At 36.1% G+C, this 576,716-nt stretch overlaps 6 protein-coding genes, 6 non-coding genes and 1 pseudogene across 14 annotated transcripts; 3 read left to right on the top strand and 10 right to left on the bottom strand.

The window, feature by feature from the left end:
• Positions 1 to 34,259: 34,259 nt before the first annotated feature.
• On the bottom strand, positions 34,260 to 34,333 carry Trnar-ucu (transfer RNA arginine (anticodon UCU)). The gene has a single exon. It is a non-coding gene; the product is annotated as a tRNA-Arg (tRNA).
• An 11,450-nt stretch (positions 34,334 to 45,783) lies between these two features.
• On the bottom strand, positions 45,784 to 45,857 carry Trnar-ucu (transfer RNA arginine (anticodon UCU)). The gene has a single exon. It is a non-coding gene; the product is annotated as a tRNA-Arg (tRNA).
• A 21,784-nt stretch (positions 45,858 to 67,641) lies between these two features.
• On the bottom strand, positions 67,642 to 67,740 carry LOC129249630 (U6 spliceosomal RNA; annotated as a pseudogene).
• Positions 67,741 to 74,678: 6,938 nt separating this feature from the next.
• Positions 74,679 to 318,492, top strand: LOC129248830 (uncharacterized). Its single transcript, XM_054888441.1, has 11 exons — positions 74,679 to 75,112; positions 127,071 to 127,137; positions 149,234 to 149,347; positions 169,698 to 169,894; positions 172,929 to 173,049; positions 180,270 to 180,407; positions 190,474 to 190,605; positions 210,061 to 210,204; positions 248,923 to 249,223; positions 249,581 to 249,731; positions 318,312 to 318,492. Exons 1-11 carry the CDS (start codon positions 74,679 to 74,681, stop codon positions 318,490 to 318,492), a joined length of 1,980 nt encoding a protein of 659 aa, XP_054744416.1.
• Positions 277,925 to 277,998, bottom strand: Trnar-ucu (transfer RNA arginine (anticodon UCU)). The gene has a single exon. It is a non-coding gene; the product is annotated as a tRNA-Arg (tRNA).
• Positions 318,493 to 346,037: 27,545 nt separating the features above from the next.
• On the bottom strand, positions 346,038 to 424,656 carry LOC129248831 (putative gustatory receptor 22a). Its single transcript, XM_054888443.1, has 3 exons — positions 423,730 to 424,656; positions 423,520 to 423,660; positions 346,038 to 346,166 (listed from the first exon to the last, which is right to left on the bottom strand). Exons 1-3 carry the CDS (start codon positions 424,654 to 424,656, stop codon positions 346,038 to 346,040), a joined length of 1,197 nt encoding a protein of 398 aa, XP_054744418.1.
• Positions 424,657 to 492,652: 67,996 nt separating this feature from the next.
• On the bottom strand, positions 492,653 to 495,047 carry LOC129247101 (U-Kazal-Dg21.2-like). The gene is made up of 3 exons (XM_054886028.1): positions 494,816 to 495,047; positions 494,559 to 494,735; positions 492,653 to 492,690 (listed from the first exon to the last, which is right to left on the bottom strand). The coding sequence occupies exons 1-3, from the start codon at positions 495,045 to 495,047 to the stop codon at positions 492,653 to 492,655; spliced, it is 447 nt and encodes a 148-aa protein (XP_054742003.1).
• A 6,538-nt stretch (positions 495,048 to 501,585) lies between these two features.
• Trnas-aga (transfer RNA serine (anticodon AGA)) lies at positions 501,586 to 501,667 on the bottom strand. The gene has a single exon. It is a non-coding gene; the product is annotated as a tRNA-Ser (tRNA).
• A 776-nt stretch (positions 501,668 to 502,443) lies between these two features.
• On the bottom strand, positions 502,444 to 502,525 carry Trnas-aga (transfer RNA serine (anticodon AGA)). The gene has a single exon. It is a non-coding gene; the product is annotated as a tRNA-Ser (tRNA).
• A 2,437-nt stretch (positions 502,526 to 504,962) lies between these two features.
• LOC129246990 (abhydrolase domain-containing protein 2) lies at positions 504,963 to 541,757 on the bottom strand. 2 transcript variants are annotated; one of them, XM_054885803.1, is made up of 7 exons: positions 541,617 to 541,757; positions 540,561 to 540,874; positions 515,073 to 515,242; positions 514,816 to 514,983; positions 513,962 to 514,148; positions 513,488 to 513,837; positions 504,963 to 509,502 (listed from the first exon to the last, which is right to left on the bottom strand). In XM_054885803.1, the coding sequence occupies exons 2-7, from the start codon at positions 540,851 to 540,853 to the stop codon at positions 509,321 to 509,323; spliced, it is 1,350 nt and encodes a 449-aa protein (XP_054741778.1). In that variant the 5' UTR covers positions 540,854 to 540,874; positions 541,617 to 541,757; the 3' UTR covers positions 504,963 to 509,320. The 2 variants fall into 2 exon arrangements, with proteins under 2 accessions (XP_054741778.1, XP_054741779.1); XM_054885804.1 differs by having other exon boundaries at positions 541,005 to 541,757.
• Trnas-aga (transfer RNA serine (anticodon AGA)) lies at positions 509,593 to 509,674 on the bottom strand. Its single transcript has one exon. It is a non-coding gene; the product is annotated as a tRNA-Ser (tRNA).
• Positions 541,758 to 543,998: 2,241 nt separating the features above from the next.
• On the top strand, positions 543,999 to 545,011 carry LOC129246991 (TBP-related factor). Of its 2 annotated transcripts, none has more exons than XM_054885806.1 (3): positions 543,999 to 544,109; positions 544,173 to 544,264; positions 544,333 to 545,011. In XM_054885806.1, exons 1-3 carry the CDS (start codon positions 544,050 to 544,052, stop codon positions 544,850 to 544,852), a joined length of 672 nt encoding a protein of 223 aa, XP_054741781.1. In that variant the 5' UTR covers positions 543,999 to 544,049; the 3' UTR covers positions 544,853 to 545,011. The 2 variants fall into 2 exon arrangements, with proteins under 2 accessions (XP_054741781.1, XP_054741782.1); XM_054885807.1 differs by having other exon boundaries at positions 544,007 to 544,109; positions 544,176 to 544,264.
• Positions 545,012 to 545,359: 348 nt separating this feature from the next.
• On the top strand, positions 545,360 to 566,015 carry LOC129247166 (protein MON2 homolog). Its single transcript, XM_054886150.1, has 22 exons — positions 545,360 to 545,676; positions 546,124 to 546,255; positions 546,396 to 546,821; positions 546,896 to 547,021; positions 547,083 to 547,283; positions 547,344 to 547,578; positions 547,642 to 547,783; positions 547,849 to 547,975; positions 548,036 to 548,342; positions 548,415 to 548,716; positions 548,785 to 548,979; positions 549,047 to 549,435; positions 549,502 to 549,664; positions 549,726 to 550,151; positions 550,212 to 550,433; positions 550,498 to 550,652; positions 550,733 to 550,895; positions 550,951 to 551,235; positions 551,299 to 551,483; positions 551,562 to 552,050; positions 564,840 to 564,922; positions 564,996 to 566,015. Exons 1-22 carry the CDS (start codon positions 545,554 to 545,556, stop codon positions 565,199 to 565,201), a joined length of 5,082 nt encoding a protein of 1,693 aa, XP_054742125.1. The 5' UTR covers positions 545,360 to 545,553; the 3' UTR covers positions 565,202 to 566,015.
• The last annotated feature ends 10,701 nt before the right edge of the window (positions 566,016 to 576,716 follow it).

Genomic DNA, 576,716 nt, shown 5'->3' on the forward strand with positions numbered 1-576,716 from the left:
GCACGGGACATCGAGAAATTGAAGAACGTCAGAGTCGTTATTGTTACTGCTGTTAAAGGCTGTGAAAGTTTTTTCTAGATGCTTTGCAAAAGCATCAGCTTTGCTCTGCACCATCTATCATTGCAATCTTTAATAGGTACACTTCTCTTCTTTGGGTGTTTTAGATAGCGCTTCTTTAGATTGGTGTGGAGTAAAAAGTTTACAATTAAAATTTACCATATAAAACCAATAAAAATCCCTACCTGGATGAGAATTTGCAATTTCGCAAAAATATTCATCCAGTTTTGTTTTTGTATAGAAATTATCCTGAAATTGTTTTAAAAAGTAACATGGCTTTTTAGCTATACTAAAATTATAACGCTTGAATTAGAGATGGCAGATGGTCTAAGCAATTAGTCGATGGTAATTTTCCTAAGTAAGAAAAAATTATAAAAATACGTGGCTAAAACAAAAAACCTGACCATTTAATTTTTTTTATTTATTATAATTCGTTCTCAACATGAGCGCCTTTATTTTTTTCTGATATAAATTGTCACTCGTTTCCTTAAATAACTTTTCACGGCGTGTTTTCCTCGAGACTGCCTCATTTTGTTTGTTTTCTTCCAAAAATTCGAGCAAATTGTTCCCTACAAAAAAAAGAAAATTAAAAAAAACTAAAAATAAATTTATCCCTAAAAATATAACCAAAATTACCAAATTAATCCGAAGTGACCTAGATATTGATGCCCTTAAGTATCTTGGACGTAGAATATTACATTAGGTCAATAAATATATATGATTCCAGGTGGTGCAAAATGAATCATCAAATTTTATTATAATAAATAAATAAAACAAAGTATAAATTTGTTAGTAAAAAACAAAACAAAAATATCTTGAGTGATGAAGAGATGATTTGCAAGTGTCAAATATGATTGAAGCAACACACTTTACAAAAATTATAAGTCTTCCCAGAGCGCGATTAGTTTTGCTCTACCTTTTATATAATCGTCCAGTTAAGCGTGGAATAACCTTTGAACGAATTTAAGTCTGGGTCCTTTCTGTAACATTAAACAGACTGCCATGGGCCCGTTAAAGATTGAGTCGACTGGTTCGGCAGAAGTCGTAAAAATATCAATGTCAATCAATAAGCGAAATAAAATACAACTGAAAATATGCTAACTGTCCGTGGCTTGCAATATCGGCTTAAGTTAACAATTTTTTCTTTACCAGATGTCAATTATGGGCAAATTGACGATATGCGGTTTCAACAAGGTGACGTAACATGCCGTCCAATCAACAAAATAATCGATTTATTGCAAACCAAATTTCCTTTAAGAATACTTTTACGATATAAAAGCAGTAGCAATTTGGCTGCAAAGATCGCTCAACTAAAAGCTTTGGAGTACTCCCTATAGAATCATGGCAAAAATAGAGCTTATATAATAGAATCAGCGACGTTTGAAACATTGTAAATGAATACTTGTCGCAAAATTGCCAACATAGAGTCTGAGTTATATCCAAATCCCATCAAAAATACCCCAAGAAAAAAATTAAGAATCAAGAATCTGTAAGTGGCAACGTTGTGGGACATTTGAGAAGTATCAACATATGTAAATTGTAAAATATATTCCACACATGTCAATCAAAAGGCAAAAATTTAGTTGAAATTTTTCAATTTGGAGCATAGAGCGTCAACAAGTCCTTTTCGCCAACGAACACGGTTTTGTGCTTGCGATCTCAGTTCGTTTCGCGATAATCCAAGAAATCAAGCTTCTGTTGAGCGCCGCCAGGTGGTACGTGGTCTGCCAATTCTTCTAACAGTTTGTGTAAATAAATTCCCGCTTAGCGCTTGTTTAGAGACATTGTCGTAATTTTTCCTTATCGTATGGCCAATCCATTGCAACTTCATTTTTTTTATGCCTGACGCTACGTCGACCTAGTTAGCTTGCGCCAACAACTCGGCGTTTGTTATTTTCAAAGGCAGCGATTTATGAACGTTTGCAGTCACTTCGCAGTTACTTTGCAGGTGGCGCAACCATATAATACAACTAATTTGGCGTTCGAGTTGAAGGTACGCAGCTTGGTGTGAAAGCCGAAAGATGATTTAGCTCTGCTAATTCTATATTCCACATCCACCGCAGAACTGCCATCCGCGGTAACCAACTTTTTTTGAATGTCTTTTGTCGGCAATTTGAGGTCACACAGCTTGTATGCGAGCAACTCTTATCTAAAGCACTAAAAAATTCAATTACCTACCAATTTTTGCCACGTAAATACCTATGAAAGAAAGAGTAAAAAGTATTGCATAACTTAAGGAGCTTTTATGTTCTTTTTATGCGAATTTGGTTTGAGAGGGCTCCAACTGTAATTTTCCGAGGAAAAATTTTCTTGAACATTTTAGCCCTCTAGCGATGTCAAAAATACATTGTTCTTCAAGTTTTTCCAAAAAAAGATAGAATTACCCCATTTTGAGGAGACAACGAGTTAAAATATTTTACAACATGCATCCAAACTAAGTATTTCGCTCTTATTTTTCTACGTTTTTCGAAAAATGCATAGGTGCATAATTTAAAAATTAGTTAGACGATGGAAAAATATTGATCTAAAAATGCGAAATGGTTTGGAGGTTTTCTTATAAGGCTTCGACATTGTCATACCAAGTATTTTCATCTGAGCCCTTAAACTGCTGTTGTACTATGTAATCCCTTCCGATTCGATATATGCGGTTAATTTGAATTTGAAAAACAAACTTGAATGTCAAAGACCCTGTTCAATTTTTTAAATCGCTAACATGGCATTGGCTTTCATTAATTTTGAAATTTGTTGTATTCTTTAAAGTTCTACTTTCTTTTATTTTTTATTATATTTTTTTTTTTGTTTTTTTGTTTTGTGCATATATTTGTTTTCCATGCCACTTGGGACTTGCGCAACTTTCTCTGAAGTATCATCAGAATTAACTTTCACTAAATCACATTTTACATCCAGAGGCGCTTTAAGTGAATTCCATAGCTTCTGCTGTCTCAATCCGCTTAAGCTGTTTGACATGCGTAAGCTTCTAAATATTGCTTTCGCAAGAGTAAATGTTAAAGCTTATCATGTCAAAATAAATTAATATTAGCAGATACAGAAATGAAAAATATCAGCAGCGAAAAGATTAAAACAAAATATTCGAGTCCATGTGGGTAAGCGAAAGCAAATAATGCGTAGAAATTGAGAAGCGCCCACAAAAAATTGCACTCAGTTCAATTCACTTAAGTGGCGTATAGCTTCTTGTACTCGCGTGTGTACGAGGGCTACCTTTTTCCATTGAGTTACTTTGTTGGTAGTTATGTCTAAAAAAATAAAATATAGAATTGGCAGAACAGGGGTGTACGGTGGTAAGTATTTGGTCTAGTTCTTTCCATATTTGTTATGCATTGATTTAATTTTTATTTTATTAAGTAAGTAAATTAGTGATCAATTATCAAGTGTCTGCTGGTATTTCGTTATTTCGGGAATAAAATACACTATTCACTACATAGTATTTTAAATCCAATATCGGGCAGTAGGCCAAGTAAAGGGCCGTGTAAATGGATCAATTAAAAAAATGTTGGTTCTTTGTGAAAGCAGTAAAAGAGAACTATATTATAAGCAAACACTGAGAGAATTTTCCTATTGATATAATTGTACAGACTATTTAGGTAGGAAATGAAGTTGGAACTAAAACTGCGCAGAGCCAAACATTTTAATTTAAAGCGCAAGTTGAGAAATATGTATATTACAAAGATACTTAATGTACGCAACAACTATCAAAACTTTTTAGAAATAGTTGGGTGCACCAAAGACTAGCGAGAATCCTATTATATGTATAAAGTTTCGACCTAAAACTAGAGGCGAAAAGTGTAAAATACCCTTTGGAAAGTCAAATTCTTCACGTGTAAAACAACTGAATTTAATGATGTCTTAAGCTCTCAAATCACAATTTTGTTGAATGTTGATATTTTTACTATTATTATTGTATTAAGAGGGGATGAAACCCTGCGACTTCATAGATATATTAAGCACCTCATTAATTGACCACATTTCTTTGACCCCAAATTCCTGAATCAGTTTTAGTGTTTGCCTTGTTCTTTTACGGGAAACGTTTCCGAACCGTGTTATCTCTCGATCACAATTGGTCACCAAGATCTTTTGATTTTTTTCTTTGCAGCTTCGTGAATGAGAAGGTCTACGCCAACAGCACAGGATCCATTCAAAGCCTCAAAGATGGAATTCGTGAGGCTATCGAGGACATAGGGCAGCCACTTTCCAATTCGGTTATGGAAAATTTCATGAAAAGGATATTATCCTGTAAGCGTGGTCATTTCTCTGATGTTATTTTCCACTATTAACGGTATACCTTCCTCTTTAAAATGAAATAAACATCCGATCATTTATAGTATATTAAAAAATAGCATTTTTCTCTGCATATCAAAATAACGCCTCTGTTTGGAAAACCCTTTATCTTTACCCAAGTGTTTGTCCTGGGCACGATGTTAACACAAGCTTAGCAATTTCATATTCCAAGTTGCTTCTAGACGGCAACGAGCGTCTTCAGTAACCACGCTGTCGGCCACTTCATCAGCTACATTTGCCGTCACGTGATTTGGTATTTTGACCGCAGTGTTGGCGTTGGCTGGATTGTTATCCTTGTAGGCTTGAATATAATAAAAAGAATACTAAAAACAAATTTAAAAATATTTAATAATTTTGAGACTTATCCAATATTGAAAATTTTGGTATAGAGTTTTTCAAAGTGAAAAAAACTTAGTTGTTTTAAATTTTCTTATATATTTTTTATTTTTTAACCAAACAACTTTTTAAGTCTAACGAGGCTCTGCAAGAACATTGAAAGATAAAGATTTCGAAAACAGTGTTTCATCTTTCAAAAAGTGCAATGAGTCCTTCAAAGGCATTAAAGGAAAAAAATTCAAAGTTATTTTGCACTTATTATTTTAAAAATTTTTGAAGTTTTCTTAACATTCTTTATTCATATGACACCCATATGTACATAGTTTACATATATAATTTTATGGATTTATAGTATAATAATTAAAAAAAATGTCTACACAAGAGGCTTGTGATAAGATATTTTACAATGTGTCTCTCAAAAGAGATTTGAGTACATTTGATGTCGATACCGTCAAATTAGTAAATTTTAAAATACAAATAAATTCCATTTACACCGATAACAATGTCAGCCGCGAAATCCAATGTAGAATCTCTCTTTCCAACAAGTGCTACTTTGGACTAAGTAGCCAATTGAGTAGCAAATACCTCTCTCGATTACGAAACTAATAATTTATAAGTCTCTCAACACATTCGTCCTAGCGTATTGTACAGAATCTTAGACGATGACAATATCCGATGATGCGTTCCTTTGAGTGTTTAAGAGAAAAATTCTGCGGAAGATATTTGTGCCTTTGCATGTTGGCAACGGCGAATATCGCAAGCCTTACGACGGCATAGACATAACGCAGCGAATGAAGATCCAACGGCTACGTTGGCTGGGTCATGTCCGAATGGATACAAACGTTCTGGCTCTGAAAGTATTCGATGCGGTACCAGCTGGTGGTACCAGAGGAAGAAGCTTCTTGCGTTCGAAAGAATAAATGGAGAAGGACTTGGCTTCATTTGGGGCGTCCAATTGGCACCGGTTAGCACGAGAATAAAACGACTGGTGCGCTTTGTTAAACTTATCGCGCCAACCAAGAAGAAAAAGAAGTTTTGTAGTTGTGTTTCTGGTAAGTTATCCCTAAGGCATGAAATGAAAATATCTAAAACCGAGTCTGCCAACTATTTAAAAAGGTTAAGGTTAAGTCACTATGTAGAATCATAAATTCAAGGTTGATAACAATGTTTACGATAAGCCTGGCAGAGGATTGACTAAAGCATCTTCAAAAAGTTATGACAGAGCTATTAAAACTGTATTCGTAAAAAATCCCGCCCTAGAAACTTAAGCACACTTCAAAAACCACTTTTGGCAGAAACGCATATTCGAAAATGATTAGTATGTATGTGCAAATGAAAATTTGGATCGTGATTAGACCAAGGTTGTGTTCACAAGCAAATCGTCTATCGTTGTTCGGAATTCCTGGTTTTTACTTCATTTTTTATTTATTCGACGAGCTGTTGTCGGATGCTGAGAGACGCATAAAACTGGCTTTCGGAAACTCCGGATGCAAATCTAATTCAGAATGTGTAGGCTCTTGTGAAAAAGAATTTGCAGCGACCGTTTTCTAGATTGTGCTGAAAAATTTAACGAAAAGTGTTCAAGACGATGTCCAGCCATTATAGATATCAAAGGGAGTGGATGGTAAAAGAATGAATATATATATACATATACATAATTTCCTATGGTTCCGTGAGGGAACAAATGGCCACTTCAAAGTTGCGGTTTTATGGATAGTATAGGGCTTAAGACTAGCAGGTTATCAGCCTACTTTTTCGATTCTGGTGCCGAGGTCTCGACTAAACCCCCTAGACTTACTGCCAAAATTTTTGGCTTGTTGTAACAGCATTTCCTCTGTCATAGATGGCAAAGTTCTATCACCTTTTTTTGGTAGTCAGAACCTCATCCAATTTAAACAGGGGGTACCACGTGGAAGTGAGATTGAGAGTTGGGAGGGATAGTCGCGTACTCGCGTCACCAAGCCATTTGCCCACTTTGGGTGTTATTGTGTGGATGAAAAAGTTGGATGGAAAAATTAAAACTTTTATAAACAAAGTTAGAGAATTACAGGCGAATCTATTTATGTGAACCACACTTTAATTTTATCGCTCTTACTGATGTAAGTAAAAAAATGGAATCCATAAAAACTTAAAAGCTTTATAAAACTATTGAACTTGAAAAAAAAAACTTAGTTCGGGGAGATATTATTCCGTCGCACCGCAGGTTTAAGTTCGGCACAGACATATTTTCGGAACAATTAAAAAAGATATATTTTCACAAAAGTTTAAAAAGTTGTTCTATTCGGTTAGAAAAAAGTTGGAAAATTTAATGAAAATGCCTAAACGAACAACTATTAAATCGTGACAGTCGTCTATTCCTGAATTTATGCCATTTTTTTTCTTAGACTCACAATACTGATATCAACCCTCGTATTTGCATGAGTATGCATTCAGCATTACGCATCACATGTGAATCGTTTGACTCCATTTCCTCCCTCAATTCCACGTGATAGTGAAATTTGAAGCTTGTACGCCTGCTGTGGTATTATCTTGCCGCTGGGTAAGCAAAAAATGCTTACAATGGTAAAAAAGTAAGCGAAACATGAAATTTTAGCAATTTAGCTATTGTTTTGGTAGTAGCGAAGTTTTTGGTTATTTTTTTTATTTTGCTTCTCTTTTCTACATCGCCTGCCATTGGCAAGTTGACATGCCTGGAAATCGGCCAGAGGGTTTCGTTTGTTGAGGTTTAATCTCGCAATATAGTGGGTTTGTGTGTGTGTGAGTGTGTGAATATTTATACGGATATGTTTGTTTGCACACTTCTGCGTTTATAAGTGATTTTTCGCGATGATTGTGTGTACTCCCGTTATATACTCGAATCGATGTGTTGCTAGATGAATGAATTTATTTGCATGTAAATGTGAATGCCACTGGAGCAATAAATGTAAGCGCAAATATTTGCATGTGACCCGCAAGGAAATGTAAAAGCTAATTAAAGAATTTAATTAGAAATTTTAATTCAATTTTAATTTTTGGAATTCGGTTTAATAGATTAGACGTTACAAATGAATAAGTTGATTCTCGGTGCTATTTTAGGGCTGCTGATTTGAAGAACAGTTGTCACTATTTATCGTTATTTGGTATCTTAGTGTAAAAAGTACAAGTCGTACAAGTAAAAGTCGGCGTCGTCGTGAGAGCATGGTCATCATCCCCTAATCCCAAGTCCCCTTCTTCCCCCCTTCTCCTTTCCACTGTATGGCATCACAACGGACGAATTTTGAATATTTATTCAAGTGGGGCCCAGGCAAGGGCAACCATTTAACCTAACTTAATCAGGTTGCTGTATCGTTGACATAGCCGCTTTAGCTCCAGTTGGATTGCCAAGATCACGATGAAGGTTGCTTTATCTTATATTGTATGCCACTTTTACTATGCTCCGCAGGATTTCGTTTTGCAGACGTTGGGTAGAGGTTATGTACTTTTGACTAAGTGAGGTTAGGTTGAACTTGGCTGTTTCCGTAGATCGCACAGAGACCAGAAATTGATTACACAGTTACACTAAGTGTTTGTATGGAACGTTTAAAAACTTCATATGTTATCTTTAATACACAGTGCGCTGCTATATTTTAAGTAGGCTAGTAATTTTTTGATCTGTTACGCTTTCTAAATGATGCAGAGCCTAAGCAGTTTATTCGAGCTTTGCTGAATGCAGGGCAGTGGCAGCGAAGGTGCGCCACAGTTCCACTCGCGTTGGCTTCGTTAAATATTGTGCATGTATCGCTCTGCACTAGCTTCTGTTTGGTCGCGTACGATGAGTCTGTGTCTCGTTAATATCCCTACTAAAAGTTTACGCTCTTTTCTGGGAAGATATGAAATATAAAATCTAGACCTGATATTCTGCCTGCGTAGCATTATTTTCGCGATCCTGTTTCTCATCTTGAGCTTGCTTCTTGAATCATTCCTATAACTATACCCAGTTGTTGTTTGCAGAGGGGAGGTTGCATAGCGGCCGTGCTATGCTGCAGGAAGATTTGTGCCTGCTTTGGCTAGTATATTCATTTCCATGTTTCCTTCAATCGCCTTGTATCCTGCAACCCAGTAGATGGTGACTCGTTTCTCAGTTCCCAGTTCATCCATCCTTTTACGGCATTGTCGCTTTGATGGCTGCCTAGTTGTCAGTGTAGAAGTTTATTTGAATGTTCGGAGAAGTGTTCTTTATAGCTAAGTCTGCAGCTTACTCTAGCGCATCTGCGCAATTGCGTACCGTAAGTCCAAGCCCATTCAAGTAATGATACCTCATTTCGAAGGCGCGAATTATACGTAAGCGAAGTAATTAGCCACGTTGTTACAGTTTAGTTATTTTCTAAAAACAAACTTTTTAAGCAGCCCAAAGTATTTTATTCGGTCAATCATAGTTTAATCAAATCGTGAGCTATTGACCCGAAGCTTGGATAAAAAGCTATGAGAATTGCAACATCTTCGAATTGAACTACTCAGTGGTCTATTAGGCGTTTCTCGACGGAAAAATATTTTCAGTGGTTTGAAATGATTTGCAGTTAATTTGATGTATTCTATCGAGTAAACGTTGCAGTGAAAATATTTTCTTTTATTTATTTTTTTTTTAATTACTGATAACTCACAATTTCTTTCGCTTTACCTGAATATAGCTGAAATAGACAAAAATTGCTGTTATTATTTACTTATTTTCGTATTCAAAATGTAGGGTTGATCAATAGGCAGAGACAGAGGGAGATCTAAAATCAGAAGTATTTGAAAAGTGTCAAACACTTCCTCAAAAAAAAAGTCAAACAATTCAGAAAAAAAATTCTTCGAATTAGTAAGAAAACAACTCACATTTTTAACCTTAGAAGGTTTAAATTATGTTCTGCCTGGATGGATCGTAGATCTGAATCTACTATAAATCAATAGCATTTTGAGGAAAGTGGCGACTACCAAAAAGCCGACGTGAGTACCAATCGATGTGCTTCAGTTCCCATATTAAGTATCCGAAAGCAGTAAGCCCAAACAACCTACTCAAAAGCATTCTTGTGGACAGCTCTGTTCTACGGTTTCTTATAAATAAGGGACAACTCTTTATAAACTGGTAGCTAGACCAGTAAATATGAAAAAAATTCAAATTTATTGAGTTTAGTTACCCCTTGAGTTAGCTGTATAGGTTACTTTTTTAGGATCCCGTTTGCTAGCACATTTGGTAACCCATTTGCTAACCCATTTGGTAACCCGTTTAGCAACCCATTTAGTAACCTATTTGGTATTCAGCTGATAGCTCGTTTGAGATTCAATTTATGGTGCTGCAGTTTCTACGAAAAAATGTTGTTCTTCCACAGCATACAAGTTGTTCAATGCCACTCTCAACTTTGTAGTAAAACATACTCTTTGCCTATAAGGTTTTTATTAATACATATTTCACAATATTAAAGTTTTAAGTAGTCATCTGATTTTCGGAGCAACCAATTTCTTTGACAAAGCTTCACAAACGAAAAAAATTGCCTACTTTGTCTTCGTTTTGTATGAGTTTTTAGAATCAAACATAGAATGTTCTCGCCGGATTACTCTTATTTTAAAATCAAACACGAAAAAAGTAGAGGGCAATGAAAAGGCAAAATTGTTTGCGCGAAACAAAATTTATTCTTTTAGTTATAATTTATCATTAATTATTTAACATTCATCATTCAGTTACGTGTTTTATTAGAGATTCATATATGGTGGCGCAAAACTAATCACCCTTTCAGAAAATTTATAATTTTTGCCCATGTCGTCGTACGTCAAACCTACTCGACACTGGTGAACTCGATAGTTGCGCGTATAAACGGACTTATAATGAAGGGCGTAAAGATCAAAATACAGATTTTCAGAACTGAAAAAATTTTTTTTTTATTTGTAATATATATAATAAAAATATATAATTTTATAAAAAAGCAAATTGGATAATTACTTTTGCGCCACTATGTATCTGTGTCATTATATTTTTCTTAGTTTAGAAATCATATAATCTGGATAATATTCCAGCATGTGTTCTGAAAAGTGTGAAAAGTGGTGTTGAATTTTTACATGCGCCGTTAAGGAAATTCTTCGGCATATCTCTAGACCAGGGAACAGGTATAGCCTTTTTAAGATATTTAGCCGAGCTTTTACCCAAGTTTGTGGTGTACATCTTAATGTTGTCCTATAAAAGATAGCTTCTTTTACTTTTAAGTCAACTCCGAAAGATTTTCGAAAAATCTGAATCTGAATGCACCCGAAGGCTTGGATTTGCCTACAGAAGGGCAATCGCTAATAAAATTAAAAGTCAGTGCTTGAAAATTTTCGCATTGAGCAGTAAATCTGAGAAAATGCGAATAGTAGTCCGGCGTGCTCTTACATCAGCTTGCTTTTATTAAGCACTCACTGCTAGAAGTTTAGCCTGGTTAGTTAATCCTTCGCACAGCATCTCTGTGAAGTTTTAAGACTACCAGTCAATTCAAAATTGGAGCCATTGAGTTGTTTAGAAGAGCACGTGATACTGAAAAGAAGGAGGGTGTTAGATTTAGCGTATGGAAGAAGGCGCTCGGTGGTATATTTATTTTATATCGAGTTTTTTGATTGCAATGCAGCATAAGACCGCTGGCAAAATGTCACCAGCGGCACCATTTCGGCGCGGTAAGTCAAGGCATAAGCATTGCTAAGCCAAGCCTGTATTTAACAAAAACCAACCATGTACTGGTTGTTTCATTCAACTTTTTCCTACTGAGCTTCCACACACTTATGTAGCTACACACACATACACAAACATTTCATTTCACCTAATCCGCCTCAAGTGTACTTTTATGCTACTTGTAACAATTGTTATTCTTTTAAGTCCCTTCCCACGCCTCCTTCATCCAACACTGATTATTGCGGTGCTCCTTGGCGGAATGATTTTTCCATAATTTTTTTTCTCATCTCATTTTGAGCACCGCAATGATAATAATCAGCTTGTTGCGTAACACGCTTACAGTTAATCGAGAATTTTATATGTATGCAATGCCAAAATTATGCCAATCACCATAGAGACTTTCATTAAATGCGCCAAAAGCATATCAACAATAATGAAAAATGTAGCATTGATAAAAAAACGACAACAACAATGAGCCAAAAAACGTAATCCATAACCGAAAAGCAATCAAAAACCAAAACCATTGAAACAAATAAAGAAAAATCTGATGAAAAAGATGTACACACATATATATGTTTACGTATATGTAAGCAGCAACATACAACATATTTGTTATGCATTAAACTGGAATTCGTCAGTAGCACAAAAAATCATTCTACGTATTTTTCGTATTGAAGTCGATAAAAAATATCACTCATACGAAACGACTGCCAAAATTCTGATATTTCCATTGTATTGATTTCGCTTGGCAGCAATGTTTATTGGCTCGATTTTTCTTTACCTTACACACAACTGCACAAGCTTACAGTTATTGGGTTAGCAACATTTTGCCACCAACTTGGCTTTCCTTTTCATATTTATATTTTTCGATTTTGCAAATACTTTTCCTGTCTGACACATAAATTTGTAGCTATAACTGATATAAGGGGCTGAAATTTATTATCAGTTGAGTTACCTACTAGAATTCATTTTACACACATTTTTTGTGTTTTGATTTGTGATTCAGGGATTCTGTTGATTCTTTTTCGATTTCTTCTCCCGGCTGTTGATTATCCCAGGTAAATAAGTACATCAGTATGCACTCGAATATATGTATGTGCATATTTTATGAGATTTTCAGTTGATTTTTTTATACTTAAGTGGGTTTCACTTGCATTTTCTCAGAGTTTATTTTCTTCGAAACAAGAAAGATTAGCGGATGTATTTACTTCCGAATAATAGAATTTGTTCAAGTTTAAAAAATAGTCACTCGTCTCTGCAATAACCTCCTCGTTTGAATGAAATCCTTTTACAGCCAGCCATTTCTTCAAATTGGGGAACAAGTAGAAGTCCGAGGGATCCTAGTACGCCTAGTATGGAGAATGGGGAAGATATGAAATTTATTGGAACCCTATTTCCATTAAATTTGAGACCACAACTGCTGAGGCGTGAGCTGGTGCGTTGTTGTGATGGAAAAGGAAAATCACTCGACTTCCTCGATTCAAACGAATGTCGATCTGGCTGAAACGTGGTGTGTGTTCTTCCAAGAGATGCTGCTAACTACACTTAACCTCAATACCCATTAGTGGTATCATCTCTCTGGCTTTGCATGGCCCTTTTCAAAAGACCTTTCAAAAAGTGGGAGTTCTACAGAGGTATAAATTTTGTTTAAATAGATTACAAAAAATCAATCAAATAGCCAATAATTCAATATTAATAGCTTACAAATTTTGTGTAATGGAATACGTCAATAATTTCGAGCAGGTAACAATTTTCGATTCCCCCTTTAGTATCATTAAAAAATTTTACACTTTTTCGCCCATAACCAGGCTTATCTCTTTGTCTGTAGGAGTAGTAGCAATGAGGAACATTTTCTTTGAACATTTTTTATTGGCAGAAAAAACACTTGACCCCTCAATAAATGACCTATATACAAGGTGGTGCAAAACTAACCACCTTACCGGAAGATTTATATCACTTTTGACACTTGTGAACTAGACAGCAGCATTAAACAAACAAAGAAGCAATGGTGCACGTAAAGGTCAAAGTAATTTCCATCACTCAAAATAATTTTTTTGCTTTTTATTCGAAGATATTTTTTTTTTTAAAGTTATTCAAATCCCAAATTCGATTATTAATTTTGCGCCACCTTAAATAAAAAGTTAAATGATTGGATTCATGGCAAAGTATTCTGTGAGGAGCTTCCCATCAGATTCCAGTTCATGCTACCGAACCAATGCAGGGTGTTTCAAGCGGTGGTAGCCGCAATCGAAATATCAACTAATTAGCTGCACACCTCTATAATAATTGGGAATTAAATATTTGTTTATCCTGGGATGGATGATGGCTTATCCTTTCGATCGCATCCGAATTCTTTAATATTAGGCTCAACTGCACTTGGCCACAGGGTCATTGAAGGAAACTGCTGAGCAGGGGACCTGTGAAGATGTTTTCCCACGAAATTGAAATACCTTTGGTCTGCTTCTGAAAAGGTGGGCCTCGCGTGATGTCAGCAAATGCTGGGAAAGCTCACAAACTTGTAAGGTAGTGAGATCCATCAGGCTAAGTTTGAATGGAGGTGCTCGAGGTAGCTTCGAAGGTTGACTTTACCGGACATTATCCCTGAGGCATGCATGCTGTGAGATTCGCCATTACTTCGATTTTTTACCTCACTAACTGTCTAGAGGAAGAGGTATATTCATCTCGGTACTTTCTCTAGCGGGTCTAAGATTAAGGCATCACGGCTCTCATTTCTTTGCTCCACGTGCAGATAAAGTAGGCCTAAATATGAGTCAACTGACGAATGTCACCAGTAGCGTGCAGGTTTTAACGCAAACGTAATTCAGTCATCGTTCTGTCGTAATTCTTAGTCCTTTGAAACTATATTTTAGGTTTAAAAAATTAAACCAATGAGAAAATGTAAAGAAATTATATGGAAAATTATGTTTTATAATATTTTAAAATGGCCACTGCATAGAAATTTCACCAAAGAATGTAAAACGATTTGAAGCTTTACAATATGGGTACGAGGGGTGCAATTTATTTGGCAGGATTTGGCAACCCTGGTGTTGCAATCTGGCAACTGACAGCTGTATCGCAAAGTTTGACATTTTTTGGCTTTACGTACTCAGAACGTTTTGAAATACCAGCGCTATTTGTGTTGTTTACAGTAACTTAAAAGATTCATCTCGGTCCAAAAATGGAATTAAATCGTGAACATTTTCGTGCGATTATTTTTTACAACTTTCGACGTGGATTAACTCTGCAACATTGCATGGATGAACTTAATTCATTTCTGGCGATGAAGCTCCATCAAGGACCAGTGATTATCGATGGTATGGTGAATTCAATCGTGGTCGTAGTTCACTCCAAGACGATTTTCGTGAAGGTCGTCCAAAATCAGTTGATGTTCCGAAAACCATTGATGCTGTGCGCGAACTGATATTGCAAGATCGTCATGTGACCTATCGTGAGATTGAGACAATCTTAGGCATTAGTGGGACCAGCATACATTCAATATTGCATAAACATTTGACTGTCAAAAAAATTTGTTCGCTCAAGAAGAGGCTCGTGTCGATTGGTCGAAGGAAATGCTCAAAAAATACGATCGCGGGGCTTCGAAACACGTCTATGACATCGTGACAAGTGGTGAATCATGGATTTACGCGTATGAGCCCGAAAGTAAACAGCAGTCGACTGTATGGGTGTTTCAAGATGAGCCAAATCCAACAAAAGTTGTTCGCGCACGAAGCACTTCCAAGCAAATGGTCGCCTGTTTTTTCGGAAAAACTGGACATGTCGCAACCGTACCACTAGAACAACGCAGAACAGTAAATTCTGAGTGGTACACAACCATTTGTTTGCCAGTTGTCTTCCAAGAAATTAGGAAAACCAATCGCCAAAGACGGATCACTCTTCACCAGGACAATGCGAGCTCTCACACATCGGCTCAAACAACTGCATTTTTGATCACCCAAAACATCGAATTAATGGATCATCCGCCGTATTGTCCTGACTTGGCACCGAATGAGTTCTTTTTATTCCCCTACGTAAAAAACAAACTGAGTAAAATTTTTTTTTGTTCTCTAATCCCGAAATATAAAAGGCAAACCTCGTACACGTCTTTCAATTACTGCGCCTCCAAAAAGGCGCCTCCAGACAATGAGTTTCTTAATAATTTTTTTTTGCGAAAAACTGAGAGTATTTATTATATTAAAATAAATTACGTATTAATATTCATGCTTAAGTGAATACACATCTTTTATTTAATTAAAAAATTAAAAATGGCGGCGCTGCAGCTGCTCAAAGATGGCTGTGGAATGTACGGCCTCTTGTAATCAACTCAAATCAACCAGACCAAAAATTGGGACCTACAGTTTCAAGCCGACTCCGAACGGCAGATATTTTTATGAGGAGCTTTTTCATGGCAGAAATACACTCGGAGGTTTGCCATTGCCTGCCGAGGGGCGACCGCTATTAGAAAAATGTTTTTTTTTATTAATTTTGCTTTCACCGAGATTCGAACAAACTACCTCTCTGTGAATTCCGAATGGTAATCACGCACCAACCCATTCGGCTACGGCGGCCGGCGACTTTCTATTAAGCTTAAAAAATTTAAAGATATTCGCTTGGTTGTAAATGAATTTTTAAAGTAAAAAAAAAAGAGAAAAATTTAAAAGTGCTGGAGGAGCTGCCCCCCTTACGTGGTGCTGTAATTCTGCTTTAAGACTTAAATTAAAGTACACGTTAAGCTATATGTTAATAATTGGATAATCCATGCTTAAAGATTGAAAATGGATTTTGCTAGACTTTAAAATGAGTTCTAGTTCTACCGCTCGATTTGTCGGCACTATTTATGTACTTGTACACGTTTGTATACAGCTGTGTATACAGCAATGGTGTCCCTGACGAGAGCGCTAATTGTCTTGCCAATTCCCACTAGGGCAATTCATGCCACAACCAAAACAAGCATAAACTCATAAATATAAATCATTCCTTCACTTGAGTCCTATTATTTGAACCCCGCACCCACACACACACACACATACATATTTGTATGTGAAGTGTCGCACAAAACTCAAGTCGTGAAAGAGAGAGTTTTTGCTGGATGTGCCTGACAGGCGTAAGTATTTTTTTACTTTCTTCAACCACAACCACCGATTTTTCATAAGGGAAATTGTATTTAGTTTTTCCTCCTTCTTCTTTTTTCTTCCCTCAATTTTAATTTTCAACGTCGCCGCGGAGCTGCATTTGCTGCTACTGAAAAACTTGTTTACCCCAAAACAAATCGAATATTGGATGTGTCTCGTGAATTCAATGCGTGTGCTATCATCAGCATACACTTATAAGTATGTATGTAGGTGTAATCCATTTGCACGTACTTATATATGGGTATGTTGAATTGTGCCAGGGCACAGATGAGTTGACTTGCCTTTGTGATTTATTCAAATTTATGAATACGCGCGTGCTCATTACGCTGACGTAGTATATCCTTGAAAGTTAATGGTGTGTGTAAAATGCGTGCGTGAGTACTGAAGGTAGGGCGCCAGGAAAGCGTTCGGCGCAATGTGGGGTGTTTTGACAATATAAGAATTTTTTTAACTTCCAAATTTATGCTTTCAATACGAGTTGTATTGAATGCCGATGTTATCAATGGCTTTATCTGTTTTTTCGTTTGATTTTGTCCATCGTCAAGTAGAGTACTTCCGAGCGGCTATTCCACCTACACCAGCATTGAAAGCTGTCAAAAACATTGTCATCTGCGATGGGCTGCGCTATTGTTTATCACTCAGCATTGTCCGCTGAATAGATTATTTTCATGTTGCCGGCTGCTTTCAAAGAATAACAAAAGTGTTACTCCTCTATTTCAATAGCCTTTTGTGTTCACGGGATAAGGGCATGAAAGAGTAATAAAATAAAAACACTACTTTTGATGAATAAAAGTTGTTTGAAATTTCCGAAATATTTGGTAGGAAGGAATCTATCTTTGGGCACTTAGAAAATATAATTTATGAGGCTTTTCATGAAGAGCGCTCGAACTATCTAGCTAAGCAAAAAATAAAAATAAAAATAATAAAATAGAAATTTTAGGTGATAATGCCGCAGTTCATTATGAGTGGAATAGAGTTTCGATCAAATGAGCGTCGCACCTCCACTATAGATTGCACACTCTAGTGGACCCTTTTGGATAAAAGCCACTAACAATGAGCGCAGCTTCTACCGCATTTTCGGAAAAATACCGCCCTTAAATCTTCGCGTAAGCCGTGACCACTTCGGCGTGTATATATACTTTGTGCAGCCCCAGTATATCTTCTGCTCAAATATGAACGAGACGTTATCTATAAAATGGTCCGCGGATGACATATGGCAAAAATAAATTTTTTGTTTTTTGGTAGGACTGTTATAAGCTTACATGGCAAATTTCAGCGTGATATGTCACATAGTTTGTTTTCTGTACTACTGTAAACAAGTCAAGCTCGAGTGTGTTCTTCGAATTCTCTTTTATGACTTCAATTGTCTCAAAATGTTTTCCACGGAGCGGCAACTTGAGCTTGGGAAACAGGAAAAAGTCACATGGAGCCATATCAGGCGAATACGGTGCTTGCGGAACGATATTAACATTATTTTTGTTCAAATAATCGCGAACAAGACGTGATATGTGAGCTGGTGCATTATCGTGATGCAAGAACCATGACTTGTTGTCCCACAATTCCTTCCTTTTAAGACGAATGTTCTCGCGCAAACGCTTTAAAACGTCTAAATAATATTCAGCGTTAACCGATCGGCCTTGCGGGAGGAACTCCGAGTGCAACACACCTTCGTAATCGAAAAAAAAAACAGTCAGCATAACCTTAATTTTTGAGCGACTTTGGCGTGGTTTTTTGGGTTGATATACGGCCCTCTTTGAACGATTTGTACCACTGGAAAACACGTGCACGTGATAGAGCAGAGTCCCCATAGGTTGTCTGCAACATTTTTGAGGCGTCTGAAGCCGAAATTTTGTTGGAATAACAAAATTTCAAACAAATTCTTTGTTCAACTTGAATTTCCATCGTTAAATTCGAAGAACACACTCGAGCTTGACTTGTTTACAGTAGCACAGAAAACAAACTATGTCACATATCACGCTGAAATTTGCCATGTAAGCTTATAACAGTCCTACCAAAAAAAAATTTATTTTTGACATATGTCATCCGCGGACCGTTTTATTGATAACGTCTCGTTCATATTTGAGTAGAAGTTATTTTCGTCGCTTTAAAAACAGAAATTTTGTCTCTTTACGAAGCTAAGCCCTTAATCTATAAATCCCATCATAAGCATTATTTTTTTCCCACACACAGTATTCAAAATGTTAAGCGAACGTAGGTTTGATTTTGATAAAAAATTTAAAAAAATTTCAGCGCGTTGTTGAGCTACCCAGTCGGGGGTAAAGAACCTAAGTAAGACATTCCGAATATTTCATTTGTGTTATATGAAGAAATGGCCGTCGATGCACTGTCCGGCTGTCACCAGAGCTTGATGGCACTTTTTTGGGTCGGATGTATTACAGATGGGCGAACTACATTCTCTTTCTCTCGACAAACTGCTAAGATTCATAAACAAATCTAAGAAGTTTGCTGAAAAGTAAGAAATCTCCATCCCACCTGTTCCTTCTTATCACTATAAATTATATTCTATTGGCCTTAAAATCAATGAACAAGAATGGCTGCGTATTTGGAAAAATTTCTGACTATCCACAATTCCATTCGAAAGGACGTACTAAACAAAGAACAAGAACCGATTTTCATAAAATGAAGCCTGTTTATTAAATCAAACTAAGTTCCATAAAAAAATGACTAGTCGTTTTGTAAATAAGCATATTTGAACAGACAAACAGACTGGCATGGCTTTGTTTTTGAGAACCCAAGTCTATCTCCTTATACGAGTATATGTATAAAGGCAAATCGAATTTAATTTCTCGAAACCTCTACTGGATAAACCTTCGTCAAAACTAGAAACTGCCCACACAAATTGTAACAGCAGGCACGATCTGATATTTTATAGAATTTTACCGCCTGTACTTCATTATGCGTTTGCCCCATATTATTAAGGTGCCATGGCTTAGAATGTTTCACGCCTACTATGTATGTGTTTAGAACCGGAGGCAATCGAATGGCGTATAAACCCATTCGGCTATGATCGCCGCCCACAAACACCTCGTTAGACAATGGCAAGCCGCCGAGTGTATTTTTACAAAGAAAATGCTCCTCATAGAAATCGAACTGCCTTTCGGAGGTAGCATAAAAAAGCAGGTCCCTCCATTTGTAGGGCATATAAATTGGCACAAAAAGTTGCAAACTGGAGCAGTAGCTCGGCTAACTGCCCAACAATGTATGTACCAATACTATATTACATAGACAGGTTGGCTTTTAAGTTATTTCTTTTAGAAAAGGGAAAAAATTAACAAAATTCTTTTTTTTTCGATACTGTATTAGTTTATTCGAAAGAGCAACATTTGCATTTGTTTTTGTCGAAAAACTATGTTATGTACTCTGGTCAACAGCAGCCTGGATTTTTCATAATTGTTTGAAATACATAAGTGGATTGCGTTAGACTATGCGCTTACGCAAATTTTTCTTCATTCAGCCAATGATGCTCTGCATATCTACTCATTTTCTCTAAGAGTGGTTTTTCTCTCTCGGCTCGTTTGCCTTATTTCGCATTACCTTTTTTCTGAATATAGCCACGTGTTTTATAAACCATCTCTTCAGAACAACGCAAATACTCCCAGATGATTTTAAGCTCTGAGTAAGTTGTACTGCGCCTCATAGCACCAGAGCACATTCGCCATTGTTTATAACCAAATTCTTGTTTTTTTTGTTTGTCTCAGCTTACAAAGGGTACTTTTTAGCTGAATGAGAACTATCGATATTAATAACTATGGTTGGACAGTTGAATTTGTGGACATTTCTGTTCAGTAAGATTCCAACTTGAGGGACTTTACTTTGAAAAATTGACGTCATACGTCAATCGTATAAGCTAGATCGCAGTCAAATCAACGAATGCAGGCAGATCGTAACTTATTTTCGATTCACAATAGATTTCAAGTTCCACAATGATTTTGTTCATATTTTTAGGTCACAATGACTTGAAACTGTCAAAACTGTTGTCAAATTTAATAACTACTACTAAAATATGACCATGGATCCGCCTTTGTTTTTTAATATGGGTTATAATGAAAGTGATGGAGATAGAGATGAAAAAATAGTGAGGAGGCGGCTAAGAGAGAAGACACTCCTTTGACACTCAGAAACACAGCGTAAATATTTAAATGTTTAGTTATTCAAACTCTTTTACAAACTTTCCCTTGCAGATTCCTGAATTGGCCAAATAACATGAGACCAAATAAAATATTCCTTACTGAATTTTTCTCGAAATTGGAAATACATATGCACATACATGTACAATAGGGCGGGTCGATTTAAAAATCGCTCATTGCTCTGTGAAAATCGTATTCTTGGGATCAAAATAAGAAAGTTTGCCGAAGGAACCATACCTCTTAAACGAATTCTAATGTCCCCAATTTCAAAATATCACCATTTTGGCCTTTACATGAAAAAATCAGCTAAATTTTCTCTTAAGAAATTTATTTAGTCAGAACATATGTAAAGGAAAAAGTTAAAGTGAGTTATAGAAAAGAAACTAAAAAGTTCTACCCAAATTGGGGGACATCAGAATTCGTTTTAGAGGTATGGTTCCTTCGGCAAAGTTTCTTATTTTGATCCCTAGAATATGATTTTCACAGAGCAATGGGCGATTTTTTTGCCTCCCCACAAATCCACACGGCCTAATGTACAATCTTGTAAATATTTTTTAAGTGAACTGGAAAGCCTTTATACGATAGTCCAATTCATTTTTATTTATTTCTCTCGCATACTTCATTATGGCCACTTGTTACATTTATCACATAAAAATGTTTTGTCAGTCATAAGTACTCCAATTCTAAAGAATACAAAAGGACATAGCATAAAATCCAAAACAAATTATAAAATCAAAAATTCTTCACCGAATACTTAAACCCAAAATTCAAAATTGCAGGTACTTATTTCCCCAATTTATCGCTCAAAGCTTCTAATTGCTGGCTTTGTTGGCCATATACTGCACCATGACATCTTTTTGGATTGGGTTGATTTTAATAAAATTCGCCTTTTAATAAATTTATTACAAAAACCATATCTAATTATATATTTTTACAACTTTGGTTAAATTCGATCGGTTACGTTGACATACGACTATGTGATGGTATGAAATATGCACTTTTGAGTGACGAGTGGTGCGTTCGGTTATGTGATGATTCGACCCCTGTTCGCGAAGTTCATAGAGCAAAGTGTTGAAGAAGACGCGGAAATGTCGACTTGTCGTTTTTCTCAACCTGTTGGCGTTTTTTCTTCGACTACGTGGAACATTTTACCTAAGGATCTTGACTTATGTGCCTATAAAATACAGCTCGTGCAAGAATTGGGGACAATGACCATCGCTTGCATCGCATTTTTACTAACTGGACTCAATTAGTGTTCTCTATGGTCCATAGCATATGGCGCTTTAAACATTCTAAAAGCAGTAACATGAATTTGGTAAGGGATATTTTTTCTTATGTGCTGATGTATTATATTATAACTCATCTCCTCTACATACTCCTTATTCACGAATTTGCCTTCTCATATTAATTCTATTCATTAAAATACCTAAAAAGTTTAGACAATGCAACTGTGAAGCGAATTTTTCCAAAGTTCTAACCGTTCTTTTGAGTTCTCAGTTTTTCTGAGTTCTTCTGAGTTACATAATTTTATTGCCCATTAATTTTTTTTTTTTTTGAGAATTGAGGTTTGCCCTTTATATAGTACGAGTATAAGTAGTATAAAAAAAATGTGTAAAGTAATTTTTTCTTCAAAGTTCCAACCGGAAATGATAATCACGGTTTGCGCACAGTGATCATAGCTGACTGATTACTGGAAATGGGATAGTCTGCTTTTAGGAGCAACCTGTTTACCGTGTGATCGATTAATTTAGCGTAAACTCCAAAGTGATGCTCTCTGAACTGTGTACCATCATTACAGAATAGAGTCCAACACGCGACACTCACATTTGTACAGGAAGTTTAATCAAAGCCAAAATCAGCAGACAACCAAGCGAAATGTGTCGAAATAAATTGAAATGTGTCAGACACGCACCTGATTGCCCAAATGGGTAAATACATATGTATGTGTTTATATATTTGTGTGAAATTAGCTGTGTACTGAAAATATGTGCTTGTGCCCAATGTGGCATTGTGTACACAACCAGGAGACATGGCTAAAAGCTACACCACAACCGTCTGCGTATCTGGCATGTGTGGACTTTCGCTCGCATCATTGATATTTATCTGTGTCATACAGCCACACAAATGTAAATTTATGCATACCCGCTTATATGCCTACATATATTGGCAGCTCACAAATATTGGCGGCTATACGTCATGGCGTCGCCTTGTGATTTCGATTAAGTGACAAGGTTACGCTGTTAGCTCCCGGCGGAGCTGTGGGGCGTATGCCGAAACTGAATTTATTGACAGGTGTGTGTTTTTGTATATACGCATGTTTGTATGTGTACGGGTGTGTGTATATTGTGGGCGCCTCTTCAATCATGTGCCCAATGCTGAGGCGCAAAGCATTCTACATGTGGAACCTATGTCTGTTTGTATGTGTGTGCAATACATTATCTCCCGCTGCACGGCAAACTGGCAGCCACAATTTCAGTTCTGTAATTTTGTTCGCTTTCAGCGGCGCAGGTATTGTTATGACACGCAGCATTACTGTTATTGTTATTGTTATTATGGCCTGTTCCTGCACACGTTACAGTTACTCTGGCTTGTATTGATATTGCTGTTGTTATTGTTTTCGTTGTTGTTGTTTCTTTTGACTGTATTGCTTTTATGACTTATTGTTCTGCTGTTGAATTATACGATCGTATGTCTGTGTGGGTGTGTGTGCGCGTGTGAGTTTTGTATAATCCTTTGTAATTTTTCAGGGTCTCTACTCATATTTGTGGAAAGCACTTTGATTAAGATGGAAAATGTCATGGGCCCTATATCTATTGCTGGTTTGGGTTTGTTTGTTTATTTTTCGATAGCACGGCGTAAAATAATCATTTGAGCGCAGTACTTTTCCCTTGATTATTCTCTTTTCGGCATTTTAGATACAAATGTTCATACGGGAAGATAGATTTGTTTGTGTTTCTGTTTCAATGAACATGAAAAGTCAATTGACACACTTTTTAAACGAAAATACACGTGTGGTATTGTGATATTGCGGCTGTTATTGAAATTGGAATATTTGCTGGTGGTGTGGTTGAAAAGCCTGTTTTTGCAAAATTCTATAGGTTTTTTTTCTTTGATTACCTTGAATTTTTTTAATATTTGAATCAATCTGAATTCCCTTAACCTTTTCATGCTTATTTTTTTATTATGCGAGTACAAAGATTTTCTTGTCGTCAAACAAACAGTTGGCACCCTCGCGTATGGGCACCCACGTCACTGTGGGGAGTTATGATTTTTGAAGTATGAAGAAGATTCGATTATATAATAATCAGCTTTAATATCGATAATAATGCCATCTTTGAAATCCAACAAAGTATCTCTCTTGCCAGCAAGTGCTACCTTGAACTAAGTAGGCAACTGAGTAGTAAAATCCTCTCTCAACGAACAAAACAAACTCTAAATAAGTCTCTCATTATTCCCGTCCTATCTTATGTTGCAGCTGCTTGGACGATGAGAACATGCGATGACTCGTCCCTTAGAGTGTTTTGGAAAAATATAAAAAATGCAAATAAAAATGCAATGGAGAAAAAGAAGGCCTGCTCTGCGTTGGAAATAACAGATAGAGAAAGAATTGGCGCAGTCGTGAGACGCGCTTTCTTAAGCTCGACTAAAATCACATAAGCGTCAATCAAGAAGAGAAAATATAACCCGTAATGACTGGTGTCAGGAAAACAGTTGTTGGTGCTTGCAACTTTGGAATTTTCTTCCCCAAAATTTAATATCTATAATCTATCATTTAAATGAGATCTTCAGAGATCTAAGACAGATAATATTAATATTAGAATGAAGTTAGTCCTGCTTTCGGTCTAAATGAATATCTTTAATTTAATAAAGGTAATTAAATTCACTAAAAAATAAATAAAACAATAAGAAAATTACAATGTTTTTAAATTGACAAAGGACTTGAGTTAAAAAGCTAATTAAGTCAAATAATTATCGTTGTACTATTTGCACAAACGGGTTAGGAGAAAAAGTTTACATAAGAAGCAACAAAAAGTATATAATTTTTATTAGGTAAGAAGAGAGTAGACAAATATTAATAACTCAAATGTAGAAATTGAAAGCATTTTGCCATTTTATATCAAATTGCTGCGTCATACATAACTTACAGAAATGGTAAAAAGGCCGTGTAATAAGAAGTGCGTAATTAAAAAAGAAAAGTATGGAGCTAGAAATAATCAGCGTGAACGAAAACAAATAATAAACATCTAGAAACGGGGAAAAGCTATTCGCATGGCGCGAAACAGTACAGTGGGTTACCAAATTATTAGGGACAGCACATTTTTTGCTTATTTTCTTTCTTTCGATGCACTTGGCTAATTTCGTTTCATTAACTTTGTAATAATTAATTGTATTTATGGGTTTTTAGATCTTCTAGCATGGGTAAGGTATGTGACGTTTTTCTTAGGAAAAAATATGAAATAAAAACACTTCTCCAACACACCACTCACTCCCAAAAGAATATAGTAGAAACTTCTGGTGTTTCTAAATCAGTAGTTAATAGAATAAAAATAAATTTGGGCAAAAACATGCCTCTATCGCCTAAGAGAAAAGGCAACAGCGAAAGAAAACGTAAGATCACGCCACGTTCAGACAGAAAAATTCGACACATATGGTTGGAGAATCGAAAAAAGCGCTAGTTTGTTAACTCAGCTGGCTTAGGTGTTTAGTTATCCGTTTCCAAAAGAACTGTGCAGCGCAGATTGCGAGAGGAAGGCTTGATAGGACATCGTCCAGTGAAGAAACCTCGCCTGACTGAAGCCATGAAGAGGAAATGACTAGCCTGGGCTCGGGAACACCGCCAAATGACTGTTTAAGATTGGAATAAGGTATGTTTGCCTACTAACAATTGATAAACATTAATTTCGATATTATTTCTAAATATTATTAAATTTTTTTAGGTGTGTTTCTCAGATGAATCTACTTTTGAAATTCTATGCGACAAAAGTGGCTTAGTGAGAAGGCAACTAGGGGAGAAATACGACCCTGACTGCATCGTGGAGAAAGTTAAACATCCCATCAAAATAATGGTGCGGTCAGTTAACCTCTACATGGTTCAGGGGACAATGGAACAAGACTAATATAAAGAAGTACTTCAGAATCCATTACTACCGACGCTGAGGGAATGGTTCCAGTGAAGGCTTCATGTTTATGCACATTTCGGGGCCGTGTCATAAAGCCAGAAGTGTTACCAAGTTCTTGAAAGACCATAACATTCCAGTCTTACCTTGGCCGGGAAATTCTCCTGATATGAGTCTCATAGAAAATCTTTGGGGGATCACCAAAGCTGAGATTGCCAAAGAAATGATAACTACCTAGGTAAGACTGACAGAAAAGCGGATAGAGGTTTGACATCATAACCCTAAAATAAAAAAAGTGCCAAACATGGCCAGGTGCTTAGAAGCCCTTATTGAGGCTAAGGGAAATGTTACAAAATATTGACTCGTAAGAAGTAACATTTCCCCCAATATATTAAATTTTTTTTACTATAGTTAACGGTATTTTTACTATTTATTATAATTTTCTAAGATGTTGTTCTTATCATATTAAATGTAATGTAATTTAATTAATTAAAACATCCGTGTTTAATTTAATAATTTTAGCCAAATACTCAACAAATATATTTTTTGTGACTGTCCCTAATAATTTGGCCACCCACTGTGCAAAGGGCCTCCGTGAAATAAAAGATGTATGGGACCAATGGGCTAGGTTAAGTCGATTTTTAAAGCGTTCGGGGAGTTTTAAGTTATCTAAACCGAAGCCACGTCCAAATTTTATCGCTGAGCACAAAATGAGACGGAAAATCTTCTCTCGTTGTAATATAGGTCGTCTTGGAGTCTGGTAGTTCAAAATAAATGAAGCAACTTTTCAAAAATGTATAAGATTTCCAAATTTTACCACTTTTGTTTAAGGCAAGATGAGGGAAAATCCTGATCAGAAGAAGTTTAACTTAGACGAGCCAGATGGGCTTATTAAATATCGGCGAGATTTTCAAAAAGAAATTTTGCTGATGGATCTCCGATGGTTTAGGGAGTTGTGAGTACACTTCGAAAGCTCAATGAAAGCGCATGAGTTCTGAAGAATGCATAGGCTTACTTTCAGATAAATTGCCACCATTTCTCAATGCGCTTTCTGGCGAAAACTTTGCTCTCCAGCAAAATAATGCAGCCTGTCATTCAACTCATCGCTCTTTTATTTGGTTTACTGAACAATGTATCGCCCTGAGTGGTCATAAAATTTTCCAGATCTTAATATCATCTAGTTTGTGGAGCAAATAAGCAGTATTTTACAAAGGATGAATTGAAAGGTGCCTTTCTTCATTCATGGGACTTCCTTTACCCGCACTGCCGAACAGAATCTTTGAAGCTATTGAAAAAAAAATAGAAATACCACACATTACTAGGGAGAGAATTTATAAACGAATTTTCAAAGAATCCCCAAAGTACGTTTATAATTTTGCAACATTTATCTTTGTCTTATCTCTTCTCGCTTAATACAAATGATATTATTTTTATTGCTCTTATATGAACTTGTCCAAACAGTGCATATAAAAATATTTTCCCTAAAACACAATAAAAAATATAAGTATAATAACTGTCCATTTATAATAATGCAACAGTACAGTACAGTAGGAATCGATAAAATTTATATTTCTACAACGTGAGTTGTGACCCACTAATGACAGCTAACGGACAGCATTACGCACTCTTTCGTTCACCTAATCTATGTTTAAGGTTATAAAACACAACAAATTCGTTTATATTAAACTCCTCACATAAAATCTTCGCTAATTCATCATCTAATTTTCCCACATAAAATTGCACATTTATAATTAATTTTTTTGTTTGTTTTTGTCTAGACCACAAAATGTTTCTTAATTCAATACTGGCCCGCCGCCTTTGGGGTACCGCAAACAATTCAACCTGATTAAGCACAAAATTACCAATTACCGCCAAACAATAAGTACGCAGATGAGGATGAAAGCCTCAAACTAATCGTACCATTAGTACAGATGTGAAGCTGCTGATACATTTGAGTGGTCCAATCTGCTTGGCACCCGAAGGCTAATGGACGCACACAAATAAATTGTGCGTAAAGATTGATAAACACATGCATACATACATAAGTGCAAACACATACATAATTATTGAGAAATTGCACCAGCGACACTCCTATGCAAGCTCACTCAAATGTGTGAAAGTAGAGGTGAGTCCAGGAGAGCAGAATAGTACAGGGTTGTGTAGAGGAGCACGGCACCGTACTAACAATATTATGGCAATAATACATTAGCATATTGCAAGTAGCTTACATGTATAGAATACATACAGACTTACCTATAATATAGCGCAGGAAGCAAGCCATTCATTACCATATCCCATGCCCGGACTCTCGCAGACTTTCTTTTCCTTTTGTGTTTCATTCATGTTTGCTAATTTCTGCTTACGACGGTCTCATTTGTTCGTTTGTGCTTATGATGAAATTAATTAATTGCATACTCATTACACAGAGGAGCGAATTTCCATGTGCCTCATAAGCAGTGTGACTCAAGCAAATGGCAATAAAGCAATTCATGAACATACATATGCAACAAATTACACGCAGCTGTAGTAGCTTAATGGATTATACTCATAAGTGAATGCCCCACGTATGTATGGAACAAGCACTAAGTATTCCACAGCTGCTTTGTGTGCGCTGATGACTGTTTCAAGGTGCTGATTTGTGTGATTTTTTAACTAATTACTTACTCGAACAAAAAATACCTGAATTTTCCATATCATTTTAAAGGACTAACACACAGCAGAGTATTTCTATTCATTCCTGTTTTTCATATATTTATTTATTTTATTTTCTTTTTTGGGAAAGAAAATTCAACTTTTTCCCACTTGAAAATTAATAGTAGGCGCGCGCTAAAAGTTCACAGTCGAGCTTAACGCAGTTGTAAAGTTTGCAGCAGAATTTAATCGCCATTTTACTACTCAATGGCCAACAAATCAATTTGAAATTGAAAGCCATAAAAGTTTATTTGCACTCACTGAGAAATAACACGAAAAAGTATTGAACTCGTCTAAGTGGTCATGGCTGTATTTTATAGTTTTCCAGCTGCAGTTGTAGCTGGGGCTGTGGGTGTGGGTGTTGCTACTGCTGTTGTGTTACATGGCGTAAAGGTCAAGCCACTCGCACCGAATCGGCGTATTTGTGAGAAAGTTTTGCTATTTTATGTTCTCGAACTGGCGTCCACTCTTTGTGTGTGTGTGTGCATGTGGCTGTATGGGTGCATGTTCATGTAATTGACACAATTGGCGTGTATTTACTCATTTTCCTTGCTGAAATATGTATCACTTTTATGGTATTTTTTTGCGTTGTAGGTATGCACGTTGTTGCATTGAAAATTTAAAATTGATTTGTTAGGAGAGGAATAATTCAAGAGTTTTTTAAATCGTTGATTGTCTGTTAACTGCGAAGAGAATTTAATTTGAATTTTACTGGTTTAGGCACAATTTGCAGAAACTTTCTTTCTTTTCTATTTATATACCAGTGGCGCAAAATTATTCACCCTATCGAAAGACTTATGAATTTTGCAAATGCAGTCGTACACTAATTATATTGGACACTTGTTAATTAGATAGATTCTTTCTGAAAACGGAACTAAATGAAGAACTAGTTCTGGAAACCCTGTCGATACGGGTCACTCAACTTCATACAAAACTGCCAAAATTGTGCTAAGGATTTGGAATACATAAACAGAAATACAGAACCGCAAACTGTATTTTATCACTGCCTAGGGAAGACTGCAAAATATTGGTTGGATACTGACGGGTAGGGTGGAGTACTGAGTGCTAGGTGTACTTGGCAGCACCTACTTTGCTACCGCCCAGCTATCTGCAGGACTCGACAAATGTGCCTAGGATCAACATATTTTTCATCCTTGAAGAATATTGCTGGCAAAAGATTGCTATTGTTGTAAACAACTCGTGAAGGCTTGCGAGACCTTTTTACAAATCCGCCAGCACTACCTAATCTACTTGGACAGACAAGCGTAAAAGCGCGTAAAAACTGCGTAAAGATATAAATAAAAATCTGCGTCACTTAAAATAATTTTTCTTTTATATACTAAAAAAGTCATTCCGAAACAAAATTGGATGATAAGTTTTGCGCCACCTTATATATATATTATACATATTTACTGGCCTAATGTAATCTATACTATAAAGGCGAATGTCTGTACGTTGTCCGCGCATCACTACGAAACGACAACACCAAATGACGTAAACATTTTTATACATTCATATTTTCACCCAATGAAGGTTATAGGCATGTTTTTATATTGGAACTCCCTTCCCACAGCCCCCAGGCCGCGCCACCACTCGAATATTTGCTTAAATTTAATCTAAAAAATCTTAGTTTTTCCTATTTCCCACTATTTATAGCACACTCTAGACTTTATAATCCACATAAGCTGTTCAACTATGACCCAAATGCAAAGTTCAAAAACAGAGATAGAAAATTAATAAAAATAATTTTACTTGATATTTTTCTGATTGATTGTTTTGGATGCCGGGTATTGTAATATTATGGTTATTAATAAAAAATTATTTTATATGAAATTATTGTTTGTAATTCTTTTATATACATATCCTAAATCCCTCAAAACTACTCCTACGCGAGCGGGGCCGCGGGCTAAAGCTAGTATTCTATAGATGTAAGTCAGAGATACTTAAGAACGTTCGTATTTAGATCACTTCTGATTAATTTGGTTATATGACATGTTGTCCAAAACCTTTTTTTTAGTGATCAATCTATTTTTAGTTTTTTATTTCTTTTTTTTTATAAAGAACAATTTGCTCAAATTATTTGAACGAAATAAAAAAAATGAAGCAGTATCTGACAACATCGTGAAAAGTCGTTGAAGGAAACGAATGACAATTTGTATCAGGAATAAAGGCGCTAATGTTGAGAACGAATTATAGCGAATAAAAGGGTTTAAATGGTCAAGTTTTTTATTTTTGTCACTTATTTCTACAATGTCTTCCTTCTTAGGAAACTTTACCATCGACTAATTGAGCCCGCAATCTGCCGATGGGTTACTTCTTTAAGGGGGTCTTCTGGTCTCCAGCGAAAAAAAAATCAATTTTTTTTTGCATAATTTTGTTGTATGTGTATGCGAGAATGCGCCACAGAAAGGATTTTTTTGAAAATCGCATTTTTTCACATTTTTCTGGGCACCGAAGTGTACCCTCCTCCGGCCGTTTTCATCATAAACTTTATCTTTAAACGCGTTTCCCCGAAAATCGTGTTTTTTAAGCATTTTGGTCACACTTTTCATAGTAGTTATACTCCGATTTCAATGGTTTTGGTCTTAAAAGGTTCGGAAAACTTACCGCTAAGTTTCCCCGTGTACGATTTTAGAAATTTTTTTTCATTCCATTTTATAACCTTTTAAAGTTCAAAAAATGAGCAAAAAAAATTTTTTTTGCAAATTGTTGCATAACTTTTGAAAAAAATTAAAAAAAAAAAAATCTGTCACTGGAAAACTTAACCAGGGCAACTCTGAAGACAACGCATATCTAATTTTTGCTTTCTGATTACCCAGGTGGAAAAACCGTGACCAAAATGGAGACCTGTTTCGTTTGGAGGTGGACGTCTTCAGCGCCATTTCAAGGTCGCGGGTGTTAATTTTTTTCAAAGTCAAAACCATTTTTTAAAAGCCAAGACATGTACCTTTAAAATAAAAAAAAAATTTTTTTTAAATATTCACAGGATTTGTCACAATCAATCCCCAAAAAACCCTTCATTTCAGGGCCTCGAGACCAGAAGACCCCCTTAATTCAAGTGTTACAATTTTTAGAAAACTAAAAAGACATTTTAGTTTTTAAAACCATTTGCAGAATAGCGTAAGCAATTTTTTTGTAATGGTGTGAAGGAAAAAACACTTAAATAAAAATCAGAAAAAATGCATGAATGTGGCATTAATAATATTTCTTTATAAAAAAAGCGCTATTATAAGTATCCCTGGCACAATAAGCAAATCAAGAAATTAAAAAATCTTAAAAGTAAATACCTCAAGAAATTTAAAGCAACCAGTAAACAGTTATTTTTTGTAAAATACAGGCATTTTCAAGAAATTTAAGCTCTTGGATAATCTGCTTTTCAAAAACTATATACTTAGTACTGAGCGGAACATTAAAGCTAATCCAAACTCATTTTGGAATTTTTTTAAATCAAAAAGTCGAGTTCTAGTATACCTGTACATAATAATTGGCAAGTACACCTGCCGATGTAGCTAACTTATTTGCAGACTTCTTTATGTCTAATTATACGAAATATCTTCAGCTCTAAATTTTGCCAATCTGCACATCTTATCTGATGACATTTACAGGGGAATGGTTCCTCTCAAACCGTCGTCACATACAGTTGCTGATGGTCTTTCAGCTATTTTGTTTAGGAATTGTCCAGCACTGGCAGTTTCTCTAGAGATTATTTTTAATAAATGATTGCAAGTTTACAATCATCTCACCTTTTTTTCAAAGTGGAAAAAAAAAATTTGTTCGTAATTATAGGTCGATTTCCAAGCTATCAATCATCTCTAAACTGTTTGAATGCATTGTAAAGGACAAAATTTATTTTGTTGCTAAATCTTGAATTAACCCCAACCAACCATTCTACAGCTACTGATCTTACTGGTTTTAGCGTATTTTGTATGTCATCATTTTCTAAAGGACTAAAGGGGATTGCGTTTATACTGACTTCTCCAAGACATTTGACAAAGTTTCGCACGACATTTCTTCAATGACTTAAGTCATATTTGACGGACAAAGGGTGTGAGGTAAAAATCGATGGAGTATTATCGAATCACTTTGTTGCTACTTCAGGTATCCCATAAGGGAGCATCTTAGGGCCACTTCTTTTTGTCGTTTTTATCAGTGACATAAGCAAAAGTTTTACTTTTTCTAATTGCTTGCTCTTAGCGGATTACTTAAAAATTGTCTCTTCTGTTAAGGACTCAGTGGATGCTCAGAAGCTCCAACTCAACTGGAACAACCTACATCGTTGATGCGAAATTTCGCGTCCGTCCTTAAATATTAAAAAATGTTTTCATTTAACATTTTCGTGGCATTAGTGCGTATTTAGCACACCCTACACCATTTCTAATAATGTACTACAATGTGTAACAAAGTTTAAGGATCTTGAAGTATTATTCGAACAGAAATTTTCCTTCAGTGGCCACATTCATTTTATTCTTTCAAAATCGTATTCGGCCGTCGCATTACATATGAACCAAACTATATACTTCTATTCTATATACCTATAAACTGCTGTTTATGGGTCCTGTTCGTTCTCTCTTAGAGTACGGCGTTATTATTTGGAAACACTACGGCCAACTTTCGATTACCAGTGTTCAAAATTTTTTTCTTAAGCAGGCATTACATTTCATATGATTTGAGTCGCCTGTTCCATCCTTTAATTCTTAGCTAAAGCTAATTAATCTATAATCGCTTGAGAAGAGAAGGACAGCCCTTTCACTTTCGTTTATTTTCAGTGTTGTTAATGGCATTGTTGACTGTCCAGTTCTACTTGAGCGGATAAACTTCAATGTTGCCAAAAAGGTCTTCGTAATTTTTACTCTTTTTATGGGGTAAACTTAAAAAAATTAAATTTGCGAGTAATGCAACTGCGAGACTATAATTCATTGCCTAATACCAGTCTGCTTGATTTTTCTTTATTCAGATCTACTTTGGTATAAAATTTAAATTTAAATTGCAATAAAATTAATATATTTATTATAAATTTTGGAAATAGTTAATACGAGGGCGGCTCAATAAGTTAGTGACCTTTTTGTATTTCTGACCTCTTCACTGAAAAAAAATACTGCTCCTGTCAACAGGCATCTGTCAGTTGACTCCTGACAGACTACCCAGTAATTCACAGTCGACCACAAACGCAATCGTGTAACAACTTCACAGCATGGTTTGGCGTTGCTGCGTCATTTGGACCCATCACCACACACCAGAGACCAAACAACAGTCGAAACAGTGGGTTTCTAAAGGTGAAATCGGCTTAATAAGCACACGAAATTCAGTTTTTTCCATTTTCTCCACAAATTACTCGTACTGGGTAGTCTGATAAAGGTAGCTGTAAAACACAAACTAACTGACGCAGCACGTTCAAATTTTGACAGGAGACGCCTGTTGACAGGAGCAGTATTTCTTTTTCAGTAAAGAAGTCAGAAATACAAAAAGTCACGGACTTATTGACCCACCCTCGTATGTATAACATATTCAACGGCAACGGTATTAAATATTAAATATTAAATTTTTTTTCCTATTCCTTGTTTTAACATTAAAAAAATCGTAACCATAGGCAAAGCTGATAAATAAATCTTAACCACATGAAAAGCATCTCTAAAATTTTTAATAAAATATGAAGCTCCTAACTTTCTTTCCACTTATGCAGCGTGACTCCTCAGCAACACCAGTGCAAAAAATGAAATTTCTTAAATTTTAATAGAAGTGATTTCACTTTGTCTTGGCGTGGATCTGAGCGATATCTTTAATATTATTGTAATTGGTTTAAATGCATCTTCTCCTAAAATAAATGAGTTTAAAAATATACACTTTGTGTATATGAGCCCTTGCGGGGATCGAACCCGCGACCTTTGGATTAGAAGTCCAATGTGCTATCCACTGCACCAAAGGGCCAGTTAGAAAGAGTCAGAAGTTAACAAAATAATTTTTAAAAAAATTTTGACTGTCGAAACCAGTTTCTTACATTTTTTAAGGGCTTACAAATTTTACAGCTGTTTTAAAAGTAAACAAAGTGCAAACAACTTCGAGTAGCTGCATACGCATCAATGCCTTTGGAAGATCAATATTGATTACACAGATGTTTTCATTTCATGCTGGGGTAAGCGCATAATTACATACATGCATACATCTGTGGTTGCAAGCAATAACGGCGTTAATTCGGATATCGTGCTACCGAAACAAAAACTATTTTTTGTTGTACATAAGCCAATACCTTAACTCAATATGTTTAAATGCATAACTTCTTCAAAGGATATTTCAACTAAATATATAATTTTATCAATTAACAAATAATAAATATTGTGCTCAGATGTTCTGAGAAATATTAATAGAATTCCAAGCAAAACAGCAGCACGAACACCCAAACCTGCCACCACAGAACTTGAATTCTCCCACTTCTAAAGTAAGGATATGTGTGGCCTTGAATTTTCCTGTTTCAAAATTCTTCCGTGCACATTGATTTTCTTTCAACAAACGGCAACAGAGAGCTTTGACGTATTTTTCCTTGTTGATCAAACCATTAGGAATATATAGGTTGAAGCATCCATACCTCAAACATTAACCTAAACTCAGTCTCCTTGGACTTGCTTTTGCGTGCACTGCCCATGGAATTGCTTATTCTTCAGATGGTACACGCATTTTCTTGCATTTTGTGTAAGTTTAAGCGTACTGATAAAGTCCCCAGACACGATGGAATCTATAGCAAGTTTTTCTCAGTTTTTGAGGAATCCGTGCTTTTTTAACGCCGGACACAGAAGAGTCTGCGAAGCTGCGATTCGGAAATTTCTTCATCAATGCTCGTTGCGAATTCGCGAATTCCCACCTTGATGCAAACCTAACTTGTTTTCAATGTTTATGAAATTCCGCGTTTCTAGTGATCCATTATTATCGGTAGTCCTCCTGAATGCAGATATTGATTCACTTATCACGTTTCATTGCACTTTGCTATTGTCTGTTATGTACGGGTCCAATTTATTTCTTTTAACGATCTCTTTTTGAGAAGCAAAAAAATTTGGGGCAAGAGATTGGTCTATTATCAACTCAATAACAACAGAACTTACTAAAATTCCCTTCTGGCACAAAAATGTCTATGACTATTGATTTTCGATACATAAAGGGTTTTTCAATAAGAGGTGTTACATGAATTCAAATAACGCTTACAGGACAATATCCTTTCCATGAAATTTTCCATAACTGAATTGGAAAGTGGCTGCCCTATGTCCTCGATAGCCTCACGAATTCCATCTTTGAGGCTTTGAATCGACCCTGGGCTGTTGGCGTAGATCTTCTCTTTCACGTGGTTCCAAAGAAAAAAATCTCGAGATCTTGGTGGCTCTTGGAGAGATAACACGGTCCGGGAACGTTTTCCGTCAATGATTTTGTTGCTTGTGTGGCACGTAGCACCGTCGTGTTCAAAATAAACCTTGTCCAGATCAATACCTTCCAATTCCGGCCAATCGTTAATCATCTCTTGATAGCGCAATCCATCCACCGTAACTGTTGATCCAGCTTCATTTTCGAAAAAGGAAGGTTCAATGACTCCGCCGGACCATAAACCGCACCAAACAGTCACACGTTGAGGATAGAGAGGCTTTTCATCAATAAATCTTGGATTTTCTAAGCCCCAGATGCAAGGTGGAAATGGGCCTCATCACTCAAGATGATTTTTCGATGGAATGCCGGATCATTTTCATGCATTTCAGCGACCCAATCATCAAAGACACGACGTTGTTGATGATCAGCCGGCTTGAGTTCTTGTGTTAACTGGATTTTATAAGCCGTAAGACCTAAATATTTATGCAAAATACGGTGTAATGGCGTTTGTGGAATGCCTAATTCCAAAGAACGACGAGGAATGGACAAACCTGAGTTTTCTTCAAGACGTTCGGCTACAGCAGCAATATTTTCGGCTTTTCTTGAGCGATGTGCACGGGTTTCATTCTCCTTGTCCCAACAACTCGAATTTTTTCACCAATTTCTGTATTGCGATCCGACAAGGTGCTTCACGATCCCCCAAAAATGTTAGAGTTCTACGAACCGCCTCTGCCAAATTGTCACCATTTTTATAGTGAATTTTAATAATTTCAAGGCATTGTTTAAGCGTGTATCTTTCCATTTTTATTAACGGCGTAGTTTCTACTTGTGAAATATCAAAAAATGACAGTTTCAGAAGTGACAACTACCGAAATAGTGGGCTATTAAAATAACACCTGTTATTGGAAAACCCTTTACATATCCATAAACGCGAGGAAGGAGGAAGGTGGGCACACTGATAGCATTTGTCCCATGGTATTGAGATATCAATGGTATAGAGATCAATATGTATATAGTTTGGATGGAAAAAATCCTATTTTTATTTACTTAAGAATTCTTATTTCTATTTAATTCCAACGATCTCAAAAGAAATGAATCTGATACGAGTTTTTTTAACTTCAAAAATTATTTATTAAAAAATCAAAAGTAAAAGCAAGAAATGCTGCTTTTCATAGTATACTGTACCGCATTAGCCTCCAATTTGTGCCTTTTGGGTTATGCGAAATTTTTCCAAAAACTTTTTTATTTGTGAATAGATATATTTCATTGAGAGGTATTTCATAGCCAGGACTTATCTTTTTTCGAATAGGTAGTAAGTAATAGTTACAAGAAAACATGTACACTTGCTATAGACAACAAATAACAAAATAATCTAATAAAAATTAGATACACTCTTGGAATCTGGCATCGGTACCCCTTGCCAATCGTCGCTAGAGAGTTTCTCTGCGTTTGTTTCATAGACTTTATTTTCACATTACTCCCACAGAAAAAAGTCCATAGGGCTAAAGCAGGCGACCTGAGTGATCAGGATAAGTCAATGAAACAGCTTATCAGTTTGTAAGGGAAGAAATCGTGGAGTATCGGCATTGGTCTTTATAGCCGTGTGTGGCGCGGCGTCATTTTGCTGAAACCATATGTGTGTACTGAAAGTCTCTCATTATTGGCAGAAAATAATCATTCAGCGTGCGGCGATAAGAGACACCGTTCACAAAATTTGCCTGCCTCCCACGATTTTCAAAAAATATGGTTCAATTACTCCACTGCCTTGCAATGCACACCCGACCGTTCAACCAATCATTGGGACTGCGAAGTGGCTTGAAGATGTTGGTTGTTTTAATAGTGGGTTCTTTCACTTAGGTGAACAATAATGACAATTTTGCTTATTTACACTTCCACTTAAATAAAAATGGGTTTCATCACTACGAAAGATAGTGTTTACCGTACGAAATTACTGCAATATTTTCTTCGATGTTAGCCATGGAACTTATTGCCGAAACCTTCGCACGCATGAACGAATCAGTTGACCTTAGAACACGCTTTGATTTCGAACGCACGTTGTTGACCCGTTCACTGCGACACTCTGAATATACAACCCTATTCTGTCACCGCACACCCTGACCCTATGCCACAATACCCGAACTTCCTCTCCACTCCCTGCTTTTCATGCAGCGGATGGATTTTTTTTGTGTGCAGCTAAATAACTTTGGACTTCGATGCTCAGCCAGTTCTTGCCTTTTTCGCAGAAAGGCGAAACTAAAATTATCTGCGTTATGCAGATTACATCATTCGTGAAGGTTGGGCGAAAAGAGGTCAATTGGTGGGTTTATTATATAAGGAAAAAAACGAAAAATTGTCTCCCGAAGGTCTTGTAGCCAGTGCCACTAGTCTTTTATTTACATAATAAGTATGTACTGTATAAATAAATGAAAAAAAGAAACTAAATAAATACAAATCAAAAACCATAAAAAAAATAATAATAAAACTATCTCGGCCGCCGTAGCCGAATGGGTTGGTGTGTGATCCCCATTCGGAATTCACAGAGAGGTCGTTGGTTCGAATCTCGGTGAAAGCAAAATTAATAAAAACATTTTTCTAATAGCGGTCGCCCCTCGGCAGGCAATGGCAAACCTCCGAGTGTATTCCTGCCATGAAAAAGCTCCTCATAAAAATATCTGCCGTTCGGAGTCGGCTTGAAACGGTAGATCCCTCCATTTGTGGAACAACAGCAAGACGCACACCACAAATAGGAGGAGGAGCTCGGCCAAACACCTAACAGAAGTGCATGCGCTACAGGTCTTAAACTTTTGGCAAGACTGTATTAAACGCTCATTTGAGTGGCTTTTGAAATTCATAAATTTCACAAATTCTCGATTTTCTGCCCAAACTTTTATGTACATAATTTTGCATTTAATTCCAAATATTTAGTAGCGCAAATTTTTGACAAATTTCATCAAAACTTTTCCACACAGACAAATGGTCCAACATTACAAATGAATGTAAATGTAAATATCCATTTTTGGACTGATGGAAATCTCAGAAAACTACAAACAAATAAAAGCGTACGAAAAGTACCCACAAAACATTATGAACGCCACTTCGCTTTTTCTGCCAAAATTGAATAATGCAAATATTATCGATCATAAACTGTGACTACATCAACACTTTAGACGTACGCATGACAACAACAATAAGAGCAGCAAAGGCAAACCACCAAAGTGCGAATAAATGTTATGCGAAAATGGACACGCAAGTGAATTTATGAAGCACTTAACGGAGTTTACAACAAATTTTCATATTTGCACAATATTTCCATATCTGTATTGGGACTTTCATATTATGACAGAAAAATCAAAAATTTCCATATTATTTGTTGTTTACATGGTACTTACCAGTATTACGCCCCGAACATATGTGCGTTAAATCTTATTAAAATAAACAGTAAGAATTTCACAAATTGAATTCAGAATATCCCTAAGAGTGCCAAAAATTGTTGTTGTTGTTTGTTTGGTGATTTCTGAGTAACTGATTTTCAATTCAATTCAAATATATTGGTAATCAGTGCTGCTTATCGCCGTATAGTTGAGCCATCAACGCTACTTGTATATGTACATAGGTACATACATACATACATGCACACACACCAGCATACGTACGCTTGAACAACTGCCAGCCAACTCGTGGTAACGCCCTCGATGAGCCTGTGTGCCAGAAATTTCCACCCACAGACTTTGTGGCTACACATTGAGTGAAATAACTTTTGCCTGCTGTGCTTTCCGATGCGGGCAGTTGATGTTATCAATGCTGAATATTTGTTGGTTATGGCAACGAGGCGACTAACTTGACAATTTACATCTTCGCATTTTTAAGTAAAATTCATTTTGTTCTTTCGTGCTAGGTCAGTCAAAAGTTTTCAGTTTGCGTGTGTGTGTGTGTGTGGATGTGGGGTTGAGCTGGTGATTGTGAAGAGAGCCAGCCCTCATATCGTTGACCAACTTATGCAGATTAGCATCGGTGGCAGCAATTGACTTTAGAAAAAGGCAACTACCATCGAATTAGCCGCTAACTTAGACAAAAAAGGGAGGAAGTTTCGTTATTGCCCAGCTGGAAATTAATGCACCGGAAATCTGTAATTTAGAAGAGATCAAAACTGGTTGAAGTGGTAGAATTTTAAATAATTTGGCTTTGGAATTTTTTCGGCAGCTGAACGATTCTTCATGTGCAGATCTCGACGCTTAACAAACTGTTGTCTTTCCTGGTCCGCACTTAAATTTCCCATACGCCATTATTTCATGGCATTTGGGCGGCAGGAGTACAATTGTTGGAATTATTACTATACGATTTTAAATCGAATTTATAATACTTCATCTCCAACCTTCACTTTGGTAGGCTCCTTCATGGAGAAAAATAATTTCAATTACACTGTGCAAGAGCCTTAAAAAGACAGAAATACGGTATAAAATTAATGAAAGAGGAAGAGCTGAAATATTTTAGATCACCTTCAGAATTTAATTGCAGCAATGATTATGCTGATAAGAGACCGGAAATGTAATGATCAAAATCCAATTCAGCTTGCCTCACCAAATCCAATTAAAAATTAATTTAACCCAATCAGTTGTCTCAAAAAGTTTGAACACGTAAATGACTATAAAAACAGAAAAATAAGTATTACTTATTTTTATATTTTTTCTGAATTCCTTGCGCTTTATAGAATATAAGGTCAATGAGGAGCGGGAAAATGTTGTTTATTAAGTTTTGAGGTTCGATAAGGAAAACACAATTTTATGATTTGAAATACACTTTATTATTCTGTATAGTTCCCTGAACATCAATACACTTGCCCAAATGAGATTCCAATTTATGAGAATTTGGAAAGCCTACAAAACACGCTTCCACAGATGTTATGATCTCATCATTTGATGTTAAACGCTTTCCACGCATGCATTTTTTAGGCCTAGAAACAGATGGAAGTCGAAAGGCGCCAAATCAGGTGAATACGATGGATGCTCATAGAATTCGAACTTTAATTCATAAAATTTAGCCATTGCCAAAATGCTCTTGTTGCGCTTCGCATTGCCCTGATGAAAAATATTTTTTTCTATCGTTTTTCACGAATTTTTACCCTTCAGTTGGTCCAAAAGGTTTCAATAATATTTGGAATTTTTTGTTTTGTAAGCTTACAAGTAATTCACAAACAAAATTCCTTTCGCATTCCAACTAATGCTTGCACTTCCTAGGCCGATTTCTGGACACGAACTCGTTTCGGAGCCAAAGAACCAGGTTCACACCACTCTTTAGTCTCGTTTTTTGATACAGGATCATGCTGATAGACCCAATTCTCATGCACACTGATGAATTGGTGTGCAAAATTCTTTTCATCTTTTCGAGAATGCTTTAGATGCTGCTGAAAAAGTCGCACTTGAATGTGTTTTTGTTTCATTGTTAGCAAATGCTGTCCCCTTTGTGATTTCAGAGATTTCTGAAACCCAATACTTCAGTCAAAATATTACTTGCACTGCCCAATAAGATGCTTAGGTTTTCTACTTAATCTCTTTCAGTCACTCAACGATTTTCCTGTATTTTTCTACGGTTTCTGGTGTTGTTGCTGTTTTTGTACGTGCTTGACGTGGATTGTCTTCACGGCCTATACCTCCGCGTTTAGATTTAGCACCCCTTTTTCAGATTGGTTTCATTTCGACTTCAGCCAAAAAAAAACAACACCGATTTTAGGCTGAACATTTCTTTAAATTTTTTTGTTTTTTTAGTTTTTTTATAATAACATTTTTTTGAAAACTGGTACTTCACTTTGTCTTTTACAATATTAAAAAATTATTTTTATTTTGCTTTATAGCGTCATTTCGTGCTCTTTAAATACAAAAGTGATATCAAAAATTAATTCTTCGTACCAAGAAATATACAAGTAAAAATTTAAATTATAAAGGGTGGTTAAGTTTTAAGGGCCGGTGTTGATTTTGAATAAAATACAATTTTTTTAAAGAAATTATTGCCATTCCTCTTTATTATGATAATATTGGTATGGCTCAAAAACGTATAGAACAAAATATCGGCCAAATGGCCGCCGCGGCCTCGGCGGCACATCTCCATCGGATGGTCCAAATTTTCGATGACGCTGAGGCATAATTGAGGATCTATGCCGTTAATGTGCCGAATCATCTCATCCTTTAGCTCTTGAATTGTTACTGGCTTATGGACGTACACCTTTTCTTTCAAATAACCCCAAAGAAAGAAGTCCAACGGTGTCAAATCGCATGATCTTGGCGGCCAATTGACATCGCCGCGACGTGAGATTATTCGGTCATCACATTTTTCGCGCAAAAGAGCCATCGTTTCGTTAGCTGTGTGACAAGTGGCACCGTCCTGTTGAAACCAAATATGGTCCACATCCATATCTTCCAATTCGGGCCATAAAAATTTCGATATCATCTCACGATAGCGAACACTATTCACAGTAACTGCCTGACCGGCCTCATTTTGGAAAAAATACGGCCCAATGATGCCGCTGGCCCATGAACCGCACCAAACAGTCACTCTTTATGGGTGCATTTGTTTTTCGACAATCATTATTGGATTATCCTTCGCCCAAATGCGGCAATTCTGCTCATTGACGAATCCAGGTGAGGTGAGGTGAAAATGTGCCTCATCACTGAAGATGATTTTCTTCGAAAATTGGTCATTCACTGTTGCCATTTCCTGCCACCATTCTGACCATTGACGACGCTTGAAATAGTCAAGAGGCCTTAGTTCTTGAGTCAATTGCACCTTGTAAGCGTATAAATGCAAGTCTTTATAAATAATGTTCATCACCGACGAGCGTGAGAGGTGCAACTGTTGGGCACGACGACGAGCTGAGGTGGACGGCTCTTCAACCACACTATCGCGAACAGCAGCAATATTTTCTGCAGAACGAGCTGTACGAGCATGCACTGGTGTTTTCAAATCTCCTACAGACCCGGTTTGCTCAAACTTTTGCACAATTTTTCCGATTGTAAGCATATTTGGACGATTAAATTGACCGAAAAAATCACGAAGTGCGCGATATGCATTTTGATTTGAACGCCCGTTTTCATAATAAGCCTGAATAACTTTAAGGGGGGGGTAGGGTCACAGAATCGAAATTTTGTTTCTTCACTCATCTTATAGTAAATCATTTCAAGAATGTTGTGTCAAAATTTTAAGTGGATCGGAGCAGAACTCTCAAAGTTATAGCCTTTGTAGGCACTCTACCTCGAATGCGGAGCATAGATAATTTTTCAGAGTCATTTTTTCAAACGCGTTTTTCCCGAAACGACTTCTTAAAAGTCGGTGCCAATCACAACTCCGAAACTATTCAACCGATTCTTTTCAAATTTGGCACACGTTTTATAAATCAAAAATACCTCCCCCCCCCACACTGTTTTTTTTATTTTTTTTTTTTAAGGTTGTTTTTCACTTACAAATATGGCGAAATTTTTCGCCAAAAATGCTCGTTTTACGTTTTTTTGCCACCAAAACTACAAAAATGAAAAAAAAAAAATTTTATTCATGTGGGGGGGAGCATTACGTCATACTTTAACTGAAAAATTCGACTTTTTTGGTTTCAGATGATTCTACGACGATTGCCGATTGGCACCGCAGAGCACCTCTCGAAAAACATATCTCCAAAAAAACTCTGTCATAGGCTTATTTGTCAATATTTTATTATTAATATTTTTTAAAAACTTATTGAAAAGATGTACAATAACATGCAACTGATTTTATTAAAGTATCTTAAGCCATATTTCTGTAAAAAATTCAAAAAAAAGTGTTTTTTTTTAGCGCTAAACCCTACCACCCCCTTAACGCGTTGCTTGATTGTGTGTCATTCTATGATTCAAATTGAGTTAATCTGTGATTGAAAAATGTTGAATAAAATCCAAAAATAAACTTGACGTTTAGGTCTAGTTGACATTCAACATCGGCCCTTGAAATTTAACCACCCTTTAGAAGATAATATTCATAATTCTTTCGTCAATAATAATCTTCATATTAATTAAATATAGCCTGTTTTCAAATTTGGGGGCTTGAAAATCGCTTGAGAGCTATGCTCTGGGGTGCGCTTTTCGTCAGAATTTAATGTATGTAGAGTTCGAATCTGCTAGGAACGATGTCAAAAAAATTGATCTGCCTTTTACTTTTTAACCTACCTGTACATTTTAGAATGCTTTACATTGTTTTTGTTTTCCTTTGAGACTATTTTGTTTTAAGTGTTCCAGTGAGATTTTAGAAGCATTCGGATACGAGATTGGGATGCATCAATGTCCATACAAAAAAAAATCGCTAATGTTTTTCCAATAGGACTATAAAATGTATTAATATATATTTTAAGTCATCCACCGATATATTTCGCAAAAATATTGTATTAAGATCTACTTGACCTAGACCGATTTAAAAAACTCCAAAATTGATAAAGTGTTTAAACATTTTTATGCAGACATTTTAAGCGTAAACGTTCCTTATATATTATGGAATTTTTCGGAAAAAATATTAAAAAAAATTAATTTTATCTATAAAAACTCGATATTAATAGGTATTACAAATCTTAAATTTTTTCCGAAATATATTGGCGCAAGTCTTAAAATAAATAATTTTATTAGATTTTATAATTCCGGTGGAAAAAACACAACTTTCGTTGATGAGGCACCTTAATCTACAAATATAAATGCAATTTTGACTTTTTCTAGCAGACAACTAAAAGAAAACTTTCCTGCTTGAAAGCCGTCGGCAATGTATATAATTTCACCAGAGTAGTTTTAAACACGTGTCATATGCACCCGTTGTAGTAATAAAACTAAATTGCTCTGGATGCCTCATCATTCTGGGATAACTGGAAACGAGTTTGCTGTCCATACTGCAAGTTATTATGAAGCAGCACCGTCCTACCAGTTTGCGTATTTAGATAAAAAAAGATCTAAAGAAACACATACAGCCCCATACATGTTCAAAACGGGGCATAGAGTGGCGCAGTTTCATTCACAAGTATACAAGCATCAACCCAGATCGGTCCTAGGTACATAGTATGCTGGTCACTAATCAACAATTTTTACCCGCTTAAGACTGGTCACACTAACATAACACATCAGCATTAACTCCCTGGAGGTTCGTCTGCATACTGTCCCTTCTGCTCAACGAATGTTTAATGTTAGAAAGATTAAATCTAAAATATTTTGGCTCTGTGATCCCAGCCGCTACTCTAAAATCTGTAAGGGTACCCGGTGGTCTAGAGCACGAAAATTTTACCAATTTTCACGATTTTTTTTTTGCCATTAAAAATTTAAAAAACGATTTTTCAACTTTTTGGGCTTATTAGTACATTTATTGAGTATACAAAAAAATTTTTTTTTACTTTTGAAATAATATTTATTATTATAAAAATGCCGCTGAAGATGACCCTCTCGAAAAATCGAACCCGGACGGCGTAGAGGATTTCGAGACTTCTACTCATCTGAAACACAAAATTTAAGAAGATTCTTAATCAGAAAGAGTGCAGTCATGGTCGGAACTAGAACAAATCGAAAAAATGAAAAATTTACAAAATGGCGCACTTTTGAAAAAAAAGTTCGTAAAATCGGGGTTTTTTCACTAGTTTTTTAGTTAAAAAAATAGGAAATTATTAAATAAAATTATGATTCTAGCTCCGACGATAGCGATACATGTTGTGAACGACATATCCAAATTTCAAGTGATTCGGTTGAATAGTTTTTTTGTTTTCATACAGGGTCGCGCGAACCGCTCTCTACCTAGTTAATGGGCTGTAGAAGCTATAGTATTGGGAATTTCCGCATGAAAAGCTATTATACTTTCGAAATATCAAAAAACAAAAAATCAATTTTTTGAAATTTCTAGACCAGCGGTTCCCCTTAACATTAAATTAGAGAATCGATGGCCTCAGCTGCTTGTACTGTATTAGAGACATTAAGTGTATTTCCTACTATGTTTATTAAATATTAATAATAATAATAATGTCTGTAAAAAGAGAAAAAAATTTTAACATCATTTGAGCCCTTGCGGGGATCGAACCCGCGACCTTTGGATTAGAAGTCCAATGTGCTATCCACTGCACCAAAGGGCCAGTTAAAGTATTTTGGAAATGATAAAAATACAATGTATGTAATTATATAAGAAGAAGAAAAAGAGGAAGACATACGAGTATATTAAAAATTCGGCCTTCAAAAGATATGGTTGCTTTAATGATTCTTTCTCGAACACTCAGCGCAAATGCAATTGTTCAAATAATGCCGTTGCACTTCTGTGTATGTATGTGGTTCTAAGTTTTGTTCATAGACCACTTATATTTGTTTCTTCAGGTATGGGAAAACATACAGTTCCATGATGAGAACGAATATTCAGCATGCAGCTGTTACTACAATATCATAAATTTCTTTTTTTTTCGTGCAGAAATGCATTCTGAAATTCTTCACTATGAGTCGAGTGATGACTGATTGCTGAGGCAAACAGAAGCCTGATCTTTTAATTTGTACAACGATCTCATAGAACTTAACTTATCGCAAGTCAAATATCGTTAGACTTTTCAACAGCCGCATATATGAGAAAAAACGTGTTCCATGCAAATTATTCTGTGCAAATTTAAGAGCCAAGCTCAGTTCTTTTATTACAATCAAACTAAGTAGTTCTGAATTACTTTAGTGCCAGTAGCTCAAGTAGTTCGCTTCTATTTCTTTCGATGCCAGCAACTAATTTTTAGTGTATGCCTCAGCATGACATCAGTTCACTCACTGCCCAACCTCAACAAAAATTAGTGTTACTCAGGTTAAACATGCGACGCATCCTACCTTTCTGACTTAACCAGGGCGCGCTGCATTTCGGAGAAGAATGAAGCGTAAATATAGTTTTTTGTTATTTAATTTAGACTGCTGTTTTATTTATTTCTTAATGTTAGGTGAAAAATGCAATAAAAAAGGCATTTTTAATGTGCACCAAACTGTAAGTAAACACATTTCATAAACATTCACTGTATATTTATTCAATTAAATTTTTTGTATTTTTATTGTATTTTTTATTCTTTCCGTTTCTTTGACACACCACACATTTTCTGTATTTATTTTGCAATCTTCCCTTTTTCGTTATTCTCGTGGATGCGCCCCTGAATCACTTGGCGCATCCGGCCTAATGGTTTGGCTACTTTGAAATGAAGATTTAGTCAATGCTGATTGCGATGGTTCATTCCTGGCCACTATCGTTTTCTTCGGAAGCCACTATCGTTTTCTCCGGAAGCCAACCATAACAAACTTGAATGTCGATATGTCGATATGTCGATATTATAAGGGTACATAGCCATTGGTCAGGGATTATTTTTTCGTTTGAAGCTATATGTTAGATAGCAGCTCTACATCTTGGCCATCCATTTGTGGAACAACATCAAGACGCACGCCATAAATAGGAGGAGGAGCTAATTTTTCCGCTCATTTCCATAAAAATATCAAATGCCCACTAATTGTGTAGAAAGGATAAAATTGTTTAGATACCCTGATTGAGAGTAACGTGAAACTATGAAAAGTGATAGAAATCCGAAAAAATAAAAGTCATGAAGATTGAATTTGGAAAAATTGCATATATTCAGCAAAACATAAAATTCTAAAATAATAAATAATTTTCCTTCAATTATAAACGACAAAATTGGTAGTGCAATCAAAGAACTAGTAAGTATCAATGTTAACCGGTTAATGGACTAGTTCGTAATGCAGTGGTTTGACGACATCAACAATTGTATTCAGCTGATCTTTAGTACAAGTATCCTTAACATTTCACGTGATTTTATTTGCGAAATAATATTTGTTTTACATACTCTTTTAATAGGCTAAGCCAGTAAGCACTAATGCTCGTGCACGCCTACTTATCAGTAAACGATGCGTAAAATTTATTGGTCGCAGTACGAATGGGTTCAATGTATAATTATTTCTTCTTTATACCTTAGACATTTGAATTAAGTAGAAAAGATTACAGTTAACTTAGTACAAATTGGGTTGAACATAGCACGAGGTGGGTTCAATAAGTACCCGTGTTAGAAATGAAGACACCAGTTTTTTCAAAAACTTTATTTTTTATTTTTAGGTGCCTTTTTATTAGAAAGATACCCTTCTCCCAACGCTCCGGCCATTTTTTTAACTCCTCCAAAAAATAAGATTTGTCGAACTCTGTCCCGAATACGCATCGGTTTCGGCAATTACTTCCTCGTTTGAACTAAATTTTTTTTGCCGCGATTATCCTTCAATTTTTTTATGAAAGGGGTCCAATAACCCACCGTAGTATTGTTCAGTGATCGTTCTTTCTTTTCTAAAAAAGTAAATGAGTATGGCGCCATTCGTATCGTAAAAAATCGTCAAAAAAAAAACCGTTCCAGCCGATGGGACTGTCTTCGCCTTCTTTGGGGCAGATTCACCGGGAGAAATCCATTGTTTTGATTTTTGTTCTATGGCTATATAATCTTAACCAAACATTGCAAAGTACATGCTCGTATTATTAAAAGTGAATCTTTAAACAAATGTACTCGTATTAATAATTGTAGCATACCTCTAAGCGTAAATGGGCCACTGGTATAAACGAATCAAATGTAAGCATTCAAGTTAGCCATATATGGCAAAAGCATCGAGCAAGTCATGGTCAGAACCATAACGCGCTTAGGGAATCTTCCTATTATTATTATAAAAGGTTATTTGTTTAATGAGACATGAAAAGATCTAATGTCAAGACATGTAGCCTTCTCAAACCATTTTTTTTACCAGGAGGTGTGGATCTATAACTCCGCTTTCCAGGTAATTTAGACTACATCGTGCCACTACTGGACACTCGCAAAGAAATTGTTTTGTTGGTTCCTGTGCCTCTTTACAGAGTCTACAAGAATCAATTTCTGCAACACCTATCTTTTTCATGTGGTAATTCAGCTCACAATGTCTTGTTAATAGATCAGTGTAAAGTTGTATGTCATTGCTGCTGAGGATTGCTTCTACCGTTATACGTTCTGAATCAATGAGTATTTTCCCATTCGCGCTCACCACATGCCCGTTTTGGCTCTCAAGTACTCGATTAAGCCTCGTTGTAAGCCGACCCTTTGGCTGTAGGCGTAGTGGAGTAAGTAGAAATAAGAGATAAGTGAAAGTAGAGATAAGTGTACATTTTTAGTAATCTTCTTTTCTTGATCACTCTTGTTCCTATTTGCTACATTACTTTCCATTCTGGTTTCCCTTTCACTTCCAAACATATTTCCAATAGGGTACTTTCTAGAATATTTGAAACTATTTACTGAACACTTAAACATAGAATTCAATGCCTTCAGTTTAATGGTTGTTTTCAATTCAAAAATGGAACATTTGGAAATTTCGAATTTCTTTTCATTGCTTGTACTAGCGCTCTAAATCCACACTTGTCTTTGTTTGTCTAATTAATCGGACCGTGTTTTGATTTTGCCAATTCATGCAGCAACACATGTTTACTTAAGCACGTCCCATTGTACAGTCATCCAACCACACTGCGCACACATCTTATATCTCAAATTTCCAATTTTCTTTTGCAGCGTACATGATTCGTTAGTGTGTCTTGTCCTCGCCGCTGGCGGAAACAATAAATCTATTTTTTCATCTTCGTTTATTTGCTGCTTATTCCATCACTGCTGTTGTTGCAACTCCACCCACACTCATTTAACCGCCTTTTCACACTTCCGGTTTTGCTACTTGCTCCTTTTTTAGTTTTATATTTTTATCATTATTATTTTTTTTCGAGTCAGTTGCGATGATATTTTCGATTACGTATTACTGCTGTTTCTCGTTGTGTTTTTGGTGTCATTTAAGCTGCCCCCGGCATACTGTGCGGTCGTTTCATACACTTGTTATTCGATATGTTTCATGTTAGTGCATGTGTGTGAGTGTGTGTGTGCATGTTTGTGTGGGCGCTTGGGTCAGCACGCGTGTGAGTTACTCGATGCCAATAATGATTATGTCAATAATATTCGTTGTTCAATGGCAACGAACAACAAATTGTGGAGTGGAAAGGGTGGGGTGGAAAATTTACCCACCAAGAGATTATGCCGTTTTGATTAGATATTGTCTGTCTTGTTTTAGTGCTTGTTTTGTCATTTCTTTGGCCCATCTGTGCCTTTAACTGCCTTGATGCTTTCTTGGCTTTAGTGAGCTTTTCAATTTTTTTGCTTCCACATTTCTCATTCCAGGCGTTCCTGTACATTTAACTTGATGACGTCTTTCATCTCATTTCCTCTCCATTATTTCACTATTATGAATATATTGCGAGTTATTCACAGCTCTTTTCACTTGCTCTTGAGTATGTATACAAACATAAATATCGGGTGTTTTTTTTTCAGCTGCATGAGAACTATTGATATCGATGACTCTGGTTTGACAGCTGAGAATGTCAAACTTTGTAGACATTTCAGTGAGGCTTGTCAAGTCACCGTGAAACGTTTAACGCCAGATCAACGCTTCCAAATTGTCGAAATTTACTTTGAAAAAAAAAAAAAATCTGTTCGCGAAGTTCATAAAGCGAAGGGTTAAAGTAGACGCCGAAAGGTCGACTCATCGTCGTTCTTGACTTATAAAACATATATTAAAAGTTTCCAAGCTCTTAAAAAAACACCCGATACGTTAATACATAAATCTGAGCCCGCTGATAATTTATTGATTATTTATTACTTTGTTTTTTTTTTCTTTAAACACACGCATATTTTAATATAAAAGCCGGCGCAAAATTAATTACCCCATCGAAAGATTTATAATTTTTGCAAATAGCGTTGTATGTCATTCATATTTGACTCACCAAACAGATGTAGTATACAAGCAGACGATTGAACGAAGATTTCCGTCACTCAAAATAATTTTTGTTTTTTTTTTGGATGACTAATACAGCCAGGCGCAATAGTTTGAGACCACCAGAATTTACGTAAAAAAATATCAGATTCAACTTACCAGAATTTAAATATATTTTATTTAAATTTTTTCTAAATAGTTCTAAAATTTAAACATAACTCATAATCTGTCTGACCGTTTAGGCTTAACATAAGGCTCATGAAGGGCAGCCGCCGAAGCTCCTGGAAAACTGTGGAGGACCACTTACTGGTGTTGACTACTTCTTCCAGTATCGATAATCTAGCAGCCGGAAACAGTTACACCTGCAGTACTCTACCTAATAAAGCGGACTCTCGCTTTCATCCGATGAATGTTAGAAGTCTTGCCTTCAAAATCCGTCCCCGGGCACAACTCTTCTCATCGAATATTATTGCCCCTACAGACTTCGACTGTCTAGCCTAGACAGTCAAGATTGTGTAAGAGGGTGCGGGTCCGAATTCCCACTACCACCTGACATGTTTTAGCATTCTTGGCAGTGTTTGTAGTGGTTGATTTCGCATTGGATCCCTACTCGAAGCCGCTATCCAAGTGCTGTTACGTGTTGTTGTCGCTTGATGTCCCTAAATGATCTTTGCCCCAATAGGAAAACCATGCGAGGTTCGACACATGCCCCTATGAAACATGCGTTTAGAGCTAGGCCGACTACAGAAACGGGAGTCATCTCAACCGTACCCACACCGCCAACCCAATGACGATGGGTTTGGAGTGTACTCTGAGGCCTGCTAGGGTTTTAACGGGACGAGTGCAGTCACCAGCTTTTCCTGTTGAGTTTCACTACTACACACTCAGGTGGCAGAATACCACAACCACCAACTATCAAACTACATTGTTGTTACCTTTAAAGTTTGAGGACCTTTCAAGGACACAAACTATTGAAAGCTTGTTAAATATTTGATTCCCAGCGCTTTTCCGACAGAGCATACCTTAGACCAAGCGAGAATCTTAAGTGAACTCAGTTATGTCAAAGATATTGACCTCCCATTTGTTGGAGCGGCATTGAAGAGCTTGATCCTTAGTCATACACAAACTCATGGATCCTACTAAAAAGTGCGTAGCTGGTAAGAATATAATTATATTCCATAATTAATTCCATAGCCATTCAGATATTTAAATTTTACTTGGACTCTACATGGACGGACGCCCTATGGTCGTCGGATGGTCTACAAGCATATATAGTTAAATAAATGTTTCTCTTTATTCAGATAATTTGGATACTTATAACCCTCCTTGATATCGAAGGTGCTTTTAACAATATTCATCCCACGGCAATATCTCTGAATCAGGCAAATGTTTTTACATAGAGTGTGAAGAGCCGTCAGCAGAGGCACCCCTCAAGGCGGCGTACTGTCTCCTGGGTTCTGACAATGAACAAATTGTTGAAGAGCCTTGAATAAAGGAGAACATGCATTGCTGCTTATGCAGATGATGTTGATTTAGCCGTAAGGGGAAAATTTCGGAACAAACTCTGTGAATCTATGCAGAGCTTATTAAGTGAGGTAGACAGGACTTGTATAATGTACTAAGAAATATAATTAAACGAAATATGATCCCCGACATTGAGTGGAATAATCTTGGCGTTCAGCGAAAGTACTCGCTACCCAGGCATCAAGCCTGGATAAATAGAAATAGAGAAGATAGATAGGTAAATTGGAGTTTAATTATGGAAGACAGAGTGAGGAAACCCCCAACAGCACTTTACTCATACAAGAAAACCATTGGGTTAACTTGGAGTTTATCTCCGAAAATTGTACGCCGGTTATACTCAGCAGTGGTAAGACCGATTGCACTATACGGAATTTTAGTACTATATAGTGACCGGTAGTTGATAAAATATTATTGTGAATAGATTGGTTCATATTTAAAGAGCAGCAAGCTTATGTTTAAGTGGAGCCCTCGGAACCATACCCACAGAAGCACTACACGTAATTTTATACTTAATGTCAATTGACTTATATGGTTATATGGTAAGCAACTAGCTGCCAAGTCAGTATTGAGGGTCAGGGAACTTGCCCTCCTAAAAACATTTAATAAAAGTCATTCGATAAATTTTTGTAACAGTGTAGGGCTTTAGTTCAATAATGTGGTAAAGAACCATAATAATAAGAAGACTGGGACAGTGGTACGGTAGTTGATGAAAACAGAATAAGTGTATTTACCAATGGATCTAAGCTTTATGAAAAGGTTGGTGGAGGAGTGTACTCTGAAAAGCTAAGCATCAGTGCATCCTTTCTCTTGACTAATCACAGTTGTGACTATCAGACAGAAGTTATTGCCATAAGAGACGGCTTATTTCTTTTAAATAAGATACACCTTACTAAAAGGGAAGTATACTTATATATCTACTCGAATAATTAGGCAGTTCTGAAGTCGTTAGAGTCAGTGGAGAACTCGTCAAAAACGGTAGTTGAATATCACAAATTATTATTAACCGAGGTATCGCAATATTTTAAAATATATGTACCTGATCTGGATGTCAGGCCATAGAGATATAGAAGATAATTGCGAAGCAGATGAGCTTGGAAGGAAAAATAACCTCACTAAACACTCACCCAAATAATGTACTAATACCTATTCCCTTAGCTACGTGCAAACTATGTTGCTAATGCCCGGTTAGGGTACATTTGGCCATGGAAAACGCTCAAAATCGCTAATGAATCTTAGAAGACAGAGTATGAGAAATACGATGAGGGCCCTAACAGGACATTGTCTAATTGGAAAGCACGCAAATAGAGAGCGGGTATTATGTAATGAATTTTCTCGAAGCTGTGAAGATATAGAAGTACTTTGTGACAACAGATTTCGATGACATGTACGAGTTTTTCTGCAATTAGTGTCGAGATTGAAGCTACACTAAAACTCATATCACATATCGCACGGGAATTCTTTCATGTTTAATTCGTCCTAATGAAGAATTAATGTCAACGTCAAAGGCGAAAAAAAGAATAGTTTTCGTTTTCCATAAATGTTGCATGCCACAAACAAATGCGAACAATTCAGTTGCAGAGAAAAGAGCAAACACACTCAGAAGGAAAACATTTTATTTCACGTGCCACTAAATCTTGTACTGTTGGCACACTTTCTGCGCGTACCCACACAGACATAACACACACGTGCACAAAAAAAAGATGTAGAGACTTGCGTGCTTAATACTCGCATATACCCTGCAGGAAATTACTTTAGCATCGAATTGGTTCACTTTGATGGAGTTTATAACCATTTTTAGATTTCGCGTTTGTAGTACCGAATTCTTCTTCTCTTTTAATTATTTTCTGTAGCGGTGACCGAGAAGGTCAATTGCCTATCACTGCAGTATTTTTTCAATAGCCCAGAAAAGAAAATAAAAATTGAAAAAATTATTACATATATTATAATTATAATTATATAAAATTATACATATTTTAATTTACTTAAATATTTGTTTTTTTTTTTTTTTTTTTTGTTAGATCCGTAAGTGAACCCTTTTTCTAAAATGTTTGTTTTTCAATAAAAAAATGAATTAAATTTACCAATGTACATATGTTGTGCAAGGAATACCGAAGAAGTTCTTCAATGTGGTTGAATGGCCTTTATGGCTCGTTCTGAATGAGTTTTTTGCCCTTAATCTATGAGCTGATTTGGCAGATACTTTCTTACCGAATAGTCCGATTGGTAGTAATTTTAGCAAAATATTTAGGTGTAGGTCTACGGTTCAAAGTATAGGGTATTTAAGTTCTTCTTTTACTTTTTCGTAATTTTTAAAACTAATGCATATAATTCAAATAAAAATTTACAAAGAGAAAAGTCTACGAAGTCTTAAATACTTGTTTGTCCGTTGCTCTAAGTTGAGTTGCTATACCTAATCGACTTTGAAGGGTTTTTTAAAGCTTTTTATTTTTGAAGTTCATATACAGCACAACTCAACATTGACAACTCAACGATTGATCAATCGTTTTAAATATTTGCAACGTACCTCTTAAAATCATTCACCCAACACAACTAGGTTACGGTGGTTACACCCAAGGATGATTTATTATTAGGTTTGGCCATCAGTTATGGCCATTTCACGTCTTCACACACTCACCCGATACGTCCTTGTTCAGACGGAGACTGCGTGTATTTTTCGTACATCACCAATACAACCTCAGTTTTTTCATAAGCAAACCGTCAGTCAATCAGCTGATTTTTTGTATAATAGTTCGCTGAGAGCCGGTTAACGGCTACACCTTTCAAATCCTTTCATTATAGTTGGCACTCTTCATGAGAAGGTAATGGGCACACTTAGATCTGAAAACCCATTATGAACTGTAGGGGCACAAGTCTTCGCTCTAACTGTCGACGTTTTAAAATCCTTTTGTTGCCGAGTTGAAGGCTATCAGGCATCCAAACAAGTAACAGTTTAGACAGCGATGTGGCCTTCTGGCACGATTCGAGCAACAGCGAAGCTGGTGTTCAATACTCTTCACCTCTTTCTCGTCCCCCGAGCTGTGACAGCACTCATTAGAGCACCACTCTGTATAATTCCTGTGAGTTCCCATTAGGCAATGCCCGGTGATGATACCATCTTCTGCAGCAATGGGTGGCCGGTTGAGTGTGAGGAAGTATTTGGTTCTCTTCTCATTCGTTCTAGGTCAGGCCTGTCTATTTGGCTTAAATATGGGCTCCATGGCCCATCTAATGTTTAATTCATCAACTTTCCCTGGACAGCTTTCTTTTTAGTAAACATCGGGTTTTTTGCTTCCAAGTGCACCGAAAAATTAAAAATTCGCAAAAAAAGATATTCTGATAAACCTTGATAAACATCTTTCCTAACGATTCATTTTTTCAGTTGATTATGCAGACCACAAAACAACTTTATTCCGAGACGAGACCGGAGCTTTACTGTCGCTCGCTTAATTTTCAATAATTTGGAATGAAAATTTAAAAAATGTTGCTTAAATATTGCATTATTATGCAGCAATATTATTATTATTATGCGCTGGTTGGGGGCGCAAAGTGCTGATACAAGTAAATTCTATTGGGGTCAATTTGCAGCTTTTGACTTTTTCTGCGGCCAAGTAAGCGAGTCGTCAGATGTCTTTAAGACTTCGTCTCCATGTGCCTTTCAGCCGTTATTTTCGGAGAGAGCCTTGCGGATTCTACTCTATTGACATTCTGCTGATCTCAGTCACAGGTTCACGAATTGTATGGCCTATCCATTTCCGATTTTGTTCGCGTATTTCCATCTCAACCGGACTTTGTTCGCTTCGAGCAAGGAGCTCGTCATTAGAAACCTTATTATCTGGTCACCGTAAGTGTAGTATAGCTATTAAAGCGCAGTTTATAAAAGTTTGGAGCTCTTTTTTGTTGCTGAAATCGCTTCGGACCACGTCACCTAGCCCTATAGCAGTACATTATGCAGAAATGGGATAAATAAACTAGTACTATTTATATCACCAAAAAAATGCTTAAAACAAACCACTTTTTCATTAATTACCTTACTCTCGCCCTAAAATTAAAAAGTGACACAATAACTTCGATTTCTTGAGGTCGACAAACCACACTTCCCGACTGTATGGGCGAAATATGGACTCCCTGGTCAATGTATCAATGTTGCACCAATTCGTGTTAGATTCTTCCTGCAGGGTATGACTGCTTATTGTATCATGTCATTGGGTCAGCGTTGATATAAGCATACATCACGCTGACTACCTGGCAGACGCGTGTTGCACGAATCATTAAAAATGCATTAAGTATGCCCACACACAGACAACTAAACAAAAGCAAACAAACAAAACAAATGCGAAATGCGAAATGAGAACAAAACAATTTGAAAGCGCTAGAATTTAGGTATGCACGTAACGAAAGCGATCCATGGCAGCCTGTGCGTGTGTGCGATAGCATGCCATTTCTCCTACAACTATGTTGACAATAAAACTTACGCAAACAACTCCTGACCCAGAATTCAACAGAATGCAACCATTGAGGCAGTCCACCAGCGAATGAACGGATGAGCGCGGAAGGCCATTTTTTCTATACGCTCCTTTTTGCAATTGGCATTCATCATACGCTAAGTACTACGACTGAGCATGTGGGCCAACATGACCGTTGCCTTGTTGTGCAAATATTTCTGTACGTTTGCGAATATTAAGCGCTTTGGATAATCCATTTCGACGGATCAGTGTAGCGTACTTGCAATCATAGAGCTCGCAGACTCCAACGAGTCAGGCTGTGTAGTGCGTAAAGCCAGACTACTTTAGACATTTGTTGTTGGAAGATATTTTTTGTTTGTACATTGTGTTTAACCAACAACTACTAACTAACTATGAACGCCCCAGCTCTAGCTCAAGTAGAGTACGTGCATGTGTGTTTGTGTTCACGATTATATGTAGAAGCAAAAGTGCTACGCAAAGGCTTCATCGCTTGTCCACTGTCACTCATTCGAATTGCTCGCATTGTCCGCACTCACGCAACCAGAGCGCTATATCAAATTCGTTTTCATCAGCTTCACTCTCTTCACTTGCTTGTTCACTTCATTCGAAATCTTCCGCTCGCATTCCCACCACTTCAGCCGGTTAGCCTGTCAGAATATGCATGACATTTGCCTTGCAAAAACTCGCTCCCTGCAACAACATTGCATATCGTCTTTCCCGCTGCTGTTTATTTATTTGCATTTTGTATGATGTTTCTCTGTTTTTTTTCTTCTTCTTTGCGTTTTATACAATATTTTGCATTTTATTTTCCTTTTTTTCACTTGCATTCCTGGCAAATGTCATTCATTCATGGTTTAATCGCAACAAAGCATACAGTCACTAATACAGTCACAACCGTACTACTTCTCTACCACTTACTGTGTTATATATACATACATACATTGGTATGCTCGTGTATGCTCGTGTATGTACGCACTTGAGGCCATACATTTTTATGACTTTTCACAGTCGACAGAGTGAGGTTGCGCTTCGGGAGATATTTGGGAAAAGTTAAACAGAAATACACAAAGAGACAGAATGGCAAATAATTTGCGCAACGAGCTCATGAAAATGTTTGCAGGCACATATGCGATGTTGTAAAACACCGTTCACTTGTACTTATACATATCCAGTCTTAGAGCAATAATTTTGTTGTTCATTAGTCACCTAATAATCAGTAAAGTATTCTACTGCCAATCAAAATTCTCTTCACTTCATCAATTTAACTTTTTAAACCTTCGAGCCCAGCAGTGCAAGACGTTTTTTGTACGATTCCAATTTTAATAGCATAATTTAGTAGCTACTGTATATTTATTGCTCTTTATCATTATTATTTTTTTTTTTTTTGATTTATCTTTATACTCTCCATGGTAACCCTGGCTATCTATCTATCTATCTACATATCTTTCGGCAGGTAGTAGCTTCGAGGGCCACTGTACACATTTAGTGAAATGAAAAGTTTTTTTCAATAGCAGTCGCCCATTTCAAGCAATGTCAAGCCTCTAGGTGTATTTTTGCTTTTCCCAGAAACCGGCCACTGCCATTCGGAGACAACATAAATCTGTAGGTGTCTTCATTGATAAGACGAAATTAAGACAAATAACCCAAAGGAAGCTCGATCAAGCAGATGATAAAAGATGCACGCGCCAATTCTAAAATAACAAGATTCTGACAATTGCTTATACCGAAGCAGTCCTGGAGAATAACATTGGGTCGGAGAAAAATTTCATAGTGTTTTTTATATTTTCTTGTATTTTACAACGATTTATTTGCTGTTTTGCAAAGGGTAAGGATTCATTCAATAGAACCCTTTCTGCTCTACAAAACTATGTTAATTGTATTTTTGAATTATTTAATTTTTTATTAGTTTTGACGCCTTGAAATGGCGTCCGCTTCCTCTGCTACCACCAGCTGGTACCGCATCGAATACTTTTAAAGCCGGAGAGTTTCTATGCATGCTGCCTAATTCACAAGTGTCAAATATGATCGACTTGTGACACCATTTGCAAAAATTATAAATTTTCTAATAGGGTGATTACTTTTGCGCCACCATGTATTTGTAAACAATAGCTGCCCATAGATTTGTTTGATAACGTGGAACATTACGGGGAAGGGGTGAGCTGTGAATTGTCAAGCTACTAGGTGTTCAATAAGTTTTGAAGTTCGATAAGAAAAATGCAATTTAATGGTTTTAAATACAGTTTATTATTCCGTATAGTCTTCCTGAACTTCACCGCACTTGTTCCAATGATATTCCAATTTATGAATTCCAACCCTTAAGTGAGAACTTTGAAGGGCTGCGAAATACGCTTCCACAGCTGTTATGACTTCACCATTTGATGAAAAACGCTTTCGTCGCTTGAATTTTTTAGATCTGGCAGCAAATGAAAGTCGCCAGGGGCCAAATCTTGAGAATACGGTGGATGCTCCAACAATTCGAGCCATTGTCAAAATGATTTTATGATACTGCGCATTTTCGTGAGGAGAAAATTTTTATTTTGCAAATTGGGTACCTGTTGAGGAACTTTTTCCTTCAGTTGGTGTAAAAGGCTACAATAATATTTAGAATTTTAGGATTTGCAAGTAATCCAAAATCAAAATTTCTTTCGCATCAAAAAATCTGATGCTGCACCTTCTCGGCCGATGTTTGGACTCGAGCTCGTTTCGGAGCCCTCAATAGCCTCTTGTTTTGATTTAAGTTCATGGTGATAGAGCCATATCTCACTTTATCCTCTCGAAAAAAAATGTTGATGAGAAAGTCGCATTAGAATGTGTTTTCGTTCAATTTTTAGCGAATGCGGCAGATTGTAAAACTTCACATAGCGTCACATAAAGAATGTAGGCTAGTAGCTCTTATCGAGCCCAAAGCTCATTGAACAACCTTGTATTATTCAATTTCCAGCAGGTTTCGAAAAATATGTTATCGCCGAATGTAATTTTTTACTTTCATAAAAGCCATTAAAAAGCATTTGATTATTTTTATCTCACTGTTGCCGCAATTGGGTTTGCTGAAAACCCTGTGTAGTCACACATTTTCTATTCCATAACACATAATTTTCTACCTTTCTCACAACAAATAAAAGTTATTTCAAATTAAGCGGAAAAAATTCCCACATAATGCCTTCTATCATCTGCACGCACAACGGTTTTTGATACTTACTACAAACAAGCATTAGCCATAATTCCCCAAAAATAGAGTTAAGCATGCCAACCCACACACTTATCGTTTACGTGCACACACACACACATGCATTCAAAAGTTAAAAAGGGTCACAGCAGTGAAAGAGAAAGTGTCAACTTAACTGACAGGCGCACAACAAAATTGACACTTTGCATAAGTACACTGCTTTCGTAGCAACAGCAAAAAAAAAAACGAACAACAAAAAAACATTGATGTTAATGCCATTTTAAACGCCTAAGTAAACCGAAACTCAAAGCGAAAGCCAAGGGTTATCTAGCCTCGTTGCTGACAACTCAAAGTAACCGGCTTAAGGACAGTCAATCCTTTTTTTATCACTATAGGCACATTGGCAGGAGCTAAGAGGAAGCTGCTTGAGGCGAAAATTTTAAAATGGAAAATATTGCCAAGTACGCGCAAAAAGTTATACAAAATATGAATCCCATGAAGGGGCAAAAAGGATATGGAAGCAGAAAAATTATTTTCCTGGCTTGTGTGTTTTTTGTTTTGTTTGTTGTTAGTAATCGAACAAGTTGTAGTTTCAGCGAACTTTCGCGTAATATAGGGAAATTGAAAAAGTTACAAATATTAGGCGTCGCGTTGCGTGGCGAGCGAATTGAACAAAAAGTAAAAAAGCGCATTCGAAATAAACGAATATCCAATACGTTTTTATTAAGTAAGTAAAGCCACGCGTAAGCGAAAAATTGCTACTGAGCTTGTGGCTTATATAAGAATCTTGTTTTTATGCATACATATGTATGTATGTATGTGCGCATATTTGCGGAATTTGTGCAACTCATGCAAAATACTGAATGAGTAAGGACCATTAAAGATTGTTAAAAAAGTACCGTAAATTGAGCAGCGAAAAGTAGTACCTGTCTATTTTGAGGGAAAGGGTTATAAATACTAGTAACAAAGGAATATAACGGGTTAAAATGTACCACAAAAATATTTGCCATGTAGTTATGCCATAAGTCTCTTAATACACTAAAACTCAAAACTCAAATTGAACGCCAGTAATAAGTCAAATCGGAAAACGTGTACGGTATCTTATACTTCATCATCATCAACTCCTTTTGCCTCGGAATGGAAAAAAGTCTCTGCTATTTCAGTTGTATAAGTATTCTTATAAAAAAAATTCTGCACCTCCAAATCCGACGTGCATGCTGTCGCAACAGAATAAACGCCTTTTTAAGCCACTCTCCCCGAAGCGGACGCTGCGAACTTCGGGAGACCTTTAAATTGCATATGTCAAAGTAGTCCTCCTTCGAAACTTCCCTCTCGTTAGTACTGACCATGGGTCCTACCAGGATTGGATACCTCGTCTTCAGCTATGGTTGCTCAGGTTAACAGGGTGCTCCATGTGAAGGTCAGAGTAGGAATTGAGGTTATAGAATGCTGATAGCTGCTTCCTCAGATTTCTAAATCCTCTTACACCCCTTAACTTATATTTATGAGCGTTCCCTGCTCTGCTTTGTTGGTCATTTTTAATTTTGTAATCTTTTTTTTATATCTCCCGTGTTTTTGTACGACATGGCCCTGTATGGCAAAATTGTGAAGATAGGACCAAAACATTTTTTTAAATTCACTCGAATACTTCCTCGTTCGCAGATCGCATGACAGTGGTATTTTCAGCTTCGTCAAATCCAAAATAAACATCAAAACGGTTGAGGGTTGCTCAGAAACTAATATATTCTACTTTCACCCTGCATTCTAGCAAAAAAAATGCTGCAGCTACGATTTTTCGTCTAACCCGCTTGGCACTCAACCTTCGCAATTGTGGTAAGTTTGAAAATAGACCGATAGTTAGACACATCATTTTTGTTGGCATCTTTGAAAACTATTATTATAAATGCTTTCTTTCATTCCTCACGAAAAGTACTACTTAGCAAAGTTCTGTGACCTTCGGCTCTAAGCAAATTAATTTGAAGGAATCAGCTGATTTGGTGATGTAATAAAGGTTATGACAGCGACTTGTTTACGACTGAGGTCGGAGAAAACTGAGGTTGTGTTGGTGATATAAGAAAAAATCAACACAACTACCGCTTATGTTACTTCTTTGCTGTCTGAACAGCGACTGATTGGATGAGCGTAAGAAAACGTGTGAAATAAGCGAAAACGTGTGAAACACTCGGAGGTTTGCAATTGTCTGCCGAATGGCAAGAGCTATTAAAAAGTACTCTTTCTATCATTTTGGTGTTTCAAAATTTACAAATCAGACCTGTTACCACGAACTTTTAGTACTCACCCGGTACTTATTTGACAGAATGTACTGAATGCTCTGCATACGACATACAGGCAAACACAAAACGGAAATGGGAAATTTCTTACTAGCAAAATGCCAATAGAAGATGCGTGTACGGGGTGTGGGAAGACATTTTTTGTTTTGCGAAACTACACACCCTTCTTTCTCTATAGTGATTTAGACTTATTTCGAGAAAAGCCCAAGTGGATTTAAGTTAGCAAATAAACATATGAATAAATATGTTAATGTATAGGGGCTGAGTGTATACAGGTTTATAAGTACATGCATTAGAATGGAACGTTTTTTGTTCACCTTACTGATAAATGATAAAGCTAATATCAATTGGGTCTGCGTTCGAGTTCAAGTACTTAAAATACATATACTCGCATATCATATATAGGTTCGTTCAACTCATATCTGGAGCATAGAACGTCAACTACTCCTCTTCGCCAACGAACGTGTTAAGGGCTAGCTAAACCAGTTCTTTCCGCGTTGGATCAAGAGATTCCATTTCTGCATCTGTATAGCGTCGCCAGGTGGTAGTCGATCTGCCAATTCCTGCACCGGCTTGCTGAAAAGGATTCCAACGCAGGGCCTGTTTAGCAACGTTGTCGTCGCTCTTTCTCAGCATGAGGCCGATCCACTGCCATTTCCTTTGCCGTATTTCGGTTGCTGCATTCACCAAATACATATGTACATAATAAAAATTTCATGTAATACAAATCTACTCCAACTTTACCATATACTCGCATTTGCTATAATTCTAACGAAACCGTAACATTTTTGGGCGAAGCAGTCGCCAGTGAACACAAGGTGAAGAGAATTGTTTGCTTTTTTGGCATGACTTCTTTCACTTTTATAGTATTTAGTTAGTTCAAACATTTTAAAAATATTCTCTATGAATTCGCAGGAATTTGTGTTTGCTTTCATTAATATAAATTTAAATATTTTTGATCAAATATAATCAAAAAATTCGAGCATATTTTCGCATTATATTGGAGCTGACATAAATACAAGGTGGCGCAAAAATAATCATCCAATTTTGTTTTTAAATAACTTTTATAAGACAACGCAAAAAAATCCTTAAAAATCCTTATTTGAATCTTTACGTGCTTCATTGCTTGGGTGTTTGTGTACTGCAGTTGCTTAGTTCACAATTGTCAAATATGACTGACGTACGACGCCATTTGCAAAAATTACAAATCTTCCGATAGTGTGATTAATTTTTTGCCACCTTGTATAATTTGAATTTTTCGATGGAAATGAAATAAAAGCCATTTAGTTCGATTCTTTTCCTTATTTTGAAGTAATTTTCGAAATTCCCCACTTGAAGATGTCTTCTGCATGTCTTAGTAAAAAAAGCTCACCAACTCAGCCTCCTGAGGCTAGATTTGTTTGCTAAGAAAACTCCGCAATTGCTTTAAAAAGTGAGAGAGCCGCTTTGTGCCAGATGAGAGCGTATAATCCCACCTCATAGCTCTATAAACTTCTGGCGCATCGTTAAAGATGTGCGAGGTCTGCCATTATGTTAGTGAATCACAACATCTTTCCTATTTAACAATTCCAGCCATTTCTATTCAACCGGTGAATTGTTGGTCTAAATTGTGTTGATTCATTTAATTGTTTATTTACTTATTCATTTACTTATTTACTCTATGAATAAAAAGTCTATTACGGACGAATTACAAAGCAAAGAATATTGCCTATGACCGGTCCTTTGGGTCATCTCACCGGATTCAACTACTACATTTTTCGGCTGTTGTTCTCGAATGTGAAATTTGTTTCATTCTTAGTAACCATTGGATACAAAACTGAATTGACTTTACTAACGTTTTAGCAAAAAAAAAACGCAGGCATTAATTTGGCCCAAAAAGTTATTGTGCTTAAATTCGTGTATCACCCGTACGAAGGCATGCATCTTGAACCCAGCATCATGCAACGAATAATATGTGTCGAATTTTCTCTTTTTTATGTTTATTTTGGAACAACCCTCACCAAACACAAAACTATCAGAGAACTTTTTCCAAACTTCTAAATGGCTTTATAGTATAACCCGTGAGATATGGCTCACTAAATACATCTAACGGAAAAAAATCAGAATTTCTTCCCTCACATCATTTATTCACATCATTTATATCAAGAATGATACAAGGTGGCACAAAATGAGTCACCAAATATTGTTTTTACTAAATAAAAAAAAATTATTTTGAGTGATGTAAATTTTTATTTTGAGCTTTACTCACCCCATTGCTTGTCTATTTGTATACTGCAGCTCTCTAGTTCACAAATATCAAATATGAGTTATCAATTAATTAAATATTATTATTTCGTAGTTACTATTTAAGGGAGTAACGATGCATACTTGAAATTGTACTAAATAGATATTTAGAAAACGTAATTGGAGACACCTATTGGTAGAGAATTGTCGAAACTATTCCATATTGCCATTAACCATTAGGAAAAATAGAAAGCACACCAGGTTTTATAAGATCTTTGAGGAGCGAAATTTAAGTGATGAAAATTCTTGTGCTTAAATTTTCCAAGTTTTCAACACCGTGATATATAATTTATGAAGAATTCCTCAGAAGGTTCTATTTCTTCTTTTTATTTGTTATGCTACATAAAAAGACCTTTTCTATTGCTCAAATCTACCCGCCCTAATACTTATAGGCATGTAGTCACAAAAACATTCAAGACAAAAATTCTCATAATTTAGCAATTCGTCCATTTAATTTATATACTGCATTCAATAACAAGTCAATTTAACTTATCTAGCCATTGATGAGCTCCTGCATGCCTCAATGGCTGAGCTTGTGCGTGGTAACACCACACGCAAGGGCCTAATTTTATACACGAGCCAGATTTCATACGAGATGCGTGAGATTTTTCTACTGAGCTTCATTTCTTGCCATGAAATTGTTCCCCAGAGAATAATATTCGAAGTTTTAATGCCTGCGTGATTTATGGGCGAGGCCTAATTAAGCACAAAGGTATTTGCTTCGCAAGCGTATGTATGTATATGAGTAGAAATTGCGGAAGCAATAATTCACTCCGATCTGTGATGCTATGATGATGAGGTTAAAGAATGAACTAGTTTAAAAAAAAAAAATTATGAAAATAATCAAAACTGATCAAAATATCGTGTGCTTACTATTTTGACCACTTGTATATAAATATGTGCGACGGCCGCCATAACCGAATTGATTAGTGCATGAAAACTAAGTGACAGAATATACAGTAAGGATAATAGCGGTCACCCTACGGCAGGAAATAGGAAACCTCCGAGTGTATTTCTGCCATATAAAAGGCATACAACTTTAAGCCCCGTGGAAAAATATCAAGGCGCACGGCGCAATTAGGAGGAGGAGCTGGGCCAAACATCTAATAAAGGCCGTAAGCACAAAGAATTTACAGTGGCAGTCAAAATAGTAGCAGCGCGACCAATTGCCAAGTGTTGGTTATTTATTTATTTTTAATTCATTTTATTTTTATTTTTTTACCTCAAAATTTGAGACTTTTTTAACAACATTCAACAAATTTCTATTGAAATAGTATAGTTTTTTGCAGCGAATTTTAAATAAAAATTGTTTTGTTGACGGCATTGAGCATTTTTCATATTCCGTTTATTTCAAATATATAGTTTTTACAAACCACTTAGAGCTAATAAGAACTTAAGTTAAATTAAGGGGGAAGTCTACTGTGAATTTTTCAAAAAATCGATTTTTTTTTATTAGCTTAAAAAATACTTTGAACCCTCTTAAATAAGGTACAATATGTGTTACAGCTGGCTAAATTTTTCTTCGTTGAAATTTCGACCTTTTCTCGAAGCGCTCCAAAGCGCGTACCTGCGGCACATTCCTTCCTTTAAACGCATTTTTCTCGAAACTAAGTTTTTGTATACGGTGTACACGATATCTCGAGTTCTGATAAATGAATCAGCTTAAAAATTTAATTATATATTCTCTGTAATAGTGTCTCTCGTCTGACATAGGATTTTTTTGATATCGTTATTTGTTAAATTGTTATAAACATCAATTTTAGGCAAAAAAAAAGGAAAAAAATTTCAAGAATTTTTTTTCAACGCCAAAATTTTTTATCGACATAATCCTACGTCAGACGAGAGTCAATACTATGTATATGATAACAATATTTTGTTTTTTTGTTTTAGATCACCGAAACGTAAGATTTCATGTACACCGTTTAGGCACCTAAGAAAAGCGGACCTGCGCTTGCAGAAGTGCCACAGCGGCCATTTTGAATATTTTGACTTAAATTTTTTTTTTCAAAAACTTAAATATGTAATAAAGATAAGAGTTTAAATAGATTTTATGTACGAGCAATATTTTGTTAGAAATAAAATCCGGAAAATAAGCCTGTTTTTTCCCTTGTCACCGTAGACTTCCCCCTTAATTAATAAAAAAAAGAGTTGCGAGAATTATAAAATTTAATCTCTAAACCGAAAAGTCAAGCGGAACGTAGCTCGATCTCATTGAATTATCTTAGAGCGCCAGCAAGAAGAGCTTATAAAAAGAATTTTAAGAACTCGTTATGTAGAAGGAAATGCATAGCACCGTCAACAAAAACAAAATTTGTCACAAATCAACACGAGTTCTGAGCGACTTTAAACTTGCCGAATATTAAACATTTTGTTTTTTTTTTTTTAATTTTTACACATAGTTTTACTAGAAGTTTGAAATTTGTTGAATTTTTTGATATTGTTGATATTTTTATAAAAAAAAAATATAAAAAGGAAATAAATAGTCAAAACTTTTCGTTCCTATTATATTATATACTTATATAATAATATTAGCTCCTTGATGGTAACATATCGCTACACTTTGGATGCAATAACTGCCCACATCTTCTGTTCCATCTATTGATTTATAGTTGATGCTGACATCCTTTGCTAACTATTTGACCGACATCTGCTCTCATTTTCCCGTAATTTCATTTTTTATTAATACAGTACCGTCTATACTTGCAATTTTGAATAAATATGCTGTATAAATATTTATTTTAAATATCGGGTGTTTTTGCAGTTGCATGAGAACTATGGTTTGATAGCTGATAATGGCAAACTGTGCTGACATTTCTGTTCTGTAGGGTTTGGCAAGTCATCATGAATCGTTTAACACCAGAGCAATGCTTTTTAACAGTGGAAATTTACTTTGAACGAAATATATCTGTTCGCTTAGTTCATAAAGCACTTCATCCATTTTACAGCCAATACAATCGGACTAGTGAGCAAACAATTCGCGCAGTTATTGATCATTTGCGCACTAGTTTTACTCTTCGCAATTCAATACCATCAAGAAGATAAAGAAATATGCGTACTTAAGAGAATATCGCTGCTGTAGCGCGAAGTGTTGTCGAAATGTCGATTCGTCGTTGTTCCCAACTTGTTGACCTTTGTTATTTGTGAACGGAAAATGTAGTCACAAATTTAACTAATCAAATGGATCATGTAACTCGTAGACAACAAAGTAAATGCCATGAAATTATCTACCAGATTAAAAAACTTCATTACAATAATATTTCTGTTTTGGTTTTTCATTTTAAGTTCATAGACGAATGAATATTTGACTTAATATCCAGTACAAGCGATTGGATATTTCTGTGTAGTCAATCGGTGCAAAAGTTTCGATATCACGATTTCGATATCATACTTGCACTGGGGCCATGCTAATCTTCTCTGGAGCGTTCTAATTTTCGTAAATATGCTGCTGAAGCAAAAATTTGTACGATGCTTCTTCATGGCATAAACGCACGCGGTAATTTGTCATTTCCTTTGTTCAGAGCTTTTTTGTGGGAGCAGAGGTGACTGCTTTTAAAAATAAACCACATCTGCCTATCACTTGACCTTTCATGTTCACAATAGGCATTGAACCAGGAACAAACTGTAGTCACGCACAAAGATGCTCGGCTAATGCGGGCACATATCACATTTTATAAATCTAAGCCTTAGTAAAAAAGGCCAACAAACGCTTTGCTTTGCTGCTTACTACTCATCTGACTTTCACCATTTATGCCCTTAACTGCACACATCACTGCCAACGTAGCTTTAACTCATTTCAAATGCGTTGTTCGTAAACTTAATTTAAAAGCTATGACAGAAATCACTTCAACACACAAATTGCCTTACTGACTTGCCAACTGCCAGCTTAACTGCTGTCCACAACATCCTTCAATTCCTTAAACTTCGCAGCCAATTGCCAGTCGGTTCTGACTGTTGAATGCGGTTACTTTGTGGCTGTCGACCGCAACTACTTATGTGCATATGAAATTTATTACGGCATAATACACAACTGATTGTGTGTGTATGTGTTTATGTGTGCTTTAAATATTTATTTGCTGGTATGTAGGCATGTGTGAATGTGTGGCCATAAGCTCAGAATTTACAATCGGGCTGGCAAGTAAAAGCACTTATAGATTTTCAACCTTATGTTTTAGTATCCCTTTCTCAACCTATTTACGAGTATGTGCCATAGCCGTAGCCAGAGGGACGCTCGGTCTAAAAGGAGCAGACATTTCAAAATTTTCGATTGACACACTTTTATAGCCTACTACATAACTAGTGAACGGCTGGAAGTGTAGTTTTTGCACATTTGACGGAGAGAAAGTCTTTCACAGTGAGAGTAGGCTTTGATTCAACATTTTTATGGAGTTGCTGTAATGAGCGATGGATTGAGTGGCAGATGACGCAGTTGTTGATGTAGATACATTTAAAATGAAAATTTACGTACAGCCATTGATTCACTGCCTTGATCTTGTCATTCTGGAAGTCGTGAAAATAATTCGCTCTACCTCATCGACTTTACTTTTCATCAACTAAGCCAATTAAAATGTGTCTCTTCTTCCTCGATTGGCGCAGGAGGTTAGGTTATAATGGTTGCCCAGAGAGTGGGCTCACTAGGACTTATAAATAAAGTTCATCTTTTGTGATACCATTGTCAGGGAAACTAGGTAAAGGAAACCGATAGGACGAAAGGAGAGGGCCGAGAGGGTGGTGGAAAGAAGGAGAGGTTGAATATTTGTGTATTACAATTGGTGACTGATTGCGGTTGTGCAGCTTTATGCTGCTGATGAAGTTCATCAAATTTTTGATATCAAGGCCTGCTATATCACCAGGCGTAGGAAAGAAGTAAGAACCACGAATCATAGTCCCGCAAGAGCCATGCAGTTGACGCAAAAAGGACTCGAAGTGGCGCAGTAACTGTGCCAATCCTTCCCTACTACATCTTAGTAATAAAAAGATACATTTTTTTTCTTTCACCACCACCACCAGCTGCTTCCCAGTGGAATAAAAAAAAAATAATAATAATTGGCGCGTACACTTCTGTTAGGTGTTTGGCCGAGCTCCTCCTCCTATTTGTGGTGTGCGTCTTGATGTTGTTCCACAAATGGAGTTACCTACAGTTTCAAGCCGACTTCGAACGGCAGATATTTTTATGAGGAGCTTTTTCATGGCAGAAATACACTCGGAGATTTGCCATTACCTGCCGAGGGGCGACCGCTATTAGAAAAATGTTTTTATTAATTTTGCTTTCACCGAGATTCGAACCAACGACGTCTCTGTGAATTCCGAATGGTAATCACGCACCAATCCATTCGGCTACGGCGGCTGCCGTATGGAATACTTTTGGATATTTTAAATCTTCAATTACAGAAGCCGACATAAGTTTTGAATCAATATCCACACGACACTTTTCCGAAGGTTTTTAAAATACTGATTATAAATTTAATCTCAGATTCTAGACTTAAAGTGCAAAAAGATGACTTTTAATTACAAATATTTGAGGCTATGTTGCATCATGAGTTGCATACCGTCGTTTCCCATTTTAATTGGTAAAGAAGCAAGTTTGAGCGCTTTAAGATTGAAAGGCATCTCCGATCTAAAAGGTGAGGATATCAAAACATATTTAAAGATCTGAGAAGGCATACTCCTATTCTTTATAGGTATAATTTAATATATATAATCAGCGAAACACAGTCTCCTCTAGAACTTCCAAGTTCTTATTATAAAACTTACGGCCAGGAGAAATAAATATATCATCTTCAAAACTGACTCCCAGATACGGTTTACTGACGGGTTGAAATTAGAAGATGGATGGATCAGGGGTGGCAGAAATACATGCCATCGAAATATAATATGTGTGTGGGAATGTATCCGTTTGAAATGACTATATGCTTTCAGATAGTCAGGTGGCCTTGAAAGGCCTTCCATTAACTGTAATAACCTCAAAAATGGTAAGTGACTGCCTGACTGGAAAAAATTTCATTAAAAATAATTGCTATATTTTGATGATCCGATTTTTATCATCACGGCCGCGGAAGCCCAACGGGCTTGTAGGTAACTACCATTCGGTAGTGCCCGCGTTCGAAACGCCTACCATTAAATGTCAAATAAGGAAACAGTTTTTGTTAAAAGCGTTGCTCTTTGGTAGGCAATGGGAAACCTCCGAGTGTATTTCTGTCAAGAAAAGAAAGTGTAGGTCCCTCCATTTGTGGAAAAACCTAACAACGCAACCCACATATTGAAGGAGGAGCTTGGCCAAATACCAGAAAAGCGGATGTAAGCGCCAATTATATAAGTTAAGAACCTCCGATGAATGGGCCAGCCGCCTAAAAGAAAACAAATCTTAATAAGGATCCACTCTTAAACTGTATTTATAATTTTAATCTTAAACCTAATTGTGCTTTCCGGCAGCCCGTCCCGAACTCGACTACCTGATCGCTGTGGCCGTTGCTTACTTGCCACCTTCGTTAGCCGGCAGGGGCGCAGTTCTCGCATAACCGGTTTATAACCTGTTGTCTGAGACAGGCTTTGACCTTGATTTCTACGCATGTATTATAGAATGCAGTTGGTAATGTCTCTCATTTCAGAATGTGGTGAAGTTAAATGTGTCCCCTTACACCAGTGGTCGCCAACCTTTTCAGTGTGTTGAGCTACTTTCAAGATTTTGAAATAAACAGCGAGCTACTTGTACAAGCCAACATAAATTAAATAATACACAGTTATATTCGACATACAATACATGTATTTATTTTACTAATATACGGTCTATATATAATAAACTTATGACTTATAGTGCTTATACAAATGCATAACTACATCCAGGTTCACACCTATCAATCGTAACAAAATTTTTTGCACTCATAATGGCAAATCAAAAGCGACTTAAAAAAACAACAAAACAGTAATAGTACATTATTATATAAATAAAATATGGGCAAATAAAAAGAGCATATTTAATGAGAAGGTTGACATTCTGACTCATCGATAATTTTTTTAATATTTGCAGTATAATTTGATACAGTCATTCGAATACAGTTATCCAAATGTATATCTGTAAGCCGATTGCGGTGTTTATTTTTAATAAATTTCATATTGGAAAAAGAAGATTCACACAAATAAGTTGAACTGAATAACGCTTTCACTTTCAACGCAACACGACATAAAACTGAATACTTATCTTTACTTACTAAAGTCCATATACATTTTGTATTTGAACCTAAAGATTTTAAAGTCAAGTCACTTTGAAAGGCAATCAGTTCCATTTCTGTCACAGCAATGTCTTTGCCAAAGTTGTTCATAACACAAGTTGCAAACTGTTGTATATCAATGTCCATGAAGGGTGAAACAACAAATTGCGTCTCTAAAGCAATTTTGCTGAAATCCTTGAAACGATTTTTGAAGTTTTCCTTCAAGTTAGAAACTATTTCCATATGATATTTACTGTCATAGGGCTCTAATAGATTTTTGGATATCTTTTCGGAAAGAATAGGAAAATGCTTAGTATCGCGGTTTTTTGGGTTTTGTTCCCAAAATTCAAGTTTTGTAGTAAATGCATTTATATCAGAAATCATTTCCGCTAATTCTTTATCCCTGGCTTGAAGCTGCAAGTTAAGCTCATTTAATTTCTCTGTAATGTCCACAAGAAAACCAAAATCTCTGAGCCAAGTCGAATTTTCCAGTTCAGGAATCGGTTCATCGCGTTCTTTGAAAAATTGGAGTAATGCAGGCAGGACATCATTGAAACATTTGAGCACTCGTCCTCTGTTTAACCATCGCACTTCAGAGTGAAGAAGTAGCTCTCCGTATTGACAGTCAATTTCATCAGCCAAGGTTTTAAATAATCTTCTTTGTAACGCTTGAGCTCTAATCTTGTTCACAATTTTCACCACCAGTTTCATAACGTTGTTCAAGTTTAGAAAATTTCCACATAATGCTTGCTGATGTATAATACAGTGGTAACTAAGAAATTGTGGAAAACTTTCATCCTTATGACATAGCGCCACGAGCCCCTTATCACAACCCACCATAGCTGGAGCACCGTCAGTTGTCAAGCCTACCATTTTTCATATTGGAATTTTCTCAGAAGAGATGAGATTTTTTAAATGAGAAAACAGCTCTAGCCCAGTAGTATGGCCTTTGAGTGGAATAAACTTCAAAAGATCTTCTTTAATTGTAAAATCACTAAAAGCCATCCTGACAAATATGGCCATCTGTGCGGTGTCAACTACATCTGTTGATTCATCCAGTTGCAGTGAAAAATAAATACAGTTATCTAAGTCACTTCTTAACTGTAAAAAAATATCATTACTCATTACTTCTACTCGCCTCATCACTGTATTAGCAGAAAGTTGCATAGATTTTATAGCAGACACTATTTCGTTTTTATTTCTAAAGTTGGCGAATAAAGAATCTTCAGCTTCCAAAAATGCTTGTTTTATGATTTCCCCGTCTTCATAAGGTTTTTTCTTTTGTGCAATTATCTGGGAAACACGATAAGATGCTTCAGTTGCAGCCTTATTTTTGTCGATTGTTTTCAAAAATATTGACTGTTGTCCAATTAACTGGATTTTTAAATGTTTCAGTTTTTCTTTTCTGGTGGCAGAATTTAACGGGAATGCCTTCTCAAAATTCGAATGTACAGTTTTATGATGCCTCTCAATATTTCCTTTTTTAGGAACTGACACAGATGTATTACATAACAAACAACCACTTTTGCCTTTAACTTTTGTGAAGAAGTATTGTTCTTCCCATTCCGAATGGAAATGGTATGTCTTCGCCTTCTTAGTACTGCTTGCCACAATGTTTCGAACTCTAACCCAACCGCTGCACGCAGAACGTTGATAATGCCATTCAGTATTAAACTGAGCGCAATGTCGATGTGCATTGCGTATATATAAAGCCAAAAAATTCTCGAACACGCTAATCGGTTCCAGCCGATCCTAGAAGGGAGACGCGACTTCGCGTCGTGTTTGTCGGCGCGAAATCGCTTACCGCAGTGTTGCCGCTGTTTATCTATTTATTATGAAAATTTCTGAAATTTGCTAACACTGGTATGATTTTCAGACTTTTGGATTTTTTGCAACGTGAGCAGCGCGAGCTACCAGAATTGCCTTTGCGAGCTACCGGTAGCTCGCGATCGACGGGTTGGCGACCACTGCCTTACACTATGCGATGAAACTAGAAGGTGCTGACACTGCGACACGTGTAACAGGCAACCGTCGCAGCAAATGTGACTGGGGCGTGGTAACTTATGTATGTATATATGAAATATAATATAATGTTATTTTTATAGGCAATAGAATTTTTTGAAGACATTTCTAATACAAAAATGGATTATTTAATAAATAAAAAAAATAGTCTGCTCCTTCAAAAACTCAGTCAACTCAATTATGGCTACGACTGTGATGCACCCCAACCCATTTTCATGTATTCAAATATACACACACTTACATATATACATCCATGAGAAGACAAGCATCACGTGCGGTTGTTGTATTTACACAGTTTATTTTAAATATTCATGCTGCAAAGGATTAAAGCCTTCCACTGATTCTGGCAGTTTTGACTTGTTGATTGCCATGGCCTGCTTGCTGTGTACGTGAATTGATTGACTAAATATTTACTTCTTGAAGCTTTAAAATATTTTCATTCTGGAGCAGTTAAATTCATTTATTTTTCTTCTAATCTTTTTTTGTTATTCTTTGTTTGGTCTCTTTTTGAGTTTGTCACTTAGGAAAAAATGAAATTAGAGCTACTTTTTAACAAGTCATATGGCAACTAAATTAAAGGCATAAGTGTATTATATATTGCACATATGTATGTATGTATTTATGTGTGTACAAGAGAGGTAAATTTGCATAAAATATAATGAAATTTTCTCTTTTTCTACAGGTGATTTCAAATTCATGTCAGTGGAAAAAGTTTCATGAAATGAAGGCGTAAACTGCAAAAATGCAAGTAAAAGAACCGGCAATCAACAAAAACAAAAAGAAAAAAACATTTGCTGCACAAATTAATATCCCAGTACTAATAAATCAAATTTAAATTTATTATAATTAAGCGACAATAGTGACAAAATGTTTAGTCAAAACGAAAAAGCTTTAGTGCAACGCAATTAATTGAAAGCAAAAAAGGTCAATAAAAAATCCATGTAAATATTTATATAAATTCAATTAATAATTCAGCAAAGAAATTTTAATAAATTTTTAAACCTTATGTAAATAATAAATCTGTGGCAACTAGCCAAACATGGCCCCACACCAGTGTACCCAACCATTTTGCCATTTACCCCGCACATGTCGCACGCCATCAATATTCCGCCAGTAAACACAAATGTCCGGCCAACGCGTCCGGACCTCAATCCAAACGTGACACATGGCTATGTACTATTATGCTAGTAAAATATCGGCAATCGCTTGTGGAACACGTTGCAGACAAACAGTTTTACAGAAATCGCGCGGACAACGTGATCGCGATAAATACGTCTCGGCGGACGATGACAGCAATGCTCGTGGCTGTGGTGACGGTGCTAATGGTGCGGATGAAGAAGACGATGCTGCTGGTGGTGGTGGTGGTGTTGGGGGTTTTGGTGGCCGTAGTGGTATCGGCATCGAGGGCGGCACGGATATGGCCATATATACGACAGCCGCCGAAAGTGCGTTGGCCGAGGCTATGGCGTCGGCGGCGACGACTGGCGACGGAGTGCGTCATCGCCGCAGACACAGCGAACAATTGGATGCGTACGATTTGGAGTTGGGGTTTCAGAAGCTCGAGGTGAGTGTGAGAAATGAAAAAAAACCACGGAAATGGTAATTTATTAATAATGAAGTGTTACTCTTGCAGCAGAAAATTAAATATGTTAAAAACAACAAATACAACAAAAAACACATATAACAATAATATTATATATAGAATTTTTTTTCTTTTTCTTGGAAACTTAAAAATCTAAAATTTATTGAAGCAATTTTAAATAAGAATGTACTTAAATGGGCTAGATATAATTTCTAAAGCAACTTCTTACAGCGTATTTTTTCTATAAATTCCTCGATAAAAAATTGTAATGCAGGATGATTCTTTTACAAATAAAACACAACAAATATTGTCGAAATTGTATACAATATATGTATTTTTATATCATCATGAGACACAATATCGTTAAATTCCATATCAAAAATTTCCATCACTTCTTTGCATAATTCGAGCTGTTTATTATTTATGACGCGTATGCTTGCGTTCTTCAGCTCTAAAACCATCTCGAGCTTATTTGGTTCAATCACACTCTTCAAGTAGTTTCAGAAGAAAAAGTTCAGTGTACTGAAATCAGATGATCCCTGCAACCATTTCATCTCCTCGTTTCCTAGAACTTCGTTCGGAAGAGGAGCATTGTTTTATGCGGTCTGAGGCAAGTAGAAGTGTTCTGTTGAAATCACATATTGTCATTGTATATAGTATGTCATGCTGCCTTATTCAGGTTATAAAAAGTTTATACCACGTCACCGTTCATCGTGCCGTCCATTACATTACCATTACACTACATCATCATGTTAAAAGAGATACGGTCCGAGGACTACGCGAGCCCTAAAACTTCATCAAATAGTAACTTGTGGTGGCTGCATAGTTCTCTCTTGATGGCCGGTGGATTTTCAGTACGCCAAATGTGGCAGTTTTGCTTGTGAATGTACCCGTTTAGGCGAAAATCTTGAAGGTTTTTTTGCAGAAGAACTACTTCATAAATCGTTTAAATTACTTTTATGAGTTTACAAACTCTGTAGTACCAATAGTCTAAAAAAGAATAAAAAGAAATTAACATATCACAAAATATTTTCTGCGAAAGATCTGCTTTTGTTGATTTGGGTTTGGAAAGGCAGGCATATAAATCTCTTTTCGCCTCCAGGCAGAAAAATTTTCTTTTTGTTCTGTAGATTTTTCATGACAGAAATGTGTTGGGAGAGAAAAAATACATCCCTTTACATTATATATATATATATGTATACTAGGGCGGGTCGATTTAAAAATCGCTCACTGCTCTGTGAAAATCGTATTCTAGGGATCAAAATAAGAAACCTTGCCGATGGAACCATACCAATTTAAAAATATCACCATTTTTGGGCTTTACATGAAAAAATCAGCTAAATGGCTATGTTTTTTCTTTATTTTTATTTGTTTATAGAAATATTTATTACTTATTTATAATAATATCTATTTTTTCTCTTAAGAAATGTATTTAGTCAGAACATATGTAAATGAAAAAATTAATTTAAGTGAGTTATAGAAAAGAAACTAAAAAGTTCGACCCAAATTGGGGGACATCAGAATTCGTTTTACAGGTATGGTTCCTTCGGCAAAGTTTCTTATTTTGATCCCTATAATAGGATTTTCACAGAGCAATGGGCGATTTGTTTACCTCCCTACAAATCGACCCGGCCTAATATATATACTTTCATATATATTTTTTCGTCGTTCCTAGTTGACACAAGACCTCAACAAAAAATTTAAAATCAGATTAATTCAAAGCTAGGACTTTCACCTTGGGGGCAAGAGCGGTCTGCTTGTAGCGCCATGTTTCAAATAGCTACCTTCACGTGTTGGATGGTCTGCCGCATCTGCAACTTCCTTGTGGGTGTCAGTCTAGAACTTCAGTAGAGATGTTTCTATTGGATTTCCGTAAAATATGGTCAATCCATTTCAGGTATTTGTTTTGTCATAACTCAGAGATTGTGTCCTACGAAGACTGCGTTTGATAAGAACTTGTAGGCAGTGTATGTCACACATAGACCTGTTCCAATCTCGTATCCGTATGAGACACACCCTGTCCAACCTACCTACTACACGGCCATTCGATATCCAGCTACACATTGAAGACATTCCCGGGATAACAAAATTCTTGTACTTCTTCGATATTAGTATCGCATATTCGCTATGGTGGAGTTTTTGTGGTATTGGTGCACATCATCTTTGTTTTGGCTAAGTTAATTTTTAGACATGCCTGAGCTGTGAATGCCCCTACCGCCTCCAACTTAGATTGTATATGTGTGTGTTTGTGCGCAAACAGACCAATATCGTCCGCATAGTGGAGGTATTCAAGAATTCCGCCCAAGCCCCAGAACATTTTTTTCTTCAGCGGAAACTTGCTGCATTGTTATGTCCAGGACCAAGTTAAAAAAGCGCGGAGCAGCATACATCCTTGCCTTACTCCTGTGTGCAATTTGATATCGCTACTTAAGGTGTTTTGATAACTCACTCGAAAGTGGGCGTCCATGTACAGTTCTTTTACTAGATTGATGATTTTATCAGCTACACTTTTACAAATAAAGCCTTTCCATATACTTAGTTGTTGCCAACAAACTCTAAGTGCGAGAATTTAACCTTTTAATGGATCGTCAAATACTAAAAACAGAAAGGATCGAACAAAGTATACAATAATTATAAAAGTTTTTTGATAAGCTGCCTTCAAATGGTGAGCAAAAATAGTGAACAAATTGATTGTATTAAATTTGAATGCAAATTTTGTTGTGGGATCACTGGCAACTTACAAAAGTATATTTAATGTATCCAAAATGGTAGATTTAAGGACTCTAAAAATGAGAAATTTGTATATAAAATTTAATTTCTATTTGAAATTGCTTTTTTTTTGTGAGCCTTATAAAAAAATTATTATTTTTATTTTTAATTTTATGAATTTTATTAAAAAACAAATTTTATTCATTTATAAAAAATATATAGGGACAGGAAAGTGTATCCGCGATTATTTAATAAAAACGTAAATCTATGGAATTTATTTACAAAATTGAGAAGACTTTTTATACAACGTGCAAGCGGTTCATTACTTAAATTGAAAAATTGGGACCTACAGTTTTGAGCCAGCTTCGAAGGGTAGGTATCTTTCACGAGGAGCTTTTTCATGGCAGAAATACACTCGGAGGATCAGAATTGCTTGCCGAGGAGCGACCGCAATAAAACAACTTTCCTATCACTTGCTGTTTCGTGCCCGGAGATTCGAACCTACGCATTCCCGAATAATGGGCATGCAGCAATGCATTTGGCTTCGGTGGCTGCCCTTATAAACATTACCGATGAAATTTTCTTGGCATTTGTAATGCAAGCTTTTCAAAGAGTTTTGGTATAAGAGATGTAATATAATAACAAAAAATTTAATTATGAAACGCTCTAGATGAGTACAAAGATAAATTCGCTCCAGCAGAGGCAATCTACAACACCTTCAATAATATCAAAGATGAAAACAAAGAAATTCAAGATACTGTAGAGATTTCAAAATGATGAGAAGGCATCTAGAATACATTGAGGGTGTAGGATCAGGAAAACTAAGGGAACGTAGAGCAAAACTATTGAAAACTTTTTGGATACGTTCAATTCGAGTTATATGACAGGCACTATAAGGTATCTAGATGAGAGATGCGTTGGACACACCAAGTGAAGCCAAGTCTTTCTCCACCTGATCTTTCCAACGCAGAGGAGACCTTCCTCTTCCTCTGCTACCACCAGCTGGTACCGCATCGAATACTTTCAAAGCCGGAGCGTTTGTTTCCATTCGGACGACATGACCCAGCCAACGTAGCCACTGGATCTTTATTCGCTGTGCTATGTCTATGTCGTCGTAAAGCTCATACAGCTCATCGTTCCATCACCTGCGATATTCACCGTTGCCAACGTGCAAAGGATCCAAAGGTTCTTACGCAGAATCTTTCTCTCAAACACTCCAGGCTTCGTTTCATCGGATGTTGTCATTGTTGTTGTTTTAACAGTAATGGTAGCCCCGTCAGTGTAGGGCATATCACCGATTGTCTTCGTCTAGCTCACCTAGGGGTAGGCCTAGGAAACATGCTGTTTCGACAGGTTGGGTCCAGAGGGAGAGGGTGTTAGATGAGTCGGTTTTAGAGGGCATGTGAAGAGGTGGTTAGTGTCGTCCGGGGTACCTTTACATGCCGTAGGAGTTTAACCTGCTACAGTATCCAGAACGTAGTTGGGGAAGCTGGAGCTCTTCATCTGCAATAGGTGGTGGTTGGACTCCGATTACGGTATTCACAGGACAGGAGTTCATGAAGGTGGTGGCGGTCTCCCGGTGTATGTCGTTTATTGACTGTCTAAATACTCTCCGGTCCAGTAGATTGCGGTCAATTTTGTCCTGGATTTCGTCAGCTTAGTCTAAAAGGTGTCTCCTGACGTGCCTGGGAGGCGGCTCAGGCTCAAGCAGGTGTTTGTGATGCTCCACTACTGGGAGCATTTGTGCTCGTTGTGTAGGTGTTGAATGGGGGACATCAGAAGGCAACCGGTCGCTGTCCGAATGGCAGTATTTTGACATGTCTGTAGTTTTATCCACTGCGTGTCACTAGTTCCAGGCGACCAGACAGGCGCAGCATAGTTCAGAACCGGCCGACCAATTGCCTTAAATGTTGAAAGCAACAGTTCTTTGTCTTTGCCCCAAGTGCTGCCGGCAAGCGATTTGAGGACCTTGTTGCGATTCTGGACTTTACTGGCAATTGTGGTTGCATGCGCAGAGAAGGAAAGCAAGCTGTCAAAGGTTACACCCAAAATTATGGGGTTGTTTACCGTCTGAATTGGTGGGTCGTCAACTTTTACCTTAAGGGACAGCTTGACCTCCTTCGTCTAGCTGGTAAAGAGGGTCGCCGTGGACTTGGTGGGGTGTTGTCATCGTCCAAGCATCTGCACCATATGTTAGGACGGGCATGATGAGAGCCTTGTAAAGTGTTAGTTTTGTTCGTCGAGAGAGGATTTTACTGCTCAGTTACCTACTTAGTCCAAAGTAGCACTTGTTGACAAGAGAGATTCTACGTTGGATTTCAAAGTAGACATTGTTTTCGGTGTTAATCCTGGTTCCTAAATACACGAAGTCTTTTACAACCTCGAAATTATAACTGTCAACAGTGACGTGGGTGCCGATAGGCGAGTGCGCCGACTGTTTGTTTGAAGACAGGAGATACTTCGTTTTGTCCTCGTTCACCACCAGACCAGACTACTAGTAAAAGTTATATGAATATGGATGTTGCAAAAGGTTACCTTGGCAACCCCTTCCGCATTTTCTCACCTCTCTGTTTCTCTCTCATTCGCCAATCAACGTTTACTAAATAGCAGCAAATGAAGTTATTTTATATTTAGCTGTTGATGAAAGCGCATGGACGGTGCAGAAAACAAAGTTTTTCTGACTCCTTTACTTATTGGTTACGAAATCGAGCTTAGAAAACAGATTTTAACTGCGCGTCACACTGCCGTCGTCAGCAATGGATGTCAAACGAAAGAGGATGTATCCAGCTATTAAATAAAGATTTTGTTTAATTTTCGCAAGTACAAAATTTGATGAATTACTTTGAGAAAACATACATATTAAAGGTAACTATATGTAGTACACCACACCTCAATTCAGGAATAGTTCAACATTTCTCCTATGAAGTAAAGTATACGCAGTGGATACCTCTGTTTAGGTTTGCACTTATGAAATTTCAAAGTCCTCTGAAAACTTGAATTGACGAAAAACTGAGTACGCAGCGTTACAACGTAAAATCTATGTATTCACGTGCACATGAAATTTCTCCTGGATAGCAAAATAAAGTGATTTTTATCGCATGCTGATATAAACGATGATAAAAAAATAATACACTCAGATTTGATCAAGTAGTGCTTTTATTTGTACGTGGGTGCTATAAATCCGCCATACATATTAAAAGGCAGTATTTGTAGCCGCCGTAGCCGAATGGGTTGGTGCTTGATTACCTTTCGGAATTCACAGAGAGAACGTTGGTTCGAATCTCGGTGAAACCAAAATTAATAAAAACATTTTTCTAATAGCGATCGCCCCTCGGCAGGCAATGGCAAATCTGCGAGTGTATTTCTGCCATGAAAAAGCTCCTCATAAAAATGTCTGCCGTTCGGAGTCGGCTTGAAACTGTAGGAGGAGGAGCTCGGCCAAACACCCAAAAAGGGTGTACGCGCCAATTATATATATATATATATTTGCTAAGAGGCTAAGAAAAGTGTATCTATTATTATTTATTTATATCTTTTTTGACTACTAGTTTTTTCATATATTTTTATTAATACGAACGCTCTTTCAGGAATATTAAGCAATGCTACAATGGAAATTATGTATCCATTACACTTCCGTATTCATATTACGTATCCATAGTAGACCACCTCTGTTAGTGAAAAATTAGCCATAAAAGGGCAGCAAAGAAATTGTGCAGTTGAGTTTTGCTCCGCAATGAGAAGTAGTGAGAGATAATTGAGGAAAAAACGCCGATGCACGTGCGATTTCAAAATTCACCGCTGATTTTTTTTTAATTTCCCGAGCCTGTATTGAAAAAATATTTTTGGTAAAATTTCAATGTTGGTACAGCAGGGCTGTAGGCGGCTGCTTGGACTGATGACGGGCCACTTTCTGTGGGCGAAGCGCATGGAAAAGGTAGGCATCTCAGATAGTGCACTCTGCCCAGCATGAGGATGATGAGAGCGTGGAACACTTTTTGTGCGTCTGCCCGGCCTTCGTTCCAATCAAGGTTGAGGTCTTTGGCACCACAAGATTTACTCACATTTCTTTGAAGGTCAGGTAGATTTGAAGAAAATGAAAAGAGGAATCCGAGTGCAGTACAGTGGACTTAATGGTGTCTGAGTGCTGTACTTGCTTGCCTGTCCCGACAAAAAAAGAAAAAAAGTTGCCGTAAAATTTTTCCTTTCGACTTGTTTAAGGCACTTAAATTGAATTTGGAACTTTAATATGGTATTATGGCAAGTATTTTTGTAGCACATTTTAATCTGTTACATCCCTCTGTTAGGGGCATTTTTTGCTCTTTTCCCCTAAAGAGACCAGAAACACCTCTCTATTGAGTAGTTAGAGGATTAAAATATTCCACACAAATTTTTCTTGTTGCTTTTAACATAGAACTGGTAAACACGTCAAATATATAAAAGTTAAGAATCCCACAGTTTCCTATGCCGATCTACCATAAGGATGTGAAATAGGTTGCAGACTTCAAAGCCATTGTCGGAATTTTGTTATTTTGAAAAAGTCTGATTTAGTAGTACAGTGTATTTGGAACCATTAAAATTATAAGTAGCACTATAATTCTTTTAAAATATTCCTTAAAATCCAACATATCAACAAAGTTTTAAATAGTCACAGGCGAGGAACTGCAAGTCAGTCAAGCTTTAGGTAAAACGGAAATTATAATTTCACCTCCTGCTTTCGTACGCAAAACTTGTTACAATACAAACAATTTAAAAACTCTATTCAAAAGCGTCCTATCAATATTGACTTAAAATATCAAAAACTATTTCCACATACTTTCAGGCGCATATACCCATACATATTCCTTTAAGTTCATTATAAAAATTCCTCCTGAGTTTAAGTTTGCATTAGAGAGCACATACGAATATGTACATAAATGTGTTTGTTTGCTAAAGTAGTTATTGGTGTATCTGACATAGAACAGCCACCTGCAGTCGACGCCGGCATGAGTTCTTGAGCTGTATATGATTTTATGTACTCACTCATTGCCACAAAGTTGCTTTGCCAGCTGTGTAAATACCGACAAAACTTTTGCATACATTTTCATGCATATTCAAGTAAGCATACATACATGTGTTGTTGTCAAAGTGCAACAACATTAACAGCAAACAAATTTGAAAATATATATCACATATATACGTACATACATTAACAAATTTTAAAAGTTGCTCAAGCACTCTCGAACTCATTTCGTATGCTCTGGTAGGTGGGTACATTAGAATAACCATTTTTACATTTTTAACCGTCTGCGCGTACAAGCACACACATTTTTGTGTACCCTTGTAAAAGCACACTAGTATGAACTTACATATGTACATAAACATTTCTGCATATGATGAATGAATTTAATGGATATTAAGTCGTAAGTTGTTTACTCATCAGCCGTTCATACGTTTCCACCTTGATCGAATTTGCTAAGAGTTTTTCAAAAGCAGACAAATAAGAAATTATATTTACATACAAAGTTTCAGAACTCATAAGGTCGTATGAGCATGTCAAATGCCAACAAACATATTTATTTATATACTAATGTGTGTATGTATGTATGTAGTAAAATTTAGCCGTACGAGATATTTCATTTACGATATGAAGCAGACGGTAATAAGAATTCTTGAAAATATCTTACTCCAACAAAGGCTACAAGCTTTCGAAGGTGGAAAACTTTACCATCACACCTACCAAAATTACCAGATATATGTCTGATATATGTCGACTAGTCGGCAAGAAAGTCCATAATCTTTAGATTTCTGGCCAATATAGATCAGAGAATCATATAAAGAGGTTGACGCAAATTTGTCAGACTTGCCATGGCAAATATTGAATTATTTTCCGACAAGTCTGACGAATATGTATTTCCCAGAATTCGAAAATTTGTCTAAAGAGTATCTGAACCCATATACTTCCATCCACTTGTTTCACTGTCAATTAAGTAAAACTTCACAATATAAATTCTTTCTTTTGACTTTATTAATCCTGAAAATTTTCATATAGGTCAGGGCGCAAAATTAATCATCCTACATTTATAATTTTTGAAGATTTATAATTTTTGCAAATGGCGTCGTACCTTAATTATATTTGAGGAGCGCTTAACATAAATCACTCAAAATTATTTTTGTTATTTAGTAAAAAACTTATTCAAGAGCAAGATTAAATGACTAATTTTGTGCCGACTTGTTTTTGTAAAAATAACTTAATTTTATTTATTTTGTACATATCTCAAAAACATTTAATTTTAATAAAAAATTAATCGTGAATACTATAAAGTTAGTTAATTTTGTGGCACCTTGTATTTGCAAAAAAAAAAACAGATTTACGTTGTAAATATCTTGAAATCGTTTAATTTTGATAGAAAATTAATTGCGCCACCTTGTATATACAAATAATTTTTTTTTTTTGGTATGTAAATATCGTGAAAATATTTAATTAATCATTTATAAATGAATAATTTCGTGCCACCATGTATTTGCAAACAACAAACAGTTTTTGTAGACTTTGTAAATATTTTGAAAACGTTTAATTTTAAAGAAAAAATAATCGTGAAAACCAAAATTATTAATTTCGCGCCACCTTGTATTTACAATAAAATAAAAAGTTGTTTTGCTTTGTAAATATCTCGCAAGAAACCAAATTAATGTCGTTACCACGGTCGGTTCTACGTACGGGAACGACCCGGACTTATACCCGGCCAAGGGCTGTTACACCCGCAACATTCCCCATACCTTCTACTCAAATATGAACGAGACGGTATCTATAAAACGGTCCGCGGATGACATATGGCAAAAATAAATTTTTTGTTTTTTGGTAGGACTGTTATAAGCTGGCATGAAAAATTTCAGCATGATATGTGACATAGTTTGTTTTCTGTGCTACTGTAAACAACTCAAGCTCGAGTGTGTTTTTCGAATTCTCTTTTATGACTTCAATTGTCTCAAAATGTTTTCCACGGAGCGGCAACTTGAGCTTGGGAAACAGGAAAAAGTCACATGGAGCCATATCAGGCGAATACGGTGCTTGCGGAACGATATTAAATAAAAATAGGTGTCTGAAATAAAAACTTAAAACAGCAATTTTTGTTTGTCCTTAAGTGAAAAAAGTATTTTATTTTCCAGCATAAATAACATCTATTGGACAATATGAAACTTAAATATTTGAGGAGGCTTTCTTTGAAATACATACTTCTCCAATTTTTTTCTTTTTTATTTGTTTGCTCAAGAAAATATCACTCAACAGCAGAAAATCCAAAGAGCAATTGTTTTTCACAGTCAAAACCAGGAATTATTTTTGCCTTTCAGTGAGTGTTTGAATATTTCTCTTAAGAATTTTGTCATTTTAAAAACCTTTGAAAGCGGTTTCAGATATTTATGAGCTCTGGCTCAAAGTCATGTAAATGTGATAGAAGTACATCGATGACTTCAGCCTACCTATCCATTTGGCAAATTTTTAATATTTAATATTTTTATATGGACCGCAAAATGGGTCAGAGGGTGATTGGTGTAAATAGTACGATTTTCTGCGAAATAAAAAAATTAAAAATAGATAAAATAATAATTTTTTCAAATAACTTTGAAATTGTTGCACTGGTTAAAACAAGTTTTGAAATTGCGTTTAGAAAGAAAATTGCGCTTGAAGTCGGTTTATTTCACGAAATAGCCGCAGGAGAGTCCAAGTGTTAAGAGGAGTGTTAATTTACGTTGGACATTCGCATGCAGAAATATAATAATTGGTTGCTAAATTGGCTAACCGGGAAAACCAAGCACTCTATGTAAACGCTCCACTTTACATCTAGTCTTTATTTGACCATGCATACCAGTCCCTGATGCAACTTCTCTGTTAATTTAGGTTATATGCATTTCTGTAATGTTAAGTGGAAATCATGATGTTAGTTTATCTGGTTTCATTGAATAGAGACCTGCTTACTTTTTCTTAGCACGAGTGATCCACCAATTACACCCATAGATGCCCTATTATCTCTCACTTCGTTTCATTTCGGAACAAAAGACAACTACTAATTTAATTAAATTTTTTTTTGTTCTTTTAAGAATACGAAGCAGGCTACTGCTAACTTTTCACTAACACAGATCTCCTACTATGGATACAGAGCTTATAAAATTCAAAGTTTAGTTGAAATTAAAAACTTCCCCGAAACCAATTTTCCAAGCACATTCAGTCGAAATAAATTTAAAATTCATTCATTTAATGGCCAAAAGTGTATGGCAAGAAGTGTTTTATTTACACAACCTTTGCATTTTACGATTTCAAGTGCACACACGCATACAAGCAAGCATGTGTGAGTTAAATTATTAATAAAAACATTCTTGACGTAATTGGCACTTAACATAACAAAATCCCTTTTTTCACTTGCAAAAGGTGAGCATTGTATGCATGCATGCATGGGTGATGTGTAAATAATTTTTGTTTTTGTTAATGTGATTTCTCGTCTCTTGATGTACTTCAATCAGCTTTACTACGTTTTGTTAGAAAGTATTATGGGAATTTACTCATAAGAGACTGCCCTAATTGGGGTAAATCTTATTACTTTAAATGAATAATTCATTTATACATATTTATATATTTACACTTGTGCTCACATATTCAAGTACTTCATACTTTTACAATATCCGCAATATTTTTCATATCAAATCTTTTTCTCAATTTTTTTATAAAAATGTAGTTCGTACTCCAAAAATAAACCACGTAAATCAAAAACTAAAATTTTGTGCAAAATTCACAAACATTAAACCAATTTCCACAAAATGTTCACGAAAATTTTAAACTTATCGTTCAGAATCTTTAGACTATTTTTAAGTGTGGGTTGCATTATTTTTTGAATTTTTTTTGGTTTTTTGCATACGATGTTGAGAAGCTTCCGCCATACAAAGCCTCACTTTTGGAAGTCTCTTATCGTATAAGGAAGCAAATGCTTAACATGCAAAATCAAAAAAAAAAAAAAACAAATGGTCTTTACTCTACGCACTCTGTGCGCGACTTAAAATTTGAGCATTATTATGCAAGGTGGCGCAAAATTAATCGATCTATCGTAAGATTTGTAATTTTTGCAAATGGCGTCATTCGTCACTGATATTTAGCTTTTGTGAACCTGCTGCTCCAGTATACAACCAGACAGATGAACTTTTTCACCAAACAGACAAGCAGTGGAACGCGTAAAAGTGAATGATTTCCATCACTCAAAATCATTGCTTTTATTTAATAAAAAGTTCTTCAAACAAAAAATTGGATGAATAATTCTGCGCCACGTTTTATTAAAATTCAATGGCTATAGAATTGATCACCCAATTTATTGTTCCTTGATGAAAATTTGTCGAATTTTTATATTGTAAATCTTATTTTTATACTTGGGTTAATATGGTGCTTGTTAAAAAATTAACTACACTTTAAAAACAAAAAAAAAAAAACAAATATTGAAATTAAAATCATCCCGCAGGTAAAATCCGCCAAACAGTCGATTCATGAACGCCTACTTGTTAGGAACGTCGAGATATCGATGTTGAAGGTTGTTCAGCAACACTTTGCGCTATAGCGGCAATATTCTAAATAGAGCGTCGAGTTTCCTCTCCTCGACAAAATCAATTTCTTTACCAATGCAATAAAAAGAAGGTAAATTTTAAAATTTCGTGGGCTGCGTACATTTGACATTCGGTTATTAATTTTTTTTATGTTGGAACAACCATTTTTAGTTTGTTTGTGAGATGCATCTTTTGCGTGTCCAATGATTTTCTGCTATCGAAAAAAATGCTATCGGACAACCGATGAAAAGGTTGAAAAAGTGAAGAAAATTGCTATGGGGAATCATCGAATCACAATTTGAGAAGTTGCTGAGGATGTCAGCATATCGGTTGACTCATGCCATGCAAACTTTTCGGAATTTTTGGGCATGAAACATGTTGCAGCGAACTTCGTTCCAAAATTTCTGAATTTTGATCAAAAACAACGTCGCATGAGCATCACTCAGGAAGTGTTGAATGACCTCAACGATGACCCAGATTTGCTTAAAAGGGTCAAAACCTGCCAATCATGCGTTTACTCTTAAGGTTATGACATCGAAACCAAAGCCCAATCGTCCCAATGGAAGAGTCCAGGAGAGCCAAGACCAAATAAAGCACACCAAGTTCGATCAAATGTCAAGATTTTACCCACTGTTTTCTTCAATGCGTGAAGCAATACAAAAACAACGCCCATAATTGTGGGAAAAAAATCATGGCTTTTGCATCATGATAATGCACCTGCTCAGTCATCTTTTCTTGTGAGAGGTTATTTGGCCAAAAACAACACCGTTACCATGCCTCAGTCACCGTATTCACCAGATTTGGCCCCCTGCTACTTTTTCCTGTTACCAAGATTGAAGAGACCCATCAAAAGATGGCGCTTTGCAACGTTTAAGGGACGTTACAAAAAGTGCCCATCAGAACTGCTTCGAGGATTGGAAAAAACGCTGACACAAGTGTATTATATCTGAGAGGAACTACTTCGAAGGAAATAAAATAGATATTGGTGAATAAATAGATATTTTTTGAGAAAAGTAAAAATTAACCTTATTTTTTTAACACACCTCGTATATCGTTCGCCTCATAAAATTAGATAAGTGAAAAGCGACGTGAAAATGGCTCCAAATTTGGGAAAACTTTTAGAACGAAATTAAAATTATGCGAAAAGTGGAAAACGAAATATTCCGAATGGAAATGAATCTTGTGAAATGGCTGCGTACTATTCCTTTTCGCCAATTCTGCCTACTTCCAACGTCTGTTTGAATCCGGTCAGTTGTTGGCACTAAAGGTCATAGTGCATGGTTCCTTGCTAGTCTCATCAAGTACGTAGCAAACTTTCTGTGCCGTTAATCTTGTCTCAGCTTTTGGAGAAATGATATTGAAAAAGGAATCTTTACGTTGAAATTTATTTCAATGCAAACAAAATTCCAGATTTTTAACTGAACTGTAACTGAAAAGTTGAGCTCAAGTACATATTAGTAATAGGGCACTGAAAAGATGGTAGCAGTAAAGCAAAAACAATAGGAGCATTGTAGTTTATATTTGCTTTTGTTCCTTAGAATTTTAAAATCCACAAAACAAGAAAGCCTATTTAAAGCAATTTAAACAAAATTTGACAATTGAGTGACTCAAATGTATAAAAACTAATCAAATCACTTGCTCTTCTGCTACTACCTGTTCTATGTGCCTAGATACATTTTTTTGCGTACTTTATTTTATTTACACGTTTTCTCCGTATTAGCATTCAGTAATGGGCACCTGACCGCTATCAAAAATTTCTACAGCAATGCACAAATTGAGTTCATTAACTTCTGTTTCTGATGGAATGACGTACCAAACAATTTTTGCTGCCATGGAAATTAATGAATTAATAATTTATTTTAAATTCCCATCGCCCTTTTAATGCTCACCGCAGATTCGTTGTGAAATTGAGAGCTGGTCACTGCGCCAACCCTTCCGTGATTTGATGTTTTGGGTCATCGTTCGGTTGTAAGACACAAAGTAGCTGCATTTCTTTTTCTTTACACGCAAATTAGAGTATGAATTATTTATGTATTTAGTCAAAGGGACAATAAACTCTTACTTACTGTGGAGCAAATACGCTTAAGGACTAGTTAAAATACTCGCATTATAGATTATGAACTATTGAACATAGTAGAGAAGAACGAAGGTTAAGGTACAAGGTGGGGTAAAATTAAACACCTTTTTTAAATAAGTTTTTTATTAAATAAACTTTAACAAAAAAAGAAAATATAAGCATGGTTTTTAGGGATGGAAAATAAAATCCAAGTACAATAAAAATTATAATTTATTCCAGTTTTGTTAAAATATATTGTATATAATAAAAAAATATTTACTTAAAACTTTTTAAAAAAAATTTTTAAAATTACCCCTGTGCAGAGGCAATTAAAACTACACCTACGGCAGCACTTGAAAGAAAACCTACCACCGATCGACGTTGCGGCAAATGGTCTAGCAGCTAGATCTGCCGCAAGGCTTAACGTGGATTTACCTGTAAAATATTCGGACATAGCTGAATAGGTATGAGTTATCGGACCAATACGGACTATATGACTCCGAAATACAATTTGGTGAAGAGATTTCGAATCACAATAGAAGAAGAGGGGTGGAAAAGAGGTATGAAACCTAGCCCCAATATGCTTAATATATTTACTGAAGGCTGGAAAATGATGGACGGAGTAGGTGCAATGATTTATTGCGCAGAGCTAGACATCAAGCGGCCAACTAAGCTCTCTGAATAATATATTCGAACATGAAGACGACCCATGCTGTGTGCAAATGACGTTACTGAAGATGCAGAACAATGTTTGCCTTGTCTGTCCGCAGTTTGAAACCGAAAGGGACAATAATCAACAGTCCGCAGTTATTAGTTAGTAGTCAACAGCTAACAGGCAGTAGTCCTTAGTCTATTCCTTAGAGCCAATAGCCTGTAGTTAATAGACAATAAACAAACGTGAGTAGAAGTAGATAGTAATCAATAATCAATAGTCTTCAATCAGCAGTTAGTCGTCAATAGTCAATATTCATTAGTCAATAGTCAATAGTCAATAGTCAACAGTCAACAGTCAATAGTCAATAGTCAATAGTCAATAGTCAACAGTCAATAGTCAATAGTCAATAGTCAATAGTCAATAGTCAATAGTCAATAGTCCATAATCAATAACCAATAATCAATAGTCAATAATCAATAGGCAAGAGTCAATAGGCAATAGTCATTAGTCAAAGAAAAAGCTGCAGTAGCTTCAATAGCACTAGCAAATAATATTTATCTATGGATAAGTTCGTGCGGTTTTACAACAGATGGCGTAACTTGATTATTATTCCATCGATCCACATTTCCAAACATTCATTGGAGAGCTACTGTCGTAAGGCACAAACGTCAGTATAAGTTTTTTATTTGAAGCGTAAACAACAATATTTTTACCACACTTGAAAATGTCGAGTTTCGTGCCAAATAATGTGTTTTTGCGGGGAATTCTTTAATATGAAGAAAAAAGCAGCCGAAAGTCATCGTATCTTGGTGGAAGTTTATGGTGAGCATGCTCTAGCTGAGCGAACGTGCCAGAAGTGGTTTGCACGCTTTAAAAGTGGTGATTTTGGCCGCGCCGCCAAAGTTCATGGATACCGAATTGGAGGAATTGCTCGATCAAGATCCGGCTCAAACGCAAGAAGAGGTTGCAAAAACTTTGGGAGTTGATCAATCAACCATTTCCAAACGTTTAAAAGCCATGGGAATGATCCGAAATTCAAATTTCGAAAAAAAACCGCACGAACTTATTCATAGACCTTTGAGGAATTCCAACATAAATATATACCTTGACAGTCAAGAGCAATAAACTCATATGAAATTTCATCTAAAAACGTTCTTAGGGCCAGGGAAGCCATAGAGAGGCTAGCCGCAGACAGAAGGCTGTACATCTATTGGGTACCCGGACTTAAGGGCATTGCAGGAAACAATATTGTAGATGAGATTGCCACGAGCGCAGTTTACATGACATTTCAAGAAGAAATCGACGAAAATTATATGTGAACAGAATGCAGATAAATACGCCAGATTAGTACTAGCTCTGTCTAGAAAAGAAAGCAGAACTATCGTAGGTGTACTGACAAGCCAAAATTTGATAGCAGCATATGTACGCATACAAGATGTATCTTAGAGTTTGGGCTTCAGAGTTTACTTAGTTCCGCAAAAGAGGCAGGCTTATTACAAGAAGCCTACTACAATATTACTTATATACTACTGAAGCAAAAATATCTGTCTTAAATTTGGTAACATTATGTTAACTATTTTAATAATTTAATTTTCCGAACGATAACAACCACACTTTATCGTAATAAAATCATAATTACCACTTTTTAATGCTTTGTAACTACTTTTGACGCCAGGAGGCATAAATTCAAGCGCTTTCCTTAATGTGAAATATGCCGTTGTTTTCTTTGAATTCGCACTATTTATCTTTGCATACTCTAAAGCTTTCAACAGCTGCAACACTTTTCAATACAGTTGATTACCAACACCAGACAAATTCTTTCTAATAAATAGTGACAATATCAGCATTGTGTGAATACTTTTGATTATGGGTGCTATGTAAATCTATTCAGCTATGTTAACTGCTTACAAACGATTGGTTTAAGACAAAAAAAATGGAAATAGCTGTGGAATAATCTTATTTAATACTCACAGCAAAAACATTAACATAAGTAATTTAACGAAAAAACCCAGAAAGAATCCTTCTTAAGCCACCTGGCAATAATTTAATAAAAAATATTGGTTTTTTGCACACATTTACTTCCTTGATGATAACGGCTAGTTTGTACTATGTATATTTAATGTGTTAAAAAAGATTTTAGCAACAAATAAAAGGCTCCGAAAAATACTACATTAATCAAAGCATTTTTCACGCTTTTACGCTGACATTTTGACGCTCATTAATTCATTAAATGCACGATAATTAAAAGGCCAGTAATAAATTTAATTTACATTCTTCGCCACAGTGCATTCCGATTAATATAGAACAAAAAAACATTCACGCGCACTCATACATATGCGACAAATGCCAAGTGATATTAATTGTACGCTTGCAGCATATTTTTAGGCGTATTCGCCAACACAGTCACAATGCATACCTCTGTGGTTGTTTTTACTTTAGCTTTCTGCTACAATTTGTTTTATTTAATGCATGCCAATTTATATAAAATACGTAATTCAAAGTTTTTTTTTCTACCGTTGCCTAATTAAATGGGACGTAAAATGGGAAATAAAAATTAGGGTACAGCAGTCGCAACAATAGGGGTCATAGAGAAGCGAATTTACTTAATCTATGTGTATACGGTAGAAATTACCGGTAGAAATATACTCAAATATATGCCTCATTTCTCACCTCAAAAAAATTATACGGTAGAACCACTTGCAGGTATTCCCTAGAAGTTACCGCAAATTCTTTTTCATCAACTCTATAAACAGTATTTAGTATTAATACTCAAGCTGCTTTCAATAACTCTTACCATTAAAGAGCTTAAAAAATATATTGAAAGTGTTTCCGCCCTCGTAAAAGAGGTGTACCTGCTGATACTAGTTTTGTGCTCCCTCTAGTAATATACTGGTGATTTGAAGGTGTATATGTGAGGCCTCAATCGCAGTAGTTGACATTCGTTTGAAGCATAAAGATACTTTTTTATCTGACGTCCAAAATGTTTACGTTCATCCCGAAGAAACAGCATTTGCTGAAACGTGTCGTATATTGATCACTAATTACCGTAATCACGGTCCATCGAATATGACTTGTAAAGAGTGGTTTCGACGCTTTGAAAGTGGAGATTTCGACGTGAATGATGAAGTGATAAAAAATTCGAAGATACTGAACTACAACAGTTATTGGACAAAGACGCATGTCGAACCCTTGATGATATGTCTAAAGAGTTGTATGTTGATATCGAGAGACGTTTGGTGACATGAGAGATGTTTCTTGGACGGCGGAAAAGAAAAGGTTTTCTGCATCGCTTAGTCACAGGCCATGAAAAATGGATCTATGATGATAACCGAAGCATCGAATTACCGTCTCTTAAGCGGAGGTCTTTTTTGAGCGGACAAAATTTGATTTTGTTGGGTTTCAGTAAGGATAGCAAATCTTTTTTGGTAGTAGTTACATTCAAGGTTAAAGTAAGTACAACTTTCTATTATGTAGACTTTCGCTTGAAGTGTATTGGTATTTTTGCCCAGCGCTTCCGAGAACCTTTTCCCAGAACAAAGCTTCCAAATTGTGGAAATATACTTTGAAATATTTTTTCCCAAAAATTAATCAGTTAAACATCGATGACATTTGAGTCGAAAAAGACGATGCAACTTGTCATACAGCGCGCATCACAATCGATGTATTGCAATGTCCAAGCCATCATTGACGCCAGTCGGCTAGATTTATTGGATATTTGACTGCTCGAATCGATCATGTAACTTATTCGCCACGGCGGAGATATGCCGAGTATCAAATTCAAAAAATTAATTCCATGAAATTTTCTACCAGATTATAATAAAAAATCATCACTACACCAATATTTCTGTCTTGTGTTATCATTTTAAATGATCCAGCTCTAAAAAACCAAAACACCCGACATATAGTTATAATAGGGGCTTACTTTTTTCTTACTTTTTTGTTTTTTGTACCTTTAAACTTAATTGAACACTCACTGAGCTTTTTTATAAAAGATAAGCTTACATTTATGGGATACTGATTAATAGACTTTTCGAGTATCGTATGACCTCGAAGATGAATGCCACTTTATAGAAAAGTGCGGCAAGCGGCGAGTCAATTAAAAGGTTTTTTAATAAGAGGTGTAATTTTGCTATTCAAAGAAAAATTAAATTTTTTAATATAAATGATCGGATGTTTATTTCGTTATAAAGAGGAAAGTATGCCGTTAATAGTGGAAAATAACATCAGGCAAATGACCACCACGACCACACTTACAGGACAATATCCTTTTCATGAAATTTTCCATAACCGAATTGCAAAGTGTCTGCTTTATGTCCTCGATAGCCTCACGAATTCCATCTTTGAGGTCTTGAATCGACCTTGAACTGTTGGCGTAGACCTTCTCTTTCACGTGGTCTCAAAGAACAAAGTCATAAGGTGTTAAATCACAAGATCTCGGTGGCCAATTGTGTTCATCTCTTCGAGAGATAACAGGGTCCGGAAACTTTTCCCGTAAAAGATCAATGGTTTCGTTGCTTGTGTGGCACGTAGCGCCGTCTTGTTGAAAATAAACGTTGTCCAGATCAATACCATCCAATTTCGGCCATAAAAAATCGGAAATCATCTCTCGATACCGCAATTCATTCACCTGTAACACCTGTTATTGGAAAACCCTTTAAAATAATATATCGGTCTTCAAATGGCAAAGTATTGACAAAAATTACATAAAAATTTAAAATCCTTTCAGTGGCGGTCGCTTTATATCTGAACAAGGTCAGGTTTATATTCACTTTAACAGCATTCACCAAAAATTTATGGGTAGGTTTCACTACCGATAAAACAAAAACAACAAGAAAAAATTTATTTTGGCGTGTTGTTTTTTGTAGTGTGAAATATTATTTTCACAATACTGAGCACAAGACCGGAATTTATATATTTATTTGGATGGCCGGTATTTCAACATCAATCTGGATTCATATTCAGCATCTTAGGGCTAAGCCTGGCCGATTCGAGATAGTCTTAGTAAACGCATTTAAATATTTCATTCTATCGAAGCTTTCCTTCGACACGCCCCATACTACATTATATATATGTGCTACGTACAATGTCACCTCTTGGACACCTCTATTAGCCGAGCACCTCCCTTGAGCGGACATTTTTTTCTATACCAAATCTTATGATCGGAAGAAGTTACCCTCGTTTGAGTGGATGCCACCCTTGGGCGAATAAAACACCCAATGACGGTAAGTGTTCGCCCAAAGCAGGTTCCACTGCTCATATAGTACATGACTGGCGCTGACGCCCTCTGTGTCTTTGGTCGAGCTCTTGCTCCAATTTGTGGTAAGCGACTTGATGCCTGGATTCTGTGGAAGGGCGTACTTTTGGTTTTTCTTATGAGAAACTTTGTCATTGAAAAAATGCACGCGGAGGTTTACCAATGCTTGCTGAGGGACGACTGCTATTCGAACAAAAAAACGTTTTCTATCATTTTGCTATTTTATGTCCGGGATCTCGAACGTTGGCACTTCTAAATGGTAGTCAGGCACCATCCGGCACGCCCCTTTTGGTACCGTGGTCGGTATTTTGCACAAATCTCGCGTAGGCTGCATGGGAGAATCTCTTTTATGACTCTCTACTAAGTCTCCAATGAGGTGTTGGCCTAAATCTCATGCTTTTTCTCTACTTTTCTCCGCATATCGTGTACCCCGAACTTAAGAATGGAAGGTGCACGTGTGTGTGTTATATTTTTGTATGCGCGCTGAAGGTTAGCATGTTTTTAGGCCGGCAGGACTTAAAAAAATTGCGTCTGTTTGTAAGAATGTGTGTATGTGTAAGTAAGCTGAGCAAATGAAAACATATTAAATAAAAAAAATGTTATTGTAAAAAGTTTAATGCGTTTACACATCTGTACTGTTGTTTCTTGCTCTGAACATTACTTTTGTAGTTGTTCTTGTTGTTGCATGCACATATAATAATGCCGACGAAATGCAATAAAACACTTAAATGACTTTTTAATGGCTAAAATGTAATTATTGACATGCACTTAATTATATTTAATTGAAATTGTGGCTTTTTCGCCACTCGTTGTGGAACAGTCAGCTACAATAACAACAACAACAACAGCGCCAAAGCACCGGCACTCGTACAGCAGGAAAATTTGCTTTTGCCACATAGTTGTTGGTGTTGCACATATTGCCATGACCCAGAGCGTTAATGTGACAATGTTTGCTGATGTCCTTGCCAAAGGCACTTATTGACGTTTTAAACGATGTTGGGTTATGTGTGTGTATGCGTGTATGCATAAGCAAGTGTATGTATGTAAATATAAAAACATGACTGCTTGCCCATGTTTATAAAAATGCGTGTACTTCATGCAGATATGCAATGAGTGTATTTTACCGCCAGCTATGGAGCTACTAGCCATGGCTCTCCATCCAATAGTGAGTGACACAAGGTTGAATACATGAACTTAACAAAACAAAAGACAAAAAGCGGTATGCCAACAGAAGTCGTTATGTATGCAATATTCGTTTGTTTTTGTTAAGCATCCCAGAAAACAAAGTGAAAGGAAGATAAGCGAAAACAAGAGGCAACAACGAGTCAGAAGCCTGATGAAGCTCGAATGCGAAAGTAGCATTTTTTGACACACATACTTGTATATGTATATACGCCTAGGTAAGAAAGGAGAAGTAAAGATGAATATATACATATTTACACACATGCACGTATACATATGTATATACACATATACATACACACATATATGCACATGTGTATGCACAGCAAATAACTTTACTTCACTTCTTTGCGCTTTAAAGAGAAAAGCAATAAATACTTATTTTCAATAGCAGTTTGTAGCGTAAATATGCACTTACATATACACACACACAAACTCCACTTGCAATACTATTTAGGCTAAATCAACAAAACTGTTGAATCGAAATAACCACTGCAGACGCACTGTTGAAACAATGAGAGAACTAATTTCGTAACCATGACCAGCTAAAAGGATATATATATACAGGGTGCTTCACGTCCGAGTCACTCTTTCAGCAGAGTTTTTCGTTTTGGCTGTTGTCATAGCACGTCGGTGGCTTTTTGAATTAAAAAATATAAATAAAATAATTAAAAATAAGTGCAGCCCGATTCTGCTCAAACAAACTCTATTCCCTTTCCTCCTATAGTAAATTCAAAAATATTATAATTTTTTTACTTTTTCCATTCCTCTTATCACAAATGAATTTAGCAAAAACAGAAATTGTGTTTTGGAGAAGAAATTAGCTCTCACTAAGGTTGCAGACAGAGTGGCTTGCGTTACGTGAAAGCTGGCGAGTGTTCATAGTGAAATACGCACGATATTTTTTTTATTTATTATTAACATTGCAACGGTAACATTCAATACGAATTTTGCCTCTCTCTTTCTATCTCAGCAGGAATAGAGTAATGAATTCCCATTAAACAACTTTGACACTATACAGATGGCTCTAAAATGGATTGTGGTGTTGGAGATGGTATATATTCTCATAGGCTTAAAATAATATAAATAAATAATTGGCGCGTACACTTCTGTTAGGTGTTTGGCCGAGCTCCTCCTCCTATTTGTGGTGTGCGCCTTGATGTTGTTCCCCAAATGGAGGGACCTACAATTTCAAGCCGACTCCGAACGGCAGATATTTTTATGAGGAGCTTTTTCATGGCAGAAATACACTTGGAGGTTTGCCATTGCCTGCCGAGGGACGACCGCTATTAGAAAAATGTTTTTATTAATTTTGGTTTCACCGAGATTCCAACCAATGTTCTCTCTGTGAATTTCGAATGGTAGTCACGCACCTACCCATTCGGCTACGGCGGCCGCCGTAGACTTAGAACTGAAAAATCTGTGCGTCTCCTTAATACCAACAGTGCCTTTCAGGCGTAAGTATTAGCAATTGGAGAAGCTTGTAGTAAAGCTTACTAATAAAAAGATTTCAATTTTAAGGACAATATCGCTATTATTTCGGGTAACCAAGCCTCGCCCGGCTGGATTCGGCTAAAACAACCTCTAAACTGATGGACCAAAATAGTAACCTTGAGTGAAAGCCATAACTTTACCTTAATTTAGGTCCCCTACATCGGAACAAGAGAGGGGTCTACCATGAATAACGTTCTTGTAGGATCGGTATTCACACTATTAGGCGCAGTCAAGAATGCAATTTCCTCAAAATACTCTCGAATCGCAAATCGTAGATGCAGAGGCCAGACGACATGCAAAATTAGCAAAACGTAATGGCATACCTACAACCTCAAACAAACTTCAATATTGATAAACATGAAATGACGGGGCGCCTGGACGCCTGGAGACACACGGCAGTCATAACTAGCTTTTGGTCTGTGATTGAACAAGCAGCCAAAATGGGCATTCGTCACAACCTATTACAGTTGTAAACAACCAGAAAAAAAGGAAACGGTTTTCTATTTTCTCTGCAAATGCCCTGCCCTATGGAAGGAGAGAATGTCAAACCTTGGCAAACCACTGCTCGATAGTCTCGAACAACTATCTGGCTTATATGTGAAGAATCTAATAAGGTTCCTAAGACTAAATAAAGTCATGCAAATAATTTTATAAGTGTTCTGCAGAATAGCAGAGATGTTCACTCCAGGAGATTATGGGGCTTTAAGTATTGCCTTCCAATTGCTTAGGTCGGACTGTACCGAAGCTTTGCTGTTGATAGCCTGCTAAAGTCAATACATAAAGGGTGAGCCATGTAAAATTTGCTTTTTGAATCGGCTATAAAAAGAAACTATTCAGTATTTTTTCAAACTTTTTTTTATTTTGAATATTGAACATTGTCATTTATGAATGAAAAATAAAATCGTTCAAATGACTGCCACGACTGGCTTTACAGTAGGCCATTCGATCAACCCAATTTTTAAGCACATTTTCGATTGTTTGGGCTCCAATTTCATGAATGGCAACTTCGATTTCGTGTTTTAAAGCATCAATCGTATCTGGATGGTTCGCATAGCATTTGTCCTCAACGGCTCCGAGGCGGTCAATTGATATCGGAATTTCGGCTGATTATTCGGTTTTCAAAAACGGTAACCAAAAGTTCGAGTGTAACTTTGGCAGTGTGACAAGCTGCACCGTCCTGTTGAAACCAAATGTCGTCCATGTCATCCTCTTCAATTTTTGGAAACAAAAACTCGTTGAGCATGTCAAGGTAACGCTCGCCATTTACTGTAACCGCGGCTCCTCGCTCATTTTCGAAAAAAAATGGCCCGATGATGACGCCAGACCAAAAACCGCACCAAACAGTGACTCGTTGTGGATGCATTTGCTTCTCTACAGCAACGTGTGGATTTTCTGAGCCCCAAATCCGACAATTTTGCTTATTGACGTAGCCACCGATGTGGAAATCAGAAAAGAAGAAGAAGACTCACCACTTTGGAAATAGGTTTTCAATATTTCCCAATCTTGTTCAAGCATATAGCGACCCATTTCGTAAATGCCCAATTAAGCAAATTATGAACACATTTGACATGTCATTTGTGTTACCATTCTCAAAAAAATAGGTGGTTCAAAAAGCAAACGCTATATGGCCCACCCTATAAGTGATTTAGCATACTTTTGTATTGTGGCGGCGAATGATTCGAGCACAAGATCGATGTTCAAGGCCGTTTTAGCTTATATACCCATGAGCATTTACTGCGCACTTTAATACTTTGTCGAATATTGATAACTTGGACGATTTCCCATTATATTTGATTTCAAGTTCTTCTCTATTTTCTCTTTATGTGTTCATTCCACTTAAGCTTAGCATCTCGAGTCAAACCTAAGTATTTCATTCATACTTCGTCACTTCATACTTCATACTAAGTACTTCATTTGGAATACACTTAGATACAATTCGAGATATCTTATTTTATTATAAGAGAAATTTATATGTACTGATTTTGATTCGTTAAACTTAATTCGCTATGATTTTGTCCACGCCAGAATATCATTTAGAGCGCATTGAAGTTATGTATTAGCCTCGGTTTCCGTGTTACCAACAGAAATTTTGCTGTATCATGGGCAAATGTTACAGTAACGTAGCGTTTTGACTGGTAAATCACATGTAAAAAGTATGTACAAAATGAGTAACAACACACCCCGCTGAGGAAATTGACATTGAAACTTGAAAAAGTCCAGCACCGAGAGTTTTGATAACCACTAAAATATTCAGGCTAGAAAGTCCATTTTATTTGAAGCTCTGGAAATTAAAATGCTGAAAATTAAAATGCTAAGAAAGAAAGAGATAGGATAGATTGATTGGTCTGATAAGTGCTGGGTATATCCGCCAGACCACATCAAGTTACAGACCCCAGATCTTATCAAAGGCTCTACGTAATTGTTGTGCCTCCCAAGTCAGTTTCTTATCCAAGACTACTCCTAGATATTTAGTTTTCTCAGAGAGACTGAGTGTCACATTAAGTGCTGTAATTTTATAAAAAGCCTTCTTAGGGATTTATCCGATGTTAGAGCACAGATATCGTCCTCATATGCTTGGACATGAAATCTGAATTCCTGCATCAACATTAGCAGAGAGTCTGAAACGAACCACCCCAACAGGGGAGAAAGAACAATCCCTTGGGGACAACCTTGCTTGGCGCTGACGGTAATTAGTTCATCACTGTTCCCACCAGCGGTTAGAAGCCTCTCAAAGAGCATGAAATGTATCCATTTTACATTTTCCGTTCGGCAGAGAAACATATTGAGTCAAAAGTGGCATTATCAAAAGCTCCCTCAATGTCCACAAACACACCCATTGTGTACTCGTCAGCTTCCAGCTTCCCCTGAGGAGCTTCAGCTTCTATTTATTTCAGCTAACTCTACTCATCATTTTGTTTGAGCCGGAAGAATCTATCTGACAGATATGACTTTTCTTTAAAAACATATTTTATAATTCGAGTTAAGCTGTGTGTTTCGACTATTGTTGAGTACTTCTCTCGAAAACCGAATTGATTTAAGCGATTTATTAGAAACTTTTCCTTTAGTTTTGAAATCGTTGGAAGGAGAGATACTCAGCGGTATGATGAAACGTCGATTGCTAGTTTTCCTGGCTTGTTGAACATAATTACCTTAGCGATTCTCCAATAGATAGAGGCCTATTTTTTTATTTTAAACGACGCGCTTATTCGTTTAATTTGAGCCAGATTGGGCATTGTACTTATATAAAGGGAGCTGCTTCAATATTTTGCTAGTTATAGGATCATATCCGAGATGTCGTAGCAGTTTAAATTGAATCATCTTCGGATGAGCAATTGTTTCTAAATTAAAACTTTTTTTAAAGGTAAAACTAAAGAAAAAACCAAATTACGAAATAAATTTGTCTAGAGAATTCTACCACTTTATGAAAAGTTACGGAAGACGAAAGGAAATTTTTTCGAATATTCAAGAATGTCAATTAATATATTTGGTTACATTTTGCCAAAAATTTAGTTATTTAGGAAAAACAATGGAAAAATTTTAATTAAACTCCATTCATGACTGCTGAAAGGTCATTTGTGACATATTTATCCACCAAATTTGGGATAGCTGGCGTAGGGAGAAGATGTGTAACACTTTAAATCACATAAACTCACAATCCAAACATAAAGAAAAGTAACTCTCCTATGCGACCCCTGGGCACCTAATAGAAAATGAGAAAATGATTTTTTCATCAAAGATAATTTATTTTAATTAAATAAATTGGCATTAATATATTTTTCAAAAGTTTATTTCAAAGATGCAAATATTCAAATGAAGTGTAAGCAATTTTTCTTCTTTTTCTTCTTTATTATAGGATTAAATCCTCTTCAAGAATGTTTGTACAAGAGATACAATTTATTTGGATTATATTGTACGTAAAAAAATTATTTAGTTATCGATAGATCTGGATGTCAACCACTCAGTTCAGCGTTTGTGAGGTCGTCCGGGTGGCGTCGTAGTCATCGGCTTTCCAGTCATTACTGATTTAGCTGACCTATTGGCGGACATGCGTAGCACGTGATTTTTCCATTCCCTTCTTCGTCTCGGCTTCACTAACAATGTCTTGCATGTCGCATGTCCCTCTAATCTCTTGGTTTGTATGTCTTGTGACTGATCGCAATGTTGGTGGTCTCAACCTAAGTCAATGCTTGTTGTGTTGCAGTTGTAACTGCTCGGGTTTCAATGGCATAGGTGAGTTCTGGTCGAGCGCGTGGTTTATAAATTTGGACTTTGTCTTTAAAGATCACATGATTATTTTGCTATGTTATGTGGCGCAAGTTTCCAGAGATTCGTGCTGCTTTGTTCATGTGGTGGTTTATTTCAGTTGTTAGTTTTTTCGGTGATGTAATTATGGTACCCAAGTAGCAGAATTCCATAACCTGTTCGATACTCTTCCCATATACTGCAAGCCTACACCTGAGCGGCTGTGTAGATGTTGCCATGTTCTTTGTCTTGGCGACCGATATCTGCATACTAAATGCAGAAGCAGCTTTCTCGAAGGCATACAATATCCGCTGAAGGTCGTCTTTGTTGTCCGACATTATAACTGTTTCGTCGGCGTCGCACATTATCTTGACTTCGTTTCCCAGCTTTTTCCATCCACTTGCCCGTGTAGATTTTTCGACAGATATTATCTCGTCCATTATCAGATTGAATAAGATAGAACTTAAGGTGTCATTTTGTCTTATCCCTGTTGCCACTGGTAGTGGAATTGCTATTTCATTACTATTCTTGACGGAAGTGGTATTTTCGATGTTGAGATTTCTAATTACTGCCAGAAAATTATTTCCAATATCGAGAAATTTAATTACATCTTTAAGCAAAATGTTGTCAAATGCTTTTATCAGGTCGATAAAACATAAAAAACCTGTTTTTTATTGTACATTCAATAGCCTTTTCGGCGAGTTGGGTCAAAGTAAAAGCAACTGGCTACAACAAACGATTCGTCTTTGAAAACAGTACCGCACAGTTTTAAGCTGACCGCTTGTGCAACATCTTCATCTTCATCTTCGCTTACACTGTAACCTTTCATATATTTACTGCTGCACTGTTTTTCGGCTTAGTCTTCATCTTCATCTTCGTTCTTGTTATTGTTGTTGTTGTTGTTGTAGCAGCACATACATTCGCCTACATGTACGTGGAGTGCTGCAGGAGTGACAGTATTTGTCCGATTATAAATCCAGTCCGTTCCGATAGCGTAGAACCGAATGTCGTGGGAACATCTTTATATTTATCTTCATTTTTGGCCTCCCTTCTGGCTGCAACCTCAGGCACAAAACACGTCCTTCCATAAAAGCATATTCTTCAATATCTTTACTCCCATTTGTTTCTTAAAAACCTGACGTGGTGAAAGCTTTTCGGCCTCAGAGTCGTGTTTAGTGCACAAGAAAACATCGTCAACCAGTCTCCGATCAAAAAAAAAATAAAAGAAGAGAATCTCATAGAATGCGTAAAGGTCAACATAAATATTTCTACCAATCAAAATATTTTTTTTTTTTTGGTAATATTTGTAGTTTAGTGCCTTGAATTTAATATGAGGTCCTATGTTCCACCTAGTAACAGCGGGGAGAAAAATATCCATTTGTACTTATATAAAACCAAATCAAACCTGTAAGGCCCTGTATACTTATATTACATATAGAAATATATATTTAGTGACTGCATATAAAATGCGCACTTGCATGTACCAACAAACAAACACATCGCACATCCATCATCAAATAGCAGCTCTAATGCCAGTTGAATAATTTAGATTGCAGAAAGCAATTTTGTTGTTGTTTATTTGTGCCCATTTGATTAAAAGTGAAATGTAACCCAATATTGATTTTGGTGTGCGTAAAAATAAAATAATTCAAAAAATTGTAGAAAATTTTACAATGTCCGCCACTAAGTAAAGCTATGCGATGACGGTTGCTCCCTCTAACGGGCTTAGTCACTATTAACTTCTGCGATGGAGTTTTGAGGAAACTATTTTTATTATGTAATAAAAACAGCAGTAAGAAAAGCACTTCCTTCACAAAGATCGGTGATGAAAGCTGTCGAGCCCAGAGATGTAGAAAATTTAGCAATTTATAGAGACTTCCTTCATTAGTAAAAGTCGAGGGCAGTGCAGAGTTGCGCGTATACCCCAAACTTATTTCCTTTTATCAAATCGAGGAAACCCGGTTCAAATTTACCATAATTTTTGTTTTAAGGCAAATACTTTTGCGGTTTTTCTTAGAGCAAAGTTTATATGGGATTCGGATATTGATCTAAGGTGTTCAGGTTTTTTTTCCTTTGGTATATTATCCGTTGACGTTCAGGAAGTGATTGCACCTCTGAAACCCTCATCCATAACCGATGTTGATATTTTATCACCAGTCTTACTCAAAAACTGTTTCTCGCTTACAAAGCCATTAACGTTAATTTTCAATAAGTTGCTCACGGCTGGACTATTTCTACAAGATTGGAAAAAGGCTAATTGTACATATCCACTATTTAAAATTGGGAATAAGAATGACGTCACAAACTGCTCACTTATAAGCCCGAATCTATATAATTTGTTAGTAGAAGACCTACGGTGTCCAACCTTGCGATTTTTTCTGAGGACTATATCGATAGCTGTAACGCTGGCTGTCAAGTAGATGCCTTCTATAGGGTTTTTCAATTGGCGCGGGTCGATTTTGGCGCCCTGTGGCAGCCATTTTGTTTTGGTGACATCTGTGAAATCTTTTGTTTATTATTCAGTTGTTTATGCCAAATGATCATGGCAAGTTACACGATTGAACAGCACGTTCAAATGATAAAACTTTATTATCAAAATGAGTGTTCATTAACGCAAACCTTGCGCACATTGCGCCCATTTTTCGGTAGACGTGGTGGCCCTTCCAATTTCTTATGACCCATATTGAACCATATGGACCTAGACGACATGTGGTTCCAGAAGGACGGCGCTACGTGCCACACAGCAAAGGCCATTTTATTCCATTTTAACATCTACCCGCCCTTATTGAAAAACCCTTTATAAGTACACTGACCTTTGATAGGGTCTGTCATAAAATACTGATAAGCAAATAGCTTATTTAGGATTCCATTCTAACCTCCTAAATAGGGCATCATTATATTTATCGGGTAGGACCTGCTAAGTTGCACTAGAAAAGCCAAGTTGCAATTCTTTCCAAGTATTTTCTGGTGTTCCTCATTGTAGTATCCTCGGCACACTTATCTTTGTAATATTTATTTATGATATAAGTGCATGTTTTCTCTTATCGAAGTGTCGTATTTATGCTAATGATCTTAAAATTTACTAATTAAAATGTTGCAGATTCAGTTTTACTGCAATCTGATAGAGAGAGATTTTATTCTTGATGCGAGAAAATATATTTCGCCTATAATATTTCGGTATCTAAACAAAAAACATTTACAGATCTAAGTGTATTTCTAATCGACTATAACCTCACATTCAGTAGGCACATCGAATTCTTCATTATGAATCCATAGGCTATGTTCGCCTTTATCTGGCATAATGGTGTACATTTCTAAGATCCGTCTACCCTTTGGACGTTATATACAGCAATTGTTATGGCCCATTTAGATTATACGGATTTTGCCTAGCGGCCCTTCCAAGCACCTTACATTTTGAGCGCTACAAGAATTGTATCTAGTACTCATAATTTGGATTATTTGTGTCAATAAAATGTGTCAAAAGCACTGAAAGATGGAGTAAAGTTGAAGCTTCCAATGGCACATAGGTACTTCACATAACATTTAATGTATTATTGAGTTGTTTAAATAATTCGTAACTTTGGCTAAGAACGGACCGAAACTTATTCCCATAATTCACACTACAACAAAAGCTATGTAACCCAAAGTTTCAAATTTTGTGCGAGATTTAAAAAAATCTAACAAAATTTCATGCATTTTCTTCCATAGAGCCAATGCACACAATTGTTTATATGGAGGGAATGCAGACTACTGCCAGCAAAAACAAATAAAAGCTACAAAATTAAAGCGATTTTTGAACCATTTAATATTTTTACAATATTTACAATTAGAAGACTATTATAAAATTTAGTAGGCTACAAAACTGCTTATCCAGAATTTTTCTCATTTTGATTAAATTCTGACTAAAAGCTTTGAAGTTTTGATGGAAATTTTTTGGAGTTTTTCAAATTTGTGCAAGATGTAAAACTTTGAGTCATATGGTTCCTTTTTTATTTTTATAGTATTAACTAAATTTTTATAAGAAAAATTCAAAAGTTAAATATGTTGCAATATTTTACGCTGCTGCAATTGTGCACACAGGTGTATGCAATTTATAAAGCGCTATTGTTTTAAACAAGGCGGCCCAAAATCAATCGTATTTCGCACTTGTGATCTGGACAACTGCGATAAACAACAGGTAAGCGCACTCAAAATTTCCATCACCCAAAATCAATTTGTTTTTTATTAAAAAAGTTATTTTGATAGAAAATTAGTTGATTATTTTTGCGCCATCTTGTAATATCAAGCAAAAAAATATTAAATTAGAGTACTAAATTCTTTTACGTTGTCCTTTATTTCCGTCAGTTTCTACATTCATTGCATTTCCTTTCTCAAAATCATCTGCAACCTTCACTTCGCCTGAGAGGAAAAGTGGCATTCAAATTAAAATAATTTCATGCACATCAATGCATAATTGGGCTCTTAAGTGGTTAAATGTTGTTTATTGGCAGCAATTCGCATTATGCACCATTTTCTTGCTTTTTCCACTTACCATTTTTCGTGGGACGAAATCGAAGATGCTCAAAATTGCAGTTTTCCATGACAGAAAAGAGGCACGTGGCACATTAATTGGCATTTTTAATTTTCATCTGTCATTTCCAATTTTCTCGTTATTTCATTTGACAAGAGACTCACAAATAATTTCATTTCAAACCAATGGAAACAAAAAAAGGAAAAAACTGCTGACAAGTATAATGTCTACAAAATGCGGATCGAATCAATTTATGCTCTCCATGCTCATGTGTCCAAAAAACCGAAGGGCGTTGTTTGGGGTATGAACGCAGAGTAGAAGTGAGTGAGCAGATTTCCATTCGAGGTTACATTTGTGTGATGTGCCTTTTAATTGTACGAACCGTTTGTTTGACTTGATGGGAAGTGCAGTTTCTTTTTTCTTTTGTAATTTTTTTTTGTTCTTGTTTTGAATACTCGATGACTTTCTGATTGTGTTGATTGCGTGGGCTGCCTAATTGGAAGGAGTTGTAAATGCGTTGCCAGAGCGTTTATTACTTTGTGGTAAGGTAGTTAACAGTGGTTGGTCATATGCATACCTATATATGTACGTACACACAATATATGTATATAGGGAAATGTGTTTGAAGGAGTTAATATGGAGAGGAAGTAAATACCATGTGTTTCTCAACGACTTTGTACATAAGCCAACCTGTAGTGAGTGGCGCATAAAAATTTATTGGTGAGGCGCCAACTACCTATGCATTTCTCAAAGTCTACTGATTCATACAGTTTATGAGCTGGTGCAGCTTTTTATGTAATTTTTGACATTTGTCTAGTATTCAGATGCACAGTTTTACAGGAAAGAATAGCACACTAAAATTATTGAAAGTGGCGCGGCTCGACGAAGGCGGAAATGAGGTATTTGAATAAGACTCGGAATGAACTTAGAGCCCTTGCGCAAAACCGTATTCGATGTCAAAGAGGGGTTGTTGACGCCCTATACTCCAACTAGTAGTCAGAGGATAGGATTCTCTAGAATAGGGTATTATATATTATGAAAATGGTCGATCTTTAAGAACAACGTATCGCAAAGTTCGTGGTTTTTTTGTGGAAATAATTGACCTAATGAGTCAACAATACAAATATTGGTTAAAAGTTTCAGCAAACTGATCTGTCAAAAGTAAAAAATGAGTGAGGGACCAGAATGGGGTTTTGTGAAAAGTAAAGTCTACTTGTGTGTGAAGGAGTCAACAGTGATATCAGAACTTGAGCATAACGTTCGAATCAGGATTGCTGAACGAGATAATGTGAGAGCGAGTCCTTTAAAAATTTGTATTCTCGTATGACAGCCTATTGACGTGCTCATGGTGGATATTTATTTTTGTGTTCGCACAGTAATATAATGGTGATTTGAAAGGGTTTATGTGAAGTATCGATCGCAGTAGTTGACATTCGTTCTCATTCACTCTCAAGAGTGGAATGTTGACAGATATACCGTCGGTAAACGCTTTCACGCAATGGGAATGGCCCAGAAAACTGCAAATAACTGGGCGTCACATCAATGGGAGGAGAGGGATATCGAGAGAAGTTTGGTGAGGCGTGAGATGCTTCTTTAACAGAAAAAAAGGAAACAAAACGGTTATGATAACCCTAAGCCTCGAAAAAATTGCAGCCTGCCAGGTGAACCAGGTCCATCACCAGCGAAAAAAAATATTCATGCTTCATGGGTTATTTTGTGCATCTGGTGAGATCAGAAGGGGGTCATCAATTATGAACTCCTTAAACCATCTGAAACCATCACTGGTGATCACTGGCGATCTGCACCGGCTGCAGCTAATTCGTTTGAATCGAACTCTCAAAGAAAACCGGCCTGAATGGAACGGTAGACATGACAAACTGATTTTGCTGCATAACACGCCAGACCACACATTGCTAAATCGGTGTGGAATTTCTAGAATTATTCTGTATATGCAGCTTTCTAGCCTACTGAATTTTAGTTGAATGCACGTTTAAAGTGACTACAAAATATTGTCGATGTTTGGCTTTTTTATCTTATTGATGGTGCTAGGATTTTTTTCCAAATAAAAAATCGAGCAATCACTTTGCATGGGAGAAAAAGCGTTGGATTTTTTTTGCGTTTTCTTAAATTATAATATAATATTGTGTGAAAATTGGAAGTGAATCCGACAAATACTTTTTCTCAAAACTAAGTTTTTTGAACTGGTGACCACTGTAACTTAAAAAACGCTTAATTTCGACTGGTTTTGAAAAACATACAAAACTCGTGCCTGATCGACAAATTTTTTTTTTTAAATTGCGATTTATTTTAAACAGTTAATTATCGGTTTTTTTCTCAAAAATATTATGTATTAATAAAACTAATTTCCATTGACCGATTGGTTTTAGATGAGTCCCTACGGGCTTGTGATAATCACTGGGCTTCTGACTACCCCTAACCCTTAAAAAGTTAACCAGGAAAATGTAAAGAATTTTATGTAGTAATAGCCCATCAGAGAGTTATGCAGTGTTGCCAACACTTTGCTCTTCGCAAAAAATTTAGTACTTTTATGCCCAAAATCCAAACATTTTTCAGTTTGATGTTTGTTTCATTCTTTAATTTGAAGCTACCAAAATTATAAGCTAAAATCAAAACAAACTAAATCTGAGAAGATTTAGTGATATTGAAGATTTGTTGATTGTAATAAAATTTCATGTTTTCAAAGTGCGAATCTCATTTTTTGCTTCTTTGAAGGTTATGCAAGAATTTTGTATCTACTTCTGTCAACTTTTCTTAACATTGAAAAGCTTTTTCATAAATTTGAAAAAAGCCCTTGAGTTTACTGAATGCGAATTAAATCCATAGAGGTGTATTCATAGAAAAAGTAAACAAAAAAATATCAGATAACACTGAAGAAACCATAATGAAGTTTTTGAAAAAGGAGTACCTTTTTTTGTTACATGACATCAACTATAGCAAAAACGTGTTTTTTGGCACTTTTTTTAAGAAATTCTTTTAGCATTAGTTTTAAATACAAGGATAGATTTTTAAGACTGTGTTTCTTCAATACAGTCTATTGTACGTAACCATAACAAATTTATTTAAAAAAACGCTCAGTAAAGCCAATTTGTCAAGGAACTCTATAAAATATGTTTTTTTTTTTAAATGGGCATTTTAGTGCAATTGCCAGAGAGAGACTTGATTACTCGAAGAAGAAGAGCAAAAATAATACACGAACCAACACCAAACATAATCGCAATTGCCAACAATGTGACCAGATGATAAAAAAATAAAACTAAATAGAACTGAGTGAATTATTGAACTAATTAAAAAATTAATATTTTACATAATTATGAACATCACATTTTAATTAGAAGAGGTTAGAAATATCCCAGGATGGAAGAACTAAAACTCCGCAGTTAGAGAACAGAAAAATGCTAAATCAAGTTACGAAAATGGTTATCTGGCAACAGTGATCACCAATTGGATTAGTGTGACGTCACGAAAATCAGCTGATATTATCAAATTTGCTGAGAGCAAAGAAACGGCACGTCATTATACTCTCCATCGTGGTAGCGATTCATATTTATTTTATTTTTCTAATTTCAATTTTTTAAACGTTTATGCTTTCATTATGCTAATATAAACAGCAGAAGAAAAAGGTTATCAAAACATTTTTCTTTTTACTTTTCGGCAAGACAAATATAGTAAAATAAAGTCCTTTAAAAAGATAAATTAATAACAAAATGAAAAACTGGGTATGTAGAATTACTCAATAAAATCATATAAAATTGTTTTGGGAATAATAAAAAAAAACAATTTATTTATGTAATAAACTTAGCATCTACATATGGAGGAGCCTACAGTTTTAAGCCAACTCCGTACTGCAGATGAAAGTTTTAGAGAAGCTTTTCGATGGCAGAAATACACTCGAGGTTGGTGTTTTATGCCGCGACAATTAAACTTGCGCAGTCCCAAATGGTAGTCAAGAACCAACCCATTCGGCTAAAGCGGCCGTTTAAGATAACCACTTTAAAAAGAGACAAAATTTCATACATGCAAATTATTGAATTTATTTTATAGAATCAAAAATTTAAAAATGCGTTTGAAAATGTATTGTGTGGTGCTCATAAACCCACGTCTCGTCTCAATTGAATGTTTGATGAATAATGGGTCGGATGCAGACATGAAAATCTTGTATTTGCCCATATCAGCGCGGCCACTTTTTGCATGGAATTCAGATACTTTGAGACCAACTTTGCAGAGACACGGCGCAAACACAAATCATTAACTACAATATTCTGAATGGATCCATAAGAAAAATTTAAGGCCTGTGCCAGCCTTTGAAAGTTAATTTTCGGTTAGAGATTAACTTTTCTTTCACTTTATTGATATTTTCATTAGTTCTCGATATCGATGGCTTGACACCACGTTCGTCATCTCATAATCTCATAATCTTCACTGAAGCGTTCATGATACTCTTAAATGGCTGTTATCTTCAGATTCAGATTATCATTACCGAAACAGTTTCCAACCTTTCTAAAGTTGTCGCTCAATTGAATCCATTTTTAATGCAAAATTTAGTACAACTGCGAGAGTTGCAAATTCAAATCCATTTTTAAAACTATAAAAATCAAAAATACAGGCAGAGGTATATTTACTCAAGACGGCATAACTTTTACAAACGTAAAGCGATGACGACACAATTTTGGTGGGAATTTGCATTACAGAAGTGGCAACCTAACAAAAAAAAAAAAAAACAAAACACTGAATTCAAATTAGTAGACTTAGAGTATCACCTGGCAGTTGTTCCGGGAACTTTTTGATCAAGGTGATATTTGATATTTTTGAGCTACTTACTCTCCCAGAGACTCGACTATACTTCCTGAAATATTATTTTAATACAACATAATTTACTTTACTGCCTTAATACCGACCATAAGTGCTGGAACTTGAATCTCGGGGAATTCACTTGTCAAATAAATATCATTAATTTTCTTCCCAAGAATTTCTGGGACATCGAATTCTTTGGCATACTTGTATGTACGTCAGGCAAAACGCAAATAAAAAAGAGCGAACGCCCAGTGAAAAAAATCAGTCAAATCCGTTACGTCAACGTTTATCTGTGTCATTTGCGTTTGACTTACTGCTTGACAGTTACACTATGCATATTTACGATTCGCCTTTAAAATCCATTTGCCTACCAGCTTTTGACACAAATCCCAAGTATTAGTCTTTCGAGTGGGTCGGTCGACTAAGCAGCAGCTAAAGTGTGCAGCTGCACGCAAAGCAGAAAAACTGCAACACATACGCCACTATCACAACTCATGATACATATACACACACACATTCTTACGCATACTTACAGTGCATGCTTACATGCGGGCATACGTGCATTTGTCTCACAAATTTATTTTATTCATTTCATGATTACCATTAATTTCAATTTGTCAAAGTGTCAGAAACGCTCGCGTACACGCATGCAACTTTGATGTTCGCATAAAGTATTTATATGACATTGCCTGCACGAGTACATGCATATGTGGCGCAATGTCGCTCATACGCAGTGTATGCCATGTGCAGGCAACAGTGGCACGGATAAACCTGATATGAAGAAAACAATCGCAGCCATAGACGAAACTGTGATAAAGTAAATACAAATGTGCGGGGGTTTGTGTGTGTGTGTGCGGGCTTATGGAGCCTCAGTAGACTTTGTGACTTGAGCAGCATTAAGCATTCTTCTCACATATGCAGCTTTGCTATCAAGCACACATTTACACTACCATGCATTATTACACACTACCAAGTATCTTTGAAGTATAGTATCTATTTGTGGGTGTATTGCGAATACGTATGCATGTACTCTATCGCTTTTAAATAGCTACACTTACATTGTCAGGTTTTTTTGTTTATCTTCTTGACAAGACGTTTCCGCGTCATCTGATCAGTTAGAGGAACTCAACTTGTCGGTGCTGCATAGTTTTCCCTTCTGCACAAGCACATACAAACTACTGTGTTTTATTTAAAACTTTATGCTTTGTGCATACACATTAGGGTCGGTCGGTGAATTTTTTTACGCCACCACTCCTAGCAGATTCAAATTCAACATTATTTTCTAAAGAAATAAACCCATTAGCGCATTGCCGTAAAGTAAGTGCCAAGCCTCCCAAAATTTAAAAGTAGTTATTATTACGAAATACGAAGTTAATGTGCCGACTAATATTAAATAAAGTATTATGAATGTTATTATTTTTGAATACAAATACGTGTACGTGGGAATTTTTTCGACGCAAAATTTTTTTTTAATATTTTGTTTCGTTTTTTATTTTTATTTGGAGAGCTCCAAGAAAGCGCTACAACGCAAACTATTGTAGTTGCGTAATGTCGTAAAAGGGAAAGTGACAGACGTAAATTTGTTTATATATAAATCGAAGTAGATCTTGCCAAATAGCAAAAACAATTAAATTTTACGATATTTAAAAATTTTTAACATTTTTTCTTATGATTATTTATTTTTACAGTTAACTTATTTACATTCATTTTGAGTTTTACAGTCACTTACATATTTGCAATCACTTTCTATTTACTTTCAAAACTAACTTTTCTTATTAATACAAGATATCTTCTTTAAAAATTAGGAAGGCTGTGAAAAAGTCGCTCTATACAAATTTACCCGCCCTAATAAACATACACACAAGGTGGCGCAAAAATAATTTCCAATTTTGTTTCTGAATATCTTTTTGACTAAATAAAAAAATCATTTTGAGTAATGGAAAAAGAAGGTTACAGGATTGCCAAAATTATTTATCTTCCACAAACTTTAACAAAAAACTATTTATTTCGGATTATTCCGTTCTTGGTGATAGGAGAGAGTTTTGATTCGCTCGGGCTTTTGTTCGCGGGATTTAGGATTATTCCGTTTTTGGTGATAGGAGAGAGTTTTGATTCGCTCGGGCTTTTGTTCGCGGGACTTAGGATTACTCCGTTCTTGGTGATAGGAGAGAGTTTTGATTCGCTCGGGCTTTTGTTCGCGGGATTTAGGATTACACCGTTCTTGGTGATAGGAGAGAGTTTTGATTCGCTCGGGCTTTTGTTCGCGGATTACTCCGTCGAATGATGCAAACGGGCTAAGCGCTCCATTGCTTTTTGTTTGTTGTTGTGGCTGTTGTTGCTATTGTTGTCGTTATTGTTAATCTTGTTGTTGTCATTGCTGTTATTGCTGTTATTTTTTGTTAATATTGTTGTTGTTGATGTGGCTGCTGTTGGTGCATTTGCCGTTGTTGTTATTTTTGTTGTGACTGTTGTTATTGTTGTTCTTATTGTTATTATTTTTCTTCGTGTTGCTGGTGTTATTGTTATTGTTATTATTATTGTTGTTGTAGCAGTTTATCTGAGTATTTGTCAATTGTAGCTGTGTAGTTCGCAGGTGTTAAATATAATATGATTGGCGTACGACGCAACTTGCAAAAATTATAAAACATTAGGCAGCGTGATTAATTTTGCGCCACCCTGCATATATGTACTTATATATACAATGTATCCATACAATAAATATCGGCACTCTTTTTCGACCAGAGCTATGAAATATTTTATATTTTAGGACTATCGCCACAATACTTCAGAAAAATATTAAAATTAAATTAGTAGGACCGATTTGAAAATACCTCCAAAAATCTCATTATTTTAATTCCATTGATACAATTTCATAAATATTTTTAAGCGGTTCTATTGAGATCGAACCCTTCTATACTATCAGGGAACATTAAAAAAAATATTTTTAAAATCTAATTCATAAAATTCTCGATTTTTTGAGTTTCAGCAGAAATCTTAGTATTTTTCAGAATTATTATGCCGAAGTATTAAAATAAAATAAATTTTATATTTCCGGTACATAAAGTAATACTCCACTCAAACTCAGATGATCCACTAACCCTCTAACATTTTCTCAGCTACCTTCTGAAACCCTTCCGATGCTGTATAGTTATGTATCTACATAATTACTCTGGAATAAGATGCGATAAGCCGAAGGCCCTGACAAGCAGTGATTATTTCGTAAAAGTAGTAGCAATTAAAAATTGTTACTCTTTAAAATAAATTAATAAAAGAATAATTCTAGTAGAAAAGCACAACTTTCTGGGTGAGACACCCTAATGTGCATATACCTACATATATTTTATATATAAACAGTACAAATAGTTTTCTTTTGCGCTCGCTGCTTCCGCCATAACAATTTTGAGAAATAGCAGGCATTTGTCTCAATGCAGTAAATTATTCGTGACACGCCAGCACACAATCACACGGCGCCACAAGCAGACACTAAAAACAATGTACTCACCTACAAAGCTCTGCTATCTCTCAAGCAACAGCACAGACTGTCATGCAAAATATGCGCTCGATCAATTTGTCAAACATTTTCTTCGCTCCCACACAACCACTTTGGTATTTTTTTTCTTTACTTCTCACTCATACCAACAGGCCTTTAATTTAGTTATAGGGCTCAAGCAATATGTAAAAGCAGCAAAACGAAAAACAAAAAACATAAAACAAAAAATAACAACATAAGCAAACTCAACACAAATGTCTGTAACGCTTTGCTCAATACTCGATTTCCTCTTTCCCCACCCAATTCTGTTTCAATCCGCTCTTCCTCATCAATTTGACATGCTCAGCCTGTCATGCAAATTATATTTTAGTTTTCGTGCACGCTTTTCGAACGTGACTTTGCCACTTTTATTGACTACAGCCGAAACTATTCTCTGGAGCGAAGGTTTTTCCGCATATACAATTTCCCTTTTTGTAATTGCCATGGCGAAATTTTTGCACGTAGCGGGAAATCCATGTTTGATTTATACTAAAAATCTACAGAATTCTATGAAATAATTTCGCAAATATTCCGAATTGAGCATTTTTATAAACGCGTTACTGCTCTTGGATTTTGCAGCATTGCTCACATAACGGTTTTTTTGTAACAGTCGTATGGCACTGACCATTTCTTGTTTTTGTTTTTTTTTTTTGTTCTTTCTTTTAGCATTAAACGAAGAACTCAATTCTGCACGGAATAGCCGCCAGGCATTTCTTCCTAAGTTAAGTTGGCGATTGTTCTTCCCTATCACACCTCTATCCTCACTGATAATTTTTAGCACTTGGAATGCTTAATTATTCCGAAGCCACGTTTGATATTCACTTATGCTTTTCAAAGAGTAACTGATTGGGATAATTATATATATCTATTCGTGCGTCTATCTGGTCATCTACTTATCCACATTATGCTAACCCAGGTCAAAATCTTATATATCACCAAAGCTAACCACAAATATTAATATAGTTTGGAGAAAAGAAAGAAATCCATTATTTTTGCTTAAAATTGTTGTGCAAATGGTTCAAAACTATTAACTATAACATCAAAAATGCTTGAGCAGAATCCACGAAATCAAAGTTACATGTCTTTAGCTGTTACAAAATAATTTTTTTAACGTGAAATGCCACCTTGTCAACGAGCATAAACCATAAATTGTTCGATCGATACTTTACGAGATATCGATCACTACAGCCATCTACCGGGAATATAATGGATTTCTTTTCCCCCATATTAATAGTACGCTTCATTTAAGTTAAGCAAGTACTGAAAATGTCCCAAGCCATTAAGCAATCAGGCTCACTTTACGGTCGTTTTCAAAAATATGGAGCTAATGCAAAATTATACGACTTCGAAATATGGCCACCTTACACTTAAAACTAACTTATTACTCTCCACCCATGTGGGATTTGATTCATTATATATGTCTGTGTGTATAGCTAAACCTAGTAAAATTCAGTGCCGAATTTCCTTTGTTTTTATGAAAGGACTTTTGAGATACAAACATTAGCTCGTAGATGGTCTGAGCTACGCCCTTTTGAAAAAAAAAATGTATTGAACCTACTTATATGTCAAAAATGTTGTTATGTACCACGATTGGATATTACGCAAGATGGCGCAAAATTATGGAAGATTTATAATTTTGCAAATGGCGTCGTCGCCAATCATATTGACACTTGTAAGCTAAACAGTGTAAGTGTACAAATAGTCAGATGAACTGTTACAACAATAATAACAACGACAATAAGAACAACAACAATAATATTAAAAATAACACGAACAACAATAAAAACAACAACAACGACAATAAGAACAGCAACAACAATAATGATAACAATAATAAGAATAACAACAATAACAACAATAACACCAACAACCTTAAGAATAACTACAACAAGAACAGCACCAATAAGAATAATAACAGAAGCAACCATATCAACAACAAAAACGGCCACAAAAGCAACAACAAGAACGCCAACAACAACAAACAAAAAAGCAATGGAGCGCTTAGCCCGTTTGCATCATTCGACGGAGTAATCCGCGAACAAAAGCCCGAGCGAATCAAAACTCTCTCTTATCACCAAGAACGGAATAATCTGTAACAAATTATTTTTTGCTAAAGTTTGACGAAAATAAATAATTTTGGTAATCCCGTGATATTGTTCTGCCGTCAGTCAAAATCTTTTTTTATTTTTATTTAGTAAAAACGGATGATTAATTTTGCGCCATCAAATTTATATGGAGTGACTTTTTCAAAGATTCCTAAATTTTGGAAGGAGACATCTTTAATTAATAAGTAGATAGAGAAGTAGCTATGGTTATGAAGATACAAATCAGAAAAAAATAATCCAATACTCCAATCGGAAGGAAATTTTTCCAGTATCGCAGCTCTTCGTGCTGTGTTGCATGGTTGCACTTGCATCTACCACAGCACACTAGTGCCTTTTAGAAAACAACACTCAAAATATATTCCTTTCTCAGCACTGTCGAGGTCTAATGCCACCTCTACTCATATCCCTAAATTGTTTCTGGTTTTACTTCAATGCCTTTGTTTATAAGAGAAGTTGTGTTTCAATTCGCCCTGTCAATGGCAAACACTTAAATTACTCAACGAAGTTTAGATGCACACCAGCCCTGCCCTAACGTGTGAAATGTTAGTACAAAAAGTATCAAAGGTTGGGCAGTAAATACTGCCACCTACCATTTAAGCACTTCATTACGAGCTGTATTGTTTTTTATTCAGCTTCGAAAACCATTTTCAACCCGAATCCCTCAACATACAGCTTTTAAAATGATATTTTTAATCCGAGGTCCTAAATATGCTTCCAAATCCTTTTATAGATTTACAGCCATGCATGCAACAAAAAACTTAAAAAATACATAAATATTTTCTTCAATATAAATGCGCTTGCCTAAATATGATATGCTGCCAAATCCCCTCGAAATGCTATTTGCGGCTTCGCATTTCCTTATTGGATTTGCAAGCCCCACATATCGTTTTTTATGTGTGCACCAATTAAAAAAAGATAGGTAATACATATATGTATGTACATTAGGGTGGGTCAGTTTGCTCATAAAAAATATATGCGACTTTGTTTCAACAACTAAAGTATCATACCCTACTGACAATGCTGGTTAAAAGTACCCATGGTATTAAAGCTCTAAAATGAAATCGAGCCTCCATAAAAGTTTATATCTCATTTAACTGTCGATAACGCCATATAAAATGTTAGCATATATATCTTAAGGAATGCCGAAGCATGAGGGTAAAATAATAATAGGAAAAATTTTAAACTTTTGTAAAATTTTTCATTTTCAATAGCTTTTTAAGGGGGCAGATACCTGTAAAATTTCGAAAAAAATTTTTTTTTTTCATAAAATATTAATATAATCCTTTAACATTATGTCAAAAAAATTTTACAACGTAAATTAAGTATTACTTATATTATATTATATCATAGATTGTCAACCGTGACGACTCTATTCTTTGCGTTCGAGCCCTGGGAGAGGTATAGTTATGTATTCAAACTTTAGACCCGTTTTTCTCAAAACTATATTTTTCGAATTGGCGTACACGATAACTCGAAATGTTAACGACCGGTCGCCCTGAAATTTTGCACACATCATTTTTATGATATTACTTCCCATGTGAATTTACAATTTCGAAAAAATAAGTTTTTCGAAGCAAAAATGGTATGAAAATTCGCCCCAAAATTCATTTTTTTTAAGCATTTTATTCCGCGATTTTTTTTCAATTTGTTTTTAATTCATATAGAAATTATGACATTAATGAACAAAAAAATTTTTGGTTTTTTGTATTCAGGTCACTGACGCCGATGCTACAATGCCCGCCGATTGAGAAGCTCCGCTGCGACCATCCTGGAAGAATTGAGTGTACATCCGCCATTTTAAATGATTAAAATAAAAAAAAAATGTTATGTTACAATATTTTAATGTATAGGTAAATAAACAATATGCCAATTTTGAAAAAAATACATTGACTTCTTCATTTTAAATAATTTTAATGAAAACCAGGGAAAATATGGCCGTTTACATGTATCCGTCCCCTTAAATGGCGGTTTTGTGTACCAGTGTGTATATATTAGATTATATATAGACAATTGCTTTCAATTCTGTTTCCAAAGAGGTATAAATTATTGAAATCAACTGATGCTCGGAGAAGGCATTTAGTAATTTGATTTCATCATAAGAAAATTTTCTAGAAAATATGGGACAAAAATGGAGTACCATTTTAAATTGAGTGTGTCTTAACAGAGTAAAATAGCTCAATCACTCGTTCGTTGTTCAGATGGCAGCGAAGCAAGACACCGTCGGCATGACCCCAGTTATGTCAGTCTATCAGCTGATTCAAATTTAAAATTCACTATAAGCCGGATATCGCTTTTATCTTGCCCACATTTTTGAAATCTTTTCGCCATGACATAACTGATTCAAATGTATCTAAACAAAAGTTTCCACAAAATTCTACCAAAAGTCTCTCAAAAAATCAGAAGCCTAAACGCGAGAAATGAGTCAAAACGGAAAATCTGTTTAAGGGTTAATTTCTTTAGAGATAAAAAATACCCATCTATGTATTTAGGAGATTCTCCTTCTTGATTGCGGCGATAACCACTTACGCGATTTTGGTCGTGTTTAACTTTCTCGTACTAATCGGCGCTAGTTGGATACTTCAAGTGAAGCCAAGTTATTATACAAGCAGGAGAGGTTTTCCTCTGCTACCACCAGCTGGTAAAACGCAACCCTCGTACTACATGCGTTGTTGTGTCTTTTAGGTTTTAATGAGCTACCGTTTATATATATTTATTTGATCCTTTTATTCCTGTGTGCGCCTCCCTTGATTTCATGCAAAAGTTCGTCAATTGTATCAGGTTCTGGGTTTTATTCTTACTAGTTGAGGTTGCAATAATATTGAGTTTAAGACGGTTTAAGGTTATTGGCCTACCGCACCCGAGTCTGAGTGCTGAGGCTGCCAGCTGCGTCCCCGGACAGGCTTTACCTCAGTATTTCCTCTGTGCGTTTGTAGGTTGTTTAATTTAGTCTCGGTCAACATAACCGCGTTTATCTTGGAAGGATGCAACGTGTGCAGGTGAAGCTGACAGTTTGAAAGTAGTGGTTGTATTTTAACGCATTTCTTTCCCATTACCGCCCCTACCACTTGGCGATCTATATAAAGCAATAAAAATTTCGAAAATAAGCGGGCAACGGCCCTTTACTTTCACATTGGCAAAAGTGTTGGATCAATGTAAACTGTAGATTGCAACTAATGATATGCTCTCTAGCGGAGGGCGTTGAGCAAAATAATTATCAAGAATGAAGTTTTGCTACGCAAAACCCACATTCAGATATATATTTTAATTCAGATATACATTTTAATTAAGAAAAAAATAAAAATCTACCTATAGCCAGTAGGATATTTTGCTTGCCGAAACAAAGTAGAAAAATCATTTGACGCGCTCTAATGTACATGCGCAAATATTACAAGCAAATACATATTTCCATTTTTTTGCTTTGATCGAGCTCAAATTTCAATAAAAACATTCAAACACTCATATATGTACATACATATGTATGTATTATATATAAATTCTCCGAAAATCCATACTTTGCGGTTATAAATACTAAATTATTGCAATAAAATTTCAGTTTTCCTTTTTTATGCATAAGAACTCATTGAATTGGCGGCAATTTGACACAATATGACGCTATTTACTTTTTGCATAGATACGCAAATGCTTTCTCCACACTCATACATGCATATGCACATATTTATAAGTGTTATTGGTGATTAATAAAAAACAAAAATTACCCTTTTGGTGCTCTATACGATTTAGCAGTGAAAAATTTTACTAACCTTATTGGACATCGATGCTCCGTCGGTTGTGATAGCCGAAATGGCTTACTCGTACCCTAAAACAAACATCTGAGAACATTTTTGTCACACAACTTAACAACAAGCAGAATATAATGCAATGAACAAAGAACACACCTAAATCTCTCATCCTTCCCACCCTATAACAATATCGGAAGAAACAACTTATGAAGTGCTTGGGGAAAGGTCTTTAGAATGTTGAAATCATCAAATCATTTCATTTATCAACGGAAGCCGGAAGCCGGATGCCTAGAGTTTGCAATTTGAGTTTTGGAGAGAGAAAAAGGTTAGACAGTGCAATATGAGGTGAAGTCGTTTAAAGGATTTTTTTAAGTAATCAAGTCCCGGAACTTTGTTTGCAGAAGTTTGCGCAAGATTAAGCATCCAATTTTGTTTTTGAATAACTTTTTTACTAAATAAAAAATAAATGATTTTGACTGATGGAAATCTTTATTCTGACCTTTACGTGCTGCATTCCTTCTTTGTTTGCATCTACAGCTGTCTAGTTTATAAGTGTCAAATATTAGTTTGGGAAAAAAGAAGTCCATTATTTTCTCGGTAAATGGATGTAGTAATCGATATCTCGTAAAGCATCGATCGAACAATTTAAAGTTTATGCTCGTTGACAAGGTGAGATTTCGCACAAAAACAATTATTTTCTTGTTTTTCTTTGATAAAGACTAAAATGCAAACCAGGCTACTGAAATTCAGGCATTCCGTTAAGGCATTTTTGATTTTTAAGTTGAACATCGCACAGAAAGGCCCGTCGTCGAAAATGTCGATAAAATCACAGAAATAATCGAAGTTGCCCGCACATTCGCAGTCGTAGCATGGCCCAGGAGCTGGATTCAAAAAGGAACTCGAGTGAGTGCCACACCAATTAACACCAAAACCCATGATGGATCGAACTTCCGTCTACGTAGCCATGACCAAACGGAATGAAATCCACCCATACCCTAAACGAATGGTGAAGAGAAAACGGTCAAATACGACAATATTGTGCGAAAACGATCGTGTTCAATCCTGACCTGACTAACAGCTAACTATACTATGTGGGACTTAAAGGAATCATTTATTATGAGTGGTTTCCGTACGGCTAAACACTACATTCAGATCACTACTGTCAACAACTGACAACTAATGACTCGCGAAAACCCTGGAATTTTGGTTGGGAAGTTTTAATGCATCCACCAAACAGTCCGAACCTGGCATCAAGCGATTACCACCTTTCTGTCTCATTACAAAACTTTCTGGGGGATACGAAACTAGCCTGAAGAGAAGATTGTGAAAATCGATTACTTGATTTTTCGCCAATAATAATCAAGCCTTCTATGAAAGAGACATTATGAAGCTATCTTTAAAAGGGCAACAAATTACACAACAACGGCGAATATTGGACCCAATTCGGACAATCCGAAACACCTTAAATAAAGTTTTGAATTTTTAAAATTATAAGTATTCCGATGGGGTGATTAATTTTGTGCCACCTTTTATAAGATACAAGGTAGTTGTAATACAAGAAAAATGAGACATCTTCCATAATATATATCAAGCCTCATTTTGCATTTCTAATTAGAATCAGTGCATTCCATATACGAGTACAATAGAAAGATTATTTCTAAAGGCGGTAAAATAAAATTTTAATAACTATAATTTATGTATTTCATAAATGACGCTTACACCCATTGTTTGGAGTATGTCCGAGCTCCTTTTCCAATTTTTGAGGTGTGCGTCTTGATGTTTTTTTTTCACAAATGGGAAGACCTTCAGTTTTATTCCGCCTCCGGACTGCAGATGTTTTTTCATAAGGAGCTTTTCATAGCAGAAATACATTCAAAGATTGGCCATGGTCTATCAAATAATAAAATTAATATTTCCAAAAAAATAACAATAATAATAACAATAATTTCAGGTTTGGTTGAAAGGGCTAAAATGTCTTACACATAATCAAAATTGCTATCGCAGTAGTTGTATATTCGACTTGCGTGGACTAAAAATACTGCTCTATGTTTGGAAATGTCGCGTTCAATATTTTTCATCACAAGATTTTTATATCAACACTTGCGTACTTCGTATCTCTTAGCGTACATATCTTCTTCTTCCGTCCGCTTTTTTGATTCCCAGAAGTTTGTCCTTTCTAAAGACATTAACTATCTCGATTCTTATGCCAACATTTTAATTCTCATTCAGAAACTTTGATATATTCTTTACCTACTGGCACTGGCACTTAAAGATAATCCATTTGCTTTTTTTATTCAATTTTAATAACTTACGGTAAAACATTTAGTCTATGCATTGCACAAATTTAACATGTAAATTACAAGTTTGAATTTATTTTAGGCTGAAACTAAGATTAATATAGATAAATATAAAAAAATTGTGCAGAGTAAAGCATAAGAACGGATATAAGGATTAGCAGAGATGGAGGAATAAAGAGAGAGAGAAGTGTGTAGGTTAATAAACAAAAACAATATGCAATCACTTCCCGATGTAATCTTTTTAGTAGAAATTGGTTTCCTTACCAGCCTAATACACTAACAAGGAACGGATTTCGTTAGTATTTTATATTTTGTGCCAGCAATGTTATTTGATGTGTGCGGGAAGATTTAATTAAAATAAGTTTTCATAAAAGGTTTGCGATATCTAATAATTTTAAAAAGAAATACAATAATTCTCTCAGTTTTCACAATTGAAAGCAAGAATGTTTTTAGTGTGTGGCGAAATGTGATCAAACTTTAGTTCATAATTAATTTATTTTTAGATTCATAACTTGGCTAAAAATATACCAATTTAAGGTAGAAAATTTAGGTAAAGAGAACAGCTTTCAATAATTTAAATTTTTTACTGCTTGGTAGATAGTAACAAGTATGCTCGTTAAACTTTGATTAGTTCTAAAAGAAGGTTGTCTATTTGCTCTACGTAATACAAATTCATCAAATTTGTATCTATAGTACAAGTCTTTGTTATTATCATTATCAAAATATAGCTCATTCTCCCCCATAACTCAATCCCATATTTGGTACAAATTAAAAAAAAATTTTTTGAAACATTTCGGGTATGCAATTATATATAATATATAATTGGTGCCTACACTTCTGTTGGGTGTTTGGTCGTGCTCCTCCTCCTATTTGTGGTGTGCGGCTTGATGTTATTCCACAAATGGAGGGACCTACAGTTTCAAGCCGACTCCGAACGGCAGCTATTTTTATTTCCACCGAGATTTGAACTTAGGGGGCGTCCATAAATTACGTGAGGTGTTTTTTTTTAATTTTCTGACCCTCCCTCCCCCCTGGTGAGATGTCGTGAGATTTTATTCAACCCCCTCCCCCATCCCGCAATCTCACGTGAGATTTTTCAAAATGTGTGTTTCTTATGTAAACGCGTTGGATTGTTATTGTAAAAAGAAAAAAAATGCTTCGTGCTTTTATTTACGACTAGTTAAGACTAGTAATCAATATTGCTGAGAGTTATAAGTGTAATAAAAATTTAACAATCGTAACTACTGCAATTAAAAAAAGAATATCTACTCTAATTCAGTCCATGGAGAATCATGTGCGGTTTCAAGAGAGACTATTGGGACCAACATGTCCATAAGATTTTAAGTAAAATCATCTGCTCCTTCAACTTCGTTCTGATCTAGCCACTCTAAGGCGTTGACGCTTGCGCACAGTAACTCATTAGCTCGTCTTGTGACAATCTGTGAGGGTCGCACTTTGCGGAACATACGCGCTTGCTTAGCTGGTGCAATGTGAGCTGCTCGCCTGTGCTCTGCAGCTCTTGTGATAGATGCGAAGTAAATACCGCATGTACTGCAGCATATTTTCTCTAAATCATCATGTATACTTGGGCAATAGAGATCATAAGGCGTGCTGATAAAGGCATTCAACGGTTGAATCGGTAGGCGTATTAGAAATGGAGCAAATGACTTTCCGTCATGTTCTTTAAAGTCCGAAATTATCAAACGTCAATCAACCTGAGTGACAGGGTATGGAGGTGGCAGAAAACGGTCGTGAAGAATCATATGCAGATCCGTGTGTCCGTGTGTCGCTGCCACTCAGCTCGTACTCTCTTGTTCATCGAGCCGCGCGTTCGGCTGATAGTGGCGCGAAAACAAACGACGGGCTACACTGTACAGTAAATTCAGATTAAATTGAGCTATTTGGTATAAAACAAATATGGTGGTTTGACAGTAGTAATGTATAACGTCGAAGTATGAATGAAATTATTTTCTTTCGAACGAATTAGTGAATGATCTTAATCATACTACGATTACGCTTAAGATTAAATCTTAAGCATGTACAATCTGGATAATGGACCAAAATAGTATAATTTTTTTTTTGTTTCAATCAGAAAAAAAATTGCGTGATATTTGCCGAGACCCCCCCTCTCTCCAACGTAAGATTAGATGAGATTTGACTCGACCCCCTCCCCCATAAAAACATCTCACGTAATTTATGGACGCCCCCTTACGTTCTCTCTGAATTCAGAATGGTAGTCACGCACCAACCCATTCGGCTACGGCGGCCGTCAGTTTTATAGCCCTTTGAATTTCAGCTCAACAAAGTGAAATCTTGAAATGGCTCCCAAATTGCATTGATTTTTCACAATCTTTTTTTTTTGTGCTGACGCTGCAGGGTGTTTTCTTTTTTAGAAAAAATGTCGATCATTCGTTATATGGAGAAAATGCATAATGGTGCTGGCCTTGATGCAGCAGAGCAGGTAGAGACAGCTCTCGGTGGTTGTTTAGCGCCTTATAAAAGGACGGAGAGAGTGGTATACATCACTATTTTATCATCCCTTTGAGTTACTCCCTTATATTTGCTACCAGTCTGCATAGAAGGGGTACAGTTTTATGATAATAATAAATAGAAATGCCCAGATCTAATTACCTTAGTTTCGTTACTCTTCAAAGAGGCCTGGTTGAGCGTAATCGAGTCACGTATTGAGACTTATTATTTGTCAAATAAACTTTCTATTTAATTTCAGTTCTTAAGTTTTTGTTATGTAATGCTGTAAATCTAATCAGTAAGATTGTTACCATTGACTTGAATAAAGAAATTAAGAAATAAAAATAAATATATAATAATAATAATGAATTAAAAGCAATAACATTTGCACTTGCATCAGCCAAAAGTCCGAACCTCTTCTCCAACTTCTGATATACATACGCCTTTTTGTTGCATAAGGAGCCGCAAAATTAATCATACACTTGTTTTTAATATTTTTTTTTACTATTTTCTTACTGAATAATTATTTTGACCTTCTTGCAATTTATTGCCTGTCTGTTTATATACTGCAGCTGTATAATTTTCAAGTGCCATATAATTAACGTACGACGTCATTTGCAAATATTATGCATTATTCCATAGATGATCAATATTGCGCCACTAAAAATGAAAAGTATTCAAATTTTTGCAGACTTCAAGTAGCAGACAGTTTTTTTAGAGATGCAGAAAAGCACACGGAAAGGCTAACCGTTGCCTGCCGATCAGTGACTGCTACTATATAAAACTTTTTAATGCTTAATATCCACAATAGGGATTTCACACAGGGCCTACTAGGTCAAGCTGGCCACAACAAACTTTGAATGTTGACAGCTCGATCGCATAGATTTTAGTTGTGCAATAATCCAATGTCATGTGATGAGCAACTGGCAACGTCAGTGTCATGTAGTTGCATACATACACATACAAATTCGTTTATTTCGATTTTTATGCCACTTCTATTGAATTATTATTATTATTTTTTTTTTTTTTAATATACATATTTGCTAAAGTAAGGGATGGCTACAATTTATGGCTCCTACAATTTGCAATTGCTACAGCGCTTACACAAATATATATAACCATTCTACAGGCTACATATATTTATTACACTTCCCAATATTTTATGTATATTTGTATTTGTGTATATTTATTTATTTATGTTTCTATGTTATTTCCTTTATCAGTTTTCATTTTAATTTGCATTTATTTATTTCACACATTGTAAATATATACATGTTTTATTTGTTTTGCAGGTTTCATTGGCAAAATCAACAAAAACCACATTCACCGGTTATGGCATCGGCAGCGCCAATATGGACAGTGACATTGTACAATATGACATACCGAAAAATTCATATAAGCGTGCAAATTCGGATATCAATTACGAGGTGAGTGTATGAGTATTCAGATTTGCAGCAATTAAAATTGAGCTTACACACATACAATATATGTATATATGTATTTACAAATTATACCCAACAAATAGTTACATTCGAAGCGCTATAAATTTATCGGTACACAATAAGCTTAGATATGCAGGAATAAGATATCAGAAATGCTAATCAAGATATAATATAAAATCATCTGATATATAATATAACTGTATAAGCAGCCTTGATTTACATCATCAGTAATTTTCAATTTTTTTAAATTTCTTTCATACGATGCAAAACTACTCATCCAATTTTTTTTGTTTTTTTATAAGTTGCCTACTAAATAAAAAACGATTTCGAGTGAAGTAAATCTTTATTTTGACCTTTTCGCATTCCACTGCGTGTATGTTTATTGTTGTAGCAGTTCATCTTACTAGTTGCACACTTGAGCTGTGTAGTTCACAAGTGCCACATAGGAGTAACGTACGACTTTGTTTTCAAAAATTATATACTGTAGGCAAAAAGTAAGGTGAATTTGGTTGTAAAATGAAAAATCTTTTCTTATTCTTGTAATTTAATTTCATCCCCTTCAAAATAATCCCCTCTCGATGAAATACACTTATGCCAACGATTTTTCCAATCCCCGAAACATGCCATATAGTCCATTTCCGGTATAGCCATCAGCACCTTCTTCGATTCAGCTTTTACTATCTCCTCAATCGACTCGAAACGCGTTCCCCGGAGTGGTCTCTTGAGTTTTGGGAATAGCCAGAAGTCACACGAAGCCAAATCAGGCGAATACGGTGGTTGCGGAAAGATATGCGTGGAATTTTTGACGAAATGGTCACGAAGAACGAGTGCAGTGTGAGACGGTGCATTATCGTGATGCAAAAACCAAGAGTTCTTGGCCCATAATTCTGGACGTTTTAGACGAATAGCTTCTCGTAAACGACGTATGACACTCAAATAATATTCCTTATTAACAGTTTGGCCAGGTGGAAGGAATTCATAGTGCACCACACCACGAAAATCGAAAAAAACTGTCATCATGATCTTTATTTTTGAACGACTTTGCCGTGCTCTTTTCGGTCTGGCCTCGCCTTTAGCACGATATTCGCTTGATTGGTCGGTTATTTCAGGGTCGTAAGCATAAATCCAAGTCTCATCTCCCGTAATGATGCATTTGAGCTTGTCCTGATAGTCTGAAAGCATTGTTTCACACACATCAACGCGACAACTTTTTTCCAAGAAATTGAAAGTTTTCGGTACCAAACGAGATTTGACTTTTCGTAGGTTTTCACAGATCCTTCTGATATTCCGATCATATCAGTAAGGTCTTTAACAGTCAATCGACGATTTTTGAGCACTAACTCCTTCACTTTATTGACATGTTGATCATCTGTTGACGTCGATGGTCGTCCGGAGTGCTCCAAGTCATCAACCCTCTTTGAAGTCTTTGTACCACTTATAAACATTTTTCTGCGACATGGTCGAATCACCAAATGCCTTCTGCAACATGCTAAACGTTTCCGCAGCCGAAATTTCATTCCGCAAACTAAATTTGATGGCACTTCTCTGCTCAATCAAATCAGACATTATAAAAATCGAAAAATGCACTCTTGGTCGTTTGGTAAACACAAGCGTAAATATATTACTGATAATGACATTCGCATGAAAGTTGGTCCAGATATTATTAACAGTGCTGCTAACTCACGAAAAAAAACTCACGAAGTGACAGTCGTATCTTCCGATAGGGTGGTTAATTGTGCGCCACACAATAAAGACTTTACCTTTATACCTACAATAAAAAAAACTTTTTTCCAATTTATTGAGGTTTCATATATGAACACTTTTTGAACATATTTTTTAAATATTATGTATTTCAACTTTTAATATCATATAAACCCTCGCTTCATTAAACACTTCCTGTGCAAAAGCACTTAATTTCTCGGGGTTCCCACTTCTGCGATTATCCAAGTATTCCTACACGATTAGTGTCCTTCGAAGAAATGGCTTGATATAATTAAAGGTCGGTATAGTTTTAGTACATGAATGTATAGGATTGGGATATTTGCATCCTTTGGTATAATAAATGGCAGAGTTTTTGTAGCAGAGTGAATTCGCCCTGCACCTTTTCTTTGCTTTTGGAATTTTTTCCGTGTCTCAAAGAAGCTAAGCACAATTTTAAAACAAGTATGTATAGTATATATATTTATATTTTTCTTCTTCAAAGTAATGAATGAATCCTCTTCGAATTTTTTTAGATTAAGGTGGAATTTTTGTTTTATCGTTTATACTGGCTCTAGGTGGCGCAAAATTAATCACCCTATCGGAATATTTATAAGTTTTGCAAAAAGCATCGTAGGTCAATCCTACAGGGTGGGGCCATATAGCGTTTGCTTTTTGAACCACCTATTTTTTTGAGAATGGTAACACAAATGACTTGTCAAATGTGTTCATAATTTACTTAAAGGTTTGACATTTACGAAATGGGACGCTATACGCTTGAACAAAATTGGGAAATATTGAAAACCTATTTCCAAAGTGGTGAGTCTTCTTCTTCTTCCGCGGTTACAGTAAATGGCGAGCGTTACCGTGATATGTTCAACGAGTTTTTGTTTCCAAAAATTGAAGAGGATGACATGGACGACATTTGGTTTCAACAGGACGGTGCAACTTGTCACACTGCCAAAGTTACACTCGAACTTTTGGCTACCGTTTTTGAATTCCGATATCAATTGGCCGCCTCGGAGCTGTGATTTAAGCCCGTTGGACTATTTTTTGTGGGGAGCCGTTAAGGACAAATGCTATGCGAACCATCCAGAGACGATTGATGCTTTAAAACACGAAATCGAAGTTGTCATTCATGAAATTGGAGCCCAAACAATAGAAATTATGCTTAAAAAACGCCAGTCGTGGCAGTCATTTGAACGATATTATTTTTCATTCATAAATGACAATGTTCAGTATTCAAAATAAAAAAAAAAGTTTGAAAAAATATTGATTAGTTTTTTTTTATAGCCGATTCAAAAAGCAAATTTTACATGGCCCACCCTATATTTGACGCTGCCTAGTTCAGCTACAGTACACAAACAGGCAAGTATTGGAACGCATAAAGTTTGGAGGAAAGATTTCCATCACTGAAATTTATTTTTTGTTATTTAGTAAAAAAGTTCTTCAAAAACAAACTAAAACCAAATAGTTTATTTCATTTCGCACCACTTTTTACATGTGGAAAGCTAAAAAGTGCACCAACTTCGGAAAAAGCGTTAAAAATTGGTTTGCTGATTCGATTATTATTTGGTATAAATTAATTCGAAAGTGGTTTACTTTGAAGGCGATGTAACAAATTTCAATAAATAATGCGGTATTTTTTTACAGAATGTGGTATGCAAATTATTAAACCTAGGAAAAAATTAAGGAATAATGTTGTAGCGACGCGGAAAGGCAATACAATTTGGGAACTGATGTGCAATATATTTTTTGTTTCTGTAATTCTTTTGGTGTTTCTTTTCTGCTTCATTTTTTGCTGGGGAATATGTTCTTATACTAAACATTGTGAATTTTTTTTCAGAACAGATTTTATCAACTTCAATACGAAATATCGAACATGTAACCCTGATAGGACCATAAAAGTCAAACAACAAATTTATTAAAGCCAATTAAGAGTCGTGTGCCAATGCGTTAGTTAGTTGTACTTGAAGCACTTAAAAGTACGTTCACATATGCAGTAATTATCAATAAAGCCACAAAAATTAATCTACCTATTCACATACGGCCGATTAGCTCCAAAATTGACAATCACCTGTCACGACTGTTTTGAAAGGTGTTTCTTCATAGAAACTGGTTTGGTGCAATATTTTAATGTTTTTAGTTTGTTTAATTATTATTAGCAATAAGAAAAAAATGAAAAGAGAAGTTAATTTAAGTGCGTAATTTGCGGCTAGTAAAAGCAGTTGGAGGAAAACCGCAGCAATACGCAAATACGCAAATACGAAATTCGATATTATGTTTTATAATAAGCAATACCAGGCTCAAAGAGTCTATAAATACACGCTTTTTTCTGTAATATGAATACATAATTATTAATATCTAACAAAAATTGTATTTGTGCCTCTTTTCTTTACCGGCATCCATTTTATTCAGATTTTACTTTTACGATCCTCCTTACATACGTAATAGTAATTGTCGATAACACAGATAATACAGGGTTGTAAAGAAAAAGCATCTTTACAATCTAAGATTTTTTTATAATCTTCTCAGATTTCGGGAGCCAAATTTTGTATGAGTAATCTCGCTTTTTAATTACAGATTGGGAGTTAAGCTCGAAAAAGTAAATAGTCTAGTTATATATGAACCAATTAAATATAAGAGACGCATTTGGCTCCAACTCAGAGGCATTTGTAGTAAGAATCTAGGCTCATGTCAGCCACAAAACAGATCTTAAAAGGATTTATAATGAGCTATAAGCCCTCCTGTAGTGGAGACTTTCTTTATTATATTTATTATATTATTTTCTAACTCTAATTGATCGAAATTGAAAGAAGTCTTCGAAATTAATCCCAAATGCTTAGAACTAATGAATTTTTGTGAGCTTCTTTTTGGAATATTTTTTGGTTCCTTTAGATGATTTACTGGAGTCATTTAAGAGTATGATTTGAGTGTTGCTTGGTTCTTTTACGACGGCTTATTGGACCCTCTTTTTGAATAGAATAAAAATGCTTCCGCTAACGATTGAATTTTAATTGATTCATAATTTATTAAAAAATGTGGTACAAAAATATAAATACATATGCATTTATGAGCAAAGATAGTTGGCAACATTCAAATAGAAAACATTTCGACACCAAGAGTTGAGCGAATCCGATATATTAAGTAACGATTGTTGAAATCTGGGTGCAAATATTGAAATGGTTCATTGATAGTAATGTGTGAACATTTAAAAAAATACAAGAATGCTGTGGATCAATTATGAAGAAGGAAAAGCAGCGGCCGCCGTAACCGCGACGACCATTAGGAATTCCCAGAGAGAACGTCGGTTCGAATCTCGGTGAAAACACCAAAATTAAGAAAAACATTTTTCTAATAGCGGTCGCCCCTCGGCAGGCAATGGCAAACCTCCGAGTGTATTTCTGCCATGAAAAAGCTCCTCATAAAAAATATCTGCCGTTCGGAGTCGGCTTGAAACTGTAGGTCCCTCCATTTATGGAACAACATCAAGACGCACACCACAAATAAGAAGAGGAGCGCGGCCAAACATCGAAAAAGGGTGTACGCGCCAAAAACAAAAAAAAAAAAAGCTGCAGAATGTTGGACTACCGGTTATTTTGTCTCTAAACGACACAATATTGTTTTCATTATTATTTTTTTTTTATTTGAAGTCTTCCTAATTATGCCTCAAGCTAATCTCAATTATTTGAAAAGAAACTCACATGATACCATTTTTATAATTAATGATGCCTTTAAAAGCCGATATTCAAATTTAATGTCGCATATTTTTTCGGCCCATTTTAATCTATTATATCGCATTATTGGCTTTTTTTCTTTCCATTTCGTCGCTCAATGTATTAATTCAGTACCATTAGACATAAAGCAAAGAATGCTCAATAAAACTCTTCAAATGGTCTTAAAATATTTTTTTATACGCACAAGGCGCCGAAAATCTTCGAAGGAAGGCACAGTTTCTGCATACTACAAAACCATACTCCAAAAAGGCTTCTTTAACGGGAACTCCTTTCAAATCTTAATTTCTAAATGCTCTAAACAAGGCAGCCACGGATGTAAGTTGCATTCATTACCCACCCTCGAACGTACTCATACTGCAAGTAAACGCTGCGAATTAGTTACAATTCTCCGATGACTTATTTCTTACCCTAAATGACTGCTGGGTATTTGCTGTATTTATGTAACCATGCGTGGGTCATGTGTTTGCATTGAATGCATATATTTACCTGAAATTGTTGAAAATTTTAAATTGTTGAGGTTTGAATTAAATATTTGCGTTCTAGTCAACTTGAATTGAAATTTAATTTTGAGTTTGATTTAATATTGAGTGCAATCAATAAATCACATTAGGGTTATTTTGCTTGGAAATTTTCAATTAGGAATTGCTAAATTATAAATGTTTAAAAGCAAAAAGAGAAATACTTAAACACATTTAATGTTAGCCCTGCAAATAAAACACCAATTTGGGAGGATTTGTATATTTTTTTTTTTTTTGCTATCGATTTTATTCGCAACGACACTGCAAACGTAGAAAATACATATATTTTATGATCGCGCAACTTTTAACAAAGTTATACTAACTAGGCTGTGGTGAAGACCTAGACAATATTCCATTAATTTTATAAGTATATTTTTTGTATCTTTTTACAGGTATTTGTTATAGACAGTTTTCGATAGGTCTGCCAAAATGGTAAAAAGTGGGCCCACATTAATTATGCTATCACCATTTAAATTATATATTATATTTTCTAAAAATTATCTATTTCGATCTTTGAAATCATATGAGCCTTGGCTTCATTAAACCATTTCTGTGCAAATGCTGGACTAACTTCTGCGATGATCTGAATAGTCCTGCAGCATTGGTCTTGTTGGAAGGGATGACTTGATTTGGCAAAAGATTGGAATGGTTTAAGGTCATTAAAGCATATGATTAGAAAAACTTTTCTTCTTCTGGGTAAGCACAATAGGCCATTGGCAACAGAGCGAATGTTTTAAAGCAGCCTAGCCTATGAATAGTCTAGATATATTAACAGTAAATTTTTGAAATATCTTGCTTACGAAAAAGTTTGAAATTTCGAAAAATACAACTACTAAATTTTTTTAGTAAAATACTATCGAAAACCCCCCTTCACCCTTCCATGCTGAGAGAAATTGTGAATACCATATGCAGTTAAACTTTAAAGTCAGTTAATCAAAATTTGCTCGAGTTATAAATTTAGCCGAATTAAAGAATTTAGTTTCGAGAAAAACACGTTATTCCATAGTTATAATATTATAAAATTTAAAATAGGCAAATACCACTTTTCGCACCTTAACACTTTTCACCTGTCTTCTAAGCAGTAAAGGCACCTTTTGAAAATATATTCAGTGTCTGACCTTCGAGTTATATGGGGAATATTTAGCAAAATTAAAACTTAAAAGAAGTGAACAAAAATTCTCCCTCAATTTTAAAATTTTTGAAAAACTCTTGAGATCAGCTCTGTTTCGCATTCCATGCGTTATTATGTTTTCTCGAAATAGCTTTCATCGCAATTTTATTGTATATTAATTATAGTACTGAAGGAATTTGATTCATTTGAGAAAATTCATCTGTTTGAATGAAATGGATAACAAACCTTCAATCCCTTCAATGACATCTTAATGCCACACTTTTGTTTTTAAATGTTCTGCCTTAAGAGCTACAGTAGAAGCAATTGCAACTACATAGCAGTCCGAAAGAGAAAATTGGACTAGATCCAGAGCTGACGTTATTTGTCCATGTACTGCGGAGGGAAAGATGCGATACAACACAGCGATTGAGTGGAATCCTCAACGAAAGCGCAAGCGAGTAAGATCAGCGAACACCTGGAGAAGAATGCTGTTATCAGAATCCCAAGTTGAAAGAAAAAACAGACGCAACGCAAGAAATTCGTTGTGATCCTACACACCAACTTGGAACTCTAGAAATTGATGAATATTAATGAAAAATGACACTTTGATGAAAAAGTGTAACTTCTTCAAACCAACATGGTTTTGCAATAGTTTAAGTCTACCGTTTTCGAACTGGGAGCATTGTATTGAATCATTTTTGTCTGGACTTCAAGTAGATTGCATATACAAGGCCTTTGACATGGTAGAATAGAATAGAATTCTTTTGTGTAAATTCTGCTCGCTTAGCTTTCATACGGTTTTCCTGCAATAGTAAACAACTTTTCTAAGTGAAAGGAGGGTGAATCTTCTGCCCTCTTCATTGCTACTTCTGGGGTACCTCAAGATAGTATTTTCGGCCGCCTAATTTTTGCCTTATTTATAAATGTTATTAGCAGTTGCCTTTCACTTTCCACACACCTATTATATGCAAACAATTTGAAAATTTCTGCCACACTAAGGAACTCAGAGGATGTGTTTAAGCTTCAGACTGATCTCAATGAACTTGATTCTTGGTGCGCATATTCATGTTTCTCTTTAAACTAAAAAAAAAATCTTTTCAAGTAACTTGCTCTAAATCACGTAACGTTATATAGTCTATAGATAGATAGATAGATACTCATCACAGTACCTCATCCAAGCCCAGTTCCCTTATTAAACTCAGGATAGAGCTGAGTTGGATTGAGCATATCTGCTTTTCCTCTAGCTGCAATTGGCCAAGATACCAATCTGTGTGATGTCCCAATCTGTGAATGAGATCAAAGACTTTAGAAGGATTTTTATACAAATTTTTCTTTCTCAAGTCATATGAATTTTAATGTTTTCAAATTCAATATCGATCGTATGTTTTGTTAGATGGAACACCATAGATTAAACTTCTCAGATCCTTACACAACTGAATTACTGTCGATTCTACACCTTCCTTTAATTTAATTTTAGGTAACACTAGCGTACCCTCGCCCGCTTCGCTAGACGATAAATTCAATGATTTGCTGAAAGAGAATAAAATTAATACGAAACAAAGCAAATTCTTTGATACAATTTCATTCGAACTTTATTGTAACACTTTTTGGTAGACAACGTTTTTGGTTTTTTCATCTTTCGCGTGAATAGTGACGATGGTTTGCCAACTCGTGAGCAAGCTACATACAATTGTCCATGAGAAAAAATTGGGTATTCTAAATTAATACTGCACATTTGTAGAGACTGTCCTTGCGCCTTATTATTTGTCATAGCGAAGGCAAGGCGAATAGGGAACTGCAAACGTTTGAAATCGAATGGTAAATCCGCCGGAATCAGTGGAATTCAGGGTATCAAAATGTCTTCTCCTTTGTACTTCCCTTTCAAAATTGTTGCTTCGATAACGTTACCCATTAGCTTCTTCACAGCGAGTCTGGTACCGTTGCAAAGTCGGGGCACATTACTATTGCGCAGCATAATAATCTGTGCTCCAATTTTTAATCGTAAATTATGAGGTGGTAAGCCTGGCAAATCGAGTGAGTTTAAGAATTCAGTTGGATAATTTACGACCTCATCTTGATCAGTAATAGTGTCCATTGACTTATACGCAACTATGTCACCAGGTATTTGATCTAAAATAGCTGAATTTATATCATTGACGTCCTCATTTTTCCCAGCTAAAATTGCTCTTTCGCTGAGTCAATCATGGTTTTTGTAATGTTGAACTATGTTTGGAAATACACTCTGTATCAATGCCTCTTTAGACTGTGCAAAAGTGCAGAAATTGTTAGGCAATGTTATCATTCCTGTTGTTTTTGAAAAAAGGTTTATTTTTTTTTTGGTTAAAAAGTGTTTTTTGAAGTTTTGAAAAACACTTCGCTCTAACAAATTTCTTCTCGGTTAATTGCTGAAATTTAAATATTTTGAAAAAACTATTTTTTTTTAATTTAACGTTTTTGAGAAAATTTTGTTCTTGAAAAAATTTCATACTTTTGTAAAAGTTTAAATTGATTTGTTAAAAAAGATTTTTTTCCGCTTTGAAAAACACCCCCTCGAAAAAATGTATTCTCTATTAATAGTGGAATATGAAATGCTTTGAAAACACCTTTTTTTTTAATTTTCTTTTGAAAAAATTTGATACCCTTGAAAAAGTTTTATTTTATTTTATTTGTTTAAAATTTTTGAAATTTTTTTTTTGTAATTTTAGAAAAACACCTTTTCGAAGAAATTTCTTTTATCTTTTTGAGGAAAATTTGGTTTTGAAAAAATTTCTTGCTTTCGAAATTTTTTTATTTTACTTTATTTCTTCAAAATTTTTGAAAACAATTTTTTTATAATTTTCGAAAAACACCCCTTTGAAAAAATGTTTTCTATGTGTCATAGTGGTATTCCATTAACTTTTAGGATTATAGTCAAATACTTACAAATATCTACGCTTTCACAAATAGCTGGTGGTTGGTTGGTTAGAGTGGTGATTCATCCAGAATCCAACTAGCGCTTCCGCACCATTTTGTTGCCACATCCTCGTTACCAAATTGTTTAACAGTTATTTACGGCATGACTATATCCAGTCTGTGCGGTTTAAGAACCTTATTAGGTTGTTGACATCTAAGCCAGACAGTTGTTCGAGACTCTCGAACAGCGGTTTGCCCAGGGTTAACATTCTGTCCTTCCATAGGGCAGGGCATTCACAGAGGAAATGGAAGATTGTTTCCTTTTTCTGCGGTTGTTTACAACTGTGACAGTATGTGTTGTGAGGGATGCCCATTTTGGCGGCTTGTTCTCCGATGGACCAGAAGCCAGTTATGACTGCCGTAAGTCTGCAGGTGTCCCGTCGTTTCATGTTTATTAATGTCAACGATTGCTTGAGGTTGTAGGTGGGCCATAACGTTCTGCTGATTTTGCATTTCGTCTGGTCTTTCCATCTACAATCTGCAATTCGAAGGTATTTTAGGGAAATTGCGTTCTTGACCGCACCTAGTGGAGTGAATACTGGTACTGCAAGAGCGCTATTCATGGCAGATCCCCCTCTTGCCAGTTCATCAGCTTTTTCGTTACCTTCTATGTTCCGGTGTCCCGGGACCCAAATCAAGGTTACTCTATGGTTTTCACTCAGGTTGGTGAGGCTATTCCTACTTTGCTCCACCACTTTAGAGGTTGTTCTAGTCGCGTCCAGCGCCTGGATTGCGGCTTGGCTATCCGAAAGAATAGCGATATTGCCCTTAAAAGAAAAATCTGCGATTAGTAACCTACAGGCTTCCCCAATTGCTAGTACTTCCGCTTGGAAGACGCTGCTGGTATTAGGGAGACGCACAGATTTTTCAATTCCAAGTTCATGAGAATATATACCAGCTCCGACACCACAATCCATTTTACTGCCATCTGTATAGACTGTGGTATCGAAGTTGTTTAGAGAGAATCCCTTCTTCCATTCTTTTTTAGATGGAAAGAGTGTGGCAAAATTCCTGTTGAACGTTACCATCGGGACGATGTAGTCAGTCCTCTCCGAGGTTAACTGAGTTTGTCGCAGTAATAGACTAGCGTGACCATAAGTTTTTCCTTTCCAGCGACCCGCCTCATTTAACCTAAATGCACTTATGGTTGCCGTCTTCTTTATGTGTAGGTCTATTGGAATAACGTGTGTCAGTGCATTGAGAGCCTCTCTAGGACATGATCTGATTGCACCGACCGTTATTGCACAGGCTGATCTTTGTATTCTGCCGAGTAATTTGGTATTGTACTCTCTCCCTAGAGCTTTCCACCAAACTACCGAACCACAAATAGCACCAATAAACAAATTTCCTCAAAACCAAAAAATTTACTTTTTTTCTAAAAAATTCTAAACAAACAACGTAATAAATTTAGAATTTTGTGTTCACGAAAAAACAGTATTGTTTTTATTGTATTAACTGAAAACCAAAATGTTGCAAAAAATCAAAACAAAACTAAATTATTTTTTTGTGTTCATTTGGTCCATATGTTCCATAAAAAGTTGATATGGTAAATAATATGCAGGGTCTGATACACGCAAATTTCCATTGACCATTATAGTGACAAAATTATCGATCACCAATTCCAACAGGATTTCAAAATCAGAGTTGGAATGAGTTGTTGTGTAGTGTACTTCTGAAAAAATGAGAAATAAACAAAATAAATCTAAAAATTCAAATTCTAACTTTATCTTGTGTATGTTCTTATTACCTTTGAATTTTTCCAATGAAGCACCATTCATTTTAAATTTTCCAAGAATTTTTTTTATCATTTCGCGTTTCTTTCCTTTTTCATTCGATTCCAACATTTGTTCATAGCCGAAAACATCGTTTGCAAACGCATTCATTTCCATATAGAATTGGTCAAAGAAAGCATTGCTCAATTGAATTGAAACATTATTTTCATAAATACTTAGGACCTTAACTAATGCACCTTGGTACATACCTAACGCAGATATTCATCGCGACCTTGACATCGATACTATTGATGAAACAATACAAAGCGCTAGCAGAAGACACATAAATATTCTATTAAGGCATACAAATCCTATGATGAGAAGACTACCAAATAAAGAAAAATCTACCCAAAGTCGGCTTAACCGTCAAACACCAACAGATCTTGCAAAATCCTTGTAATCAATTGTCAACTAATCGTATATATCATTGTTTGTTAACCACTTGTTTTTAAATAATATGTATATATTTCTTCTAAATGAGCTTGGGGGCATTGGCCCTTCAATATCACTCTCATTCCATCTTTTTGTAAATCAAATTACTTATTGTCTAACGACAGGTGTAATATTTTATGGAAGAAATAAAAAAAAAAAAAAAAAAAAAATTTCATTCGAATCATTTGAAATTTCTGTATACAATACATTTCTGTATCACAATACAAATACAAAAAATTCAAAAAAAGTTGTACACATAAAATTACACATAAAATGAATGTCGATTCGAAACTTACTTTAATCTAACAATCGAGCAAGTTTTGTTTTGGACAATATTTTGATTTTTTTCTTTTTTTTATATGAAGAAAATATTTAAAAGAAATTTTTTTTTGCTAAAAACCTTCCCCTAGTGGATCCCTATAATATGAAAAAAGAACGAATAAAATTGGCCTCGTATCGGCCCAAAAAAATGCGGACAAACGAACATCATTTCATTTATATATATATAGATTGATTATTTTTTTGTCTTGCCACGCTTTAACTTTCTTATGCTGGCGAGAAAATTTAATCAAATTTGGAATTCCATTTCGTTCAATTTTTTAACTATTTTGTAAAAATAATTCTCTTCTTTGTTAATGTATCTCTAATATATTTATGAATTTATTGATCAAGCTGTATTTTAGTCTTAGCTCATTTTACTCAATAATTGAAACAGTTTGTATTAGCACTGAAAACCTTTTGTGTTTTTGAATAAAAATAAATAAGTAAATAATATATAAAAAATCTAAATAAATAAATAAAGGCATGAATATTTTCAATGTCACATTTCTATGATCACAACAATTTTAAAGTGGTGTACAAATTTGGTAATTTAATGTTTAAAAACTCTGCTTTATGACCTTACAACTTCCTAACATGATTTAAAATCGATTTCTGAAACAAATAAACAGAGCGTAGTTTTACTAGTGGGATTCTATTCATAAGTTCTGCCTTAGGTGTAAATTTATTTAGAACATCAAAAAAACAAAATAACATAACGACAATGGAAAACTCATGCGCGTAAATAGATATATTATTAATAGCTTTTCACATAATGAAATGAAAACTGCTTTAAGCCACATTATTTGGACGAAGCAATGAAATTTTCTGTTTGTAAAACCAAATGTTAGCGGTAAACCAGTGAGTGCGAACTGAGAGCATTTAATTGGCACTTGAAAATTATGCCACATGAAAGTGGTTGCAAAATATTAGAAACATTACATATTTTTGCAAAATATTGTATCATACATTAAAAGATAATAAAAGAGCATAATTTTTTAACCTCAGTAAAGTTAAGTATATTTTGAACAAATTTACAAAAATTTCAATTAATTCTCAACTCTTATGCACTAGTCGTAATTACCTTGGGAATATGCAAGCCATTTTAAATTTATGAATGCCTGCATATACGGTGGTTAGTATGTACGAGTATGTATATTTTATTTATTTATTTGTATTTTTTTTGCCATGCGACTATTCTCCAAACAAAAATTTAACTAGCGAAACGAATGAGAGCGGAAAAATACCCACTTTTGTCGATTTGACGCCGTTCCCAATAACTCAGCATACGGAGTATACTCGTCCACTTGAAGATAATAGTAGTTCGTCACTTAGCAGTTATCATAGGCTTTGTTGTGTTCGTTCATTCATCCCTCATTTGCTTACTGTCAAAATTAAATATTTATTATTATTATTACTATAAATGGTTTTTGAAAAGTGATACCTCGATGACAGCAGTGAATAAATCCTGCACCTTTTCATGTCATCTTTGACACTTGTCAAGTAGGCAGATTTACGATTTTACACGATAGAACAACGCATTAAAATTATTGATACTTATTATGAAAAGGGTCAATATTTAAGACCAACAAAACGCATTTTTTGCTGGACATAATCGTGCGAATGAGTCAACATTTCAAAAGTATGTCAAAAAACTTCAACAAACTAGTTATGTTGAGGATGGAAAAGGACTGGCAGACGAAAAACTGGGCGTTCTGTTGAGAATATTGCTGCTGTAGCGCATTGATATCTCGACGTTCTTAACAATTAGACAACCATGAATCGACTGTTTGGCGGATTTTGCCTATAGACGTGCTCATGGTGGACATTTAAATGATGTCATTCTTCTTCTAATTATTAGGAGCTGCATTTTGAATCAAAATAGTGAGACCTGAAAAAATTTTAATATTTAAATGGTTTTTATTTCTGTCAGGTCTTGTCCATGTCTGTTCAAAAGACGCTGGCTAGAGCCCGCAAGTCCGCTTGCGTATAAAATGAATTAGTATGTATTTCGTACTTGTAATTTTTAATTAAAATGTTCTCAATTATATTATTGTACTTAATTCAGCTGTACTATTATTTATCATTTTCGTCATAAGAACTAAGTGGCAACGCTATACACAAGTGACAACGCTATACACGCCATTGAAAAATATTATTGGATCAGAATTATCTTCACCTTTATACATGTTTTGACGGTTAATATATTTTTTGGTAAGCAGATAAATTGCAAAAAAAATCAGGTGGCAACGCTAACAAAAAAATTGTGTTTGAAATCTTTTCTGTTACCTAGTTATATTTTTTAAAAAATTGCTTTTACTTAAATACAAATAGATGGCAACACCTTGCTAAAGTTAATGCGATAGAGACAGATTCGATAAATTTTCTAAATGTGTAAAAAATGTTAAAATTCATGAAGTAGTTTTTGAGAAATTCGATTTCGATGAACTTTTCTATACATAGATATTTACTTATATTTGTAGAGACACTGCTTTACAGCAAAAATTAGTTTACTATCCAATTCCTGTAAACTGAAATTTCCTCTTAGCATTGTATACTTCCCATAGGCCACAGGTTTCTAAAAAAATGTGTGAATCATTTCAAATTTATTTTTTTTTTTTGTTAGAAAATAACAAATAAAAAGTAAATTTTTTACTCTATCTTAAAGCCTGTTCCTTTAGGAAAAAATCTAGTTAATATCGAAGAAAATCCATGGGTAAATAAGAAACCTGTAAATGATCAAATGAAAAAAAAGAAATACAGGATTAACATTAAAATAGCAGTGGTCATGTAAGTAACGCATTTTGACCAAATTTATAAAAAAAATTAAATAAAAACTGCATTGACAAAATTCGCATTCACAAAGTTATAACTAACATTTAGTTGAATTCTCGAATCTTGCACAACAGCGGGGCATTGACGCCACGAATTGCTCACATCGCTCTTTCAAAATCTTCAGCAATGCATTTCTAACTATTTCCCAAAGTTGTTGATTATTTCTCGGCATTAGCATTGTGTACAGCTCTTCCCCCACAGATTTTCTATAGGATTGAGTTCGGGGGACTGAGTTGACCATTCCATAACCTCAATTTTATTTGCGCGAAACCAATCTGTGGCATTCCGACTCATGTGTTTAGGATCGTTATCCTGCTGGTAAACTCATTGGCATTTCCTTTCTGCAACATGGCATCATAACATTCTGCATTATTTCCTCATAAATATTGGTGTCCATTATGACATCAATTCCGTGTATGGGGCCTGCGTCATAATATGAAAAACATCCGCATATCATTATTTTTGAGCCTTCATGTTTAGTGCTTTTTAAAGTGTAGCTGATTTTCGGAGCCAGGTAAACGTATAACATATTGTCGCCATGCAAAACTATTTTATCATTTTATTTCATCCCATAAAATATTATGCCACATGTCAGCAGTCCAGCTAGCATGTTTTCCTTCAAATTCCATGTTTTTGTGCCAGCAGTAACTTTTTTCGTGGGCTGCGAGCTATTAATCCAGCTTCACGTAGTCTTCTATGTGCAGTTATATCCCAAACATTTAAGTTCACCTCATTTTTTAATTTGTATGTCTGACTTGATGGAATTTCCTTTCGACCACAGTACAATTCTGCAATCGTCTTGCAGGGAAGTTTTTCGTTTTCCTCCCCTTTTTCCCGGGTTTTCGACAAACAACATGGAAGTATTTTTTTTTTTATTTTATAAAGGTTTACATAACAATAAAATTATTATACAAACTAAAAGTAGTGCAGCGCTAGCATCGGAGGCTTTCGACAAACAACATGGAAGTATATTTTGTATTTCTCTGTAAAATTGTCCATCTGCTCTCAATTTCAAAATCTGCGTTCGTTGTTCTGTGATTTGCTCAACCAACTATATTGAAAACATAAGAAATATGTAGTTACATAACCACTCACTAAAATTAAAAAAAAAACTATATAATAATGATCCGTTCCTTTTGACGGTAACTTTATTAATTAATTCAAATATTGCACAATTCTTACAACTAAGTTAACAAGGAAGAGCTTTAAAACTAATGGTGGGAGAGAGTGCAAAATGTTGTTGTTGTTACGAAAGAAGAGATTGGTTTAGATAATGTTAAAGATCAGTTAATAAGGGAGCAAATTAAGAAACGTGAAGAAGAGATGTGAGAATATAAGTACGAGAGGTAAGGAGAGAATGAGTAAATAAGTGTGTGTTGTTGGTAGTGGGAGCATTAGTACGTAACTATATTAATAATAAAACACGTGCTTTTGTACTACCACAGCGAATTTCGGAATCAGCAAGCGATTCTGCGAGTACATAGAAAATAGATAATGACTTGCGGAGGATAAAAACAAATTAAATTTGTGAGCCAGTGCAATTATTTCAATTTGGGAGGCGGAAGATTTTTTCTTGTGTTTTAGTAATGCCGACTGGTACCTATCTGAGGGGGCTATGTACGCATTGAAGACACTGGGTCACCCACGTTTGGTGCATGACTCGAAAATTAACCGAATATCTATTGGAATTATATTTTACGAGGAGGCTGACTTCTAGCGCCGTAATTTTATGAATCAGCAAAATTGTGGTATCTGAATTGAAAACAATCAACGCGAGGCTCTCAAGTCCCTCGTAATCCTCATGACTCCATTATGTTCCAAAAAATGCACCTCTCGGTAGAGTTTGTATGTAAGAGGCTAGATTGAATGATATGTAACTAAACAAAATTAAAGATGTAAACAAATTATTCACGCGTTGCTGGTAGCATACGTGGCCTAGAGAACATGGAACAGAATATGACATTCCAAGATATGCATATTTCGATTGATTTCTTAGTTCATTTTGTTTCGACTACTTCTGTCGACTATTTTTCAAGAGCTTATGTGCTGTTAAAGAAAGCGTGATTGACGACTTGGAGGCCAACGTTCGGCGTTTTATTAGAGAACAATGCCGCTAGGGCTGGAAAAATCTCTAGGAAATAGGACCAAATGGTTTGTCTTCATACGACGCAGTCTACGTAGCCATACACTCAAAATTATTTACAAACACTAACTGCCATAAAACTCGTGAGCTGATTAAACCAAGACTTTGATAATTTTATTAATCATTTCGTAACCAATTTAACACTTATTGGAAACTGTCGAAATTTAGATGCATTTAGTACTATTTCGAAAGTATTGAAAAAAAAATGGTACCATGGACCCTTTCTAAAGTATAGCCATCTTAGATTCAATTGTTATTTATTTTTTAAGTAGAAGCATGGCCCGCGAGTTAGGCATGGCTGTAAGTCCACTAGAAGCCAACCAGTTCGGCAAGAGTAAAATTTCCTGTAGGGTAACCACAATGAAGGAATGGTGAACATGTAGGTATACTATAAGACGCAACTACTGTTATTCCACTTGCTTCATCCGCAGTATACTTGCAAAGAATCACAAATTCCAAATCAAGTTCAAATTCACTAACAACATTGCAAAGTTCTAACAAAAAATTCGCTGTTTTGATTTATTTTTATTTTTTGTTTTGTTTTGTAAAATCACTCAAAACCACAGCGCTCTGTCTACATAGTTGTTCTCATTTACGTGTTGCTGCCAACGTCGACTTTTGGTAGTTACTTAAAGAAATCACCAGCAGCAAAAGATCGTCATACCCTATTTGACAGCACAAACTGTCGGCAGGCATAGACGCATGCAGTATTTGGACAAAAATGAGAAGAAAAACTGTGCGGAGGAGCGAGGTGATTCTCTAAAGTTGAAATAGCAGCTACTTCATGTTCTCGCACGTGCAACACATACCAGTTACAAAATTTTCACAAATATCAGCAGGCACATATGTTTTACTTTGTATGTACATATGTAATGTATTAGGGTGGTTCTGTGCGAATATATAAAAAATTGATTAAATCTGAAGTAGTTCTGAGGAAACAGTTAAGTCGAGAAGATCACGTGATCCGAATGAATACAAATATTGTAGCCCTTCGCTACGCGACCCACTGGTAATGACAGATGAAAAGAAGGAACTTCTTCTTCTTGATCGACACGATAACCGCTTACGCGATGGCGGACGAGCTTAACAAAGCGCGCCAGTCGTTTATCTCACCTGCTCCATCTCTATCTGGCAATTTCCAACGCAAAAGTGGCTTTCTTTTTCCTTTATCGGGTATCGTATCGAATCATCAGAGCTTTAGCCTTTATATCCATTCAAGCAAAATGGCCTTATCAGCGGATCCACTGAATATTTATTTCCTGCACTATGTCTATGCCACCATAAAGCTCATACAGCTCATAGCTCCTTCGACTGCGATATGCGTCGTCGGCAACTTGCAAAGGTCAAAAAATCTTCTGTAGAATCTTTCTATCAATCACTACGTGGATGCCTCTCAGATTTCGTCATCGTATAAGCTTCTGTGCCATGCCATAGGATGGCCATGATGAGAGACTGATAAAGTGAAAGAACTGCCTGGCATTAGAGAAAGCAAAGAAAAGGCAGAAGATGAAAAACTTGGCGTTTTTAATTAGCATCAGTTTATCGAGATAGAAAAGGCTTCGATGTCCGATGTGATGACAAAATCAATTACTCATTGGCGCGTACATCCTGGGTATTTGGCCAAGCTCCTCCTCCTATTTTTGGTGTGCGTCTTGATGTTATTTTTTTATGAGGAGCCTTTTCATGTCAGAAATACACTCGGAGGTTTGCCATTGCCTGCCGAGGGGCGGCAGCTATTAGAAAAAACGTTTTCTTCATTTTTGGTCTTTCACCGAGATTCGAACCTAAGGTCTCTCTGAATTCCGAATCGTAGTCACACACCAATCCATCCGGCTACGGCGGCCGCCATCCATAAGTTGAGATTAATTGATGTACCACACTTTCTTTCGTTGTTCCAAAAAACAGCTTCAAAAATTAAATTTTTCAAAATGTAATGATAACGCAGAGAAGATGTTTATTATTATTTTATATTTATATTTATTATTAGTTTATTTTTAATTTTGATCATTTATATAATAATAATTTGTTGAACTTCAGGAAAGATAATTTTTAATTTTGTTCCATGACGTACAGCACCGGTGAAATTAAAGTAAAGATTTTAATAAAAGTTTGGTAAAAACAAATTCTAGTGTAATATAATAAAGTTTTGAGTTTCACCAAAAATCACGTTATGTGCGATTTCTTATTATTAATCGTTCAGATATTTAACATAAGCATAAAGAATCAAATAACTACTACAAAACTTTCCCTTTTTTATCGCTGTTCGCATAAATAAAGTATGAATTGAACTTTTGCATGTAGACACATTTCTAGTGATATGGAATTATGAAAGTGTTGCCTATCCACCTAATGACAAACGGACGTCACGCTAGCTAATAAAAGGTTCCCCATTTCAGTGTCTAGTCTGGTTTTCCTCCAAGATTGAATAAAAAAATTGAACCATTAACGACACTTGCTCAGATTTAACTGTTACACTCGCTCTGGAATGCCCGTTTCCATAGGTGGTGCACGACTATCTCATACTGTTCTGTAAGGACATTCATATATCACACAGAGCTTCTGTGAATAATGTACATACAATCACCGTTATTGACTTGTGTATACTCTAAGTAATATTTTTCAATAATTAATATTGCTGAAGAAAGGTAAGCTCGCCCATACGGGTTGCCCATATTCGACGGACCCGACGGATTTCGATTACTCTTTGGGCCCATTCCAATCGACGAGGCTTGTCCGCAAGCAAAAAATTTGCGCCAATTGAATCTTATACGGGAATAAACGCAAATCAATGCGGATAATTTGTTGTAAAGTGGTCCCAGCAATGCCCAACTGCTGGGAACGGCGATTTGGGATGTCCTTGGCGACGCCTTGGTCGGTTTTGATTTGGCCTCTTTGGATTAGAAAGAGCATCACCAGTCGAAAACCTTTCGTACAAACGTTTAATGGTGTTCTTAGAAGGCGCACTTTTCACATTATTTAATTTTTTATACGCACGTTGAGTTTTCACAATTGACTTCTTTTGTTGAATGTAAATTTCAACAATTTGGGAGCGCTCGCGTGGCATGTACTGTTCCATGGTAAAAATCTGCTTGGACTGACGCTTCCAACGCAGTATGTCATTAAGCGATCTGACGTCTCTGTCAAAAGATACAGGGTTGCCAGATGGGTCCGTCGAATATTGGCAACCCTGTATACCAGTAAAGTCAATTCTAATCCAAGTACAAACCTCGGACCTTCACGTAGTTAGATCCTAACTGATGACTCTATAACAGACTCTTGTTTAGGAACTTCATAATAGGTCAGAGCAAATGTGGATAAGTAACATTTTCTTTTGAAGAGGTAGGCCTCACCCTTCTTAACTAAAGTGTACGCAATCCTTAACGCCATAAACAATACCATGGAAAACCAGTGCTGAAGTTCTGAAGCTGATGGCTGAAAGCGGTCAGTTTCCGAACATTGAGTTATCTGACGAGAAAAGTTTTCAAATGGAGCAAATCGTAAACTCTTTTTCTTCTTAGAGATGAGATGATGCAAAATTATTTGTGCGTGTAAATGCTTTCAGAAGATTTAATGAAGCTTTTAGAAAAAATACGTTGAAAGGCGAATGTATGAGCCCTCCAATAACAATCCCCCTACACCAAATAATTCATAAATTGGGAAGTTTTAAAAATTAAAAGTTATCAATACACTGGTTGCTATGGAGCTTGCGTGCTTTTCTTCGCATGCTTCGGCCATTTTTCAAGTTATGGTTAAAAAATGTTAAGAATAAAAGTCATAGGGTGGCACTCTGAAAGCATCACAGCTATCTGAGCCAAGTGTAACTTTATTGAATAGAAAGCGCCGGTCTCGACACGTGCGAATAACTTAGCCTGAGAGATGTCTGCAAAGTACGTAAGAAAAAAATGCTTGCTCATGCACATTCGGCATGTCCTGTTGCACCGATATCTAATGAAAACATCAGTAGCTTCTCATGCTGCAGTAATTTGGAAAGTTAACTGAAGGTTAATGTGTGTGGAAGATCGAGTCAAATAAGCAACAGCCATTCGTTAAATGCATCTTCGAATCAATAGTGAATAAATTCCAAGTTAAACTATAGTAATTTTAATAGATCTTTCTTTTTTTTAAGTTTGAATATTTTTACAATACTTATCTTTAGTAAGATCTCGAATTATAATTTATTTCATTTTTTAATCTTCCTCTTAAACCTTAAAGCGATCCATCCTAATGTGCACTCATGCGCGTCTAAGACGCTTTTACATTAAATGAAATTTTAGTTCATTGCTTTGAGAAGCAGAATTTTGCAAAATGTTGAAAGCTCATTCTGGTCTCTAACAATAACTAGCATGCGCTTGCATGCATACATAGCGACATACACACACACATGCTTTTTCGCTTTATTAAATTTTTATTGAGTTGCAAAGTAAATTTGATTTTCTTAAATTTCTTCAAATATTTTGCTGAGTTACGTTTCTGAGTGCTGCCTTAAATTTCAAAATTTAAATTGAATTCAAAATGGAAATTGTGCATTCACTTAATATTTCTTGCTTTTTTTTGTCTACTTGCAGAGCTCCGTGCTTGGATCCGGTGGTATTATGTATATAAACGGTAGAATAGTTTCTGGACCTTTAGAATCTCTGATAGAGGTTTTAGTGCCGAAAAATCGCATAGATTTCGATAAGGTAAGTAAAATGAAATATTTTTAAAATGAATTTTATTGTATGCAGGTATAAATTTCCTTCCTTTTTAAGAAAAATTATTCATATAAAATAACTTTAGTGATAATGCATCGCTTTGGTATAGTATTTATATTATTTAAATATTTATTTTTTCTCCGCAATCTACATTCAGAAGCTCCCTCTCGTACTTTCTCGATAACCATTGAGCTTAGAATCTCATTATATGCTATTTGCCTGAATGATTAGCGTTAGCGCTACTATATTTTCATTTGCATATTCCTTCCGTAATAACTTGACTTACATCAAATAGCTTAACTGTGGCGAACGCTTTGGCGAGATCTACGAAACTCAAATACACCGGTTTGTTAAATTCAATTGCTTTCTCAACAATTTATCTTATAATAAAATGACATCTTTTTAGAGCGATTTGGGCAAACCCCTTATTGTTCCTCGTTTATTACTTCTTCAGATATTTCGGTCGCAATAATTTTAGTGCACATATTCGTGAAACTCTGGACATGATTGACGCTTGGTGCTGTGCAAATGGGTTATCGGCAAACCTTACAGACATTGGTATTGTCCTCTTTACCAGAAGGAGGAAGCTGGATGGACTCGTTCTGCCTAAGCTAAAAGGATTTACAATCCAGCTATCCACAGAAATCTATGTAATATCTTGGAGTAATCTTCGATGGCAAACTCCTTTGGAAGTCACATGTTGAAACAAAGACATCCAAAGCTCTGACAGCCTTGTGGCAGTGCAAAGGTGTCTTTGAGAAAAAGTGGGGTACTTCTCCTAGCAAGATCCTATGGCTCTACACGGCTATGATAAGACCTATTATCACCTATGTATCAGTGGTCTGGATGAGTAGATTCTTTCTCGTGGAAGTCAGGAGGACCTTATCGAGACTACAACGCACTGTGGCCAGTAGAGGCCTTGAAGGCCATATGCAGGCTGAAGTAAAGTACATAGCAGGCATGGACTTCTATCCAATGATCTTCAAGGGGCATGACTCCATGCCATCAAGAATCGTACTTGAGAAGAGATACAGTGTGGGGCTGCCAGAGGCTCAATAGTGGTGAATCTTTGAAAATGAGGCCGGCAAACACTGTTTTCGCATTTCTACAGATGGCTCCAGGACCGAGCACGGTTCTGGCTCTGGTGTCTACGTGGAATCCAGCGAGACAAATATACACTTTGCTGTTGGAATTCACGCATCTGTGATGCCCGCGGAGGTGTATGCTGTTCAAGAAGTGATGAACTTTGCTGTGGAAAACAGAGGGAGAAGCAAACGAGTATGTGTCTTCAGCGACAGCAAAGCTACGCTCATCGCCTTTGACAGCCCTCAAACACCTTCAAGGGTAGTTGAGTCCTATAAATCCAGGCTGAACTATGTCGCTAGACATAATATCCTGATGCTAACATGGGTCCCGGGACACGTGGGTATGTCTAACTCTTTAGCTGGGATGAGCTCTGAAGCTAACTTTTTTGCCCCGAAGCCCGTTCGGTCACTCCCTTCTGAAGCCTTCAAAGCCACTGTTAGCAAACTGGTTACTTCAACCCACAAGCTTGACAGGCTGAGAGAGGCTGCAGATGGAAGAAACTGATATTACCAGTCATGTCTGACTGACTGTCGCAAATTCTCTTGTCATTAAGCAGAAAGGATTGTAGGTAGCTGGTTGAACTGATGATGGGCCCCTTCCTAAGAGCGAAGCACATGGAAAAGGTAGGCATCTCAGACAATGCACTCTACCCAGCATGTGGAGAGGAGTATGAGACGGCGGTCTACTTCTGTGTGTCTGCTCGGCTTTCGCTCGAGTCAGGCTTGAGGTCTTTGGCACTGATGCGTTAAGAAGTGACATAAGATCTATTCAGATTTCTTCGGAGGTCGAGTAGATTTAGAGAAAATTAAAAAGGGAACCTGAGTGCAGTACAATGGACTTAAAGGTGTCTGAGTGCTGTACTTGCTAGTCTGTTCCAACAAAAAAGAGAGTATCTTCGACACTAATCCCAGAAGGCTGATACATCTATAGTTGTCGGTCTTTTTTTGTCTCCCTTTTTAAAGACTGGAATTGTTGTGCTAAGCTTGAATTGAGCCGGTATTTTTTGGTGTTGAACTACTTTCATGAAGAGCTTATGTACTTATGGTTCGACATAAAAGACGAGCTGCTATACTTAATTATTTCGTTTACAATTTCATCAGTTCTGGAAGATTTTCTATTTTTAAGCTTGATTGTAACTGACTTGACTTCTTTTGATGTGGACCAAGATATGCTTGTGTGTCAGATGGTATTACTTCAAGCGACATTGGTGTGGTGAAAACCCGATGATCTTGGGCCAAAAGCTCAATGAAATAGGAAACCCATGTGTATATTTGCATGGTTGTTATATAACACTGTGCGACAGTGATATTATACTTTTATGGAGACCTAGTACAACTTGTAGGTATAGTAAAACTAAGAAAAATGGTATAGGAGAAATTTCCAATACACCCCCAAAATCTCGTTTTATGACCATAAAACCGTTTTTCAGTAGGTTGATGTGAAGAATCACTCCTTCTAAATATTAGTAGAAGGTAGGTTGATGTGAAGAATCACTTCTTCTAAATATTACGTATCTATAATAACGCATCAAAACACGTCCTTATTCCCATTTAGCGTAAGTTATACCTACATACCAAATTAGTAAAAAAAAAAAAATATCTTAAAACCCACACACCTCTATTAATTTTAATTCAACTGCAGTCAAATATAGCTCATTCGACGCAAAATTAAATTTACTATAACAGTAGTGTACTAAAAAAATCCTCAATATCGGATAATATCGTAAAAATTATGTCAAAGTTGAAAAAATAAAAAAATTCCAAATACTTCCGCCTACAGTCTCGTCAGTTGCCATTTCAGAAAAATTGTCAACACACTGTCAAAAAGACTTGTTTTTGTTCTTTCGAACTAAAAATACAAATTTGAAATCGGATGGAAATTGGCGAAGTTAGGAGTGATTCTTCAAATAAACCTACTGAGAAACGGTTTTATGGTCATAAAATGAAATTTTGGGGGTGTATTGGAAATTTCTCCTATACCATTTTGTTTAGTTTTTCTATAGCCACAAGTTGTGCTAGGTCTCCATAAAAGTATATTTAATTTTTTTTTTTTGTCACACAGTGTAATATTATTTAACTCGTTGGTTGGTTTTTTTCTGCTTCATATGCTATTCCAAACCTTTTTCTGGGAGCCATAAAGATCATACTTCATTTGGGCCAAACATTTTCTTTTGTTTTTCCTAGCAAAGAGTTAATTTTGTTCCTAGTTTCTATGTAGCAATTGTATGCTGTAGCAATCGTATACCTTTCGTAATGAAATGAATCACAAAATGATACCCCAAGGCATTTGAGGTCGGTAGCAAATCACCCTGTATGCTGTTTGCACGCCATTTTCTAACAAAAAACCTGCTTGAGCTCTGGTGAAGATTTTCATCGAATCCACTTGGCACCCAATGTGATAATACAGTAAATATTAATAGACTTTCATATGTATGTATATACGGAACTAATAACCTGCTTGCTGACCCTTTCCATGCCAAAGGGTATCCACTACGACGACTAGCAACCGCAACATGAAATTAATCAGTGAAAATTTTAATTGAAAACGCAAACAAAGACATGACATATGTCATGGAAAAGATAAATAAATTCAGATAAGCAATAACTACAAAAAATACGAAAACAAAAAAAGCAAAGTTCTTGCATTTACGTGTATATGAGTGAACAACAAAGAAATAAACATAATAATATTAATAGTTACATATTGAAGTATTTTAGTAAAAAAATGTATGTGTGTGAGTATGCATGTCCCACATACATGCATATAAATTAAATTTGTTTTATTGAACCTGTGTTTATGCACCGTCGGAAATCCAAAGGGAGGTGCTGTGAGCACACACACACGCAGCTATTGATGTGGCAATGTGGGTTTATCCAACCGCACAACGGCAAACAAGCGCGTGAAGCGGGAATATAGTATTCCGCCGCCATGGAAAGCGGATGTAATTGCATTTCTATGTTTTGCCTGTAAACCCGAAAACCAATAACATTACAATCAATACCAACACTCTGACAAAGCGCACAAATACACTCCAACACACCGACAAATGTTTCATTGCAAATGCATTGTTGGATGCTGATAATATCAGCAGCAGTTGGCAAAAAGTATGCGCACGTTTCTTTTTTAGAATGAAACTACGATGTATACTCGCATATAATGTGTAGTGTGCATGTATGTGTGTGTATATGTGGGGGCTCGTTTTTCTGCTGCGCTCAGCATCGATAATTCAAACGCAAACTTCACGCTGTGCATTGAAGCAGTTTTTACTCGCTTTGGCTATTGATTTCTTTCAATTCATTTATTCTTCATTCATTCAATCGAGCAATCAGGCAATTGAATATTGTAGTGAAAAATAAAACCTTTTTATTAATATTCCACTCAGAAACAATGATGAAAAACAACTTTTATTAACATGTATCTATGCATAGATTGTTTGCTTTAACCCTTAGAGGCATAAAGAAGTGACAGTATATATGGGTCAAAATTTCTTAAAAACGTTTTTTTTTTTAATTGGCAAATCCTTAGTAATATGTAAGAAGTATTTGTGGATGAAAACATTTCCAAATTCTGGCACACACAAATCCTTGTGTATGAGTTTTCCAAATACAGTATTTCTACGGTATTAAAAAATAAATAAATTAATAAATAGCGCTCACATCCTTTTTGGGTGATTGGTCGCGCTCCTACTCCTCTTTGTGGTGTGAGTCTTGATGTTTTTCACAAATGGAATGACCTACAGGTTTAAATCGACTCCGATAAACAAATGGTTTATATGAGGTATTTTTAATAGCAAAACCGTACTGGGAGATTTGCCATTGCCTGTCGAGGGGCGATTGCTATTAGAAGCAACTTTTTCTGTAATTTTGCATTTTCATGTACGGAGGCTCAAACCTACACACTTGCGAATGATAGTCACTTGGAATGGTAATCCCTTATGTGACAAAAATTTTTTTTTTTCTACTTTCGAAATACCCTCTACATTTTTATTAATTTTAACTAACCTTTGAAGCTCTGTCGGCACCGGTTGCAATTATGCTATAAGGATGAAATTGAAATATTTGAGCTTCTTATAAAATATACAATTTCATCTTTCCAGCACAGTGCCGACGGAGCTTCTAAGGTTAGTAAAAATTGTGTTTTGTCCTGATATTTCGGTCTGCTATAAAATCACTATAAATGCAATAAATTACGCGAATAAAAGTGACAATTAAATGGGATAAACATTAGTATTTGATTAAGAGCATAAAGTAATAACACAAAGTCAGAGAAACTTCTTTTTAGAGTAGGTGTTTACAGTCCGGATAAAATTTTCCATGTTCCCGAACACAGAGCAGCAAGAACTGTTCTTGTTCTTCTTCAGCCGTGATAACTCCGTTAAAATTAATTTAATTGATTGTCCGGGAGACCATAGCTTAAATTTTTCCCCTGTGTCTCCTCCCGAACATATTACGTACAGCTCGACCAATTTGCGGTAGTCATCTCTTACAAAACCTTTGTCTAAATCAGCCTTATAAAATATTAACAAAGCTTGAATGTCTGTCTCGGCGACTCGTTCTTTTATGAAATTAAGAGATGGTTCAGTGTTACTAGAATCAATTTTTTTCCAATTTTCCCTGAACTTTTTGAACATTGGAATAGCTGAGCTGCTAATAATTTACTTAAGCTTGGTTTCAAAGACATCTTTTAGGACGAATTCATAAACATGATGAGGACAGGCGAAAAGCAGCAAGTTTTGGCACTCTTTTCTATCGTCAATCGAAGCAATAACTGGCAAGCGTTCTTCTTTTAAACTTCGTACATCCAACCCGGGTAATAGTTTTTCATGTAAAAACAGCAAAAAACACATGTAGCTACAAGTCACAGCGCAGTACTCATGCAACTTGTATGGACAAGTTTAAATCGCAAATTGGCACGGCTATCGTTTATAAATCGAGCTAATATTTTTATCTAGAGCATATAGGTTTATTACGAAACGTTTAAGAAGATATGCGTAAAAATATTGAACTTGAAATTTAAGTATCACCCTAGTAGTCACGCACTAACCCACTTGGCTACGGCGGCCAACATTCTGTGACATTATGGTAGATTTAATTATATTAATTAAGACTGACTATCAGAGAAAAGGAAATATGTAACTGCAATGAAGATCTCTAGCCGATAGACATTAAAAAATTTGCGCTTATTCGATCTCTGGAGATACAAAAATTTCTCCGCATGTGGTCGTAGAACTATGTACTGATATGTCATAAGAGCTAGAAGTCATCAGAAACACTCTCGTTATGCATTTTTTTAAGAAGGTTTAAATGAAAATGTCAGAAACACCTGAAAGGCGCCGTCCCACCAAGGGTAAGTGGGGTACGGTCCCACTAATACTACAACAATCCTCCCACCTCGGCTAAATTCTACCCTAGGACCACAAAAGTATAACATTCGGGTAGAGCCGCGTTTATATGCGAAGACAAAACAGGTACCTGCGTCCAGGTGCTGCATGTTTATGAAGGCTATACGCCGTCAATAGTTCTAATAGTTCCAAAGTAAAAGAGCCATTGGAAAGGTTGCAATAGTGTTATATTAACCCACTACCGTCTTGTCTTCTGTGCGATATTGTAGTGAGTGTTTCACTCAAAACCCAGTGCTTTGCGTCGTAAACCTCCGCCTTCACTGTTATTACTGCTGTAATGGTTGCTGTATCGTCTTGTGTTTCCAATCATTATGACAGAGTCGCGTCATGATTTTATCTACGAACAATTGAGATGTCTCCCACATACTGCTGGTTGCGCACATAGCTCGTTCTTCCCTGAAGCGGTGGCAATGAAAAATCACGAATTTTGCGCTTTCGTCAGTATTCGGGCAATTTGGACAGAAAGAGATGCCTACCAGTTTAAAACGGTAACGTCTTCGCTGAAGAACTACGAAAGATGTTAGTCGGTGTCTCCTTGCTTTCTTCCTAACAACTCACCAAAACGTGGTATGAGTTTGTTATTCCAACGCACGTTTTTTGACTGGCCCTACCGCTGCTGCCACCGGCCAACTGTCAGCAATCGCTCATCTGCTGTTTGTTCTGGTATGGGCCAAGTTTCTTGCACGTTATAAAGCATGTGGGTGACTTCATAAAGGTGCTGCCTAAAGAAACATGGAGTCAGCAACCGATCACAATAGTCACCTGCGATTACCTTGGGCTCTATTTATGTTACGGAAGAGTTCCGACGGAGCACAATTGACAGAAAGCGTCTTGAAACTTGCACCTATTAAATGCTGCCTGAAAGTTTTGTCTGCTGCCTGAGTTTTGTGTCAACCGATGGTCGAAAGTGGTCAATTTCCGAACATTGTGTTTTCTGGCGAGAAAAATTTTCAAATTGAGCAATTTTTTAACTCTCAAAACGATAGGGAACGAGAAAGAAAATTTGAGTCATCGATTGGCCACCAGGAGGTAGCACCCGCCACAGGTAATGGTTTGGGCCGCTGTAAACGCAGGTGGCCACTTTACAATCATTTTCACCGAGCCTGGCGTCAAGGTAAATTCGAAATATTATCGGTAAAGTATTAAGGAGGTTGCTTTGAAGCCGTGGGCAGATAAACATTTCGGTGACAGACCATGGACGTTTCAATAACGTTTCGGCACCATCTCGCAAAACTCGAGTGAACCAAGAATGGTTGAAAAACAACGTTCCAAACTTCATAACGTCCACACAAAGGCTCTCAAATTCACTAGACGCGAATCCGAAGAATTATTCTCTTTGGGCCATTTTAGAGAGCAAGATCTGAACTAAAGGATCCAGTCTCGAGGCGCTGAAAAAAGCAAAAGTAAACTTATTCTCAATTTTGTTTTATTTTCACACATTTTTTACTTTGAATTTAATACAAATAATTTTCCAAACAAAATTTATTGCCTTTTTAATTGGTTACACTTGGAAGCCGGACCTTGTAATAATGCAGAAAGCTGTGTTATCAGCAAACCTGAAATATAAAAAAAAATTAGTTAGGAAATGATTGATATTTCTAAAACTTAACTGATCTTTGAGCAACAGCTAAGATTTCTTGGAAAAAATTACATTTTTAGTGAAAATTTATGGGAACGATATTTTTTATATTGCAAATAATCAAGATACAAAGAATTTATTCGATTTCTTTAACAACAGCGAGAGGTATTAACACCCGTCGGGCAATGTGAAAATAGAAAATCGCGTCAGGGAGCACCTAAGATAGAACATTTTGTGTTTTTTTTCTAAAATTGGTCGCTACTCGCAAGCCAATGCCAAAGCTCTGAGTGTATTTCTGTTATGAGAAATTTGTCACTAAAATCATCTGTCGCTGAAATCTTTTTTTCTGTAGAAAGAAAATTTTGAAAATTTGGAGCTACTATGCAGGGAAACTTATCTTCTAAGAAACCAAAACAAAAAGAAAATTGTGAAAGTTCATTTGTGATTAAAAATTCGAATGAAAGGCTTTTAAGAGCCCTTTTGTATTGGAAAGAAAAGTATGAAAATTAATTTCCTATACAAAATTCATAAGAATGGTAGCTAAGATTTTTTTCAAGAACCAAAATTTTGAAAACGCATTTCTAATTTAGATATGCAAGGAGAACTTTTCTTCAAAAAAAGAAAGAAATTCATTTACAATTCAAAATTCTTTTGAATGGTTTTTAAGACCTTTTCGCGATAGGAGAGAAATTCTCAAAATTCATTTCTAATCCAGAATTCATATAAAAGCTTTTCTGCCCATTTTTCCCAGTACATAGAAAATTCTGAAAATTCAATTCAATTTAAATTTTCAATTCTAAAAGTGTTTAAGACACTTCCTCCAATAGAAACAAATTATTTTTAATTCACTTTCGCATTAAATTCAGTGATGATGATCGCTTCTGATGCAGTAGATTTGCATATAAATACATAAAATGGTCGCTTTCATATTGATTTCTTCTAGATCCACTGGAATTTTGAATAGGCTGGATCCAGTCAAAGTCATTATACACCAAATTTCTATTGAATACACTGAGCAACATGCATTATCATCCAAAGCTAAACTATGCAAAAATATTCTGAATAGTTCGAGTAATATTTTTCTCAAAAACTAAAAACAAAATTTTGGATTTTTCATAGAAGATGCCATACGACAGAAACCATAATCGAACACAATTCAAGCCTTAAACGCTCACTCCCCACATCAATAGTTTTAGTGCTATAACCAGACATCAGGGAAATTTACCACATTAGAAAAAAAAAACCGAAAAATTCTAAATAAAATTTGTTTCTTAAGCAAATTAAATTAATTATAACAAAAAATCTAATTTTCTAAAAAAATTTACAAAAAAATTAACAATATTAATAAAACAATTATTTTGTTTTTTGTTCTCTTAGAAAAGATATTTTTCTAAAGACAATTTTTTTTTCTAAAACCAAAATATTTTCTAATTTTTAAATAAAATTTTTTTTATTTAAAAAGTATATTTTTATCACAAAAAACCTTTGATAATAATAAAAGCGATACAATAACAACAAAAATTACTAAAAAATGTGTTACTACAAAACATTAAATTACGATTAATAAAAATGTATAACTTCAATTATTTTGGTAAAAAAATTGTTTCCCAAAAATATAAACAAAAAAATATTTTTCTTAGAAAATGTTTTATGAAAATATAATTTTTTTAAAACAATTTTTTTAAGTTTTCTGAAGAAATATTTTTCTTAAAACAATATAGTTTTTAAAACAAAATTTTTTTCTTTGCTTAAATAAAGTCAGTTTTTTGACACACAAAAAACTTTAAAAGCACGAATAACGGAGTTCATGATTTTGAAAATTTTATAACTGCACGATTTTACTTTATATGAATTCATTTTTTTATAAATTTTATCCGATTCTCATAAATTGCTACTTAGTCAGACATATCAAAATAAGTGCAGTAAATTTTACACCGCCAGTTTTGTCTTTTAATTTATAGCCTATCTTTCATAAATAAATAAATGAACTCTGACTAAAAAGTTAGGAAAAAAACTCCTGAATGAATTGTAAAGTACTAAAAATGCAGTCAATAGTTTTGTTGACTTTGGTGAATATTATTTGCATTAATACCCTGTTGGCCACCTAAGTGTTAAATACTACTGACACACATCCAGCCATAGCCAATTTCAATGCGCACAATTGCTTTCGAACAACACTCTTGATGATAGCGATATGCGAAAATTGTTGCTGTTATTATTGTTTTTTTTTTTAGCTTTTTGCTGAGAGCATTCAGAGTACGAGTGGCTATATAAATAAATTAAAATTCTGCATTAATTAATGGCTAAAGGTTAGTTGGAAACTATTAGCCTCAGAAAATTGCCATGAGCGATGCTGCTCTGCATATGTTTTATTGGTTTTTGCTTTTTTATCTTTTTCTTGATAATAAAATAAAATTACGCTGCAATTTAACAAAATCATTTGCTTATTGTTGTATGATTTTCTTTTTAAATTATTGTATTTGTTTTTTTTTTTTTTTGTTTAATTTAAACGTGGCTTTGTTTGAAAGCACTAAGGATTTCAGTTGGTTTGAAATTAATTTGATTAAAAATCCATTTATTTGAATTATAAATTGAGCCACTAATGATTTGAAAATAATAATTAAAATTCATTTTATCAGTAACCGAGTTTACATATATTCTGAATCAGTATTAATAACGAGCTTTGATGAATGTATTATCTGAAATGAAAATATTTAAATTTCAATTACGAATAGTGGGAATTCATAAATTAGAGCTGTTTTCTCATTTAATAAAAAAAATTAGCTTTGCTAATCGAGACGATAAACTAAAGGGTTTTCCAATAACAGATGTTATTTTGAATAGCCCGCTATTTCGGTAGATGTCACTTTTGAAGCTGTCATTTTTTGATATTTCACAAGTACAAATGGAACTATATACGCTTAAACAACGCATTGAAATTATAAAAATTCACTACAAAAGAGGTGAAAATTTGGCAGAGACGGTTCGTAAAACTCGAACATTTTTGGGTAATCGTGAAGCCGAAAATATTGCTGTTGTAGCCAAAAGTGTTGAAGAAAACCCAGGTTCGTCCAGTCCTCGTCGTTCTTTGGAATTAGGCATTCCACAAACGTCATTACACATATTTTGCATAAATATTTGGGTCTTACGGCTTATAAAGTTCAGTTAACACATGAACTCAAGCCGGCCGATCATCAACAACGTCGTGTCTTTGCTGATTGGGTCGTTGAAATGCATGAAAATGATTCGGAATTCCATCGAAAAATCATCTTGAGTGATGAGGTCCATTTCCACCTCGGTGGCTTCGTCAACAAGAAAAATTTTCGGATCTGGGGCTCAGAAAATCCAAGAGTTATTGTTGAAAAGCCTCTCTATCCTCAACATGTGACTGTTTGGTGCGGATTATGGTCCGGCGGAGTTATTGGACCTTACTTTTTCGAAAATGAAGCTGGGGTAACAGTTATGGTGAATGGATTGCGTTATGGAGAGATGATTTACGATTTTTTATGGCCGGAATTGAAAGGTATTCATCTGGACAACGTTTATTTTCAACAAGACGGAGCTACGTGCCACACAAGAAACGAAACCATTGATGGAATATCAAAATAACACTTCTTATTGGAAAACCCTTTATATCTATGGTAATTTTTAAGTGTACATTAAATTTTTTCCTTTTCTCCTTTTCTCTTTATTCTTCGCTCTTTCTCACTCACTTGTCTTCTCTCTACTCACTTCCCGTTCGTCCGTCTATCCTTCTCTCTCTATCTCTATACTTCACTCCTCTTTCGTTTCTCCCTCCCTGCCCCACGATGAAATATTTGACAATTCCGATTCTATGCCAAATCTGGAGTAAAATGCATTTTTTTGTTCGACTATGTTATTCTCAAGACAAGTAATAGGGCGAGCAAAATCAGCTGCCCTTTATTTACACCGTAAAATAAAAATTTTAGAGCGCTCATCTAGTGATCTTTCGAACGAAAGATAAGCAATCTTTTGGGAGAGTGAAACTGTGTTTATACTCATAGGCACGATAAAGTCAGCTGTGGTGTTAAATTTTAGTTGAGAAAGCTGCTCCCATAATTCTTTTCACTAACCGATTCAGGGTTAACTAAGAAGAGAAATTTCTTACAACAATGGTTACGATAACACAGGTCAACAACGTTTTGTTCTAGGAAAGTGTAGGGTCATTTTCGAAGTAATTTTTTGCGTAGAATCCGAATCCGGTGTTTAAATTGCTCTATCACGTCATGATTTTGAGATATCCTAACCTAAAAGTGCAAAAAAGGCTGTTTTTGCCCATTTTTGAGGTTATGTAGCTACGCAGATTTTGCTCCTCATAAAAAAGTAGACATGGTATTTAAAGTATTTTAAAGTATCTCTTTTAAATGCCGTTGAGTTTGCTTAAATATCTTTATTTTTCACTGAGATATCGCATTTTGAAGTTTCTATGTTTGTGAATTTTTCGATATTCGAAAATCCATTGATATAAATAACATGAGACGTGATACGGTCGATTACATAGTCGCACAAAAAAAATAAAAAAAACTTCAAAATGCGATATCTCAGTGAAAAATTAGGATATTTGAGCAAACTCAACGGCATTTAAAAAAGGAAGACTTATAATTTAAAATACCATGTCTACTTTTTTATGAAGAGCAAAATCTTCGTAACTACATAACCTCAAAAATGGGCAAAAACAGCGTTTTTTGCACTTTTAGGTTAGGATATCTCAAAGTCCTGACGTGATAGAGCAATTTAAACCCCGGATTCGGATTCTACGCAAAAAATTACTTCGGAAATGATACTACACTTTTATAGAACATTCCGAACCCATTTTTTTGCAGACCTGTGTAATTAGAAAAAAACGTTTTGATTATACGAAAAAGGAATTTCACAATATTCCTCATGAAAGTTTTGTGCATACACCATACAGCCTTATGTGTAAGGGTATTGTCGGTTCCCCTTTAACAACTTCAGATGTAAACTTAAGAAACGCCAGTTGTCAGATTTTATTCATTGGTCCTTTTTGCCAAATACTCTTGATGGATGTTCTTATTTGCATTTTGAAAAAATTGGTTTTTGTTCTTACATTGGGCCGAAAATAGTGACTTTTCTTCAACCAATAATAATTTATGCTGAATTAAATTACTATATATAATGAGTTTTGCATAATTGCAGATTGCATAATTTTACATTTGCTCAAAACAGGCCTCTAATCGATTGGTGTAAAGAAATGTTGAAGAAATTGAGAAGCGGTGATTCAAAGCACATCTACGATCAATTGACAGTATGAGTGTTTCGAGACGAGATTAATCCAACAAATGTTGTTCGAGGAAGAAACATCTCAAAGCAAATCGTCACCTGCTTTTTCGTAAAATATGTCGCAACTATAACACTAGCGAAACTTAAAATAGTCAATTGTGAGTGATAAAAAACCATTTTTTTGCAAAAAATTTTCGCAGGATTAAGGAAAACTAATCGCCGAAGACGAATCACCCTTCATAAAGCGAGGCCTCACGTATCGGCTCATACGAAAGAGTTTTTGGGACTCAAATGATGTTCTGGTGGCCACTAGATGCTTCGTGTCCGTAGCTAGCGAGGCTATTTCATACTATACGCCGCACAGTGCGGCCGATTCCCGAAAAGCTGGCCAAAACTCAAAAACTTAAGTAATTGATTTTAAATTTCTTACTCGGGGGTTGTCGGGGTCGCTGATTACGAATTTGATCTTAAAATTTTGAAAATCCACCCCCTTCCACCCCTATTGGCCACCCCCTCACGTGAAATGGCGTATATTCTAGAACATAATCAAGATGCATGTTAAATGATATGTTTTCAGGATCGCTGATTACGAATTTGATCTTAAAATTTTGAAAATCCACCCCCTTCCACCCCTATTGGCCACTCCCTCACGTGAAATAGCGTATATTCAAGAACATAATCAAGATGCATGTAAATTTATATGTTTTCGGGGTCGCAAGGTAGCAAGTGGTAGCAGCTGAATCTTGTTTTATTTAGTAACCATTACTTTTTTGAGTAACCTTTAATAGGTTTCAAAGCAGCATATGACGGCGTTGTATTACTATACAGTTTGAAAACTCAAATTTTATAAAAAAAAATTGCAAAAAATGTATCAACGTATTGCTGCAGCTAAAAATTTTGTATCGAGGTATTGATATGTACTAAAGATTTCTCGTATTTTACTAACCTTCCGAAGATGATTCCATTTGGTTTTGTTCAATTTACTCCATTACAAAATCTTTCAAATGTGTGCAACTTTCACTATTCATCGACAGTAATACGATGCTCAAACGAAGGCCACGTTGCGACTGAAAATACAGAGGATACTTAGGGTATAGGACGTTGCTATGAACGGTTTTCACTACTCAAGGCATTACTGTAGCCAACCCAAAGACAAAAAAATTCTATCTAGAAACTTTTTTTTCGACTTTTGGCCAGCTTTTTGGGAATCGGCCGCACTGTGCGCCGCCTTTAACTTGCGGTGGTTTATTAATTTGCTGTGCTTTAATTTTATAATAACTTGTAAGCTCACAATTACTAATTCTTAGACTCATCTCGATTCAAAAACATTTTCACTTCATTAAAATAATTCTGCCATAAAAAGTGACGGGTCAACATAAATTGAAATCAGAAATTCGATACTGGGTTATGTAATTCTCTCTTACATTTTATGCAAATAAGTTGTGTGCAATTAGAACTCCGTGCCATTGCGGAGAAAATTAATTAGTTAACAGTCATTTTTTTTTTGCTTTAGCCCAATAAACTCGTCCAATTACTTCATTCGATGGAAACAAAACAGCTGAGCGCATAACTTCAGTTCATTGAGAAGCGCGCCGGAATTGGAAGAAAATATTAAATTTGGATTAATTAAAAGTTTAATTGTTATTGTTACAATACAACTTTCGTTTGTGCATTTAGGCTAAGAGAAATAAGAGAAGCGCTGGAAGAGTCTCTACAATAATAAAGAAGAAGAAAGAATGAAAAGAATAACTTTACAACATTTTCATCATTTTGCATTTTACTCAAAGTGTATTTAGTAACCAACGAACCTTTCGGCAGTCATTTGGCATTTGCCATTTGCCATTTGCCTAATTAGAAATGACCGCCCACAAAAGAGCGGTAACAAGAAAAACCGAAACAGAAACCAGAACCAAATTTCGCAAATGTATAACTGCCAAAGTTGTGAGAAGGAAGTGAGAATATGTAGGAGAAGTTTCCTTATAAAAAAAGTGCTGACACTAGCTAGATCGACATACATACGCATTTACAGAAGCGCACAAAATTACTCATACAGTTTGGTTTTTTTGGAAATTCACTTATAAATTTCAGCTGATAAATATTTCACTGATGCCATATTTGTACAAAAGTTTGGATGCAAAAACAGATATACAAAAACAAGAGGAAATTTACTGAAAAGTAGGCATACATTAAAAACGTTTCATATTTATTTATGTGTAATGTATTCGGTGAAACCAAAATTAATGAAAACAATTTTCTAATAGCGGTCGCCCTTCGGCAGGCAATGGCAAACCTCCGAGTGTATTTCTGCCATGAAAAAGCTCCTCATAAAAAAATATCTGCCGTTCGGAGTCGGCTTGAAACTGTAGGTCCCTCCATTTGTGGAACAACATCAAAACGCACACCACAAAAAGGAGGAGGAGCTCGGCCAAACATCCAAAAAAGGGTGTACGCGCCAATTAATGTATACAATAGCCACTTGAGACTAAGTCAGGTTAGGTTGTAGCGGTTGTCCATTATGGGAGACAATCAGGCTCACAGTGCATTGTGATGCCGCGTATGGAGCTTGTGCTTATCTCTTCTAAAACCAGTGGTTGCCGTTGAGAAACATTAGAAGGTCCCTGATTTCCAATGTGCCGCATCTTCCAGTTCATTTCAAAATTTCAAAATTTTCTACCGAGAATGGGAAATCTGTGTCTGCATAGAGAATAACAGTGGCACAGATGGTGCGAGATCATCTCTTCCTCATTGCATTCTGCATAAGTCACTGGTCTGCACGCCCATCTTCTGGCTTAAGTTAGATGAAGTTAGGTGACCCACTCTCGGAAAGAGGAAATAAAAAGTCAAAACAAGTTGCCATAATTGATTATAATCGGAGTATACAGGTATTGACGACCAAAAGATGTCTTACTACTCAACCCCACGAAAGTGAGGCCGATGGTAAATAAAATTATTTTTCCTTATCCTAGAGGTGTCAATCTGGAACGCATGTCGATTGTATAATTTTGTGAACAAGAAGAAAAAACATTTAATTACAATTTCGTGAAGATATTCTACATATTGAAGCACAGCCGTCCATGAACTAGCGATCACCCAAAGCGAATACTCATTTTCCAAAGAATTTAGCTAAAAAGTTAAGATGACGTGTATTTTCTCACAAAAAGAAAATATTGGAAACTTTTTTTTGACTTGCGACGGTTGCCAAAATAAAGGAGAAGCAATTGATTTATGTAACGATTAATGTTTCAGAGATTATCACACCCAAAATAAGCTGTAAATTCATTAAGACATCAAATTTTGTAAGTTTTGAATTTTTGAATAAAACTGAGTTATACAAACCCACACAGCTTGCTTGCCATATAAATGTGAGCTTGGTCTGTACCAAAAAATGTGTATTTATACTATAGACCAGCGAAACAAATATGTGACAGTATAAAAAAATTGACGTCTGCCGTAGCCGGATGGGTTGGGGAGTGACTACCATTCGGGAGTGTATAGGTTTGAATCTCCGTTCCTAAACATCAAATAACAGAAAAATAATTTTCTAATAGCGGCCGCCCCTCAGCAGGCAGTGACAAACCTGCGAGCGTATTTCTGCCACAAAAAAGCTCCTCATAAAAACCATTTGCCATTCGAAGTTGGCTTAAAACTTTAGGTCCCTCCATTTGCGGAACAACAACAAGACTCAGACCACAAATAGGAAAAGGAGCACGACCAAACATCCATAAGAAGTGTATGCGCCAATTATTTATATTTTCTTTTTATTATAAAAAGAGCTTTTATAATATCTTTAAGTTGAAAAAACACACAGTGTCAAGCAAAACCCATATAACTAGACAAAATTCCAGCTGGTCTGTATAACATATTTCTTAAATCCCCTTGGTAGTGAACGTGTTAAGGTCGCAGTATTTTTCGTACCCAAACACGCCGGTGGTGCTTTTTTTTAATTATTTGCTACAATATGTGAGTCATGCTGTAGTGACTTAACACATGGGCTGAAAAGTCCCGGTCCTAACAAACGAAACACGTTTTTTTTTTTTGTTAAAATTAGCTTTATTCCAGCTCCGCTCTAAAATTTCACTGCCACTTTTGTAGGACGATTTATCTTCTGCTTCAAAATAGGTCTCAGTTTCAAACATAACTTCTTCATTTGAGCAAAATTTCTTACGGGCAAGTATTTTTTTAGGCCTGCTCAGAGCCATTAGTCGCTGGGAGGCAAATATGGCTAATACGATGAATGTGGAAGCAATTTGTAGTTCAAATCATCTAGTTTCGCCATTGTTTTGATTGATATGTGACACGCTGCATTGTCTTGACGAAACAAACTTTTTTTCTTTGTCAAATGCGGACATTTGCAATTTCGGTCTTCATATGCTCCAATAACGCCATACAATATTTACTGTTGATGGTATTCACTTCTCAAGATAGTCGATGAATATTATCTTTCTAGTCAATTGTTGTGGTTTCGCGCCCTTTGGACGAGGTTCACCAGCTGCTGTCCATTCAGATGACGATTGTTTTGATTCCGGAGCGCCGTGATGGATCAATGTTTTATCTATTGTCACATATCGACGCTACTTAAGTGATTACGTTTAGTCAAACACTGCTCATCATCAACACATTTATATTTCAAACGCTCATGACTTCTTTTGATACCTCTACGATGTCAGCTAACTCACGCAACTTCACTTTTCGATAATTCAAAACGATTTTGTGACTTTTTTTTACGTTTTCTGGTGGTATCGCCTAATTTCGACCTCCACTGCATTGTGCATCATCGGTGTCTCTATGACCACATTTGAAGCCAGCAAACCATCATTTAATTGTTGTTTCTGATGGAGCGGAGTCCCCATAACACTTTGCAAGCCATTGCTCCGCTTGAAGGGTATTTTTCCCGTCAAAAAGCAATGCAAAATTAAAATTGCGATTCTTTTTGATCCGTTGTTTTAAAAATAACAAAAGTAGCGTCACTCTTAACACAATAACTCTCGAATGAATGAATAGAAAATCATGAAACTTTAACAGCTGTTTTTTTAAGTTGGTATTAGCTCAAAAAGAGGTGAATGAAATAAAACTAGTGCCATCTATATACTAAGACCGTGACTTTTCAGCTCAGGTGCTAACAATATTTGTACATCGCAGCAAGAAAACGACTCGGCTTAGTATAGTTCCACAGCTTCATTGCAAAATCTAAATGCACTTACTTCAAGTAACACATTGTTAGTTCTAAGGCAAGTCTAATATATTAAGGGGATCGCTAAAGCGGAAGCTATCAATGCATCTATCAGTGAATCAAAAAGGGATTTTGTATTTACTTTTGCACATTTGTTACTTTACTAATACAACAATTTAACTTTTTTTTAAATTTGTAGACTCCACATTGACTTTAGAGATGTGCTTTAGTAGAACTTTTTCCTCTTAACTTTATTTAGAATCCAAATCTACTAGGGAGGAACTTGAAAACAAAATGAACCCTCCCTAATATATTTACATACCATCTTTCAATTCCCTTTTCGATGACATTAATTACAAAGATTAATTGAATGAGAAACTGTCCATTGTGCGAAGAATTTTGTCCACCTCTGTATGTTGCTAATGTTGAGCGATGAATAAATTCCCCAACCTTAAATTGCAATTATCGCAAAATACTTTGCCAGCAACAGAGGAGCAAAAAAAAGCTTTCTAGCAAAGTGGTTAAATATAAAATGGTACAAAAAACGTGGGAAATATATTTTTTGCTATATATGAAATTTTTTGCGCAATGCTGATTACACGCTAGCTGCAGGCGTAGCAGTAAGCAGACTTCAGCATTTTATACATACATATTTACATAATTCCCCGCCAAAGCCAACGAATGTTTGACGTTTAGTCGAACGCCGATGTTGTGCAACGTGTAATTAGTAATTCATTTCAAATGCTGAAATCGCATGAATAATTCAAAAGCTGCGTTGGAAAAGGTCCAATATGTATATGTATGTAAACTAGTTAGTACATACATATGTACAGCATTGCAGGCATACTGAAACCAAGACGTATGGGGGGAAATTTAAAAAGTAAATATGTAATTCAGAAAATTGCGAAAATGCATTGGTGTTGTGCGGTGTATGTGTGTATGTCCACATGCATATATATTTTTTTTTTTTTTTTTTTTTTGTTTTGGTGTCAGCCCACTAACATTTGTAGGTCATTTTTTAGCCAAAACGTGAAATGGCAAAATTCACTTTCCGTTGATTTTTGTTATTTGATTTTTTTTTTCTTTCGAAAAAACTCTTCACACTTTGCAAGCCATAATTTTCTCCCCGCTTTCGGCTAATTTAGTAGTGTTGCCAAATGCTTGGTTGCAATGCCTACAAGTGTCTACGCTTATCAACATATAAAAAGCAGTAAAAGCGTATGCGAGCACGGGCGCATACAAGCATACAAAATTGGCACTCGGTTCAAAAGCATATTTGGCACCCTAGTGTTAATATATGGTATGTATGTATGTAAATATGTCTTATTAGGTCGACGTGAGCCCCGACCTGCCCTGCCCTGCCCTGCCTGCCTAACCAGCGAGCACAGCGTGTTGAAATAATTAATTTCGCCTTGCAAACAAATCCGCTTGGATTAGCGTTTGCACTGCCAACCTAACAAATAAGCAACCAATAAAGAAACCAGCAGCACAGCAGCCGGCCTACTGTCAAGCGCAGCCAAAGACAAACGGCCCAACAGTAGGTTGTGTGAGCGGAAAAAATAAATTAAGACTATTTAACGCTTTAAGCCATTTAAGTATTTCCACTTGTAATTGCACAGCCTGGCGGCAAGCAAACGACCACGTTGTGTCACACATACACTTACACTCAACCGCAATGGAGCCGTGCCAACTTGACCTAGTCCTCTGCTAGTGAATGCTTCTTATATTGTATCGCCAAACAACTAAATAAATACTAACGCTGTCTATACCATATTGTTGATTGTTTCACTTTATTATTATTCTTATTCTTCTTCTGCTTCTCGTTTTTGTTTCATTGCAGGAATTTATTTTCTCATTTTTATTATCGTCACGTTTATTTTTACGACCCCATGAGCTGCTTGGCAAACTATTATCCTCGGTACCTGATAGCGAATCGTTAGAATCATTAGTCGCAGTATTGGCCGAATGGACACAAAAGTTCCCCTACGACTATCGCGATGAGCGTATGATGGGCCATGTTAAACATATCGTTGCCAGGTAGGTGCTACAAATTACTTAATCTACTTATAAACACACCCATACATGGTAATACACATATAGATATATAAGGATAGTCAGCGTAATTAATTGCAGTATACTGCAAAAGGTAATAATCACTTGAACTGTCTGGTATCGATACCTTAAATTTTAATTCAGCAGCAAATACTAGGTGGTTTAATAAGTTTCGCTGTTCAATAAGAGAGAACGGTGCTACTAGCCCCAATGTTTTTTGGTAGGTTGGTACACTCTTCATATGAATGCATGTGAAGTTTCATTTCAATTTGTCAAATCGTTGTTTGTTCACAAGTTATTTAGTTTCGACCTACCACAGTATTTTCTGCGATGGAAAAAGTCAAGTATCGTGGAGTGTTAAGTTTTTTATTTTTGAAAGGTTTAAAAACAAAGGAAATTTTTGAACGAATGTTGAAAGTGTGTAATGACTTTTCGCCATTAATTAATATAGCAGAAATATAGGTTACTGGATTTAAACGTGCTCGTTCAAGCCTTGAAGACGATCCACGCCAAGGACAGGACGAAAACAGCAACAACAAAAGAAATCCAAGAAAAAACACAGGATATCTTTTTGAAACTCGGCCAGGAACTAAAATAGATTTAATAGAAGCCCTAGGCATCTCATTGAGCAGTGCAAGCAATATTTTGTCTGAAATGTGGGGCTTCAGTAAGTTGTGTGCAAAATAGGTGCCACAATCGAACAAAAACAAATTCGAACGCGACTTTCTCAGCAGCATTTGAGGCGTTTTCGAAACAATAAAGTGGATTTTGTGGGTCGATTCATCGCTATAGATGAGGCCATGATCCTAAATCAAAACCAGTGGCTAAAAAGTGGGTGAACCTGGTTCTACAGCCCCGAAACAAGTTCGTGTCCAAAAATCGGCCAAGAAGGAGTTTACATCAGTCATTTGGGATGCGAAAGGAATTTTTTGTGCGTTGATTACTTGCAACGTAAAACAATAAGTTCTGAATATTACTGTAACCTTGTAATGCACCACAAGAGCATTTCGGCAATGGCGAAAATCCATGAATTAAAGTTCGAATTGTTGAAGCCCCGTCGTATTCACTAGAGTTGGCCCCTAGCGACTTCCATCTCTTTCCAGATCTAAAAAATGCATGAGTGGAAAACGCTTTTTATCAAATGGTGAGGTCATAACAGCTGTGGAAGCATATACATAGGTTCCGAAGCTAAGTTTGTGAAATTGAAAGCTAGACAGTTTAGGCTGAGATTACATGACCAATTATAGTTATTAGAGGATCTTCAGCAGAAACTGGAAATTGAAACGAAAAACTTATGATGCTACTTGTGACAATCACAGACACATATACGCTGGCCCATTTTACCAGAGACACTTTCTCTCTTGTCACGCGAGGACTTCAGATTAACCCGAAATTTATCATTGCTGATCAACCGCTTCTCCAAAAGCTTCTCATAGCCTATGAAGCTCAGTCAAGCCTTGCTTTGGAGTGTCCAATCGAACCGAAGCCAATTGGGGTCTGACATAGCGTGAACAGTCGGCTACCTCAAGGCTCCCAGTAACATATCCTATAGAACCATTGGTGCAGTACTAATAATATGGTAACAAAACTCCTTCTACATTCTCTTTCCCGTGACAAGGTGCTTAGATTCATAAAAAATCTGAGAAGTTTTCAGGGAGTAACGAGTTCCCACGCCAGCTGTATCTGCCCATTCTTTAAATACTACCTCTTGGCCTTAAATATAGGCACAATATAATTGGTACTTACACCGTTTTTGGGAGTTTAGCCGAGCTCCTCCTGTTATTTGTGGTATGCGTCTTGATGTTCATCCAACAAATGGAGGGGCCAACGGTTTTAAGTCGCCCCCGAACCACAAAGGGATTTTTGTGAGGGGCTTTTCCACGACAGAACTACTCTCGGAGATTATTACAAATACATTTTTATGTTATTAGGTGTTTTGTATTTGTTTGGGTTTCGAAGCTGTGCATTTGCCAATCATAGTCACGCACCAAAGCACTCAGCGAGGGCGGCCTTAAATGCAATGGGCAATATGTGTTATCTGGATACTTGGAACAAAGTATAAGTATAAGTATAAGTATAAGTATAAGTATAAGTATAAGTATAAGTATAAGTATAAGTATAAGTATAAGTATAAGTATAAGTATAAGTATAAGTATAAGTATAAGTATAAGTATAAGTATAAGTATAAGTATAAGTATAAGTATAAGTATAAGTATAAGTATAAGTATAAGTATAAGTATAAGTATAAGTATAAGTATAAGTATAAGTATAAGTATAAGTATAAGTATAAGTATAAGTATAAGTATAAGTATAAGTATAAGTATAAGTATAAGTATAAGTATAAGTATAAGTATAAGTATAAGTATAAGTATAAGTATAAGTATAAGTATAAGTATAAGTATAAGTATAAGTATAAGTATAAGTATAAGTATAAGTATAAGTATAAGTATAAGTATAAGTATAAGTATAAGTATAAGTATAAGTATAAGTATAAGTATAAGTATAAGTATAAGTATAAGTATAAGTATAAGTATTAGTATAAGTATAAGTATAAGTATAAGTATAAGTATAAGTATAAGTATAAGTATAAGTATAAGTATAAGTATAAGTATAAGTATAAGTATAAGTATAAGTATAAGTATAAGTATAAGTATAAGTATAAGTATAAGTATAAGTATAAGTATAAGTATAAGTATAAGTATAAGTATAAGTATAAGTATAAGTATAAGTATAAGTATAAGTATAAGTATAAGTATAAGTATAAGTATAAGTATAAGTATAAGTATAAGTATAAGTATAAGTATAAGTAAATAATAAATAAGTATACATCTACAATGCAGTTTCTACATCTATTCCGTTTTAAATTCTGTCAAACTAAATGTTAGCTTCCAATCCATGGATATTTACAGAAAATGCAAGAAATACACATCTATATTTATTTGAATTTGCCCCAACTAAGCTTATTAAAAATATCCTGATGTATGTTTATGTATGCCCCGTATGTTTTCTTCCAACATAGATGTTCCAATACAAATCTAGAAGGTGTAGTTTCCGAAATACTGAGTGCCTTGTTGAAACAATTGACTGATTTGGAGAGACACGAAGAAGATCTACGTGCTTGTCAAAGCACAAATGAGAAGGTAATTTAACTGCGGTTTCTCATATACTTGTATATTTGTACGCTATATATTTACATATGTATGTATGTTCGTTATATTTATTTGTATGCTTATTGGCATTAGAATGGCTCAAGAATTTCAAATATCTATTTGGCTTTAGAATTACCCTAGAGATATTTTAGCACGTCAGCAATTCTCATAAGACTTTTGAAAAATTGTATAAATGTATATTTATGCAAAAACGGAAAGAACACTCTGAGGCAATTAGCAACATTGCTCTTAGAAGTGAAACTACCTTTGAAGTTGGCAACACAACAACCAGTAGTTTGGCGGTCGCCAAGTATGCAATCAAGAAGCTGAAGCTGTGATTTGCGTGACTGTGGCAACTGACAAAGAATAACCATGCTCAACGCCATCTAGAAAATTCTAGCCACGATCACACAATGCAGAATCCAATATATCGAACGCTCCTTAAGCTGGATTTCGCCGTCACCGAAGCTGTGTTGACCAAGCCAACACCATTCGCATCATTGTAGAACAATCAGTTGTGTGGCGCTCCCCGCTTTAATTGCTGTTCGTCGACTTAAAGAAAGTATTCAACACAATCGAACGAGACTCAATATGGCTGGCGTTGAGCAGAAAGGGAGTTCCCACTAAGATAATCCGCCTCATCGAATCATTGACCACTAACACAGGCATAAAACAAGGTTGTCTCCTGTCGCACCTTCTCTTCGCTATCGTGCTAGTTGACGCCATGAGCAAATTTACCTTGCACAAAAGAATCGTCTTATGGAGTTTCACCATACATCTTGCGAATTCGTCGATGACATCTGCTCCTCTCTCACAAAATCACCGGCATGCAAGCGTAGGCAGACAGACTAGTCACGCTAAAATGCACTGTCAGACTGGAAGTCAATATCACCAAGACCAAAGCTATGAGAGTCATTACAATAAAGCAAGACAGGTGTCCGTTGGAATTTGTCGAAAGCTTCTGCTGCATCGCCTGCACTATAAGAAGTTGTAGAAAAGGAGTTAGTATTCAAACTGCAGCAATTCAAAAAATATTCAAACCATATTAAAATTTTTCAATAAAACTTTGAAGATTTTACTATGACTCTGCATTAATCAAATCTATCAATTGTTTCCTAATAATATTAAAATTTTGAAAACAAGAGGTACATATTTACCGCTCTACTAAGCGGGCAAAAGTAAATTAAATAAAGATGAAAATGTATGTGCTCCGATTTCTGTATCCGCTGATTTGTTATTGTACTGATGCATACTCTTTCATATAGGTATACATCCAAGTCTTCCTATTTTGCCTTTACGACAGAGCAGCTCATACGGGGTATTATATTTCCTAGTAACTTTATAAATCCCGATCATACAGAGGTGAAAGCATAAAGAAGTATCCGAACGGAGGTGATTAAAATTTAATGGAGATTTTGGGTTCAATCCCTCGAATCTCGTAAATGATAGAGAAACAGAGACATGCGTTTTTTATAAACTTCACCAGGAACCACAAATATTACTTAAATAATTTTCCTTTCGTAGATGTCCTTCACCTATTGAGCTGCCAGCTGGGTTGTTCTACCCAATCAATGGAAAGTCCGTCTTACTAATTGAAAATGCTTTGACACATTATTCCCATGTCACATACATACATAGGTATTCCATTCTTAATTAGAGCGCATGCTATTTGTTCATGTATAAATATGTAATACACTCACACGCATATATCAGCTAAAATAGTAGAATTAAATATTTAGATTGTGCATATGCGTACATTTTATATTCTGTTTGAAGAGAAATTAAGAGCAAAGCCTTCAATTAAAGCTGTGTGGTATTTTACTCCTAATGATGCTTGGGGTACAGCGGTAACTGGCCAACCGACCAAATGGTAGAGGCTAATGGCAAGGGTATTGGATTCAATTTTCGGGCGGTTGGAGAAGTCCACGCACGCAGTAGGGATGGGTCAGATAGATTACAGTGGAAGGCATAGAGAGGCAGGATAGATATTATATGGGTGGTAAGATTGAAAAATTCGGTGAAGGGTTCAGTGCCAGGTATGCTTCCAGAGCCTTAATTAGCCATTTTATCAGCTAACTCGTTCCCTGTAATACCACAATGTCGAGGCACCCAAATAAGATAAACTTTGTTGTGTGTTTTACAACACTTTCCAGTTTTGTCTTACATTCACCTACTAATTTCGAAGAGCAGCGTGGGTTAGCAAGGGCTCTTAGTGCAGCTTGACTGTCACTACAAAGAACCATCCGTCATTGGTTTTGGATCCGTCGGTGGAGAAAGTGTGTTGAAACCCCGTTAATAAGTTCTCCGGACTTAAGGGGGGAGCCTGGTTTATGAGGTCTAAAAATTGCATCTCTTTGCGATTTTTTGTTTTTTAAGGAAAAAATTAATTTAGCGCTGCAAAGTTTTTTCTATCTTTTAAGGAACATTTAAAAAGTATAAAAAAATTTTGTACTGGTTAAAATAAGTCGAAAAAATGTTTAACATAGAAATAGTAGAGCGCTGCAACGCTGGAGTTTCCAACTGGCGTACAAGATACAGCTCGTAATTATTATCTAAAGCAAAAAATTCAAATGGATTTCTAATTATCATGATTTTTTATTCTAGATAAACTAAGAAAACTAAGAAAAATTCCAAATTTCAACTTTTTGGAGGTCTTAAAAAAAAAATGCCTTCTATAAAAAAAAAATCACTTCAACTTGGTATAAAAATCTTGAAAAATATTATTTTATCTATTTTGATAGTTCAAATAGAAGACAATTTAATAGTGAAGAGAACAAGCTATGATTCATTTCAAAAGGTTCATTAGTTTTTTTTCATTCATGTACGCCAATTAAAAGAAATCATAAAAATGAAAAATCGAGTAAAGAAGATAAAATGTGTACTATAGCTGTCCGGTCACAGCGTAACACTTAACGCTCGCCTACCTTTGGCTTTGTATCTACGGAAATATTGAGAATTAGGCTCTGTAACTTTGTGTGAATATTCTGAAATATATTAGGAAATGCTTAAAACGAAAAAAAAATTGATTTTTTTTACCTTATAAACCAGACTCCCCCCTTAACCATCGATCCCTATCTGAGATCAAAACGTCTTACATCCTACTGAAGTAAGTAAGGCAGCCGATTGTCCGCTGGCATCAAGAACAGTATGCACCGCTCCGACAACTTGTGGGATACCTGATGGTGGCCAGTGTTTTTTTCGTTTCCGCAGACTTCATTTAACTTGAGCCTGTACGCCGCCTTTATCGCTTCCTTTTGAATTTGAAGGAGGGCATTAAGGGCATCGCCAGATGTCATACTTATGTGATACTCAAGCACAGACTTCTCTCACAAGGGTAACAAATATATAAAAAAAAATTGTAAGCTGAATGTTATGATCTATAGATGGAGCAGCAAGCAACAGTGAAATTGTCGTTTTCAAGGGTCTGTTTTCTACCGCAATTCTGCTTTGTATTGTGTCGTATAAGCTATTGTCGCTCTATTATCAATTGAGCTTCATTATATGTCATATAAATAAATAAATAAAACTTCATTATCTTTAAAAGTTATTTTCCTGTTTTTTCTTTTACCTCTGAAACAAAATCTAATAATCTTATAAATTATGCGTTTGGTTTGATGGCTTACTCTATAAAATAAAAGACACTCCACCAATTAACGATTAAATATTTATTAAGTCCTACCCTGAAAATCGATATTTCTTTGAAAAAAAAAGCCGAAGAACCGTGTCAACTAAGTGAAAGTACAACTGGCATACCCCAAGGGAGTATTATAGGCCCCATCCTATACTTGCTATCCTCATACGATCAACCAGCTTCTGAAGAAGCAATAGTAGAAACGATCGCGGATGACACTGCCGTACTCACAGCTGACCCCCACCCCATGTGGCTTCCCAAAAACTCCAGGATTTGATAAAATAACTCATTGGTTGAAAGAGTGGCGCATTAAGCCAAACGAGACAAAATCTTCCCAAGTCACTTTTACACTAAATACAAAACTTGCCTACTCGTTAAACTCAATAATATTATCATCCGCCAAGCAACGTCACAAAATATCTCGGCACGCATCTTGATAGCAAACTCACATGGAAAACCCATATTTTCATAAGGCTTTAAAACTCGGAAGCCTTAATTGGTTACTACATCGAAATTCCCATGTTTATCTCGAAAGTAAGCTTTCACTTTACTCAGCTATCTTCAAACGGATACGGACATATGGCATTCAACTTTGGGACACTGCAGCTAGCTCAAACTTCGAAGTACTTCAAAGATTCCAGATGAAAATCCTCAGAATGAGCTCAAACGCCCCTTATTATATCACAAATACACAAATTCTTCGTCATCTTAAGGTACCCACAATAACTGAAGAAATATGAAAATATGCTACATCACACAACACACGACTACAATCGCACTCAAACCCTCTTGTGACAGGAATAATTGCAACCAGGCTCAAGAGAAAATCTTCAAAAGACCTCATATGTTAATAAATTAGTCTAAATTATTATTTATCATAAAATTAGTAAATGGTTGCACCACTGGGTGTATTCCATAAATGTTTTTTTTATAGTTCCATTTTATTACACGGTGCTACAGTGAATCAGAACTTTTGAAGTGACATGATGAGCACTGTAGACCTAGCCGAGAACAACGCGGAACCGTGTTCAAAAAATTTTTAACAACCTCAAATTTTTTATTTATCGTTAAAACCCCGATTTTTGGTGTTTTCCGACAATTAAAAATTCGTAGCTCGTCTGCATTTTATCCGATTTCCAATCTTAAAACAGTTTTGTTGAGGTAAATGTTAGTCCTTCTGACGTACCTATGTCTTCTATTTTTCACGTTAAGCAAAAATAATCACTGATTTTTCAATACAAAACTTAAATTGTAGTTAATTTTTCAAACCTTTGCGCCTTTAACGAGATGTTGTCGATAATATTGAAATGAAAGGTTTTTTTTAGTAGAAAGTCTTATAGCTGTGTCTATTCCGAATGTAAAAAGCATTAATTTCAAATATCGATCAAAAGTGTCGAAGTAACGGATTTTTTGTAAACGGATTTTTTTGTAAAACACAAAAATCAGTGAACTGAAAGTTTTGTTCACTACTTTCATATTTGCAAATTTAATGCGGCTCCCCGTTATTATTCGCGAAATACGTGTATACTTAAGTATACGAGTATTTACTCATACCTGTGTCCATTCCGAATCTAGCAAGCATTATTTCATCAAAATTGATAAGATTTTCCAAGTGAAGAGCGTTTTTGTAGAAATAAAATAATTCTCGAGTTGAACAGAGACCGTAGAAGAATATTATAACGTAAAAAAAACTAATGCAAAAAGTAACACAATTTGCTGACTTACTTCTGCAATTTGCTGACTTACCCGGACGTAGTATTACCTAACTAAACCTCACCTAACCTAACGTTATCGAAATCAATGCAACCGTACATAGTGTGAGACAATCGAACCTATTCTGTTGCTTTTCTGCATTGCAAAAGAAAGTCATTTTAATTAGTTTGCAATGCCAACCTATCCAAGCTCGACGTAACCTTGAATAATTTATCATAATCTCACTTCACTAAATAGAACCCTGCGTAACACAATTGAACCGATTGCATTGTACTTCTATGTGTACTCGATTCAAAACATCTACAAATAAAAGATAGTCCTAAATCTCGTACAAGAACACAATAGTATTCATTTGATACTAAATGACGTTCATTTAAAGTTGCTACAATTGGAATATAAGATCTATCTACACTATGTATCTGCATTTAAATTTCCGTCACTGGATTCAGATGAATCTTCTGTCTTCTTTGTTGAAGTTTGCTCGTCTTGGATTTTTCGTAAGACTGGTTTGGAGATAGTTATAATATTCGCATACTTTATACGGTCACGAGTTTTGTAGTGATGACCTGCGATGTTAGTCTGACAAAAGTAGCAATCTTCCTGCTTGTAGATCTTCTGATAATGCCAAACCATTGGAATCGTTATCGGTAAAAGACGCGTGTCGCGTTTTTCATGTCTCCATTTTTTAATTGTAGTAGTGTACATTGAACAAATATATTCAGGTTCAAACCACTGACTTTCAATGTATGTGCGTTCAAAAAGAAGGTTATATTCTTCAACCACGGCCTTACTTTTTGGGAATTCCAAACGATGCTTTTTGTCAACAAACATTCCGCAGATGTAACAAAAATGATTACGCTTATCACACATTCTGATTTATGTTTACTTAATACACTTAGGTAAGGTTAGGTTAGGCTGGGTTAGATGCACTTATGCTAAGTTTTAATAGGTCTTGATCATTCAAGAGTGATGAATTTTCACACTCATTAAATTGTACATGCTTACCAGCAAATTGCAAACGGTTCTGCTGTGTCATGCAAGCTTTGGTTGGTCAGTTTGGATTAGGTAAGCTTGGATTATAATGAGTTTTAATATTTTAGATGTATTCATAGTTATGTAAACTGATGTCTTTCAAAATTAGCCACAATGAGCAGTAAAGCACTATTGGTCATGCGGTATTCTCTCGCAGTCTCGGTTCATCTGGATTTTTAAAAATGTGGAAAAAAACTTTTTTTTTAAATCGTAAATTTTACAGTTTTCAATGTATGAAGAGGAAAAATAGCACATTCAAGCACATTTTATTGGAGTTTAAAAATATGTTTATATTTGTGGTGCCCGTTGGAGAATAATGACCAAAAAATTCCATCACATCGAAAAAAACGTGGAAAAATTGCACAAATCAGAGCTTGTTATTGAAAATTTCTTTTGAACGTGAATCGTTCAATCTTAGAATTATATACATTCATAACGCACATTCCCCTTCCCAAAACCATATACAAATAAAAAATTGAAAATTGAAAAATAAGTTAATTATGTATTTTTACTTCATCAAAAACACCATTAATCGGTTTTTTAACAATAAATAAAAAAATTTAGGGTGTTTTGAATTTTCTAAACACAGTCTTGTGTTATACTGGTCTTGACCTAAAACGTGCACTATATCACTTGAAGAGTTCTTTCAATTTTTTTTATTTTGTTGCACCGTGTTATTAATATTACCATTTCATATTTTGTCACGAGTGACGAAGAGCAAATACAGATAGCTTTAACTTTTTTAATTATTAATATTAATCAAATATTTGAAGACCCCATTTTCTATTCAAAATCTATACATTTATTTGCTATTTACTGTTTGTTTGTCTTCTAGTCCGAACTCAGCAAATTAGACTGTCTGACCGCGTCACAATATGCACAAATCCTTTGTCGGCTGGAGAAGAAACTGGCGAAGCAGATTGGACCAGAGGAATTTCTGCAATGTAGTAGTAATGTGCTGCTGGATAAGCAGGTGAGCTTTGAAAAATATTAATTTTAAACTATTTTATTAATACTAATATACACTCGTACCTCGGCGCCCGCCATAGCCTGTATGATAAATATTAAGTGAAGGTGAGTAAGAAGTACTTAGAGTATTTCGACGATAAAATTAAAATAGTTATAACTATCCTTATGCAAATGGTTTACAGGATTTTAATAATTACCCAGAAATGGAATAAGGGTTCATATGCCTGTCCGACTGTTTCCAAAAAATTTCGTTTTCTCTCGAAGTTTAGGCCTAATAGAAAAAAAAATTTTTTTTTTTTGGGGTGAGGAATGCCTTCGCACTTACAGCTACCGTCGTCTACTGCATCGAGTGTTGTGGCCGTTAAAACAATTCCTTCTTGGGGGACACCTTCCCCCGATCTAATTTCTGCATTTTATTCACCCACGTCTGGGTCCACCATATTTGTAGCCAACTTTCATGCTATAGGGTCGTCTTCTTGTGTCTCTATCTGTGCGGCTTCGCTTCGTTGCACTGTGTCAAGGACTACATTTTTTTTCTCGATTTATCTCTTTACTGCGTTCCCGCTGTACTCGTGTTCGTGATGTTGATTATTTTGCTTAGCGCGATGTCGTCATTCTGCTCCCTCAGAGCACCTCCTTCTGCGAGCCATCTTTCACAACTAAACAACGTGTGTTCAGCATCGTCGCTCGGCGCTTCGCAGTATATGCACTTGGGATCGCTTACCTTGCCCATGAGGTATAGGCATCTTCGGAAGTATACGTGACCCAAGAGGAACTGAGTTAAGAAGTAATTCACCTCCCGGAAGTTTCTTTGGACCCATTTGCCTGTTGGTGGAATAAGTTTCGCCGCCCATCTGCCACTCGGTTCAGTGTCCCATCGGCTGCATTCAGTCTGGGCTATGTGGTCGATGAGTATCTCCACGCTGATCACAAAGACTGTAACGCCAGAGACAGTGCGGTACGCTGAGCCAAATCTGAGTGCCGCTGTACGTTTCATAGCCAAAACTAAATGAAGTCAATGCTTTACTGTTACATTCGAAACGCATTAATATTAAAGTTTTCTTCAGGGTCTTGTCTATATTTTCAGCAAATACTTCTTTATACACTAATGCTCTCATAATTAGGTCACTTTAATTTTAACAAGGTAGGTAGATGAAATGGTTAAAAGTACCACTCTGGCACTCGCCAAGTAGCACTAAAGCAGCGTTTTTTTACCATTAAGATACCTCCAACCAGAGCTATTGGTATAACGGAGAAGGTTGATGGGATTAAGTTGGAGCACTGCCCATGATGTCAAAGATAAAAGCACCCAGTAACCTTAATTGTCTAGCTGCTAAGCACGAACATTTACAGAGAAAGTCTCTGAAAGGTTCCCACAGCTTCTGCAATGAGGTCCAAATAGTAAACCTAGCTTTTCTGCATGAGCTCCAATTGTCTAATGATCGGTAAGCGCAGCTACAATGTTGGAAATTGAATGCCGAGGAGTCTCCAAGACTATCTGAGTCCTGTGTAAATAGTTCTGTGACTGAGTCCATAGAATTTCCTAATAGCACAAAAAGAAATGGAGCTTCATCTGGTATGTGCTTTCCTGAGAAACAAGTTTTGCAATTCACCTTTAACGGCAGTAAGGGGGATGCCAATGATCAGATGTGAGATCTCTGAGAACAATTGAATCGACGCCTTTTCATTTCATTTCCCTCGATGCTCCTACCTCCTGGAATAAGGATCAGAGAAATGTTACCTGCCCATCCAAGTTATTGGGTCTCCTCCTAACAGGAGTTGAATAGCTTAGATCTTTACCATGGCGCTATCAGAGCCATGATCGGGGCTTGACTATCGAAAAAAATTATGATATCTTTCTCGCTCCTGTGTGTTATAAGCATTCTGCGTGCTTGGAGGATCGTAAACTTCTGCCTGAAAAATACAAGCAATATTGGGCAATTTCAAGGAAATAGATAAATAAACTGATTTAGAGAAAACCCTTGCTCCTACTTCCGCTCCCATCTAGGCGCCATCAGTGATGGCAGAGGTATAACCCTCGGTACAGATTCTCCCCTCGATCCAAACCTGCGTATTTGAAAAGATTGTCATGACACGACCTTCAAACTCTAGTTTGCAGGTAAAGATATCTATACGAAGTTCAACGAAATACTGTGTTAACTGCTCAAAAATGATACCATGTCCCTAGAGAGATTGCCTCCGGAGGCCAACATCCTTTAACCTGATTGCACTTTGAGCAGCAACTTTGTACAATATCCACAGTATTTTTCACGGAATTTTATTTTTTTATAGTAATTTTTTTATAGTAATTGGCGCGTACACCCGTTTTGGGTGTTTGGATGTTTGAAGTAAAATTATCAGTAAAATGTAACAAATTTCAAAAATTTGTCAGTAAGTTTTTCGACATTTGAATGAGAATCTCTAGAAAACATATGGATATACAGTTTTACAGCCTAATCAATTTTAGTGCAATAAAGTGTAAGCTTCAAATTGCTCAAAAATCGCGTTGATTTTTGACAATATTTTTGCATGCGATATTTAGCTTTTTTTTTAATATAAAATACTTCAAACACTCGACTCTCCGAAGGCCAATTCTGCGAGTAAAACCTTCGCCATTACCCCAGATATGCTCCAAAGTATTATAAAAAATTCAGAAAAGAGTTCACTGGAAATGGTGACCACCTTCTCGATTTTTTTGATGGTCATTGACCCAATAAGTTACATTATAGCACAAAAACTTTTAAACGAAGGAAACCGAAATTGATGCATTTTTCACTAAATTATTCATACCATATTTCAAATGTGTCAAGAATAGATGGAGCACTGCCTATGTAGGAGTAAGTACAAGTATTAGGGCTGATTTTACTAAGGGAATGGCTTCCTTATGCACTTACATATGTATGTACATATGAATATGTAAGTTTATTATTTTGATCAATTCCATAATTCTACTAAACAATAACATACCTTGTCTTTGGAAAATTGAATTTATGCAAATTTACGCACTAACACCTGCACTGGGTAAGAATTTGCATACCGCGCAGGAAAAAAAATAGATTCAATGACGAAAATACGTGCTACAGAATTATATATCGTAGTTCCAACTGCGAACACTGTTATATTGCAAGGTTGTCGCCCCCGACAAAGTGGGGCAAAATTAATCACCCTCTCAGAAAATTTAGAATTTTCGCAAATCGAGTCGTACGTAAATCAGAAAAACAATGGAGCACGTGCGAGGTAAAAATAAAGATTTCCATCACTCAAAATCATAAAAAAGTTATTCAGAAATGAGATTGGCTGATTAATTTTGTGCCACCTTGTATTAGGTCACATTCGAATTTCAATAAAGCGTAAATCAACAAATTTAAAAATTACGCTGTTTTAGCAAGTTTTAGAGTTACACAAGAAAACAGCCAAGAGACACGTAAATTTAGTTTTGGGTCGTAAATTACCGATCTGTATTCTCTTTTTCTGGATCAGGTAATTTTCTCAAAATATACCGATTTTCAGTTTACATTGCCTATCAAGCGGTTTATAAATTATTTGTGAAAGGGAAAATAAACGACACTCTGCTGGCAGATTTCAATTGGTCGTTTATAGCCGAAAAATAAAAAAGCAAATCTAATAAAATTCCAAAGCAGTGAACGCAAAACCTGTTTCTTATTCGAGAAAGTTAAGTTAAAAGGGCTCAGAATTAGAAAAATTTACTTTAAAATGAAAATGCACAGCCTTCTGTTTCAGGTTTGAGTTCTGAAAAAATCTTAGTTTCAAAAGAGACTCAGACTTTTTTCTTTAAAAAATAGTCGATAAATCGCTTGGAAGACAACGTACAATTAATGCACCAGTACGGAATATAGTACAAATCCGTAGTCTACGACCCAAAATTAAATTTACACGTCTCGGCTTTTTTGTGAGTCCATTGAAATATAAAAATTTAAAAACAGGAAATAAAAACCAAACATTTACTAACTTTTCGCGAGAATCGCTTTGCTCCTGAATGGTTCACCCCATCTGTCAAATTTAGTACAACGCGAACTAGTCATAGTTCCAAGCGCCCTTAAGACGCACCAGTTCAGTGCAGGTGGATTCCTGCAGGGTAATTCCCAAACTATTTGTCCAAATATGTGCCTTGAATCAGTCCACATGACTGCATTCAATAATTTTTTTGAATTCAACATGAAAAAGGTTCGATTTGTGCAATAACTGAAACTTTCATGCGAATTTCACTGCCGCATTGATTGAATTTCTCTTTTGGAATTTACTTGCAGCTGCCACTTTATTGAGAAATGTAAGAGTTGGGTAAATGGATGTATGGAATGAGAGGCTCAAAGAACTGTATGAAACATATTTTTTGCCATCAGACTATAAGTTCAAGAAGACATAAATCTTGTCTAAAGAAGAGAATTCTTGCAATGACTTGTTAGAATAAATTATACAAGAATTGACTTTTGGTACATTCTTCAAGAGAGTCTGACTGAAATTGACTGAGAAGGTATGCCATATTTCATCGCACGATTACTTTGTGAGTGAGACAATATTTTGTCCATAAATCTATTTTGAGGCAAATGTGTTTCATAAAAGTAGGCCCTCAAAAAAAAAAAGGTTTTGGTTTTCCCCAGCAACTTAAATTGGGTTTACCAAAGCATTTAAAGCTTAAAATTTAAATTTCTCATAAAGTTTTTAAGATAATACTAAATAACAACTGTGTCTTAGAAGCATAACATTTTGAATATATTCAACATTTTATTGTCTAAAACGCGCTCCCATTTAATGTTTTCCAACAACTACAGCCAGCGTTCGGCGATTTAATTTTTAAGAAGGGGCATCTGTTGTGAGCTACCTCAAGGGGAAAAATTTATTTTAATAACCCTCGGTGTGGCAGCCGAAAAACGAGAAAGCGATACAACAATTATGAAAAAGGAAGAACTGCAGAATATCTGAGCCTTTTTGTTTCTAAATATCACAATTCTATGCATGGAAGTTTTCTTAATTTCACCTCAGGGTTTCGCCTGAGTTTCTTGCATTGATCAGAGAGTAAGTCCGATCAGTTTTCTCCTTGCAATGTCTGCGCGATTTGGGGTGAAATATAATACTGGGCAACCATTTTTAAAGATTAATGGTACTTTAAACCAGTTTACGCACGGCTCGGTATTCGTCGTCTATTCTGCAGATGATCTAAGGCTACAAAAACTATTAATTTCAATAGTTGTGTTAGTCCTAACACAGGTCGTGCTGGGTTACTCAACATAGGTTAGGTTAAGGAAAGTAGCTGTGCTTCGAAGCAGTTAGAGGCCCTTTGTGATACCACCGGAACTATCATATCCTTACTCTACTTGGTACTCTCTAAGCCATCGCTTTTAAAAAGCTGGCTATACTAGCTAATTTAAGATTCGGAACATCCGCAATGTTGTCCAGAAAAGCGAAACCGAGCAATCTCAACCATCTTCTAGACATGCACCCGCATAGAAGGTGTTCGACAGTCTATTCGTCTTCTATATCCTGACATCTTCTGCAACAGTCATTGGATGGTGGAATTAATCTACTGGCATGTCTTCCTATTAGACAGTGTCCAGATAGAACACCTACTACGATTCTTAAATCCTCCCAACTTAATTTAAATAGACTTTTAGTGCGACCTATCCGCTCACGGCCACCCAATCGGGCCACGCTTTTCTTACATATAGCGCAGGTCTTTAACTGTTTCCAGCTGGAATTTGCAACAGTAATGGTGTGTCTGACTTTTCAAAGTCTACATGTGTTCAAGGGCATGGATACGTTGATTTTGTCCTAACTAATTTGGAGCGAAAAGGCCAATCTAGCTAACTCATCTGCCTCTAATGTTACTATGATCCTGGCGTGACTCAACATAACTTATTTCATCTCTGTATTCAGTTAGTAAAATATTCAAGTAAACCAAATAACCGTCGAAGTCTCGTGGCAAGGTGGCACGGAGACAAGAGGCCTAATTATCGATTGCTTAGCTGCATGCATCAGACTGAATTTGAGTATTGGCCAGAATTTTGCTCGCTTGAATGGCGAAGGTCAATTGCATCATATTGGATTCAACTTTTGAAAACAAATCAACAAGTCTAATAATTCATTGTTGATAAACAATTTACATCACTCTCATATATTACAGCGCTCTAACTTATCCTTTAAGTTAGATTAAGGTGGTTGCCATGAGGAAGAAGAGAGGCCCACTTTGGCCTGTAGCCCATTTTGATACCACTTTAAATATCGAACCTTAAAAAACTCCTGCCTTACTTATCCTTATTTAAACAAATCTGTACGTTATGTGGACCGCGCCCTTTGTGTCAGTAGGGCGGGAAGAGGATAATCGAAGTTATTTTCCAGTACTATACAGGATCTCTCAATGCCCAGCAATTCCAAATGGAAGATTATATCGAAATGAAAAAGTGGAATCGAGAGTGATATATTTAGTACTTCGGAAAACGGCCACTCACTGGCAAATACCTGGCATTCTCAGCTCTGCCGTAAAAGCAAAATATTTTAATCCTACATTATTTCTTCTTTCATCTTCTGCAAAAATAAGTATTTTTTGTAAAGTTTTCTATAACGGAGAGTTTACATAAAAGAAGTGCATTAGCGAAGTGAAAATTGTGACTTTCTTATATGTACGAGTATATGCAAATGTAGCTTAAAGCTAAAAAGCAAAATAGAAAGAAAATTCATCCAAAAAGAAAATTGCTTGGAAGTCCTCTACCACCTTAACCTCTAAATTCTCTGTTTCAAATGCAACACAACAACAAATCAGTAGATTTAGAAATTAAAGAGCAGAATTTTTCATCATTGCTGTGCTCGCTTATCCCGCTTAGTGGAGTTTGGCACACAACAGCAACAGGCACAGAAAATACTTCTGAAGAGGGTTGCCATCTGTTAAAAAAAATTTTAAATTAAATTGGAGACATAAATGAAATACTAAAAAATGGGTAGCAAATCAAAAAGTTTCAAAAAAGCGCAACATAGAAATATTTGTGAAGAGCGTTGCCGCCTGTTTGAAAATTTTAAATAATTAGACTAAGAAAATGAATGAATATTACAAAACAGGTATCAAACCAAAGAGTTTCAAAGAAGCTAAATATGAAAATTATTTTTCTTGAGGGACTGCCGTCTGTTTAAAAAATTTAATTAAATTTATTTAATAATATAAAAGAAATATTACAATATAGGTGTCCAACTAAAATGGTTTATAGAGGCTTAATATTTTAAATTTTTTGAGGACTTCCACTTGTTTGGAAAATTTTGAAGTGAAACTTCCTAGGCGTCGTTGGACGAGCGAGCATGGAGAGTACAATTCAAGACCATGCAACGTTTTGGGCATTTTCGTTTCGCGAGAGAGAAAAAAGATATAACGTAGAGGAAAAGGAGAGAGAGAGCTATACCTTATATATAGGTATTTGATGATGACTTTTTGTTGAACAGTACAATAGTTGAAACTGTTTGGCACCACCCCGACTATTTCAGACTGTTCAGCACCATGGCAACTAGACTTATGGCCGCTACGGATGCGCCTATTAATGCATTTTGTTCTTGTAGTCGCTAGACTTAGAATTTTAGTTTTGGAAACATACGCATGCAGAGGCATAAAGTGAGTGTATGCGGTTATATGTACATACATATGTATATATAATATGAATACGCATTGTTTTGCTTAGAATAGAAACATCTACGCACATACATTGTCCCACCATATGTATTCATATATGCATACATACATGCGTATATATAAACGCATAAGATTTAGATGAGATTTTTGCATACGCACATATATTAGATATATGTTTGCATATGTTTGTCTATTTGCTCTTGATTTTTTTGTAAATCTTGTCTATTTGAATTCTCTGCAAATGTTGTGAATTTATTTAGATATGTATTCTTTCTCTCTCTCTCTCTCTCTCTCATTCTCTCTCGAGTCTCTCCCTCTTTCTTTGCCTGCCTTGAAAGTTTCACTTCTGTTATGTATACTACGCTACACGCACTTTTTTGTTTAATTAATATGAGCAGTTAGACGAAATATTAAAAAACGAGCATCAAACCAAGGAGTTCCGTAAAAGCTCAATATGGAAAATATTTCTGAAAGTGAGCTGCCATTTGTAAAAAATTTTTTTTGGCCGAGCTCCTCCTCCTATTTGTGGTGTGCGTCTTGGTGTTGTTCCACAAATGGAGGGACCTACAGTTTCAAGCCGACTCCGAACGGCAGATATTTTTATGAGGAGCTTTTTCATGGCAGAAATACACTCGGAGGTTTGCCATTGCCTGCCGAGGGGCGACCGCTATTAGAAAAATGTTTTTACTAATTTTGCTTTCACCGAGATTCCAACCAAAGACCTCTAAGTGAATTCCGAATGGTGATCACGTACCAACCCATTCGGCTACGGCGGCCGAAAAAAAATTTAATTGCATTAAATTGAGGAAAAGTTTTAATGTGAGCATCAAATGAAAGGTTTTTAAAAAATCCCTGATTTCTAAATATTTTCCAATAGGGCTGTCACCTATTTACTACCCAAAAGTCTAAACTCCAAATATTAAAATTTAAGGTAATACTGCTTGTTGGGTCTCAAACGAAATGTGTTTCAGAAAGTTTTTGTAGAAAATTTTTCGAAAGGTTGATACTTATCCAAACGCCAAACACCTAAAAAATGGAAATGAAGAAAAGCTGTCTCATTCATAAATTTGTATACCTTCAAATTTTTTACGGAGAGTTTTTAGTAACTAAGAAATTTAGTTAATGCAGAATGAGAGTAAACATCTCAAAGTTTCATATCAAGAAAATAGTACTCCAATCGATTTTGGTTGTTTGAAAATTAATTTGATGATTTTTTGACACATTTTGGCGAATAAGTTCATACTTTTGTAACTTTTTGCAATTTATGTTTGAAAAAAACACTATGAAAATTGTAGCATTATGCGCGTGCGTATTAGCGCAATTTACATATTTTAAAACTTCACTTTATAAGTCATAGATATGTGCAAATTAATGGGAGTTACCAGTACCCAAGAATAAAACAAATTTTTGCCCGCAACTGAAAAACCCCATTCGAAAGAGCAACACAGTCCCCAATTATCTCTTCAACTGCTCTTTTCGAATAACTACGGAACTTTGTGTGCACCGTGCAGCATAGTTACCCACACACACACACACACTTTGTTTTTTTGGATGTGGATTACCCAATATTACGCAAGCTCCTTTGCTTTACCTACAACTACTAGGAAACTCCTTGCTATGTGTAAACGACTGTGTACGTTTTTGTAATCGCACACACAACCTTTCACCAAACGCAATTAATAACTCTTTTAGGTCTTTATCTCTCAGCAACTGGTGCGTAAGAGGACTCGTATGTGAATGTACGTGTGCGTTGCTGAAAGGAAAATTTAATTAAAAGCGGCAATGTAAATTTAAGACTGCTTACGTAATTCGCAACCAATCAGAAATGCATTTGAGTCCGACTACAGTGCCTTATCTGTTGCTCTCGTATTTATTTGAATTTATTTATATTTTTTTAATTAATATACATTTTTTTCTTATTCTGTATAATTCGAATGCAATCTGATTAAAGTGGCGGCCTCCTTTCGAACGCAACAGATACATCCCCAATACACTTTTTAATTAAAAGAATTACAAATTTATAACCGTTCGTTGTCACTTCATTTAAATTCACATACGAATATGGACCAACGCGTTACACACTCACACACGCACAGGAAGAGTAAGACCGCCAATTCGCAATGAAAGGCTGCTTTTGGTGTTTGCAGTGCGGTGTAACTTTGTTGTCTACTTGTTTGGCACGTGCGTCTGTGTGTATGCGTTCAAGTGAGTTCAAGTCGGAGTCAGCATCGTCATCGGATTCAGTGAATCAGAGTCCAGAGAGCGTGTAAAATGAACTTATTTGCTATTCTTCTTTACAATGCCTTTTCCGGTATTATGGTGCTTCATGGCTGCCTATTTTCATTCTACTTATACATTTGTACATACATACGTAAGTTTATGTATTTGCACATTTTTATTCCGTGTATGCTTTCTTTCTTTTCTACTTTTTGATGCTATGCAGAAAAAATGGGACCAACCGAGCACGTCAGGCGGTCCGCCCGGTGTACAGGATCCGAAGAAAACGTGCAATTTGGAAACGTATCTGGACTGGTCGGCACGTTTGCGCCTATTCGTGTGCAATGAAATATTACAGGTAAGTCACTTGCCCATTATAAGTAGTTGGAAGAAATAAAAGCTGGCAGTAAAGATGGTAAGTTTCGAAACTATGACAAAACGGGATTCTGTAATGATAAATAGAAGGGGGGTTTTTTAATAAGTATTCGGAAATTTAAAATAGAAAACTTACCATAGCGTACATTTTTTGTACACTTTAGTGGAAATGAAGGCAAGGAAAGAAATGTTTGGTCAAGTACAGCCCTGTTTGTACCACAAACAGCGTTTATGAGTTATTGTATTTGTTGAATACTGCTGAGGCTGTAGGCCTTGTACACTTCACTCGTAATAGACTTAAATATTTCATATTTTTTTGATTATCATCCACAATTTAAACTCTTATTTTTTATTTTCATGAGTTAAGTAATCAAAACGTATACTAAGCCTACTTATAACAAGGCATTTGTTTCCATTTGGCTACAAATACTACACTACACCGGCTACACTTGCCATATCTCAGCATCTTTTCACCCTTATATTCTGGAATACATTTTTCGTTCTAATACATTCTGTCAAAAGAGTACCGGAAATTGTTCAATAAAACTCAAAATAATTGTTCAACCATCAAAATTTATTTTGTCGCCTTTGCTCCATTCGAAGCAATAGCCATATGCCAGCGATTAGTCCAGTCATTAAAGCAACTTTTAAACTCCTTTGAAGAGATCTTCTTCAGCTCCTTCAGCGAGTTCTCCTTAATGGCCCCTATCGACCGTAGAACCATTTGGAATGAATTCCGAGTGCGCTACACCATGACACTCAAAGAAAACGAGTACCATTACTTTCACTTTGGACCGACTTTGTCGTGGTTTTTTGGGTTTCGGCTCAATTTGTCAAACTCATATACCCACGTTTCATCACCTGTTATGATGCGCTGGATAAACGTTGGATCCAAATTCACTTATTCACTTGCTCAAGTATGTATTCAGCCACCTTATTCCAATGAATTTTCTCAAAGAAATTCAACTCTCTTGGAATGAGTCAAGCAGCCACGCGTCTCATTCCCAATTGATATAAAATGTTGCGCATTGAATCGCGAACTACCTCTCTCAAACTTAAATGATGGTTTTCCAGCACCATTTCCTTGACTTTGTCGACGTTTTCCTCCGTTGAAGACGTTGATGGGTGACCAAATCGGGGCAAATCTTCCACGACTTTTTAGCCCTATGCAAAAGCCTTATACCACTCGTAGACCCTTGGTTTTGATAAATCACACTCACCATAGACTTTCGGCAACATTTTCAACGATTCGGCACACGAAATCCCGTTCAAAACACAAAATTTAAGACAAATTCTTTGTTCGATATTTTTGTCCATAGTGAAAATCGCAGAGCACACCTGCAGTTGACTGATATAATTAAATACCAAAAATAAGATAATTCACAGATCACGCTTTAACTCTGGGACTCTAGAGAGGACAATTGTATCAACATTCCAGCAAAAAAAATTAGACATGTGTGTAACGCGCGCTTTTTAAATTAACAATTCCTGATATTTTTCGACAGAATGTATAGAGTCGTTCTACATTACAAATCGGGCTGTCTTTAGTGAGTATTGTATTTCAGCATTTTCTTTTCTGTGCCAATGTTGATTGTATTTACACCAAATTTTTTTATTTGAATCGAAGGTGGTGCATTGTCTCACTCGATGATGTTCAATCTGAATCGTTCTTAGCAACTTCTGGCGTACCCAAAAGTAGCATTCTGGGTTCATTGCTGTTTATTCCGTTTATGACATTCTTGCTTTTCATTCGGCAACTTTCTACTATACGCCGACGGTCTGAAGATTCATTCAATCGTTAAGAATACCGCAGATGAAATTCCAATCCGAACTAGATGAATTATATTCATGATTCTTGAGATCACAACTTTCATTCAATATGAAAAAACTGCTCCCATGTTTATTTTTCAAAATCACGTAATTTATTGAAAACTCAGTACAACTTCTCTGGAGGTAACTTGCAATACCTTCAGGAATTCAAGGATCTGGGCGTTATTTTTTTAATTAAATTTTCATTCATCAGTCATATTAACTTCATCATTTCAAATGCTTTTCCTATGCTTGGTTTTGTGCGGCGTACTGTCACTGAATTTTCCGATCCGATAAAACTGCTTTACACCACTTTTGTTCGCTCTCATCTGAAGTAACCTGCAATAATATGGCTCCCTTTCCATCAGTTCTATTTTGATATGATTGCACTTCTGGGATCCTATATCTTCGTATAGTGCACTGCTCAGTTTGAAATCGGTCGACATAGTCAATATTATCTATAACTTTTATTTTTTGTATTATCCAAGAAATTCAACATAAAATTGCGTAACTTCAGCAATTTCTTAATAATAAAGGTTTATTTATTGTAAAAGAAACCCGGAGCTAGTATACTTTTGTATATAAATTTGGCTATACAAAAGGTGCTACAGTCCTTTGCACGGCTCTTTTTGCTAAGTGTAATTTTCCCAGAAGAAGAAGAGAATTTTCTCAGATTCCGCTGCAGAGCAAGTGACAGTAATAGTGTGCAAGAAGAACCACATAAGGTGGTTTTTTTAGAGGTTAGGTTTTCAAGATGAAATAAAAGCGACTTCACATAGCCCCACAAGAAATAGTCCAGCGGTGTAATATCGCACGATCTTGGAGGCCACGGCGCGAGATAATGCGCTCACCAAAAGTTTCCTTCAATAAATCGATTGTTGCGTTGGCTGTATGTAGCGCCGTCTTGTTGGAATCAAAGGTCGTCCACATCAACATCGTCCAATTCAGGCACGAAAAAGTCATTAATCATGGCTCTATAGCGCTCTCCATTGACTGTAACATTATGGCCGGCTTCATTTTTAAAGAAATATGGACCAATGATTCCCTCTGCCCATAGAGCACACCAAACAGTGACTTTTTGAGGATGTAACGGCGTCTCAGCAATGGCTTGTGGATTATGTTCACTCCAAATGCGACAATTTTGCTTATTGACATACCCATTCAACAAAAAGTGAGCTTCATCGCTGAACAAAATTTTCTTCGATGCGTCGCGCGAACCGAACCATTATTTTCGTAATAAATTTGCACGATTTGCAAACGTTGTTCAGGTGTAAGTCTATTCATTATGAAATGGCAAACCAAACTGAGCATAAATCAAGTGACAGCTGTCAAAAAGACCATCTACGAAAAAAGTAGTGCCAACTTGAAAACCTAACCTCTAAAAAAAACACCCTATAAAAGCTACTTCTTGACAAAAAGATGGAAAATATCAAAATTCAGTCTTCATTTGCTCATTTAAGATCATTTAATTAAAAAAAAAACAAGTTTTTAAGTGATTTTCCTGAATAGTCGAAAAAATTTACAAAATGATGTACGAGGTGGCGTACAATTAATCACCCTATCGGAAATATCAAAATAAGGATTTCATTGGACTTTAGACGTAAATTTAACATATTTCTATTAGAGCTAACGACCTGGGCTTCCAGGTAGATTCCTAAAATTTAAATATATATCGATTGATGGATACAACCTTTTAAAAAGGATCTTAGCACAGAACGAAAAAAATACTTTAAAAACCTACACCTTCGGTTGGGCACCTCGGTTCATTGCAAATAGGTACAAAGCATTGCCAATGCTATGGCATCACATGTTGCAAAAGAGAGCAAAGGTCCATCGACTTGTTGGCTGTTTTGATGTGAGATGTGAGACCATTTGATCCATGCAATCGACGTCTGCTTTGTATGCACTATAATAAATAATGGGCGATGGTTTTTTTGCTTCGTCTTTAACATCTTTGGCATAATGAACGATGGAAAGTAAATTAACCACTCTTTTCTTTTTTTGTACAGCTATGTGCTGATTGTGTTTCATGAAAAGCAAACAATGAGGAAAGCACTGGACGAGATTGGTTCTTTTATAATAGATTTCTGATGGAATGCAGCTTTTATTGGAGAATCTGAAGCTAACTGATGAAACGTTTTGTATTTGCAAGGAGACGAAACTTTTTAACGACCTTGTCGAACACATTGGTCCTTGCAAACATCGAAAATCGTATGAAAAATCCAGCCGTTATTTCTATTCACTACTCGTTTAGCTTTGGAATTATTATATTTTTCAGATTTTCGTCTTTGTCTACAAGGATGAGAAAGGCTTCCTCGAAAAACTCGTATCTATTGTAAATACATAGAGTTCTAGTCAGACACGGGTGCCCAACCGAAGGCTTTAAAAGGGGCATCCAACGAAGGATTAAGTTTGAAAGTGTTGCATTTTATTATTTCTATGCTTGCTCAATGAAACGGCTCATGTCGTACTGCACCAATAAAGCAAATATATCAATAAATAAATAGTTATAAAAAAAACTGCCTCATCTCTTCGAAAACTCATGCAGTTTTAGGTAATTGATTAACATCAACGAACATCTGTAAAGTGTTAATAAATTTCGGGATCAACATCCACAAAGTACTTCAACTGCGGGAGCACCAAATATTCTACGTACGAGTATGTGTGCATGTTGTTGTAGGTATATTTGCATAAGTGAATGAGGTGAATTGACACAAACCTGTATTGTAGTGCACTTATTGGAGTACTCGTATGGCTGCATGAGTGAGGTTGTGTGCATGAAATCAGCTGGGAGTACAGGTAAATTAACAGTTTCTACAATTTCCGTGCCTTTACGACTGATGAATGAGCTTAACATGGTCGTAGGCTAAAATGTTGCTTGGCATGGAAATGGTGGAAGGAAAATTTACTGATAGTCACAAGGCACAAACATCCATAAGTTTGCTGCGTTACACGTACAAGCTTGTGCACATATGTAAGTACATATGTATGTATATATGTATGTATAAGTGTACAGTTCCGAGATGAGATGATACAACTCTTGCCGTATTGCCTCTTGTATGGTTGTTGATGTGATGGCTTTAAATCAATTGTCGGTGCTCTGGTAGTCAGTGCCACTTTAAGCACTACTCGAGTGCTTTCAACAGAAATTCGTTACAACTACATTTACGTAATACATATACAGCCGTTGAAAAATACTTAAGAATGATACCCACTTGTCTCCATTTGTGACTTTTTGGAATAAAATCACTTAAATATTTTGCATATTACATTTTGCTTTATAAAATTGAAATGTTTTTAATCTAAGTCAGTATTTGATCAAAGAAAAACATACATTTTTTAACAAGAGTTAATGCAACTCAAAATTTTGGAGGAAAATACATAAAAACGAAAAAAAATAATAGTGAAATCATAAAAAATGCAGGCAAAAGGGAAAAGTATATATTAATATTTTGTTGAAAATCTATTGACTTTATCACTGCTGCACAGCGTCTTTGCATTGACAGTATGCAACGTTCAACCGGAATCGATTTTGGTGGAACATTTAATCACCCCTACTTCCATTTTTGTGTGCCAATCTCACTCGTTTTTATGAAAAATGCAAAAGAAGTATTTTTATTAGGGCACCTGAATATTTGCAATTCATTTTTGTGGGTCAATTTGACCCCATTTTTGAGAAAATAACACATTGATGTATCATTTTTGGAACATAAAAGCGACCACATATAAAGCTCTAAAAGTACATCGAAAGTACATTTGGTCTTGGTCTTTTCATATAACTGATCCAAATTTGTGATATATTTTACGTACTAAATGCTTCTATTGGCTTTAAGTTGGCATTCAAACATACCTGATCCAGAACACTGATCAAATGATCGTCGAAATGTGGCCTTACATTTTGAAGTATCTGAACGTACTTGACGGCATCCATATTATCTTCAATACAATGAATTCGCCCATCACCGTTCCACGAAAAGCAGCCCCAAATCACTTGTCAACCTCCTACGTGCTTCATGATTGATAAGACGAGCGTAGGGTCGAATGCTAAACGAATTGCCCGTAGCACGTATTTTCTACCATCTGGAACACCTATATTTATTTCCGACATCGCTGAATAAAATACTTATATAACGCCGCTGGCTTTGAGTCCAGGAAATGCACTCTCGACCAAACTCAATTTGGCATTATCGTTGCGATGCTGGCTTCTTCCGTGCTGATTGATCGTGAAGCCCTGATTCTGCCAATCGAAACGCAACTGTTCTTTTCGTTATTGGCTTCTCCAGTTGAATAAAGATTTTTCCATGGATGTCAGCAGCACTCGTCCAGAGATTCTATTTTGACAATAAAACGATCATCCTATTAATCTGGCTTTAATTTCTTAATTCTTGCTTTAATTTTTCTGGGAACGATTTTAACTGTTTTAACACATGGGCTGAAAAGTCCCGGGTCTAACAAATGTTGTTTGTTTTTGTGCAAAAATAGCTTTAGTCATCAACGTAATTCCCATCAGGAACAACGCAGCCATTCCAGCGGCGGTCTAACATTTCAATACCGCTTTTGTAGAACGATTTATCTTTTGCCTCAAAATACTCGTAGGTCTCAGTTTCAGCGATAACCCCTTCATTTTTTTAGGTCTGCTCACAGCCAGTAGTTACTGTCAAATCTGGCGAATACAGGGCGTTATCTTGGTGAAACAAAACAGTGAGCAAACGCGGCACCCACGTAAATAGAGCTTTCTCATAGTCAAATGCTTATGCAATACAAAGACAATATGTACATTCATCATATATCTATCTTTACGATGCCAGCTAACTCACCCAAGTTCTCTTTTCGACCATTCAAAACGATTTTGCCGATTTTTTACATTTTCTGGTGTTACCTTATTTGGACGTCCACTGCGTTATGCAACCTCGGTATCTTTCCGACCACGTTTGAAGCCAGCAAACCATCATTTTATTGCTGTTTCTGATGGAGCGAAGTCTTCATATCACTTTTTATGCTATTGCCTCGCTTGAACGGTACTTTTCCCCGTCAAGAAGTATAAAATTAAAGAACGAAATCCTTTTTGATCCATTTTTTTGAAAATAACAAAATCAGCCTCACTCTTAGCATAATTTCGTGAGTTATTTAATGAAAAGAATATCATTAAATTTTAACAGCTGTATTTTTAAGATTAGTACTAACTAAGAAAGAGGTGAATGCAATGAAATTAGTGCTTTCTACGTGTCAGGCCTTGGAATTTCAGTCCATGTGTTATGCTCAGAAAAATATTGCAAAGCCCTAAACCATCGTTTTTGAAGCATTCAATTGTGATAAAATTTCACTGAAGGGTAATCCGGTCTCTGACTGCTTTTCAAAGAGTTGAGGTGCAATTTTTTCCATTCGACATTATTACATAAATCGTTTCAACTATAGTACAGTGATGTGTGAATACCCCAGATACATGATTTTTTATTTACTCTCCAGTTACAATACAAAACAAAACAGATTACAAAACTTCTGACGAATCCCGAATAGTTCCGTCCTACTATTAAAACGCAAAATATTAAAGTGCACTCCTCAAAGGAAATATATAAATAGAACGCATTCTCGTATATGTTCGTCAACGCTTTGTTCTTAAATACCTTTCAACGGCTGTATAACACACACATATGTAAATTTGACGGCTGTGTGCTTTAAGCATCTTGGCTTCACCGAGCCATGAAAAATTGTTCACTAGCTAACTCATTGTTCCTTCGTGCTGGCGCTAAATGTACGGCAATATATAATTTTCATTTTCATGAAATTTAAATCAAATCAACGCTTTCTCACACCATACCGCGCTTCCAAGCGTAATACCGTAGCACAAGTCAAACCTAAAAGCATATAAACATATAGAAATTCGGTCAGTTGGTTGCAAAGCAATATACCACAAGCTATGCCATGCATATACATGTCATGCAACACAAGCCGTTTTCCACTCTTGCACTTCTTACTTATGTAACTTTGGCTCCTTCCTAGTGCAGTGCTCATCAACATTTCGTCGCTTTCATCGGCCGACCCCTCTCAATCTGTTCCTCTTATTACTCTCTTACAGCTGATGCTTGTTCTTGTGCCACCACATAACACTATTTGCCTGCCCTAGTACCACATTTAACATTCCATATTCTGCAACTGGCCTTGTTGTAATGGAAAATTTAATTAAATCAGAGTGCTACACGTATGCGCATACATATAAGCGCACATACACATGCACATCTTCGCCCCAATCATGCACTCAAACACTCTGCCTCACTCACACAAACGTGCATGGCTGTAATGATGAACAGTGTTAGCAGCCAGTGTATTCAACCTGTTTGTATCCATTTTACGCTGTCTTTACCCGACATTGTAACAAAACTACTCCTTTCCTCCACTTGTACCTACACATACATACATATTTACATGGTTGCTATATTTTATATGAGAGTGTGCACTTTAGCTACTTAATATGCTTTAGACTAAAATGGGGCAGCATTCATATGTGTGTTTAAAAATTTGTCGCTTGTTAGCTGGAATAAAAAATAATTCAATGAGGAAGCCAGAGTTTATAAACGTAGTTTATTTTTCTATTAACGACCATAAGCAAAGGCAGGAAATTGCACTTATTTACCCGCAAATCAGAAAGGCAGCATAAATATAAAGGGAAATATGTAGTGCAGGCAAAGAAATTGTTTTTGTTTTGCTCTCACTCACCTATTTAATGTATTGGGGAATAAGTTCGCAGCGTTTTTACGACCTTTATTTAAACAAAAACCAATAAGTTCATCAATTATATATTTACCGTTTTTACTGTTTACAACCTCTTCCCTCCCCTCGACCAATTTGTTGACTCCGTTTCGCCAGAAATCGCCTGGCCTGGTGTCAAAGAAGTTGTTGAGCCAGTTTTTAAGGACCTCTTTGTTATCGAAGGTAACGCCCTTCATGTGATTTGACAGGGAGAGGGAAAGATGAGAATCGGTCGGCGCAAGGTCCGGAGAATACGGCGAATGCTGAAGGACCTCCCGTTCAAGCAGGGGTTAGAGTGCGGTTTTGACGACTTGTGCAACATGGGGCCTAGCGTTGTAGGGAAAAAGAATTTTTCATGATCCCATCAGGTCTTTTCAGTTGATTAGCCTCTTTCACGCGGTGTAGTGGTGTAGCTGGACAATGTAGAGCTCCTTGTTGACCGTGGCATTATTTTCGAGTATTTACCATGAAGATCCGGCTTGACTCTCAGCTTTGGCGTACCTCCTGGATCCACCCACTCTTTTCTTTGCTTCATATTAATGTATATACACCATTTCTCATCTCTCGTGTCGATTAGATACACCAAGCGCTATTTATGACCGCGTGTTGCTCGATGGCGGGCAAGATGCTGAGATGCAATTTGAAGCGGCTTTCTTCTGATTTTAGATGTTCTTCATCGAATTCAGATGGCGTGCCGCTGCGGGACGGGTCAGCGACATCAAAGTCGTCATTTTTGAACTTTGCAAACCATTTCCGTGCTATAGACACGGCTATGATACTATCTTTATACACATCGCAATTGCCCTGAACTGCTTCGGCAGCTTTTGGACATCGATGAAATGCAAAAAAATGTTCCGAAAATTCTGATTTTTGCCTCCTGGGTATTCCATTCTAAGCGTCAAAGCTAATTAAATAACTCAAAAATGTAGTTAACATGGTTTTGTAGAGCAGAAAGAGTTCAATCGAATGAATACTTACCCTTTGCCAAACAGCAAACAAAAAAGTTGTAAAATAAAAGAAAATATGGAAACGCCTCGAACTTATTCTCCGAACCAATATAAACGTAACCAGAGTACAATTTTTAGTTGCGTAAGCATCACATACTTATGTACGCAATTTACATAAAGAGGGATGGTCCGGTCTAGAACGCTTCAGAACTGCAAAGTGTTTTGTGACAAGTCCGAACAGAAAACCGCCAAGCTTTCTACTAAAATTTGGAAGGAAAGGTGTTCGGTTGATGGTCGGTATTATTAAAGGATACAGCACATGGGTCAGCATATTACCACTACTGGAATCATTGAGGACCCGATGTGCCTGTCTTTCTTGAAGGAGGCGAATAGCACTGAGGGCTTTCTCTGTGAGTGTCCTGCCTTTGTTAGAGCACGGCTAAGAGTTTTGGGTTCCGATGTCGTGAGGTTAATAATATTCGTTCTCTAAAAGTGGAGGATATTTACAAATTTGCCCAAGAATCTGTAAAATTCTCAAAGAACTAACTACCTTTGTCTCTCTCTCTCTTTTTCCTATCTATTTCTCTGATACTTTTCTCCTTGACTTTCTACCATCTTTCCAGAGCTCTAAATACAACGGACTTTTTAGCCTTAGTGTTTTAGGAGCCATCAAATCTCTTGGTGCTCTTTGGCTAGACCTATTCAAATTTCATTTCAATTTCAAGCATCACATTCGCCTTGCTTTCCGTAGTACTCGGGTTCCTACCCTCGGGTAGCAAGCAGCAAGAAGATGGAAAAAGTTTGGTCTAATAGCGATCGTCCATCGGCAGCAATGGCTAACCACCGAGTGCATTTCTTCTATGGCGCTCTTTTGAGCGGATTCAAGCCTCTTCTCAAAATAATAAGAAATTAAGACTTGTTTTCATAATAAATCAAACAAAAGCTTCTGTTTAGCAGACGTGAATTCCTAATAGGCGGGCTGAATATAAAAAAAAATGAAAAAAAACCGGACTTGTTGGACAAAGTTTGGTTTGTGCAATGGCTTGCGTTCAGTTATAGCGGTTATATGCAATACGATGGAAAGATCAAACCTTCGTGATATAATACTTATTGATATAATTGTTGTTTTTTTTTTAAATAAAAGTCTTCGGTAAAAAATTCTACGAACTTATTCCCTATCCTTGTATATACAGGTAGATGTAAATGCATGCCTACACACCTACAAATATTTACTGCAGTGCGATTGCTGAGGCTGCTGAATTGAACAGCAATGATATGCATGTAAATAAGTAAATATGTAAAGTGCATAAGTAAGTATTTATGTTGTATGTATACACAAATTTATAAACAATGCACAAACAGCTAACCTTCCTAGTCGAGATTGTGCCTTGCCAAATAAGCCAAATTGAGTTGGAATGCTGTAAAACCAATTGAGAAATCAATACAACCAAATAGACAAATCATTTCAATTGCCATGGTCAGATAGCTTCGAGTGAATATTGCAGAGTAATTTGCGAAATACTCACACGGCATTTGTGAGCAAGTGTGAACATTTGAGTATAGATAGGTGGTATGTGTAAATGGCATATGTACAAGGTGGCGCAAAATTCATCGACCTATCGGAAGATTTATAATTTTTGCGTTAATTGCGTTGTACTTCAATTCTGTTTGACACTTGGGTACTAGCGAAGCAATGGAGCGGGTAGAATTTAATATAAAGATTTCCATTACACAAAATCATTGTTTTTATTTAGTAAAAAAGTTATTCAAAAACGAAATCGGACGATTAATTTTGTGCCACCTTGTTTATAGAATATTTGCAGCATACAAAATCGCTTTGAAGTCACGTTCAGTAGGAGAATGTATGTAAATAAGTGTATATATCCAACACGTATGCTGATAGTTAGCTCTAGGAGGTATTTCAGTGTATCTACACAATAACGGATTTCACAAGCTCTAATGTCTATTTTGGAGGCACAGCAGTAATTAAGCCATTTACGCTCGATTGCTGTCTACTTAAGGAGCCCTAAGATGGCGCATTGCGGAACGGAAGTGCAAACATTTACGTATGTGCGTATGTATGTATGAGTGTAAGTATATTATGTCATGAAACCTGATAACCGCAATACTAATTAGTAAGAGAAGCAACTAACAGCAGCAAGAGGATTATGCATGTATGTATGTAGTAGTGAGCAAACTGTAACACCCTTATATCTTCAAGATGTTGAACAGTAATTTTAATAAGCTTCGAGTAATCACTTCAAAAATTATTTAGCAGTTTTCTTACGGCTCAGTCACAGTGCAGGTATTAACTTAGCACTTAAACGAGCAGTTCTTTTATAAATACATCACAAAGCACTCAGCCTGCCTGCTTGGCTGCTGTGCCACCTAAGTAAGTTTTTGCATTCGAATGTTTTTTACTGAATGCAAAATATTCATTCATGCATCTTGATATCTGGTAAATAATAACCAGCGAAAACCAAAAAGAAAAATGTTACAAAACTTTTGCTTTAGAAACCTAAGACGCTTGTGGCTATGCTTTGGCTTAAACACCTCAATGGATTTGGCTGAATAGAATATGTTTTATTCTACCTAAGCACGGCTTCCGAAAATATTTTGCGGCACTTTTTATTTTAATATACTTGTCTTGTATTGTCATTACTGTGAAACAAATATAAAATATGGATGCAACTTTAATAACTTTAGTTAATGCTTCACTTTTTCTGTTATGTTTTTGTCTGCGGTTGCTGCGTGAGTTTCAAACATAGAGCTATGATTGACTTTGCGTTAGTTTTTAGTTAAGGAAAATCGTCAATCACATAAAATGCAAATAGAAGAAACGTAGTTAAGCAAACAACAACAAGTACTACTTCAGAAAGGATTAGCACAAAGTAAGGCAAAAACACCAATAGCAATGTGCAGATAAATTACTCGAGCAACAGATAACGGAAACACCAGCAGTTGACGGCACTAACTATTAAAAAAGAAGTGGTTTCTTTGAGAAACGAGCTGGTTGTTGCAAGAGCAGAAAAGGAGAGCATATAAAAAGGGCAATATTTATTTTTTTATATAGAATCACTAGCGGACCCTCTGCCTGCTTCGCTAGGCGCATCAGAATTAGAAATGAATAATAAACACTCGATTTAAATTCACTCTATGTGTATTTATTCTTTTTTTACAATATAAAATTAATGTTAATTTTAAACTTAAACTAACGCAAAGCCTTTTCGTAAACTACATTTTTTGTTTTGCCCTGAGTTGTGGTATAAATAAATAGAACTGATGGCTTTCCTTCTCGAGAACATGATACATATAATTGTCCGTGGGAGAAGCATGGATATTCTAAGTCAATTCCGCATAATTCCAGCGATTGTCCTTGTACTTTGTTTATTGTCATTGCAAATGCAAGACGTATTGAAAATTGCAATCTTTTGAAATCAAAAGCTAAATCTGGTGGAATCAGCGGAATACGAGGAATCAATACGTCTTCACTTTTGAATTTTCCTTTTAAAATTGTTGCTTCAATAAGATTATTCATGAACTTTTTGACTGCTAATCTTGTTCCGTTACACAATTGTGGCTGATTTAAATTTCTAAGTAAAATAATGGGTGCACCAACTTTCAATTGTAAGCGATGAGCCGGCAGTCCAGGTAAATCCAAGGAATTTAAAAATTCTGTTGGATAATTTACAGCGTCATCTTGATTTATAACTGTATCAATCGATTTAAACGTTACAATCTCACCAGGCACATCATTTAAAATATTCGCATTCAATTGACCAACATCCTTATTTTTCGCATCCAGTATTGCTCTTTCAGCTAACCAATTGTGATTTTGATAATTTTGCGCAATATTTGGAAAAACACTTGAAACTAATTCTTGTTTTGTGTGTGCGAAATTAAAAAAATTATCTGGCAAAGCGATTAAGCCAGTAGCAGCATCAATAGGAATTTGTCCATTTCCTATCTTCAGAAGTTATCTTGAAAATTCGTCAGCTGATGCATAATTTTGCAAATAAACTCGCAGATTGATTTCAAAGCCAAAGTTTTTACGCGTCTCCATACATGGGATGTCTTTAAACATGCTTTTAATTCATCTGCAGGTGTTGAACGGGGAATTACTGGCAAAGTTTGACGAAAATCACCAGACAATAATACTTCTTGATTATTACGTAAATCTTTCAAAGTTCTATCCAATGCTTCCACTGATTTTTTATGTGCCATTGTACATTCATCCCACACAATTGCATTGTTGCAAAACTCTTCCCATTCCAGAATTTTTTGAAATGTTACATGTTGGATTTTCATTAATTTGCATATTCAATGGTAATTTAAGTGCGGAATGCGCTGTACGGCCACCATCTAATAATGTAGCAGCTATTCCAGGCGATGCAATCGCTAATGCTATATTGTTTTGTGATCTTAGACTTTCTCCACAAAAAAATTACGCAAGCCCATGAACAAAGTTATACTATTAGAAACCTGATCTTAATACTCGAGCTACCATCAATTAACACATATTGCTTTTACACATCGATCCATATTGGTTGATTTCAAAAAATGTATGGATTCAACCGCTGAATAATTTCGTATATTTTAAATCCATCTAAACTTTTACATTTGCGCATTTATATATATGTATTTAACATTTAATTTATGTAAACGTTTCAATATTTGTCCAAAAACTTTGAACTCCGAAAAATACAGGCTTATGGTTATTAATGGAATCAAATATATTTAACGAATTTTGCGTGTCACGCATACATAAAAAGGAAAGAAAAGAGAGGACAACTATTGCATTACGAATAATACAGTCGCATACGTCACTGGACATCGAAATAATGTTATTCATGTCCGTGTATATTCTATTCATGTGTATGCGTGTATTCTCATTCCATATACGTAATGTCCGTATAAAGGAAACACGCAAATATTGTATTTTTCACACTTACACAACGCACGCATACTTTTACCGATTTTTTTAAAACTTCACATAAACCATCTATGGACCAATACTAATGATCTGCGAAAGTTTGATTGAAATCAGTGAATGCGTTTAGGCGTGAATCGGCGACTAACGAACACAAAAAAACGTCTCCATTTTTATATATAAGATTCGTGACATTTATTATTTAAAGATAAACCCTTTCAAATGTTGGCTCTTGGCCGCAACTGCGCCGTAATTCGGCCATCCGTAAGCATCAATTTTGAATGACTCGTTGGAGGACTTCTGTCAGTATTTCGTGAATAACTTTAGTAATGTTGGCCTCAAATAACTCAATCGAAGCTGGTTTAGCCACAAAGCATTTAAACTTTACGTACACCCACAAAAAACAGTCCAACGATGTCATATCACACGATCTTGGTGGCCAATCTACTGGTCCGAGACGAGAGATAAATTGTTCATCGAACCGATGACGCATTAAATACATTGTTTTACGAGTTGTGTGGGAAGTAGCACTGCCTTGTTGGAACCAAATATTGTGAAGATCACGGGCTTCAATCTCCGGCATCAAAAAGTCGTTTATAGCGAAAGCCTCCGCCGCTCACTGTTACATTGGCGTTAGCCTCGTCTTTGGCGAAATGTGAGCCGATGATTCCTTCAGCGCATAGGCCGCACCAAAAAGTTATTTTCAATGAATGAATGGCTGTTCTTGAATGGCTTCGGGTTGCTTTTCAGCCCATATACGCCAATTTTACGTATTGACGTTGCCGTTAAGCCAAAAATGGGCTTCGTCGCTGATCAACATAAGTTCGCCTGATTGCGCGCAGAATACTTTTGACAGAGCGTTATACAATTTCGTAATACAATTGTACGATTTGTAAGCGTTGTTGAAGCGTAAGCCTTTACATGATGAAATGTCAATGAATACAGAAAAAAAATTATGTATTTAGTTTGGCAGCAGTCGCGTTGAATCTGTCGAAAAATCCCTATTGGAAAAAGTACCTCTAATCTGATCACCCATTAGTAGAAAATGGGTAAAAAAAAATGATTCTAGATTTTTCTTTGAGCTCATTCCACAGTAGCAAATGAAGTGAGAAGTGAGCTAAAAAGTGCTTGGAATTAGGAAAAATTTGAATTTTCAATACTTTGAATTTAGTTTGGTATAGAGTTTTTTATTGATGTGTGATTCTTAAGCAACACAGCAAAACACATGGTTTTGGTTTTTAGTAAGGCTGCTTTCTGAATTATTTGTTTGCGCCTGGGGTCCAAAAATGGTCATCATATAACAGTTTTGAGAAAATTGTGGTAAACCCCAGAGAAAAGTGATATTAGATAAATTTAAAACATGATACTACTCCTCCATAGGCCGCCGTAGCCAAATGAGTCGGAGCCTGATTACCATTCGGGAGTGCGTTTGTTCGAATCTCAGTGCATGAACATTAAGAAGTTTTTTTCTAATAGCGGGTGCTTCTCGGCAAGCAATGGCAAACTGAAAAAGCTATTCATAAAAAAAATATCTGTCGTTTGGAGTCGGCTTACAACTGTAGGTCCCTCCGTTTGTGCACAACATCAAGACGCGCACCACAAAGAGAAGGAAGAGCTCGGCCAAACACCTAACAGAAGTGTACGCGTCAATTATTTATTTATTTTTATTACCTCTCCTTGTCTCAAAAACCGAACCGAACCGATCCGAACTTCAATCTATATTCAAATTGAACGTACACCACTTACTACAATAAACATTGCCTACAGGCTGAATCCAATGGACCCTTGTGAGATTTTATTACTTATATATTCCCATAACTGGCGCGATGTCAACCACACCATCGAGCATTATAGTATATGCGACATTAAACTTCCTGCCGGTAGATCTGCAGGCAGAATACATCGCCACGGATTGGTGGACTATGCACTCCCGCCCACACTTGCCATTACATCGTTCATGACCCTCCTAGCCTCAAGAGAAGAGTGGGAACGGGACGATGTAAGACAGGGCGAGTCTATCCATGTATACACAGATGGCTCAGAGCTCAAGGGCAGGGTGGGCGGAGGTGTATATTCCGAGCATCAGGGGGTCTCCTTTAGTTTTCGGCTCCCCGACTAATGCAGTGTCTTTCAGGCCGAACTGATGGCAATAACGAAAGCCGCGACACTGGTACGGTGTGATGCGATATCCGGAAATGACATCTACATTTTCACTGACAGCCAGGCGGCGATAAAATCCCTCACAAAGCAGTCGACAACCTCCAAGGTAGCCATGAAATGCCGCACATCTCTTAACGTGATGGCTGAGTCATTTCGGCTAAGGATAATATGGGTTCCTGGCCATCGCGACATTGAGGGTAACTGTAGAGCCGATGAACTAGCGAGACTCGGCATCAAGTTGACCGATGAGTGTATAGACACATAGGCATTCCCTTACAAACATGTAAGCTGCGTATCCTTGAAGAAATCGTAAGGAAAGCAAACGAAGGATGGCGTAATGAAGCCACCTGCAAAATCGCCCATCAACTGTGGCCGACTCTTAGTGCTAAAAGCACAGAATCTTTACTAAGCCAAAATAAACACAGTCTTAGCACTCTGATTTCAGTCATAACGGGACATCAAAGAGGAGGAGACAATATTGTACCTTCTGTGCCATTGTCCTGCTTTATCCAGACGGAGATTTGGTATTCTGGGCAAACAATTTTTTTAACGAATTGGAAGATCTCAATTCCGCAGAAATAGGAGATATTCTAAAATGTTTGAAAAGCGCACAATGGTTTTAGGAGAAATAGGGAAAACTCCCCCACGCGGCATCACAATGGGCTATGAGCCTGAGTGTGTCCCACAAGACAACCGCTTCAATCTAACCTAACCTAACCTAACCATATTCCATAGCAATATCTGATGGTTTTACACTCTCTAACTCTGTTAATTTTTATATTTTTATTTCTAATATACGTCTTCTGCAATATATAATAACAATATTATTTTTATTCGTGTTTGTTTTGTTTTTTTTTTTTTGAGTAATTGATAAAAATTTTCTACGACGAACTATCACCGAACGGTATGTAATGCTTTTTTCTTGTTGCTTTTTTTATTGCAGTAGATAAAGGGTTATATATGACTAAAACCTTCAAGCGGTAAGCACATCTAACGCACTGATAGTCATCCATCAAATAACCGAGTAATAAATTTAAGATCCTTACCTAAAATGTTTGAGCTTTAGTTTGCCATCTTGGATTTGAATTTTGAAAAACTGTCATAAGTGACCACCCATAAAAACCTTTAATATGTAATTTTTATGAGCTTAGTTCATTCTAATTTGCAGTTCGATTGTAATCGTTGCAGGGTTAAAGGGTTAAAGGGTTCTTTTTTTATTTGTTTTTGTGAACTTGTATATACTCCTATGTTATTTTAGTGTAATATTGGCACATTTAAACCCTGTACTGGTATTCAGCGTACAAAGTCGCATCACATCTTTTGACAAAATTCACTAAATGATTTAAAAAGCAATCGATGATGATTTTTTATACCGCTAAAATCTAGTCAGGTAGAGAAAAGCTAAATAAAGATAAATATTAGCTCGCCCATAAAGTGAATTATACGAGTACTCAAAGTAATTTCAAAAAGGTGGGATTATAAAAAAATATCGCTAAAATAACTCTGTGTAACTGACAGTCAGTCCCATTCGATCAAAATATTGATAAATTCGCAGTTGGTAATTTCACCGACTCACTGTTGTTTTTTTTTGTTTTTGTTTTTTGTTGTAGCAGTTCTCAAAACCCAGCCACGTGCAGTGAAGGGGGGAGCCTGGTTTATAAGGACAAAAAAATCAATTTTTTTTTCGTTTTAAGCGATTCCTAATATATTTCAGAATATTCACACAAAGTTACAGAGCCTAATTCTCAATATTTCCGTAGATACAAAGCCAAAGGTAGGCGAGCGTTAGGTAGTTACGCTGAGACCGGACAGCTATAGTAAAAACTTTATCTTTTTTTCTCGACTTTTCATTTTTATGATTTCTTTGAATTGGCGTACATGAATGAAAAAAACAAATGAACCTTTTGAAATGAATCATATCTTGTTCCCTTCAGTATTAAATTCTCTTCTATTTGAACTAACAAAATAGATAAAAAAAATGTTTCAAGATTTGTATACCAAGTTGAAGTGAATTTTTTTTTATAGAAAGGAATTTTTTTCTTTAAAACCTCCAAAAAGTTGAAATTTTGGAATTTCTCTCAGTTTTCTTAGTTCATCTAGAATAAAAAATCGTGATAATTAGAAATCCATTTGAATTTTTTGCTTTAGATAATAATTACGAGCTGTATCTTGTACGCCAGTTGGAAACTCCAGCGTTGCAGCGCTCTACTAATTTCTATGTTAAACATTTTTTTAACTTATTTTAACCAGTACAAAAATTTTTTATACTTTTTAAATGTTCATTAAAAGATAGAAAAAACTTTGCAGTGCTAAATTTATTTTGTCCTTAAAAAAAAAATCGCAAAGAGATGCAATTTTTAGACCTCATAAACCCGGCTCCCCCCTGAAGTCATCAAGCGTCATTTTGTATCTCATCTATTTGTTTCGAGAGGGTGACCTCAGTGACAAGAGGCCAGTGGAAGCAAGTGGCCATGTAAAAATGTGCCTAGTGTCGTTCGGAGTACCTTCATATGTTGGGCTGATTCTGGAAAATTAAGAGTTTAACCTGAAACAATATTCAGAATGTAATGCAATATATCAGAGATTCTCATAAGTCTATAGTAAAGTCACTCAATACAGTTAATTTCTCAAAAATAGCAAATTATTTCATTCCTCCATTGGCCGTACTATCCTGATTTGGCATACATTTATCGAGTGAAGCCACTCAATCGGTTCTGGCAAACGATGAATCTATTGATTTATTAAAAACATTTCTCACAAAGCTTAAATTTAAATACTCCACCTAATATCTTTTGAAAATTTTACTAACAAGTTTCTCTTTCAATTCTCTTCCTCTTTCTTACAGTGCATTGGTATACGTGATCGCAGCAAAACTGTCGAGTTGTGGAGTGGCGTCGCTCAATATTGTCTACTCGTGGGTAATTATAATAGTGCGACGGCAATACTCGAATCACTGGAGTCGCCGCCTATAGCGAGACTGAAAATAACGGTTAGTACACAAGACACCCTTCTGAAATAAACCAAACTAATTACCATCACACTGCGTCACAACTGGGTGCGCGTGTACTCTAAGCACAAATTGCTGTGACAAATATTCATTAGAAATTCTAAAGCAGCAAATTTTAGGCGGAAATTTTATGTGAAAGCGACGTGCCACTCATACAATAATAAATATAAAATAAGGGCATAGGTTCATATCCGACATAACAAATTCGCGCCGCACGAAAATGAATAGTTTGGATATTTTTATGTAGTGTACGTAATGGAAATTAGCGTTAATTCAAATGCATAATTTTCCATGCACGCAACATTTAAGCCAGCAGCCGACGCGAAATTCATGTGACAGGCATTAAAAGTGAAAAATTACAAATTTTGTGTGCACGAGTTAATATTTACTTGTACCACAGCAGCGAGCGGCAGCCGTGTGGCGATGGATGTGCAATTTTTATTGCATAAATAACATTTTCGGCGCATCTATTTAAATTATAACAAATTTCATTACCGCGTACTTGTGCACAACCGCCTTTGCTGCCGCAACTGCTGCCCCTAAAGCCTTGGAAAAGCGCAGCTGAAAAGCATTTTGTTTAATTTGCTTTGCCCTGCTTTACCGTTTTTGCGTTTTTGTGTGCGTACGTGCGTAATTAAATTTCACAAAGTACACAACAGCAAAAATAATAACGGCAACAGGCGCTCTACCTCACGAAACACAAGTTCCGCAATCGGCCTTCGCAAATAGCATTCCCCAACACTCCGCTCTGCAGCTGCCACTTCCACAATTTTCTAGATTAAATAGATTATTTCTATGCGGCGCATAAACAGTGTGTCAAAAATGCTTAGCAACCAACAAGCAGTCATCAAGTAGGCGGCAACAGCACACCTTTAACTCGCACACGCGCACACACACACATGAATTTATTTATATACACACTTATTTACACTTAAGATTTTCACAGCCACTCAATATGCCTCTTTGCTTTGGTGTTGGGCGTTGGTGGCAACGGCTTCCAAACGGAATTTTCCAACTTCTCACACATTCAACTGCGCTGAATAAAATTTTGTGTATATTTACGTGTATATGTACCTGCACTTAAGCTATGACCTGAGATTGGAAGCATTGGCACGCATTTCCGCTGCCACGCGTAGAATAGTACTGATACCTCACGCACGGTGACCCAGCCTGATATTAATAATTACCATTTCCCTAGCAGTGGCGGCAATTTCCGTGGCAGCTTAGGAATTGAGCCAACAGGGCGTATACGCAACGCATTTTTCACTTTACCGAGTTGCTACTTAGTTGGCGGATTATATTTTAAAGAAACTACGTGTAAAATCGTTGAAATAATAATAATACCATACATTAGATGCGCTTACACGTAGCCTCATTGGCTTTTGAGCTATATTGTTCACTTAACGTATGACAAAAGTGCTCGGCTTTTCATAGTGGCTCGCTTGCAAAATATGTAGGTGTGCGAGTATACTATTAGGATGGCCCAAATAAAACAGAAAAATAGAGTATATATATGTACATATATATATACATACATATATATTGGGTAGTCGAAAAAGTCTTTTCGTACTTCTAATCAAACTTCAACTCGCTTTTTTTTATATTTATAATGAGCTTTATTAAAACAAATATGTACCATTTTGGTCGACCACCTTTTGCCATTTTTCTTCTAGAGACATTATTCCATCAGTGTAAAACTTTTGTGGTTTCTCGGCGCAAAACTGCGACAAGTAATTTTCACAGGCGTCTTTTGAAGCCAACTTTACTCCATTAAGGGAGTTCTACATTGGCCGAAACAAATGGTAGTCCGATGGTCCAAGGTCAGGACTATATGGTGGGTGCATCAAAACTTCCCAGCCAAGCTCTCCCAGTTTTTGCCGAGTCATCAAAGATGTGTGTGGCCTATCGTTGTCCTGATAGAAGACGACGCTCTTTCTGCTAATCAGTTCTGGCCGTTTTTTATCAATTGCTTGCTTCAATCTCATCATTTGTTGACAGTAAAGTGTAGAATCAATCGTTCGAGCAGGCTGGAGCAGCTCATAGTGGATGACTCCTTTCCAATCCCCCCAAACACACAGCATTACCTTTCGAGGCGTCAATCCTGGCTTTGCGACCATTTGTTGAGCTTCACCACCCTTGCAATATGACTTTTTTCGCGCATTATTGTCGTATTTGATCCACTTTACCGTTCGCTTCAGAAATGGCTCGATTTCATTTCGTTTCAGCAAAAAATCGCAGATGTGAATTCGGTCCATTAAATTTTTCACAGACAATTCATGTGGTACCCAAACATTGAGCTTCTTTTTGTAACCAGCCTTTTTTAAATGGTTCAAACCCGTTTGATGATGAATGTTTAGTGACTTGGCGATGTCATGGCAGCTTATGTGACGGTCCTGGTCAATCTTTTCCATAATTTCATCGAATTTTTCAACGATAGGTCGACCGGAGCGAGGTGCGTCTTTCACATCAAAATTTCCAGAATGGAAGCGAGCGAACAATTGTTGTGCTACACGAACTGATACAGCATCGTCTCCGTAAACTTCACAAATTTCATTGGTGGCTTGCGTGGCATTCTTCCCTTTTTTATACAAAAATTTCAAAATATAGCGAATATCTTCATTATTTTCACTCATTTTTTAACAGCTATAACTTTTTTTCAACTTCTCCGAATTTAATTTTTGTTTGTTTGTTAAATGAAGCCTAAAATGTCACCTTTCTACCACCATATGATATGACACAATGTGATTGGTAGCACTGGAGATAGATGACTCCAACGACATCTATTGACAAAATACGAAAAGACTTTTTCGACTACCCAATATATCTTTTTTTTTTTTTGAACACCATTTTTAATTTTAGGTGTTTTCAGCGTCCCTATAAAAAATACTTAAAATTTTTCAGTGAAACATAGGATACAATTTTTTGGATGTTTGGGAAGGGAGATTAAATAATATGGATAATATGGAACTATATAAACTTTCTACATCAAATATACGTAAAATAGCATTTTTTCAAGGAAATTCAATGTTAATTTTCACAGCTTTGGCGGCTGTGGTAAATATAAAATAAAAACAAAATTGCTTCCAATTGCTGGCAATAGAAAAAATGTTGAGGGTAATGTCAAAAAAAATGTATTTTTCTTTTATGCCCTACTAATGCATAAGTACTTATATGTGCATGTTTTATCTTCATTCATAGACTTTTTTCAATACCAGCATACATATACAAATTCACACTTACACAAAGATATAACATCTGATAGATCCAAATTACTAAAAGCTCTGAAGGTCACTTTGGGCAATGGTATATTGTAGATAATCACAATTACAATGGGCGCCTTAATGTAGGCCATCCTTTTGTTATACATTTCTATGCTCAGTAAAATATAGAGATATTACAGATATGGTTTGATTATGTAAATGTGAGAGAAACCATTGCCCAATATAAGTGTTATTATAATAATAAAAGAAATGAGAAAATGGTGATAACTTCAACAGTATGCTTCAAATTATTCTAAATCTGATATAACGGTAATTATTTATTAAAAACCCAAGGTGGAATAATTTTCTATTATGTTTCTATTAGGTTTCTCATATGAGTATATTCAAGTGGAGCAAGTCACTAAAGTATTTTTTCAATTTTCATGAAAAGGCATACGCAAAGGCATATTATCCAGTTTCATTCCACTTTAAACTTATTTTATTTTATGCATTGTACTTAGTCCTGCCATAAGTTTTGTTATAAGCTAAATCCGTTACAGATATGAAATTATAATATTTTTTTAATGAAATTAGTTTTACTTAATCATGCATATATTAAACAAATTATAATTTTCCTTACAAATGGTCACCATTTGCTTTTTCAAAAGCCTTGAGACGATTAGACCATTTAGCTATTGAAGCACGCACGGTTCCCATGGATACTGACGTCGCTGCTCGGACCAAAGATTGTTTGAGACTCTCCAAATTTTTGTGAGGTCTTCGACAGGCCAATGAATTCAAGTCTGGACTTCCAGATGGTCAATCTTCTGCGGCTATGAGCCCAGGAATATTGCTTTTGAGCCACTTCCGAGTGGTTTTTGCCTCATGAGCTGGAGCGGAATCTGGCTGGAACATCCAACGCTCTCCATTGAAGAGTTTACTACTCAACTGCTTCACCACACCTTCTAAGACATCCTCATGGTAAATTTTTGTCCAGGTCTTAACCTCTTTTTTTGCAGAAATGAAGAGATGAGGCTTCTACAAGACTCTCCCCATCAAACCATTACGGAGATGGTGGGATGGTGGCCACGCTGAACACTTGGAACAACATTTTTTATCTCTTTAGAAATTTGCGCATAGATTTATCGTTTCGCTTATTAAAAATTTCTTTAACAGTGCAAATTTTCTCATCTGTGAAAAGAATATTTTCATGTCCGTTGACGTGTGCCACAAAAGAAGCTGCTGCATCTGTCGAGTCAAATTTTTTTCAGGAACGATTTCAAACGATGACCAGTTGAGCGACGGAAGTCGGAGATCATCTTTTATTGGTCTTGAAATAGATCTGGTCGATACATTATTTTCCCTCGACATGATTTTTTGTTTTCTGAGAGGATTTTTGCGAATTCTTTCTCGAACGACTTTCATGACTACACTGATTCGAACCACGCGAGGACGACCACTTCTTTCTCTGTCTATAAGTTCCAACGTTTGGAAAACTAATTGATCGTGCGGTAAACAAACATTCTCCAAATATTAAATAGTTTTTCAGCAATTTGTAAATCTCACTTTCACTTTTTCCAGACTTTTGAAATGCAATCACAGCAATGCGATTTTCCTTAGTTCCCCACCCCATTGTTAAACAAGGGAAGTTTGCCATTGAGTATAATTTATGAGTAGACAATGCATACGAACGCAAAATTAACGGGACTTTTTTCTGCGAATTTGTTTTCGCCGTATGCATTTTAAAATTTGTCACAGAATTTATGGCAGGACTAAGTATATAAGGTATGTTTTTATATATTATTTAATTGATTAATTAGGTTTTTTCGAAGCAAACTACGAAATTTATAATTTGATGAACTTATTTTTTCAGTGGAAAGGGCTTGAACAAATACTGATTCTATTTTATACTGTTTTATGGAATAAGTAATCTCAAAATCTTTCATTCTCTTTTACCTATGTGAAAAATTTGAAGAACGAAAGAATACTATTTTCAAGATCTTCCATTCTGTCATCTATGATAACTGATGGGTGACAAGTGATATTAATACCATTTTTCATGTTGTGTTTTTTATGAATTTCTTTATTATTTATGTTATTGGACCTTCTCTATTACTTGAAGAGTAACAATAAATTTTGAATTCTTCATGTATTATTCCTTACTCAGTACTTACTTAGTAGGTATTTTATTTATTTGACGTACCTTATTCCTTATAATAGTAATGCAGCATATTAACTGCTTTAAAATTAGTACCTCCTTATAACACCAAGGCATTCATCATTTGGTCTTTCCCACGGAGAGCAAACCATCGACTAGATAATTTCTATATGTTATTTGGAACAATAAGCACTACATTTTTTACTGATTCAAACATCTACACGATTTTTACAGCATGGAACAGAACTTGACAGTCCTTTTTTCTTTCAACTCCCAGCGCATCCCTTAAATTCGATAAATAAAGGCAAAGCAGACCCTCAACTTTAGTATTCAATCGCATGACATAATCTACCCAGAGAAACCAATGGCTCGAAATCCTCTAATGCATACCGGTAATTAGTTAACACATTTCTTAGAATACTCGCCAAACCGCGTACACGCATTGGTCCATAACCATCTCTCGAAGATACTCTACTATAAAATACTCATAAAATAAGACGACAGGTTAGGTCTAATTTATTATGAGCTTCTCAAATCCACCACATAGAAACCATACGGAGTCCAATAGAAGGCAAGGCGTAACGACTGATCGCATGTAGCAAAACCAAAGAAATCCAAGTTATAATTATTAAATAAATATATAATTATTAATATAATTGTTTAGTTAAATAAAGTAGCGCAGAATTAAACACTCCCCGGAAGATTTATAATTATTGCAAATTATGCTGTTCGTCAATCATTATTATTATTATTCGGCTACTGCGCTCGCGACCAAAAGAAATCTAATGGGCAGGGCCTGCTGAGCTACCCGAAATTTTAAGGCTTTTTAAAAAATCTACTACATTCTGGGGTTTATTGTTCCATAATTTATATAAATGCACGATAATACTACCAAGGTAGTCCAGCCTTTTTCTGCCTAGTGCAGGACAATTACGAAGACTGTGTTATGAATTTTCAGTGTCCATTTCCCAGAATTGGCAGATTATGGTCTCAGGGAGATACATTTTTTCAAGCAGACGGCCGCCGTAGCCGAATGGGTTGGTGCGTGACTACCATTCGGAATTCAGAGAGTGAACGTCGGTTCGAATCTCGGTGAAAGATCAAAATTAAGGAAAAGTTTTTTCTAATAGCGGTCGCCCCTCGGCAGGCAATGCAAACCTCCGAGAGTATTTCTGACATGAAAAAGCTCCTCATAAAAATATCTGCCGTTCAGAGTCGGCTTGAAACTGTAGGTCCCTCCATTTGTGGAACAACATCAAGAGGCACACCACAAATAGGAGGAGGAGCTCGGCCAAACACCCAAAAAGGATGTACGCGTAAATTATACATGTAACAGGTGGCGCAAAATTAATCAATTATGGAAAGATTTATAATATTTGCAAATATCGTCCTACGGCAATCATATTTGACACTTGTCAGCTAGACAGCTGCAGCATACAAACAGACAAGCAATGGAGAGCACGTAAGGGTCAAAATAAAGATTTCCGTCATTCAAAATATGTTTTTTTGGTTAATTTTGTGCCACCCGATTAATTTTGCGCTACCCATATCTTAGGCCGCAGTGGCCTGTAAATTAAGCAGTTCAAAGTCATCGTCAATTTGATACCTGTGGACTAGATAGCTTGAAACAATTTTTGATTTTTATTTAGTCAAAAAGTTATGCAAAAATAAAATTGCATGATTATTTTAGCGCCAACTTTTGCTTTATTGAAACCATCCAGATTTAAATCCATTCAAAGACGGTCTCTTAATCAGATATCGCAATAACAACAAGGGAAGCTCCTAAGTGTAGTCAATAATATGGGACTTTTATTCTTCCTCATTGGCGCCATAATATCTAAGCATTTTAGCCTGGTGTAACAAAGCTTGTCAGAAAGCACCAATTGAATCCTAGTCTTTCCCCACCCTGCATTATGTCAATGCCTCTGTTGACCTTCCAGGGTACAAGTATTATTGGAATTAATTCTACATAAAGTCCCTCACCGCTCCAAAATTAAAGCTGTACACAGTGACATGAGACATAAGTGCGCTCACTGCTTGTTTAATAGTAGGAAGTACTTCGTCTTGTCCTCGCTCACAACCAGATCCAAAGCTTTGGTTGTAAAGGTAGAAGTGATGGCGGGATCGTCAAACCATACTCGCTCCTATAAAATATGGTATCTGATCGATTGAGGTCTACAGCTTGAGCAATATTTTCCCGCATTAGGTGAAAGAAGTTACGCGATAGAGAGTCAACCTGTCTGAAACCTCGTTTGGTGTCAAACGGCTCAGAGATGCTCCTTCAAATTATGATGGACCTGCTGATCATCGCCACATACAATCAATTCCTTCTCGTGACGTCGAAATGTGCGTAACTAAAATGATATAGGCACTACTGAGCACGATCAGTTGCTGAGAATGTCACAAGATCTGCGTTAGATGCCTTCGCTTAATAACACTAGGTAGCTGTTCTGGTCTATGTAGGCTGCGTTTGAATTAATTTGGATGAATCTAAGGCAGTGAAGTTAACGTAATCGTTCAATAAATCGGAAACCACAAATTAACCAAAAAATACTCAAACAGATCAATAAAAATATTTCTACTTGGATATTTCCTATGCCACCATCCTTCACTCGCCTTAAGATAGAGGAGTGAGAAGCAAACAAATTTTGAATACGGTCTTAACTTAAAAAAACAAGGCTCTAAAATAATTTCAAAGACTTTTCTGTTATCTCACTTTTCATTGGGTGACTATTTATGAGAGAAAAATGGACAACCATTCCACTTTAGCTCATTAAGATAATTAATAGCATAGATGGGCACTTTTCAGTAGCAGAAAATTGCAGTACATCTAATTTTTTTATTTATTTATTTATTTTTTTTTTTTTAATATTGCAATTTAGTTTGCAATACCACTAAACTTTTACTGATTACTGAAAAAAATTGCTGTAAAAATATTTTTTTACTGTTTACTGGAAAAAAGATATTTTCTGAAGAAGCAATGAGATTGGATAAATACTTCCTGATTCAGCCTAATGATTGGGATGCTGTTATTGCCGCTATTTCTGTCCCTGACATTAAATTGCGATTTACAAAGACCTCTTAAAGGGTCACCCTAGAGATCAAGCGGAGAATGACTATTGTCAACAAGTGTTACTTTGGGCTCAGTAGGCAATTGAGATGTAGAGCTCTCTCGACATTGAAGCGGTTAAGCGTGTAAAAATACAATGGCCATGCTGGCTCGAGCCATTTACTTTTAAATTTAAAGTAGATGCGGTGTGATTGAATTCAAGTCTTCCTACACTCGTGCATTCTCTCAGTGGATTTCTCCTTTCATAGTCATATACTCGTATGAATGTATGTATGAGACCTTGTACTATTGCACGTTGTACGTTCGTTTACTGCCACTGGAATGTGCCACAATTCACTTTAAGATAGAGCTAGTGTGGCTTCTTTAAATTTTCTTCCATTCCTGCATGTACTTCTGCCGCCCAAGCACATATATTTGTATTTGAATATGTATATAGATACATATTTAGACAAAGTTCTAGATAGTGACCAAATATTGAGAAAGTCAGCGCCATAAAAGAATTAAGTAAATGTGCATTTATATAAATCTGAAGCAGCAAACGAGACAGCCAGGCAGTCAGCCAGCCAGCCAATAAGCCAGTAAATTAGTATGCCCACCCACTCAGCCGTAGCAGCCAACTACATTTGCATAGCTTGCAGCATGGCGCGCTAGCTGAAGCTAAGGGAACTCACTATCTTGTCTAACCATTTTGTGGCTCCGTAAACTCTAAAAGAAAACAAGACAAAATTTTAGTTATTTATGGGGATTTTGCGATGGGTTAAATTCAAATCTGTTATAAAATTGCGAAATGACTTTGAGTTACGGCGGATCAAAAAAGGTGACCAAGAGTTTTCCAACTGTTTACAGACTGTTTTCAAAATCATTGAAAAGGTGGCTTCGGGGTAACTACATATTTTTTTATTTTTTGTTATGTATTTTTTTTTTTATTTTTGTAGTATAACTAAAGATCCATAGCATTACACTTAGTTTATAACTAATAATTATTTTTCAATTAACAAAGTTCAAGTTGAAATCATACAATTTTGACAGGTTGAGGTTTTTTTCTCTTCAATATTCTTGCTTCAATGAGTTGCTTCTTCACTTAGTACGGAAGCTTCTGCGTCAACGTGTGTTTTTATCCTTCCAACACATTTCATGGCAAAGAGTATGAACGATCTGGTACAGTTTTTATAGGTAAATCCTTTATTTTCGCAAGTACCAGGCAGCTTTAGTGATTCCCCTGATTGCATTGTTAGATATCGAAATGCTGTATAACATCAATGTTAGTCTTTGCTTTACATCGCCATAATTGAAAACCATAGGTCCGCATCGAGCTAAGCTTTTGCTTGTAAATGAGGAGCTTATTTTTGCCTAGAATTTCTGCCAATTAACCACTAAATCTTTTGCATTTTTAACTATTATGGGTATAAAGTCATTTTGGAAATCGAAGAAACCACAATGCAATAAAATGCGAAAACTATTTTATCCCTGGCTAAATAAATCCTCATAACTTAGTCAAAAATGAACCGATTTTAATAATTCTGGGTTCAAAATGATCCTCATTACTTACACAAATGACTTCATGTAGAAATAATTGCAAAAAAGTAGTTGAAAATTTTTCATTTTCCAAAAAACAAAAAGTGCGAAACAGGGTTTTTACTCAAAAATTCATTACTCAAAAACAACTCATTTTAGCTACTGGGCATTCAGCTCAATTGAAGTTTGAGGTGTCCTCTTGATATGGAAAAAGATATAAAAAAAAAATACACTTTTTGAAATATTGAATTTCGAAAAAATTTCAATTTTTTTCTTTTTTGCTAAATAAAAAATTTTCAACTACTTTTTTGCAATTGTTTCTACATGAAGTCCCTCGTGTAAGTAATGACGATCATTTTGAATCCAGAATTATTAAAATCGGTTCATTTTTGACCAAGTTATGGGCATTTAAAAAAAAAATGTTCTTATATAATTAAAAAAAATCGGTTTTGAGCCGAAAACAAAATTGCCGATAACTCTTGAAAAAAATTTTTTTCGGGCGAACAAAAAAATACGTGTCTCATTATTTTGACCAGAGAGCAACATATTATATTTGAGTTACATCGAAATCGAAGAACATGACCCGAATAGCCCGGTTGAATTGAAATGGAAAGCATCACTGATGTTTTCAAAGATAAAATAGAATGAAATTATTTTTGTAAAGACTTCACGTTTAATCAGGCTTCTCGTGCAACATACGAAAGTATCGGATCAGATTTAGATTTAGATTTATTGGTTATTTGTATTGCGACCTCATACCCCTTTGTGCCCTCTACCCTTCACAGTACTTCATTCAGACCCAGATCCCTCATTAAACTTTAGATACTCGTAAAGTTGACTCGGAGACTAATCAACTGCGTCTTTCTTCTGCCTGCAAAGGGCCGAGATGTCTCTACAATGTATTCAAGGAGAAGTTGAATTGGAGTCTCCTGGGAATGGTCACAGAAACGGCAAGAGTCAGTGGATCATAACGCGACCAAGAGCAGATGGCCTGTGAGAATGCCCTTGAGTATTGATGGTGTGTTGTCCCATAGCAAGGAAAGGCTCAGGTCTTATTTATGACGTGGCCACAGCCTCTTTTGCCAGTGCGTCAGCAACTTCGTTCCCAGTTATACCCCTGTGCCCTGGAACCCAAATTAGTCGGAAGTGATTCGCGTTCGTAGCAGACTCTGTTTCTCGATACATTCGACGACCAGTGAGGGCTAAATGTCACCTGACTGTCCCTCAAAATGACAATTCGCTTATTCTGGAAGTTCCTCTCTCCGCTTGAAACGTTCTCGGGAAATTACCCATCGGCATGGAACGCTTGGTTCTGGAGACATATATTCCAGAGCCTATGGCTTCTGGTATCTTCGAGCTATATAGATACAGGATACTCTTCTGGAGTTTTTTTTTCAAATGAAGGTGTCTTCCAGTTGACTTTAGTTCAACTCTGAACTTCTTTGAATATTCGAATTCCTTCCATTTTCTTAGGAATCGGATCAACAAAACGAAACGATCTGAGAGCGAAGCGAAAAAGAATTCGTTGAAGGCAACTAATATGGCTAAAGTGATGGATGGAGGTCCACCACATAAAGCAAGCATGTTTCAACTTAGGTCGTACAAGTAAGATACATCGTAACTTTAGCACTTATGGATCAGTAAAGTCTGAACAAGAAAATCATCTTAATAGTTTTTTTTCATATGCAAAACTGTAAAAATATTGCAACAACATCGCATTGTGTTCTACGTTCAAATAATATAACTGCCGAAAAAATATTGCAAATTAGGCCATTGAACCAATTGAAATAAAATATTTTGCCGCCTAATACTATTTTTGTGTTCACTCTAGTAATATACTGGGGATTTGCAGGTGTATACCCTATTATCACAAGGTATCGGGAATGTTTAAATAAAACAAAACAGAGTTATATTTCTGGCAAATTTATTCATCTCCTTCAAAATATGACCCGTCTGAAGCAACACACATGTGCCAACGTTTAGCCCAGTCCTCCATACATCCCTGGTAGGCCGACGAAGGAATGGCCTTCAACTCCTCTATCAACTGAAATCTCCTTCCGTGAAGTGGTAACTTCAACTTGGGAAACAAAAAGAAGTCGCACGGGGCCATATCAGCTGAATACGATGCTTGCACGATGGTCAAATAATCCAGCACAATTTGGGCCCGGTGCGATGACGTGTTATCATCATGCAAAATCCAAGAATTGTTTGCCCATATTTCCGGCCGTTTCTGAAGTACAGCATCTCTCAAGCGCTTCAAAACGGATAAATAATATTCTTTCTTAACTGTCTGGCCCGATAGAAGGTACTCATGGTGCACAATGCCTTCGGTTCGTTTAAATTAAACATTCCCGGTACTTTCTGATCATAGGGTATGTGAGGTGTCGATCGCAGTAGTTGACATTCGTTTGAAGCGTACAGTCCCTTTTTTATCTGATGTCAAAAATGTGTAAGTTCGTCCTGAAAAAATAGCATTTGCGCGAACTCATGCTTCATTATTACCATTTAAAGAAAGGTAAAGCTGTAACGTTTCATATATTGATCAATATTTACGCTAATCACGCTCTATATATAATACAACTTGTAAAGAGTGGTTTCGACGCTTCCAAAGTGCCAATTTCAGCGTGAGTGATAAAGATCGAACGAGCGAAGGAGCACCGAAAAAATTGGAAGATACTCAACTGCAGCAATTATTGGATGAAAAAGCATGTCGAACCCTTGATGATATGTTTCAAGATTGGGATGTTGACAGATCAACCGTCGGTAACCGTTTTCTCTCAATGGGAATGGGAACGGTCCACAAAGCAGGTAACTGGGTGCCACATCAATCGAAGGAGAGGGATATTAAGAGATGTTTGGTGACGTGTGAGATGCTTCTTGAATAGAAGAAAAGAAAAGATTTTCTGCATTGCATCGTCACTGGCGATGAAAAATGGATCTATTATGATAACCCTAAACGTAGAAACCTGTGGAGCCTGCCAGGGGAACCATGTCCATCGACAGCGAAAAACAATATCCATGCTTCAAAGGTGATGTTGTGCATCTGGTGGAATCAGAAGGGTGTCATCAATTATGAACTCCTTAAACCATCTAAAACCATAACTGGCGATCGTTACCGACTGCAGCTAATGCATTTGAGTCAAGATCTCAAAGAAAAGCGGCGGAAATGGGACGGTAGACATGACAAACTGATTTTGCTGCTTGACAACACCAGGCCACACGTTGCTAAATCGGTAAATCGGTCCAGAAATATTTACAGGGACTAAATTGGGAAATCTTGCCTCATACGCCGTAATTTCCAAACATTGCACCTTCGGACTACCATCTGTTTCGATCAATGCAGTCAGCCCTTATTGGAGAGCACTTCACTCCTTACGACAGCATCGCAAACCGGCTCAATGAATGGATCAAGTCAAAATAACTCGAATTTTTTGACAGAGAAATCCGTATGCTGCCTGAAAGATGGAGTAAAGTTTGAGCTTCCAAAGGCCTATACTTCACATAACATTGAATGTATTTATTTAAATAACTAGGAACTCTGGCTAAGAACGGACGGAAACTTATTCCCATATATATAGTTTTTTTCACCTTAATCTTAATAATTTTTTTTCATATATTTTATTCTATAACAAGAATCATTCGAACCAGTTTGAAACCTTATGCAAAATTTAAAAAAACTTATTAAAACTCTACCAAAGATCCACACGTCCACACCTCTTATTCAGAATTTTCACAAAACGTCAGGCTATGCAATTTTTTACTACTTTTCCGCTTCACCGTGGTGCACATTTTCGCCATATAACGAAAGCACGACATTTGCTAAAAGGAATCTACAGTTTTACGCCGAAACGAAACACCTATTTTTTTTTTTTTTTTTTGTCAAGAGCTTTTTCATGGCTGAAATGCACTCGGAGGCTTGCCTTCGCCTGCCTAGGCGCGACCAATATTAGAAAAACCTTTCTCTATAGTTTAGTGTTCCCTGCCTACAATGGATTTTGACCACAGATTAAATTAAATGGTAGTCACACATCAACTCATTCGTCTATTGCGCACCACGATACTCTCTACAACATAGTTATACTATTAAAAGGTCATTTTTATAAAATATAAAAAGTAAAATCTGACCTGCTTTAGTGAATGCCGCCAAAGGCTGAAAGACCCAGTGTCCCTTAAGCACGCACGCATACTTATACATGCCCGGGGTATTTTTTTTGCTGCACTAACAGCAAATTTTCCCATCAAAGCAGTGTGTGTCACTATGTCTGCAAATCTGAATTAATGCGAGTATATATGTATGTAATCTAAAGAATTCCCAAGAAAGAAAATCTCCAACGAAAACTTTCTTAAGCGCAAAGTTCCGAAAATTAACGCTTTAGCGCCTGAAAATCTGCAAAAGTACAGGGAAAGAAAGAATTATAGTGCGAGTAGGAATTCCTTCTTTTTACCGTCTTGACTATCTTGCCGACGTCATTCCACTTAGTGTTGCATGCAACACGTTATCTCAAACAGCACACTGACTCCACATCACGTCATCAACAGCTATGCAAAGGGTGGCGTACAAACGAGTTTGCATTGCATGAAAGTGGAAAAGCAAATTCACAAAGAATGGAAAAGGACACAAAAAGGCGCTAGAATCAAAAGAGAAAATATACAGCAAAAAAATTGCTGAAATTTGCGCAATCACCAAAAAAATGGGCAAGAGACAGAGCATCGAGGCAAAACTGTCGTAAGTGCAGCAGTTTAGAAAACGTGGCTAAAAGTGCATTTAAATGGTATTGATGCTAGCACTCCGGTTACTGTTGTTGTTTCTTCTTCGCTTCGTCTTTCTTGATCTACGCCAGCAATGTAACAGCCAAATTGTAACAGTGTAAATTTTTCGCACAACCCATTCCACTCGCCTCACTCCTCTCACTCACCTCCTACTTCATATCGCCGCCATCATTTCGTCTACCCATTACAAATGCCTTGATGACTAACATTAGTTGGTGCTGGCACTTCAGCATAAGCGCATCTTAAATGTATTCAGCTGATATGCACTTATCGCGACGCACACAAATTACACAGAACATGTAACAAGAGCCGACATAATGGCAGACACAGTGCAGCAATAGCATTCCCTTACACACACACACACAGCTGCTGGTATGAATAGAAAGATGAATAGCTGGTTACATGCGTCTAGCGCAATGAGAGGTGCATTCTGCTGGAGCTGGAGATGCACATAATCGTACATACATATTCTAGATTGTGTTGTTGGTATTTCGGGGTAATGCTCAGTCACCATAAATGGTAGGTTTCAAATGAAATTATTTAATTTAAGCATAAGTTAAACAGACCTAAGTAAATAGGTATGTTATCGCGTCAATCAGAGGTTTTGGCTGCGCGTTTGCTGGAAAAAATCATAACCCAAAAAAATATTGTTTAGATTGGTTTGTGAAAGACAGAGCGAAGCAAGTCTCTAATGCCGCATACGCATGCAGTAGAATTCTTGGTAAGACTTGAGAGTTATCTCTTCGACCCACACAGTGGATTGGATATACACGGTGGTCACTAGACCAGTAATGCTCTATGGTTCGCTAGTATGGTGGACGGCGAGCAATAAAGTAACTTACCGCAAAGGATTGGAAAGTGTGAAAAAGATTGCATGAATATGTGTAACCGACGCTACGAGCACCACTCCAACAGCGGCAATGGAAACATTTCTCCACTGGAATCCAATCAAACCAGTAATAAGAAACTCAGCCAAAAGTTATGTTTTAAGACTGAAGGTGTCAGGACAATTCTGACAGAGGCTTTTTGCTCACAGCAACATTCTAGATTCAAACGAAAGGTCACACTACGTTTATCATCGGGTTCAATTTGGCAAAAAGTCTAGCGCCATTATAGAGCAAAGGTGGATGGCACAAAGGTCTAGCATCCACATACCATTCACACAATTTCTTTACAGATCGATTCAAAATGGCGGAAGGAGTAGAAGCAAATATCTTTTGTCCGCCATTTGATCTCCAAAGGTCTTTCAGACTCCCTAATTACTGAAGTATATTTAAAGCTGAAATTTATGCCGCAACAAATGCAGCTGAATTGGCTCTGGTATTAATACTCTTTTCGTTTTAGGCAAGAAACGCCAAATGTGTGTGCAAAAGCGATAGCAAGAGAGTTCGAGCGATTCTGAAATTTTTTAGATATTTTTCTTCTTACAAAGTGTACAAAAAATCTAAAAAATTCTTAATCGCTATAGACAATCGCTCAATTTTTGGCGTTGTTGTAAATATTTCCAACTCAAATGCAGATATGGCTGTTAAACGGCAAACCTTAATTAAGCATCCACACAATTTTAAATTAATGTGGATTCCCTCACAACCGGGTATCATTAGAAATGAGAATGCAGATATCGAAGAAAAAATGCACCAATATATCCTCTAGCCATATAACAGGTGGCGCTAAAGTAATCCTCCTATCAGAAAATGCTATACATTTTGCGATTGGCCCCTAATGTCAGTTCTGTTTTCACATTTGTGTAGTAAACACATGCGAAATACACGTTAATAAACGATGTTACGCTACACTGCTCCAGAACGCGGAATATTGCTGACTATTTATTTGACCAATAATCGGTCGGTGACTTTGGCACAACGTGAATTTCGTCGCAGATTTCCTCGCCGTCCAACGCCTACTGGTGAAACACTGCGACGTTTAGCCGCTCGCCTCGAAGAGACTGGCACAACACGAGATACTGCCAGGCGTGGCAGACCCCGGAGTAGCCGTTCTGCAGAGAATATTGCTGCTGTAGCCGAGGATGTCATGGAAGCGCCGTCGACGTGCCACGCAAATGGGTATTAGTCGATGGTCTTTACAGCGAATTTTGGTACAAGATTTGAAGATGCTTCCGTACAAAGTCCAGACGGTGCATCAGGTGTTAGCTGCTGACCGCCAATCGCGTCTAACATACGCTCAAGCCATCCTTAATCACCACCAAGAGGAAGATGATTTTTCATCAAAAATAATCATGAGTGATGAGGCCCATTTCCATCTTAGCGGGTACGTAAATAAGCAAAATTTACGGTTCTGGCGCACTGAAAATCCGCGTGTAACCCACGAAGAGCCATTACACCCGCTCAAAGTCACTGTATAGTGTGCTGTTTTCGCTGGAGGAGTCATCGGACTTTTTTTCTTCGAATACGTCGCGGGCCAAACGGTTACTGTGAATGGTGAGCGCTACAGAGCAATGATCAACAAGTTCTTTTTGCCGCAACTTGATTAATTGGGATTGGAAAACATGTGGTTCCAACAAGACGGTGCAACGGCACACACTGCACGTGCCACAACCGATATGCTGAAGGATGCATTTCCCGGGGGCCTCATCTCCCGTTTTGGCGATTTGCACTGGCCAGCAAGATCGGCTGATTTGACCGTTCCAGACTTCTTTTTGTTGGGCTTTTTGAAGTCGCGGGTTTATGTCAACAAGCTTCAGACTCTTGCAGCTCTTAAAGACAGTATCCGTCAAGAATGTGAGGACCTATCGCCGGAAGTTTTGGCAATCAACTGTGGCGGCGGCCATTTACATGACATCATATTCTCGACTTGATGAAAAAAAAAATTAAAAGACCAAGTAAAAACAATCCACAAGAAGAATCAAAGTTTTTCATTTTTTTTTTTTAAATTACAGCCAAAAAACATCGCAAGGTTATTTTGCGCCACCTATTTACCAAATTCGTTATACTTTATTTCAAGGCAAGCGCTTATAAAGCTCATTTGAACTCGCTTACCTAACTGATCCACATGGAATCATCCAAACATGACAACGTCTCTTTACATGTAGTTATATTATGATCCCTATATGACGTTATATTAACTCTCACCTATGCTTATACGTTATATTAGATTAACTCTCATTTACATATTATTAAACATTCTCTGTTATTAACTCCACTAACATTCTGAATAACACTCGCGCTCACTCAGTAGAAGGTTAATTCTTTACCTACGGAGATCTCCTAATGTTAATATTTGCCTCTCTTATATACCCACCTCTGCTGATCGTATGTTATTTCATTCATACCTTGTTCTGTTAATTGTACTATCAATTCTAACTTTACATAGATGCGTACCTCTGTTAATGCCAACGTTCATCTATACTCACATACATACGTACGCACTTCTGTTTAGGTCTCTGAGACCTAGTTTATGTTGTTCTTAGCTTTTAAGAGGGAGTTTGCATTTGGATGCTGACGAATAAAGTAATTTCACACAAAATACCTTCTACAACGTTGTTACATGTAAGTATATGAATAAATATTTCGCTATGCCCCGTATAGCCATGAAAATGCTCCTAAAACACCATTAACATCGGAGTCGACTTAAAACTGTAGCTTCCTCCATTTGTACAACAACATCAAGACGCACACCGCAAATAGAAGGAGGATCTCGGCCAAACACCTAACAGAAGTGCACGCGCTAATTATATATTTTATTTTATGCCTCGTCTAGGATACACATGATTCACATATCCACATCTGTCACATCCAGGTGGTATCCTCCTATGTGCCAATTCTGCTGTAGTTACTGCAGCGACTTCATAGCGCTACCTGATTACACTGCGTTACAAAAACGAACTTTTTTCTGTCCTATGAACCAAATATACTTTTTCGGAAGGGGGAGAAAAAATAAAAATACACGTGTATCGGCGATTTTCATGTACACGTCAGAATTTTTTTTTTTGTTTATGTATAAAATATAGAGCTCGTCGTCCGCCTGTGTGAAAAACTTTGGATCAATTTTTAACCCTTTTTCCGTGATGCAATCGCGCTGAATTTCTGCAGACAGACTCGTGGAAATGTTTTTATTATGTAAAATTAAAAAAAAAAAAATTATCAATTCTCAGATTTTCTTGAATTTTTTTTTTCTAAAGGTCGCAAAAGAGATCAGCATTACACTGAATTTAAGTGGAAGCCGCGAACATGCTACAAAGTAGGCGTAGAAAGTATAGAACTTAGTGCAGCCATCTCAAATAATTTTGCCATCACTACACATTAAGCTCGGTGTCGTATTAAATTTTGTTAAAAAACTGCATCGTGAGGGCGAGGCGATTGCAAGTTTGTGCAATATTTTTCCGAAACTGAGCGGCGCAAAGATTCATGCAGATATTTTTTTTTACGAAGGCTTTTAGTAGCTTTATTTTTTTAATTATGTGTATAATTTAAGGTGTTTTCAGTGGTCCGCAGACAAAAAAATAGTTGGAGGTTATGAATTTTCATCACAATTGAATGCTATCGAACAACGTGCATGGAAAGGCACAGTTGCCGTTAGTGAGCAGTTTATTGGCAACAAACGAGCTAACAATTATAAAAATATTGTTGCAGAAATGATTTCGGCATATGGCGAAATGGGCATATAAATGTCGCTAAAGATCCATTTCCTTCACAATCATTTAGATTGTTTCCCTGGTGATTTAGGAGCTTTTAGCGATGAACATGGCGAAAGGTTCCATCAGGACAAGACATTACGCATATGCTTGGCGAATACTGTTAGTCTATTTGTCACGATACTGACACAAATGCTTAAAAACGCAAAAATAAAAGGCTTAAGTTTCTTTAAAAGCATTAAAATTTAATATTTTTTTAATATAATAAAATTAATAAAAAAATTCGGGGTTTTATATAATATCTCTACTGTAATGCGGAGTGAAATACCATTCTTTTGATACCCACATCGGCATATCTCATGCAATTTTTTTTTTTAATTTCGAACAAGTGGCAACCCTGTGAAACATTGTCAGTGGCAACACCTAGATGAAAAGTCTAGAAATGTGATACACTATCTGTGTGCCCAATTTCATTTAAATCCGTTAAGCTAATCCTGAGATCGTGTGGCTATACAGATATGCATACAAGAATTGCTCGTTTAAAGTTATAAACTACAAAAAAAAAGAAAATTGTGACGTGTACATGAAAATCGCCGATACACGTGTATTTTTATTTTTTATCCCCTTTCCGAAAAAGTATATTTGGTTCATAGGACAGAATGTGTGTAACGCGGTGTTATTGACTGTCGGGGACAGACACAGCTTCTCTCCAGCAAACGCGGCATCTATACTTTGTAGTGCCTCTGAACAATATAGCAAACTACTTACTGAAAATTAATTATACATAGTATTTGATTCATTCTTTATATTTCCAATTTTATCAGCTATGATTTTAAATGTAATAAATAATAAAATAATACTAATAGTAAAAGATTTGACTATTTGTTGACCTAACGCTTCATCTGCAACTGCCACCGTAATATTTCTCTTTAATTTTTTTATACCCTCTCTTCGACATTTTCCATATTATTCTGGGTTTCATCGACTTTCTCATAGTATTTTTAGATACATTCAAATGTTTTTGAATGATTTGAATTACAATTTTTTTTTATTAATAGGTTTTTCTGGTATACTCAGTCCTTTACTATTCACAGCAAACCTGCATAAAGGATTTCCACAAAAGTATATTAAAAGTGCCTGAATTTGCGAAATCCTTCATGATGTACAAAACTCGAATCGAAATGAAACCACCAACTTATTAATTAGCAAATTGCAATTCAATTTGAAAACAAATCCAATAAGCATACTACCATACTTACCTACACATTTACAATTAACTATCCCACACGGTGTTTGTATTACTCCGTTGTTCATTTCTGTTTTGGATTGGCACATAACAAAGGTATAGGGCAGAATTTACGCTGTAGTAACCTCGCTGCTCTATCGTACTTACCCTGCAGTGGAAAGCCAAAATACTCAGTAAACATTCCGATTTATGAAGTGTAGTTTCATACTAGTTCAAGAGTGACTAGTACCATACCAGTTGCAAAACTATCAATTAAAGAATTACTGAAAAGTCAAAGCTACGCGATATTAGGATTAGATGAATATAAATATTGATGGAGTCCATCAACAACTTTTTTTGAGCTATTATAGCACCATTGTATATTTCACTTTAACAAGAAGATTTTATAGAGCAATATTGATGGAATGGATTCATTTCAATACAACGAATTTCAACTGAAACTGCACGGATTTGTGTTGTTCAATTAGACTGGATTGATTTAAAAAAATCAAAAAAAAAAAAAAAATGTATATGATTTGAAATAATATGGTTATATAATGGCAAAAAGCTAAGATATACGTTTAATGGAGGAAACCGAAAAAAATTGTTTAAATGTGTTTTTGAACAAGAAACTTAGTTAATCCATGCCGATACTTAAAAAGCTTTCATTAAATATGTATTGAGTCCTTGTCTGGTGGAACTCGCTGTAGAGAAAGACGTCCGTTAAGAAGCTTGGGAGACTCAAAAAATCTGCTATAATTTCAATGGCACACGGGACTACTTCTACTCTAGCAGTTACCGAAATCCTGAGTGGGGTACCCGTGGACATGCAAAACTACCGCTGCATGTGTGACAATCAGATTGAGGTGTTCGGGCCACAAGCTAGTCGTAAGCTACGCACACTCCAATATTCTTACAACCTTTAACGACATTCCCATAGTGCTTCGTTAATGCACATCCTCCCTGAGTCCAAGCGATATTTTTTTCATTCATTCCATCAAGGAAGGAGTGGGCGTGGTATAGCATCTGAAAAGAGGGTAGGGCAGACATGCTTATGAATAACTCGAAGTTGGACGGAAAAGTTGGGGGAGAATTATTCTGTCACTAGTTCCCCATCAAACCCACATTTAGACTACCGGACGATTGCAAGGTATTCCAAACGGAAGTAACAGCAATCGAAGAAAGATTGGATTGGTTGCTTACTACTGTAACTACTGGAAAAGAGGTAAACATTTACTCCGACAGCCAAGCTGTTTTTTGCTTTTAGAATTAGATAGTAAATGCCTGCCTTCTCTCTCGATTGCCTAAGAGTAATTCGATAGTAGGCTCATTTGGGTTCCCACTCATAGTGGCATAGCGGAAAACTGCTGGGATGAAGAGCTAGCCAGACAGGAGACCCTCGAGGTGATTTCACCGTGAAATAAGAGAATTGGGATTCCCTCGGGAATCAGTGGCCTACTGCAGGAAAGATGGGTTTCGCGCCGACCCAGCCAGCACTGTGCTAGTGCGCTAACCTGCAAGGCGACGAGACTCTTCTGGCTATGGGTAGACGAAGACACGATGGTGTTTTTTGCTCTAAATCTATTGCAGATACGGAAGAAAATAGCTTGTAGAAGTGCTCGAATTCATTAGAAGCCAACTATAGCAGAGGCCCAGAATAGCAGTTATACCAGTTTTCAAAAATAAGAAAATCAAGGGAAAAATTTTGTTTTAATTTCCTAAGCTTTTGGGAAAAATTCCATATAAACTGCTAAAAATTGACTTTAATATTTTCAGTTAAGTAGTAAAAATGTCACATTTATATTTTAAAAAAAGCATCAAATTTTGTCTTTGAGTAACTATTTTACTAACTGCAATACAACAAAATGTTTTTGAATGATGAAAATTTGTACCTTCTGCTCAAATATGAACGAGACGTTATCAATAAAACGGTCCGCGGATGACATATGGCAAAAATAAAGTTTTTGTTTTTTGGTAGGACTGTTATAAGCTTACATGGCAAATTTCAGCGTAATATGTCACATAGTTTGTTTTCTGTGCTACTGTAAACAAGTCAAGCTCGAGTGTGTTCTTCGAATTCTCTTTTACGACTTCAATTGTCTCAAAATGTTTTCCACGGAGCGGCAACTTGAGCTTGGGAAACTGGAAAAAGTCACATGGAGCCATATCAGGTGAATACGGTGCTTGCGGAACGATATTAACATTATTTTTGTTCAAATAATCGCGAACAAGACGTGATGTGTGAGCTGGTGCATTATCGTGATGCAAGAACCATGACTTGTTGTCCCACAATTCCTTCCTTTTTGAGCGACTTTGGCGTGGTTTTTTGGGTTGATGTACGGCCCTCTTTGAACGATTTGTACCACTGGAAAACACGTGCACGCGATAGAGCAGAGTCCCCATAGGTTGTCTGCAACATTTTTAAGGCGTCTGAAGCCGAAATTTTGTTGGAATAACAAAATTTCAAACAAATTCTTTGCTCAACTTGAATTTCCATCGTTAAATTCGAAGAACACACTCGAGCTTGACTTGTTTACAGTAGCACAGAAAACAAACTATGTGACATATCACGCTGAAATTTGCCATGTAAGCTTATAACGTCTCGTTCATATTTGAATAGAAGGTATGTTGGCCTTTATGCTCTCCATTGCTTGTGTACTGCAACTGTCTGGTTCGCAAGTGTCAAATACATAGATATAACTGACGTACGACGCCATTTGTAAAAATTATAAATCTTCGGACGGGGTTATAAATTAATTAATATTATTTTTATTTCTTTTAATAATTTATTAAGATGAATTTTACCTTCAGGAAATCTTGTTTGTTGCCATATTTTTCTTGCTGAAGTTTTTCTGTCCGTTGTTGAAGCTCTTTTGCACATGACATCTCACTGGAGTGGCGGCTGACCACGCTGCTTTCCGCCTCCGTTACATCCTCCTTCCTTTAGGAGCTACTTTTATATCAAGTGACGACGTGAAAATGGTTTTAAAATAAGTCGAATTTGTACGACTGTTGTAAAATTGGGTGTTTTGAGTTATGTTTAAAAATTTTTCATTTATGACAGTAATCACGGGCGAATGGTCTGAAGAAAGATTCCATCAACACTTAGAGGTTATGTGCGAAACGATTTAAAAACATTATAGCTATATCTTCCAAAATAATTTAAATTTCGAAGAAATATCGAAATTGTACTTTTTCTATTCATTGTGAAAGAGAAAACACTAGTTCCGCAAAAATATATAAAAACACCTTCCCAAAAATGTTGACACATTTCACAAATTTTTACTCAGACATTTTATGCAGCAGCCCGCAACAGAACTGGAACATCGTCAGGTTTAGCCTCAAAAACCCACAATTTAGATTCTTTTACGGAGGCGGATAACCTTCTACGTTTTGCATATATAGAGAATTTTCTTTAAGTATCAAAGATATTTTAGTATAGAAGTCACTCTAATGAAATAGCCGTGTTTTTTTACGTACGACTTCAATTGACATAAGTTTCATTAAATACTTTTTTAATCAGAGCCAGCCGACTGAAATAACTGGCCTGACTGTGGCCACTGCCGATCATTAAATAACTTCAATTCTTGCTTCAACGGTACAATGTAAGGCTTATGGACCAAATTTTAATCTTCTACAATGCCTTGCCTTAAGGTAACAAGATTTTTAAACATTGCGTCAAGTCAATGGAATACAAATTTTAGCTTATTTTTATTTGTTATTTCTTTCGCCCTGTTGGGCAATGACAATGACTCTGGGAAATTGGCAATTCTTGCAGTTTTACCATTTTCGTAGTAGATTTTAAATACTCTTTATATTTTCAAATTTGCAATATTCTAGCAACTGTGGCCCACATATAAATATTTGGCGAAACGAACTTTACAGTTTTTCTACAAAAACCAAGTATCATTAATCAAAGTTTCAAACTTTGTACAAATAAAAAACAATTTTACAGATTTCCATCTTTATCTTTAACTTTGTTATCAGAATCTTTACACCAATTCGAGTATGCAGCTTTAAATCCCGTTGCAAGTTTAAATTAGCCCTAAAAATCTATTAATTTTTGACAATTTTTTATTTGCTGGCGGTATTTTGCATCCACATAACGAATATCTGAATCCTGAAAGATTCATCACGAAAATAGTACCTTAGTGAAAGTACGAGTACTACAACAACAAAAATTAAACTCATAAGCAGTTATTTCAATGTAAATTACTTTGTTAGAATGTTCTTACACGAAAAGTGAGTGAAAGGATGTTAAGTCTATAAGGGAATGGGACAACTGTTAGTTTTTGCCTCGCTTGTTGAATCAGAACGACACGATCCAATACCATCAGGTTATACATTTAGGAAATCCAAAAGGGGAAGCGAATCGAATAAATTTGCCTGGAAGATTTTCGTTATTTGGCCAAACTTCTTATTTTTGCCGAAAAACATAATAGTCTAATTTAACAGTAGTTTTCTCTTTTATTTAAATAAAATTAAATTATTTTTTCTCGAAAGAAATAGCAAAGACATAACTGCACTTCCAAAGCAAAGTGGTAGAAAAGTAGTACGGAAATAGTAGATTTGACTGCAGGGTATACGCACGCACCCATACTTACATATTTAATTACATAGAGCACAGCAGCAGTCATAGCATTCATCAATTATGTACGAGTATCTGTATGAGAGTAGTTCTGCGCTGACCACAGCCACATGCTCTTCAATACTACACCTCTGTGTACTCGTATGTACGTAAATTTGTAAATGGGTAACAGATTTTCGCCGAAAAATCTCTATCAAAATGCGCTGCTGCAGTACCAAAACTTAGATATAACCAATACACAGACATTCGCACAATTACTGGTCCATATAACGTGGGTAAGCGGAACGCACATGTAATCTTATAATGGTTAACCAAACTGCCAAGGCACTTCGAAAACACAATCAGTGCAAGAGCACATCAATACTCATGTAAAAACTCGGACCAATACACACACATGCACTCGAACAAAGGATCGAAGCAGCAGCGCGACCAGACCACACTGGCTTTGAAATTAGTTATATGTACGCTTACGGACCAAATAATAGTCGTGCGATATTTTAAACAGTTTTTACTACTTTCCCCTTTTTTTAATTTTTATTATTATTTTTTAATCATAAATAAATATCATACGAGTATAAATTAAGTTTCTAAACCAGGCATAAGGTTTATAAGAGTTCGGAAAATGTTCATGAAAATGAACTTTTCGTTCGGAATTAAAAAATAAAAAACGGGTAGTCAGCTTTAAAGTCCATTGAATTTTCATACGATGGACTGTAAGTTGGAAGTGGCTCAAAATGTGTTTGGTTTCTTGAGAAATTTTTCCACTGACGGTTTTGCGTCTTTTCTCTACGTAACTAACAGGAGTGATTTTTTTAATGAATATTTGACGAATTTTCATAAGTCTTGTATATACAAGATTTAAAATTTGTATTCATACTTATAGAATACTTTTTGTAAAATAAGCTGTGCGTGCACTTGGTCCTACCATAAGTACTGTTTCAAGTGAAGTCCGTTATAGATATGAAATTATAATATTTTTTTAATGAAGTAAGACTTATTTAATTATGTAGATATTAATTTAATCATGTAAATATTAACTTATACTAAAAAATATTAAACATTAATGAAATTAAAAAAACTCAAACGAAAAGCAGTCAAAACTGGTCAAAATATCGTCATCTTATTATTTTATTCATAACACTGCGTTACAAAAAATTGTGACGTGAACATGAAAATCGCCGACACACGTTATTTTTATTTTTTTATCCCCTTTCCGAAAAAATATATTTGGTTCATAGGACAGAATGTGTGTAACGCGGTGTAAGTGTACGGACTGCCGACGCGACTTGCATTGATTTCAGCGCCGTTAGTCTAAGCCACTCAAATACTTCTTCTTTCTGCCCTCACTCTTCGTTACTATGCTGGCGTTTGGCATTTGGCATTATTTATGCCAGGAATTGGCATAGCAGCTAAAGTAAGAGTAAGTCAGAAGAATAAGGCAGAAGCAGTGACCGCAACGGCGGCGAACTACGAGGATACGTACATGTATGCACACACGCACACACGCATACACATCCGTCCATTCTCACTAATAAGCGGACATTCATATGTTGAAAGCTAACTGCATGACAACGAAGCCACTGCTTTACCCTAACGCTTCCCCCTCCCGTATTTTCTTCTCCTAGCTCCCTACAAATATCTATAGGTATTTTAGGGCGGGTTAATTTGTTCTTAAAGAATATAACTGGAAAAAAATATACATCAGAAATAAATTTCTCGTATGCGAAAACCGCATACATACATAAATTTCCTTCCAAAAGAATTAAACAAAGTAAAAAAAAAATATTATTAATTAAGAAACAAATATTACCAAATAAAACTCATAAATATTTATTATTAACTAAAATTAATAATAAGTGGACCTAAATACCAATTTAGGAGTGTGCTTTCATTGGCTTTCTTCTTTATATGTAATTGTCCGCAGAATACTTCCGTTACCGGAACCAAGTAGAAAAAGCATCTGACCCGCGCTAATGTACATACATTTAACTACTGCACATTTCGTCTTTGGTATATTACGACTTTTGCTTTCATTGCATTTGCTTTGCTATGGCCAAAAACGCAGCAGTTATCCCTCAGCTTTGCCTGCGTCCAGCTGTTCTTCAGTACGCCAGCTGCAAAAAAAGCGTAAGTGGAGCAGAATAATACCGTTGGTTCTGTTTGTCGTGGGTACACATTGAATAGTTTGCATATGTATGTCCTCAAATACATACACGCACACATAAAACTTTTGACTGTGGTAGCTAAACTCCGCATGTGCATCATCTACGTATAGTGTGCGCTCATCGCGCATATGAGAGCGTCACGTGACGTCTCGCCAATATACATTAAATCAAATTAAATTATTTGCTCTGATAAACACTTTTGTGCAAATATTGAATGGTATGTGGTTGGTTCAGTGTGCGCTCGCTGTCTGTGACACTATTTCCGCACTCTTACCCTTCCATGGCATAAGCACACGTACACTTATACACACACATACAAATAGAGCACTTCAAATGTGTCGTGCAAATAATTCAAGCGATACCCCAGATATAAGCAAATTGCATTTAACGTTGGTGCAGTCAGTAGATTTACAAAGCTTTGACAAAATTGGCCAGAGGCGACCTCAAGCAAAGGCAAAATGTGTACATAGTATTTATATGCTTATAAATAAGTATTAAATCAAGCTACATAAAAATAATTCAGGATATTTTGCTCTTTAAAATAAAATTAACTTTTACTTTTTGCCCTAAATTTGATTCTATTCCATGACATCTTTAGAAAAAAAACGCATAGCGTACAAAGAATTTAGATTTGTTGAATGAAAAAGATCAACCGACCATTTTTGTAGAAGAAATTTTGTGTGCGAAAATCGTTAAAAGGCATATTGCAAATAGCAGAAAGTTTGAGATCTGGTTGCACGCAAAGTGAGATCCTTGTACCGGCCCTATAGTAGAAGAGAATGTAGCGCCTTTCGAACTACATCACAGGAAGCAGTGCTTGTAGTATCTGCGCTTTGCCCAATAGACATTTTTGCACGGGAGATGGCGAAGCAGAGTTGCTGACAAAAGTGACAAAGTCGATGAAACAATTCACCAAACGAATGTTGTAATTAACGCCTAATTTCTTCCGCTCGAAGTTGGCTAGACGGGCGATATATGAAAGTGGATTTCCAATAAAGCATTTTTTTAATAATTTGTTTATCACCAAAATGATTTTCAATGAATAATTGATATGTTTTTAGTGTTCACGGTTCTAGAAAGAATAGTGAATGAATATATACTGTGCGTTGTACCAATAAATAGGTTCTCCCTGTCGCAACATGCCTATAGTAAGGGAAAATCCACAGAAACCGCCTTACACTTGCTCGCGAGGGTAAGTGCAACAAAGTTTATCAGGCAAAGAATTTGCATTGGTTGCTTTCGTAGGCATATAAGGTGCCTTCAACAATATAAATCCAAATGCTATAGTAGATGTTTTAGAAGATTTTGAAACTGAACCACACGTTGTTGTCCTGATAGAAGCTATACTCGTAAGAAGAAAGGTAACGGCTAAACTAGACAGCACTACTATAAGCAGACAAGTCTGCAAAGGCAAACCACACCCTGCTCTCTAACATAGCCACGCTTAGAAGCTGGACTGAGAGTAGGGGACTCGGTATAAGCTTCTCGAAAACTGAAATAGTTCTCTTTACAAAAAAAGATAGGTTTCCTATAATCTACCCGCTAGTTTTAACAGTGTGGAGATTCCTTCTGGACAGAATGTCAAGTACTTAGGATTTATATTAGTTAGATAGGAAACTCACGCGGCTTGAGGAAGGAGTATAGAGGGCCAAAGTTGCATTATATACTTATAAAGAAGCAGTCGGTATTAAATGGGGGTTAACACCTCGTGTTACACATTGGCTCTATACTTCTGTAGTCAGTCCAATATTAATATACGGAACACTTGTATGGTGGTAATCTGTTCAAAAAGCGAACAAGGTGCAACTAACAGTTTTTTTATTCATCTGTGGTGCTTTAAGGACCACCTCAAACAAAGCGCTGGAAATGATAATCAATTTACCTCCACTAAATGTGGTAAGGAAACATATCGCCGCCACCTCGGCGCCTAGACTTAAACGTATGGTGTTATAGAAAGACAGGTGGTTTGGCCACGCCTCTACCTCGAACAAGAAATAGACTGTTCTATTACTGGACTCAATGACGAGACGAGTATACCGTCAAGAAGAGAGTGGCAAACACCAAGGCCATGAAGAAATGGGAATTCAATTTTCATACAGATGGTTCCAAGCTAGACAATAACGTTGGCTATGGAGTATTTTCGAAGGAATAAGGACGGGAACTACCCGTTCGACTACCAGACTACCACAGCGTCTATCAGGCAGAAATTCTAGCTATAAAAGAAGTCGCTACATGTATAAATGCGCTTGCCGTAACAAAAACTACTTTGAATAAATTCTCGGATATCCAGGCGGCTGCCAATGAATGCGGCTATTCTAAGATCAAAGGTTGCACAGAAATACCGGGCGGCTCTAAATGATATATATTGAGGGAAATTATAAAGCCGATGAGCTAACCAGGAAAGGTATTACTCTTTAACTACTTAGTGATAAAAGTCCCATTGGGATACCTGTGGCACGAGCAAACTAATAATCAAAAACATAAAAATCCAAGAAGCCCATAGGGCATGGAGAGTTGAAGGTACATGCACAACAGCTAAGCGCCTATGACCGCAAATAAGCCAGAAAAAGACAAAGGAACTGCTCAGCCTCTTCAGAGAGGATATATCGAGAGTCTTGGCTTGTGTAACCGGCCATTGGCTATTTGGCAGGTATTCCTTGAGACTAGGAGTTTTCTCCCATGAATATTGTAAAAGTTGTAGAGATGAGGAAGAGAAATATACAATTGGCATTTCCTTTGCAATTGTCTAGCCTTAGATAAAATCAGAGTAGGTTTTCTAAGTAAATCCTTTTTCAATTTCCTTACAGAAGTGTCTGGCGTGGAGATGGGGCTAATCCTGCACTTCGTAAGCACCACCAAATGGTTCCACGAATAAAAGTAAATGAGATTCCCGTGTAGCACAGTGGTGTCACAACGGACCTGTACGGTCTAAGTGAGCTGGTCGTACAGACCGACTACCACCATAACCTAACCTAGCCTTAATGTGAGTTTTTAAAAGTGGGTTGGTAGTTTTTGATGCATTCATTTGTCGCCTTTCCCGTTTTATTTTCTGTGCATCTACACCCACTAACAAATATAACGCAATAGCTTAAGTTATTTGTCTCCAAATGTCATACTTATTGCACAGTAGGTCTTAATGAAAGGTGTACATACGTTAATATTACCAATTTCAGCCTACGATAAGCCCGGGAACTCGGAATTAGTTGACAAAAAGTCCCGGTATAATTAATTATTTTTTAAGTTAAGGAGTGTAAAAAATTTGGAATAAAGTCTCATTGAAGGAGAGTTCATTTTAATCCGTGTTTCTAAAATGCTTCTTTAGCCGCGCAACTAAAGAGTATTAGTCAAATCGAAACCAGTTTAAACAATTACTTTTTATGAGCACATTCTTTACTATTATTTATAAGGTATATTAAAATGCTTATATCCAAATGGAAGCAAATAGTACTATGCTGCCAAGGCTTACGAACACATTTTATTTACTCAAGGCTTCCAATTAGTTTAAACGTTCATGTGCATAAAACAAAAAAACAAGAGACTTTGTTGTTCTTTAGACGCGTTATCGATATTCTCACCTCGTCATGGTCGGGTAGCGGAACGACAATTCAGTTGTCGACGATTGGTATATCGGAATCTTCACATTCTCTGTGACATGCGCAGCTATCACTATTTAACAGGTTCGAGAAGTGTTCCCTCCATAATTTAAGAATGCTCTGGATGTCAGTCACCAGATCGCCATCTTTGTTCTTAACCCGGTCTTAAAACGTTCATGTGGTTTCTGGGCCATTCTGGTATGCCAATTAATTAAATGACAGATTGCAGAAGCAGCAGATAAAGGCACGGTCATCGAAGTTGAATAAACTGTCGAAGAAGCTTTGGGAATAATTCGCACTGACATCTTCTCTGAATGGTACGATGGATTTCTGTCATCTGCAAGTAATCGACCTAAGCTTTTTGCACAAATTTTTACAAAGTTACTAGCAAAGACCTGGTTGAAGAATTGATGTTAAAGACATAAAACTTGTCTGCAGGTTGCCCAAACTTACGACGACAGTTACTTGCACATGATTCGTACCATCGATTCAGAGATATGTGGCCGCGGAGAGGTAAACTCTTATACACACCAAGTTTTTCATTGTGTCAGACTTAATCCAATAGTGAGTAAATATAAACTATTCAATAACTATAATCAGTGACTTTAAATCAGTGTTATCACTTGCAAATGAAAAGTACGCAGTTCATATATTAAAAAAGCTGGCATTGAGTGCTTAGAGTGATCCCAGTGATCTCATAGATGGTGAAATCCCCTGCCATTTTGTGGATTTTTATCGCGTCATTTAAATAAAAGTAAAAAAAAAAACAGAAGCATTTGCGTGCGCAGTATTATGTATATTTCATATGTCGACAAAATCCTTAAGTTAGAGGAAGCTGCAAACGTCTATAGCAATTTTTCGACATTGACCTCAAGAAACTTTGTCCTGTGCATTGCCGAATATTTACATCAACAGTGAGCGTCCTACCTCATACGTTGTAGGGGGGTGATATTGGCATCCCTGCATGCACTACTCCTCCCACGTTTGCACTCATTTAATATTAACTTTTTAAATGCTCATTGTCACTTATGTTGTAAAATATTCTCTTTCTACTGTAAACATAAAATCGGCCGTAGAAAACTTACGGTAAAACAAATATCTATTAATCATGTTGTTTCCAATCGTTCATTCTGCAACTCAATCAGCAAACATTTAGTTCAATAATCAATTTTAATGCTAAAAAAACACATATTTTTTAACATTTATTATCATGTCAATTTTTATGAATTATGGTTTTATACCTTGCTATGTGGAATTTATTGTTATGCATTGCCAATTATGCGTCAAGTACACTCATCAAATAATTTTTTATAAATGTCATAAATGTGCATTTCATAAAAATGCTCTTAATAATGCAAATGAATGGAATTACATTAATAATGGCAAATAAATTGGCGCGCATTTTCGTATATTATGTACGAGTTCTATTGGCAATTACATTTATACACAAACATACATATATTTATATGTACATGTGTGCTGATTTCATTGCACTGCACAAACACCACTCAGGCCACGGACCAATGATCAATATCACTTTGAATAAAACATGCATCACTTTTGTGCAGTTTTTTTTTGTGATCTCAATAAGTTTTTATATTGCAAGCCTTCTCCCCACTGCTCCATTTTCTTGTGTGCATACAGATGTGCAAATAAGCATTGCTGCTTGTGTGTCATTGTCATGTTTTCTGTGTCAATAAAAGTCAAGTCATAAAATCTTGATTAGCACTTACATCGGCTCTTTATGGGCCGCATTCGCAGTAATCATCAGGCGCACTCGAAACTGCTAAGGAATCACAGGCACACAAATGTTGTACACACATACAAACGCCCATTCAAATGAATGTTGAACACATTCTAACTGCAAGCTGTGTGTAGGTTTATTCGTACATATGTACGACTATATGGCAATCTTCGATGACCTAAAATTACTATACAATCAAACGTTTGCTATCAAGGGGCAAACCACTGCTCTCACTCCCCTCAATTTGCTCACTTTTCACATCATGGCACTGCACTTTTACGCCGCCACAATTACTCCAGCATCAATGACGCGTAGTCAGGCAATTTCTCATGCCAGATCCATGCAAACATACCTAAAAACACACACCAAATACACATTCCGGCTGATAGCTCAGCTTAAACTGCTCTGTGCTACGCTATGTTATTCGTCGCCATTCTCGTCGGCGGCTGCTTAATGTTTGCTCAAAGGAACTGCTGTTCTTACTTGGCATTCGATTTCGTTGGATTCTCGTCACTGATGTCGATTTTGGCGGCACCCATCATGCAAGGCATTGCTATTGATTTCGTTAAATGGGTATTTCGCGTTAATGTCGACTTTTCTGTCATCATAAAATTCGTCCGTTTACGTTTGCTCATACCGCCTGCAATTTTTCATTCGCCGATTTATGCCTCTACGCGATTTTTGCTTAAAGTGTAATTAGTTGGTATGCTTTTAAACGTCATTTAATATTATATAATATAAGTATGCATGTACAAGTATGGATGTGTTGCCCTTTGCTGCTCATAGGATCCTGAAGAATTTTTATTTGCTATCAAGCTAAAAAATTACATAAGTTATAAGGCATTTGGTTTGCAATTCATTATTTTGTAAAAGCTATTTTGAAACGTTTACGTCAGGTCGGCACTTGTATTGGGTGTACGTTAACTGCAATAAAATTTTCAGCTCTCGAAAGTAACTAACAACATACCATAAAATAATATAATAGCATACCACCTTCCCCGATTGTCAGAAGATATGCTTAGCAGTAAGACCTACTCAAAAGAAATCTCACTGATCCTTAATCAACGGCTCCCGGAGTCTTTAAATGCCTTTCAAATAGCAAGTTAACAGCTCTCTGCTAATAGGATTAGCGTGCCCTGTCCCGGGGGCGCTCTCATCTCAACACTGTCTTGGAGTGGAGAAGCTCTCGGAATGAACAGAATGCGAAGTATACTATAATTGTAGTGTGAGTCATGAGATACGCGACACGCCTAAAAACTGCACCGTAGCCGAGCTGGCCAGGAAGAAAACCGGCTAGACTAAAAGTGCACATAAAGCGCCTCTCTATATATTCGTTTAAACTCTGAAACAGATTGGACTTAACCGAACTGGGACATGACACATAGATGGATGAGCAACAGAAATGTTGGCTGATACGACAGACCTGATAAAAGTTAGATGAAATAAGATCAAAACAGCTGATCGTCCTTAAGTGAAACGCCAATGAAATATGTGTAAGTAATATAAAAGAAAATGGAGTCTTCACTGATTTTCTTCTATATTTTTAAGGCGCACGGCTAATCAAACGGAGTGTTAACGCACGTAGATATCTGTTTTTTTTTTGTTTTGCTATATCAATTTTTACAAAAGAGGTGTAGCTTTAAATAAAACTGAAAGTTTCCAAAACAAACTAATCCAAATTTTATATAAAAAGCTATGTGATATATGTGAAAAAACTGCTTTTCTTCAGTACTTACTTCAGAACCAATTCTAAATGTGAATATACGAGTACAGTTAAAATTTCCCTCCTGGAACCTTTTCAATTTTTTCGGTATTAGCTATAAGAGTATTTTCTAAGCAACAAGGAGCTTTTCATTTCTACAGTGACTAGGTTATTGAACTATATGAGCATATAAGTGTATAACAATTAGGCCGGGTCGATTTGTGGGGAGGCAAAAAAATCGCCCATTGCTCTGTGAAAATCATACTCTAGGGATCAAAATAAGAAACTTTGCCGAAGGAACCATACCTCTAAAACGAATTCTGATGTTCCCCAATTTGGGTCGAACTTTTTAGTTTCTTTTCTCATGTAAAGGCTAAAAATGGTGATATTTTGAAATGATTGTATGGGGAACCCCCCAGGGGAGTTCCAGGGGGTGTGCCACTGGCATAGGCTGATCGGCCGTCCAAAGTTAGTGGGGGTCGGTCCTACATTTGGACTCGATTGGAGCACTCTAAATGGGTCAAAGTGGGATTTTTCGTTCGAAGTTTAAATATCCTTTTTTATCCGACGTCAAAAATGTCTACATATTATGATAATCCTAAGGATCGAAAATGTTGGAGCCTGTCACGTGAACAACGTCCATCGACAGCGAAAAAAAATATTCATGCTTCAAGATTATTTTGAGCATCTGGTGGGATGAGAAGGGTGTCATCTATTATGAACTCCTTAAACTATCTGAAACCATCACGGGCGATCGTTACCGACTGCAGCTATTGCATTTGAGTCAAGATCTCAAAGAAAAGCGGCGGAAATGGGACGGTAGACATGACAAACTGATTTTGCCGGGCCACACGTTGCTAAATCGGTCGAAAAATATCAGGTCAGTCCATAAGTTCGTGCGTATTTTGCCCATAATTTCACTTTTGTACGATTTTTGCATACAAAAAACTTATTTGCGGAATATAAGGGAACTATTTATATTTTCTTTAATATATTGTGCATTCAACAAGTGATTTTAATCGCGGATAGAAGCACGTGTTGTTAAAAAATAAAATGGAATCTTCGAACGCGTATAAGAGGCATATTTTGTATTTTTTTTTTATTAAAGTGGTAAAAATTCTACAACTGCTGCTGCAGAAATAAACACTGTTCGCGGAGAGGATACCGTGAGTGTAAGGACTGCGCAAAAGTGGTTTTCAAAATTCCAAAGTGGTAATTGCGACTTGAAGGATGCCCCGCGCGTTGGTCATTATGAAGTCTTTAACTCCAACGCCTTGCTCGAACTCGTGGAAGCTGAGCCAAATTTGACAGTCGATATGGTAGCTCAGTTCGCAGGCACCTGATTCAGTTGGGAAAGGTTTCAAAGCTGGGCAAATGGGTTCCGCATAAATGGTTCGTCGCCAACCTTCAGCAGAGAGTGAATGTGTGTTCTCTGCTGCTGCAACGGCTTGAAAATAAAATTTTTTTGAACCGTATCGTTACTGGTGATGGAAAATGGGTCCTTTACAATAATCTTGTTCTCAAACGCCAATGGTTAGATAAAGATGAAACACCAGAACCGACCCCTAGAGATGGCCTTCGCCCCAAGAAGATTCTCCTGTATATTTGGTGGGATATGACGGGTATTGTTTATTATGAACTTCTGGAACCAAACCAGACGATAACTGCTGATTATTATTCCCAAAGAGCTATCAAACCTGAATGAGGCACTTAACCAAAATCAACCGTCTTTAGTGAATAGACGCAAAGTTTTGTTTCACCACGACAACGCATGACCTTATACCGCAAGGCAAACATTAGGCAAGCTGAACGAGCTCGGATGGGAGCTAATGCCGCATCCACCATACTCTCTGGATATTGCACCTTATGATTATCACCTTTTCCGTGTCTTCAATCCCATATAAGTAACAAGAACTGCTCCTCAAAAGAAGCTATAAAAAGACTGGGCTGACCTGATATTTACAGGGACTGAATTGGGAAATCTTGCCTCACCAGGCGTATTCTTCAGACATTGCACCTTCGGATTATCATTTGTTGTGAACACTGCAGTTAGCCCTTATTCGAGACCGGTTCCCTTCTTACGAGAGCATCGCAAACTGGCTCAATGAATGAATCAAGTCAAAAAAAACCCGAACTTTTCATCAGAGGGATCCGTTGCTGCCAAAATGTTTCCAGTGGCACATACTTAACATAATATCATGTATTATTTAATTGTTTAACTAGTTCGTAATTTTGGCTAAGAAAAGACGGAAACTTATTCCCATATATAAGTATATAAATATATAAGTATATAAGTAAATAAGTATATAAGTGTGTAAGTATATAAGTATGTAACTACATAAGTATATAAGTGTATAAGTACAATATTTAAGTATTTAAGTATATAATTACATAAGTATATGAGTATATTTAAGTATATAAGTATATACGTATATAAATATATAAGTATATAAGTAAATAAGTATATGAGTATGTAAGTACATAAGTATATACGTATATAAATATATAAGTATGTAAGTATATAAGGATATAAATATATAAGTATATAAGTATATAAGTATATAAGTATATAAGTATATAAGTGGATAAGTTTATAAGTATATAAGTATATAAGTATATAAGTATCCCAAAAGCCGATTTTAGTTTAAATAAAATCGGTCAAATGAGCCTCACGGTACCAAGTTGCCCTTGCTAAATTCTATCAGTCAAATTTCTGTAACTCTCTCAGCTTTCCTATTGTTTGCCTGTAATGTTAACACAAAATTGCGAAAACGTTAAGCTTTTTAACCTATGGTAGATGCATCTTTGTCGTTTTTTATGTTGACTGACGACGCACTGTGTCAAATTATACGCCAATTAATAAAATGTTTCCTAAAGAGTTACAGTTTTAACTTACACCTTTTTTTTGTAAGTATTTATTTAAAATAAATTTAAAGCGAGTTACTTAATTTAATCTATTCAAAGATATAAGATTATATTTAAAAAAAATTTAATTTTTTATCAGTAATAGACTTTGCGTTCCAAAGAAAAAAATATATCGGAAAATAATCGTGGATTTTGCAAACCTATGTTAACTATAAATAAAGTAGTGTCAACGACAAATGTCAAGGCTAGAAAATAAAAGGAGAAGGAGAAAGAAGTAGAGAGTAGTAATCGATGGGAACATATATAACAATAAATATTTGACAGTAGTAGGAACATGTGAAAATAGCAAATTCATAGAAATTAGTTAGTGAATTAATAGTTAGTTAGTTAGTTGAATTACATCGTTTTTGTAATAGGATGAACTATATGTTTGTATAAAATTAAATAAAATTAAAAAGTAAATAACTAATCAAAACTGTTCAATAGTTGGTGTACACTTTCTTTTGACGGTTACTGTATATGCAAAAAAAGCACGCGAACTAAGTAAATTTAACCCTATCACATTTTTAGGTCTGCATAAATTCGTTGCGCTCTAACTTCTGAGAACTTGCTGCACTTACAGCTAACGGTATATTTCCAAACGTTAGAAATATGTAAACAAACTACCCATCAAATATTTTGTGTTGTGACTCACACCTCAGTATGTCTTCCGAAGGTTAAGTACATAAATCTATAAGTATGTAAGTAAATGAGTACAAAGTCTGCAGAAGGCGCCTTGAAGATATGAGAATTAATTCTTCCCACTTTGTGCTTTCAACTTCTTTGTTTACTATGCAGTTTGCCACTATTCTATCACAGCGCATAAAAAATATTGTTCGTTTTACTGGAGCAAACTATCTTCCTCTTTCCAAAACTAATAATTCAAGCAGATAGTTTTTTACGACATAGCTCTTGATTGTCATATACTTATACAGCACATGTTGATCTTCTCTCACATTCACTTGCTGTATATGCAGATGTAGTCTTTTAACCTCTGTTGTATGCATCCTTGGCACCAATAAAAAAAGTTGTTTACCATTCATGCGGTTCAGGCAAAATTTTATTACTTGACTTTACGACAAACAGAACAAGTCATTAATATCTGAGCTTATATACGAGAACACATATACATATACATGTGGGACTATATCTATAAGTATAATATATGTGTGCATGAAACATCAAAAGTTTATGTTCTTCAATAAATGATAAGTATAAGTAATGGAAAACCATTCCAGGCACTCAATTCGACCACAAAAGCATCATAAAATGTTCGATCACAAATTAAGGTTATTTTATATTTCAGCTTCTCAGCTGAAGCTGCAAGCCAAATAACCCTGTAAATGTTTACAAATAAACGTAAATTAAGGCATTTTTATGTATGCACATAAGTTTGTATTTCAATCCATTATTCCTCTTTGCTCCACCTCAATCCAACTCACTCACCTACTATTCCTTTTTTTTTTTAATTTTAGTGGAGCAAATTGCAAATGACGTGTCAGCAATTGGATTGCATGCAACGACATGCTGAGGGACATGGCGATTTGTGGCACAAGCAAGCCAGCATTTTGAATGAGATTCATCAAAAGACTGATCCGACCGCTGCGGTCTGTATACCAGCAAATGCAACTGGGGCAGCAGCAACAGTGCCAAATCGTATAAGTACGACAATGGACACCACACCGGAAAACTTAGCACCCGACTCCTCAGTAAATGGTGCTAGCCTGGCTGTGGAGTTGCTTGCAACACCTACAGCAGTGAACACCGAAATTGCCTGTTTAGTTGGCAATGCAGTTGGAGCAGCTGGCGTAACAGCTGTTAGTGGTTGTGTGCTAGGTGTGCCGATGTTAACTACAACAGGTAGCAGCGGTGGTGATAGTGTCAAGGTAGGAATCACAACAACTTCCGCCCTATGTGCAACTCGAAGCCAAGCAGCTGAAACGGTTATAACAACAACAACCACAACGATACCGGAAATGAAAGCAACCACAACATGCAATGGCAACAGTAACAGCAGCAACAACAGTACAACCAGCAGCAATAGCAGTCGTGCAGTAGATGTCAGCAGAAATATAATTAAATCTGCAACAACACTAGCAACATGCGATACTGCCACAGCAGCGAGCATTCGAGGTGGAAGCGAAACTGGAGCTGGAGTAGGAGCTGTAGTTGTTAGCACAGCAACTGGTGCGACAGTGACGAAACCAAATGATTGGGTTGTGATTCCGGTATTTGCGGATATTGTTAAATTGGCACTGGCCGGACGCGAGGAATGCCTGCAGCGGTAAGTCCATACTCACTTGTTCATATATCCGGTTTTGGCTTGGCTCACATTTGTCAAACAACATAACATGCACATAACCCAAATAACAAACACACACACACACATGTACCTATAATAGCTTATTTGCTTACATATTGGCTGTGTCATTTATAATATGCCAACAACTGACATCTATGCCGCTGCTACTGTAATTTTGGTATATCAATCATACGCCCAGTGGCACAGGCGGATAGGTAAGTTTTATTATGAAAATTCGAAGGGAAATATGCATAGAATTTGTTACGTGAAATGTAAAAGTGCCTATTAATCGAGTGTAGGAAGCGTAAAATTAACTGCAGTGTTACTTACATAAAAGTCGGTGCTGCTTACGTAAATTTTTGTATAAAAATAGTACTAATATACTTTTCGAGAAAGACAACTGCAAAGAAGCTAATTTTAATTGTTGGAAGGGACTCAAGTTTTTTGTAACTTTCTTTAGACAATAAATCGTGGAGTAACCTGATAAGTTTTGTTTTGTATTTAGAGGGTGGGCCATGTAAAATTTGCTTTTTGAATCGGCTATAAAAAAAACTAATCAATAGTTTTTCAAACTTTTTTTTTTATTTTGAAGATTGAACATTGTCATTTATGAATGAAAAATAATATCGTTCAAATGACTGCCACGACTGCTTTTACAGTAGGCCATTCGATCGACCCAATTTTTAAGCACATTTTCGATTGTTTGGGCTCCAATTTCATGAATGGCAACTTCGATTTCGTGTTTTAAAGCATCAATCGTCTCTGGATGGTTCGCACAGTATTTGTCCTTAACGGCTCCCCACAAAAAATAGTCCAACGGGCTTAAATCACAGCTCCGAGGCACCCAATTGATATCGGAATTCAAAAACGGTAGCCAAAAGTTCGAGTGTAACTTTGGCAGTGTGACAAGTTGCACCGTCCTGTTCAAACCAAATGTCGTCCATGTCATCTTTTTCAATTTTTGGAAACAAAAATTCGTTGAGAATGTCACGGTAACGCTCGCCATTTACTGTTATCGCGGCTCCTCGCTCATTTTCGAAAAAAATGGCCCGATGATGCCGCCAGACCAAAAACCGCACCAAACAGTGACTCGTTGTGGATGCATTTGCTTCTCTACAGTAACGTATGGATTTTCTGAGCCATAAACCCGTCAATTTTGTTTATTGACGTAGCCACCAATGTGAAAATCAGAAAAGAAGAAGAAGACTCACCACTTTGGAAATAGGTTTTCAATATTTCCCAATTTTGTTTAAGCGTATAGCGTCCCATTTCGTAAATGTCAAACCTTTAAGTAAATTATGAACACATTTGACATTTCATTTGTGTTACCATTATCAAAAAAATAGGTGGTTCAAAAAGCAAACGCTATATGGCCCACCCTGTACTTAAATCTAGAAAGACTGAAACTTGGTACATATCTTTATTGTCCAAAGTAAGTCAAAATGGCTGTCATTACATTCATATTTGTCTTCATAATTGAAATTAAAAAGCAATCAAAATGACTTTATTGGGCAATCCAGTGCTCACGAAATAAAATAGAACTTGCCTCAGAAATTAGCATAATGAAGCTTCTGAAGATTTGACTTAGAACGCAGTGATATTTGACCCGCATTTTGGGCATTTCTTTCACGCAAAGCTTTAATGACTTGAAGTAATATAGGTTAAGATTACAATTAAAAATTTACGTTTTTCTTGTAACCTTGAAAAAATTATAGATTATCGTCAAAATATAGATTTTGTGGGGTAATGCTGCCTACTCCGGCTTTTTATTGCCAATTGAATATTTTAAAAATTTTAAAAGGCAAAGTTTCAAAGGGGGAGCGTAAACCGAGGTATCCACTACGTATACTTTATTTCATAGGAGGAAAGTTGAACTTTTTTTCATTTTTATAAAACAGGAAGAAGAACGAAGCTAAGTTATGTTTTTATATGTACATACCTTTAACGTGGGTTTTTGCTAAATAATTCATTAAAAAATTTTAGCCCATTAGAAGTTTAATGAAAAGCACAAACATATTTTTGGATTCATCTTTATTTGTGAATTAAAATTAGGACAAATTAACATAAAATTCGTTGCTTGGTAAAATTGGTGGTGCATCAAAGTTCCAACTAGCACTTAATGGCTATTTTACAGTGTGACTACGAGTGTATCCGGTCGACAGTTTAAGAGCCTTGTTACGTCGTTGTTTGACAGTGGGTTAATAAGGGTTGACATTCTCTCCTTCCATAGGGCAGGGCATAAATATTTAAAATCGTTTTTAGAAAATTTAGTCCTTTGAAAATTTAAAATACCTCGTAAAAATAAGTTCATGAGAACATGAAGTCCTTTCAAATATAAAATTCCTTCGAAAAATGCATGTAAAGTTTTACTTTCGAATGCTGTTAAGTTCAGATTTAAAATAAGCTACAAATATTTTATTTCGAAACAGCAGACTCGGCAATAGATTTTGTAATAATACACAAATTCTTTTCTAATCTTTAATTTCGATGAATGTTTGGGCTGTTAGCAACGCTTACCGGAGTTTTAAATTTGGGTTCATTATAAGCTCAAGAAATGCACTTACGATTATTAAATGGACAAATTGGCTGCATATCTTTGGAAAGTATGACGTTTTATGTGGCATTCCGGGATTTCGTGCGTTACATCAGTATCTGAGACTTTAACCCTTTAGCTAACAAATATTTAATCTAATCTTAGTCTCAAGCTTTATTTGCAAACTTGTACGAATTTTTTGGAAGAATTACCTTAAACCGTACATGGGAAGTGGCTGAAACATACATTTTATATTAAATTTCAAATACGTACTTGAAAATCAAATCAGAACACTAAGGGAGTCCCATAATGATAAGGTAATTTTTGACTATATATTAATTTTTATTTAATCAAATTTTTAAGTTTTTTTGTTTTTGTAAGTCTATGATTATTTCCTTGTATTTATTTCAAGCCTTGAAGTGCAAAATATTCTTACAGACCAGCTGGATTCTAAATGTAGATCTCTCTTAAAATTAGAACAAGTATTAAATACATGAGCCAGTGATGTGGCGCAGCGAAAAACATTCGCAAATATTTAACTAAAGAATGTCTTGAATGCGGGAAATCAAAATCTAAATCATTAAAAAGTAAGTTTCGTTCTTCATAATGGAAACGCAACTCTAAAGTATTCCGAATAGCAAAGAATTCCAGAGGGAATATCAAAAGAGATATTTTCTAAAGGAGAAGGGCAGTCAATAGAGCCAGTTCTGACGTTAATGACAAACGAGCACGCTAAAGTGGATCTTTTGTCCTCAAATGTAAAAAGGCCAATTGGAAGGCAACGAAAATAATTAAGAAGGTTGTTGTTGTTGTTGTTGAGGTGGTTGAACATTTCCACTGAAATGCTCCTAATTAGTGACCAGCACCGTTTTACTACCACTATCTCGTGTGATGATGTTTTTTTTTGTGTTTTGTGTTTTGTGTTTTGTTTTTTTTGTTTTTTTTGTTTTGTTTTTGTTTCCAAGTCAGATCCATTAAGTGAGGTCCAAGTATAGCAGCAAATCCTTTATCTCGATGTCTGAGATCTCCTTAATTTGCTGTATGAAAGGCTTACCGAAGGATCGGAGTCGTGGCCTGGCTAGTCCCGGACATTCACATAAATAGTGGAAAAGACTTTCCTTCGCCCCTTCCGCTTGACAGCTTCTACAGGGTAGATTGAGTCTAGCTGCGTGATACCCTACTTTCCAATGCCCTGTAAGGGTTGCAGTGATGCGTTAAATATTTGGCCGAGAAGGTAGTGGGGGTGAAAAACTTAGTGAGCGAAGAAAAATTTTAGAAAAATTTTGTGAACTTGCTCAAAAATGTTACATTGAATTTTTTTGTAAGGCCTCTAAATAAATTCAAAATACTCCAGACTTGAGCTAACCACTGCACAATGCAGAGATTTAAGTGTGTAGGAGTTCATAAACGCTTTTACTTTCAGCGGATAAAAGCTAGCAACGAATACGAGCACGAAAGAAAATAACCGGCAGGGCTATTATATGTCAGCTGGCAATGAAATACAACGCCAAATTCCTTCATTTTGTTCACAGACTGTAAGTCTGAATCCGCAGTACCATCAGATTTATAATAAGAAGTATGCAAAGTGAGGGTATACCTAATGTAAGTAAATGTAGTCGAAAGCATTTATTGATATTAAGCGATTTTTTTTCTCTATACTAATATAACAAAATCCACTTCTATTCAAACTTTAAACTTTGGGCGAAATTCCCAAATATTTATCCAATCTCCATAAAACTTTCCCACTTTTTACTCAACGTCTTTTGATACCTCTTAGAAATACAGTCTCATAGCATAAACCTATTTTATAGAATAATAATAAAAATTTCTTTAAAAGGTAATAATGAAGTATGACTTCCCGCAAACGCTGTTTCTTCGAAACGGACGTAGACATTTTTGACGTCAGATAAAAACGGATCTTTACGTTTCAAACGAATGTCAACTAGTGCGATCGGGACCTCACATATACACCTTTAAATCACCAGTGTATCACTAGGGCAATCACAAAAATAATTTCTGCAGCGGCACCTCTTTTACGTGGGCGGAAACTTATTACTATACCCAATAATTTGATAATAATTGCACCCTTTTAAGAAGTGGCTAAACATTCTCATAGATCTTGGACAATTTTTTTAGCTTGATGGTATGGCAATTTTCTTCATATAACAAATGCACCCCATTTTTAAGAAAAAATATCAAATTTCGGAAGTCAGAAGATTGAGAAAAAATATTTTAAAATATGTTTCCACCAAAGCGAAACCTTGGGTTTTGATTTTTTTTGTATTCGAGAGAATTCTCTAAGTTTTCTTCTACGTGTTTATGAAAATTTATTTCAAATTGTACTTCGTTTATTTACGTCTATTTGTCAATGACAAACCATTTGTTGAAAAACATCGAAACGCACACAACCAATTGAAGAGTTCGGTTTGATGGTCTACTTCCACAAAGCGTTCACACGTTAATAGCAAAATCTTGATATGGCGTGCAGAGAATATTTCTCCAGTCATAACTCTACAAAATGCTTAAACCTTGCCGATCTATCGTCGAATCAAATCAGCCGTTCAATAAGGTATGGGCCTTATTGTCCATAGCTTAGAAGAAGTGGTGCCCTAGAAATCTAAAACGAGTTCCTTGACTTTTAGAGTATATCAGAAGTAAATGAGTTAATAACACCATGAATTGTCTCTAGAAATATTTAATTTATTTGTTGGTATTGTTATGCATAACATAGTCTGGTATGTACGTACACATGCATGTATTGTAATCACTATGTCCAAATTAAAATGATAAAGCGATAGTATAAAAGATATGAGTTTTCACGAATAATTACATAGGGCGTTGTGTGTACACCCCTTATATCTATTTTCTACATTACATTTATTTGTTCATTGGCAGAAACGTTAAAAAATTCCGAGTTAATTAAATGTTGCTCATACGCCCCATCAGCTCAGAATTATGCCCAAAGTTTAAAAAAATTAAATATTATTTAATTTTCAGTGATTCATATAAATGCTAATCATTTTTTGCAGCACAAATAGCAAACACCTTTTTGTAGTGCCAACACTGCATAAGTAATAAAGTTACATGTAAAATTTAATTGAAAATATTTGGAAAATTTGCATACAATAAATGTCATAGAAATAAATTGAGCTAAATGCTAAATGCTAAATTATTCTATTACAATAAAATGTAAACCACATGATTGGAACAAAAAAATAAAAAAAAATCTGAAAACTATTTGGCCACTCTCACTAGGGGTATTTTTTCGCATAGTATGCATATCTGGAGCTACACCAGTTAAGTGTATAAATCAAAAATTTGTAAAATGGTACTAATAGAGAGCTGAGCTAACTTTAAGTAGCATAGAAAGAGTTTTACATAAAATAAAAGTTCATGATAATCTCTAATGAATTCAGAGCTCACTCTTAAGCAAATTCATGGGGCCTCAAATATCTATGATGTAAAATCGAAAGGCGGCCGCCTTAGCCGTGACTACCATTCGGAAATGTGTAGGTTCGAATCGACGTGCATGAAGCAAATTATAGAAAACGTTTTTTTCTTATAGCGGTCGCTCCTCGGTAGGCAATGCCAAACCTCCGAGAGTGTTTTTGCCTTGAAAAAGTTTCTCATAAAAACTATTTGCCATCACGAGTTGGTTTAAAACTGTAGGTCCCTCCATTTGTAGAACGACATGAAGACGCACCCCACACCCCCAACTCGATCAAATCCCCAAAAAGGTTGTATGCGCCAATTAAATAAAAAAATATAAAAATGAATAGGAGCAATGGCAGGACAGTTGCAAAATAACAGGTAATTAACGCACTGAGTCTGAGGATGCCAATATCGAGTTTTGCATTGAGATAATGACTGACATCCTGGGGGTATGGACGGTCGTTTAATGTACTACTGGGCTGTTGTAAAGGGGTGTAAGTCGAAGTGAAGCACTGATATTAGTGGTCTATGGTTTTTCGCATGCGATGTAAAGATTTTCCAAGCTTTCCATTTCTAAAAAAATTAACTAAAAGAAAAATCCGTAACAACTTGCATGCAATACTCTTTTTTATTTTATTTTTATTGCATTTTATTGCTCTTTAGATTTTTACATCTTTTTTTATAATTTTACTAGACAGTCTACTAACAACCATAAATGTGTAGCGTTTAACAGCCTATAAAAATCTAATAAAAATTCGTTAACAACTGCTGGCAATGCAGCAAAAGTTCAACATAGCCTACAAGAAAGGAAAGTTCTGTATTATTCTGCTAACCTACATGCATACATATGTGGCGCAATTATGCTTTCCTCATTTGCCACACTTTCAACACAACTCCAAGCACTACCATTCCCGTCCAACCACCATTAAAGCAATCCTCTCAACGTTTGGTTAAAATGCAATAAAGTTCAGGTTTATGCTTTTTAAATTCAACTTCGCTGCTATTACACCACCAATCTACTGTATGCTGACCTTTCCACTCTCCAACGCATACCTACATACATACATACACATGTACTTACATATGATATCACATTAAAGCAAGCAGCGAACCGACCAAACTGCTTGGCGCCTGCCTACTTATCTCTTCGTTCTACTTAAATCCAATTTCAAGTGGCCAGCAGGCGTCAGCGGCACAATCATTACCGCCCGCTGTCATTTAACGCAACAAAAAAACAAAAAGCGCGCAAATATACGCATTACAATGTACGTACCATGTACACATAGACACGCTTACGCTTCGACATATGTATTTATGTTTTTCATAAGTTATGCCAGTGTTTTTGCAACCGCGCAAATACGTTGTTTTATTGCAGGAAAATGCGCTGCAGACACACACACATACATATCTGCTTGTTTACACAATTTACACTTAGCGTAAGCATCGGCGCTCATACATATGTACATGTGTGTATGTATGTACAGGGTGCTCCAACTACTACTATTTCATACCCCTATGATTTCTTCTCCTATACACGCTTTGACAAAATTATAAACGCACTTCTGTTTTTTATAAAAATCTCGTTAATACTACAACAAAAACCATACAACGCAAAGTTTCAAACTTTATAAAAATATTATCAAAATTTAATAAAAACTGCCAATTTGAAAACAAAATTTATGGAGCTTTTCTGGGTATGCAGAATTGAATTCTAGTATAAAAAAGTGCAAGTGACTACCAAATACCTTTGGTTTTTGACAATTTTTTGCTCAGATGTCGTGGTTTTTCCTTGGAGTTCTTGAAGAGATGACTAAAGATGAGAAAACTTAAGGCATTATAAAGTTAAGGCGTTCACTAAATCATGATTGGAGAGATATCAGGAAGAACGTAAGTTGAGAGTAAGTTACTTTTCAGTTTAGAGTGGGTTATTGAGGAAGTTAAATATCAAGGAGTAATCTTGGATAAGGAGCTGACTTGGGAAACACATGTTCCGCTGAAGGTGGATCGCGCATTGAGGGTATTTCAACAATGCCGTAGTGCCTTTGGCAAAACCTGGGGTCTGAAACTTGCTGTGGTCTGGTCGATATACACAGCATTTATCAGACCAATCCTCACTTATGCTTCTGTGGTTTGGTGGAGACGGATTATGCGTTAACCCCACACTTCGGGAACTATACTGGCACAAAGCAGCATAAATATGATTTCTGGCACGAAGGCGGAGCTTCGGGACACAGAAAAATCTTTGAGATGCTATCTGAGCAGTATCCACTGTTTTTGGCACCTGAGGACGACCTTATACCCATAGTTTCATTTGAAAGGAATTTTGATGTGTACTAGTCCAGAATGCATTACAAGTGGATATCTTCTTTACCAATGGGTCCAAGAATGAAATAGGTCCTGGAGCCGGAAGATACTTAAACGAGAGTAATAAATATCACAATGCTATGGGAGGAATGGCATATGTTTTTCAAACGGAAAATTTGTACCATTCTGAAAGTAGTCGAATGGATAATCGAGAGGAGATGGAGTGGGAAACAGATTGGAGTTTGCAGTGACAGTCAGGCTGCACTAAAGGCTCTGGAGAACGCGAAGTAAACCTCAAAGATTGTTCAAGAATGTAAGAGGAAGCTTAATTCTGTTGCAGGACAGAATAAGTTCGTACTTTTATGGGTTCCAGGACACTACGGGGTTCAAGGGAATGAAAATGCCGGTGAATTGGACAACTGTGGAACAGCAGTTCCCCCACAGGGCCCAAAGCTAATAATCAGAATCAGTTCTGCAGGAATCAACAAGTGAATCAGCAGTATGCAATTTACATAAAAAGCGGTGGTCCGGTCTAGAACACTGCAGAACTGCGAAGTGTTTTATGACAAGTCCGAACAGAAAACTGTCAAACTTTCTACTAAGACTTGGACGGAAAGACGTTCGGTTGATGGTCGGTATTATTACAGAACACTATCTACGGGGTCAGCGTATGACCACCTTTGGAATCATTGTCTTGCTTAGAGGAGGCGGATGACACTGAGATTTTTTCTATGAGTGTCGCGGATTTATTTGGAGTAAGGTTACGAATTTTGGGTTCCGATGTAATGAGAATAAATAAAATTAGTGCTCTCATACTAGAGGATATTTTCACATTTATGAAAAATTTTCACATGTCTAACCATCTCTATTCCTCTATTCTATCCTATCTTTTTCCTTCCGTTACTTCTCTCTTTTCTTTCGACTAAGAAATTATGTTTCGGAAAAGAGGTTAATCCTCTTCGAAACTAATTTCCCACGGGAAACCATATCTTCCCACAGCAACCCTAAAATAACTTAACCTTTTCAACAAGAAGTTGAACAAGTGTAAATTTTCCATGTCATCTACTCATCAACTAGACATGCAAGTGAAGCACTTATGGCGGTCCTATCAGACTGCTTTTAAATTGGCTACGCAGTATCCTTTAGCACGAAAGACACCCCTCTCTGGTGGAACAAGTCACGAACCGACTTGAAAGAGAAAGTTAGAATACTACCAAATTAGAAACTGTTGACAGAATCAGCTGGGCAATCAACGGTTTTCCCCCATTAAATCTTCTGGTTTTAACGATATCTAGCCTGTGATGCTCGAGATGAAGCTCGATCTCTTCGAGTGCTATTTCGAAAACACTTTGGTCTTAGTACAATAGATGCAATGTCCAAACTCATAACTGTGTTTACCGGTCATTGGATGATTGACATACATGCAGAAAAGCTAGGCTTACCATTTAGTCCTCATAGCAGAAGCCGTGTGGCCTTTCAGGGAAGTGGACTGTTGGGCGCTTTCTCAGTGAATATCCGGGTTTGGCAGCTAGACGATTAAGGCTACTGGGTGCTTCTTTCTTTGACATCTGGGGGCAGTGCGCCAATCTAAATCCCATCAATCTTCTCCGGAATATATTAACAGATCTGGTTGGCTGTGATATCTGCTCGTTTGAGCTCTCATACTGGTATCCAAATGACGCTTTAATGCTACTTGAGGAGCGCCAGATGGCCTGCCCTTTACCAAACACAAACGTTGCGAATGAAAATAGCAAACAAAAAAAGGCCCAGTGTATTTCCAGAGGTTCCAGAGGATGCAATACAGATAATTTTGCATTATCAACAGCAGCAAAATTCACACTTTTACTCATACTTACAAGTATGTACGACTCAATCCATAATAAGAAGGTTGGGTGAAAACTAACTTAGACTCCAGCAAAGGCTTTGGATAAGTTGATATAAAGAGTCTACTTTATAACTATTCCTGAATGATGAGACCCAGTAATTCGATGGCCCAGTCTAAAGACCAAGACCCGAAACGAAACTTTGATATGTAGAGCAAAAACGATTCTTTGTAGCAAAAGATGACTTTGATATTCCAATTTGTTGGTTTTTAAATAGCTTCAAAATATTCAGCAGCATAGAAATGGGAAAATGAAAATTTGAGACAAAATCTTTGGTGCCACTTTTAAGAAACGTCCAATCATCCATAATTCCAGATTTTGAAGAAAAATTTGTTAATAGTAAAGTAAATATCGACTATTTAAACGATATTTTTCACGCGCATTCCCCAGTAAATGTATCAAGCATATTTTTAAGCGCAACTGAAACACCCTGTATGCATGCATATACATATGTAAAGGGTTTTTCAATTGGCTCGGGTCGATTTTGGCGCCCTGTGGCAGCCATTTTGTTTTGGTGAGATCTGTCAAATCTTTTGGTTATTATTCAGTTGTTGAGTGTTCATTAACGCAAACGTTGCGCGCATTGCGCCCATTTTTCGGTAGACGTGGTGGCCCTTCAAAGTCGACTCTTCAACGTTTGCTGGCCAAATTTGAGACGACCGGGCAGCAAACAATCAGCCAACACCCGTAAATTCAAGGAACGCAAGATCAGCCGAGAACATTGCCGCGGTCCGTGAAAGTGTACAGCAGAACCCGAGGCAGTCTATTCCTCGCCGTGCACAAGAACTTGGCCTTTGGCAGACTTCAACTTGGCGAATTTGGCGTCGGGACTTGGGCCTACACCCGTACAAGATCCAACTGACCCAGGAGCTCAAAGTTGATGACCATAGACAACGCCGTTTGTTCGCTGACTGGGCTTCGAATCGTTTGGAAGAGAACCCCAGTTTTGGGCGAAAAATCATCTTTAGTGACGAGGCGCATTTTTGGATGAATAGCTGTGTTAACAAACAAAATTGCCGTATATGGGACGACACCAATTCACACGAGGTTCACCAGGTGATAATGCATCCTCAAAAAGTTACCGTTTGGTGTGGATTTTGGGCCGGCGGCGTCATACTTTTTTGAAAACGACGTTGGTGAGGCGGTCACCGTCAACAGCGAGCGCTATACAACGATTATAACCAATTTCTTATGGCCCGTATTGAACCATATGGACCTAGACGACATGTGGTTCCAGCAGGACGGTGCTACGTGCCTTACAGCAAACGCCACGATTGACATTCTGCATGAACGATTTGAGGGTAAGGTGATCTCTCGCAGGGGTGATGTGAATTGGCCAGCAAGGTCATGCGATTTGACCCCGCTGGAATTTTTCCAATGGGGTTTCTTGAAGTCTCAGATCTATGCAAATAAACCACAATCGACCGATGCTCTAAAGGTGAACATGCGGAAGAGTCATTGAAAATTAGACCACTCGGATCCGTTCCACCGTAAGAAGCCGAGGCGGGCATTTGAATGATGTCATATTCCACACTTAATGGCATATATGCGCCTTTCAAATAAAAAAATAATTTTGTCAATGACTCACACACAGCTTGTTTTATCCAACATCTACCCGCCCTTATTGAAAAACCCTTTATATTTGCATATGCATTTATGATACCCTCGCAAAGCAGTCCACCGCACCGTTTGTCATTGACGGCTAACTCACTCACTCACCCACAAGCGGGCCATAGGCAAAGCTATAAATTGTTGTTGCCATGCCGACAGCTACTTACTTTCTCGTATGCCGACGCGTTTTGTAAATCGTTATGCCTCTCCTTTAATGCGAGTATAAGTACCAAGATATACGAGCGCGTTCAACTCCAGCAAGGCCGCACTTCTCCTTTATAGCACTCTAGCACACACTTACCCGCACAACTACATACTTACATATATTCAGTATTCAGCTGTAATTCACTCGCATTTGTACAACAACACTTATGAACCATGAAAAAAAGTCTACATTATCCGCTCGCAATGGGCTCGTGCTGTGTTGATGAGTGTATTAAAAGGAAATTCGCTTAAGACGAAGGCAAATAAGCATTAGCATAGCCGGTGGTCGATTTCACTGTATGAGTGTTCTCGGCCTGAATGGCAGTGCTAATAAAGGCGCACTGCCGGTCAGCTTTTGTGAGCCTAAAGTAGAGTGTAGGAAAAAGTAGAAGAGCAGCAAATTAAGCAACGAACCTGTTTTGATTTGCATAGAAAATTAAAGAGAAAAATGCAAAGTAGTTTCCTTTTTAATGTTTTATGATCCACAGTCGTTTTATACAGTTAGAAAATGTAATAGCCTTGGCATAAGGGGCGCTGTTATTTAAAAATCGGTCAACAATGACGAACTATGTGCATTTGGATGCATGACTTTCCAAAAAAATAATAAAAAAACCAAAATCGGTACTGTTTTCATATCGGAAATAAAAAAATATTTTATTTTAAGACTTCCACCAAAATACTTCGGAAAAGAATGAACATTTACGTGAGCTAGATCAATTTTAAAATACTTCCGAGTTTCTTATTTTATACTTTATTTAATTTTCTTATATTAGCTTTTAACAGTATTTTTTCCAAAACAGCATCCCTGATCGCAGACTTTAAGCTTCAAAAATATACATCGATATGTTTAAAAATTGTATCAAAGAATGAAATTTTAGATGCTTAGATTACTTTTTTCATTATAGTGAAAGATTTAAGTTTTAATTTAGGTATACCTACATTTTTAAGTCGCAGATTTTTTGTCAGATTTTTTAATTAAGTAGTGGTAAAAATACCCAAAAACACATTTTTATGGGTTTTCATCCTAAAAATTGTGTTCATTGCATCCGAGAGTGGCACCAGAAATGTAAGATTCGTCAAATGACCATTGGAACCAGCAGGCATTAAAGGCATGTCAGACCTGAAGGCCTTGGTAAAGAGGAGACATGGCGCAGTGAATCTTTACTTGATCCAATTTCTGAACAGTCATGAATGTTTTAAATCCTACATCCATAAAATCAAACAAAAGAGGAAACCACTCCGTGACTACTACGAAAAGGGAAGAACGAAGATATCTCATATGCCTTCTTTCAGTACCCTAGACTTCAAGAAAATATGGGAGCAAATTTATCCCCAGAGATCTAGTTCAAATTTTTGATTGACGACAAAATGAAATTGAGCACAGCGAGCGCAGTTGCCGCTGATGTTGTAAAGTAGTTAAGGAGCCTAGAGATTGTTAGAGGAAGCAACAGGGATTAACAAAGCCCCATCCCATCAACGAAATAGTGCCGAAGTAGGACGATTCTGTAACCTCACGAATTCTTCGTAAAACAGATTTACAAGGATCGTTTGAAAAGTCCTTGCACAGATAAAATCTACTTAATTGTTTGGAGTGAACCTTCTTTTATTTTTCGACGTAGTCTCGTTTTGGGTTTATGCACTTCGCCCAACACTGTTCTAGTGGATTGTGCATGTCTGAAAAAATTGAATCGTTTCTACAATTACCTCCTCGTTTGAATAAAATCTTTTTCCCGCCAGCCATTTCCTCAAATTGGGGAACAAATTATAGCCCGCGGTATCCAAGGGAGCCAAGTCTGGAAAACAGAGGAGATGTGTAATGAGTTGGAACCCTATTTCCTTTCATTTTGCGACGTAAGCTGATTGTGGGGACGATAAAGGCCACTCACTCGACTTCCTCGATTGAAACAAAGGCCAAACACTAAGAAATATACCGAACTGACTCAAACTTTTTGTGTGTTCTTCCAAGAAATGCTACGCGCCATTAGAGCCATCTATTTGACTTTGATTTTAGAGGGTCACAATTTATCAGGGTATAACAATGCCTATGAAATCATATAAACAACACAAAAAAGACATAAAAACACTTGTTTACCTGTGTAACGTGAAAATTTGTTTCAACACCTAACCCAACCCTATGCCTATGGACAACTCTGAGGAGTGAGTCAGCAGCTCCTGGGAAGTGTTTTTTTTTATTTATCCATTCTTAGCTGAACCATACTCTGTCTGGGGCTAAAGAAGTTCGAAGTCGCTGTATAACCTTGCCACTATCACCACCTACTACCCATTTCCCCGACAGTCGGTTCTACGACAGGAATTCATATGCGTCAAAAAATTTTCACTTTAATTGTAGTCCTCGTAAATTTATCGGGAATATCATATGCTGTCAAAACAACAATAATAACAACAACATCCAACTAATCTATCAATTGGATCATCATCCACGATGCAGAGAATGCAGAGGTGTGATCAGCATTAGACCATTGACCGGCTCTCAACAAAGGAATCAGCTGATGGGCTGACGCAACCGGGGTCATGATAAAGGTTTGTTTACGAAAAAACTAAGATTGTGTTGGTGATATATGAAAAAATCAACACTGTTTCCATTCATTATCTCCGATTACTTCGTTGCCGTCTCAATAACGTCGTCTCTACAAGTGTGAGAATACGTGTGAAATGAGCGGACAGAACTCTGCTGCCGAGTACCCGGTGATAAGGCAGCCGTATTAGTTACTCTCACAATTTCACTTCATATGAAAAAGCCTGATAATATATCATTCTTGATCATCATCATTTCAATAAAATCAAAATCTCTCAACTTTGAAGTCGATATTAACCTATTCTAAGCCAGTGTTGCCTAAGAAGAGTTTTTGCATGTTGAGATGCCTACCAGCAGCGTTCCTTCTGCTCTTTTTTCTTTTAATTATAGATAATTTGTGAATACATATGTAAATGAAATAGCTTTTTACATTACTCTTCTTTTTCCACATTATTTAGGACTGTGTCCTGATTTATATCAATATTAGACTAACAACAAAAATTATACATTACTTACATATTAATATATTTTCTATTCCTATCATGAGCCGGAAGGAAGTTCAGCCATGCCACCTCCCGACCTTGGCATTTTCGGTCACTCTAGCATTGCTGCTTTCGGAAGTCGCCCTCAGCCAATCTTTTGACATCTCGGTTTCACTCTTTTCGGCTCCTCTTTGCTACATCCTCAATTTCGCATATGCGTCTTATCTCTTCGTTTCGCTGGTAATCGAGTCTGGTGTATTATAATCTGACAACGTCATGCAGGTACCTCGATATACATGATGCTTTTATCGCTCGCGCCTTAACTTCTCTCGTAAAATCTCATAAGGATGTGATGTTGGCTCCATAAATTTTGCACTCGTTCGATTAAATATTCGAATGGGTATAAATTTTGAGATTTCACGTAGAAATTCTTTTTAAATTTTTTTCTTTATTACCTCCATTTATTTTATACATCTGTCTGTTGACACTAAGGATGTCAGTTAACAATTTGGCAAGGAATTTGTATACTTCACTTAATGGCCAGTGCTATATAAAATAAACAAAAATAATTAAAATAATATATATATATATACAAATATATATAATTGGCGCTTTTCGGCATTTGGCCGAGTTCCTCCTCCTATTTGAAGTTGTTTTGGAAATGTATGGGCCTACAGTTTTAAGCCGTATTTTTTATGGGGAGCTTTTTCATGGCAGAAATACACCAGGAGGTTTGCCATTGCCGGAGAGTTTAACTATTCTTACATATTTATTCTCTTATAGCATTCATTAGGTCGCTTGGCCGACTTCTCTTTTAAGGACTTTTAGTTTTCATTTGTCTTTCACTTCCTAGAAGTTTGTTCTTTCTGCATTATTGTGTTTGTGTAGTTTGTCAAAGTGCCTTGTTGTTATCTTTTCTTTTATTCGTCTTCTTCTTCCTAATTGGCGCGACTACCGTTTATGCAATTTTGGCTGAGTTTAACAAAGTCGTTTCTTTCTCGTGCTAACTGACGCCAGTTGGACACACTAAGTGAAGCAAAGTTCTTCCACACCTCATGTTTTTCCAACGTAGAAGAGGACTTCCTCTTGCTCCACTATCACCAGCTGGTACCGCATGGAATACTTTCGGAGTCGGAGCGCTTGTATCCATTCGGACGACATGACCCAGCCAACGTAGCCGCTGAATCTGCATTCGCTGCGCTATGTCTATGTCGTCGCAAAGGTCATCGTTCCATCGCCTGCGATAATCGACGTCACTTCCGCAGAATATTACCTCAAACACTCCAAGCGACGCCTCATTGGATATTATCATCGTCTACGCTTCTGCACCATACGAGAATCACCCTGCCTCAAACCTCGTTAGAGACCAAACGGCTCGGAGAGGCCCATCCGAATTCTGACGGCGGATGGATTTCTCCGTCTACTGTTGCTACATTACAAGTCCTATGGATGTCATCATTTCTCGTGCATCTGTCAGTCATGGTAAAGATTCGAAGCTTATTCGGCTGTTGTGGTTAGATTTTTGCTTTATGAGTCTTTTTAACCATTCGCCACACCTGTAGCCAATAGAACCTGATTGGCTTAATCATTATTTTGTACAGCAAGAGATCGTTCTGTATATTAAGTTTAGATTTTGTGCAGACTAACCAGTGAAGTTGTCGAAGTTCTTCTTTTAATTGTTTGACGTTTTGCTTGATGTGGTAATTCCAATTTGGTTTCGAGTCCAAGTGAATTCTGAATTGGCAATTAACGAATTGGTTTCGTCAGGAGGTGGTATGTCTGAGGTGAACGGAACATATAGTAGTAGTCCTAGAACGCTTCCTTTCGAAACTCCAGCTGGGTGAATATATGAGCAATGAAATTGAATATGTCAATCATGCCGTAATTTTTAAGCAATTTTTGATATTGTATGTAGCTCATTCGTCTAAATGATGATACGATAGTTGGGTCTTGTAACCAGGGTTTCGGAAAGTACTGCAAGCGAAACATTGCATTAAATGGCTTGACACAAAAAATTTATGTGTATGCCTTGGTTGGTATTTCCGCTATTGCTTTTCCTGTTATGATCTCAAATCTGGGTGTTTTTTTATGTTTTATTCCTGTTTCGATGCAACCAATTATCTCGTGTGTATTGGTTCTTTTTATGTTTGGAAAATCGTTATGGAAGTTGTTCTGGTTATCAATTTTCTTTTCATCGACACTTGACATTTCAATCCGAAATAAATTGCCAAAGTTTTCGCCTTTCCTCTTTTGTAGCGGCTCATGAGTTGCCAACTTTTTAATGGTAGTTGATGTTTTATTTGGGTTTTCTTTTTGAGTTCATTTTCATAAAGAGTGGTTTGTATCTTGTTTGGCTGTCAGGTTCCTCAAATAATTTTCAATTTCTATGTGACTTCTTTTATTTAAAGTATTTTCTAAAATATTTTAGCTAAGTTTAGTTTTCGTTTGTTGTCAGGTGATCTCGTTTTTTGCCATATTTTCTTAACTTTCTCTTTGCAATACTTTGGTTCTTTATAGAAATGGCAGTTGCTACTGTATTTGATCTTCCTTTGATGCTTGCTTTAGTGTCGTTCTAATGTGGCATAATCGCATAAATATAACACGATTATAAGTTGAAAAAATGCATGTCAAAGCAAAAAAATTCGGGCTAAAAAAGTTAAGTACGTAGAAATCCAATTTTAGGAACGAATTTCGAAAAGCTGTTATCCGTTTTCCCATGTTTTGGCAGAAAAACTTTTCCAACGCAGTTGCAACACAACTCGGACGCAATTTTCCTGCTGACACTTCAATAACTTAACAGCCGAACATTAAAAGCATTATAGGCATTATGGGCATTGCGAGCATTAATGCCAACAAGCCGATTTATTTCATGTGCATTACTCATACATACGTGGCTATTGATTAACACATTACTGCAATGCAGTTAGCTAAATGGCAACATGGAAGTTGCAGTGCCAAGAGCAGATTACCAACAAATGCCCTCAGAGCAGGCATTCAGTTGGCCGAGTGTGGTTTTATACAAAGCCGTTTAAACGTTTATTTTATAAACGATTAAAAAATACAAATAGGCGGCTTTTATGGAGAATTGAAAAGGAAACATGAATGCAAAATATTCAGACTTATTTCTCAAATCCCATTCAGTTATTAAATCTTGTTTAAAGCAATTCATAGCTCGTGAATGCAAAAATACCTTACTGAATACTCGTAAAAGCACAAGCGAGAGTATATTTGTTGAAAAATAAATTCATCAAATTAAATTGAGTTGCAACAACCACACTAAAGTTTGCCTCAGTTCACACGCCAACAATTGCTAACAATTGTAATTAACCAAGTTAAGTCCAACAATAAAGCTTTAAAACAATTCAACTTATAATTAGTCAAGTTCACTGCTGCCAAGCGACAATGAGAAAAACAGAAAACTAAAAAACCAAAAAACAAAAACACAAAAGAACGGTAGGAGAATGCTTTTGGCGTGCAGAGAAAGGCTAACAGCAGAGAAGCGCAAAATAAATTGAAGACAAAAACAAAGCAACTACTGCTGAAGACAAGGCGTAGCATACGAGGGTTGCTTTTTATATTTTACACCCAATAACGAAAATACACTAAAATAGTAATGCAAATATCTTTTTTTCTTCAAGATATCCTCCTCGGAAGTGAAAACACTTCAACCAATTTTCAATGCACGCCCAAAAAGATACCTCCAAAACAAATTGTTTAGGTTTCAGGCTTAAACAGCTTGTTCAGGTATGAAAAACGTTGACGTCGCATTTTATTTTTGATGTTTACGTATAAAAAAAGGGAACTGCAATACGGATAACTAATAAATTCGATCTTTTGGGTGCTCAAAAACTCTTTTGTGTAAGCCGATACGTAAGAACTCGCACAGCCTTGGCGAATAATGGTTTGTGTTCGACGGTTGTTTTTCCGTATTTTTCTGAGCTTGGTATAGATCTCTCTATCCGCAAACTGGAGTTTGAGGTTGTGGCAGGGTAATCTTTCCAAGCAGGCAGTATTGGAACGAGGGGAAAATCTGTACCGAGGCCGTTACGCCTGCCTTCGCTAACGGCTCAAAGATGGAATAGGAAGACGGAGCAGGGGTTTTCTCTAAATCAGCCAATTTATCTATTGTGTTTTTCAAGTAGAAGTCTTTGCGATTCTGCAGTCATGCAAAATGCTTTGGGAATGCGGGAGCAAGGGCGATATTAACATTTTCTCCAATAGTAAAGCTGCGATCAAGGCTCTAACGACGCTAGAAACTAGTAAACTCATGTAACGAAGAGATCAAATCTCTTGGGTGTGCAGGTAATAATTCTCTGATCTGGGTTCCAAGACATAGGAACATAGAGGGAAATGAACTGATAAGATTGCCAAAAAGGCGTCGATGGAATTCGTTTCGGAGATCTCCCACCCGGTCATCGTAGTCTACCTGACTTTTGTTAAAGGGGAGTTACACAACTTATATCTCAGAAATTTCGTAAATCCTATGGGCCCAGTACAATAGGCGCAGGACACAGATGTCCCCAGGATTACTAATATTGCTTTACAGACGTAATATTACAAAGTCGCAAAATATAAAAGGAAACCCTCGTACGAAGGGCAATAAGCAGGAAGAACTCGAGTAAAGCAACAAGCAACCACATACACATAAGCCTGCCACTGCTGCTGATTAAAGAAGGTATTAATTGCATTATTAAAAACTGTAAAGCAAACGCTAACAAACAATTGTACATAACAGATAAGGCGATCAGCAACACGTTACCGCTGTCAACATTCGCTTCCCTCAAAATATCGCCTACGACCCAACTTCCGCCTTTTTATCATCCCAACCTTCTCGCATGCTTCGAAAAATAAGAACAACAGAAAGCCTGCAGCGAAAGCTTGTTAACCAACTGTAGATTTTTTCAACATAACGCCACTCACACTCACACTCATACTCGCACATAACCAGGCTTTCTTTCAACGCAATCACTGAGAAAATGCATGTAAAGCGGAAGGAAGGAAATATGAAAAGAAAAACTTTGTGGCATCAGCAGCAGCTGTGGCAGGAGCAAGAAAAGAATCAAGAAGCGCAACAACAGTGAAGTGAAACCAAGCAAATCGAAATATTAATGAAAACATCCTTAGAGCGTATTATGCCGAGAGCGCAACATGCATTTAAAGGGTGTTTTTAATAGAGTAACTATACCCAGCTGTTAGTAGCCTTAGTGTAGCTGGTGAAACGAGCGGTATGCGCCACTGCAGACATACCTCAAAAACTAGTAAAGTCTAATTAATTAAATTTGCATTACAAAAATTTTAATTTGAAGAAATAAAGATCTGCACATCAATAATAATAATTAAATGGTAAAATTCTGTCCTACTGGAATAGAAAATCTGCAGCGTAAGGTATAATACATACCTTCTGCTCAAATATGAACGAGACGGTATCAATAAAACGGTCCGCGGATGACATATGGCAAAAATAAATTTTTTCGTTCGAAGAGGGCCGTACCACAGTTGAAAACTTGCCTCATGAACGTCGTCCAGCAACATCAGTAAACGACGAAAACATCGGAAAAGTAAAGGAAATTGTGCTTAAAAATCGCACAAATCGCAAAATCGGTTAACGCTGAATATTATTTAGACGTTTTAAAGCGTTTGCGCGAGAACATTCGTCTTAAAAGGAAGGAATTGTGGGACAACAAGTCATGGTTCTTGCATCACGATAATGCACCAGCTCACACATCACGTCTTGTTCGCGATTATTTGAACAAAAATAATGTTAATATCGTTCCGCAAGCACCGTATTCGCCTGATATGGCTCCATGTGACTTTTTCCTGTTTCTCAAGCTCAAGTTGCCGCTCCGTGGAAAACATTTTGAGACAATTGAAGTCGTAAAAGAGAATTCGAAGAACACACTCGAGCTTGACTTGTTTACAGTAGTACAGAAAACAAACTATGTGACATATCACGATGAAATTTGCCATGTAAGCTTATAACAGTCCTACCAAAAAACAAAAAATTTATTTTTGCCATATGTCATCCGCGGACCGTTTTATTGATACCGTCTCCTTCATATTTGAGCAGAAGTTACAGTTATGACTTAGCACAATGCAAGTCATCCGAAGAGCTCTGTCGTTCGAATGATGAAAAGATTCGAATATGGTCTGAAATGGCTGTTTCCGGCATTCATCGAAAAGACTTCTTAAGCCCAGATGCCTACCAAAAATTTTCGCACCCATGGCTTGCCAACAAGTCGATATTCGGCGAAACGGAGAGTGTCAATTGGAGTAATTCCAACAAGAAACTACTTATATATTAAACACATAATGTAAGATCCAAAAGCGGCAGTGAAAAGATGTCGAAGATGCGATTGCCGAAGTATAACTTTAGGCCACGTGCTAGCTGGATGTGCCACGCTGGCAAACTCAATGTATCTGAAGCGCCACAATGAGATTGCGAAAGCAATTCGTCTGAAGCTAGCACAAATGTTCAACGTTATCCAGAGTAAAATACCTTACTTCAAACATATCCCACAACCTGCGCATAAAGACCCCAACTTCCTCCTACGACCGAACAATTCTAAAGAATGCAATGAGGGACCGCAATAGGCAAGACATATTTCTGATTGATAAATCTAATAAGATTGCTTTTATAAGTAATTGATGTTGCGATTCCTCTTAATAAGAACTTGCAAACCACATATGCAGAAAAGATGTTAAAATATTTTGACCTAGGCATCGATCTTAAGTGCCAGTGGAAGCTGAGGAAGGTGTGCATACTACCAATTATTAGTTAGCACATGGACTCGTGTCGTTCGGAGCCGGCTTGAAACTGTAGGTCCCTCCATTTGTGGAACAACACCAAGACGCACACCACAAATAGGAGGAGGAGCTCGGCCAAACACCTAACAGAAGTGTACGCGCCAATTATTTATTTTATTTTATTTATTTATGGACTCGTGTATATAAATTTAACAGACAATGTTAAAACACTTCCACTTCCGGAATCTCTTATTTTCGACATGCAGAAGCAGCTTTACTTAATTTTTTATCTTTTGTAATGTTGTTAATTATTTACCCGATATTATTATTAGCTTGTTACAAATTACTCCTTTTTGGGATGCAATAAATCATAATAATACTAATAATAATACTTGGAGCATAGATTATTTGGCCGAGCTTCTCCCCCTATACCTATGTAGGGTGCGCTCTGATATTTTTCCACAAATAGAGGGACCTACAATTTTAGCAGACTCCGAACGGCAGATGATTTTTTTGTTTCAGATGATTTTTGATGTATGTTCTTAAGAATTATTTTAACGATATAGATATTTATTATTGTCTCTTTCCTTGGGTGTTAAGCCGATCTCTTCCTTCTATTTGTGGAGTGCGTCTTCATCCTTGAAGTGACCTATCGTTTTTAAGCATTCCGAACGGTAGACGACTTTTTATGAGATACTCTTTCATGGCAGAATTACACTCGAAGGTTTGCCATTGCCTGTGAGGGAGCGACCGGTATTAGAAAAAACCTTTTCTATCATTTGGTGTTTCAAGACCGAGATTTCGAACCTCTGCACTTTGAAATGGTAGTCACGGTCACCCCATTCGGCTAGAGTGATCCCTTAAACATTTGTTAAGAACTGGCCAACTGAATTAAAACGTATATAAAATACATTCGTTTTTTTGTTTTTTGTTAGAAAACTTTTAACATTTTTACTTCACAATAATATTATTATCTTAAAATTAGTATACATATTTCTTTTTTTTTTCTTTTCTTGTAAATAAAGCATAGGTTATTATTTTTTACATATTTTGTAAAGGTACATTGAAAGAGGTGACTAAGGTAATTTTTAAAGTGTTGGCGCCATGATATTAAATAAATATAAAATAAATATTAAATAAAACTAAAAAAATAAAAATTATATGTCTCTAATTTTTTGGCCATTGAACAAATTAAAGGGGTAGCATCAAGAAAAAACTTTTGTTTGAGCCATTTCATGAACATTAGACAGGTTCCTAAATAAATTAACTCCTTTACTACTTCTAAAGTTTTACTATGCACAGTGACTTGTCTGTCTACACCTGCATACGTTAACTTGAGAACAAGAGATAATTCTGGAGGAACAGGCACACTCTCAGGTAACTCACTAATAACTGAGTGAATTACACTGAGTGAAAAACACTATTTGGTTTGTTTCGGATGCCGGAGCCATCATTTGGTTTATACTAAAACTAAAGACAAATCAATCGGAACTTGTTGGTTTACGTGTTAAATTATTCTCGCAAGTAAACACCATATGCCTCACAGCACTTCAATCAACCACGATGAACCTTTTGTGATTGAATCATAAATAAAGAAATTAGTATATGAAATGGACGTCCAGTTTATGTGCCCCTTTGGACTAAGTTTTGAGAGAGAACGCGAAGTCACAGATTGGTACGGAAAGACCTTTTATGGGAGGCAATACCTAAAGTGGTTATACTGGCCTTAGTAATACGTAGTAGGAATAGACCTCACCCAAAACTTTTTATAAATACTAAATTCCATAAATATATAGCGAATACAGCCCACTTTAATGCGTTTAGTTTTTTATCATTATTATTTTTATTTTTATTTTTATTTTTTCCTTACCCCTAAAATACACCCATTCTAGGTATATTTATACATATGTCTATATATTTACAAGATCGCAGCGAAGTACGCATAATCCGGCCTACTGATATTGAAGACTCTTGTCAAAAAGCTGCCCGCCTAAGAGGGGAGTGAAGGGTTAAACATTGCGCGAAGCTGGAAGAAAAGTAAGAGCTGTGTGCGAAAACAAAAGCTTTAATGAAATGTGCCCATAGCAGCTGCTGGTTAAAACTGCTTGAAAGTGCGTTGGCAGCGTGATTAAAATGTACAGAAAATACATCGCTTAAGAGGAATGCGAAGTGAGCTACTTAAGGGAAAAATATATGCTCATAAAAAGCAAGCTGCGTGCAAATTTATTTGAAAGGCTTTTAATTGCGGTGTAATAACATGTAAACTAGGGTGTTTCACCCCCATACAAAAAAAATTGGTACTGATTTCTAATGGCATTATATATTTTATTATACTTTCAAAAAAATTTCGAAAAAAATGTAAAAAATCACATGAACTCGACCGATTTGAAAATACTTCTAAAAAGCGAGTTTTTCTATAAATAAATTTTTTTTTTTTTTAATTTCTTTCCAAAAACTTACTTGGGGATACGCTTGAAAGATCTGCTTAAAAAAATAAAATTTTGTTTTAAATAAATTAATAAGTGCATATGGGTTCTCTGGTACATTCAAATTCTATGGAATATTCTTGATAAGCCACATTTATTGGTCAAATATAAAGTTCTGAGTTTTTTTTTTTTGCTTCCTTCGAAGATAGAATGAGCAAAATGCGCCATGTTTTCAATAACTTTCCATTTTGCAATCAATTACAATAAATTTCTCTGAGTGAAGAAGTTTCCGGTAAATAACTCGGCCAGCTCATTTTCACAAGACTCAGCTAATTACAATTTGGTATAAACAAGAAAATATAGCAAATACTTGAAAATGTAGTAATCATTTGGTCCCAAAATATAACATCTCTTTGCAAGTGTAATGCAACCTTTATACATAATAATAAATCATATAATAAATTAAATTAAATTTGTGTTTGTGAAAAATAAAATATATAAATAAAACATACAAAACAAATAATTTAAAAAAACCTAAGATAAAATAATATTTTTGATTACTTTTGCCAAACAAACAAACGATTACTAATAAAATAAAATGATTCGGTTGTTTTAATATTGGTCATATACAATATTTTCCAAATTAACAAATACAATTAAGAATACGGGCTAAAGTGTGTTAAAAAAAAAAACAATATTTTATGTTTCAAAGACTACTTTTATATTACCAAAAAAAAATATTTAAAAAAAAAATTAAAAATATTTTATTTATTAACGATAAAGCATCATGACTGATTCTACCGAAGAATTAATTACAAAAAAAGTCACACATTCGGCAAATTTACAAATATAAGTAAGAATACCGGCCAAAAAATTATAAAAAACAAAACTATTTTATTTCTCAAAGACAGAGTAATACCTAATTTTAATTTTTCAATATAACTAATTTTACAAAAAAGAGGCAAGGGTACTAAAAACATTCAAGAACGATAGAAACAACATAGCGCCCATCAAAAGTGCGTGACGTCACGTTTGCCGAGTTGTGCAGTGTTGCCATCCATTTGCTCTTCGCAATAAATTTAGTGCTTTTTTATACCCAAAATGGGAACATTTTTAAGTTTGGTGTTTGTTTCTGTTTTTTAATTTAAAAGCTACCGAAACTTTATGTTAAAAAACAAACTAATATATTATTATTAAACAAAATAAAAAATAGTTTGAAAAAACTAAAAAACATGCTTTTATTGCTAATCGAACTAAAAAGTAGAAAATAAATTTTAATAACAAAGGGACCTATAATGAAGTAATAGCAAATCGAACGATCAGTCATAGTCAACTACCTCAGGACAGAATTATATCAAAAATTAAGATACAAATAGAATAATTCAAATTCGAGTTATTAATCCTGGCAATCCTAATAAGGATAATGGAAAACTTTTATCAAATTATTGCATTGCCATCGGTTCTTGATAAGTGTGCAAAATTTCAAGTCGATCAGATTTTTAGAAGTCAGTGAAAATTAAGCTCAAAGATTCTGCTACATACATACATACAACCCATCCTAATAAAAGTGTGTTAAAAAGGTTAAAAAAGGTCGCTCTGAGAAGATATTAGTGCTAATAAAAATTTTTTGGTTCTTATAAAATTTGATATTTTGAAAGTGTGAATTTAATTTTTTGCCCTTTTAAGGTTATACAAAAATATTAAATGTCCCTCTCTCAACTCTTCTTAAGATTGAAAACCTTTTTAGACCGTTTAAAAAGCGTTTGAATATGCGAATTAAAACCATAGAAGTGTAACCGTTTCTTCCGGTCATCAATCCTTAGTGGAACATAGGGCATTAAATAGTAAAAATAAGCAACGAAATGCCAGAAAATACTAAAGAAACCATAACGACATATTTACAAAAAGAGGACCTTATTTAGTTACATAACCTCAATAATATCATCTAAATAATATTGGTCTATCTGAGACCAATGTCTGCCGCTTTTGCGAAATGGACATAGAAAGCTCAGAACATGTGCTTTGTGAATGTCCTGCGCTGAGCAGACAGAGACTTCATCACCTTGGTAGTATCGTAGTATCTATATGCAATCTTTGGAACAACAAGCCTAAAATTGTGCTAAAATTTGTAATAAGCCTAAAACTCTAGGGTTACAGAAATAGGCCTTTCCCAATAGATCAGCTCTGGTCGCAGTGCGTAATGGCCTTCTAATAATAATAATAATACATAACCTCAAATATAGCAAAAAAGACGTTCCCTTTACAAAAGAGTTTCTCTTAAGAAAAAAACTCATAAATTAAATTGTACATAACCATAACACATTTATTTAAAAAAGCGCACATTTTAAGAACAATTTGTCAAGTTCTTTAAGTAGTTCAATAAAAATTTGGTGTTTTGTTTTCTTTAAATGGGGATTTCAGTTCGTTTTTATATCCAAAGCTAGGCAACACTGCAGTAGCCAGAGAGAGATTTGACTGCTGAAAGAAGAAGAACACCAAAAACAACTGCAATCGCGGGCAATAGTACCAGATGTTAAACAAAAGCAAAGCTAAATACAACTGAGTGAATTATTGAACTAATTTTTAAAAAATGTATGTTTCACAAAGGTCATATAAATATTTGCCAAATCTGCAAATATAATTAAAAATACGAGTCAAAATTTATTTAAAAAAAAATATATATATTTCATTTTTCAAAGAGAAAGTAATGCTATTAATTTTTTTATCTTATAACTTTAACAAAATACTAAAAAAATGAAATAAATTTTCCGTTTTTTTTTAATTAGGTGATGTAAATATTTGTCAAGTCTACAAATATAATGTAAAATACGGGCACAGAAAACAAGCTATGTGACATATCACGCTGAAATTTGCCATGTAAGCTTATAACAGTCCTACCAAAAAACAAAAAAATTATTTTTGCCATATGTCATCCGCGGACCGTTTTATTGATAACGTCTCGTTCATATTTGAGCAGAAGGTATAATAAAGGGTGTTTTTTAGAGGTTAGGTTTTCAAGTTGGCACTACGTTTTTCGTAGATGGTCTTTTTGACAGCTGTCACTTGATTTATGCTCAGTTTGGTTTGCCATTTCATAATGAATAGACTTACACCTGAACAACGTTTGCAAATCGTGCAAATTTATTACGAAAATAATGGTTCGGTTCACGCGACGCATCGAAGAAAATTTTGTTCAGCGATGAAGCTCACTTTTGGTTGAATGGGTATGTCAATAAGCAAAATTGTCGCATTTGGAGTGAACATAATCCACGAGCCATTGCTGAGACGCTGTTACATCCTCAAAAAGTCACTGTTTGGTGTGCTCTATGGGCAGAGGTAATCATTGGTCCATATTTCTTTAAAAATGAAGCCGCCCATAATGTTACAGTCAATGGAGAGCGCTATAGAGCCATGATTAATGACTTTTTCGTGCCTGAGCTGGACGATGTTGATGTGGACGACCTTTGGTTCCAACAAGACGGCGCTACATGCCATACAGTCAACGCAACAATCGATTTATTGAAGGAAACTTTTGGTGAGCGCATTATCTCGCGCCGTGGACCTGTGGCGTGTCCTCCAAGATCGTGCGATATAACACCGCTGGACTATTTCTTGTGGGGCTATGTGAAGTCGCTTGTCTACGCAGATAAGCCCGAGACGATTGACGTCTTGGAAGAGAATATTCGGCGCGTTATTGCTGACATACAGCCCCAATTGCTGCAAAAAGTGGTCGAAAATTGGGCCTCTCGGCTGGAATTTCTTCGAGCCAGCCGCGGCGGCCACTTGCCCAAAATCATTTTTAAAACATAATGACAAACCCTTATCTTTATAATAAAGCTAAATTCTTGGCCATGACATTAAATTATATACGTTTTATTTCATCTTGAAAACCTAACCTCTAAAAAAACACCTTTTATTTGCTGAATTTGAAAATGGGAAGAGTTTTCCCACATTTGCAATTTTCTTTTGTAAAATAAAAAAATAGTAATATAAAAAAGTTTAAAAAATGCATCGGCATTCTGAGCCCTTGCGGGGATCGAACCCGCGACCTTTGGATTAGAAGTCCAATGTGCTATCCACTGCACCAAAGGGCCGCTTGCAGAACTTTAAAGAAACCCAAAAAATAAACCTTTCACAAAGCTGGCCTTAAATATTTTTGACAACAATTTACGTATTTCAGCTATATTTTCGTCACTTGATTTGTGCTTTTATTTATTCAAGTGTAGCTTAGGTTCGTACCAGCTGCGCTGAAACAAAGACCGAAAAATAATACCCATGTAGTAAAAACTTCATTTACTCTCTTTATAACTTTTGTTTATCCAGATGTTTTTAATTTTTTTAACCAGAGAAAATATTTTTCGAAATAAGAAGAGTAAGAAAGTAGAAGAAACAAACTGGCTGAGACTTTTTATACAATTTCCCAAGTACATAACTAAGAAGAGAAGCTAAGTACGTATATATAATAAATAATTTGAAAATATGGATTTTGGCTTAGAATCAGATAACTAAGCCATATATCAGTGAGTTATTTTCCAAAAAAAATTTCACATATCTCAAACAAGGCCCGTCATGTACGACTCGCTACTTCAAATTTAAAAAAAAAGAATCATCGTACTCACGATCAGCAAAAGAATAAAAAAACACTGAGTGCCGAGTTTCAATCTAATCCAATCAGTTTTTTCCACATAAATTCGGCCGTAATTTGGATATCAGAATTTTAATTTTGAATGAGTAGCATGAAGTGCATAATCCTAGAACCTTCGCATAACGAAATTTAAGCTGCTACAATCATTTTCACGAAATATACTTTTCGCCATATTAGGTTTGAACTGTACAAGGCAGATATTATTAAATCTGCCTATGTTGGATAAAGAAATGTCCTGCGCCGTAAAATACTCAGGCTGCTTGAGAACCAAAATCTTTCGTATCCGGATTGTATTAACAGATGTTTTATATATTTTCTTCATTGATTTCAACCCTCTAAGCCAATTGCAATGGTAAATATTCCGATTTGAATATATTTAAAATCATTTAAATGATTTCAACTATTGTAAACAAGGAAGAGCAAGGCCGACGCGTCGAAAAGTACATGCGGAGAATACTTGGCTTTACTTCGGGAGTCCAACTGACGCCGGTTAGCTAGAGAAAGGAACAACGCTTTGTTAAACTCGGCCAAAATCGCTTAAACGGCTAAGCCAATCGGGAAGAAGAAGAAACAAGTTATATAGGTTGGCAAAAAAGTCTTGCGGTATTTCCGCAAGCGCGTAGTTCTAGTTGTATTCGGCCCTTCGGTTCACGCTAGAGCTTTTTGGAAAGCTCTTTTCACGTGCTAACACGTGTTTGATTAATTGTTATTTGCTTTTAGTCGTTCGTGAGTTATGGTGTCGCAAACATGGTGCAAAATAAAGAGAAAATACGGCATATTTTACAGTACTACTACGATAAAGGCAAAAATTCATCTCTTGCTGCCAATAAAATTTGTACAGTTTAGGGGCCCGATACAGTTTCCATTTTCACCGTACAACGATGGTTTCAACGTTTTCGTTCTGGTGCAGAGGTGATCGAAGATGCACCACGGTCCGGAAGGCCTGTCGTCGAAAATTGCGGTAAAATCGCTGAATTTATCGAAAGAGACCGGCATAGTAGCAGCCGTAGCATCGGCCAAGAGCTGGACATGAGTCATCAAACTGTTATAAATCATTTGAAGAAGCTTGGATTCAAAAAGAAGCTCGATGTATGGGTGCCACACGACTTGACGCAAAAAAACATTTTTGCCCGTATGGATGCATGTGAATCGCTTCTGAATCGCAACAAAATCGACCCGTTTTTGAAGCGGATGGTGACTGGCGATGAAAAGTGGGTCACTTACGACAACGTGAAGCGCAAACGGTCGTGGTCGAAAAGCGGTGAAGCTGCCCAGATGGTGGCCAAGCCTGGATTGACGGCCAGGAAGGTTCTTCTGTGTGTTTGGTGGGATTGGCAGGGAATCATCCACTATGAGCTGCTCCCCTATAGCCAAACGCTCAATTCGGACCTGTACTGCCAACAACTGGACCGCTTGAATGCAGCACTCATGCAGAAGAGGCCATCTTTGATCAACAGAGGCCGAATTGTCTTCCATCAGGACAACGCCAGGCCACACACATCTTTGGTGACGCGCCAGAAGCTCCGGGAGCTCGGATGGGAGGTTCTTTTGCATCCACCGTATAGTCCGGATCTCGCACCAAGTGATTACCACCTATTTCTGCCCATGGCGAACGAGCTTGGTAGTCGGAAGTTGTTCACAAGAGAGTCCTGTGAAAATTGGCTCTCCGAGTTTTTTGACAATAGGCAAGCGAGCTTCTATAAGGGGGGCATTATGAAGTTGGGAATTGTTGGGAACTCGTCATCGAACAAAACGGCGCATATTTGACTTAAATCGCACTATTATATCCAATTTTAGGAACAATTGAAAATTCATTAAAAATACCGCAAGACTTTTTTGCCAACCCTAGCGACCTTCAAAATGACGTCTTATTTCTACTTTCTAAACAACGCACAGTGCGGCCGATTCCCGAAAAGCTGGCCAAAACTCAAAAAATTAAGTAATTGATTCAAAATTTCTTACTCGGGGGTTGTCGGGGTCGCTGATTACGAATTTGATCTTAAAATTTTGAAAATCCTTTCTTTTCGACTTTTGGCCAGCTTTTTGGGAATCGGCCGCACTGTGCAAAAAAACACTTAGGTAAAATATTTCTAATTTGAAATAGCCATAGCAAATTTGACCAAAGAATGTCAACGCTTTTGAGGGGTATTTTCCAAAATAAAAGCTGTTGCACAGTGTTATTAGCTTCAAAAATTCTTAGCAGTAAAATTATGATAAACAGTGTTATTTGACACATAGTTCACTCTCAAGTTGTATCAAAGTTTATTACATAGATATTCGTGGGGGATATACTTTTTGAGCCGTTTTCAAATTGCAAAAAATATGCAAAGTCACAAAACTTTGCCCTTTTGCCTTATTTTTTGCCGTATTATACATTTATGTAACAAAATAATAATAACAACTAATTTAAACTTCCCCAGCAGTGGTCGCAAATGTCAAACTTTCATTTCTGGAAATAGTTTTTGTTTTTTGTTTGGTTCTGTTTTGCATTGTGAAGCACAAATTGCGAATGTCAGAAGCCAGAAGCCAGAAGAGGTTTGTCGCAGCAGGCACTAATGTGTATGGATTGAGATGTTGGTTAGCATCCAAGAACCAACAATTTTGATGCACCAACAACAAATCAGCCAAACTGCCAAAATACTCTAAATGGGTTACCTTCACAAACTTGAAAATTGGTAAATCGTAAGTAATGCATAAACAAGCAGGCATATATATTGTGCGTGTATAAGTATATATATATATATATATATATATATATATATATGTATATGTATATGTGTGTGTGTGAGTGAATATTTTCATAACTATAGCATCACCTGACAGCCGCAGAAACAACAGAGGCAGGAGGCAGCAACAGCAGCCACCAGCAGAAGCAAACAACAGTTACGATTTTGTGTAGCTGCAACAAGGAAATCTTCGACATTGCATGCAACAACAAGAACAACAATAACACACGAAATCAACTCATGCCGCTCATAGAGCAAAGTTTGCATGTAAATCAAACCGAATTGCAAACGACGCAAAAGCCACTAATACCATTACGATCCCATGCACATACACATATCCACTCGCAAACGCACACACGCACACATACACACACCAACTTGGCGGCATGAAAATCGAAAATGCAACATTCTCGAACGCACATACAACATGTAACAACTTTTCGTGCAACAAATCTTCATGCAACAACAATGAGTTACGAGTAGGATTGTGAGCGTAAAATTCCATAAATTTTATTAAGCAGGGTAAGAGGCAGCAACAACGAAAAAATTGAACAAAAAACTTCGCCAACATATTTGCAGGCAAAATAATGTGAGCAAGAAAAAGGTGTAAAACAAAATACGACCAAAAATACAATACGAAAAAAAACCTTTACGTGCATACAGAGTGATTTCTCCATTTCCGCCATTTTTCAGCTCCCCTTCTGCCAGAGTGTTGCCAATTCATGCTACGCCAGCTGACAGATACAGCAGAAAAAATATGAGAAACACGACGCCGAACAACAACTAATAAAGCGGAAAAAAGCGTAACACTTTACTTACAGCGAACAAATTTGCCAGCAATGAGCTTGTCACTGCTAAGCCGAATTGCGAAATGGCAGCAGAATGCAGGTGGGCGGGGCGGGCGGCTGTGGTTGGTCGCGTGTAGCATTACAGCAAATTCGTCGAAGTTTCATCAACTCTTCCTCTAATGCTACCCCGTTCGTCACACGCTTTGAGCAGCAGTGGTTATTAAGAAACTATTGATGCATTGACATGAAACTTTGCCAGCGTTAATAAAGGATAAACTTTACGACGTCAACAAGCAGCAGGTGATGGGAGTAAATGCAGTAAATACTATGTGTGGGTTTGTAGGGATGTATGTATGTGTAAATGTGCTAAGAAAGTAGCGTAACGGTTGGTAGTTTGCATGCCAGCAAGTTTCTTAATCAACTCAAATTGCTTCGCACATATTCTTGTGGCGGCTTACCTTTGGCCAAAGTGGATAAAGGAATGCATTCAACTGAGAAATGTGTGAAAATATCTGTTATTATTTTAAATGGCTTGCTATTAAAACTATTTAAAAGTGTGCAAAGTTTGGACTAACTTTTTGAAGTGGCTGAAGCACAAAATGTTTCAAGAGTATATTTTTTTCATGCCAGCAAACATCTAAAAACTTGCAGCGCGCAATTAATGCTGGATTAGCTTTACTTCGATGGACAACTTTTGAAAATGTGCACTCTTAGACTAAAACATTCTCACTGTATTATGGAGAAACATGAAATTTCGCGCATCCTATTTTGTCCAATCGAACTTTGGGCTAATCCAGTGAAATTTTCTAACGAGACTATTGGCACAGTCTCACAGTTTCATTCATTATAGTACAGAGCCTTCATAGCAGAAACTTTCAATGAACACTATTTCTCAATTCCACAATTTCCAACAAAAATAAATTAGCGAGGCTACGATGGTGTTAGCCATATGGCCAAGAACTCTGTTGAACGGGCGAATAAAGTTGATTCGGTGGAAAACTACAATATATGTTCTTAAGAATTATTTTAACAGCATAGATATTTATTATTGTCTCTTTTCTTGGGTGTTAGGCCGATCTCTTCCTTCTATTTGTGATGTGTGTCTTCATCCTTGAATGGACCTACCATTTTTAAGCCATCCCGAACGGTAGATGTCCTTTATGAGATGCTTTTTCATGGCAGAATTACACTCAAAGGTTTGCCATTGCCTGCCGAGAAGTGACCGCCATTATAATTCACCGCTACCAATTGATGTTTTGTGACCGGGATTTCGAGCCTGTGCACTTCCAACCCATTCGGAGGCCACGGAGTGTTTGTTTATTCCGCCATACAAGTCCAATAAAGAATCTCTCTTATCAACAAGTGTAACTTCGTATTAAGTCAATTAAGCAGTAAGGTTGTATGGTGCAGCATCTTGAACGATGGCAGCATCGTTGAGGTGTCTATTGGAGAGTTTTATAGAAAGATTCTGCGCAAGATTTTTGAACCTTTATACATTAGCAACGGCGAGTATTGCAGGCGCTGGAACAATGAGCTGTATGAGCTTTACGGCGACATAGACATAGTGCAGCGAATAAATATCCAGCGGCTATATTGGCTGGGTCATGTCGTCCGAATGGGTACAAACGCTCCGGCTCTGAAAGTATTCGATGCGACACCAGCTGCTGGTAACAAAAGAATAGGAAAGCCATCTTTGCGTTGAAAAAATCAGGTGTAAAAGGCTTCACTCGGTACAGGAAAAGAAAGTTTTTAAATTTTATTTTTGCATTTTTTTTTTATTTGATTTTTTAAATGAAGAACCTTTCAAGAATATTCTGTGAAAATTTTAGATGAATCGGAGCAAAACTTACAAAGATACAGCCATGAAAGTGTTGCTACCTACCTGGCTCAACCGCGCGCCATTTGTACCTAGCAACTGTTTTCCCACAACTTACGTTTTCAAAGTCGGTGCCCCTCATAACTTTGAAACTTCTGCACCGATCCTTTAGAAATTTTGAACACTTTTTCTGTAGATGTTTTACCATGGAACGCCGAAGAGTTTTTTCGAATTTGTTGATACTTTTGTTTTTACGGTAACTAATTCACCGATTTTTTACGCGAAAATCGTGTTTTTGACTTTAACGTGTTCCCAAAAATCGAAAAATTTTTAATTTCAAAAAACCCTCTCGGCGTTACCCGGAGAAAACGATTATCTAACGAAATAACTTTGGTTTTTTGATTTTAGATGATTTAACACCGAGTTATGAGGGGCACCGCAAAACTACTTTTTTTTTAGATGCGTCCGAATAATTTCTGTCATTGCCGTATTTTTAAATATTTTTGGATGAAATTTCACAAAATATACTTCAAATGCTATAGTTTTATGTAGTAAAAGATTTGGTGAATAAATTTTAACTGTGTCATCAAAAAAAAATCATAAAAATGTGCCTTTTTTTCTATGAATTAACGTTATTTTGGTTACAATACAAAAAATTATTGCAGTCTTTTTTGGAAGTATTTTTTTAAGAAAATTAGCAATAAAAAATTTTCAAACTTGGAAAAATGAAAACAGGGCAACATTTTGGAGTTTTTTGGTTGTATTTTGTACATTACATACATACAATTAGACATAAAATACTAATATATAAAAATTTTATCCAGATCGCAAAATAAGTACAACAACGGAGGCATGAGTAATAATTAATCACTAGTCGCATTTGTAGACATACAACACAAATTGGAGGAGGAAGCCACCCAGTCATCCCAAAAACGAAGTTACGCGTCACTAATATAAAATAAATTACCAAAAAGCAGCGAACATTTTGAGCCAAAGGCCGAGGTCCTCCTCTTATTTGTTATGTGCGTCTTGATGTTTTCCGAAAAATAGAGAAACCTACAGTTTTATGCTGCCTCCGAACGGCAGATCATTTTTTATGAGGACAGAAATACAGAGGTTCGAATTTCCACGGTGAAAAAATTTTAGAAAAAATGCTGACAAAACGACGAATCGAAATCAAATTTATTTAATTTTATTTAAGTTTTATTAAGTTTTATGAGACAATTTTTTTTTTTTTGATTTATTACATTGTGAAGTTGTTTTGTTTTTTTTCATAAAAAAATTTCCTTTTATTATATAAAAATATTTCTTCATTATTATTTTCTTTTTTTATTTCAAAAACAAAACCTGGTTGAGCGCCTAATTACGAGTAGTAGCAAATAATCAACACTAAAATCCTATAGCAGAAAATGTTTGCATTAACTGAATGTTGATATATTTTACTTCAACAGAAATAATTAAAATTATCATAACAACGTTTTAAAGCACTTCAAGCATAATAAATTGGCATTTTTAAATACTCATACATTTATGTAAGTGAACTGTTAAATCCCTAATATACAATATTTTAGGCCTGCATAACTCCTAAACATTTAATTTGCGCTCCGTTATTTGAGTTTTGAAATGTTTTGAAATGCAATCATTGCACCTTCACACATCTATTCGGACATAAACGAAATATCCGTAAATTATAAATGATGTGTATATTTCTGAGTAATTTCATGTTGTTTATTTATTCATGCTTCAAATGCTGACTTATGAGAGAATTCAATTGTGCAAATAGTCAATGTTTGCCAAAGCGCCTGCACTTTAAATAGGTAAATATTTACTTGCGTTAGTTTGAAGCACAATTTAAACGAAATTATATGATTCAGTGGCGATATCTATTGTTCTTCCATGAGAGGCTATTAGTAGGAGTGTACGTATGTGTGTTCATAGCATTGAAAAGATTCCAAAGATCAGCAATACCCACTTCGTCTTGGGAAAATCGCTGAAAGTTTAGTTGAAAAAGGAAGTAGAAGATAAATAATAAATTAATTAATTTTCTTCAGTCAGTGGCAGCAGAATACAATAAAGGAGGTGGCAGTAGTTCCTTTGTCAGATTATGACATTTCCTGCTAGCATCCCGAATTTCAAAAGTCTTTTTGTTTATTTAATTGTCATTTTATGGAAAATGTAAGCGAAATATTTTGTATCAAGAATTTAAAATGAAATTCGAAAATTTAATTTCTAGTTCATAATAAAAAGAAAAAATTAGCTACTTATTTCTATATAGATTGTAAAAATAAAAACTGTTGTGGTATTTATTTATTTATTCACGAAAATGAGATTTTCCAGTTACCAATAAATCCACCTATTCACAAGAAGTGGCTGAAGCCATGCAATAATCTTGGACTCCACCCACCCAAAGTGCTTCACGTTTATTCTGAACGAGTTTTTCAAGCCGAAATATCTACTACTGATGCCATGTTTGAACTAATAGCGAAAACACGTTTTGTGTATTATGGGCTTAAGTCTGTTCGCATCGGCCATAAGCCATCAGCGATTTGCGTTGTTTACATTTATACTTCCCAAAGAAAATTAAAATGGTGAATAGCATAATTTTAATTAAATTTCTAAAATTGGATAACAATCTCATTTTATAAATATCTATATAGGTAATTATATGTTGGAACTCTTGCATGACAGAAATACGCTCTAAGGTTTGTCATTAACTGACGAGAGGCGACTGCTATTAGAAAAAACTTTTTATATCATTTGGTATTTCGTACACGGAGAATCAAAACTGCGCACTTCTAAATGGTAGTCACGCTCTAACCTTTCGACTGGGGCGGTCACCAAGAAAAATGTAATCATAAATGCATTGGGATTAAAAAGCCAATCCCAAACCTACCGCAGCAGTACTTTATGTAAAGTAGTGAAACGATGGAATTAATCAGGCGTCATTTAGGGCTGGCATGAGGGATTGCAAAATTAAGTAAACAAATAATAATTCCACATAATTTTTTCATGGTACTTCAAATGTCAATAAATTAGTGCTGGACAAAAGTGAGTTATTTCTCTAACGATGTCGAAACAATTTTTAGGGCAACAAAATAATCGTTCCGCAAATGCACTCAGTGTTTTTGGGAAGTGGCTTGCAAAACAAAAAATTTTCATCACCTCTTTCGGATCATAAATTTCGCTATTTGTACGAATTTTTCTTCATTATTACTCTTCATATTTTTAGCGGAGAACTAAAAATGACAATGAATTTCTACGTAGATATGACAAAACGTGTACCATTTCGATAAACCTACCGGAAGAATTAGAATTACAAATTGTGTTGCCAAAATTGGAGAAGTACATAAGTAAAGTGTGAATATACAGATGATTCAAAACAAGACGGTAAAGTGGGATTTGGAATCTTTTCCAATTCCCCTCACATCAATCTATCATTAAGATTACCCGACTACTGTAGTAGTTTTTTTTTTTAAGCGGAAGTATGCGCTATCTGGTATGCTGCGAAAACTCTCTTAGAAAAGAGAATATCACTTGAGGATATCCGCTTTTTCACTGACAGTCAAGCGGCCGTTCGAGCACTCAGCTCCTCTTATACCCACTCAGATGTGGTTCGATCCTGTCTCTTATCTCTTAACGAGATAAGTGTTAAGAATTCTGTTCAAGTTATCTGGATACCGGGCCACAGTGGATTCGAAGGTAACTGCAAAGCTGATGAGCTCACGAGAGCTGGAGCTGCGCAATCAAATATTAGTAACTTACCCACAATCCACATGCCGCTCGCAACATGTAAATTGATCGAGAATTTCACAGCATTGCTGATCGGAGTAGAAACTACTTGCGTTACGACCAGACAAATCTGGTCATCCTACAATCTGAAACAGACAAAAACCCTTATAAGTCTATCGAAACACGAACTAACGCATATAATATCTCTTATCACCGGCCACTGCCTTTTAGGCACTCACGCACGTCGGCTCGGGGTTCCTCAAAACGACCTGTGCAGATACTGCGAGGACGAAGATGAGGAAGTATCGAGCAGGCATTTGCTGTGCAGTTGTCCCGGCTAAGCTCTAGACCAACACAACGGACCCAACTTGCGGTCTATGTGGCACTCCGGTCTATGTGGCACTTCATTTTTCAGACCCTTAAACCAACAACCAAAGTGTAAAATACTATAACTTTAATAAAAAATCACTTTAAAGACGTGTAGTATAAAGTGAAGATAATTTCGAAGCATATCAAGAGAATATTTCAAATGGTATATTTGTGGAACTCTTCTGTACTTACTTCTTGTAACAACAAAGTCATAACTATCGTTATAGGGATCATAGCAAACTTATTGTCCTCTTAATTTAGATGAGCAGAATTTCATAATAGATGCCACCAGATTGGCTGAGTTTAAGTCCATAGGTATTCTCCAAGAATTTGCGAGGCAGTTATCTAAGTAAAGAAGATAAGATACGTAGTAATCCAGGTTACTAAGGTGTTAGGTGTTTTATGTTAAGTTCGGTGTTGTGTGGTCGTGGGAATTTTCAGCCTCCCAAACTTGTGTCACCAGCATTTGTGTGAAGAAGCAGAGTCTTGCTAAAACTCAGAGTTTCACTATTGTCTCTAGATCCCCGATATATGCAGCTGAATTCACTCGAAATCCCTGTTTCAAGAAGTGAAGTGGTTTGCCAAGTCTTTTGTTGCTCACAACACTTAAAGCAATAACACTGATTTGAACCTTCGTTTGTATGACAACAAGAGCCTGGAACCTCAGTGGGATCGGAACATAGCCATCTGTCTTTGTCGTAATTTCTGCTGTTGGTATTTTGGTATTGGTAAAACCTTTTTTTCTTTAGAAAAAAAACGTAAGATTACCGGCGCTCCAGAGTGCTTAATTTTGTTTAGAAAGTGTTGTAATCTTAGCTTAGAGGAAGTTTGCCACTGCTATTAGAAGAGATTGGAATCTCGGCACTTCCGAATGGTAATCACTCCCCAACCCAATCGGCTATGGCGGCCAGATTATGGCGATCTGGATTAAATACCCCACAGTACAGTGAGTGTGAGTGTACAGTGAGAAATTCCAATAATGTGCTTCGGTAGAAACCCACTAAACTACGGTTGCCATCGTATAGTGGTACATTAAAAATTTAAATTTTATTACAAAAACACGTACTCAACTACGAGGGTCGTTTGAAAAGTCCATGCAAAGTCAGAGGGATGGCACTACTGGCGCAGATCAAGACTATGTTTAGTTAGTAGCATCTCTGGGAGCACACGCACCACGTTGTAGCTGAATCGGTTTATGTCTCTGTGTTTGGCGTTCGTTTGAATCGAGGAAGTCGAGTGATTTTCAAAAAAGTATTTTTCCATCACGACAACACCTCAACAGTTGTGGTCGCAAAACTAATGGAAAGAGCGTGCCAACTGGTTTGACATCCGCCATATTCTCCAGACCTAGCTCCCTCGGATCCTTCAGACTATTATTTGTTCCCCAGAAATGGCTGGCGGGAGGAAGGTTCTATTCAAGTGAGGAGGTGATTACAGAAACGAAAGTTCATTTTTCAGACTTGCACAAATTGATTCGGAAGGAATCAACAAACTAGAACAGAGTTGAGCAAAATCTTAAAGCATAAAATGAGACTATGTCGAAAAATAAAAAAGTTTTATATTACCTCAAACAATTAAGTAGTTTTTATTTTTGCACGACTTTTTAAATGACTCTCGTAGTCTTGTATTTTCTAAATTATGCTTGTGAACCATTCATTTATGAAAGAAAGTGGAGCAATGACTGAACTCGCAAGTATCTGCGTTTCCAAGACAGTCGGTTCTACGTAACCGGAACGACCCGGATTTATATACAGTCAAGGACTGTCACCCCAGCAGCATTCCCCGTATATCTATAAGAAGAAATGTTTATGCTGTTACAACAGCGCAAGTATCTACAAATGAGCTATAAGAATTTGATGAAATAAATATAGCATAAACAAAATCCATTCGTCTTTTAGTATAAAGTATTTCCAATGCAATAACAACATCGAAAATAGTAAAACGACACTTTGAATTTTCCACTTTCGCACAAAAAACTTGTAATTTGACCTCATTTGCAGTATAGCGAATTTCAGTGATTGGCATTACATTTTTTTTATGAACCATCAGCACCTATACCCACAAAAACATTTGTTTCCCTTTTGTGAGTAACCACACCTGAATCATTTACTGCAACTACTATATTAACAAGTTTTTCGTATCGACACGTAGAATTACTACTTCATCAGCACTCGATTAAAATACAAAATGCACTCGTAATAATAATTTTGCACGAATTTTGTATTCTCTGAAATGTAACTCAATTATTCCACACCTGAATGCAATTATTTTGAAATCTTATTAGCCAACGATATATGAACATAAATGCGCAGTGACCAAAAATTCACCAAAGTCAGCAGCGACCACAGTGAGGGTTTACCTTATCACCGAAACGTACACATGCACGCACAAGCAGCAGCAACCACAGCAACGCGGCCCACCACAATCGTACACACGCCATTCCAAAAGCAACACTTTAACAAGCACGCCAACGCATACTAATGTGAATTCATATGTGGCTTGCACATACACATGCACACGCATACTGATATCAACAAATTCGGACGAATTTGGTCGTAATATTACAGTAGCAACTGGCAAATGGTGACTGCTGACTGCCAACTGCCAACTATTAACCCCCAACCGGCTCACTAACTCTCGCTTCTACATAATAAAAATGTGAAATAATGAAAAGGAAGCAGGAAAATACCCGCAATAATGCAGTTGAAATGCCGCATCGCATATGTGTGTATGTATGTGTGTGTTGTGTATTGAAAAGCTGCCTACCGAAAACCGCTAACTATCAGCATGAGCTTTTGGTGCAGTATCACTGGAGGCGCACAATGAAATTCATCAAACACTACCACCAACACAAACGCGCAAGCCCGTATTTAGCAGGATGCGCGAATAGGTTTTTGTTAGTTGGGCTTTGCGAGAGTTAATTTCGCTGAGCGAAAATGTGCAAAATGCGTGCAAAATATTTTCCTATATCGGGTGTTTTTAAGCGCTTAAGAACTTAAAATGATAATATAAAACAGAAATAATGTTGGAATTAATTTTTCTTATTATTGTGTAATCTGGTAGATAATTTCATGGCATCTATTTCTTGAATATTCTATCCGACATAGGACCACCGTGGTTTTTTTTTTTTGTTGGGACAACTAGCAAGTGCAGCACTCAGACATTAATTAAGTCCATTGTACTATACTTGGATTCCCTTTTAATTTTCTTTAAATCTACCCGATCTCCGAAGAAATCTGAGTAGATCTTGTGGTGCCCCAAGGAGCCAAGATGGTCGCTTCTTAACACATCAGTGCGAAAGACCTCAAACACCTGATTCGAGCGAAGGCGGGGCAGACACACAGGAAGTGGTCCGCCGTGTCATTCTCCTCTTCACAAGCTGGGCAGAGTACACTGTCTGAGATGCCCAACCCTTCCATGTGCGTTGCCAACAGAAAGTGGCCCGTCATCAATCCAACCACTCCCCTCTGTTTAATGACAGAAGGGTATGCGACAGTCGATCGGACATGACAGGTAACATCAGTTTAGTCCATATGCAACCTCTCTCAGCCTGCCAAGCTCGCTGGTGGGTGGTAGTTACCCATTTGCTAACCGTGGCTGTGATGGCCGCAGAAGGGAGTGGTAAAACGGGCTCTGGGCCAAAGAAGTTGGCCTCAGAGCCCATCTTAGCTAAGGAGTCAGAGGTCTCATTTTCTGAGTCTTCCCACAACTGAGCCTCTGGTGGCACTACACTGTATCTCTTTTCAAGTACGACTCTTGATGGCATGGAGTCAAGGGGAATGGAGAGAATCGTTGGATCGACGTCCATGCCTTCTCTGTGTTCCAATGCAGGACAGGGACCGTACCAGTTCCTATTGTGTTTCAATCTGCAGATGGCCTTCAAGGCCTCTCCTCGGATGAAAGCATCAAGTGGTGGTAAACCAATCAGAGCATTTAATGCCGGGCCTGAAGTAGTCGGAAAAGCTCCGGTGCAACAGATGGCCACAGTGCGTTGTAGTCTCGATAAGGTCCTCCTGACTCCCACTAGAGAGAGTCTACTCATCCAGACCACTGATGCATAGGTGATAATGGGTCTTATCATAGCCGTGTAGATCCATAGGACCTTGCTTAGGAGAGAGACCCCACGTTTTCCCAAAGACACCTTTGCACTGCCAGAAAGCTGTCAGTGCTTTGCATGCCTTTGTTTCAACGTGTGATTTCCATAGGAGCTTACTATCGAGGATTGCTTCAAGATATTTAATTTACTTAGATAGCTGGATTGTGACTCCCTTTAGCTTTGGCAAAACGAGTCCATCAAGCTTCCTCCTTCTGGTAAAGAGGACAATACCAGTCTTGGCGGGATTTGCCGATAGCCCATTCGCACAGCACCAAGTGTCAATCCGATCCAGAGTTTTCTGCACTTTCCTGCACCACCGTTGTTACGATCAGTGCAATTTTTGATTACTTTTCCAATAGATCTGGCCGTATGGCGTCAATGGTGGCTTGAATATTGCAATAAACCGATTGTTAAGCGTGCAGTATGGCAAGACGCGCCGTGTTGTTGGAACCAAATGCCGTCGATGTTTAGCTGACTAATTTTTGGAAACAAGAATTCAGTCATTTCGAAAGAAAGAAATACCGATGATATCTTTTTTTTTGCAAGCTAAATTTTCACCGTTTGAAAGCGTCGCTCTGGTTTGCTTAACCTTACTGAGTAAAAATTCCAACACAGTTTACCATTCTCAGCTGTTAATCCTTAGTTTTTGATATCCATAGTTCTCATGCAGCTAAAAAACACCCGATACACCCCAAAAAATAATAATATGGGTAGGTACACAACGCTAGCTTTTTGCGCAGCAGCAGTAACCTCAACGGTCTGTATGGAGGCACATTTATCGAATTATGGTACTGGTCTGAGGTATACCCAACCACAAACACATCCCCCTTCCCCCGCACAGTCATTCTCATTCGATGCATTTGCATTTGCATTGAAATAAGTCGGAAGGATACATGTGTGTGCATACAGGCATATCAATGTGTGCATACACATACGCACATCTGTGTATGTGTGAGTTAATGCTTACCACATACTGCGCTAATTAACCATGAAATGCTGCTAAGTGGCCAATTCAAAGTTTCGATTCAATCAACTGTAATGCGGTGTTGTTGTCATATCGCAAAATATACAAACTTGCATCTACATCTGCTTATACAAATATACACATGTAACTACATATGTAATGTATGCATGGATGCGTTCATACCAAGGCGATTGGGTAGCTCAATTAGCGCAATAGCGAAATTTGATATACGACTTTTCAAACCCTTAATACTTTTTTGGCTTGGGCTAATTCAGTTAGTTGTATTGGGTGCTTTTCTAGAGGTGAAGAACCTTAAAAAGAAATAAAATAAAGAAAACGGTTTTTAGTATATTTGCAAATGGGCACATTTGATTGATGCATTTAAAAGATTATTGTCTAATCAAATTTTAAACTTTAAAGATTTTGCCATCACAACTGGAAGTTCAATTTCTACACACTCTTCGGAGTAAGTGTTTCGAAGGAAGTATTTTGACGACGACGATTAGAACTTTGACTTCTACCTGTTCAATTATTTCTTGTTTATCGATGAGATTTGGAACCTTACATATCCCAGAGAAAATAATTCTGAGGCATCAAATTATACGAGTGATGTGGTCTGTGATTCCATCAACTAATAAAACTATGGATGGAATAGGTCAAGAAAGCTTTGTTAGTATACATTTTCTTATATTTATTTCTAAAATGTGCCACAAGTTCTCTATTACATTGAGATCCAACGATTGAGGAGAAGTGTTGATGGCCTTTGCGCAGGTTCGAATCCCCAAATTACACTGCACAAAAGCGTTTTTGGATGAAAAAACTAGAGCCATATAGCGAAACTTAAAAAATCTTTTGCATTCTTGAGTAAAATTTCTCTGATATGGCTACCGCAGACTCCGGTGTTAATTTTACAATACCCGAAATTGCATGCTCGAAAAACCAAGAGTTAAATTTATAAAGCACAAAAAGTTATTGCATATTTACATTTTTCATGGACTTACAGGTTCTTTGTAAAAAAGCTTTGTTTGAGCGGACCCCCAGTTAAATTTTATCGCAAATATTTTTCCCGAAAATTTTAACCCTCTTAGCGATCTTGCAGTTTTATTTGGACTTTCTAAATAGGGGCCGAAGCCACCACGAGTGTGATATTATTTATATACGAACGGTGGATTTTATATATTTTATTTTATTTTTATTTTTTTTTTTTTTTTTTTGGTAATTCGCAATTAGTCCACTATTCTTACTTTCATTATTACGTTAATAGTCTGGTACTGTAAAGTCAATTAATTTAATTTTTATTGCATTTTCGCCTTTTACCAAATTCTTTATGACTTCAAAATTTACGGAATGCATATATTTTCCCTAATACATCCTTTACAAATAGTCTAATTAAATCAAGGACTTAGTGAAAGTCACTTAAACCTACTGAAGGTAACTTTAGTGTGGAACCTAAGCCATCCATGTCGTGATGTACGATTTTATATAATCGCTAAGGATTCGTTTGCTTTTATGCATCAGCAGTTTCCCAGTTGGGTGGCAGTTAAGACAGTAATTGCGGAACCTTGAAAGAATTCATAAACTCCTGATAGCTTACTTAGTTTTGAAATCTTAGTTTCTTATGTGCTTCATCCGCATTTTTTTTGTGAAGCAAGGACTCTGAACCTATACACATAAAATCGATGTATATGTATTGTACGTTGATAGGTATTTGGTAGAACTTTTCACAAAATGTTTGGATTTTTCTTTATGCAGTTCTGGAAATAAAGTCGTTCTGAAGGAAGAAAATATCCAAAGAAAACTCTCATAGCTCAAATATTAGTAGCCTGCAAACCCGAAAAAAGATGTAGAAATATCTGATTGCAAATTTTTTAATGTTTGCCAAACAAATAGCTGCATTTTCAGTGACACAGACTTACGAATCTTTCTATAATTATACACACACACACACGACAGCAGTATAAGGGAGTACATACAAACGTACATGTAATACATTGTACATTTAAAAACATTAATACATTAGTACATTAGAGCGGATCGAGAAAAAAGTTAGAAAAAAATCTGCGACCAATAATAACTTTTTTTTATTCTTTGCAGTTGAAAAAGTTACCAATTCATCGAAGCGCAAAATTTCTGTTTTTAAATCAGAATAATTTTTTCGTTACTCACAACTTTTAAAATTCGATCAATAAATTAGATTTAAAAAATTTTTATTTTTTAAATAAAAAATTCATTAAATTCGTGCCCAATAAGTATTAAATTAAATGTATTGGGTTTGGGAATAAGTTTATAGCGTTTTTATGTTTTCTTTTATTTTACAATTTGTTTGCTACCACAGAACGAGTATTCATTCGATAGAACTCTTTCTGCTCTACAAGTCTGTGTTGTGTAACTGTATTTTTGAGTTATTTCATTTTTATTAGTTTTGAGGCTTTGAAATGAAGCACAGGAGGCAAAATCAACATTTTCGATACCAGCTCTTCTTTGCTTTCGATCGAGGTCAAAGAGCTATCGTAGCAGCCTGGGGCATTTACGACGTGTATGAAGAAGGTCTCACAGGCGAGTCTACAGTACGGAAATGGTTCGCAAAGTTCAAAAATGGTGACTTTAACGTCGATGGCACGTGCCGCACCGGAAGGCCTTCTGAATTCGATGACGTCTCAAGTCACTTTTTAAGGAGAACGGTCGCCAAGCCAGTCGTGAATTGGCGGAAAGAATGAGCTGCAATCATAAAACTATTCTCAATCACCTTTTTTTAATGGAATTTACCGAAAAATTGGGGGCCTGGCTACCTCACGAGCTCAACGCAGAAATCAAAGAAATCCGCCTTCAACTTGCTTCTCAGCATCTCATCCGTCATCGAGCAACATGCGGACATAAACAGCGCTTTTTGTACCGAATCTCCAAGGGAGATGAAAAATGAAAAAACTCATTCATCAATATGAAGAACAGAGAGGAGTGGGTGACTCCAGGAGACACGCCTAAGCCAAGAGTCAAGTCGGATCTTCATCCAAAAAAGATCATTATACGAGTTTGGTGGGACTTGGAGGGCATGGTGCACTGGGGAATACTCGAAAAGAATGTCACGGTCAACAAGGAGCTCTAAATTGACCAGCTACACCACGTGAATGAGGCTATTCGAATGAAAAGACCTGATCCACATCGTCACACCATACTTCTTCACGACAATGCCAGGCCCCATGTTGCACAAGTCGTCAAAGTTGCACTCCAACAGCTCGAATGGGAGCTCCTTCAGCATCCGCCGTATTCTCCGGACTTTGCACCGAACGATTAGCATTCTTTCCCGCTCCCTGCCAAACCGTATGAAGGGCGTTACCTTCGATAACAAAGAGGCCCTCAAAAACTGGCTCACCAACTTCTTTGACACCAGACCATGCGATTTCTGGCGAAACGGAGTCAACAAATTGGTCGAGAGGAGGGAAGAGGTTGTAAACAGCAACGGCGAATATATAATTGATTAACTTCTTGATATAATTATAGTGTTTTGTTTTTGTCTTTGGTAAAAACGCAACGAACTTATTCCTCAACCCAATATTTATAAACTATAAAGTTTTAATTTCTAAAATCTTTGAAACATTCTAGTTTTTGTGGTTTTTAGGATGGTCTAAAGATTTCTTTTGTTTGAAAATATTCTCTACACCAAAGTGGGTTATTCGTCAAACCCATTTTTTTAATTGGCCTGACCCGTCCTAATGCACATGATAAGTACACATAAATGCTTAGATTCCATTAATGTAATTATACATCAATAAACCACTGGCACTACAATAATATCAGATTTTATTTGGATACTATTAAAACCTTTCCCATTTGCCATTGCCGCATTTGAATTTGTTTTATTGATTTTGCCGCTGCTAAATAAGTCATAGAATTTATCATTCGCTACTTTATTGAATTATTCTAACCAACGCTGAGCAAACAAATAAATATATCAGCTTAATTAAGAGAAATCTAACAGACACAGGCACATAAACATATTTTAATACATGAGGCTAAATTTGTTGGTGGTACAAGCAAACAAATCAATTAAAAGGGTTTTGGAAATTTCAATTGATTCATTAAAGGCTTGGAATTTCAACCTGTTTAAACTCTTTATTGCTGACTGCAGGAAGTCATTACTTGAAGCTAATATTCTTACACTGTTAAACATTGATTTTGTTACAGAAGATTTTATAGACAATTCCAAGTAAATGCTGCGCTGAATTAATACTTGAAATTAAAACAAAAATTATCAGGTCGCCAGCAAAATTCTTTTATTGAAAAAAACTAAATTCCATGAAAGAGTATTTTGTGTTGACTCAAGCGTAGGTGCAACCCTGAATACCCCAGCAATAATGAACTATATAAAAGGGCAAATTCGGTTGTAAGGACTGGTGATGCAATGTCATGAATTCACAATTTCAGCCGGAGTTAAACAAGTATGTTTTTTATCACCTTTGCTTTTCTCTATATATTTAAATGACTTACATGATATCTTAGGAAGGCGAATTGATAATGAGGATATTAATGAGCGACTTCGCGGATGACGTCGTTTCGTTATCTGATAACAAAAAAACATTACAAAAAATAATGAATACAGTAGATTCTGTTTTTATGCGGTATATACGTTCCGCAAGAAACAGCATAAAAAAACCAGCATAAAAAAAGCTACCAGTTCTATAGTTAAACTATAGATACGTTTCAAAAGTGCTAAGAACCGCATAAATCTGAAATAATTAAATAAAATCGCATAAACAAAAAATTGTATTTTTGAAAATTATATCTTTATTTAAGAAACGTCAGAATCGAAAAATAAATTTACATCGTCAGAAATAGAATCAGGCAATACCCGCATGTTGCGCATTCGTTTAGGATTTGGCGTAAAATCACTTCCGTCACTTGAGGAAATTTACACGTCTGATCTGGATGGTGATGCAGGCGGTTCCATACATGTAGGGTTAGCATTTTTGATATGATATGTGATGAGTTTTTGCTTAGCTGGTTTAGAATCTTGTTTATATGTACAATTGCCGATAGGTCGACATGCATTTTTTAATTTAAAAAAAACCGCACTATTTCAAAACCGCATAAAAAAACCGGGTAAAAACAGAATTTACTGTATTTCAGAAGCTTGTTGTAATGTTTCGAAAATGCAAGTGAACCTCGCTAAGTCAGCTGTAACGGTTTTCCCACAATATGGTAGGTTGGCAGAAAATGAAAAAATTGATGTTTAAAGAGAAGAGCTTTCCAATAACGAAATAAATGCAGCATGGTGAACTTTTCTAACGAAAAATAAAATAAAGTTAACTGTGAAATGAAAATTGTTTCGCTGTCACTAGAGCGATAAACAGATATGCGACGAAAGTATTAGGACTTGAGATGTTTAAAGAATTTAACGTAATTCAATTATATTTCTTTGATCATTCAAAAAACTCTTCTTGAAGGGGTTATTATAATCAAAAACCCGGTCAGCTGGAAAATAAAAATATATTCTGGATGCTTTCCGGCGGCTGAGAAAGAAAATTAAAAAAACTATTAGATTTTGCAACATAATAACGCACCATTACACAAGGATATGATTGATAATGAGCTTCTAGGCAATAACTCAACAAATGTCATCGAATAATCACCGCAATCAGCTGACGTTTCTCTGGCTAAGTTTTTCCTTTTTCCAAACGTTTTCAGTAGATAAAAGGAATGAAGAAACAGTTTTCCCGTTTTAATTATTGGATTTGAATTTAATCTCAACTTGATAAATAATCAACGGTGGAAATAAATCCGAACTTGTGTTCTTTGCTGATTGCCTATCGAAACAGGATAAGCAATAAGGAGGAGAATTTCGTCAACTGTGGGCTTGCTAAAACTTCGCTTATTTTATTTCAGCCGTGCTGTTGTTGTTGTTGTAGCAGCATAAACATTCCCCATACTTAATACATACGGAAAATGCTGCTGTAGTGACAGTCCTTGGCCGGATATAAGTCCGGGTCGTTTCGGTAACGTAGGACCGACTGTCGTGGAAATGATTTCAGCCGTGCTCAAAAAGCTCAGTTCATTGCTAACAGGTTTATTTATTGGTATAAGAAAATTCTATCGCAAAGGACGTACTTGAAAGACGAGACAGTAAATTTGATTGCATAACAAAGTTGATGCAGTGAACGCCGCCTGTTCACTTTTGGAATTTGCAATTATGGACCATTTGATATCCCAGATTTTCATAACAGACTCACCTTATTAATATGGCTCAAAAGAATACATTTTTTCTACCCATAAATTTGTTCTGTGGAAAAATATTTTTTTATTTAAAATTCGAAACTTAAAACTCTTTATGTACTTCTGTTGTCAAGAATTCGAATTACTTATCCTAGCCATCGAAGACGTTGCGCCTTCACGAAGCGCATTATGTTTTATCCATTTATCAGTTCTTCGATCTCATTTTTATATTTTATTCCACAAGACCAATCAGGCTCTCGTACAGGACCAAACATTCTCCTACAAAAAACATTCGGTCAAAACGTAAGAGATAATTATTTAGTTAATATATTTATCGAGATTATTTATTCAAAAAAGTTCCCTCTGGCCTCGATAGTCTGTTTTGCGCGATCTAAAAGCTTTTCGAAAAAAATGTTTCAGGTCATTGACCGGAATGTCCTTCAGGATTTCGGTACAAGCCTTTTGGATGACCTCTACGGGCGCAAAATGTTTTCCTTTCATGGTCAAATGCAATTTTTCGAATAGGTAGAAGTCACAGGATGAGTGCTTGAAGGTTAAAATACGATTTCTAGTCAAAAAATCAGTCACACGAGTAGATCGATGAGATGGTGCATTATCATGCGATAAGCGCCAGCTTACTCCTTCGCGGTAGTCGGGGCGAATTCGAGGAATGCGATGCAACAAATGCTTCAAAACGTCAAGATAGATAATTGCATTGACGGTTTGGCCCGTTGACATTAACTCCTTGTGGACAATTCCCTTGGAATCGTACAAACAAATGAACATTGACTTGATTTTTAATTTCTCCAAACGCGATTTTTTGGGTGGTAGCTCATCTGGGGCCTTCCATTCGGCAATTTGCTGCTTAGTTTCAGCTTCATGTTGCAAACACCACGTTTTATCACCAGTTACAAGGTGGTAAAGGAAGTTCTTTTTAGTGAGATCTTTCGAATGTTGAATTCTGAGCAATTTTTGGTCCTCACTCAGTAAACTTGTGCGGAATGAAATGTGCACAGACAATTTCGATAGAGTTTTCGGTGATTACTGATTTTGGGTAGCCCGTATGTTCATTGTCATTTATGTTCTGAGAACCACGTGTAAACCACTCATCAACTCTGGTACGAGATAGACAATCATCGCCATAAACTTTTTTCATCAATTCAAATGTTTCGGTAAACTTTTTACCGGTTTTAAAAGAAAATTTGATATTAGCTCTTTGTTCGAAACTCATTTTTGTACCGATGACACAAACATACTGACACTTTTGATGCAATAACTTCGCTTCCACTGGACCGAATGTCATCAAGCTTTTACTGGAAGTAAGCTAGAGAAGTAACTTCCAACGCACTAACTCATTAAAAATATGGCGCCATCAAAAACATTTTCATGACGCCAGTCTTGTTTATTTTGGACTTCACCTTGTAGTTTTGTTAGAGCCAACACAATAGTCGCACCGCCATATCTCAGCAATTCTACACCGTCTAGTCATCTTCACCGTTAAAACCCGTTTTCACCATTTGGCTTTCCATTTTTTATTTTTTGTATCGCAGATCTAACTTCTTCCTCATTTAGATCCGCAATATCTCATTCTGCGGAATACAATGGCACTGATCATTGTCAGAATCACAACGCGAGCTGACAGCGTTATCAAGCAACTTGGAGTACTATTTCTGTCACCTGCGATGGATTTTTGCTTCTTCTAGCAGCACCGTAACATCTGTATCGAAGCAAATATTGAACCTCGGTTTGAAGGTGGACCTCTGTTCTTTGATATTTCGCTACTTTTTTAAGCACCTGGCTGATGAGCAAGATTGGAATTCTCGGACCTAATTTTCTAGTGACTCCCTCATTTTCTTTTGCAACATCATATTTCGCCACTTTACAAGATATTCCCTATCAAACCATGATATTCTACGGCCGATTGTTTCTGTAACCGCACTCTAATCTTAATTTCGTTTCCCATTTGATCAGGATTACCAGTTGGTATATTACCAAGTTTAGTCACCCGTAGAAAAATCGGGATTTATAACTTGTGAAAATAGGGTCGAACGTTAATTATATTGGGTAGTCGAAAAAGTCTTTTCGTATTTCTAATAAAAATTTCAACTCATTTTTTTTTATATTTATAATGAACTTTATTAAACCAAATATGTACCATTTTGGTCGACTACCTTTTGCCATTTTTCTTCTAGAGACATTATTCCATCAGTGTAAAACTTTTGTGGTTTCTTGGCGAAAAACTGCGACAAGTAATTTTCACAGGCTTCTCTTCTTTACTCCATTAAGGGAGTTCTGCATTCACCGAAACAAATAATAGTCCGATGGTGCAAGGTCAGGGCTATATGGTGGATGCATCAAAACTTCCCAGCCAAGCTCTCCCAGTTTTTCCGAGCCATCAAAGATGTGTGTGGTCTAGCGTTGTCCTGATGGAAGACGACGACCTTTCTGCTGATCAGTTCTGGCCGTTTTTTTTCGATTGCTTGCTTCAATCTCATCAGTTGTTGACAGTAAAGTGTAGAATCAATCGTTCGAGCAGGCTGGAGCAGCTCATAGTGGATGATTCCTTTCCAATCCCACCAAACACACAGCATAACCTTTCGAGGCGTCAATCCTGGCTTTGCGACCATTTGTTGAGCTTCACCACCCTTGCACTCTTTCCACTCTTTTTCGCACATTATTGTCGTATTTGATCTACTTTTCGTCTCCTGTTACCATTCGCTTCAGAAATGGTTCGATTTCATTTCGTTTCAGCAAAGAATCGCAGATGTTAATTCGGTCCATTAAATTTTTCACAGACAATTCATGTGGTACCCAAACATAGAGCTTCTTTTTGTAACCAGCCTTTTTTAAATGGTTCAAACCCGTTTGATGATGAATGTTTAGTGCCTTGGCGATGTCATGGCAGCTTATGTGACGGTCCTGGTCAATCTTTTTCATAATTTCATCGACTTTTTCAACGATAGTCCGCCCGGAGCGAGGTGCATCTTTCACATCGAAATTTCCAGAACGGAAGCGAGCGAACCATTGTTGTGCTACACGAACTGATACAGTACCATCTCCGTAAACTTCACAAATTTCATTGGCGGCTTGCGTGGCTTCTTCCCTTTTTTATACAAAAATTTCAAAATATAGCGAATTTCTTCATTATTTTCACTCATTTTTGAACAACTATAACTTTTTTTCAACTTCTCCGAATCTAATTTTTTTCTGGTTAAATGAAGCCTAAAATGTCACCTTTCTAACACCATATGATATGACACAATGTGATTGGTAGCACTGGAGATAGATGACTCTAACGACATTTATTGACAAAATACGAAAAGACTTTTTCGACTACCCAATATTTGACACTAGTAAATTAGACAGCTGCGGTATACAATCATACAAGCAACGGAACGCGTGAAGTGTTTTTTGTTGTTGTTTTGTATTTGGTAAAAAAGTTAATCAAAAGCAAAATTGCATTATTAATTTTTCGCCACCTTATTTATGGAATAAAGCGCTAAAAGCCATCAGAAACAAATTATTAAAATTCCAGGCGATTTCTTAACTGGTTAAAACCTACAGAAATTTTATGAACCATGTTACTGCGTACTCAAGAATTTTTGAATGGTAGTAACTGAGTTCCTACCCAATAGGCAAAAGTCCGAAAAACTAAAAGAGTTTTGTAAAATTATTCAAAAATGGATAAGATATAAAATTAAAAATAATATAAGCATTACGCGTTGATTTCTTTTGCAGGCGTAAATATAACTTTAAAAATTCACTTCTTATCATCGCATTTAGGTTTCTCCTGTGATCTAGTTCTTGCGTGTTTTTTTTTTTTTTGTTGTTTTTTTGTTTGGCTGCAAATTAGGGAACTCTTTTCTCACTTCCATCATTACTGAACGAAACTGCGTCGCGGTCATCCACAAGGCACAAAAGCCTGCTTCAAAGCCTTCGCCTTTGCTTCGGTAACAAAGTCACGTGCACATGCGCAATGACCACTGGTGTACAGTACACAGCACTTGTTATCTTATTTTTTATGACATATCAAGTCTTGCCAAAGTGCAAATGCACGTAGTAGTAGATATGTGTGTATGTGTGTGTATTTTAGCAGATGTACAAGCATACGCTCAAGTTTAGTTCGTAAGTAACGACTCGTAAGTAGCTCCAACTCTAGGGCACTTTTGCACTTCACATAACAGATTTGTATTCTACAATAGTAAGCTTTTCTATGTATCGCATATGTATGAATGTGTGCGTGCTTCTGCGAAACACTCAAATGGCCACAATATAACAATATGGAGTGGCCACTTAGAAGGAATACTCAGTTAAGTCGCTACTTAGGAATTGCTACTCGGTGACAAGTGTAAAGGAGTAAGTGTGTATTTGTGTATATACATACACACTCCAATATGTACAGCTTTTCCAGACTATCGTAAAGATAACAGAGTGCGCGTATCGAAACAAGCTAGATTAGTTGGTTTACAAATCAGTTAGAAAGCTCTTATGCACCAATGGAGCTGAAGAAGAGAGAATGGCAATTGCCTGAGTAAGTAGCCAGGTATATGATATATCGGGTGTTTTTTAAGAGCCTGAGAACTTAAAATGCAAATACAACACATAAATGTTGTTGGGATGAATTTGTTTATTATAATCTGGTAGATAAATTCATGGCACTTATTTTTCACATATAATATCCGACATATGTCCGTCGTGGCTACGAGTTACACAACGTCAGTTCATAATGATTTGCCAAATCTTGTTTGGCCTAGCTCCTCCTTCTACTTGTGGTGTGCGTCTTGATGTTGTTTCACTTTCATTTTTATTCCGATGCCGAACGGCAGATATTTTTTTATGAAAAGACTTACCATTGCTTGCCGAGGGGCAACCGCTATTAGAAAAAACTCTTTCTTCATTTCGGTGTTTCACAGAGTTTCGAACCAACGCACTCCGAATTTCGAATGGTAGTCACGCACCAACTCCTTTCACTACGGCGGCCACTCAAAAACCTTATTGAACAGAAACAACACATTTTGCCATTCTCAGCTGGTAAACTATAGTTACCAATATCGGTGGTCCTCATGCAGCTAAAAAAACACCCGTTACAATATTATATCGTGAATGCGTGAGTGCGCGAGGGCATACATATGTGCAAATGTGACTGCGAAATGACCACTTAGAAAAGCCCAATTTGTAATTCTGTTATTTGAGTGACTGGCATTTCAAACCACAACGAGTATCCTCGAACTATTCTGAAGATTCTGGTTATTAGCATGAGTAATACCAAATAAAAAGGAATTGTGGCGTTAGACTCTACGATAAATTGTATAATATTTCTCTTCATCTTCTCCTTCTTTTTTATGGGCACAGTAACCGCGTAAGTGCTTTTGGCTCAACAAATCGTGCCAGTCGCTACTTCCTTCTACTAAGAAGCGCCAATTAACTAGGAACAGTAAGTGATTTTTCTACTTTTACTTTATAAAGCGGAGTAAGGTTTTCTTTCTCTTTCATATGCATGTGTATGGCTGCATTGGATTAATATTCGGAATATAAATTGAGCACCAAACTGCTCATTTACAAACTACCTGGTATGGGAATATCTTCCAAATTTATTAACTTCATTCTAAAGGCAAGATCCTTAATTTGGGCAGATGAAGATTATTCAGATGATTTTGAAACATCATCTGGAGTAAAGCGCCACCCATGCTTGCTGATGTCGCCTTTACTTTTATGCGCTACATATAAATGGCTTGCATGATGATTTTGGGGGTGGTTTAAAAGTTGGCGATCTAAATATAAGACTGCTACTCCGATGACACGATAATTTTGGCGTATGAAACAAATGCACTAAAATACACTAAAAATTATAAATTATAGAGATTTAGGTGAAAAATGGAACTTAGATGTTAGCCTGGCGAATTTGCAATATTTTTTTTTTCTATTGAAAAAAGAAAAATGGTATTGTAATATAAACGAGAGAATATTATTATAACAGACAAGTACTGCTACCTGAAGTGGTTTTCCGGAGACATCACGAAAAAAGGAATAACGCCGCTATGTCAAGTTTAAGCTTCTCATCGAATAACTTTTTTGCAAAGCAGGAAATAAGATTAGGTGTGAAATGGAAAATATGTCAATCAGTCTGTCGAGCTGTCCAAAGTTATGCGGCGCAGGTATGGGAGTACTGTATGTTTGAGAATGTTCACAAATTACATCTATAATTCATTAAGAAAATGTTTAAGAGAAAATTTGTTTTATTTAGAAACAGATATCGAGTGTAGTCATATTTACATGCTTTCTTCCTGAGACTAGCAATTTTAAAATCACGATCGCTTGCACTTCAAGTCAAAGATCATACAGCCGCATTCGCAGTAATCCCAATTCAATGTTACAGGGTAGGCCATTTAAAGCGGGCCCATCTGGCAACCCTATAACTTTTGACAGGAACGTCAGATCGACTAATGACATAGCGCGTTGGAAGCGTCAGTCCAAGACAATTTTTACCATGGAGCAGTACACTCCAAAAGAACGCGCTGAAATAATTCAGCTTTACATCCAAAATAACTTCTCAATTGTGAAAACTCAACGTGCGTTTAAAAAAAAAAATAAAGTTAAAAGTGCGCCATCCAAAAGCACTTTACAGCGTTTATACGCAAAATTTATTAACCACGGTAGTCTCAGCAATACCAGCCACGCATCCAGACAACGTACACGACGTTCTGCTGAAAATATCGAGGCTGTACGAGCCAGTGTTGAGGAGGCTCCGCGAACATCGAGTTATCGTCGTTCTCAGGAATTAGGCATCACCAGGACAACACTCAGGCGCATAATTCGCATCGATTTGAAAATGTTTCCGTACAAAATTCAAATGGCACAAAAATTAAACCCGGCTGATTACCCGAAACGGCTTGATTATGCCAAATGGGCCGTCGAAACCGTTCGAAATGAACCCGACTTTTGGCAAAAAATCATCATGTCAGACGAGGCTCATTTTCAGTTGAATGGAGGCGTAAACAAGCAAAATTGTCGCTTCTACGCTGCCGAAAATCCTCAATTAGTTGAAGAACAGCCTCTCTTCGATCAAAAAGTGACTGTGTGGTGCGGTGTTTGTGCGGGAATGGTCATCGGACCGTTCTTTTTCGAAAATGAAAATGGAGCCTCTGTCACCATCAATGGAGAGCGTTATCGTGCCATGATACGCGATTTTGTTATGCCAATCATCGAAGAAAATGACATGGAAGGCTACTGGTTCCAACAGGACGGGGCTACATGCCACACTTCACGCGCTATAATCGATTTTTTGAAGCCATTGTTCCCTGGAAGGTTGATTTCGAAAAATGGTGATTTTCCGTGGCCACCGAGATCACCAGATTTGACGCCACCGGACTTTTATTTGTGGGGTTATCTGAAATCCAAGGTATACATCAACAAGCCAAGGACTCTAACTCAACTTAAAAACAATATCCGACGCGAAATCGCCGCCATACCGGCCGAAATATTGGCCAAAACGATGGAAAACGCCGAAAAAAGGACACATTTGGCCATCAAGGCCAGAGGCAAACATTTGAAGGATATCATTTTCAAAAACTAGCTGGAACAAATCTCCTTGAATCAAAATAAATGATTTTTCATATCAACACAAAAAAAAATGTTTTTTTCAATGTTTTTTTTCAGAAACAAATGGGCCCGCTTTAAATTGCCTACCCTGTATTAAAACAGCCAAGTTAAGCCACAAAGAAGGCTTAAATAATTTGCTTCCCAGTGCGTACAGTTCCCGTGCGTTAGAATTTTGAAAATGTTTGCTGCAACGAAAATCAAATTATTAATATAAAAAAAATTGTATGCACGTGAAACTATATATCCTATATAGTAATGACGCATGCTAAGTTGTTTATTTTCTCATCAATTTAATATTTAAAGGACTTTAAAATATCAAAGCACGAAATATAAACAAAAATTTATAGATACTCATACTCATTCTAACACCAATAGGCATAACGTCCAAAGTCATTGCAACTCGAGTAAATAAAGCCCGTGGTGCTCTTCCATAATTAAACAACGTATAGTCCTCAAACACCTAAATAATCAAGACCAAGCTGCGGATCTTCAGTTCCAATATAAAGTCCGTGCCGCTATATGTTTGCGTGTTTTTAGCACTAACATCTGTGCTGACCACAAAACTACAAATTTCTGTTAAATCCTGCCTGCGCAAAATCTGAAAGATCCGATGGCCGTACATCATTTCTAATACGGACCTATTGGAATCAACCAATGAATTTCCTATCGAGCTAATCATCAATCGCCGCCGGTTTGGTTGGATAGGCCAAATACACCACGCAAAGACGCCGACGAAGTCTCAGAATTGTGCTTTCTTGGAATCCATAAGACATAAGAAGCTGTGGTAGACCAGAGACCTCCTGGCGGAAAAAACAAAATAATAACTAGTTGCTATATATTTATAAATATAATTACGCTATCTGCAGAATTCTTTTGCTACCTCCTATTTTTCCTTCCATTAAAAATGTTGCCTAAATCTGAGTTCACACTTCCACGGTTTCGAGTTATATGGAACCAATTAAACGTATAACTCGAGAGACACTTGTCTATACATACACTCATTCTATGACAATTAATAAGGACATCAAACGAAAGAGGACATATCCAGCTTTAAAAAATCTTTTTCTTTTTACTTTCCGCCAATATTTTACTTTCCGATATAATGTCTTTGAAAATTTTATCCTGGAAAAGCCTTGAAATTTTAAATTTAGTTATTTAGAAAAAAATATATACTAAAGGTATATATACGAACGCCAGCAAAATGTGAAACATAAATGGCTCTCCAAGCAGTAATAAGGACTGGTAGCGGCAGGTTAATCAGGGTTGGTGAAATCAAAATAGATTAACGAAACCAAAGCAAGACTGAGTCTTGTCGAGACCCTATGCTCCCGAGAGGAGTTAACAAGGAAAAAACAAAATGAATATAAGCGTGTGTTGTTGTTGTAGCAGTTACTTTTCCCTGTCAGTGTAGTGTAATCTCCGGTCGTCTTCGGCTAGCTCATCTAACGGTAGGCCCGGGAGACTAGCTGTTTCGACAGGGTGGAGAGGTGGGGTGTTATATGAGTCGGTTTTAAAGGGCATGTGAAAAGGTGGTTAATGTCGTGCGAGGCGCCTTCACATGCCGGACATATGTGTAGTATGTTGGGGTCGGAGTTTAACCTGCTACAGTATCCAAAACGTAGTTGTGCCAAGGTTACGCGTGACTCTCGGGGAAGTTGGAGCTCTTCCTCTGCGATGGGTGGTAGTTAGACTCCGATGACGGCATTCGGCGGTCGGAAGCTAAAGAAAGTGGTAAGGGTCTCCCAATGAATGTCGGTGATTGTCTGTTTGTGCACTGTCCGTTCCAGTAGCTGTCGATCTGTTTTGTCCTGGATCTCGTCCGCGTAATTAAGGAAATGCATCCTGACATGCCTGGGAGGAGGCTCAGGCTAAATCAGGTGTCTGCATGGGTGAGACCTGGGTTAACACCGTAGCAGGAACTGCTGGTTCTACTCCATACAACAGACATAAGTTATCATATATACGATATTTAAAAAAAAAAATAATTATTATTATTGCATTTTAAATGTGAAAATGAGCAAAACAAAGTCTTTCAAGTGAAGTCTTCTAATTTTGACCTCAACCAATAACTTACAAAACCTGCTGCCTCAGTATTGAGCATACTTGCTCAGTATTTGGTAAAAATCTATTGCTCATTTGACTAACTAGGTAAATATGAAATATGATTAATTACGCACTAACATTAAAATAAAATATAAAATGTTTCACTTAATCGACGCAGTATTGGGCTCAGGAAGGAAATAGTTGCTAATAAGTCAGCGAATACTAAAGAAGAATTCAATGGATTCGCATGTAGGAAAAATCTTTGTTAAGTAGGAAATTTGTTAGCTCCGGTTCTGCTTTGCTATGTTAAATGAAAAACACCTCACGTGCGGAGGCAAGGACAATAACTAGTAGCTTATATTTCCAATTGAAGTTTATTACTTTTTCTCAAAAAACTAAGTTAACTTGTTCGAACAACAATGGTCTCACACAGCCCCGAACTGGTCCCTAGAGTTAAAATAACATTATTTCTTACTTATCACACTTAGTTGGTCACTCATCTCTACTTAAACAACAACTATAAAATTCCAGAAGTGTTGTTGTGTAATATTTGAAAAGTTTCAACTACGTCCAGTCAGTGGAAAAGGTATTTTGTGCGCGTTCGCTTATAAAAAAATTCCAATGTCAATCCAATCAAAGGCTCATATAACAAATACCGATGTAGACAATGAAATACCGACGCATAAATTGGAGGTGCACACACATATGCGGACAAGGCAAAACCCCTGCAGGTAAAAGTCACACTGGTGTAGTAATTTTTTGGTTCAGATGCGGGTGTTTAGTAGAAGAAATGATACTAGTCCCTCACTGACTTGAGTAATACAGGTAGCAACATTATGAATTGGACTACAATTTAGGTGAATTTTTTAGACAAGAATGTATAAGACTCGTTTATAGTCTCTCCAATTCATCTCGCTGATTAGAAGATACTCATGAGTACATTTTTCTCTTTGATTTATTAGTAATATTTAGAAATATGTATATAAATTATTACAGACTACAATAAAACAAACTTAATGAAAAAAGTTGATACTTATCAATAAAATTCATTTAGAGAGAACTTGAAAGTTTCCTTAGAGGACGAAATATCAAAAGCCAAATAAATTCAAATTTTACTAAATTTCTTCAATGTTCTATGTAACGCAGCAAAAGAGGAATAAACATTTTTAACGCCCTCCGGAAGGAAAAAATCATTAATTCGCAGGTTTTTCCGTAGAATGTACCTGTAAAAATACATGCGCTCTAAGGGAAGAGAACAGTCAATTACACCACTGATTGTTTAAAAAAAAGCAGAATGAACGAATACTCTTTCTATTTTGTAAAGACTTCAAATTTATTAAGACTCGTCTTGCATAACACGAAGGAACCAGATCAACAAAGTTAAACGATCTGAGAGCGAAACCAAGATAATTATGGTAAGTTCATTTAAGCCTATTAACATGGCGAAAGAGTTGCGGCCTCCACATAAAGACAGCATATTCCAACTTAGGTCGCACAAGTGAGGTAAATTTTAACTTTCACGAGTATGGGTGAGTAAAGTCTGAACCAAAGTGCCGAAAAAAGGCAAGAGCAGAGTATGACTTAGAAATTACACGATTTAAATGACTCAGAAATAGGAATTTTGCAACACAAATTAAAGCCAGATACGTAACTTCATTTATAATGATGAGACGCGTTTCTTTAAGTAACTATATATCAGGTAGCAAATACGAGGGTGGTTCAATAAGAGCCCGTGTTTGATGACAGAGGGCGTTCTTGAGAGCATTTAGTGTCAGCATCGTGTGCTGTCATTTATCAACGACAGCAAAACAAATTTCAGACTGATCGATAGGTTAGTTCGGATTTGGCAGCTATTCGAGTAAGAGGGGTTTCGTAATTTTCACTAAGATGGAAATGGAGCAGTATTGTTCGGTAATGTGCTTTTTGTTTTTGGTTTGGAAAAAATGCTAGGGGATAAAAAGCAAAGTTGGATACTGTCTATGGGGACGCTTCACCTTCTATGACCGCAGTTGGGCATTGGTTCAACGAATTTAGAAGTGAGCGAATATCGGTTTTTGACGAGGAGCGACCAGGACGCCCGCAGTCGTGATTGATTTTCGCTGATCGACGAGCGAAAGTGCGCGAAGTAACAGAGGCCATAGGTGTATCGACCGGAACGGCAATTAATATTTTATATGATAGGTTGGCGATGAAAATATTGTCGTCCCGATGGGTGCCGCGATTGCTCACGGTGGACAACAAGCGGATGTCACTGTTTATGAAACCTGGATTCTCATTACACACCAAAAATTAAGCAACAATCAAAACAATGGATTTCTCCCGGTGAAGCTGCTCCAAAAAAAGCGAAGACAGTCCCATTGGCCATAAAGGTCATGGCGACGATTTTTTGCTATGCGAATGGCGTCATTTTAGAAAAGGAAGAACGGTACTATACGCACCATCACATTCATCCAGAGTTGTCGCTGCCAAACTGTATAAATTGCGTTATGAATTGGTGACGCACCTCCCGCACTCACCCGATCTGGCTCCCTGCGTCTTTTTCTTGTTCCCTAACGTGAAGAAATGGCTCGCGGAAAAAAAATTAGTTCAAACGAGAAAGTCATTGCCGCAATAGAGGCATATTTTGGGGAGTTCGACAAATCCTATTTTTAGAAGAAAAAGTGTATCTTTCTAAAAGCGGACTATGTTTAAAAATTTTTTTCTTTTTTTGTAAAAATGGTGTCTTTATTTCTAACACGATTCTTTTTGAACCCCCCTTGTAACTGCTTAGACTTAGAAAACGTTATTTGAAAATATTTCTTAAAATTTGAGTGAAGGCGATTCTTATCACACCTTGCCCCGGCATTATTGAGACCTGACTGGTACTTACACGAGTCGGAAAGACTTAAAATTAATTTAAAAATTTTGTACATAAAAGAAATTTCGAAAATTTAAACCACTCTGATATATCATTAGTACCTACAGATGATGAAGAGTAATTGACTCCGAACGACTCTGACAGCCTCCAGAAAAGGCAGCGAAATAATGAAAAGAACCATTATTAACAACTACACACTTGCGGCAAGAAAAGTACGACTTTACCCATTTACAAAGAGCAGGACTGATGTCTAAAACTACATATAAAATTTGGATATTGAAACAGAGTAGTTGAAGTTGTGAAAAACCTCAGAAAAGTAAACTGTATCAACTTGGCGCATATCATTGAAAACAGATATGCAAAATTTCTTTTAATAAAGCAAGATTATGTGGCCTGCCAACCATGAAACCAAACTGGTTATTGGAGATGTAATCCTAGGAAAACCCCTCTTTTCAATCCCATCGAATAAAAGCAAGAAATAATTAATATTTACATGAAATTTATTCGCTTTATTCTCGTATGTAGCCCCGCATCCCATGATACTAAGAGTAGAGGAACGGATTTATGTTATTACACTAGCTCAGTTAAAGCTTTTAAACGTCAAAAAATGATGTAATAGACTTATTCAATAGGTGCGCTTCAACTTTTTTCCGATAGGGAGGGCGAACGACGCAATATTTTTTATTTTTCGCTTGTCATTTGTAAACTTCATTAGTATACATTTCATCATGGAACGCTACACACTTGAGCAACGATTGTAAATCCTGCAAATTTTTTATGAAAATAATCGTTCTGTTGCTGCTACTTTAAGAGCATTACGGCCATTTTATGGTCCATTTAACAAGCCGCCCCGTTTTGGGGTTATGTGAAGTCATTGGTCTACAGTAACAAGTCGGCGACGATTTGTGAGCTCAGAGCCAATATTGAACGCGAAATTGCTGGAATTTCGGCCGATTTATGCAAAAGAGTGGTCGAAAATTGGGTTCAACGATTGGACTTCGTAAAACGTGCACGCGGTGGTCATGCAAACGAAATCGAGTTTCATACTTAAATGTATATGTTCAAACTCGATAATAAAAAAAAATTAGTTAAAAAAGTCAAACCGTTTGTGTTTTATTCAAAAAAGTTCAAAAGTTGAAGCGCTCTTACTGAAAAACCCATTATCACATAGACTTATATACAGTGTACTCTCTCTTATTCGGACACCCCAGGGGCTGAAAAATTTGTCCGCTTATGAGAAAATGCAAAAAGTTAATAATGTGTTATAGGAGGGTTGCTCGCTCAAGAGAACAAGATTTTAAAAAATGCTCAAGGATTTGTGGTACGTACTGAAGACTAGAAGATATTCGCTTAGGAGGGGTGTACGTTAGGAGATAGTAATATCAACTAGATATAGGGATAGATAGATGCACTTATTTTTCACAAAAAAACTTACAAACCTAGTTGCAATATTTTTTACTTCATTTAAATGAACATGCGGCAATTACTTTAGAAGTCGTCTGCCGGAAAAATATATATAGATATATTTTTACAAAATCATTCATCTATAATAAATTGTCTGTGCTTTAAGCATCAGTTTTAAAATGTAGTCATTTATTTTCATTGAAAATTAGTTACACCACTTAAAACATGAACTATTTTGGAATAACTCAGATCGACTTTCCAAAGAAAGTACAGCAGTATTGTTTTAATACTGCGCGTCGTCCAAGAAAATGTAGAATTGTTTCCATCTTATTTAAGTTACACAAAAGGTAGTTTTTATTGTAAAGGCCATTATGCATAATCCAATTACTTCTGGATTTAAAAATCCATTAAATTTTATCATCCCTGAAATAACTTTGACCAACACTATGGTTCAGATATCTGCATATTCTGTCCGTATTGTGGCTCTGTTCCACATTTTTTGCCTGTTAGTAGTGGTAATATGAGTATAATTTAGAAATGCCTCACTTTTTTCTGTCAACTTTCTTTTATCTAACACCGTTTCATCCCATATCAAATTGTAGGCCAATCCTATTTGCTTTAGAACCTTAGCCCAGAAAACATTTCTTTTTAAAACTATGTTTGTAAAGGGGAGTGGGAGTCTTAAGGCTTCATATGCAAAAAATGTGTTTGGATATAATTTAAGTGAAATGAATGCGTGTAAATGTGGTCACACTCGATACCTGCTCCTAAACAAATCGCATAAGCAAAATTAGTAGCATTGGAAGTAATATTCACTATTTTTGTTACTCAACACTCGAAGCCATTTTATTGTCTACCTTTTCGCAGAAAAATATTCGCTGCAGACGAATCTATAAAATATAAATCCAAAATTTAACTAGCATCAATTTTATTTATGCTGCTAAGGTGGGTACCTTAAATTTAATTTCTTTTTTAATTTTGTTAAAAAATTTGTTTTCATTTTTGTTGTAAGTTTGAACCCATTTTTAACGTTTAACCAGTTGGAGGATGGTTCCATGTGTAGAAGTCCACGCAAGTGGGGAAAGTTACTGATCGCCATTCACTTGGGAGTGGCCAGGACGATTCTTCTACATATGGTTCAAGCAGCTCACAACGTCCGGGATTAGCCCACGTATCCTCTGGTTAGCTTCCGAACACCCGTCCGGGAGTGAGCTAAAGTGAGAAGGCGAAGCATCCCAGCATAGCTGGTTGTGCGCTGGGTTTGGGACCCGCCACTTAAAAAGCCCCCCCAATGAAAACAGCAACAAAGCCTCGGATGAGAACTTCCAACACTGATGACGACCCCTGCAAACGAAATAAGGAATACGATTTGAGGGCATGCACCTGGAATGTCCGGTCCCTTAATGGGGAAGGTGCCTCTGCCCGGCTGGTTGATGTCCTCGTGAGAGTAAAGGCTGACATCACTGCCATCCAAGAGATGCGATGGACGGGGCAAGGAAAGAAAACCATGGGACCTTGCGACGTCTACTACAGCTGCCATGTAAAGGAGCGCAAATTCGGTGTCGGATTTGTTGTGGGAGAGAGACTTCGTCGCCAAGTACTGTCGTTCACTCCGGTGGACGAGCGTCTCGCAACAATCCGCATCAAAGCGCGATTTTTTAACATCTCGCTAATTTGCGCCCACGCCCCGACGGAAGAGAAGGACGATGCGACCAAGGATTCTTTCTATGAGCGCTTGGAACGTTCCTATGAGCGCTGCCCCCGCCACGACATAAAAATCGTGCTTGGCGACTTCAACGCCAGGGTGGGCAAGGAGGGAATTTTTGGTCCTACAGTCGGAAAATTCAGCCTGCACAACGAAACATCCGGTAACGGACAGAGGCTGATCGACTTCGCCGGGGCCCGAAACATGGTAGTCTGTAGCACCAGATTCCAGCATAAGAAGATTCACCAAGCTACCTGGCTGTCTCCAGATCGAAAAACGCGAAACCAGATCGATCATGTTGTGATAGATGGAAGACACGCTTCTAGTGTATTAGATGTACGTACGATCCGAGGACCCAACATCGACTCGGATCATTACCTTGTTGCAGCCAAACTGCGCACACGCCTCTGTGCAGCAAAAAACGTACATCTACCTACGCAAAGAATGTTCGACATCGAAAAGCTGCAATCACAACAGACCGCCAGAAGATTCGCCACTCGACTCTCACTCCTGCTCTCGGAGAGCACTGCCCAACACACCGGCATGCGCGAGCAATGGAGCAACATTTCTCGTTCCCTACGTACCGCCGCCGAAGAAGAAATCGGATTCCGGCGAGCCCGAAAAAACAATTGGTACGACGAGGAATGTCATGCTGCCGCCGAAAGAAAAGATGCCGCCTATAGAGCCACGCTGCGATCGGGCGCAACGCGAGCCATGTGGGATCGCTACAGAGAGCTAAAAAAGGAAGAGAGGCGTATTATCCGACAGAAGAAACGAGAGGCCGAAATACGTGAGTGCGAGGAGCTTGAGATGCTGGCCAATAGGAACAACGCCCGAAAATTTTACCAGAAAGTTCGGCGGCTTACAGAAGGTTTTAAGACCGGGGCGTTGTCCTGTAAGAACAAAGACGGCGATCTGGTGACTGACGTACAGAGCAATCTTAAATTATGGAGGGAACACTTCTCGAACCTGTTAAACGGTGACAGCTGCGCATGTCATAGAGAATGTGAAGATCCCGATACCCCAATCGTTGACGACGGAATTGTCGTTCCGTTACCCGACCATGACGAGGTGAGAATAGCAATATCACGGCTAAAGAACAACAAAGCCGCGGGCGCCGACGGACTGCCGGCTGAGCTATTCAAACATGGCGGCGAGGAGCTGGTAAGGTGCATGCATCAGCTCCTATGCAGAATATGGTCGGATGAAAGCATGCCTGCCGATTGGAATTTAAGTGTGCTCTGCCCAATCCATAAGAAGGGCGATCCTGCAATTTGTGCCAATTACCGCTGAAGGCTGAAGCCCACCGTCAACCAACTGATTGGACCTTATCAGTGTGGCTTCAGACCTGGAAAGTCTACCATCGACCAAATATTCACAATACGCCAAATCTTGGAAAAGACCCATGAAAGGAGAATCGACACACACCATCTTTTCGTCGACTTCAAAGCTGCATTCGACAGTACGGAAAGGAGTTACCTGTATGCCGCTATGTCTGAATTTGGTATCCCCGCAAAACTAATACGGCTATGTAAGATGACGTTGCTCAACACCAGCAGCGCCGTCAGAATTGGGAAGGACCTCTCCGAGCCGTTTGATACCAAACGAGGTTTCAGACAGGGTGACTCGCGGTCGTGTGACTTCTTTAACCTGATGTTGGAGAGCATCGTACGAGCCGCAGAACTTAATCGCTCAGGCACAATATTTTATAAGAGCGTACAATTGCTGGCGTATGCCGATGATATTGACATCATCGGCCTTAACAACCGCGCTGTTAGTTCTGCCTTCTCCAAACTGGATAAAGAGGCAAAGCGAATGGGTTTGGTGGTGAACGAGGACAAAACGAAGTACCTCCTGTCTTCAAACAAACAGTCGGCGCACTCGCGTATCGGCACCCACGTCACTGTTGACAGTTATAATTTTGAGGTTGTAAAAGACTTCGTGTATTTAGGAACCAGCATTAACACCGATAACAATGTCAGCCTTGAAATCCAACGTAGAATCTCTCTTGCCAACAAGTGCTACTTTGGACTAAGTAGGCAATTGAGCAGTAAAGTCCTCTCTCGACGAACAAAACTAACACTCTACAAGACTCTCATCATGCCCGTCCTAACGTATGGCGCAGAAGCTTGGACGATGACAACATCCGATGAAGCGACGCTTGGAGTGTTCGAGAGAAAGATTCTGCGTAAGATTTTTGGACCTTTGCACGTTGGCAACGGCGAATATCGCAGACGATGGAACGATGAGCTGTATGAGCTTTACGACGACATAGACATAGCGCAGCGAATAAAGATCCAGCGGCTTCGTTGGCTGGGTCATGTCGTCCGAATGGATACAAACGCTCCGGCTTTGAAAGTATTCGATGCGGTACCAGCTGGTGGTAGCAGAGGAAGAGGAAGGCCTCCTCTGCGTTGGAAAGATCAGGTGGATAAGGACTTGGCTTCACTTGGTGTGTCCAATTGGCGCCGGTTAGCACGAGAAAGAAACGACTGGCGCGCTTTGTTAATCTCGGCCAAAATCGCGTAAGCGGTTATCGCGCCAATTAAGAAGAAGAAGTTGCCTGAAAAACTGAAAGAAGTTTCATTTCGTTTTATGAAAAAGCTTTAGTTTTATGAAACTCTGCACACACTTCCTATATGAAAGAGATTCTTTTAAAACTTTGGAGTGAAATGGTTTTTTTTTTATTTTTCGTATACTTTAACTGGTCTAAAACTGGTTATTTGGAAACATTTTGAACTAGAATTTTTTTTGCTAGTATGAACTGGTATTTTGCTGATACATTGCCGGACAATTGGCATTTCGTAGAGCAACGCGTTTTAAAAATATCAATTGCTACCACAAGTGAGCACAAAGAAAGAGATGGAAGAGAGATAAAGTACGAACTGGTCGAGGTAGAAAGTGCACTGGTTGAGTTGAAAAGTGAACAGGAAGTATTTTAGTTCCCAACTAGTATTTTTCCTGCAGGTACGGTGCTAATATGTGATCACATAAGCAAGAGTTAGATACTTTAGTTACGTCGAAAATGCGCTATGGGAGATAGCGATAAAATAAGAGCGGTGAAATGTGAGGTGAAATACAGTCACGTTTCCTTCGCAATTGTAAACTTTCAACTGAACTGAAGTTATCTGTAGAGTATCAAGTCGCTTTACCCTTTTTTATGCAGTATTTTAAGTTATTGAACTAACGAACACGAACACAAACACAAAACCAACATCCAAAGTTACACATATGAATATAGATATATGTATGTATAAGTATATATGTGTATGTAGTATAAATCCGTACTTTGTGTGTTGCATTTGCACACATTCCAAATGGCATTCTGAACACGCCGCTTGCATTCTTTACCATTATATACAATTCTTTTTCGTACTATTCACTTTACTTTTATGTTCGTGTGTGTGTGCACACATCCAGTCACATACGTATTACATACTCTGTTGTCTGACTTTGCAGTTTGCCGAACGGTCACATCAATATTATGGCCTTCGATCGAATGGCGGCCATTGTTGGCGCCTTCACCAAGCACATGCATGCCGTTAAGGCGCCGAATGAAGCACCACCTGGCGAATACAAGATATTCTGCCAACACATGCAACGCTCTTCGAAATTGAGCGAGACGGGTAAGTCTATTTAAGAGCTTAAATGCTTTAATATAAAAATTTATTTGGAATTTCAAAATGGACCAGAAGGAAATTCGAATATGTGTATTTGATAGAAATGTGCTTTTTTTGCAATTTTACTTGGATTGCGAAGACTTTGTGAAGTTATACTAATATAATATGAAGATTATCAACAAAATATAGTATTTTAGTATTTAAGAATATGAAATTAAATTCTATCAAGCATACAAAAACATTTTGCCATGACATAACTGATTTATGAAAAAAAGGAACCTCATCAAAGTTGTTTTATATTTTTTCGCTTCATTGATTCCAGTCATTTTAGAAATTTCAAACATTAACCCTTTAACTGCTTCGATTACTTAAACACATAATCCACAAAATATGAAATATTTACTAAACTCTTTTAACATGCAGAACTCAAATTACTTTACTGATTCCAAGTATTTAGGAAATTTCATTATTTAACCCTTTAATGACTTTAAAAATATTAAAAAAGATTTTACAGAATGTTAAGTATTTACTAGGTTTACTGATTTCCTGAATTTAAATCATTTCACGGATTCTAGTTATTTTAGAAATTTCAATCATTAACCCTTTAACTGCTTCGAACACTCAAACACATAATCCACAAAATATAAAATATTTACTAAACTCTTTTAACATGCAGAACTCAAATTACTTTACTGATTCCAAGTATTTGGGAAATTTCATTATTTAACCCGTTAATGACTTTGAAAGTATTAAAAAAGATTTGACAGAATGTTAAGTATTTATTAGGTTTACTGATTTCCTGAATTCAAATCATTTCACGGATTCTAATTATTTCAGAAATTTCAATCATTAACCCTTCAACGGCTGTGGAAACTTAGAATGAGATTATCGTAAAAGTGAAATATTTAAAAACTATTTTTTATGTGCTGGACCCAAATTAGTTCACTAATTCTAATTGTCTCAGAAATTTTAATCATTAACCCTTTAACAACTGCGCAAACTATAAAGGATTTAAAAACAAAATGACAACTATTTAACAACTCTTTGTTTATATGCAGAACTCAAATGACTTTGCTGATTTTAATTATCTCAAGAAGTTTAATCATTAACCCCTTAATGCTCCGAATGCTTTAAAACATAATCGACAAAATATACACTCTATATTAAGTTCTTTTCATGTTTTGAACTAAAATCTCTTCAGTCACTCTATTGAGGTATAAAATATTAAGTGTTAACCCTTTAACAGCTCTTCAAACCATAAAAAGGATGAGATAAACTGAAAGCATTTATTAGCTTTGTTGATTTGCTGAATTCAAACCATTCTTTTTTTCAGAAAGTTTAATCATTAACCCATTAACGACTGTGCAGCCTTTAAAAAAGTATATGCAAAATGTAAAATCTTTACAATTTTTTGTTTATGTGCCGAACTCAAATTATTATACTAATTCTAATTCAAAAATTACAACCATTAACCCCTTAACTGCTCTGAATACTCCAAAACATAATCGACAAAAAAAATGTGTGTTATGCTCTTTTAATGTATGAAACTAAAATCTCTCCACTAACTCTATTTAGTTTTAAAATTTTAAGTATTAACCCTTTCACAGCTCTTCAAACCATGCAAAGTATTAGGCAAAATATTAAGTATTAATTACGATTTTTTAATTTTCTAAACTTTAATTACTTCAGTGACTTCAACTTTTTAAAAAATTTCACCCATTACCCCTTTAACGACCGCGTAAGGTCTCAAAAAGAATGAGCCGAAAAGTAAAGTATTCACTTGGGTTGTTGATTTACTGAATTCAAATCATTTCTCTGGTTATTATTATTTCGAAAATTTAAATCATTAACCCTTTAAGGGCTAATAAGGTTTGTTGATTTGAATTCAAATAATCTTTGATTCCTATTATTTGCTCAAATTTAATCATTAACCTTTTCAGGGCAAATCCTTTAAAAATATAAGCCGAATTCAAATCTGTACTTAAAGTTGGCAAGTTCTAAACGGCGAAATCAATATTGTTTTCCCCCCTCTTGTTCACTCCGCTGCGAGCATATGACCTCAACAAGACTCTTCCAAGGTGTTTTTGCATCGTCTCATGAGATATCGGCATCTGCTGACTCGCGCCACATTGAACTTCTCCCAGTTATCTTTGGACGACCGCAAGCTCTGCTCGCTTGCAGGTTCCAGTCCGATGCCATTCGCGTGATGCTATCTGGTGGTTTTCTAAACGTGTAACTTACCCGCCGCAATAGGTTCCTCATTGGCTCATGACGTCATCTGGGATGATGGCGAAGAGAAGGGACGACTGGTGGTGATTAGCGTGGAACTATTGGGGATACGGTCGGCTACTTCCCTTTAATTTTGAAAGAGAGTCCTAATTTTTTTTTTGTGTAACTATTATAAAAAATATATATTAAATAAACAAATAAATTAAATAAATAAATAAATATTTTTTAAATAAGTATTTTTTCGAGTTTCTGGAACATTCTATTTGGTGCGCTAAGTTGCTGTTTGTCAATAGATGACGCCAGCAGTGTGTGCTAGTCGATTAGACTTATGGTAAACAAACTGCTTCGACACATTAGTGATTTTGTTTTGGTATCATATACTTTTGGTATTGTGAAAATGTGTGATTTTGTGCCGAATAATCGTCATTTGCGGGAAGTGTTGATTTTCCTCTTTCATTCGAAAAAAACTGCGGCTGAAGCGCATCGAGAGCTACAAAAAGTTTATGGAGATGCTGCTTTAAGTGAAACAACGTGCCGACATTGGTTCTATCGCTTCAAGGACGGTGATTTTAATGTTGACGACCGTCCGCGTGAAGGAAGGCCAAAAACCTTCGAAGGCGCTGAATTGAAGGCATTACTAAATGAGGATCCGTGTCAAAAGCAAGAAGTGCTTGCTTTAATATTCGGAGTTACCGTCAATCCATTTCCAGCGATTGCATGCTTTGAGAATGATTCAGAAACAGAGGACTTGGGTTCCTTATGAGTTAAAACCAAAGGATGTTGAACGTCGTTTTTTCTTCATCGCATCGGGACGGGTCACCTAATACAAAAATATAAACCAAGCTGCAAAGTAATATGTATACTCTGATTTGATCAGCTTATGAATATTTTTCCCGTTATAGATTTAAAAATGGCATAACCCTTATAAATTCCTACCGGTCCCACGCTGCTACTTTAAAGTACTGCTAAATATAAATCAAAAAAAAAAACAATAACTGCAATCTTAGTAAATGAAGTGAACGAAGTATAAACTGCCACTGTAAGCCGTTTACGTGTTCACTGACTGAACTAAAACTAAACTGAACTGGACAGAGGTATTAAACGCAACGCAGCAGCTAAGCAATCAAGTGGCAAATAAACCTACTTACCGACACATAGAAACCTACATACATTTCCACAAACGTTCATGCATATCCTTGGTATAGGGTGACGGCGGCACAGGGGCAGTAACTTAAAACGCTAAACCATGTGAAACCGGTTCAAATGAACAAGCAGTCAACCGACTAACCAGACAGCGAATACCACACACTCCAACAACAAATTGACCTCAACACAATTTCCTTTTGCTGGAACTAAAAACTGTTGGTGGCCTCAAATGATTCAAGTCTAATGGTGGTGAGGCGTAAAAATTTCTAAAGTTGTGTGAGATGTTTCGAAAATTTTAATTAAACCCAGCAACAAATAGCTTTTACAAGCATTTCATATGTTCGAGTGTGAGCTTCCTTAAACTATGCTGCCATATGGGGTTTTTTGCATGCCAGATAAAACGCTGGTTTGCTCTTAAAAGTAAAGTAAAGGTATGCAAATACTGCGCACAGGATATTAAATACCGAATGTCCTTTTGGGGTATTTTTAGTACGTTGGTTTATTTTCGTGAATGTTTTGAAAAACTTGTTTATACTTGCTTTAAAGGGTCCCAACAAATATCGTCCTAAGCCAGACGAAGGAGGTCATATTTGGTGAAATCTACTTTCACTACATAGTTTTTCAATTTGAATGCTCTTGGGAGCCACGTAGAGCAGATGCTACTGTCTAATTGGGTGCTGATTTTGTAAATTACTCTCCTTTCTATATGAAACTCAACAGGTGCTATACTTTCCCCATTATTATATCTACCACTCTGGTGAAAAAGAGTGACGCAACAGCATCTTTTCTTTCTTTATTTGCTATTCAGATCCTAATGTAACGATTATATAATTTACAAATAATATATTATGTTAAACAAAATATTCTTAATACAAATTTTGAACTACATGTATTTGAAAATAGTTCGAGGTCCTTAACTACTTCGAATAGGTGTCCCAGATGTGGTATACAGGTCCATTCCCTTATATCCCTCATCCAAGAACACTGAATCCTTTCACATCGAACTAAATGAAATGAAATGATGGATGGCTGGAAAGTTTTCAAGCACTAAGGAAATCTTGCACATTTACCTAAGACCAATTGAAAATTGAGAGACAGGAAGGTACAGGTGGGGTAATGATTCTCTACTCAGCAAATTTCCCATATTTTTTAAGAATATTAGCAGTTAGTCGAGAAAAAAATGATGTATATCGCTCATTCTTATTATATTTGACCCATAAAGATACCTTCGAAGTCTGGGGAGATCAGGACTGTGACCGGGAAAATTCTATGCAGTATCCTTATCCTCCAAACACGATGCACACAGTGTTACCACCATGTCCGGCCTTTTCAACGGTGTTGCAGGTTTCAGTAGTACATCAACTACTGCCGCTATGCTTAGCTGGGCGCTTCCCTTGGTAGCTAATTTGTGCATCATCCTTTCTATAGTTCAATTTAGATTCATTAGTAATCGTAAAAAACTGTTTTTTTAAACACTGCAAAGATCAAGCAACCGAGATGAGATGACTAATTGAAGGAATGTGTACACTAGGGTGTTCAATAAGTTTTGCGGTATGGTAAGAAAAACACAGTTTTATGGTTTGAAATACCATTTATACCAGTATAGTCTCCCTGAATATCAATTCACTTGTTCCAACGGGACTCCAATTTATAAATTCCATCCCTGAAGTGAGAATCTAGAAGTGCTGCAAACTACGCTTCCAGAGCTGTTCTGACCACAACATTTGATGGAAAACGCTTTTCACGCATGAATTTATTCTAGATCTGGAAAGAGATGGAAGTCGCTATTCGAACTTTAATTAATGGGTTTTAGCCATTGTCAAAATGCTCTTGTGACACATTGAATTGTCCTGATAAAAATATTTTTTTTCTTCTGCAAAATTGGTCTTTTTGCATGATTTTTTTCCTTTAGCTGGTCAAAGCTCCTTTCGCATCCCAAAAATTGAGGCTAACACCTTCTTGGCCTATTTCTGAAAACGAACTCGTTTCGAAGCCGAAGAACCAGTTTAATACTACTTGTTTTGATTTAGATTCATAGTGATAGACCCAAGTCTCATCCGATGATAAATCAATGCACAAAATCCACTTTATCCTTTAGAAAACCCTCTAAACCCAATACTTCAATTGAAATATTACTTACACTGCCTAGTAAGATGCCTAGGGCTTTTGCTAAATCTATTTCAGTCACTAGACGACTTTCTAATACCATATCCGGTATTTTTTATCCTTTATGGAACCGCGAAACTTATTAAACAACCTGGTGCAAATGGCTGCGATTCTAATTTCTTCTTTTATATGCCTCTTTTTCATCCATTTATAAGCCCTCTATCTTTCTCCTATAATCTTTACAATCAGTAACAAATCCTCCCATATCTGAACCAACATATTTTAATTGCCGTAAATCTGAATGCAGACCAGTGTTATTGAATTTTTTTGTTTCCTTTATGTGCTTCCCGAAGAATCGTATGTATGTGCGAGCACAGCGTTGCGAAAAGTTTGATTGAGTTAAACCGACTTTATAGCCAAACTTTAAATTAAATTTTAACTCACGCACTTTAAGTTGAGGTCTGCAAGTGATAGGAAAATAAGTGTAAACAACCGTTATGCCATTATATATGAACTATATCTAAAATTATTGCAATTTAATTATTACACTTTAATAGTACAGTAGATTCTGTTTTTATGCGGTTTTTTTTATACGGTTTTGAAATAGTGTGGTTTTTTAAAAAATTAAAAAATGCATGTCGACCTATCGGGAATTGTACATATAAACAAGATTCTAAATCAGCTAAGCAAAAACTCATCACAGATTACATCAAAAATGCGAAACCTACAAGTATGGAACCGCCTGCATCACCATCCAGATCAGACGTGTACATTTACTCAAGTGGCGGATGTGATTTTACGCCAAATCCTAAACGAATTCGCAACATGCGGGTATTGTCTGATTCTATTTCTGATGATGGAAATTTATTTTTCGACTCTGACGTTTCTTAAATAAAGATATAATTTTCAAAAATACAATTTTTAGTTTATACGATTTTATTTAATTATTTCAGATTTATGCGGTTCTTAGCATTTTTGAAACGTATCTATAGTTTTATTATAGAACTGGTAGCCTTTTTTATGCTGTTTTTTTTTATGCTGTTTCTTGCGGAACGTATATACCTCAAAAAACAGAATCTACTGTATATTATTTCAGTATTCTTACAATTTTATTTTAAAATAAATACGAGGTGGGTTCCAAAAATAAGGAGAATTTTAAAATTTCGCGGGTTACGTACACTCGACTTTCGATTGTTATTTTTTTTTTGTTTGTTAGTACACTCATCTCGAAGATATGTCCACGGTTTTAGTAATATAATGTTTAGTTTATTTGTGAGAGGCATAAATAAGGCAAGTATTTTGCGTGTTCGGCGATTTTCTGCTATCGAAGAACAACCGATGAAAATATTGAAAAGTGAAGAAAATTGTTATGGGGAATCGTCGAGTTACAATTAGAAAGGTTGCTGAGCATGTCGGCATATCGGTTGGCTCATGCCATGTAATCTTTTCGGAAAATTTGGGCGTGAAGCGTGTGGCAGCGAAGTTCGTTCTAAAATTGGGGAATTTTGACAAAAGCCAAGGTCGCATGAGCATCGCTCAGGAATTTTTGAATGACAACAACGAAGATCCAGATTTGCTTAAAAGGGTCATTGCTGGTGACAAATCGTGGGTATATGGTTATGACATCAAAACCAAAGCCCAATCGTCCCAATGGAAGAGTACAGGAGATCCAAGACTAGAAAAAGCACGCCAAGGTCGATGAAATATCAAGGTTCTGTTCACTGTTTTCTTCAATTCCCATGGCGTAGTGCATCAGGAGTTCTTACCACAAGGCCGTATGGTAAATAGGAAATTGTACCCTGAAGTTATACGCTGTTTGCGTGAAGCAATGCGAAACTAACGCCCGGAATTGGGAAAAACCCGCATGGGGTTTGCTTTATGGAAATGCAGCTGCTCACTCATCTTTGATTGTGAGAAATTATTTGGCCAAAAACTACACCGTTGTCATGCATCAACCACCGTATTCACCAGATTTGGCGCCTTTTTCTTGTTCCCAAGACTGAAGAGACCCATGAAATAACGACGTTTTGCGACGATTGAAGATATAAACCAAATCGCTGAGCGAGCTCAAGGACATACCAAAAAGTACATATCAAAATAGAAATTGATAAATAAGTAAATATTTTTTTAAGAAAAATTAAATTTCATCTTACTTTTTGAACACACCTTGTATTTAAAACACATATGTACGAGGTGTGTCCAAAAAGTATCGAGAATTTTGTGTTTTTTGAAAAATTATTTATTTATTCATTAAGATCTATTTCGTCCTCTTCAAAGTAATCCCCATGAGATATTATCCACTTGTGCCAACGTTTTCTCTAATCTTCGAAGCACTTCAAAAAATCATTTTTTTTATCTTGTTCAGCTTCTCCTTGGATGCCGTCTTTATCTCGTCAATCGTAGCGTAGCGTCGTCCTTTCATGGGCCTCTTAACTTTCAGGAGCAAGGAAAAGTCACAGGAGGCCAGCGGCATCATTAGTGTGTTGTTTTTGGCGAAAAAGTCGCGCACAAGCAGCGATGTGTGAGCAGGGGCGTTATCGTGATGCAAGAGCTAATTTTTGTTCTTCCACAAATCCGGGCGTTTCTGGCGGATTCCTTCGCGCAAATTGCGCATAACTTGCAGGTAATATTCCTTATTGACCGTTTTACCCTGTGGCAAGAAATCATGATGCACAACGCCCCCACAATCGAAGAAAACGGTAAGCAAAACTTTTACATTCCACCGAACTTGGCGCGCTTTTTTCGGTCTTGGTTCGTGCGGCAACTTCCATTGAGATGAATGAGCTTTTTTTTCCACGTCATAACCATAAACGCACGATTCGTCACCAGTTATGACCCTTTGGAGCAAATTTGGATAGTCGCGGACAGAGTCCAACAATATCTCATTAGCAATGTTCATGCGATGCTGCTTTTGGTCCAAATTGAGCAGTTTTGGTACGAATTTTGCGGTGACCCGTCTCATGCCAAATCATTAAAAAAAATCGAATGGCACGAGCCAATCGATATGTCTAGGTCCTCAGCAACTTCTCTAACGGTGAAATTAATTGGCCATTACCATTTTCTTCATTTCATCAATTCTTTCGTCTGTTGTTGAAGTGCTCGGGCGTCCGGCACGCTTTTCGTCGTTCACATCTCGACCTTCTGACAACATTTTGTATCACCGATAAACGTTGCTTTGGTCCAAAGTATAATAGCTTCTCCGTATGACACAGTCAACGTTCCGAATGCTTCCGCGCACTTAATTGCGTTTTTCACACAAAATTTGATACAAGTTATTTGATCCATCTTTTTGAAAAGGTAAAAATCGAAGGCGAGCCGAAACACGTGGAAGCAAAGCAGCTGTCAACAATTAACTGAACCAAAATGGCCGAACTCGTGGGTATGAGTGAGAGACATGAGTACCAACATAGCGCAAAAAAAAAATCATTCAAAATTCGCGATACTTTTTGAACACACCTCGCACGTATATGTCTTAGTACCTCAAAGGGCTCTATTTTTTCCTAAGCATGTGACAATGAATATGTTGTGATAAAAATTTTATTTTTGCAATATCTCGAAAACGCTTCTCTTACAAAATAAATGAAACTAATTTCCGATCGCCGTACATGAAAATTAGTTTAGACTAATCTATGTACTTATATATTAGCGATGTACCACTTTTTAAGAAAATATTTGCATTCTAGTATTATCAAAAGATCAACAAGAGAAGCCACAAAAAATGTTGTTAAATCGCCGGCAATGAAAGTGGGGTGGCATTGAAGCTAATATTCAGCCTCATTCACTCACACATACCTACACAATGTGCGTGGCTGCTTGTTGAGTCTAATAAAAACTTGTTTCCTGCTGTTTCCAGTGTTAATGCAAATGTTAATAATAGAGCTATAAACTTTGTACAAATATGCGAAAAGAAAATATAAAACCTTGTGCGGATGAAAAATGCCTCATCAGCAAGTTGAAGCGCACGCACACAGGCACAGCCTTGCATATGTAAGCAGCAGCAAAACACTAACAAATAAATGCAACAATTTAAATGCGTTTTTATGTGAAGGATAAACAACAAAAACAGCCCAACCACAAAACAGGCAAACTCACCAAAAAAAGCAGCCAACAGCTTAAGCATCACTGGCAAACAATTGTTGTATAACAAATATTACTGTTTTTGTTTCTGTTTTTCATACCAGTGCACACGAATGCACTGGGGTGCATGTGAAAAGTAGCGCAAAAGTAATCATTCCATTTTGTTTTGGAATAACTTGTTTACTTAAAAAACTAAAAACAATTTTAAGTGATACAAATGTTTATTTAGATTTCTACGCACTCCATTGCTTTTCTGTTTGTACCTATAACGCAGCTGTCTGTGTCAAATGTAGAATACTATTGACGTACGACGCCATTTGCAAAAATTATAAATCTTCCGACACGTGATGGTTATTTGCAAAATTCTAAAGAAAAGCCTAGACGAATATGACATATCTACATATAGGTATACCTATATTAGTATGTCAAACTTTGCAGGAAATATGGCCAGTATGTCAATTTCCTCAAAAAAGTCGACCGATGTGCGTTCCATTCATCTGTGTCGGGGCTAACTCGAGCAAACTCGAAATATCTCACTGAAACTCAGTACACTCCATCACTTTTGGGAATGCAATCAGTAGTACTGAAAATCGAACAAAATGGATCAACTTCCACAAAAAATAAATAATTAACTATAAATAAATATATGACATTTTACTAGCAGGTAAGAAAATAGTACGAGTATGACCTTTTTTTCTGAGCCACTATTTAAACGGCGGAATAAAAATCACAAAATTCCCAGGAATAAATTTATTTTTAATTTATTTTAACAACTGTACTTTTCTCACATTACTTGTCTGTCCGTTATTACGGTAGCTTGTAGTACTAACTATATGTCCCTTATCCGGGCAGCTCTTTTTTCTTAATCTTGTTGAATCTTCAAAATGCTGGATAGGCGCGTACGCCATGCCTGACTGTTGCTTCGCAACTGTGCTATTCTGACCTTAAGGGAATCTAAAAGGCCATTGGAAAAATTTTAAAATCAAAATATGCACAATATATTTAAAAAAAAATGTTCTAATGAACTCTACCAAGCTTGGTTTCGAAAATTATAGAAATTTTCTATAGTACTTGCATATTATTATTATTATTATTAGAGGATTTGGCGCTGAGATCTGAAAGAGCTATTGCATCCATACTTGCATATTAATATTTAAAATACCCCAGGATACAAAATTTTAATTGCTGCCAGTTCCACCTTCTGGCTGTGGAACTATTTCACACAAACCTACGCCTAAAACTCTGCAAACAGTTTTTTCGTTTTTTTACTGGAAATTATATTCACAAATAGAAACAAGAAATATCACGTAATTTAGCAAAGTATCTCTAACTTTGGTAAATGATGCTAATCATCACACTTATACAATTTTTCCAAACAATAGTAATAATTATGGTTATTCTGAGTCAAACTAAAATCTAAGAACATTTCCTAAATTAGCATAGCTGCAAGTATATTTGATGCACGACTTCAAACAAAACATGTACTTAAGATATATATAGGGTTTTACAAACAGAGGTGTTATTTTGATATTCAAAGAAAAATTATATTTTTTAATATAAATAATCGGATGTTTATTTCATTATAAAGAGGAAGGAATGCTGTTAATAGTGGAAAATAACATCAGGCAAATGACCACCACGACAACGCTTACAAGACAATAACCTTTTCATCAAATTTTCCATAACCGAATTGCAAAGTGGCTGTCCCATGACCTCGATAGTCTCACGAATTCCATCTTTGAGGTCTTGAATCGACCGTGGGCTGTTAGCGCAGACCTTCTCTTTCACGTGACCCCAAAGAAAAAAGTCACAAGGTGTTAAGTCATAAGATCCTGGTAGCCTCTTCGAGAGATAATACGGTCCGGAAACTTTTCCCGTAAAAAATCAATTGTTTCGTTGCTTGTGTGGCACGTAGCGCCGTCTTGTTGAAAATAAACGTTGTCCAAATCAATACCATCCAATTCCGGCTATAAAAATGGTTCATCATCTCCCGATAGCGCAATTTATTCACCAATAACACCAGCTATTGGAAAATCAGATTTTTGATAGTAAAGATGTACTTACATATGTACGAGTAGGTACAACTTCCATACTTAAATACGTCCTAAACTTTTTTTTAACATTTTTTTAAATTTTATGATTATATTGGGTAGTCGAAAAAGTCATTTCGTATTTCTAATCAAACTTCAACTCATTTTTTTATATTAATAATGAACTTTATTAAACCAAATATGTACCATTTTTCTTCTAGAGAAATTATTCCATCAGTGTAAAACTTTTGTGGTTCACAGGCTTCTCTTGAAGCCAACTTTACTCCATTAAGGGAGGGGAATGGTGCAAGGTCAGGGCTATATGGTGGATGCATCAAAACTTCCCAGCCAAGCTCTCCCAGTTTTTGCCGAGTCATCAAAGATGTGTGTGGCCTAGCGTTGTCCTGATGGAAGACGACGACCTTTCTACTGATCAGTTCTGGCCGTTTTTTTTCGATTGCTTGCTTCAATCTAATCAGTTGTTGACAGTAAAGTGTAGAATCAATCGTTCGAGCAAGCTGGAGCAGCTCATAGTGGATGATTCCTTTCCAATCCCACCAAACACACAGCATTACCTTTCGAGGCGTCAATCCTGGCTTTGCGACTATTTGTTGAGCTTCACCACCCTTACACCATGATCTTTTTCGCACATTATTGTCGTATTTGATCCACTTTTCGTCTCCTGTTACCATTCGCTTCAGAAATGGTTCGATTTCATTTCGTTTCAGCAAAGAATCAGAATCGCAGATGTTAATTCGGTCCATTAAATTGTTCACAAACAATTCATGTGATACCCAAACATCGCCTTTTTCAACGATAGGTCGACCGGAGCGAGGTGCATCTTTCACATCGAAATTTCCAGAACGGAAGCGAGCGAACCATTGTTGTGCTACACGAACTGATACAGCATCGTCTCCGTAAACTTCACAAATTTCATTGGTGGCTTGCGTGGCATTCTTCCCTTTTTTATACAAAAATTTCAAAATATAGCGAATTTCTTCATTATTTTCACTCATTTCTGAACAGCTATAACTTTTTTTCAACTTCTCCGAATTTAATTTTTTTTGGTTAAATGAAGCTTAAAATGTCACCTTTCTAACACCATATGATATGACACAACGTGATTGGTAGCACTGGAGATAGATGACTCCAACGACATCTATTGACAAAATACGAAAAGACTTTTTCGACTACCCAATATCTGAAAATTTTAATTATCTTGAAAAGCTATGTAGAGACTTACAATTTGAAATAAAAAATTTAGATTATCCCAAAAAACTGTATATTGTACTTTAATATTTATTAAAAAATTTGTATTACCTTAAAAAGGTGTAAAGGCATATTAAATTTTGATTACAATTTCTACTTCAATTTTCTATACATCTTTAAATTTTATTAATATAGAAAAATTTCATTGCCTTGAAAACTTTTATTAAAATTTACAATTTTCATTACAAACTGTGGATTGTCTAGAAAAGTGATACTGAGATCTGAAATTGAATTAATTTTTTTTATTTTTTTAATTATATTCAAACATTTTGGTGGTTTTGAAAAGTTGTTGAAGAATCTTACAATTTTATTCACCAACTTCACCAAAATTTCTATTAAAAAATTTTTACTGTCTCGAAAAGTTATATACGCTCTTAAATTTTTTTTAATCTGGATTGTCTTGAAAAGTGGTAGAAAGAAGTTGAATTTTTATTAATTTTTTTTTTTTAATTTTATTAAAAAGTTTAATTGTCGAAAGTTATAGGTGGATTTAAATTGTTTATATAGTATGGATTGTGTTGAAAGTTGTAGAAGTATATTAAATTTTTATTAAAACTTTAAATTTTCATTAAATTTTATTAAATTATTACATTAAAAACCTCAATTTTCTTGAAAATTTGTACAGGGACTTAAAATGTTTGTTAAAAAATTTTGATTGCCTTGAAATTGTGTCAGGAAAGCTTTTATGTCTTCCCCAAAAAGGTCAAAACACAAACAACAACCCTACTGATGCAAATGGATTTTGTCCGACATGGCCATAATACCTAGTTGATTTTCAATTTGGAAGGAGCAGAACAAAAAAGTGTCAATATTTATCAAAAATAAAACGAGGATTGTTATTCCATTAGAAAGTTTAACCTACTATATACACAAAATTTCACTTACGCAAAAAGTCCTTTAAGCCGATTTCTAATGTAATATTGTCAATATTCTATTGTAAAACTATCCGAGGATACTGTGGGCAAAAAGTAAGGTGAATTTGGTTGTAAAATGAAAAATCTTTATTTATTCTGGTAAATCAATTTCATCCCCTTCAAAATAATCCCCTCTCGATGAAATACACTTATGTCAACGATTTTTCCAATCCCAGAAACATACCATTTCCGGTATAGCCATCAGAACCTTCTTTGATTGAGCTTTTATCTCCTCAATCGACTCGAAACGCGTTCCCCGGAGTGGTCTCTTGAGTTTTGGGAATAGCCAGAAGTCACACGGACCAAATCAGGCGAATACGGTGGTTGCGGAACGATATGCGTGCAATTTTTGGCGAAATGGTCACGAAGAACGAGTGCAGTGTGAGACGGTGCATTATCGTAATGTAAAAACCAAGAGTTGTTGGCCCATAATTCTGGTCTTTTTCGACGAATTGCTTCACGTAAACGACGCATAACGCTCAAATAATATTCCTTATTAACAGTTTGGCCAGGTGGAAGGAATTCATAGTGCACCACACCACGAAAATCGAAAAAACTGTCATCATAACCTTTATTTTTGAACGACTTTGACGTGCTCTTTTCGATCTGGCTTCGCCTTTAGCACGATAGCACAGAGAGATCGTTGGTTCGAATCTCGGTGAAAGCAAAATTAATGAAAACATTTTTCTAATAGCGGTTGCCCCTCGGCAGGCAATGGCAAACCTCCGAGTGTATTTCTGCCATGAAAAAGCTCCTCATAAAAATATCTGCCGTTCGGCGTCGGCTTGAAACTGTAGGTCCCTCCATTTGTGGAACAACATCAAGACGCACACCATAAATAGGAGGAGGAGCTCGGCCAAACACCTAACAGAAGTGTACGCGCCAATTATTTTTTTTTTTTTTGTTATGTTAACCAAGACAACTTGTATATGCATGTGAAACCTTAAAATTTACATAGCAATGCTGCGTTTTCTTCTTATAATTTTGAAAGAAAATATGTTACGGAAATATGCTACGAAAATATTTGTCAGAAAATTCTTCCACTGAAATTTAAGTTAAAGCCAGTCTTGTACTTGTAATTGGAATTTCTGTCAATCGCCGCGTTTCTCTCTTGATATAAACTTAAAAACTATGCACACAAAAAAATATATAACGAATGCACGACAGTTTCGTTATTTGAAGTAAAATCGCAACACCGTCAGAGAAAGCCAGTATCAAAATTCGACGAGAATTTTCAGTCACTTCAAACTTGCATTTTAAGATTTGACGTGCTTTTAAATTGTATGCTCAAATATTTTGATTAAAAAGCTTGAAATATTTATGAAAACTTGTTGAAGTTTTATAAATTTTATACACAGTTTGAAACTTAAAATAATATGGTCATTGTTATAGATTGAATTATATTTTTATAAAAACATCTTTAAATTAAAAATAAACAAATAAATAGCCGAAACTTGTTCTTAAAACTTGTGTAAATGATAACTTTAAGGAAATTTGTGTAGTTCCTTGAAGCCACGTATTTTTAAGTAAAAACTACAAATTAACGTTTAACGCTAATCCATATTCTCCAATTATACATAACAAAATTTTCAAAGAATAAGTATAACCTCTTCTCTAAAACTGTGCGCCAGGTACATTAAATCTCTTTCCACCCGAACTCAAACGCTTGCTTCTTTTTATTTGCTTATATATCTTGTTTTTTTTTTGTTTTTGTTTTTTGATTCTGTGTGTTTTTTCTTTATGTTTGGCAAGAGAGGCGCCACATTTAAATCCGTTATAATTTAACGCAGAAATGAAATTGCATAAGCCGCAAGGACATAAGCTCAGTACTAGCCCACACACACATTAGCACAACCGCAAACGGATGCCAACACTTGCTGGTCGTAGAAGTAATAACCATAATGATAATTGTCTGTCGACTGTGCGAATGAGTATAAAGATATGGATGTGTGTGTACGTGTTTACAAAATGCTGTTCATTGTAGCTGTTGGTGTGTTTTGTTCCCTTGCCAGTGTCCTTAAGCTTATCCTTGCGGGTAGTAAAGTATTTTATTTGCACCATTTAGATAATCTGCTGCATTCGGTATAAATTTGAAACATAAGTGCTGGCTACTCATGTGAATTTAAACTGTTGATGTTGTCGTATGCAGATTTGAGTGAAAATAATTACAAGTAAAAAAAACGAAATGGTCTAAATAAATTGATCACAAAAAGTGGTAATCGTTGCAAGCGGGGTTTTAAATGGGTTTTTTATCGTTGCTTTAATCGAAGTTATAAAAAATTTCAGTTATGTGGAAGATATTTAAAAATACATAAATGTTATATTAAAAGTGAACTGAAAATTTTTGGTGGGGCGATGGCAAAAATTATGAAGCATAAACTATAAAATTATTAATAAATTATGAAGCATAATATCTGTTGCATGAATGTAGAGAATATGTCTCAGTGGTAATAAAAAACCTTTAAAAATATTATCGCTCAATCGGAAAAAACTAGATCGATATCGACTGAGTAATCAAAAGATTTCTTGTAAACTGCCAAGAAATAGTTAAAATTTACATGAATATAAAAATCTTATAAATATATATTTATTTATTTATTTACATATTTAATTAAATACCTAGTTAGTTTAATTCATACTTTTGTACTTATAAATATAGTGGAAATTAAAAGTTTGCTTTCTTTTTAATTGGCATAAATTATAAAATACAAAAAAAATTATTGTAACGTTTCAATATAATGTCGTTTCTAGTCGGAACATAGCGCGAAAAAAACCCAAATGTCGTCAGCGTCAAGAGAGTTAGTTTTTTTAACTACCGGTGTGGTCCGCGGGAGATATTTTATTTATCTTCAACCACCCATATCTGGAAGGCACTCCTCCATCCGCCACCTGGGGACGTGCCCTCTAGGAACAACAGGCTCCCCAAGCGAAAATTTGCTTAGAGGACGAAAAACGAAACTCCAAAGAAATTGAATTGTAACTAAATTCATTCAATGCTCCAGTTCTAGACCGTTCCAGGAGGAATAAATCATTACTACACAGGTTTTTTTATGGAAAGTAGAAATAAATTTGATCTAAAAACGAAGACAAACAACCCACTTATGGTACCAAAGATAAAGCAGAGTGGAAAGATAATCCTTCTATTTCAAATTTATTAAGGCTCGTCTTGCATAATATGAAATAACCGGATCAACAGAACTAAATGATCAAAGAGCGAAAAGAAGAAAATTTCTTTGAATTCGTTCAAGTTTATTAATATAGCAAAGGTGATACGCCTTCCATGTAAAAACTGCATATTCCAAGTTAGGTCGTACAAGTGAGATAAATAGTAACTTTGCCGTGTATGGATCAGTAAAGGCACGTGTTAAGTGTGACTTACAAATTATATAATTTAATGACTCAGAAAAAGAAATTTTCAATCAAAACTCACGACCAGATAATTCATAACGGTGAGAGGCGATTACTTAAATAAATATCAGGTAGCAAATAACTGCTTAGACTTAGAAAAAGACACCTAAAATCATTTTATAAAATTTAGTGCTGAGAATGGGTGTGCAAACACATAGCTTCTGCAGAAGTTGTCCGCACCTTCTGTGTCACTGTCCTGCTCTATCCAGACGTAGACACGCTATTTTGGGCGGACATAAGGATTTTACGAAATTTTTGAAAAGTACACATTGATTTCAGGAGGGATAACTGCTAGACAACCGCTTCAACCAAACCTAAAGGAAAGACTACTTATTAAGGTTTTTTGTTCTCACGTTTTCCAAGAATACATTTTTCTTTCTATAATAAAAAATAATATTTCATTTTTGTTGCGAGTTTGAAAATGTGGTGCACTGTTGTATGTCATTAAAATGTTGTTACTTTTTATTTTATTTACTATTCTTTATCTCATGCAACAATAGTTCAATTACGGATTTTAACAATTATGTGCCTCTGCTACTAAAATTCATGTAACACAAAAATTATTCCTATTATATCGAATGTATCTGATCCAAACTAATTCTAAAATTCGGCAAAGAATATTATAAATGTAGACTAAGGCGAAAATAAATCAAAGACTAAAGAATTTGAGAAGGGGTTCAGTTATCTTGAGGCTGTACAAAGTGGGGTTTCATCACCTGCTTCAAGAAATAAGTTCATTTTTGCGAAGGCAGCGTTGAGAAATGTAAAATTAGAGCCAGGGACTTACACAATAAGTACTCAAGAGCTTTAGGGTAAACAGGTCACTAAAATCAGAGCTAAAACGGGGAGTTATACCTTACATGGCAGAGATTTTGACATTTATACAATTTATGCGACCTAGGAATAAAAACTTCTAGGCAACAATAACACCCAGGCCGGAGATCCGCTTCAAAGTAGAGGGAGGAGAGCTGCCAATAGAGTAGGAAGTGGAGCACGAAATTTTGGGAAAGAAACATAGAAATACAGAAATACTTACTTATATTCTGTCGAAAAAGTACCTGGAATTGTTCAAGAAAACGCAATATTTTTTTCTTTAATATTCAAAATTTATTTTGTCACCTTCACAATAGGCTCCATTCGAAGCAATACACATAAGCCAACGATTAGTCCGGTCATCAAAGCAACTTCTTAACGCGTTTGAAGAGGCCTCCATCGCTCTTAGAACCATTTGGAATGAATTCCGAGTGCACTACACCATGATAATCAAAGAAAATGAGTACCATTACTTTCATTACTTACTTTTGACCAACTTTGACGTTGTTTTTTGGGTTTCGGCTCATGTGGATAGCACCATTCAGCAGTCTGCTCACTAGTTTGCATGTCAAACTCATTTACCCACAGCTTATCACCTGTTATGATGCGCTGGATAAACATTGGGTCCAAATTTATTGCTGAAGCATGTCTCGAACCACCTTCTTTCGATGGATTTTTTGAAAGAAATTAAACTCTCTTGGAGCGAGTCGAGCAGCCACGCGTCTCATGCCTAATGTCGCGAGTGGATTCGTGAGACACGCTAAGGTCACGAGCTACCTCCTTCAAACTTAAATGATTTTTTTTCAGAAAATGGTTCTTGACTTTTTCAACGTTTTTATCCATTGAAGACGTTGATGGGCGGCCAGATTGAGGCAAATCTTCCACGACTTCTGGGCCCTCTGCAAAAGCCTTATACCACTCGTAAAACCGTGTTTTTGATAAAGCACACTATTCATAGGCTTTCCGCAACATTTCCAATGATTCGACATAAGAAATCCCGTTCAAAACACAAAATTTAATAGTACAAATTCTTTGTTCGATATTTTTATGCATAGTGAAAATCCCAGAGCACACCTGCGGTTGACTGATATAATTAATTGCGAAAAATAAGCTAATTGACAGATCACGCTTAAACTCTGTGACTCTATAGAGGACAATTGTACCAACATTCCAGCAAAAAAAAAATTAGACATATCTGCAACGAGCGCTTTTTAAATGAGCAATTCCCAATATATTTTTGACAGAATGTATATTAAGTTGTAGATAAATTTTTTCCACACTATACAGTAACTTAATTAATATTCTGCTTGGCACTTAATCGAACCGAATGGACTACGAATGGGAGAATAGATTTTTAAGTCATCTAGGAAGCTTCAAAGGAATATGAGGAAATGCAACGACTACACAGTTATGACGGGGGGATACGATTTTATCCAAGTTAAAAATTTAATAACACCCCAGACTAGCAAATTTGGTCACCAAACATCAGTGACTAATCTTGCTAAATGCCTTAGAACAGTTGGTATGGATGGGGGTCAACTGGTAGATTACCATTAAAGGTAAACATTCAAAACTCAGTGGACGTGGACCTACCAGCCATGCTTCGGCGGTTGACTGAAAAAGGCACCTTCTGCGCCTTGACTATGTACTCAAATAGTTTCGAAGCAGTCGATAACTTAGTTGGCTATGTCATTCTTATTGTCATTTTTGAAATATGGGTATTAAGGGAAACTTTTCAAACATCAACAAACACAACCGTTTCCAATGACCTGGTAAATAGTGAATAAGTACATGGCATGGAAACAAATTTAAAAAAAAAAAGAATGATAGACCGCTAACAGCGGCAAGCGTAGTCGACTTAGTGTGCAAAATTCCATCCAACACACCATTAAATGATAAAGAACGCGATCCAAAACTAATCGCAGAAGTGGCAGCTGGGATCTTCTGGCAAATCTTCAAGGGAGTCGCCTTCTTCATTTTATTTCTTTTTGTTTATTGATTCATCACAAATAAAAGGCTTCATCGTCATGTACTTTACATATGAGTGATTTGAAATATGTGACCCAAAAATAGAGTAATGCGGTGATATGCGTCAGATTTAAATTTTTGTGAAAATGAAATATAATTTTGAGTATCATTATAGATCATAAAGTATGGGAAGTCACAACTTAACAGAAAAAATAATCGTGCAACGAACTTTGAACTAAGTTATTTAGATAGAGATAGAGGTAGAGATAAAGGCAGTGGAAATTCAAGTCACCTAGGAAAAGGTATTTTGAACTACCAAATTTTCAGCACTGGCACAGATACCTCGACTCAAGCAGCTGGTTATTTAGGCGTTGAATAAATGAATGAAAACAAAAGCCAGCACTGTGTTCACAATAGCATTGTGTTCTCTACACTTCAAAGTGCCTCATCCAGGTCCAGTTATTTCATTATACTTGGCTGGACTAAGCATATGTGCCTATCCTCCTACCCTGCCAGGCCGAAATGTCTACTTCTTCTTGTCGATGTGGCATAATATTCGGACAGCAAGTGGAATGGACTTTCAGACAACAGGTCGCAGCATAGACCGGAGTCATTAGACTATATTTCGAGCCTGCACAGATGACTTCGCGGTGTTCAATGACCAGTTAGAAACATCCTGTGAGCCTTTTCAATCTGTTCTAAGGAATTGAGATTTGAGATTTATGGACCTCTTGTGATTTTACTTTCCCTGTAAGCACTTTGCTATTGGGCGTTAAATGATTTGAATTATTAAAATATGTATAATACAAAAACAATTTGTATCATCCGCGCCTCATGTTTTGGAGTTACCCCTGTCGGAGGTGCTAAGCAAATTGAATTAAATGCACAGCAGTTTAAAGCCCTCCATGAATTAAATTCGCTAAACTTTGCTGAAAAGTAAACCGATTTAACTTTAATTTGCCTCCAATCGCACTTCTCTCCCTCACTGCTTCATCCTCCCACCCTCTCATTCACTTCATATGCCCCTTCCACCCTCCTTCTCTCTTGTATATAATTTAATCCAATTCAACTGAAATCTTTGTTAACTACAGAAATTTCAAAAACAAATGCGATGAATCGAAAAATTTCCATAGCACGTGATATAGTCATTAATTTTACACAAAACTCAACTTAATTTCTTTATTTCTTTTGTTCAGCTAAATGGAATTCCTTTTACTAAGCGGAAATAAAGCAACTTCCGCGCAGCAGTTCATTACTTCATTACCCTGCCATAAACATAATGAACTATTAAAATTATGCCAGCATGTTGGATGGCAAATGAAAGCACAATGAAGCGATGCGAAATGAAAAACGGTGGCGAAGACAGCTGTGCAAAATTAGCTGAAAAATTATGTCAAAAGAATGAACGGGAGTGGTGAACTAGCCGTTGAACTCCCTGTTATAGGGTGTAAGTCGGCACATGCGGGTCCATTGTTAGACGAGAATAGCGCCATAAAAGTGTGTTAATATGTTTGTAATGCGCTTTTGAATAACAAAAGGGAAAATAAATGAAAAAGTCAACGGATATTTTTTTCTTCAAACAATTTGTCAATTAGGTGCACCACTGCGTATACGTAGTGTTAAAAGGAAGTGATGCCAATATTAGCGGAAAATTTTGAACACAGGTTTTTCGGGATACCGTTATTACAGTCCCGATATCCTTGGCTAAATTCCATCTGTAATATATCCATACAAAAAAATGTCATGTATTCGTTACATGTAGAAAATGTGCAACAAAATGAGGGAAAAATTATTAGAAGGCACCAGAATTTAGAGCAGCTTCAAGCTCGCACTTTATGGTAATCAAATTTAACGGACTATAAAACTGTGTACTTAAGTTGTTTTTAATGCTGATTAAAAAGTTTTAAATTTTTTTCGGAAACCTGCCGCTTTTTACAATTCTTTTACAAGGTTTGAAATTCAGATTTATATGATATTTGATGCAGAATGAGCCATAAAAAAAATGAAAATTAAACAAAAAATAAAAGAAGTCAAAACTGATAAAAATATCCCGCTTCTATTATTTTTTTCGTAAATGTGCACATCTGTGGTGGTTGCCCGTTCACTCATATTATTTGGATATTCTTTGATACAATACAAATTTAACATTTCAGTCATTCAAAAAGTGGAACATTAAACACAAGAAACCGAGTAGATTTCCACCACAAAAGTGTTGTAAACGCAAAGTGCTTTTCAGTGTTGCTATTTTGCTATAAAAGTGAATTTTTCTTTATCCACTTACTTTGCCTCGAAATAAATGGCAAATCCAGAAAATTCTGAGAATCCCGAAACCCCGAAAAATACAAATTCAATATTTCGTGATTTACATGCCTAGTGTACACCTATTCTCCTCACATCCTCAAACAAATATCTGTTGAATATAATGACTTAAATTAATAAACGAGGTGTCTAAAAATTTTAGCTAATACAAATTTATGAAATAATTTTATTATGAAACAGTGTGAGTATTTGCGCAGCGAATGGATAAATATTCTGTTCAAATAGAACCCAAAAACTTTAAACTAACCACGCTTTAAACATTGTGGAATTTTTTTATGCAAACATTAGCAGAGCAAAAGACTCTCTTAAATTTTTTTTATTGCTAACTTTTGTTCGATATTTTTAGCAACCTGCAGAGACTCGAGGAAGTCGAAAACACAATTGTACAAGTGAGATGCATATCATTAGCACAGATGGTTTTTATGAGAAACATTTTCATGGTAGAAATGGCCTCGAAGTTTTGCTATTTCCAGCCATGGGGCAAACGTGATATGTTTTATGGTGCTTTGCTGTATGAAAATCCTATGAAATTGCTTAAGTTCAAAGTTTTTGTTTTTATTTCATATTCAACATTATTTTATGAATTTTATACTCAAACGATTTCGAGTTAAGCAGTATTGATTATTTTCGACAATCACTTGTTGCAATGTCTCGACTGATACTATCGATCTGTGTATTGATAATGACAGGATGAGTTGGATGTGTATGCTTCAGCAAAAATGTAGACAACATCTCCAGGTATCACACCACATAACCAGTGTCATGACTTTTATTATTGTCATCAGATCAGCCTGAAAGATAGAAAGACACTAAAGTAATCGGGGAGCCGACAGCTGTAGGAGATCCTCAAATGTTCGGAATAGACTCCTCCCAATGCCCTACCTTACTTCTTTGAGCTTTCTATGTATGCATGGATAGACTGTCCTGCCTCACATTGCCCCGCTCTCACTATTCCCTTGTGGGTAGAAGGGTGTGAACGATGTGGTGATAGTTGCAATTTGGAGTGCATAGACCAGCACCTTGAGAAAAATACCTATGAAAGAAAGCGAAAATAAAAGGCTTAAATGTCCAAGCGTTATAGCTTTAAATTCTTATATGCTATAAAAACCAATTTTTAAAGCAATTTTTATATAAATAAACAAAAATAGTTACATATATTATTTTAGAAAGAACTATTTGCTATTAGAGAGCTTGCAGACTCTTAATTTCTTTTTACACAGATTTTTTCTGGTTATTTTAACCCTGTAATGACTTTAGGAATGCATTGTTCTTAAAACTTGTCCAAAAAGAATTGTGTACACAAATAATTCTCATGAAATTCTTTTACATACGTCCAAACAAGGTATTCCGCTCTCATAAATGGTACCGGTACATATTTTAAAAAATTAATTAGGCTATACAAAAAAATTTACCCATGAATCAAAAGGCTATAGTACTTTTATCATGACTAAGATTCTTGCTTGGGTGTCGGTTTCGGCAGAATCCAAAATTGCGCGCCAATGGGTTCTTTCCTGCCTTAGAAATATCGAGAGCTGGCAGGTATTGTAGCACTTGGTCCCTCCTCTCTTCCTCGTCTTCCCATTTGGGGTACCGTTTTGTAGATTCGCCTTGCTGGAGCTTCTTCTTTCATATGGGTGACATAGCCAGCACTGTAACCGCTGCATTTTTACATGCTTAACTAGGTCCTTCTCCCTATACAGCTTGTACAGCTCGCTAGTCCACCATACACGGTACTTCTCATCAACGGGGACGGAACCACAGATCTTAGAAAGAGTTTTTCCCTTGAAGGCTCCCAAAACTTTCTCACCTACTGTTGACATCGTCCGTGCTTCTGCGCCATATGACAGGACGGGATTAATGAGCATTTTGCATAGTGTAAGTTTGGCCCTTCGAGAGAGAGAGCCACTGCTCAATTGCCTACTGAGCCCAAAGTAACAGATATTAAGAGTTATTCCCCGTTTGATCTCCAGACTGACGGGATTTTTTTGTTGATACTGCTCCAAAGATAGACAAAGTGATTCACAACTTCGGATTGTTAGTTGTCAACACTGACATATTGCCCAGACGCAAAGACTCCTTGCATGTTAGCAACAGGTACTTTGTTTTGTCCTCATTCACCGTTAGAGCCACACTACTCGTCTCTCTCTCTCTTTAAACTAAAGTATCTCGTTTGGTATCGAAGGACACGGGGAGGTTACATCCAATTCTGACAGATCATGTCGTAGCGGTCACTGTCATCTTACACAGCCGTATTAGTCATGCGGTGATACCAAACTGAGGCATAACGGCACAGAGGTGATTTCTGTCCGTGCAATCAATGGCGGCTTTAAAATCGACGAAAAGACGGGGAGTGTAGAGTTACTTTTCGTGAGTCTTCTTCTGGATTTGGCGTATTGCGAAGATCTCGTCTATGGTGGGCTTACCAAGTCTGTAGACGCATTGATAAGCCTAAAATAATTTGTTGATGATGGAACTTGTATGCGATAGGCACTTGAATGCAATGTTAAGCAAGCTTACCCCATCCTGCTGAAGTATTGGGCAAAGCACACTTAGGTTTCAGTTGCTGGGCTTGCTCTCATCCGACCATATCCTGCAAACAAGCTGATGCATTCGATTTGTTAGCCCTTCGCCTCCAGCTATGAACAGCTTGGCGAGAAGTCCGTCGACTCCAGCGGATTTGCTGTTCTTAAGTCACCTACTCATGAGTTAAAATAATTGCGCCCCCGAAATGGCTAATGCATTCTGTAGTCTTATCCTTAAATATACTTTCCGAGATCGACCTCAATTCTATTCACCGAAAACGAGTACCTCGAAATGGTAATTAGAATTTTTGAAAGGAAGCCAAAGAAGTTAAATTCCAGAATCAGAAATCCATACGAGGGGTGCCTTTTATATTTCGGGATTTGGCAACCCTGGTGTTGCAATCTGGCAACTGACAGCTGTATCGCAAAGTCTGATATTCTTTGGCTTTTACATACTCAGAACGTTTTGAAATACCAGCGTTATTTGTGTTGTTTACAGTAACTTAAAAGATTCATCTCGGTCCAAAAATGGAATTAAATCGTAAACACTTTCTTGCGATTATTTTTTACAACTTTCGACGTGGATTAACTCAGCAACATTGCATGGATGAACTTAATTCATTTTTTGGTGATGAAGCTCCATCAAGGTCCAGTGTTTATCGATGGTATGGTGAATTCAATCGTGGTCGTAATTCACTCCAAGACGAATTTCGTGAAGGTCGTCCAAAATCAGTTGTTGTTCCGAAAACCATTGATGCTGTGCGCGAACTGATATTGCAAGATCGTCATGTGACCTATCGTGAGATTGAGACAATCTTAGGCATTAGTGGGACCAGCATACATTCAATATTGCATAAACATTTGACTGTCAAAAAAATTTGTTCGCGTTGGATCCCACACAATTTGTCAATCGCTCAAAAAAAGGCTCGTGTCGATTGGTCGAAGGAAATGCTCAAAAAATACGATCGCGGGGCTTCGAAACACGTCTATGACATCGTGACAGGTGATGAATCATGGATTTATGCGTATGAGCCCGAAAGAAAACAGCAGTCGACTGTATGGGCGTTTCAAGATGAGCCAAATCCAACAAAAGTTGTTCGCGCACGAAGCACTTCCAAGCAAATGGTCGCCTGTTTTTTCGGAAAAACTGGACATGTCGCAACCGTACTACTAGAACAACGCAGAACAGTAAATTCTGAGAGGTACACAACCATTTGTTTGCCAGTTGTCTTCCAAGAAATTAGGAAAACCAATCGTCAAAGACGGATCACTCTTCACCAGGACAATGCGAGCTCTCACACATCGGCTCAAACAACTGCATTTTTGAGCACCCAAAACATCGAATTAATGGGTCATCCGCCGTATAGTCCTGATTTGGCACCGAATGACTTTTTTTTTATTCCCGTACGTAAAAAACAAACTGAGAGGTCAACGTTTTGCGACACCTGAAGAAGCGGTTGCGGCATTCAGAATGCATGTTTTGGAGGTACCTCATTCAGAGTGGCAAAGGTGCTTCGATAATTGGTTCAAACGCATGCAAAAGTGAATGGAGAATATTTTGAAAAACAATAAAGTGATTTTCGATGATTAAAATTTGTTTTTGTTCTCTAATCCCGACATATAAAAGGCACCCCTCGTACACTTGTATGACAGCCGTAGATATGTTGTGTTATCATTGTGGAAAATTCAACTTTTTTTTTTTATTTGAATGTTTTTCGACAAATTCAGTATATTAAATGCTTTAAACTTAGGCCCCATAACGCAAAATAATATTCTTTATTTATTTTCTGATCTTTTTTTTCGAGTATTGTCAGTCTCCCAAAAGAGCCCTTTTGTGTAATCCATTCCTGTAACTTTTTTGACATAGTGTAAATACCAATGCATAACTGTGGCATTAACAAGGGATGCAAATTTAATTATACGCGCATTTCAAGCATACCAGCATTAAGCGCTTTACAGGCTGTCAACAGATTTGTGGCATGCCTCGCAATAGGAATGCATAAAACTTGCTTTGTCTCTCTATAATTTGCAAGCGCTGTCGCCAACTAAAAGCACTCAGGCATTTTATTAACAATTAATTTAATTTAATTGTAGTCTATCCTAAGGGGCATTAACCTAAGCAAGTGCAAAATGTGTATGTGTGCAGTTGCATTTCCTACTGCAGCGGATTTAAAACGATGATTAAATATCAAAGTAAGAATTAATTCAATCATACTTGCAGAAAATTTTTTCATAATTTAATATTTTTTAATGTCTACAAGGATTATTTGCACAGTTACAGCTGTGAGTGCAAAGCAAAGAATGAAAATTTAATATAACATAAAATAAAAAACTTGAAATTCAAAATACTCATAATTATGTATATTTGCTCGCTTTTCAAAGAGATGAAATATTTCCAAGCAAACAATTGAAATGCGCAAACTTTGCTATGATTCACATTTCCAGTTGTTGTTTGCTTCTATTCTCTAAATATTTGTTCCACCATTCTTTGAACAAATCAAATTTCTGTCCCTTTTGCAGCATTTTTGCACCCGTTCCTTTGTTTTCCGCGCATTTGCTTACTCTTTTTTCACCTAATTGCATCGTTTTCTTATGGATTAATATTACCCCTTGGTTTCCCTCGATTTGCTTTTCATTTGCTTTCCACTGGCTTCGATAATACGTATTTTCTTCTTGCTTGCTTTTGTGTCCACCAACTTGTGTTTCATTTTTTTTTTTCTTTTTTCTTCCTCCAACAACAGCACGTGTCATAGAAATTCCATACCTAATCGTGCAGCAAATTTGATTCCACTTCCTCGCTGTCTACTTCGCGCAGCAGCTTGTGGCATTTCACGTTCAGCAAAAATGTGTATTCGACACGCAAATTGCATGCAACTTCAGCAGCGTCGGTAATCTGAAATGAATGGAGCGTGCGTGCATGTATAGAAGAAAATAAAAGAATATTTGCATTTCCTTCATTTTTTCATGTTCCTAGTTTTGTTGTTCTTCACGTATTTGAATAGTAAAGCAGCTTCTGGTGGCAAAAGCAAAAAATGCAAAAAGTTCATAAATCACAATAAGGCGCAGAATTTAAGAAGCGCTCTATTTTTGAACCACATTCTCCGAAATAGAAATAAAAATGTTTATCAAAGGTTTGATTTTTAGGTAATGATCATTAACGTAACCTTTTATTCAGTTCAAAGGGCGAAAGTGTGCGAGTTCACTTATTTTTGTTTTCCAGAAAGTTAACTAATTTCACAACTATATTTTTAATTATATTCATATAACTCAAAGTGGCTCAGAGAAATACAGTGACGAACACAAAAATGCCAACACCTGAAAAAAGCGCATCACAAAAATACAATGCATTAAATAACTACAGCACTGAGATTTTCGACAAATTGTTGCAATTCATTTTTTTTTTTTTTCATTTAGCGGTTTTAACAAAACTCATACAAATTCACTCTCAAACTTATACAAATAAGAAAAGCATTCGCCAAATTTACATAAAAATTTCAGAATTTTTTAAAAAGTTCTGTATATGTCGTCAAAAAACTTCCCAATCTACTCACTCAATTTTGGTGTAATACTCGTATTGTGCAAGCTTCAAGCCTCTAAAGATAACCTCTGATTTTGACATTTCACTTTAAAAAAATTTAAAGTATTCGGTACATGCCGCAAATGTACAAAACCGACGCAAAATAAATATTCAAAAATCAACAAGATCTTTGAGGCACTTTAACCTTGCACTTCCTTATATTGAAATTCCATGGGCTTTCAAACTGCTTTCTCGGATTTTTTTTCATTTTTAAAACAGTTTTATAGAGTTTGAAATTTTTACGAATATTATTTTAAGCTTTTTATATTTAAACAAATCTTTAAACTTGAATTTATATGGTTCTTGTGGGAATGAACTATAAAAATTACTGAAATTAAATGAGGAACAAATAAATTGTCGACTCTTGTCAATGAGTTCCTCTTATACAATGTTAACCATTTCATTTTTTTTTTTTCAGTAACTTACTGTGGGTAAAAAGTAAGGTGAATTTGGTTGTAAAATGAAAAATCTTTATTTATTCTTATAAATCAATTTCATCCCCTTCAAAATGATCCCCTCTCGATTAAATACACTTATGCCAACGATTTTTCCTATCCCCGAAACATGCCAAATAGTCCATTTCCGGTATCGCCATCAGCACCTTCTTTGATTCAGCTTTTATCTCCTCAATCGACTCGAAACGCGTTCCCCGGAGTGGTCTCTTGAGTTTTGGGAATAGCCAGAAGTCACACGGACCAAATCAGGCGAATACGGTGGTTGCGGAACGATATGCGTGCAATTTTTGGCGAAATGGTCACGAAGAACGAGTGCAGTGTGAGACGGTGCATTATCGTAATGCAAAAACCAAGAGTTGTTGGCCCATAATTCTGGTCTTTTTAGACGAATCGCTTCACGTAAACGACGCATAATGCTCAAATAATATTCCTTATTAAGAGTTTGGCCAGGTGGAAGGAATTCATAGTGCACCACACCACGAAAATCGAAAAAACTGTCATCATGACCTTTATTTTTGAACGACTTTGACGTGCTCTTTTCGGTCTGGCCTCGCCTTGAGCACGATATTCGCTTGATTGGTCGGTTGCTTCCGGGTCATAAGCATAAATCCAAGTCTCATCTCCCGTAATGATGAATTTGAGCTTGTCCTGATAGTCTGAAAGCATTGTTTCACACACATCAACGCGACAACTTTTTTCCAAGAAATTGAGAGTTTTCGGTACCAAACGAGATTTGACTTTTCGTAGGCCCAAATGGTCTTTCCAAATGGTTTTCACAGATCCTTCTGATATTCCGAACAGTAAGGTCTTTAACAGTCAACCGACGATTTTTGAGCACTAACTCCTTCACTTTATTGACGTGTTGGTCATCTGTTGACGTCGATGGTCGTCCGGAGCGCTCAAAGTCATCAACACGTTCTCGACCCTCTTTGAAGTCTTTGTACCACTTATAAACATTTTTCTGCGACATGGTCGAATCACCAAATGTCTTCTGCAACACGCTAAACGTTTCCGCAGCTGAAATTTCATTCCGCAAACAAAATTTGATGGCACTTCTCTGCTCAATCAAATCAGACATTGTAAAAATCGAAAAATGCACTCTTGGTCGTTTGGTAAACACAAGCGTAAATATATTACTGATAATAATATTCACATGAAAGTTGGCCCAGATGTTATTAACAGTGCTGCCAACTCATGAAAAAATAACTAGAGCGAAATTTTAATCCCGCGACGTTTGAGAAATAAATTCACCTTACTTTTTGCCCACAGTAAGTAAGTAAAAAATAACTGAGTAAAACGAAATGATTTTAAGAGAAGTAAATCTTTATTTTGAGCTTTACGAGCATTCCTTCTCTGCTCTGTTTGTATACCGCAGCTGTCTAGTTCACGTTCACAAGTAACAAATATGATTGAAGTACGATGTCACTTGCAAAACTTATGAATCTTCCTAAACGGTGATTAATTTTGAGCCACCCTGTATCTCAGTTTAAAATATTCATAATAGAGCGCGAAATTTTAAATCGATTTCAATTTTGTACATTCTAGAAAACATAAGATTTTTCATTGAATAAAGAAATTATGTACGAAACCATAATGTATTATTTTAAAGGGTATCGACGTTTTAAGTTCAAATCGTTCGCCGGTTGGCACAACCTACCGAGATATTCGGACGGTTAATTAGAAGTTAAATTTTTCGGTTTTTAATATTTATTATTGCATTAAAAATTCGAAAATTCGACCATATTAAATTTCATTATCTTAGCTTTTAGTGTCAAAGAGAAAAGCGTTTTGGAAATTTCAGTTTATGTGGCAGGTAGCACTGTCCCATTTTCCAATACCTACCACTTTTCACCATAAATGCGGTACAACCTATGCATCCGTGGCACGTTTAAGTTCCCTAGATTAATTGCTTTTTTTTTAGATATATCGGTTCACATTTTGGTCTATATGTCTGATACTAAAAATCAATTTGCTTGTCTTCTCAAAAGGAATTTATTTCCTTTAAATCCATGCATTTTTCATTGAAATCGGGCGAATGGTGCACTCAAAAAAACGAATTTAAATATTTTAAAGTGGGGTATTTATAAACTGATGAGAGTTAGTTTTGATTATTTCATTCTTTGCAGTTAAAAATTTTTTATTTTTTTTTTATTTTTTATTTTTTTTTTTTTTTTTTTTGCATTAATAAACTCTGAAACAAAGCCAGTGAATATATATGAATGGCCGTTTCCATTGCCGAATTAGTTGGTGCGTGGCTACCATTCGCAAGTGCCCAGGCTCGAGTCTCCGAGCATGAAATATCAAATGATAGAAAAAAAGTATTAAAACCGGGTAAAACCATCACACCGGGCCGATATCCACTGCAAGTAATACATTTAAAATGAGTTCTGAAAAAGGCAACAGTCATAGTACGATGCGAGATGGAACAAAGTTGTTTTCCACTTGATAACGCTCGGCTTTTTGTTGCGAAATAGATGAAGATATACTGGGCTGCACTGAAATAAGAGATCTCATATCACCTCGGTGCTTGGCACAATCGATGATGCTCCATCAGGACCTTCGGCGCACCTTCAGACGTCTCACGGGGTAGCCTTCTGTGTTATTGCTTTTTATATTCTTGATTAATGATAACGAATATTGCTTTTCATTTGCTAATTTTCTGTTACTTACCGATGATTTAAGATTTATACAGTCGTTAAGAACACCGCAGATATGATGAAACTTCAATCCGAAATAGGAAAATACATATTCTTGGTACTTGGCATCACATCGTTCATTAAATATTAAAAAATGCATTGGCGGGAGAGCGCCGAATTTTTTGAATCGTACACTCTGAAACTGCTATTAACCTCTTTTGTATGCTGCGATCTAAAGTAGTGGGCAATAATCTGGGTTCTTTCCATCAGTGCCATATTGATAATTAGTGAGCATTCAGAAGGTTTACCTCAAATTTGCACGAAGTTCGTTACGTTTCTCAGATCCTATACTTTCAATTTTGTGTTGGTTTCGTTAATATATTTTGCCTTCTGGCAGGGTAGATGATTAGCCTGCCACTACTATACTTTCATCTATAGTAACGCACGTTTATTGCTGCTGAATTTGGAATCACAGACGGCAATTAAAGCCCAGGGTTCGTTGTTTTTGCGTTGAAAATTAGTCGGGAAATGCCTGATTTAGCTCTCGACTGTATTCGAATACTTCGATATAAGGCTCATTTGGGACCCCGGCAGTGGCATAGCGAAAATCTGCTTGACTGATGAGCAGGGGACACTCGAGACGGTTTCACCGGGAAATAAGAATATTGGGGTGCTCTTAAGAATCTTTGCTCTGATGCTAGAAAGATGGGTCTCGCGTCAACTCAGCGAGCGTTAGGTTAGTGCACAAACCTGCAAAATCACGAGATCCCTCTGGCTACGGTTATATCGGAGGCGCTCGAGGGAACTTTTGCCGCTAACAAAGCCGCAACTCTTGAATTTAGTAGGTGTCCTTACTGGATATTGTTCCTAGGGTATCTATGCGATGAGACTTGGAATTGCCTCAAATGCTTTCTACAGAAGCTTTCTGGAAGACTTCCTCTCATTTTTTGCTACACCTGCGGATATAGCAGGTTTAAACATTACACACGCGGCTAACGCATTGGTATTAGCCACTATTTGGTCGCCATTCTCGAATTCAAAGCCTTTTCTTCTTTTTTTCTCCCTGTTCGTTTTTTCCCCCTCTCTAATTTCTCTCCGTATGGCCTCACAATTGACGACTTTTATTATTTGACGAATGATTATTTGATTTATCCTAAGCTAACCTAGAATAAACTGGATAAGGAAGCAAAGGGAATGGGTCTGGTGGTGAACGAGTACAAAACTAACAAACAAACAGTCGACGCACTCGCGTATCGGCACCCACGTCACTGTAGACAGTTATAATTTCGAGGTTGTAAAAGATTTCGTTTATTTAGGAACCACCATTAACACCGATAACAATGTCAGCCTTGAAATCCAACGTAGCATCTCTCTTGCCAACAAGTGCTACTTTGGACTACGTAGGCACTTGAGTAGTAAAGTCCTCTCTCGACGAACAAAACTAACACTCTACAAGACTCTCATCATGCCCGTCCTAACGTATGGCGCAGAAGCTTGGACGATGACAACATCCGATGAAGCGACGCTTGGAGTGTTTGAGAGAAAGATTCTGCGTAAGATTTTTGGACCTTTGCAACGGCGAATATCGCAGGCGATAGAACGATGAGCTGTATGAGCTTTACGACGGCAAAAACATAGTGCAGCGAATAAAGATCCAGCGGCTACGTTGGCTGGGTCATGTGATCCGAACGGATGCAAACAATTCGGCTCTGAAAGTATTCGATGCGGTACCAGCTGGTGGTAGTAGAGGAAGAGGAAGGCCTCCTCTGCGTTGGAAGGTCAGGTGGAGAAAGACTTGTCGTGTGCCCAATTGGCGCCGGCTAACACGCGAAAGAAACGACTGGCGCGCTTTGTTGAACTCGGCCAAAATCGGGTAAGCGATTATCGCGCCAATTAAGAAAAAGAACCTAGAACCACTACACAGACGAAGGTCAATATTATATTTAATTATTTTGTTTGCATTATCCAAGGAGTTTGTGACAGTCCCCGACTTTTGGCAAGAATAAATTGTAATATTCCGTGGGTGTAGCCTCGTGAGTCGTTGACTTTTCATGCTGTTTATGAATATAACGAAATCTCAACATCTATCGAGCATGATTGTGTTTGTCTAAAACAGCTTGATGCCTTTGTTAAAGCAGAATTGTTATATCGTCTGTTAAAAACTATTAAATTAAATAAAAAATAAATAAACAAATAAATATTTGGATTGGATTTGGATGGATTGGACATGGATTTTGCTAGTTTCTTGAGGCTATTTTTTATGTTCATTACGACAAAATTTTTGCAAGATTTTTTTTTTCCAAATCATAAATTCTGAATATAATTTATAGCACGATTGTTTCAGGAAATATTTTTTACACTTATACAGTCATTCACTATCCACAGGCTAGTATCTAACGCGGTGTGCTTGGGATCATTATCGTGTTGTACAGTACACTTTTGTTCCCAGTCCAAACTTTCAGCACTTTCGCTTACCTTTTGGTTAAAGTTTTCAATATGTTGTGTCCCATTCATAATTACGTTTATGAAATGCAGATTTCGTTTGCCCGAAGTACTCATACATCCCTGCACTACCTCCGATGACACTCCGTGTGGATACGAGTTTGCACCTATTTAAACGAGTATTCATTTCCATCTGGGATTTTTAAATTAAATTCCCTTTTTGTGAGAAACATTTTAAATTTTAACAAAACAAGTCAGAGGCAAACTTGTGCGCCTAATATTATATTGTTTTTCTATAACTTCTAAATATATTTTTGAGCTAAATTCCCTAAGCATTTGAAGACATAAATTCAAGAAAATAATTCGTATCACTCTGAAAATCTATAAATTTGCACCCAAGTATCTCGAGTGGATATTTCTAAAACAAAATGTTAACGTCGCTCTGTCACAGTTGTTGACAGACAACGTAAAATAAGCAACACGCAAGCGCATCAAGTTGCCGACTTTATGTATACAATTCTTAATTTTTTTTATGAACAGTTGCCACACGACGTGCGAATTTTCTGAGACATTGCTTGTTTGCTGTATTATAGTAGACATATATTATATGTGTATTAGGGCGGGTCAATTTCTTTTCCGATATTGAATTTTTTTCGACAGATTTGGATTGCCCATTAAATTCTAAAAGGAAAGTACAGTAGAGCAAAGCTCTAAAGTCATCTTTTGGAGTCCCCAAAACTTTAAATGAAGTTAACTTTAGGAAAACTTAACTAAAGTACTGTGAATGATATTGCTTTTAACCCTTTGCGGTCGTATCAAATATGGGCATAGGTGTCGTACTGGTAGGAATTTATTTCCGTTGAAGGAATAGTAGGATTATATAGGATTATGAAGGATAAACAAGATTTATTAATTCTATAAATAAATACAGCGTAAAATTAGTTTAGTGACAGAGAGTAGACATACGACCGCAAAGGGTTTATACAAACTTCTATTTAAGTATTTTTTGAGACGATTGATTTAATTTTGATACCTAATTTTTATTTGAAGAACCACATAATGGCGCTAGCATCAAACATTATGTCTAATTTTTAAATATTTTAATAGAAAAAGTGACTGCAAAAACCCAAAAACAATTAAATTTTACAATACTTTGAAATTTTTTTTTCAACCATATATTTTTTTTACAATTAACCACACGTTTGGACTTATTTCGATTTTAGATCCCTTTTTCTGCCAACTACTACTCTCTATCTTCATTGCTATAGCCCCCTCTAAAAAAGGTAGGCTAAGTTAGGTTGACCTGTTGACTTGCAGTCATGCATAGACCGGTTCTGTCAATAGCGATGCCAGATGGAGTTCATTGGTTAAGCCTTTCAAAATAGTTCACCCGCATGGCACCTATTTCTATTGCATATTTAAGCATACGTTTCCAACATACTGCTGAGATACCTTCCAATACATCAAACTGTGGTGCCTCCAGATATTTAAAGTGTGTTTTGCATAACACGAGACATCCGCATAGAAGATACTCTCCAGTTTCCCTTGAGCTCTGCTCGCTACATTTTCTGCATTCCTCTCTGTCCGAGATTCTTAACTTATAAGCATGCGCTGCTACTGGGCTTTGTCCCGTCAACACGCCTATCATATCAAAAAGTGCTTCTTTGGACTACGTAGCCAATTGAGTAGTAAAATCCTCTCTCGACGAACACAACTAACAATTTGTAGGGCTCATATCATGTCCGTCCTTTCGTATGGCGCAGAAGTGTGGACGATGACGACATCCGATAAAGCGTCCCTAGGAGTGTTTGAGAGAAAAATTCTTGCGGAAGATTTTTTGGCCTTTGCAAGTTGGTAACGACAAGTATGGCAAACGATGGAACAATGAGCTGTATGAGCTTTACGACGGCAAAAGCATAGTGCAGCGAATAAAGATCCAGAGGCTACGCTGGCTGGGTCATGTGATCCGAATGGATGCAAACAATTCGGCTCTGAAAGTATTCGATGCGGAACCAGCTGATGGTAGCCGAGGAAAAGGAAGGCCTCCTCTACGTTGGAAAAATCAGGTGTGGAAGAACTTGGCTTCATTTGGTGTTTCCAATTGGTGCCGGTTAGCACGAGAAAGAAACAACTGGCGCGCTTTATTAAACTCGGCCAAAATCGCGTAAGCGGTTATCGCGCCAATCAAGAAGAAGAAGATTTTACTCAGCCATCTCGTTACCAGTTGTGCTTGCGGCATTCGATGGATATCTTAGAGGTTGTCGACTGCTTTGTGAAGCATTTTATCGCCGCGTTAACCACGTGAAATTGTAGATATCGGCCCACAGGTTTCAAATCACTCTGTACCAGGATCATGACTCCCTACCAGCTGCGTGCCCTACGGCTAGGCTAACCAACCCTAATGTTGGTATGTAGATAATTTATATTTGTACTTAGAACTGAACTGTTGCTTGCTCAACAACGGATAAAAGGATAACATACACACACACGCTTGTAAACGTTAGATGGACGGGCAAGCATGTCATACTTTTGATGAAGTATTGCTGATATACCGCACGCCAGATGTTTTTCGTAAGAAGCGGTTTCGTGGCAAAAATGCACTCATTATCTACCGAGTGGTGGCCGCTATTAGAAAAAACTTTATTTAACAATTCAAGTTTCATGTCCCCAGCGGGCGTTGAACGCGCGACCAAAAAAGTGGTAGTAACGCACAAATCCACGCAGCTCAGACTTTCTAGTATATAGTATAGCTCGTAGACTTGGAAGTATTCATATAAGTATATATGTGCATATATGTCGCGGTAGTGGTATGTGAATAAATCCCATATTTTGTGCTTGAAATTTTAATCCTGCAGAGCAAATATTTACGCTATAGCTTAAGGTTGCCTACATGGTATTTTTAGCTTGTCACACTTAACAGCTTCTGTATCCATTCGTACGTCGCTAAAACAGGGCAAAAAACATAAGCTTACCGCCGCCCCACATTCCGCGTACTCTACTCGTTACATACAACATAGCACGGCTTGCGTATACTCTCGGCATTATGTTGCTTATAGCCGTCATATAGACGAGCATACACACACATCCATACCACCTGTGCACTTCGAGTAACTTGCAATGTACGAGGCTTTCGCCCGCACTCCTCGCTCCACGTGATTGTTGATTGTACAGAGACAATGCGCCCTTTGTATTTTGCTCCGCTCGCTTCTGGAATTTCGAATGAGTCTCAAAGCAAGTAACTAAATGTGCGTGTGTGTATACTTATATACTATTGCGTTTGTAAATATGTTTATTTGTAATGCGGAATTATGAAAATAATAAGGGTTACAGCAATGAGCACAAAATTACACAAAAATTCGCGGGGAATTTTAAAAATACGATTGCTTTGCTGCCACACAATCGCATGAAGGAGCTTGAAACAAAGGAGTGGAATGGTGGTAGTCCGTGTTATATGCAAGTGTATATATGTGTGTGCGAGTAATAGAAATATAGTGGATTATATGAAAAGAGAGCTAAAATCAGCTTAAGATTCTAATAATCTCAGGATTGGCGCTTTCATACGACTTTCTGAGGAGTAAAGAAATTTTCAAAGTATAACCTGTAAAAACAGCAACAATCAATTATTTTTAGCGTTTGCCGTAGCCAAACAGGTTGGTGTGTGGCTACTATTCGGAAGTGAACAGATTAAACAGACCAGAAACCCCAGGCATGGAGCACCAAATTATAAAAAAAATATTTTTCAAATACCGTCTATGCCGGCAATGAAGAGGAGCCAAAACTGGGTGTAAGCATCAATTATATGTATAAGTAAAGTGGAAAGCTGTTTACCTAGTGGGTTCTAATTTTTACCAACCGCTTCAATTTGGATAACTTTTTTACCACTTTACCCAAAACCAGGCGTCAGCTACCAACTAACAAAGCTCACGAATAGATGCAGCGGAGTTTGATGGACTCTTAAACCAATAAGTTGCACACGCTATGAAGGAAAAGGCAAAACATTTTTTGTTTGTGGGTACACATTTTTAAATGTGCTAAATGTGCAGGGACAGTATTGAAGGTATATCATATTCAGGTTATTTGACTCAAAAGGGTTTAATGTGAAGTTAAGAGCCAACTTCGGCCGAGCGAAATTGTAAGCAATCGTAAGCACGTGTCATATCCTCCTAACTGCGTTTGGCTGTAAGTTAAGCAATTAAGAAAAAAAAAAGGAAGAAGAAAAAACGAAGCTCTGAAAAAATGTAAGTAACAAATTCAGAGGGCGACTTTCCTTATATAGACATAATATTCATAACTTAAACAAAATCCATCCAATTTTCGACATTTTCTTGACACGATAAGAAAAAATGGCTTCCAAGCCGATGTAAATTGGTGAGGTAAATTCCGATAATATGCTTTATTTGCGTGAATTGGGTGTGTGCAAGATGATCCTCGAACTAAGGAGGCATTACGTCTGCTTTAATTGCTTCAAGCTGTTGTTGAAATTCATCAGGTGGCTAATATCTGGGTTTGCTATAGCACAGACGGAGTAAAGAAGTGAAAGTCAAAATGCCAAGACAGCTAAGGAACTAAGATGATTCCATCTCATCCTCCAGACAGCTGGCGCAAGCCTCGAAGCAACGCAGAGTCTCACAGCATGCATACCTTGCGTGCAGTGTCCGGTAAAGGAGCTCACACAATTTGTTAGCCTTAGAATCTCCCTTGAGCGTCTTGAATCCGCAAGTGAGCAGAAGAATCTCGTGACCTTACAAGTTTGTGTATCTGCCCAGCATTCGGTGAGTTGATGGGAAACTCACCTTTTTAGTAGTAGACTACAGGTGGTTGATCCTAATTCTCTCATTTCGCGGAGAAACTTCCCCCATGTTCCCTGTTTAGATTATCCGCATAGCATTTTCTTACACTCCCTGTGCCCATGTACCCAGGTGAGTTTAAGAATCTTGATGCGATTTTCAGCGAAGCCATTTCTCGACCAGTTTCGAGAACATCATCCTCAAGCACAGAATCCGAAATTTTTCTCGGCTATCGGAGTACAACCAGCTGCGCCCTTGGCTGTGGTTACCTCCGCTTGGAACACACTACAGTGGTCTGAACTTGAGGTTGATGAGGAGTTCCTTGCGAATACTCCTTCCCCAACTCTTCCATCCAGCTTTGAGCCATCCGTGAAGAGGTTCACTGAATTCCGCACCACGCATGGAGAAGTATCCCACTCGGATCAAGCGAGGATATGCATTGATCAGTCACCAGGGGGAAGAAGAAAAAAATTTCTCTAACAGAACACCCTTTTGCATAGTGCACAGCCTTTTCAAGATTGTCTCAACAAAGGAGTCTTTCTGTAATTACAGAACTATCGCAAATCAAAGTACTTGCCAAGCTAAACCGTCCAATCATGTCAATAATATAATATTATTTCTAAATTCTATTCTGGATTTCCCCCAGCGAATCTACATACATACACGAATCTAGCCTTATTGGCTAATATCATAATAGATTAGGTTAGGATAAATGGCTGCCATTGCGAGAAGTCCACTTGCACAAATATTCAAAACCTTTGTCCAACGAGAGCAGGGCAACTAAGAAGAAGGTGCTGAAATAATTCCTTCTGCAGAAAGGACTTGAAGCAATACCAAGCCTCACCGCATAGACACCTAACAGGCAACTCTACCTAACGGTAAGAACACATACCAAATTCGATAGATGTGGCTCTGTTAGCCTTAGAATTGCTTTCGAGCGCCCCCGATATACCCGTGGCCAGAAGGATCTCGCGACTTTGTACGTTGTTCCACTAGCCCAGCGCTCGCTGTGTTGACGTGAGGCGCATCTTTCCAGAAGCAGACCACAGGTTCTCAAGGGAATAGTCACATAATTAATGTTTTTAAAAGCCGTATCAAGTAAACCACAACAAGCTTGTGAAGAAGCTTGAGTGTCCATTTTGTCGATTATTTTACAAGCTTTCTAGCACTTAGAAAAGTATTTGTAAAAATTCTCAAATCTCTCTTATCCACTTTACTCTGCCTAATTCTTTTTAGCAGACATATTTCTTCAAAGCAAGTAATTACAATACTCACTACTTTGCAAGCCGAAAACTTCCAATTTTAGGTGCGCAACTAAGTTCCTGCTGTTTGTCAATAGATGCCACCAGCAGTGTGCGCTAATCGATTATAACATAACCCAAACGTCATAAATCAAGCTTAGACATATGATTAACAAACTGCTTCGACACATTAGTGATTTTGTTTTAGTATCATATACTTTTGGTATTGTGAAAATGTCTGATTTTGTGCCGAATAGTCGTCATTTGCCGTAGTGTTGATTTTCCTCTTTCATTCGAAAAAAAACGGCGGCTGAATCGCATCGAGAGCTACAAAAAGTTTATGGAGATGCTGTTTTAAGTGAAACAACATGCCGATATTGGTTCAGTCGCTTCAAAGACGGTGATTTTAATGTTGACGACCGTCCGCGTGAAGGAAGGCCAAAGACCTTCGAAGAGCTGGATTGGAGGCATTGCTCACTGAGGATCCGTTTCAAACGCAAGAAGAGCTTGCTTCAGTATTGGGTAAGACTCCGTCAGAAAATATGAGATTTGCAAGTGGTCTTTCGATTTCTTTGAAACTTTGGGAAATATTAGTTCTAGGTAAGATACATTCGAGCCTAAAAGGATTTTGAAAAATTTTCAAAATTGAATCATCTACGCCATGTTGAAAATCGGGACCGTGTTTTTTTCAAAATACAATATTTCTTGAACCGTTGGATGTATTTCAATGCAATTTACAGACAATATAGAAACAAATAAGTAGTTTAAATTAGTATTATGTTAAAAAAAAAAAATTCGAAATTTTGACCAAAAAAAGTCAAAAAAAATTTTTGAATCAATTTTTAGTTGATTTGGCCAGTTTTTTAGATTTTCTGTTATACACGTAACGATTCCTTATGATTTAACCTTTATTTTGAAAAAAAAAATTTTATGGTGTCTATAATAGTTCTCGAGATATTGCGATTTTAGTGGAAGCGCGCACCGTGAAGTTCGCGGTTACGCAGCGCGGGAGTAGAAAAACGCGCACAGACCTGCAGCAGTCTGCTCCAGTCACTTCATACAGGAACACATAACGCAGCGCGAACCGTGCGTGCGTACGCGAACCGTGCGTGCGCGCTTCCACTAAAATCGCAATATCTCGAGAACTATTATAGACACCATAAAATTTTTTTTTTTCAAAATAAAGGTTAACTCATAAGGAATCGTTACGTGTATAACAGAAAATCTAAAAAACTGGCCAAATCAACTAAAAATTGATTCAAAAAATTTTTTTGACTTTTTTTTGGTCAAAATTTCGAATTTTTTTTTTAACATAATACTAATTTAAACTACTTATTTGTTTCTATATTGTCTGTAAATTGCATTGAAATCCATCCAACGGTTCAAGAAATATTGATTTTTGAAAAAAACACGGTCCCGATTTTCAACATGGCGTAGATGACTCAATTTTGAAAATTTTTCAAAATCCTTTTAGGCTCGAATGTATCTTACCTAGAACTAATATTTCCCAAAGTTTCAAAGAAATCGAAAGACCACTTGCAAATCTCATATTTTCTGACGGAGTCTTACCCTATTAGGAGTTACCCTCCAATCCATTTCCAAGCGATTGCATGCTTAGGGAATGATTCAGAAACAGGGGACTTGGGTTCCTTATGAGTTAAAACCAAGGGATATTGAACGTCGTTTTTTCGCCTGTGAACAACGGCTCCAGCGGCAAAAAAGGAAGAGTTTTATTCATCCCATCGTGACGGGGGATGAAAAATACATTCATTACAGCAATCCAAAGAAAAGAAAGTCATGGGTACTGCCGGCCATGCGTCTATGTCGTCACCTCGGTCGAATATTCACGCTGCGAAGGTGATGCTATGTATTTGGTGTTACTTATTATGAAGTGTTAAAACCAAGCGAAACCATCACTGGTGATCGGTATCGACTTCAATTGATACGATTGAGCTGAGCACTACGCGAGAAGCGGCGCAATATGCGGAGAGTCATGAAAAAGTGAGTCTACAGCTACCTGGAAAGACTGAAAAGGGAAATCCTACCCCACCCGCCATATTCTCCAGATATTTCGCCGTCCGATTTCACCTGTTCGGATTGATGGTACATGGTCTAGCTTACCAGCAGTTCCATTCATATGAAGACATCAAAAAATGGCTTGATCTGTGGATAGCCTCAAAATATGAACAGTTTTACCGCGACGGTATACTAGATCTACTAGAAAGATGGGAAAAAGTAGTAGCCAGTGATGAGCAATACTTTCAATGATTAACTTGTAACCATTTTTTCAGAATAAAAATGTATTTTCATAAAAAAAAAACAGCGAGAACTTAGTTGCGCACCTAATATACAATATAAGTAGGTATGTAAGTAGATATGAACGTAGATATGCCTCTGGCTCATATTCAGCCCACCCTTCTGGCTGCTGATACATTTCAGAACCTCACTTTCCAGCATAGTCCCGCTATCCAAGCATTGATGCTAGGAGGGTGCTACTATTGCTTCCTTCCTTTAGAATGGGCCAGTCATTCTCGCGAAAGCTCATTATAATATTGTTTATTTAATATACCAGCCTTCAAGTACACCTTCTTGTTCTTCGGTTTTCGTTTCGCTACTTTCCTTACATAGAGAACTATCAAGAAAAACTCTTTGTTCTTTGGATAACGGACCTTTCCTTGGGCGGAACGTATCTTAACCATCATTGGGCGTAATGTAACTACTGCGAGTGACGTAGAGGAAGATAGCTCGGTTTCTAGCATATCCAATGTCGGTCCTAAGGCTGTCATCTTTTTTACTATGCTCCACACGCTGGTTCTTGGTTGTAAACGGAAAAGTGTCTCAAAACAGACAAGTCGTCATCTATCCTGTTACGCTTCTCCGTTGTCATTTCGAGTGCAAAACCATACATGGCGACAGCTCACTTTGGCCATAGCCGCAAATTTCTTATTTTTTCCTCTCCTTCCCTTCTAGTACAAACTTCCAGGAACACCAATGCAAAATGTATTTCTTTATACCGATACTCTCTAGAAAAGCCATTTAGCATAAGTAAATCTTTCACAAACCTGATTATTCCTGAATAATTTGATGATAGCGGCTCTTCTGGCGCATTCAAGGATTGATTCTTCATTGACAGATTTCCGTCTTGCCTCCACCGAGACTGTAGGTAACAGTATCAGTCATAGTGGACAATAAGCTCAGGGACTGCACATGCCATGCCCAAGTCGCGGACAAGTCGGTGAGGTTATACGTACCTTACTTTTTATGCCGTGCAGAATTATCGTGCATTTTGGATATTCTTTCCGTCGTCTTCCCAATTCCCGGTGCGATAGAGATACAAAAGGAGCATTAAGTTAAAATTTTAAACAAAAGCAACTGCAGTGAAAATTTCCTGCAAATGGTGACGCTCAACGAGTTAAAAACATTATCGTATTATTTTTGGCGCTAAAGGACCTAAATACTTAAAATTACTAAAATGTTTTCCAAATATACTCTTGCCACGTATAAACATAAAATTATACTCTTCAAAAAATTATTTGTTTAGTTTTGTGCCTCGGATATGAAGTAAATAATTTATTAAAATTTTAATTAAAATAATTTTATAGATTTACGGTGTCACCAAATATGTTTCATAAAAAATTAACTGTGTAGAAAACTATGTACCGCTTTATCTTCACTTCGAAAGTTTGTATTATAAGCGTTTTACTGTACCTTGGCTTTGGTAGCCGCATTTTCAACGGCATGCAACCTCAAGTGGATAGCGTTTAAATAAAGTTGAGCTTGCTGCGTAAGAGCAAATTTCGTATTGTACACAAACGCAGATATCCTGGCTGCATGTACCAATACGTAAACACACACACATATCTACATGTATGCATGGATGTGTATCGGTTTGTCTTCAAATGCAAACGCACTTAGACTCAATGAAACCATTGAGACTTTTCTGTTTACTATGCACGATTGCAAGCTCCACATGCACACACACACGCATGCACTCCCATGCAAACAATTATAGCAGCCTGTCGAGTATCCAAGTAACCGGGTTCTGCGGCATTGTATTAGTAGAGGAGTATCGCTCGCGTAAAATTGCGAAAGTTAACTTTGACTTTTGCAGTGGCGGTGAATGCGTAGCAAACTTGTGGCTCAGTGGTGTGTACAAGAGCTGGGGGAGCAACTGCATATTTGCAGATCGGTAGAATGGTAGAGTGGTGGGATGATGGGGTGATGGCAGAAAGCATTTGAAATGAACACTCCAAATGGCATGAAAGCGAAAGAGCAAACGAAAATTACTTTAGGCTAGAAACTGGCACAGATTACTTGCGCACGCACACATATGCACGCACTGAAAGACCCGCTCGTATATACTCGTATATAAGTAAATATACACATACATATATGTATAAATATTTCTCTGTATACGTGCTCACTACTCACACAGGTGTTTGCATTAAAATCATTGCCCACCACCGCTTTCCTCACACTCTCCATTTAGCGCTTGCAATGCATGTGTTGTGAAGTGGAAAGGCAGTTTAACTGTTTCACTATTCACTGCCGCATTTTTCCGCTACAAAATTGAGCAACAACTTTTTGAAGCTGTGTAGAAGAGGAGCAGATTGCCGCTAAATACTTACGCAAATCAAAGATATAAAGTTTTATATAAATTCACAGCCATTTGGTAGCACTCTTAGCGAGCTTCATCTGTATCTTAAGCGCAACTCACACTCGATTGCTGGGGAAAAAATTACTCATACGTCTCGTATGCCAACGTTGGTGTAAATACAGCTTACCTACATATGCAAGTAACACTTAAATGCATACAAAGTTTATGCGAAAATGCATGTAAGGCATGAAAACAATTTAATTGTTACATAATTGTGCAGGTGTAACGGCAGTGACATGGAAGTAGAGCGCTATGACATGATAATGCTCTTTTGTTGCAATGTCCTCGCATGCACAGGAATTGCATGCGAAAATGGGGTTGTAGGAAAAACTTAAGAATTTGGAACAATAGCGAGTTTAGTTTATGAAAGCGAATGTAGTCGTAGAAAAAGCATTCATATACGTTTACAAACTTGAATCGATGTTGGTAGAAATAACGAAAATGTTAATAAATCTACTAAGCAATCATCTATCGTCATTATCTTAAGAAGCTTTCCACCCTCACGCAATGAATTTATGTATCATCAATGTTCACTTGATTCACCCAACGCACCTTATGGGTATAAGGAATATTTATTGTTGTTGTAACAGCATAAAATATTTTAAAAAAGTATTTTACTAAATGCTGCTAAAGCAGTAGATCTTAGCCGTCACAATACAAGAAGGGTCGTTCCGGTAACGTAGAACTGAAAGTCGGGGGATTCGTGGTCCAGATTGGATATAAGCGCTGAGCGTCAACAACATAATTACTATTTTACCTACAAAATAAAGTGTTCCTTCCCCTTCCACGGTTACTATTGGTTGGCAGGCACTACATCGACTGTAGCTTCATAAATTTCCACTCGAATGTTATGGCTATAGGCATAGACCTCAATTCGCTGAATATATTGATGGCCTTTTAAGGCGGTAAAGGTAAGTTCACATATGCAGTGATTAGCAATAAACCCACAAGAATTAATCTACCCGCTCCTATATGGCAGAGTAGCTGCAAAATTGACAATCAGCTGTCAAGACGGTTTTGGAAGGTTTTCCCTTATATAAACTGGTTTGGTGGAATATTTCAATGTTTAATTAATTGATCAATTTGATGCTAGTAATACACAGTTTTAGAAAATCTATAAACGACGTCTTCTGCGTGAAATTCGTTATTGTATTTTGTAATAAGCAATAGCAATCCAAAGGGTCAATGAAAACACGCTCTTTTCTGTAACATGAATGCATAATTAAAAATATCTAACAAACATTGATTAGAATTATATCTACAAACCTCTTTCCTCTACCGGCGTCCATTTTTATTTAGTTTTGACTTTAACGTTCCTCGTTACATTTGTTTAAAGATGACTCGTCGAGTTCCACGCGAAGGTGGCTGCTATAAAAGAAGTGGACAATTAGCTGCTCATAATTATCACAGCATTTAAGGAGCTAAACGCATATTCTAACAAACTATTGACAATCAGTGCCTTTGGCCCGCTAATGTTATGCTCCAAATTAGTGCAATAATGAAGTACTTCGCCTCGATATCTAACTTATATGTATTGTGAACTAATACTCTCTGCAGAAAACTACGTGACTGATGAGCGAACTCGATAGAAGGCCTGTGAAATGATTTAATTATGCAAAACGAGGGCGAGAAGTTACTCCGCAACTTGTTCTTTGCTTCTAGTAAGGTGGGCCGCATATTAACTCAGTCAGCGCTGAGCGTAAGCATTCACATACGAGGTGTGTTCAAAAAGTATCGCGAATTTTGAATTTTCACAGGTTTCGTATATTTGAATTTCGAGTTTTTTGTGGCGATATATTGGTACTCATGTCGCTCACTTATACCGACGAGTTCGGCCATTTTGAATGTTCAGTTAATTGTTGGCAGCTGCTTTGCTTGCGCCTGTTTCGGCTCGTCTTTGATTTTTACCTATTCAAAAAGATGGATCAAAGAACCTGTATCAAATTTTGTGCGAAAAACGAAATTAAGTGCGTGGATGCATTCCGAATGTTGACTGTGTCATACGGAGAAGCTACTTTGGATGAAATCAACGTTTATTGGTGGTACAAAATGTTCTCAGAAGGCCGAGAAGATGTGAACGACGAAAAGCGTACCGGACGCCCGACCACTTCAACAACAGACGAAAAAATTGATGAAGTGAAGAAAATGGTATTGAGCAATCGTCGAATCACCCTTAGAGAAGTTGCTGAGGACCTACACATATTGATTGGCTCGTGCCATTCGATTTTTTTTTTTCAATGATTTGGGCATGAGACAGGTCGCCGCTAAATTCGTACCAAAACTGCTCAATTTCGACCAAAAGCAGCATCGCATGAACATTGCAAATGAGATGTTGGACTGCAGGGGGTCATTGCTGGTGACGAATCGTGCGTTTATGGTTATGACGTAGAAACCAAAGCTCAATCGTCTCAATGGAAGTTGTCGCACGAACCAAGACCGAAAAAAGCGCGCAAAGTTCAGTCGACTGTAAAAGTTTTGCTTACCTTTTCTTCGATTGCGGGGGCGTTGTGTATCATGATTTCTTGCCACAGAATAAAACGGTCAATAAGGAATATTATGTTATTAGTTATGCGTAATTTGCGCCAAGCAATCCACCACAAACCCCCGGATTTGAGGAAGAAGAAAAATTAGCTCTTGCATCACGATAACGCCCCTGCTCACATATAGTTGCTTGTGCGCGACTTTTTCGCCAAAAACAACACACTAATGATGCCACAGCCACCGTATTCCACAGATCTGGCATCCTGTGACCTTTTCTTGTTTCCGAAACTGAAGAGGCCCTTGAAAGAACGACGCTACGCTATGATTGACGAGATAAAGACGGCATCGAAGGAGGAGCTGAACAAGATAAAAAAAATGATTTTTTGAAGTGCTTCGAATATTGGAGAAAACGTTGGCACAAGTGTATAATATCTCATGGGGATTAATTTGAAGGGGACAAAATATCTAGATCTTAATGAATAAAAAAATAATTTTTGAAAAAAACACAAAATTCTCGATACTTTTTCAACACATCTTGTATAAGGTCGTGAGTTGTTTTGGGTCATGCCTAGATGTGAGAAGCTAGACGGAGTTTTAGTAGTGAGTGACGTAAGTTAGTCCATTATGCGTGGGCTGTATGGAAAATGAGGAGCAGAATCATGTTATCTCGCGAAATAAAATATAATTAAGAATGAAATGAAGAAATTATTAATATAGTTCTGCAAACGAAGTCAAATAGTTTTTCTAGCAGACGATTTTATTTTTGTTGTTGTAATGTTAAGATATATTAAGATCAACATATTCAACAAAATTTGAAGTTAATATATTTTCTTTTTTAATACACTTTTTTCAGCTCAGAGCGAAAACTAGCATGAAAACAAAAGACGGTAGTCTATTTCAGTAGGCAGACTCATTCGGCATATGTTGGAAAACACACAAATATTAGCAGGCCATATTTGTGTGTTTTCCAACATATGCCGAATGAGTCTGCCTACTGAAATAGACTACCGTCTTTTGTTTTCATGCTAGTTTTCGCTCTATTAGCAGGCCATATTTGTGTGTTTTCCAACATATGCCGAATGAGTCTGCCTACTGAAATAGACTACCGTCTTTTGTTTTCATGCTAGTTTTCGCTCTGAGCTGAAAAAAGTGTATTAAAAAAGAAAATATAGTAACTTCCAATAAATAACCTGACCTTACTAAATAATTTTATGTAATTTCCGCTAAACTTTACTTGACAGAGATCCCTAACGTGGCCCAGTACTTACTCCGCTCCGATTTTTCACGAGTCTCTAAATGACAACCAGGTAAAATTGCTTATACTCGCATATGGTTCCGGTCCCATTAAGTAAAGCTATTGCTGATCTTTCTCCTGTTACAATCTCGTAGCAGCCCAATCCCAGTACAGCCCTACTTTATTAATTGCAAACAGAGCTTAAGGGTGTAATGATACTTATTGAGCTGTTTGAACCTATATACTCCACTTTGAGTGCCATTCGGCTATATAGACGGGCACACCTTGCTCAATGTTTATGCTGACATTGCTTTTCATATCTGCCTATTGCAATGGAGAGTTTAGAAGCAGCGAGTCCATTACATGTTGAAAGGCGGAAGCTTGAAAATATAACCTTTTTTGAAGGAGTAAAAAATTTCAAGTATCTGGGGGTACTATTATAAATTTGGTAATAATTCTTTGGACTGCATCTAAGATCGACTGAAACTAATATACTAAAATCCAGACTACTCTTGCGCAGCTGTAAATACAGTATTTACAAAACAATAATAAGCTCAAATTTTAAGTATGACTGTGAATATTGGGTAATGTCAATCAAGTATGATCAAAACCTCCGAACTTTCGAAAGAAGAGTCTGTGTCCAATCGGGGTTAAGGATGGTTGTTATAAAATCAGATACAACGAGGAGCTGCTGCGGGTTTTCAAAGAGGAAGATGTCGTTAAGTTTGTAAAATCGCAATGACTCCAATGGTTAGGTCATCTCATGCGTATGAGTAAGGAACGTCCTAAAAAATCCGTCTTAAATTACAACGCACTGGCCACCAGATACAAAAAAAGTGCCTTGAAACGCTGGTTCGACGTTGTCATCGAAGATATTAGGAAACGGAATACACATAACTGTTGTTTGCTGCCTTGAATCGTGTAACTTGAAGAAGGCTTGTTAATGAAGCAAAAGCTCACCATTAGCTGTAACGCTGTCTGATGATGATGATGAGTCCGTATGTGAATTACCTCATTTGTGGGTGCCTTTATGATCCATCTGCCCAGCATTTTGGAGCTCTGTAGTCAAGAGAGTTAGAGCTAGAAGAGATCCTCGCGATTTTTACTGAGATGGTGATATTATTTGCATTATTTTCAGCTGGATACCCAACACAGAGCTCATAAAACGGCAGGTTACAGGCAGATTACCTCAGTTGCTCGTTTGTAGTTTGCTCCATGCCCATTTAGCAAAAAAGCCAAACTTAGTTTACATTATTGTAGTATGCTCTCGATATCATTCACCAGATCGTTATTGTTCTTACAAACAGGAGTACATATTTAGTAAGACGCCCAAAAGTAATAGCAAAATTATCAAACTTCTTTAAATTTTTTTCTGTCAGCCACTCTTTTGATTTCATAGCCCTGACTTTCGCAGTATCACTTCTTATTTCTTTTTTTCTTGTTGCATATTGGCTTCCGCCTACCTTCTTAGACTGGAATTCACAAGCCCTTGCAAATGGTCTAGCATAAACAACGTTGAGGGTGATCTGCGAAGGATAGGAGCGACCAACTTTTGAAGTACGGCTATGGACCGAAATGCATTGTGGAGGAAGCTCGACCTGTAGTGCTGTGAACGATTTTGATTAAAACTGCATTAGGGCCCTCATTTGAGATGGTGTTTTTTGGGTGTTTCCCTAAAGCGTGTAAAACAGAAAAGAATGAAGATTTTTTATCTTTGTTTTCAGTATTTTATTTTTTGATCTATTATTCGTTCAAAAAGTTGTTAGCGTTCAAAAAACGGTCTGACGAAACGGATTCCGGGACTCATAGATGTCTCAAATCAAAAACACAAAAACGTTTTTTTGACTCTTTTTTTGACTTTAAATATCGGAAAGAAATACTAAAAAAAATTTTTGTATTTTGTATTATGATAAAAATTTTTGAAATCTTGGCAAAAAAAATTGTCAAATCTTTAGAAATCTTATACAAAGTTTGAAGCATAGTATTGAATGAATAAAAAATAATTGAAATTAAGGGGTAAATAAATAAATAGTCAAAATTTATAGACCTGTAGAGGATTGAATTTTGGAGTCGTAGAATTTTGCAACGCGGTATATACTATATTATGGGGAAACGGCACTGGGAGGGGTCAAAAAATAGTCGATTTTTGTGAATTTTTTTTTTTGTAAGTAGGAATGATTATTCGAGGATCGGACAAAAGGCAATTTATTATATCTGTATTAAACTATGTTGATGTAAATTTTTATTAAAAAATATTGAAAATTGACAAATTTATGTAATTAAACGTAACGAGTTAAAAAAATGACGTCATCTGTTGGCAGCGATACAGCAATGAATAATCATTTGAAATGAAAAAACCAAAAATTTTATTAATCCACACAATAGTGGCTATCGTTGTGTGTAGCCATTTTGTTTTTGATAAAATGGTGGTGATTTGAATTTCGATGTGTGTTTTTCACCATTTTTTTGATTTTCAACAGCCCCAAAAAAATTGTTATTTTCAAAATTTTGAAAATCGGCTACGTCTAACGATAGCCAATGTGATAACAAAAATGTTGAAAAAAAGAAAATTAAAATCTGTGCATTTGTCCTCGCGAAATCGTTGCCACCGTATCAAAAAAAGTCGTTTCGAGAAAAACGCATTTGAAATAAAGCATCGTATCGTAAGCGCTACGGGGCCGAACCGACGGGCGCTCACTTAAATGCACACAGAATCGGGAATAAAGCGAATTTCGCTTTAAAATTTTTACCACATTTTTTTGAGTAGTTATACTAATAATTTATGCAAAAAAAACGATTTTTTTGAATTTTGAACAGTGGCGTTCCCCCTTAAGTGTTTCATAGACCAAATAATACCAAGTAATATAATAATCGAGTTCATTTAGAGATGTCAGGAAAATGTTTGCTTGTTCAATTTACAGGTTCCGATTGTGTTATAGCAATTTTTTTTTTTTATTAACGCTTCTTAAAGTATAAGAAGAATAACGTTTACAATTACAACTAGTACAACTAAATAAAGATACTAACGAGCAATTTTTATTGAACATATTGTATATATTAAAAAAGGAAAAACTAAGATGCCTCAATATTCATAAATTCATTATGAATGTATAAATATATAAGGCACAGCTGCTACTGGGTGCCCATCTGGTCTAAAACTGTTTTACGCTTGAGCCGCCGACGATGAGTATTTGGCTGAAGCAAAGCCATGTCTGTGAGCCACGGCGTACTTTTTCGCCACGTCAGTGATGGGTAGGATACCAAGATCACGATGGAGGTCGAGATTTCTCACATAGTATGGAGCATTGACGATGTTACGCAACACTTTACTTTAGAATCGTTGGATAATAGTCATGCAAGATTCGCTTGAGCATCCCCTTAGCCGAATGCCATACGTCCAGAACGATTTGAGTATGTGATTATATAGCAGTAGTTTGTTGTTCGTTGACAGAATAGAGTGTCTGTCAATAAGATAAAGAAGGTTTTTTGTTTTTAATTCCAGCTGTGCACGCTTTTTCTTGACATGCGCCTTCCAACGCAGTTTAGCATCAAGGGGTATACCAAGATATTTTGCCTCGTTGACGTACGGTATATTTACGCTGTTTATGTAGACTGGCTTGTAAATTATTATATTTCTTTCAATGTGAACTGATTTAGAATTATTTAATTTGATACGCCATTTTTTTGCCCTTGTTGCAATAGAACACTCCGCTGATTGCAATTTCGTCGTTGTAGTCTCGATCACTTCTCCAACTGCTAGGATAGCCGTGTCATCTGCAAAGGTTGCGGTAACGTGTTGCTCGTGAACCGGTAAGTCATACGTATACAAGAGGTACAAGAGAGGGCCCAGGTACCCCTGCGCGTGCTTTTTGCAATGATGAACAGGCGTTGTCAAATCTGGCACTAAATTATCTGCCATCAAGGTAGGAAGAAAGGATTTCGCAATAATTCCTGGGCAAAATCAATTTTGGTTTGAGGAGTAAGCCCGTATGCCAAACGCTTGCGAGACGTCAAGGAAAACCACTACGCAAACTTTGTTTTCCTCTATCGCACACTCTATGGTTCTAACGAGTCCCTAATATTTCTCGTGCTGGTTCCATTGTGATACGAATATATGTAGAATTAAAATATAAAAATGTTCAAACACTAAAAATTTTATACAAAAATGTCGAGAACAAACAGAAGTTAAAAAGTAGAATGGCAGTTGTATTCGTTTCTATGGTAACATTATTCTTCTGTTGGAACCATTTATGCGTCAATTATTTAAAAATATTCGGTAAATTAGTTATTCGAGAAATTGGTTTTCGGGAAAATGGATTCGGGAAACTGGCATTCGGGAAAATGGCACTCGGGATTTTGGTTATTCGGAATTTTAGACATTCGGGCCAGCGGCATTCAGGAAATTCGATGCGGGAAAATGACCGGATACCGGTTCAACCCTGTGAACTTGGTCGATGGTGGAGTGATTTTTTCGAAAGCCAAATTGGTGCGTTGGAATAACTCTCTTGTTTTCTATAATCGGCAACATTCGAATCAGTAACAGTCGTTCAAAAAGTTTGGTCAGCATTGGTAGCAGAGAAATAGGTCGGTATGGAGACACATCACTTGGCGATTTTCCGGCTTTCAGAATAATAATTACTTCTGCTGTCTTCCACTACATAGGAACATATTTTAACAAAAAACACAAATTAATCAATTGAGACAGACAAGTAACACAATTATTGGGCAATCTCTGAAAAATTTCTGCAGTTATGAGGTCGAAACCAGGCGTTGTTTTCGATTTCATTTTGAAAATTTCGCTCATTACTTCTTCGTTACTAACTGGCTCAACGCTGACATCGTTTTCAATCAAATTTGACGAGATGTCAATATCTTCAGATCCATCATTGGCATAGAAGATTTTACGAAGGACCTCTGCAAATAAATTTGCTTTTTGCTCATTGGATTTTGCCCATTGGGTGTCATTTATTTTGATGGGTGCTATGTGTTTTATCGGTCGATTATAGCAAACGAAAAACATTGCGCGACCGAAAAAGGGACAATATCGAGGAGCATATAAAGACAATTGCAAATATTGTATGTTATTTCTTTAATTTGCTTGTTTGCAATTTGAGCCTGTCCTACTAAACCACTCTCAAAATAAGAGTTGAAAACTATGATAATTTACATTATTTTTTGATTGGTTGCAGCATTTGCTTTCCAAACACAGTCGAGCGCTGTAATTGGCAAACAAAAGGCATTCTTTATCTTAATTAAATAAAGAGATACAAACATACGAATACATGTGCTAATTTTATGGCATGCCATTGCACAATGGCAGGACACAAACACTGGAGAATATAGAAGCTACTAAGCACACGTGCCACTAAAATGCATTTACATAATACAAAGATTGCTTGCGAATGTTGCCACATTTCCCCTCAATTGGTGAAAAGAGAAGAGTTTGCACTTGTCCTCAGGCAATGTTAATCACATGCACACACACACACGCACACATATCACATTCCATACACATACGTACAAAGGGCATTTGCTGTTTCTCGACTTGCAACACTTAACTGCTGCTTCTGCCGCAACCAACTAACTACTCCCATAAAACAATAAAACTAATTGCAACATAATTATTTTCTAGGAACTAAAAGCACACGAGGTAGAGTAACGAAACAGAAGCGCATGCAATTGTAGTGAGAAGAACAAGAGCTATTATAAAAGTAGCGAAGTCAAATTGCAATTGAGAAATTGCCCAGAAGCCAAGTTCTGCCTTGCAATAATTAAAGGTTAAAGTGCTGAGTTCACTTTTTGAAGTTTTCAGGTGGGATTATAATGACTTTGGGAGCAAGAAATTTCAGTGTTCTTACGAATATATGGAACTATAAAATTACGGATATGAATTTCAATTTTTTTGAAGCACAGGAATGTGCGAAAGAAAATGCAGGGAGAAATTTGAAAAATATTTTGATAAATGTAAAATAAGTGCAGAAAAACTAAATTCAACTGATATTCAACACCTATACAGCTAGCCGTCGGCTGGACTAAAGTTAAAAGGGCTTAAAGGAGCAGCACTGACAGATTTTTTTGCCCAATTGGAAGGTGGGCAGACAAGAAAAAAGTTTGGCATATAAAAATAATTGCATACATACATATATATGAGTATGTACTATATTTTAACAATGAATTTTTTCTTTAACCGCGGAAGATTCTTGATTCTGGATTGCAATATTTTCTTAAGTTAAAAAAATTAAAACTAAAAAAAAAATAAATAATTGGCGCGTACACTTCTGTTAGGTATTTGGCCTAGCTCCTCCTCCAATTTGTGGTGTGCGTCTTGATGTTATTCCACAAATGGGGAGACCTACAGTTTTAAGCTGACTTCGAACGGCATATGGAGAGGGGGAGCAGAAATACACTGGGAGGTTTGCCATTGCCTGCCGAGGGGCGACTGCTTTTAGGAAACTTTCTTCTATTATTTATTTTTCATTCACGGAGGTGCAAGCCTACGCACTCTCGAATAGCAGTCACGCACCAACCCATTCGGCTACGGTGGCCGTCTCAATTTTATATTAATCCAGTATTTATATTAAAATTATGAATAAACATTTAGATAAAAGACCAGGAATTCATTTTTGATATCATTTGATAGTCTAAGCTCCCATTAAGCAAAGTTGCTAACCTGTTTTTTAGAAAAATTGGCCTTAAATTGGCCTACATCTCCGAAAAATAACAAAGAGGAATGGGCAGAAAAAAAATAACTTAACTTAACAACATGAAATAGTGGACAGGTCTCAAAACAATGGGCGAACTAACAAAAGCAGCGAGAAAGAGGCACAAATTTAATGGCATCGTTAATAATATAACTTGACCACTCTATGGCTAAGCCCAAAATAACATGAACATCCAGCATGGATAAGCCGATCAAGAAGAAGAAGAGAAAGATTGTCGGGTTGTAAAAGTAAAGTTTTTTCTACAGGGCGATTGATTGGACCGCATATTTTGTTGAATAAAATCTCAACATCTCTGCGGTCATTGGATCTGTTGTTTTGTGAGATAATGCGTTCTGGGAACTTCATCCGCTATATTACCATTGTTTCATTTGGTTTGCGACACCGGGCTGTTGAAATCACTTATTCCCCAAGTACTTGACATCTAATTAAGTCCATAGATAGTTTTTTATCGTAACATTCACCGTGCAGCGTAACAGCTTTACCGTCATAATTTTCGAAGAAGTACGGTTCGATGACTACACCAGCCCTAAAACAATACCAAACAATGACTCGTATAGTTTTTTCTTAAATGGATTTTGGAATTGATATGCATTTTATATACCTCAAGTTCGACAGTTTTTTTTGTCAACGTAACCGTTTAGGTAAAAACATACTTCATCGCTCATGATGATTTTTTTGCAATGTACGGAATGCACTTCTTGCAAAACGACTAATTTCTTAAAACGTTTGGATCACCTTTGTTCATTGTGGGAATAAAGTGATACTTACGACTAAGTTTTCCAAGGTATTCAGCACCAACTGCCTGAAAAACTAAATAAAAAAAGATTCAATTATCACAAATAACTGCTATCAAAAAGCTACATCACTTTGAATCGGTCTATATGATCGGCCACTTCTTAGCAAGCGAACTTCTCAGTGAATCTCTGCCATGAAAAAACTTCTAACAATATAAGGATTGGTTTGGTTTGATGTTGTGCTAAAGATTCGGTCTGGCTCTGAGCTATCAACCGCCGAATCAGGTTAGGGGGAATGATGAATTAGCTTACAAGGTTTCATATAACAATTACAAAGAGCCTCCTTTGTGATCTGTCTGTCCCATAGCAATATCTTTTCTGGAACCATTTTCCTCGATATTCAGGTTTTCTGAATACATTTCCATACATGTTTGATAGTTATGCACAGTACAGGTGTAATCCAAGGCTCCCAAGACGACGCCATTTTTAATACCGAAAATCCCGGGAGTATTCGATTCAAATTCAGAGTTTTGAGTATAATTTCTTTCAATTTTGCAATAAGTAGAATTTTAAATACGAAAATTCCCCTTTAGAGGAAAAAAAAAATAATATACACCAAAGAAGTCAGTCCCGGGATGTCAAATAGATACCAATATCTTGTCTCGAAGCATTCATTTCGATATTCAGATCCGCTGAATACATTTTCGCACTTATTTCACAGTTATAATAATCCGCGAAAAAACTTTCTCTTGTCACCAAGAACGGAATAATCCGCAATAAATTATTTTTTTGTTAAAGTTTGAGAGAAATAAATAATTTTGACAATCATGTAACATTTTTTTTTATAGATGCAAGGTATTTTGAGTACATCGCGCATTTCGAGCGGTGATGCAAAAGAATCAATTTCGGGACTAACCTGGAATCCCGGCATTACAAAATATACGGACATATCGGGATCAGCAGAATTGCCATAATTTATTTCCTACCCCAGCATGATTTTTTTTCCACTGGTCCAGGCGTACAATTCATCGTGCAATCAAGCACGTTTAATTTCGAGACTGACCCGGAATCCTGGTAATAAAAATTAAGATCCGCACCATATCGGGATCAGTAGAATCACGCAAATGTACTTCCCGAGTCTACAGCCATGCGAAATGTATGAACTTATTTTGGTTTCATAGTACATTGGCTCAGATATGCAATTCATCGTGCAAGCAACCAGCTAAATTTAAAATTTTTCTCATTCGATATCTGTTTTAAAATATTCTTGGTACGTTGCATGCTCATGGCATTGATCAATAGTTGTAGCTGCTTTTTCTGTCCGCCTGCTTGCCCTGTTCGCTGCTTGATCTCACTGTATGCCTTTATACCCAAAAGTATGCAATATTTTTCACTCTTCTCTCCTCTAAATCTTTTTTATTTGTAAATCCTTCTTCTGTTTTATGCTTTTTCAATTTGCTATTTTCCCCCATCTTATTGTATCTATAGATAAATGTAGTTGTTGTGCTGGTATCACTGCTCACTATTTACGCTGCTTTTGTTATCGCTATCGCATTTTAAATGACCGTATTTTGTATTTGTTTTGTCATGAAATTCTGCACAGAGTTTTATCCAGTCAACAGTGCGGCAACAGCCAGCTGGTGAGTGCCACAACGAAGTAGAAATTGCAACAAAAATAAAAAGGCAACCACAGAAAGCAGAAAATAGTTGCATTTTCTTTGTTTAGCTGTCGCGTTTCATATGCACGCACACATGCACCGGTATGCGTGCATGATATGTGATATTTGAGTGTGTTCGTGTGTGTGCCTTGCAGCGTGTGGTCGCCAGTGTTTTTGTAAACAGTAATTTTTTATAGGGTTTTCTTTGTTGATTTCAGCTTCTATTTTACTGCATATTGTTGTTTTTTTATTTTTGGTATATTTTTCATATCTTTGGTTGTTTGCTTTCTCATTTGTCTTTGCCTGCCGGGAAATGCGTAATAAAATTTTGTGTGTTTTCCAACCGCTAAATGTGGGTTGCAATGTATTTTTATTGCTTTACACCTTGCGGCTAAAAGTTTTTGATGTGGTTATCTCATGCTCATGCGCACACACTCACACTACTATACTTGTGAATATACACAGTGCATTGTATGGCTACGAGCTCGTACTGCATATGGAAGTATGTCTGGAAATTTAGTTTGCGTGCATATTTTTTCTTTCACCTTGTTCTATGTTTTGCTGTCGAACTTTTTGAGTTTCATCTAGAAATGTTTGTTTATTTATTTGTACAAATATATTTTTAGAGTGAAAAGTAAAAATATTTCTTGAAAAATAGTTTTTCGCAAAACTTGTTTGGCATCACTTCATACAATAGTTTTAGCGCCTTTGACAGCTTCAAAACAATTCGGTTGATTTTCCGGTTAATTGATTTTTTTTCGCTTTTTCTTTTTTGCATTACACCAAAATACCAAATATAGAACCAGATATAGAAATTAAATTGCTTACTTCTCGCTTGTCTCGCTTAGTGAAGTTTATCCATCAGCCAACATACATTCCAAAATAAAAAACCCAATACTCCCATCGATTGGGTTATTTTTGATGAAAGTTCAAAACTAATTTTATGCTTTTAAACAAATTTTGTGCCACTTTTGGGCTTTAGGCACGAATTCTGTAAGCGAATCTCATCTCAAGTCACTAAAATTGAGATTATAAATTAGTGACTTTTTTTGTGACTTGAGACGATTTTGCTATTCAGTAAGGGAAAGTCACAAGAATTTCACCAAATATCATGGTGAAAATAAATAGTGACAGTCAGCTGATGACACGCATCGGCTAGGCAAAAAGTTGAGCAAAAATTCACTTATCGATTCCATATGTAATGGAATTTTTTAAACTCATTTATCAAGCGAAATTCTTCATCAAAAACATAAAGAATATGAATATTACTAAGCTCATACAAAATAACGTTTTTAATTTCTGTTTTATAAACCTTTTACCAGAATCGGTTTATCAACAATTCAATTGAGACAAACAAAATTAATAATCGATAAATGTTGAATTGCATCTCTATATACATTCCGTTGAAATGAACGAGCTGGGAATTCCACTCAAACTTGTCAAGTGGTTTGAGATCTTAAATAAGTTCCTAGCAGAAGGAATTCGGGAATCTAAAAAACCTCCTGAAAACGTCTTCTTCCAGAAGGAATGGGTCTTCCGTGCTGCGTAAACTTGCCGGAATCCGTCTACGCTTATTCCTAAAACGTCAATAAATACACAATTATTCGTGTTCCTAAGAAATTTTTACCCAAAACTTCGCTTCATTTTCCCGCTTTTTTTGCAATATATAAAAAAAAATTAATTCCTCTTCCATATTTTTCGTTTTGTGAGCTGCTCAGAAGTAGATCACTAATTAGAGACTTTTTTTGAGACTAATGACGTGAGTTTGCTTACTGAATTGCAACTAGTCTCAAAATCAAATTTCACCACGAAAAGTCTCAATTAGTGACTTGAGACTGCTTACAGAATTCGGGCATCAGTATTATTATGGCGCATCTGACGCTTCCATTGGCACGTTTAAGGTATTTCAACATAAATGCACTCAGTACGTTTTGGTGTGTAAGCCATATGTTGGTTGCAGTGGCTTTAAAAATTCATCACTGTAGAAAATAGAATTAAACCGTAAACATTTCACAATTTTCGACATAGATTACCGCAACAAGAATGCAACTATGAACTTGTTTTTTATTAAGAGAGCCAACTAATCCTCTAATTTTAACTGGTGTCTCCGTGGGCTGGAAAGAGCTATTAACGTCAGTAGTTGCTTAGAAGTTTCAAGGGAAACGAGCGAAACCTGAAATTTCTTTAGCTTGTAAACACTTAAGCTATTTTCCAACTCCTATGGTCATTTTTCCTTTGTTAGGTCAGAAATATAAATAACACCGCCCATAAAACTATTTAAGAGGCATAAAGACTAGATTTAGAATAAATTTTCAACATCAGATAATCTTCTAAAGACACTTGAAATTCTTTATGAACAAAAAATATTATGAAATTTCCATGCCCATAAGCCAACGACGTGTCATTCCATTTCTGAAAAAATTATATATATATATATTTCCATCTATATATACATAAATGGCGCCTATACCCTTTTTGGGTGTTCGGCCGAGCTCCTCCTCCTATTTGTGGCGTGCGCCTTAATCTTGTTCCACAAATGGAGGGATCTACAGTTTCAAGCCGACTCCTAACTGCAGATATTTTTATGAGAAGCTTTTCCACGGCAGAAATACACTCGGAGGTTTGCCATTGCCTGCCGAGGGGCGACCGCTATTAGAAAACTGTTTTTCTTAATTTTGGTGTTTGACCGAGATTCGAACCAACGTTCTCTATGTGAATTCCGAATGGTAGTCTCGCACCAACCCATTCGGCTACGGCGGCCGCTGATAGTTTCATATAAAAAACAAAAATTGGGTTTTCTAATAAGAAGTGTTATTTTGATATTCAAAGAAAAATATTATTCTTTAACACAAATGATCGGATGTTAATTTCATTATAAAGAGGAAAGTATGCCGTTAATAGTGGAAAATAACATCAGGCAAATGACCACCACGACCACGCTTACAGGGCAATATCCTTTTCATGATATTTTCCATAACCGAATTGCAAAATGGCTGCTCTATGTCCTCGATATCCTCACGAATTCCATCTTTGAGGTCTTGAATCAATCCTAGGCTGTTGGCGTAGACCTTCTATTTCACGTGGCCCCCCAAAAAAAACGTCACAAGGTGTTAAATCACAATATCTCGGTAGCCAATTATGATCACCTCTTCGAGAGATAACACGGTCCAGAAACTTTTCCCGTAAAAGATCAATGGTTTCGTTGCTTGTGTGGCACGTAGCGCCATCTTGTTGAAAATAAACATTATCTAGATCAATAACATCCAATTCCGGCCATAAAAAACCGTTAATCAGCTCTCGAAAGCACAATCCATTCACCAATAACAACTGTTATTGGAAACCCTATAAAACTATTGGGGCCAATTTGTGAAGGCATTCGCCTCTTTTAAGAGGGTCGTTTTTGGGTGTTTCCTTAAAAGCGTGTAAAACGGGAACCAAAAAAGATTTTGTATTTTTTAATCCTTCCAAAGAAGGTCTTCCAAGAAAAGGTGTGTCGCTGACGAGCAAAAAGGTTCTTGTTCTGTATGAATGTAGTTATCGTGTGAACTACGATTTAAAAAAAATTACAAAATGGCGGTCGTTCAAAGATTAAAACCCGTTTTTTTTACTTTGAAGGTTCGGAAAAATACTCACAAATTTGTTTTTCAAATAAAGGTACTTCACACGATAACGGCATCAACTCTATGTCATATAAATTTTATTTCATCAAAATCGGTTGAGTGGATACGGCTATATCTGTGTCGCCAGCTCAAATTTGAACTTCACCTTCTTGAATTCGAACAACTGGTTTGGAAAGATTGCAACCCCTTAATTTTAGCACATGCATGTACGTGTGTACATATGCTTATATCTATGTTTGTTTATGTAACTGGAAACTTGTTTTGCAGTTTTGCTTACACCAATCAAACTACATACATTTTTGTGTATAAAATTCATGTAATAGGACTATGAATAAGTTCGTGCGGTTTTACAACAGATGGCGTAACTTGATTATTATTCCATCGATCCACATTTCCAAACATTCATTGGAGAGCTACTGTCGTAAGGCACAAACGTCAGTATAAGTTTTTTATTTGAAGCGTAAACAACAATACTTTTACCGCACTTGAAAATGTCGAATTTCGTGCCAAATAATGTGTTTTTGCGGGGAATTCTTCTTCATTATTTTAATATGAAGAAAAAAGCAGCCGAAAGTCATCGTATCTTGGTGGAAGTTTATGGTGAGCATGCTCTAGCTGAGCGAACGTGCCAGAAGTGGTTTGCACGCTTTAAAAGTGGTGATTTTGGCTTGGAAGACGAAGAACGCGAGGGTGCGCCGCCAAAGTTCATGGATACCGAATTGGAGGAATTGCTCGATCAAGATCCGGCTCAAACGCAAGAAGAGGTTGCAAAAACTTTGGGAGTTGATCAATCAACCATTTCCAAACGTTTAAAAGCCATGGGAATGATCCGAAAGGTAGGCCATTGGGTGCCGTATGAATTGAAGCCAAGAGACGTTGAACGCCGTTTTATGGCATGCGAACAACTGCTTCAACGGCACAAAAGAAAGGGTTTTTTGCATCGAATTGTGACTGGCGATGAAAAGTGGGTCCATTACGACAATCCAAAACGTCGGGCAACGTATGGATACCCTGGCCATGCTTCAACATCGACGTCGGCGCAGAATATTCATGGCCTGAAGGTTATGCTGTGTATCTGGTGGGACCAGCTGGGTGTTGTGTATTATGAGCTACTGAAACCGAATGAAACGGTTACGGGGGATGTCTACCGACGACAATTGATGCGTTTGAGCCGAGCACTGCGAGAAAAACGGCCGCAATACGCCGATAGACACGACAAAGTTATTTTGCAACATGACAATGCTCGGCCACACGTTGCACAAGTGGTCAAAACATACTTAGAATCGCTCAAATGGGATGTCCTACCCCACCCGCCGTATAGTCCAGACCTTGCGCCATCCGATTACTATCTCTTCCGATCGATGCAACATGGCCTGGCTGACCAGCACTTCCGTAATTACGATGAAGTCAAAAAATGGATCGATTCGTGGATTGCGGCAAAACCGACCGAATTTTTCACAAAGGGAATCCGTGAATTGCCAGAAAGATGGGAAAAAGTAGTAGCAAGCGATGGACAATACTATGAATATTAAATTTGTAACCATTTTACGTCAATAAAGTTTCAAATTTCGAAAAAAAACCGCACGAACTTATTCATAGTCCTATTAGATATTCGGAATTTCGATGAAACGTTTGGGGACGATATTTTTGAGTAGACAAAAAGCAAAAAAAATCGAAATTTTTTTTCAAATAAGGCGAAGGCCTAAAGTGGGCAACCAAAAAAATCCTTGGATCTCATTTTTCGTAGGCAATAAGGAGTTTTGGACGGAGGGCTACACTTGGGGGCAGGGCCTGGTGAACTTGTTCACGGATGGATCGAAGTTGGAAGGAAAGGTTGGCGGAGGAGTCTTTTGCGAGGAGCTCCCCATCAGACTCAAATTCAGGCTACCGGACCACTGCAGTGTGTTCCAAGCAGAGGTAGCTGCAATCAAGGAGGCAGCCGATTGGCTGCTCAAATGCGTATTAACGGTCAAGAAAGGAAATATTTACTCCGACAGCCAAGCGGCAATAATGGCCCTCGGGTCTATGACGGTGCATTCGGAACTGGTCAAGGAATGCTTGACCTCGCTTTCGACTGCGTCCGAATTCTTTAACATCAGCCTCATCTGGGTTCCTGGTCACAGCGACATTGCTGGAAACTGTGAGGCAGATGAGCTGGCCAGACAAGGGACATACGAGGTGATTTCCCCGAGAAGGTAGAGAATCGGGATCCCCTGACTACCTGCGGTCTGCTTCTGGAAAGATGGGCATCGCACCAACTCAGCGAGCGCTGGGCAAGTACACAAAAGTGTAAGGTCGCGAAATCCTTCTGGTCACGTGTGGACCGGAGACGCTCGGGCGAGCTTCTGAGGTTGACAAAATATCAGCTCTCTAATCTCGTCGGCTCTCTCACAGGACACAATGCGCGAGGAATGCATTCTGTGAGACTTGGAATCGCCTCGAGTCCTTTCTGCGCTGGATGTATGGTCGATGAGGTGGAATCATCTCAGCACCTTCTCCTTAGCTACCCTGCTTTGGCGGGGCTAAGATCTAGGCATCTTGGCTCCTACTTTTTTGCCACGCCTGCTGATATAGCTGGTGCTGACATTAAAAATCTGATGAATTTCATCAGCAGCATTAAGCAAATATAGTCATCGTTCGTAATCCACACGCTCCTAACCATCCCAGCACCATCTCTCCCCGCCCTCTCCCTGTATCCCATCGGTCTTTCTCTCACGCACCCCTCCATAATGGCATCACAAAGGACGAATCCTTCTCCGTCCAAGTGTGTCCACTCCCTGGGCAACCATATCAACCTAACCTAACCTAAGGAGTTTTGTTAGACTTTTAGACCCTACATTCATATTCCAAAGGATTTTATTTAAATAACATTTAAAGTTATCTAGCACTTACACCAATATAATGCGTGACACAAATCAATTCGTTTCGTTATCCTCGAAAATTTTCACATGCACATGAAACTGTATATTTTAAATAGTAGTAGATTATTTTCTGATCAACTTTAAAGATCTCAAGAAATCTTACCCGCCTATACCACAATACCCGCTGTTACTCTAACAGTCAAAGATTTAAATTCTTTTTTTCCAAGCATTATTACTTCGGCAGAGATATATATATTAAATTTGGAAAATTCGGCCAGCTAACGATTCAGGAAGGATTGTACTTTAACCAAAACATTTTATTGGGATTTCAATATTATATTTTACTGCTTTAGAATATACTGTGAAATTTTCGTGTAGAAATTTCCAGTATTATAGCTTCTATAGCCCACTAACTAGGTAGAGCGGTCCGCGCGCTCCTGTACCTCAAACTTTGAACTCAATTATCTCGAAACGACTTTTTTCGGTCTGGTGTTATCAAAAAAACTATTCAACGGAATCGTCTGAAATTTTAGTATGTTGTACACAACATCGCTATCACCCGTACTAGAATCATTTTATCATTTCAATTATTTCGTATTTTTTTATTAAAAAAACTGAAAAAATCGATTTTTAGCGTGTCAAACTCAAAACCGCACATAGGGACATAGCTACAGTTACACTGATTAATAATTTGTTTGGTTTTTGTGTTTCAGATAAATAGAAGAGCCAAAATGAACTACACCGTCCAGGTCCAATTTTGGGCAGGGTCAACTTCAACGCCATTTTTTAAATTATTAAATTAAAAAAAAAAGTTTGTTTTTTTCATTTTTGTATGTAAAGAAGATAAACAAAATATATGCAGCAATAGCATCGAGGCCTTACTCTTAAAGTGTATGTGTAGAATACTTTCGTATCTTAAATTCCATGGTGTATGTTATTTATTTAGAGGAATGTGGTTATTATAGAGATGTTAAGTCGGAAATTGGGGAAGATAGGTGTGCCATTAGAGGAGGATATGGGGTATGTTACTTCTTACGTCTGGGTCGCACGTGCATGTAGCTGAGTTGGTCATGTCATGTCCTTTTATGCCCAAAGCGAAGTCGTCCGAGCTTTATGCTTTCAAGTGGAGTCACCTTTTTTTTTAATAAAGTCTATTGTATGAGTTTTTGTATGGTTTACTTGTTAGTACACCAGCCATTAGTTACTATTAATCACCCTATCAGAAAATTTATAATTTCATTCATATTTAACAAAGTGAACTTTTCTTAGTGTGAATGTGCAGTATACAAGCAGACACGCAATGGAGCGCGTAAAGGTGAAAATAAAAATTAACATAACTAAAAATCTTTTTTTTTTTCAATTATATATACTCCTAATATTCTCCTTCTCCGTTATATTTCTCATACTTTAATTATTTTTAAACAATAAAATTTATTATTACTTTTTATTTCATTATTCTATTTTTTTGTTGTTGTTTTTTTTAACTCGCACCAAATCAATAACTTCAAGGCAAAGGTAAACTGTTTTAAAATAAAGATAACGAAAATCGTTGATTGAAAAATTCTTTAATCAAAATCTTTGACCTCTAAATCTTAACCAATATTACAGGAACTGCAAATCTACCCAAAGATTTTTGGGTGGCCCACCTCAGGTATTATAACCCAACTCTCAAAAAAGATTCGTTTTTAAAAGTACTTTCCCATGCTCAATCTTACTCTCGGCTACTCGGCTACACTGACTAAGTACGAATAGATATTTATACCCATGGAATAACCTCAAACGACCAACTTTGCAAATGCTCCCCACAAGTTATGTATAGTAAAAAGTTCTCTTCCAGTCACTATCTAGCATTTGCACTAACCAAGTGGCCCAAAACAAAAACAATAAAAACAACATCACAAACTAAATTGCCATCAGCAACTTGCACTCGGATATTGCTGCAGGCTGCACTAAAACTGATACAAATGCAATTGGGAATAACATTCGGTTGCGGCTTTTGCAGCATGACCCAACATGCCCGCACACTACAAAAATGCACTACACTCCAATCGAAAGGCGATAAATGTAAGTGCGAAGTTACAACACATGATTGCACTCCCACACTAATATCCACTTTGCCGTTTTTACTTATCTGAAGTTTTTCTTGCCTTTTATTTGCTCTTCTTTTACGTTTGATTGCGCTCTTTGCAACTTCTTTCCTCAGTCGTGCAGCTGCGCTTATTTGATAAATATTTCTTTGCTTTCACCTTGTAAATTGACTGGCTCCTTTTTCCCTTTGAAGTTGTAAAATGTGAAGAACAAAGTTTAGTTGTTTTAAGTTTTTAGCCCTTACAACTATCTTTGCACTCTTGAACGTCTGCTTCTAGAATTTTACTTCATTCATACAATCAATTACCGAAGTTTTATTTAGATATGTCTGGAACATACGCACATAAGTACAGGGTGGCGCACGAATCGTGCTACAAAAACAAAACGTAATAACTTTTTTTCTAATCAATGTATTTAACTTTTTGTTTTTTTATTGTATAGATAATTCAATTTTATTTTATGTAACTAATTAGTTTTGAAAATAATAGAACGTAAATGACCTCCATGCTCATTCACGCATATGCGACACCTGATGAGAAAATTGTTCATTGCGCACTGAAGGGTTGAAGTCGGGATCGTCTCAATTATTGTTGTGATGGACTGCTTCAATTCAGTCAAATTACTTGGTTTTACTTTATACACCTCTTGTTTGAGATAACCCCATAAAAAAAAATCTGGTGCAGTGAGGTCAGGTGACCTTGGGGGCCAGCGGAAAGTGGAATTTCTGGATATCAATTTATTTCTAAATTTTCGTTGGAGCTCCTCCATAACCGGTCTGGCTATATGTGCAGTTGCTCCATCTTGCTGGAACCAAATGCTGTTAAAAGGGATACGTCTTCGCCGCAGTTCTGAATAAAAAAACTCCTTCAACATGTTTAAATAACGGTCCCCATTTACAGTCGCTGTTAACACCGTTTTCTTCGAAGAAGTATGGCCCGACAATGCACCTTGATGAAATTGCGCACCACACTGTGACTCGTTCTGGGTGCAGTTCCATCTCATGGAGTATTTGCGGATTTGATTGACTCCATATACGGCAATTTTGCTTGTTTACATTGCCGTTTAGATCAAAATGGGCCTCATCAGACATAAACAAGCAATTTATGAAGTTGTTGTCTTCTTCGGCCATTTCAAAAATTTTTTAGCAAAATTCCAGGCGAATAGGCAAATCCAGAGGGTTTAATTTGCTTGTGATTTGAACTTTGTACGGAAACAAGTTTAAGTCATCATGAACTATCCGCTGCAATGACCGTCTGCTAACTCCAATTTGCGCCGACAAGTTACGAGTCGAAACTCTTGGATTTGCCTGAATTGACGATGCTACAGCCGCGATTGTGGCTTCGACCCGAACATGGGGATCTCGATGGTACGGCCTGCGTGCGATGCTTCCAGATTCAGCAAACATGTTCACCAGCCTCATAATGGTCCATCTGCTCGGGGGAGTGCCGCCAAACTCCCGCCTAAATTCCCTTTGGACGGAAATGATGGACTGCAAAGCATGGTACCGCTGCACTATCCAAATCCTCTTTTCGGTATCCCAAGCCTCCATTTTTTGTAAATCTAAATACTAATCTGCAAAATAAAAAAAAAAAAAAGCCGATTACTCACACAGAAAAAAAGTTATTACGTTTTGTTTTTGTAGCACGATTCGTGCGCCACCCTGTACTTGTAGGTGTTAGAAAAGAAATGTTCAGTGAGATTTTTGAAAAGTCATCATTTAAATATTAAGTGGGCTTCCACAGGATCGCTTTAACTGGGTCCCATTGCATTGTTAATTCAGGCTGAATAAGTGTTACTTATCATTGATATGACAAGTGCAATTATTTTCACAAGCCAATGCCAAAACTAGGAATATTAGAAATGATAAGAGATAAGCGCTAATTCCTACGTAATAAATGATAAGTTATAAGTGAAAAGTGATAGGCGATAAATCATAAGTAAAAATTGTTGGTGCTAATAAATTTTCCTAATTTGTCCATTAAAATTTCTTTGCTTAGAATTTCAAATTTTGATGCAACTTATCAATGAGTGAATTGGTTGAAGTACCAGACGGACACTCCACAAGTAGCACTAAAGCGCTGTATACTTATCAAAACTCAGTACACAATTTGCCAAAATACAAATTATAAGCCTCGAGGTCTTTATATTGTATTCGTCAAGGTTTAAGCAGCATATAAAAATTAGGATGATGAGACTTTTTCCTCCCCAGTTAAGTATGAGCATCGTTTGAAAAGTCCTTTCGAAGTCAAAGAAAAGGCACTACTGCCGCGTATTGGGACTATGTTTAGCTAGTAGCATCTCTTGGAAGAACATACACCAACTTTCAGTCAGATCGGTTATTTCTTTGTGTGTGGCATTTGTTAGAACCGGTTCATAGTAATATTGCAAAACTTATCAAAATACGTCGCCCCCATTGGTTTCATTCGCCGATCGTTAACAATCATCAAAAGAGTCTGTAATGCATATATGTATGAACTAGAGACCAGGTTCTCCGCTTCCACCTTGCTCTGACTCTCATCGAATAACCACCAACACAGCACAAGTCTCGATTTGCCTTTAAAGTCACAAGATCGGATAAATTGACCCCACTCGCCGTTCACTATTTCCTTGGAAGATCAGCACCCGAATGCACTCCCGCCTTCGTTAGTTTAGGTTAGCTTAGTTGAGGTGAGCTTAGGATAATTGCTACTCCCTGTGAAAATGTAGAGAGACCCGGATAGACCCACTTTAATACATCTTATTTGGATAAAGTTTCCCTCTTTAATTCTCGATATGGTAGAGCCACTTAGGCTGCTTAATACAAGATGAGATATTTTGAATGACGGCACATTCCAAGTCTGCCAGATATGCAATAGACTAAGAGCTTAGGCTGCGATGTTGCGCTCTAGGAAGATTAGGAAAGTATTTAGTAATCATTTGATAGAACTCTTTCTGCTCTATAAAACTGTATTAATTGAATTATTGAGTTATTTAATTTTTTATTAGTTTTGAGGCTTAGAAATGGAATACCCGGACGCCAAAATCAACATTTTCGACATGTGACTTCTTTGCATTTCATCGAAGCCTAAAAGCTGCCGAAGCAGCTCAGAATAATTGCAACGTGTATGAAGAAGGCGTCATAGTCGAGTCTACAGCACGGAAATAGTTTGCAAAGTTCAAAAATGGCGACTTTGACGTGGATTGCACGTCCTCCATAGGAAGGCCTTCTGAATTCGATGAAGAATGTCCCAAATCACTTTTGAAGGAAAACGGTCGCCAAACCAGACATGAGTTGGCAGAAATGAACTTCGATATGAGAAATGGTGCCTACACATCAATATGAACTAAAGAAAGAAGTGATGGGCCCCAGGAGATACGCAAAGCCGAGAGTCAAGCCGGATCTTCATCCGAAGAAGATTATGATATGTGTTTGGTGAGACTGCGGATGGTGCACTAGGAAATACTCGAAAAGAATGCCACGGACAACAAGGAGCTCTATATTGTCCCATTAACCGCATGAATGAGGCTATTCGCTGAAAAGACCTGAGCCACATCGTCACACCATACTTCTTCACGACCATACCAGGCCCCATGTTGCACAAGTCGTCAAAGCCGCACTCCAAGAGCTCGAATAGGAGGTCTTACTGCATCCGCCGTATTTTCCGGACCTTCCACCGACCAATTACCATCTTTTCCGCTCCCTGTCAAACCATATCAAGGGCGATACCTTCCATATCAAAGAGGTCCTTAAAAACTGGCTCAACAACTTCTTTGATCCAAGACTAGGCGATTTTTGGCGGAACGGCATCAACAAATTGGTCGAGAGGTGGGAAGGGGTTATAAACAGCAAAGAAGAATATATTATATATAAGTTGATTAACGTATTGATATAATTGTTGTTTTTTTGTTAAAAACGCTACGAACTTATTCTTCAACCTAATAGATCGATGAGGGGCCTAGTTCTTCAGCAAAGGTATAACGAAATCATTTTCCCGGTAACCTGTTTTCTCCATGAAGGCGCCATGAAGTCTATATTTATAGAAGTCTTATTATATAGAAGAATAAAGATAGTTGACTATTTGGTTCAGACTTTCGTTCCTTTTGGTCTCAACAACTCACGTCAATATATAAGGAGATCGGCAACCGGTGTTGCTTTTGACTGAATTGCCAAACACGTAGCTGCGTTCGATCAAAAACTTAAAGAATGTGATTTTAAAACGCATTCTGATTCTTGTCGGCAACATCTCTATAGACAATTTTCCTAAATTGTGACTACATTCATCACAAGAAGAAAAGGACAAGTTGTATACAGAAGTAGAAGCTATAGATTCAGGCAAAAAATAACCAACGCCTCATCTTTGCAAGATCTACTATTTTGGATCAAAGTAACGAATGCGAGTATTTCAATCTAAGTTGAAAGAGGGCGCTGGTGAGTCGGGGACGCATCCTTTGCATCCCGATCACTTTCTCCCCTGGCAGTAAATTCGCCTTAAAATTTGTGCAGTGCAATGACAATTCTTTCAAAGTAGCAACTCAATGTAAAGCTATTCCCAAGATCACGACCAACGTTTTCTGGGTTTCTGGGCATAGACGCATTTCTGGAGAATTCTTGGCGGATGAACTGGCCCAGGGAGGAATTTGGTCATATCCTTATTCTCAAGCGAACTCGGGATCTGGTCCTTCTACATCTCGCAAACCAACCTTCTATTCTACTCAAGATGTATGCAAAAAAGTACCAAAGTATCCGAATTGATAAACTATGCGGGCATGACTTGGTCGTTCTAAAATGCACCATACTGGAGCCAATGAACCTCCGGTGAAAAATGCTTCGATTTAGAACCAAGCAATGATACAAAGAACACTCGCGAGTTCAAAGTCTGAACATAGTCGAGATATAACAATCTGCACTTGTTATAACTAATGGACGGGGAGACGCAACTGGTGAAATGTTTTGGCCACTACCAGCGAAGAAAAATTCAGCAATTAGTTTATGCTTTAATGCCTTAGTGAATGAGATTTTTTATAAATTTGTTTCCTATAGCTCCCGGAAACGTTTGCAGACTTGAATCGCAGCTATATGACCACAAGGCAAAAATCGCCTAAAATCAAAATTTGCTAGCATTAAATTTTCATATGAGAAAAACGAAAAAAAGCGACAGAACAAAATGCACTTAGTGCATACAATTTTAACAACTAATAGAAGCGCTGGAGTGCTTTTGATAAATAGAAATTTTAACAAGCGAACAAATACATCCACACATGTTCACAGTCAGTCAGAAAAGTTTTGGCATTGTGATTTATTTCTTTGTTTTTTTTTTTGTTTTTTTATTTTGCAATTCTCACATTATTTAAAAAAAAAATTATATTAAAATTTTATTTTTAATTGTTGTTGTTTGAATTGATTTACAACTTTGTCCGAAATTCCAAAAATCAGAATTTCGATTAATAAATTTGTGTACCCTTTTTTTTTGTTTTCTCACTTTTAATTTTAAAATATTTTCCTGGTATGCCATGTTATAGCTCATTCAATTCACGTAATGCAGTGCAAATTTGAAATGGCTGAAACCTGCCGCAGATTTTTAATGATATTCCGCATTTCTATCGAGCATTCGTTATCCGGAGAAAATGCACAAAACCATCAGCAAAACAAATTCTGAAAAATCAACGAACTTTTTAGCCATTTTAAAGTTGCACTTTGTTATACCAAACCTACTTAATGATTATAAAATTGCATACTGTAAATTTTTCTAAATTTCTCTAAAAACTCTGTTTAAAAAATGTGAAATTTTAACAAAAATTTGCTGAATATTTTTTTTGCTGGAATCATAGATTTACAGGTATGTGGCTTCTGTAGGATAATGAACCTAAATTTATTATAAAAATTACTAAAATTAAATAAGAATCAAATACATTTTCAAAACTTGGCAATAAGTTCTAGTGCTACAAGGGGATCGGATTTTAAATTGAAATAGCACAGCGACAATTTAAATTGATTGGGAAATCTTTATAGTTTTCATGTAGAACCATTTATGACATTTATTTTTTAAAAATGGCCGCAACTGGGCCGTCGTTTGACCATCCGCAAACACCAATTTTGAATTACTCACTGAAGGACTTCGGTCGGTATCTCGTAAATAACTTTAGTAATATTGGCTTTCAACCATTCAATCGAAGCTGGTTTGTCCACAAAGCACTTACACATCTCCCACAAATTAAAGTCCGAGGGTGTCATGTGACACGATTTTGGTGGCGAATCCACTGGTCCGAGACGAGCGATAAATTGCTCACCGAAACGACGACGCAGTACATCCATTGCCTCACGGACTGTATGGCAAGTAGCGCCTTCTTGTTAAACCCAGTTGTGGTAAAAATTACGGGTTTCAATACAATACTATTCGCAATACAATTGTACGATTTGTAAACGTTGCTAAGGAGTAAGTCTTTCCATAATGAAATTTCAGTGAATCTGAAAATTTGCCAGCAGTCACGCGCAATCTGTCAAAACGTCCCTATTGGAAAGAGTAGCTACAATCTGATCACCCCTTTTTTTATGCAATATATGTGCTACACGATTAGCAAAAAAAATTAAAAAAATTAACTGGAATTTTCAACAACTTAAAACTTGAACTTTGTTACATTGGAACTAAGTGAGCTATAAAACTAAATACCAGTCGAAAAATTTTGTTCTGAATAAAAATTGCTAAATTTCGTTAGAAATTTCTGAATTTTTTCAACGTTGTACAACATTTGAAACTTTAAAATATGTTTCTTTGCTTGTAGTATGTGCTATATTTGTTTGCAAAACCGACGAAAAAAACTGCCATGAACACATTGCGGATATGGTAAATAAAACTCAATGTGCGAAAATTTTTTTTGACTCACTGTATGTGCAATCTCAACCAAAGTTGCCATAAATAGAATATGTAATATTTAAGCGCGGCCAAAGCCTCTTACAACCCATATAATATTTATTATGAACTTGATTTCATAAATTTCTACCTACACCGAAGAAACTAATAACTCTCTGTGAAATATTCAACATTTTTGCCACATTGGGCATATTCCCACGACCATGACCACACATTCACTTGTCGCATAAATTTACTTAAGTATGTGTGCATAAAAAGAAAAATGAAAAAAGGGTTGTTAGTCGCAAGAAAGGAAATGCATACTTATGTCAGTACAAGTTATGGCAGCAACGTCGACAAGTGGCTCCTGCAAATATGCAACGACAAAACTTTACTGACCACAATAAGGCGGTAAGAAAGAGGTAATGGGCGTGTTGCAAAAAAGCTATTCCCATACGAGGAAGTATGTATGTATATGGAATTGTAAGAAAGAAAGTTTTAGTGAATATGTGATAGCTGTGGTTGCGGCACCGAAAGTTCTGCAAATCACGCGTTCTCGCCTGTCGCCCCCGCTACTCTGGTTCTATCTTTTTTGCATTAAAAATTCATTTAAAGAAAATAGACAAAAGAAGGCTAAGTAAATACATAATAATAACTTTTGACAACAAATACCAAAGCACAGGTTTGTGTGTGTGTGCGCTGGTGTTTGCGTTGATGTGACCAGCCACGATGAAGGCGAAGAAAACGATGACGACAACATCACCAAACTTACTTTCAAATTCACTTTGAGTTGTCAACTTTTTTTCTCGACTCGCCGTTACCGCAATTGCTGCAAAACAACTTTCTCAACCCATTCGCTGCTCTCCAGCGTCAAGGCTGCAGCATGCAACAGAAAGCTAGTTGGTAAAAAATTAATTCTTTAACAAAGTGACATTGTGCACATTAGCACATGTCGAATGAGCGCATCAGAAAAAAAAGTGCATACATACACGCGAGCATGACTCATAATCTATATTACATATAAAGGGAGATTTTTTAAGAGCTATAGGAAAGTTTTTCAAAAAAACACACGTAAAATTCAGAAAAATTCACGACATTTTTATTTAAATCGATAGTACAGTCCATATAATTTAATGTTTGAAGATTATTTCATACAAATGTTGAGCGCGACTGCGCTTCAAATGGTCCATCCGCTTAGTCCAATTTTGGTACACTCTTTACAATGTTTCGGCCGGTATCTGACATATAAGTGCTTTAATGTTGTCTTCCAATACGTTAATTGAAGCAGGCTGGTCTGAATAGACATGAGCTTTAACATACCCCCACAAAAAATAATCTAAAGGCGTTATATCGCACGATCTGGGTGGCCAATTGACAAGTCCCGAACGTGAAATAAAATGTTCATCGAACTCGCCTCTCAACAAGTCCATTGTTACGCGTGCTGTGTGGCATGTGGCACCGTCTTGCGGAAACCTCATGTCATGCAAGTCAAGCTCTTGCATTTTGGGCAAAAACAAGTTGGATATCATTTCACGGTAGCGCTCACCATTCGCAGCATCTTTGAAGAAGTACGGTCCAATGATTCCTCCAGCCCATAAACCGCACCAAACTGTGACCTTTTCTGTATACATTGGTAGCTCTTGCAACTCTTCTGGCTAATCTTCACTCCAGAATCGACAATTCTACTTATTTGCGTACCCATTGATCCAACAATGAGCTTCGTCACTGAACCCAATTTTTCGATAAAAAAGTGGATCTTAAACTTTCTTAACAGATCACGCATTTTTATGATAAAATTCAATGATTTGCAAGCGTTGTTCGTTTGTAAGACGATTTATGGTTAAATCATAGACCAAACTGAAAATGTTTGACAGTGAAACAAAACACGAAAAGTGCGTCAGCTGCTTAAACCAACTGTTTAAAAAGATAATAGCTAAAAAATCACCCTTTACATATGTAAGTATAATATATTAGTACAAACACAACAGCTGCATCTTTTGCTCTGCTTCTGCACACTTTCTGTGTACATTTTTTTATTCCGCATATCGTTGCTGCTGTTTCCAAGAATCCGTTTCTTCGCACACGTGCATATATAAATATATAATATCATACACTCATTCTTATAAGTACGTACATAGAGGGTGACCGAAATGAAAAGGCAGATTTGAACAACCGATTGAGTAAAAGTAGCCTGTTTGCGATATTCTAAGTTCGCAAGAAGACAAATGGCATGTTTTTGAATGAAGATTATTTTTAATACATAATTAGAAAAAAAGTTTCAAAATAAATATAATAAAGCAAAATAAAAATTCTATACAAAAGAGTCTTCACAGTACAAGTATCTGAATTCTCTTGAAGATTTATCTAATAGATCTTACCTTCAGTGGCAAAAAAGTGAGCCAAACAGGTTTTTTCACTCATTTCGGGCAGAAGTGAAGACTTATTTTCTATTCATTTTTTTTTTTCAAATATTACATAAAACAAAATAAGATTCCATACATAGAAACCTTCATACTGCAGATATCTGAAACCACTTGAAAATTTTTCTAGCAGAATTTCCCATTCCCGCTCACTATTTGCTGCAGGGCATACGAAAATAGGGCAGTTGGGCATCTATGTATGTTACTTCATTGACACGGTTTGATATCTAAAAAAATTCAGTTATACAACTTTAAAGAAGAAACTTATGAAAAAGTATTTTGTGTTCGGCCATCGTAACCGAATGGGTTGGTGCGTGACTACCATTCGGAAGAGCAAGCTCGCGCTCCCGAGCACGAAAAACCAATAGAGAGAAAATGGTTTTCCTAACAGCTGTCGCACCTCGGCAAACAATGGCAAACCTCCAATTGTTTTTGCCGTAAAAAAACTCTTCATAAAAATCCACTTGCCATTCGGAGGCGGTAGAACTGTAGTTCCCTTTATTTGAGGAAAACATTAAGACGCACGCCAGAAATAAAAGGAGAAGATCAGCGAAACACCTAAAAGCGTTATTATTTTTTCTTATAGGAGTACTAAATATGCTATAAAACTGCATACCCAAAATTCTATTTCTACAAATTCAGAGTAAATTTGATAGGAATCGATTGATTGTACACCAAGTGTGAAACCTGAAACCTTTTTGCTTTTTTTTTTGGTCCCTCAGAACTCATTACTGGATCAACTAAAATCAAAAAACCAAATTGGTTTCATCAGCTAATAAAGTTTCGCAGGTAACAACGTCGAATTTTTTTTTTTTTTTAATTTTTTAAAGCGCTTTGAAGTCAAAACACCGATTTTTCATAAAAAAAACTTAAAAACTTTGTTGTTTTAAAATATGACAAAATTTAAAAAAAAAAACCTCGACGTCATTACCTCGTGAATAAAGTAAAGAAACAAAAAAACCAAATTTGAAAAGAATCGGTGCAGTAGATATGAATCTACAGTGGACACCGACCGTAAAAAAGGCAAGTGTGAGAAAAACGCGTTTAAAGATTTTCGGCAGCGTGAAATCCGGTTGGAGAGGTAGATACTTAATCCTTTGTGTCTTTGTCAATTTTACTCTAATGCACTTCAAACTTTCACACAATAATCTTAAGATGTTATAGAATAATTTAAAAAAAAAAAAAAAAAAAAAATGAAAAAAAAAATACCATACTACCCCCTTAATGACACATATTTTTATTACAAAAAAATATTTGCCACAAATATTGCCAAAATTTAAGAATATGTGGTGACCTTATCATTATGTCACTAACTTTATAAATAAAACTAGTTGATATCGGGCATGTGCTGCTCTGCTGTTAAGAAAAAGTTCATACGAAAGAGATAATCTTCATCTTCACATTACCTGACAGATTTAAAAATAAAAATTCTGTCAACACTATCGATAACAAAAACGCTTACCGGGATAAAGTGCGTGATTTAAAATGAAAACAAATACTTCTGCTCTTATAGTAGGTAGAGAGTTCTAAAGCCTAAAAAAGCAGTATAGGATAGGATTATTTTGAAGTCACGTATTTTTTTCAATAAATCATACAAAATAAAATTGTGATACCAAATATCTACGAAGGGTTAAGAAATTTTAAACGTGTAGAGTTTATCAGAATAACGGTTCTTGATTGGCGTCGTTAGTTTTTAAATGCAGCATTAAAATAGGAACGCCTTCAGTTTTTTATTGTATATTATAGTTATACAAGAATTTTTAATAAAATTTTTCACAGATTTAGACGAAAATACGTCTTTATTATTAATTTATATTTTTGTAATTTTGGTGAGTGCCATGAAAATATTTCTTATGTTTTGACACTGCAGATTTTGAAAGTGAAAGCAGATGGAAGATCTCAAACAGAAATACACAATATTCCCTCATGTTCAGCAAAAATTATTTCAAATGTGATCCAATTTTTGGATAAGCCGAAATCTCATGAAGTTAGCCATACAACTTAAAAAAGGGGTGAATGGTGAAAGGTAAATGTTTAGAATTTGCAAGAAAGATTGCTAGCTTTACAGCTGACTTGTGACGTAACATTTATGGACTGCCGAGTCTAAAATAGATTTGTATGGCGGCACGGGTTCACGACAATATGTTAGATATCCACCTGACACCGAAAATCAGCTACAATATACTTTACACTCCATGTTTAATGGAGGCTCAAAAAAATGGTATGCAGATTTTTCTCATATTATGGCGCAGGCCCCATACACAAAATTGATTGCAAAATTTATGTGGATATAATGCAAAATGTTATGCAGTCATATTGCAGAGAAGAAATACCAATAAAAATGTGTCAAAAATGTGGAAATAATGCAAAATGTAATGGAGTCATATTGCAGAGAAGAAATGCCAATAATCTGTCTACCAGCAGAATAATGATCCCAAACAGACGAGTCGGAAGGCCAATAATTGGTTTCACGTAAAACAACTTGACTTTATGGAATGGCCAGATCATCCTTCGACCTCAATCCTATAAAAAATCAGTAGGGGACATAAAAAGAGCTGTAGATAATCTCAATGCTGAGAAACAATCAACAATTCTAGGAAATTGTTTAAGATACGTGGCTGAAGATTCCGAAGCAGCGATAAACTCGACCAGAATGCGTTACTTATACGACCACGTTTGTTATAAAAAGTTTGGCATTTCGTTATAAAAATGATTTGAATATGTGTTCAGGTAAATAATATAATTGTATTTCAAACTAACAATAAAAAAAAAACTACTGTTTTCAAAAATCTAATATTTTTAGACACTGCTATTTTCGTGTTCGCAACCGTACATTTAACTTGTTTGCAGGAAAAACGAGATCGCTCAAATGATCATAAATAAAATAAATAAATAAAACAGATTCAAAATGTTCAATTTCCTGCGCTTTGACAAGTGACAATAATACACATTTTACTCTGATGAGATCCGCCATGAATATCTATTTTTTTCACCATGAATATCTCTTTTTTCTATTTTTTTGTTTTTTTTGTGTGTTTCGAGCACAGCTTGTACACATCCTCATCAAAGGTTACAAGTAACACTATCCTTCCTATACTAAATGACTTGCAAAATGAGAGAAACTGAGATTTTAAATATCACGGGGTGATTTGTAAGTGTGAGCAACTGGAATAGTAAACCAATCTCTCGTGAAATTATCTAGATTCGCAATTCCCTTCAGCCCTTCAGTATTTTAAGAAAATATTGGACACTTAGAAGAAAAGGGCTTCGTAGAAGATAATATACATCAATACATCAATACCACGTATCCATACAATTTTCCGTGGCTATGGCTTGCCAATGCTTTACAAATTTTATTTTTAAGCACCCTGTAATTTATTTATAAAACAAAAAACTTCCCAAAAGCTTATTTCCCTCGTTGTATCTGTTTTGTTTTAAATCTGCGACTGCTGCCAGCACAATTCTTATTTCACTTTTTCTTCTACTTTCTTCGCTAACACAGCTTATTGTTTGTTGTTTTGTTTGAGTTTTTTTTACACTTAGTAGCGATGGTCATTTCTTGGAAACTTTTCTTGTTTGCTTGCTCATTGTTTAGCATGAAAAAGTGTGCATTCTCATGAAATGTATAAGGATTTTTTCTGATATGAAACAAAAAACGTCTACATATACTAAAAGTGGCTGTAAAATTCACTTCTTAATAAATAATCCATCAAGATATCTAATTTTTTGCTGCATGTGCGCTACCCTACAATAAACCATTCAAGGTCCCAATTTCATAGAAAAAAGGAGGATAATTCGGTTAGACACCATTTACTGGCTGATGGATATTGAAAAACCATTTCCGTTGCCTATTACACATTGTGTCAAACTCAATTTCAGTTGGTAATAGTGTCCAAGTGCACACTCTTCTGAAGCAATCTAGATTGATGGCATTACACTGTAGTCATAGACTCCCACAAGTATAAGTATTTCCATCACGCAAAAACATTTTCTTTATTTAGTAAAAAAGTTATTCAAAGACAAAATTGGCTGATTAGTTTTGCGTTACCTTGTATAATTAGGAATAATCTGAAAAAATGTTTAAATAAATTTAATATTTTTTCAATGCTGAATATTTTGGAATGGAGTTCTTTAAAGTAAAATATATTCGATCCCTTTTACCATTTTAATAATTTTTGGGTATTTTTTGCTTTTCGGTAAAATATATTTCTAAAACTTTTTTTGTAAAAAAATATTATATTTGTATTCAAAATTTTTAGCAAAACATTTTTTATCATTTGTGAAAAACATTCCTCCCAAATTGTTTTTTTTTTGTTTAGCACAAAAAATGTTGTTTTAGAGAAAAACATTTTGTTAAAATTTATTTAAAAATTTTGGTAAAAGTTTTTTTAAAAAGAACTGCAGATATTTGACGGAATATTAAAAATTAACCAATTTTCAGAAAATTTAAAACCATGTCCAAAATATTAAGATCTTTTGACAGGGAAGCGCTCACATGATAAGGCGGGATAGAGAATAGAGAGAGAGTGCATACATATTGTAGCTAAAGGTATTGTGAATAAGAAATTTGTGTTAAATTAAGAACAAAGATGCTCTTCAGGCAGGTTATGTCCATACGTGACAGCTCCTCAAATTCTAATATAAATGGCGAGGTGTAGAGCTTCTTGCCGCTTTTGAACGAGATAGAAAAGCACTTGGAAGTTTTTCTTTGACTGTGGACCTCGAACCAACACCAATCAAATGATAGTCACGCACAAGTTCACTTCCTTACTTCTTGATTTGCGCGATAACCGCTTACGCGGTTTTGGTCGAGTATAACAAAGCGCGCCAGACAATTCTTCCTCGTGCTAACCGGCGCCAGTTGGTCACACCAAACGAAACCAAGTCTTTCTCCACCTGATCTCTATTACTTTCAGAGCCGGAGCGTTTGTATCCATTTGGAAGACATGACCCAACTAACGTACCCGCTGGATCTTTATTCGCTGTACTATATTTGTGTCGTTATAACGGCCACTTTCTTACGATGAACGTAAAATTAAGAGTTAAAATGTTTACTTACTACCTGGAGCTTTAGTTTGAGCGGCTGGTTATTAAAAGATGCTCATAATGCCTCCCTTTGCAATACCGCAAAGGTTTAACTTAAAATCACGAGAAAAATTCGTAGTCAAAATAAATTTCGTCGGGTCTCAATATTTATGGCTCCACGATCTTCGAATTCCTTGAACAAGTGCCTGAAATTGGCATATCTTAGCAACTTCTGCAGAAATCGTTCAGAAGAATCGACTTATCTGCCAGCATGCAAGCCAATTCAGCCATGTCCAGTAAGAACAGCGCTGGTTATGGCAAATGTCTTGTCTGCTAGAGTAGAGATTTCGGGAGTTGAGCGCTTGTTGGCGGCAACTTCACAAGTGTACTACGTATACCGCTCCACACCGCTATTGCAGAAAGCTTTAACCCAAATTTCAGTAACTTGTTAGGAAGTAAAACAACAGTCTCGTCAGCAATGCAGTTAGCTGTCATGCCGCTGTGTCTCGAAACCCCGACAATATGCGACAGTCATATCTTAGACATTCATATCTCGTTAGGATGTCTGAATTTCCTAGTCACTTTTGAGTTCTTTGACGGTTTCTCGGAGGACCTTTCCCCACCTAGTGTGGAAAGTAACAAAGGCAAGAAGCCGCCTGAAATGCGAGTACTCTACAGTAATCAGATAGGCGAAAATCTTGTCGGAATATACACTTCCTCAACATCTTGAAACCTATAATGGATGGGTTTGCTCTCCCATTTCATGTTTATTCTGCAATTATCTCTCTCAGATAATCGGGGGCAAAGTTGGAAGCTGTTAACTTAAATTCGAAGTTATGTTCGTATTTAAAGTATTTTGTAACTGGCACATCTTAGAAGACCATTTTTGGATGACATCATTGCACAAATGGAACTCAATCTCATGAAGAGCACAAGTTATGATGGCTATCTGGCCAATCCACTGGCTGTGATTTGTCTGCATAGATCAGAGATTTCGAGTTGCCTCACAGAAAAGTAGCCAAGTTGCGCTAAGTTACACGATCTCAGCAGATAGTGGATGACGCCGCAACGCGAGATGACGAAGCTCGCAAAATTTTAGTACAATAAATTCGGTGTTGCCCATAGCGTAAATTCTTGAAACCACTTATTTGTAATATCCACACTACTTGCTTTGAAGACCCCAAATTTGTGTTGACATCGTCTGATGTCGGTCATCGTTGATAACGAGTGAAGCTCGTTGCGCATATCCATACAACTAAGGGCCATTGATAGCGCCAAATAAAAATCCAATCCAGTAACCTCTTCGGAGTCTAGAGGCACTTGATGAGTGCAAGCACACATCATAGCTCCAAATCTAAAATTTTGTTTACTTATGAGGCTACTTAACAATAATTGAACTTCATTATTAAAAATAATTGTCTCATCAAATACGTAAACCCGCTCGTGAAAACTGAGTTGACCAAACAAAACAATGATTTGAATATTAACTTTTAAAATGTCCACACTTTCTTGACCCGAGTAGGGTTCCTCGTTTAATTTGAAGTCGGATTTACGTTAACAGCACCACCCGAATTTAGGTCTTTAAGTTTAAAGTCAGTCCAAGAACAGTCACTCCATTAGCGTCCTCTGAGGATTTTTGGGAATGTTTTTGTTATTGCAAGAACAACAAAACTAATACCTATGTGCATATCGACATATCAACCTACTCTTTCTAAGGAAAAAGGGTGCAATAATGGATTGAGAGACTGCAAAGAATATTCATATAAATATACTCGTATATGTAGGTTTGATTGAAATGTCCAATTTCTATAATAAACATTTCTGCCTCAAGGCTTCTCTTTTAGAAACTTACCCCTGTCACTTATTGCACTTACCTCATACCACCCCTTTTCCGCATTAGTCTACGAGTAAAAATCCAAAAATATTAAAAACTAAAACTCAGTATCGACTGCCGCTTGACCTAGTGATTGCATTTGTCATTCAGCCCCAAACTTGCTGCGCATTTTCAATTGAATTCAGCAGCAAACGCTTCCTTGAAATCTTTATATGTATGTATTTTCTTATATTTACAAAACATCCTTGTCCAACAATAATATACTTTCACTACGCTTTATACCCGCAAAGCCCACGCCAAGAAACATTCTCATTCCGACGCATAAAGCATGCTGGCGCCGCATAGTGGTATAGTTTCATATATGTTTTGGCAAAAAATATAAGGAGTGCTCAAAGGATAATACTAATATAATATAATAATAATATTTTGTACATGTTTAGTTTAGATTAGTAAAAAGTTAGTTCAGTATTTGGTGGTAGAGGGCGAATTTTTTCACGTAATATAAATCGAAGGAGCACACCCTCACCTTTCAAGTATTATATAATAAACGGCAGAAATGAAAATATGCAAATGGTCAGCCTTGATCATAGTACTGGACAAAGAGTCTATTCGATTCATTCGTGGAAGTCTTAAAATCGCGCCAATTGAGCAAACAATACAGGAAAGTCGTATTCGCTGTTATAAGCCTGAATCAGATATGAAAAAAGTGTTAAACATCGCCATGACGCCGATGAAACCAGATCGACGACAATATAAGTGGACGAAACAAATAGAAAATGATATGAAACGTACGTACTTAAACACCGAGACGGGCCAGGATCGAAGGATCTGGATATTACGTACTAGCAGAGCTGACCTCAAATGCAATGAGATAAAAGCAAGGAAGAAGAAGAAGGAGGTCGAGCAAGACCTAGCCACCTTATTTTTTTTCAAGAAAAATTCGATTAGATTAAATCGTTGCCCATGCAAGGGCCCACTTGGATGATAAATACAAATTTCGTCCATAAAGAAGATAAAAGAGGAAAGAGAAGAGAGAAGAGAGAAACAATATGGTAAAGGAGTTACGTTTGAGGGTTTTGGAACAGGCCGAACAATGACTACGTACGGTTGCGTTAAAATACCACTCATGAAATCCAACAGGTGGATAATATCAAAGTAAGCTATATCCTTGAATGTAGCAAAACAGTGAGTGCCAAGATATCTGAATCTCAACCAGGCAGGAGCAAAACAGAACCCTGATAAAAAATGAAGTACATACACAATGAACTGCTTCTTTGATTGCGGCATTGCGGCAGGTGCAGCGCTAGTTTTGCCTGCGATGTTCGCTGGAAGGAGAGCGGAGTATTGAAGTCTCGCCAACTTCTTTACCCACGTCATTCTCTCCAGCGAGTTTCACCAGAGGAGGACTTCGTACAAAAAAATTGGCTTAGTAATTGTGTTATATAGCCGGAGTACAAATCTAGGCGAGGGCCCCCTTCTTTTGCCATTGGTGACACTGCATTCATACAGAGCGATTGTTGCCTTCCTACTCATCTCTTCGATGTTTCTCTTCTACGTTAGCCCTCTGTCAAAGATACTTCTAGGACTACGAAGCGCCCGCTATTCAGCGGGAATTCAGCTATTGGGTAATTTATATCTCCTCGTGAATAAGGTGAGCTCCATCTTTAAAGGCTTCACCGAGAAATCGCAATCCGCGGTCTATTTTACACCAACATATCAATTCTGACAAAAGCATTTCCAAAAGGGAAGACGGTAATGCAGGGGTGGATTTGTCGAGTCACATTTCAAAAAAGCAATTGCAATGGGAAAAACCACTTCAATTTTCCAGGCGGAGGTCCACTCCTTAGAGCTATGTGCCAGAGAATGTCTCCGGAGAGGCACCCATGGTGCCAATATTAACATTCTCTCTGACAGTGAAGCAGCTCTAAAATCGCTCAATAGCTTATCATTCCAATCAAGGTTGGTCTGGCAATGTTTTAAAATCCTCAACACCCCAGCATCAATAAACTTTGTGTGTTGCGAAATATGAGGGGCAGGAACGGAATAAAATTGTGGATACTTTAGCGAAAAAGGGGGCAAACACTCCCTTCATAGGTCCTGAACCTTTCTGCGGGGTAAATTTTTTTTTTTTTTTTTTTTTTTTTTTTAACCCTTTATTATTGTTTCTATTTCAACTTAAAATATTTACAATTTTTCTTTCTTTTTGGGTTTCAACAGTATTTAGAAGCCAATACCACTATATACATTTATCTAAGGAAAAAAAAACAAAAATTAACTCTATATTTAATTAATTCAATTATTTAATGAATAAATATATTCATAAAATTGTGACACCATTTACATCTGCAGGTCAGTTGGTCGTTTGCGCTTAAGTCTCCTCGTCTCGGTTTCCTCTTTTAATGGAAGTTGCCGAATTTCCCTGTTAGAATGTTCTAGTAGTCGGTTTGTGTGTCTTAAGCTGTTGTTGCGTATTTCTTCATGGACTGTTTTTACTTTAAGTTCTCGATGGATGTTATCATTTAGTATATACCACTCTGCTTTTGATATTATACGGAGTATCTTATTTTGCGTTTGTTGTATAATTTTTATATTTGTTCTGCTGGCAGTTCCCCAAAGCTCTGAGCCATATTTCCATATTGGTGTTATAATTACTTTGTATATTAGTATCTTATTTTCTAGTGAGAGCGTTGAATTCTTTCCCAAAAGCCAATGAAGTTGTTTAAACCTAGTCTTGATTTCGCGTCGTTTTTGTCCAATGTGTAACTTCCAGTTAAGTTTATTGTCTATAATCATACCCAAGTATTTTGCCCTTGTGTCGTGGTGGATTTGTTTATTCTTTATGAATATTGGATTGTATTGTTTTTTTCTCTTGTTAGTGTATGTGACGTGGGCGGTTTTATCTTCGTTTATTTTGATTCCCCATTTCTCGAACCATTCAGTGGTGTTGTCAAGTAATTCCTGAAGTTTATAAGCAGCCGTTCTTGGATCTTTGTCTGATGCTAACAAGACAGTGTCGTCTGCGAATGTTGCTTTTAGAGAATTCTTAGTTGCCGGTGTAGGGATATCAGCAGTGTAAAGAAGGTACAGAAGCGGCCCAAGAACACTACCTTGCGGTACACCTGCTTCCATTGTTAGTATATCAGAATACTTATCTTCGAATTTTACATAAAATTGTCTTCCAGTTATATAACTTTTCATTAGTTCGTAGTAGTCTGTTGGTAAATAAGTCAAGAGTTTTTGTAGAAGTCCTGCGTGCCATACTGTGTCAAAAGCTTTGGCCACGTCGAGATATACTGCTTCACACGTTCGTTTTTTATCGATGTCTTCTAAAATTTTGTTTGTAACTCTGTGAACTTGTTGGATGGTGGAATGTTTTTGCCTGAATCCGAATTGGTGGTAAGGTATTATTTTGTCCTTTTGTATAATGGGATCGATTCTGTCAAAAAGCAACTTTTCAAAAATTTTTGATAATACTGGTAGTAGACTTATAGGTCTGTACGAAGTTACTTGCATAGGATCTTTGCATGGTTTTGGTATTGCGATAATTTGAGCAATTTTCCATACTTTTGGGAAATATTTCAAGTTCAAGATTTGATTGAACAAATTCCTTATATAGATAAGCCCCTTCTCTGGGAGTTCTCTTAAAATTTTTCCAGTTATTAGGTCGTATCCTGGCGACTTCTTAGAATCAGTTCTCTTACATATGCATTGATTTATTTCTTCTAACGTAACATTTTTTGGTTTGCATGGATCTTTTTTTGCGTGGGTCGGGAAAAGATTTACATTAGGCATATTGTTCGTAAAAGTACTTTTGAAGTGTTTTGCGAGAACTTCAGCCTTGTCAAGATTTGTTTTAGTCCAGCTGCCATCAAGTTTTCTGATAGGTGGTTTGTATAAAATTTTATTTTCGATTTTGTTTGTAGCTTTCCACAGTGAATAGTTTGTCGTTATACCGGGTCCAAGTTTTTCGATGCGTCTCTTAAGTTTCAAATTTTTATGGTCGAATAGCATTTGCTTGATTTCCTTTGTAGCAGCGTTTAGCTTGCTTTTGTCAAGTGGCAACCTTGTTATTTGCCAGCGTTTACGTAAGCGGTTTTTGATTTTGATTTTTTCTTGGATGTGTGCAGGTATATTATAGCTCGAGGAACAGATAGTTTCTTGTGGAGTTGATTTCATAGTGGCGTTCATTATTGTGTGATTAAAATAGGCTATCGCACTGTCGATTTCGTCAAAGGTCTTTAAGCTTATTTTATTGTTAAGATTACGGATGACTATTTCTCTAAATGTATCCCAGCAGGTTTTTTTGTTATATATGTTTCTATTCGAGGATTCCTTCGTATATGAGCTCTGATATATCATTATTATTGGGGAATGGTCAGACGACAATTCAATTAACGATTTAATTGACATATCTTCGTGGTTAACGTTTTTTGTTATAAAAAAGTCGATCAGATCTGGACTTTTTTTGGATCAGTTGGCCAGTATGTTGGGTCGCCACTACTTATGAACTTACTGTTGTTTATTTTCATGGCATCCAGTAAATTACGTCCTTTGGAGTTCGTCAATCTTGAACCCCAAATTGCATTTTTAGCATTATAATCCCCGCCAGCTATGTATCGTTTGCCAAGTGTTTTTAAAAAGTCGTAGTATTGGGATATGGAATTTATGTATTTTGGGGGACAATATACAGCAGAGATTGTTAGTTTGCCGCATTCATCTTCTATTTGGATCGATGTTGCTTGTATATTTTCTTTTTCGTATTTTTCTAATTCGATGCATTTAATGTCTTGCCTGATTATTATCGCTGTGCCTCCATGGGCTTTGTTGTCAGGGTGGTTTGTGACAAATATTTTATAATTAGGTATTCTTGCAAAGCTTTTGTCAGTGAAGTGTGTTTCAGAAATTAGTAATACGTCTATTGAATTATGGGTTATAAACACTATCAGTTCTTTCAAGTGTTGGCCCAAGCCGTTTGCATTCCAAGCGACTATTTTCAGTCTACTTGTGCTGCCCATCTATTTTGGTCACGAGCAGTGTTATAATATTTATTATGTTTGACATTTGTGCGAGGACCTGCTTCATCATTTCTTTTAACTCTTTGATGTCGTCATTTGAAGTTGCTTCAGAACTTGTTTCAGAACTTGTCACACCCGATTGTGGGTTGTTAGAAATAACTTGGGCATATGAAAATAAAATAACAGCTAAATAACAGCTTCAAAAGTGCCTTTCTACGTGAACAGAAACAACGAGGTCTAACCGATTAATGGAGAGCCCCATCGGGCATGCTGCAATCAAAAAGGCTCATAAATCCAGAGCGGAAAAAGGCAGAAGTAATCCGTAACCTAAACAGAAAAGGCGTAAAGCTTTACACTGAACTACTACCAGGACATTGTAAACTTAATTATCACAGGAAAAAGATAGGTGCGATAGAAATCGATTCCTGTTGACTCTGCAAAGTGGCACAAGAAACGGCAAAACATGTGTGGCACGAGGCAGACTAAATTACCTGGAAAATGGGGCTATAGATCCAAACCTCCTGGTAGAAATTAAGCCTACAGCAGTTTTAGGATTTATTAATAGCCTAAAACTGTTTGAGTAGGCTACATGGCTGCATAATAGATCTCTTTAGGTCGCAGTGCTCAAACAGCCATTTAAAACACCAAAAAAAAAAAACGTCATCCACGTAGGTAACCACCTCTCCTCTCCAGCAAATCGTTAACCACAACAAAATATTTCGTGTGTGAGAAAACACTCACTTAGGCAGAAACATCTCTTTAAAATTGCATCATTCGATTTTTGAAATTCAAAGGCCGAAAAATTCCACTGTGCGCCGTTTAGAACGTACGTCTCTTCTCACGAACTTGCTCACCTTGTGCCACCCACACATCAGAAAAAATTCCAAATTTCTAGTAAAGCTGCCAAATGACTCCGCTACAACAATAACAATAACAAAGTGAGAAGAAAAGAAAACTAACAAAGTAAGTAATGCTTGTGTAAAACTTTTTTCCTTCCTTTGTAATAAGTAGTGGTGAAAATTGTTGCATTATTTGCTCTCTTTGCCATTGTTGTTGTCTCTGTCAATACATTTTAAACACCACGAAGGACACATAGCATTGTCAGTGAGCGAAATTCACCAAGAAGATAAACATGAACTTAACGGACGAACTTTTATGCACAACTTAGTGAGTGAAAGGCACGAAAACTCACACAGACACACACAAACAAACAAACTTGTACTTTCACACAAAATAAATTTCCTTCGCATTCACTTTTTCACATTTTTCTACATTATCACTACTCCCTTCTCACCACCAACGACCTTCGGCAGCAGCAACAAGCACCTCAAACCGTTCCCTCATTCACTAATTCATTCCTTCGCTTCTTCGCTCCATACTCAGCGACGTCGTAGAGTCCACTGCATAGCGCCACGTTTTGTGTCACCACAACATTGGTCAGCATTGCAATGTCATCAATGTCATTTGCACAAAAGTTAGCTTCCAACTATTGCCATCGAGCATGAGGAGTAGAGGGGAGGTGGTGTAAAAGCAGATGAGTTAGATGAGGCAGGAGGCGCAGCAGCTGCAGAAAGAAAATTAATCTCATTCCACGCCAACTGTGTGTAATGGAAAAGCGCAACGCGAAATAAAAGTAAAGTCTGGCTGGAGGGGATGTGCAGTTGAGCGATGAACGAGCAAGCAAAAACTACAACAAATATGTATATATATACACACAAACACACACTTAGAGAAAGTGAAAAGTGCTGTTAGTTCAGAAAAAATAGAGGAAAAAATTAAAAAGAAAACCACAACAAAGTGTAGAAAAGACATGAAGATTGCAATGTCACTTAGCTGAAAAGATATTCCGTTTACTTTTTTCACTTTTTCTTCTATGTTGTTACTGTTTTTGCTTTCGACTTTCATTGCACATGATCGCTGACATTAAGTTCGTCAAGAGTACACACGCTACAGGCGGAATTAGCGCAGAAACTCTGTAAAACAAGGCTTTGAAAGTCAGCGCGTGTCGGAAAGTTTATTTGGTATTTAAAAAGGACTTTTAAATAATTCATGAGTAGGTAATGCAGTTTTCATGTCTGCAATTCTCAACTGGCAAATGATATAAAAATAATATTACAACTTTGCTCACTACGGTGTAGCTAAAGGTACCTGCTACCTGCTCTTCTAAGCAAGTTTCTGCACGCAGCGTTCCCAGAAGGAAAGGTTCAACCAGTCTTTGATAACTCAAAATTAGGACTATGATTACATTTGAGTACGCTTAAATGTAAAATTCTGATCTGTCTTATGAAACCAAACCCAGAGATCTCCTGCCCGGTCATCGGCTATTTCGAAAACCCTTTGGCTCGGTACAATAGGACTCAGAATGTTTTGGGACTCCACATTATTCTGTTTCCAAACTCGTAGCTGTGTTTACTAGTCATCGGGCAATCGGCATACAGCCAAAAAAGCTAGGTTTACCATTTAGCCCACATTGAAGCTGTGGGGGCATTTTCTCTGTGAATGTCCAGGTTTGGCAGCTAGAAGATTAAGGTCACTGGGTGCTTCTTTCTTCGGCAACCTGGTGCAGTGCGTCAACCTAAATCCCATTAATCTTCGCCATTACAGCAACAGTTCTGGCTGGCTGTAGATATCTGCTCATAATGGTATCAAAACGGCGCTTTAGTACTCATTGGGGAATGCCAGAACGGAAATTCAAGTATTTCCCCTACCGACCTATGAAACCAATAGTTGATGGTGCTCATCTTTGACATCTACCCGGTAGCCTGTCTTACTTGCAATTCTGAAATTCGATACGATTTCCATGATTTCCTCTCCACTGATCTAAAATAAGCCGACCAAACACGAATGGACACCATTTTTTGAACAACTACAGTCTAAAGGAGAATCGCATCTCAAGTCATTCTTGTCTTCCCTTCTTGTTTTTGATCAATTCAACATCAAATCACTTGTGATTCACTCATTACCTACAGAAACTAAGAAATTCTCCAAAACTTTGTCCTAAAATTTTCAAGCAGAAAAACTCGAGGGTAAACTTTTCAATTTTACGCCCAATAATGAAAGCATAGTAAAAGCAAAAAACTTTATTGTTTATTAAAATGTTCTCCTTCGAAGTTAATAAACTTCTGCATTCGCATGAATTTTCAAAGCACTTTTGCCTCTTTTTCCTCTCAAAATTGGATGCATCCAAAAATAGCATTGGAAAACGTTGTTTATTTTTCATGTTCGGAAATAAAATGAAATTATTAGGTGCCAAATCAATGTTATTAAGTTTATCCTTTGAATGTTCAAAAACTCTTTTGTTTGAGCCGACGTGCGAGAGCTGGCATTGTCTTGGAGAAGATTGATTCGCCTTCGGCGGTTGGTTTTCCTTAATTATCCGAAAACTTCTGGCAAACAAAAGGTTGTTTACCGCTCAGAATTGACTGTTTTAAGGTTCTCTAATGGTACTTTCAGAAAAAAACTGGCGAAACATGTGATGTTTCTTCCGCGAACTACTTTTGTTGGATTAAGCTCGTCTTGGAACGCCCATACTGTCGATTGCCGTTTTATTTCCGTCTGAATTTCTTCAATATTTCTTGACAGCAATCTGCAGGACTTTTTTTGGGCAATTGTCAAATTATTCCTTATCCAAAAAGATCAAGTGTTCTTGACTACTCATTAATACCCAAAGATGCCTCGATCTCGCGGTATGTCACATGAGGACGTTGCGTTATCGATTGGCGCACAGCATCGTTTGTTTCTGGCACAGCAACCATTTTTAGACAGCCAGCACGAAATTCATTCTGTAAGGATCGACGGCCACGTTCACAACTCGTTGTACCAGCGTTTCACAGTTACTAATTATGGTACTTCAACGCCACAGATCGAAGCAAATAGATCAATGTACTCTTGTATCCGCGTAATCCGCGTCGTAATTCGTTAAAAATCTTCGCACTAAAATTTTCAAAAAAATTCATTTCAATTTTTTAAATCACAGAAAACAGCAACAAATAAAACTCGTAAGTGAAAACATCATGCGCAAGTTTACGCTAAAAACTACCAAACTTATTGATAAAAAATATCAAATTACAGCTCATAACTTAGTGTTGCAAAGGGGTGAAATATAAAACTTATCGAATTGTCTTGAAATTCGGTATAAAAGGGATTTCAATGTGGCTGATCACGAATATGAAATCGAATTTTCAAAATTAAATAGCTTCAATATAGCTTGTACTATGTGGCGGGGTAATTTACAAAATTAACAGGACTCGCTTGTATTTATTATTCAGCGATTTTCGGGGTCGATATGAAATCTTCTAAACTTAAAATTCAAAATTCAATATAGCAAAGAATTTTTAAAAATCAAATCCGTTTATAATCCCTATAAAGGGGTTCTAAGATAGTTGATAAGAAATTTGAAATGAAATTTTCCAAATTCACAACTACGGGCTCAATATACAGGGGCCAACACTCGAAGTGTAACCAATTAAAAAGGCCATAAATTTAGTTTGGGAAACTACTTTTACTCAATTCAAAGTTAAAAATGTGTGAAAATAATACTAAACTAAGAATCAGTTTACTCTTACTCGATATAACCACCTTTTGCCTTAACTATGATGGCCTTCAGACGGTCCAGAAACGAATCGCAAACTGCCCGAATGTGACTTGCATGTATTTTGACCCACTCGCGGACAATGGCTTTTTTCAGCGCCTCGAAACTGGTGAATCTTTTAGTTCGGAACTTGCTCTACAAAGAGAATAATCCATCGGATTCGCGTCTGGTAAATTTGAGAGCCATGGTGTAGACGTTATAAAGTTTGGAACGTTGTTTTTGAGTCATTCTTTGTTCACTCGCGCTTTATGAGACAGTGCCGAGCCCTGTTGAAACGTCCATGGTCTGCTACTGCAATGTTTGTTTGCCCACGGCTTCAAAGCAACCTCCAGAATACTTTCCCGATAATATTTCGCATTTACTTTGACGCCAGCTCGATGAAAACAATTGGAGAGCGCCCATCAGCGGTTAGAGATGCCCAAACCATTACCTGTGGTACATAGGTGCTGTCCCCTGGTGGCCAATCGATGACTTAAATTTTCGAATGGACGGTCGGTCAAATAAACTCTATCGTTTTGAGAGTTTACGAATAGCACAATTGGAATAATTTTCTCGTCAGAAAGACAATGTTCAGAAATGAACCGCTTTCGGCCGAGGAAAGCAACTCCTTTGCTCTCTGAAGTCTGACTTGTTGCTGCTTTGGTGTGAGATCATGCGCCGTTTGGATCTTGTAAGGCTTGACTTTGAGATCATTTTTCATTTTGTAGCGAATGCTACGGTCACATATTTTTAGTTCTTTCGTCATTTGATTGGCACTTCGTCGGGGACTTCGCTCAAGTCGCTTCTGCACTTTTTTATCCATTTCACGTGACGTTGCAGTCTTTTGGTGACCACCTCCATGACGTTTCGCGATGCTACCAGTATCATTGCATTGGTACAATAAACAAAAACTTTATTTACTTTAAGGGGCTCGAGCTCACGAACAGTCGCTGGTTGTGGTTTTCCAGCCAAATATAATGCGTTTTTTCGCGTTTACTCTCGGCAAAATGCTTCCGCGAGCTTATAAACAATACTCTGGATCGTCATTTAGCCAACTAACAGACAACTGATGCCCGTGCATCAGCTGCGCGAGCGGCATGTAATTGGTTTCACTTCGAGCGCCGGACCCTGTAATAAAAAAATTTTAAAAGTTCATTGGATTCGAAATGTTTTCTTTTTTATCAGACTCGATACCAAAAAGCTTGACAACAAGCACACAGCAGTTTTTCTTAAATTCCCTTTTGAACGGTAAGGCTGCTTTTAATTGTCTAAATGGATATATGCGCAGATAATAACCGAAAAAAGTCACAAAAGCCTAATTTATTTAGCTTAACCTAAGAAACTATCCCCGTAAAAGATTACCACTTTTAAAAAAAGTCAAAAAGTTATTGGTCAAGTTATTAAGGGGTCAAAATAAAGGTTCCATCACTCAAAATCCTTTCTGGTATTTAAAAAAGTTATTGATAAACAAAATGAATGATCAAAATCATTTTTGGATTTTATAAAAGTTATTCAAAAACAAAAGGTATCTAAACTTAGAAAGTAGCACATTATTATTTACATATGCAGTTTAATTTCGTACAAATCATTAGTGCCATGATTGTGAAACCAATGAGGCAAGTACTCATGTAACAGATTTATAGTATTACACTCGATACTTACGCCCATAGCCTAAATTCAATATTCCCCAGCACATTTCCTTACGCTTTCTTCTTTTCCATTTTCGTTCCTGAACTTCTAATATTGTGATTACTTTTCGAAAAGGTTATTTATTACTATTACGAGTACATTCGTGCCGATTATACCGCCTCACATACGAATATTTATTTCATTTCTGTCAATTCACAAGCCATTTATTTGGAACAATCGCAATGCCATCAACCGATGCTTCTTCTCCTCTCCATCATTCATTATAAGATATTTTCCTCTACACTAGCAAGCCAAACTGATTTCTTTATGTCTGCTAATTTATTATGACTTTGATAAATTTACGCTAAGGCGAACCTGAAAGGGTAGCAGAAAAACATAAAATTGTGCTTTTTGAAACTACAAATGTATGAAAATGTGCAGGAATTTTTTATAGCGATCTTGAAAGCATTTAGAAACTCTGTTGGACAAATTTTAGCTGAACTCGTATAACAACGTTCTTACAGAAAAAAGTATAAAAGTATATATATAATAGTTTATATTGATTATATTATATTACTTAGAGCCATATAAGTTTGTATTTGGCTCGATTCCGAATAGAAACCGGGATATTTTTTTCTATTTTATTCACTATTTTTCGCTAATAAAACTTCCTGAGAATTTTTTTTTCCATTTGCCCTTTCTTTCCTTCGTATCACAAATGAACTTCGAAAAAGGGAAATTGTGTTTTTCAAAAAAGTACATGTCATAAATATAAATAACAGGGAGAATGGGATGGGATTTTCAAACGATTTTCCCGCCAGCAAATTGTAAGGGATCAGCGACAATTCAAGAATGGAATAAAATACTAAACATTTGTTTTTAGCTCAAAAACTAGCAAGAAAAATCAACTAAAGTTACTTGTAAATATGGTGCAGGGAAATCCTGGAATCGTCAGAGGATTTTACAAAGGCAGCAATAAGCAGAAGACTACGCAACCCAATATGTGCCTGAACTTGTGTGAGAATATTAGTAGAAAATTCAATTTCAATAAGAATATGAGTGTTTTAGTAATAATATTTATACTTTTCTACAGAAATTGTACTTATTTTATTATTTATATTAGTATTCACAAAAGTGCAGTAATAAATGAATAATAAATAATAAAAAACGCATTAAATTTTTTATTAAAATTATTTGAAATTCCAGAAAACGGGGTTACCTCTTTGCAACTGCTTATATAGAGGACTTGCTATGGTATTTCTGACATTTTGGGTAGCTGCTCTTTGTGGTGAGGACAAAGAAATGTCTTCTGCGCTATCGCTAAATAGGGTGACAAACCCTCTTACTACTTCTTCGCTTAGGATTGGAAATGCTTTTAAATGAATACTACATTCATGCAGCGCGCAGCACATAGTTATCTTCTTTGCGCTCAAATGTATTAAAAAGACTCTCAACTACCGGCCCCGGAGCTTTATTCTGAGTGAATTGGACCAAAGAAACGTCCCCATTTTTTCCGACTTGAATTCGTTATACAGACATCTTCTTTGGCCTCACCTTAAAATTATCCTCCAGATTATGTTAGAAAAATATTTATTCTAAGAATATTTCTGCTTTTTATTATCATTTTAATTTCTCAAGTCTTTAAAACCCACTCGATTCTTACCAAATCCTCAACGATGGAAAATTAATGTCTTAAATAAAAAATGTAATTTTATACTGTGCGTATCGGACGTGTTTTACTGTCGTTCCGTGTTTATAAACGATTTTTCAACGAATTCTGAGTGCATTATTGCTAATAAGAGATAGAGACGCATAGAAAATTGGATGATTAATTTTGTGCCACCTTGTATATACATACATATATGTAATATTATATTTCATGAATTCATAAAGCGTCCATTCACAAAATTGAAAACCCATTGCGGGAGCACACCAACACACAAATAATTTGTGCTACAGCAAGCTCTTGTTCTTTCAATCAGTGCATCAATGCAAAATCAACTTACAGCTCAGCTTCTGATTTTACTCTCTTCTGATACGACCATTCTTATCCACTTTTACGCAAATATCATGTCGATGCGCCTTAAGCTCGTCTTAAGTTTACGATATTTATTTCAACTGTTTGCTGACGTTATTTTATTACTACTGTTGAACTTCCTCTTTCGCCTTCCATTAGCAGCAATGTGTTGTGCAATGCAATTTTTAAAGATTTTCTTCGGCATCGAACCACCTTCCACTTTCCACCTTCCTCATTACTTGCTGGTGCTGGCAAACAAGATACTCGCTGTTCGTTCGAAGACAGCGTTGAACTTCTGGCATATCTGGCTACACTTAAGATAAATGAATATCGTACGTGTTGTCCTGTTGCATTGCTCAATTTTGCAATTACTTTGTTGTCATTCGCTTGCTCTTTGGCCGTTGTCAACGCCGTTTCAGCGATTCGTCCTGCTGCTACTGCTGCACGGAACTCATTTTGCTTTTGTTGTCAACAACAAACGTGCAACGAATATGCTGCGTAATTAAGTTAAGCTGAGGGAAAACGAGAAAAAATATCATATCCTATTATATGTAGGTACATATATACGTACATATATTCATGTATGTATGTACACACAAATTCGCCATTCCTCATAACATTTTTCTCAACATGTTTCCTTTGCTCTTGTTTTTATTTCAGTGCTTCCTCGTGGCCTCTTGCATGTATAGAGAATTTCTTTTTCTGTGGCATTTCATGAATATCGCTGCATCTGTGATGAGCTTACATCACCCGCCGAATTCATGACAATATGTTCAGGCTTTCATGCAACATTAAATTAAAACAAAATAAGACTGTTTTTCGCTTTATCGCTCATACGCCGCGCACTCTAAAAGCTCCATTATAGGTTGAGGGAAGAAGAAAATTTAATCTTGCGCTAAGAAAATGACACAAATCAATTTTAATACGAATGTATGCGTAAATATGTATTTGAGTAAAACTGAGAGCGTGCTCTTGTAAAACTAATTAAAACACAGCGCAGTGTAATGTGAGGGAAATTTGGAATGAGGTGAAAAAAAAATTATGCGAGTTTTCCGCTGGGTGTCTTTAGTGAGCTATATTTTGCATTTCATTTCTTTAGTACATCTATGATTACAAAACTCTTACAGACTAGATGTCAGAGAAGTTCTTCAAGTTAGTTTCTTAATTAAAATAAGCACCAAAAGTTTTTCTTATGGCCAGCTTTTCCTAGCTGCATGGCAAAATCAATCAATCAAAGAGATAGAGATAGAGATAGAGATAGAGATAGAGATAGAGATAGAGATAGAGATAGAGATAGAGATAGAGATAGAGATAGAGATAGAGATAGAGATAGAGATAGAGATAGAGATAGAGATAGAGATAGAGATAGAGATAGAGATAGAGATAGAGATAGAGATAGAGATAGAGATAGAGATAGAGATAGAGATAGAGATAGAGATAGAGATAGAGATAGAGATAGAGATAGAGATAGAGATAGAGATAGAGATAGAGATAGAGATAGAGATAGAGATAGAGATAGAGATAGAGATAGAGATAGAGATAGAGATAGAGATAGAGATAGAGATAGAGATAGAGATAGAGATAGAGATAGAGATAGAGATAGAGATAGAGATAGAGATAGAGATAGAGATAGAGATAGAGATAGAGATAGAGATAGAGATAGAAACAGGAAATAAAATTAAAATAAGAAATGAAAAATAAAAAAAATAAAAAAGAATAGAAAGTGAAAACGAAGGAGAAAAATGAAACTAAAAAGGAAACCATTAAAAAGAAAATATTTTTTCCTGGAGAAAGTAACAGCAAAAGAAGAAGAAAAAGAGAGGGCAAAAGTAAGAGCAAAACAAAAAGAAGGAAGAAAAACAGAAAAAACGAATGAAAGGAAAACGAAAAAAATAAGAATTAAAGAGATTTTTCCCTACGTGTGATAACACTGGTTAGCCTCCCAGGCATAAAGCATTGCTAATTAGTAGAAATTAAACTGTTAACTGCAAAATATTTTTTTCTAAAGAAAAATAACTTTAACTATAATTTTGAAATTGGGCGCTAGTTGGCAGTATTGTTTTTCCCCCACGTTACAGATAGAGGTTACTTTCCAGTTCTCAATTAACTTACCCCTATTAAGAGACTTATTGAGTGTTAGTAAAATTGGTAAGCAACTGCTATGGCATCATTCTTGAGCAAGAAAGAACATAATTTGTCTGAACCTAATTGCTATGACGATTAATTCAGTATAAACTACTCATTAAATGTAAGGGAATTCGCATTTCCATTTTACCAATTTAATTTTTTAATTACTGTAACTTATCAACAAAAGTAAATGGTTACTATTAATTGTTGCAAGTCATTGGTAAACCAAATTTAAAGTTGAAATTAAATTTCCTCTTTTTGAGCGCTAAATTACTGCATGCAGCGACAGATAACGAGGCAAACGAACAAATCAACAGTCAACGAACTTAATAACCAAACAATGCACTTCACCACTCCCTTGGTAACACATAAATTACATTTATATGTGCATACGCCCCATATATATACGTGTATGTAAAAATATTTGCTCACATCGTGGTGAACTTGCGCTATTACCAGCCTGTATGCCTGCCAGCACATCTGTTTCCTTTCCTGCTTGCGCACACCTGCCGCTGTTGTCCCTATTGTCGCTTTGTGGTGGCATACAATAAGGCGCCTGATTCATTGTACGACTGTCTGCCACAACAACGTAACTTTGACAGCATCCCGTGGTGCCACAATTGTGCACACTGAGCTTCAGCTCGACGGCTATAGCCAACGAACGAAAAGAGTAAATGTCAACAAAAAGTTGTGCATATGCACACAAACACACACACGCACTTATGCGCGTACATAAAATTTCATTCAAGACGACTGCTGGTTTATGAGAAATGTTGGTGATTATAACAGTTATCAGCAAAACTAGTTGCAAAATTAGTCAACTAGGCTGTGTGAATTGCAGCTCAGCTGCGGCTAAACTCTCCCTCTCTCTCCCCGCGCCCAGCTTACTTCTTCTCTGCATTAGGTACAAAAATATGGCTTTGTATTTTTTACTTCTATAACTATACATATTTCATTTTCCTATTAATCGCTATAACTTACTTTACATTCTCTTAGGCATGTCGTGGCAGCCACTTTTAACTTCTAACTGCTTCATTGCTTCACTAAGACCACCTGCTATGTCGCACTTAACAAGTTAACGAAGCATAAAATCGTCAGTTTATGAACTCACATTCATCTTGTTTGGGGTTTCTAAGTATTATGCTCGATTACGGTGCTCATTCAGTGCAATATTGCAAGCAGATGCATCTTCTTTTAATTTTGCTCCCTCCGCTTTCGCTTGCTGTTGCTTTTGCTTCTTTGTTAATCGCACCCCATGTAAGTGTACGTGTACAAGTCTACTTATTTGTTACTACTATTATACCTATATCTGTTGTTAGCGTAAACAGATTTTCATTTATTCTTATTTTTCACATCGTCCTTTTGTTCCTACATTTTTACTCCCTCCGTAGCTACGATTTTCATTCCGACATTCACCAATCTCAACAATTTAACCGATTAGCGCCAACTGCATTGCTGCTGTGCTTCGCTCCCTGTGGACAATACTTGGTTGGAATTGTTGGCTTTTGCACTTCGCATAGATTGCTGCGCTGTTTCGCTTGCGCAACGCATATATCTCGTTAAATTATCTTTATTGCTTCATTCTTTTTCAAGCTTTTAATTTCGTTCATCCAACATAAGTACGAGAAGTCAAGGCTAGATTTTGCTAAAGGGTTTATTTATAAAGGCAAACACGGAAAAGTATGGAGATTGTGAAATGTGGGGAAAGCTGTTAGAGTATGAGAAAGTTATAAGTGTATGAGACACTATATGAAAAAGAAGATGGGCTCAGCGAAACTTTCCTTCGAACGCTTTTACACGCACTTTTGTGCTTTAAAAAAGTGATGGAAGAAGCGGGGGGGATGTTTCTTTAAATAAAACATATCCTATGCAATTTTTACTGACAGTGCAAGCTATAGCGGCCATTTGAAAATGGAACGCAACTCAATTGAAAATCCATAGTGTAGTTTCCGGGTGCAAGTTGAATATTTTAAAAGCATTTAACACTTGCACTGTATTTTTATTTCATTATTTTGTCTTATTTTTTAAGTTTAGGGAAAGCAATTAAGTAATTTGTATGTTTTTTTTTTTTGTGTTAATGTGTAGTAAAAAATTATCTACCGATGATTCTGTCTTAATTTCTAAAGGCGCAGGAATTAAAATGAATAAAGTGAGTGAAATCATTATTTTCGATTCAATGATTGAAAAAACCTTAATTTTTGTAAATATGAATCCATCTCAAGTAGAAAAATAAATTAACATTAAGAAATTATAGTAGTCGTAATACTGCCTACAATCTGAAGATCGACAGTAAAACAATTTTAAACCATTTGTGCAGAGCTAATTTCAAAAATAGACTGGATGATTGTGTACCACACCAATTAACACCAAAAAACATGATGGATCAATCTGCGAAGACTTGGCCAATAACGGCTAAATTTAGATCTCTACTGTCAACAACTGGACCGTTCAAAACACGCATTTGACCAGAAATGACCGGAATTGGCTAACAGAAGAGGTGCTGTGCTCCATCAGGACAACTCAAGCCAACATACGTCTATAGTGACTCGTCAAAAACTTCGGGAGTTCGATTGGGAAGTTTTAATGCATCCACCATATAGTGCGGACCTGACACCAAGCGATTACCCTATTTTTCTCTCATTGCAAAGCTTCCTGAGTGCAAAACTTCCAAGAGAAGATTTTGATAATCGATTACTAAAGTTTCTCACCAATAAGGACCAAAACCTTTAAAATGGCATCAAATTGTACAACAAAACGGTGCATATTTAGCCGGCATTAGACAATTCAAAGCATTTTAAATAAAATTTTGAATTTTGTTCTAAAATAATGGATATCGTTTCCCCCAAATTAATATTTCGTTTGGTGTTAGTGCGTATAACGATTCACATATTATAATATATTAGCGAGTTGAATGAAAATTGTATATAATAATATAATAATTTATATTATATAGTAAATGACAATTTGCCACAGGATAATTATGAAAAAAAAATTAGTATTTTCTGCACTTCTCTTTTTCCCTTGAATAATTCCAGATTTAAACGATTTTTTTTTTAATCACTACATTTGGTCAAATGTTATGGTCCTTCAAAAAAATCAGACATCCGATTGCATTTCGATCCACGCGGTGCTACGTATTTGAATATAACTCGGTGAAGTTATGGGAATTCCACTATGAAAGTTTAAAGGGTTACTGGGCATTTCTTGAATTAACAAAAATGAGAAAAGAATCTGTTAGAGATTGAAATTATTTTCCAAAAATATTCACCAAAAACAAAAATTTTTTTCTTTCAATAAATTAAAAAAATAAAAAAATTTAATTTTTCTCCATTACTGGGCATTTCTTCCAAAAAATTTTATTTTTTTCCAAAAATTTTATTTTTTTCCAAAAATTTTAATTTGATTTGATTTTTTTCCAAACCTTTTTTATCACAGAAAAATTTATTTTTTGTCCAAAATTTATTGGGCATTACTGGGCATTTCTTAAATTACAAAAATGAGAAAAAAATCTGTTAGAGATTGAAATTATTTTCCAAAAATATTCACCAAAAACAAAAATTTATTCCTGTCAATAAATTTAAAAAATAAAAAAATTTAATTCTACTCCAAAAAATTGTAGTTTTTTCCAAATTTTTTTTTTTTTTATTTGATTTTTTTCCAAAACTTTGTTTTCACAAACAAATTTATTTTTTGTCCAAAATTTATTTATTGAAAAAAGTGTTTTATCTTCAAAAATTCAAAAAAATAGGTATATAAGGGCAAAAGAACCACGATCTTTAACTTTAACATTTTCAACATTGCCTAAATCTCAAAATTGTTAAATTTTGTCGAAAATCTTTTCAGTTACTTCTTATAATACTTGAGGTTATACATAACTCAACATTCCGAAAATGCAACGACAGTGTCCAAAATACGTGGATCACTTGTAATGAAATCAAAACTAGATCACTCCAGTACCTTTCAAATAAAAAATACAAATGAATAAATAATTTTTTTTTTCACATCAGAATTATTTAAAAAGATTGCGCTAACGAGTTCTTGCTTAATTAACAGCGGAAGATCTCCTTATCTGCTTACTTTACCGCATACACTAACTTAAACCTACAACAGCTTATTTTCATGTAAATCTCTTTCATAAGGCTCTTAAAAGCACATATTCTGTGAACGAACTTGTAATGCCCTGTGCATGTATGAACTCAAATATTTCTAGCAAAAAGTAAATTGAGTAGCGAAGGATTTAATAAAGCGTATTTTGTACAGTTTAGTCAACGCTCAAACCATGCTTTGCAGCTGTTATTTACTCACACATACTTATTTAATACTATCCCGTCTATCTGTAAATTTGTAAAGCTTAAAATTTTGCAACTGTATTATAAATTAGTTAATTTGTCTCCTTTTTCTCTGAGTTTATTTTCGTAGCAATTTCCGAAAAAATGTGGAAAGCATTTTTATTACCAGAACTTTTTGCCCACTCTCCTTTGCATCAGACTCTTTCTATTATTATTTTTCATTTATATAAAATTTACATTTTTCCATGTTGACAGCTGTCAGAAAAATTATGAATGAATTGCATTATTCAATTTAAGTTAATACAATAAAACTTTAAAGTTATGCTAAGTAACTAAGTGACTGTTGTGAATGTAATTATGTAAAATATAAGGTTATAAGTGCAGATAATTTCCATTAGATAATTTTTTTTTTCTTTTGAATTTTTTTGACAATCAATTACTTGCTTTTAAATACAATTTAATCAATTTTAATATAATTCAATCAGCTTCATATTGAAGTAAACAAAGTTCACACATTAAAGTTTGAAGATTACAAACGGGTTTTTATTGGCGGTTATTTATACAAAATTTATATTGCACTTTTTTGAAGTTATTATTCACCAGCAGATAGTTGTGTTTTCACTTTCCATTCTATTTGAATGAGAGGGCTCCAGACCAAAGACGCATACTCCAGTTATACACAATTTTTCTAGTATAGTAGTGTTTAAAATCTCTCACGTAGCGGCTTGGAAATGCTGAATTACTTAAGCCTTCGGCCATATGGAACTGACATAATTTACCAAGTTAAATGTCGCGCATAGATCAGAAAACTCTTTAGCTTTACGAAAAGAACATTTGATTCAGAGTTTTTGGAAAGGTGACATGAAAACATTTATTTATATTAAGTAAAACCTTATTTTTTAGATGAAATGATAGAAAAAAGTTTTCTAAAACGGTTGCATCTTATCAGCCAATGGAAAGTCCCCGAGCATATATAAAAAGTTTTTCTAAAAAAGTCCCTCCTAGAGACCATTTGACGTTCTGTGTCGGCATAAAGCTAAATGAGTTGATGTGCATCTCATGGCATGAAACACCAAACGAAAAAATAATAAGCGAAACAATTATGTCTAATAGCGGTGTCTCTCGGCAGGCAATAGAAAACCTCTAAATGTAATTCTACCACGAAAAAGCTCTTCCTAAAAATTCATCTGCCGCATGGAAGTGGAAGATCCCACCATTTATGGCAAAACAACAAGGCGCACACGATTCAGCGATTTGGAGGTGTTATTGTATTTCAAAAAAGTTCTCTATGATTGGTGGAATAAAATAAAATTAAATTAAAAAGTATAAAATTCCACATTCTTGCATATCACGCAAATTTTTTGCTTTTTTTCGGACCCAATACTGTATCGAAATCCTAGCGGGCCAATGTTATAATCATAATTTGAATAGGTTATTTATATTATTCTTTAATTCATATATACAAATCGAAATTTATTACACTGACAAACTATTGAAGTAATCTGAACTTTTCTACAAACTATTATTTTTTATAGTAAATTAGCTCTTACTTCTGATGATGGAATAACAAAAAATTAGTTAATCAAGCTAAATTAATTATATCTTTAATATTCATCGACGGCTTTCGTTGCAAGCAGTTTAATTGAAACTATGCCGAATCCATCAGAAATAAAATATGCGGACACTGACTTTGGCATCATATTTAACCACATATTGGCATGGAAAGATAATTAATTTTGCACCACTTCGTATACGTTGAAGGCTGACAGCTTGATTTGATTTGTTTTTAAAAAAGTTTAGCCACAAAGCCAGACCCTCAGAATTTGACGCTCAAGCCCGCTGAGAATATTTTTTCTACTGATTTGAGATATAAATTTACACAATTTAGGAAATAAAACCTACTCCGGCTTTTCTTCCTTTAAATTACAAAATCCCACTTGCTCGAAGCATTAAACAAATGCCATTATGACTTGCCAAGTTAATTGCTTTAATGTTCAAGTTTCTATTCCTTAGAAAATGTCTCTAAAATTACACTGTAAACGCTTTTTGTACTTGGTAAACAGAATTTAAGAATTTAAAAATATCAGATTTTTTTTAATTTCTATTTTTTAATTTACTTGATTTATATCCAACACATTCCCACTATTAGACTCCCAACCACCCGCATGATGCAACAGTTTTCACTTGTTTTACTCCCTTGTTCTTGTAAATAAAATAAATATTTCACTCATTGCCAGTTTGTCGTTGATGTTGCCGCCACTGTAGTCAACACTATTACGTCTTTATTTTATGGTTGACGCGCACAAATATTTTATTAAACCAAAGACCAATACAAAAGTTCTATGAAAATACTGTGTATATGTATTTGTATTTATTTTTGGTTGTTGACAATAAACAATGGCATATTTTTTTTTTAAGTTTTAAGCACACACACACACAGGCCAGCAGCGGGGAGTAACGACGATTAAAATGCATGTAAATAAATAAACTTTAAAATGAATTGGAGTGAAAAGTTTTTGGGTAATGCAATTCACTGTTTGTTTTGATGTTGTTTTTTCTACTTTTTTAGTGCATTCTATTATCAAAAAAATTATTATATATTAGCACAAATTTGTAGTTTAATATTCAATAACTCAATGATATTTTATTTTGTATTTTTTAAATTCCATCATATTTTTCAACTGCTGAGTATTTCGTCAGGTCAGTTGTTTTTAATACCACAAGGATGGAAAATGTTCACTTATATATTACTTGTAATTTGGTCTCAAAATCTATTAATTTTTTATCTCATTGAAACTGAATCTCAACTTACTCGGAAGACCTTTAGCATAGGTCCGCTAAATTTCAAGAAATCTTTGCTACTTAAGGTTGGACTAAAAATAATGAATAATTCCAAAATTAAATCGGAGACTTGACAGTAAAGTATTACTATTGAAAGCATTTATAGGTTTAGCGACCTGAAAGATGTGTTGTGCCTGACAATAGGCAATTAAGTTTAGCAGACGTTAGGGGCACTGCGAATCTCAAGGCATTCTTCATGCCCGTCGTATGTCTATATCCAATATTTTATCGGATCACAAGGAGCGAATTGGCATCGAATTATACCACAATTTGCAAAGCTTTATTCATTATCTTTCTTGTAACAATTTATGATCGACCTGTCAGAAGAGTTCCCATTCAATCACTTAGCGCATCGTTGAAGCAAAATATTACTCATACGCCCCGTATGGCAAATACGCATAACAGATTTCTAAAAGGAAAATGTATTCAATTCTCGTTTTGTATTTCTGAATATATATTATAATATAATTGCACCAAATAGATTATATATAAAATCATGGTCAACACAATTTTTACACCAGTTGAATAATCCAAATCTACCAAACCACATAAGCGAAAATTTGGGGAGTTGGTAGCGCAAACCAATGCAAAAATTTCCAGCTAAAAATGCAGAAACAAAGCACAAATATCAAAAAATCTAAATTCCAATGCATTTACTTCACCACTCACTTCTCGCTCAAATTCCACTTTTAATTGCGTACAATTATTAAAGCATCTCAGCAATTGCGCCATTTCACGCGTAGTTTGCACCATTAATTCACAAGCAGCGATGACCAGCCAAAAATCGATTGTATTTATTGTTACTACGAAAAAAGCTAAGACGAGGCCCCAGGAAATTATTATGTAATTCCAAATGAAGACCACTATAAATAGAGTTAATATGTTGTGACCAGCAATGCCAGTGATGCTGAGCAGCAGTTGCTTGCCATATATTCTACCAAATTGCTGACACACCCGCTGTATACGTATGTAAACACCAATAATTTCATTGATTTCATGCTCCATAGCGTCAATATTTGAGTTGTGTATGCTCTTGGCCATGAACTTAAGGCGCTGTTGCAATATCCAAATATACCGGTAAGTCACTATGATGAAAGTATAAAAGTGAAGCACTACTAGCAAGACGATATTCTCCATAAGCAATGGTAGTAGAGTAATCGAAAATGTGAATAAACTGAATTTGTTATACAGACGAATTATTCTTAAAATGGATGGTGCGTTTTTCAGCAGCATTATCAATCCCTTCATGATGATATAGTTGTCGTAGGAAGTGCAATGCTTCGCTAAATAGCTATGCCTTGCGAAGTACATGCTGTCGAATGCCATGAATTCGTTGAATATTCCCAACACGCTCTTGTACTCACTCCAATTGGTCCACATAGTTGCTAGCAGTGCATTTATATTGACCATGAGTGTAAATTGGCCAAGCTGTTCCATAATTGTGCCATATTTCAGGTTGTCCAAATCAATGAGCTGGCTTTTGAAATGAGCGTACAGGGCTAAGCTAATTATGAACGTATCAATGCAAATGTTGTAAACCAGGCAATATTTTGATGGCACAATGCTTTTTCGTGTTTTGTTAAAGCCATAAGGCATGATACCAAAAGCAATGGAAAGCCAAATTGTAGATCTTACAACAAAACGAGAAGTACAAGAACGGCATCGTGCCCACATGACTCTCGAAGCTAATTTAAACCGGAACTAAAGCCTTTCTAATTAAATTATAAACAATACGACTGAAAACTAATGACCTTTGTATATTTATTATCGGATGTTCTGTCCACCAGGTTATTTGCTATGTCATGCAATAGTGGCATGAATACTTGACAACTTTGACATGTCTTATCTGGCATCAAAAATAACAATTAATAACACAGGACAGGGTATTTACGTGGGCAAGCGAACTTAATCAAGTGTAAGGTCGATTCATAAATGCCAGTAAGGACGGAACTTTCAATGAAATATCATACAAGAGACTTCATTAGATTGAACTGACTGGCATTCTAAATTGCTGGCAGGTAAACATTTTGTCATTATAGAAGCCTGCTTCAAATTTTAAATAACGGTTAATTTACAGTCAGTTTGATAAAAAGTTAAATTTAAGGTGTCGAAATATATATAATACATTTATTAAGGGTAATCAGAGAGAACGTTGGTTCGAATCTCGGTGAAAGCAAAATTAATAAAAACATTTTTCTAATAGCGGTCGCCCCTCGGCAGGCAATGGCAAACCTCCGAGTGTATTTCTGCCATGAAAAAGCTCCTCATAAAAATATCTGCCGTTCGGAGTCGGCTTGAAACTGTAGGTCCCTCCATTAGTGGAACAACATCAAGACGCACACCACAAATAGGAGGAGGAGCTCGGCCAAACACCCAAAAAGGGTGTACGCGCCAATTATATATATATATATAATCAGATTGGAGGTATTTATTCCAATTGGGGTTTTTGTCAGATCACGTGTGACTACTCTCGAACTAAATACGTAACTTTTTTCGGTATGTCAATGAGACATTTAATTATGGAAAGACTTACGTTCATCATGCGCTCAAGCCAACTTATGATATTGAGCGATGAGACCCATTTAGCTCAATGGCTAGTCAATAAGTACGGTTTTTGGGCTTAAGAATAACTCAAAGCCACTCAAGAACAGCTATTACATTTATTGAAAGCAAATGTTTGGATCGCCGTATCGGCTGGAGGAATCAGCGGTTCATATTTTTTTAAATACGAAGCTGACGCCAATGTAACAGCGGATGGCCAACGCTATTGCGTCATGATAAACGACTTTTTGATGCTGGAAACTAACTTCGATTGAGGTATTTAAAGGGAACTACAGTTATTCACGAATTGCGGAAGTCTTCCAGTGAGTCATTCAAAATTGGTGTTTACGGATGACTGAACTACGGCGCAGTTTCGGCCAATATTTGAGAGGGATTATCTTTAAAAAATAAAAATCATAAATGGTTCTACATAGAAATAATATGGGCAACCTTACCAGTCTGAATTTTCGTTATTTTATTTCAATTTAAAATCCGATATGCCTAAATTGATCACCCTTTACATACTCAAATTTCTTAGCATTTAAAGGTACAGACATAAGGGCAAAGACACTACATACATTTTGACAAGGTTTTGACTTTTTACTTATTTAGTTTTATTTCTATTATTTTCAATAGCAAAGGGTAACTTAATCCAAACTTCAAACTGTCTACAAATCGAAAAGTTTTCAACAAAATTGAAAACTTTTTAATCAGATTTGTCAAAAAATAAAGTATACGCAGTATTAATGCCCTTTTGACTATATTTTAATTTTTTTTTTTATAAAAAATATTTCATTCTATTGTATAAAAAAAATCGAATAAATTCGAATTTTAACTTTGTGTTAAATTTAGAAATATTCATCCGATTCTCATAAAAATTGTATTCAAAGTTTTTAGAAAATGCTTGGGTGCGCAGTTTTGTAGCCCGCTCAATTCCAGTGCAATAAATTGCAAGTTGGAAGTGACACAAAACTCTCATTAATTTTTGTAAATTTTTTCCTTAACAGTGTTGCGTATTTTCTCTATATAAAAAAAACGTGCATGCCGTGGAGAAAATGCGCAACTTCGTATAGGAGAAAAATTAAAAAAAATCAAAAAAAAGTTTTGAGATCCTTCCCCGTATTGAACTAGAATTCGGTTAAACTTTTACAAATTTAGCACAGACTTTGAAAGCAATTTTTTTAGCAGAATAAAATTAAAAATTTTATTTTTTTATAGAAACTTTAATTGTGCGCCGCTTTAAGAATTTTTGTAAAGAAAAGCTTAAATTTAAGGTCATACCTAGAGATAAACGAATAACAATTTGAAGTTCGAAAAATATGGTTAAGGGGTTAGGGGTAGTCCAAATTTTCAAAAAGTTTAACTTTTTTTAGCATTTTCTTAAAGTATGTATAATATCTTAAAAATATTGTGTGAAAATTTGTGAATCCGACAAATACTTTTCGAGTTATTCAACAATTAACAAAGGGCTCTCATAAATCGGTAGCAAAACTATAAATGCGTTTTTCTCAAATCTATGTTTTTTGAATTGATGAACACTGTAACTTAAAAACCGCTTGGTAGATTTCAATAAAATGTATATGGCTTTTGAAAAACATAAACAAGTCGTGCCGGATCGAAGGATTTTTTTTTTTCAAAAATTTAGATATTTTTAAACAATTAATTGTCGGTTTTTTTTAGAAAATTATTAAAAAATAACTAACTTATTTAAAAAAAAAAGCTTCGATCAAGCACAAGTTTAGCTATTAATAAAACTAATTTTTCTTGACCGATTGATTTTAGATGAATCTCCACGGACTTGTAATGATCACCGCAAGAGACTTCTGGAGAAACAGGCTCTATACAAACAGCGATAACTTTTACAATTATTAATTTTTTTTTTTAATTTTGCTAACGTGACGCAACGTTAAAACATGATTTAATGCTCTGTTTTTATTTTTGTAAAATAAAGCAACTGACTAGCACAAAAACATGACTGAAACTCATCATTTTTTCGGGTCTCTGTCTACCCCTAACCCCTTAAAAAAATGCTTGTAAAAGTTTGCAAACTAAATATCTTCTTTGATATAAAATTAATTCTCTGGTTAAATCAAAAATACTTATCGAAAATTTGTATCGTCAATAATTATATTTAAATAAGCCTCCAGACATTCTCATTCCGTTAGTTCAATTTATGAAACGGCAATTCGCAATTCAGTTTGTATTTCCAGGCACCTCGAACTAAACTCTACCAATCCTTTGAGTAGGGAACATAAATTGCTTTCCATAAGAACAGTTATACGTTGCATGCTACAGAGTCAGTAAACCAGATCAATCCGAAAAATATTGCATAACCACAAGTATTTTAAAATCAAAACCTATTCCTTTCACATTTATAGTTTTCTGCCTTTTAAACATATCAGAATAAAATAAATTGAACGCTTTTCGCAACTCTTCTGTTTTATGATGACACTCAAAACGTGCAACAATCTATCCTCGATTTCCGTAAGCTGCTGTGTACCACAAAAGCTGCTTTGGCAGTTTATTAACTTTGAAAAGCGCCTGAGGCACGCTGCATTTTTGAATTTCCTCAGTACCTTATTTCCGCATCCGCAAAAAAATAAAATAATTGAAAGCATAGTGCGCTGTCAAAGAAGGAAAAACGTTCAGTGAGGAAAGAGTATTGCGTACAACATGATTGAATAAAAAATGTCAGAACGGCTTTGCATTGCTGAAAATGAAATGGAAATAAAAGCGGGATTAATGAGATTTTTTGAATTTTAAAAATGCATGCAAATATTCTGGCGAAAAATTTCTATAAATTTAATATGAATTTAATTATTTGAATACTTTGCAGATGAGTAACTTTTAAAGGTGGACTCTAGTGGGAATGCATTATGTGGAAATATGACTGTAGGGGCCTTCAGATGCAAAACTTTCTCAGCTTAAGAGTTGAGTTTCACGACAAAAGGGTTCAGCTTTTAAGAAAAATGTTCCAATCACTACTTACTGCTATCTCTTCCATTTATAAAATAGCATAAAATGTTAACTGCGAATTCTATCCGTCATTTCAAGCGGAAAAAATTTGATTGAACTTCAAAATTAAACTTCGGACCACACTTTTCCTAGTGCAAATTTTGCTACAATCAGCATGCAGATAGAGTAGAAACATTACTTTGCAAAATTGTTGTGTTTGAAAGTTTCTTGCTGGACTATGGATTACTGGACAGTGATTGCCAACCTCATTACTATTTCTTCAAATTTTACATTTACTGTTTCATATGCGTGTATGTGTGCATTATTACTCCTTTGTTAGTTCTTTATAAGGACGCACAGCATGAAAATATTTTTAATATTTCTATTAAATATTTAACTAATAATCCCAAAGTAAAATATATTTATTATTTGTCCATTTGAAAAATGATTTGTGTCTCCCACTGAGTACTGCATAGAAGATATTCAAAAGTAAAAGAAGCGCATACAAGTAAATATAAATGGTAGGAAACGGTAATAAATTTATCGGCTTACAACAAAATTAAGTCTAAAATAAAACCTCTTACTCAATCCCAATGAAAAGCAGAATGACCAAATTCATTACAAATGCACGTACAGGGTAGCGCATAATCATCCAATTCTGTTTTTGAACAACTTTTTATAAAAAAAAATATTTTGAGTAAAGGAAATCTTTCTTTTAACCTTTAAGCGCTCCATTGCTTGTCTGTTTGTAAAATGTAGCTATCTTGTTCTATCTTCCGGTAGGGTGAGTAATTTTGCGCCACCTTGTAGAACGATTTTTGCTATGCAGTTTTATAGCCAATTAAATTCTTGTCTAGTAAAGTGCCAGTTCGATTTCCCGTGGATTTTTGCATATGACGCATTTTCTCCGTATCAAAAACAATATCGTGCTGTGGAAGTCGTCTCTTTGCCGCGCACCCTAATTAATACTCAATGATTTGCGGCCTCGTCGACCTTTTAAATCTGCAACCCTTTTCTTTCGCCTGTGGACTATACCCGTCAACCAATTGATTATGATTTCAGATCTCTGAGTTGCTGGTTGCTGTATTCTGCCACCTGAACGTCAAATATGATTTACGTACGATGCCATTTGCAAAAATTATAAATCTTCCCATAAGGTGATTAATTTTCCGCCGCCTGGCATGTGTTAGGGTGCCTTCCCGAAAAAAAGTTGCGGTTTTTCGACTGGAATTATAAAGTTCATTGTATTCCAAAATATTTCAGAAAAATATTAAGATTTACGTAAGCTGGTCCAAATTGAAAGTACCTTCAAAAATCGATTTTTCCAAATTAAATTAGTTTTTAAGAGTTTAAATTTCAATTATCTGCATGAAAATTTTGCAAAATTAAATTCATCAATGGAGTAAAAGTAATACTTTTTTTTATTTTTGATTAGATTACAGAAACTTTAAGAATTCAGCCAAATCTTTATCGATTTAGACTAAAGTATCCAAAGTATCATTGGAAATGAAATTTCTTCTCACAGTTCAAATCGAAAATCTGGTTAAAAGCAAGACATTTTTTAAATCTAATTTTGCTTAGAAAAACTCGCTCTTTGATCCAGCTCACGTAACTCCGCATACCTTTTAAGCTTAAGCACTGCTATCAGCAGAGGTGATTCTTTAAAAAAAATTTCAAATTAATTTTATTGATAAAATGTTAATTTCGAAATATTTTAAAATTTAATAAATTTTATAAATCTGATAGAAAAACAGTGGCAATTTTTGTTTTATTGTATGAGGAATGATGTGTCCTAAAATATAAAGGGTAGTTAAGACGGCATTTTCAACAGAACGTCCAGTTTTTGATCTGCCGGTACTTTTGCTTAAATTGTCGACTCATTCTGATGATCATTTCCACCAAAAAAGCACGCATTTTGTGATTAGGATGATTAATTTTGCGCCATGTTGTATGTATTCATATATTTGCTATACATTTTTTCATTGAGATTTTTAATGAACCTGAGTAAGAGGTTCCATTTTGGACTTAATTTTTATAATCTTCTAAACTTAAGGATCTGTCCCCTTAAAAAAAAAATTTCGAAAAAAAACAAAATTTTTTTTTTCATAAAATGTTAATATAATCCTTTAAGAATATGTCAAAAAATTTTTAGAACGTAAATTTAAGTATTTCTTATATTATAGATCGTCAACCGTGACGACTCTATTCTTTACGTTCGAGCGCTGGAAGAGGTATAGTTACGTTCCCGACTTTAGACGCGTTTTTCTCAAAACTATATTTTTCGAATTGGCGTCCACGATAACTCAAAAAGTTATTGACCGCTCTCCCTGAAATGTTGCACACATCTTTTTTATGGTATAACTTTCTATGTGAACTTACAACATTTTGAAAATTTTTCAAAAAAATTATTTTTTCGAAGCAAAAATGGTAGGAAAATTCGCCCCAAAATTCATTTTTTTTTAAGCATTATATTCCGCAATTTTTTTTTCATTTAATGTGAATTCATATAGAAATTATGACATTAATAAACAAAAAAATTTGGGTTTTTTGTATTCAGGTCACTGACGCCAATGCTGCAATGCCCGCCGATTGAGAAGTCCCGCTGCGGCCTTCGTGGAAGAATTGAGTGTACATCCGCCATTTTAAATGATTAAAATAAAAGAAAAAAAGTATATTATTTTAATGTAGAAATAAGCTGTTTTCAAATTAAAAAAAAATGTATTGGCTTCTTCATTTTAAATAATTTTAATCAAATTCAGGGAAAATATGGCCGTTTACAGGTATCTATCCCCTTAAGCCCCTGTGGCATCAGAGATGATTCTTTAAAAAGAAAATGTTTTTAGAAAATAATTTTATTTATAAACAACTTGATTTTCGGGCATCCAACTCATTAAAATGTTAATAATTTTCCGAAATATTTAAAAAAAAACCTTGAATTTTATAATTCCGATAAAAAACAATGTCAATTTTTTTTTATGAACGAATAATGTTGCACCCTATTATAGGTTTATACATTTTTTATCTATCCATTTTCAATAAATAATTTATTTTTCTTGCCTTTCCTTTAACAAACACTGTAAATGCACAAAAGTGGCCACAAACTCATCTTTCAATGAATTCACTTGAACATTTTTGCAACTATTTCAGCACAGGTATCTATTGTTTAATTTTCTTGCCATTTATATAAATAATAGAAAAGGATTTTGAGAGTTTGTGGTATTTATATACTTGTATGTATCTTCATCTGTAACCCATATACGCACACACACACACATATATAACAATATATCATCGCTTGTGTGCATTACAAATTGGCCAGTGAAATCACCATGAAAATTGCAAAATTGCACAGAAGATAGCCATGAACTGTGACCGACCCAACTGTTGTTGTGCTGAAAAATTGCGGTAAAACCTTATTCAGTTGGCAAAGCAAGCAGAACATACCGCAAATGTAGCGCTAAATAAAGTGGCTTTGTGTGTACATGCACACATACACATAAAATATATGTCCATACAACGGTAAAATATTGCATTTTATTGTAACTATAAGTGGAAGTATGAATTTGTACCTGAGTGTTGCAACAATTGCAGATGACAGCAGCAAGTAAACAGATATCTACTGTGAAATGTTTGTCTGTCTGTTTGTATGTGTGTATATTTGTAGGCACTACCCGATATCTCTCCCTCTTCCTCATCCTCTCTCTCTATCAGCGCACATATCGAGCACTTGGGATCAGGTTGGTAGAAATGAAAATGTCACTTTTCCACTTGCGTGGGATTAGGCCCCACACTTCTGCATTTACCATGAAGTACCCAATTGTGAGGTACAGCTACAATGACAAGCCATAGATACACTGCACGTAACTCATTCACGTGGCATCGAAGAAGTTGTGCGAATTTTCTGTGACAATTTCATTATTCTACTAGACTTCAAATGCACAAATAGCAAAGAAGAGGAAGTGTCATATATGCATCCACACACACACACACACACGAAGATATGGGTACTTTCAGGTGTGATGCATGGGCTTGTGTGTGCGCTGCTTGCTGTGCTACACATGCTGCAAGTGAACAATTGCCACAAATGTTGAGCATTTAACATTTTACGAGCACACAATGCATTGGCAATTTGCTTGTTATGTTACGCAATGACAGAGTAAAATCTCTTTCACACTTGTCACTCCAATTGGTATTTGCATTGTCGCTTACAGCAAATATTGTTTTATAACATTTTGTGAAATAATTGATGTAACATATTTTGTGGCATTTTGACCAAGACCAAGTGGGTCTTATGTGGATTTGGAATCGATTTTCCATTAGTATTTGTTCAAAACGTATTTCGTCTGTGGCACTTTTTGTGGTATTTGATTTGTTTAAATTGCATTCTTGTTATCGCTTTACTAATTGCATTTAGTAAAATCAGAATATAATAAATGTAGGAAGGCCAGCAAGTCAGTTGAGTAAGGCAATAACAAATTTAAGAAGTAGATGTTGCTGTTTATATTTACATACAAAAAGGAAAAAATCTAAACTAATACTTGCGTAAGGCTTCTTTTATCAAATCTGATTGAAATGGTAGAAAAAATTCTACTGAATATTTTGCCTAAAAATGTAATATATATTTTTTTGTTCTGCAAGAAAACACCGAATACCGTCAGAAAAAAATTGTCAACAACGCGATTTTTAAGCCATTTCAAAGTTGCATTTTATTATACCAAAATTTAATGGGCTAAAATTCTGCATACCCGGAATTTTTCTACAAATTCCATTAAAAAAATGTAGAATTTTCATGAAATTTTTTTTGTTAATTTGCAGTTTGAAATGTTGGGAACGAATTATTTTCTCTTAAAAAAACTATTAAAACTACACAAGAAACAAGTAAATTGGGAAAAATGGTTAATAAATCTCTATGCTATAATTTTTAAAGCACCGTGGAATAAAAAAAGGTGCATGGCACAGGCAACTATACATCACAAGTCGCAGTAAAGACAACAATTAGCAATAAAACTGGAGATTTACTATTTAACTATTTTCTGCAACCCTACGACGATTGCATCCAAGCGCCGTAGCCGAATGGGTTAGTGCGTGACTACCATTCGGAAGTGCATAAGTTCTAATCTTCGCGAAACACCAAAATAAAGAAAACGTTGTTTCTAATAGCAGTCGCTCCTCGGCAGGCGATGCCACACTTCCAGGTGTATTTCTGCCAAGAAAAAGCTCCATATAAAAAATCATCTGCCGCATGGAGGCATTTGTGGAACAACATCAAGATGCACGACACCTATCAAAAGTTTTTTTTTTAATATTTTTTCAAGATGATTTGTTTGTCATTTTAATATTTTGTCAGGTGATTTGTTTGCTGAAAAGAGACGGATTTTTCTGCTAAATTTCAAGGAATGGATTTCCCAAATAGAAGAAGAAAATATGAAAAGTGTTAGTAAGGCATAAACTTTAATAAAAAAAAAGTTGGAAGAAGAAAAATACCTTCTTCAAATGACCACAATATAAAAGAAACAAGCTTTTCAGGAACTCAATTCCATGCACGATGTTGTTATAGAAAATATCCCTTTGTCTTAATTTAATGTTTTCGTTAGAAATTTTTAACTAGACCGCTAAATTAGTGTTTGGCTTCGTTTATGAAAAACTTCTATATGAAGTAAAAATACGTAAAGTCGCTGCGCAATTCATTAACTCTCTTTTAACCGTAAATTTTGCAATAAGCTATCTTTTCGCCAAGAAATCTGCAGAGAAAATAATAAATAAAGTCCTCCTCTTACGCATCACTCTCTTAAGCACAGGAAAATTACGTCAGTCTTAAAAAGCGCTAACGTCAAAAGTGGAGGCTGGTAGATGGCTGGCATACGTAGAAGTCTACGCAGGTAGGGAAACTCCCTCATAGCCAGTCGCTTGAAAGTGGTCCGGGCGAATCTTCTGCGAATGGTCCAAGAAGCTCAAACCCGTTCGAAAGCGAGCTAATATAAGAAAGCGAAGCAAGTATACCTGGTTGTGTGCTGGGTTTTTTACCCACTACGTAAAAAGAAGAGAATTCAGCACTGCACTGATCTCTTCGAAAACCTCTTTACTTGTGATGTAAGCAAATATGGTTTTGTTACTCAAATAGAAATAATAAACCTATTAAGCGAGAAACATTTTAATAATAGACGCGATATGATTGAGTTCTGGAGCAATTAGATAACAGTTTGTATCCTCAACTAAAATAATTTTCTTTTAAAAGATTACCTCTTTTTCCTTTCACGTACTTTTTCGAGCAAATTTTTTCTGATTTAAAATTTATTTGTTCCAAGCAAAGAAATCAATTAAAAACAAGCCATTTAAAAAATATACTTCTAACCAGAAACTGCCCCAAAAATATTAACATTAATAATCAATAAACTACGTTTTAAAGTTTATGGTTTCTTCGTTGTCAATTTAATTTCTTTTAAAATAAACTGGGATTAAATAAGAAATTTGGGAAAAAAATTCTGATCTAGATTCTTAAGATTTAAGAAATGGCTAAAAAAGTTTGGTAAAAAAAGTTGAAAAAAAATTGGAAAAAAAGTTGGAAACAAAAATTTGGAAAAAATCCGGAAAAAAATTGGATAAAAATATATATCATTTTTTAGAAACTTTTTAAATATCTTTAAAACATTTAATTTTATTGAAAAATAAAGCACTACCAGATTATAGAAATTTAGATATCATTTCATTTGAAATACCACATATTTTTCCGTTGGCACATTCTCCAGATAGTAGAAATTTGCCTGTTTTCTTCAACTCATCTTGTCTCGAAAACTAAATGACAAAAAAACTAGAAGATTTTCCGACTCAGCACCGATCTTACATAGGAATCGGACTGGTCCGAACCATTGCTTGTAATAGTATATTAGTTTACATTACAATGGAAACTAGTAAAAGTCTGTTTTCACCCACCTTTCTGAGAGAAATAAATAAACAGTTTGAAAATTTTAAATTTCTTTAATTTTTTTAATTTCTTTCTAATTTTAGCAACAAAACCTCACTGAAAAAAGAAAAAAAAAAAAACAGAACACGAAATTCTCAAAAAAATAATAAACTTATGCTTGAATGAAAGCAAAGTAAACAAGTAAAAAATATTGTTGCATACATTTATGGGCATCCATCAAATGCCCGAAAGTACAAAGTAACTCAGCACACCGCCAGTACCTGTTGTCGGAATACCTATTTGTCAGCAGGAACCAAACAGCAATAAGCAGCTTGAAGCTTGTGATGCTAACGTCATATAGCAATAACAATCTGCATCCGCATAGTTGTTGTATTACAGCAGTGCAATTGCAAGTTACTTGTACTACTCCTACTACTCCAATTCCTCGCAGTCTGCCATTCACTCAAACTGTTTTGTTGTTGCTCTTGCGCTTGATAGTGCAGCCTTTGCTGCCGCCGCTACGGGCATCCCAACGAGACAAATTAAAATTGTAGTCAGCAGTAAAATGAAAATGCAACAACAACAACAACACTCGCCAGCAGCGTCTCCCACGACGCCACAAAGCAAACGCCACTACTGCTGCTGCTGCTTCTGACGATCAACTCACATTCTCACAGTTCCAACAACAACTAGTCGTTATGATAATATTGCTAGGGGTAATGTTGTTGTTGGAGTAAAAGTGCTGTTATGGTTTTAGTATTATTTTTGTTGCTGACGATGCTAGGAATAATTACAACGACGACTCGGCGGCAATACTGTGGGTGCATATATGTATGTATTGGGGATGTCAATCCCAATGCTTTCGGGATTTATAACTTCTTACGCAGCATATGAAATGGGTGTGCAATTGTAACGCCAATTCGATTTTAAAATAATAAAATGTGAGATTGAAGTTTTTGTTTTTGCAGCCGATGTTGGACATTTTCTTCCATGTAGAAGACTCCTGTACATTTCCTGGGAGAGCTTCTGAAAAAATATTGATGCAAGTTTTTTCGAGATAAGTTGTTATAACATAATGCATATTTGAATCCCGAGACTAATCTCGATATTCCGTGCTTATAATATTGGGAACCCGAAAATCCCGAGATAGTAAAAATCGAAAAATTAACATTCCTAGTATATTTTGTACATACACAAGTACGAGTACACTATGACTATGGATCCACAATGCGTCACAATGTCGTGAACTGTGTCGAACAAAGCTGAAAGTGCAAATTAGTGTCGTGGAGGAAGCAGCAACAGAAAAAGGCAGCATAGTAAGGAAAAACACGAATACCAATGCAACATGCCTGAAACTACCCCACAAACGAACCAAGCAACCACTGAGCCAACCACTCACCCAAACCAAATAGCCAGCCATGCGACAAGTCAATGAGTCAACGAGTCAACCAGCTGACTAACTAACTCAGCAAGAATCTAAATGTAACCAAAAAGCACACTCGAGATGACAATTTCCGGTATTGTTACTACTAGCAACGACAAAAGCAACACGCAGCAGCAGGATAAGACAAGAATAAAAAGGCATCTAGACTAGCTTTACTCAGCCATTGTCAGTATAGAAAGTTTGCATGTTAGCATTTGTCTCTGTATGAGTATAAGTGTGTGCTTGTGTATTCATAAATATGTGGGTGGGCATATTGCCCAGTCAGCACTCTAATTTCAGAACAACTTCAGTTTCTAGTCACTAAAGTGCAGACTAACTGCTATTTAAATCTGAAGATAAATATTCTTTAACCTTCCATATCTTTGGAAAAGCAAGAATTTATTTACTTATTTTTTCAATAAAAAGTTATGTGCTAAAGACTTTAAATATCTACTATGAGATAGAAGTTTCTTAAACTTCTTTGGGTATTTTAAATTGAAAAATAATTTTTAAAACATTTCGCATTATTTAAACTGTTTTAATGATCTACAAATATTTAGTTTTCGTATTTTTATCTTATAAAGTCAATGTCAGTTTTGGATTAAAGTAACAAATTAAACTTTTATTTGATTTTATTTGTCCATCTATCTGTCGATAATTCGATGTAAATTAGAAGTCATATTTAAAAACGTTTGGCTGATAAATTTTAGGGACTCACCGTACAGCTTTGAGATGAGGCCTCCAAGTAACTACAGTATATTTGGTATACTACGCCCTATAAAGAGATAATCATTTAGGTACTTTGATAGCCAAGTGGGAATCAATACTGTCGGATTTGATCTGTGAATGTTTAACTTGGCTTTCAGAGGCATCTGAATAATTCCCGCACGAGCTCACAAAGGCATTAGCGGAAACTGTATAACTGTTGATTTGGCTAGACAGACCACTCCTGAGCGGGTTTAGCAGTGTAAAGGAAAATGGAGGTTACATGTATTCTGCTCTTGGATAAAGGATGTTCGAGGCGGCTCAGCATGAGCTGTATGTGAACACTAAAAAACAAAGTTCGGAAAATGAACAGCTGAACCATAAGCATTCAAGGGCACTTCTATGACCACTAAAGTCGCAGCTCTTGAAAGTGGCGGAGGTTTTAGGGGAGTACTTTCGGATGGAAGCCATGCAGATGGGAGACTCATCATAATTTTGAACGCTTTTAGCGGTGCTAATGATACAGAAGATGAAGTGAAATCCTCTCAGCGTCTATGTACTTCTTCTCAGCTACCTATTATTATCGAGTTTTTTTTTAAATATGTAAGAAGTTATCAGGCTGAAATGCAAATCGTCGATGTTTAAATAACGGGTGTTTTTTGTTAGAGAAGAGGAAGCTTAATTGGAAATGATTCATAGAAAAATATTCGTTAAATTGGCCTTATTTTGCAAATACTTTTGGGGCATCGCGAGGCTCACTATTTATACACTCTTGCTTGCACGCGCTCAGTCATTTCTAGTTTATAGTCGATAGCCTTTAATGATTGTGCTTTCACTTCATTTATTGTAAATTTTCAACATAAATAAATAATAATAATATAGTAATATTAAAAACACAACAATAATAATATTAAAAAAACAACAATAATATTAAAAAAATAACAATAATAAGTTTTGGTTTCTCAGCGTAGGTATGTCACTATACATATCGCCAGCGAAAAATATCGAAAAGAGCAAAATCGCACGAACGAAGTCGCCAGTGATTTCATTGGCTCAGAAAACGCATTTTTTGTGTGGATATGACAGCTTTTCCACAATGGTTTGAAAACAACACGGTGTGACAAAAATCAACTTTTTTTATTTCCATCAAAATTGCATATGCACGTGAAATTTGGTTTTTGTTGTTCTAAAATGCCGCTTGCTTGGTTTTTCATTTTCTCATCAATTTAGTTTTTTAAAAGACTTTAAAGTTTCAAAGGTCAGGTGTAAACAAAGGTAGCCATTGCGTGTACTTTACTTCATGGGGGTAATGTGAGTAATTTTTTTACGTTTTTATAAAGGAACCGGAAGATCGAAGTTGACAATGCCTTACTACATACACATATATACATTTAACATATACAGTGCAGTCTCTCGTAATAGACACCTCCTATAAGCGGACACTTTTTTCAGTACTTACCACAAATGCTTCAGAATTTTTTTTTTTAATTTTTTTCCTTTTGTGCGGACAACCCTCCCATAACACGTTAACCTTCCCATAACACATTATCAACTTCTTTTACATTTTTCTCATTCGCGTATACATTTTTTAGTCCCTTAGGTGTCCACTTAAGAGAAGAGTGCACTGTGCATATTTTTTTCACAATAATTAATTTTAAAAATGGAATTTCAAAAATATTTTAAGACACATTTTTCAAACGGCATCATGGTACTATATTTGTCCTAGGGGAAATTAAACAAACAATTTTAAAATAGCTGGTTATCTTCTCTTTCACCTTCTCTCTTCATATCTACCATAGAGTGAGCGACAAGGTGCGTCATCTTTTATGTCGGTATGTAAACGTTGAATAACTTTGTTATTTACCAACCGATCGACTTCAACATATATGTTTTCGATACGTCAATTCAGCACAATTTCAACCATGGATCGTTTTACAGCGAAACAACCGCAATCGATGCTACAAAACCCGAAATGCTTGACAAAATGATGACAAAGCAGAAAAAATATCGCAGTTTGTGATTGCTAATAACGGTGGCCACTTGATTGAATATCAATCAAAAAATAGTTTTAATAAATTGTAAATAACCAAACCAAATAAAAAAACATTTGTATAATCAGGTGTTTTTTTTTCAGAGTTATTCAATGTTTTCATACCGACTTAAAAGATGGCGCACCCTGTACTATTCCATCCAGATGTACGGTATTATCATAGCAAATTAAAGTATGTTTTCTAAACTAAATTTTAATTTAAAAATTTGCTAAAGTTGCTTCGGAATCAGTAATTTCATGATGAACTGCCAAGCCAAAATAAATTAAAAACAAACGTCAACTGCCCCTCAACTGTGACAGGAAAAATTTCTACCTTTACTCGACTGAGCTTCTTCTCCTATTTGGAGTGTACATCTTGAAGTTTTCCCACAAATGGAGAAACCTGCGGTTTTATGCCGCCTCCGAATGGCAGGGGGTCGCTATTCGAATTTTTTCGATCGTTTGGTGTTTTGGGTCTGGGGTTTCGCAACCGGGCACTTTCGAACAGTAGTCACAGACCAAGCCGCTGCCAATTTACTGCTCTAAAACATGACTCTTCTCTGTTGCTGTCCCTCTCCAATTTAACGCCCTGCTTCGACGGCCTAGATATTTGCCACATAAACCCAAGTCTAATCTGCTCTCAAAATTTAAAGAAAACATACGAATATTGAAAATGTTTGAATAAAAAATTTTTTATTACTTAATTTTTCTGTTAAACCGATTTCTAAACTTAAAAATTTCGCTTTTGAAGCGAAATATTCACACCCTAAATGAAGCTGCGTGCATTCCCAACGCTTATGTTGCACAGTCGTGTCAATATACCCGCATACATGCGTACACATAAATATGTGGTCGCATCACACAATTTCGCTGTCCACTTATTTAGTACCGACTCTTGAATTTCCACTGCAGTTGATGTCTCCCAATTGACGCTAGCAGCCCAGCTGATTTGACATTGTCACACGCTCACGACCCGCCTCTGTACGTATGTTGAGAAATTGTCTCACTTTGACACTCCACTGATGGCCTTCAACGACTCTGACTATAATTGCGGAACTCCCTCGACTGTTGTATAGACACTTTGCATGCGTTTAACTTCAGCAACAGTGGCACATAAGCGATTGCTGTAGCACCAACACCAGCCAGCTTTCTGCGTTCCAAGACATCACTTAGTCGCAAGGCCCTTTGAAATATCTCTGCTGCACTGTTTTGTGATTTGCTTTTTGCTTTGCTACGACTGCCTTGGCGGATGTTAAGTGAGTTTAATTTGTGCACTGCGTGCATTACTTACTAATACATTCACTCGATTATTTGCCTGCTCCTACATTCACACACGCACACATGCACGCTGATTCGCACATTTATTATGTGTACTTTTGCCTTTGTGCATGCATAAAATGTCGCTCCATTCCGCTCACCGCACTCAGTTCCATTTGCAACTCCTCCTCCTCCTTTACAACAAAGTACTCATCCTCTGTGGTTAGTGCATATCCTGTTGAGCTTAAAGGAATTTAAGCTTCTTATTCCGACACTTTTGCTTTGCTTCTTGTGTGTGCGCTGTTTATCTTAGCTCTTTTGCTTATTCTTTGTTTTAACACCATTTTTTATGGCTTGCAATAATTATTCTTATTTTCCAGTTTCTTTATTTTTCTTAGTTTTCTTCTTGTCGACTTGGTGCATTAAATGATTGCTCATTCTCGCACACTGCTGCTCTGTTAGTTGCCAAACATTTCGCTTAACATTTGTTTTTCTTTGTCACTTTGAGTGCAAAATTGCGGAGAGAATACAATTAAAATCTTCAATTTATGCAAGAGAAACTCAAATTGGGATATTTGGTATAATACATTAAAACAGGAGGATTTGTGGGAAAATTAAAAACGTCTTAAGACAGCTTTTGGAGTATTTTTCAGCGTCATTAAAGGGAAAACTTAAAAGAATTTGTTTTCATTAAAGCCATAAATATTTACTAAAAAAGTGTGACTAAAAACAATATTTACTATACTTCACATGAGTAAATATATAAAATGCTCTAAATGTATTTTACGCCTAAAAATCACACTCTGGCACATCTGAGCTAGGTTAGGCTGTCAGTTGAAATACCATAGCGTTCTTCTTAAAAGTAGTAGAAACTTATGTACAACAACAACAACAACAATCAACCGCAACCAATCAATCATACCAAACAAGTAGGTGGAAGCTTACTTTCTAAATCCCTCTATGTACAAATATCAACCATAACCAATTTCGATCGAACTGAGGTGATCACTCCCCTTAGCCTGGTGGCCGGCAATCTTTTGAGATGGAAAAGCTAAAAATTAAAATTTAACGAGCTTTCCACTTTTTAAAGAGTCACTAAAAGTCTTATTTTCATGTTTTTATTACATCCGTCTAATAGAAGCGTGATCGGCAAATTCAAACTTACAGTTCAGTTCTAAAGTTATAAAAAAAATTAAATGCTGCCTTTCCACAATATGCGTTGAGCAATTTGTTAGTTTTGTGAGAAAGTTAGAAAGCGTACGTTGTTTTTACAGAATATGTTCCACGTATGAAAAACGATTCGAACCAGTGTTCCTTTGCACACACCCTAAAGGTCCAAAAATGGCACGTGCCTCTGCAGCAAAATTTTTAAAAAAGTCAAAGACGTTCGTAAATAAATAAATGCAAGGGTATAAACATCATCATCATTTGGCGCTACAGCTCTGCATGAGCTTTGGCCTGCTGCACAAAATTTCTCCATCTGACCCGAGCCTTGGTTGTTATCCTCCAATTGGTGACCTTGAGTTTCCTCATGTCGTCTTCTAGCTCGTCAATTTATCTTGATCTTGGCATGCCTCTTGCTTTCGTTGCAAATGTTTTAGCGTGAATTACTTTTCGTTGAGCTCTCGTGGGGTCCATTCTCATGGTACGGCCTAGCCATCTTACTTTTTGAGCTTTGATGAACCGCACAGCATTTTCCCCTCTTATAAGTTGGTTCAGTTCATGGTTTCATCTTGCACGCCACTCGCCGTTGTCTTTGACCGCACCGAAGATTTGCCTCAAATGTTTCTCTCAAATACTTGGAGCTTGTTTTTGTCTTCTTCACTTATTGTCCAAGACTCCGATCCGTAGCAAAGAACTGGTCGGACTATAGATTTATACAGCGAAATTTTGCAAGGTGTGTTCAGCTGCTTCGATTTAAAGGGTTTAATAAGTGAGTAGAATACTCTATTTGCTGTTTGTAATCTCTCATCGATTTTAATGCTCGTGGCTTAGTTTAAATCCCAGATACGTGAAAGTTTTCAACGCTTCAAACTCAAATGCCCCGATTTTGATTGTACCTGGTACCAGAACGTTTTTTCTGGGCATCAACATAAATTTTGTTTTTTCCTCGTTAATTCTCAATCCAATTTTAGCGGTTGCCTTTTCCATGTCACAGAAAGTATTTGCTAATGCATTAAGGTTTTTGCTTTTGCGCGTACGCGTATATTTGTAGTTAGTTTGTAGTTCTGTTAAGTATGTATATGCCCTGTTCTTTCTGCATCAGTTACTTCATCTATTGCAAAGATTAAAAACGATTGAGGAAAGCATGTCGCCTTGCCTAACCCTAGTCATCATTAGCATGTGCGTCAATTTTTTGGGGATTCCACATTGTACAAATATTACTGGTATATTCATTCTGTAAATGCTGTCAAATGCTTGCTTAAAATCAAGCATTTGTAGGTTGCGGTGGTGAATGCAATGCTATAGCGAAGTAAAAAACGTTGACGAGTTCGTCGAATGAGGTCCAAAAAATATACCTCTCCAAAGCAGGATCAGAAGATCCTTGATTTGTTTGTGACAAAGCTGAACTTACCATAGCGTGAAGCTGAATCATTTTTAAGAAAAAGTGATGTTGATATATACAAAGATACTATTCGAAGTTGTTTACGTGCAGAGGGCCTCAAATTCCGGAGCACATTGAAAAAACGCTTGCATGGGCTAAGGCAAATACAAAAAGGAATTGGGCATACGTAATATTAATGAATGAATCTTTCTTTTTCGTGAATAGATCCTACTTGTGTACGGCTGATAATCGACAACTTCAACGAACTGTTAAACATCCAGTTAAGGTTCATGTTTGGGGCTACTTCTCCCATAAAGGATTTCCAGTTTATTTGTTCTCACCAGCAATTTGAATACGGATTCGGTAAATAAAATTGACCAAAAAGCATTATTACTGTGGAAACAGTGAAATGTTGGATTACCTTCACAGTCGGCTGATGCCAGAGGTCGTCAAAAAACGAGATTTTGTTGGTCATACAAGGAAGAATATGAGCTAAATGAACGAGAACGATTGTGCTGTGAAATCCCCCACGACGTAGCTATCAAATTTATTCCCACGATTTTAGATAGTCAAATCTTGTACGCTAACATTCTTAGCCTGATTCGGCATCAATTTTCATGTTGATTTCATTTTTAGCTGTTAGTCCAGTCAAAAGAGGATTTAACTTCGTAATTTTAGGAGTATGCGAGTTTATGGTTTTATTATGTAAACCCCATCACTGTGAACTTAAATTTGAGTTTTCGGGGTCGGCGGTTGTGTCCCGCGGCCGCCATCTTGGAAATAAGGGTGCAACTGGTTTTTTGCGATTATCTCGTGAATTTCGAAAGTTACGAAAATTTTGTAAAATACTTTTTTGTAGATAATAATATTATCTACAACTTTCATTCAAAACGTTTTATTGTAAAATTAATAATAAAAAAGTTATAAACAAAATTACGCGAAAAATTAAGGGATGCATTGTTTTAAAGCGTAATAACTTTTTTTTTATTGATTTTATGGAAAATGTACATCAGAGCTTTTTTATAGAGCATTTTTTTGTGAACATTTTTGTCTAAAAGTTTTTTCCGCTATCTTTATTTAGTCGTATGATTTTGAGCTGCTAAGCGGAGCAACCAATACATTAGCGAAGCGCGTACATGATTACACAGACCGACAAAATTTAACCAACATTCAGACCCAGAAACCAGACTATATATTTCCAAAGGTTTATGATGCGCTAAATCCAAATCTGGCCTCAGAATTGCTCTATCAGCTCTGGTTTTCGAGATATCCTAACCCAAAAGTGCAAAAAACACCATTTTTGCCCATATTTGAGGTTATGTAGCCTTGCAGATGTTTTCTTTCACCAAAATGAAAGGATGGCATCTTTAAATACAATCCTTCTTTTTTCAAATGGCGTTTTGTTTGCTCAAATATCATTTTTTTTCGCAGAGATATCGCATTTTGAAATTTTCATGTTTCTAAATTTTCCAACACCTGAAAATCGATTAAGATAACATAGACATGATATAGTCGCTTACTAATTTTCTTGGGTTTGAGGGCCTGAAATATATGGATATGACAGCTTTTCCACAATGGTTTGAAAACAACACGGTGTGACAAAAATCAACTTTTTTTATTTCCATCAAAATTGCATATGCACGTGAAATTTGGTTTTTGTTGTTCTAAAATGCCGCTTGCTTGGTTTTTCATTTTCTCATCAATTTAGTTTTTTAAAAGACTTTAAAGTTTCAAAGGTCAGGTGTAAACAAAGGTAGCCATTGCGTGTACTTTACTTCATGGGGGTAATGTGAGTAATTTTTTTACGTTTTTATAAAGGAACCGGAAGATCGAAGTTGACAATGCCTTACTACATACACATATATACATTTAACATATACAGTGCAGTCTCTCGTAATAGACACCTCCTATAAGCGGACACTTTTTTCAGTACTTACCACAAATGCTTCAGAATTTTTTTTTTTAATTTTTTTCCTTTTGTGCGGACAACCCTCCCATAACACGTTAACCTTCCCATAACACATTATCAACTTCTTTTACATTTTTCTCATTCGCGTATACATTTTTTAGTCCCTTAGGTGTCCACTTAAGAGAAGAGTGCACTGTGCATATTTTTTTCACAATAATTAATTTTAAAAATGGAATTTCAAAAATATTTTAAGACACATTTTTCAAACGGCATCATGGTACTATATTTGTCCTAGGGGAAATTAAACAAACAATTTTAAAATAGCTGGTTATCTTCTCTTTCACCTTCTCTCTTCATATCTACCATAGAGTGAGCGACAAGGTGCGTCATCTTTTATGTCGGTATGTAAACGTTGAATAACTTTGTTATTTACCAACCGATCGACTTCAACATATATGTTTTCGATACGTCAATTCAGCACAATTTCAACCATGGATCGTTTTACAGCGAAACAACCGCAATCGATGCTACAAAACCCGAAATGCTTGACAAAATGATGACAAAGCAGAAAAAATATCGCAGTTTGTGATTGCTAATAACGGTGGCCACTTGATTGAATATCAATCAAAAAATAGTTTTAATAAATTGTAAATAACCAAACCAAATAAAAAAACATTTGTATAATCAGGTGTTTTTTTTTCAGAGTTATTCAATGTTTTCATACCGACTTAAAAGATGGCGCACCCTGTACTATTCCATCCAGATGTACGGTATTATCATAGCAAATTAAAGTATGTTTTCTAAACTAAATTTTAATTTAAAAATTTGCTAAAGTTGCTTCGGAATCAGTAATTTCATGATGAACTGCCAAGCCAAAATAAATTAAAAACAAACGTCAACTGCCCCTCAACTGTGACAGGAAAAATTTCTACCTTTACTCGACTGAGCTTCTTCTCCTATTTGGAGTGTACATCTTGAAGTTTTCCCACAAATGGAGAAACCTGCGGTTTTATGCCGCCTCCGAATGGCAGGGGGTCGCTATTCGAATTTTTTCGATCGTTTGGTGTTTTGGGTCTGGGGTTTCGCAACCGGGCACTTTCGAACAGTAGTCACAGACCAAGCCGCTGCCAATTTACTGCTCTAAAACATGACTCTTCTCTGTTGCTGTCCCTCTCCAATTTAACGCCCTGCTTCGACGGCCTAGATATTTGCCACATAAACCCAAGTCTAATCTGCTCTCAAAATTTAAAGAAAACATACGAATATTGAAAATGTTTGAATAAAAAATTTTTTATTACTTAATTTTTCTGTTAAACCGATTTCTAAACTTAAAAATTTCGCTTTTGAAGCGAAATATTCACACCCTAAATGAAGCTGCGTGCATTCCCAACGCTTATGTTGCACAGTCGTGTCAATATACCCGCATACATGCGTACACATAAATATGTGGTCGCATCACACAATTTCGCTGTCCACTTATTTAGTACCGACTCTTGAATTTCCACTGCAGTTGATGTCTCCCAATTGACGCTAGCAGCCCAGCTGATTTGACATTGTCACACGCTCACGACCCGCCTCTGTACGTATGTTGAGAAATTGTCTCACTTTGACACTCCACTGATGGCCTTCAACGACTCTGACTATAATTGCGGAACTCCCTCGACTGTTGTATAGACACTTTGCATGCGTTTAACTTCAGCAACAGTGGCACATAAGCGATTGCTGTAGCACCAACACCAGCCAGCTTTCTGCGTTCCAAGACATCACTTAGTCGCAAGGCCCTTTGAAATATCTCTGCTGCACTGTTTTGTGATTTGCTTTTTGCTTTGCTACGACTGCCTTGGCGGATGTTAAGTGAGTTTAATTTGTGCACTGCGTGCATTACTTACTAATACATTCACTCGATTATTTGCCTGCTCCTACATTCACACACGCACACATGCACGCTGATTCGCACATTTATTATGTGTACTTTTGCCTTTGTGCATGCATAAAATGTCGCTCCATTCCGCTCACCGCACTCAGTTCCATTTGCAACTCCTCCTCCTCCTTTACAACAAAGTACTCATCCTCTGTGGTTAGTGCATATCCTGTTGAGCTTAAAGGAATTTAAGCTTCTTATTCCGACACTTTTGCTTTGCTTCTTGTGTGTGCGCTGTTTATCTTAGCTCTTTTGCTTATTCTTTGTTTTAACACCATTTTTTATGGCTTGCAATAATTATTCTTATTTTCCAGTTTCTTTATTTTTCTTAGTTTTCTTCTTGTCGACTTGGTGCATTAAATGATTGCTCATTCTCGCACACTGCTGCTCTGTTAGTTGCCAAACATTTCGCTTAACATTTGTTTTTCTTTGTCACTTTGAGTGCAAAATTGCGGAGAGAATACAATTAAAATCTTCAATTTATGCAAGAGAAACTCAAATTGGGATATTTGGTATAATACATTAAAACAGGAGGATTTGTGGGAAAATTAAAAACGTCTTAAGACAGCTTTTGGAGTATTTTTCAGCGTCATTAAAGGGAAAACTTAAAAGAATTTGTTTTCATTAAAGCCATAAATATTTACTAAAAAAGTGTGACTAAAAACAATATTTACTATACTTCACATGAGTAAATATATAAAATGCTCTAAATGTATTTTACGCCTAAAAATCACACTCTGGCACATCTGAGCTAGGTTAGGCTGTCAGTTGAAATACCATAGCGTTCTTCTTAAAAGTAGTAGAAACTTATGTACAACAACAACAACAACAATCAACCGCAACCAATCAATCATACCAAACAAGTAGGTGGAAGCTTACTTTCTAAATCCCTCTATGTACAAATATCAACCATAACCAATTTCGATCGAACTGAGGTGATCACTCCCCTTAGCCTGGTGGCCGGCAATCTTTTGAGATGGAAAAGCTAAAAATTAAAATTTAACGAGCTTTCCACTTTTTAAAGAGTCACTAAAAGTCTTATTTTCATGTTTTTATTACATCCGTCTAATAGAAGCGTGATCGGCAAATTCAAACTTACAGTTCAGTTCTAAAGTTATAAAAAAAATTAAATGCTGCCTTTCCACAATATGCGTTGAGCAATTTGTTAGTTTTGTGAGAAAGTTAGAAAGCGTACGTTGTTTTTACAGAATATGTTCCACGTATGAAAAACGATTCGAACCAGTGTTCCTTTGCACACACCCTAAAGGTCCAAAAATGGCACGTGCCTCTGCAGCAAAATTTTTAAAAAAGTCAAAGACGTTCGTAAATAAATAAATGCAAGGGTATAAACATCATCATCATTTGGCGCTACAGCTCTGCATGAGCTTTGGCCTGCTGCACAAAATTTCTCCATCTGACCCGAGCCTTGGTTGTTATCCTCCAATTGGTGACCTTGAGTTTCCTCATGTCGTCTTCTAGCTCGTCAATTTATCTTGATCTTGGCATGCCTCTTGCTTTCGTTGCAAATGTTTTAGCGTGAATTACTTTTCGTTGAGCTCTCGTGGGGTCCATTCTCATGGTACGGCCTAGCCATCTTACTTTTTGAGCTTTGATGAACCGCACAGCATTTTCCCCTCTTATAAGTTGGTTCAGTTCATGGTTTCATCTTGCACGCCACTCGCCGTTGTCTTTGACCGCACCGAAGATTTGCCTCAAATGTTTCTCTCAAATACTTGGAGCTTGTTTTTGTCTTCTTCACTTATTGTCCAAGACTCCGATCCGTAGCAAAGAACTGGTCGGACTATAGATTTATACAGCGAAATTTTGCAAGGTGTGTTCAGCTGCTTCGATTTAAAGGGTTTAATAAGTGAGTAGAATACTCTATTTGCTGTTTGTAATCTCTCATCGATTTTAATGCTCGTGGCTTAGTTTAAATCCCAGATACGTGAAAGTTTTCAACGCTTCAAACTCAAATGCCCCGATTTTGATTGTACCTGGTACCAGAACGTTTTTTCTGGGCATCAACATAAATTTTGTTTTTTCCTCGTTAATTCTCAATCCAATTTTAGCGGTTGCCTTTTCCATGTCACAGAAAGTATTTGCTAATGCATTAAGGTTTTTGCTTTTGCGCGTACGCGTATATTTGTAGTTAGTTTGTAGTTCTGTTAAGTATGTATATGCCCTGTTCTTTCTGCATCAGTTACTTCATCTATTGCAAAGATTAAAAACGATTGAGGAAAGCATGTCGCCTTGCCTAACCCTAGTCATCATTAGCATGTGCGTCAATTTTTTGGGGATTCCACATTGTACAAATATTACTGGTATATTCATTCTGTAAATGCTGTCAAATGCTTGCTTAAAATCAAGCATTTGTAGGTTGCGGTGGTGAATGCAATGCTATAGCGAAGTAAAAAACGTTGACGAGTTCGTCGAATGAGGTCCAAAAAATATACCTCTCCAAAGCAGGATCAGAAGATCCTTGATTTGTTTGTGACAAAGCTGAACTTACCATAGCGTGAAGCTGAATCATTTTTAAGAAAAAGTGATGTTGATATATACAAAGATACTATTCGAAGTTGTTTACGTGCAGAGGGCCTCAAATTCCGGAGCACATTGAAAAAACGCTTGCATGGGCTAAGGCAAATACAAAAAGGAATTGGGCATACGTAATATTAATGAATGAATCTTTCTTTTTCGTGAATAGATCCTACTTGTGTACGGCTGATAATCGACAACTTCAACGAACTGTTAAACATCCAGTTAAGGTTCATGTTTGGGGCTACTTCTCCCATAAAGGATTTCCAGTTTATTTGTTCTCACCAGCAATTTGAATACGGATTCGGTAAATAAAATTGACCAAAAAGCATTATTACTGTGGAAACAGTGAAATGTTGGATTACCTTCACAGTCGGCTGATGCCAGAGGTCGTCAAAAAACGAGATTTTGTTGGTCATACAAGGAAGAATATGAGCTAAATGAACGAGAACGATTGTGCTGTGAAATCCCCCACGACGTAGCTATCAAATTTATTCCCACGATTTTAGATAGTCAAATCTTGTACGCTAACATTCTTAGCCTGATTCGGCATCAATTTTCATGTTGATTTCATTTTTAGCTGTTAGTCCAGTCAAAAGAGGATTTAACTTCGTAATTTTAGGAGTATGCGAGTTTATGGTTTTATTATGTAAACCCCATCACTGTGAACTTAAATTTGAGTTTTCGGGGTCGGCGGTTGTGTCCCGCGGCCGCCATCTTGGAAATAAGGGTGCAACTGGTTTTTTGCGATTATCTCGTGAATTTCGAAAGTTACGAAAATTTTGTAAAATACTTTTTTGTAGATAATAATATTATCTACAACTTTCATTCAAAACGTTTTATTGTAAAATTAATAATAAAAAAGTTATAAACAAAATTACGCGAAAAATTAAGGGATGCATTGTTTTAAAGCGTAATAACTTTTTTTTTATTGATTTTATGGAAAATGTACATCAGAGCTTTTTTATAGAGCATTTTTTTGTGAACATTTTTGTCTAAAAGTTTTTTCCGCTATCTTTATTTAGTCGTATGATTTTGAGCTGCTAAGCGGAGCAACCAATACATTAGCGAAGCGCGTACATGATTACACAGACCGACAAAATTTAACCAACATTCAGACCCAGAAACCAAACTATATATTTCCAAAGGTTTATGATGCGCTAAATCCAAATCTGGCCTCAGAATTGCTCTATCAGCTCTGGTTTTCGAGATATCCTAACCCAAAAGTGCAAAAAACACCATTTTTGCCCATATTTGAGGTTATGTAGCCTTGCAGATGTTTTCTTTCACCAAAATGAAAGGATGGCATCTTTAAATACAATCCTTCTTTTTTCAAATGGCGTTTTGTTTGCTCAAATATCATTTTTTTTCGCAGAGATATCGCATTTTGAAATTTTCATGTTTCTAAATTTTCCAACACCTGAAAATCGATTAAGATAACATAGACATGATATGTATATTCGATTACTAATTTTCTTGAATTGAGTCTTATTTTTCTTAAAATTTTGTCTCACACCATAAGTGTCCTGACTCACCACATCCCTACACTATCTAACCTTTGGGTACCGAGTCACACACAGCCCTAACCCCTAGAAACCACCCCTATCATACCGCGAGCAGGCTTTCCCACAAACTCCAAATTTACATACTATTAATCCATATATTTCAGGCCCTCAAACCCAAGAAAATTAGTAAGCGACTATATCATGTCTATGTTATCTTAATCGATTTTCAGGTGTTGGAAAATTTAGAAACATGAAAATTTCAAAATGCGATATCTCTGCGAAAAAAAATGATATTTGAGCAAACAAAACGCCATTTGAAAAAAGAAGGATTGTATTTAAAGATGCCATCCTTTCATTTTGGTGAAAGAAAACATCTGCAAGGCTACATAACCTCAAATATGGGCAAAAATGGTGTTTTTTGCACTTTTGGGTTAGGATATCTCGAAAACCAGAGCTGATAGAGCAATTCTGAGGCCAGATTTGGATTTAGCGCATCATAAACCTTTGGAAATATATAGTCTGGTTTCTGGGTCTGAATGTTGGTTAAATTTTGTCGGTCTGTGTAATCATGTACGCGCTTCGCTAATGTATTGGTTGCTCCGCTTAGCAGCTCAAAATCATACGACTAAATAAAGATAGCGGAAAAAACTTTTAGACAAAAATGTTCACAAAAAAATGCTCTATAAAAAAGCTCTGATGTACATTTTCCATAAAATCAATAAAAAAAAAGTTATTACGCTTTAAAACAATGCATCCCTTAATTTTTCGCGTAATTTTGTTTATAACTTTTTTATTATTAATTTTACAATAAAACGTTTTGAATGAAAGTTGTAGATAATATTATTATCTACAAAAAAGTATTTTACAAAATTTTCGTAACTTTCGAAATTCACGAGATAATCGCAAAAAACCAGTTGCACCCTTATTTCCAAGATGGCGGCCGCGGGACACAACCGCCGACCCCGAAAACTCAAATTTAAGTTCACAGTGATGGGGTTTACATAATAAAACCATAAACTCGCATACTCCTAAAATTACGAAGTTGGCTATTTTTTTCGTCTCTTTTGACTGGACTATGTGTTGAGAGGATTTGTTATGAACGCGAGAGTGTTTTCGTTTGAATTGCTCAAATTTGTTTTTAATTGCTCAAATTCCTCAGTGAATTCATCCTTCATTTTTTGTAGATGTGCGGGTGTAATTCGTGCTAGTAGTTGCATTAAATTCATCGCGATATCGCTTGATATCATTAAAATGAAATAATTAAAAAACATTTTTTTAATTCAACTTCTCTACATAATTCAGTTATTTTCATGTGATATCTGCAATGAAATTGAATTTTTGTACCCATTTTTCTTCTTACAATACAGAGTGGGAGGATGTCCATTGACGTCGAAGCTATGTAAAGCAGTGGAAGCAACGTGTCTTCGACGCGAACAGGGTGGTCTGTATCGGAATAGACTGAAAGAAACGCACATTGATGAATGCCAACGATAGTGGGACACAGCACAAAGCAGAAGATGGACACACTCCATAATTTCAGACTTGCGAGCCTGGAGGGAACGGAAACATGGAAAACTGAAATTCTATGTAACCAGTTTCTTTTTGTTCATGGGTGTTTCAGACGATAGCTGCACCGACTTAAACATGTCAGCGATCCATACTGCCACTCAATAAAATCGAAGGACATGAACATGTAGTCTCAGACTGGACGAATGAGAACTGCAGACTGAACGCTATTGAACTTCAGGACAAATACTGTTTTCACCTGAAAAGTGGGAAACTTGAAGCAATTACATAAAACCATTAACAAGACTGCGGCAGGATGATCAAACTGCACGAGCCAAAGGCGTAATAAATATACGTGCCCTGCGAAGAAAAGCCATCAATATGGGTCCCGCGAGGACTGACAGGAATGGGTGGTGAGGGTGGTTTTAGTCCATAGGCGCTTAGCAAATCAGATATACTTTTAGCACGGCCTATATGTATCTTTGAAAGATGTAACCTCCAGGTTCGCATAACATAAAAAAATAAAAAATTCAGGGTGCAATGTTGGGATGTTTTTATTTAAGGTTTCCTTTGGAAAGTCACCGCTGTTTATTCCGCCGAAGTAGAATATTGGCTATCTATTTCTTCGTGGAATTCTTTAAACTGCCGTTTGGTAGAGTACTTTAATCAAGATGTGGTAAGACAGAAGCCAATTGAATAACGCCCACTTACATACGCTCTACCTACTTTTAAAGACATTTCATCTGCCTCAAAACTATAGATAGCATCTCATGTACTTTGATTGGTTGCTCTAATCAAGTGATAATTTATCTTTCGTAGACACATCCACTACCAAATCTCTCTCTATTTTAACTTAACAAATAAAAAATGCTCAAATTAAATCTTGCAATTATTCGCCTTCGACATGGAATTTGCTATTCATCCCAATGCCACTGCTTCACACACTACGTACAAATTGCAATAATTGAATTGCATTTTGAGTTGGCCATTTTTTGCTGCACCTCCTTCTCTCCGTTAGTAACCAAACTTTGTACTGTTTTAATAATAAATTTTTTGTGCCTTCAAATAATCCCATACGAGGCCATAGATCCAAGATATTCTGCTACTATTCAAACAAATAATTTTTGCCTTAAATAGTATTTGCAGAACTACTCACGTGTCCGTAAGACCTCCTCGAGGGAAAGTCGCTACCTGAAATATATGATCGATTAGTTGATTGATGTTTCAAGTTATTGTAATTCAAACGCTAAACACTTTTCTTATTTATGCTTCACACAAACAAACTAAACGTGCCATATTGCTAAAACCGTAAATATATCTTCGAGACGAGTTTACCAACATAAAAAAATAATAATCGAAAATCGAATGTACGTAGCCCGTAAAATTTGTAAATTCACCTTATTTTTTTAACAAACCTCGTATATAGCACCGTAAAACTCATACAGCTCATAGTTCCATCGTCTGCGATATTCGTCATCGCCAACGTGCAAAGGCCCAAAAATCTCAAAAAAAGAATATTTCTCTTGAACATTCCAATGGACGTTTCAGTGAATGTTGCCATTGTCTAAGCTTTTGCGTCATCTAATAGCACGAGTATGTTGAGATTCTTATAAAGTATGGCTTTGTTTGTCGAGAGAGGGCTTTACTACTCAATTGTCTACTTAGTCCAAAGTAGTACTCGCCGTAAGAGAAACTTTCTTGGATTTCTTATCTATCTAAAGATAAATATTAAGAAATTAAAATTAATAATAAAAAGCTGTGATCGAGGTATTCTGAAAAATCTTGTTTATGCTCTGATTCCGTACATTTCTCGTTTTGTTAGAAAAAATAATTTTAGCCTCCGGTTGTGCTATGGTAAATGAAAAACTCATTGCAAGCAAAGCATATGTATAAAAAGGAAAACAACAACAAATGTAGTAAAATGATAGGTGAGATTATATATTCGAGTATATAATTGACGCTCACACCATTTTTGGGTGTTAGGCCGAACTCCTCCTCCTTTTTGTGGCGTGCGTCTTGATGTTGTTCTAACAATAGAGGAACCTACAGTTCTAAGCCAACTTCGAACAGGGCTATAAGTTCGGGAAGATCGGCAAGAAAGTTCTGCGCTGTGATCACCCTAGATGTTAGAAATGCTTTTAATTCGGCAAACTGGCCTAGAATCATCACGGCCCTCAGAGGTTTCAATGTACCAGCCTACCTTGTCCGCATTATCAGCAGTTATCTAAATGACCGCATTCTGCGATATGAAACAAAAAACGTACAAGGTCTCAGGTGGTGTACCACAAAGTTCAGTGGTGGGACCAACTTTGTGGAACATCATGTACGATGCAGTCCTGAAGGTGAAGCTCCCGCCAAACGCCGAAATTGTGGGATATGCCGATGATATTGCCCTGGTGGTAGTTGATAGGAAACTTGACCACTTAAAGGAAAAGTGCAACGATGCTGCAGCGAGAGTGCAACGATGGCTTAACGAGGCTAAGTTAGATTTAGCCGGTAACAAAACCGAGGCAGTTCTAATAAGTGCTGGAGGGCGAAAGTCCTTTGAGCTGAACATAGGTACCCACCGTATAGTCTCGAAAAAGGCGATCAAATATCTTGGGGTCTGGATCGACACAAGACTTTGTTTCAGGCAGCATTTAATAAATGTAAGTTCCAAGGCGGCATCTATCAATGGTGCCCTAACGCGACTTCTCCCTAATATAGGAGGGCCCCAGGGAAATCGCAGACGGCTACTGTCATTGGTTGCTGACTCTATAATTCTGTATGCAGCAGCTATCTGGGCGGGGACCAAAAAATCGAATCTACGGGAAGTCACCCAGACCTACAGGCAAGGCGCGCTGCGTGTAGCTTGCGCGTATAGAACGGTAACCGATGATGCAATTTGCGTAATAGCGAGAAAGATGCCCCTAAACCTCTTGGCAGATGAAATGTTTCGGCTCTATAACAGACAGGGTGTGGGCCACCTGGCGAAAAAGCAGCGGAGCGACTGCTGACAATAAGCCGGTGGCAGCAGCGATGGGATGAGTCACAAAGCGGACGTTGGACCTACAAACTCATACCACGTCTTGATGAGTGGTTAATGAGAAAACATGGAGGCACCGACTATCACCTTTCACAGTTGCTCAGCGGACATGGCAGCCCTTTCTGTCCAAATTGCCCGAATACAGATACAGATACAGATACAGAAAACGCAGAACACGTCATGTGTTATTGCGACCGCTTTAGAGAGGAACGAGCTATACTGGAGCAAGCTCTGGGTCTTCAACCGTTTTCCAGCACCCTCATACGAGATATGTGCGCAACCAGCGGTAAGTGGCAGGCAACGCAAACGTTTGCAGGTAAGATTATGACGCGACTTCGCCATATTGATTGGGAACGCAAAGCGTTTCAGCAACAGAGAAGGCGGACAGTCTCTGACGAACCGACAACAAGCACAGACGTTTGAGCTAACAATCAATACAGTATCATACAGAAGACAGGACGGTAGTGAATTAAGATAACACTACTGCAAGCTTTCCGATGCCTCCTTTACTTTGGACCACCTATAAACATAGTGGGAGTAATTGAGACTATCGACGGTGTATAGCCTTCATACGCCTACAGGATAGGAACCTGGACGCGGGTACCTATTGTGTCATCGGACATAAACGCCGCTCTACCCAGAAGTTATACTTTTGTGGTCCCAGCGTAGAACTAGCCGAGGTGGAGGATTGTTATAGTATTAGTGGGAGCGTGCCCCACATACCATTGGTGTGACGGCACCTTTGAGAAGTTTCTGACATTTTGATTTCAACCTCCTTAAAAAACAAAAAACAAAAAACAAAAAAAAAACAAAACGCCAACCTCGAATGGCAAATATTTGTTATGAGGAGCTTTTTCATCGCAGAAATACTTTCGGAGGTTTGACAGTGCCTGCCGAGGGGCGGCCACTATTATAAAACACTTTTTCTTCATTTTGGTATTTGACGGAGGTTAGACTAGGATAAATTACCTACCTGGACAAAGAATCAAATTCGTCCATTGTCATTGACATACAGAGGAAAAACAAAGGCGAAGAAACAAAATGAAAGTCGAAAAAAGGGGAAGAAGGAAGATGATGACCAATCAGTGACTAATTTCGTTAATCACTTGAGTCTGCAGAATATTGGGAAGAGTTAATCAAAAATGGTGGAATCGAAATTTTTTCGAACACTTCAGTATGTTGAATTCGCCACTAATGGTTTTTCAAAAACCCACTTTCAGCAACAAAAGCGTTTTTAGGATAAGCGAATCAACAAACGCCATTATATACAAAATTTGGAGCATTCGTTAAAATGCATTTTTCGGGCCATATTTAATGTATCCACTGTAAATGGAATAAATATATATATTTTTTTTTTGCTTTGTCATACCTAATGAAAAGTTAGTTTTGTAATCAAGCAAATATAAATCGGCATACGACAGTTCTTTTCAAGTTTTTAACAAAATTTATGGTTTACCAAATGAATATGAGCATTAAGTTGATGGAATTAAAACTTTCTAGTGTATTAGGGGGTGTCTAAAAATATTGAAGTAACAAAATTTGTGACATTTTGGAATTGGGAGGAGAGAAAAAGAGTTGGGAGTTCTTATGACTGCGGTAATAGCTAAGCAATCTTAAGCTAGCTCTCTGTCTGCATTGGAGATGTTATAGGCCACATAAAGTAGCGTAAAATGGGACATCCAACGATTTAACAGATGCAGTTCAGTCTACCCTCATTTCAGAGTTGACTCTAGTCAGACTTTTCATGTCTCGCCACCAGTTCTAGCTCCCTCTTTTTCAGACATTGGAGACACTGTCAAAACAAAGTTGAATACTTCGCTCAATTATGATTGGTAGGCATCGACAGATAGGCTAAGTTCAGGGTTCGCTAAATCTCAGAAGGTCTAACTGAATATCTACTCTCAATGAACAAAGAGGACTACATACAATTTTTGCGATTGCTGAAAGGTTTTATTTTGTGGCGTACAACAAACAAGACAATCTCTGTATTAAACACGCGAGCTCAGAAAACTGTAATCATACTCCAATTTTTTAAAAGAGTGGGAGCTGAGTGTTTTTTTAATTATCGAATATACTGGGAATCGTTGATATATATTGATTTCTTTAGAGTTAAGGTATAGAACGAATGAGGACTAAAATTTTACTCTAATTTAAAATTCAATTAATTAAAATTCTAAGGAATAAGAAAAAAATTTAATATAACCAATATTAATAAATGTAAATTTGGTGTAAAATTTAGAACAATCAAATAATTTAACAAATTTTATCAAACTTTCAAACTTTTTCAGATGTTTTAGAAAAGTCCGGTGCTTACAGTTGTGGCCAAGTTTATTTTTGATAATTTTTTTCTTACACCAACCTTTTATCAATGACTGATTTGCATCAAAAAATAAATTACACTGCACAACACAAAAAAAATAACAAGGTTCCGAAAATGGATTCTGATAGAGGGGAGCAAACACAAACGTTTATCAGCAATTTTCAAGTTTACGTCTGTGAATTTTATTTTATTAAGAGCACACAAAGTTTCAGCATTTCGCACATTCTTATGCTAAATCGGCTCAGAAAACTACCTTTACATTTTAGATACATAATATGTCCACTAATTTTATGTAACAAAGAAGGGGAAATATTTTTGTAGAACATTTTAACCCGCTTACTGTTCAATAGATGGCTATTTTTTGTGTTTTTAGCGGAAAATACCAAATAATACTCCCAACAAAGAGGCATAACGGGTTAAAACGAGCAAAAAAATATTTTACTGTAAAATTGCACTAAAAGTCTCATAATATATTAATGCCCACATTTTAGCTTAAAAGCCAGTAATAAGTTAAAATATAAGATGTCTACATACTGAAAATATGTGTACTGAAATTTTTTTCCAGTTCATTACCGAGCACAGAAAAATTGTTTTGCCAAACTTTCAATATGCGGGTATATTTTCAATATTATTTTCTTCATTTTTTTGCAGCTTCGAAAACATCTTTGAAAAAGCTCAACCAGCCTTATTCTCGTCCAGTTTCAGCCACGTCTGCCATGAAATACGCATCTTAGGATATAAAAAAAAAAAATATTGGAGTATCGCGTTGGCAATACTGAATATATATTCATGACAAAGCCTCATTTCTAGGCTTTGTTTATCAGTATCTGTCATTTCGCTGAAGTATAAACAACGCAGTGTTTTCGTGCTCCGAGTATGTCAACTTTCGTGCCGTCGAAACGCAATTTGCGGGAAGCTTTGCTTTTCTGCTTCAATTTGAAAAAAAATACAGCCCAAGCCCGTGAACTGCTGCAGGAGGCCTACCCAGACCATACTCCGTCGATTTCAACATGTGAGTATTGGTTTCGACGATTCAAAAGTGGTGATTTTCACACCGAAGACAAGGAGCGTTTTGGCCAGCCCAAAAAGTTCGAGGACGCGGAATTGGGGGAATTGTTAAACGAGGACTCGTGCCAAACCCAAGAAGAGCTTGCTGAATCATTGGGCGTTGATAAATCAACCGTTTGCAAGCGTCTGAAAGCGATGGGAATGATCCAAAAGCAAGGACATTGGGTCCCGTACGAGTTGAAGCTGCGCGACGTCAAACGGCGATTTTTTACGTGCGAATTGCTGATCGAGCGACAAAATCGGAAGGGTTTTTTGCATCGGGTGGTGACTGGCGACGAAAAATGGATCCACTACGATAACCCAAAATGCAAAAAATCATGGGGTTTGCCCGGCCACGCATCAACGTCGACGGCTAAGCAGAATATTCACGGCAAGAAAATCATGCTCTGCATTTGGTGGGATCAGGTCGGCGTCGTATATTTTGAGCTGCTCCAACCGGGCGAAACAATCACGGGGGATCGTTACCGACTGCAATTGATGCGTTTAAGCCGGGCATTGAAAGAAAAACGGCCGGAAACGGTAAAAAGGCACGACAAGGTTATTTTGCAACATGACAACGCTCGGCCGCATGTTGCTCAACCTGTCAAAAAATACCTTGGAACGCTTGGCTGGGAAGTGTTACCCCACCCGCCGTATAGTCCAGACATAGCTCCCTCCGATTATCATTTGTTCCGGCATATGAGTCTCGATTTGGCGGACCAGCGGTTCTCCTCTTACGAGGCTACCAAAATATGGGTTGAGTCATGGATAGCCAAGCAGCGGCCAGAATTTTGGAGAAACGGCATCCGGAAATTGCCCGAAAGATGGGCGAAAGTTGTAGCTAGCGATGGCCAATACTTCGAATAAAATATTTTGTACCGTTTTTTCACAATAAAGCCCCAAATCTTCGAAAAAAACCTTTAAAACTAATTCAACCTCCAATAAATAAATAAATAAATAATTGGCGCGTACACTTCTGTTAGGTGTTTGGCCGAGCTCCTCCTCCTATTTGTGGTGTGCGTTTTGATGTTGTTCCACAAATGGAGGGACCTACAGTTTCAAGCCGACTCCGAACGGCAGATATTTTTATGAGGAGCTTTTTCATGGCAGAAATACACTCGGAGGTTTGCCATTGCCTGCCGAGGGGCGACCGCTATTAGAAAAATGTTTTTATTAATTTTGCTTTCACCGAGATTCGAACCAACGACCTCTCTTTGAATTCCGAATGGTACTCACGCACCAACCCATTCAGCTACGGCGTCCGCAAATAATACAGTTAATATGATTACAAAAATTTAAATTGGTATGAAAAAAGGTATTCCCTGACGGTTTTCAAATTGCAACCACTTATTGATAGGATTTTAAGCAGGCTTAAACTTCTTAGAAAACTTCTAATTAGGTATACGAAAACATTTATTTTTATTTATTGAAAGTATATATTACCAAGGAATAAAAAAACTTTTTAGAATTCAATAGACACCTTGAGTTAACTCTTTGTTACTCAACTGAGCAGCAAGTTTTCTCAGAAAATTTTAAAACTGGGCAGATTTTAAGTTCAGCGGTATATAAAAGAAAGTGGGCAAACAAAAAGCATGAAGCAATATCATTGATGAAAAAATAAACAATGGAGGTCTCAAAATGCGACCTGAGGAAATGCAGAGCTTACAAAATGGATTTTGAAGGAGTTTCTGCCAAAAAGAAGTTCATAATCCTTCACTTAAGTATGAGTTAATCAAGTTTAAAAAACTTGAACGTAAACCTAAATTGGGGATCTTTTCGATTGACTGACTACAACTTTTGGCGAATTCCAAAATTGAAACAGTGGCAAATAATGTGACTATAGTTGCTGTTTGTAGTTTGTAGTTTTGTGGTAATATGTTTTTCTTTCTATTCGAATTTTAAAGTCTGTACTAATTTTTTTGACTGCTCGCAATAGTGGAAAAAAAGGGCTAAAAACTGTCGAAGCAGCCGACTGCCAGAATATTTCGCAGTATTTCAGTGTTTCGTTTTTACTTTTGCTTCGACTGCGACTGTTAACTCTTCAGAAACAAAATTTTAAGCTGCTAACTATCGAAGTTGCTGACTGCCGGAGTACTTCGCAGCCTTTCAGAGTTAATTTTTTGTTTTTGCTTCAGCTGTGACTGAAAAATTCTCGGAAACATAAGTTTAGCAGCACTAAAAGCAGTGAAAAATGCATTTTCTTAAACGCTGTCGAAGCCGCTGAGTGTACTTAGCAGCCTTTCAGTATTTGTTTTTGTTTTTACTTCGACTGCGACTAATAAATTATCGGAAGCAGCAGATTTATTATTCGATTAATGAGATTTGCTAATGCGCCTGCTTAACTGCATCAATTTGTAATAATTTAATTTTAAATATTAATCTCATGAATTTTGCTACTTTGACAGCAGTCATTCAATCACTGGTTAATTACATCATTTCTAATACCTTTCTGGAAAATTGGTTTTATAAATGCTTTTTCCATTGACAATAAAAGTACCAGGCAACGGTGATTTAGTTAAAACCAAATTTAGTTCTTCAGACAGCAGCAGTTTTTAAGCAGAATAATCTTCACTTATAGGCCTTCCGCATCCCTTTGAGCAGATGGTTTTAAAGATCCAATATCTTCCTCCTCAACGTTCAAAGTAAGAGTTAAATATCCAAAGAAAATTAAAAGAAGAAATAAAAAAATACACATTTCTCAGATCTAAAGCTGCACTTCAAACTTGAGAAACGTCGATTTTACGGTATTTTGCATTCGACTTTAAACTCAATATGCTCCACCACCTACAGTCGCTATATCGAATTGCTGCTTATACTGTAACTGTTATCATTTAAAGTGCTTTAAAAATACACAAAGCCTTTTGGAATATGCAATACATATTTATTTTCAGAAACACCCTACCAAGACGAGGCACATGCAGAGGCGTATCCTTATCTTTCATAATTGCCATTCTCTATTTAAGCTATACATCACATACTACAACATTGTTGAGTGCGAGCGTGTGTGCCTTCGCTGGTAGCTTTGAAAACAATTTTAGACCAACCAACTCCCTGCATGCAATAAGCTTCAGGTTATACGAGTACCCGTACAAGAAATTCAGCTACCAAAATTTCTAGCACCCACACTTTGACACCAGATAGCACACAAAGTTCAAATGTATTAAAGCTTACTAAATGAAATGAAATTTGAAATTCATACACATATACGAGTATAACAGCATATTTTCTTGTGTGAATAGTATATATATATATATACAAATATATTTGGGTTCGCACACAATTTTGGACAATTTTTATGCATCCATGTCTTCTAACGCTAACACTGCAGCCTCATAAATGCCCCACACAGTGGCCCTCACTCAATATTCGGAGCATTTAGAGCATGCCATAGAATGCTTGCATGCCAAATGTTGTCTAGGTGCTTAGGCCCACAATGAACACTCACAATTCCAACTGAACGTGCACACACTCAAAAATATATGTATGTACGATTTTAGGCACGCTACAAGTGCATCTTACGTCCACACAGAGTTCATATGCACATACACACACACTTTCTCTCTCTCTTTTCCTTATTGATGTATATATCAAATAGAGTGCCATAAAACTTTAAATTCCTCGCACGCTGCAGTGTGCCAGATGAGGCCAGGGTCATTTTTAACTGACTGCGTGGCTACACCACATTCAGTACTGCAACGCAAATTTAGACATATGCTCAACTTTCACATTTAATTTGCGTGTGTGTGTGTGTGGCCATATATTTTGTACCAACTTGTAAGCGTACACTGTATGTGCATATGATGACTTGCCTGTGTGTATGAATTTTCTTGATGAATGCACACGCCATGACTCCATTAAAAACATGGAAATTCTTGTAATTCAAGTTGTGTGCAAAATAGTTTTTCACTCTACCACACCCATGCCCACACACTTTCACGTATATATTTGTATACTCATCCCGACATTCATCCTAGCCCTGCAGTCAAGCGCGCCAGTTCTAAACTACTATAACTTAGTACCACTTTACTTTACAATAATACTAAAACCGATGGTGGGTATTGGCCGCTACCAAAATATTGCACCAATTTCTCTGCATTTCGTGCGTTGACGCCAGTTAGAAACCCCAAAGGCCGTCAGGTCGTCGTCGACTTGGTCTTTGCAACGTAGATTAAGACATCGTTTTTACGAGTTCCACCAGTGCTCTTCGAAAAGAGCACCTCTTTGCTGGAGCATTATTGTCCGTTCGCTCGTTTTAATACGCTTCACTACCTCAATGTCGGCATACAGCACGTACAGCTCGTCATTCCATCTTATTCTTGCGAAGTCTTTTTCTCTCGAAAACTCCTAATAACGGCCACTCAGCGCCATACAGTAAGACCGAGAGAATGAGTGGTTGATAAAGCGTTTTTTTCGTGCGTCGAGAGAGGGCTCTGATTTTCGATTGCCTATCCAGCCTAAACTAGCATCTATTGATAAGAGTTGTCATTGATGTACATACTGAATCCTAAGTGGACAAAGTCCTTAACTACGCCGTACTTGTAATTGCAACCTGCTGTCCAATACGCGTAGACTTTTTGGTTGTTGACACAAGGAACTTTTTCTTGTTTTCGTTTACCGCAAGTCCCACTCGACAAGATTCTTTTTAAAGACTGGACGAAGTTGCACTGACTGTCAGCTGACTAATGCCAACAATGTCGATATTATTAGCGTAAGCGACCAGCATGGCGCTTTTATAGAAAATAGTGCTGGATATGTCGATATTGGCGGCGCAAATAGTTTTCTGCATGATCAAGTTGAAAAAGTCACATGATAAAGAATAGCCTTGCCTGAAACCCCGCATGGTTTCAAATGGTATTTTCCAATTCACACCGCAAAGTTGAATGCAGCTTTGTAATCAACGAAAATATGGAGGGCGTCGATCTTATTCCCTTGGATCTTCTTCAGGATTTGGAGCCATGTTAATATGTGGTCGATGGTAGATTTAGCAGGTCTGAAACCACACTGATAAAGTCCAATCAGTTTGTTGAGGGATTTCAGGCTAAGAAGGCTTATTACACGGTAGTTGCCCAGTTCATAGGGTCGTCTTTCTTGTGGATTGAAAGAGCACGCTGATATACCTGTCGCTGCGCATGCTTTCATCTGACCATATTCTGCCTTTGATCTATGAACTAGCAAATTGTATTTTTAATATGATGTTGTCAGCCTCTGCATTAATATCATATTAATTAACGAACAGGTAACCAGTCTTATACTAGTTGATAAACTAGTGCATAATAGACATAATAATGTGTGTTTCAATTTTTGGCGCAATGCACCGTTTTGAACCGTTAAACGTTTCAAAAATATTTTATTGTAAACTAAAATATTACACACCATTTTTTTTCTTATTTGTTGAAAATAACAAAGATCCACCAAAACCTGGTCGAAGGTCGAAAACAACAACGGCGATTTGAAAATTTAGGTCTACATTTTATTTTAAGGAGTAAGGAGTCAAAGTTTTCACCAGTTTGTACATTCTGATGGCAGTCAGCTTTGAAAACTATGTGGTGCTTACATTCTAGGTACATAATATGTCCACCAGTTTTATATAAAAAATAACGGGAAACATTTTGGTGGAACATTTTAACCCTCTAACTCCTCTTTAGTAGGAAATGGTAAAAACTACTCTTAACGAAATAAAATGTACCACAAAAATATTATTTATAAAATTCTACTACTACTAAAATTTTACTCCAAGCTTTCTCATATGCCACAGCTCAAAGGTCAACTTAAATGCCAGAAAGAAATCAAAACAGAAAATGTATACGTTAACTTACAAAACTACTTTGAAATTTTACCAAAACCATTTTTTCAATACACAGTAACAAATTTAACCCTTAAACATATTTTCCGTTTAAATTTAATTCCATTATGGGAACCTGCTTATTTTTGTTTTTTCGTTGTACGTGAGTAACTTTTCGTTGGTAGCAACTTCAAAAAAAAATATTAAAAAATAGCTATTTAAAAGATGAACAACAATGAAAACAAAAAACAAATTGTTTTTGCTACAACTCTAATTGGTCATTTTGCACTAGTTCATTTCTAGTCACTCTGAATCTACTTTGATTTCTTCCATCAATTACAAATTCATGAACTAGAATATTTATTTAATTGAATACTTTTTTGCATAGAACTCCAAATAGTCATTTTGCAACTAGTAATGTACTAGTCACATTCGAACTAGTCTGGTTTCTTCTACCAAAAATCAATTTTTGCACTAAAATATTTGGCGAATAGTTCGGTTTTTCCCTCCAGGGAGCGTATAGGAATACATACGCATACATGCATACATGGCTACACATATTGTATATCTCAAGCGGCTAATATTTTATCCGAAAATAAATTCCGCTCAGCCCACCTCAGTGGTTTAGTCGAGTACCATTTATATTTTACTTGCAATCATTTTACTGGATTTTGCCTTCGCACAACTGCATACGAGTGTGTATGTGCATATGGGAGCTTCTGCGTAGGCTTCTCCTTATTTTAAAGCCTCCAGTGGCCTTTGGTCTGCCTTTCAACAGTTGTGCTCTCATTTTTTACCGCAATATTTATATCCTACTTTACATATTTTTCTTTTCACTACATTCCATATAAATTTTTTTTTCTGTATTTTCAAGCATTTTGCAATGGCCATTGTTGTAAAGATAGGTGCTGTATACCCAGCATACATTTTCGTTAGCGAAATAATCCTATTCATGGTAATATTTTCATTTGAATAGTAGTACTGCAAGATAGGCGTGAATCGTGAAAGCATGTTGATCCTTTGGCAAGACTTGCAAAATATTAGCCATCATGAAAAGTACTTTGTAACACTTCCCGAATATCATATCATTCTTTATTTAGCCATGCTGCGCATTTGCTTTTGTTGTTGGTAGACTTAAGTAATGTTTTATCTAATGTTTTTCAAAATAAATCAGAAATTCTTGAATTGGCAGTTCAAAACCTGCAAAATTATATATCCATCGCTTTATTGATATAATTTTGGCAAAAACCTAATTCGGAAAATCATGGCTTTGAGGAATGCCCCTCCAACCATAATCCAAATGCCGACTGGGTATGCACAGCTGAAAAAGTAATATATGCTTTGTTTGTGTGCAGAAGAGGTTTAAGAAATGCAAATAAATATATTTTTATGGAAGAAATAGAAAGCTAATAAGGGTATGCGAGCAAGTTTTAAAGTATTTTGGATAACAGAGGCTTTGTTTAAAAAAGTGGTATATTTGTTTCACTCAAAGCGTTGACCACCAAAAGTGACTACGTGTGCTACTAACATTTTGAGCAAATGCTTGTTTTGGTGTACAAGAACAAATCCATTTCTACGTAATATATACATAAATGTTTAAAGTGGTATCTTGCTCAACTTGGTCTGCATTTTTAAAGACGAAAATTAGTTTTAGGGCTGTAGATTTTCTGTGAATTCAGGTGGCAAACCATTAATTTTAGTGAGTACTCTAGAAATTTATGGAATTCAGCAGATTAATTCTTAAGCGAACGCCTTTTCTCTTTGTGCATAGATGATTAAGTCATTCCTACGTGCAAATAAAAACACGCGTATTCTTAACAACCAACTAAGAAATTTCTTAAATATGAAAATTTGATGATAATTTACGTACGTAGGTTTACAAATCCCGATAATATTCACATATGGATTTGAATTACATATGGATGGATTATTATTATGTTTAACAACACTATTAAAAAGTGGTACACGGCGTATGAGTGACTTAGTGCCTAATGTTGCCCGCAATATAGAGGAATATTGAAAATTATACTTTTTAGTGGGGGCATAATCGTGCGTATTCTCGAACGGCACTATTTTTGCTTAACGCTTCCGAGAAATACAAAATTTTCTGTGATGTTCAAAAATATGCGTTTAATTATATCCCAAATGTGAGGCGAATGCTATAACATTCCTTCACACAACTAAATCACATAACCTTTTTACAATATTCACTGTATTATTCACGCTAAATTTTTTTCGTAAATTTTTATAAAAATATAGTACAGAAAAAACAACCTTATAAGCAAAAGCTACAAACTTTATACAAAGTTTACACAAAAAAACAATTGGCATCAAAATTTTCAACCTTTTAATCAAAACAAAATTCCTTTCTACTACAAACAGCCCTGAGAGTGCAAAAAGCTGTAATGATTTACTATTTGGTTCCAGTACTCTCATCCTGATTTGAAGTCTGGCGCCGCCAAAACGGCTATTTCACTGTGTAATCAACCTCGAATGTAATTAGAAAAACTTTTACATATTACACCCCTGCGGGTTAGGGTGCTAGAATTTGTCAAGGGCATCTGCCTGTCCTAAGAGGAAACTAAAATCCACACCTCAGCCTGTTAGTTATCAGTTAACTCAACGTCAATAGGCTGAGCGAATGCAGGTACAGAAACGGCTTGGTGACGTCTGGGATCACTGTCGTCATTGGAGCGTCCAACTACCGGACAGTGCATCAGAATATGCTCATGAGTCTGAGACCTGATGATTTCGCATTTGCTTGCCGTGCTTGTGTATCATTCCGCATTTGCGGCTTGGTCCCACGTGCAAGGGATTTTAGTATAATCAGACACTCAATATGCTTGCTTACATATTCTTTTGGATTTGCATATTCAATTCTATATAAAAATTAGCTGACAATGCTAAATATTAATTTAAGGTATTTTCTGCATTTTCTGATTTCTCTTACTACACTTATTCAAATATCTATTTGATTTCGGTCTTTATTTCTTAATGTATATTAAAAATAATATGGCAACGCCATAAAAAAATCTTTGTTCAATAAAGTTCTGTTAAACATCTTTCGCTTGACAGTCGTATTCTTATATTGACTTAGCTCAGTTTTGTGATTGGTGTCTATATTCTTATTAAAAATTAGGTGGCAACGGTATTCAAATAGATATGTGTATCCTTACACTAAAGCTTTACTAAATACCTTTCGTTACGTTACGGCCCAACTACAACCTCAAGCAATAGTCAACATTGTTAAACATAAAACGACGGGACGCCTGGAGACTAACGGCAGTCATAACTGACTTTTAGTCTGTCGTAGAGCAAGCAGCCAAAATTGGCATCCCTCACAACACATACTGTCACAGTTGTATACAACTGAGGAAAAAAGAAACAATCTCCCACTTTCTCTGTGAATGCCCTGCTCTATGGAAGGACAGAATGTTAACCCTGGGCAAACCGCTGTTCGAGGGTCTCTAACAACTATCTGGCTTAGATGTTAAGAACCTAATAAGGTTCTTAAACCGCACAGACTAGATATATAGTAGTCATGCCGTAAATAACTGGTAAACAAGTTGGTAACGAGGATGCGGCAACAAAATGGTGCGGAACCGCTAGTTGGATCACACCTCTAACCAACCAACCATCCAAATACCTTTCGTTTGATACCCATATTCATTAAGTTTTGTGATTGATATTTGTGTTTTCATTAAAAATTAGGTGGCAATGCTATTAAAAAATATTTTTATATTAAAACCTTGTTAACACCTTACGTTTGATACCCATATTCTAATATATTTTTATTAAAAATTAGTTGACAACGACATACAAAAGTACCATATTATTTCGTTAAAGTTTTTTTTTTTTAATATTTATCATCTTATACTCAAACCCTAGTATAACCATTAATCATAAGTTCCTAGTTTGCAATAAAAAAAATTAGTTGGAAACTATCAAACTAATTGATTTTGCCCTAAAGTGCTCTTAAATATCATGGTTCTGCTACTCATTTTGTAATATTTATTTCTGTTTTTTATTAAACTACCCTTTTGACCTACAACCGGAAGGCTTTCAAATAAATTAAAATCAGTTTAGTCGTTTTTGAGTGATGCTTTTTCGAAGATATTTGCCACATTTTTATAAATATGTTTATGTTTATGAGGAGTTATGTGTATATGTATCCACAAAAGGCTTGCACATACGCGTTCTCCTACACACCCATATACATACATATGTACAGCTACTTCGGAACAACCACTCCAGTCTCTGCACATTTCAGCAACTCACAGAAACTTGAAGTGATGACACTGAAAATACAAACATAGTGCCATGGTGCATACATAAATAACCACTTGCCTGTACACTTGATGGCTCAACAAGTGGCAACAACAATGATATTGTTAACAACTTGACAGTGGCAATGACTGTTGGAGCCACAACCGCAACTACTGAGTGGCTAAAGCAGTCTCAGCGTCCGAGCTAAAATAACAAAACTGTGAACTATGCCTACACACCAAATATAATAATAAGACAAATAAGTGGAGGAAAGCAAAGCAAAATAATTTCAGGCACATAAATTATTTTGAAATACTTACGTTGAGGTTGTAAAATTATTATCAGTGCTGAGTTTCGCTGGTCGAGGACAGAGAGAAAATAAGTAAAATATTTATGTTTGTAAGCAAATAAGGATTTCCTATGCCAAGAGTGTGTGATATTCTATGGAGAGTATAGTAACTGGGATGCGCTTTAACGAGTAAATGATTGCAGTCGTTTAATTGGATTGCTGAGTTAAAGTAATTGCAATTTTATTTATAAATTATTTTCCGCTCATTTTATTCTGTCACTTCTATAACCAAATAACCCATTTACAGTGGAGCTTTCTGTTTGCCCTTTTTTCATATCTGTGTGAGCCAGTCTTTCCACAAATAGCGAATCTAGTAACTCCGACCAAGTATCGGATTGTAGTCTAGAATAATATAAGACTTACTTTTATTTCCCTGTTCAATTGCCCCAGTGTGATGAGTAATCGAGCGTATAAGGACATTTGTCCTTTTTTGTGAGACGTAAAATTGGCAACATCCGATGAGGCTTCCCTTGGAGTATTTCAGAGAAAAAATCTACAGAGGATTTTTGGAACTTTGCAAATAAAAACTTCAACTTTTGCGAATAAAGACCCAGCAGCTCTGCTAACTAGACCATGTTGTCAAGTGGTTATGAACGCTCCAGCTCTGAATGTATACCGTACCAGTTTGTGGTAGCAGAGGAAGAGGAAGGCCACCTTTGCATTGAAAATATCAGATGGAAAATGGCTCGGCTTGACTTGGTATATCCAATTGACTCCTGTTATCAAGAGAAAAAAACGACTGGGCACATTTGTTAAAGTCGGTCAAAATCGCTTAAGCCGTTATCGTGCAAATCAAGAAGAAAGTTCTTCTAGCGGTAAGTCCCTGTTGGAGCAAAAGAATCTAGCTTCTTACCGCCCAAAGCTCAGAAGGTAGACCTACCTTATTTTTCGTATTGTCCCTAGAATGGTAATATTTTGTGATAGCATTTATTCAACTAACTCGGCACTGCTGAAAAAGTTATCCATACCCTCGGGTGGTCACTTATCTACGCGCTCATCAAATAAAATAAAATTTATATATGTATATGCTTTAGACGAGACGGAAACATGTCCTAAATATCTCGAACGGCAGCAATTTTAACTGAAGAAAACCTCTCTTGTCGTGTACCGGTTAAGCGATTTTGGTTAAGTTTAACACGGCGCGTCAGTCGTTTCTGTCCAACCGGCGCCAGGTAGACACACCAAGTGAAACCAAGTTCTTCTGGCTTTGAAACACAAAAGCGTTACCACCAGCTAATATCGCATCAGAGCTGGAGCTCCATTCGGACGACATGACGGAGTCGGAGCCGCAGGATTTTTATTCGCTGCAATATGTCTCAACTACCTTTTGGAGACGGACGGTCGGACTCTGCCAAAATACCAAGTTTCCTTGGTTATCATTAGGTCGCCTCGATGACAATACTTAGCGGGACACAAACCTGTGCAGAGCTTAGTAAAGCTTCGGCAACAACACAAGCAGGGCACATACCGGTAATGGGTCGATTATTAGTTCGATGGTACTTTTACAATGATTGCGATTCTCTAGATCGTTTAAACATCTCGCACTTGCCTATTACTAAACAAAAGCAGCAAAGTCTTCTTACGTGAAAAGGGAGTAATGATAATAGACAAAAGTACTTCTTATGTGGTCTATTGTGCTTGACCACAAGTATATAATTGAAGGCTTCTAATGAATTCGAGCATTTCCTTACGGTTTTTGTTCCATGTTACAAATTTATCGAGAGTCAAACTAGAGTGGGTCTATGTCTTGCAAGAACTGCACATTCGCAGAAGAAGCGCTCTAGTAGTCCATCACCCATCTAGTAAACCTATTTTCCTGAAATGCAAAAAAAAAATACTAAAATGTTCCATATATGTAGTATCCAGTGAGAGCTCATAAGGTATCTCTATCCGAATTTAGGAGCCTACTTAACGGTCCTATATAAGGAAGTATGAATTATTTTGGCTGCCTCTGTCCTGGTCTTTCCAAAGTCGAATCCAGTTCGTTACTACTTGTAGTGAATTTCCCTACAGAGATATTTGTATCGTATCGTATGCCTCGTTGTTTTGGCCATTTCCACCACTCGCCTCGTTGGCTTCGCTGTTTATTTGTGCGCTTTCAGTTATTTATTTGTATTTGTATACACAAGCTGCCGAAGTGCATATTTACCCAGCGTTTTCACTTCAATTTCGTAGTCAAGATATGAAAATTTATGTGTACGTGAGTTTAACCACAGCTTTAAAATTCACAAAAAATATGCAAAGCAAAACAAGGAAAAATTAAATACTCCCAAATAGGGCAAACCTCCTGTTGGTTGGCCATTGTCGTTGCCCGCTGCTGATCAAGCATTACAATAAAAACATAAAAGGCCAACAAATAATAAAGAAAACTTTTGTTTACGTTAAGTGGCTGTAAGCGATGTAAAAGATACAAAACAAAGACATCCCGTTGGAAAGCAAGCAAACGTGTTTATGTGTTTGTGTAGGAATTCGTACCACTTATTCGCTGGAAGAATGCCGTAACTCAAAAAAACATATATATATTTTTTTAAATAAATATGCATAAAAGGCCGACAGACTTTCTTTGATGATGTGAAATAAATTCATGGCGCAAAATTAATTATAAATTTTGATTTTCCTTTTAATAACTTTTTTACTAAATACAAAAATCACTTTGAATGTTGAGAGAAGCTGGAAGAACGCCGCAACTTAAAATAATTTTTTTTTAGATAAATATGAAGAAAAGCCGACAAATCTTTTTTCACGTTGTGGAAAGAATTATAAAATTAACAAATTAACAGAATAACTTTTTCACTTTGAATGACGAAAGAAGAGTGTCGTAATCCAAAACACCGATTTTTTTTTAGAAAAATATGCAGAAACGACTATCAGCTCTTCTTTTATGTTGTGAAAAAAATTCAACGAATTTTTTTGTTTTTTTTAATAACTTTTTCACTCAATAAAAAAATGACCTTGAATGATGAAAATATTTAATTTGACATTTATGCGTTCCATTCCTTATATACCGCAGCTGTGTAACTCAAAAGTGTATGATTGACGTACGACGCCATTTTCAAAAATTATAAATTTTCAGATAGGGTGAATAATTTTGCGCCACCTTGCAAACTCGTCTTCAAAAAAAAATATCTCCTTAAGCGAAAATTTATCTTAACTTTTACTTAGGCAATTATAGTGCATCCAGAATTTTGTAGCCGTTCTTCTTGAACATTCGATCTTTCCAGTTATGACGTTTTTCCAGCAAGCGTGCAATTTGCATATATGTATATGTATTCATAAGCGCACTTCCTTTGAACTTATGCTCGTACACTTTTACTTATAGCGCAGTTTGGCGGCAGTTGGCTTACCGCGCTCAGCATTTGCTCCTACTTCCCCAAGCAAATACATGTATATGTATACTATACACTTACACACCGATATTCATGCGTATATAAAGTTGGTCGCGCACCCCACCTTTCTACAATGTGGGTCAAGTATCTTAAATGGTTACCAACAGCCACTTTTGTGTTGCCATTTTGCGTTGCGCGCTGCGTGCCATGTCCATAGTTTAACTTACAATGCCAGCTATAAGACCAACACCAACACCAACACCAACACCAACACCAACACCACGAACAACAACAACAGCAACAACAACCTCTAATATAACCACAGCATCAACAACAATTGCATAGTTATAATAATAAACTTTACTTTCATTTCACTATAAAGCTTCAAGTTCCTGCCCAGTCATCCTTAGTTATGCTCATCGCTGCCGTCACTGCGAAAGTTTGGAGAAAAGTTTCGTTGGCAGCTAATAAAGTTGAAAATTGTTGTTAGAACAAATGTTTTACGTGCATTTTACCATTTACTTAAGGGCAGTAAGATGGATGTAGAAATTAAATGAAAACTAAATTGTGAAATAATTTTCAATTAATTTAATTTTAAAACTACTGCAAAAATTTATATCATATTATACCATATTTAATTTTCGTCTAGAATCCATAATTTCTCGGTTTATTTTTAATTTTATTCACAATATATTTATATACTGTAGAGTGTTTTTATGTGAGTGACTTTGATGGTTTGCGTGCTCAGCAAACAGATTGGTATTGTACAGGAAGCAGCAACAAGTCTGAAATTTATATAAATGCTAAAGAAAGCAATGAATGCAGATGTTTATCGTTTTACTTATTATAGGGACTTAAAGTTGTTGAACATTTCGAATATGTAGGTAATGCAAATGTACACATAGACGATGGCATTTCTATGGATGCATTTATAAAGGCGCAGATATATTTTGGTTTCCATTAGACTGAAATGTTGTTGTTGTTGAAGTGGTTGAGTATTTCCACTGAAATAATCCTAATTAGTGACCAGCACCGTTTAACAACCACTGTCTTCGTGTGATGATGTATTTTTTTTTGCTTCTAAGTCAGTTCCACTAAGTGATATCCAAGTATAGCAGCAAATTATTTATCTCGATGTATGAATCGCTATAAGCTAGGCGTACCGAAGGGCATTCACATAAGTAGTGGAAAAGACTTTCTTTCACCCCTTCCGCTTAACAGCTTTTGCAGATGGGATTGAAGGAGAGGTTGAGTCTGGCTGCATGATCCCCTACTTTCCAATGAGGTGCAGTGATGCGTGAAATGTTTGGTCGAGAACATCCTAACAGGTGATTCCTCCTTTGGATTTTGTACGACGGCCAGGTGTTTTGTTGTAGTTATTTGCTTCCATCTTCTTTCGACTAAAGCATGGTAGTGTGAAGCAATGACTGCTTTTATTGTGTTGAGTGGGGTGGACACTACCACCGCCTCTACTATGTATAGTGTCAAAACTTTTCTTGCCAGCTCATCCGCTATCTAATTACCCCGTATGTTCCTATGACTGGAAACCCACATCAGAGTAGCTTCAAGCCAATGACTAAGTAATTCTAGTTCCTCTCAACACTGTAAGACTAGTTTGGATGAAATGGAGTTGGAATTCTAGTAATTTGCATGCTTCTCTGATCGCTAAAAGTTCTACCTGGAACACGCTGGCATAGTCAGGAAGTCGAATTGACTGAGATAGGTTTAGTGACTCCGAATGGAAGCCAGCTCCCACACCATAGTTCATCTGAGAACCGTTAGTATGGATTTCAATATCGTATCTTCCAATCACCTTCCCTTTGTTACATTCGGCTCTCGATGGAAAACGTACGGTAAAGTCTTTCTTGACGTTAAGGTCGGGGGTTGTGTAGTCTGATCTGTTTTTGAGCAGCTAGGGTCCCTGTAGGAGGATCTTGCTGTGATCTACGATCTCGTTGTCCAGGTTTCTTTGCCTCTGAGTCTCACCGCGCTGCAAATAGCGATTGTTTTTATATGAAAGTCTAATGGTAATAGATGAGTTAGTACATTAGGTGCTTCAGTAGGACTGGTGCTAAGCGCTCCTGTGATTGAGAAACACGCTGTTCTTTGTATCTTGTTCAGCTAGGTTTGGTTGTATTTATTTTCTGTTGCGGATCACCAGACTAGTGCCGCATATGTTAGTATTGGCCTTACAATGGCTGTGTAGGACCAATTGTATAGTTCTGATTGGAGACCGCATTCTTTACCCAACATTCTCTTACACCTGTAAAGTGATATATTCCTGTAAAGTGATATATTCGCTTTCTTTACCCTGTACTCTACGTGGCACCTCCAGCTGAGTTTGGGATCTAAGATAACACCTAGGTATTTTACCTGTTGGGTTGACGTAAGACTAATGCCGTTTAGTTTTGGGAGATTAAAGTTGGGTATCTTGGTTTTCTTAGTGAATAGCATCAGTTCAGTTTTGCTCGGGTTTACACCTAAACCATAGTCTGTGGCCCAATTACTGAGTAATACCAGAGCTCCTTCCATAATCTCACTGATGATGGTTGAAAACATTCCTGAAACCACGAGCACTATGTCATCAGCGTACGCCACTACTTTAATTCCCTTTCGGTTGAATTTGGTAAGGATATTGTTGACAACTAATAACCACAGCAGAGGGGATAAGACACTTCCCTGAGGGGCTCCCCTGTTGACAGAGCGTTTTACCGTGCTGCTGCCTACCTCACCGATGATTATTCTAGTTTTAAGCATGTTCTCTATCCATTTGTTGAGACATATGTCTATGCCTAACATATTAAGAGCCTCAATTATGGATATTGTGCTAACATTGTTAAACGCCCCCTCTATGTCGAGAAAAGCGGCAAGTGAGTATAGTTTGTATTCTATGCTTCTCCCAATCGTACTTACAACCTCATAAAGAGCTGTCTCTGTGGATTTTCTTTTGAGGTAGGCGTGTTGAGATGATAAAATTTTCTCTCTGAGATATACATACAACAATCGCTCGAAAGTTTTGAGAATAAAGGAGGATAAGCTGATGGATTTGAAGTCTTTCGCTGTATCATGACCGCGTCTACCAGCTTTCGGGTTAAAAATCACCTTAACCCTCCTTCAGCTTTTTGGAATATCCCATCTGGACCGGCTGCTTTGTATAGTTCAAAGTTTTTCATCGCCCATAGAGTTCTATCTTGGGATACGATGTGGTTGATTGTATTGGATGACAGGTTGGACGTTTGAACACTGTTACTATTATTCTCAATATATTCTGTGTTACCTGGGAAATGTGTATTTATAAGATATTCTAGTGTATCAGCCGAGGATTTGGTTCACTCTCCATTCTCTTTCCTCAAGAAGGAAGGGCAGGAGTGTTCTTTGGATAAGGGCTTACTTAGTCTGGCTAGACTGAAATAATTGTAATTAGTTATTTATTTATTTATTTATTTGTAATCTAGTAACAAAAGGATCCATACAGACTATTAGATACAATTATAATTAATTAACTACATTTGCAGTTAAATATTTGTTATATCCCGGGCAGATCTGCGTTAACTTATTTAGCTGCCTTTACCGAGTGTTCTTGGCAGCAACGGCGACGGTGTTCGCTGGTGAGAGCCGCCAGGTCGGTAGGAGTTTTTGCTCTTGCAGGTTCTTCTCGCTTTTCTATTTTTGATGCTGAAGCTGTGGCGACTAACCAACTCTTACCCTGATATGGGTTCCCGGTCATAGGAACATACGAGGCAATGAGATAGCGGATGAGCTAGCAAGAAAGGGCTCAACACTAGACATAGCAGAGGCGGTGGCAGTTTCCACCCCACTGAACAAACTTAAAGCATCTATTGCTTCACACTATCATGCTTTAGCCGAAAGAAGATGGAAGCAAATACCTACATGTATCACAACAAAAAACACATGGCCGTCATATAAAATCCAAAGGACGAATGACCTGTTAGGATGTTCTCGGCCAAACATTTCACGTATCACTGCAACCCTTACAGGACATTGGAAAGTAGGGGATCACGCAGCTAGACTCAACCTACCCTTTAATCCTATCTGTAGAAGCTGTCAAACGGAAGGGGTGAAGGAAAGTCTGTTCCACTATTTATGTGAATGTCCGGGACTAGCCAGGGCACGACTCCGATCCTTCGGTAAGCCTTTCCTACAGCAAATTAAGGAGATCTCAGTCATCGAGATAAAGGATTTGCTCCTATACTTGGACCTCACTAAGTGGATCTGACCCGGAAACACCAAAAAAAAAAAAAAAAAAAAAAAAAAATGCAACAACAACTCATCATTTCACGAGATAGTGGTATTAAAACGGTGCTGGTCACTAATTAGGAGCATTTCAGCTAAGAAATGTTCAACCACCTCAACAACAACAACAACAACCAACTCGATCTCCTAGCACTTAGAGCTGATTCGTGGAAGGTCTCACGGCTGGTGCATGGCTCATTATCCTCGCAGGCGTATTCCTCAAAGACTGACATTTTCTCCTTTGAGAGCTACGCAAAGTGGAGTTTGTCCACCTTTTTTCCACTGCTAATTTTATTATTATTGTTGTTGTTGTTTTATCGTCGTTTTTGTTTATTTTATTATTGTTCATCTTGTTTTTACGTCAGCCAGCTCGACTAGGCGGGCTCAGCAGTCTCAAATTTTATAGGGGATCTCAATCGGTGCGCTGCACCAGTGCTCCTTGTAGCGGTAAAGCCACCTGTACCTCTCAATTCGGTCCGGTGTTGAGGAAACGCTGTTATAATGCAGCCGAATCAATCTCCTGACTGCAAATCATCCAATAGCCTCGGTGACGTATAACACCTTGAATTAGGAAGTGGCACTGTGACACCTCGACTAGATAATGTATCCTCTTGTTCTTTTATTACTTTCTCTGGTGTCCACCAAGGTAGTGTTCTAGGCCCATTACGGTGGGTCGATTTAAAAATCGCTCATTGCTCTGTGAAAATCGTATTCTAGGGATCAAAATAAGGAACTTTGCCGAAGGAACCATACCTCTAAAACGAATTCTGATGTCCCCCAATTTGGGTCGAACGAAAAATCCCACTTTGACCCATTTAGAGTGCTCCAATCGAGTCCAAATGTATGACCGACCCCCACTAACTTTGGACGGGTGATCCACCCATGCCAGTGGCACACCCCCTGGAACTCCCCTGGGGGGTTCCCCATACAATAATTTCAAAATATCACAATTTTTGGCCTTTACATGAGAAAAGAAACTGAAAAGTTCGACCCAAATTGGGGGACATCAGAATTCGTTTTAGAGGTATAGTTCCTTCGGCAAAGTTTCTTATTTTGATCCCTAGAATATGAGGCAGAGCAATGGGCGATTTTTTTGCCTCACCACATTTCATTAACTACATTTTCTCCTATTTTTGCAAGTGTAATTTTCTTTTATACGCGGAGGATCTGAAAATCTATGTATATATAATTGGCGTGTACACCCTTTTTGGGTGTTTGGCCGGGCTGCTCCCCTTATTGGTGTGCGTGATCCTCAAACGGACGGAGCTTCAAGTCGACTCCGAAGGGCAGATATTTTGGTGTTTCACCGAGATTCGAACCTACGTGCTCTCTGAAATCCGAATGGTAGTCACGCACCAACTGATTCGGCTAAGGCGGCGGCTATATAGTCAATATTATTATTCGGATTTGATGTAAGCGCCTAAGTATTTAAAATCCATGAACTGTTCCACACTTTTACCATAAACAGCAAGCATACATCTGAAAGCATTTCTAGAAATAATGAAGCATTTAGTTTTTGTTACTGATATTTTCATGTTATATTTTGCTGCAGATTTCTCAAAGCTGAAAACCATTCATTGTGAGTTATTTTCATCTTCAGCTAACGACGCTGCATCCTCTGTTTAGCAAATTATTCTAAAATCTGTGTATAATAATTTTTAACCATTCGCTCTTGTGTTTTTAATGAGGAGATACTTTTTATGAGGAGTTTTTTGATGGCAGAAATATATAATGGCAGTATACCATTGCATGCCGAGAAGCGACCGCTTTTTCTATCATTTGTTGTTTTAAACCCGACCACTACCGAACTTTGAACTTTTTAGATCTTCAAAATTTGTCATTTACTTTGAACCTCATTATGGGGCTTTTGAACATCCAAAGTCAATCTGCTCAGTTCCTTTTATAACATATGTATGTACATTAGAGCGGGTCGATTTTTTTTCGACATCATTCTTAGTAGATTCGCCCCTTGTGATGTCGCCATCTGCTAGCTCGCGCAACATCAAACTTCTCCAAGTTTTATTTGGTCGACCACGACCCCTGCCCGTTTGCGGGTTCCAGTCCAATGTCATACTCACAATGCTATCTTATGGTCTTCTAAGCGTGTGAAGACTTTTTACTTTTATTTGCCATAGAATGGGTTCCTCATACGTTGATCTTCACAGCGTTTTTGGTGTTCGGCCAAAAGATGTAATGGTGTTAAAAACCAGCCATGTTTCACTTCCGAACAACAGTACTGGCTTCTCACATGAGCTGAATATTCGCAGTTTAGGTGCGCCTGGAGATTTCCGAACTCGCCCATACTGTATACATTCGCCCGAGCGCCGTCCTTACTTTATTTAGCCTGCAGTTAACATCTACATCTGCTCCGCCGTCTGCCGTGATAGTGCGGCTCAGGTAGCAAAAGCTTTTGAAAAATTCCACCGGACACCCGTCAACCATTATAAGTCTTTATTGTGGTGGACTCCTATGGCCTTGGCGATGATAAGATAGTCGCTTTTAAAAATTGGGGAACTGGAAATTTGCTTTACAACTGTTCTCTAATAGACTTTTTTCTTAGAATTTCATATATAATCTAAATTGGCTAGGAACGATATCGACCCTTACATACACATTGACCCGCCCTAATGTACGTATACATGAAATATACCGCTAGCAACGCTTTTATTTTTACTGCATCTCAGATGCTCCTTTTACTGCGATTCCTATTGTATCAGCTACATACTTATTACCCGCAAATGATGGCGCGTGTGCAATGCGCTAAAGATTCATATGAAAAGTACGTGCAGACGGAAATTGAAAATAACTTCTAGTCATGCAATTGGTATTACGCGTTAAGTGGTTTCGAAAGGGGGTATTTGAATGGGCGTTCCTGGAAGCAATATTTTTCTTTCATGATGATAAGTTTTCCAATTTTAACTAGTCATAACTAAATATTTGAAATGTTCACCGAAATAGCATTGCGAGTATTGATACAAATGTGAGAATACAAATGTGTAGATGCATGTATGCATGCATCATTCTCCACTGCACAATGAAGTCGATGGAATGCACTATTTGCTCTTCAATTATTGTGCTTCATGGCGGGACGTGCGAAGGAATGGAGTTGCACAGCAGAGCACTCAAGCATTTAATGCGTTTTAAATATTTTCGCTTATTTACTTATACATACATACTAGGCCGGGTCGATTTGTGGGGAGGCAAAAAAATCGCCCATTGCTCTGTGAAAATCATATTCTAGGGATCAAAATAAGAAACTTTGCCGAAGGAACCATACCTCTAAAACGAACTCTGATGTCCCCCGATTTGGGTCGAACTTTTTAGTTTCTTTTCTCATGTAAAGGCCAAAAACTCCCCAGGGAAGTTCCAGGGGGTGTGCCACTGGCATGGGTGGATCGGCTGTCCAAAGTTAGTGGAGGTCGGTCATACATTTGGACTCGATTGGAGCACTCTAAATGGGTCAAAGTGAGATTTTTCGTTCGACCCAAATTGGGCGACATCAGAATTCGTTTTAGAGGTATGTTTCCTTCGGCAAAGTTTCTTATTTTGATCCCTAGAATACGATTTTCACAAAGCAATGAGCGATTTTTAAATCGACCCGCCCTAATACATACATATGCACATATTTACCATACACGGGTATGTAAGCGCTTAAGGGTATTTGTGAACATGACCAAACATCGCTTTGCATTGTAAACAAATTGCATCACGCGCGCACACACACACTCACAAACGCCAGCAGTATCGATTTCCCCACAAGCCACGACAATACCTATACACACACACACTAACAACTCTAAGAGCATTTCCCCGCTTCACTAGCCAAGAAGCAGCAAAAATGTGCAGTCTAATGTCGGAAAATAACGAAATAAATATAAAGAAAGTCTATAAAAGAATATACTAACAAAATATTGAAATATTGTTAAAAGAAAATACCAGTAAATCGTGTGCCATTAAAACTATTGTCATACTTGCGAGCAACGTCTGCGGGTAAACTATGGAACGCCCAAGGACATCACTCCAGACAACAGTCAGTGGCTTAGGTAAGGTGGTGAACCCAATGGGGTATAGCCGTACTTGCTGAATTTGTTAATGTATATATATATATATACACATTTATATACATATGTATGTGTGTGTGTGTGACTAGATGATTTGTATTGCTATGTATGAGTATGTGTTTCTTTCCAAGAATACAGACGATAGATGACACTTTATCAATATTGAAATTTAAGCTTATTTGCAAGCAGGACAACAGTGACTCCAGCTATTGCATGACTATTGAGACTGCAATAAAAGCTAAGCAAAACAAAGAACTTGAGGCACACGCTATTAGTCGAACAAAAATAATAATATACTTATACATACACATACATATTTATGAATGTGAATGAATGACAATGGCCAATGTTTAGCCTTTTGTTGCTAAAATGGATTCGAATAGATTGACCAATCTATTAAAAACTTATCAGTAGTCAATTTCTATGGCCTTGGACTATTTATGAGGTTATTTTTCTTATACCCATATTTATGTATTTATGTATATGCAGTTGATAATCTACGCTGATGGATGAGCTGAGGAAATTCTTAGGAATTTTATTGTACATTGCTTAGGAAGGGCACAAAGAACTTTGGTAATTATAGCTAGCATTCTAGCTTGGAGAAAGGCTGGCAACTGATACAATGCGGTTTAATAGGTAACACTTGGCTGTTAATAAGCATTTCACTGTACGATAAAATCAAACTTTTTCTAAAATAACAAGGTTCCGAAATGGATTCTGACAAAGGGGAGTAAAAAAAATATAAATACGTGCACCGGCGATTTTGAAAGTTGAATTTTTTTAAGGAATTTCAAATTTCCCACTTTTTGTGCATTCTTATAGTAAATCGGCGCAGGCAACAATTTAATCGTACATCGCACATTGGTAGTGGGGAGCAAACAAAAATACGAAGGTCGTTTGGAAAGTCCCTGCAAAAGCAGAGAAATGGCAATACTGGCGCGTATTGAGATTGTATTTAGTTAGTAGCATCTCTTCGATGCTACGAAGTCTCAGCCAGATCGGTATATTTCTTTGTGTTTGGCAATCGTTTCAATCGAGAAAGTCAGTGATTTTTCTTTTCCATAACCAGCTCATGTCTCAGCAGTTTTAGTATAAAAATTAATGGAAATATCGTTCCAATTCCTTTCCTACACCGACCCAACAAACTAGAACAGCGTTGAGCAAAATATATAAGCCTAAAACGGGCCTATATCGAAAAATAAAAAAAATGTTTACCTCAAACAGTTAAGTAGTTTTTTTTCATGGACTTTTCAAAAGACCCCCGCATACGTGTATCGGTGATTTGAAGGTTTTTTGTTCATTCTTATTGGCATAGGAAATCATGTGATCCCTGCATTGTTAAGCGATGATGTGTTCAGTAGTTCTATGTAAAAGACAACGGCAAACATTTTTGTGGAACATTTAGACCCTCTAACTCTTCATTAGATAGGCCTTTTTTGTCTCTTTTGTGAAAAAGGGCTAAAAATACTCATATCAGGGTGAAAAAACGGCTTAAAATATACCACAAAAATATTTGTCATATAATTCGACTATAAGTCCCTTATCACACTAAAGCTCAAAACTCAGCTTAAACGCAAGAAAAAAGTCAAAACGGAAAATGTGTAAGCAGTTTGAATTTATTTCTTAATTGCACAAATAAAAATAATATTCCAAGAAGCTAATACTCATACACTGGAGAGCTCATGCACATAGGCAAATTTTCTGTAAATATACGGGTAGACAGTTTAGCTGTTATTTCGACTAAGTGTCTTTTATCGTGCGACAGGAAAAGTTATCCCGGAAAAGTCTCATATGATCTTGAAACTATAGATTTAATGCTAGTAGTTTTTCATACTTAGATTTTCAGTTTCTCATCAATTTAACCTTTTAAATTAGTTAAAATTTCTAAATGACTGATTTGTCAAAGAAAATTTTTAAATACTTATAAACACTCTATGTTATTAATATGGAGAGCGAACGAAAGTGGATATACTCAGCTATTAAATTCTTGTTTTTTTACTTTCCGGCATCACAAATATAATGCAATAATGTCCTTTGAAAAATGAAGCCTTAAATATCCTTGAGATTTTCTTATGAATTACTTTACTCAGCTTCCTTTTACTTCTTGTTTCATAAAACCGTAAAAAAAATAGTTGAACTTTCCTCCTTTGAAATAAAGTATACGCCCGGGATACCTTTCTTAACGTTTCCCACTTGGAAACTTTAGAGTTCTCTAAAAAGTTAAATGGATGAGGAAATGAAAAACTGAACAACTGAGTATGCAGCATTACTACATAAAATATATATGTATGGTAGGTTTATGAGCATATACAATTTTTTCTGAACAACGAAACAAAAATTGATTTTTATCGCACGTTCTTTATATGAATATGTTGAATAGTCAGACAGTTAGTTTGTGATGAAATTATCAAGAGTGAGTTTTCAAAACCAAAAATGTTCCAATCATCTGCATGATTTCTCTGATCACGAGTGAAAAGTAGCAGTAGATGCCCTAGCGCAAGCCCAGACGTCTATGTAGTCAAAGAAAGTACTGGTGTTTGAAAGACTCATAAAATTAGTAAAATTAAGTTGTTGTTTTGTTGTTGTAGCGGCATAAATTTTCTCAATGCAATCACGGGGATTGCTGCTAGAGTGATAGTCCTTGGCCGGATATACATAAATCCGAGTGGTTCCGCTAAGGTAGCATCGACCGCAGAAAGAAAAATTAATTAGCGGTTGACTTTGCAAGTTTTTCCGCGTTTTACACAGATTTTTTTTTAATTGTCACTGCATAGCCACCCAAAAACACACGAAAGGGGACTTTCAAAACTTAACTTAGCGACTCCAAAAACTCCAGAATGTTCAACTTGATAACCTTAGCTTAACTTTTTGATTTCTTGGATCCACCATTTTGAATTTTGAAAGCCTGGCATCGGTTTTGTAATCAGTAATCTAAAAAACTTCAATGGTAATAAATAATTAATAATTTTTTTACCCAAGAACGAAACCATCTAATTTCTATGTAAAATCGGTCACTTTGTCCAAAAATTACATGCAGTTTTCAAAACGGTCTGGGATTAAAGAAAAATAGGTGCATTCTACATTTTCCTAATACCTTTATTCGCTGTGCTATATCTATGGCGTCGTAAAGCTCATCGTTCCATCGCCTGCAATATTCGCCATTGCCAACGTGCAAAGGTCCAGAATCTTGAGCTTATTTTTCATAACTACTAATTAGCAATCCGGTCGTAATCACTGGGCCCTAAAGGGTTAACCGCATTTTATTCAAAACTGTTCATTTTTTATTTTATTTGGAACTTGCATTTATGGCTTGGTTATGGTATTATAGGATTCAAGCTCTACTTTGAGTATAGGTTGAATCTTTAGCACGTCAGATTTTTGAGAAGAATTTTTATGGGTTTTCACCGCCACTTTGAATTTAATTTTCTTTTCGATTTATTCAGACTATGACATTACTATTATAAACCTTGCCGACTAAAGGTATACAATTTCACTTAAAACTACAATAATATTTCCCACAAAAGGGCAATAGAAGAACTCTACCGGCAGGCCTTAAAGCAGATGCCAGAGCTGAAAAATCACTATTAAATTTTTGTGAGATTTTATTATGTTCCAAAAATGCGCTGATTATAAGTGAATGGAAAAGATAATGAAGTTAGAAGCTGTTAAACCATGGAGATAAAATGGATTTTGAGCACGAAGAGCTTTTCTAGGTATATTACAACTAATCAGATTGATAAGTTGAGAACAATCAAGAGAACGATGAGCACTTTTGGCCTCAGAATCGTATTCAGCATAAAGAAATATATCGGAAACTAGTCTCGTATCACAAAACATATAGACCTATGTAACTTATGGAAAGTGGCAGCAAATTTGTAAATTCCCTGATCCCAGTGTGATCTTTTATTTAACATTAAAATTTTCGAAGCTACCAGTTTCTTCAAATATATTTCCCATTAAAATGAACCTTAGCGCCATGTAAAGAACTTTAAAAGTGTTAAAGAATACTTCTAAAAATGGGATAGGCTTTGGCCTTTAATTTAGTAATGCATGGTGATACAAAATGAATCACCCTATCTGAAGATTATACACAAATAGACAAGTAGTGAGGCACATGAAGATCAAGATCAAGGTTTTCATCACTCAAAATAATTTTTTTAATTAACAGAAACCTAAATTCGAGATTGCATTTTTTTCTGTGGGTTGCAACATTTTTTTTTTTGTTTTTAATATTTCTTTCTTTATATGATATAGCAATAAATAAATAATCATTAGCACTGAAGGCCCTAGTAGCCAGTGTGCTAATTAAGTTAGGGCTATATTATATATATCCCCTATAAACAATAATAATAAAATAACCATTAAATAATTTGTTTTCTTTTTATCATTTCAGAACTAATGATGGCATCGTTTGACTGCGAGGAGCCAAATAATGCAGAGAAGCTCATGTATGATTTGAACTAGGAACGCACAATAAAACTTAGTATTTTAAGATTGTTTTCTTTAGATTCGATTACAACCAAACAACAGGAAACTTGTCAAAAGGAAGTGTACACCATATATTAACAAGTTCTGTTTATTTATATATATTTTTACTTCTTAATTTCAATTACTCTTTTGTGGAAACACAGTTCGTACTGCAACAAAAAACATATAAATCATATAAGTATTATCCTAGCTGTGTGGCATAGATCCAACTGAACTTGAGTAACGACTTAGATCACATTGAATTCGAAAACATCGGTTGATTGCGGCATATTCGCATAGATCTGTGACTTCAGAAAACTCAACCCTCAAATAGATCATAATAAAGCTTAGAAAAGTTAGGTTAATACAGTTCATTTGCCCGCACTCCTCAATCGGGTAGCTTCCTAAGGCTGACATCAGTAACGAGTAATAAATGTATAACTGATTTGATAGATGCCGCTATCCTAGCTACCCTAGACAGTCAACATTGATTCGGCCCAATTAGGAAACTCTATATATGAGATCGCTCAAGCCTTGCACCACCTAGCGTCTGCTTTTTTTTAGTAATTTATAAGTATATTAATCGATTCCATGTCAAGTAATAAAAATGTTATTATAGAGTTTTTAAAATGAAACATATTCGGAACTGAGCCAAATTTGACAGTCGATATGATAGCTCAGAGGTTAAATTCATCGCATGGAACAGCTGGGAAAATGGGTTCCGCATAGACTTTCCGTCGCCAACCTTCAGCAGAGAGTGAATGTGTGTTCTCAGCTGCTGCAACGGCTTGAAAATGAAAGTTTTTTGAACCGTATCGTTACTGGTGATGAAAAATGGGTCCTTTACAATAATCCTGTTCGCAAACGCCAATGGTTAGATAAAGATGAAGCACCAGAACCGACCCCTAGAGATGGCCTTCACCCCAAGAAGATTCTCCTGTCTATTTGGTGGGATATATCCGGTATTGTTTATTATGAACTTCTGGAACCAAACCAGACGATAACTGCTGATTATTATTTCCATCAGCTATCAAACCTGAATGAGGCACTTAACAAAAATCGACCGTCTTTAGTGAATAGACGCAAAGTTTTGTTTCACCACGACAACGCAAGACCTCATACCGCAAGGCAAACATTAGGCAAGCTGAACGAGCTCGGATGGGAGCCAATGCCGCATTCACCACACTCTTCGGATATTGCACTTTGTAATTATCACCTTTTCCATGAACTTCAATCCCATATGAGTAAAAAGAACTACTTCTCAAAAGAAGCTATAAAAAGGGATATCGAAGTGTATTTTGGTTCCAAGGACAACAAATTTTTTGAACAGGGAATTAAAAATTTGCCTAAACGTTGGGATGACATTGTAAATAATGAAGGAAAATATATTATTGATTAATAAATACTTTAAACATCTTTTTCACTAATTTTAAAACCACCTTTAAAAAACGCACGGACTTATGGACTGATCTGATCTGATCTTTATAAATTTTCTTTTTAATTTTTTGGGATATAATTTAATATTCAGAAAAAGTGGTTTGTCATTTTTAAAACACACCCCCTTAAAATATTTTTCTTATTTTTATCATTGGTAGTTGAAACTATGCTTAGTAACCCCTGAAAGTTTTATAGTGGATTGAACAATTCTCAAAATTATAAAAACAATGCTTCAACATTTTATTATTATTATTTCTTATGATATTCAAGCCTACAAATAAACCAATTACTAAAAAAATCGGCGATAATATTCAAACTATTTGTAAGACCTGACATGGAATCGCTCCATTACTAATATTTGTTCTTAATACGAGCCAAATTGTTTAATGCAACAATTTTTGGAAATATCTGATCGCCAGCGCCTCCTAGCGCTTTCATGAATAAAATTCCCAAATAAATTCGTTCAGCCACTTTAGAGATGGACAAAAATTTCAGGTATCAACAGACGGGCAGAAAAAAAATATAAATTCACTTGTCTGGGCTGATAAGTTTAAAAAGTTGTTACTTCAAATCAAACATTTCTCTTTTACATACATAAATACGAGTACATACATATGTACGAGTTTGTATGTGAAATTAGAAATTTAGAACATTCTCTCAATCAAGTCGGCGTTTTAATAGGATATGAGCTTTTAAGCTACAATTTGGCCATCCTTAGATTAATTCTTATATGTTTTATAATATTTGCTTACCTGTTCCAACCAAAGTAGCTATAGAAAAGAGACTCCATCATCATCATCCGCTTTATAGCAGCACAGTTCGGGGTCAACCATTTCTTCCATAGACTCCAACCACGAGAGCTCCAAAATTGAAATATGAAGGCCGAGCATTCCTACCCAGAGCCAAAAGTAATTGCATTACACAAATTACAAATTACAGATATGTTGAAGAATATTTGAACGCAGCCTATTCTAATTCATATGCAGGGACTTCCAGGTTCAAAATTCCTTGTTAAAGTTCACATGAAACACATATTTTGTAAGGAGCACTCATTATCCTTGAATTCATAGTAGAGGATCTACAATTACAATACGAGGTATGTATCAATCATACTTATGGTCTGATTTGATTAAAATCCAAGACTTGTACGGGCGTTAGCTACACTAAGAGAAATATTTTGTTCCAAAGTGACTCGTTAGGTGGTGCTGGGATCGAGATATCTAAAAGCATATTTATGGCCAAACATCAAAACATATTCATGCATATTTGGCTACATGCAGATAAATATTTTGATTGAACCCCAGGAAAGCTTGGTTGGGCTTATTAGGATTAAATAAATTAAAAATAGAAAATAGGTGTCTCAATTTTTCGACCAAAGAAAAAATTTAGAAGAAAGAAGGAATTTGTTTCTGCCATAAATGTACATATGTATGTATGTAGGTATTCACACACAGATTATCTTAAAATTAATTTGAAAAACTAATATGGGGTTAAATGTCAATCAGGATATACATATATATGTATGTGTGTATGTATGTAAAAAGATGTAGCATTTACTGTTCATATAACAAATAGAATCTTTTATATCCATTTACCACAAAAAATTTCATCTTTAAATTAATCCAACCCAATCCAATCTGCATTTGTGAGCAACACACAAATCTTTAAATTTTTTATCCCACTTATTTATATTCACTCTATTATTTATGTTCACTCTATTGTAAATATTACTATATTCTGAAACTCAATTAACTGAAAATAAATAATAATTTAAGATAAGGAGATACAGTGCGTGTATTGATATTGTTTAAATGTGTGCGTGTGTGTGCATTGCTGGTATGCATTTAATGGATATTAAATGAACAATAAATTTAATTATTTGCTGCTTTTCATTTGATAAAAAAGCTAATATTGAATAACAAAATCAAAATTCTACACTTTGTTAACGCAACATACAAACAACTGAAGCCTTTGTGTAACTGTAGTTGTAGAACACATACTCGTACATGAAACATTCTGATATCTATCGGCTCGGCAGTGCAGTGTTTGATTTATTTCTGATGACTGCACTTAGCTGTAAATACTTCGTTCAGCTTATGAACAAATGATTTATGATGTTTAACAATAAATTTGTATATATGAATCCATGTATGTATGGAAAAAAGTTGTCTCTATGCTGCTATTAACTTTCACTTGATGAAATTCGCATCTGCTGGTGCTGGTTAATGCAGAGTGTGGAGATGCTGCGCAAATATAAGTGCATGCATATGTTTGTAAATGTAAATAACCAGTTGGGAACATAATAATAGAAAAATAGTAGTTACAAAAATTATAAGTCGACTCGATGTAAAATTTAGAAAATTTGCCAAAATACATACATATAAAAAGGCATGTGAAGTAGTAGAAGCACTTTTCTGTAGAAATAATTTTTTTAACTGGGAATTGGGTTAATTCGGTGAAATAAGACATATTTTTCGGTTTTTTATGGTTAGTAGTTTACTCAGTCAATTTCCATATAATAATGAAGAATTTTTTACAAAATGATAAAAGCGCAATACTCAAGCTTTAAATGTGAAGTTATACGTGATACAACTCTCTGAGATCCCATCAATGTATTTGCTGTTGTCAGACAAGGATGCATACTCCCCCCCCCCCCCCCCCCCCCTACTATTCCTGATTTTAAACTTTTTTTTTGAACTTTTACACAACACAATTGACAAAAATCCTAGCAGATGTATCGTATGGACCCCCGTTACCGTGAAGCAGTTAAACGATATGGATTATGCTGACGTCATCGTACACTTTTCGACTAAACAATCCAATTTGCAACCAAAGTTGACTCATTTATGCGAGCAATCTTTAAAATTCAGATTGAAAATCAATATTACGAAAAGCAAATATATGAATATGAATGCTATCCAGCCCAAAAAATCATCATTGCTGGCCAGCAGATCGACGAGATTCAGTTGCTTGCATAGCTTGGTAGCCAATAGTGGCACCCTGGCCGAAATACCAGCTAGATTAGACAAAGTAAAAGCAGCCTTGGGAATGCTTAAAAACTTATGGTGTGCCAAACACCTTACCATTTTTACTCAAATGTTAAATCTGGTTTATTGTACGGCTGCGAGTCTTGGCCAACATCACAGGAAATAGCATCGAAACTGGCAAAATTTGTGTAAATCTTTTGTCCCCGTACAATAATACACCCTTGGGGGTCAGAAAACTGGATATCAAACATTCATTTACACATATGACGCAATTAGCGCAATCAATATTGAAATGCATAAGAGAGAACGGGCTTGGATTGGGCGCGAAAAATACCAGTGACGGCCTTAGAGCGAAACCCTTAAGATTACAAACGCAGAGGACGTCCCAAAAGATCCTGGCACCACGGCCTTTACGAGGAGTTATCCAGCAAAAATTTCACCTGTACGCAAGCTAAACAAAGAGCCAACTATAGGAGAAAGTGGAAATCATTGACTTTGGGACGATGTGTCTCACAATTGACACTTAAATAAACAATAATCATAACATTGAATCTCCGCAGGGACCTCCAAGGAAATGCGTTTTGCGTTGTGCATCTTAGCCTGCAAAAAAATAATCTGAAACAAAAAAATCAAATTCCATTAAAGAGTTAAAGAAGAGATTTCCCGAAAAATGCCAGAGATATTTTTTTTAATTTCTCGCAGTATTTGAGAGCCAAAAAACCGATTTCCGCTAAAAAAAATTTAGCGGTCCCAGATGTGAATACAGCCAACAAGAATCAGCGCGATGCGCCTTAACTGGTATGAAGTTAGGAGATTGGCGCAAAACAGATCCGAATGAAAGAAATTGTTTGGAGCATGGAACTTTAGGAATTTATGATATGTAAAAAAAGTCAAACATGTTTTTTGCGTGCTTAGGGTTTTTTCGCGTGCCCGATTTAAACGTTTCAAGCACTTACAGTAAGGGCGGCTTTTTCGAAAATGCCTTGGTTGACAAACTATCTTAAACCGCCCCTGCTCAAGCTAAAGCAGCTCGATCGCAGACGCGTCTCCTTTGGACTTGAATTGGCCCAATAGCCACGAATTTAACGAAGAATCGGGCACACTGCTTGGAGCGGAAGTGCGTCCGACAGACAGCAACAAATTTGAGCAGAACTTATATTGGATGTTTTTTAAGGGCTTGCGAACTTAAACTAAATACAGAACATAAATATTGTTGGAATAAATCTTGTTTTATTAGTATCTGATATATAATTTCTTGGTATTAATGTTTTGAATATGACATCCGGCATACGTCCGCCGCGAAAACGAGTTACAGCAACCATTCGATCAGTCCAATTTTGATACTTTTTCCAATAAATCTGAATAATAAATTTAAATGAGACTAATCAGCAAAAATCCGACTCAAAGGGTGGCCATTTGGCTTCAATTCTTGCTTGAGCTATATTTTAAGAGCCTGAAGTAAAATTGTCCACGTTGTTGAAGGGCAAAGGCCAACAAGTAGGGAACGACGACGAATCGAAATTTCGGCTCTGTGAACTTCGCGAACAGGAAGCGTTGTTCTGGGGTTAAGAAATTCATGGTGACTTGCCAAATCTTACTGAACAGAAATGTCATAGCAGCTAAAAAACACCCTTTATATGTAGTATGCATGTATGTGTTTATTGCAGATGAGAGCGTAAGAAATGAGAATTTGTATCCGAAAAACATTTACGAAAATCAAAAAAGCTTTTTGTTCAATACGTCACATGCTCCAACATATAATGTGTTCGCAATAAAAAAATAGCATTATATGAATTTAGGTATGTATGTATGTATATACACACTAGGTAAATAAAAATTAATATGAAATAGTAAGAATCGTAGTGAATAAGAAATAAAAGTAATTGTGAGAAAAATAAATATCTGTAGATCATAGAAAATACTCAATAGTATAGAAAATTATTGCACAAACAGCAAGGAAGCAAGCATGAAGCTTTCCCATGTTATGTGAAGTTATCCTATGAAATAAAAATAAATTTATATTATGTAAATACTTTCACAAACAAAACTTTATTGCGTAGGTAAGCAGCATTTAAGAATTTAACTAACTGTAATGTACCGTATAATTCCCATATACATGGCTATACTTATAGATAAATGAATCATGGAAAATATTCAAAAAATTGTACACAGAAAAGATTTCAAAATATTAGCCAAATAAGAATTGTAAGTAAAAGTATAAGCAAAAAAACGAAACTAACACTAACAATAAATAATAAAGCAACGTTTTTGTATAATTTCTGAAAATTTTAACAGAAAAAAAATATTTTAAATGCTAAACTCTCATTAATGCTGGGTTATCAAGGTGAGTATTTGATTTGAAATTTTCCAAAATTTTATTTTGTACTGTGCTCGCTCTGGTTTTTAAAAGTAAGTACAATACGAATATTAAAAAAAAATATCTGTAATTCACAATCAATTTATAATAGAAAATTCAAATTTGTGCGGTCCTCGCTTTAGTTTCTGAAGTAAAGTACATTGAACTTTTTGGTTAGGAAATTTACAAACCGCAGTCGCTGTCATCTGTCAAAGTCCATGCTGAAAGAAGAAAATAATTTATGAATTTTAAAGTCAATATTGAAAATAAAATATTGTGATTTCGAAATAAAAATTAGAATTAACAATTCTTATATGACGACAGCAAATAAATAATTAAAAGTGAAGTGATTAATAAAAAAAAGTATTCATTCATAGGTAATACTCGTATATTGGTTTCAACAGTTTTATTTAAAAAACAATGGGGAAAATTTTTGTCGAATAAAAAAGAGTTACTCAATAGATCGGTATTTTTGGCCTCTTTCGTGGAAAAGAGAAAAAAATCCCCTAAGAGGGGGATATAGCGGATTAAAATGTGCCACAAAAATATTTGTCATAAAATTCGACTATAAGTCTCTTAACACAACAAAGCCAAAAATTCACAATAACATCAAAGAAAATGTGTGAGGGTTAATTTCGTTAATGTGCATAGAAATGTGGCAATATCCGCCACATCGGAAGCCTGCGACGAAGAGACCTAGTTGAAAAAGGATACACTCTCTCTGGAAATTGGAATAATGAGTTTTTTTTGTCACTTTTTCTATGCCTGAGTACCACTTTTTCATATCGCACTTTCTGTAGTCGCGGTTTTGTAAAATATGGAATCAAATTTATTAAATACGGCAGAGCAAACCCCCGGTATTAAATTTGATAAGTCACACAAAATGGGATCGGCCTGTTTAAAGCATCGTTCGGTATAGAGCGCTCGGACTATATCTCTTCACTCTGCGTACTTCGTGAATTCGTTGTAAGTAATCAGCAATAATCAATAAGCAACTTCACATAGAAGTATATTGTTTAACTAGGGCAAATTTTAACTGAAACACGTGGTAAGTGTCAAGCTTTTGTGAAGCTTTTGTGAAGCTTTTGTGCTGGACGCTGGCGGAACCATTGAGTATGAAGTTGCTTTAGTATTCGTAAGATCACATCAACTTCAGTTCATATGACTAAAAAACTTCCAAATTCGATGTGGAAAAGATAGTTGATGCAAATCTGAGTATTATTCTGCACGCTCTACCCAGATTATTGCAAGAGCATGCATTTCATTAGTATCAGGATTAGTAGAAATTAATTGGAGATATGCTTCCTCATCTACTTCATTTTTCATTTGAAAGACCATGGAGGCCGCCGCAGCGGAATCTGTTGGTGCGTGACTACTATTCGGAAATGTCCGAGCTCGAATCTCCGTACATGAAACAACAAAATGATAGAAAACATTTTTTTCTAATAGCGGTCGCCCCTCGGCAGGCCATGAGAAGGCTTCTCATAAAAAATCATCTGCCACTCGGAGTCAGCTCAAAACTGTAGGACCCTCCATTTGTGGAACAACATCAAGACGCACGCCATAAATAAGAAGAGGGGATCAGGCGAACAACCAAAAAGGATGTATGTGGCTCTAAATCGAATATATACACAGTTAGTCAAAAAAGTTTTGGCACAGTCACTTTTTTAACAATATTCACAATATTTTTCATGTTACATTTCGTTAATTTTGTATGAAAATATAGTTTAGCTTCAGTGTAGCTTCAAACTTTGTACGAAATTAAAAAAAATATTTTTTCATCAGAATTTGAAAAAAGGCATGAAAGGTATTGTAAACACTGTAAAAACCGCACTGTGCCAAAACTATTTGACATCTTTTTTTGGTGTTTGGCCGAGCACCTCCTTCAATTTGTAGTAGGTATCCTTGATCTAAGTCCACAAATGGAGGGACCTACAATGCTATGCCGACTCCGAAAGTCAGAAGATTCCTTACGAAATACGCCGGCCACTCTCCAACGCATCCAATCGATGTCATTTATGTATCCTATATACTCTTACTACTACCAAATTATATATAGTAATCCTCCATTTATTTCGTCAATACTTACTCTCAATCGACAGGCAGTTCTCCACTTCCAGTACGCAGCTATTGCCGAAAATCTCCTTCACTTCGCCATTGGTTGCACAAATGGGTTCGTAAATAAAGGGGCAAGGACGCAGGCATTGCTCACGCACCAAAGGATCAACGTGCTGGAGGCAAAGTGACATCGATGTAATGCGCCAAACTGTGCAAATAATAAAAACGTATTCAAACCAAACAAAAAATATGCGTAATATTAAATAGTTTTTCTTAAACTACTCTCACCTGTGCCCGTACTACAACTCGCATAACGGCGAATACAATCATTATGGAAGTAACGATAGACAAGGGCGCCGTCACCACCACCTTCCTTATCATCGACTGCGCCACCGGAAACGGCACAAACAGGACTGAATATTCTCGGGCAGGCATTCGTGCATTTCTCACTGCCGTTTGATTGGTCGCCTTTTGCAGTTGCGAGAATAACCAAAAATAATAATGTAGCAACGATTTTCATTTTAATTCTGTTTATTTTTTTTTTTTGGAACTGACTATCTTGTAGCACCAATAGGTTTGAACTGTATTGCAATCGGATTAAAACTGCATTTTATATAAAATCCATGCCCTTTTAGCGTATATTTTTTATCACAGAAATCTGCTGTCGTTAAGCATGTAAAACACAAAAGCAAAAACAAAAATTCATTATTTGTAAAGCAATTCGCCGATTCAGTGAATTCTTATCGGTTATCCAAATTGTGTGCTCAACCTTGGCACTGAAGTGGATACAGAACGAAGCTTGGCAGTAGTTAAGTGGTACAGAAATACTTAAATAACCTGGTTTTTTTAATGTACATAATTGTAGTAATGCAATGTTGAAATATTTTTCTTTTTTGTCAAAAGTTTGCGATATACCCAGGCCCTAACAGTTGAGCCCCGTTTTGAGGTGATGGGTCACTGAAGATATTGTTAGGTAAAGACCCCTTGCACCAATTCTAACTTGAAACGTGAATTGATTCGAAGCAAGCTAATATAGGGTGATTCAATAAGACCGCAGTTTTTTGTTTATAAATAAAACAACAAAATTTGTCGTAATCTTTTTTTTATTTCTTTGTGTGTTTTAGTCTATGGCATTTATTTATGCAACACAATTTTCATTAAATGCCCATCACTACTCCTCTAGGAACACAGAACACGCATGTCATTTCTCAAGACTTTTTGGCTTAGATAGATAAATACTTTACGAGATTTGCACTTCGAACTCAAGGTCTTTTGTGCCCTCTACTCATCACAGTGCCTCATCCAGACCCAGTTCCCTTATTAAACTCAGAATGGAGCTGGGTTGGATTGAGCGCCTCTTTCAATGGCCATTTCACCGCGTTTATCAGTAGAATAATGCGTCCATGTAGGTCCGTCGCGTTGAAGCCACATATTTTTCAAGTCCATGTCATCTAACTCAACCTATCGGATTATCGGCATAATTTTCGCAGAAGTATGGTTCTATGATCCCGCTACCCGCTTCCACACCAAACAGCCAGTCGTTTCGGGTGTAAGTTTTTTCTTGAATGACATGTAGTTTCAATACCTCAAATGCCGCATTTTTGCTTGTTAAGCGCCTGATTGTTGACTCAGATGGCCGGTTATGTTGATCGTAAAGGTGGAATGACCTGTGCCATACGCAAGATGAACTTTTTGTAGAACGACTATTTTGATACAAATTTTGGATCACTTTTCCCCGCTTTTCAACTGAGTATCGGTTCATGACTAAGTTTGTAGTACCGATTGGCTGAAGAAAATGTACATATCAACCGTAATTTCTATCAAAGATCTACACCATCCTTGAATAGCCCTATACCTATAAGTACTGTAACTGGTAGCCCTCACTTTGTATAGGAAACGGAATAGATAGTTTTTCTGCTTTAACTTGCAAGGCGAGAATAAAAATAAGTTGTTTTGCAAATGTATGCTAGGGAAGATCGACACATTTGACGGAATGAAAAGGAAAGGGTGTGATTGGTTGAAGTGGTGATCCACCAAGAATCCAATAAGTGCTTCCGCATTATTTTGTTGCCATATCCTCGCTACCAAAAAGTTATACGATTATTCCTTTACGGCTATATCCTGTCTGTGCAATTGAGAAATCTTATAAGGTTGTCTACGTCTATGTCGGTCAGCTCTGCGAGGTTTCAAGAAACAGTTTGCCAAGGGTTAACAGCCTCGCCTTGGGCAGGACATTCACGGAGAAAGTGGAAGATAGTTTCTTGCCCATTTTGGCAGCCTGCTCTCCTATACCCAGAAGCCAGTTATCACTGCCATGCGTCTGCGGGTGTGGAATTTGGTATAATATATTCTGCTTTAGGCTATTGAAATCTTTTATAAAAACCTTGTCTACCCCTTACAAATAGACAGAAACAGTCAACCTCACTTCTTCATCATCAAAAAATCTTTTTGCTCGTAGCTCTATCTCTTTTTAGAATTTTTTTCTTTTTTTTTTGAAAAACCTAAGACACTATTGCTCTGAACTATATGGAGAGCCCCTTTTTTGTGTAAATAAAACGCATCTGAAGTCATTTCCCCCTTGCGCTTTTCATTAACTGCATTTTTTTAACAGAGTACCAAAGTCTTCTCCTGTAGTATTAACACTTTTTTGGATCGACAATCAAGCTGCCTTTAAATCCCATAAAATGTTGCCAATATCTTTCCAGCCGATTGTGATTACATCCTTTTCTTGCCAGTGCTCAGGTTTCTGGCTTAATTCAATTTCATAGTGATGAACCAAAGTTTCGTATGCTTTAAAAATGGTCCTGTTCTCGCTGCAAAGATTCCAAAACTCACGAGAGCACTCGATGTCCTGTTGCTGCTTAAAAGGTGTGAACCTTATTGACACACATCTTGCGTTGATAGGTATACCAAGATGATCATGGAAGAAACTGAAGATGGTTGCAAATGATACTCCATCATTGTCTGAAAACATCTCTCAATCGTCTGACCTATGCGCCAAAAACCTTCTACTGACTCTTAAATGTGCCGAAATAAACTCTGTCACTTATGACAAATTATTTTTTTTTTTTTTCAGAATAATACAGGGTGGGCCATGTAAAATTTGTTTTTTGAATCGGCTATAAAAAAAAACTAATCAATATTTTTTCAAACTTTTTTTTTTATTTTGAGGATTGAACATTTTCATTTTTGAATGAAAAATAATATCGTCCAAATGACTGCCACGACTGGCTTTACAGTAGGCCATTCGATCAACCCAATTTTTAAGCACATTTTCGATTGTTTGGGCTCCAATTTCATGAATGGCAAATTCGATTTCGTGTTTTAAAGCATCAATCGTCTTTGGACGTTCGCATAGCATTTGTCCTTAACGGCTCCCCACAAAAAATAGTCCAACGGGCTTAAATCAAAGCTCCGAGGCGGCCAATTGATATCGGAATTTCGGCTGATTATTCGGTTTTCAAAAACGGTAGCCAAAAGTTCGAGTGTAACTTTGGCAGTGTGACAAGTTGCACCATCCTGTTGAAACCAAATGTCGTCCATGTCATTCTCTTCAACTTTTGGAAGCAAGTCGTTGAGCATGTCACGGTAACGCTCGCCATTTACGAAAAAAAATGGCCCGATGATGCCGCCAGACCAAAAACCGCACCACACAGTGACTCGTTGTGGATGCATTTGCTTCTCTACAGTAACGTGTGGATTTTCTAAGCCCCAAATCCGACAATTTTGCTTATTGACGTAGCCACCGATGTGAAAATCAGAAAAGAAGATGAAGACTCACCACTTTGGAAATAAGTTTTCAATATTTCCCAATTTTGTTCAAGCGTATAGCGTCCCATTTCCTAAATGACAAACCTTTAAGTAAATTATGAACACATTTGACATGTCATTTGTGTTACCATTCTCAAAAAAATAGGTGGTTCAAAAAGCAAACGCTGTATGGCCCACCCTGTAGTACTTCTCTTCTGTAATAATCTGCTATGTTTCCTTGCATGCTGGAGAACTTATTCGCAACACAAAACTCCATTTTCTCTATAATGGCGGTCTTCTAACCTTGTTTATCGGACGATAACTCAAAGTTTATTGAATCGATCTGACTGAATATTTGTACTAAGCTTTCTTTCAGTCCCTTAGTAGTGCTAAGTAAACAAATATTCATCAATTCTCCCAATTATGCAAAACTGTTTACCTCCATTCATTGACTTTTTATTGCTTTTCTGTTATGTGTAAGGAAGTTGTGGATCTGACTTACGAAACAGCTCCTGCCCTTATAACTTTTGCAAAATTTAACACCAGAAATACTCAAGTCTCCAGCCCAACTCATGTTACAAATGTTTATACCTAAAGCTTGAGTGTAAGTAACTGTGTGGTTAGTTCTGTATGTACAATATGCTTCGGTCCTAATTTATCTAAATATTAATTAAATAAAGTATTTTTCCTTATAAAGAAACCCAGTTCAAAAATTTACTATACTGTAAATATGTATGTATGTATGTTCACAGTTGTTAGTTCACTGTGCAGCAACTAAAATTGTATGAGGGCGCCATCTATTGGTGAAGTCTTCACCATTCCACCAGCAGATGGCGCAATTTACTGTTTAACTTTCTTCAGAGAAGTTTCACTTCAAAAATTGTGCTGGGACACCATCTGGAGATGGTATTAAATTATTAATCAAATAGTTTGGCGTGGGCAGCGCTTCAAACTTACTTTGAATAAAGTCTAAATGTTAATAAAAAAATAGCATATTAGTAAAGAAGACCTTTAATTAAAAATAACACTATAATCAGGGTCAAATACATGAGAATGTATGAATGAATGAGAAAAGTTGTTCCGAATTCACCAAATCGTAGCTAAATTATTTGGCTGTCGTAGCCGTATAGGTTCATGCATGACTACTGTGGCTGTGGGCACGAACCACCAAAATGATATTAATGATATTTTCTAATAGCAGTCGCCCCTCGGTAGGCAATGGCAACCCTCTGGGAATATTTCTACCATGAAAAAGCTGTTCATACAAGGTGAAGTCCAAAATAAACAAGACTGAGCTAAAATAGAAGCGACAGTTTATTTATTCAAAATAGTCCCATATGGCCTCAATACACTGTTTTACGCGATCTAAAAGCTTTTCGAAAGAGTGTTCAGGTCATTGACTGGAATGTCCTTTCACCAGTTACAGCCTGTTTCATCACCAGTTACAATGTTGTAAAGGAAGTTCTCGTCTTTCCTCGCCTCTTTAATGAAGTCTTTCGAATGTTGAAATCTGAGCAAGTTAACTTGTGCGGAATGAAACGTGCACAGACCTTTCGTAAACCCAAATGATCAGTTGAAATGTGATAAATCGATGTTTTGGAGATATTCAACTCCAATTCAAAGAGTTTCAACGATGATTTCGGTTAAGTTTTGATACATTTACAAACAATTTCGATGGAGTTTTCGGTGATTACTGATTTTGGGTGGCCCGTATGTTCATTGTCATTTATGCCCTCACAACCATCTCTGACACGTTTAAACCACTCATCAGCTCTGGCACAAGATAGACAATCACCGCCATACACTTTTTTCATCAATTCAAATGTTGCGTAACACTGTAGGCTCCTCTATTTGTGAAAAAATTAACATGGACACCATCACCACATTCTGTCATTTCTTCATCTCCAACTTTTTAACTTCCGCTTACAGAACTTTTTATGGCTTAAAGAGTGGTCTATCTTCTCATTTATGCCTTAAGATCAATTTTTTCTTGAAACTTAACAAATTTTAGTTTTTCATAATTTCAATAAAGTTTTCATAAATTGGTTCATTCATTGTTCCATGCATCAATAATATAATATTTAATTATTAACACATCTTCATTACAATAGCTTGATATTGAACAAAGCAATATCTCTGATTATTGTTAAGCAAGGCAGGAGCTCACAGCTATAAGTCTAAATATAAATCTACTACTAAAACTCATATTTTAGGTATTTTAAAAGATATTTAAAAAAGTTTAATTTAGACGAGTTTCGAAATACTACTCAAATGTACCTACCTTTCAGCAAGTTAACGACAAAACAAAATTAACTTTGATAAAACATACTATAAACCAGGAGATACTATACACTTCAATTGAGATTGCTTAAAATTTCATTTAATTTTCATTAAGCGCGTAGATTGAGTATTTGGCTCCACAATGTGACGCTTGAATTGTGTTCTGTGCTTTATATTTTCCAAAACAAACAGGAAGCACTTTTATCAACCAGCTGTGGCAACTCCGTCACCAACGTAAAGAGTTTGACCGCGGAGCGTCGCCGCGAGAGTAGTCAAGATATTCACCTGTCTGGTCGGCGTTGATAAAACAAACGGTTATAAGCCCATTACTCCAATCATAGATAATACTCTAACGCCACACGCGGTTTTTTGAGTAAGAAGGAAACGAAAGAGTTTGTTGTACTTACGCAATTTATAACGTGCTAATTTTATATTTGGAACAGTCATCTCGATTTCCATACAATCAATTGCATATCATTACAAAAATTTGCACTAGTGATAGCTTGCAATACTGAGGCTTAGAATACATATGTATGCACATACATACATATGTACATACATATTGGGGTTGCTCTTATATTGGGTTTTTCAGTAAGAGCGCTTCAACTTTTGAACTTTTTTGAATAAAACACAAACGGTTTGACTTTTTTAACTAATTTTTTTTTTATTATCGAGTTTGAACATATACATTTAAGTATGAAATTCGATTTCTTTTGCATGACCACCGCGTGCACGTTTTACGAAGTCCAATCGTTGAACCCAATTTTCGACCACTCTTTTGCATAAATCGGCCGAAATTCCAGCAATTTCGCGTTCAATATTGGCTCTGAGCTCACAAATCGTCGCCGGGTTGTTACTGTAGACCAATGACTTCACATAACCCCAAAACGGGACGGCTTGTTAAATGGACCGTAAAATGGCCGTAATGCTCTTAAAGTACTAGTACTGAACTAAATTATTTGAAACATTATAATGTTATAATAATTATTAAAGTAAAAAATAAATCTAAAAAGAAAAACATTTTCCGTCGCAGTCGGTAGGATTCGAACCTACGCTCCCAGAGGGAATCTGATTTCTAGTCAGACGCCTTAACCGCTCGGCCACGACTGCTTTTTGTCGTTCTCTGCTCAACGTGTCATAGCAGAAGCAGCATAAAAAAAAACTAGTTTAAAGTAGATAATTATTTAAATTAAGCTAAATAAAAATAATTCATTTATTTCAATGCACAATTCTTCACTTCTACGAAAATGAAGGCAAGGAGCTCGAAGCGCTATTCGATTTTATATTATATTATTATTTATTACAATATAATAAAATTATAGATTAATCTGATATAAAAGCTCTAGCTACCAGGACCAGCAACTTAACTAAATAAAACTATTTTCTTTATTAATTCATTTAGTAAAATTAAAAATTCCGAACATTCTCAAACATTTTCTTTTTACTTTAATATTTTATATCGGCGGCCCTATTTTCCACCTAGAAGCCAAAATATATATAAGTAGTGGGACTGATCGAGCAGTTGCTTTCCAAAATTCCCTAGTAAAGTCTAGTAAACTGACGGACAACTCCTTTGATTTCATGAAATTTCTAAATGAGTAGTTACGGACTGCGTGAGTGACGTCATTATGACGTCAAATTGAAAATTGCAATCGAGAACTTGATCAAGAATGGTTACAAAAAGGACTCCCAAACCCTACAAGAAGTATAAAAGGAAAAAATTATTGAAGGCGCAATATAATTATCATCGCAATCTAAAAATCATTTCTCTCTGAATCTATTCGATTTTATAAATATCTGATATATCACTGGTAATTAAAAGGAAATCAAAAGTAATTTTATTTCATTGCTGAAACTATTTTAAAATAAAAAAACACCGAAGACTTCGCAGTCGGTAGGATTCGAACCTACGCTCCCAGAGGGAATCTGATTTCTAGTCAGACGCCTTAACCGCTCGGCCACGACTGCATGTTCAACTATTGCGCAAATAGTGCCATTTAAATATAATACAGTTTTTACATATAAATATGTCGCATTTGGTACATACTTCGCAATAAGTGAAACAAATAATACAAAGTTTTCAAAAGCCGGATTTTTATGTTTACAAAAGCAAGCTGCTGTATTTAAGAGGAAGATCTTGCATAATAGGTACAATCGGATTTTGAGCGCACTGTTAACAGGAACCTAAAAGCATTCTGAGCTTTTAAGGCGGGAAAATCGACTTCAGGTTTACCATATTATACTTTTTTATAAAGACAAACACGCCAACTCCGCAGAATAAACGGCAAATTTTATGACTGAATTTTTTAATGCTAATTTTATTTGCGATTTGGATAATTTTCTAACCTATAGAGATTTTTCAGATTTTCTTTGGTTCATTATTCGTGACGGAAGATGACGTTTAAGAAGCGAATTCAACTTTGAAAACTCATCTCTAACCTATGTTGATTGATAGTCTACCACCTATTCTTCTCAAAAACTACTACTCGCTCACAAAGCCATTACTGTTAATTTTTAGTAAATTGCTCTCTGCTAACTATTTCTACAGGATTGGAAAAAAGCTCATATATGTAGCTCCAATCTTCAAAAATGGGAATAATAATGACGTCATAAACTACAGACCTATTATGAAATTGATAACAATCTTGAAATTATTTGAGACATCTATACAGACTTTTCGGAGGTTTTTGATAGGGTACCTTATAAAATAATGCTTATTAAATTGGCTAATTTACTAAATTGGACAGCATCATAGGACCTGCTCTGTACTGGAGCACACAGCCCCGTCCGTTCTAGTGTTCTTCAAGGAGGGATTCTCGGCCCATATTCCTTTATAATTTTTTTTAAGATATAAGATTATGTTTTTACTTTTCGAAATTTTTCCTCTACGCTAATGATCTTAAAATTTACTTCGCCATCTCGATTGTTGAAGATTCAGTTTTTTGCAATCTTTTTTATTTGAATATGGACAAATAAATGTATGAATACATGAAAATGAGGTTTGCACTTCGATCTCATAATCTTTTTTGCCCTCTCCTTATCATAGTAGCTCATACAAACCCTGTTCCCTTAGCGAACTAAACGTAGAGCTGGTTTGGGATGAGCGTATCAGCATTTTGCCGAGATATATCATCTTTCTTCGTGTTATAGCATCACATTCGAGAAGAAGGTGTGTTGGAGTTTCCTGCGACTGGTCTCAAAAAAGACAGGAGCTGGTGAACCTCTCATTTACTCGTGCGGTATTTAAAAACTTAGTCTTATTTTTTCTTTCATCCACAAACTTAATAGATCCAGATCTAAACTTAACTTATGCGTAATGCTTCCAAGCAAAGTTGGCAAATGTTTGCTGACCACTCTGATACCACTAAACAGCTCAAACAAAGTATCTTTATGGAGTTTTAAAGAGCGTAAGTTAATTTTTATGTTTATTTATGAATCACGGAATTGAGTTGCTTAATTTTTTTTTAATGGAATTGCGGATGGGCGGAAATTTTCCAAGCACTCAGGGTATATTGCCCATTGCATTTAAAGCTAAGAAAGACGATCTAAAGGAGAGTATGAGACAGGTGCAATTTTTTTTAAGAATCTTAGCAATTAACGAAAGAATATGGCTAATCCATTCTCATAGGTCAGATTTGAAAATGTACCATCTAATTCTGGCGACAGTCGGATAGCGACAAATTAAATTATATGTACTTTGCTCATCCTCCGAACAAGATATATAATACAAAGTGGTGATGATGCCTATGGTGGGCATACGTCCTTCCCATATCCCCTATCCGAGCTCATAGCTCACTCCTTCTCTGTCTGAGAAGGTCAGTCTGAGTCAAGCTTCTTCAGGAAATATTTGGTTGTTCTGCAGGTGCCAGTACTGCACCAACTGTGGATTTGAATAATAATGAAATTATTTGTTATTATTGATATACCCCCTACGGTTCCTCCTATACTTGACACTAAAAATGCTGCCAGTTCAATTGGACGCTCCAAGAGCCGCACAATAGGCGACTCATCAGCTAGTTCGTTGCCTTGAACAGTGGACAGTGTCTCAACACCCACGTAAGTTCAAGCTGATTTCACGTTGCAACAGAGGTCAGCCTCAACGATCATTACTGAACTGTTTTTGAAGAGGTGCGACCGGTTTCTTTTAATATTTTTATCCATTTTCACCTTCAAGAAAACTTGGAAAGGACACTATATGTATAGTGATTTGTGCTCATAGTTATGAATTTCTCGGTTGTTGAAATACTTTGACGCCCAATTTTCAAAAAATATCAATCATTCTAACACCACTCTACGGTATGGTGTATACCTACGTCAGGTTTAAAATATCTTCCAAACCTCTTTTTCAATTAGTTTCTTTTACGGAAAGTCTTGTTCATCATCAACCCCCAGTGAAAAATGCAGGTTTCCATGTAATATTTTTTATTTAATTTTTTCTCTTCGTCTGGATTACACACATTTATACAAATTTGATTTCATATTCATTTTAAAATATTTTCCACACATAATATATTTTTATCTTTCTTTCTTTTTATATTTTATATAATATTATAGTTTTTCGCGCATTGCGGATGCCATTCAAACCTTTTGTAATACTTAAGTCACACATACAAATAAATTGTTGAGAATAGAGAAAATCGGCGGCAGGCAAGCGTAAATTTATTTCACATATCAAAGTGAATTGAATTCAGAAGGTGACGTCTTCCCCCAACACTTTATTTGTCGCGATTTTGACAAGCGTGACATCAGGTACCTAATAATACAAAACAAACAAGAGGAGGGCAAATTACATGTTTGTGAAAACTCAGTAAATGGCATGGTAATATTGTAATTTGTGACATTTCAACTGAACAAACTTATGAAAACTCCTTTTAAATTGCGAAAGCTTAAATGCATATAAAGTTTGTATATTGTTTGTATATTCTAGGAGCCTGACGTCACAGCGAATTCATGTTCAAATATGAAAATTCAAAAAACAATTTCCACTTAACGATTTATAATAGCACAGAAGGAGAGTCTATTAAAGGCAGTAGCAGCAAGCCAGCTGATTTTTTCTTCATTTGCAGGTACATACATTCGGATGTAAGCACGAAATTCAATTATGAACAGAAATTTTTGAAAGTTTTATAATGAAATTAAATTTAGAAGTTATTATGAACATTTTAAAATAATTTTAACACGACAATTAATCGATTCTTTTTTCTATTTTGCCTTCTACTTTGACGTGACATTCTAATATACAAAAAATGTTGTTGTTGGCCTAGTGCCACCACTTTTAAAGAATTCGCCTAGATTGCACGTGAAAATTTTTTTTCTTTTTGAATATTTAAATATATGTAGATCACTTCAGAAGCATTTTCTCCACTTACAACGAGTTACTTGCCAGTGTGACTCAACTGTAAACAATTTTTTTGTTAGTCTTTTTCGGCATTTTATAAAGGTATATTGAACACATTCGTCGTGTTTGTACGAATATTCCAATGATGCACTATTTTATTTATAAGCAATAAACATTTATCAAATATTTGCTTCAATTCGGCTTATAAAGGTGGAAAATTTCTGCTGCATTTGAAAACGTTGGCGCAGTAGGGCTCATGGAAAAATTATGCTATTGTTACTGTAGCTATGAGTATGTACTAATGCATGCATATACACACATGTACATATGTATGTATGTGGATTTATAGTTAAAGGCCTAAAGACCCATTAATATTTATTTCCATTATTAAGCGCAGAACAAATATGATTGGTACGTATTGATTTATCAACTACTTTTTTTCTAACATACAAATATTGAGACATTGCGTATATTTTTTTGATTTTTCTTAATACAAAATTAAAATCACAAAATGTGTCTAAAAAAGTCATTTCAAAAGAACTAAGTCCATACTACATATAAAAATAAGGCCTTTATAATATACCTTGTAGTTTATTTCGTCTTAGACTTCAATTAATGAACTGTCTTTTGTTTTTTTTTTTTTTCAAGTGCTATGCGGATTTCTATCTTTTAATAATGTGTTTTTCATTTTTTTAAACAATTTTAGTTTTTATTTGCTATTCCCATTTCATTTAGAAAGAGTTAAAAAGTGTTAAAAAATATTTCTAAAATTAAAAGCTAAAATGATTTTTTTAATTGAATGAGTAGAAGCTTAAGAATAGTGATGTTTTCAAGTGTTCAATCGCTATCGTGGCATTAAGTTGTATTTGTTAGATTTAACTATATAATAAAAATATAGTATAATTAAATAAATTATTTAGTTAAAGACAAATGCGCCTCCAGCTTTAACTTAAAAACTAGTTTTATGTTTTAACTAAAGAAAAGAGCTTCTTTGAAGTTGCATCACATTTTTTATAAAATAGTAAAAGAACTTAAGTACAAATTTTTTGCGCATGATTTTCATAAAAAAGTTCTTTTTGATATAAATTTGTTTTTTCCATTTACTTTAAAATTTAAAGTATAAATGCCTCAAACACAATTCATAAAAGTAAATCGATTAATTTGCTATTAATTGGAATCATTTTTTTTTATTGTTTTTAATAATGAGCATTTACAGTACAAGCTCGATAAGCGCGATTACCCATTAATGCGGCGATTCATCTATCGCGATTGTTCTATTTTAAATATTGCGCATTAAATTAGCGCCACTCTTTAATGCTCTAGATTGTTTTGCCTGACATTGAGTAAATATTAATATAAGTAATTTTTTGGGGTCGAAATTGGCGGCTAAACCGTGGAAAGAAAACATTGAACATTTTAAAAATTACTGAATTTGTAGGAGAAGTTTGTACAGAATACAACAACTTTACTGGACCAGATATCGTAAATTAAATACAAGGCGAGTTTATGCATATGCATTTTCTGAAACAGAAACATAGGATCCTCCTGATAATGATCATAAGGAAAACAAAGTTAAATTAACTGATCGAATTACCTCACTTTACATTTGTAGCCGATGATCTTGGGACAATGGCAAACCAAGAACCGCGCTATATGAGCTACACTCATAGTGAAGCAGTTATCTTGAGAGCGATTTACATAAAAAGCAACTTACAATTTCAAAAGATTTTCAGTTTAATTAATGTAAATATCTAATTTTTTCAAATTTTTTTAAGTTAGCTTGGAACTAAAAAGTGTTTACTTCATTATTTTATTATCCCTATGGGAGGTCCTATGTTCCATTCTGAACCAAGGCATTGATGATGATTTTATTATCAAAATATTTCGATAAATTTTAGATCTCAGCTTGTGTTTTTGAGTAGTCTCGAATATCGAGCTTTTACTTTTACACCCCTAAACAATTTTTTTTTTATATCTCCCTTGTTTTTATTTCGCTTATTTCCATCATATCGCTCACTTATCAATAGTGTCACGTCCAAAAAAAATTTTTTGTTTAGATTCGTAAGCAGAAATGGCCACAAACCTTTACTTTGTGCTGGGTAAAAAATTCATGGCGATATCTATGAACGGTATGAAATAAAATGAGCCTTTACTTTTACTTAAGGAGGCATAGCAAATTGAAAACTTCGAAACCGTTTTTGTTGTTGTAGCAGTTTATCAAGCCCTACTATTGCGGTATAGTCATCTATCGTTATCGTCTAACTCACCCAACGGTAGGCCCAGCGAACATAGCGTTTCGACGGGTTGGACTCACAGCGAGAGAGGCGTTAAGTGAGTAGGTTTAAGAGATACTGGATAAATGGGAGTTTAACCTGCTACAATATCCGCAACGTAATGCAGCCAAAATTACGCGGATCTCACGAGGCAGCTGAAGCTCTTTCACTGCGATGGGTGGTGGTTGGACTCCGATGACGGTATTCGGTTATGCCATTTTTTCTCAACATTTCGATTTTTTTGGATTGTGATACGCTTGCAGTAAATGAGCGATACGATGTTCCCAGTTAAGCAAGTCACTTTATACTAAAACATGTATGTACATAACTAATTTCAAGGCAAAACATTTTGACTTCAAACAAATATTGTAAACTTTATAAATAAATACGTGCCTCCTGTATACGAGTATGTATGTATGTACATAAGTTATGTTTTGGTTTATATTTTCATTGAGATGCTATAAAGTTCCTTAAATAATATACATTTTTTGTCTTGCTTTTACTTCACCGAAAACGTTGAATATTTCTTTCATATTAAAAAAAATATTATGCACTCACTCAGAAATGCAATGTAAAATGCCTAGCACAAATATTTGTGGCTTTTGAATTTGTAAAAAATACTTAATACATACACGTAGGTGCTTATTTCGCAAAAACTTGCCTCGCAAGCATAAAATAGAAATAAATAACTGTTTGGCCAGCGCAGGCTCGTTAATTTGGTATATAAATGTACCTAAATGAAACAAGTGGAATTTCCCTGTGAAGTCATTGAATGACTACGGCTCCTATTTCGTAAAGTCCAACATTTTTACAGCTGATTTTTTATTGTGCATAATTCACAGAAATCATAAACAACATATGCCATAAATACTATATATTAAGTTCTTATTTTTCATTTTTTTTTTCTATCCAAAATGGAATTTCTTTATGTATACAACAAATACAAATTAGAAAACCGCCAAAATTCAACATTTCAATTTTATGCCTTGAAGAAAGAGCAACGTTTTAGCGTTGTGCTACTTTTAATACATTTGTGTACGGAACTTGTGAACAATGAAATTCCTTTTTCTAATTGTTCTTATTGATGTGCGATTTCCATTTGTGAGTGTGTTTATGTGTCGGTTTAAAAATGCACATTTCCATCTATCACATTTACAATGCAACTTTTTGTACACCAGATGCAGCATCCATATGCAACATAACTATAGATCCAACCATAGCGACGACTGTGCGATCCAGCCATGTTACTGGATTTGGATAAATCAAACCGCCTTCATAAAATCCCAAATGTCCACCGTGAGCAAGTTCAATGTATGCGGTATTGGGACGGGACACTGCAAAAAAAAAGAAAGGTATAAAGGATATTAAATATTGAAAACAAGGTTAAAAAAAGAATTAAAAAAACAAAAAAGAGATTTAAACTTCGCAGTCGGTAGGATTCGAACCTACGCTCCCAGAGGGAATCTGATTTCTAGTCAGACGCCTTAACCGCTCGGCCACGACTGCTATTTATTCGATTCTGCCTAACTGTCTAAATAGCTACTTTAGCAAAATCTTATGAGAAAACACTCTCAAACGGCACACAGAGTGTACCAAATGCTGTAAAAATTAAATTTTCACAAAATGAACTGATAGAACATTTTAGTTGGATTGCGCAAACTTTTGCATATTGGCGTTTTTATGATTTTCATACTATTACTCTTACATACATATGTATAAGTAAATAAATAAATAAATGATTTTCAAAATTAGTTTTTAAATTCATTTTTATCATGCAAAATGATTTGACTTTCACTTCATGTAATCATTTTTTGCAATGTGCAATAACTTTATATTTTGGGCATGGGCCAGACTGTAACAAAATTACCTGAACTTTAAAATCCCGCACGACTAGTGAAAATTTTGAATATATAAGTACATAGATGAGAGTTGTTTTGCCTCGCTATATTTTTATGTATATTTGGTCATAGTTTGTTAAATATCAAAATACCTTACTTTTGTGCATAAAAATGGAATCAAGTTAATGGTAAGTAAATTGGAAAAGAATCGAAAGAATATTGTCGTTTGTGCAACAAACAATACAAAGTGTGCTAGCCAGTTTGATGTACGCACCAAGGCGAATTTATTAAAGGTGGTGGCACAACCAGGCCCACAACAACAATTTGTACATTAGAATGGTACAAAGAAGCCATTCATTTGTGAAGACATAATAGAAAAGAAAACCAATTTATTTCTCATGTTGAAATTATTTTAAAATGTTCAGAATAACTTTTGAATGTAATTTCATTACAACAAAATTTCAATTTTCAAATTACAAATTTAATAATTCATGACGAAAGAAAAAAATAAACAACAAACCAGCCGGTCTACTGCTATCACCACATTAATAGATTCGGCTTACACATTTGAAGTTTCTTTGATATCATTTTTGAAAATATTTTTTAAAAAATGAGGCAGAGTCAAAGCAGAATGAAAAAATTACTGTTTAACTACCAAGTCTGCGTACTGAAAATTAATGTCTTTGCTACCTGGCACACTTTCATTAAACTCTCAATTTCATTGTGGATTGAAATTATGCGGAAAAAGGTGGAATTTCAGGAATGCAAATGGAACATTTTCTAGGTTTAGAAGAATCAAAATTTTGGAATAATGACTTTAATAAGTGTGGAAATTTAAAAAAAGAAGAAGATGTGCTCTTATTGTAAATTTTTATAGATCATGAAAAGAATTTTATATTGAATTGACGTCATAAATTCCTAAGGGATTTCAGGGATCCATTGTTTTCTCTTACTTCCATTGTATATCCCTTAACCCTTTCGACCCGACTTTCGCACAGCAATCCTGGTATAAAATCGTTTATCGAAATTGATTAATTAGGTGATGTATAATTTAAAAATTATTAAAAATCTGAGATGCAACAACAGGGTGGCGCGGTGGGTGATGGTAAATCGTTGTACCACTTGGGATATTATGTGGTACAAATAAGTACCAGCCATCCTGTAAAACACACTTTAGAAATAAGAAATAAATTTATATTTTATTTATTTTTTTTTTTTTATTTATATTTTAATTGTTATATTATTCATGAAAATTTTAGTGAAAAATATCTTTATGCATACATCATGTATAGTAAGGTGCGAAGTACGTTTTGCAAACCGGTACTTGGCACTCTTTATATCGTCTTAGTGCGAGTCTGAATTTTTTGAGAACTGCAATTGGTACGTCGTGTAGTACCTTCAGCAGAAGGGTCTATTGCCTTGCGTTTAGCAATTTGTGGTGTTCGTCCAGGTTTTTACCAACGAACGGCTGTAGTTTAAAAGCCGTCCTAGATCAATGCCTCAGCTAAAATAACTAAAAACAATTCGACTGGTATCTTTTTCTGGTTGAGGTCGTTATAAATAACAGAAGCGTTCACTGCTGTCCTCATTATCAGACGGTAAAATAATTTATTCCACCACTTATCCGATTTCCTATCGTATTTATAAAGCCCAGACATCTGATCAGCCAAGTCGACTCCACTAGAATTGTTTCTCCTGTTTTCAACGTTTTACATTAGTGACATAAGGTTCGTGACAATTACTGAATACCAATACTTCTTTCGTGTTGTGTCCATAAACAGTTTTTTTTTTGGTGCAAAATTTTCATCAGGAGTATTCCAAATAATATTTGTTTTCGATGCGCCGGGGTTCGAAGCGACGTCATCAATGTCGCTTTCAGTATGTTGTTGTTGTTTTAACAGCATAGGTAGCCCTGTCTGTGTAGGCATATCATCGGTCGTCTTCGTCTAGCTCATCTAGGGGTAGGCCCAGGAAACATGCTGTTTCGACAGGTTGGGTCCAGAGGGAGAGGGGGGTTTAAGGGAGCATGTGAAGAGGTGGTTAGTGTCGTGCGAGGTACCTTCACATGCCGGACGCTTTCAGTATCATCGGTACCGCTGTTAGAGCTCAAGACGTCACTAGTTAAGAGTCTCTCGTCAGCATCCTCATTCTCCCCGTCTACTGAATCATCGCTATCACTGGAAGTAGTGCAATCCCTTGGAAGAAAATTGTCGGAACTTCCCTTAGAGAAGCCTTCTGAGTCGCTGGTAGTATCAGTACCATCAGTACGTCTTCCAGGATTATTCGGATATCTCCAGGGTCCATTTTCTAACGATAATATAAATTTTGATCAAAACGAAGATTCACATTATGTAGTATTTATAAGACTAGTGGTACACATATGGACCACTATACCAGACGAATGGTACACATAAGTATCATGTGCTACAATAAGTGGAAAACTATGTTTTTTTTTATAAATACTTACATGCACAAATTGTAAACACTTTTGAAAACCTTTATTTTATTGTAATTTCTATATTTTTGGCACCTTAGCACTGAATATCTTAGAAAAACTCCGCGAAAACCAACCGCTTTTTTAATTTTCACTGCTTGACAATGCAAAAAAACAGACTCCGTTAGTACAGACCACAAAAATTGTAACGGAACTTATCAGTATGTATTTAGAAAAGAGTAGAGATGATCAGGTGAATAGGATAAACCAGCAGAAATTCACTGAGACATTATTGTGACATTTAATCTTTAAGTGGTACACATGTGTACCATTCGGGTCGAAATGGTTAAAAGCACAAAAGTTTAAAATGAAATTACTCGTCCCTGTGAACAAAAATTAGGCGACGAGTTAACGATATGTTCGGTTTTGCTGAACAAGGAATTGAACTAACTGCAAAATACACTGAGCTAATGCTGAATGTTACAACGTTTGTTACCAGGATCTTTGAATTATTGATGTTATTATTTCAAAGGAACACATCGAATGTTAGACGATCATAAAATGGTGATTGACGGCCGCCAAAGCTTTAATCCGCATGCGAGAATGGGTATGCATGTGAATAATATATGAGCGAGTAATCCTAAGGATGACTCATATATGAAACATGGAAATGATATAAATATTTAAACCGGTCGCATCTCGCATATTCTAATGTATTTCTACATAGAAAAGTTTGTCATAGAAACGTAGTACCCTTCGTACGCGGTATAAAACTTGCGGTGTCTCCGTGTTTTAGAATAAAACAACAACAAAGGCAAGCAGTATGCGGGGGTTGTTATTTATTATTATTAATATTTATAGGGGAAATACTCTTCACGAGGATCAATGCACTTTGCATTCCGTTGAACTAATTTTCGAAGCACTTTGTTCAGCCGCACTTCCAAGGCGTTTTTAAAATTGTGTGGGATCAGACGCAATGGTGAGCAGCGCAACGTGAGCTAGTCATATGTTCTATACTATTATTATTATTACTAATGACAAACTTACATGCAAATTCTTTAATGGGTGGCAACAAATCCACCGGCACCAATGGATCATCTTTAGCATTAATGAAAATCATTGGCTTCTCGATGTTGTCCAAGAAGTGTAGTGATGAGCTCCACTTATATAATTCTTGTGTTGTTGAGAAATTGTGCACACGACGCGTGTACGCCTCATCCAATTCGGGTAGTGTGGCGGCAGCAATAATCTCGCGTTCATTTAAATTGTGACGGGCCTTCACCTCGTCGGATAGTAAAACATGACGATGCTTGAGTATGATATTCTTTACATTCTCAGTCATCACATACAAATAGAAGCGGCGGAAATTTTGCCAATTCAAAAGCCATTTGGTGCCTCTGCAAAGGAGAAATATTAAATTAATTTCTATTAATTTTCGAATTCCGTGAAATAATGTTGCACATTGGCATGCTGCAGGCAGACAAATTGTCATACAAATAACAAATTCATTGTTGCACTTACTCCTCTGCGTTGTAGCCCTGGCAAATTGAAATGCCACCGAGTATTGTGTGTGGTTTAGGTTTTGTTGTTTCGCCCATATATTTTGTAATAAGATTGCCGCCTAAACTGAAACCGACCGCTACAATCCGGCTGTGTGGATATTTTTTATGTAAATTGTCGACCATTTCTGAAAAGTCATCGGTGTGACCTGGAAATTTGTTAGAAGAAATATGTAGTAAGTAATGTAACGCGACTTTTGATGCTTGTGATGATGGTTATGAGGGAATTGAATGCCTTCTATTATATTTGTTTTATTTTTATTTTTACAGTTATTTTATCACTTAAATAGTTATTAGTTTGTAATTATAGTAAATAATAACTTAGGTTAGGTTGAAGCGGTTGTCCATGGTCGGACACACTTAGGCTCATAGGCTATTGTGATGCCGCGTGGGAGTTTGTCCTTATCTCTCCCAAAACCAGTATGTACTTATCAAAAACTTTAGAAGATCTTTGATTTCCACAGTACTGAGATCTTCCAATTCATTAAAGGATTATCTGCGTAAAATGGTAAATCTATGTCTGAATAGAGCAGGACAATGGCACAGAAGGTGCAAGATCGTCTCTTCGTCTGCCTCATCTAGACAGCTCCTGCAGAAGTCATGTGTTTGCACACCCATCCTATTAGGCAGTGCAGTTTATAGTAAATAATATAGTCATTATTTAGCTTTAATTGAGAAAAGTTGGAATTTTTGGCATTTTGCACCAGGAAAATTGTGTTAAAATAAAAAAATATTTTAAATGCGAACGATACTAGCAAACTCGATTATTTCAACCTAAGCCAGAGAAAAAAATTCAATTAATTTCAATTGGCTTACCATAGCTGAAGATGCGCGTCGACGTCACCTGGACACTGTTCAATGCACCGATGTGATTAAGTACAGCACATCTGTATCCATGCACTTGTGAATAATGCACAAATGTGCGAATATAAACACTTTCGGAGGTATTGCCAATTCCTGGACAAATCGCAACTGTGACATCATCTGTAATAGCCAGAACAAATTATAATTTTTTTTCACTTTTTATTTGTGTACACATTAAGGGGTGGTGCCTACATGCATAATGTACATACCTTCGGCTTCATTTATCGGCTGATAGAGATCGTAGGTGAGTGTTGAGCCATCCTGCAACAACAAATACACACGTTCACCCAGTGGCCAAGGACATTTCACACGTCCTACTATGCTATGCAGCACCGTTTGTACGTGGCCACTAAAGCCCCAAAGGCGCGTGGGAACATAGCTGAAAGATATTGCAAGGGAAACACATAAGTGAACAGATGTTCTGATGAAGAAATGCAAAGAATCAGGGGAGGAATAAACTTATAGGTAATTAGAATGTTTGTATGTGTATATGTATGTAGAAAAAATTTTGGTTTATTAACCACCTTCATTGCCTGCTGCCTAAATCCCACGTTTTTCATAGCCAGCGTGTCACCCATGAAAAAAAAGTGACACATTAAGTGCCAGAGTACTAATAACACATTCTCTTTTAAATAATAAATTGACCAAGAAAATTAATAGTTAATGGTCAATTAAACAAAAAAATAATCGACTGCAGGCTTTTGTTTAGTTATGTTCCCATACCGGTATATATGAGTTATATACAGGGTGCGTACGGTATTTGAGAACTTGACAGTAAAACCAATTTGCTTTCTTGTTTGAATAAAATTTTATGGAACTTTACGAACTTTTTACACAGCATTAACTTATTATATATCTATAAAATCATTCAATAAAATTTCCATTAGCTACTATATCCTCCTCGATCCGGTTCTGGAAACTATTGCATACCCGAATCCAATGCTCCTTATTCATCTAGACAGAAGAAGAAGAAATGGTGTTATGAGGGTGCTTATTGGATTCACGCACAGCTGCGTCCCATACGTAGTAATACAGGAGATTGGGGTATGAGGTTTTAGGCGGCTAGAAGTTCCGTGTTATGTGGTCAAGGAAATTTTCAGCCATTCTCTCTTTTGTCGCCATCGCTTTGTGTGAAGAAGAGTCTTGCTGAAAGATGTATGGGCTGCCACTGCGTATACTAAAATATAGGGCTTTGATCGAATAAATCGCTATTTTCGTGTTTGCTCCGACATAAATTGTCTTTTGCCCATAACGTAGCATTTATACCGGAGATCTTCAAGGACAACTCGACGGATAAGGTCCTCAGAAACATGAAGCTCCCTCGCGAGGACCTTCTTTGATTTTAAAGAGATCTCGTCAATGATCGCTGGCACTTGTTGAATAAGTTCTGCAGATCGGACAGTATCAGAACATTCCTCGTTTTTTTTTTTTTGCAACAGATTTAGCATCGCCGCTTAATCCTTCCAACCCGATTCAAGATGAATCTTATGAATGAATGGGTGCACTTAGTAAAATTTGAGAATTCGACATAAATCAGATAGATTTGCACATATAGCGCCAAAGTTGTAGGCCTCCATGTCTTATCTGAAAAGGAGCACAACGAAAAATAAAAGTTTCGGTTTCGAGTTGAATGCTGCACATCTCGCTTCTGTGACCCCATCAGCATAGCTCTAGACTTCGCGGGAGTTTAGAAAGGTGGTAAAATAATCCCGATGAATGTGATTCAATACCTGTCTATATATAGTACCGTCTGGTCCAGTAGGTATGTTCAGTCCTGCATTTCGTCAGTGCATTTAAAGATATGCTTTCTGACTCTCCAACAAATGTCTACAACCACATCTATGCTCCTTATTTTGCTCCACGATTTTTGGGTTATTTACAGTCGATAATGGTGTAACGTCGACTTTGACCTTTAGCTGTAGTTTGAGTGTCAGTGATGTCAGCCTTTACTCTCGCGAGGACATCAACCCGCCGGGCAGGGGCACCTTCCCCATTAAGGTCAGAGCTATATTATTATTATTATGCCTAATGCAAGACATTCACAAAGGTTTTCTGAATTTTCAGTGTCCATTTCACAGAAACTGAAGATGGTAGTCTCAGAGAGACCAACTTTGTTTAAGTGACATCTTAGGCCAACAAGTGCTTCTTTGGACTAAGTAGGCAACTGAGTAGTAAAGTCTTCTCTCGACGAACAAAACTAACACTCTGTAAGGCTCTCATCATGCCCGTCCTAACTTATGACGTAGAAGCGTGAACGATGACAATATCCGATGAAGCGTCGCTTGGACTGTTTGAGAGGAAAATATTTGGACCTTTGCACGACGACGAATATCGCAAGCGATGGATCGATGAGTTGTATGAGCTTTACGACGACACAGACATAGAGCAGCGAATAAAGATCCAGCTGGGTCATATCGTCCGAATGGATACAAAGACTCCGGCTCTGAAAGTAGCCATCGCTGTTGTGTTCAATCAATTTCTTCTCCTCTCACTTTCTGAGAAATTCGTTAATGTGGCCTTTTATAAGTCCCCTTTTTTAGCTAGATGATCAGCCATTTCATTTCCCATTTCCCCAACCAATAATACTCTGTTGAAGTCCCCTATAGTATTAACGTGACTGCCTTAGTCATACACCATTTTTGAGGTGATTACAGTTTATGGAAGGGCGCTCAAAGCCGCCTAACTATCTGAAAGTATGTAAATGTGGGTTCCTCTCATTTTCCTATGGAGACATTCCCTTACACATATTTCGATGTTGGTTGGATTTAATTTGGACGTAAATGGGTTAAGCTTTTGTAGCAGTTAGAAAAAGCGATAATAGAGTATTTATCCTAATATCAATAAATGCTCACATTTATATGTTTATAAAACGTAGATTTGTATGCTATTTATATCTGTGGACAGCACGTTTCATTTGAATTTATTTTTCTGCCTTTTCGCCGGCCGGGTCACGTTGGATTTGCTAACTAAACGCATGACCTCCATAAATTGATTCAATTTGCGGTCATTTTTTTTCTTGCCAGAGAGTGGATGAGTGAGTGGCAATTGCTTGTTGTTGTGCATGTGTACTTCCATGGAAAATTGTATCCCGCCCGGTGAACAAAAAACAAAAACGGGAAAAATAAGCGACCGTGCGAAATTCAGACACTCAACATGTGATGGACATTTAGCAAACGTGTGTTTGTCGGTTTATTCATGCAAAGCAGCAACGTTTTAGTGTAAAGGTATTATAGAATAAGGTGCAGTGCAAGCCGCGTACATTTACAAAGTATTGTTGTATTTTACGGATGGTACGCAAGTTTTTGAAGCAAGCGTCCTTTAGTTGTCATTAAGCAAGATTTTCAAGCCACGCAAACTTGTTTTTATAAATGCATACATATGTGGATATATACATATCTACGTTTAAAATCCATTGCCTTTTCGAAGTCTGACATCATCGTTTAAGACATTTTATTACTATTGAAATCTTGCCATTGATGATTTCGCATTTATTTGTTTTTCCTTGACTTTCATTGCATTTTATTATCATAAAATGCAAAACATGTCCACAGCCTTGAACTTGACGCTTGCCAGTAAAGTAATTTGTACGCTTCACAAATCCGTATTACATAATTTTCGTTTGTTTACAAGCTTACGTGTGAAGTTAGTGTCCTCGAAATTTGTTGAACGAAAAACTCATAAAAATGTCGATACTTTGTTGCAATCATTTTGTGTAAGAGAGCAGTCTGTATATTTGCTTACTATTGCATCCCATACTTTTTCGTCCTTCCATTCGAGGTCGTGCTGTCTTAAGCTGAACAGCATAGAGCACAGAGCGCCTTAGAGCGATCAAAGTTTTGCGCGTTATGTATCGATTTGATACAGAAGTTTTGAAATAAAACAAAAATCTATTTTAAGGTATTTTGGGGTAGCTGATTCTGAAAATAACATTAATTTGTTCCGGTCAGGTCTTGTTTTGAAGATATTGCGAAAAAACATTGCAATAATTTAAAAATTATTAAAAAAAAAAAATCGTGGCAATTTCTGATCAAAAAGTCAATAAATCTGTTATAGTTGAATAAAAAAAATGTTTAAGTGATTTCTATAATTCTGTGAAATTAAGACTTTAGAAGCATGAACAATCGAAAATGGATGATAATTGCTGGATCAATAGCTTATTGTGCATTCTTTTTACGTATCAAAATATCAATTTAATCTGATAAGAATTATTAAAGTTATGATTTTTTGCAAATTTTCCGCCCAGATGGCAAAATTAATGTATTTGAATTTGAGGGTATCTGTGGCGACATACCTATTTCTGGAATGATGTGTATGAGCTGTATTTATTTGGGGTGAGATGTGTTTATATATTTTCAGCTGTGCCTAGATGTCCTTATCTGTATCTAGATGTGCTAATCTGTGCACAAATGCGCTGATGTTTTTTGCAGTCCGCTTTAAAAATAGTAATATATCTTAATTTGACTACAGTAAGATTTCACAGAGTAAGATTTCACTCAATATTCAGGAAACTAATTGTTTACTATCATGAGTGGTGAAGATTTCACCTCAAACATTTTAGAAAGTATATTTGTCCATGTTTAATCTATATAACATTTGCATACATTTGTATTGTTTCTTTGTATCGATAAGATGAAAAAAATTATTCAAATATCACGTCGACCACTTCCACACTGAGAGGATACTCCTGTACTAGATCCGCCAAAACAAAAGCTTTGGAATGGAGCTCACACCAATAAATGTAATGTAACCAGCGTTTCCAGCGTTCTCTGAAAAACGAATGAAGATGATACTGATTTTCTTGGAACTACCTCAGGACCTGAACTTTTTGATCAAAGTGACTTAAGAGACCTCGGTATCTCAAAAATTGCATCTAAGTTATTAGCATCATGATTAAATGACGAAACATTTACCTGCTCCGGGTACTAAAATTGCGATATATCGAAACAGAGAAGAAACGGTGCTGTCTTTTTTTACGAAACAAGATAATCTTGTTTATTTCACCGATGTTAAGGGTTTGATATATTAGAAAAAAATGGGTCTGACTGAGCACGTATCACATGAATGGCGCCTATTTATAGTTAGCTCAAAGCGCAGTTTGAAGCTGCTAACTCGGGCAACTTCACTTTCGATCATTCAAAACGATTTTGTGGATTTTTTTTGATGTTTTCTGGTGTTATCACCTTATTTGGACTACGTTGTGCATCATCGGTGTCTCTACAATCAGGTTTGAAGTCAGCAAACTATCGTTTTATTGTTGTTTCTAATGGAACGGAGTCCCCATAACACTTTTCAAGCCATTGCTTCGCAGGAACGGTATTTTCCCCCATCAAGAAGCAGTGTTAAGTTAAAACACGAGATTCTTTTTGATCCACAGTTTTAAAAATAACAAAAGCAACGCCTCTCTTGGCACAATAACTCACGAACTAATGAATAGAATATCATGAAGCTGACAGCTGTCTTTTTAAGGTTAGTACTAACTGAAAAAGAGGTGAATGCAATACAACTAGTAACATCTATGTGTTAGACACGGTACTTTTCAACCCATGTAAATTTACTATGAAATTTTTGCCTATGCGAATTTCATGAACTTCTAAAGTCGAGCAAAAAAACTATGTTTTCGATAATTTTAACATTATTCTTATGGTCTGTTAAATTGAAATACCCTTAAACATTATTTTATTGTGATTATATACCCACCCGATTTGGTGTGTTGTCAATAGCAAAAGCTGAATTTTTGCATAGGTGCAAAAATGATTTTTTCGCAATATCTTGAAAACTTGACCTGATGTGTCAAAATACACATGATTTTCGGATTCAGCACACCCAAATTACTAATGATAACATACCTAGACAGTTGCGCCAAATTGGCTGTTTACCAGTGTTATTATTGCTTATTATAAATTGCTTTTAATTATTTTAAAATAATTGCACACTTTGATTAAAAAAAAAAATTAATATTAGCTAAGTTCACAAAAGTTATTTAATGTCTAAAGGTCTAAAATTTTTCACTTCATTGATGATTTTAATCAAACACTATAATTTATATAAGTATACCCGTATGCACGTATACAATAGAGGCATACATTTTTTTATTTTTACAATTTTTTGTTTTAATTGTGACAGTTAGTAATCTATAATGAAATTCTATTAAAAATAAAATATTTTCTATTTTTATTTAAAACAGATAATGAAGGTTAAATTCCTATCGAACTTTATATACCCATGCACATTTCAGTAAAATTTAATTTCGGAATCAAACAAACTCATAGACAATGAGAGTTATTTCTAGCTTGTAACATTAGAGAGACGGACGGAAATTAACACATAAAAAGGTAGACACGGTTTTATCCGATCTTTATAATAATTTTGTGAGACGTAAACGAAGTGGGGAGCAAAAAACGTACCAAATTTGGACGAATATATTAAATAACTATCGAGATGTCCACTTTTACCCAAAAGTGGGAGAGACACCATCCAGTTTTCTAAATTTTACTTTCGTTGTATTTACTTTATTGGTAACAAATTTCATTTAGTTTTCCTCGTTTTTAAATTATCGTTATCTGGCAGATGGCCGTGGTTATCGACCGATTTCGCCCATTTCGACTAATCGTGCGCACGCATAATGAGGATTTCACTTCGACCTCATGGTATTTTGTGCCCTCTACTCATTACAGTCATCCAGACCGAGTTCCCTTATTAAATTTAAGATAGATCAGGGTTGGGCTGAGCGTAGGTGCCTTTCTTCTTTTCTACGCTAAAGCGCTGCATTCAAGGAAAAGAAGCATGGGAGTCTCCTGGAATTGGTCGCAGAAACCACAAGAATTAGTGGACCACATCCAAATAATTTGTAGATGACTGCGGATTCTGTCCTATTTTTTATTTTTTCCTACTAAATTGCAAAATTATGATATTGGACAATTGACCGACCACTTCTCTCCTTTTTTCCAAATATTTATGCTACTTTCCACAACTGTAAACCATTTTTCAATGCCTTGAACTCGTTAATAAAATATTTTACTAATTCAATAGCCTTCTTACAAAACTTTTTTATAACTTAATCAAATTGCGAAAATTTTTATGTAAAGGGTTTTCCAAACAGAGGTGTTTGTTATTTTGATATTCAAAGAAAAATGCTATTTTTTAATATAAATGATCGGATGTTTATTTCATTATAAAGAGGAAGATATGCCGTTAATAGTGGAAAATAACATCAGGCAAATGACCACCACGACCACGCTTACAGGGCAATATCCTTTTCATGAAATTTTGCATAACCGAATTGCAAAGTAGTTGCCCTATGTCCTCGAGTCTATGTCCTCGAGCCTCACGAATTCCATCTTTGAGGTCTTGAATCGACCCTGGGCTGTTGGCGTAGACCTTCTCTTTCCCGTGGCCCCAAAGAAAAAAGTCACAAGGTGTTAAGTTACATGATCTCGGTGGCCAATTGTGATCACCTCTTCGAGAGATAACACGGTCCGGAAACTTTTCCCGTAAAGGATCAATGGTTTCGTTGCTTGTGTGGCACGTAGCGCCGTCTTGTTGAAAATAAACGGTGTCTAGATCAATACCATCCAATTCCGGCCATAAAAAATCGTTAATCAATCTCGACAGCGCAATCCATTCACCAATAACACCTGTTATTGGAAAACCCTTTGGATTGTAAGAAATATGCAAGTTTTTCAAATTGATATTTGTTGCATTAAAAATAATTTCCAATTCAATGTATTTACATAACCACACCCGATAAAAGAAAAAAATAGTTGACTGCTCTTTTAAGCAAAGTATACCATATCAATTATAGAAATTGATACGAAGTAACTCAGCGATAATACCACATGCCCATAAATTTACTCCGCTTTTTGTTGTATTAATTTATTAAGTAAGTCGAACGTTATCTGAAATATTTCAACCATATTTAAATTACTTTCTTCTAACTTCTTCACATTACTCAACTTAGTATAGTCTCAAGTTTATAAAAAAAAACATACCTACATACCAAACTTGAAATTGACTAACAAGAACAATATTCTAGTAGAAATAAGTGCAGGCGTACTGATTTACGAATAGAAAAGAAAAAATAAAGAAAAATAAAAATAAAAAAATTAAAAAAAAAATGCTATCGTGAAAAAATCGGTACTGTACTGATCAAATCAGTTAATCGCTATATATAACTTATATTTTAGTTAATATATGATTCGTTGAATATACACAAGCGTTTCCAACCATTCAATTTCTAGTGTTGCATTCAAGTGCACAGTGCAATAAAAATAACTGTTTCCGGCATTTGATTTTGGTGAATGGTGCAAAAAAAATATACGTGTACCGGCGATTTGAAAGCTTCCGGATGAACTGCTATTGTTTTAGCATAAACATTCCAAAATGGCAGTTCTTGGCCGCATATAAATCCGGGTCGTTACGGTAACGTAGAACCGATTGTCGTAGGACGAGGACCGCACCTCCTCATACATTTCTTATCTATTTTGCCGAAAGGGCCGAAGATACTCATAACAAAGGGATATAACGGATTAAAATGTACCACAAAAATATTTGTCATAAAATTCTGCTACAAGTCTCTACATACCCCAAAGTCAAAATCCAATTCAAATGTCAGAAAAAGTCAAAAGGAAAAATGTATAGTGAAATTTTACGAAAACAGTTTTTCCAATACACAATAACGAAATTTACCCTTAAAAAGATTTTATGAATTTTATATCGCAGGAAATATTAGTTTGGGGGAAAAGAAATGCATTGTTTTCTAATTCCTTTATTTATCTCGTAAAGTACCGATCAAACAATTTGAAGTTTATGCTCGTTGTCAAGATGACATTTCACACTAAAAAAATAGTTTACTGTTTTCTGTTTATTCCATTCAGTTGTGAGATACAGGAAGTCAACAAAGAGAAAATTCTGTAAATTTTACAGTTTTTCTTTGATAAAGGCGAAAATGCGAAAATACAAACCAGGCTGCTGAAATTGTGAAAGTTTATGTGTTTATGGTGGCGTTACTGTAACAGCTAATTGCCTGTCATTTTGGTTGCGTCGATTCCGTTCAGACATTTTTTATGTTAAAGAAAATATCAATAATGTCGATAAAATCGCAGAAATAATCGAAGTTGATCGGCATGTTCGTAGTCGTAGCATCGCTTAGGAACTAAAAAAATAAAATGTTATTTGCAAGAACTCACAAAAAATTTAACAAATTTCAAGAAGTTAAAACTTCAAAAAGTAAAACTTCAAACTTGCGAACATGTAATGAATGCGATTTTCGAACGGCTTCAAACTAACACTTTGTTATACTAGAATTGAGTGGGCTACAAAACTACATCCGCAGAAGTTGTCAAAATTTGTGATAAAAAAAAAACAATTTCATTTTTTTTTAAATCAACGCGATTTTTAGCAACTTCAAATTAACATTTTCTTGTATTAAAATTAAATGGGATACCAAACTGTATACCCTATACCCTATACCCTATATCCCTTTTTTTAAAAATTCTGATTAAAAAGTTGAACATTTTTGTAACAATTTTTTGAAATTTATTAAATTTTTGTGAATTTTGTACAAAGTTTAAAACTCTAATTTGCAAGGTTTTTGTGATATAATGAACTACATTTTTATATAATAAAAAATTAACGAAAAATATTTGACATGAAAAATATTGGGATTATTGTAAAACGGTAAATTGACTTAATCATGTGAGCACAAGTGTATGTATGTAAATATGTAAATTGACCTGCTTTGCATAAAATTTCAGCTCTCAAAATAACAACAATCAAAGGTAATAGTAATTACTACATCTCAACTTTTATTAAAAATGATTATCATTTGCGTGCGTTAGCATTAGCGGGAATTATTTAATGGCTAGAAAAAAATTTCCTATTATTATATTTAATGTAGATATGCGTGTTTCGCTTTTAAGTACAGCGATTAAGCAATAATATGGTAATTTATGAAGCACTAGAATATTTTTCTATATATATTTTTCGATAATCTTCAAAATGTCTTAAAGTTTAATCTTCGAATTCGCTACACGTATGTATGTATGTGTGGAAAATGATAAGAAATATTCTTGCGCATGCGAGTATAAAATTGAAAAAAGAAAAAAAATATTATTGTACAATAAAATCACAGTAATTACAATATTGTGTAAACCTTACGTTGCTATTTTTGCTGAGTCATATGGAAATGTAATTTTTTTTTCTAATATACATATGTATGTACTAGGCCGGTTCGATTTGTGGGGAGGCAAAAAAAATCGCCCATTGCTCTGTGAAAATCATATTCTAGGGATCAAAATAAGAAACTTTGGCGAAGGAACCATACCTCTAAAACGAATTCTGATGTCCCCCAATTTGGGTCGAACTTTTTGGTTTCTTTTCTATAACTCACTTAAATTAATTCTTTCATTTACATATGTTCTGACTAAATAAATTTCTTAAGAGAAAAAATAGATATTATTATAAATAAATAATAAATATTATTATAAATAAATAAAAATAAAGAAAAAACATAGTCATTTAGCTGATTTTTTCATGTAAAGGCCAAAAATGGTGATATTTTTAAATTGGGGGACATCAGAATTCGTTTTCGAGGTATGGTTCCTTCGGCAAAGTTTCTTATTTTGATCCCTAGAATACAATTTTCACAGAGCAATGAGTGATTTTTAAATCGACCCGCCCTAGTATGTGCATATGTGAATGAGACAACTGTCTCAAGTATTTCAGATTCCCCCTCCGGTCGCAGAATGTGAAAAAAAAATTCAGTTTTATAAAAGCAGAATGAGCTATTTCTTATACGGAAAAACATTCATCTTGCCCAAGATAAAAATAGAAATCTAATGCAGAATAAGACGCTAAAACGAATGGCGTACTCAGTTTTTTTATATCACCAGCCCGAAAGCTACCCACACGGTCTAAATTGACTATTTGGTATATTCTTCATGTTCAATTCATATTCAAATTCATTCGTTAGGATTTTTCAAATAGAAGTAATTTTTTCCAAAATTCTAATGCTCAAAAATATAGATAATTTAATGATTTTTAATGTTAATTTAATGTTTTTTTAATGTTAATTTAAAAACGCAAACAGGTTTTTAAACGAATTGCATTTCAACTAAAAAATTACCAGGTTGTTCAATAAGTTTTGCGGTTCAATAAGAGAGGGCATTGTTACTAGCCTAAATTTTTGTTTGGAATGTTGGTAAACTCTTCATATAAACGTATGTGAAGTTTCATTTCAATCTGTGAATTGATTCTTTGATTACAAGCTAGTAATCGGCCAAGAAGGTGTGAGCATCAGTTTTTTGGGATGTGAAAGGAATTTGGTTTCTGGATTACTTACAAAAACTGGTAAAACAATAACAATAAAACAAACAAATACTATTGTAACCAAGACCAACTGAATACCCAGTTTGCAAAAGAAAAAAGAAAAAAATTATTTTTCATCCGGACAATGCACCATGTCACAAGAGCATTTTGACAATCGCTAAAATCCATGAATTAAAGTTCCAAATTTCTGGGCATCCACCGTATTCAGCAGATTTGGCCCCTAGCTACTTCCACCTATTTCCAGACCTAAAAAAATGCTTGCGCGGAAAGCGTTTTTCGTCAAATGATGAGCTCATAACAAGCATATTTTGCAGACTCTCACTTCAGGGATGGAATTCATAAATTGGAATCTTATTGGAATAAGTGTATTGATGCTCAGGAAGACTATTCTGAATAAGAAAGTGCATTTTAAACCATAAAATTGTGTTTTACTTGTCGAACCGCAAAACTTATTGAACAACCTAGTAGGTTTAAGTAAAGTCATGTTGCGTACAATCAGGTCTGATATACATAAGTCCGTTATAGTTCAAAATTTCCTGAGCATATTCGAAAATTTAGTACAATTTGCTTAAAAATAATTGAACTCGCATCATTCCAGAGCTGACTATGAAGATTTCGCTCATATCGAAATCTTATTTCTTGTGAGGAATTAGTAAGAAAAATTTCCAAAAGTCAATTTGCCAAGAGTATTGTCACGACCAAAATGTATTCGTTTCAAAATTAATTCCATTTAACAGGTACTATATATTCCTGCTTTCACATGATTCTATACTTTGATTTTCCTTATGCATTTTCATCTTTCCTACCAACTCCTGCCTCAAAGCTCGCTGTAACTCTTATTGCGAATCTGATCGAATATCATAGCAAAGGCAAGCTATGTTATATGGACTATGAAATTGTATGCTAAAAATCTTCGTAAAAATTCTAATTAAAATCCGTGTAATTAGGATGAAGAGTTTGTGGAAATAATTTCGAATTTTGATATAGATTTTGAAAATTCGATTTATATGGTTTTTGTTATTGTTGAACATCAAAACCAATAGTAAAAATTGTTAATTGGCTATCGTTTTGTCGCGGGGTGAATATATAAAAATAAAAATTACAATTATATAAAAATATAAAATAAAAATTAGGTCAATTAAAGCATTTCTATCATTCCACGAGTGAAAATGGCCTCGTCACTATTAGCAAAAAGCTCATTTTCTCAAGCTAAAGTATGCTTGCTATCTATTTAATATTTTTGTTTTTTCTATTATTATTTCACCTTCCTTGTTTTTGCACAAATTTATTCGTGGCTGATCTGCCTTTGTTTGGCTTCTTATTGCCCTGTACATATTTCTAACATTTCCTTCACTGAAATCATTCTCGATACGCTGAACTTTCATTTGGATGTCCTGATTTTTCTTTTGTTTTATCCGTTGCGGCTTGCCTTTTTTTGTTATAAAGCAAGTAGGTTTTGCCTTGCTTGTCTGTTTAAATATTTTCTTCACGCTTCGTTTTTTTGTGTCAATAGTTGCTTTAAGCTGGGCACAGACGGAAAACAAATCCAAACAATCGGTTGAAGCTCATTGTGTGTTGCAACACGTGTGGATTTGTTGACAATTTCAGTTTCACGCTTATCGTCAATGAGTAAATGGAATGTATTTGTGTATGAAAAGAAGGGGTGAATACGAGTAGAAGAGGAAACAAATGCGATCAATGAGAAAAATCGTCAACTTCGCCATACACACGCAACCGATTGCAAGTTGACAAACACTTTTGTCAATTTTCCATCGGTTTGCGATAAGTTAAAAAAAAACTTTATTAATAAACAAAAGGATGTTAGAAAAGGTCACTCTGAGAAGATTTTAGTGTTAATGAAAATTTGTTGGTTCTTATAAAATTTAATATTTTGAAAATGTAAATTTAATTTTTTGCTCCTTTTAGGGTTATGCATGAATATTAAATGTCCCTCTCTCAACTCTACTTAACACTGAAAACCTTTTTACACATTTTAAAAAGCGTTTGAATTTACTGAATGCGAATTAAAACCATATTACACACCGTCTTCCGGTTCTCAATGCTTAGTAGGACATAGGGTATCAAGAGGTGTATCCAAAGTAAAAATAAGCAAAAAAATATCAAAAAATACTGAAGAAACCATAACGACTTTTTACAAAAAGAGTATCTTATCTTATTACATAAAATATAGCAAAAAAGTCGTTCTCTTAACAAAAAAACTCATAAATTAAATTGTACATAACAATAACACATTTATTTAAAAAACGCACATTTTAAAGACATTTTGCCACGCATACAAAATTCTTTAAGTAATTCAATAAAAATTTGGTATTTTATTTTCTTGAAATAGGCATTTTAGTGCGTTTTTATAACTAAAGCTAAGAAATACTGCAGTTGCGAAAGAGAGATTTGACTGCTGAAAGGAGAACAACACCAACAATAACCGCAATCGGGGGCAATGCGACCATGTGTTAAAAAAAATTAAAGCTAAATAAAACTGAGTGAATTATTGAACTAATTATTAAAAATGTATATTTTACAAAACTATAAACAGTACATTTTAATTAGAACTAGTCAGAAAAACTCCGAAACTAAATAACAAAAAAAGAAGCTAAATTACGAAGTTACGAAAATGGTAATCTAGTCATACTGGTGCCAAGACGACGTTACTCATTGTCAAATTCGCTAAGAGCAAAGTAACGGAACCACGATAGACGCCATCTCATTATTCATTACATCATTGGACTGCTAATGTTGTCATTTGTCAGCTCATGTGCAGACTTCAAAATTTCAAAAGAAATGAGAAAAATCGTCAACTTCGCCATACACACGCAACCGATTGCAAGTTGACGAACACTTTTGTCAATTTTCGATCGGTTTGCCAATTGCGCCACACACGCATCAATCTGTCCAAATGTCATCCGATTGTTTGGATTTGTTTTCCGTCTGTGCCCAGCTTTACACTCTGCATCAAACCACTCATTTGTGTTGCATCTTTGTGTGCGTATTTTCTCTTTAGCTGCTCCAATAACCACATTTGTTACATCAGCTCAAATGGCTGCTGCTGAGTCTTCCTTTGTTACGGTTAGTTTATTATTTATGATTCCTTGACACGCACGATGCTCTTCCTCATCCGCTGAGATTCGCTCGCTCATTTTATTTGATTTTTTTGCCTTATATTGAATATGGTGCTGAGAGTGCCTCTAAACGATCCGACGTTAATGACAGAGGTTGCGCGCCTTTTATCAATCAATACATGATCTAACTGGTTTGCGCCTCTCCTTCCGGCCATTTCCCACATTTGCTTATGAATTTTCTTGTGTGGAAGACCGCTGCTAAAACAAAAATTTATTAGACGTGTACCACCATCGTTCGATTCGTCGTCTTTGCTAATATCAGTGTCTTCCACCATTGCATTTAAATCTCCGAGTAAAATATGTATGCCTATCTCCGAGATTAAATTTGTATTTAGATGATTTTGACATCATATCTTCTAGTTTTACATAGAGTGTATTTTGCAAGATCGTCTGAGACATCGGTAGGCGCAAACGCAGCTACAATTGATGTTTTGAAATTTTCCTGTGAGTCTCATACGGCAGAGTCTTTCACTAATTGTTTCTCTAAGTTTTTAGTTAATGGAGATGCCAACACCTAGCTGTCCCCTGTTTGTTTGGGCCACTGAAGAAAATTTAATAGGCTTTCTTTCTTAATTCACCATATTCCGCAAACCGTATTTCTTTTAGAACTACTGAGTCACTATTGTATTTCATACACTTATCCGCTATTTCAGCCATCATGCCGACTTGTAGCATTGTTCGTATATTCTAAGTAGTAAAACGTAAATCACAATCCTTAATTCATTGCGTGGGTCGGTATCCTTTGATGGGAACAATTTTCCGAGGCTGTTATTGTGAATTCGCGACAATGAAAAAATCTCATCATACATACATCCATCAAAACTTTCTTCTTCGCTAATCCAAACTTAAATAAAATTCGATAGACTCTTCAATGCTACAACGACCAAAATGAAAACTAAAGTAGGCAGCTAAAAAAATGTGTGCTGTTAATGGACTCAACACAATGCAGTATCGACCTGTTCTAGTAAAATGGACGTTAAATACGAGGCATGCTCTGGTAGGCTAATATCAACAACCATGTAAGCACTTACTCGATTGCCCAGGAATTGAAGATTAGCTAGAATAAACTCAATCTTAATCACTTTACTCTCATACTCTTTTTACTTTAATTATGAAGAAATCGGATGCGCTTTGTTATTTGGGAATGTACTTAAAAATTAATGCTAAACAATAACTTCTGTAGCTCCGGTTGTGAGAAGCTGATAATTTTCAAATTAAACCCCAAATTAAATCAAAATCTGCAATTCTTTATATGTACGTAATAATGACACCGAGCAATATTAAATTTGTGTAGAAACTTAAACAGACGAATGAGTGGTACTCCATAATTAGGCGACGCAGGCGACATGTGAGTCGAATCCCAAAATAAATCATTTCGAGATAACAGAGCAAATAATAATATCAAAAAAACCAGCTTTATATTGTTGAGACCTAGGTATTAATAACGAAATAAATTTAGGCAACTTAGCAAACTTCTTGTGGTTTTACACAGTCCAATAACAAGAAAAATAATCAAAATACATGAATTAAAGCAATCACTAATAATCAGCTATAGGAAAAAAGTTCCATGCAGACGTTATACAAGATACTGTAGATATGGAGATATGTATTTTTCCACTAACACCTATGTACAGTGGCGAACACAATAATACCAGCGCCACTTATTGTAAATTTTGACTATTTTTTTATTTTATTTTTTATAAAAAATGTAAAACAAAGTTTCAAACATTGAAAAAATGTAGCAAATTTTCAAACTTTGTAGTAAGAATTTTTAGAAAAATTTATCAGGAAATAGTGTTCAAGTTTCAAGTGGCTCAAAACTCTCGTTGATTTTTGATATTTTTATTTTGTTTTCGACGATGTTTCACATTATATGGAAGAAGTTGCGTAAAACCGTCCACAAAAAAAAGGAAAAAAATCTGACCTAAAATTTGATATTTTGATTAAAAAAAATTGCATCTTTTCAAATTTTATGCAAAGTTTGAAACTTTAAATTATATGGTTTCTGTTGTGGTATGAACTTTGTTTTTATAAAAAAAAAAATCAAATAAGAAAAATAAAAATAAATAATCAAAACTATAAAATATGTGGCACTGCTCTTTTTGTGGCCGCCATTGTTTATCTTCACAAGCATTTAATAATATACAAAGCTTTGTAATAAATTTAAAATATTTGTTTAAACTCGTGTACTTATATAAATATTTACATACATATGTACATATGCTTGTTAATAATAGATATCATATCAGTTGTATGCCTTTCAACTCTTAATTCTTTACACTCGCAAGTTGTCCAACCACTAATAAAGAAATGTGCATTCATATTTACATATAAAAGTCCAAAGTACAAAACGCAAAGCTGGCAATCATCAGGGGAGAAAATATGTGATGAGTAAAAATAATGATTTTCAAATTCCAAAAATGTATTTAATTGCTTTAAGAAACTTAAACAAACAAAAATTAGTATTTTTATTTCGCAGAAACTAGTCGGTATGTAGCATTAGCACACATTTAGTTACATATGTATGTGTGCACAAGTAATAAAATTATTGTATATACACAGCTGGAGATCTTCTCTATAGACCGTTGCCAAAAGACAGTGACGTGAATGTGCTAAGGTTATTGAAGTCGAAAAAGTCTCAAATTTCAGATTATTCTATTTTTATGGACTCTGAGATTAATCTGAAATCTTTATAGAATACTGATAAGGAGGTCAACTAATATTTTTTACTGTTGTTTTGGGAGCAGCATAAACATTCCACATACATGTAAGCGAAATGCTGCTGGAGCGACAGCCCTTGGCCGGATATAAATCCTTACCAATAACATTTGACACAAACATTCCGACAAATACCGGAATTTAATGCTTCATGCTGCTCTTGGATTTCAATTGGTGCTATAAAAGATTTTATAATCGCAGAAATGTTTTTAAAAATGTTTCTAAAATTGTTAGCCTCTAGAACCGCACCTAGCGAATTAATGGCTGATATGCTACACTCGACTTCAGAGACCTTACACTGGCTCACCTACCTTTTGGATACTGTACCTCGGTCAACTCCTAATTATTCAGTGTATGGTTGTACCAGATCCGCGTGATTGAAAATACCCATTTTAAACTTACTCATTTAGAAGTAAGTCAGTCGAACCTGGACATGAAAACCCTGAGAGGAATGATGAAATAAAGTTTCCATCTGAAACAGTAAAAGTTTGGTGCGGTGTCTGGGCTGGTGGCGTCAATAGACCGGAGGCGATGTTTCACGTAATTCATATATTAAGAACGACATCATGGGATTCGGATTCTTCCTAACATAAGGATCATGTTTTCAATGTAGTGCAAACTTTTATTCAACCTTAACAGTTGATTCATGAGTTTGGTAAACTCTTTTTGTCGAACGTGTGATAGGTGATTTAGAGTCTTACAACCGAAATAGCGTCAATTGCTGTTGCCATACAAATCACTAAAGGAAGGGAATTTATTTACTGATACCACTACAAATAATTATGTACAAATATTTGAGTTTTGCTCCCAAGGGTCAAACTACAAGCAAAGAAAACCCAGCCGACTTGATGGTACGTCTGACGTTTTAAAAGATTTTTGGTGCAAGAGGGAAATCAATTTTTATGTCGAACGAGGCCCATTTAGACGCAAACAACAATGCAAGCCAAGAAAAATGTTCGAAGTTCTCTATGAGGCGGTGCTCCACACAGCTCGAGTGAAAGAGTGATGTGCAGTTTCATAAAGTTGTATTTTCGGGTCATGCGAGTACTTCTTTAAAGACAGCACTCGTCCGAGACTGGAGCAAAATTTTAATACTTCAATAGCTAATTGAAAATATTGGTTAAATTTGGTATAAACTATATTAAGAATGAAAATTGTGTAAAATCGGCTGTCATCGACTCTTTTATAGGTATTTCAAAAAGACGACGACGATAGCTGCCATAGAAGCGTTTTTGGAAACGAAAAGAATTTTTATAAAAAAAAAATACAAAAGCTTTAAACAGACACACTAATTACTTATTTAATTGTAATAATTTTTTATGAAAATATAATTGTAATAATTTTTTACGAAAATATATGTAGTTCACTCCCCATAAACCATATAAATCCAAGTTTCAAACTTTGTGCAAATCATAAAAATAAAAACTACCATAATTTCACACTTTTTAAAACACACTTCAAAACTAATAATTACTATCTCCCGTTGTGACGGGTTGGACATTTTCACTCGTTTCACTCGAAAGTAGATAATACAATCTGAGTGGTAAGTAATAACGATAGTATAGGTGTTTAGCGCGATAAGGGGTAACACCACTGTACACGCGTAAAATAAACACGATTTTTAAAGAATTTTGTTTGTATAGAAGGAAAGGGAAAACAATCACTCTGATTTGGGAAGTTATTACTTATATACTAAAATACAAAACTACAAAGTTTGATCGAAAAATTTTACAAAATGGCGGCATTGGATACATTTTTGTAATGTGGTTTCTCTTGACGGAGCTCCACGGCACGCAGCACAGAGGGTGCAAATTTTAATCTGGAACAAAGAAACATTTTTTTTCTTAATCTCGATAAGAATAGCTAGAGAAACACGTAGGGGATTTAAAAAATATTTATTTTTGTGGAATTAGCAAGCATTTGAAGGAAAAAACTCTATTTTGCACTAAAAAAACGGCACTTAAATAATTATAACAATCGTATAAATTAATCTATCGAAAATCCCCTACGCTCTTCTCTTAAGAAGGTTATTATACAGACGTAGTGAAAAACCTGATTAAAAATATTTAAAATTGTTTGAGTTATGCTGCGTGCCAATTTCAGAAAATGTGTTTTGAGAAAAACGCGTTTAAAGTTTGGAAATTTGGAGAAGTCGTTAGGTAGCAGTCACTAACGCTTGGTTAAAAGCTTAAAATATTTATGAAATAGACTTCGGTAACGTATAAAACTTTTTGTTCTGTATTTTAAAAGGTTCAAAGAATTTTTTAAGCTTATAAAAAAAAAAAAATTTTTTTGAAATTTCTAAGGCGTCACGGTAGTCTAGAGCTCGAAAATTTAGGATATTTTCAGGATTTTTTTTATTTTATTTTATTTAAATTCTTTTTCATACAAAAATGAAAAGAAAAAACTTAATTTAAAAAATTTTAAAAATGGTGCTGAAGTTAACCCTCCCGAAAAATTGAACCTGGACGGTGTTGTCGGTTTCGTCTCTTCTATTTATCTGAAATACAAAAACCAAGAAACATTTTAAGCAGTATGACTGTAGCTATGTCTTGTACTAGAATAAAAAAAAATTCACAAAATGCCGCGTTTTTGAATTTGACACTATAAAAATAGGTTTTTTTCCAGTTTTTTAATAAAAAAAATACGAAATAATTGAAATAATAATATGATTCTAGTACGGGTGATAGCCGTTGATGTTGTGAACAGCATATTAAAATTTCAGACGATTCGGTTGAACAGTTTTTTTTACAACACCAGGCCGAAAAAAAGCCGTTTCGAGATAAATGAGTTTCAAGTTTGAGGTACAGGAGCGCGCGGACCGCTCTCTACCGAGTTAATGGGCTGTAGAAGCTATAATATTGGAAATTTCGCCATGAAAATTTCTCCGTATATTCTTAAGATACTATACTTTCGAAATATCTAAAAAAAAAAAACTCGATTTTTTTTTAATTTCTAGACCACCGGGTCCCCTTAAGTAAATTAAGCGTGATATACGCATTGTAAACCAAATAGGATATCGAAATTGAAATGGTGTAACATTTGGGACACAAAACACCTTTAACTCTTGAGAATTCAAATCGAGGAGAACTTATGTGTCGATTTTAGTTCAGAAAGCTCAAATTTTCGCGTAAATTTGTACTCAAAGAAAATTTAGTGACACTCTTTTCTTTGATTTTATTTCTAAAATATGTAAGCGTTTGTGAGAGGCGGCCTAAATTTTAATTTTCTTCTAAATAGGATTCTCGAACAGGACAAAAAAGACCGGACCCGGGTGCCCAACCGAAGATTCTATAAAAAGTTTCCAACGGAGGATGAAATAAAAAACAAAATTCCTCATAGGTTAGGAGACACTTTACATGGAATCGTCTGCGTGCCGACTAAACCATGCAGTATTTTCTTTTTAAAAAGTAAAAAAATAAAAATTGTTTTAAATTAAAACAAAAATAAATTGTGTTCGATATGTTATTAGTTTAATCGAAAAATGAAATATATTGTAATATTTCCATCATCTAGGTTTAGCTCATCCTTTTTATCCAGCTTTTCAAGACCTTAGTGACGGTTTCTGGCTCGATATTCGCTTAATGGCCTGAATCGTTAATGAATTGATTGCATAATATCGATACTTCACCTCACAAAAAAAGTCTAACGGTGTCAAAGAGGTCAAATTGACATCGACGAGACGGCTGATAACACTATTATTTATTTATTTACAAAAATTGGCACGATTCAACCATGGGCTTGTCATTCTGCTGAAAGAAAGATCGTCCGAGTTCAAGTCCTCACTTCCCTGCTACCGAAAACCATTTATTATGCTTCTGTAGCGCTCGCCTATGACCGAAATGGCGTTTACAGCAGAATTTTCCAATTACAATAGGACAATGATGCCCTTTATTTGTGAGATGATATGTAAAGTCTAAATGCTTTGTGGATAAACCAGCTTCGATAGAGGCATTGGAAGTCCTCCAGCGAGTCATTTAAAATTGTGTTTAGGAAAGGCCGAATTATGGCGCCGTTGCGGGATTATCTTTAAATAATAAATGTCATGGGTTTAAAAATAATAAAGATTGCCCAATCAATTTGAATTTTTGTTGTTTTATTTCAATTTAAAATTCGATGCCTCTAAATTGATCGCCCTTTAGAAAACAGAACTGCTGTAGGATGCAAAGTGCAACTTCAAAATATATTTTATTACTATACTGTCGATAACTTATTGCACAATAAGTAAAATAATGAGTCATGGAAAAAAAACGCGATAAAGATAATATTGCAAAAGTAGTGAAAAATATGTCAGTGGGAATTATCAAACACAAAAAAAAAAAATTGCAAATGAGCATTTTTTCGAATTATATGTGGTTTAAAAATAATACACCCAAAAAAATCTTGTTTTGGTAAATTTCCATACTTAGTCAGTAGAAGTGGTAGTGGTGGTGGCAGTAGTAGTAGAGGAAGCAAACACTCAAATTTGCCACATGTACTTATACTACCTCAAATTTGCTATTTGTGGTTTTAAAAATTTTAGAATTTGTGGTTTTAAAAATTTTAGAATTTGTGGTTTTAAAAATAATACACCCAAAAAAATCTTGTTTTGGTAAATTTCGATACTCAGTCAGTAGAAGTGGTAGTGGTGGTGGCAGTAGTAGTAGTGGAAGCAAACACTCAAATTTGCCACATGTACTTATACTACCTCGTACCCAGACTAATTATTTCCTGCGTCGCAAATTCTAAACCAAACATGCCTTTTTTGTAACCCAACAACAAATTTGCTATCTACTGGAATTAAAGGGCTATAGGCTTATTGACATTCAAACGCTTTGTCTACAACAATCAACAATATATGCCAAGCAGGTGAGTAAGGCAAGTGAACACCTGAACTATAAAAAAATTTAGCACTTCCAAGCAAAATATTTATATGAATGCTTGTATGTTCACATGTGCATACATAAGTTCTCAAGTGTATATGAAATGGTGTGAACTGAGTGTGGCCGAATTACGCAATTTTTTGTTATTAAACAAAAATGTATCACCGTTTAGTTTAGATTAAGTGGCTCAAAATTATGCACATGATAATGAGTGTATGTATGTATATGTGTACACATACATATGAGCTAATGCATATTCAACGCAGAAAGCACATTTTTGCCGGCATTCGATTGCTATGGCATGCACAACTAAGTGTACACACACACACCCACCAATAAGAAGTGCTGCGAACAATAAATTTGTATTATAATGAGAACTAAGCACGAAACTGGAAATTTAGCAAAAAAAGTGAGCTTCGATTAAATGAATTTGTTTGTATTGCTAATTTAGGAAAATCTCAGACATAGCGGCGTTTGTGTCAACGACAAGTACAGACTGTAGTATAAAATGTTTCAGAGGAAAATAGAAAGCATTCCATATTCGAATGTAAATCACAGCAATGTAAGCAGTCTTTCAGATTGATAATGCCAATGAAAAGCTTCAGTGGATTTTTTAGCAGATGTCCAGAGCAAACAAACACCCACACGAGCAATAATTCAAGTTTAGAACTCATATGTTTAGTCATCGTTTGCGCAGAGCGGCTAAGTAACAAGTTTCCGGAGTAATTTGGTGATGAAATTCATCTGCGGATATGTAGGTGCATAGAAGCAGAGAAATACTTACATACATACATACATAGCTACATGCAAATAAAATTCATTCCGCTCAGTTATTAAAATTAAAGGTTCATACTAAAAAATAATTCAGCAAAACTTAAAAATAATTTTTTTTTCTTATAAACTGAAAAATACGAAAAAATAGAATTCATTGCTCATAAAAGTATTTTGCTTTGCCCTTTTAGTGATGAATAAATATGTATATGTATGTGCAGCTTTCAATATTTCACTTAGTAACCATTAATTTTGGAAATAACCTCTAAACGTCTTGGCATAGATTCTATCAACTTCCAACGAAATTCTCCAGGCATCTTAACCTATTGATCGAACAAACCAGCCTTAGTCAGTCTTTATTCCTCCTTTAGACACCTTTTTTAAAGCCTTCGGCTAGGCACCCGGGTCTAGCCTTTTTTCGTCCTTCTTAAAGGTTCTATCCATAAATCGATAGAAAGTTAAATTTTACGGAGCTGTCTGGAAGCTGAAGTCGTTAGCTATAATAGAAATATATAAAATTCACGTCCAAAATCGGAAAAACCAGTTTGGCCAGACACGGGTGCCCAACCGAGGGTTAATAGTAAACTCTACAACAACAAAAACTCTGTAATGGAATTTTGTGTTCCCGCACTTTATCGTCGAGATAGGCCCAAAAACGACGTGGAAGAAACAGTAGAACACTTCCTCTGAAAAAATCTAAAAATGTTATGCTTGCTTTTGTCACTAAAGATGACCGCTCTTCTAAATTCGAAACTTTTAGTTTTATAGGTGTTGGCGAATAAAAACTACTTTTCCTCAGAGTTTATTTTTATATTCCCAGCTTTTTCCGTGCTACACAATGATGGATATTATTATTCCGAAATATTCTGCCTTCAGGGAAAAAAATGATCACAAAACAACGATTTCTTTTTTTTTTTTAATTCTGATCCAAACGTTTGAAATTTTGATGAAAATGTTTCGAATTTTTTAAATTTGCTCGAAGCTTTGATATACCATAAGTATGTATATGATATTTATTGTAGAATAAAAAATTTATGAAAATTAAAAAAATTAGTCAAAACTGGTCAAAATATCGTGATTTCTTATTTGGTTCGTAAGTATATGCACGTACATACATACCTTCTGCTCAAATATGAACGAGACGTTATCAATAAAACGGTCCGCGGATGACATATGGCAAAAATAAATTTTTTGTTTTTTGGTAGGACTGTTATAAGCTTACATGGCAAATTTCAGCGTGATATGTCACATAGTTTGTTTTCTGTGCTACTGTAAACAAGTCAAGCTCGAGTGTGTTCTTCGAATTCTCTTTTATGACTCCAATTGTCTCAAAATGTTTTCCACGGAGCGGCAACTTGAGCTTGGGAAACAGGAAAAAGTCACATGGAGCCATATCAGGCGAATACGGTGCTTGCGGAACGATATAACAGTCCTACCAAAAAACAAAAAATTTATTTTTGCCATATGTCATATGCGGACCGTTTTATTGATAACGTCTCGTTCATATTTGAGCAGAAGTATATTCGACAAATTGCTTACATTCCCTCCCGACAGTCGGTTTTACGTTACCGGAACGACCTGGATTTACTATATATTCGGCCAAGGACTGTCACTCCAGCAGCACTCCCGTACATGTATGGGGAATGTTTTGCTGCTACAACAACAACAACAATAATAATAATAATTTGCATATACATATATTCATACATATAATTATATTCCTCTAACCATAGCAAATAATTTTTATTTTATGTACCTAGTTTTATTTGCACTAGACGCTCCTTTTATTTTCTAGCAGCCGCTCACTAATTAATTCCATATTAGCATACTTGCAATAGTTGATGAATCAAGGTGGTATGCAAGTTATTGATTTTGGACACTAAGAACTTCTAATAGTACAATGCTAAACAAGTAAGATATATAATTTTGATAGGGAAGTTGTGTGAAAGGATAAATACAAAAATAGTAGAGAGTGCAAGAACACACCACACACCACACACTATGATATTATTAGAAACACTGCATATGTGTGGGAGTAACACAAATATCTAAAGATGAACATATGTACATATGTACCTATACACATATGAATGTTACAAGTCAGGATTTTAGAACCTTATAACACATGGAACATATAAGGCACATACATACATACCAATATATGTATGTGAGCACATAAAACTTAGCAAGATAGTGGTAGTTACCCAGTACTCGTAGTCTATACGATCATTAGATTTTTCAGGAAACAGTAAAAACGAAAGCGTGTATAAACATTAATAAATCTAAGCTAAGCCAGGCTAAGCTAGGCTAATAATTTAAAATTTATTGAACTGTGTAATATACATACATATGTGTATGTAGCATGTAAATGTAAGGTATAGGTACATATAAGTGTTATCAAATCACAATCTTATGAAACAGCTGCAACTTCATACTAAATATTGATTTGCAATATTATATTGACAAATCCATTTGTCAATCGTTAAAAGCCTACAATCCACGCAATATTATTCATACGGATTACTTTACTATAATAAATCAAATGAATGAATCAGGGGCAGTTATAAGTTTTATTGAAAAAAAGGTTGCTCCTTAAAAGTCATTAGATGAGGTTGTATTTCGCCTATATCAATATTTATATTTTCTGCTGTTTGATAACAATTTTGCCGAAGTTTTTTTTTATTATTTAATTTTTTTTTATTTTTACTTTTTTTTTTGATAAATAATATGCAGGATAAATATTTTTTCCCCCAAATACAACTATAAGCCCTCCCCATATATTCAACTTTCTAAAGTAGTTAGCCGTTTTGTTCCAATTTTGTTATATTTTGTTATAAACATATTACCAAATAGTATTTTTATTAACGATCAATGTTCTACTTACGGTTCTCTAAGTACTGGCGCAATCTTGTAAATACAATCCAGGAACTGTTGATCCAAACACCAAACGCTTGGCTTTAGTGGCTGACTATTAACGTTTAGTATACGAAATAGGATGCACATTATGACCGCAATGGCGGTAAGAAATGCAGTCGACATTCTGGCTATGAATTTGACCAAATGCAGGTGATCGAATGAGAATAATGAGAAGTCGGTGAGGATCTGTATAAATTCGTTTTTTGATTTTAGGAGGTTATCAAGAAACAGATGAAATTGCAGCAACAATTTTGGCAGCATGCACGAAGGGATCGAACGAAACTTTAGTGCGAGTTAAGTAAAAAGAACAATTTTTTTTAAATAAAAGTATATTATAAAATATTTGGGAGATGAAATATATTAATAGAAGCACTTAAAAACAATCATTTAACAAATTAAAAAATATTCGAACCGCGGATTTATCACAAGAAATTTGCCCAAATTAAGGCATACGACAAATGTTGGTGTTTGTTTCGATTATGATAGTCTCACGATTCTACTTTAAAACAACGTTGTAAGTGTAAATGACCGACCACCGGCAGTTTTGTGCTCAAGTTTTAGTTCTTAAACTTTTCACTAATCTTGTCTTTCTGGACTATGGAGGCTCTTTATTCTGTTTCTATGATTTTTTTCACCCCCTCCGCTTCAGAAAGTGTTGTTCCACTTTTTCAAATGTTATCTATTTTGTTCACTATTTAATATTGGCACTTCGTATTTTGTGTCAATGACCACCATTTTCATTATTGTTGCATTCGCTTTCGAAATTTAATTAAGCTACTAATTTCCTTTCCATATTTTCTTTGTGGTGTTGGAAACCAATTTACAATTTTTTTCTTTGAAAAACGTCTTTTCATACGAATGGAAAATTTGGAAATACAATCACTTGTCTATTCTTATTCTCTTCGTTGTGTGCTTCCTACTTATTTTATCTTCGTTAGTTTATTGGCGTTTTTGTTTTGCTTTCAGAATATTCACTTTAAATTATTAGATAAAAAATAGTCATGGAAATGCTTGATGAACTCACAGTGAAATTTCGACCGGCCACGCAAATTTTGACTACTTTTACTTCTAATTTCCGCACGCCCAAATATTGTTTTAAATTATTTATATATATTTATTTTTCTCGAAAATTCACTCACAACCGAACCGTTTCACAATTCTCAAATTTCTATTGCAAAACTCTAATTCAACTCGAGAATAATACACCGTGAACTTCGCTAGACAGCGGTCGATTATCAGGGTTGCAATAGAATGTTTTCACTTACGTTGATTTAATTCTTGGCTTACGTTGATTTGTTTAACTAGAGCAGCTGATTATTTTTTTTTTTGCGATTTGTAGGCTTGAATGTAAAGGTATTTCAGTACTTGTTTTATATCCATTCTGATTGAAAATTTGGCATTACAAAAACCAAATTACAAAATCAAAATACTTTTAACTGTACATTTTACCCTAGTTTGTTTGTTAACAGTAATAGAAGGCCCGCTAGTGTAGGACATATCACTGGTCGTCTTCGTCTAGCTCATCTAAGGTAGGCCCAGGAAATATGCTGTTTTGACGGGTTGGGTCCAGATGGAGAGGGGTGTTTGATGAGTCGGTTTTAGAGGGCATGTGAAAAGGTGGTTAGAGTCGTGCGGGGTGCCTTCACATGCTGGACATATCGCACTTGTTACGTTAAAGCGTAACAACTCAAAATCTGAACATTTTCAGTAGAGACGAAAAACTGTTTCCGTAAATATTAATAATATAGGTATTACAAGGAAAAAAATATGTAATTGCACGAAAATATCATTAAAAACAATATAACGGTTGTTTCGTTCTTATTTGTTTAGTAGTTGCGCTAAAATAACAAATTTTTGAGTTCTTACGCTTTTCCTTTTCTTTTTGAGTTCTTACGCTTTAACGTAACAAGTGCGAAATGTTTGGTATGTCGGGGTCGATTCTGGAGTTAACGTAATTGTGCCAGTGTTACACGTGTCTCACGGGGAAGCTGGAGCTCTTCATCAGCATTAGTTGGTGGTTGGACTCCCATTACGGCATTCACAGGACGGGAGCTTAAGAAGGTGGTAACGTCAATGGAACCCTAGTCACTTCACCTTGCTTAAATTCGCGTTGGTTGTGGCATTATTTCCAAGATTTTAGGTTAGTGTTTAATTTAATTAATGTATTCACTTGGATACAGTTTAATTGTCATATGATGGCCATCATTATTTTATACGACGGCTTTAACATCCATTATCGACAAATGATTGGCCTGATGAATTTATGTCATCTTGGAGCATATATAGTCCACCAATTTAAATGTGAGCAACAAATTAGGAAAATTGCAATCAAGATTAATATTATATTACATGTCAAGTAAATTGGTTTATTTTGTTGAAAACAAAAACCTTATTAAAAAAACATTATTTATTAACACTTACAGCTTATTATGGCATAAAACTATCAAATTTGAATTTTATTTATTTCCTCATCCTGCACGTCAATATTCTTCAACGGATTTTCCAAATGATTGAGAAAAACTTTGAAATTTTTTGATTGTTTAAATCAACTGGCAATTTCTGGTATTCAAATTTCAAAATATTTCGTAAAAATACTTCCATCTCGAAAAATTTCAATCTGGTAAAACTATGCTTGATGTTTGCACCTGGAGAAATGCCAAAAATTTGCTTTGTGATATAAAAGTAGTAATTCTTAATTCGTTGATGTCATATAAAAATACAGAATCTAAATACAATATAAACACTAAAACTTGATTTCAAGTTTCACAGTTTTACGGTACCTTGATTTAGAATCTATGTATGTATGCATGTGCACGGCCTTTCCAAACGAATAGAAAATAAATTGGCCTGTAGTTATAAGGGATTCACAAATAAAAATTTATATCCGGCCAAGGACTTTCAATCCAGCTGCATTCCCCGTACAGGAACAGGTAGTCGTATTCGGAATTGGTTAGGTTGCTTGTAAGGTAGCATTGGATCATCCATTCTTTGGAATAAAGAGGTTGCAAAAGAATTCGTCGGTTCTTGCACTCAACTTTCAATTATTCATACCCGTTTAGGTGAAACTAAAATTTATTATGCTTTTATCCGAATTTAAAACACTTTTACGGTATAGAAGAACTACATTTTTATACAAGTACTTTTAATTTCTAATTTACATGAATGAAATAACAAAACCAAAGCATTGGGAGATGGTGAGACTTAATGGTTTGCAACTGCGAAAAATGTTAAAAATGCTGCACAGCGATTCTACCTTACTATATTTTTGTCATCGTTTTAATCATACATCACCTTTCATTGTTACGACCCGTTATAAAACTATAAGGTACTTCGTAGCAAAAAGTAACCCTGTACGTGAAGAAGAAGAAGAATAAACATCAGATGCTATTTCTACATCCCCTTTTATGTTTATTTCTTATAGGCCACATGCGGAATTGTTTATATTGAGTAGAATATAATGGATTCAAATAACGATTCTGCTTTACGCAATTTGTTACAAGTTGCCATACATGATAAAGTAAGTTAAATGTAAACATGTAATCAAGCAATAATAATTTTACATTAGCTTTATATAAAATAGCAGCAAAATCCGCACAGCACTATACAGCCACAGCAACCGGCCGTCACACCGATTATTGAACCAAAGGATGTGCAACATGAAGTAAAACTGCAGTGAGTATATCGCGTTCCAATAACCGTTCATTCATGTTCACGTAACTGTAATTTCTAACATTTCCTAGAAATGTCGTGGCCACAGTTTCGCTCGCTTGTGAATTAAATCTTCAGGATATAAATTTTCGCACTCGTAATTCTGAATATACCCCATCTCGCTTCCATGGCGTTGTAATGCGTATGCGAGAGCCACGCTGTACGGCGCTTATATTCCGCACCGGCAAAATAATTTGCACAGGAGCACGCAACGAAGCAGAAGCAAGTTTGGGCGCTAGAAAATTTGCGCGAATACTACAAAAACTTGGATATCCCGTGAAGTTTGCAGATTTTAAGCTGCAAAATATTGTAGCGACTGTGGATCTGAGGTTTCCTATACGCCTTGAAAATTTGAATCAAATGCATGGCCAATTCAGCTCATATGAACCCGAACTGTTTCCTGGACTAATATACCGCATGGTTAATCCACGTATGGTCCTTTTAATATTCGTAAATGGAAAAATAGTGTTCACCGGAGCCAAAGCGCGAAAGGACATAATGGATTGTTTGGATAAAATATATCCTGTCTTGTTAAGCTTCCGTAAGAATTAAGGCAATTGTATTATAGAAAATTATTTAATTATATTTTAATGAGTATCGTGTGTAATGTTAACCTTATTGTAATATTTATGAAAGTACTTTTATATGATGTTTATGCAAATATTTTAAATGATAAAATTAAAAATGATAAAGACGCTGCACAAAAGAATACATTTTTGCAAGTTGTTTTTTATGAGATAGAAATTAAAGGTGTTCTTATAATAGGAGTATTATTTGGGACAATAAAGTGAGTACAACAAATTACTTTTTTTATATTGTAAAATATGCATATAGACCATTTCAAATAATTCGAATTGGATATTACAATCATGAATGTAGGCATAGGATTTATAGGTATACATACCTAAGTATGTATATACAAATAGGAAATTCCATATAGAACTTGTTTGTTTACTTCGAGACACGGCATCCCTGCTCTTGACCATTCAATAATTTTACAGTGGCTTCACAACGTAATGTTGTCACGTCAGCTGTCAAATCAGACAAAAACAACACAACCACACAAAAGATTGGAAAGAAAACTTATTTGGCAAATTTCATGAAGTTTTTTTCACCTTAAAGACTGTATACAGTGTTTTGCGTCTTATATTTATAAAATAAACAATTATATTGTGATGCTGAGTGTGGAAAATAGCACAAAAAATTAATATTCGTTTTGCGAGCTGTTGAGTCCTGAAAGTTAAGACGTGAAAATGTCTTTCGTGCGCACCTCGACGGGTGGTAATGAGTCGGTGCATAAATTTGTGGAGGCCCTGCGGGCTGACTTTAAAACGCTTTCCACGGAAACGAAAAAAAAGTATCCATTAATAAAAGAGGTGAGAGACATGATAATAAGAAAAAATTAGGTAAACTATGCAGTCAATATGCGGGGTTGGGTAGTGTCGCAAGTTATGCGAGAAGTTGTGTCACAACTAGGTGCGGCGTGCGTAGGGGTGGCAGTAAGCTCTTATGGGTTATGCATATGTATAAAGTATAAGTGAGTCTGGTAATTAATTCTTGTAGCGTTACCAGAATTTTTTGGGGGTTTTATGAGCCACGGACCATTACTTATGATATTAAATAAATTGCATTAGTGTTGGTCATAATAGCAAACTATTTTATATTTATTACCAGTTTCTGAATTTGTAGTATATTAACTCTATGCTAAATGGTTCCGTAATAACTCGCTAACTAAGCTTACGTAGGCAGCAAATAAGTTGTAAAATATAGTTTAATCTATTTTAGTAGACTGTGTATATAATTATCACGTTGAAATTTTATAGTCATGCGAAGAGGCTATTTCAAAATTGAGTGCCGCTAGCAATAACCAACAAACTTCTGTATATTACACTGTGAACCAAATTTTGTATCCACTTGTGCAAGGATGTGAAACCAAAGACCTGAAAATTATTAAGGTGAGTCATAAGCAGTAACAGGTACAAATACGCATACTTTTCATAAGAGGTTATACCACTTTACCGGCAACCACTGCCGATTATCTTATCGTCGCTTTAAACGTGATTACACTTGTCAATGTTTGTGTTATGCATTGCAGTATTGTCTGGGCATGATGCAGCGGCTTATCACCCAGCAGGTTGTTGACCAAAAAGGCGCACGCTACATAACGGATGCATTGTGGATGCTTATGGAAAATAACATCGAAGAGGTAAAGGTTTTGCAAACAGTTACACTTTTGTTGACCACCAACACCGTTGTACACGGCGAAACATTAGCCAAATCTTTGGTATTATGTTTTCGACTACATTACACCAAGAACTCAACGATTGTCAATACAGCGGGTGCCACGATTCGACAACTTGTTTCACTGGTGTTTGAACGTGTCTATTTAGAAAAGGATTCGGTGGCCACATTACAGGGCGCCACTCAAAATGCCAACAAAGAATTGGTGGATGGTGACAACAGTGGAGGGGCTAGTACCGAAATTCAAACCTTTGCTGCGGATGCATTTTTCTTGTTTCAAGTAAGTGTTTTTTTATTGTATTTATTTTTATTTTTTGTTTAAGATATGACGAAACGATGTTGTTTCCTTTTTAGGATCTCGTGCAGCTTGTGAATGCTGATCAACCGTACTGGCTAATTGGAATGACAGAAATGACGCGCACCTTTGGTTTAGAATTACTCGAGGCGGTGTTAACGAATTTCAGCGCTGTGTTTCATGAGGTATGCTTACATTCACTGAAAGAAAAGTAAAATAAAATAAGCGCATACAATTTCCTTACAGAATAATGATTTCCGTTTGTTGCTAAAAGAGCGTGTTTGTGCGTTAGTCATTAAACTCTTCTCACCGAACGTGAAGCATCGTCAAGTGCCGGCTCCTAACAATGGCAATACTGCGGTGCCCAATGACAAACCCTATTTCCCAATCAGCATGCGTTTATTGCGTTTAGTAGCCATACTAATACAGAAGTATCACACAATATTGGTAAGTGAGGTGTTTTTCATGTTAAAATAATCATAATTTAACGCTGCTCACTTTACACAGGTTACCGAATGTGAAATTTTTCTATCATTGATCATAAAATTTCTTGATCCTGATAAGCCGCACTGGCAGCGCGCCTTAGCTTTGGAAGTCATTCACAAACTTGCCACAAAACCTAATTTGATTGCATTCTTCTGCAAGTCCTATGATCTAAAAAATCATGCCACTAATATTGTACATGATATGATCTCAGCATTGGCCACATATGTGCGTTATTCATTAATAAACGCAGTTGCTTGTAAGTGAAATATTTGTCATAGGCGTTTTTATAATTATAATATATTATTTTCTACTTGTGTAGTACAAACCGGACAGCCTCCAGCCACCAATCAAAATAATCCCACAGCTGCACATAATTCAGGCAATCAGTGTGGATTCATGTTCCGTGGCGTTTACTTATCGCTAGTAGCCACCTTTCCGCCGGGTGTGGCGAAAGCTGTCTAGTAAGTAATACGGCAATGCATTTGTCAAACACATTCTCGTCAGTTTAATTTGTTTAATTTTTCAGTTTGGAGATGCTCGACAAGCTGGAGGCACCCAACATTCCAGATAGTTATGGTGTCTCCGTAGCTTATGCGATACTCTTGGACATAACACGCTCTATTGGAGGTGTAATACAACGAACACCGGAAATGGTTAGTTATACATAAACAAAACAGTTGGAAAAATTACTAAATGTTTTTTATTTGCCGCAGCAACAGCCAACTCACAACTCCACGCTCATTACTGAGGAAGAGCACAAACCGCTGTGCTTGCAATTAATCAACTCTAGTTGGGCTGGACTACTTTTAGCATTCGTGCCGTTAATAGATGCTTCAATCGATGAGGCTACAACGGATAATATCTTGAAAGCTATGCAAAATTATGCTGCGCTCTGTGGCATGCTGGACTTACTGGGACCACGTGACGCTTTCATAATGTCCATATGTCGTGCCTCTTTTCCACCGCACTATGCAGCGGCAATATTTGCGAACAATGCACATATGGAAGCAGATTTGCGAGGTATTTAGCGATTTTTAAAGTTTAATGTGACAAGGAGCTAAACATAATTATATTTTTAAACTTTTTTCGTAGGTCATGCGCGCAGCAACAGTCAAGATTTAAACAACCAGTTTATGAATACTTGTAACGAGAGTGAATTTCGTCAGCAAATTGTGGCCGTGGGCACGCCTTTGCCAAGCGCTTCCTTGCCGCACAGTGTAATGCAAGCGCCCGTCATGCTGACTACAAAAAATCTGCAATGTATGCGCGCTATTCTGTTTTTAGCACGCAGCAATGGCAGCATACTGGGCACCTCCTGGCATATTGTGCTGCAGACCCTGCAACATTTAGTATGGATTTTGGGCTTAAAACCCTCCACTGGCGGCAGTTTGCAAGTGAGTGTTTTCCAGGAGTACACAACTATGCGCGGAAAATGATTACATATATACATTTGTAATTTTAGGCTTTTCCAAAACCTGCCGTCGAGGCAAATGTGGGCATACAGACTGCCGTCATGGCCGATTTGCCAGTATTGTCACAAATGTTAAGTCAACTCTTTGAATCTAGCCAGTATTTGGACGATGTAGCACTACATCATCTAATCGATGCATTATGTAAATTATCCCACGAAGCTATGGAGCTCGCTTATGCGAACAGGGTAATGTAATGTGTATATTAGAAATATTAGCACAATTTAATCGCTATTCTTCCGTTGCCACTGCTAGGAACCCTCCTTGTTCGCTGTCGCAAAACTACTTGAAACCGGCCTTGTGAATATGCCACGCATTGAAGTTTTATGGCGTCCACTCACTAATCACTTACTGGAGGTATGCCAGCATCGTCACATACGCATGCGTGAGTGGGGCGTGGAAGCAATTACTTATTTGGTGAAGTCTGCACTGCAGTTTAAACACACTGTACCACTAAAGGAAAATATGGAGCTGCAAACAATGCTGCTGAGCCCACTGTCGGAGCTCTCCACTGTAATGCACGCAGATGTGCGCCAACGGCAACTTGACTGTGTGCTACAGATTCTTAATGGTGCAGGAGAAATATTGTCATTCGGTTGGCCGGCAATAATTGAGATCATTGGCGCAGTAAATGATCATCATGGGTAAGTTTACAGCTCCCAGTAGTGTTAATTTTTAAAGTAATGCATATTAATATTTCATAATTCCAGCGAGCCTTTGATACGCACCGCATTCCAGTGTCTTCAGTTGGTGATTACAGATTTTCTGACTGTAATGCCTTGGCGTTGCCTGCCGCTATGCATAAACACCGCCGCCAAATTTGGATCGCAAACGCAAGAGTTGAATATATCGCTAACTGCTATTGGTTTAATGGTTTGTTCATAAGTTAATTTATTTTATTTTACGAGTCAATAACTATCAACTCCCTTCACAGTGGAACATTTCTGATTTCTTTAATCAAAATCAAGAGAAATTGATGTCGGCGCAAGTGGACGATGGCGCTATATTACCTGATTTTCCAGGCACTGTGAAAATGCCACAATTCGACAAACTCTGGATGTGTTTGTACGCCAAATTGGGGGAACTGTGTGTCGATTTGCGGCCCGCAGTACGCAAATCAGCCGGCCAAACACTCTTCTCAACCATTTCTGCACATGGTAGTTTGCTGAATCCACCCACATGGCAGGCTCTGGTTTGGCAAGTCCTATTTTCGCTGCTGGACAATGTGCGGGCGCTCTCCAGTTCGGCTAGCAATGAGAAAGTGGACGCCAGCGGTAATATCCTCATTCACCATTCACGCAATACTGCACAAAAACAATGGGCAGAGACACAGGTTTTAACGCTCTCTGGCGTGTGTAGGGTATGCTGAATAGAAAAAAATTTTATTCCCGGAGGTTTTACAAATTTGTTTTTGTGTTAGGTATTCAATACCAAGCGTGAATTGTTGCAAATGTTGGGTGATTTTGATCGCGCTTGGTCGCTGGTCTTGGAGTTCATTCAAAATGCTGCCTTGAGTAAAAATGGCGAAGTATCCTTGGCGGCGCTTAAATCATTGCAAGAAATTATGTACCATAACACAGAGAAATCGGTTCCACTTACAGATGAGGACACAACACGCGTTAAAGATGATGAGATTTGGACGGTAAGTGGGGCATAATGTCAAATACACCTTTAGTTTAAGATACTACAAAATTTTCCATACATAGATTGCATGGAATATTTGGCTTAATATTGGTATTGAGAGCACAAAGATCACAACGAAGAACAACGACACCCAAGAGGAATTTTATATACCCAGTCAAGCATTTTTAACAGCGTTAATACAAATTTTCCCAGCGATTTTCCAACACATACAACAAAGGTGCGCGCAACATTAAAATCGATGTCCTTTAAGGGTCTTTAAATATGTCTGATATAAAATATATAAATGTAATCCCACAGATTCACTTTGGATGACTTTGAAAAATTCTGTATTGTGCTGACAAACGCAGTTTGTATACCCGTGCAAACTGATGCCGTTCCCTATATAATGTCGTCTGTGTCGGACTCACTGCTAACGCCATTACATGATGGTATACTAGATTGCATGGATCTCATCCAAAAGGTATATTTGTTTTAAGTTTCACACCCAGCATAAATGAATTATTATTCGTTTGTAGGAGGCCACCAAGGACGGTTCCAATTTGAAACACATGATTCCTGTTATATTCCGTCAATTACTTGTGTTCAGTAAGTTTGCTTGCGCCCCACCTGCCTACGCCGGAGTCGAACACAAGTACGTCAAAACATCGAATCATTACACAAACAACGCTTCGGTGGAAATGGTTAGCATGAATTTCATACCCTTTGGTGAGAAGTCGATAAGCATATGCGTGAAATTGTATCAGAGTACCGCCACAGAGGAGTGTGTAATGCAGGAAAACATATTACATGAAATCATCAAGGTGAGATTCGATAGAATGTGCATTAAGTGACAAATAAATAAATATTTTCCCATTTTCACAAAGGCGCTCCGCACGCCACTCTCCATGAAGTACAAATGTCTGTCGTCCAGCACATGGAAATTGGCCATTTCGAGTTTGATTACTATACTACACACTGGTTTGAAGGTGGCACGTGCTAAAGCCAACTTTTTTACGGGCATGTGGGATGATTTGGCTGACACACTGGATAAATTTCTCTTTCCCGCAAGGTGAGTAAACGCAGCAGTAAACGAATGCCCGTTCGCCTTCCGTTAATAATTGAAGAAATATTAATTTATCATTCTTAGCGTTTGTACTATAGAAGATCGTGGCCTTGAAGAAATTGTGCTGGACGAAACAATTGATTGCCAGGTCATCGAACTGTTGCGTGACGAAGTATTGCCGCACGCACACGAAATGCCACATCAATTTATAATGCAAATTGTTGTGCTACTCAACAAAGGCTCCATACATTCCGCATCCGACTCGAATATTTGCTATGAATCTGACTGGAAATTACGTGAAATATTCGCAAAGACATGCTTCGAGACGCTGCTACAGTTCTCACTATTAGACGATACTTGCAATAATAATCGGAATAGTTTAACGGCAACGTCTGCAGCGGTAGCAGGCGTTAACGCGTCGTTGAATTCCAATGTTTTCACAAATATGTCTGGTGGAGGTGGCAAGGATTTTGCTGGCCGCTTGGCGGTGACGGCTTTGCTACATCGATTCCAAGAAGTCTTGAAGAGATTCAATGACGACGAACGGCAGAGTGGGAAATGCCCATTACCTAGGTAAGTAAGACCCTTCGCGCATGGCTCGTATCGTATGCTACAAAATGTGCGCGAGAGTTACGCTTTGTTGTCGCACATTTGTGTTCAACGAACCGCACACTGGTCGTTAGCTACTCGTACTCGTCACGGCAAGCATGCAGCATAACGGCATCATCGAATATCATTGCACGCTTGTAGTTTGTTTGTGATTTTCATGTATGTATTTGACATTCAAAGGGAATGTTTTTTCGGAATGAAGAAATAATTTTATTTAAAGGGTATAAAAGGCTTTTGTCTGCAATCAAAAATTTATTCTATGAAAAATTTTGATCTTCATGGTAATAACTATTTACAGATAGCAATGTTTTTTAAAAAAGTTTCCGTCCAAGTTTCTATAGAGGATCTAAAGGGGTGAGGGATGACTATTGTTGCCGTTTATATACTGATTTTCCTACGGCGAAGGGTTAAAACTTATACACGCTTCTCTCCGTCCACGACAGCAAAATGTCAAAAAGAATGCTACTTGCCTCAGCGTAATCATAATCTTTTTCTGCAGACTGATGCATTCGCCACTGTTAGTATTTTTTTTCTGAAGGCTGGCTTCACAATTTCTACAAGCTCCTTAAAAGCATTTTAGACATCCTGTAAAATGTCTGAAATTTGTAATCATCCTCTTGTAACTTCCTCGTGGCAATGAATAATCTGTTGTTTTCGAATGTACGGATGCATGCAGTGTCTCCCTTGTCTTTTATTTTTCCTCCAATGGAGACGATAATATGTATAATAAAATAAATTCTTCTTCATAGCTCGACATATTCACAACTCGTACTTTGACGATAAATAGTCGCGTTGTTTACGGACATGTACGCGTATATTGTTGTTGTTGTAGCAACATAAAGCTAAATACACACCAGGCAACCGTTGCAGCAACTCGGCCATGTTGAAGCAACCGTTGCCTCGTGTGTAGCTGTGTTGCCAAATGATTTTCGTGTTGCTGCAACTGTTGCCTGAAATATCAAATAAATTTGATTTTTGGGATAGGTTGCTGCAACCGTTGCTTCGTGTGTATCATTGTTTACTGCTTTTACTCGTTCAGTTCGTTGAACACAAGCAAAGAAGAAGGTTCGTGCGGAGTAAAATAAAGTGAAAAAGGGAAAAATGGCAATTGAAAATAATGAAAATTATGTTAATTTTATTAACGAATATAAAAATTTGAGAGAGCTGTGGGATATAAGTAGTGAAAAATAAAAAAATAAAAATTTTAGAAAAAAAGCATACGAACAATTAAAAAATGAATACAATAAAATTGATAAAAATTTCAAGTCCGCAAAAGCGTTTCCTGTTGCAAGATACCGCAAAAATATTGCCAGTCTAATTTCTGCTGATATTGCCTCTCCCATTATAGTATCTTGTTTCGTTATTTTGGCCTTTACGAAGCCCAACAATTTTCTAAACAGGACTTCGTCCATCCTCATGTAATTTTTATAGTCCGCTGGCTCATTTTCCTTCAGTTCTTTCAGCAGCCTCTCGTTCGAAAATTCGATTTTTTTAAAAGCCAATTTTTGGACCAGATTTTTTTTCTCTTCTTTTGTTGCATCTCTTCCTCCTCATTTTCGTACAAAAGTTCGTCAATTATAATAAGAGAAGTAATTTTAAGCATTTCGTCGATCATTTAAAAAATTTAATTTTACGTATCTTCCGCTTGTGCCTTTCCTGCACCACAGTTATACACAATACTGAGATTGAAGCAACGGTCGCAACGTGTTTCTTAAACAAAGGCCTGGTGTGTATTTAGCTTAAACATTCCCCATACATATACACGGAATGCCGCTGGTGGCCGGATATAAATCTGGGTCGTTCCGGCAACGTAGAACCGACTGTCATGGGAACGGAAGATGACAATACGAGTTGTGTGCGAAGGGCTTAAATGTTGGTATATATATATCATTTTAAGAGGCTTAGTTTGTGTATGTATCTATCGCACTGTCACTCGAGGCAACAGTGCCCTCTAAAGTATGCAACACCATAATTTCGGCTCCAACTTGCTAAACCCATATTTTCATCACATCTAATGGTATATTTTTCGCGCATTGGCGCTAGAAACTTTTACGAAATTATGAGTTTTTTGTGTAAGTGCACACAAAATCAATTTGTTGTTCCTTTTTTATTTTCATTTAATCCTCTAATGCACAGCCCCAGATTATTTTTTGGCATGTGAAACTCGAATAACGAGTCGAATTTGCGATATCCATTATAGTGTATACGTCAGTGCAACTATTTATTTTTAAGAAATTAATATTTTTTTTACTTTTACTGACGCTATACAAGAATTATGAGCTCTATACGACTATTAGAAATATTTTGTTTTTTTACTGCCGGAAAAAAAATTATTCACTTAGTACATACGAGTACAAAAAAGGTAAGAAGCCAACACTCTACCTACAACGACTTCGCAATTGTTTATCGTAATTGGTACATTTTGGTATAGTTTTGCTGGTAAAATGTATTGGAGGGCTCCCGATACCAAATGGTAAACCATATAATTTTGCAAATATTTAATAAAAAAATATTATATATAGGTATATATTAAAAAAAAAATACAATGCTAAATTTTTATTAAAACGGTTTTTTTAAACAAGTTTTTGGTATAAAATAAATCACATAAGTTGAATTTATTTTTCCGCAGTTGACATATTTCAATAAAAAGTAAACAAAAATTAAAAATTAGTTCCACATAAAAATAGGAGTAATTTATATAATAAAAGATTATTTCAAACTGTTAGCATAGAATACCTTCAAAGCTTTAGGTTAGGTTAGGTTAACCGGGCTGGCATTAAGCCACGCATAGACCTTTTGGTCCCTAGGGATACCAGATGGAGACTGACCTTTATTAAGATTTAAAGTAGACATCACATTGGATGTCAAACCTAAGCAGCGCAGGAGTATCTATTTTTGAGATATCCTCCAGACCCTCAAACTGTGGGGCTCCCAGGCATTTTGAGCTCGTTTTTAATAATGCCGAACAAAAGCTTTACAATACGAAAAAAAAACAATAATACTTCGTTGAATAGCCTCGGTTTCTCAGCACTGGATTACATTTTTGTGGCAAAGTTTTAATGGGACTCCTTCTCATGCCTCTTTTACGACTTTCCATAAATCTTTAGAATTGGTTGGTTGCCGTTCAGCAACATTCTTTTTCATATCAGCCCACAAGTTGTCTATGAGGTTGCGGTCGTGAGACTAAGCAGGCCAACGCATAACTTCAACCCTGTTGACTCTAAACCATTCTTATGCAGCCTTGCTGTTTTGTTTGAGATAATTATCCTGCTGATATACCCACTTCAGTGGCATATGGCAACACTCCTCGTCTTATATTTTCACATAGGTATGCCGTTTGATTTATAATGCTTTCAATGAAATAAATTGGGCCTACTCTGCTATATGAAAAGCTACCCCATACCATGACTTTAGCCGTGTTGGGTGAGCGCCGTATATATAATATTTTCTGAAGCCTGTACTACCAAACAATTCGATTTTGTTTTCATCTGACCACAATATATTTCGCCATTTACTCACGGGCCAGGACACATGCTCTTCTGCAAACCCTATAAGGGCCTTCACGTGCAGCTTTGTCAGTAGCGGTACTTTTCGTGCTTGGGAATAATTTGTGCTGCACCAAAATTCTACGCATAGTTTTGGCACAAACTGGCAAGGTAAGGTCATTGCGGATGATCCTCGGGGATGCAAATGGATTACTTTTCCAGCAATGTATTATATTACGATCGTCTTTAGTGGATATTTTGTGTTTTCGTCCACGAGTTTCATGCATCTTTTTTATTATTTAACGCATTTCCTACCATCTGAGCAGAACATCCTATGTAATCTTGATTTTCTTGTATGTCTTCGCTGTCTTTAGATTTTTGATTGTTGCTCGCTTTTCTTCTTTATCGCACTTTCCTCTACCCACTAGGATGAAAAACTCAAATTGCTGGAAATTTACTTACTTTTGTGTATACAGTTTTAAGGGGTTATATACCTTGTGAGCCCGAAAAAATGGACGATTGTCATAATTTTTTTTAAATATATTTTAGGACTTCTACTCTCGAAGTATACATTTTGGTGTTTTTAGTTTAAAAAATGTTATTATTTATTGTTGATATCGCCCCTCCCCCGAAACGCCGTTTTTTAGAAGAGGCTTGCGGTGGTCACGGTAGCGCATGCGCAGCTCAACTGAAATCAAAAAAATTAAATGATTATTGTAGAAAAAAGTTTTTAGTGAAACTGAACGGTTTATTTACCCACATTTTTAAGGGGTTGAAAAATTAAAAAAAAAATTAATTCCAGCGAATTATGCAAATATTTATAAAAAGTGAACCGTTCAGATTCACGAGGTTGTAACTTCGTATAATTAAAAAAAAGTTTATGCAACTCGATCAAATCGTTTCTGATAAATAATGATCACCGCGACGGTAATTTTCAAAAAACACGACTTCGAGATAATCGCGTCTAAAGTTTTGCGTGCACTTCATTTATGGATAATTTGCGCGCTTCCACGGTCTGTAACTTTCGTTCTAGTACTACGATATTTATGATTTTTTGAATTTATATTTTTAAGATGATGTACTTTTAGAATATGCCATAAAAAATTTCGATTTTTTAGTCCAACACAAGTGCTAACGTATTTTATCCAAATAACATTTAATTTAAGGGGCAATCCTATTGTTTGGGCAATAGCATCTCAGAAAAAAATATTTCTGTTTCTGTTCTAAAATAACTACTGCAGCAATAAATTTATGCTTCATATTTTTTATAATATTAGGCACCCGTCAGGTGTAATGCTATTGTGCGGCGTCACTTATGTACATTTTTCGTGCCGGCACTCCTACTATTTTATGGCCAACTGTTGTTGTTGGCGTTTACACCGTTTAATGGGTGTTTGGTCGAGCTCCTCCTCGTATTTGTGTTGTCCATCTTGCTATTTTTTGTACAATTGGAAGGACCTACAGTTTTATGTCGCCTACAAACGACTGATGGTTTCTTAACCCTTTGAAAAAAATTGTGGAAATAGCTTTTATAGTATTTAACGAAAAATAATGAAAAATCTTTGTTTTTTTACGGAACCGTTTATAAAAACTAGTTGGAAAGTATAGTAGACAGTTGAAAAGCAGAAAAATTACTATGCGTTGAGAAAGACGAGTATATCAACTTAAGGAAAATATTTTTTCGGTCAAAAAATTCTTACGCTTTACTCTGTTATCGTTTTTTGAAAATTGACGACTCGCTCTATAATTCTGCTTTTCCAACCACTTCCACATAAGTGAGGTTATTTCGAAATGTTATAAAATCATAGAAAATTTGTTTGCGATTAAAATAGTTTGAATTATTTTATAATACTTAATGTGGAAAAAAATAAATCAAAATGGCAATACACATATGCGATAAAGGGTTAATAGGAGCTTTTTTATGGCAGAAATATTCTCAGAGGTATTGCCTGCCGAGAGGTGACATGTGTTTGGCTGTACACTAGCTCTGGACACTACCGAATAGTAGTAGAGCGACGGTCCCCGATAAGTTAGGTACATTTAAAATAATTCGCCTTAGGGGGGTATTCTAGTGTATAGGCCTGAATTTTGCCCGGTTTTTGAAGCGCTGTACAAAGGAAACAAATAAAGCATCAATTTCTTTTGTTTTTTGATAATTAAATATAATATTAGATTAAAAACTAACCCAAAAAAAATTAAAATTGACAAAATTATGCGCAGTCAAAATAGGGGTCCAAAAAAAAAAAAAGAGTGTGTCCTGGCGTACATGATTCCAACCCTCCTGGTGATCTGAAAAATAAAAACGAAACGAATTCCTAATTATTATAAACGCCGCTATTGAATGAGCCTTGGCCAAGTTAAAAAAAATCACAATATGGTGGTTTGAAAAAATTTTTTTTTTGCAAATTTTTTCAACAATTCCGATTTTTTCAAATAACTAAATGAAAAATTATAGTTTCGACCTAGAATCATCCGATGAAGTACTGTATAAGGAATATCCTCCCCAAAATCTGAAGTAAATTGGTCCATTAGAACTCGAGATATCCTTACCGCCAGCTCGAGAAAAGTAGTTTTGAGAAAAACGCGTTCAAAGTTTTCAGGCAATTCGGATCGGAACCGCTGTTATGTCACCGAAAAAGCTATAACTCATGAAATAATAGGAATTTTAAAAAACCCCTTTTAATAACATATTCTTAAATGTCTAAACGTTGAAAATATGAAAAAAATTAGATTTTTTTTCAAATTCTGAACTAGAAAACAAACAAAGTGAATAACTTGAGGCATCCTTATGTGGTAGAGGGTTAAAGACATATACAATTTGCATAGATATTGAAGGTGAAGAAAATTGCTTTTTCAAAGTTGTGCTGCGTACACTTCAATTTGGCAATTATGAGTGTCGCTGAAATAAATGCATAAATAGTAGATTTAATATTGTTACTTTATGATACACCATTTATTCGTTTTTGTAATAAAATTTCGTCTAAAGCATAGTACTAACTTCACAACCGTGAAATTTCGCCAGCAACATGCGTTTGACTTGCCGTGAAATGTTGCTAGCAAAATTGATTGTCAAATGAGAAAAAACATCAAATTTATGAGCATCGCCCCAGAAGTAATTGGGAAATTATGCGAAGAAAAGTACATATTTTCAAACAAAATAATACGCATACATATATATTGGCACAAAAGTATAAAGAAGAATTACTTACACTCTTTGCGAAAACGTAGTATTCGAGCTCAGGCACTTCACGCGCAAACAAATGGCCAGTTTTAGCTTAATTTGAAATGACTGGCATCATGTTGCTGGCATGTTGCGGTGTATTCACGGCGTGAGCTGAGCACGGCAACATATGTACGTAATTTCACGCATTATTCACGGCAATGCTATTTATATAGATTTTGGCCGCTATTTCATATGAAACGCGATCTTAGTATTATGTTTACGCAATCTTCAGATATCTGCATTTACTTACAGTGGTCACACAATTTGTTGGTACACTCACAGTATGTAAACAGATACACCTGATACTTAGCACGATTTATACAAAAGAACAAAATTTTAATATATTCGTACAAAATAACATTTTTATTCAATATATAAGGAACAAAAACTTTCAAATTCATTTCTGGAATTAAAGTAGTGAAGGTTAAACGAAATATGGCACAATTTTATGCAAAAATATATAAATATTCGTACATAGCCATATAAAGAAAATTTTATTAAAACAATAATAGGAAAATATTCGAGTACACGTAACCCTCCTACAACGGGATTAATTGGTTCCTGAAAAACTCCGCGTTGTAGGAAACTTTTTTTCCTCCATTTTTCCTTTTCTTAAACAATATCACGCAAGTAACATTTTAAAGTTTTCTCAGCCGAATTAATTATATTATACCTTTCATCGAACAAAAAAAATTTATTTTTTCAAAGATATTTTTCTATTTGTCTATTTCAATATAATAACATAAATTAATTCATTTAATTAACCAGCAAAAAGCAATTCATTTATTTAAATAACATAAAACTAAGGAAAATAAAATCTGGGAAAAATAGACACGGATTTTCAAATCTACATATTTCAGAGGATTTTAAATCTCAACCTTCTACAAATCCGCTTCCTCGTCCTCGCTTATTATAATTTGCTTCAAACGTTTTGCTCTTGGTCGTCCTATTTCAAAATCCGAGCTTGACCCACTATCACATTGATCCGGTTCAGCTATTATTGCTGGTCTTAAAAAATCTTTTATTGATGTCTGCTTTGTCCTACTTCGTAAATCTTTATAGATTTCCTGGTAGGCAAATAAATCATGTTCAAGATTTCTTTTGAACATTTCTGCTCTACTATTTAGAGGATCGTTTTCCAAAACATACTCTTCCAACTCCTTCGCCAGATTTAAAAGTTTCTCCACACTTTTTAGCGAAAAGTTTTTGATTTCGGTGTAAGAGAGGTCGTCAGAGCTTTCTTCAATCGATAATGCTTCACTTGTCATTGCTGCTAAATCTACTTCATTTAATTCGTCGTCCACAACTAATTCTCGAATATCAGCCACATTTATTTCGTCAAATCCATCGCCTTTTATTACGTTTGCCAGTCTCACTACGTTTTCATATTCATCCTCAACGAGATTAACAACAGTTTCCTGTACTACAACCTCTGGCAAAAGTGCTTTCCAGCAAGCTCTCAGTGTTGATTGACGAATGTCTTTGAGTGATTTGCCGACGATTTCACAGCAATCTAAAATTGAGAACTGTTTCCAGACTTCTTTGACCGTTATATTCAATGATTCTATCTTCTCTCATATTAATTCAAATGATTTGCGTAGGTAGTATGCTTTAAAGGTTGATATTATTCCTTGATCTAAAGGTTGTAATATTGATGTAGCATTGGGCGGTAAAAACTCAACTTGAATATTTGGATGACTTAAATCAGTTGCATGAGCTGGTGCATTATCTAAAAGTACAATAGCAAAACTTTAAATGCCAAGTTCTTTTTTTTTTAGATAGTTGTCTACGTCGGGAACAAAGCAATGATAGAACCAATCATTAAATAGTTTGGCAGTCATCCATGCTTTTTTGTTTGCTCTCCAATACACTGGAATATTGTTTTTATTGTTTCCTTTCATGCAACGTGGATTTAATGACTTGTTAATAAACATTGGTTTTGTTATAAAATCTCCAGATGCATTACTGCAAAGTAACAATGTTATTCGGTCCTTAGAAACCTTAAAGCCAGGAGCTCCTCTTTCGTTCCTCGAAATAAAATTTTCCACCACAAACCTGTCTCATCAGCGTTAAATATTTGATCTGGCAAATAACCATGTTCTTCAATAATTTTTATGAACTGTTCAGGATATTTATTCGCCGCATCAGCATCTGCGGATGCTGTTTCACCCTGAATTTTTAAATTGTGTAGAGCATGCCGTTTTTTGAACTTTTCAAACCAACCTTTGCTAGCCACGAATTGGTGGTTATCTTCGTCGGTTGTTGATTGTCCTGTTTCCCTTAAATAATTGAATATTTTTAATGCTTTCTGTTTAATTATATTCCCATCCAAAGGAAACCGCTTTTGCGTCATATCTTCTATCCATACCGTTAGCGATTGTTCCATTTTTTCTATTATCTTCGTCCTTGGCCGAGAAGTGATTTTTGCGAGGACCGATGATCCGGATGATACCGAATTTCTAATTTTATCTTCATTTTTTTTATGGTTCTTATCGTGGACTCGTTTAATTTAAAATGTCTAGCAACATCAGCTATTCTCTCTTGATTTTGAATCCGACTCAAAATTTGAATTTTGGTTTCAATCGTGATAAACTTTCGTTTTAATGATGCGTTTTCCTTTGCTTTTGGCATTTTTATGGCCTAAAATACAAATTAATTAATTTAAGTTATAAAAAAAGTTTAACAGAAACTCACCGATTATAAAATCGATTTATCTTGATTTTTACAAAATTATTATTATACGAAAAATGGTTTCACAAACGTTTTAAAATTTGTTTCAACTCCTCTTCACGACTTACTGTGAATGACTAAACCAAATCAAATTTCCAAAAACATTCTCAAGAGCACTGTTGCCAATTTAGCTCTTTCAGAGCTAGAACTAGCTCTTTTTTTGAGGTGTTTTAGCTCTCGTTACTCAGAGGGAGTTGGCAACAGTGCTCAAGAGTTAATTTTCGGGGAAACCCCTTGTTTTATCTAAAAACGTGTGTGTAAATGTTTGAAAAAATTGCGGTTTGCAAAATTCCATAGTGCATACAAACATTCAAACACTTTTAGTATGTATGTACATATGTATAATACAAACATATTATTATTTCTTTATGAGACTACGAATAATAGATATACACATATACACAAGTAATTTTTGATAATTGTGTGTTTATAGAATACAGTTTATAGAATATGTATTTAAAAAATGCTTAAAAATCGCGTTGTAGGAGTCGCGTTATAAGAAACATTCCGCAATTCGCAAACCGCGTTGTAGCGAAATCGCGCTATAGAAGTACCGCGTTATAGGAGGGTTACCTGTACTTTGTTGGGCCGCCTTTAGCTTTAAGGGGGGATTCCCATTTCAAACGCCAAAAAATACGGTTTTTTTACGAATTTTTATTGGGAAAACTATCGGTTGAATCTTTTGGAAAATTTACAGCCATATTTATTATGCATTATATAAAATCAACTTCAATTTTTGATCGATTTTCTGGAAAATTGTGGCTTTGACAACGCGCGAGGTGAAATTTCTATGAAAATTCCTGGTCGCTGGCCGCCACGATAACTCAGCTCCAGGTTGTCTGAAAGGAAAAATTCAAATGGCATTTTACTTCTAATGAATATTGTTTCAGTATGAGCTATTGAAAAAATTTTTTTTTCGAAAATTATAATAATATAACTGCGATGGTTGAAAGACAAAGTTTCTTTTTTTCGCACATTTTTTCCTCGAATTTATATTTATAAAAAAAAAAGTCTTGCATGTATCTTATTTTCCGTAGTTTATGATAGAGACAGATATTATTTCGAGATTCGTGCCAAATTTGACAGCAATCGACCGAATAGTTCTCGAGATATCATGGCGGCCGTATAGAAAAATGCTGTTTTGAGAAAAACGCATTCAAATATTTATGTGAAAAAAGATATATATTTAAGACTCACAGCATTTTCGTGTTAATCAGCTATTCCAGGACCATATAGTACTCCCTCTTCCTTTTCAAAAAATTGATTTTGTACCATTTGCTGACCCCTACGTAAAATTCGAGCTTCTTTCGTTGAATTAAGGCTCGGCTATTGCTCGCGCGCTTTTTCAGTATTATGGAGCGCGCCGAGTTCATTGATCACGCATAACTTCGTCAATTTAATGGATTTTGTCATGAACATGCACAGAGTTCTTTGAAAGTATAATAAACAAGAATCGGTCAAAAAACAAAAATCGATTTTTTTAAGCCGGGGAATGGGAATCCCCCCTTAATTACTGCTTCCAAATGTCGATGCATACTTTTTACCAATACCTTGGTTTTGTTAGCTGCAATTTTCTCCCACTCAACACTTAAAGCTGTCTTTAATGTTGTCTTTGATGTTATTTTGTGCTTTTTGATTCTTCTTTCTAAGGGCTCCCAGTCACGCTCAATTGGGTTCAGACCCGGTGATTGAGGTGGACTTTTAAGCTGCTTACAGTGGTAAATAAGCCATTCTTGCACGAGATAAGATGAGTGTTTTGGGTCATTGTCTTGGTGAAGCAATAACCTTTTAGCATCCAGTCCAAGTTTAACGGCACTATCATGCAAATCATTCTTCAAAATGTTTAAATACAGATGTTTGTCCATTTTATCATCAATAAAAGACCATGTTTTGCTCCAGATGCAGCTATGCACCCCCATACCATTGCATTTCCTCCTCCATGCTTAACGGTAGGAATACGATTTTTTTCTTTCAGTTCTGTATTTTCTTTTCGCGAAACTGTTGGAGGGCCATCTGATTCGAAAACATTAAATTTCGACTCATCACTGAACATGACGTTTTCCCAAAAAGAATCTGGCCCATTTATAAAGGGTGATTAAGTTGTAAGGGCCGGTGTTGATTTTGAATAAAATACAATTTTTTTAGAAAATTATTGTCATTTCTCTTTATTATGATAATATTGGTATGGCTGAATTATGTATGGAACAAAATATCGGCCAAATGGCCGCCGCGGCCTCGGCGGCACACCTCCATCCGATGGTCCAAATTTTCGATGACGCTGAGGCATAATTGAGGTTCTATGCCGTTAATGTGACGAATTATCTCAACCTTTAGCTCTTGAATTGTTGCTGGCTTATCGACGTACACCTTTTCTTTCAAATAACCCCAAAGAAAGAAGTCCAACAGTGTCGTTGACGTTTAGGTGTGGTTCACATTCAACATGGGCCCTTGAAATTTAGCCACGCTTTTGTAATATTTGGCGAACTCTAATCTCTTCTTTCTGCATTTAAAATACATAAGTATGCGTTTTACGTCATAAATGTCACACTTTAATTATGTTTATACATTTTTTTAATAAAAATTTCAAAAATCAAATTTATAGAGAAAACACTTTCGAATATTAAAAAAACGCATCAAAAAATATTAAAAAAATGTATGAGTTGTCATGAAGACCGTGCTGGATAAATTAGTTTCGAGAAAAACGAGTTTAAAGTTTGAGGTACAGGAGCGTGCGGCCCGCTCTCTACCTAGTTAATGGGCTGTAGAAGCTATAATATTGGGAATTTCTGCATGAAAATTTCACAGTACATTTTTAAGATACTATACTTTCGAAATATCGAAAAAAATCGATTTTTTTGAATATTATGGATGTATGTAACCCCTTAATAACAACTTTACGTATTTCTAATGGCGCTAATACGCGCTTCGTCCCATTTTGTCACTTTCAGTTGTGATATTACGGGCAACTGAAACTGAATCGGCGATAAAAACTTAGAAAAATCAATCTTATTTCGTTTTCAGCAAAAAAACGATTTTTACTGTTACTTTGGAGCAACAATATCATCAGCTGAAAGTGTACGAAGAAATGTTTTGCAGAATTTTGCAATGTCTGCCTGCTTTCTGCTTTCCTGTGTTGAAATAACGGGAGTTTTGCTTGCCACAATTCATTAGGAATGTAACATTCTTAAAGTGGCCCAAAAGAAACATATTGTCACAGCAAATATTTTGCGTAAAGCTAAAATTTTTTACGTACTACGCAAGGTGTACGAATAAATTGTGTGACCACTGTATTTACAATGCATTTTTTTCTTACAGATTCCGCCTCTCGGAAATTTCCTTCGTACTTAAGGCCATTGCTACATTGGTGATATCGATGAAAAAAGCACCACCAACTAAAGGTATTCTATGATTGTCCTTTTTATCGTGAATACACATACTAACAATTGCCACTGTTTTCCTTTGCTTACTTAGTAAACAAACCAGCGTGGGATCAGCTAATTGGTTTATATCCCTATCTCGTCGATTGCACTACGACCACATCACCCGAAGTGTCGCGTTCATTGCGTGAAGCGCTGCTACAATACACAGATCTGCTGCAGCCACCAAAGTGTCTAAATACTGAAACCGCAAATGCAGTGAAACTACAAAACGCAACGCAATCAAATGGCCAAGAGTAAAAATGGAATGGAAATAAATCCGACGATTAGACTCGTCAATTCAATGACGTTTATGGGACTTTTACAATGACACTTGCAAGTGTATAAACATAAAAGTTTAATATTTATTTTGAGCATAACTAAATGAATACACCAACTAAACATACAGTTATACATACATCTATACATATTCGATAAATTTAAAATATTTAAATTACCTACTCTATTACATTCTATTTTGTTGGCATATGCACACGCATCCATATATTCGAGTGTTTTTCTGGCTATATGTGTATGTGTATGCACATATGTGTGCATGTTCGTGCTAACCAATGTAACGCATAATGCGAAATTGCAATATTGTACCTTTAAAATAAAATGGCTAAATGCAAAGCAAATTTAAATTGCCAGCGGTGCATATACTATATACTATTTTCTATCTACATACATATTTATTATTGCATTTTTGGCAAGTTGTGTTTGTTCAGTTACCTTTTTGTTTTCATTGTTTAGTTTTTGTTTGTGAATTTTTACAGCATCTAAATCTTATTTTTTTATACATATTTGTTTATTTTTACTTTGTATTATAGCATTGAAGTATAAAGCAGAAAAATTCGAAATGCAAAAGCGAGCTATTACCTATGAAATATTTACTATACAACTAATTATATTTAGAGATCTTTGTAGTGAACGTTTTTAATAAGATGAAATCGAAAAAAAAACAAAAAAAAAATATTGATAATAGCATATACACAATATCTTGTCCTATTGTACTTTCAGCCATTGATAAAATAATAAAACAAAGTATTAGATATAGAAAAACAAGAGCAAAATATGAGTGTGTCAAGCTGTCACTTTTTTGAAGACGTTTTATAATTTCAATTAAGTTTCATTGGTAAGTACTTATTGTTGCCAACTGCTGCTTACGCAATCCAGTTTAGAACGACTGACGCAAGCACATGCAGCAATGACATCAGAGCGATGTTCAATATTTTGCGAAGACGTCATTAAGATATGGAAAGTATAAACCGTTTAAAACAACACTAATTTCTGCTTCCCCACTGCTGCGGGCATTAAATTTGGATTGTTTACACTCAAGTGCCTAATAGCCATTAAAGATATGTGCTAAATGTATGTATGTATATACAAGGTGGGGCAAAATTAATGACCCTGTCGGAAGATTTTTAATTTTTGACATACGGCGCGTATGCCGATCATATTTGACATTTGTGAACTAGACTGTGAATGGCTCAGATGGTGAGCGCACAGAAAACGAAGTACATATCTCCTGTGATCAAACAAACAGTCGGCGCACTCGCGTATCGGCACCCACGTCTCTGTTGACAGTTATGATTTTGAAATTAAAAGAGACTTCGTTTATTTAGGAACCAGCATTAACACCGATAATAATGTCAGCCTAGAAATCCAACGTAGAATCTCTCTTGCCGACAACTGCTACTTTGGATTAAGTAGGCAACTGCCTGGTAAAGTCCTCTCTCGACAAACAAAACTAACTCTAAATAAGTGACTCATCAAACAATTCCTATCGTATGGCGCAGAAGCGTGGACGATGACAACATCCAATGATGTTACGCTTGGAGTGTTTGATAGAAAGATTCTGCGGAAGATTTTTGAATATTTGCACGTTGGCGAGGCCGTGTCTCGTAAGCGAAGTTATACTCAATACAATAAGTGCAGGTAGTGAGTTACAACTGCCAATGAAAACTTGAAACGCGTTTTGCTCAAAACGACTTTTCTGAACACAGTGACTTCGATTTCTCGAAGACTTATGAAGCGATTTTAATTTTTTTTTTTTTAATGTTTGTACATGTATTGGCTACAGTCGTACATAGTCGTTTTTAAAAATTCCAAAAATTAATATTTTTTCAAGCCTTTTGAAAACAATAAAAGGGTAAAAACACAAACTCATTTTTCAAACCTGCACCATTTTCTCAAAAAAAAAAAAACGCCACGTACGACAATAGTCATTGATGTATAGATTAAGATTTTTTTTGGTTTTTTGCTTTCAGATGATTTTTCACCGCTGTATCGTGGCCACCAGGGTGCATCAGTTTTTTATGACGCCATTGCATTAATATTAATAACAATTGTCATTTTAATAAAAATTTGTCTCAGTATAGTTGAATATAGGTTAAATAAATTATAATTTGTCCGATCCTCAAATATGAGGGGTGCCTTTTATTTGGCAGGATTTGGCAACCCTGGTGTTGCAATCTGGCAACTGACAGCAGTATCGCAAAGTTTGAAATTTTTTGGCTTTTGCGTACTCAGAACGTTTTGAAATACCAGCGTTATTTGTGTTGTTTACAGTAACTTAAAAGATTCATCTCGGTCCAAAAATGGTAATAAATCGTGAACATTTTCGTGCGATTATTTTTTACAACTTTCGACGTGGATTAACTCAGAAACATTGCATGGATGAACTTAATTCATTTTTTGGCGATGAAGCTCCATCAAGGACCAGTGTTTATCGATGGTATGGTGAATTCAATCGTGGTCGTAGTTCACTCCAAGACGAATTCCGTGAGGGTCGCCCAAAATCAGTTGTTGTTACGAAAACCATTGATGCTGTGCGCGAACTGATATTGCAAGATCGTCATGTGACCTATCGTGAGATTGAGACAATCTTAGGCAATAGTGGGACCAGCATACATTCAATATTGCATAAACGTTTGACTGTCAAAAAAATTTGTTCGCGTTGGATCCCACACAATTTGCCAATCGCTCAAAAAAGGCTCGTGTCGATTGGTCGAAGGAAATGCTCAAAAAATACGATCGCGGGGCTTCGAAACACGTCTATGACATCGTGACAGGTGATGAATGATGGATTTACGCGTATGAGCCCGAAAGTAAACAGCAGTCGACTGTATGGGTGTTTCAAGATGAGCCAAATCCAACAAAAGTTGTTCGCGCACGAAGCACTTCCAAGCAAATGGTCGCCTGTTTTTTCGGAAAAACTGGACATGTCGCAACCGTACCACTAGAACAACGCAGAACAGTAAATTCTGAGTGGTACATAACCATTTGTTTGCCAGTTGTCTTCCAAGAAATTAGGAAAACCAATCGCCAAAGACGGATCACTCTTCACCAGGACAATGCGAGCTCTCACACATCGGCTCAAACAACTGCATTTTTGAGCACCCAAAACATTGAATTAATGGGTCATCCGCCGTATAGTCCTGTCTTAGCACCGAATGACTTCTTTTTATTCCCGTATGCATTTTTGAGCACCCAAAACATCGAATTTATGGGTCATCCGCCGTATAGTCCTGACTTGGCACCGAATGACTTCTTTTTATTCCCGTACGTAAAAAACAAACTGAGAGGTCAACGTTTTTCGACACCTGAAGAAGCGGCTGCGGCATTCAGAATGCATGTTTTGGAGGTACCTCATTCAGAGGGGCAAAAGTGCTTCGGAAATTGGTTCAAACGCATGCAAAAGTGTATAGATCTTCATGGAGAATATTTTGAAAAACAATAAAGTGATTTTCGATGATTAAAATTTGTTTTTGTTCTCTAATCCCGAAACATAAAAGGCACTCCTCGTAATCATCCCTACTTATAAAATAAATTCATGAAAATCACTTAATTTTCACGCGTTCACAGTGGTGTTCCTCCTTAAGCGATTATCGCGCCATTCAAGAAGAAGAAGAATAGAGCGCGCAAAGGTCAAATTAAATAGTGTTCCAATACTCAAAATCAATTTTTTTATTTAGTGAAATTTATTCAAAAACAAAATGGGTGATTATTTTTGCGCCACCTTGTATATGTATGGATGTATATACTATATATATGTGTATATGTATATATGCATGTATAAAAAGTACACACACATACACAAGTACACATTTAATATGCATACAAAATATTTTACGTGATTGTACTTCAAACTCGTCCTCTTTGCTCTTCAAGGTGTGGGTACTGCGACAATGAATACGTAAATATTTGACTAATTTTATTTTAAATCCTTATCGCACAAGGCAGTAAATAATCGAGTTTACATATGTACGTATGTATGTATATTTATAGGTGTATGCATATATAGTATATGTATGCTAATATCGGAAATGAGCTGATAAACGTTTTGATTGATATGTTAGCAAGTAATTTGTATGTTTAAATATGTGCATATGTATATATAGGTATATAAATATATATATGTATATAGGTACGCGTACTTGTGCTCTTTATTTTTAAGTCACTGCAAATTTTTATAATATTCACAATATATTTCAGGTTGAATTTTTTTCCTTATTTCTTTATAAGTTTAGTTTATTGTATATATAACAAAACCTTACAAACCAAAATTCCAAAATTCCAAACTTTGTAGAAAATTTAACATCTTAAGCAGAATTTTTAGAAAACTTCTGGGTATGCGGTTTTATAGTATTTTATGCTACATATATCAAAGACTTCCGAGGAAGTGCTTTGTGTTGTCACAGCCAGCTGCAGTAAGAGCCCTTACTAACCTACTCTGCTTTTCGAAATTAGTCGATGAATGTAAGACAAAACTAAACAGTATTGCAAATCACAACAAAGTTTGTATTATTTAGGTGCTTGGACTTTGTGGTATTACAGGGAACAAGTTGGCTGATTCGCTGTCTAATGAAGGCTCTGCAAGCATACCACTAGGCCCTGCACCCTTTCTAGGTGTCAATTCTGCATCGATTCAACTATATATTGATGACTTCATGATGGTCTGGGTTGAACTCGTGCAGAGTAGCTAAGTACTTTGTGAAAGAACCAAACAAGAAATTATCGACATTTCTCCTAAAACTTAGTAGGAAGTACCTGAGAGTACTGGTGGGTGTAATCACAGGGCATAATGCCAGTGGTCAGCATATGGTTACCATGGGAATCATTGGCGAGCCAATATGCCAATCGTGTCTTAAAAATGAGGACCCTGCAGAATATTTTTTGTGTAGCTGTCCGGCGTTTTCTAGAATGGGTTGCTATGTACTGTACTTCCTCTTTCGTATCTCTTAAGATTCATCAATGAATCCAAAAAATTTGCGGAAGAATAACCTCAAATCATTTTTTCGTCTTACCATCCATACTGCATCTATCCTGTCTCTCTAGTCCTTCCACTGTAATCTATCCACGGGTAGTACAATGGTTTTCCTGACTAAGTGCTTGGGCTTCTCCAACCCCCTCTAAAATCTAATAATCTGAATATAATCTATGTGCTTTAAATGGAGGAAAATTCTCTACACCGCATGAAAAAAAAATTCCATTGCACTAAAATTGAATTTGCTATAAAACTGCATATTCAGAAGTTTTCTAAAAAATTTTTTTAAAAAGTTGAAACAATTTTTTTGAAATTTTAAAAATATTTGTGAATTTTGTACAAGTTCGATCTTTGATTTATAAGGTTTATGTTATACAATGAACTATACTTTAATAAAAAATTAACGAAAAAAATGTCGCATGTAAAATTTTAGCAATATGCAAAAACACAAAATGAACTACTATCGGAAGATTAGTCTAGAAGACCTATACTAATATACAGCAGCGAGGTATGGAAACTTAAGACAGCAGACACTGTCTAAATACTGAAATTTGAAAGCAAGGCACTACGAATAATATCTGATCCCATGCAACTGGATGACTTAGCATATCGAATCATATGTACAGGGTTGGCCATATTAAACTGACCCATTGAGTAACCCTATAACTTTTTACTGTAATTTGAAATCTAAGGTTTACGTCAACAAGCCAAAGACACTAGGCGCACTTAAGGCCAATATCCGACGGGAAATAGCCGCCATATCGGCCGAGACGCTGGCCACAACTATGGAAAACGCCGAAAAACGGGCACATTACGCTATACGAGCTAAGGGCGACCACTTGCGCGATATCATATTCAAAAAGTGATGTAAACGAATCTCCTTGAACTAAATTAAATGTTTTTCACAATGAAACACAAAAAAATGTTTCTTTTTCCATATTTTTTTAATAATCACATGGGTCAGTTTAAGATGGCCTACCCTGTATATATATATTGACTAACTCGATGCATTGATACATCAACGAAATGCGATGCGTCTCATTAAAAGTCAAAGAATAAGATGACCATACGTACAGAATGCCCAAAAGCAGAGCTGTCAGTATAGCGTTCCATAAACTACCAATTGGACGCAGAGGACGAGAGGCCAAGTAAATGCTGGATTGATGACCTGCGGATGAAGCGAATCACAAAATGGAAAGACGTAGTAGAGGATCAATTGAAGTGGAGCGAGTGTAGATGGTGATCGGAAGATTTATAATTTTTGTAAATAGCGCCGTTCGTCAATTATATTTGACACCTGTGAACTAGACAGCTGCAGTATACAAATAGGCAAGCAATGGAGCGCGTAAAAGTGAAAGTAAAGATTTTCATCACTCAAACAATTTTTTTTATACTTAATAAAAAAGTAAAAAAAATATTCCAAAATTATGTGTAGACAGTTCTTGGTAGAAGTAAGAATCAAGTTTTTAGAGTATTCCTTTGTGATCGACTGAATTTTACGAGTATAATTCACAAGTTATTTGCACACTGACGTTTATTTTGTACTCAAAAAATGGGCAGCAAAGCGAGATCATAACCGCGATATGAAATTTTTTGCTTTACGCTTGAACAACGAATTATTAAAAACTTATCTCATCCTCGAGATTTCTACTACAAAAGGGACTTGAAGTAATGCTCCACGCCATGATGCCGAGGGGACAATGTCCGGAAAGGTCTTCCACAATATTTGAGGGCTGCGGCTTTATGATCCTTAAAATTTCTCTTCAACTCCTTCGATTCACCTGTGGCCAGAAGAATCTTGCGCTTTTACGAAATTGTGTGCTTGTACAGCGCTCGTTGAGTCAACGCGAAGCGCACCTTTTTCGAGAGCAGACCAAAGTTAATCAAATGAATGCCAGTCCCCTAATTTCGCGTGGAAACTATTTCATGGGTTTCCAGTCTAGCTGGTCCATCAAAGTCAGCAATATTCTGATATACCATTTGTACATAGGGCAAAAAAAGGAATCGATTCTAACCATCAGTCACACCGCTCTTTGCACTGAGCCAGAATACCTTCTTATATCATTCCCACATAAGTTAATTAAGCTCTGCCATCAAGTGGGTTTTCCTGCATACGATTTTAGTGCATCATTCATCAATATGATGACAAAAGTTTTACCGAAAAGGTACCATATTTGATTGAAGGATTTGATTCGCGAAACATTTACAATGCAGATGGAACTGGCTTGTTTTTCCGAGCATTACCCGATAAAGCATTTGCATTAAAAGGTGAAAAATGAACAGGTGAAAAATGGCTAAGGATAGGCTCACGATTTTACACTGCGTCAATATGGGTGAAGAAAGAGAACGCTTTTTTGTTATTGGGAAATCTGCAAGACCTCGGGCATTTCGCAATATAAATTTGAACAATTCACCCAAACAAAAGTTATTTTTCTCCCAGCAAACAAAATGGAAAAGACAAATTCTGCTATGGAGTTGCCAAAATCAATTTTTTGATGTTGTTTATTTCATGCACAAAGCGTGGGAGCCAGTAAGTCCACAGGCAATATAAAATTGTTCCATTAAAGCTGGGTTTGGAAAAACAGATATGTCTAATAGCGATAGCGGTTGGACCGCAGAAGATGAGATTCCGCTATCAGCACTTGCTCAATTCTCCAACGTTATTAATCGAGTTTATGGCGAAATCCAAGTTGACATGGTAAACTATCTTAATTTAGATAATGAAATATTCATTAATGAAGAAGATTTGGAAAAAATCAATACTGAAGTGTTAACTGCTTCCCAGGAATTGTTGGCCATCTCGTCTGAAGATGAAATACAATAGACGACAAGTTAACTTCCCATAAAGAGGCCTATTTAGCTATAAGAAAACTAAAAGCTTTTTCTCTAAACCACAACGACCTTAAGGGTGTAAAACTGCACTGATCTTCAAATACATTTCAAGATATTGAAATTAAAAGAAAACCTCGCCAAGTTCAAATTTCTGTCTTTTTTATGTAAATCAATTTGAATATCTTGTTTAAGAAATTTTGTTTTTTAATTCTTGAAAAAATTGTAATGAAAATCCTTTCTTTGTCTTATATGTATGTATGCATTAATATTCTTGTTCAAACATACATCTATTACACTTTTTTATGAACTCTTTATATATTTTTCTCATAAGCGTACAAATTTGTCAGTCTCTTAAGTGTCCGCTTAAGGTGTTAAGGGTAGTCAGAGGCCCGAAAAAATGATGATTTTCAATAATTTTTGTTTGCTAGTCAATTGCTTTATATTACAAAAATAAATAGGAAATCAGGAAATATTTTTCAGATTTTCGAGAAAAAATCGACAATTAATTGTTAAAAAAATCGAAATTTTTGAAAAAAAAATCCTTCGATCAGGCACGAGTTTTTTATGTTTTTCAAATACATTTTATTTAAATCTACCAAGCTGTTTTTAAGTTACAGTGATCTCCAGTTCAAAAAACATAAAAAACATAGTTTTGAGAAAAGTTTTGCTATCGATTTATGTAGAGTTATACGAATTATTTATTTACTCACACTGTGCCATCTATTCCTGGGCCTTATAATAGTTCTTCAGCCGTCATAGCAGTTTCCAAAATATCGATTTGCTGTTGCCTACGTAGCATTCTATCTTCTCTAGTGTTATCTGCCACTTTCATGCGTGCAGCATCCAGCTATTTGCGCCTGAGCGCCGAGCGCTCGAAAAGTATTTGTCGGATTCACTTCAAATTTTCATACAATGTTTTTAAGATATTATACTTTAAGAAAATGCAAAAAAAAAATCAAATTGTTTTAAAGTTCTGACTGCCCCTTAAGATAGAGTGCACTGTATTGCCTTTCCGACTCTTTTCAAAACTCTTTTTCTTCTTATATGACTCTAAAGTCACTTAACTCTTTGGGTCGGTATCTCGATATTTCACTCATGGGTTTTCTTCTTTATGAAGTTGTTTAGCATTAGATTGTGGGAAACTCTTTACATCAGTACTCTCTCATTTCTCACTTTGTGCGATATCAACTCTAAAGTTGTTACAATTTTTAGTACTTATAGTAAAGGAGATATCACCCTCATTTATTCAATTAATACGATTTTCACAAATATTATTATATATAATATTATATTTCAATCACGAGGTCAGTAGTGGCTTCCCAAATAATTTCTTCTTTCTTAAAAAGTACACATAATTGTATACCGAGAATATGAATAAAATTGGACCGGAAATTCAATTTTTGAAGTATCTCGACCTAAGTGCCTCCTACCGGGTCTTCGGGTATATTTTTAACAAAAATCTTTGATAAGAAATTTTTGAGTAGATAGTTAAGACATCTCTAGACTTTGAACCACGCACAATAATGAATACCCGTTTTCATAACACCTCAGCGGTATCATCACCCAGCTGGTCGATTTTTTTTCTTTTTAGAATTACATTTTTATTGCTCGCTTTGATATATGTATCTCACTTGACGTTTTTATCTGTATGTGTTGTTTGTGCAACGTTATTGCAACGGTGTATCATAGAGTATAATTTTTGGGACATGCCAATCAATTCACTCGCTCGCGAGCGAAAAGAGACATATGAAAATGAACATCAAAGATCTATTGTGGCCTCTTCTTGTATTCAGAGTATTTCCCTGAGCCCAACTTTCTCAATTGTTGAAAACGTACTTTGCCTAGAAGTCTGTGTATTAGGGATATCCTGAACAAACACACCAATTAAGGGAGATCAGCGCTGAGGATCATATCTGTAGTTCGCCTCCGCTTCTAAAGTAATGCTATCGGTAGTAGTTTGAATTGTAGTGGGTACACCAGAAAGTTAGTGTGGAAGCATGGTGAAAAGAATTCAGAGTTGTAGCCAACATCAGACCGTTAACCCGCTCTCAGCGATTTTGAAGGCCCTGCTCTGATTGGCTGACGTAACCGGGGTCACAACAGTGTCTTTTTTACGAAAAAAAACTAAGATTGTGCTACTCCGCCCATGTTACTTCGAGCGGGCAGAATTCTGTTGCCGAGTACCTATGGTGAAAACTTTTTTACAGATGTGGCCAATATTAGACGGTCAACCGGCTCTCTGCGAATTTGACAAAATCAGCTGAGGGCTGACGTCAAGGATGATGGTCAAGATGCTTGATAACAATGATAGGGAACTTTGGCTGACACGTCACTTGGAATATGTTTAACAAAATTTAGCTTGTGTTAGTGATAATACGAAAAAAAAATCAACACAGCCAATGCTCATGCCAAGGTATTCGTATTTGACTAACACAAGCTAAATTTTGTGAAACACACCCCAAGTGACGTTAGCCCATCAGCCGATTCTATCGAATTCGCTCAGAGAAAAAACTGAGATTGTGTTGGTGATATACGAAAAAAACTAATACAGCTTATTTGACATCTGAAAAATAACTGATTGGACAAGTGTGTAAATACATGAGAAATGATCGTGGAAAATTCGGCAGGCGAATAATGTTTGCTCTCATAGTTTTGTTTTCAATTGTAGCAGATTGGCCAAACCTAAGGATGGAGATAATAATAAGGTGGCGCCGATCGTGGTACCGCTCTTTGCGCTTGGTTCTCAACGAATTTGACAGAATCGCTGTGTATGTAAAGTCGAACTTATGCAATTTATTCGTGTGCTGTTTGGGTATTTGTAGTTTCACATCTCTCTCATGCAACTGCACCAGTCTAATGTCACACACTCTCTGACGCAATTTTGTTTCTATCATTCTTGGCCAAACTTGGTACCCTATTACCCTTGAAGGTATATGTTGACGTAGCAGCCGAACGTTTTCGCTCAATTTCGGTTTTAACCATAGTTGATGGCCAAAAACCTGGTAATCTACATATTACCCTTGGCCAAACCTGGAATGATCGGTCAGTATCTAAAGCATTTCCCCATACTATTAAAAAAAAATTGATAAAATAATTCTGACTTGGTTCAATAAAAATGCAACTTTAGTAATCTAAATAAAATTTTTTATTTATTAATTTTTTTATCATTAATAATAAGTATAATAACATTTTGGTTTTTATTTTATTTTTCAGTATTTTTATATGTATATATGCGATTTTTGTTTTTGTTGTTCTTGTTTTGTTTATATTTATATTAATTAGAATTAGGCAATCAAGTTTTCAGTAATTTTCTTTGTTTTTTTATATTTTTATTTTATTTTATGCAATTTTATATTTATTTTATATTTCTTACCTCATTTAGTTTATCATTAATTAATACTACATTTTGTTTAATTGTTATGGTTTTCTTTTCATTGAATTAATGCAACGAGTTTTGTGTTCTTGTCTTATAACTCCAGTTTTTGTTTTGTTTTGTGTTTACTTTTTTCTGTTTGCTAATTTTTTGTGGTATTCATTTAAATGTTGCTAGTTTTATGTTTGCGGTCCGTTTAACGCCGTTGGTATTTTTAACTGCAATACTGCAAAAACAATGCTGATTTTTAACACAAACATTTTGTTCATTGATTTTTACTGTACGTTCTGTAATTTGGTAGC

The sequence above is a fragment of the Anastrepha obliqua genome, chromosome 5 (assembly GCF_027943255.1).
Source record: "Anastrepha obliqua isolate idAnaObli1 chromosome 5, idAnaObli1_1.0, whole genome shotgun sequence".
Classification (NCBI taxonomy): Eukaryota; Metazoa; Arthropoda; class Insecta; order Diptera; family Tephritidae; genus Anastrepha; species Anastrepha obliqua.

What these genes read in the sequence shown, in the direction of transcription:
- LOC129248830 (XM_054888441.1), top strand. Translation starts at nt 74,679, where the DNA reads ATGGCTATGTACTATTATGCTAGTAAAATATCGGCAATCGCTTGTGGA. An exon ending in GTTAAACATATCGTTGCCAG is followed by an intron (nt 169,895 to 172,928) that starts GTAGGTGCTACA and finishes CTTCCAACATAG; the next exon opens with ATGTTCCAATACAAATCTAG. An exon ending in CGCGAGGAATGCCTGCAGCG is followed by an intron (nt 249,732 to 318,311) that starts GTAAGTCCATAC and finishes CTGACTTTGCAG; the next exon opens with TTTGCCGAACGGTCACATCA.
- LOC129248831 (XM_054888443.1), bottom strand. Translation starts at nt 424,656, where the DNA reads ATGCCTTATGGCTTTAACAAAACACGAAAAAGCATTGTGCCATCAAAA. An exon ending in AAGTGGAATTTGAGCGAGAA is followed by an intron (nt 423,661 to 423,729) that starts GTGAGTGGTGAA and finishes CTGCATTTTTAG; the next exon opens with CTGGAAATTTTTGCATTGGT. An exon ending in ATTTGGTGCAATTATATTAT is followed by an intron (nt 346,167 to 423,519) that starts AATATATATTCA and finishes CATTCATTTCAG; the next exon opens with ATTACCGACGCTGCTGAAGT.
- LOC129247101 (XM_054886028.1), bottom strand. Translation starts at nt 495,047, where the DNA reads ATGAAAATCGTTGCTACATTATTATTTTTGGTTATTCTCGCAACTGCA. An exon ending in GAGTTGTAGTACGGGCACAG is followed by an intron (nt 494,736 to 494,815) that starts GTGAGAGTAGTT and finishes TTATTTGCACAG; the next exon opens with TTTGGCGCATTACATCGATG. An exon ending in GAACTGCCTGTCGATTGAGA is followed by an intron (nt 492,691 to 494,558) that starts GTAAGTATTGAC and finishes TTCTTCTTTCAG; the next exon opens with CATGGACTTTGACAGATGAC.
- LOC129246990 (XM_054885803.1), bottom strand. Translation starts at nt 540,853, where the DNA reads ATGCTGCCAAAATTGTTGCTGCAATTTCATCTGTTTCTTGATAACCTC. An exon ending in GCGCCAGTACTTAGAGAACC is followed by an intron (nt 515,243 to 540,560) that starts GTAAGTAGAACA and finishes AATATCTTTCAG; the next exon opens with CTATGTTCCCACGCGCCTTT. An exon ending in GCCGATAAATGAAGCCGAAG is followed by an intron (nt 514,984 to 515,072) that starts GTATGTACATTA and finishes TGGCTATTACAG; the next exon opens with ATGATGTCACAGTTGCGATT.
- LOC129246991 (XM_054885806.1), top strand. Translation starts at nt 544,050, where the DNA reads ATGGATTCAAATAACGATTCTGCTTTACGCAATTTGTTACAAGTTGCC. An exon ending in AAGTTGCCATACATGATAAA is followed by an intron (nt 544,110 to 544,172) that starts GTAAGTTAAATG and finishes TATATAAAATAG; the next exon opens with CAGCAAAATCCGCACAGCAC. An exon ending in CAACATGAAGTAAAACTGCA is followed by an intron (nt 544,265 to 544,332) that starts GTGAGTATATCG and finishes AACATTTCCTAG; the next exon opens with AAATGTCGTGGCCACAGTTT.
- LOC129247166 (XM_054886150.1), top strand. Translation starts at nt 545,554, where the DNA reads ATGTCTTTCGTGCGCACCTCGACGGGTGGTAATGAGTCGGTGCATAAA. An exon ending in GGTGTGGCGAAAGCTGTCTA is followed by an intron (nt 547,784 to 547,848) that starts GTAAGTAATACG and finishes TTAATTTTTCAG; the next exon opens with TTTGGAGATGCTCGACAAGC. An exon ending in GCATGGATCTCATCCAAAAG is followed by an intron (nt 550,896 to 550,950) that starts GTATATTTGTTT and finishes ATTCGTTTGTAG; the next exon opens with GAGGCCACCAAGGACGGTTC.